Below are 576,716 nucleotides of genomic sequence, written 5' to 3' on the forward strand. Positions count from 1 at the left end.
ACCAAAACACACAGGCTCACTTACGTTTTCTGCATTGAGCAGCTGGGCTGGAGAAACACCACAGACTCCCTGGTCTGCTCAGACCAATCCCCACACTGCTCTGCAGCACGGGAATTGGATAGGAGTCTGTCCCAGGGTCTGCTGGGACCTCACCCAGGAAGAGGAGGAGAAGCCGCAAGACGCTGGAGGCGGCTGCTGGCTTAAGGTAAGGTAAATTTTATTTCCATTTTATACTGTAAATTGTACCTCCCACATGTGGTACCTCCCACATGTGATACCTCCCGCGTGAGCCTACCCATCTCACCACCCTGTGCTTATGGCGGCTGCCGCTGTACAGTAACAAGGATTGGGTTAGAAGATTCTAGAGACTAACACATAAGGAAGCAGGGCATATGAGAGTGAGAGCAATCAGTAGACACAGGGTTTAGAGGGATTGGTGCCAATAGGTAACAGACAGATAAAAGGGCACTAGATGCAAATGAGCAGATAGTTGGAATGGGACTAGCTGCATGTAAAACATGAGGCTAGGTACAAATGGGCCGCAAGTAATTGATGTTTAGAGAGTAGCAGGTGTTAGTTTCAGGTAAGAATGGGTTGAGTGCACACAAGTTAGACGGGGCTAGGTGACACAGGCTAGATAACTGCAAAAAATGAACTATGTCCAATTCATGGCTGATTTGGATGAGGGATGGCTCATTGCAAACAAGTAAAAAAGGCTACGTGCACACAAATCAGAGAAAGCAGTATACACATGTAGGGGCTAAACATGATTAGGTGTGGGTATTGTATGCGCAGATGTCAGAGTGGTGGATGCTGATAGAACGAGTAGCTACTCACAAGTGAGAGAAAGCTAGACACATACAAATGAAATGAATCTAGGTTCACAGAGGTGAGAGGAAGCAGGATACAGTGGTAAATGCTAGGCATGCATTTGAGAGGTAATTCTAAGTGAAGACAAGAGAGTAGTGTTAGATGCATGTGACACAAATAGATCCACATAAGTGAGAGAGAGTTAGGCACACTCATGTGAGATGAGGCTAGGTGCACTCAGGTGTGAGAATGACATACAGATACAGGCACTGTCAGGAGCTACAGACAAGGGTGAAAATGGAAGACCTACCGGAGCTCCCATGCTGGTCCGCTTCCCAATTGGACCCTGTTAAACAAACAAAAGGGTAAAAATTCAAACAGAAGAAGGACTAAAAACAACAGAAACACACAAGACACAAAAAGGTATGTTACTCTTACAGGAGGAAAGAGTGGCAGGAACATAATGTGGAGAGAATGTAACCTAACGGCTAGGACGGTTGACCTCAGAGCCGGGGAACCTGGTACAAGTCTCGGCAGGGACGCTCAACATTCTGGGATTCTGGGCAAATCACTTATTCTCCCCATGCCTAACAAAAATTAATGTGTCTATCTGTAACGTAACTGGTGCTCATGTAAAGTGCTCTGATACCTTCGGGTCTAGTTAACACTATATAAAACTCCACAAAAGAAAAGGAAGAGAAGACACAAGAACAGGAGGAGGAAGAGCTGGAGGCAGCCATGGAAACGACATGAACCTCAAAAGGAGAATGCGAATGAGGAGGCAGACACCGAACTACTTGCTATGAGGGGGGAGATGGGCCAACCTAGATGAGCGCAGCATACCAGGAGACGGTATCAGAGGTAGAGAACGAAGAAGCTTATCATGCAGAACACCCCCGGAGCAGCGGCTCGACGTCTCCCATGTTCCAAGAGGAGCATGGATAACTCAGGTGTCCTAAAAAGTATTGGGTTGGGAGGGGAGAAGGGAATAACCCACAAGTCCAAGTAAGGGACCATGGTTAAGTATCCCCTACATCAGTTAGACGGAATACATTTAATTAAGGAGGGAGGTTACTCCTGAACGGATTTCTTATCTTTCTTGTTATTTATTTTTTCCTTGTTTAAAAGAGGAGTTTTAATGTCTTTCAAAAACAATCAGCCACACATACTTAGTAATAAGGGCATTATCCTGTCAGGTGGAAGTGATAAGGCTCAAAAGCTCAGCCCTATGAGGTATAAGCTTTGAGACTTGGTGTTTCATTGCTGGGACCTTGTATTCAACAGTGGATAAATGGGATTCAACCTCCGAGATCCTAGCTGTAGCATTACGGAGGTCTTGCCTAATAAGTGCCATATCCACACGTACCTCCCCAATTTTGGTTTCTACTGAGTCTTGTGAAGCATGGATCACCTGGGGAATCATGGCCAGGTCACCCTCGGGTACTGGAGGCCTGGATGTGGCAGCATTGCTAATGCCTACGTTACTCATGGTGTATTGTTCTCTTCAAGTCTGGGAGGGAGGTGACTTCACTTGTCTGTCTTTGCCCATGTTTGGCCCTCTACCGGTCTCTCCAGTCCCTCTGTAGAGAAAAGCTAAGTTTGGTCAGTGAGGGGTCGGACTCACCCAAGATGGCTCTCTCTGCCTTCTGCCCGCTGCATCTCGGGCTCTCACCTGTGCAGCTTCCTTAATGAGCAATAATTCTCTCTGCGGGTCTAGATTGTACCGAACTCCTGCGGTCTTCTGGCTGTTTGTCACAGTCCCTTCTTCTCCTCTGCTGCCATTTTCAGTGGTTATGAGTACGCTCTGCACAGAATTAGAGAGTACATGTCAGTCTGGAGAAAAGTATTATCTGCTTTTATGGTTACCCCCACTTTTTGCCTGATGCTAAGCTGTTTTAACAAGTCTGACTAGGATCCTACTAATCAGGGCACCAGTCTTTCTGATTTCTCCCTTAATTTGTGATGTACAATACTTAGGTACAGCCCAGATTGGATACGGAGGTACCCTTATCAGTCCCTTGTACCGTAGAGGTCCCCCATGGGCTAAAGCATGCATATGCCAACCGTGGCAGACCATTCAAACTGTAACTACAACCTGCCTTTATAGCGTGTGTAAGCTGGTACTTGCAACACTTACAAAAGTTATAGGTTTCCTATAACTAGGGTCACTGCACTTAAAAACTATAAGTCACCCCTATAGCAGGCCCTTACGATCCTAAGGGCAGGGTGCTTGGTTCTAAGTGTGAGGGTGCCCCTCCATGAGCAGGACACCCCTACAGCCTATGGAGTGCATTCTCCCGGGCTGTAAGTGAAGCAGCCATATTCCATGTAGAGGGGCACCATGTAATTACGCGATGACCATGTCAAAATTGGCTGCACCGAATCCTATCATGTTTGGTATCAAACATGTTGGAATCATATCCCCACACCGTAAATGGTTTGAGAGGTATGATTCCAAGCACTGGAAGATCCCTCCATTAGGCTCTCAGTTCACCCGGTACCAGTCTTCTAGACCAGGACAGCACAACATGGCTGCTGTAGACTAAATACATGATTCTGCCCTCCTGTTGCTGAGCCAAGCTCGAGCAGGGGAAGGCAGAAGAATAGGTAGCCTGTCACAGGGAGGTGTGACCACCTTCCAGACAGGATTTAGTGTATAGGGGCTTGGTGGGTGCACTGCCATTGCCACTCAGTCTGCAGGAGGGGCACATTTGGTGCCTCCTTGCATAGTCCAGTTCAAGCTCCCAAAGGTTCAACAACACAGGTGGTGGTTCTCCACAGCTTTGGAGGCTCTCTCACTAAGTCTGAGGCCAGTATCCCTTGTGGGAGCTGCAGGAACCGAACCCCTGTGCCCCGCGATGGCTTACTATTGTAAAGGTTTTTTGGCTTCCTTCCACCGAGATTTTCTGGCTCCAAGTAGCCCCAACCTCAAGCATCTCCAGTGACCAGAATCTTTGTCCATACCTCATTACTTGCACCATGGTCTGCATCTTTTGGTGAGCTCCTCTTGCGACTCCAGTGCCTTCAGCTTGTGGGTCTTGTTGAGGGTCAACTTTGTTTCTTTTGCACACCCCTGATTGCTCAGGACCTGTCCTGACTCCCCTGCTTGTGGTGAGTACCCTGGACATTGCTGGTCCAGACATTGCACCTTCTTCGAATTCCACGTTGCTTGCAGTGACAAGGCTTGTTTGTGCTTCCAATGGACACCGACCCCTCAGCACTCGACATTCGATGTGGGACAGCTCGTGCATGGCTCTTGGTCTTCCTCAGCATCGCCTGGTCCTCACAGCTGGAGAGTCAAGGTCACCATTGACTCCTGTAACACCCGACATCAGTGGGCATTCGTCTTCCAGGTCGCTGGGTCACTCCTGAGTGACATAGACTCTATCCCCTCTGCTTGCAGGTAACTCTGAACTAGAATCCACCTTCAGATTCCACCGGACACATTCTCCTCCTCCAGCAGCGGCACTTTCCTAAAGTACTCCATTGGGTTCAAAGGCGGTTTTCGACACATCTTCAAACCTATGCACCAATCTTCCCTGGTGTAGGTAACATGGGTACTAGGGTATCCACCGGTGGGATGGCTCTCCAACCCTCTGTCTTCCACAGGGTTTATCTAGGGTCCACTGGGAAGGTCCTTAATCTTTAAAATTGCAACCCTGATTTACACATTGATTTGTACAGAAAACACAGTCTTCTTTCCACACTGCAAACATAAGGAGATGATTGACAGAGTGCTGAAACTTTTCAGACATTCACCTTCAGTCACAGATCAGGGTTGAATCCGTAATCGTTCTTTAGCTCACTTCGCCACCTCAGTTCAGACCCAGCTATATGCAAATCGGTCTTGACACTGTGCCTCATTGGAACAGTCCAGCCCGAACTGCCAAGCCAGGTCTTCCCTGAACCTGAAACAAGCATCCTGGGACCGGTTTTGGAGTAATACCCCTCATCAGCCAGGCTTAAATCCAGTGGCAAAGTGAGCAAGGGACCCACGTCTGGGCATACCCTGCCAAATTAGGAAAAACAAAGCAAACACAAGGAGGTGATGGTTAGGACGCTGAAACTTTTCAGACACTCACCACCCTGTTCCTACACTGCACACAATCACGTTGGGGCTCCTAGACTCTTACCTTGGGTGGCTCCTTGGCTTCCCAGCACTACTACGTCCTCTGTACATTGTCTTGATACGAGTTGTGATTCTTATATCACTTTCTTAGTACATGGTCCGGTCCCCGGGGTTCCACTATGTATTCTGTGCTATTTCCTGGATTTCTATGCAAAGTATTGTGTGCATCTCCAGGTAGGAAATATCTAAGCATGTTAGAGGGTATTATATAATAAATGCTTTTTTATAAGTACCTTGTGCGGTTCTTTTTCATTTAATCTACACATATAAAATTGCATTCTGGTCAAACAAGCTGCTTTACACTCCCTCTGGACTAAGCTTGAAGGCAGCTCTTCACAGCTACCACTTAGAGAGCTTTTTGTCTAAGACCTCTTAAATCACCATAAGGGTTGTCTGCACTGGTGCAGGGTGCCCACTTACATTAGTGGGCATTATTTACCAGGCCAGCCTCTCACATAGCCTGTATGGCTCCTGTGGGGTTCTGGTGGAGGTCACTCAAATGTCCTTTTCCCTCTCTGAGACATTATGGTTCCCTGGATTCATTCCACCCCAGTGCAGGATTTGGGGCTCGCTCCCTGCAGGTGTATTGGCTGGGGGCCCACTCTTAAGTGTTTCCAAGTTGGTTGGGTGACAGAGAAGAGGTCCCAGGTGGGGAGCTGTGGATGGCAAGAGTGCTGCCCCTATGGATTCCTTTCAGTGTGCGACAAGGTCCTGTGTTTTCTTTGTTATGATGTCCCTCCCAGGAGTGGGGGACCCATCTTGTGTGCGACCCGGCCTTCCCTCTCGGTGGTCAGTGGGGTGAAATGGGGCCTTATGTTGTCCTAGAAGCATCAGGTGCAGTCTTCGCCCCCCAGGCTGCCTCGTGCTCACTCTGGGGATGACTTGTCTCGTGGGCCAGGCCCGCAGTTCCAGGTTTTCACCAGGACAATAAGCAAGGGGTGTGCCTTTCTTCAATTGGGCTGGAGCTTGGGTCGGCTCTCTAGAACAAGGTGGTTCCACTGCCCCAAGTTTGGCCTAGGACGATGTTAACTTCCAACCGCCCGCTTGTCCTCATCTGCCGGGGCGGTGTTACCAGAGTGGCCAGTCTCCCGGTGTCAGACAGCAACCTCTCCGATCTCTTTGCTTCGGGCCCTTCTGTGGTGGGCCTACCACATCGGGTTGGCCTTTGTCTCGAGTGGCAGATGCTACACCCCGTGGCTCAGCCTCAGTTAGGGCCCATTGCTTGCTCAACTCTTGCCTGGGCCGTGCTGATCTGTTGCACTGTGGGACCTCTCAGTGTCATCAAGGTAGGGCATGACTCGCCTGCTACGCCTTTCTTTGGTGGTGGCAGCCGCCCAATCCCCCATCTCGCCCTTGCCTTCTGGTCATCTGTTGGCGGACCGTTGTATTCCGCTCTCCGGTGGCACAGGGGTCAGGGCTGTGACGAACTTCATCCCCGATACACAAGACGTACAGAGGGGGACCAATCAGATGGCGACACCCATCTCTTGATCGGTCGGCTGCACTTGCACCACCCCGATCCAGAGATCACCACATCCCGGGCGCTGCTATCTTTTGCCTGTGTCTCATTACTCCTCCGATGTGACCGCCTGGGTCTTACAGTGACTGTGTGGTTTGGGACGTCTCCGTGTTCTGTTGAGGCACACCGAATGTCTTGTTGATTGGCTTGATTCGATGACGGAGGGGTCCAGAGCACTCTCAGAGTGTGACCGCAATCTTGACGCTCCTGGCCACGCCCCCAATTATATCTTTTTATAAAGCATTATGTTGCAATTCAGTCTGTGACTTGCTAGCCATACATGGCTCACAAGATCAGTGTATAACAAGCTTGTCCAACACAGGGTCATGGAGGCAGAAACCATGCCAGATGGTTATAATAGCCACATAAAATGATTTTGCATGAGATTAATTTAAATGCGGAATATGCAAAATATTTGTAGAGTAAATGGTTATGCTGAACATTTGTTTGAGATCACACCCTGCACGACCTATGTTGGATACTCTTATTGTATACTTAAAACAAATAATTATTAGCATTCATAGGTTAGGTAGATGTCACACAAATAACATACTAAACTACACATGCTCTTAACAGAATACGCACCCACATTCCCTGTGAATGCAGGTAGTAGTGACACAGAAGGGCAAAGGATGTGAACCTAAATGTGAAATAAGTATTTGCAATTTGTGGTAGGCATAGTTGCACCCAGAGGTGGGTCTGAGTGCAGATTGGGTCTGATAAGGAAAGCCTAGACACCTGCACTACCCAAGGTCACCCTGTGTTTAATGATTACGCTCTTCAGGAACAGCACTGATCAGAAGGGGCTAGGCGCTAGGCAAGTACTGGTTTTAACTTTTCTTATGAAGATTCTCTCTGCTCTTTAGATGATGTTTATGTATGTTAAAGGCAATGTCTAAACATATTCTGCTTGGCTGAGGTGAATAATGACTATGTTCAGCAAATTATAACTCTGCTTAGGAATTTTAGGCTGTGACTGTTCATTTGAAGCAATATTTATGAATATGATGACTTTAGCTGGCACATAAATGATTTCCCTCGACAGTGATAATCTTGGCTTTTCATTGGTGCACACTTGTAGTATCATTATTGCAACCTACTCTGTACATGGTCAAAAACCAACATGCTCTTTTACCTACTTTAGTGTGTTTTTTTTATTAACATTTATTATATGTTTTGTAATTTTAGCAAAGTTATTTTCAGTAATTCCAAAATGATCAAAGGTCAAGTGACATAATTTCTGGTGATGTCACGGGTCAACGGCCAGTGGATGTCACTTCATGTGATGTTATCTGAGGGTTCAGGGGCATATTATGTCACTTCTGCTACCCCGAGCATTTTGGTGAATCGACATTCATGGGTATATTGTCCTTTTCATAAAATAACTGACTCTTCTAGCAGGGAGGGTGAACTATTGTTGTTGGTTCATTAAGGACTTTGCAAACATCTGCAAAAGAGTACAGTATAGAAATTGGGTGAACCAAAACAAGCATTCCAAGTCATCAAAAGCACACTCTCAATATCAACCACTGTGAGATTTTTTCACTAGACTACACAATCAGAACTGGCTTTAGGCGCAGGATGAAACTCCAAGATCATGGTGGCAGCAACAGAGAAGCAGAGGTAATCACAGGTGGTGCCTATGATCCCAGGTTGCCCAAGGGTATTGTTCCAAAATACACAGAGGAGCATGATATAGACAAGTGGCTAGTATAATATGAAAGAACTCTCAGTATAAGGAGGGTGAGTGCACGGCATTGAGGGTCCTTACTTTGGGAACTGATACCAACAGTAGGGAGGGATAAACAACTTACACTTGAGGATGAGGTGGAACTGTCTTACAACCACATGGGAGAGGCATTCATTGAACTATTTGGTTTTACCCCAGAGGAGTATAGACAAACGTTCATGGGCAACACAAGCATGGGTAGATTTTGTAGATGCCTCTGCGAAGTCACTGGATGGCTGGATTAAGAGCAACAAAGGTTGATACCAATGAGTTGCAAGTTAGTGGTAAGTTACCAGCATCTGGTAGACTCAAAGTTATCTAGCCCTATTGAGCTGGGGAAGATATCTGATTAGTGTGCAGGCACTAGAGTGCCCAAAAAGTCTAAAGGTACTGGGCTCAACATCCTAATTTAAGGGGAGGTGGCATCGGGGAAAGAAATGTGACACAACAAAGGCTGGGGTGTGCTATGACTGTAAACAGCCAGGGCACAAGAAGGGGGATCCTGCATGCACAAAGAAATCACCCACCGGTGATACTTCCAAGAGAATTCCCAGTGTAGGGAATGGGGTGGAAGTTGTCCCTGGGGATTGCAGAGGTTACACTGAAGCCACATTAGTTTCCCTGGGGGTGAAGAAATTGATACTTGGACCACTGACCTGCAAGGATGGAAAAATAAAGACAGTGGCCAAGAATCAATGGTGTGGAGGTCCAGGCCTTGAGGGATACAGGTGCCGGCATAACCATGGTTATGGCCAAGCTGGTTTCCCCAAGCCAGAACCTACCTGATGAGGTATATTAAATGATTACCTCTACAATGTCACAAAGGCACATCCCATAGCTGTGGTAGACTTTGAGTGGGTAGGGGTTACCGGCCCTAAGAAAATAGCAGTGTCCCCTGCCATCCCAGTAGAGTGTATTTTGGGCAAGGACATTGAAACTTCTGCCTGTACAGAGGTGGAGAAAAGGACTCATGCAGCAATGTTGGGCCTCCTTGAGTGGGTTGTGTCTCCACCAGAGCACAGAAGATTTTGAGGGAAAGTCAAAGGATTATGGATCCTGAAAGTGTGAACCAATCTCTAGTACCAAGAGGAGAGAGAGTAAGCCTGGGAAGTCCTCTTCCAACGGTCCTCAGAGCCAGAACCTTCAGGGGGAAGGTCTGGTCTCTGAAGAGGAGGTTGCTGTCCTGAAGAACTGGCCTGACCTGGCAGAACTTCAAGGAGCAGGTGCCCCCGAGTGAATTTGTGTCAGGGATAAAAGACGTATCCCACTCTTGAAGGCCTGAGTCAGTTGGCAGTAGGAAGATGTCGGTGGTACCCATAAGATTTACTGGAAGAAGGGAATCATGTCCTATGAGACAAGGGACCCCAAAGTAGGGTCAACCAGGTAGCAAGCCAAATATACCCCGTGTACCACTTTCTCATGTGGGGACTCCCTTTGTGAGCATGGGGTTTAATATAATTGGTCCTTCAGATAGGGAAGCCTAACCACCACAAAAGGGCAAAGCCATTGCTATTCACAAACTGCACTGCTAAAGTCACAACTGCCAAAAAGGGACCCAATCTGCAGTTAATTACTCCAGCTAAGAGAATGTTCCACACATGGCCAGCTACAGGTACTGCAATACCTTCCCATGGAAAGCAACAGCGTTAGGGACTTAAAATAAAGACCCATAGAAAATATTGGTAAATTAAATATCCAGAGCTTGGATCATGTTTTGTTCGGTTTTTTACTGGCACTGGCCTTTCATCGCCGACGCTGGCTTAGGCAAATGTTTTTACAAAATGGTGTTAAGGATGTAGTTTCTGCGCGCGACTTTCTTTTTAATCCTAAAAATAACGCAGCATGCGTAAAATTGTTTAACTTGTTTAAGGAATTTATGTATATATTAGAATTTCTGAATTGTTGATCTTCTTTGTAGTCGTTTTATCCTCTCCTAATTTCGAATGTATTTCACATTGTTCTGGCTTCAACTCCAAAGGCTTTTTGTTTATCTAATTTTTAACCTTCTAGTTGTAATTCTGCACATGATCTGGTTGCTTGCTGCTTGCTATTTGCACATCTCAGGATATGCCCTGTTCTCTTACTTTTGGCTGCTATTTTCAAACTTTGATCCATGAAGGTGTTCTACAGTAGGGCTGCTCCCTAATTGTTACTTCCACAATCCAAGATATGCTCTGCTTCTACATTGTTGGTTGCTAAGTTTAAAATGTTATCCTCTGATGCTGCTGTTTCCTCATTGTTGGTTGCTAAATTCTATATTTTATCCTTTGATACTGCTATATGTTGAAAAATGTTGTATTCGGACCGCCTTGTCATTCTGTATTTTTACATGGTTCTATTGTATTTTATGTATTAATTAGCTTACCTGTCGCGCGTTGCTGCAATCTCGGAAGAAAGGAAATTTAAGGAAACTTGTTATGATAACATTCAATTTACATTGTGTCATTTTTATTGAAACGTATTCATTTTAATATGGAAAACATTTTAAAGTGTTGTTTTAATTCTGTTTATTTATTCGAGTGCTTGTGGATACACAGTATTTTTTGTTTTTCCGACTGATGCGTACACAATTAAATCAATAGGTTTTCCGACGCGTGAGCTGGCCACATACAGTTGTACATGTGAGAAGCACGGATTCTCCAAATCTAGTCCACACACTTGCAGTGATTGTCCTTGTGCTTTGTTGATGGTCATTGCAAAAGCGAGTCGCACCGTAAACTGTAAACGTTCAGTATTGGAAAGATTATGATGGCCCTGGGGGGCCGATATTTAACAAAGATGGCGTCTGAGTGAGAGGTCGACTGCTCACCAGCTCCGAGGCTCTAGCTCTGAGAGAAGTCTGCTAAAGCTAAGGCCTGCTCACCTACTACACGAATGCCTGCCTGCCTGTCTACACATAGACGAGGCCTTGAGGAATGAAAACAATGAGGAAACCGACTATGGTAGTGTAGTCACTCGGCTACTTGGATAGTCACCTGGATTGGATTGGATTCAGAGTGAGTGAGGGAGCGACGAGGGATCTGGATGGTTGAGGACTGTAGCGGAAAATAAAGCGGACTATAATCTTGTGCATTATAGAGGGGGAAAAACAGACAAACAACCGTGAGTTAAAACTAACACCCAGTGAAAAACGTTGTGCCGGTTTCTCTACACCCTTTCAGCCTTTCAGCCTTTGTGTCTGCTTGCTGCTGCGTACTCATACTGTTTCTCAAATTGTTGCTTCTCTCCACTGCCTGCTGCCTTCTGCTCTGCTCTCTATCTCCGACTGTCATAGCCTTCTTATCGCCTTGTTTTGCTGCCTTTGTCTTCACCATCGTTCGGTGTGCCGTGCAGGACTCGGATTGATAAACGTCATCTGCGCACTGGTGTTGCGCGGAGTTAAGGCCTCACGTTCTCTGTTGCCAGGCAACACTCATCCACGCCTGCGCCTAAGAAAGAAAAACGAAAGCCATACCGGACACATACCTGCCTTAACTCCTGCAGGCCCGTGAAATAGGAAATATCTGGGGAAAACAAAATCTCAAACAGCAGACCACTGCTGCAGCGATAGACGGCTTGTGCTTGTGCTTGTGCTGGGAAGAATCATTAAAAAAAAAAAACAATTGTTGGAGCAGTGCAATAATTACTGAAGGAAACGCAAAATAATAAATAAAATACAGTAAATAACAGCAAGGCAAAACAGCAAAGCAAACAATAGGACACCAAGGCAAGAAGGCACCTAAGGGGGCTTATCGAATAAAGCAACAAGGACAAGCAAGGACAGCAAAATAGAAAAACAAAATAACAACAAATAAATAAATAAATAGACAACAAATAGACAACAAATAACAAATAACAAACAACAAGGCAACAAGGCAACAGGACAAACGAGGTCGCAAGGCACCTAAGGATCCTAAGGGGCATCGCCAAAAAACATAGAAATTGCGACGGAAAACTTGAGAGGTGGTCAATAGTTTTCAGAGACCCCCCCCATGACAAACCTGACAAAAAATGTAATACAGATACGATTAGAAACATTTTTTCTCACATCTGCCAAGACACATACAGCGCGTGCAGCGCTATGGTCGAAAACTACAACCTCTATGAGCCCTACAACTATTGCAATATCTAATATAATAGCTAGTAGGACTGGAATAGCACCCGGTTTGAATCGACCTGAAGTAGCCATAGAAATAGCAATTGCAAGCAATAACAGACAATCAAGGATAAGAAAGAAAACGACAAGAGAGACAAGAGAGATAACAACTGCAACTCTTGCCAACAAACCAACTGAGGTTATTGTAGAACTTGTCAAAAAAAAGAAGAAGAACGCTAGATGCTCGTTTAGACCAAGGAAAGTCTTTAACGCAACAACTACAACTGTGTCTACAACAAGGGACATAACACAGAGAAGGGGTAAAGGCGAGAGGACCAAGAGGTGCAGAACTACAGATCAAATGATGGATCAAACCAGCTCTGAGAAGGAGATAACCAAAATCCAGAAAGCGTCAGAAATGACAAAGGCACATACAAATCAATGTGAAGTAACACTAAAAAACACAGGTATAGAGGACAGAGAAGACATCCCAAAGCAAGAAACAGGGATGGGCTCACAGAAACTAATCTATAACAATATTACACATAGAAGAATTGAGACAAGAGGATCCAAAGCGCAAGAAGATAAAACAGACAAGATAGATAAAATCAGGAAAGAAAGTCACGCAAAACAAAAAAGTAAAGAAAGCAAGGAAAAAAATAAGACTAAATGCACAAGTCAAAACGAAAATGAGAAAGAAAAAGGAAAAAAAAAGGAAGCGATAAGCGAAATAAAGAAACATAAAAAATTAAATAACTGCGAGTACAGTGATACTAAGGAAGACAATGAAGATAATAATGACACTAACACTGACGAGCTAAAAAAGCAAAACGCCTACAAACCATCAAAGATCTAAAAGCAGCAGCTAAAATTACTGGACAACCAGGGGAGAATCAACCTAGGATCTCTACTATATTCAGCCTACTTCCTCGGGAAAATCGGGAAAATTCAAACGTAGGAGGGAAAAATGGAAAACCCCAATGTACTTTGTCAGATACCCAAAGTTTTGAATTAGATCTAAACCGTGAAGAGCCAGCAAACGACCTCCCTCCTGGAAAAGGAATCAAAGCAAAACATGCCAGCAATGATATCGACACAGTGGAAGCATTAGAAGATGTGATCTTACAACATCAGTCTCATGATAACGAATCTATTAAGGCAACATCTATGAGCAAAGATAATTTGGAACCAGAACAGTCTTGCACGATAATACAACCCTGCCGCTCAGGGACGTCAAACGAAGAATCTGCTGATGAGGGGGATTCTGATATATATGAAACCGGACTCTCAATTTCCGGTGATACAACAGAGAGCAATGGAACGAGCGATGATCAAGAACCGGATGCTACCACCATAGTGGCCCCAGACCACCCCGATGAGAAGGAAACAAATGAGTCAAGGCAAGACAACGCTCCCGAAAAAAGAGGTGATAAAAGGAAGATAAAATATAGGAGAGCGCAACGACCAATCTATGATGAAACCACTGATCAGGGTAGCAATCCTGAGCAAATCAAGGCTAAGAAAAGACATACAAAGAAAAACTCAACTCCTAAATCTGATGGGAGACCCCATCATAAACAATTGACCAACGAAGAAGGAGGAACCGAAAGCATGGATAAAGATAGTATGAGATCAGAAAACCATTCAGAAACATCCTTGAGAGATGTTCTCAAGTCTATAAAGCACTTTCATGTGGATTTGAAAACAGATAATCAACGCAATCATGCTGCAATTCAAAAACTACAGGGCTCAATCCAAAAAATCGACAATACTTGTTCAGAAATAGTGGACAGAATGAAATCAATTGAAACTCGTACAGAGAATCTCGAGTCAGATGTACTCAATCTACAAACCAAGGAAAAGCAACAGTCAGGCATAATCGACGATCTTATGACCAAAGTGGAAGATTTGGAAAATAGAGGAAGGAGAAACAACCTACGAATTCTGGGAATACCAGAAGGAGCAGAAGGAAACGATCCAAAGGGGTTCATATCGGAACTCTTAAAGACAGCCCTCCCAGAAATACAATCGTGGGATCTAGAGCGAGATTCAACGGGCTCATTGCTTTCCCCTGACAGCCCTGAAATATTCACATAAGGCAAACAAATACCCAAGAGCTATGCTGGTCCACTTTGGGAACTTTCTTTTGAGAGAAATTATTTACGATATTGCCAGACCAACTAGTAAAAGAGAATTTAAAGGAATCAGCTTTTTCGCACGCCCCGACTTTGCTCATGCGACAGTAGAACGCCGGTGGAGGCTGCGACAACTTTTTGCCCCTTTTGAAAAAATAGGTGCCACCGTATATCTACAAAACCCTGCACGTCTGAAAATCATTTATAAGGGATCTACTAAAAGCTTTACAAGTAAAAATCTTGGCAGAGGCATATTTGAAAGAACTTACCGAGACTGGCTCTCATTGCTCCCCGAAAATCACAACTAATCCTAAAGCGCAATTAAAAACAGAGACTATAAATCTCCGATATGATGTTAAACCTAAAGGACTTAATGATTCCTCAAGTATAATTGGGCGGGAGGTGGATGTAAACCGAACAATGTAATTCTCTACCCTTTGCTTTCCCATCTCTTTTTCATACTTTTGAACTGAATCCAAATAGAGTAGGAATAAATAGTCGTATATTTGTAAGAGCACTTACCTACTAGTATATTGGGCCATCTAAGGTATAGATGCTGGGCCTCGGAGAGGGTAGGGAAGACTAGACCGCCCAGACACGCACACTTGGGGGAACCGTGACCCAAGATGCCTCAAGTAAGGGGGGGAGGGCTTGCTCACCTTGAGCGGGAGGGATAGAAAGGGAGAGGGGGGAGGCGGGGAGGGGGGGAGAGGGGAAGGGGAGGGGCTCACCCAGCTTACATTATTAACTACTAATAAAATTACACATACTAGTAACTTTTCGTCAAAGCCACAAATACAACTTAGACAGCCAGAATACTCGGAAAAAAATCCCAAATTTCGATGGCGACACTAAAAATTGTTTCCACTAATATCTGTGGATTAAATGATATACGTAAAAGACAAAATGTAGCTATAGCTCTTCGATCAATCGGAGCCAATATCATTTGCCTCCAAGAGACGCATATAGAAGGACGGGAAAAAAAACTATTACAAACTTTGGGGTACACATTGATCACAGCCACAACACAAGCTACTAAAACCCGCTGTGTTGCTATCCTGGCATCAGATAAAGAAATTAAATTTCCCCGCACTGCAGCAGATAAATTCGGGAGATGGGTGATCGCCGAATGCATCTATGGGTCTGGGAAGCGTATAACTATCTGCTCCATTTATGGATATGTTACTGACGATCCAGATCTCCTGGAATTTATCACCAGCAAATTATCCGACTGGCCACTACCGATTGTTATGTGCGGGGACTTTAATCTAAACCTACCGTCAGATTGGACCTATGATCAAAATTTCAAATATAATGGTAGGAAACCTAGGGTGTTCGGGGAATTTTTAAAACTATGTAAAACACAGGGATTAATAGATTTATGGCAATATAAGTTCCCCCAAAATACAGGATACACCTATTTTTCACATCCCTATCAAACATTCTCAAGATTGGATTATATGCTAGTTTCAAATACTATTATAACAAAGTGCCACTTGGAAAAACTCCCTATGGTGTTTTCGGATCATAACCCCTTACTTTTAACAATAGTTATTGATAGAATACAGCAAGATCAGGTTAATTGGACATTTGAAAGGACACTATTAACCCCTTCCAGGCTCATGACGAGCTGGGCTCGTCATGGTGTAGCCTCCTCGTACACGGATGACGAGCCCAGCTCGTCATATATGATGGACTTTTGAAAAATCCAGCACAGGAGGAAAATATCGCTAGCAGCGATGGAGTTAATGAACGAAAAATACTGCCAAATGATGGAAAAATGGATACCAGAATTCCTGGAAGATAATATAGGCAGTACATCATTAGATGTGGTCTGGGACACACTCAAATCTACAATCAGGGGTGAAACAATCCGATTCTCCATAAGATATAACAAGGAAAAAAAAAAAAACAATAACTGAATTAAATAAGAAACTAGCCGAAGCGGAGGAGGAACTTGAAAAACTGTTGTAGCGGGTCAAAACACTGACAGTGTATTACAAAAGGTGTCAATAGCCAAAAACAGAATAATTGAAATCTTTGCTACAAGAGCTATTGATAAAGCTACCTCAAATAAAGAAAAGGCATACGAACTAAATGAACAAGTAGGGTACCATTTAGCTATCCGAACAAGAAACCAAAATATCATCAATACTATAAAAGAAATCAAAGATAAAAATAATCTATTAACGCAAGACCCAGAAGCAATTAAAACAGAATTTCAGGCATACTATCATAATCTATATACAGAGACTGATAAAAATCAACATCTAATTAACACATACTTAGACCAAGAACCGAGACCTAAACTCTTGCAAAATGATTATGATAGCCTTGAAGCTATACTTCAATGGATCGAGATTCTACTCTCTATCAACAGCTTGCCTTCGGGGAAAGCCGCTGGACTGGACGGTATACCAGTCGAATTTTATGTAAAATTTTATAAACCACTTAAAGCAATACTCACGGCCCTTATGATTCAAGTATTTATAACGGGAAAACCACCAAAATCCTGGTCAATGGCAAAAATAGTAATCTTCCCCCAAAAAAACAAGGATCCAACTGAACTCGGATCATACCGCCCCATAACTTTGATTAATTGTGATTCAAAAATCTATTCTAAGATGTTACCCACCCGATTAGCCCCGATCATCCATAAAATCGTATCGGTACGACAACATGGATTTGTCCCCGGTCGCTCAACTACAGATCATGTACAAAGGGTGATTACACTATTCGATATAACAGAGGTTACGGGAGACCCTATGGCACTTATATTATTGGATGCAGAAAAAGCATTCGATAGGGTCTCCTGGCAATATCTTTGGACAGCCATGATAAAAAGTGGAATCGGAGAGCAATTCATCAATGCTATTCAGAGTTTATATTATAAACCAGAAGCCGTTGTGATGATAAATGGCAGAATGACGGGCAAGATTAAAATAACTAGGGGAACCAGACAAGGATGTCCATGCTCACCCCTATTATTTGCAATATTCATCGATCCCTTTATCAGTAAACTAGAATGTAATCAAAATATTTTACCAATAAAAACACCGAACGGAAATACTAAAATATTAGCCTACGCCGATGACATCGCGATCACCACAAGTAATCCATATGTTACAATAAAGCTGTTAGAAGAAGAGGCCTTATGTTTTGGAGAAATCTCTGGATATAAATTAAACGAAAACAAAACCCAGATAATAATCAACAAGAATATAAATTTAAGCGATGAAAGAATAGTCAGAAATGCTACATATCTCGGCGTTAATATCACATCTAACATGGACGAACTTGTCAAAATGAATATAGATCGTCTCTTAAAACAATCATCGGACAGCTTGAGCAGACTAAACAATTTACATCTAACTCTTATAGGAAGATGCAATGTAATTAAAATGATTTATTTACCAAAGTTTTTATATTTTTTTCGTACTATATGTTTAAATTTCAATATACTAATATTCAAACAAATCGAAACGCTTTTTTCTCGATTCATATGGGGATATCAAAAGACACGTCGAGCATATAAGAACATCTCACTTCCGAGAATGAGAGGGGGTCTTGCAGCCCCAAATCTTAAAATATATTGGTGGGCTTCATTGCTGAGCTACAGCAAAGGTTCACTTATGTCGGATGATTCTACGATTATTGAAGGTGAAGTCCCTTCTCCGTGCAGACTTATTCTGGGAGCAGAAACAAGTGACCATTTATGGCGACTAACATATGACAATCACTTCAAAAAAGTCTGATTTAAAACACTGTTAGGTATCTACAGCGCTTGGTCTAACACCCGTAAATTACTAGGAATTGGCAGATACTCGTTTTACACTAGTCTCATCCGGAATCATAACCTCCCAGGAATATTTCATGATACATGCACGATCAGATGGATCAATACTGGAATTAAACATTTGGGGGTATTTTTTCACCATTGGCCATTAAATCTTTTGAGGAACTAAAGATGGAATTTGGGCTTGAACATAGGGATTTTTTTAAATACCTCCAAATTAGAGATTTCATAATTAAAAAAGGGGGCGGTAGGGCCGAGTTTCATAAAGTCTCGATTATAGAAGATATTATAGGCAAGACCCCTATTAAAATAGGGGATATTTATAATACTTTAATCTCACTGCTACCAGATGATCTGGATAGACATAGTCTCAAATGGCAAAATAAACTAAATATCACTATAGACGGCGTACAATCAGCATTTCAACTCTCTCAGACATCACTAATATCCACGAAATTACAGGCTCAATATTATAAGACTTTCTTTCAACTATATTACACACCGTCTCAGATTGCCAAATGGAGTATGGGGAAAGGTACGAATTGTCCAAAATGTGCTAAACATGCCGCCGATATAGTACACATATTTGCCACATGCCATTCACTAACTATTATCAGGTCAGAAATTTCTAAATTTCTTCTGAAATTTTTCAAAGTCCAATCGTTATCACAACAACAGAAATAATGTTGGGATTAGAACAAGGTCTAAGATCTAGGGAAACACAGGGCTTGATATCCATATCTATGGCCATCTTTAGGATCTGTCTGGCAACTGGATGGCTGGATCCAACGCCTCCGCTATTCCAACAGTGGCGATCAAGTTTCCTAGCTAGCTATAGCCTAGAAATAGCTATATACAGGAGGAAGGGGTTACATAGGAAAAAAAGGGGTCTCGAGATTTGGGGCCCCCTAATTAATTGGTTGCAAAATAACGAATAATGATAGGCAGCAAGTAACTTATAAGTCGTGTGAAAATAACATGACTTAATAAACATGCTAACGAATGGACGAATGAGTATGGAAATAGAAAATAAATATCCCTAACTTATATAATTTATTGATCTAATAATCTAGCTACTTTTATTTTCTTCTCCTCTTCCTTTTTATATAACAATGTGCTAGTATGTTATTCATCATATGTTATTATATTTAGCAAGAACTAGTGAAATAAGTGTATAAATTTATGTTTTCGTAATGAAATTTTTTACCAAAAAAAATGTACAAGCTGGCTGGGCATGGGTGGGGAGGGACTAAAATTGGGAAGGGACTAATGCAAAAATTTACTGAATAAAGAATTGTTAAAAAAAAAAGGAAAGATTATGATGGCACTGGGGGGCCGATATTTAACAAAGTTTTCTTTTTTTTTTTTTGCCAGAAACCTTCGCGGGAGTGTACTCAACAACTTTTAACAATTTATTTTTGCCAGAAACTTTCCCGGGAGTGTACTCAACAACTCCCCAAAGTTTCATGGCGATCGGATGAATGGTGTAGTAATGTATAAAGGACAAACAGACATACTTTTGTTTTAATATATATAGTTGATATGTTTCCTTTTAAGTGGACCTCATTGGAGTTCCAAAGCTTTAATAAACTGAATTGAATTGAATTCAATTAGTTAGAATAGTTAAAAACATAAATAATTAAAATGTAATTAAAAAATATTTAAAAGTAGTACATATTTCTTCCTTAATTATAAAACATTTTAATAACCCTTTTTGCAATTTAAAATTAATGTATAATATATTTTATTACATATAACTAATTTGCTTTAAATTCATTCTTGATCATCAGTTTAAATAATTACGAATGCCTAATAAAACAAATTATTTATTTTAATTTAGTTGGGAATGCATATTCTTAAATGTAACTTGAGAAAAATAATGTTAATGTAATTTAATATATTTGGATTAGTTAAAGATTTAGTTCAAAATGTACTTTTTGTAAATAAATGAATATATATGAAGAAATTAATTACAAGATAAATTTCACGGAAATATTTTTACAAACTTTTTTCCAAGTTTTATGAACATTTTTACTTTTCCCTATTCTGTAACGTAGGTAGATTTGCTTACTATATTATTGAATAAAAAATATGAACTAATTATATATTTGTTTAACATTAATTTGTAATTAGTTTTAGTTTTAAATATTTTAAATAATGGTATTTTAAATTGGCCATGTGCTTGGCTAAACTTGCTGCTTTTTATTTGTGTAGTAACTTACACTCGTAAGTTAGGCTCCACCCCCGTTTTCATGGGGTGGAGACGTGTAAGTTCACACTTTTGATTAACTTTACACTTTGATGCCCAGAAACCGGTCCCAACATGCTTGTTTCCTGTCCAGGAAGGACCTGGCTTGGCAGTTTGTGCTGAACTATTCCCATGAGGAACAGACTGGTTTGCATATGGCTGGGTCCAAAATGGGTTGGCGTGGGGGGCAAAAGAATAATGGATTAAACCCAGAATCTTGTAACTGTGGGTGAATGTTTGCATTCTTTAGCACTCAGTCCATCATTTGTTTCATTTACTTTATAAAGATAGACACAGTTTTTGCATAGTTTTGGTGCCCTGAAAAATAGCTTAGCTTCCCATCGTGTTCACCCTATCTTAGGTAATTCTAACTAAAGAATGTTCTTTGGACTTACAGTATATAGGTAGGTGTATGCGTGGAACTTTGCTATACAACTCCCCACATACTAGCGAAGGGCCTCGAAAATAAGTGGAGGATTTGGTATTCAATGGTCAGAAGCACAACAGCATTGTGTACTTGATTCAGGCAGACCATTTGACGCACGAGTCCGGAGTGTACGTTAGTGCACAGACCAACTTTCTGTTAATCAGGCTACAAACTATAAATGTGCACCTTTTCTACATTGCTAAAGTCCTTATCTTCACTCCTGTACCATGTTCAGAGACCTTAACAGCAAATCAAAGTTCTGTGCCTTGTATCATCCTTAAACCTGAAGTGCAGGCCATATCCCATTCTGTCCAGGCCAGGTAAACTTTCCAAAGAAAAGTGCTGGCAAATTGAAACCTTGATCCAATGCGAATGGAGTAATTATTCAAATTTTAAGGAAGTATCTTAGCAACTTTCCTGACAAGGATACTGTGCTGAGGTATTCGCAGATATGAGGATCTATTCTGTTAGCTCAAATATTAGCATTAGATTTTCCTTGAGTTGGTTTCCGTAGGTTCAGAAAGGCATACATAGATATCTGCCCCCAGCCTCCACGTCATAAAGTTATTTATGGGAAAGGCCAACTTACAAGTGAAATCACTGGATTCACAAAGGTGAATTAACACTCATAAATTGATTTAGCCAGATGTAGTAATACCACATTTGGAAATATTTCTGCTGTCTTTTGCAAGATGAGGACATTGCAGGGTGTAGATGCCCCAGAAAGTTAGAACACATCTCAAAACGTGTGTTTGCAAGTATTCACATACTGCATACTTTACTCTACCAATCCCTACACTGGAAACAGTTGAGATTTCCTCCTGTTAAGGGCTGAAATATAAACAATAATAGGCAGGAAATATGCCCCAAGTTGGTGTTGCACAAATGGAGGTTCTTTTCTTGGGAAAGAGTAATTTCCCAAATGAGAAAGATGAGAAAAATGCACCAATGTACAGTCATTTGTCAATATTAATTTGTACACTATGTCCAATTGGGAATCAAGGAACAGCTTTATGTGAATGTAAACAGGGATTTTCAAAAATATTTTCAGGGTATTACTCAGTCTTTAGCTGTTACAGCTTGTCAGCAGCTGATTGGAAACCTCTGTAAATACCAGATAATTCGAAATATACACTAAAACGAGGTTGGAAACCCATTGGCCATAGATTTTTGAATTTCTAGTGAGAAATGGACAACTGTGTCTAGCTATATCTTACTGAGAAAACCAAACAAGGCTGAATTGCACATTGAGATACTTGTAATTTTCTACAATTGACAACTTTGTTTTGTGTCATTATGCAACTAATAAATAATTTTATAGAGCAAATACGGCCAAAAGGCAGCAAATTGCTGTACATAGTCAAAGACAAAGGTTCGGTCAGTGGTTGAATCTAAGCGGGGAGGAGGGCATGGTTCTTCGAGGATAGGTGGGCTCTTCAATGTGCTGTGATGTTGTGTTATTTAAAGAGCTGTGCCTTCCCCTCTTTCCTAAATTGAAGAAGGTTAATGGCAGTCCTGATGGATACAGATATGCTGTTTATATCCTGAGTGGGTAGAAGAGAAGGCCGGTTTCCTTATGTTTTCTTTCTTCATCTTCAGTCTGATGGTCTCATGGTCGGCATTAATCGCGGGTGAGGGAGCAGTGGGTAGCGCTGAGAGAGGGGGGAAAATGATATAATACATTTAAAAAATGTACCTGTCAGCCAGCTGGCCAGTTCCTGCGTTTTCTCGGCTCCTGCTCTTCTGCCGGGAACAGGAAGCAGGCAGCCTCCCTCTGCTCCCCTAAGCCGATCACAATGCTGCAATGGAAGCGTTTTGATTGGTCGGGTCAGCGCCCAGCCAGGCGCCTATGGGGAGACCATTTTCTCCATGTAGGCTGCATAAATGAATAGCATCGTTATTCACAAAGCCAATAGCTTACACTTTCCTAATGCGAGTCCTATGGTGGTGTCCCAGAGTGATGTGGTGGTGTCCCAGAGTGATGTAGTGGTGTCCCCGAGTGGCGTGGTGTTGGTGTCGCCGAGTGATGTGGTGGTGTTCCTGAGTGATGTGGTGGTGTTCCTGAGTGATGTTGTGGTGTCACTGAGTCATGTGGTGGTGTCCCCGAGTAATGTGGCAGTGTCCCCGAGTGATGTGGTGGGGTTCCTGAGTGATGTGGTGCTGTCCCTGAGTGATGTGATGGCGTCCCTGAGTGATGTGGTGCTGTCGCTGAGTGATGTGGTGGCGTCCCTGAGTGATGTGGTGGTGCCCCTGAGTGATGTGGTGGTGCCCCTGAGTGATGTGGTGGTACCCCTTAGCGATGGAGTGGTGTCCCTGAGTGATGTGGTGGTGTTCCCGAGGGATGTGGTGGTGTCCCGGAGTGATGTGGTGGTGGCCCTGAGTGATGTGGTGGTGTCCCTGAGTGATGTGGTGGTGTCCTAAAGTGACGTGGTGGTGTCCCCGAGTGATGTGGTAGTGTCCCCGAGTGATGTGGTGGTATCCCTGAGTGATGTGGTGGTGCCCCTGAGTGGAGTTGGAGGGTGGAGTTGGAGGGTGTAGTTGGAGGGTGTAGTTGGAGTGTGGAGTTGGAGTTGAAGGGTGAGGGTGGAGTTGGGGGGTGGAGTTGGAGGGTGAAGTTGGAGGGTGGAGTTGGAGGGTGGAGTTGGAGGGTGGTTGGAGGGTGGAGCTGGAGGGTGGAGTTGGAGGGTGGAGTTGGAGTTGGAGTTGGAGGTTGGAGTTGGAGGTTGGAGTTGGAGGGTGGAGTTGGAGGGTGGAGTTGGAGGGTGGAATTGGAGTTGGAGGGTGGAATTGGAGTTGGAGGGTGGAGTTGGAGGTAGGAGTTGGAGGTTGGAGTTTGAATTTGGAGTTGGAGGGCGGAGTTGGAGTTGGAGGGTGGAGTTGGAGGGTGGAGTTGGAGTTGGAGGGTGGAGTTGGAGGGTGGAGTTGGAGAGTTGAGTTGGAGTTGGAGGGTGGAATTGAGGGTGGAGCTGGAGGGTGGAGTTGGAGGGTGGAGTTGGAGTTGGAGGGTGGAGTTGGAGGTTCGAGTTGGAGGGTGGAGTTGGAGGTTCGAGTTGGAGGGTGGAATTGAGGGTGGAGTTGGAGGGTGGAGTTGGAGTTGGAGGGTGGAGTTGGAGTTGGAGGATGGAGTTGAAGGGTGGAGTTGGAGGGTGGAGTTGGAGGGTGGAGTTGGAGGGTGGAGTTGGATGGTTGAGTTGGAGGGTGGAGTTGGAGGGTAGAGTTTGAGGGTGGAGTTGGAGGGAGAGCAAGGAGTAACAGAAAGAGCATGGGTGCAAGAGCGAGAAAGAGACGTAGAGAGAGGGGTAGGAGGAGAAAGAAAATAACATACGAGTGGTACGCACGGAGAAAGTGAAAACAATTGAGTTAAAAACACCTGTCGACTGCTTATATTTTTCAATATTCAGCATTGAAAGGGAAAGTAGGTTAGCGAGAGGGATGTTACGGGGTGAGTGAGGGAGAGCGCGAGAATGAGAGAGAACTACAGGGGAGGAATGGAGATAAAGAGAGCAAGGAGAAACAGAAAGATCGTGGGTGCAAGAGCGAGAAAGAGACGTGAGGAGAGGAGCTTTAAGTGAGGGCCAAAAGGCTCACTGGTGAGCTTTAGCTAATGCATGGCGAGTGTAGGGCTAAAAGAACAAGATACCAGGTAGTGCATTCTTTTCAAGTCTGATGCAGGGGGCGGGGGAGCGACAGCCTTGGAAGTCTGATGGGAGGGGGCAGGGGAGCAAATGGTGAGGCGCATGGACTGGCCATATTCCGCATTCCAAAGCCCTCTGGCATCAAAAGAAGGGTGGGAGGAAACGAGCATATGGGGTGTGAGCGATAACAAAAGTAAGAGAGGGAGCAGGAAGTGAGGCAGAGCGCGTGCTGGTGAAAGCAGTCCAGATGCCAGCTTTGTGCTTGAATGCCTCACATGCACTGGCCATAAACTGCATTTTTAAAGCTCTTTGGTAGACTTTTCATTTCCCCTTACTATAATTGAGTGATGTGGTGTTGCCCCTGAGTGATGTGGTGGTGTCCCTGAGTGATGTGGTGGTGTCCCCAAGTGACATGGTGGTGTCCCCGAGTGACGTGGTGGTGTCCCCAAATGATGTGGTGGTGTCCCCGAGTAATGTGGTGGTGCCCCCGAGGGATGTGGTGGTGCCCCTGAGTGATGTGGTGGTGTTCCTGAGTGATGTGGTGGTGTCCCTGAGAGATGTGGTGGTGCCCCTAAGTGATGTGGTGGTGTCCCTGAGTGATGTGGTGGTGTCCTTGAGTGATGTGGTGGTGTCCCTGAGTGATGTGGTGGTGTCCCTGAGTGATGTGGTGGTGTCCCTGAGTGATGTGGTGGTGCCCCTGAGTGGAGTTGGAGGGTGTAGTTTCAGGGTGTAGTTGGAGTTGGAGTGTAGAGTTGGAGTTGGAGGGTGAGGGTGGAGTTGGAGGGTGGTTGGAGGGTGGAGTTGGAGGGTAGAGTTGGAGGGTAGAGTTGGAGGGTGGAGTTGGAGGGTGGAGTTGGAGTTGGAGGTTGGAGTTGGAGGTTGGAGTTGGATGGTGGAGTTGGAGGGTGGAGTTGGAGGGTGGAGTTGTAGTTGGAGGTTGGAGTTGGAGGTTGGAGTTGTAGGGTGGAGTTGAAGGGTGGAGTTGGAGGGTGGAGTTGGAATTGGAGGTTGGAGGGTGAAATTGAATGTGGAGTTGGAGTTTGGAGTTGGAGGGTGGTGTTGGAGTTGTAGGGTGGAGTTGTAGGGTGGAGTTGTAGTTGGAGGTTGGAATTGGAGGGTGGAGTTGGAGGGTGGAGTTGGAGTTGGAGGTTGGAGGTGGAGGGTGGAATTGAGGGTGGAGTTGGAGGGTGGAGTAGGAGTTGGAGGGTAGAGTTGGAGGGTGGAGTTGGAAGGTGGAGTTGGAGTTGGAGGTTGGAGTTGGAGGGTGGAGTTGGAGGGTGGAGTTGGAGTTTGAAGTTGGAGGGTGAAGTTCAAGGGTGGAGTTGGAGGGTGGAGTTGGAGGGTGGAGTTGGAGGGTGGAGTTGGAGTTTGGAGTTGGAGGGTGGAGTTGGAGTTGGAGGGTGGAGTTGAAGTTGGAGGGTAGAGTCGGAGGGTGGAGTTGGAGGGTGGAGTTGGAGGGTGGAGTTGGAGGGCAGAGTTGGATGGTGGAGTTGAAGGGTGGAGTTGGAGTTGGAGGGTGGAGTTGGAGGGTAGAGGTGGAGGGTGGAGTTGGAGGGTAGAGTTGGAGGGTGGAGTTGGAGGGTGGAGTTGGAGTTGGAGGGTGGAGTTGGAGTTGAAGGTTGGAGTTGGAGGGTGGAGTTGGAGTTTGGAGTAGGAGGGTGGAGTTGGAGTTGGAGGGTGGAGTTGGAGGGCAGAGTTGGATAGTGGAGTTGGAGGGTGGAGTTGGAGTTGGAGGGTAGATGTGGAGGGTGGAGTTGGAGGGTAGAGTTGGAGGGTGGAGTTGAAGTTGGAGGGTAGAGTTGGAGGGTGGAGTTGGAGGGTGGAGTTGGAGGGCGGAGTTGGAGGGCAGAGTTGGATAGTGGAGTTGGAGGGTGGAGTTGGAGTTGGAGGGTGGAGTTGGAGGGTAGAGGTGGAGGGTGGAGTTGGAGGGTAGAGTTGGAGGGTGGAGTTGGAGCTGGAGGGTGGAGTTTGAGGGTGGAGTTGAAGGGTGGAGTTGGAGATGGAGGGTGGAGTTGGAGGGTGGAGTTGGAGTTGGAGGTTGGAGTTGGAGGGTGGAGTTGGAGTGTGGAGTTGGAGGGTGGAGTTGGAGTTTGGAGTTGGAGGGTGGAGTTGGAGTTGGAGGGTGGAGTTGGAGGGTGGAGTTTGAGGGTGGAGTTGAAGTTGGAGGGTAGAGTTGGAGGGTGGAGTTGGAGGGCAGAGTTGGACAGTGGAGTTGGAGCGTGGAGTTGGAGGGTGGAGTTGGAGGGTAGAGGTGGAGGGTGGAGTTGGAGGGTAGAGTTGGAGGGTGGAGTTGGAGGGTGGAGTTGGGGGGTGGAGTTGGAGGAGGGAGTTGGAGTTAGGGGGTGGAGTTGGAGTTGGATTTGGAGGGTGGAGTTAGAGGGTGGAGTTGGCGTTGGAGGGTGGAGTTGGAGTTGGAGGGTGGAGTTTGAGGGAGAGCGGAGTAACAGAAACAGCGTGGGTGCGAGAGTGAGAAAGAGACGTAAAGAGAGGGGTAGGACGAGAAAAAAAAATAACACACAAGTGGTGCACACGGAGAAGGTGAAAAAAATTGAGTTAAAAACACCCAGCAACTGCTTATATTTTTCAATATTCAGCATTGAAAGAGAAAGTAGGTTAGCGAGAGGGATGTTACGGGGAGAGTGAGGGAGAGCGCGAGAATGAGAGAGAACTACATGAGAGGAATAGAGATAAAGAGAGCAAGGAGTAACAAAAAGAGCGTGGGTGCGAGAGCGAGAAAGAGACATGAGGAGAGGAGCTTTTAGTGAGGGGCAAAAGGGTCACTGGTGAGCTTTAGCTAATGCATGGCGAGTGTAGGGCTAAAAGAACAAGATACTGGGGAGTGCATTTCTTTGAAATCTGATGCGGGGGAGTGGCAGCCTTTGAAGTCTGATGCGGGGACGAGGGAGCAAATGGTGAGGCACATGGATTGGCCATAATCCGCATTCCAAAGCCCTCTGGCATCAAAGGAAGGGTGGGAGAGAACAAGCATATGGGGTGTGAGCGATAACGAAAGTAATAGGGGGAGCAGGAAGTGAGGCAGAGCGTACGCTGGCAAAAGCAGTCGAGATGCCAGCTTCGCGCTTGAATGCCTCACATGCACTGGCCATAAACAGCATTTTTAAAGCTCTTTGGTAGACTTTTCTTTTCTTTTGGGTGCAACCTTATATATTAAACACAGTTTCTGACCATAAAACTCATTCATACAGGAGCATAAAGGAAAAATTGATTAAAAAAGAGTTTATTTGATCACAAATTTGTTAAAAGGTGCTTATCTTATCTTGTCATCAGATACAATTAAATATTAAAAAGAAATTCTTCATTTACAAAATGTATACACAATAAAAAACTTTAATCGATTAAATACAGGGAACGTGTGCCTTATCGAGCAGCCCGTATTGAGACTAGCAGACCGTTGACGGCTGTGACGGGGGGACTACTAAGTAGCCCGAATATCACGTGAAGCAGGCATTACACGGTCTTCACAATTTAAACAAGTTTGACTAAGCATCTGAACATCTGTGCGCTATATAAAAGAACGTATGAAGACATCTGTGACCGATGCTAGAGTGGCCCTTAAAGAAACGTTGAGTCAGGACCACGCTTGATAGAAAGTAAGATAGCCACCTTAGTGGCACCAACACGTATATTTGGAATTATAGAAAGTGAACGTTGTCCCCGTATGAGATATTTTAAGTGTTATGTGGGATTCAATCATTGTATCCTGAAGAAGTTGTTGGCTTCTAAACATTGTGCCCACTGAAACGCGTCAATGCCCCTTTTGTCTTTGAGTTAAAGTACTCTAAGTTCTTGTGATAACTACCCTGGTTGAACACATTAAATTGAATATCAGAGTAGGATTATATGTGTTACTAATGTACTTACTCAATGCTAATTGGATTTATCAACTCCTTTGGCTTCTGTTTTCCAATTGTGTACTGTAATGAGTTTTTTATTGTGTATAAATTTTGTAAATGAAGAATTTCTTTTTAATATTTAATTGTATCTGATGACAAGATAAGATAAGCATATTTTAACAAATGTGTGATCGAATAAACTCTTTTTTAATCAATTTTTCCTTTATGCTCCTGTATGAATAAGTTATATGGTCAGAAGCTGTGTTTAATATATAAGGTTGCACCCAAAACGGAATCTTTATTTGACATTTTGTCACTTGGCACCCTACCCTTTTGGGTGTTGGGGTCCCTCTCTTTTGTTAGAGAGACTTTTCTTTTGCCCTTACTATAATCTCGTCTCAGTCTCATTGTCTCAGGTGAGACCTAAAAATGGTAGTTTTACCATTTTATATTTCTGCTTCTTGCACTGTGAGAAAGCAGTGGGACGGTGCTCTTCCACCTTAGTGGAGGAGCCACCCCTGCTTGAAGGTGGTGTATGCTCATATGGGAACTAGTGGAGGTGTATTATGGTGGAGGTGATATGCCCATATTTCTTTAGGCCTTTCCTGTGGCCTGCAGGATGCCCATGAGGGTTCGGGTATGAAGCTCAGGAAGCAGCAGAGAAGGACATATCCACCATCAAGATGCAACAGCAGATGCAAGAGCATGAATGTTTCAAAGGCCTTTGTGAAATTGCTTTCCGTAAAGAATGGATTCACTATTCCCATTTTGTTCACATAGAGATGAGCTATAAAATAATGTAAACGAATGAGCTGAAGCATTTTCATTGATGTGCGTTTTTTTGTTCTCAGTCTTTTTTACAGTGAGGTCGTAGAGTTATATAATCTGGGTCCCGGAACTAAGAAGTGTAATTCGGCACCTCATCGCAGCGGAGACACTTTTCGCTATGCGACCGCAGATTGTCGCATCAAAGGGATGCAGTGAGAGGTGGCACCAGGCATTCCTGATTTTTGCCCTTTTTTCCTGGACTGCTTTCATTGTTTTTCCCTGCTTTGCTCTCCTCACGCTCAGCGGTCGTGGCCACCATTTTGTAAATTAATGCTTCGGCAGCGCTATGTCAATTTCCGTGCTACCTCACCATGCCCATAACTTTGATTTTCAAATGACAACACTGCTGTTCCTGTCGGAGGCTTGCTACAGCTGCCCATTTTCAGTCCATTTTTTGATTTCTGCCTCCTTACTTGTTTCATGGGTGATTTTTTATACCGGCTCACAATATATAAGGCTTATGGACAAGCCTTTTTTTTAATTAACTCTTCTTATACACTAATTCTTGTTCCTTCAACTAACATAGGAGTATTAATGTTAATGGGCCCTTTTGTGACATTTCTTATTATCATGTGCTGCTTATAAGTGAATTTCCCCTTCTGTTGAAAATTGTACACCCTCCTGTACTTTCTTTAAATATGGAGTCTACCCCTTCAACCAGCCAAAATGTAGTGACCTCATCTATATCAATGCCATCTACTCTCAAAGACCACAACACTGCCACTAATTGACAGAAGAAATACCCTGGCTCACCAACTAAGTCTCCACCACCTCTCACGCTTGAAGACCTCATGGCAGAAATAAAACTCTTGAAACTCTTTGTTAGGGGGACCAATGCTACACTTCAGCAAATAAAGGAGAAATGGCCAAATCTCGAATCCAGGGTGACCAACGCGGAACAACTGCTAAGCAGCATACAGGTTACAGCAACTAAGATTGAAGATATGTCTATGAAAATCTCGCTTTGAAAACAAAAACCAAAGTATTTGGAAAATCCCAACAGTAATAATCTCAGAAGAAGCAGATTGCTCAGACATGCTAGCCTTTCTTAAAATACACATTCCAAAAATCGTTAGGCTCAAGGAGGGAACTAATCTCAATATACAACGTGCCCATTGAGTAGACCCTAACTCTTCAAGAGCTTCATCACCAGGTCGTCCAAGAGGAATAATAGCTCAATTTTTAAAATATACTGAATTACTCTCCAGAATATTTAAGAAAATATATCTTTCAGTATAAGGGAGAAGAAATGGAACTTGGGAAAACTTTAAATGTTTCGCCTCTCTCGTGGTTATCAATTTGTCACATTTTATTTATACTATGTTCTCAGTTCTTAATGACGTTATTGCTTTTGTAAATGTTTTTATTCTATGACATATTTTTCCCATTTAATAATATCCTCTATTCCTTTCACAGACGTCTCATGTCTAGCCCGGGTCCCCTCCACAGATGTTTTATTCATACATGTCTTCTACCCCAGACCGAGTGTGTATACTGTGTTTCCATTTGTCGGCAAGTGCTCCCAATCTGTCTATTTTGTAATTTCTTCATTATGTAATTCCCTTATTTTATAATACATTTATAATCCCATACTATGTGTTTAACTAGGGTTTTATTAATAAATGTTATTAGTTAATTGTCTCTGTGGGTTTCCTCACTGACCTCTGGCAGACTCTAGTCAGTTTTTATCTTTTTCTTTGCACTTCACTACCTCACCTTCATATTACTGTTGTACTTGATGTATCTATGTTTAACCATGGTTGAAGCCTTTTGGCTTTTTGCCATCTTCTCTTTTTCTATGAGATTCTATATCCTTCTCTCCTACTTCTTCTTCTTTCTTTTCTTTTTCTTTTCTACCATCTGAATATTACCTTACAAACATATGCCACATTCACATGTTGATGGATTGGTTGTCTCTCATATTTCAATTATTTTATTCAGTTGAAGATGTATATACATTTCAACACCTAATCAGGGTAGCAAGCGCTATGTAAATGCAAACCTTTTCCCTCTTCTAGCTCTCCACTATCCTTCTCAATCCAAATGACTGACTAATATATCCACCACTCAAATTACTTTCATATTTTAGTATACTATTTCACCACTAATACCTTATGGGTTCCGGAGTAGCACACTACTCACCGAAAAAGTGCTTAGACGCTTCTTTAGGGGTAAATGCAGTTACAATGGAATACAAATATTTACAGGATGTGTCCTGGAACGGTAAAGGTCTATGTGATCCTATTAAGCAGCAGAGAGTGTTTACACTTTTATCTAGATTACAATACAAGATTACAATGCTAGTTAGTTAGTTAGTTAGTTAAAAGCATTTGTTGAGCGCGCTAACACCAAGCGGTTTCATGGCGCGATGACTTTATTTAGGGAGGGAAAGAGGTGAGAGAAAGGGGAAGAGGCACAGAACAGTTATTGTAAGGGAAAAGCTAAAGAAAAAAGATGAGTTTTAAGGGCTTTACGAAAATCCATGTAACTAGGCAAGGACCGGATGGAAAAAGGAAGGGCGTTCCAGAGGTAGGGGCAAGAATGGAGAAGCGTAGGCCACCCTGTTTTTTCCTCTTAAAGCGATGGACCACCAGGAGAGCTTGGGTGGAGGAGCTGAGGCTCCTGTTGGGAAGGTAGGCCCGGATTATTAAACCCGGGGGCAGGGCCTGCAAGGGCCATGAAGGTGAGGCAACCCAGCTTGAAAAGGGAGCGCTGGGAGATGGGGAGCCAATGAAGGGATTTAAGCAGAGGGGTTACGCGATGGTACTTAGGGAGTTTATAGATAAGGCGTGCCGCCTGGTTCTGAATGAGTTGGAGGCGCCAGAGCTCATACGCCGAATCCCTACATAGAGGCTATTGCCATAGTCCAGGCGGGAGACGATCATGGCCATGATGATGAGCTTGAGGGCATCTGCAGAAAAAAAGCGGGTAATTTTCGGATGATGCGGAGGGACAAGAAACAGGACGAGACAACAGCGCTAATCTGAGGGCGCATTGTTAGGTCTTGGCTGACTAAGATACCCAGGGTTTTTGCTTTAATGGAAGGAAAGGGAGGGGGACCAAGGGCAGGGGGCCAAAAAGCAGGAGAGCATGGGCTGGGGAGGCTGCCAGTGAGTATCAGTGCTGTTTTGTCCAGGTTTAATTTTAACTGGTTAAGATTCATCCAGTCAAAGATGAAAGTGAGGACAGAGCAGAGTTTAGACCTAGAGTTGTGAGAAGGGGAGAGATTAAACATGATCTGGAGGTCGTCAGCATAATTGTAGACTGACACCTCCATGTTTTGTAGAGCAGAAATGAGAGGGTGATTATAGAGGTTAAAAAAGAAGATGGGAGAGAGAAGAACCCTGGGGGACCCCATAAGTGACCGGACAGGGAGGGGCAGAAAAGCCATACAGGTGGACGGCTTGTGTCCGCTCTCCTAAAAAAGAGGTAAGCCAGGCCAGGGCAGTCCCCCGGATGCCGGCGCCTCCGACACGGTCAAGAAGAATGGAAACTCACCTTACATATAAAGCTTTTACTTCACTAAGGATGCTTTGGGAGGGCCACGTAGTCTGCTCCCCCGCAAAACAGAAATGGGGGTTTTATATTATTCCATCTCATTCTTCTTGAGGATTGAGATGGAGGAGAAAGATGAGGATGGTAGATGGCTTCTCCTCCATCTTATTATAGACAGTGCTCCAATTTCCTTCCTCAACATTTCCCGCCTTACCGGCTTGGGTGTAAAGGTTTGGTAACAAATATCGAGCTTCTATGATCCTGTTTACATATAAATGTTCTCTTGCGAGGGAAATGTAACCAAATCATGGACGCCTTTATTGATAGAAAATCTCTTGCCAGGTACATCTGCAATAAAATGCATAAAATGCTTAAAAACACAATTTAATCCAGGGGTCTGATCGACATCTGGAGGATTTATAACCCAGATAATATAGATTTTACTTTTTACTCACCTGAACGTCAATCTAAATCTAGAATTGATTCCATCTTTCTTACACCTCACTTACTTTCAACTTTAGTTCAAGTTGAACTTGGATCTACACTAATATCAGTTCACGTACCTGTTCTTATTGATATTTAAATAATACCTGTAACTTCTAGATCAGTTAGATGGCGCTTTAATAACTGCCTTTTGAAAGACCAAACTGTTGTAGAAAAATTTGAAATAGTTTCAAAGGAATATTTTGATTTGAATATTACTCCCGACCTTCCGTTCATGATATTTCGGACTCTTTCAAGGCAACCGCTAGAGGCCATATTATTGACTATGTTGTCACTAAAAAGAAAGAATCTCTTTTAAGGAGTCCTCATTCTTACTCTCATCTTCCAAATAACTTAAAGCATGAATACTATACTTCTAATAATAATGCCACCTTAAAACATCTTGTTCAAGCTAAGCTGGCTTTCAAAAAGAATTCAACAGAAGGTATCCTCTTAAAGATTACTTCTAAGTTCTGTGGTGGGGTAGTATAGCAGGAAAGTTGCTCACAAACTATCTTGAAGTCAAATCTCAAAAGTCCTAAATAGTGATCATTACAGATGACAAAGGTATTAAATATTTTAGGGATGCTGACATTTTGCAATGCTTTACAGACTTTTATCAACATGTGTACACACCAGAACACTCTCAATCAGATGTCACCTTAGATTCTTTCTTTGATTCTCTGCCACCTCGTCCTCATCAGTCTCAGGACTTTTCCCTACTTGACAAAGACATATTGTTTTTGGACCTAAAAACAGCACTCACTAAATTTCCTACAGGTAAAGCCCCTGGACCGGACAGCTTTACCTATGCTTTTCACACATTCTACTTCCCCATTTGCTATCCTTGTGTCAACATTTTCTCTTTAACAATGAGGCATGTAGTCCGTTTTTTGAAGCAATGCTATATTTGATCCCAAAAAAGACAACGATCTCTCCTCATGTGCTAACTACAGAACTATTTCTCTCACAAATCTGGATTGCAAGATTTTTACGAAAATATTAGCCCTTAGGCTCAATAAGTTTATTCCAGATCAGGTTTGTAAAATGGAGATATATGACTGATAATTCTAGAGCTTTCTTGAATATTCTTGCTTCAAAAAGCTCTACTCCCATGGCTGCTATCACTCTAGATGAAGAAAAGGTAGTTGACCAGGTACACTGGCACTACATGATAGGTGCACTCAAATGGTATGGCTTTGGATCTGGAATTTTAAAATACATTAGCCTGCTTTACTCTTCCTCCACCACCTGTTTATTTGTCAACAGCATCCAATCCTCCTACTTTCCTCTTCAATGTGGTAACTGACAAGGTTGCTCATTATCCCCATTACATTTTATACTGCATTTGGAACTTTTTCTTCACACTTTGCATCACTCACCTTCTTTTTGTGGCTTCACTTATAAAAATACTCAAATTTCATTCACAGCTTTTGTGGATGACATTGTCCTATATATCTCAGACTCAAAGGCATCCTTTCCTACCTTTACTGATCTCTTAACTACTTATACCAATGTATCTCGATATAAACAAAACTTTACAAAATCTGAAGTCCTACTATTAAATAAATGTTGTTTAATAGAAATGTTTGTGGATTATGGTTTTAAATGGGACTTCAAGTATAATAAATGTTTAGGGATCAAATATTCCTCTTCAATAACAAAAACCATCCAGATTAACTTGGACAACTCCCTTTAAATAATTCTTCAAATGTCAGTGAAATGGTCCCCTCTGTCTTTTTATTTAGGTGGGGCAGGTTAAATAAAATCAAAATGATGATTCTACCTGTAATTAATTTTTGTTTATCCATGCTGCCAGTAAAAATTCATTTGAAGTTTTTCAAATCTCCTGATAGTTCTTTGGGGACATGTGTATGGAATGGATGGAAAGCACGTACACCATACGCTTCACTATGTAAACCCAAAGATCTGGGAGAAGTCAATCTCCTTAATTTTTGACAATATCATTCCCCATTTATAATAAAATAATTGTACCTCATTTGCTTCCCATCACTGAGACACCCTCAACTATCTGGCGAAAGCTGGAAGATTCTCTGTTTTCACCTTTCTGTTTTCAATGTCTGGCCTATTTTCCACATCTTTTATGGCCCTTTGTATCTCCTACTATTAAACATTCTATTTTAACAATATTTCCGGTCCTTACTAGACGTATGTTGTCATTGCATGAATTCCTGGATTCCTCAATATGGCACAATAAACGTATTAAAATATATAATCGTACAATATTCTGGAAAATCTGGGTTGCCAGGGGAATAATTCAGGTTAAACAGTTATTGTGAGTTATGCATTTCCTTTCTTCATTCGAAGTTCAACCCAAATTTGACCTCTCCGCTGCCTCTACTCTTAAATGTGAATCTTTAAAAATATTTTCTTATACAACACTTATCCACCCTTTCACATTTGCCTTCTCTTACCACCACTTCACTTTCAACACCACTAAACCTTTCCTCGCCTACCAGAGCCTCCTACATATATAAATATACCCACTATTCATCTGAATATAAAATAGAAATGTTATGAAAATCGTAATTACAACATTCTTTTTCCTTACAAACAGGGAATTCGATTTGGCTAAAAATTCACCACACTTCTGGTAATGCTAGTACTACACAAACTTTATAATATTTTTATTATTTGTTTTAACTCCATCTTCTCTCTTCAAATACAATCCAAGCTTAAAGAACTAAGCTGGGCCTGTACAAACACACTGGGCACATACTTGCATTTGTTTTTTCATTGTCCAAGTATTAAATCTTTCTGGAAGAAGATCTGTAAAAAAAATCCATCAATATGTCCTATTAACTTTCCCTTCGAGATCAAATCTATTTTTGGGGAAAATTCTTCAATTATTTTGATTGTTGCAAGTAAATTGGGCACGTTTTTTACTTTCTTATTGCTATTGTTTTTCAAATAATCACAACTCACTGCCAAGATACTACCAAAGTCACCTTTACTGGATCATGGAACTTACTCTGTCATCATTATAGACTTGGCAGAGCATACGCCACTTCCACACAACAACTCCTTCAAAAGGATCATTTTTGATCACCTCTTACCACATGCCTAGGTAATCACTTCACTCATATCCAGGACAAAAATGCTGTTTTTCAGTCACCATGAACTTTTCATTTAATAATTACAACATTAAAATACATATTACCTGTACTATTCATTTGACAATCATAATAATAACAGACGCTTGTAAGATTGTATAACTGTAATATTCCTTTTATTGTCTTTTTCTCTATCTTCCTTTCTTTTTCTCTTCTTCCTTTTCCTTTACTCCGTCCCATAAAACACGAAATGCAAATTGTGTTATTATTAAGGTACTTTCTTATATAGTTTTTCTTTCTTGGTCTAGATCGCCATAATGCAATATTTTACTGTTTAATAATGCTTCAACTGTATTTCAGAATATTGCACCAATTTTGTATAACACTCTTTCCTTTAATTACTAGACATGTTTAATTAAGATGTACCTTTTGCTGAAATCATTTCAATAAAGTTTCTTTAAACTAAAAAAAGAAAACCTCCCGGGCCAGATGTAGGTAGCCAAATATAGGTCGGTAACTGCTGAAATTCGGTAATTTCGGCCATTACCGACCGGTATATAGAAAATGAGATGTAGGAGTCAAAATATTACCGAATCGGTAAATACGGGTCGGTAATTACCGAATCCGATTTTACTGAATCCTTATTTACAGAATTCTTAATTTCCGAATCGGTAAATAAGAAATGGTAAAAAATTACTATTGAGATGTAGGAATCTCAAAAAATACTGAATTTCATGAAATTCGGTATTTAAGAGTCGGTAAATACCATGGATTGAAAGCAGGTGGTAACCAGGTGCAGGCTATAAAAAAGGTCCCAGAATGCAACTGTGCTATCAGAATGGCGGCATTCCACGTCATAGCAAGGTGCCTACGGCTACAGGCAGCAGGAGAGAGGGTATGGAGAAGGGAGGAGCAAGTGTAAAGGCAGAGGATAACGCTCTTCCAACTTACTGAGCCAGAGATACTGCAAAGGTACAGGCTACACCCCCAAACCATCCTGGACTTGATTAGGGACCTTCACCCACTCCTGGATCACCCAACACCAAGGGCGTACGCCATCCCAGCCCATGTGTAGGTGCTGTGTAGCCTACACCTGCTTGCCTCTGGGAGTTACCAGAGTGTGATTGCTGCAGCAGGTGGTGTGTCCCAGAGCTGCCTGTCCCGTTTCTTTAGGAAGTTCCTTGAGGCCATGATGCAGAGAATGTATCATTATATTACTTTCCCTGACACACCTGCGGAACTTGTGAAGACAGAAACAGACTTCTATCAACTGGTACACTTCTCTCACGTCATAGGCTGTATAGATGGCTCCCACATCCCACTCTGCCCACCTGCAGCCACAGAACACATTTACAGGAACCGGACGTCAACGCACTCAATCAATGTGCAGGTGATATGCAACGCTGGCAACCTCATTACAGACATTGTGGCCAAATTTCCAGGGAGTACCCATGACTCGTACTTCTTCCAGAACAGTGGGATATACACACGCCTTGTTACTGCCGATTTTGGTGATGGATACCTGCTAGGTAAATAACTGTGACACACCCTGATAGTGAATGCAGGTGAATCAATCATGAGTATGTAACTAATGGTACTCTCTTTCCCACCTAGGTGATAGTGCTTATGCTCTGCGGTCCTTTGTCCTCACCCCCTACATGAATCCATCTACCAGGAGTGAGAGGCATTACAATGTGGCACACAGAGCAACACGCAGCATTGTCGAATGCACTTTTGGACTACTAAAAAGCAGGTTCCGCTGCCTCCATAAGAGTGGAGGTGCACGGCAGTACACTCCAATCATCTGCTGCAAAATAATAGCGGCCTACGCCATGCTGAACAATCTTGCCACCAAGGAAGGCACAGAGGTGGAGATCACACATCATGAGGACATTGATGATGAAACAGAACAGGCTGAGCCCCATGCAGCAGGAGCAGCACCTGCAACAGATAGGAGACTGAGACGGGCAGAGATCACACACAGCTATTTCTGAGTAAGTACGGAGACACACACAGGCTTAGTATTTTAAGTACGTAGTGTAATTGTCACTACGACATTTAACAGATACCACACCATGGTACTACAATGTCTATTTTTCAGACTGGGTGGTCACAGTTAACCTCACCATGACCTGTCCTGTGGGTTGAGGGCATCTTCAATGTTTCCGCCCACGCACTACAGTATGGGATGCACGAGGTTGGGTCTCAACGCTTTCAGTGGTGCCTGGGACAGCAGATTGGCGCCTGCTGCTCCTACGAATGTCAGGGACAGGAGTGCTAGAGCCACTCCTGCTGGTGGAGTCTTCTGTTTCTCCGACACCTGTGTCTCCAGCAGTGGCTGCCTGGTGTGTGAGCATAAGCTCTATGACAGAGATGACTCTCCCCATCCCCCTCGACAAATCTGTGCAGCAGTGCACAATTTCATCCTGCATGGCGACAGAGCGCCGGCATACTAGGGAGGTTGCTGTAGTAAACCGGTTCATGGCTTTTGTCTGTTGCCACATACACTGACGATCCCTGCGCCTCTCGGAATGGTCTCTATCTAATTTGTTGCAGAGAGCACTCATGCACTGTGCCATGTCCGTCATCCCCTTTGCCATGGACTGCATGCTCTCTATCATGGTGCTAACACCCTGGTCTATGTTTGACATCTTGCAATTTAAACTGCGCACTTGTCTGTGAACCGCTAAAATTGCCTTTGCCTGCAGGTGCTGGACTTTTACCATGGTGGCCTCAAGACCACAGAAGACCCCCTCTCCATCCTGGCCTTCGCCTCTCTCCCATACCCTTCGGCCTCGGACACCAACCCGCACAGCTCCAGATGAAGACTGCTGCCCATCGTTGTCAGTCAGAGGTGGTTTAGTTGGTGTGACACCCTCCTCATCTTCCTCATCTGACATCTGCAGAATCCGGAGAGGGGGCACATCAAGCCTCCTTGCCCTTCCCTGCACAGATGACTGTGATGTTGGTGTGGGGGAAAGTGCTGGTGGTTCCAACTCTTGTGACCCAAACAGCAGAGGTGACGGAGGCTGTGGTGTGGAGGGTCACTCAGGTGTAGTGGCTGCCTTTTGCTGAACAGCGCTTTGACCTGCTCTTTCTTTTGTCTTCTCCCTTCTCTCAGTTGTCGGTGTCCTCTCCTCCCTTTCCTGCGCTTTACTGTGCGATGACTCTCCTGTGGATAGATATGGACATTGGGTCAGTGGTGTTGTTCACCTGTGTGTCATAATTAAATCACATTCCTATCACACAATTGCCTAGTCCTCATCAGCTTCCGGATGTAGTGTGTGGCATGCGTTGCTGATTTCTATTTTGACTGCATTGATGTATGTACCTATAACTACGTCTCCCATGATGCATTGCTGGTAAAAAGTAAACCCTGTTCTGGAGTGTGATGCAGACACCCACGTTGGGGAAGGGCGTCAGGGAAAAGGGTGGGGATTCATGTCCATGCATCTTACCTTGTTTCTTTGCAGCTCTGGCTGAGCTGTCAGCATCCCCGATCCCATGGATACTTTCTGGCTCCAGGGTGAATTCAACCAGCTCCTCCAGGTCTTTCAGTCTTGGTCCTCCACCTGTGGCTCCGGGTTCTTTTCTCTGTGCTGCAAGTTTTTTTTTTTTGGTGATGATACGCAGATCATACCATCTTTTTTTCAGGTTATCTATGTCCCTGTGTATGACCCCAATGGCATTGACCTTGGACTGGATGTCCAGCCAGGTGTTACTGTTGCAAAGTCATCCTGTGCCCTGGGCACCCCCAACTTTTTGCTGACTGGAACTGGTGGTAACGGACTCTGACTGACCCTAGGCTCTGTTTAACCAGGCCCAGGGCCAAGCTAAAAGGAACACATTTGAATACAGTTAAAACACCCAACATACACTCGGGTACACAATAGTATGGTGGGGTACCCCTGTAGTTGGCATGACCTACCACCTCAGCCCCTAGTATGTAATAGGGCAGGGGATTGAAACTACCTAGAAGTCTCCAGTATCCTGGGGCATAGCAGTTTAGAGGCCAGCAGATTCTCTGCACCAACATGTTTGCAGTGCTGAAGCCTGAGGTCAGTTTAAAAGCTGCACTGGTGGCCAGGACAGCTTTTAAACCTTAAATTGTGCCCAAACTCGACTTTGGGGGTAGAGGCCCTTAAAGATTAAAAACCTACCATGCTTTTGCATATTAGGTTCCCCCAGGGTCACCCCTAGGTATCCTAGGGGTGGGGGGTCAGTTATCTATAAGGAGCGCCCTTATAAAATGAATTTTTAGAAGCCTGGGTAAAGTGAAATTTTACATTTCACTCCCCACATTGTCTTAAAGAGGTGCTCAAATTCGACTTTGATGCTGGAAGAATTGGGTAAGGGTGATCTACAATATTTCTGCAGATTCAGAACCCCTGAAGTCTCCCCTAGTTGCACAGGGGGTGGGGGTAAGCATGGGCGAATTTTGCGAATCTCGCGTTCGTGAATTTTGCGGATTTGCGAATTCGCAATCCGCAAAATCCGCGAATTCCCGGATTTTTTTTTTTTGTGTTCGCAAGCGTTTCTGCCAGTTCGCAAGGATTTGGTACTAGTTCGCAATTGCGAACATACTTGTTGGCTCGCAACGGTCGCGACTATGTTGTTTCTACGTCTGGTTCATCATCACAGCCTCCCAGCACCCTCTGTTTCACCACTGCCACCCTCTCTTTGACCCATGCCACCCTCTGTTACATCAATGCCACCCTCTGGTTCATCCTCACTGTAGAAGATGGGGGGGAAAAGCAAGCCCACCTGCCCTGCTTGAACTGACATGAATTAATTTGGGGTTAGTTTATTAACAACACCTGCCCTGCCCCAACTGACAATAATGAATTAGGGGCTAATTAATGTGTCACTGAATTTGAAGTTCCAGCCTGGCACCTGCTTGTCTGCTCCCTTAGCACCTTTGTGGCATACAGTTAAGGTCAGAGCAGGGTCACACAATAGTTGCAAGCAGGCAACCGAATTCTGGAGGGCCCCCTCAGGAAGCAGTACAGGGAATCGTTACAAATCATGAGGTTGACCTTTTGCACCTGCTCATTGCTTTTGCTTTTGCAAAAATCGTTTTTCGGTTTTTTCGCGCTATTCGCGGGGCGCGGCGTTGTGCGAAACCGACCGCGGAAGCCGCCAATTCGTGCGAATGAGCTTTATATTTTTTTGCGGCTTGTTGTTTCGCGAGTTTTTTAGCAGTATTCGCGAGCCGCTTGCAGCGCAACACGCGAATTTACCCCAAGGTCGAGTACGGGCGCGGCCATTTTGTTTGCGTGACGTATTTCCGTTTCCGCCCGCTATGTATAATCTCGCGCAGTAAGCGCATTGCGAGTACAAGTTCGCACGAGATCGCGATGAAAATCTCGTGCGAACTTACTTTCGCGCTCGTGAACGGGCGCCGGCCATCTTCTTTTTCATTCATTTCCTGTGTCTGGGCATGGTGTTTAATCCTCTTGCTATCTTTGCCATCCTTTGCTTGTTTTCAGTTTGTTTTGAACGATTTTGCTTCTTATCTATCCCTCTCTTTTCCTAGCTGTATATTTTTGTCTTTTCTGCTATTTTTCTTTACTTTTAAACTACTTTTTTTAACTCTTTTCTTTTCTTCTTCCCTATCCTATTCCTTCTTAATTTTCTACTCTCTACCTCCCTACCATGGTGAAGCCAGGTGCCGTGAAGCTGCCCAGGCACTTGAGGGCGGCAGCGGCGGCGGGGAGGAGGAGGCCTGGATCCAGTGCCAGGACACCATGCGGTCGATTGAGGGGGGAGCAGGTGATGCGACGGGAGATCTTCAGCCCGGAGGAAGTGGGCGCGCTGGTCTACTTTGTCCAGCGCCGCCTGCCCAGGACCATCGCGGGAGGCGGCAGGATCGCGGCCGGCGGCTACAACATCCGGGAGCGCCGGAAGCAGTGGGAGAAGGTGTGCTGGGCCATATCCCACCTCTACGGGGTCCAGCGCACCTACAGCCAGGTCACCCATCGCTGGACGGACCTCCTGGACCGGGAGCGCGACCTGCTGGACCAGCTCGGCTTGGAGATCCCTGGGCTTGGTGAGTAGTAGTAGCTATTTCATCACTCACTACTATGATATTTTCTCCTGCTCTGTGTTGTTGTATTGCAAATATTTGTTTTTTACATGGAGCAAGCCAATAATGCCGCTGATGACGATTACATTGTAGTTAAATTATATTTCAAAATCTTCTGTGCATTTCAGGTGCACTGCTCTCCTTCTCAGTGGCGTTGCTACTATGCTTATTTGTTTTCTATTTTGTGGTCTCATTGGCCTGAGTAACTATTATGTATGAGTCTACTTTACAGAACTGCGTAATGCTAGACACTAGCGGGCAGATTACATTTACAAGCCCCTTGCGCCACGTTTACGTTGCCTTGTGTGACGCAACAGCGGCGTAAACGTGGCGCATCCCTGCGAGTCATTTACAGCATGACGCATCTAGGGAGATGCGTCACGTTAGAAAGCCATGGGCCTGCACCACAATGGGTGCGTTCCTAGTACGCAGGGTGGGCGGTCCGGCGGCTGTGCGCCTCGCAAAATTGCCTGCGTGAAATCTACAAGATTTAACGCAGGCACTTCTGCGACGCTGCTACGTCAATTCAATTCCTTATGCCTGCTTGAAGCAGGCGTAAGGACTGACACAGCATGTTAAGTATTGGGTGGCCCTGAGCATTACTGGAGTTGCATTGCGTTGGCGACTTGACTCCAGCGATGCGCCGCTCTTACGTGACGAGATGCATCATGCAAGTGCCTACCCTTGCGCCAGGGCGCGCCGCATTGTAAATGAGGCGCATCTGCCGTGTCGCAAGGGTAGTTTTGCATGACGCATTTGATCTGGCGCATCTCTGGAGATTCGCCAGAACGCGTAAGTAAGTATGCCCCTAAGGGGCAGAATTGCAATTACCGTTGCATCCCTGCAAAGTAGCAGGGATGCGCCATTAATTGTGCGGCCCGCTACCACCACCAAACATGGTGCGCCGTATTTGCAATGCGGCGCACCATGGGCCCAAAACGTCACCGAAGCTTTACTGCTGGAGTTGCGTCGCAACGATGGCGCAGCTCCAGCAATGCTCTGGGGTACCCTATCTCCCCAATGCTGGGTCAAGCTGTACATCTGCTTCAAGCAGGTGCAGGGTTTGTGTGACGCATCATTGTCCTAAAGGTGACTGATTGAAATTTTGTAGATTTCCCTCAGCCACTTTTAGGATGTGTTCCAGCGCAGGAATGCCCTCCCTTGCGCCGGAACGCCCCCTGATGGCGCAGGGCTTTATAACGGGATGCATCTCCCAAATGCGTCACATTGTTATAATATTATACGCCGCACCATGGCGCCCTTTTTTGTTTAGCTGGTGTGTCACAAAAGTCACGCAAGAACGGAGCCAAAGAGCCGCAAGGGGCTTAAATCTGCCCCTTCCTTTGTATCCCTGACAATAAGAAAAATAGTGGCGGTGGATTGATAGTTTGACTATATAAATGACTGGTAATGTAGCAGGCAACTGTTAGTGTTGTCACTGATCTGACTGAAATCACAATGGAGTTTTCTGTCACTTTGCGTCTTGCCTGCGGACTGCTGCCTTCCAGTCCTAGGTGAACCTTTCAGTACTTTGTTTAGTGAGTTACGTGACTTTCGAAGTCACAGGTCCGCAAATAAATGAAAACTAACCCTAATCAATATAATTCCGCGGAAATATTTTGTTATTGTTCTTTTGAAATGTTTGATTTGGTTGACATTGACAAGCAACAATCATCCATGTTTTCTGTTCTTTCTTTCATGTTGTACGTCAGCTCCCCCCAGGGGCGAGGGGAGGACACAGGAGCAGCAGGCGGCGGATGCTGTTGAACAGGGCCAGGATCGGGCAGGCGAGGGCTCCTTTGCTGGCCCCAGTAAGTTTTCATTTTAGACTAGTACCTATTTTTCCTAGCGTTCCTCATTTGATTTTTTCAAAATCGTCTTTGATCTTCTTGTAGACTGTATCTAAATTCTTATCCTGCCTCTACTATGACTCCCTGTGGTATTATTAGATTATTCTTATTAGTCTGTCTGTGTAGCTAACTAAGATTGCACGGTTGGCGAAACTCCCATTCTAGTCAGCAATAGCTCTATCAACTTAGTGCAGTCCTCTGGGATTGTCCATAATGTCTTTTGAAGTGTTCTATCTGCTTTGAAAATTCCCAACTATAAAATGTTAATGACCACCAAGAAAGAATAAGATACTACCTTTTGGTTTGGATAGGAGGACAATCCATACCACTACAGTGGTGCGGACAATTCTTCTGCAGAAACAGAACTATGGACAATAAATAGTGCATTGCTTATCAATTATAATAGGCGCAGTTAGAGTTTCCACATACCTCTGTGATAACAGACTTTGAACCCCCAATGTCGTTACTGACTGACTACATAGTGTGGCACAGTCATTTACCTCCCGAATTCATCGATCATTGATCCCCAATGATGATTATTATCCAACGTAGCTGAAGAGTACGGAGTCAGAGTCAAGAAGTGTCAGAGGCATGGACTCATGCTTGCAAAAATTGCAAAACCTTTTGCTCAGTCACTCTAGTCACTCTGGACCAAAAAACACAGAGTCTCTCTAAGTTTAAAAGCTTTATTAAAAGTAAACACATTCATTAAAATGAAGTCATAATAAAAAAATGAAATGTTTAACTGAGAATGTAAAAGTGGTTAGTGCTGACGATTAATTGAAGACATTTCTTGTGGTCGAGCCGAGCTCTCACCTTGTTTCAACTTGATCTTGTTGTTAGAAGTCCATCTTCTGTCTGTGTGGAAAAAAATGGTGCGTGTTAAAAAGCCAGCCTTCATCAGTTGTGCCAAAAAGTGCTGCATTACATTGTTTTCACATGTCTTCATTCCTAGACCAAATACTAGTGAGTGGTTTATTCTAACATTCTTAAATGTACTTTGTAGGTGGAACATCTGGTGGCGGGGCCAACGCGGAGGTGGTGGTGCTCGACACGGAGGCGGAGGGCAATTCCTCAGGGGAGGATGCGGCGGTTCCAGTGCCGGCTGTGAGAGTTCAGACGGTGGTGGTGGCGGGCAGAGGTAAGCTCTTATATATTCCTTACTTATTGAGATTGAAGACGTGGCTGGGAAGGAAAGAATATGAGATGCATGGCTGGGTGAATGATGAAGCAATGATTGGTGGAAGGACAACAGCCTGGGTGGGTGACACAGAAACTGTATGTGTCCATATACCTGGATCATGCTACTATCTGACTCTTAGATAGCGTATGTGTATCTAGAGCAGGGGTACTCATAGTACGGCCCGCGGGCCGGTGGCGGCCCGGCAAGCCTTCCTTGGCGGTGTGCAGACCTTGCAGACAATCACTGCTCCCCCGGCCCCCACAGAGCAGAGTGGAGATGCAGGGCCACAAAGAGGTGAAATAGAACAAAGCCTCTGCTCTGTGGGGCCGGGCAAGCAGTGATTGTCAGGGTGGAGATGCAGGGGCGCTACAACAAACAAAGCCTCAATAATATGTTAATGGTCTTTTAAAGACCTGTTAAGTACTTTGGTGTGGCTGTCTGTGTGTGCGCGTTGAGGAAGCTGTCTCAGCCCGGGCTGAAGGCTGACACAGACAGACACACACACAGTGAGATGACAGAGGGGGAGGGAGAGAGAGATGAGAGGGAGGGCAGGAGGGAGAGCATGAGTGAGAGAGATGTATGTAAATGCTGGGTCTGGTGGCTCAGTGGATGAAGGCATCTGCTGCAGGGACCTGTGTGCAACCTCATGGTCACAAGTTTTTGTTTTGCTTTAGCCCCGCCCCCTCTGACTCCGCCCCCACCAGTGCGGCCCTCGGCCACAAACTACACTGTAAATTTAGCCCCTGAGAGAAAGTTTGTGAGTACCCATGATCTAGAGAGAGTAGACGGTCAGTGGATGAACTAAGTGTAACTTTGAAGAGCATGTAACACTGCACCCGCACGTCCGTTCCAGTGTAGGAAAGGCAAGGAAAAGAAGTTTTAATTTTGTCCAAATACTACCATCAATAGTAGCAGTAGTTTGTATTGCAAGCACAGCATAGATCCGGTTATTACGGTGGCCACTCCCTACCTCTCTTAATAAGTTTAGTAGTACTCAGTCATTCATGTGTGGATGTATCACTGGTCACTCAATAAAAAGCAAAGCACCTAAAGTCATCCCATATATAAGCAAAAACATCCCATGTGAAGTGATAGATAATCAGATTATTTATCTTCTTCAATTTTCCATTTCTAGTACTCATTTGCACTGTAGGGTGAAAGTTAAATTAATTAAGCAGTAGCCCTTGTAACAGAGTATTCTCAGTGCCACCCGTAATAGAAAAGTAAGAGCTTCACCACCTGCATGTACTAGACGGGTACAGTAACGCAACGCAAGTCTAGGTCACTCATCATGGTGTGCGTCTCTTTTTCTCGGGTGCAAGTTTACTGCGCTGGCATTATGCCGGCTTGCAGAAGGTAACGTACCAATTTTCCTAAACAAGAGACAAGAAGAAGAATAAGACTGGTGTACTTTCATAGTCGACTCCAATGGAAGTCCATAGTGCTCGTAGAATTTGTTCCTTAAACTCCCACTAATGTTAGAGCAAGGATGAAGAAGTGTGAGGTTAGATAGATACTGGCCTCAATAGTTATGTAATGCGCTTGCAAGTTGCTAGTTGTACTGCAACACAAATTTCTGCTGAATGATTGAGTTAATCTTAAAGAGCATTGGTTACAGACTATGTCTTTCTTTCTTCATATAGATGCTCCTTCCAAACGAACAAGGAGGAAGGAGCTGGCTAGAGCGGCCCGGCAACGGAGGATCGATGCCACTGTGGCCGAATATCGGCGGCTGGTGGCCCTGGAGGACGAAGAAAGTGTGCAGTTGACCACAACAACATCGTCTGCATCGGCCTCCGTGCCCCCACGGGCTGCCACCCAGCACAGTGGTCCACCCAGACTACGCCGGGCTGCCAAAGCCAAACGCCACCGCCGAGCAGCAAGGACAACAGCTTCCTCTCACAGCCGTTGCACCTGCAAGGCAGTGAAGGCACGCCTGCGCCGCAGTACCCTGATGGTGTCCCGCCTTCAGCAGGAGCTCCACCACTTTTCAAACGTGTTGGAGGGGCTCCGCGTAGAGCACGCCTTGATCCGCCAGGAGCATGATGCCCTGGCCCACAAAGTAGACAGCATCCACCCATAGTGTCCTTTGCCCCTTTTTTAGAGACTTTTGGGGGGTGGGAATTGGGAGTTGGGTTTTTGGGGACTCTTGAAGGACAATCGTTGGGGTTAGGGAGGGTCTTGCGGGAGATTATTTTGTTAGGGATATAAATATACTTTTTCAAACTTTATCTGAGCATACCTGTTTTTTACTGCTTGCCTGGTGGGTGGGGGTTTAACAGTGACTTTGTTTTCCTGAAAGTTTAGTTCCATTTTCTTCCTTTAAGTGTAAATGCCCAAATGTTTTCAACACTAAGTGCCTCTCACCGAGTAAGTGAAGTGAATTCAAGAGTCCTAGGACTTTAGTAGTACTACCGTCAGTCTCTCGTCTCTCCTCCTAATACTCCATTATACCCCCAAACCACCAAACGCTTATCTTACCTGTAATTTGTTGTGTTTGAAAGTAGGGCTAGACCCAGGGCTGGCTCCACGGGAAACAGCGAATAAGGTTGGCAATCTTGGTCGGATAAAATTTCCTCATAGCGGTGGTACTAGTGGTGTGACACAGTGGCAGTTGCATGCCTATGAAAAAAAAGAAAATTAAATCTGGTTTGTCCTCCTGAGCAATTCAACGGTACAATAGAGAATGTAGCAGGTGACAGAAGTACACTAGAACAGTGCCACATTGTAGCCTAACAAATGGTAAAGTATAAGTACTAATTTGGTTGAAGTTCTTTGACATTAGCCATGGGTCTTTGTCAAGCAGAGTAAGAATATATCCTCGGATTTCTTCACCAGCCTGTTGCTATCACCTTATCCTCCCCAGCAAGTGTGTGGATTTATTGCTGTAATTTAGTCACGCATCAATCAAAACCACACCGCCCGGGGGAAGAGGGTTAGGGTTTGAAAAATGGATGGGTATGGGGGTTTTTGGGAAAGGTTTTGGGAGACAAGAAAAAATAGCACAGCATGGACAAACAATTGTGAACATAAACAAATCTTTGGGTACAAACCTATCCATCAATCTTTGAAAGTGCATGCACTACTGCATGCATGTCAGTGAAAAGTAAGTAGTACTTTCGACAACTGTGGAAGAAAGAATGCGACAGTACAGGGCGTGTGTGGAATTATTGATAACTATATTCAACATAAGGTGTCTGTAGCCAGATACCTGAGAGCCTTGCTGGTCACTATAAATCCATTCATAACAACACTCAATGGGGTTGGTCTGGAAGGTATAGTAGATAGAAAAGGAGAAATTGCTCTTTTTCTAGGTGTCCCCTCACTCACCAGGGTTGCCCCTTGGTGACATGCTTCATCATTGGGGCCATCCCTGTCCTCTACGGGCTGGGGCGTGCTGCGACTTGTGAATTACGTAGGAGCACTTACAAATGACTATGTGTGGTGCAGATGTGATAGTGGAGTGGACTAAGTGATGTGTTAAGGAATCAATTTAGAAGCAGAGAGAGATCCAAGAAATGCAGTCACAGTCAGAGAAAAAGGCAAGGGATACTGTATCTATGTTGTTGTAGTTGTCCTGTTGAAAGTGGTAAGTAAGTTGCCTGCAGAAAAAAAATCCTCTTATTAGCGGCACTCCTCCATTGCAGCCGACGCTTCGTCCATCGATGTTGGTCACCAGAAGACACCCTGTCCACTGCCTGCCTGATGCTGAATTGTGGCTGGCTAATGTGAAGCCTGACTCCATCCTTTTTTCCCAATTGCAGAGACTGAAACCCGGCCTGTAATTATTCAACGAAAAACAGGAAGTGATATAATATTACAACACCACTGATAAATAAATATAAGGTATGTAGGCTGTGGAGTGCAAAAAGTCACACTTTGATTTTCCTAGTAGACAGTACAATATTTTTGAAAGTGCGTACTCTGTCTGAGTCACCTTTTGAAGGATAAATAAGTAGGGGCAAATTAATGTAGCGGATCTTTCCCCTCAAGCTAGGTGTACTGTAAACTGTGTTTTAGAACAAAATTAGATCTTCCCAGCAGTGCTCCCACCCAGACCCTTACTAAAGCCAGTCGCAAAAATGTAGAAGACCCCCAATCAAATCTCAAAAAACGAGGCCTAGCAGAAAACTGGTGACAAAACTTACTTTGAAAGTAAAAGTAGGCCGAAGTACCCCCTTACTAATTACCCCTTACCCACCGTGGATTGCATTCAAACCACTTGCAAGCAACCAAGCAAAAGTATCCATAGCCAGCATCGCTCCAAGACTCGAAAACCCCCCCACCCAAACACATGCAATAGAAATACTGCTAACCCTAACGAACCCTAAGTTAAGAATAGTGGCAAAGGCTTTCTTTAACTATGCCAAATCCCCCCTTTCCCACCATGGATTTTCTTCAAATGACTTGCAACCAAAAATACACATTCTCACGAGTGCTCTAAGACCCCAGAACTCAGTTGCAAAAATCTAGAACACCCCGAAACACATGCAATCCTACTGCTAGGGCTAACCCTAACAAACCCTAAGTTACAAAAAGTGCCAAAAGGCTTTTCCGCGAGGATTTTGTCCCAACCACTTCTACCCGGTATTAGACCTTCCCATGAATGCCCCAAGACCCGCCAACCCACCCGCCAAGAAGCATAACACCCCCAAACAGGCCAAAAGCAAAATCTCATACTTGCAATATTTCTCGGCCTTCGGTCCAAACGCGCTGCGTAGCTAGGCCATAAGTCGGGGTTGCCACCACGGATTTCCTGAAAAGCAAATGCAATCAAGATTAGAGTGTCCCAGCAGTGCTCCCAGACCCCGAAACTCACCCACAAACACCAGGAAGCCCCCCAAACAGGCCCCCGAAAACGCTACATTGAGCAAAATGTCAGAAATAGCCAAAAAAAATCGGCCTGGATTTTGTCCCAACCACTTCTACCCGGTATTAGACCTTCCCATGAATGCCCCAAGACCCGCCAACCCACCCGCCAAGAAGCATGACACCCCCAAACAGGCCAAAAGCAAAATCTCATACTTGCAATATTTCTCGGCCTTTGGTCCAAACGCGCTGCGTAGCTAGGCCATAAGTCGGGGTTGCCACCACGGATTTCCTGAAAAGCAAATGCAATCAAGAAGATTAGAGTGTCCCAGCAGTGCTCCCAGACCCCGAAACTCACCCACAAACAGACGGATCCCCCCCTAAGAGCACCTCAAAGGCAAGCAAGTCAGCAAAAACACTAAAAAATTTGCGCCTCGGATTTGGTCCAAACCACTTTTATCCGGTATTAGAGCTTCCCAACAATGGTCCCAGAGCCGTCAACTCACCTGCAAAGAGGTAGAACAACACCCCCACAAGTGCTGAGTCTTTCTTCATTGGGCGTAAACCAGCCCTCTGGTTTGATGGAAATAGGAGTCTGAAGGAGGAGGATAGAGGAGCATGTTCTTCTGAACTTGTGAACCTGAGGAATGCAGACTGCGGCAACTTCAAATCAATTAGCAAACCAGTGAAGACAGTTCTGCTGATGGGCTTGTTTTTGTGATTATCTGATTAAAGTTTGAAATATATTAACTGTGCACAACAAAGAAAGACAGACACACAGGAATAAAAGTGAATAAGGACGAAAAAGAAAGTTATTGATTCGTTGTCTCATTTTCAGGGCTCAGTATCACGGTCCAGGAATGAGAATAAGGCTTCGTCATCATACTCTGCGAATTCAGGCAGGGTGAGCTCAGTGTCACCTGACAGAGTAGAAATTCCCTCATCTATGTTGCTGGCCACCTCGTCTTCATCCGGCGCGCTTTCTCGTACTCTGAAATCTGGTGGTATGAGGTGCTGATTCATCTTGATCATTGTTAACCTCTCCACATTTTTGGGCGAGAGGCGGCTCCGTTTGGGAGTTACAATGCCACCAGCAGCACTGAAAACCCATTCAGAAGACACGCTTGCGAGTGGGCAAGACAAGTAGTTTAAAGCCAGGTTGGTGAGCTGTGGCCACAATTCTTTTTTCCCATGCCAATACGCCAATGGGTCAGAATTAACATAGACCTCTGTTGAGTCATTCAGATAGTCCTTCACCATCGACTCAAGGTCCTCATCCAAGGTTCCTCCACTTTGCTTAGCTCTTGCTGTGCCTCTGACCTTTTGAGAACCAAACCCACGCAGAGCTAGCCAATCCTCTTCAGCCTCCAATGTTTCTGTTGTGTCTGGTGCAGATGATCCGGTTGCCGGTGTCTTTAACGGCTGAGAGATCACTTGTGCCACAGCCACAGGTGAAGAAGTGGATTGTTTTGACTGGGGATGGCCTGCTGATGTACTGCCATTTCCTTCAATTTTCAGCCGTTCTCTTTCAAACCTCTTGGCTGACAAGGCTAGCCAATGTTTGTACTTTGGAACATGTTCATCATCAAAAGGAAAGAATGCTTGGCCTGCCAGCGCCTTTTTGTAGCGTGGATCCAGAATAGTAGCACAAATATAATGCTCTTCTGAGTGGATCTTTTTAAGACGTTCATCACCTTGTAGGAGCTCTAATAATTTCTCAGCCAGAAGAAAAGAGTCTTGGTTTTTTACATCTTTTTCAAACACAGAACACACCTCCTTCAGTTGGTCCTCCAGCATGTACAACAATGGGATAGCTTTTCCCAAATTACAGTCCTCCTTGCTGACTGCACGCGTGAAGAACTCAAAAGGACAAAGCATGCGTGTCAAGCTTTGAACTATGTTCCATTGCGCCGCACCAATCCTCAGGTCCTCTGTACCCTCTGTAAGGAAATATTGATCGAGTACCGTATACTGCTCATACAGACGCTCAAGCATGTAGAAGGTTGAGTTCCAACGTGTTACCACCTCCTGGATGAGTGCTTTCACTGGCATTTTACGTTGATATAGCAGGCTCCTCAGCTGCTTCCGGGCCTTAAAAAAATGGCTGAAATGGTTGCACATTTTTCGGCAGGTGTCCAATACTCTGTACACTGCACTGCCTTTATTACCCAAGAATTTTGGACTACCAGGTTTATACAGTGCGCCAAACACGGCACTCTGAAATAGTTACCCTCCCTCATGGCCTTAACTATATTGGTGCCATTGTCCGTGGAAACATAACCAACCTGGCGTTTTAGTGGGGACAGCCAGTTAAGGACCTTTGTGTTAAAGACATCCAAAATGTTTTCTGCTGTGTGACGTTTCTCCAAACCAAACATGGCTAGTGTTGCATGTTTCCGAGCAGCTTTAAAAACAATGTCCGTGTCAACACCTGTGTTTAGCTTTGCTTTAGCCCCTGAAAAAGAGACCCAGTGTGCAGTGATGCACATTTAATCAGCGCCTGCGCCACTGGTCCACATGTCTGTTGTCATATGTATAGTGTGAACAGCACTCTTCTGCAAAGCTGCCCCAATCACCTTCAGAACATCTTCATGTAGTGCTGGAACCGCAACTCGGGCAAAATAGAACCGGCTAGGAACCTTCCATTTAGGGCAGAGCGCTGCCACTAATTCTAGAAAACCAACTCCTTCTACAAAAGAAAAAGGGAGAAGGTCCAGAGCTAGCATTTTAGCCAGCTTAGTGTTATACAGACGCGTCAGTGGGTGGTTGCGTTCATATTCCGCTTCTGTAAACAACATCTTTTTAATGTTGCCCTGGACCAAAGATTTACGGGATGATGATGATATCTTCGACCCAGTTACGCTCGCTGATGAACTTTTTCGCAATGGTGTATCACTCTCTCCCACACTCTTAGTGTGGCTCACATGGGGTGTGCTGCTGACAGGGGTACTGGGTGTAAGTGAAGGGTTTGACACGTCTTCTTCCTCCTCGTCATCATCAGATGAAACAGCATTACGTGCAATTCGGGCTTCCTTCATCGCCTGTAGATGCGCAAACCATTTGACAGCGTGCTTTCTTTCAAGATGACCTCTCTGGCCTCCGGTACCATAGTTGGAACCCAACTTACCACGACTAACTCGAAGCTTACACATGCTACAAATGGCTACAGTTTCATTTTTTGGGCAAACACTAAAGAAGTCCTAAACTGCAGACTTGAAATGTCTTTGGGGGCCGGAGGAGGCGGCGATACTGGTGGTGGTGGTCCTGCTGCTAATGCCAGATGAAGTGGAGGATGTGGATTGCCAAACTTCAGTACGTTTTGCACTTTCACCACCACGAATTGAGGTCGAGGTGGATGTAGGTCCCTTCTTGCGAGGAAGAAATATGGAAGCGGTAGGTGTTGGTGTACTAGTTAACTCCAAATCTAATGATTGTTGTGTTTCCATTTCCATTGCCTCCTCGTCGACATCATCATCACGCTCAACAGCTTCTGGGGATAGGGTCAAAATGTCTCTTTGCTGCATGCCCGCTGGGGCTGCAGTGACCTTTGTGATGACTGGCTCGTCGTCATCGTGAGAGGCTTCATCACCAGCAGTATCTGCCACTTCTTGTTGAGCCTCATCACACTCCATAGCTATGAGTTTTTCGACGACCTTCCTTTTACGCTTAGGTACCTTTGTCAGATCATGGTGTGCCTCACTCTCAGACCGCAGTGGTGGTTCCCAAGCTTGATCCGTATCATCAGAAGGAGGTGGGCTTGAAGAAGATGTAGACACCCCCCTTGATCTTTTCCTTGCTAGGGATGTGGAAGACAATGAATGATCATCAGGAGGAGTGGCTTCCAATGATACCTCGGCTTCATTGTCGATTTCCTGATGTGCCCCAACTTCGGGAGGAACAACTATTGTGGGCACTTGTGACCCTCCATGCACCTCTGCTTGCGCATCTCCTTTTGCTGCCTCTCCTTCCACATGTACTTGGGCTTGTACTTGCACATGGTGTTGTTGTTGCGGCTGTGGTTGTTCAACACTTGTCAGATGAGTTACAACAACCTGTGTTGATTATGGGACATTGCTGCTACTTTCTTGCGATGAGCCAACATCACTGGTCGATGGTGATTGGAGAAGTACACTGACTGCCTCTGAAGCACTCAAGGGCTTTGACTTAAGTTGGCGTGGTGGTGGAGGCACTGAACCCAATGGAGCAGGGGTGCTGCTCCCCGCTTGGTCCCCAGCAGATCCTGCTGCTGCTGCAGGCGTACTTTTTTTTTTTGCTCCCAAAAAACGTGGCGGTTGGCACACCAGCCTCCTTGGTAACTTGCTTCTTCTGCTCCTTACTAGCAACTTTCTTGCTAGAGGAGCTACGGAGAACTTTTTTTGGGGCCATCTTCTTCAGAGCAGGTCAGACAGCAGACCGCAGTTGCACGAATTGTAGAGTTGTCTGAGGCCAGACGTGACGTCGCGTGACGTTATGCTGCACACACACACCGCTGCAGGACTTCTTCCTGGCACTGGTGGTTCTCTTGAGTCTTGTGCACCTAAAAACAATGGAAGACAGAGGAACATCAGTTCAGTTATACACCACAAAAAAATAAAAAAAAACCAGAAAAATCAGCACAATCCCATTCCATCCATGCCCTCCATGATGTTTAAGTTCAAGACAGCCCACAGAAAGACTAGGCCCATGCTAGACTCAAATACCCCTGGTGAAAAGGCCACAAGTACAGCCCCAAAAAACGAAAATCACTGAAAAATCAGCACAATCCCATTCCATCCATGCCCTCCATGATGTTTAAGTTCAAGACACCCCACAGAAAGACTAGGCCCATGCTAGACTCAAATACCCCTGGTGAAAAGGCCACAAGTACAGCCCCAAAAAACGAAAATCACTGAAAAATCAGCGCAATCCCAATCCATCCATGCCTTCCATGATGTTTAAATTCAAGACAACCCACAGAAAGACTAGGCCCATGCTAGACTCAAATACCCCTGGTGAAAAGGCCACAAGTACAGCCCCAAAAAACGAAAATCACTGAAAAATCAGCACAATCCCAATCCATCCATGCCCTCCATGAAGTTTAACTTCAAGACAGCCCACAGAAAGACTAGGCCCATGCTAGACTCAAATACCCCTGGTGAGAAGGCCACAAGTACAGCCCCAAAAAACGAAAATCACTGAAAAAGCAGCACAATCCCAATCCATCCATGCCCTCCATGATGTTTAAATTCAAGACAACCCACAGAAAGACTAGGCCCATGCTAGACTCACTACCCCTGGGCATAAAGGTTGAAAAGTAGGCAAAATGGTTGCAGGCCTAACAACAATGCCTGCATTCAAAATGGCCACTTGCCTCCCAGCACATGGCCAGGGCCTGTAGCAGCACTCAAAATGGCCCCCAGCCACATGGCCTGTCTCTCCCCATGAACACCCCCAAAAATCGAAAAACACTGCAAAATCAGCACAATCCCATTCCATCCATGCCCTCCATGATGTTTAAGTTCAAGACACCCCACAGAAAGACTAGGCCCATGCTAGACTCAAATACCCCTGGTGAAAAGGCCACAAGTACAGCCCCAAAAAACGAAAATCACTGAAAAATCAGCACAATCCCAATCTATCCATGCCCTCCATGATGTTTAAATTCAAGACAACCCACAGAAAGACTAGGCCCATGCTAGACTCAAATACCCCTGGTGAAAAGGCCACAAGTACAGCCCCAAAAAACGAAAATCACTGAAAAATCAGCACAATCCCAATCCATCCATGCCCTCCATGATGTTTAAATTCAAGACAACCCACAGAAAGACTAGGCCCATGCAAGACTCACTACACCTGGGCATAAAGGTTGAAAAGTAGGCAAAATGGTTGCAGGCCTAACAACAAAGCCTGCATTCAAAATGGCCACTTGCCTCCCAGCACATGGCCAGGGCCTGTAGCAGCACTCAAAATGGCCCCCAGCCACATGGCCTGTCCCTCCCCATGAACACCCCCAAAAATCGAAAAACACTGCAAAATCAGCACAATCCCATTCCATCCATGCCCTCCATGATGTTTAAGTTCAAGACACCCCACAGAAAGACTAGGCCCATGCTAGACTCAAATACCCCTGGTGAAAAGGCCACAAGTACAGCCCCAAAAAACGAAAATCACTGAAAAATCATCACAATCCCAATCCATCCATGCCCTCCATGATGTTTAAGTTCAAGACAACCCACAGAAAGACTCAGTCCCCCCACCACTGAATACCCCTGGGCAAAAGGCCCCAAAACAGCCCAAAAATCGAAAATTCCAAAATTTTAGTTGCAGCAACTGTAATGCCCCAAACAAACTTACTTGTAAAATTTCTAATCCAACAGTGATCCAAAAAAAGTCAAAAAGGCCTCAAATCCAAATATCCAGCAGCATCCACAAAAAGTAATCCTTCCAGCTCCAGATCCAAATGAAAAGTGACCAGGAGATGGACAAAGCACTGGGAGGAGCCTGCTGGACAGGAACAGGAAGTTGAAGACTGTGGGGCACTTCCTTCCTCCCATCCCCGTCCCCCCCTCCCCAAAATGGACTCCTCGCTAAAAAAGTGCAGGCAAATGTCAACCTAAGGAGTTATTAAGATAAAAATCATTTCAAGAAGGTTTATGCTGCTTGCTGGTGGATTTCTTGTGCAGAATTGCAAATTTTATATTTTAGCTTGTGCTAGATTGTTGCTGCTCGCCGCATCTCAAATCTCGCAATTGCCGCGCGCCGCAAAAAAAATCCGCTGCGTGCGAATTTGCGGATTTTGCGGGAAATTCGCAAATCTCGCGGATTGAGAACTTCTCGAAAATCCGCAAAATCCGCGAGCGGAACGGATTTTCCGCCCATGTCCGGTAGAAATTAGGGAAATACTTATAAAATATGGTTTTATAAGCCATGGTGCTACAAAAGTGATGCAAGTCATTTTCCCCATTGCAAACCCCATGGCCCATAGGTTAACATGGTAGGTAGTGATTGATTAATAAATATTGATAGGAGAGGACTAGCCGGACCATTCAAAGACTTCCCAGAATGGTCGTAGTAAATCCAACGATATTATATTGTTGAATTTCTCCTAAAGTGTACATACAATAAGTTATGAGACTTTCTTGTTTGTAAGTCCAAATTCAGCCTTTCAGTGGTCTGCCCTGATTTGTCAGAGTTAAGTGGATTAGCCAGGCTGCTGGGAGGGCAGTGATCTGTTCTATAGGAATGCCAGGCCAGGAGGTGGCATCGTAAACTACGCTCTTCAAAGGCAAGAGGGGAGGCCTGGGTTTTAGTCCACTATGATAGTCGTGACCCAGAGTCAGTACTAGGCTTAAGAATGGTATTTGCAGATGGTACGGGGATGGTCCATTGATTCTCGGTTTAGCTGGAACATGCTTCGGCCTTCTGAGGATGCTCCGGAAGTTCCTTCCTTTGCTTCCATTGGCACATAGAAAAATCACGGTGCAGGCCCTCATCGGGTCGCGGCTAGACTATGCCAACGTTCTATACTTGGGCCTGCCGGAGTACCTTCTGCAACGGTTGCAAGTGGTCCAAAACTCGGCTGCACGCGCCATTTTTGGTTTACATAGCCGAACAAAAGCATATGACCTCTTGCAGTCTTTACAGTGGTTGCCTATCTGCAAACGGATAGTTTTTAAGGCACTTAATCTGGCCCACAAGGCTTTTCATGCCTCTGGGGCCAAATATATTCAAAAACGGCTGGCCTTCTATCTTCCAGCTAGATCTCTGAGGTCAGTGTCGCAGTCTCTTGCGGTGGTCCCAGTTATAAGAAGAGCTCGGACTGGGTGCCGGTCTTTTAAGCGCCTGGCGCCTCAGCTTTGGAATACCCTGCCAATCGCTCTGCGCCGGAATTACAATCTGCTGGCTTTTAGAAAGGACTTGAAATCCTGGCTATTTATTCAGTAGGCCCTTTCTCCCTTGTGTCTGCCCCCTCTGCTTCTGTTGTAGGTCATAAAGCGCCAGGACACTCCCCGGAGTATGACAACCCCAAATTCTAAACGGGGTTGTCATACTCCGGGGTAGCCGAGCGCTATATAAAACACCACCTAACATTAACATTAACATTAACAAATGAGATATCCCAGGAGGTGTGTTTAGCCAGCTCTTACCTCCTTGCTGGAAAATTTAGATTTTTCACAGCCTGCTGGGCAAAAAATCTGGATTTTATTAAGGACACGGAGGCTAATATTATGCAACTCTCCTTTATTACTACAGCTCAGTAGCAACAATTGAAGAACATGGAACTTCAATGAACATTCTAAAGAGGTATAAAGTTCCTTGTAGACTATCTCTCATCCTTCTTTGTCCAAAAACTGCGAAGAAAGATCATCATGAAGAACATAAACGTAGGATTCAAAATAACTGGAGAACCAAGAATTTACAAATAGCAACTTCCAGAAGAGAAGAATCATTTTTATTCTGAAAGAAAATAAAGATATTATAAAATCGTACAAAGAATAGGGTGGGATACAATGCAAGAGGAGGGATAATATTAGCCTCCGTGTCCTTAATAAAATTCAGATTTTCTGCCCAGCAGGCTGTGAAAAATCTAAATTTTATGGCACGACACGGAGGCCATATTATGCAAGTTTAAAGTGCATTAAGAACATTATCAATCACATTCTTGATTGGTCTGAAGTAACAAGCTTTAAACATGGTATCATTTGACCAATCTGCAGTTCTAAGGATATCTTGTAATCCTCCACCAAGACAGTAAGCTTTAGATGCAGAAGCACCTCTAATAGAATGAGCACCAAAAATTGAGACATCCACACCGCTTTCATACATAACATTTTTAACCCATCTGGCTAAAGTTGGAGCAGAGACTCCTTTATGAGGAGATCTATAAGAGATTAGTAATTGAGATTCGTTTAATCTTAAAACTTTGGTTCTTTTTTCATATTCTTTTAAACACTTGACCACGCAAAGTCTATTATTACCATTAAAATAGGGGTGGAAAATTGAAGAAGAAGGTGCTTTAGTTCTCTTTTTCAAGAAAAAGCAAACTCCTTCAGGTTGAAAGGCTCTGCTTGAGATATCTAAAGCTTTAACGTCTGAGGTTCTTCTAAAAGAAACTAAGCATAGTAGAACGTGAAGTTTAAAAGAAATTTGTTTAAGGGAAAGAGAAGAATTATCTCCCCAGGAAGATAAGGTTCGAAGAACAAGGGTAACGTCCCACAGAGTAGAATACCTTGGACCAGGTGGGTTTATAACCCTCATACTTCTCATTATTTTCTTAGTTAAAAGGTTTTGTCCTACCGAAATTCCATTAATTAAAGAATGACCAGCTGAAATTGCAGATCTGTAAACGTTCACGGTTCTATAAGAAAGACCGGAAGTAAAAAGGTCTGAAAGGTAATTAATAACATTAACTAAATCAGTTGAAATGGGATCGTAATATCGTTGAACGCACCAATGAACCCATTTATTCCATGCCAATCTATATGCTTTCCTTGTTCCTGATGCCCAGGATTCAGAAATGAGTCTGAAAGCATTAGACGAAAGGCCAGGGATTCGCCATTGTCGCCGGAAATCTTCCATGCCGTCAGAGGAAAGAGTCCCTGTTCTACTAGTGGATGGATATGACCCTCTGGATCCAGTAGGATTTCTTTGAAAGAGGGAATCAGGATTGGAAAATCTATGCTCATTTCCAGGATAATGGGAAACCAAGCTTGCGATCTCCAAAGAGGGGATATTACTACCAAAGCATAAGGGGCTAGTCCTCTCCAATCTTGAAGGAAGGCATCTACACTGAGAGCTTGAGGATCCGGCCTCCAACTGAAGAAGTTTTTCAGATGGGTATTCATACGATCTGCAAACAGGTCTGTTTTGAAGGGACCCCAGATGGATTGAATTGTTAGGAATATTTGTCTGTTCAGTCTCCAATTGCTGGAGTCTCGGAAATTTCTCGAGTACCAGTCCGCTACTTCGTTGTTCAAGCCGGGAATGTGTTTTGCTATAACAGAAATACCTTTGTTCAAGCAAAAGTTCCACAGGCTCTTCGCTAGGTCTGTTAAGTCTTTCGAGTGAGGACCCCCCAACTTTGAGACGTATCGAACTGCTGACACATTGTCCATGCGAAGGGTTACACAACATTTCATTGAGTTCTGAGTAAAAGAACGAATTGCAAAGGCACCTGCTAGTAGTTCCAAGCAATTGATGTGTAACAACTTCTCTTGAGGAGTCCAAAGACCCCCGGTAGTCATGTTTCCACATCTGGCTCCCCATCCTTCCAAACTCGCATCTGACTCTATTATAAGATCTGGTTCTTCCCCAAAAAATGGCTTTGCCATTCCATGCCTCCAGATTCTTTAGCCACCAGATGAGTTCTGTTTTTGATTCCTGATCTAGGAAGATTAGTTGAGAATATGATTGGTTCAATCTCAAGTAATGTGTCTTGAGTCTTTGCAGTGCTCGGTAATGAAGCGGGCCTGGGAAGATGGCTTGAATTGTTGAAGAAAGAAGGCCTAATAATTTGGCTAGAAATCTCAGGGGGAATTCTTTTAGTTTTAATACTTTCCTGATTTCCTTCCTTACTTTTCTCACTTTGTCGCTCGGTAGGCGAAGTTCTGCTTTCACAGTATCTACTAGGAAACCCAAGAATTGAGTTTGTTGAGACGGAATTGTGCAAGACTTTTTCAAGTTTATCACAAAGCCTAAGTGTTGTAGAAGGTTGATTGTAAGGTTCGTATGAAGAACAACAGTGTTCTTCGACTGAGCCATTATGAGTATGTTGTCGAGATATATTATTAGTCTCACTCCTATTTCTCTGAGCCAGGAGGCAACGGGACGAAGGACCTTGGTGAAACACCATGGGGAGGAAGACAGACCGAAGGGAAGGCTGCAAAATTGATATAGATGGCCTTGCCACGTGAATTGGAGAAACTTTTGGTGGTGAATCCAAATCGGTATAGTCAGATAAGCGTCTTTCAGGTCTAATCTTGTCAACCAGTCTCCTTTCCTTAAGATGTCTCGTAGGAGGTGAATTCCCTCCATTTTGAAATGTTGATAAACTACCCATTGATTTAATTCTTTTAGATTTATGACTGGTCTTTGTTCCTTGTTTTTCTTTTCCACTAGGAATATATTGCTCAGGAAACCCATCTGAGTAGTCGCTATAATTGCACCTTTTTTTAGAAGTTCCTGAACCTCTTGAGATACCAGTGCTTTGTCTTTTCCAGAGAAAATTATTTCTCGGGGAGGTTTTGATTGATGGGGAGTAGTTATAAAGTCTATTTTGTAACCTCTGACAGTATTGAGAACCCAAGGGTCTTTTGTTATTAGATTCCAATTCCCAGCGAATTGGAGTAGTCTCCCCCCTACTTTTGGAGGGACATCTAAAGGGTCTGGTAATGGTCTTACCTGCAGAAAATGAATGTTGTCTTCGTTTTCCTCTAAAGTTGCGTCCGCGGTTTCTTTGTCTCTGCGGGAAGAACTGGTTGAAGTTCGAATTATTGTTGTTGTATCTTCCTCCTCCGCGGGAGATGAAGGGTCTTGTGTTTGAGTTTCCACGGCCGGGGAAACGACCCCGCATTCTCCCGGCCCGTGTAAAAACGCGATCTTGAAAGACTCTTTTGATATCTTTTGGGGATTTTTGAATTGAGCTGAAAGCTCCAACATATCTGGCCATGTCTTTTATGAATTCGTCTCCGAAAAGGAAGCCCTGTGTGTTTTCCCCTATGGATTTGGAAGGATGATGCACTCTGGGACAAACTAATGCCACACTCCACAGGATGTGGTCATAACTATGAGGAGTTTCCCTGCTCTCATTGGTCAGCAGTGACCTGGTACTTGACCCAGAGAATTTTGAATAAGTATCTGAGAGGGGCAGAGCCCTCCAGATCTGCTGCTTGAAACTGAATGAAGCAAGAAGTGCCCTGCTGGAAAGTTTGCTGTGCAAAGATTTCTAAGGCCTGAAGTCTGAGGACTGCATCAAGTAAAACTGCAGCCCTGTGGATTACCTTGCTGCCAAAGGACATGGGGGCACATGCATCATTGTAGGATTTTGCATTTCCTAAATAGCGAAAATTAAGGAATCGCTATTTAGGAATTGCAAAATCCTATGCATCAAGAAATCCTAACATTTTTTAGGATTTCTTAAATTTCGGAATTTGCGATTCCTTAATTGAGAATCGCAATTAAGGAATGGCATTACATTGATTCCTATGGGCCTAGAGGCTCATAGGAATCAATGCCGTTTTGCATTTCTTTTTTTAGGAAATCGCAATTTGTTGATGCATTGCAAGGGTGCAGAGGGGGGTCCAAAGGACCCCCCCTGCACCCCTGAAATGTATTTTAAAGTGCACGTTTCACACACACATGTCCTAAGGACATGTGTGTCTGTAACATGACACTTTTCAAAATGCATTTTTGTGCTTTTTGAAACAATTTTGCAAATTAACACGAGGGTCAACCTCGTGTTAATTTGCACTTCCTATTTCAAAATTCACATTTTTTTTAAAATGATGCATTGCAATTAAGGAATCGCACAAATGCGATTCCTTAAATGCATTCGCATTTTTAGGAAATGCAAAAAAAACGAATTTTGAAAAAATGTTACATGCATCCCAAAAACGTATTTAGGAAGCGCAAACGGACGAATTTACCGATTCGTACCGTTTGCACTTCCTTAATAGGTTGATGCATGTGCCCCTAAGAGTGGACTCCCTGCAAGCTACAGGTTAACAGAGCTCACCTGGACAGCCCCACAAAGAATTCCAAGCCTGGAGTACAGTGGATTTGTAAGGGTTTTGTTCAAGTGGATTGCGGCATTGAAGTTTCACACTTTCAAGGACCCTCTTGGAGATTCCAGAACCTTGGATTGTGTGTTGGACACATTGGGACTCGCAAGCAGAACGCTAGGAAGGTGTTCTAACTGGACCCCGCTTGCTGAAGAAGGCGACCCACTACAGTGGTGAGAATTCTTCAGAACAATTTATAAAGGTGTGTCCCTGACAGTGAAAAAGAAATGACCTAAGGGGCACTGTTGGTTTCTAAGCACTAGACAGTGACTAATCTTTAAAAATTCATATCTCTGGTTCCCTAGAGTGGATTATTTTCGTTTTGGTGGGATTTAAAAGATAAAAATATTACCTATTTTTATAAATTGGTGTTGGATTTTATTTTTTGTTGTGTCTTAATTATTTACTGAAATTGTGTTTTTAAATGCTTTACATACCTGTCTTTGAAGTTAAGCCTGTCTGCTCGCAGCCGCGTTACCAAAGGTTGAACAAAGGAATACTTTTCTAAGACCTATGCTGAGTCCGATCATGTGTTAGTGGCCTTATTGCCAGTGGCAGACCTACATTTGCCCCTACCAATAACCCACTTTCCAACAGTTACGTTTCACAGACTCTGCAACATGCAAAGACTGCTTGCTAAAGATCTGGGTGTGGTTTTTGACCACCTCCTCAACCAGCACCTGCAGTTCTGCTTGGCTGAATTTGATTTTCCTCCTGCGCTCAGCTGCATCCTTCTGGCCATCCTGGGACTCCATTCTGCTACTCAGGTATGCTCAGGGAAGCCTGCTCCTCTGTGTTTCCTCCTGCTCTCCAAACAGTTCAGTTGCTCTGCACCTGAATGGGTGTGGCCAATTCCAGGTACTGGGGAGGGGTGGTTGCATCTGATTGGTGGGTTCCTCTGTAGCTTTGTTGTGGGGTGTGGTGGGTGTTCCTGATTGGTTCACAGGCTCACATGGGTTATTTTTGTATTTACCGCGTCTGTATTTTCCGAATCGGTATTTACCGATTCGGAAAATACTGATTCGGTAAATACCGATTCGGTAATTCCCATTCATTCCTATGGGCCTGGAGGACCATAGGGTTGAATGGGTATTACCGATTTGGAAAATACAGATTCGGTAAATACCAATTACAATTTCCGAATGCTACCGATTCGGGTTTTTTTCCAGAATTTTTTCCTACATCCCATGTTCCGATTCTGAAATACCGATTCGGTATGGTTTGGTATTCAAGAGTCGGAACCTACATGTGGCCCCCCATATTTAGTAGACTTCCTTCAGGCTCCCTGTGTACTCCAGACTTGATAGTGAGATCTGTGAAAAACTGAACTCCTATCTCTGTTTGTTCTTGCTTCCTCTGAAGCAGAGGTTCAAGGTACAACATATATTATTTTGGGGAGAGGTTCACCCCTGCCTTATGTCTCTTTGAACTGGAATCTTGAAGGAGGTCAAACTGTTCACGCAAACCCTGGTCAATGGAGCATCAAAGATAGGATCAATCTAACCCCTAAAGCGGTTCCCAAAGCTTAAGCTGACCAGAGTTGCCTACATCATGGCCCAGTTCGCCGTGTTGAAAACTTTCTCCACATCCTTGGACAGTACAACAGCCTCTTTGTGGTGCTTCCAGGCTAGGTTGATGATATTAAGTGCTCATTTAGTGCCGTCAGTGAAAGACCTGGACAGGACAAAGTCAGTCTGATTGGTATTGATCAAGATGGGCAAGAAGGTGTCCAAGCGGTTTGCCAGAATCTTAGCCATGGTCTTGATATCTATATATAGTAAAAAGATTGGCCCATATGACTGAGTTGGCAGTATGGCAGAGTTCTGGGCCCTTATGTGTCAGTGGAATCAGGGTGATTGTTACCTCTGCAAATGTAAGGGGTAGTTGGCGTAGGTGGCCCAAGCCAACGAATACCTCCACAAGCAACGAAGCTATAAGGGGCGTGAAGTGTTTGTATAAAGTGGCTGTAAAGCTGCAAGTGTCTGGGCCCTTACCAGTTTCAGGTGCTTAATGGCGGTGAGTATTTCCACTACATTGATGAATTCTTCTAGTGCAGACTTCCCAGAGGCGGGGAGTGTAGGGAATAAGACCGATTGTAAGTAGGCTGCTGAAGCCTCTCTGTCAGCAGTCATTGCAGTATAAACTTCACTGAAGTAGTCTATCCCTCGTCAGTGGTATGGGTCAGGCCCTTCTTGACTTTAATCTCCTTGATGAAACCCCAAGCATGCTTAGCTCATACATTTTTTGCTGAAAAGAGTGCCAACCTTCTTGTCATCCCCGTATGAATCTGACCCGAATGTCAGATAGTTGTCTCTAAGTCGTTTTGGATGGCGAATGTTTATGTTTTTGTTCCAGCTGAATAATTTGTTTCCAATCAGCATGAGTATATTCTTGCACAAACAGAGGAGTTACTTAGCTTCCTTATAACTTAATAAGTAGACCCTGTATAACTGCTTTAAGGGTTTCCTAGATCACTCTTAGGTCTAGATACCCAGTATGGTTGAGTGTAAGGTAGTCCTTGATGACTTCCCTCGTTTCATGAAGGACTATGGGATCCCTCAACAAAGAAATGTAAAGTCTCCATGTACCTTGCATTTTGGGGCCATGCTGTGTCTACCATCCAAGGGTAAGTTGTACTGGTCCATGGTCTGAGGTAGTCATTGGGCGTTGTGTGGCCACCTAAAGTCATGGGCCAAGCCTCTGGTCAAGTAGTATGTAATCAATTCTGGCATAGGTTTGGTGGGTTGTGGTGAAGTAAGAGAAGTCCATCATCAACAGGTCTCAATACTGCCAGCTATCCACCAGGTCATCCAACATCTTTCCACTAGCAGGAGAAAGAGCCCTGATTTCACCCCACCATAATTCTAATTATATCACATATGACTTATATGAAGAATTCAGACATGCTCGTAGATTGTCCAATATGCCTACATTCCAGTTCTACAAACCATTGACCAATTGAGCATCTCTAGTCCAAGAACGTCTCTAGCACTCATTATGACTTCTGCGTGAATCCTGTAACCGGCATACATGGGTGTTTATACCTGAATTTGAGCAGAGAAATACCTCACCAGTCTCAGTTTGCAAACTTTTAAATGGGAAAACATGGAATTACAGCCTTATCCCCAGTCGTGAGACAAAACTCTGATAATGCTGCACCAAGAAAATACCACACCCGACATAGGGGCAGATTCCGATGTCGGACGGACTGGAGTCCGTCTGACATCGGTCAGGAACCGGAAACAAACAAGCTCTTGTCGTTGGTTCCAGAACTGCAAGTAGGAAGCGACCAAACCCTGTTTGTCGTAATCCTATATTTAACAATGGGAGCATTCATTCCAAACTGAATGCATGCTCGCTTCCGTGCAGAGGTGCAGATCATCCCTGCTTCCCAGGGCCGGCACCCCAAGGTGCCTGCCGCCGGTTGCAGAGATCAACAGGGGGGCACCATCAGTGGCCCCATGGCCGCGATTCAGCGACCTCACACCCATGGGGGCCGTGCAGGGGGTCACCAAAGACAGTTTCCCAATGCCTTTCTGTGTCTGAAAGGCAGGCACAGAAAGGCAATAGGAAACTTCCATTGTACTCCCTCGAACGGAAAAAGATGGTCAAGGGAGTACTGAAGGGTTTCCGGATGGCGGACGGGCTCTCCGTAAAAACCAAGCCGGTTACCTTTCCGACCGAGCCCATCAAATGGCTCAGTGGGAAAGGAATCCCATTGGGCAAGTCCGATGCGGTTAGGGGCTAACCGCATCGGAACCGGTCCCACAATTGGTATTCACCAAATGGAGTATTTCTGCTGGATTTGTGATGAGCCTGTATGTTTCTGATAAGTCCTTTCCGGACTAGGTATATAATGGATCTGTTCATTACTTCCCGGTGTCCCTTACTCTGCCGAATTTTCTTTAATTGCTTACTGTTTGCTAGTTGTTTGATACCCGCCAAAATGATTGAGGATGAGTTCTACAGACTTAGATTTGGACCCATGATGCTTACTGTAAATTATGCCACTAAACTTAAAGATATGCACCTGTGCAGCAGACTGTTTAATAAGGGGTTGTTCAGACCGATGAAGACTGACATCTGCCAATCTGCATGTAACAAAGTCATTCTTTAGCATGAGTCAAAATCTGTAGTCCAAGCGTTGAATCTTTCCATTCTGGATTATGGAAACTCCCTACTCTCTGGTCTCCATTAAGAGCATCATAACACTCTAAAGACAATACTCCATGTAGTTGCCCACGTTATGATTGGTAACGAGAAATCGGACCACATCACTTCTATTCTTCCTACCCTGCAATGGCTCTAGTCTGCATCGAAGTTAGATCCAAATTTAAGACGGAATACCCTGCCCACAAGGTCCTCCACAACCCACTCCCATGTACCTGGTTGGAAAACTGAAAATCTATGAAGCTCAACTGGAGTCAAGAAACACTGAATCCCTGCTGCTCGAACCTCTGACATCTGGTAAGAATGCCGAAGAAGCAGGGCGGGCCTTGGACGTGGGAGAGCCAGTATTCTGAGGGGGGCAGTAGGGACCGACTTGACTTATTGTCATGCAAACAGCAGCTCGTCCATCCCGCTTGGCCTCAATCGGGTCCGTTAAAGACTTTGTAATCAGACCCTAATATACCTCAGCGTAATTGTTGGCCCCCCATCAAACCCCTGCCCCTCCTTTCTTCCTCACACGTCCTGTCATCACACACTACGATACTCCCTACCCCTACAAGAAACACCACATTTTCTTTCCACCCAAGGCCGGGGCGCTGTCCGGTCAACCCGATTGAGGGCCGGCCCAGCGCACGAGACAAGCATTCTCTGGTAGAGCAACAGGGCTCGGAAATTAACGGATATGCGTGCGTGCATGGCTCTCTAAGCAGTTCACAGGTGTGTTAGCTGTAAACTGCTTTGGAGGTTTGCCTGTATGTCTGGGATCCACAAACAAACACGCGGCTGCCGTTAACTTCAGTGCCTACAGCCGGTATCTTCAGTACCAGTACTACTACATCTTACTTCCGCACTCTCGGTGGTGCAGAAGAGGGGGAGAACAATGTCGCGAACTGAAGCAGCCCTGACCAGCACCCGAGGCTTTAATGTGCCCATCCGCGAATTTCGTGGACCCCCTTCCTGTGCCTCAGAAAGATGCTCGCCGTGGCTTCCTTTTCCGTCCTCTGCACAGCTGTCACTCAGTCATTGTATTTGCTTGTTCGGTATGATGTTACTTCCCCCTAGCTGCGTGATTAGTGAGCAGGAACCGTAGGTGTGCAGTCAGAGAAGCCTCGCTCGGCTCACACTCGGTGTGAGGGCGGCACGCGCGCAGGGCCTCGCTCTGACGCACGGCCTCGCGCTCACCATGCCACGCATCCCTGCCCTCTCCTTGCTGCTGCTCCTGGTCCACCGTGCCTGCTGCGAGAGCGGACTCACGCCGGACGACGGTAAATGCTTTCGCCGGATTACCCTTTATGGAGATTGGCATTTTAGGGACTAGAAAGCGCTGCGAAGCACCTCAGATTGTATTTGATGTGTCTATGCTGCGTACTGTGCGGTTTATCTGGCAAGGATTGTTTTCAAATGGGGTGTCCATAAAGGTGAGAAAAGCCTCGCAACCCATTATGCCATCTTTAGCGCGCCTTTCTTCCAGAGAACAAGGTGGTTAGTCCATAATTCTTACTTTGGTGACTATTTTTTATTTTTTTTATTTTTGGTATTTATACACATACATGACATACAGTGCACCGGGGTATCATTGTGAGGGTGGCCTTCCTATGCGGTGCAATGTAAGCGTTACATATTGGGTACGTTGGATGTCTCCCTTTAGCTGGTTATACAGTAGTGGTAGGTTGGGAGTAAAGTCGGAGGAGATGAAAGTGTGAATAAGTAAAGAGAGAGAGAGGGATTAGACGACAGCTCCAAACAGGTTAAGTGAGCACATATTCAGAGTCAGACTTTTTCCCTGTTGGAAAAATCATTCGAAATTCAGAGATTTTACGGTGGGTCAAAAGTGTCCAAACACCTGTCCAGTGGTTCCCATAAGTTCCTGGAGGTAGTTTTCCAGGGTGAGTATCTTATCGCTAGGGAGTCGGCTCCTCTTAGGTAGGTGATCCAGTTGAGCCAGCCGCTGTAAGAGGTTTAGGAGGTGTCTTTCCAGTTCGTTATTTGAGCACCTTCTCTATAAAGTCGAAAACCCTCCCCCAGAACCCATTGAGAGTCAGGCACAGAAAGAGCAGGCGTTCGAGGTCCCCTTTGGCAGTGTTACAATTCCAGCAGGTGGGTTGTCTCTAAGCCCTAGTGTGTGTAGGCGGTCTGGGGTCCAGAATGTTTTATGCAGAAGCCATAGTTTGGACTGCGCGAGGTCTGGGGTAATCTTAGTCCGTGTGGCAGATGACCATAGAGTGTTCCACTCCTGGTCGTCCAGCGGTGGTTGTATGCGGTCCTTACAGTATTTTTCAGTTTTGTCGTTGGAAGCGTAATTATCTGATCTGCACCATGGCTTCATTAGTAAGCATGAAATGACATTAATTGGATGTACTTAATTTCTGGCGCATAGAAACCAATGGTCCTGAATGTTTTATAAAGCTGTTTCTTATTTTGTGGAAAAAACATGTTCACTTTGGACTTAAATTCAAGTGCATTATTGAGGTTCACTATAAAGGTGTCATTATGCAAATTATTTCGAAAACAGCAATACCTGTGTTTATCTGTTTTTTTTTATTATTACATAGCCTCATTATGTATTAAAAAAAGCAGGCACATAATTGTACAGCGTGGTACTAAATTGTACCTTTCAGACAAAATTCAGAACCCTCTCAGTGGACTACGGCGGAGATGAAAGTTTACTTCGTCCTGGCCGGTCCTGGGCCTCTGTCCAGCCCGGTTCTGTTCATTGGTGAAGTTTAGTCATGGGTCTTGAGAGATAAACGCAAGGTCATCTCGCAGTCTCTTTAACTCACAGCTACAGTGAGGCACTTCCAGTCCCCACGTCACTACCTACGCCAGTACAGTGAGCCATGAGCCAATCTTACCTCCTGAGTTGCAGTTCCAATTCCTGAGGCCTGAACCTGCCACGCACCTGGACCTGGGACCCGCAGGGGCGAGATTAAAGGGCGGCTACATTTAAAATCTTTGCTGATTTTAGTTAAAATATCTTCATACACCCCACAATGTCTCCGGTATTACAGCCCACAAGCACGGACCTCGAAAATCCTCAGCAGGGCGCGTATTCAGGGCATCCGTGCCCTGTAAAGCAGAACTTCATCAGCAGGAACCTCTCGGCCATATAGAAATAGTTCCTTTTATTCACGGCAGGTAACAACATAAGTGCATGAACATTCTATATAAATATACTTTTACATTATAATATAATTAGGACTATCATTTGCAGAAGTAGTAGCCATACTAGTGGTGTAGAATTTGCTGTAGTAACACTATTAGTGGCAATAGTAACAACAGTAGAGGATATACTAAAAATAATAGTAATAGCACTCGAAGAAGTGATAGTAGGAGTAATAGCAGTGGCAGTTATATCCGCGGTAGTAGAAGTCATCCTAGTCAGAAAAGTAGGTATAGTAGCACTGATAGTAGTAGTAATACTTGCTAAAGTTGTAGTAACAGAAGTACTAGATTCAGTAGTATTTATACTAGTAGAAGCTGTACTAGTAGTAGCAGTGGCACTTCTGGTAGTGGCAGTAGTAGTAATAATGGTACTAGGATTAGTAGGAGCAATAGTATTTGTATTAGTGATAGCAAACGTAAAATAATTAGTAGCCAGTTATTACGAGGACACAAATGATTGTATCTGTCCAGGTGGCACGAAGTGACACTTCTGCAGGTGGATCTCTTCTTACATTTTGGGTATTTTGCTTCACATGGGTAACAGCAGTTGATGTCCCAATAAAAACACCGGCGAAGAAAGAGCCCGAATTCATAGGCGGCCTCAGTATGTTGCCGCATAAGGGGCTTCCACATTTCCAGGATTTTACCAGACCACGTGGCCCTGTGAGTGGTCTTACCCCCTCCCCTCTCCCCCACCGTGTGCTTGTCGAAAAAAGATTATTTTCTCCAAACGTGGGCCAAGGTGGCAGGACTGCTTTTGGGGAAGGGAAAGAGTCCCTTTTGTGAAGTGTAACCTCTGCCTTGAGTCAGACATTTATTTCCTTTAGGGACCATCCCTTACCCTGGAGTCTCTCGTTTGGTCCATTACATGTCAGCCGTCACTGCGCCATGTGTCAGGATGCTCTGCCGGTGGCGGATCAGAGAGCCCTAACAGCTCTATTGAGCAACAGCTCAAATAAACCCTTCTATCGAATCGAACCACCTCAGGGGGTCCATCTTTTTTTTAAAGTTCAGATATGGTATTTTGTCCCCAAACCATCTGAGAAGCAGGTGATGAGAGTGCTCTGTCTCTCCCACCCGTCCTGTCTGCAGGGTAAATACCGAGTCGGAGGTGCACTTTCTGTTTTTTATTCTTGCCATAAACCGAGGAAGTCTTGGACGACGCCATGAGGCCGTATTTTGTCTACAGGTCATTCAATGTATGCGACTCGGATACCAAGATAGTCAGGAAACTACAGAGTGGGCTACATGTTCAGTGTCCAGGTACTAATTGTTGCATGACGTGAAAGAAGTAACATTTTACAAACATGATTTCACAGCAGTTGTAACGAGTATATGTTTTTATCACAATGTTATTGTGATTTAAGATAAGGGGGAGTGATGTATTTTATCTTTTTATCTTTCATTCTTATCCATGATGTGTATGTTCGGTTTGTGCAGCTTGGCAGGTTTATGAGGCAAGAAACGCAGTGTACATCATTGTTACACTGTTAAAGTTACTGGGTGTGAAACCGTAGCTTGAAGAACTGCCTTTTGGCTGGGATGCTGACACTCTCCCTCCAGCACACACCACACTGCAGGCCTCGTGCTAACACACCATGTCCAATGGGAATCAGGATACCTAATGAACAGTGGCAAAGGCGCCTTGGGATTCATTTAAACATAGGTGTACAAAATATATATAGCTTCGGTCAAACATATCATGGAATCTAAGGTTATCACAGCAACACAAATCAATCAGTTGCCTATGTGCAATGAAGTACTGAAAGCAAGGAATCAAATGGCTAGTCAATAGGTTAGAGAAAATAAATCTCTATCTCTCTCTCTATACACATATCTGTAAATATATATACAACTTGAGGTATATAAATATATACATATATATATTACCTACTGGCGGTCGCCAGTAGGTATATATAGTTAGGACCTAGTTACCATAGGAAATCCCCAATATTCTATTGGGAATAACTATTGGCGCCGATTGAGGAATCTGCGTGTAATTTTCCTTACATTTGCTCATCTACGCTCCGCTACTTCCTTGAAAGTTTCGAGGGGATTCGTCAAGCAAGGGCCGAGAAAAAAGGGGGGTCCGAAAACGTGTTTTCCCCATGTTAATTTCCATAGGGACATTTAGACACGGCTACAGCCCGAACGGCTGAATGGAATTACACCAAACTTGGCAAAATGGTAGGGCCTGGTATGCAGATGTGCCTTTGCTATGTTTGGTGAAAATCCCTCCAGTAGTTCTTGAGAAAATTGAATTTGAAATTTTACAAATGGCATTTTCTCTGGGGCCTTTAGACACGGCTACAGCCCGAACGGCTGAACAGAATTACACCAAACTTGGCAAAATGGTAGGGACAGGTATGCAGTAGTGCCTTTTCTTTATTTGGTGAAAATCCCTCTAGTAGTTGTTGAGAAAATTGAATTTGAGCAAATTATATATCTATATGCGCTCAACATTCTATTGGGAATAACTTTGGCGCCGATTGAGGAATCTGCTTGTAATTTTCCAGAATTTTATCCAGCACCACCCCACTCCTTCCCTGAAAGTTTCAGGGGGATTCGTCAAGCGGGGGCCGAACGGAGGGTCCCAAAACGTGTTTTCCCCATGTTAATTTCCATAGGGACCTTTAGACACGGCTACAGCCCGATTGGCTGAATGGAATTACACCAAACTTGGCAAAATGGTAGGGCCTGGTATACACATGTGCATTTGCTATGTTTGGCGAAAATCCCTCCAGTAGTTCTTGAGAAAATTGAATTTGAAATATTTCAAATGGCATTTTCTATGGGTCCTTTAGACACGGCTACAGCCCGAATGGCTGAATGGAATTACACCAAACTTGGCAAAATGGTAGGAACAGGTATGCAGTAGTGCCTTTTCTATATTTGGTGAAAATCCCTCCAGTAGTTGTTGAGAAAATTGAATCTGAGCAAATTATATATCTACATGCGCTCACCGTACGCGCACAGTACGTGTACGGTACGCGTACCGTACGTGCGCGTGCCCTTACGTGCGCGAGCGAGTTTCTGATTGGCTGGCAGTCGACTGTCAACATTCCAAACTGTCCAAACCAGGAAGTGTTGGCCACCATCTTGTTTTTCAGGAGAACTGAGGCACAAGAGAGCCCAAAACAAGAGTGGAAAACACGAAAAGGGGGCAGGGTAGAGACCCCCCAACCCTCTAGCCCTTCTCAGGGGGTCCCAGAAGGACCCCCAAGGGCAAAAAAAAAAAAATCGAGGGGTATGCACACCGTGCGCGTGCCCCCGCGATTTAAAAATCGTGATGTGATCAGTGATGTCAAATGAGATGTCATCAGTGATGTCATTAGTGATGTCATTTGAGATGTCATCAGTGGTGTCATCAGTGATGTCACTGACCATGTCATGAATGATGTAATATGTGACATCATCAGCAGTAGATTGCGGGTGCGCGAAATATAGTTAGTACAACTAACTATATAGGAGCAATTTCAATGGTTTTTTAAATGCTAATTCCTAACTATATAAGGCCTGAAACCTATGGTTTTTAAAGTGAATTTGCAAGGTTTTTAAAATGCTTATTCCTAACTATATAAGGCCTAAAACCTATGGTTTTTTAAGTGAATATATATATATATATATATACACACATACATGTATGTATATATATATATATATATACACACACACATATAATGATATATATATATATATATATATATATATATATATATATATATATATATATATAGCATTATTTACGTGTTTCAGTGCTGACAGCACAGTGGATAGTGGGAAGTGAGTGACACAGTATAAACAGTGCAAGCAAAGAGAGAAGGGAGGGGTCAGTAAATGTTCGAGGTTAACACAGAAATCAGTTTTTGTTGCTTACCTGGTCTTTAAATGCAAATCATCATCCAATCCGAATATGAACAACCTTGTAAATACATGTCCTACAATAATATAGCCTTATAGCCCGCCGTAGCGGGCTATACCGGCTATTAAAGGCCCGCTGAATCGTTAAAGGCCCGAGCCGAAGGCGAGGGACTTTAACGAGACAGCGGGACTTTAATAGCCGGTATAGCCCTGCTACGAAGGGCTATAAGGCTATTAGAACATTCTGCCACTAGAGGGCAGAATGTTCTAACAAAATAAACAAAGGGTTCTTGAAGCTCGAGGGGATATAAATCCTTTGTAGAACATTGGAATGTTGCTCTGCGGGCTTTTACCGGCCCGTAGAAGCAGGGAGCACTCCATTGTCTGCAATGGAGCTCCCAACATTCCAATGTTCTAATACACAATAAAGAAGCCTAATAGTCCTACTGGGGTACAAAAACGGTCCAGCAATTGATGAAAGAAAAAGGCCGAACTGACATCAGTAGGTTATGATGTTTGCAAAGTAATCTCAGTGAAAACAAACAAAAACAAATAGGAGGAATTTGTTAAACAGTGTTTGTGACTAATGAATGTACAGAATATCACCAAACGTGCCCGAGGATAGTTTGTTAGGATACCAACCAGTCACATCGGTGTCACTAAGTCACAGACTGAAGTGCTCCAGGTAACTCAGTCATGTAGATCAGAAGCACTGCTGAGGAAATTAATCAGGCCAGTGCATAGGAAAAGGATCGTCTTAAAACCGAAGCATAAAACTGAATCATTACGATAGAAGGTAAGGCAAAGAGCCCACCCTTGTCTTTAAAAGTGACCTAACACATTATGGACATACTGGAAACACACATTACCGCCACTGTCATCATTATTTCCAGCATTCCCAAATTACATCATCATTTGTGCATGTCACTCTTTGCTTGTTATAGGATACAAAAGCAAGACCTATTGCTTACCAATGCTTGTTAAATTCTGCTGTCTAGTGTTTGGGCTACGTTGTTGAGTGCCCGAACAACGTAGCCAGGCTTATCTAACATATGCTGCAGAGATAACACTAGCTGGGAAAGAGCACCTCAGTTGGCACAATCATGCACTAATAGGTACTTACAACATCTTTCAATTTGCTACAGATGCAGGTAGGCCAATAAAAATATAAATAGAAAAAAAAATCAGATGTGTTCCAATATATTTTAGAATATGGTATGGCTGCCATTATTTTATGGAAATAGGCCAAATAAATACAGCTACACAACACATTTAGTGGCGTATATAAATTGTTAAGATGTAAATGGACTATTTTTATGTACCAATTAGATATTACAGGTATGCTCAAAGTATGACGCTCACTTAGTATCTTTATAGGTTTTATCTAACTTTTAAGTTTTTATATTTAGGAAATATTATTTTCAGTTCTTTTGGTGATATAATAAATATATATCACAATGAAAATGTACTATAAATATCCCTTTGTATGATTAATCATATTTCATTGAGATAGCTCATTGTTTAATGCGTACTAAAGTACCAATCAATTAAATTATTATATTTATGATGGGATTTGTGAAAATAATAATAACAATATTATTAATTTTACCTGTACACCAAGAGTCCAAATCACATAAGAACTGATTCATAATTAATGCATGGGAGCTTATCCAAAACTCCTCGTTGTAATGAGGTGGTTGCCAGATGATTGGGGGAAGATCACAAAATATATTAATACAACCAGGGATACCAACATGGCACATTTACCAGATGTACACTTACTGGGGCTTTTCCCACACCTTAAGTGTAAAAAATTGGAGTATTAATGAGGGGGACGATACCCTACCTCAAATAATAATCATAATCCTTGTTAGGGTGACCAACAAAAGTCACTAAATAAACGTGTAGTTTGGCACAAAGCAGTCAGGCTTAACTTAGAAGCAATGTGTAAAGTATTTCTGCAGTATTTGAAAAGTAATAAAGTGAAAAGACAACAGAAGAAAAATCCTAAACAAATTTAGAAAAGTAGGGCACATTATAATAAATGAAAGAACACCAAAACAACAAAAATCTAATAAGTATAACCAGAAATATGAATTTTTAAATTTTGAATTAAAATTAGCACCATAAAGCTTCAACAATGATTATCTTGTGCGATAGACCATGTCAAAGTCAAAAGTTAAGGGCCACCACGATCAATGTCGGATTGGATACAGGGACCAGGTTTGTCTCAGTAGGAAGTTTACCCTCAGACTTAAAACGTTAATGGAGAAAAGCGATTATTAATGAGCCATCGGTGGAGCAAGCTGCAGACTTGATCCGGAGTGGGGCTCAACCACTGTGGGTTGCTGTAGAGCAGGTCCAGATGCGGTCATTGACAAAGGGTGATGCTCCAGTCAGGGAAAGTCTTTGTCTGAAAGGCCTTGACATTCAGTCCTGATGACGCCTTCTACATTTAAGAATGATTAGCTTTTCTGAAAGTTAGGAATCCTCAGTAAGGCAAAACATTTGACAGCTGTGGCTTCCATGGCAAGCCCATTATCCATTGGTTCTTCAGGCAGAAAGGTGGTAAAGCATTTCTAAGTCCCATTTCTTGCACTGTGAACAGGATAACTACATTCTACCCTCAGCAAAGGGCCCAGGATCTCTGCGGACACTACCATGGAGCTAAGATTCCCTCCAACAGAGGCCAGCAGGGGGTCCAGGGCAGTGGCTTAACGAAAGTTGAGGGGGCCTCCCTGCAAAGTTCATGGAGGGGACAGAATACAGAACTCTCAGGCCAGATTACTGTGCTGAGGGGGCCCCCCGCAACTCGGGGGCCCCAATGCCCCGCCGGGGCTGTGGGGGACTGTGTCACACCACTGGTACTCCAGGGCAAGTCCGGTTAGAACTGGTCTGCTGAGCAGTTGCAGTGAAAGAGGCCTCTGGAAGCTTGTTGTCTTCCTGTAGCTAAAACAAGAAGTCAGCCAACTGACACTTGGCATCACTACTGGGATCCTGGGTTTAAGACAAGCAGGTCCAGTCCTGCTTCAGGTTCTTCTCACAGCGGGGTAGTCCTTTCCTCATAACTACAGAGGAGAAGTGTGAGGGCCACTTTTATGCCCAGTGCCAGACTGTGAGTGGAGTGCAAACCTTTATTCAGCCCTTGAACAGTTCTGATCAGTTTCTTCCCTTTCACTGGGTTTGGGCCAGGGCTGTAAAGTGAAAAAAAGGGAAGCAGGCCTAGGTATGAGCTTCATTTGCCAGTGACAAGGTAGTCATCCTTAGAAGCTCACAAAAGGACTGGGTCCAGCCCCCAAGTCATCGTGTCAGGGGAGTAGTACCCTTACCACACCTAGAGACCTTTGTTCAATGTCTGAGAGCAATACACATTTCATCACAGGGCAGCAATTAGGGGTCAGGTGACAGCTGGACACAGGCAGGAAAGCCAGTTGGTTTTAGTTAGGAAATTGACAACTTCCTAAAAGTGTAATTCCCAAAATAGGAATTAAAAAAACGGACTGACTGGATTTTAAATTACTATTAAAATATGCAATTGAACATTTCCCTGGCTATTCCCAAACTGCAATTAGCACTTACTAGATGTAATGGTGTAAAACACTGTTGCCTTATGGGAGAGCCAGCCTTGCCACAGTGCAAAACAACCTTGGAAGTTTTTCTTTGTCAGGAAATACAAAAATGTAAATGTACCCGCCCTATGTTTTAAATTCCATGCACCCAGTACTAAGGACATTCAGGCATATCTTCTGGGTGACTTATAGGCATTAAAAAGGAAAGGCTAGGCCTGACAAAAGGTTTAATTTGCCAGGTCAAAATGGCTTAAAATTGCAGACTGCATTTTCAAGTCTGAAGACATGTTTTACAGTGTTAGTTTAGAGGGTGGCACAATGAGTGCTGCAGCCCACTAGTAACATTTAATTTGCAGGCCCTGGGGAAATGTAATACCATTTACTAGGGACATGTAAGTAAATTGATTGTGCCAAATAGATACATGCCAATTTTAAGATGTTTGGAAGGTAGGGCACAATCACTAAACCACTGGTTGGCAGGAGTAAAGTGCACAGAGTTCTATGAACAACAAAAAAACATTTTCAGCAACAGAAGTTGATAAATCCAGGGTGACCCAGCTGTAAGGGAACAATTCCAATATTAAGAATTATCTTTACAACCAATTTACTGGTAAATTGGCATGTTTGGGGCACTAATCTCAAACACATTTTGGGGAAACGTGTTCAAAACATTTTGACTTAATGAGTGTTATGAAGACAAAGAAGAGAGACTAGAATAACAGCCCACATTAATAGAAGAAAGACTAGAATGGATTGTTTCTTGTTTGACCATGGTTTCTGTGTAGAACAATTTTTAAATTCTGAGATTTTAAGCAGTAAGTCCCAAACTACCACAAGACTAATGGATCATAACATCTGACTTCACTCAGCACTTGTTGGATACAGTCTACTGGACTTCTCCACAGACGTTTTTTCCTGAAAGATTTCTTAGAGTGAAGATAAATATTTCAATCAGAATCAGACACCAACTTCTGTCCAACAACAATCACTCACTGGAGAGTCACTGAAGGTGCCCAGGTAATTTCCAACTCCAGGCATGGCACTTTGCTTTTTATTTTATATTTCATTTCCCACGGGGTAGCAACTCATTCCTTTTTCCAGTGCTTTTGTTTGAAGCCTTCTTTGCGTTTTATAACATTTGAACACTTCATTTAATTTTATCCATTAGTATGACTTCTTTGTTGTTAAACATATGCCTTTTTAAAGGATCTACCTTGGGCCTTTTTTAATATTGGTTGATAGTAATACTACTTCACCAGTTTTTGCACACATCACATACATTTGCTTAAGGATGGACTTGTTGTTTAAGCCTAGATACCAAAGGAGTGGCTGGATTCTGCACAAAAATCAATTACATTTTATGGGTCAGCAAGTCTGCATATGGATGCGGTTATTATTATTATTATTAATAATAATAATCATAATAACACTTATATTATTATCTTTTATTTGGTCAACAATTACAAACCATAAAAATCTAGATACTGTTACCTACGTCCAGTGCATTGGTAATACATACTATTAGTGAATGCAACAATATCCTATTTAAACAATGATAAAAAACTCTTAAAGACTTCAATCTCATTAATGTTGATGATCGGTTACTACTTACATCAAGGTTATTGCCTCTCTTTCTGCTAGCTTAACAATGTCTTTAGTCAAATAGACTTTAATGCAGGACCAGCCTTTACAAAGGAAAGTTATTCTTTGAATAAAACATATTTTACAGACTCTGACAGTAAGCTCTCAATTTACAGAGAGTTGATAAGGTCGGGCTTCAGAGCAGTGCACTGAGTTATAAATATTGATCTCCTAAATGAAGACATGGGAGCAGCTAAGCTTTCCCTTAGGCTATGTGTTAGAAATGCGGGTCTCTAGTTGGCAATGGTTTGCATCTTTGTCCAAGTAGGAACCCTTCTTCCTAGTTAGGGTAAGAGGGGTACACTTCTAAAATAATCCCTGCTCACCCCTTTTGTAGCTTGGCACGAGCAGACAGGCTTATCTCAGAGGGAGTGTGTAAAGCATTTGTGCACACATACAGTAACACAGTGAAAACACTACAAATGGCCACCACACCAGTTTAGAAAAATAAGTATTCTTTATCTTAACCAAACAAGACCAAAATTACAAAAAACACAATTCAGTAAACAAAATAGGACTTTTAAAAGGTAGAAACAGTTCTTAACATAGCAAGCTATAGATGTAACACTTTCAACACAAACTACATTGACTCCATCAAGTCACCCACAAAAACACCACAGGGAAGGTGATACGTTGGTTCCTTATGCCCAGAGAAGGTGGTGCGTTGGTTCCTTACTCCAGGGGAGGTGAGGCATCGGTTTCTTACTGCAGCCCCGGAATTCTTGTAGACTAGGAGCCCGGTGCAATGTGTGGCGATCAGGATGTTTCATTCACGATGTGATGGCGGCAAGGGCACTGCGTAGGTCTCTCCAGCTGTGGTTCCACGATGCGTTGGTTCTTGCAGCCACACAGCAGGGCCTACGTTGGAATTGGCGCAGTGATCTCAGACTTTTAAAATCGATGCACGGGATTCGGAGTACGGCGATTTCTCCAGCAGTAGGCAGGCGCTGCGTCGGATTCTTCGGGAATGCATCGGAAACAGTTGCAGATGTGTTTTGCTTCTCGAAGTTGTGTTTCTTTTCTATTTACCAACAGCAGGAACAACCTCTAGAGGCTCAACTCAGCAATAGGCACCTCTTGGCAGGTCAGAACTCCCAACAAGGAAGTTCAGGGGGAGCTGGTGGTGAAGTCTTTGTGTCACTGAGAGTCTTTATCCTCTCCTTTGTAGAAACAGCCACTGCAGCCCAACCCAAACAGCATACAGAAAAGGGGCAGTTTCTACAGCTCTTCTCCCTGGCCAAGGTTCCTCTTTAATTCCAGTAGTAATCTAAAGTTTTGGGGTCTGGGCCCCAATATTTATACAGCATTTCTCTTTTTTTATCTGATGTCAGAGTGGCTCTGTGCTCAGTAAAAACCAGTTGTGTCCTCTCTGGTCAGGCTTCCAGTCAGGAGTTGCAGACAGCATTGTGTAAGGCAGACCAGGCCCAGTCAGGTAAAAGGACATCTCCTCCCCCTACTCTAAATGCAGCCCAGGTCTATTCAGCCCAGCCCTGACTCATTCAGGAGAGGCAGGACACACCTACCCTACCCCAGTGGCTGTCCACAGTTAACACACATCTCCAGCCCCTGGCACTCCAAAGCCAGACCGCTAAACAACAAACCAGCAGAGGCACACAGAATGGCTAAGCAAGAAAATACCCACTTTCTAAAAGTGGTATTTTCAAACACACATTATAAGAATCATCTTTAATAAAAGATGCCTGTTTATATTCTAAGTTCAGGCATACTAAACTCCAACTTTCTATCTTATCCCAATGGGAAGTTATACTTATGAGATGTTATAAATAGACTCCCATTCTATCCTATGGGACAAATATCCTTTCAATAGTGAAAAACGAAATACACTGTATTTCACCATCAGTACATGTCACACACATCATTAAATGTCCTACCTTTCACATGCACTGCACCCTGTCCACAGTGTTGCCTTGGACCTACTTTAGGGGAGACTTACATGTAATAAAAGGGAAGGTCAGGGCCTGTAAAGTGGGTGCACTTACCAGGTCTACATGGCAGTACCAGACTGAACACATACACTGCAGTGGCAGGTCTGAGACCCCTTTTGAAAGGCTGCTTGCTTTGGTGGCACAATCAGTGCTGCAGGCCCACTAGTAGCATTTGACTAACAGGCCCTGGGCACACACTGCACTGTAATAGGGACTTAATAGTAAGTGAACAAGCCAATTGTGGAAACACCAATCCAAATTAACAATTTACACAGAGTTCATAGATTTGATTTGATTTGAATAAAATGTATAACGCACAAACAATAACCCGAAGGCATCAAGGCGCCTAACAAAGCATATCATTAACATAGGCATGACACCATTACAGATAAGCCTGCACAAAGAGATGCGTCTTCAGAGCACTTCTGAATGCCTGAAGAGTGGGTAGGGATCTTAGTTCCAGTGGAAGGGCATTCCACCACTTGGGCGCCAAGGTGGAAAAAGCCCTGCTGCCCCATTTAGCTCTTCTGACGCGAGGGACTGACAGGAGAAGTCTACTAGAGGAGCGCAGGTCCCTAGAGGGAATATAGCGGGACAAGATAGATCCTACACCAGTAGAACTGTTTTTGGCAAGAGCCCTATAGGTCATGCATAGGGTCTTGAAATGGATGTGGTCCTTAACAGGGAGCCAGTGTAACAGCTTTCTGGCCGCTGTGGCCGAGGCACGCTTGGGGAGATCCAGCACAAACCTGGCAGCAGCGTTCTGGACTACCTGCAAGCGCTGTAGTAGACTTTTATTCAGTCCCGTATACAGCGCATTGCAGAAGTCCAGCCGGGAACCAATGAGGGCAACTGCAAGCTGTTTTCTTGCCTGCAGAGATAGATAATGCCTGATTCTCCTCAGAATGTGGATGATGCCCCAACAAGTAGAGATGGTTCTACTAACCTGTTTATCTAAATTGAGGGCAGGATCAATCATGACCCCCAGATTTTTTGCAGAGGAGGTAGGGGAGGGGGCAAACTCCTAATGAGTCTGGCCACCAGCAAGATGACCATACGTCATCTTTCCCTCCAAACACCATCACCTCCGTCTTCTCCCCATTTAGTTTCAATGAATTGTGAATCATCCATTGTCCGACTGCCTCCATGCAAGATCTAAAATTGGAGGCAGTCGGGGCACCTGACTGGGAGAGAGAGACAAGGATCTGGGTGTCATCCGCATAGTATACTATCTCCATCCCATATGATCTAATAAGCCTGGCAAGTGTGGTCACATAGATGTTGAATAGGGTCGGACTAAGAGCCGACCCCTGGGGGACCCCACATTGCACAGGCAGGGACGGAGATAGATACTCCCCCAACTTCACTCTTTGCACTCGATGACTGAGGAAAGAGGTGAGTAGATCTAAGGCTAAGCCCTGAACCCCAACCTCCCTCAGCCGAGCTGTTAACACTGAGGGAGAGAGGGTATCGAAGGCCGCCGTGAGATCCAAAAGGATCAGGAGGGTAGTCTGGCCCCCATCAACAAGCGTGCGGATGTCATCCAATAATATGGTGAGGGCCGACTCGGTGCTGTGTTCCCTCCTGAAGCCATGTTGGGAAGAGTCAAGACAGCCCGAACTCTCTACAAATGCGGCAAGATGTTTCTGCACCTTAGCACTGATCTGCACTAAGTCCCCAGAGTCATAAAACCAACCAAAACAGGATACAAACATGAGGCCAAAAATCAATAACCCTGGGGGTAAACCCTGGGGGTAAACCTGCTGTAAAAGCCAGGTGTAACACGATGCTTATGTTTAACCGGCTCAGGCTGGTCCCTTAAGTAACAGCCATATTGACTATGGAACTACATTTGCCCTTAAAGTTGCACAACATGCACAGGCATCAACCGCAGATCTAGCCTACATCCCTCAAGTTTGCACAGCAAACCTATCCTTCAGATCATGGAAAAACTACAGTGTAAAGCTGCATAGAAAAGAACTATCTATCATGCTTCACAGATCTAAGTGGCTCAGCTGTTGCTCAGTCTATACCTACTTAAAGACTTTGGCAGAAATCTTACAGATAAGAGATCTCATCATCTTGGAGCCATGTCTTGAGGCTGCAGCGATAGTACAGATTTAGACTTAAGACAGTAAATCTATCCTCCCAAGCTTTGTACAACAAGCCTATTCCTGGAGTTATAGAGATCATACAGGATGAGGTATTGTACACACAACAATCCACAAAGTTACACAACTTTCACAGGCTATGGCTTCGGACAACTAAGCTGCCCCCTAGTTGCCAGCTACCTCACATGCTCAAACCTAAGAGAATGAAAACAACTTTCAGGTTACATCAGTCTTACAAGCTCAGGCCCCTGATGACAGAGCTATCACTGAAGTAACAGAGAAATTATCGGCTCAGGCATATGACAGCAAAGTTTGCCCTCCAGCTACTGAGATATTGAATGTTCATGCCTTTGACAGCAGAACCATTAATCGGGTGACAGAGCTCTGATATTTTTGTTTATCACACAACTCCCCAGCGCAGCAGTAAGGAACCAACGCAACCACACCCCTGTGTGTAAGAACCAACACATCACCTTCCCTGCGACCCCCTTTTGTTTGCTTTGCGTTACGCATTCCATGTACTTTGAAAGTAAAGTATTGCATTTACAACTTGAGAGAACTTGTTATTTTCTACTATTTTAAAGTCTATTTTTGAGTACAGTTTTGTGGATTTTTGTTATTTGCTCATTTGTTACTGTATGTGTTCACAAATGCTTTACACACTGCCTCTGAGATAAGTCTGCCTGTTTCTGCCAAGCTACCAACGGGATGAGTAGGGGTTATTTCAGGAGTGTAGCCCCTTACCCTGACTAGATGCAAGGGTTCGTATTTGGTCAAAGGTACCTACCTCTGCCAACTAGAGACCCCCAAATCTAACACGCACGTATATGACAGCATATCTATTTGGGGATTAAATATTAGAAGCTCACAAGTATGAATGCAAAGCTACCATGTGGGTTATACATATCTGAAATGCTCAGGTATTTCAAGGCTGCCATGCTATCCCATGACAGCATTGATATCAGGCATGTCAGAGAGAGCATTCGGGTACAGACAACTTACATCAAATCTCTCAGGTTATACTGATCCTACAGGCTTGAAATTTTGACAACAAACCTATCCTCAAAACCACAAAGAAAACGGTCTTCCCAGACAGAATAAACACCAATGCACATAGCAGCAAAACACTCTGCACCATTGTCAAGGAGTTCTCCAGGCCCAACAGTGACACCAGAGACGTCCCACCCTCCCAAGACCTCTGCAACAAACTCAGCATCTTCTTCTACCACAAGATCAGGCACATCTATGACAGCTTTGACACCCAAGACCCCCAACTACGCCAACCACCACTGCACGTAACCACGCCACACCCCAACAGATCATGCTTAGCTGGACTCCGCTCACCACAAGCTACATGCACAAGACCATGAAGATAATCCACTCAGGAGCCCCATCGTATCCTTGCCCATATCACATCTGCCATAGAGCAGCTGCCTCCATTGCCCCTCAGCTTTGCTGCACCATCAACTGCTCTATCGAAACCGCCACCTTCCCCAACGACTGGAAACACTCCAAAGGCAACCCCCTGCTGAAGAAACCGTCCACCACCCCGACAGACCTCAAGAACTTCAGACCCATCTCCCTCCTCCCCTTCCCAGCCAATGTCATCAAAAAGGCCATCAACTCCCAACTCTCAGAGTTCATCAAAGAGAACCACATCCTGGACACCTCCAAATATGGTTTCCGAAGCACCCATAGCACAGAGACTGCACTCTTTGCCGCCATCGACGACATCCGCTTCCTCCTAAACTGGGTAAAAACCACAGTCCTCATCCTACTGTATCTCTCGGCTGCCTTCAACACCATCTCCTACCACACTCTAATCATGAGACTCCACGATGCCAGCATGCGCGACAAGGCACTGGACTGGATTCACTCCTATCTGACTGGCTGAACACAGCGAGTCAGACTATTCCAGTTCCTCTCAGAACCAAGAGAGATCAGCTGTAGAGTGCCAAAGGGCTCCTTTGTGAGCCCCATGCTCTTCAACATGTATATGATTCCCCTTGCAGCCACTGTCAGAAGCCACAGATTCAACATCGTCTCCTATGCCGACGACACCCAGCTGATCACCTCCCTCACCAACTAACCCACAGCCACCAGAATCAACTTTCACAGCGGAATGAAGGTAGTTGCTACTGGGCTGCAAGACAGCTGCTTCAAGCTCAACTAGGACAAAACTGAAGTACTCATCCTGGGACCCACCCTACAGCCTGGGATGACTCCTGGTGGCCCACTGCACTAGGAGCCCCTTCCACCTCTTCGTCCCAAGCACTCAACCTTGGCATCATACTGGACTTCTCTGTCAATGAACCGCCAAATCAAAGAAGTTTCCTCATCCTGTCTTCACACGCTCCGCCTGCTTTGAAATACATTCAGATGGCTCCCCACAAAATCCAGAAATATAGTCACCCACGCACTCATCACCAGTAGTCTTGACTACAGCAACTCACTCTAGGCCGGTGTTTCCCAGAAACAGCTTAGGAAACTACAGAACGTCTAAAATGTCGAAGCCAGACTGGTTCTTGACATTTCCTGCCATAGCCACATGACACAACATCTCCAACAACTCCACTGGCTCCCTTTCAACAGGAGAATCACATTCAAGCTCCTCACAAATACCTACAAGGCTCTCCACGACACAGGACCAGAATATCTGAACCACTGCCTCGCTTTCCACACAACCGCCAGACATCTCCTCCCTGCCCAACTCGCCCTCGCCTCCGTCCCACAAATCCACAAGACCAGAAAAAGGAAGATCCTTCTCTTACCTCACTGGCAAGACCTAGAACAATCTTTCCTCCACCTAAGGGAATATGCGTCGTTGACCCAGTTCAGAAAGGACCTCAAGACTTAGCTCTTCGACTGAACCTCCACACTCAGATGGATCAGCAGCCCCCACCCACCCCTTAGCGCTTTAGACCCTCACAGGTGAGTAGCCCTGCTTTACAAACCCCTGATTGATTGATTGATTGATTGATTGCTTGATCTTTTAGTGTAGAGAGATCCTACAGGCCAAAGATTCCAACAAAACACCTTGATCAGGTGAGAAATATTTCATAGGTTTCAGTTCAACAAAGCATCTACAAATCCAGTAGTTACCAAGGACACTGTTCTCAGGGTTCAGAAATTGTGCACACTCAGGTCTCAGACAGTGGGTTACAGTAATCTCACACACTCAAGCTGTAATCTCACAAACTCAAGCTTCTTCAGTCACAGTACAGGCAGCAGCAGCTATATGACCCCATATATCTATTGCAGTAGATAGATTCCTCACTGCTGCACTCGAGTCCCAGCGATTCAGTCACAGTGAGTTCTTTGACAAAAGCTCACAAAAGTTTGAATTTTCTAAACAATGCGTCTCTACTTTGGACCAATACATTACAAAGAAATTCAAAACGTTCCTCTGAATTTAGTGTATATTCTGTGTTCTATAATAAGGGTCCTATTTCCAATAACTGTCCTCAGGGTGGTCTCATGGATTGTCTCCACTAAGAGATCGACCGTTGACTTTTCACCCACATCAGTCTCTAGAATTCATGTATACATTTATATACTCTTAATCTAGAGTTCATGTAATCAGGGCAAGTGGTGTTTATATTGTAGGAGAGTAGGATCTGCTTCTTATAGTTACCCCCTCTTTTTGTTGATGTTTCACTGTTTTCGACTTAGACTGAGTAGGATCCTGCTATCCAGGACCCCAGTGAAGCTGCTTCTTTCTCTAAATTGATTGCATGTACATTAGGTACACTCCAGAAAGGATACTTGGGTACCCTTATCAGTCCCTAGTATATGGTACACTATGTATCCAGTGCATAGGTACCCTAGAGGCCTCCCAGGGGCTGCAGCATGTATTATGCCACCCCTGAGAGACCATTCAGAAAGAACACCACAGATCTGCTACTTCAACCTGTGTAAGGTGGTGCATGCACCCCTTACTTAGATATTGGTTCTCTATATCTATTCTAAATCACTGCACATATAGACCTATCAGTCACCAATATGTCATGTCAGGGTGCTGGGTTTTATGTGAGAGGGTGCTCATGCATGAGCAGAGCCCCTCTGCAGCCTTTGAAACGTATTTTCCGGGGTTGTTTGTGAGGCAGCCAACCCTATATATTTAAGTGCATTATAACTTCACAGTAAATGCTAACTTTAAAACGGCTGCTTGGAAACATGTTGTGTTTGGTGTCAAACACCTTGGAATCATACCTCACCACCAGTAACTGGCGGTGAAAGTATGATTCCACCGTCCCAAAGGGACATATGCGATACACCAGTACACCCAGCACCAGCTTTCTCGACCTGGGCATCACAAAATCGATGCTTCCAGCCACAGACATGAGTCTGCCCTCCTGCTGCTGAGCCAAGCTCAGGCAGGGGAGGCTTGACAATAGGTTTCCTGTCACAGGGAGATGTGACCACCTCCCAGACAGGATTTATTGTAGTGGGGTTGGATGGGTGCACTCTGAGAGTGCCTGACAGTTTGCACTGGGGTCACATTTGGTATCCCTGTGCATAGTCCAGTTCAAACCAGTTACAGGAGCCATTTGCTCCTGCTCTGGTGTGAAACTGGACAAAGGACATGGGTGTAACCACCCCTCTGCCCTGACCCTCCCATAGGTGGGTCCCTAGAGTTTGTCCTACCCCTTCCTTTGGTATAAAGTAGAAACCCTGACTACAGGACTTTCGATTTTACCTGGATTAAACTCTGCAAGCAGAAACCATATACTTCGATGATCTACACTACGCTGGATGACTAAAGAATCTCCCTTGGAGTAAAGGAGTTACTCCCCTGCGAAGCAAGCACCTTTAATGCATCTGACCAGTTTGCATCTCCCGAGCTCCTGAGGACTCTGCAACACAGTAGGTGAGTTCCTGAGATTCACTGAGGTCGATCTGCCTTCTCAGCAATTCTGAGACCAGTTTCCCTTGTGGGGTCAGTGTAACCCGAACCCCTGTGCATTGTGTACTTTTGCAGCAGCATATGCTTTTTGGCAAACTGAGGCTGTGCTTTGGGCTATGTGTAGTCCTGATCCTCAGCAGTAATTGCACTGAAGATTTCCGGCCAACACTCCACGAGTGTTCAGTGGGCTGGAGTTTTGTGATTCTGCTTGAGGTCCCTTTGCGATCCCCGGTCTGTTGGCCTGTGGGTCCCTGTGAAGGTAACTTTGATTTTTTTGGGAGGATTTCCTGGTTGCTCCAGACGTACCCTGATTACCAATAGCTTGAGAGTCTCCTGGACCTTGCTGGTTCACATCGGGACCAGTTTCCCCTGCCTACATGGGTTGCATTTGCCAAGGCTTGTTGGTGTTCCAACCGGACACTAACTCCTCAGCACTTGACATCTTTCATGAAACACCTCCACTTCCAAACTTTGGTCATCGTTGACATCTCCTGGTCCCCGTGGCTGCAGAGTCAAGCAGCCTGTCATCTCACCTGAAGCACCCGACATTCGTGGGCATTCGTCTACCGAGCCCCTGGTCACCCTGAAGTGACCAAGGCTCTGTCCCCTCTGCTTTCAGGTTCTTCTCACCTCAGATCCAGGCTTGGATTCCACCGGACACTTTTCATCTTCCTGGCAGCAGCACTTCTTTGAGTCACACCATTGAAAACGACTAAGGTTTCAGACATCCCTTGACACCTATGCATCCGTCTCTCCTGGGATAGGTAACACGGGTACTCTGATACTCACAAGGGTGATGGCCTTAGAAACTTCTATGTTCCAAAGGGTTTGCTTGAAGTCCTCTCTGAAGTGTCCTTAATCTTTCATTTTCAAACCGCAACTTTCCCATAGAGTTGTACGGAGTTGGCGTCTATGTTCTCACACTGCACCCATCCTCCGTGGGTCCCCTTGTGTCACTACTTTGGATGGTTCCTTGGGGTCCTAGTGATTCTACATGCTCTAGGTACTGTGTCTAGTTAAGTTGTGGTTGTTATACCACTTTCTTAGTATATGGTTTGGTCTCCCCAGGAGCCCACTGTGTATTGTGCTATTTACTGTTGTTCTAGTGATTTAATATTGTGTGCTTTGTGCTCTAATCTCATAAAGAGGTTAGTAGAGAGTGTTTAGTAATAAATACATATATTTTATATATCTCTTGTTTGGTTCTCCTTTCATTTGGTTATTCAGGAGGTTCTAATCTGGTAAAACAAGCTGCTTACATTCCTTTCGAGACTTAGCCTAAAGTCTGCTCTCCACAGCTACCACTAGGATAGCTTTCTTTAAAGGTTGTCTTTGACCTACTCATCAATAAGGGTTGTTTGGACTTGTGCAAGGTGCCGACTTTAATTAGTGGACATCATATACCAGGCCAACTTCTCACAAATACCAAAAAATTCTACTTGTTTACATTATATCAGCCGCTCTTGGTGTCCTTATAGGTGTATTTGTATACGACCCTCTGAAAAAACGTTATCAAATTGCAATTGCATTATTCACTTTTTACATTGTATTGCAGTTGTAAAGATTTGTAGACTTGGAAATATATCTCTATTTGTATATTAATCGAAGTACACAGTACACTTATTTATTAATTTCTGTCAAGTTGAACTTTTCTCTCACTGACATTCCAGTGGGTTAACTCTTTATTGACCAACCTCAGTTAATTTGAATTAGAATTAAACAATTTCTTCTGGAGTCCTGTGTTATGTGCTAGAAATAAAATAAAAAGTAGCATATAAAGTGTTCAAATGAAAGCAATGCAAACAGACATAACTGGTTAATTGTTTCTTAGACATTCTTACACATTAATGCAAGCAAAATTATAGTGTCTTTTACTATATTGGCATTTGTATAGCGTTTGCTTACCCCTGCGAGAACAAAAGCACTTTCTGGTGGTTGAGTAAGCAGCAATTACTGTGGAGATTCTTCCATTCTACCACTAGATGTCACTCACAAGGGCCCTTTGAGAATCAAGCTTTACATCCTTATAGGACAACATGCACATCAACACTCATCACACTTTTTTTGCTTCATCTTTTAGTCCAGGTTTTATTCCACGTCCCTGATGCATTATGGTCCTTGTAATTCCCTCTGTCTTTAAACCCTTCCTAGATCATGTCCTAGTGGCGGTTTCCTGTTCACTAGATTTGTTCCTGGATCCTGTGGTTATTTTGATCCCTTTATATTTGCATTCTGGACCCTTCTCTACATTTGCTCCGATCCATACCCCGTTTGAGGTTTTCCTATTCCCGGCCTTGTGCTTCCTGGTTCCCCTGGTCTTTTCTGCTCCAGGTCCCAGTTCAGCCTTTCCATCATTGGTGATTTCCTGGTTTCCTCCACCTGGTTAAGTTCTTGCACCTGACTTTCTCCCTGCACTTGTGTTCTTCCCCTGAGTCCCAAGCTATTTCATCCCTGTGAGCGCAGAGTGTAGTTGCTTGCAACTGGCTTCTGTTGAGTTTGCTTGTGCTCTGTTGTGTTCCTGATGCTGTAATTACAAGCTTGGTCTTTGATTCTGTTCACTTATTCACTGTACCCGTTTTCTTGCTTCTGGCTATTTCTACTATTTGTTTCTGTCCCTTGTTTTCATGCATCTCTGTTCCTGTGTTGGTCATTGACCATAGTCTCCTGTCTGCACTTGTAGAAACACTTCAGCCAGGGGATTGTGAGCAGTTATGGTGCTCTGCATAGATAAGTGCTAAGGACAACATGTACATTATAGTTTCATTGGTGCTTGAGACATTTGGATGGGATATTGCCTCCTACAGTAGATGTAGGAATTGTTCAGTCTTGTGTAGTTAAAAACACCCTGTCTTATCAAATAATAAACAAGTAACCTCTAACACTCGCCCATAAGTTAATAATAATTATTCCAAATTTGTAAAGTGCTAACCATCACCCGGTAGGGTCTCTAGGCCCTGGGGGCCGTCAGGAAGATTAAGCAAGCTATTGCCCAGAGTTACATGGTGCTGGGCTAATCTGCTGCAGGTGCCGGGGATCGAACCATGATCCCCAGATTACGGAGTCAGTCACCCTGGCCGCCGCGGCGCCACACCTCTCCCTATAAAGGGTACCTCTCCTGTAAAAGTGCCTTTCGTCTGCCCTCTCATATGAAGCGTGAAATCCAAATCTCTTTTGAATCCCGAGTAGTCCAGACTGTGAGATGTTCATTTTATCCGAATGGTCGAACATTGGAGACTTCTAGCTTAAACACCCATAGAGGGGTGAACTTTTATCTAATTCTGCGCCCTTCCCAATCCCATGGTGTGCATGCGTGAAATAGCGAGAAAGCCTAATTGCAGAGGCCATCAGCGCAAAGTGAACATGTGGTTTAATTCAAGAAGACTTCTCTTCAACTATATCTAGAGTGGGCTTTGGGTACATGAGGTAAGTGTGGACGCACCAAGTTTTGGTGTTGTGCTTGCTCAAGGCATCTACCAGGTTGACGGGCATCCGTAAGCAGAGGGCACAGGTCAACGCGATGGGATGGTGCGGAGGGGCGGTACCAGGCGGAGGGGCCGGGCCGGGCGGAGGGGCGGACTGGGGGAATTCGACACTTGATGGAATAGGCATGGGCGTAGGAACTGTGGGGGACACGGGGGACATATACCCCCCAGATTTTGGAGTGGGGGGACACAGGGGACAAGGGTGGGGGGTCCGAAGGGTCAAACAAATTTCCCCTCTACCTCCTGAGAGGGAGATTGGCAGGCCATCAGCGCTGAGCCACACAAAGAGTTTAAAAGGGCAGTGGCAGGGGGGCGAGTGGCCTCTGACGTCACCTTATGCTGTGACTATCGCATCAATGGCCCTGCACTTGATCTGGCGCCTCTCCAGTTACCGGTCTGTGAGCCGCCAATGATCCGATAGTCACAGCATAAGGTGATGTCAGAGGCCACTCGCCCCCCTGCCTCTGCCCTTTTGAAGTCTATGTGTGGCGCAGCACCCCTGAGGCTCCAGGAATGATTTAATTCTCACCTCAGCTGCCTGTAGCCAGTGCTCTGGTTGATTTGCTGGCTGACCTGACCTCGTCATCGGACTCCTCGCCCTGTGTCTGTTGCTGGCTTGAAGGAAGGGCTGCAGGCAGCAGCACGCTCTGACGCTTGGTAACTTGTAAGTAGGGGCAAGGGCTGTTACACTGCATTGCCAGGGGCGCCTGGTGACATTTGAAAGTGGTGGGGGTGTGGGGTTTACAAGTTGTGACTGAGTGGAGTCTGGAGTGCAGCCTGAGCCTCTGCTCAGCAGCCTCGCCCTCACCTCTGCTGCCAGTGCTGCTTTTTTATTTTTTTGTATTTATAGTGCGTGAAAGCCCTCTCCTCGTCGCTTTTTTGTTTAAATTGTGCCCAGTATGTTCTGTCTTAATTCCGCACTTTGAATAACTCCCGATAACAAAGGGCCCTTTCACGGCGTGTTTCTGTAATTATTAGATTGGAATTGTGTAAATGTCACCGTGGACTAGTGTTTGCAGGCCTGTCTCTAAATTAGGCTATTCACGGGCATTGTGGCTCAATATTCTTGCTTAAATGTGATACTTTTCTAATTATCTGAATGAGGCTTACAAAGTAGATTTAGTTTTATGAGCGGGGACGTGAGAAATCTAACCTCATAAGGACTGGGAATTAATCAGAGGGCCGCTTACAAGGCTTTCAAGGGGTGAATGAAGTATCTGCGAGGTAGGAAGATGGGAAAAGATTTTGGAGATTGTTGTGCGAAAATGGACATTTGTGTGTTTTTAACGCATAGGCTGGGGTTGCTAGCGCTATCTTCTGTTCTATCATTCTTGGCACTGTCCATTTGTGAGCAGCGTCCCGCACCATTGTTCTTGGCATGCAGTCAGTGCAGTGAGTGTATACATCACGGCCCCAGGTCACCTCATACAGCCGCAGCTCAGCACACACCTTTGGTTCTCTGGGCACACCAGGTGCAGGTCTCTTCTCGGGCCCGGCACGGCGCAGCCCAGCCGCAGATTGGACACTTATATAATGCTCTGTGTTGACGTGCTGTAGTGTTCTTTAAGAACTCTGAGGAAGCCTTTTGGAAATTTTCAAGACTTTCTTCCTTAAACTACTGTGATAGTTAAGACTGTCAATGTTTTCAGTATAACTAGATTCGTACTGACACATCTGACATTAGGTCAAAAGGTTTTTTTTTATATTCATTTAGGGGATGGTGCTAGACATTTCTGTATTACATTGTGTATTCAGATTTGTCAGTGTGTGAAATCATATGTGATCACCTTATGCCTACACTGTAATTTTCATAGTGTATTTTCATTTAAAAGGCAGGGGCGGCTGGTGACATTTGAAAGTGGTGGGGGCGTAAATACTGCACTGTGACGAGCGCGCGCAGCGAGCAAGGCCCAACCACCTATGGGGGATTCGGGGGTTCTCCCACGAGAACATTTTGAAAAAAGAGTGGGCAAATGGTGCATTCTTAAGCACATTTGAGAAAGAGGTATCTTGGCCAATACATCTCTGGGAGTAGCCAGACATGTCTCTTTGCACTTGCACTGATGCATCTCTCTCCCTGCATTCGCATAGGCACAGTCACCCTGCACTCATAGACCCATTACTCACCCTTCCCTGACACATCACTAAGCCAGCATTCACCCATCCACATCACTCACTCTGGACTCACACAGTCACACTGCTCAACCTGCACTCACACATACATCACTCACCCTGGACCCTAGAACAGGCAAACTGCTCAACCTGCGCTCACACAGACATCACCGACCCTGCACTGTCACAGACATCACTCACACAGGCACACTGCTGACCCTGCGCTCACACAGACATCACTCACCCACGAATCACACAGGCACACTGCTCACCCTATACTCACACAGACATCACTCACTTTAGTTATACCAGTATCATCTTGTGAGGCTGAGAGAAGTTTCAGTGGTCTCCGCCGATTGAAAAATTGGTTAAGATCAACTATGTCTCAAAAAAGACTGAATCATATTGCCATATGCAACATACATAAAGAGATGATGGACTCAGTTGACCTGCATAGAATCGCGAAATAATTTGTCCTCTGCAATGAACGGCGCAAGAAATTATTTGGCTTTTCAAAATAAAGTTCATAATTTTAAAACAGATTCCTGCAGCAAGAAAAACAATTTCTAATTTGTCATATTGCATTTTGAGATGTAGGAATGTCGCTAAGAGCTTTTAGTTTATTATTCCTTTTTTTGTCCCGCCTTTGCTTTCTTGGTGCATGAAGATGCAAGATTCATATACATATTTTTTTCCCATTTGGTCTTTATTGGGAATCTAAATAAAAATAAAGCATACTTGCAGACTGACTACATGCCCGCCTTTCTCAATATTTCTCTTCATAACTATGCGATTGTATACGTTTAACACGCGTACGGTCTCGCACAATGGGCGATATGTATAGGGTCACTGGAAAGTCCCCCAGGTTGACCCTGTCCCCCCCAGAAATTTAGTGTCTCCTACGCCCATGATAATAGGTATAATTAAATAAATATTTACCTATTCCGTCGTCTGTCGACTTCCCCCCTGCAACGCCCGGCCCCGCCCAACCACGCTTACCTGGGCGGGCAGAATGGATGGATGGGAAGAGAGAGAGCGTGAGAAGATGAAGGAAGCAGGGCTGGGTTGAACATTTCTGCCAGAGCTGCTTTTGGTTCCCCAGTCTGGCCCTGCGCCGGGAACCAGAATATTGAGACCTAAATATTGTCTGACAAAAAACACTGTCCTAAACATCGTTTACAAAAATATCACCCGACTGACATTAGTAAATATCAATAGTAAGTTCATGGAAGTCCTGTTTTTCTGGAATGTTTGTTACCTTCTTGTTGCTTGCCTTGCTTCACAGTCAGCAAGAAAAAAACAGCATTGAGGATTATACATTTTTGGGCAGTTTCACAAAAGGTCTGTCGTAGAATGTGATATCAGACTGGGTATTTTCAGTGTGGGCGGGGAGCTGCCACAGCTATGTTTCAGATTTGGAATTACTGCTAATCAACTTAAATAGTTTTGGAGTAAACTGGTTAGCTTTCTTTTTTCAAGAGGATAAAGTTGTAGCCTGCTATAGAAAAACCTTACTGAGAATCTGGGAAATGCAGTTCTTTAACTTCTGTAATGAAATTGTGGGTTCAGTGACGAGTATCCAGTGTGAAGCAGATGTTGCTGTGAGTAGCCGATGTTGGTTTCTGCAAAAACCCTTGTTCTAAACACAAATGCACTACTTTCTGGAAAGATGTTCGTGTAGCTTTGTGGTCGGAAAATACCTTTGCTGCTGTGACTCAGTGTGGAAAGTCCACTTGTGGTCCGGCGTCCGATCTGTCGACTTATGCTTAAAGTGACATTATTTTCAGAAAGAGTGCTCAATAGAAGAAAGAAATATGTAGTGCAGAAAGACATAATAAAGTAAAAGTTACTAAATGTCTCAAAACAGTAACAGAATTAAAAAACGCACCACAAAATGTTGTGCATTATCACAATATATATATATATAGATATATGTCAGAAAGGGCTCCCAGCCAACGTCCTAGCAGGAACCACACAAAGAGACTCGCACTCCAGGGTCTGTGTTTTCAGATGTTTTTAATGGCGACGCGTTTCGACCAAACGGTCTTCTTCCAAAGCCCTATATAGATATATATATATATAGATATATAGATATGTATATATATATATATATATATATATATATATATATATATATATATATATATATATATATGAAAAAGCAATCCCAACCCGTCAATGGATGACAGGCAACTTCAGGGTGCAGACCTCAATACGCCTCAGCAAACAGTCGTAACGGAGCTCACAAAAGATCCAACTCGAGTGAGTAGCAGGAATAAACGTTTATTAAATAAATTACGCGTTTCGCTCCACAAGGGAGCTTTTTCACATATAGGCACTCAAAAAAAATTTGGCAATATATATACAGAACACTGGGAGGGGCTTGATTGGGGGAACACGCCCAAAAGAAGGAAAGATAAAGAGACAGTGCAAAATAAAATTGGTTTTCGTCATATGCAGAAACAAGAACATTATAATATGGTTGTAAACTTATCATGGCAAATTTGAACAAATATATACTGTGTGTTGGGAAAAGATACAACAAGGCTGACACAAAAAGGGCTGCTAAAATATAAGCAATGGCCATAGGCAAATAACTTGCAGACAGCTGGTTAGAAAATAGTCAAATGCTATAAAGGAAGCACAATAACAAGCAAAATTGCAGGTATAATGACATAGTGCCAGAATCTGTATGATGTGCTGAAATATAACATCAAGGAACAAAAAATGCAAACCAGCAGCGTAATGCAAAACCCAAAGTGCCAGCAACTCAAGACATAGTGCCTGAATACCGTGGCCAAAACACTGTTACTAAACAAAAGACTGCCATGTCAACAAAAAGAACCAGCAATAGTACAAGTCATGTACTGCAAAAGAAGTGCAAAGCATAAAATATCTGTGTATAAAGAAAAGAAAAGTAGTATTAGAGGTGAAAAAATGGTGAAAGAAACAGAAGCCCAACCGAAAATGTGTAAAAGTAGAAAAAATTCAGGGAGAAGCAAAAAGAAAAGTAATAGCAAGTGAGGCGAAATAAAGAATTATGTAAGTAGAGTAAAAGGTTAAATAACAATGATGTTTAGTCAGAACATTTGCATAAAGTAATTATGAAAAGGCATCTGGACAGATAAATAGCAGTAGGCCAGGACCAATAAGTGACGCAATGACCGAACAAGAAAAAGTAGAAGAAACAAAGTAGTTACAATTTAAGAAAGAGATCGACAGAGACCAAGAGCAAATTTATCTACAGTACAAATATTTAAAGAAAGCTTTTCAAATCTTCAGTCAGATTTAGCCCATTTGGGGCCTTGGTGTCGAGGGACATAATAAGCTGAGATTCACACTGTCTTAATAGTTTCTCGCGGTCCCCACCGCGACTTGGTTGAGGTACTGAGCAAAGGACCGTATATTGCAAGTCCTTCAGCTTTTTATCATGGACTGCTTCAAAGTGCCTTGCCACGGGGTAATTACTATCACTGTTTACGATGGCTCTGATATGCTGGAGTATTCTTTGATGAACAGGCAGCTTGGTGCTGCCTATGTACTCCAGATCACATGTACATTTGAGCTTGTAAACAACAAACTCTGATCTGCATGTCAGATATTCTTTGATTGGAATGGGAGTATCGCTAAATGCAGTGACATATTCAGTAGTGTTAGTGGCGAAATTACAGGCACGACAGGATGTGCATTTGAAAAAACCCATTTTGTTGATCTTAGTGAGTTTAGGTGGATTTTCAGGTGCTGCTCTATCAAGAGCATCGCGCATGGATGGCGCATGTCTAAATGTAATTGTAGGTGATTCAGGTAACATGGGGCCAAGAATAGGGTCCGTCAAAATGATAGGCCATTCGGTGCCAATGATGCGCCTAATCTTTCGCTCCTGTGAGCTGAAAGTGGTTATTAATCTGACTGTGCACTGGGTGTCATCCTGAGTGTTTTTACTATCTCTAGTGGTAGATTCCCTGGGTGTAAGAAGTGAAACACTATCCACTGATGAGGCTTTGGCTAAGGCTTGGTCAAGAGTTGTTCTAGAGTACCCTCTTCTAAGGAAGCGCTGTTTGGATTCCTCAAGGCATGTAGCCAAAGAGACATGGTCACTGCAGATTCTGTGGATTCTAATGAATTCACCATAGGGAATACTGCGGATGGTGTGTGCTGGATGGGAGCTGCGTGCATGTAAAATTGCATTACCCGCGGGGCTCTTGCGATGCAATTTAGTCTCGAGTTTGTTATCTTTGACAAACAGGTGCACATCAAGGAATTCGGCTTCAGTTGTACTTACATTGACAGTGAATTTAAGGTTCAGAGAGTTGGCATTGCAATCAGATACGAATGAAAGGGCCTGTTCTTGTGGGCCTTTTCAAATGATGCAGATATCGTCAATGTAGCGCCAGTAATGCGCAATGCACGACGACCAATGTGCGTGTGTGGTTCTGAGCTCGTGTTCCTCCCACCAACCCACATGAAGACATGAGTAGCTGGGGGAAAAACACGAGCCCATCGCCACACCTCGCAATTGCTGGTAAGTATTATTTTTGAACCGGAAAAAATTGGAAGTTAAGCACAACTTAATCATAGAAATCAACATGGAATTGTGTTCCCTGAAACAGATGGCACGTGTATTCAAATAGTACTGACATGCATTTATACCATGGTGGTGATTGATAGAAGTATAAAGTGATTCAATGTCTAATATCAGAAACAAATAATCACTGCACCAGTTAACAGTTCCAATCTTGGTCAAAAATTCTGTTGTATCTTTCAAAAAAGAAGGGAGACTTGCAACATGGGGCTGGAGAAAGAAGTCCACATATTTAGAAATGTTCTCTGTTATACTCCCAATTCTCCCAATACTCCTGATTTCGCCTCCAGTACACAGGATTCCGAATCCAAAGAGACGATGCAGACCCAGATTTCGTGCAAGTATTCCTTTATTTCATAAATCGCCCAAACACCGCCGCCATATATATAAATATGTGGATGCTTATTCAAAATCACTGAGCCAGGATAATGCCACTGGAAATGAGTAAACTTACATCTCTCTTGCACAAGGCATAACATTCTACAATGCATTATGAAAAACGGCATTCGGAGCAAAGGTCATGCCCTGCCTGCACTGATGACTACCAATGATGTCATCAGTGATATTATGTGGTGTCATGCTTGAAGCCCTAAGCAGTGCTTTGGGTGGACTGAATGATGCAAAGCTGACAATAATGGGTCAATTTAGGATATTTTAGATTTTGCTACAAGCTTCTTAAAAAGTCTGGATAGACTTCCTAGCACAACATAACACACAGACCACACAGAAGAGGCTTTGGGTTACCTCTCTTTAGCCATCGGTTTGAAACTCCAATCAATTCTGCCCATTAGGCGGTAATGCCCCTAGTAGAAAGGTCAAATACATTATCTGGATAATCTTTTCCATCATTCATATAGGCCACTGAAATTACACTTTTGATCCTTCTTGCCAAAGATGCTTTAGAGGATTTTCAACCCCTCCTTACTGCAAGACAACTGACAAACAAGCTGCCTGACAAAGTTCAAGGGCTCTCACAACATCCAAGAGGAAACATAGGTGTCTGAAGGAGGAATTTCTGTCATGGAAGGGGGTATGATTAACTGTGAGAGAAAAAGTTCACCTTAGGGTGGAAACTAGGACCCATAGATAAGGAAACTCTTTCTTCAAAAATCTTCAAATATGGTTGGAAGTTAATTCACCTAAACCTCTAGCAAAGTTTAGGCTATCAAGAAAAAATCTTGAAAGTCAAGTATTTGTCTGAATCTTCCTCTCAAGGTTTAAAAGGGAGATCCTACAACAACGATTAGACTTACGGAAGGTCTCAAGGTGGAAACAAACTTCTTGCCTTTGGTCTGAGTAACTTAAATACTCTAAAAAGTTTTAAAAGTCTGGAAACCAAGCCTTCGATTCAAGAGTCTTCATCTCAACAGATCAGAACACTTTTAACAGATGACCACTGGAGTCTCAGGGTAGAAATTGATAAATTATTTTCAAAACCATCCATATTAAACAGAAAGATATCTTCCCTCCTGATACACACCACCTATCAAAGGATGCCCAGTGATGATTATACAATCTTTTAGTGACGTCCCTCCTAGAAGCATGTATGGAAAGAGAGACTACCAAGAATAGAACCCTCTTCAAGAGTCTGTCCATCACAATCTCCGAGGCAACAACTGAAGATGACAAAGAGATAGAAGAAGCAGAAATGGATATGCAAAGGGGAAGAGATAATGGCAGAATCCATTTCTTTTTTATTGACTGCGACAGAAGAAGACTGAACCATGTCCCTCTTGGCCAAAAAGGAATCATCAGAATTACATTTTTTTCTTCGCTCTGAACCCTGACCAAAACCTTTGAAATCAATGGAAATTGTAGAAAGGCATACAAGGGTGACTTCAATCAAGGTCGTAGAAAAATGTCCTACCCCGCACCCTCAGAGCTTGTTGGTCTGAGGATCGAGAAAAGAAATAGCTGAACATGAGTGTTTGACGGATCCACAAATAGGTCTATCACAGGAGTTCCCCAAAAGAGATGACTGGGATAAAATTCCTGCATACTGGGAAAAACCCAGCTCAATCTGTTTATATGGACTTTGAGACAACCCTCAATGTGGACTTCCCTCAGTGAAAGGAGATTCCTCTCTGCCAATGATATTATCTTTAGAGAAAACTGATTTAGAGATTGAGACTTCCTTCTAAACTTAACTGGACTTTGTAATCATGTTGCTGTATGGACGATTAAGGCGGACCCTTTGATCTGGATCTGGAGAGAAAGCACACTCAAGTCCCTCAAAACTGCTATCAACTCTCTCCAGATTGATTCCTGTGCTGACCAAAGCTCTAGACCAGTGGCGTAATGAAACATGAGAAAGCCGCCCTGCAAAAATCATGGAGGGGGCACCCGGTGCTCCGAGCAAGACATGAGCTCTAGGGCAAGACTCCCATTAAGAGTGCCAGAGGGGTCCCCTGCAGCTCGGGGGCCCACCCGAACAGCAGGGGCTGCGGGGGCTATTGTTACACCACTGGGCTTAATTTAGCGGCAATGTGTTAAGTATTTATGCAGCACTTTAATCAGTAATAGAGTGAAAACACAACACAAGCAAAATCCCGCACCAATTTAGAAAAATAGTGTAAAATGTATTAAACCAAAATAACACTAAACTGCAAAAATCCAAATAGTTGATAGAAGATTTAAGTGAAAAGAGTGCCAAAAAGCATAAAGCACTACTCGCAGTTATATGGTCGTGTGAGACTGGGTGAAAGCTACAACTTCAGACCAAAATCCATGGAGAGTGAAGTGCAGATCTTGCTCTGCAGGGCATTGTTGGCGATGGCTGTAACGTGATGAGTCAGATTTGCCAAAACTTCCCTTTGGCAGCAGTGTGAATGGCATGATCTTGGGCAAACAGGCCCATTTGCACAGAACCTACAAACTTCAGAGTAGCTCTACTGAGGCCACACCAAGGGTCCACAACCCAAGGGACACCACTTGATGGTCAGGATATAATTCCATCAGAGATCAGCAGCGCTCAGGAAAGTCTAATTGTAGGTCCAGGCAGCAGGTTAGCTGGACAGTTGCAGGAAGCATCTGGAACTTATATCTCTGTAGCTCAGAGCAGGAGGTCAGCTGGCTGGATCTAGGAGTTACCTCAGCCTGGAATATAGGGTGCAGGTCCAATCTTCCTTTCAGCAAGCAGAGAAGCAGGCAGCAGAGAAACGGAATGGCTGACCTTCTGATAGCAAGGCAACATGCCAGTCCTACTACTGTAGTATACACTGTTCCTAATATGTACTTAAGAGGTTGGATCTGAGATACAATATTTATACCTGGTGCTCACTTTGAAGTAGGAGAATCTTCTAGAGGCACTTTGAACATTCTTCCTCCCTACCCTGTCCCCAGATTGTCTGGGGTCACTATAGACTATTGTCTAACCGTTTTAGAGAGTGTCCAGACAGAGCCTTTGTGATGTGCAAGTGTGGTAGGTAACAACTCCCCCCCCCCTCATTAACTCAGAGTGGCCCATCCTGAAAACACCTAGCTTCCCTATTCGTGTGACCCAGGATACAGGCAGCAGACACCAAATGGTTGGGACAAGAAAATGGCAACTTTCTAAAAGTGGTATTTTCAGAATTTTGATACAAAAGGTGACATTACCAATAAAGAGGGCTTTTAATTACATTTCCATAGACATTGCTACTTGATCCCTATTGAAAGCTATGACCTCCTTGCACTTAACGACGCCGGAAGGAACAACAACTGCCAGCAGTCCACGGCGAGCACCACACACGGCCAGTTCTCCTGCCACCACTTCCGCAGCACCTTCACCACCCTCTGCACCACCACGGCTGCCACCCCCTGCCCCACCACGGCTGCCACCCCCTGCACCACCACGGCTGCCACCCCCTGCACCACCACGGCTGCCACTCCACACGCCCGACTTCAACAGCACCAAAGCCCTGAAGAGCATCCTCCTCAACATGCACTCCCTGCACAGACATGCCGTGGAGATCTGGGACCACCTCCACACCCTCTCACCAGACATCGCCTTCTTCAAAGAAATCTGGACCAACCCCTCCTCCGCTCCCGACATCGCCACCGCCATTCCCGCCGGCTACAAGATCCAGAGGAAGGACCGTCCCAACCGCCCAGGAGGAGGACTCTCAATTACACACAAGAGCTCCCTCCAACTGTCCACGATGAGCGACTCCTCTGCAACCACTGAACACCCTCACTTCTAGATCAAGACCAGCCCTACAACCACTCTTCGCGGCACCCTCGTCTACAGACCCCAAGACCTCGCACCTCATTAGCCACTACCATTGCTGACCTCATCACACTCCATGTAATCACCTCCTTGGACTACATACTCATCAGAGACCTGAACTTCCACCTCAACAACCTCAGCGACCCCAACTCCACTGCCCTACTTGACAACCTTACCAACATCGAACTGAAACAGTTCATCACCACCACCACCCACAAGGCAGGACACACCCTCGGCCTCATCTTCGCAGGTGGAAACAACATCTGCTTCAGCCACATCTTGCAGCCCCTCTGGATGGACCACCATTGTGTATACTTCTCTTTCAACGCCACCACCGGTCTCAAACCCACTCCTCGCCCTCCGTGAAGGAACTGGAGTAAGGTCACAGAGGAGCACCTTAACTCCACCCTCATCCATGACCCCCCAACCTCGATTGACACCATCTCTGCCACCAAGGAACTACATAGCTGGATCACCAACTGCACAGACAAGTTTCCACCCCTCCGCACCACTGACAAACAAAGCCCCCTGAGGGTCACCTGGTTCACCACCGACCTCCAAGAAGCCAGACACTCCCGCAAACGTCTCGAAAAACGATGGAGAAACAGCAAAACCATGGAAGACCTGACCACCTACAAGAACGCCATGACAGAATACCACCAACGCATAAGATCCACCAAGAAGACCTTCATCTGGAGCAAACTCCTCACCAATTCTAGCAACTCAAAGGAACTCTTCAACATAATCCAGCAATTCACCAAACCCACCGGCGAACCCATGCACATCACTCCCTCCCAGGACCTCTTGAACAAGCTCGGCTCCTTCTTCCACCTGAAAATCAAGGCCCTCTACGACAACTTCAGTGAGCAGACTCCAGAAACCACCTTTCCCTCCAGCGACAAAAACTGACCCACAATCACGGCCTGGACCCCAATCACTACTGAAGATAACATCACGACCATGAAGAGCACTCACTCAGGAGCACCCAGGGACACCTGCACGCCGCAAATGCTCCACTGAGCCACCATAGCACTCCAGCTACGATGCATCATCAACGCCACCTTCCCTGATGACTGGAAACACGCAGAAGTCAAGCCCCTCCTCAAGAAACCTGCTGCAGACCCGACGGACCTAAAGAACTACCAACCCATCTCTCTCCTTCCCTTCACAGCCAAAGTCACAGAGAAGATTGTCAATGCCCAGCTGACAAACTTCATCGAAGTGAAGGCCATCCTCGACTCATCCCAATCCAGATTCCGCAGTACCCACAGCACCAAGACCGCTCTCCTCACCACCACAGATGACATTCGCATGCTCCTCAACCAAGGCCACACCACAGCCCTCATCCTACTTGACCTCTCCACCGCCTTCAACACCATCTCCCTCCACATTCTCACAGCCTGACTCCACGACGCCGGAATACAGGGAACCGCTCTCGACTGCTTCCACTCCTTCCTCACCGGAAGAACCCAAAGAATCAGACTCCTGCCTTTCCTCTCCGAACCCACAGATCAACTGCGGAGTACCCCAATGCTCATTACTTGGATGGGCAGCAGCTGTCTGAAACCCAACTCATAGAAAACAGAAGTCATCATCCTTGGACTCACCCCCTCAGTGAAGGACAACTCCTGGTGGCCATCTGCCCTTGGTATCCCCCACCCCCACGGAACATGCCCAGAACCTTGGCATCATACTGGACTCCTCCCTCATAATGACCCGACAGATCAACGCCGCCGCCTCCACCTGCTTCAACACCCTCTGAATCCTCCGCAAGACCTTCAAGTGGATCGGCCTAAGCCAGAAAGACTGCCACCTACGGACTCATAACAAGCAGACTGCACTACGGAATTGCCCTATATTCCAGAATGAACAAATCCCTGCTATGCAAGCTCCAGACCATACAGAACACCACGGCCAGACTTGTCCTCATCATCCCATGACATGAGCACATCACCTGCGAGACCAACACCAGACCTAAATACCTTAACAAAAGAGTCTCCTTTCTCGTACCCAAAAGTAACCTCTGCTCAGCTGACCTCGCCTTAGCCTCGCCTACTCACCCACACCTACTAATCCCTTCACAACACCAGACCCAAATACCTTAACAAAAGAGTCTTCTTCCACGTACCCAAAAGGAACCTCTGCTCAGCTGACCTCGCCTTAGCAGAAACCACGCATCCGCAGAACCAGAGCCTTCCCCTACATTGTGGCCAAAGCCCGGAACGAGCTCCCAGTCATCATCAGATGCTCCCCAACTCTGGACACTTTCAGGAAGATCCTCAAGACCTTTCACTTTGACGAACCAGAGCTGCACCCCCCTCACCCACCAAGCGCCTTGAGACCCTCACGGGTGAGTAGCATGCTTTAAACCCCCTGATTGATAGATTCCTTGATTGATTGATTGACTGAAAGCTATCACTTATTAAATTTAATAAGCAAACCCAAAGTTATCCTATTGGAGAGGTAAGCCTTGGTGTAGTGAAAAACAAATTTAGAGGTTTTTCACTACCAAGACATGCAAAACTTAAAACTACATGGCCAATCTTTTAAATACACTGCATCCTACACTCTGGGCTGTGTAGGGGCTACCTTAGAGGTGACTTGTTTGCATTAAAAAAGGAAGATTTGGGACTAGCAAAAGGTTTATTTTGCCAGGTCGTAATGGCAGTTTAAAACTGGACCCAGAGGCTACACTGGTAGGCCTGAGACATGTTTAAAGGGCTACTTAAGTGGGTGGCACAATCAATGCTGCAGGCCCACCAGGAGCATTTAATTTACAGGTCCTGGGTCCAGGTAGTACCACCTTGTAGGAAAGTGGCTCTGTATATACTGTTCTCAAATAGGTACAGTGTGCACAGAGTCCACGACCCCAGAGGTTTGGCAGAGGCTAAAGTTAGATAATCCCTTACTCTCTAAAGTGGTTGCTTGATCGAGCAGTAAGGCAGTATCAGAAGACTGTGTAAAGCATTTGTTGTACACCCTCAGTCAGCAAATGGTCTCACACACTCAAGAGCTGAACTCTAGGCCAATTGTTTTGTATCAAAAGATATAGTCGTTTTATTTTAGTACCAACAAAGTATCAAAATACACTTTCTCTGAATTAGTTACTTTAGTTGAATATTTTGCAAATAGGCAGTAGACTTTTGGAATGCAATAGTTACAGTTTGTTGCAATAGGCAACACAATTTTTAACCCAATATTACACGGGTACTCATAGTACGGCCCGCGGGCCGTCAGCGGCCCGGCAAGCCTTCCCTGGCGGCCCGCGGACCTTGCAGACATGTAGCCGTGTTTAAAATTTTTTTTTTTTACAGTGTCAGCAAACACCCCTTTGGCAGCGCGACTCAGACTGCTGCTCTGTGGGGTCCGGGCGATTCCCTTCGTAGTCAGAGTGGGGCTGCAGGGGGGCTAAGAGATGACAAAGCCTCATTAACATATGAAGTGTCTTTTGAAGACGTGTGAAGTGCTCCGGTGAGGCAGTATTTGCGTGTGTGCCTGCCCAGAAGCTGTCTCAGCCCGGGCCCACACGGGCAAGGTGGAGGGAGGGAGACAGGGAGGGAAAGGGAGGGCGAGAGACAAGGAGGGAGAGGGAGGGAAGGCGAGTGAGGGAGAGTGATGGCAGGAGAGTGATGTGCAGGAGAGTGATGTAGGAGAGTGATGGCAGGAGAGTGAGGGAGAGTGAGAGCGAGGTAGGGCGAGGGAGAGTGAGGGAGGGAGGGAAAGTGAGGGAGGGAGGGAGAGTGAGTGAAGGAAGGAGAGAGTTAGGGAAGGAGAGAGTGGAGGTGAGGAGAGAGTGAGGGTGAGAAGAGAGTGAGGGTGAGAAGAGAGTGAGGGAGAGGGAGGGCGAGGGCGAGGGAAGGAGAGAGAGAGAGGGAGAGAGAGTGAGGGAAGGAGAGAGTGAGAGGGAGAGAGAGTGAGGGAAGGAGAGAGTGAGGGAAGGAGAGAGTGAGGGAAGGAGAGAGTGAGGGAGGGAGACAGATTGAGGGAAGGAGACAGAGAGAGGGAGGGAGACAGAGAGAGGGAGACCGAGGGAAAGAGGGAAAGGGAAGGAGAGAGGGAGACAGAGGGAAGGAAGGAGAGAGGGAGACAGAGGGAAGGAAGGAGAGAGGGAGACAGAGGGAAGGAGGGAGAGGGAAACAGAGTGAGGGAGAGGGAAACTGAGGGAGAGGGAAACAGAGTGAGAGAGGGAAACTTAGGGAGAGGGAAATAGAGTGAGAGAGAGAGGGAAACTGAGGGAGAGGGAAAATAAGGGAGAGGGAAACAGAGTGAGGGAGAGGAAAACTGAGGGAGAGGGAAACAGAGTGAGGGAGAGGGAGACAGAGATGGAGAGGGAGACATAGAGAGTGAGACATTCAGAGTGAGTGAGACAGAGGGAGGGAGGGAGGGAGGGAGGCAGTGAGATAGAGGGAGAGAGGGAGTGAGACAGAGGGAGAGAGGGAGTGATACAGTCAGGAGTGAGGGAGACAGATGGAGACAGAGAGACAGAGGGAGAGTGAGGGAGGGAGAGCGAGTGAGGGAGGGAGAGAAAGAACTAGAGAGAGTGAGAGAGAGTGAGAGAGAGAGAGAGAGAGAGAGAGAGAGAGAGAGTGAGAGAGAGATGTGTGTATGTCGGGTCTGGTGGCTCAGTGGACGAAGGCATCCGCTGCAGGGACCTGTGATCAACCTCATGGTCACAGTTTTTTGTTGTTGCTCTAGCCCCGCTCCTTCCCCCACTGACCCCGCCCCCACCAGTGCGGCCCTCGGACATAAGCCACACTGTAAATTTGGCCCCCGAGAGAAAGTTTGTGAGTACCCATGCAATAACACATTGAGCTTAATGGGAATTTCTAAAAGAAGGTAATAGATTACTTCCAGGATAACTTTAACTGCAGGGCTGGATCCTAGATTCAGTCCTGAGACAGGTACTCTAAACAGTTGAGCAGAATCGATTAAGTCACAGTAGTGATTTTTAAGTAATATTTTGGTATTTTAAAAGTTGACAGAAGAAATTTCACAGAAAAACCATCAATGATTTCCTATGGAAGACATTCACTTAGCAGGTAAGTGGGGTTATGATTACTTTTTCTAACTCAGGGATGGATCCTAGATCCAGTTCTGGTACACCACCTGTAAACAGTTGAAGTATTGTGTTTTTGTTATACAGGCGATTTTTAACGAATATTTGTAAGTTTGCAAAATCGACACTTAGAAACTTTTTCAGCAACAAAGAGGCAATGTTATCCTATGGAAAGAAAATCAGATTGCAGGTAAAGTATGTTTGTGTTACTTTTGTAATCCAGTGCTGGGCTCCTAGGTTCAGCACTGGGACATCTATCTTAAACAGGTAAGTAATTACGTTTTCGTAGTTTGTACGATTTTTTTTTTTTTTTAATTTTTGAAAACCTTTATTCGAGAAAATGGATGCATACAAATACGGGCCTACAACCCGGGGGCCGGCCACGGAGCAAAACTGGAAAGCACCATCACCAATTAAAGGAGTGGTTAGACAATATCATCAAGCGCATCAAGTCAATATTATCGGCCAACTAGAACCACTCGACACAGGATTAGAGGAGGTTAATTTTATATATTTAATGAATAAAGGATCGGACGTATAGATAGCAACCTAGAGTACATGGCGGGGAATAGTCCAACTGTGTCGTTGCAGTACAACAGAAAAGCAGTAATCAGACAGGTCAGTAGCATGCAAAACATAGGTCCGCTTATAATTCCACAATGGTAGTGTCCACGCCCAGCCACATGTACCCAGAGACTAACTGAACAGCAATTCCGCAGTAATAAAAACCTTCGGGGAAACAGATAGGTTGCAGTCACTATACATCCCAACCCCAGAAATAAGAAAACGAGAAAACCAAAGTAGAGAAGAAGTAGGGGGACTCCACGTTATTGTACCCGCCCCTCAAAGATAATGGCGAGCAATAATACAATAGCGAACGTGCTTGGGGGCGGAGCAATAAATCAGGGGGAAACAGTGCCATGAGTATCATGTGTCGTAAAATACCTATTCCTCCTCTCACAGTAACTCACCCCTAGGGGTTTACAACCAGTTGTGGAGACCCAAGGAAAGGATACAAAAGAGCCATAGAAACAAAGAGCTACCTAATAGACCCTACACCACCCATCCCACCCTGCACCCCTGCAGAAGGCTACGGCCTACCCCCCCCAGCAGCGTGCCTGTCGCCCTAATAATGAACCCAAAATATAGAAAAAGAGAATATAGGGAAACGGAGAAGGAAAGGGAGAAAGAAAGGGCCTGGGGAGAGGAACCATTAGCATATGGTACGGCCCCCGCCCCCCACCCACTTACGCCATGAGTAATGCCCAAAACGAAACTAGCAAGTATTCAGCCATACGCCAGTACGAAGGAGTAAACAAAGTATCACAATGTAAGGCAGTCCATAACTCCAAATACCAATCAGTAGTCCTCCGAAAAGAACCGGGTTCATCCTAGTCCCTTCTTGGCCATCGTCGCTATGCACGTAGATCCAGTGGGCATAGGACATGGCGATGAAGAGGAGCCATGGAAAAGTTGCTGGAGTATAAACGGAAGCAGCCAATAGGATCCCCTCTCGCGTGGGCAATGCAGATACTGTTCACAGCAGCCATATATACCAATGTCAATGAACTCCAGCGGTTCCAACCGTTCATAAGTAAGACCATCGCCTCCCCGGCCAGGAAGCGGGGAACAACCAACAACAGCACCGGACCCATCCGCATCCTCAAAAGCTGGCCCGGGAGGAATGGAGGCCATTACTTCCCTCGGCAGGCAGGAATCCCGGATCAAGGTCGACCTCCAGGACCTCAGAGCTTGCAGGACGTCGCTCACCGTGGGTTCGAGGTCACCAGTACAGGCCCAAGAGGAATGTAAGGGCAAGAAATCGGCATCCCGGGAGCCTGCACAAAACATGGCAGCAGCCGCCATTTTGCGACGATTACGCCTCTCTCCGGACTCGTCTCCAAGGGTGAGCCCAGCAGCAGAACCCCGGCGGGACCCCCTCAAGCGCACAAGCAGCACCCACAGCGCTGAAATAGTGGTCACAAGGGAGGGGGACCCGCCGGTGACATCGCTCCACCAAAGTCCTTCTTCGCCACCAAGTGAAGGAGCCCGGTGCGGCCAGACGGCAACAAGGGGGGAGCCACCAACCAAGGCGCCCCCAATCCACAACTTGCCGCACACCACCTCTGGAGCGCCGGACGAGTGTCCCAGGCACGCTCATTTGCCTCCGGGCTCTTCGCACATCGGCATCTTCCGGCTGGCCCCAGACCTCCACCCGAGGCCGCCGCCGACACCGTCTCGCCGGCAACTCGCTAAGGGCGAGGCCCCAGTCTCAGCCCCGGGAAGGCCGCACTTTCCGGGAGGGCACCGCTGTGGATCCACCGAACACCGGACCCAACGGGATGGATGGTAAGTTGCTGCAAAGCTCTGCATATAAGTTGTTGTCCGTTTTGGGCAGGATATTCGACAGGATATTAGGTTTCAGGCAGGTAGGGCGGCAGAGCCGAGCTAACGTGCAGCCATCTCGTTGTCGAGCTTGGCTCCTCCCCACCAGTTTGTACGATTTTTAAGGAATATTTGTAATTTGCACAGAAGAAATTTCCCAGAAAATCAGTCAATGATTTCCTATGGAAGAAAATTGAGTTCGCGGTAAGTACGGTTGTAATTACTTTTCAGGGTCAGTGCTGGGCACCAAGATCCAGCACTGGGATCTCTCCTGATAGCAGGTGAGTAAATTGGAATTCATGGCTCGGCTGATTTTAGACAAATATTTTAAAGTTTCAAAACTCCACACTTGGAAGAATTTTCAAGTGAAACCAGTCCATGTTACTTTATTGAAGAAAAGTGAGTTATCAGCTTTTGGGTAAGTACTCGACTGGCAGAGTTAAGGTTCTGGGCATAGACTCAGGGGTCTCCCAGGGTCAGGTAAGTACAGTTGTTACACCCTCAGCAGCCATGGGGCAGCCGGGTGCAGAGTGAGTTAGGCCCAATGTTATCCTATGGAAGGCAGGGGGCCCTTGGTTGGTGACTGCTGGCTAGCAGGCCACGAGGCTCTGGAAGCTGGGCTCCTGGTCACTTACTCGGGGCAAGTCGGGAAGTGAGATAGGATAGAGGTTGCACTCCCAGGGGCTCTCAGGCGTCTGGGTGCAGGGTGCTTTTGAGCCGTCGGCCTCTCAATGTTATTCAACGGAGATCTTGGAAAGTGAATAAAGGCTGCAGGCTAGGGGACGGAGATTCTTCAGGTGCAACCACCACATTGAAAGGTAAGTTGGGAAGCTGGAGGAGGGGTGGACACCCAGGACTTGGGCACAGGAGGTTGTGGGGAGCCGGGTGCAGGGGTGTCTTTTGGCATATCTTACCACCAGCTGGTCGCAGTAGGGGGGTCCCTGGTTCTGAGGCTGCAGGCATCGTCTGGTTTATCGAGGGGGGTCTGTGGGCACTGGTCTTTGGATCCCAGTCGCTGGGGGGACGTCCTTGTGGTCTCGATTCACTCCAGCACAGGCCAGGCTTGGCGGGTGCAGAGTGTGCAGGGTTTGCGGTTCCGGGCTGATGCCAGGGCTTGTTACTTGCTTTGAGCAGTACCTCTGGTTGGGTGAGACCCAGGTAGTCAGAGTCACAAGGCAGTCAGGTCCTCCCGGGTTTTTGAGGTTGCTGACCATTGGAGATGCCAGGGTTTGGCAGGAGCAGGTTCGAGGGTCGACAGGCCGGAAGGGCTGGGGCCAAATCAGTTGGTGTCTTCCTCTTTTTAAAAGCTGCACAGCAGGTCTGCTTGTTCCTTGTTCTTTCTTGTTTTGGAATCTGGATCTCAGAAAGGAAGGTTCAGGGTGCCCCTAAATGCTAAATTTAAGGGTGTTTCAGGTAGGGTGAGGGCAGGGACCAATAGGTCCCTGTCCTGGGGTGGGTACACCCTCCAACCTGCTCCTCTCTGGTGGGAGGGGGGCGGGAGCCTAGCATGAGTGGGTAGGGCTGCCCATCCTCAAGATGGTAGTAGCCCGGAGTTGTGCTTCACCTTGCCTCTCAGACCTGAGGGGGGGAGTTGCCACAGGCTGGCACACCCCTTTCCTGGCGTAGGGTTTCCTGCCAGTCTTTGCGCCAGAGTGGGGGTCAAAACTGGTGGGGGCCAGTTGCTGAGTACAGCAAGTGGCCTGGAGAAGCTCACAAAGGCGGCATGCCGTTGAAGCTTCCCCCTGCCCATCCTGGGGAAGGAGACCTTTCACCTCGCCCAGGATGTGCATTGTTGCAGGCCCAGGATAGCGGGGGCTCTCCACCCAGGGGTTCAGCAACATGTCTGCTATGTGGCAGCCTAGGCAGCCTCTCAGACAAGACGTGGATTGTAGGTTAAGTTTCAGGTGGCATCTCTAAGATGCCCTCTGTAGTGCATTTTACTTTAAATCCCACACTGGCATCAGAGTGGGTTTAATGTGCTGAGAAGTTTGATACCAAACTTCTCAGTCTTCAGTGTAGCCATTACGGTGCTGTGGAGTTCGTAATGACAACCTCCCAGCACCATATACTCTTAATGGCATCACTGCACTTACAGTGCCCACAAATGGCCCTGGGTACTGTAGGGGCACAAGGCTCATGCCCCTGTGCCCACACCACTGGCATAGGGCACCCATCTAGAGGGGTAACTGATACATGCCAGGGCAGTGTATTTGTGGGCATGGCACACTCTCTGTTTAGTTCTGTGCCAAGACACTCAGCCTGCCAAGGCAGTGTATGGGTGTCAGGGTACAGAGCCACTAAGGGTGGCACAATAAGTGCTGCTGCCCTTAGGGGTCTTCCCTGGTCACAGTGCCCTTGGTACCTAGGGTACCATTTACCAAGGGCTGACCTGTGGCCAGAGATGCCAATTGGGTTTAGGCTTTAGGGTAGATTTTAGGGAAGTAAAACAGGCCTTGGGTACCAGATTGACAGGGACCCAGGGCACACAAAGAAAAAGTGCATCAGGTATCATGCAAAAAGTGTGGGGGGTGGGGGAGGTTGAGGGGGGGTTACTGCAACAGAAAGTAAATTAAATGTTGGAATTCGGTATAAGCTAATTTTGTCATGTTTAGAGGTGAAATCGCAAGCACTGGTTAGCAGTGATAAAGTGCACAGAGTCCTAAGGCCAGCAAAAACAAGATCAGCAAAAATGGAGGAGGAAGGCAAAATCTTTGGGGAAAGACCACCCTAATGCTGACAGGTCTAACAGGCTGATATATATTCTGGATACTGTATAGGAACAAGTTGGGATTTTCTCTGGTTTATCACCACCCCAAACGCCTTTAAAGCCTGGGAATGATTCAATGCTTGAGAATAAGATTGTGCTCAAGTCTCTGTAATACCTATTGAAGACGTCCCTTCAGTAAAGGATACTTTTAAGAACACCATAGCATTGCAAAAGCCTGCAACATACAATCACTTGGCTAATATTTCGAAAGCTTCAGAGGCCCCAGAAAATGCTTCATTCAGATGGAACCATCAACCAAGAAATTTCCCCCTAATAGTCCAACGGTGTTGGAGGACATTGAAGATATCACTTCTTCTGCCAGTACAAGCCCGCTAACTTTACCAGAAGGAGCGGACAATACTAGCATCAGTAGAACTTTGGAGGAAGAGATGGGAAACATGAACTCACCATTTGATACCATCTTACAGACTTTGGATAGCAATAGGAAGGAAGTACAGGGGAAATGGTCCGAGTTTGCGCAATTATTTATAGATATTCTGTCTTATTCCATAAAGACGTTCACCACATACATGTATCATTATTCATTGATAAACAAAGTGAACAATAAAGCTTGAAATATTCAAAGTCTGATTGCATTCATGCTAACAATCATATAAGTTATGAATTACTACATCACAGAAGTAACTTTTTATCTTCAAAGTTTATAAGCGTAATTTTCAAATCATTACAGCGATGGTGCTCTCAGTGAAGGAAGGATGGGATGTGATTGGGTTTGTGAGGGACTGGGTAAAGGTGGTGTGACATTGATAACATCACATTAAAATCAGTAGTCCTTTACACTAAAGCTAGTACACATGTTCCCTAGTCACATCACACATAGGCTAGACAAATCCATTGCGTTGAGTCCTATGGTGTGCTGGGTTGGTGTAGTCTACGTTTCGACCCCTGTATGTGTGTAAGGGTTATTCTTGCCTCATGTCGGGGTCTTCGTCAGGATTGATATGAAAAGTGAGCACCTAAAACATAAAGTCTAGCATTAGATGCTTGTGGTGACTGTATTCATAGTATGGACTATGAGTAGTGAAATACCTACATTAATGCAACGGTCGGCGTCTGAACCGTCACTGCGTGGGCCAACACGGGCTCCTAATATTTCAAAAAAAAAATGAGGGACAAATCTCAATGAAATTCACTGGCACATGTGCCGTGTACCCGTAAAGGTGGGTAAAAGCGGGAGACTTACTTGGGCAATGCTCCTGTGGTCGAGCATACAATTTCACTCATGTCACGAATTATGGACCAGTGGAAGACGATTTCTTTATTCAGTGCGTGCCTGGCATCATTCTAAAGAGTCAAAAATAAGCAGAATGAGGGCTGCCCTAGTCAAAAAGGAAGATCATCCTGGAGTGATTCTGCTGTCATCCGATGACTTCAGCCAGCCATTCCTGGGGACGTCATCCCAGGCCATCCTGAAATCTGCCCACAGGGCTGATTATTTATATGGGATGACTCTTACTGTAATCACAAAAACTACGCTAGGATGGTGTTCTGATGACTATTACTGTAATCACAAAAACTACGCTAGGATGGTGTTCTGATGACTCTTACTGTAATCACAAAAACTACGCTAGGATGGTGTTCTGATGACTTCCACTGGCAGGGAGTGATTACCTTTTACAACTCCACGAACACTAATTGACAGCATCAGGATAAGTGATAATGACTCCAGGATGGGCTCTAGACAATTTAAGGATGACTGTCAATTATTCCAGGATGATCCTATAACCGCTCCAGGGTGGAAGTGGATTACTCTGGAATGATCCCATGACAATTTCTGGATGAGTGTGGATTATTCCTGGATGATCCTATGACAGCTTCAGGATGGATATTGATTACATCAGACTGGCCCCATTATATTTTCAGTGTTGATTACGCTAGGATGATTTAATGCCAACGCAAAAATGAGCATGGATTACTTTAAATACTCTTGGATTATTTTAAACCAACTGAAGGCTAAGAGTGGATTACTCCCAGATCTAATTAATAATTTAGAATCATTAATAAATTATTACAGTTGAATTACACCTTGACAATTCCATGTTAGCAGCTTTTTACCCCTACTGCCAGTATTCCCTACTAGTTTAGGACTATGGATTTGCTGGTAAGAAAAACATTTGGCAGACCACCTGTTAGATGTACTTTCCTGTCAAAAACAGGCCACTTTGATGTAATATGCCTTTTTTACACAATACCAAGAATAGTTTGAAATGCCACAAGTTATAAAGTAAGGCACAGATTTATAAAACTGTCACTGAACGCAGTGCAGCACCCTAATTGGCTGTGTTGCATAACAGGGAGAGAGCAGGGAAGTGGCATGTCTATCCCTCTCTTTAACACCACTACACTAGAATGCAATGTTGTCTGAGAGTCTAGTCTGGGTTTTGTACTGAAGGGTACTGTTTGTGGAAACTTTCCCATTTTTGATGAGTGTTGTACCAAATACCTGTTTGCTTCGATTTGTAAATCCTGAAAAGGATTTTGATTCAGGTCTGCATTATAAAACAAGCAAACCAAACACAAAAGTTCTCTAAACCTGGTCCTAATTCACAGATTAATTTTCTCCTGCTTTGGAAAGATTACTTTTTAATTCTACAGTGAGAGGTAGATACCGGTTTAAAATAAATCTGAAAAATGCAATTTTAGCTAGGTTTCTGCTGCAGAAATACCACAAGCACCTTCATACAAAAGTAGTGGTCTGCAAGAATGTTATACTTTGCATTCAGATAAGCGTAGCAACCAGTAGCGGCTTGCATAGGGCGTGCAACAGGGAGGTGGCACGGGCGGAGAGGGGCAGGGTAGCAAACACGGACATACAACAGAACGAAGGAAAGTAATTACATTCCTCCGTTCCGCGTATGTCCATGTTTGCTACACTTCCCCTCCCCACAGCACGCCCTATACGAGCCGCTACTGTTTATGCATGCTGCTACTCCCATACTCATGACTCACTGGGACTTGCCTTATTTTGAGGTACAGAGCATTATTTGAAGCTGTTTGACATGGTGACCAGTGGCAAAAGACTAAACCAAACAGTGGTGAAACGAAAAATGTTCAAAAGGTATGTGTCAACATGTAATTTTATTTATCGCAAGCACATATTTAGCCCCATGGGGGCCAGGATACCGAACAAGAGGAAAAATCCAGAAAAAAGTCCAGGAAAAAGGGAGGGAAAAAAGGCCAGGCTACTGCAACCAGAACAAATTGCTTAACGGAAACCAGCAACTTAGTCGTTTGATTCTAGATTCGGAGTTTTCTTTAATCCTCTCCTAGCATTGCAAATCTTTATCGCCAGCTTCCTTCTCATACTTCTGTAGTCCAGTGATGGCCAGCCGTTGGTACTGCAGACAGACTTCATGAACTCTGGAAAAATAAAATAACATACATCAGTATCATGTTACCACAACTATTTTTAGATTTTAATAGGGCTGAGCTTCCTTTAAAAAGTTTGTTCCATTATTTCATATAGAGTGCCAGATGAGATATTGTTAGGGTTACAAGGGTTCATAAGTGTAACATTAAGGGCACTTGGTCAAAGAGGCACATGTGGCTAAATAAAAGCTGCAAGCACAGTATTTTATAAGTTCAGTTTGCCATCACCCATTCATCCAGTTTGAGCCCCTCACCTGGACCACAGATTTAGAAATAAAATCACAACTCACAGCTTTGTGCCAGATTTGAAACACAAACTCAGCACAAATTGTTAATAAATTACAAGACCCCCATTGCTCTTCTTGCTCTTTTGCAGACATCTGTTGAGTAATGATTGAGTCATCTTACCATTATATGATACCAGACCACACATGCAAACCTTTAACACCAGGTACCATGTATAATAATGAATTTTCGCAATCCAAGATTGAATGAATGTTACTTTGAACATTTGTAATATCTTACCAAATAATGCATCAACCTTCTCCTCATCAAGGACAGCTGTTCCAGCACGAGCCTTCGTTACACCTTTTGCAGATGCAAGTTCTTTTGGAGAAAAAAGTATTTCGCTGATACCATTGAGAAGAAAACCTGCACTGTCCTGAGCTGCCTTGGCTTCCTCCAAGAGCTTGTGCAATTTCCGCTTTGGAACGAGAACATCTTTGAACCGTGAAGGATCATTTGAGTCCTTCACCAACGGCTGCGTATCAGTCTGCAAAATAACACAACTATTAACTATTTGCAATCATGTTAGGTTACATATTAAAAAATATATATAGGAAGAGTGGTTTTTTGAGTTGGCATCTATACATGGCTAACAATGTAATATTTGCTAGGTTCCCTCCAACAGTATAAAGCAGCCATATTTAAAAACATTGCATGCAGAAAGATTTTAAAGTGCCAGAATAGCTTGCAATTATCTCTTGAAAAATATCCTGAATCATTAGACACTGTTTCTTCACTAAAAAAACTTAAGAGAAAAAATATATATTAACATATAAACTTCAAAACAGATTGACCACTTGCAATATATCTTCACACACTAGCCATAATATATAAATAAAGAGGTATTGATAATAAAGGACAAATGTACAATCTATCCATAACCAAGTAAGTAGGTTGTCCTTAATAGACAGTACACATTGTAAGCCTGAACTTGAACCTCCTGAAAAAAGTTGCCTAAATAAAATAGTTCATCCAAAAATGGCTGCCTTATAGTAGTGCCACAAGCTAAACGTTTCAGCCCTTTTCATAAGTGTTACATTTGTCTCTGGAGAGCAATCCAAGGCATATGTGAGGACATGCATGTTCATTTTTACTGTCCATTATTGGATTAATTGATCACAAATCTAGGTTTTTACTGAAACAGGTTGGTAATTTGTACCATTATCCTGCAGTTGCAAACTTATTATAAAGGTTTACTTATTGTGCTTACCAGATGATTGGAACAGAATCGTAGCTTTAAAATCTCTCTCTTCGGTGATTGTCCGACCAGCTTCACCTATATTTTCGACCAGCCATTTACAAAGAACTTCCCCGGGATTGTCCAAAAGCAGGACGTCACCAGTCTGCAATATAAGACAACTATTACCTATTTGGCATTATGTTAGGTTACATACTAAAAATATATATATATCACAAGTCATGGTTTTTGGATGTTAATTTGGCATTTGTACATGGCTAACAATCTAAGATTTGCTCGGTTGTCGGATGACAGGCCAAATCTTAAAAAGACGGTCACAATCAGGGTGATGGGGAATCAGTCTCTGATACATGGTCAGAGGAAGACCCACAAAGTTACCAACAACCTGCTGAGCAGTAATCCTGTGGCTAGCCATAATCCAGATTAAGGGGCTTATTAGGATGGAGGATTTTCCGCATCCGCAGGGCCAGCGGAAGCCACCGCCGGCCTGGAGGATGCGGAAAATCCTCTGCGGACCCACCAAAGACCCACCGCCACATTACGGTGGCTGGTGGGTCCTGGTTTCCGCCCGCAGCTTTTCCGGCGCGGTTGGCTTACAACCGCGGCGGAAAAGCACTAATATGGTGACGGTGTCTCTCAGACACCGTCAGCCACATTAGAATGTGCACAGAAACATGCTTTTCCGCAGCGGCTTTTCCGCCGTGGAAAAGCATGTGTAACTTCACTGCGGGGGCCCGTTGCGGGCCCCTTAGGTGAAGGGGGGGTGGGGGTGCACATGGGGGGTACCACTGTATTTGTATGCAGAAAGCGGCAGGCACCGCGTGGTGCCTGCCACTTTCTACATTCAAATGCAATGCGTGCATTTTTAACATTGCTGCGGGTGCAGCTTGAAGCCGCACCCGCCGCAATGTTAAAAATAGAGGATGTGACCGCCACCCTGGCGGTCACATCCTAATCTGCACAGAGGGAACGCCGCAGCCCATGCGGACGTTCCCTCCTACTCAGGGGTCGTGGACGGACTCAAGTCCATCCACGATCCTAATGACCCCCTAAGAAAGGAGACAACCAACAATGTGCAAAACAAGTAACAAAGTGTGGCTTTATCACAAAGATCTATATACTCCTAAACCATACGACTCACTTACCAGAGATAGATAGACTCACCAGCACCTAATCTGCAGAGACACAGCAAAAATCAACAATAACCGACTAGAAAGAAAAAACAACACCAATTACTCACAAGACAACAAAATACACATTGAGCACAAATGCAAAAAAAGGTTTTCACACTCAAACAAACAGAAGCTACACATACTGCTATTAATGCACCATTAAAAAAACAAATTCATGCAGGGAAATGAAACTCATTTAGAGTAAATACACTATAAAAACGAATTCCTGGCTCTAGTGAAGCCCCCCCCCCCCCCCCCCCCCCCTCCCTCCCCCCAGGACAGAAGGCCACAAAAACGGGCTGATCTGTCCCCGGGAGGAGGAGGAGAAAGCAGCCACTAGTACCAAGAAAAAGTAGGAGGCAATCCTTGCCTAAGGGATTGCCCCCATGCCCAATAAAAACAATCCCCTGGCTCTAGGGGAGGGGGAAGAAGATAGGTACAAATAAACTCCCACCATTGAAAGCGACCCTTGCCCAAGGAGTCACTTCCATTTCAACATAAAAATAATCCCTGGTGCCTAGTGGGGTCATTCCTGCTGCACGATTGCGATGCCATTCACAATTGTACAGCAGGAATGCCCTGCAAAGAGACATCATTGGAGAGGAGAGGAAAAACTATTTCCTCTATCCAGAGGGTGGTTGGAGGGAAAGTGAACTTGCAAAACTAAGATTTTCGCATGAACAAATCTACACATGCATGTTTATGCTAAAATGCAGTTTACAGATATTTTCTAGGAGTACTATTTTTCTTGGGCTACTTCTGTAAATGTTTGTGAATTCACGAAAGCTGTATATCTGTACTGCATATATCATGGGTGCCCTTTTGACACTTTCTTTATTAATTGGGCTGCTAATTAGGCCTGGTGTTAACCATGACCTTTTGTATTTATTACATTTCTGTCTCTCTCTGTCAATCAACTGGCTTCCTTGTAACAGCATTCTGCAATTTCACAAGAAGCATATCAGACTGTAGACAGTATGGCAAATGCCATAGTAATGCATGGATATGTTGAGCCTAGTGGTACCACACACAAACCACTATATGCCGACCACATGTTAACATCAACATAACATGTATTTGAGAAGTGCACGTTGACCCAAGGGTATCTTAGTGCTGAATAACAGATGTTTATTGTTACCCAATTCAATGGTACTCATTTTAAATACCTCCGTAGGGTGAATGGTAGAGTGGACCTACACTCCTATGTATTGCCTTAGCTACACAACAGCCTACTGCAGTAGCAGCTCCTCAGTAGCAGCTGGCGAATATGGAAATTGCTGGAATGTACACATCCGCTGGGAACCTGGCCATACGAAGTGAATATCCCCTTCAATTGAAGTAAAACCAGTACAAACCAACGTTCATGCAACATTGATGGAGGCACCCTGACTCGCTGTCAACTCTAGCTACCCTCTCCCACATATGCCTTCTCTATGCTCTTGTGGCTACTTTGCTCTCTTACTGTCTTGCAATACAGTGTCACCTCAGTCTTACTCTCCCTATGTTTCTGTTAGTCTCCTTTAGTCTCTCCTAGGCTCCCCTGCTATCTCTGCGTCTACTCCTATCTCCATCTGCCTCTCCCTGGGGGGCCCACCTTCCTTTGTGTCCTCACCCCACTATCAGCATTCGCCTAGCCCCTCTCATGCCTTTGTAAGTGGCTGGTCATTTACTTTCTCCATCACTAGCCTCTCCTTTCATCCTGAGGTATGACGTAGAGAGGTCTGTGTTACTTACTTTCATCAATCGCCTTTTTATTTAAGAGCCAGAGCTAAGGAAACTCCCGAAAGGCGACTACAGACTTCATTACACTGTAGGGGTATTTGGGTGTAAATAAAGCAGTGTCTAAGCATGGCTTAAAAACCTCCATAATTCAGTGTACAAAATCGAAAACCTATATTGTATTCCCTCAGCAAACACAGGAATTAAAATAAACAAGCATTTGCAATGCAATAGGTCTCACAAGTAGAGCCCTATTGTTAGTAATGGTTTCAAAATTTAGTCAGACACTGATTTTTTGGCTCCTAATCCATGTCCTAATTTTCTGGGTACATACCAGTGTTGAGGCCACCATTTATCGGCACTAAATTATGTTTGCTCCAATGCAAAACTCTGACAAATTAAGCTCAGCATATCAACTTAATTTTTAGCCTCGAACTACTCTTGTACAGTGTTTACCTTTAAAAAAAGGTTTTTAATTTTCAGTTCTACTAGCGTTTATCTTGTTTTATTATTAAAAGCCATTAGCATGAGAGGTGCTGCGCTCTTTCCTCGACCTGCGCTCTGTCTCTGTGCAGCCTGAAACTTAGGGGGTGGAGGCGGGGGGCTGGGCGGGGGTATGAGTCCCTCTCCAACACGTATTTATAGCTAGTGAATCTACAATGCCATACAAAATTATGTTACAGAGACTGACGCCCTTTATCTAACTTGCCTTTCTTGTTTGAAAGTACTGGGAAACCATCTTTAAAAGTTTCGCGAAAAATTAGGATGCTGGCCAAGATGTGCATTGTGTATCACAATGAAGACAGGATTAAATTGCCCTGAAGCTGGGAACCACCGAACAGAACAAGTGAAAAGGAAACCGCTAAATACAGAGATAGACATCTATCCTTCCTGTTGGCATGCATTCATTCATCCATACATACATACATCCACCCAATCATCCGTTCATCGGTCCGCCCATACATTTGCCTGTTTATCCATACGACAAACATGAATTCATCCACCCAGGCATCCATTCTGTCTCCCATCAATTTCAATATACTTAATCATACATCCACGCGTTCAATCAGTCACCAACCTACGCACCCACCCATCCTTCCATACCATCAAGTTCCTCCAGCCAAACATACATTCATTCACCCATCCATTCCCCTTCTTTTGTGTGTACTAATGTATACCGTGTATTTTGACCCTACCATACCTCCCACAGGCAGTTTACACCACAAAGTAGCAGACAGCTGGCCCACGTGGGTACATTTCCAATTCAAAAGATTCGCTCACCTTTCCTTGTGTATTTTATACTGAATGTAACATCTTAAGCGTCCCTTTTTTTTAAATATGCAAGTCAATGAATTGATAACATTATTGTGCAATATGGAAAATAACTGCCTGGTGTAATATTGTTCCTGTGAATTTTAGGTACTGGGTACGGTGCTGTGGGCGTGCAATGATAACTGTTAGGAGAAATTACGTAATGATCGGCCGTCTTTCACAGACAGTGTCCATCTGGTGCAGTCGGGGAGGCCATCACTAGAAAATGAAAACATTCTGAAACCAGAGACAATACAGGGGAGTATACACTTGTATAATCTACTGATACAACATTACCACGTTGAACCCTAAATAGCCAGAAAAGAGATCATGGAGAACCTGAAAGGGGGGGGGGAGGTGGGGGGATCCCAGATGATTTTCAGTCTCTTTAAATAAATCTATGATTTGTCGATTCTTGAGCACCTTTGAGCGCTGCGGCGCTCCAGCAGTGGGTCGTCAGGTGTGCTGCAGCAGCAATACCCCCTTCCAGGCGCTAGCTAGCATCTGCAGGGTCACTAATGTCGGTGGGCCCGTCGGAGCAGAGACCTGTTCAAAAGAACGTTTTGAATCCTTCCCACACTTTTCAACATTTGTTAACATGATTTTTTTAGTCACTAAACCTTGATTGTTTAGGCTACTTGTGAGCACACATATGAGGAAAAAATACGGGCGAGTAACCATATAAATAATCCAGGTTCCAATTCGCTCTAAACCGGTCCTGCGGTTTCCTTACCTGATATATCACAATCAGTCATTTCCCTGCTTCCAGTTGTATGCGCGCAAAGTCGGGTAAATTAAAGAGCCAAGCCGCACCACATTACCCCTTAAAAACGCCATTGCTCCCTCACGGTTTTCCTTGGTGCTTCCAATGACGTCACTTCCGGCGCTACCGGATGTGCGTAGGCTTGTGCAAGGTCCACCTGTGAGTTAGGTTCCTGCATCAAGGTGAGTGGGAAGCAGAGAGTGAACATTTGGAAAATTAAACAATTAAGCCATTTCTAATTGTGTAAAAACTGAATGCAAGGTATACAGAGGTTATGCCAAAGATGGGCACACTCCACCAACTAAGGTTTCCCCGAAACACCACCGCACACGGACATCTTCGGTTCTCCTCCGTATCTTGCTGTACGCTCCTTCTGATCTGGGGGCCAGCGTCGGTAACAGGCGTTACTGGCATGGAGTTCTAGTTCTTAAAACTCGTGACGTCACTATTTGGAGGGATGGGATCATTGTCATACTGAGGCGGTGGGGGACAGGCAGAATATTACATATGGAGGAGGGGGAGATGAATGGGACGTCACCTCGCTGCACACATTTTATAACCTCCACGAAGAGGAAGTAGCACGGACAGGCATGATATCGGTAAGCTAGCTCAGAGGGCTTAGCTTTAGCTGTGGAGATCCCAACAAAGTAAACTCAGACTTTTTATTCTGCCGAAGATTATAAAAACCACTTACGTACCTGCAATTTACATTTTTGACCATTACTTTCGTTGGCAGTCACAGTTTAGATGACAACATAAAGCCAATATAAAGAATACATGAAAACACATTACTACTAAGTGTTGGGCTTGTGGACTGTGCACACCTCTTCTCATATCACCAGCAGTGAAAGCGACCAGCTGAGCACCGCTCGAGCAAAGCATCATGAAACCGGGTTACTGCGAAGTGGGCCATTAAAGACTTCTGGGCACTAATGAATACGTGCACATTTCTGCACACTTCTTAATGAGGATTGGAGGCAGGGTGGAATGTGCACAGATTTCACACTTTCTATCAATACTGCTCAGCTGGGCTCTCTGAGAACTCTTCTTTAGCATCACTGAAAAAGTGAACATCAACAGCGGTTCTTCTCTTACTGCCACCAGACAAGACACACTGAGGAAAGCTTCGTACACCAACTCGTTATAGGAAACAATAATGCAGAGAGGCCCCAGGAGCCGTGAGTTAAAAAAAAATATTTTGCAGACAGGAAATAAAACAGATTTAACTCAGTGCTGCAAAATTCTCACAAGACATTTTTGGTGGTAGCGTGCTTTATAAAGCTCCATTAACATAACATGGATCTTTATGTATCGTGTTGAAGCTTTTAAGAAGCACTTCCTTATCCCAGGTGGAGTTTCAAAATGCTCCAATTTGCATTGGGTTTACTTCTCGCGTGGGTGATTCACATGAGTGTTAGCTGCATTTTGGCCTATGTAGGGGGTGTTGTCGAGGGGTGCAGGGCTTCATTTGTACGGGTTATTGCAGTTGGTGGGTACTGCCACTTAATTTTGGGGACTGAAACCAAGACATATTTTATCATTAGACTCTGAGCAAGAGAGAGAACACCAGAAAGTGTGAAAAATGAGAGAGTAAGATAGGAGCATTGTGACACAGGGAGCAAGCAGAAACGATAAAGCGTCTGCAAGAGGGAGCTAAAGAGGCAGGAAATGTAGGGTGGGGGAAGAGGCAGAAGATAAAATCAAGACTAGACAGCCTCTGTGTTCGGCTGATCCGGCAGCAGGGTCTAAAGAAAAGCTTTCTCCTGTGTGCGCATGGTTTGTGAGTGTGGTGTGTTTCTGTGCATCTTTATCGGTTGCTGTACATTGAGCAGTCTGTGCCTGGCTGGGCATGCGCATTTGGAAAACTATGTGCTGAGCTTTTGTGTGCACCGCTGTATGTCTGTTTGCCTGCCTGTACTTCAGTCTGTGTCTGTATGCGAGCTAGTTAGTGTTTGTCAGTGTGTATTAATGAAAGCATGATGTATTCGTGGTGGTACATATGTGCATCACTGTGCATTGTGAAAAACAAGCACAAATGGGCGTTACTACAGCACTGCATAAGTAGGACACATAAGTTCGCTACTGTATAATTGTGTTGATCAAGAAACTTACGGTGGCATTGACGCAAAGGGACACATATTTCAGTTAGTCCAGCACTGGCGTTGTCATAATTGGATAATATAAATTGCCGAAATATTGTGAAAAAGGTCCTAATGTGAGCTTTATTGCATTTTTATGCAGTTGCAAAGCATCTGAAGCATTACAGAACTTGGACACATGTGCATTAATGTGCGGCTAGGGTGACTAATCACACATGAGCAAACTGCAGCACTGTGGAGATTAGGCAAACGCGCATTACTGCAGTTGTTATGAAAATGTGAAATGCGCCTTACTTCAGGAGCCTAAAAACTAGGCGCATTCTTGTTTCACTATCAAACTGGGTAAAACGTGCAAAAGTGCAGCACTGGAGACTGCGTGAATATGTGCATTATTCTAGGATTTTGAAAACGGGCTAACTGCATTGCTGCATCTCTGTGTGCAGACTGTACAAAATATGCTTCAGTGCAGCTCATTTTTGAAAACTGACATTTGTGCTCAACTATACAGTGTGAAAAATAATGTGTAGTTTTGTAGCGCGGCCACTAAAGTGAAAGCGGCCCACGCTGGTAATTAAGCGTGGCAGCTAAAGTGAAAGCGGGCCGAACTGTAAATTAATTAATTAAATAAGTGCAGCTGCTATAGTTAAAGTGGACCGCACTGTAATTTAAATAAATACATTATGAATGCGAGCGGCGTGCTGCGATGGAGTGGGTGAAAGAGGAGAAAATCATTAAAGAAAATAGTGCTTACCGACTTATCAAACAGACTGTGTAACAACTCAGGTAAAAACTCCAGTCATTATGGGAGGTTACACATGCAGACAAGGCTGTACCAAGGAGGGACTAGTAAGCCTATTTACAAATTAAAAGCAACAATGTAGCAAAGATAGTAACAGGAGCCAATTGAAGAGATGGGCGTGAAATGGGCGGAGCTTCTATGCCTAACCTTAATACAGCATGCCTCGCAGAGCAGCACATGCGCTGCCCAGGCTCAACCTGAAAGGCACTTCTGCAAAAATGTATGTAAATACGTCATAGTTGACAAGTTTGCCATGTCGATGCATGACTGGTTAGGACAGTCCCTTTTTTTCATATAAATCTGGAATTTGTAGTCTTATTTAACCCAGTATAAAACCAGGACTCAAGTCCCAGAATTCTAAGAATAACATGAGACTGGAGTAACTAGTGTAGCAGGGACCTTGGAAACAGGCAGCTATGATGCTTGCTACAAAGATTACATGGACATGCTGAGACCCAAACCTGGTACGTTGTTGCCATCCTGACTTATTACATAAGATCCACCTTTAAGTACCACTAGGCATTCTGGAACTTGTAGTTGCAATTTTATAATTTTCCTGCTCAATGTTTTGGGTGATAAATCAAAGACTGGCTGAAATTTAACCTCGTGGGATAGGGTCAGTTGAGAACTTTGCTTGTGCAGCTGCATATTTCCTCGCAGTGGCCCATCTTATTTTTGATCACTGTAGTCACTTTTGGCGTTTGTGTGTTACATTTTTCTCCAATTACCCATCTACACTTGAAGTATAATAATTCTCAAAACATCAGGAGCAATTTCATAATGTTAAAAAGAAATGATGCTGGTGGAGATTTGGATGTTTATTTTCAAATCATCAAGCACAATTGGATCTTATGAAGTAATCACTTACTTATTCTTAAATCCTCCTGAAGTCATCAGGAATAGTCACACCTTGTGAAGTCATCAAATACACATTCTTAAATCTTCTGAAGGCATCAAGAATAGTCACACCTTGTGAAGTCATCACATTATCATTCGTAAATCCTCCTCTAGTCATCAGGAATAGTCACACCTTGTTAAGTCATCAGATGCCCATTTTCAAGTCATTCGCAAGTCATCAAGCTCAAGTTTCTTAAGTCTGCTGATGACTTCAAGTGCTTGATGATGTCCGATGCTGTGAAAATGACTTCTACAGTAGTTGGATGATCATCTAATAACTCTGGGATGGCTTCTAAAGTAATCTTGTTTGACCTGGGTGGAGAGTGGACTGTTTTAGTCGTTCAGGTTCATAACACTATGGGGGACTGGAATGAGAGCTAATTGTAACCGGTGAAAAACGGTTTCTATTCTAGTATAGGTGGGGGTCCGCTATGTTAAAGCGGGCTGTTACGGTCTTGTGACATTCTAGATCGGCTCAATGTGAGTGTGGCCGTGATTATCACAGTTCAAATCAGCCGTTGGTAATCGGGTGATCTGTTGGACAAAATCGGAAGAGGCACCATTACAGCCTTGTATTCTAAATGTAAAAGGTTGCCCCGTCACTATTGAAGGTTCGCTAGGCTAAAGCGAAAATACCATTACAGCGGTGTTACTTATTTAGTATTTTAAAAAGCGCAAGTATCACCGTTCCAAGTGGGGGCCCGCTAAATTAGGCAGAATAATACAATTTCGTAGCATTGCAAAACGCTAAGGTCCGCATGTATACATGAAAGGCAATCTCTCGTGATATTTTAAAAAATGGGACTCTGTATGGCAGTGCGGTTCCTAAGCAATTGTGCCGGTTAAACGGGTGGAAAAGCTCCCGCACACTCTCCTACCTGATCATTGTCGGCGTTTACTCTGCCATCAGGGCGAGGCACTGCCCGGATGAGTCATTAGTAACTCGTGGTGCCGCCGCTGAATGCTAGTTTGGGAGGCTCGGCCGGTAGGGGCCAATCACCTGCATGTCTCACATGGGGCCGTGTCAAGGGCTGCAACACGGTCCAGGGGGCGTCTGAAAAGAGGCCTATTATGAATGTCGACCTATTTGGGTATTGTGTAGGAGTCTTCCATCCATGTGCTCCATCATTATTAATGCAAGGTCTTCCATCAATATTACTACGCGGTTGTTATATATAATATAATACATAAAACAAATACATTCTATTGATGTTTACATATCACAATCATAGGCCAATGAGTGACTTAATATGGGCAGAAAGTTCTTCACAGTACACACTCAAAGGATTACCACAATACAATCACATGTTATGAGTATCCGGTCTAAGAGTAGGCAGCTAATCCTTGCAGAGTCTAGGTAATACCGTGTTTTCGGTAATACAATATGGGCAGAAAGTTCTTCACAGTACACACTCAAAGGATTACCACAATACAATCACATGTTATGAGTATCCGGTCTAAGAGTAGGCAGCTAATCCTTGCAGAGTCTAGGTAATACCGTGTTTTTGGTAATACAATATGGGCAGAAAGTTCTTCACAGTACACACTCAAAGGATTACAACAATACAATCACATGTTATGAGTATCCGGCCTAAGAGTAGGCAGCTAATCTTTGCATAGTCTAGGCAATACCGTGTTTTAGCTTGTACATATGTACTTTCACAATGAGACTACGTTTAGGTAAATGTTACATTAACGGTTACTTTCACTGAAGTGTATTCAAGTCAAGTCAAGTCAGAGAATTTATATAGCGCACTACATACCCGGAGGGTCTCAAGGCGCTTAGAAAGGGGAGGAGGATTACTTGTCAAATATCCACGTTTTAAGTTGCTTTCTGAATGCTAGGTGGTTCTGGGTAAGGCGAAGGTAAGCGGGGAGTGAGTTCCATGTTTTAGCAGCCAGGTATGAGAAGGATCTGCCTCCCATGGTGGTCTTATTGATGCGAGGTACAGTGGCGAGGGCATGGCTGGAGGAACGTAGTTGGCGGGAGGGGGTGTAGAAGGACAGTCGTGAGTTGAGGCATTCGGGTCCGATGTCGTAGAGTGATTTGTGTGCGTGGGTTAGCAGTCGGAAAGTGATTCTCTTATTGACGGGTAGCCAGTGGAGGTCTTTCAGGTGACCAGAGATGTGTTCGTTGCGCGGGATGTCTAATATGATCCTGGCTGAGGCGTTTTGGATTCGTTGGAGTTTCTTCTGGAGTTTAGCGGTAGTACCTGCGTAGAGGGTGTTTCCGTAGTCCAGTCGGCTCGTGACCAGAGCATGGGTGACTGTTTTCCTTGTTTCGGTGGGGATCCAGCGGAATGTTTTCTTGAGCATGCGAAGAATGTTGAAGCAGGATGAGGATACGGCGCTGACTTGTCTGTTCATTGAGAGTGAAGAATCCAGGATGACGCCTAGGTTCCGTGCGTGGTCTGTCGGGATGGGTGCTTTTCCAAGGGCTTCCGGCCACCAAGAGTCGTCCCATGCAGAGGGGGATGTACCTAAGATGAGGACTTCTGTTTTGTCTGAGTTCAGTTTCAGACCGCTTTGTTTCATCCATTCGGCAACTTCTTTCATTCCTTCGTGTAGGTTGGTTTTGGCGGTGCTGGGGTCATTGGTGAGAGAAAGGATTAGTTGAGTGTCATCCGCGTAAGAGATGATGTTGAGGTTGTGTTGGCGGGCTATGGCCGCGAGGGGGCTCATGTATACGTTGAAGAGGGTGGGGCTGAGTGAGGATCCTTGTGGTACGCCACAGATGACTTCAGTGGCCTCGGACTTGAATGGTGGGAGGCGGACTCTCTGGGTTCTTCCGGTGAGGAACGAGGTGATCCATTCAAGTGCTTTTCCTTGTATTCCGATGTTATTGAGGCGTTGTAAAAGGGTGTTGTGGCAGACTGTGTCGAATGCTGCAGAGAGGTCGAGGAGGATGCGGGCGACTGTGTCTCCATTGTCCAGTAGAGTTCGAATGTCGTCTGTTGCTGCGATGAGGGCGGTCTCAGTGCTGTGTTTTGCTCGGAAGCCAGATTGTGAGGAGTCGAGGGATTTGTTGGCTTCGAGGAAAGCGGCGAGCTGGTTGTTGACAGCTTTCTCGATGACTTTGGCCGGGAATGGAAGGAGCGAAATGGGGCGGTAATTTTTGAGTTCGGTGGGGTCCGCTGTGGGTTTTTTCAGAAGGGCGGTGAGTTCAGCGTGTTTCCAGTCTTCCGGGAAGGTGGCGGAGTTGAAGGAGCAGTTGATGACGTCTCGGAGGTGCGGTGCTATGACGGAGTCTGCTTTGTTGAAGATGTGATGAGGACATGGGTCTGTGGGGGATCTTGAGTGGATGGAGTTCATCAGGCGGATGGTGTCCTCAGTGGAGATTGGGTTCCATTCGTTAAGGGTGTTCACGGGGGAAGAATGTTCAGCAAATGGTTGGGTGGGTTGGTCTCCGGGATGGTTGTCGAAGCTTTTGTGGATGTCTGCAATCTTGTTGTGGAAGAATGAGGCTAGGGAGTCGCAGAGGGCTTGAGAGGGGGTGATGTCGTTGGAGTTGGCCGAGGGATTGGAAAATTCCTTGACGATGTTGAAGAGTTCCTTGCTGTTGTGGGCGTTGTTGTCTAGTCGATCCTTGAATGCTGTTTTCTTGGCCTTTCGGATTAGTTGGTGGTGAGTGCGGGTGGCGTTTTTGAAGGCGTCCTTGGTGCTAGTGGTTGGGTCTTTTTTCCAGGCCTTTTCAAGGCAGAGTTTCTTGGACTTCTTAAGATCATCGTTGAACCATGAGGCATTCTTGCTGCCAGGTTTGCTTTGACGTTTTTTCAGTGGTGCTAAGGTGTCGGCGGTGTTGGATAACCATAGGGTGAGGTTGGCGGCGGCTTGGTTTGGGTTAGAAGAGTGGGCTGGGGTGTTTAGAAGGAGCGATGCGGAGATCTGGTCGGTGGTGATTTTGTTCCAGTTTCTTTGCAGAGTTGGTTGGAGGTGGTTGGTGGGTTTTGGCTTGTTGTAGGTGAAGTGAACGCAGCTGTGGTCAGTCCAGAGGAGCTCCGTAGTGTGGCTGAAGGAGACATGATTGCTGGAGGTGAAGATGGGGTTGAGTGTGTGACCTGCGATGTGGGTGGGGGAAGTGACTAGTTGTTTAAGTCCGAGGTTGGCGAGGTTGTCCAAGAGGGTGGTGGTGTTGCGGTCGTTGATCTTTTCAAGGTGAAAGTTGAGGTCTCCCAGAAGGATGTAGTCTTTGGAGGGGAGCGCGTGTGGAGTGATGAAGTCCGTGATGTCTTCACTGAATTTTGCGCGGGGCCTGGTGGTCTGTAGAGGAGGGTGCCTCTGAGTGTGGTTTTGGGGTCGATGTGGATCTGGAAGTGGAGGTGTTCGGAGTTGGCGAGATTGACGTCTGAGCTGGTTGAGATGCGGATTGATTTCTTATGGACGATAGCGATTCCTCCTCCTGTGTGGCTGGTACGGTCTTTGCGAGTGATCTTATAGTCTTCAGGGATGGCAATGGTGATGTCTGGTGCGGAGGAAGCGTTCATCCATGTTTCCGTTAGGAAGGCGATGTCTGGAGAGATGGTGTCTAGTAGATTCCATAGGTCGATGGCGTGTCTGTGGACCGAGCGGGTGTTGAGAAGGATGCATTGTAGGTGATTGGGGTCGGGAATCTGTGGTGTGGTCTTAGCGGAGATGTTGTCGGTGCCGCTGAATTTGCAGGAGTAGCAGGAGAAAGGTCCATGGGTGTGTCCAGGAGCGGCTTGGACGCAGTTGGGGGCGCGACCGGGGTTAAGGGCTAGGAGGGTGGAGGCATCGTAGGTAATGCGGGAGGGCTGGGCAGCACGGGGGGCAGGGGGTCTGGCGCTGGGCGCGGTCCAGGCGCGGACGGGCGTAGACGGGCTTACCTTTGGCGCACCTTCGGCGTGGCCGTAGCGCGTGGACGCTGCGCGTTGGGACATTGGACATAAATGGAGAGTGGAGGGGGCAGAGCGTGGGCGGGGCAGCTGGGAGGAAACACGGGCAGATACAATGTCAACAAACACTCCACCAAATGGCCGCCCGGCAGCAGAAACGAAACTGGGGCAAAGCCGGAATGCGAGACAAGGTACACCAAATGCTGTACAATTAAATCTCAAACACAGTGCAGGCGCTTTAAACCTTCCCGCAATGCAGGCCAATGAGCACAAATTACGTGTGCAAAATAACGATGTTAGGCGCGATACAAACGCTGCAGTAAGTCAAGCAGGCACCAAATCACATTAACGATACCAAGCGCTGCGCGCACCACGAGGCGCTCAATCTGGACAGTCAGGCAGCAATCAGGGCAATCAGGTGACTTCAAGCGAAGCGTCTGAAGGAAGCAAGGCGTGAGTGGAGCAACCGCTCAACTGAAGGACTGGGTTATTTAAGACCCAGCGGTGCCAGGGAACAACACCTGAAACCTTCGTGGGTAACCTGCTCCGACGTACAAGTGACAGAGACACGGGACACTTCCTTCGGCGTCAAAGATTCGAGCTTTATTTACTGCAGGGAAGCAGTCTACACAAGTAGCATGGGCCAATATGGTATCATACTTTGGATAAATCCTTTCAGAATGCTAATATGATTACTGTGCATGTAATAAACAACCAGTTGGTTTGATTCTTTACGCACTGTGAGTACATAGGTTGATATTAACAGGGTTTAGCTGGTTTCTATATGTCCCTATAGTGCTACCGCACCTATGAGGTGCGTCAAGTATGGTTTTGCTGCGGTATGTTTATTCAGGATCTAGTCCTGCCATTTGTGCAAAGTTGGCATCAAGTTCATTCAGTCCTTTTGTTATGGTATTGAATGTATGCATCCATTTGCACTCCCTAGTGTTTAGAATAGAGTTCAGGTTGCCTCCTCTGGGACCCTATGTAATCTTTTCAAGTATCACCCATCTCATCAATTCTGGGGTGTGTTTCTTATCCATATAGTGTTCTACTAGTGGTGCCCCTGTCGTTTGACATCGGATCCTGCTGCAGTGTTGGAAGATCCAGTTCTTTATTTTGTGTCTGGTTTGTCCAATATACATGAGCTCACATAGACAGAGAATAGCGTAAATAACTCCACTGGTGTTACAGTTTGTGAGGGACCTGAGGTCTATGGTGAGATTATTATGAGCCACTTTCTTTGTTTCCCAACATGTGGGGCATGCTCGGCAAGTGGTGCATCTGAAGTGTCCTACCACTTCCGGTAGGTTCCAGAGTCCTTGGATGGTTGGTGCCTGTGGCGTGTCCAACAGGGAACGAACCACATGATCCCTTATGTTTTTCGCCTTTTTGAAGGCATGCATCGGTGGTTCAGGGGTGTCAATAACATCAGCAATCAAGCCCCAATGTTTGTAAACTATTTTTTTGATTTCATTGCTTTTGGTGCAGTGTGTCGTAACCCATATCACCCGTTCCTGTGACTTTTGGCATCAGTAGGATCGATCTGTCCTGGTACCAAGCTCTTTTTTTAGATATTGTCACAAGTCTCTTGGGATAACCCCTATCCATCAAGCGAGAAATTAGATCATCAGATTCTTTGAAAAAGTCCTCCTTTAAGGAGCAATTTCTCCGAATGCGGAGAAATTGTCCAAAGGGCAGGTTGTCCCAGAGTCCTCTGGTGTGATGGCTCGTGCATCTCAAGAGGGTATTCCTTTCGGCTGGTTTCCTGTATAGTGTAGTGTATAGTTTTCCATCCTTTTCCCTCATGCTAATATCCAAGAAGTCAATAGATTCCTTGTCCATATGCATGGTAAATTTAATATCTTCAGACTGTGTGTTCAGCCATTCTGTGAAGGCATTCAGGTCAAGCTCGTCACCAGTCCATATCGTGAAGACGTCATCTATGTACCTATGCCATCTAGAGATCTGGTTATGGTATGGGTTGTGTCTTGATAAGATGCATTGCTGTTCATATTCAGACATGTATAAAATCGCCAGAAGGCATCACCCATTGCCACTCCTTTACTTTAGATGTAGAACTTGTTTTAAAACACAAAGAAATTCTTTGTCATGGCAATTTCCAAAAGATCAATGATGAATTCTGTGGGGACCCCTGCCGGTTGTTCCCTCCTTTGAAATGCTCTTCTCATACATTCCAGAGCCAGTCTCTGCGGAATACTGGTGTATAGAGAGACGATGTCCATCGTCACCAGGAGTTGGCTGTTTTTGTTAAAGGGCATCTGGTCCACCAGGTTGATCACTTGCATCGTGTCCCTGAGGTATGTGGGTGTTTCTTCAGCGAGTGGGTTTAGAAATACATCCACATATATGCATAGTGGCTCTAGAAGAGATCTGCATCCTGATATAATTGGACGTCCAGGTGGTTTCAATGGGTTTTTGTGAACTTTGGGTAGTACATAAATCGTTGGTTCCCTGGGTTGGTCTACGTTGAGATAATCGAATTCCTTCTTTGTGAGGAAGCCCATTTCACTTGCGTTCTTGGTAATAGCCAAGATCTCCAATCTGATCTCCTTAGTGGGGTCCATTGCTACGGGTCTGTAGCTAACACCATCCCTCAGTTGGGAATAGATTTCGGCCTTGTAGTCTTCGACATTCAACATCACTATGGCTCCGCCCTTGTCGGCTGGTTTGATCACCACTGATTTATTGTTCTTAAGTAGGTTCAGTGCTGTACACTCTCCTACAGTGATGTTGTGTTTCACATAGGGTCTGGCTTCACAAGTTATTAAAACGTCCCTGTGTACCACGCTCTCATATGTCAAAATTCTATGAGAGACTGATGCCATAGTAGGCATAAACGTTGATGGAGGTCGTAGGTTCGTGAAAGCCGCCATAGCTGTCGAGGGTCGGTTTTGAAAGAAGCTCTTCAGTCGTATCTTTCTGAAGAATCTGGTGAGTTCAGCTTTGATATTAAATCTGTTGGCATGGGATGTGAGTACACTTGTTTCTTCAGCAGTTAGCGTGTTACTTGACAGATTAATTATTGGGCTGGCTCTGGTTGTTGTCCTGGGGATAACACCGGTTACCATCTGTAGGTTTTCCTCCTGGTGCTCCTCTCCCCGTGGTCTTCTTGCTGGAATCTCACCAGTTTTGTGTTCTGGCCCTGTTGTCTCCCTCCGTCCCAGTTCTGTTGGTTCTGTCCCCGGGTGGGGCGGTTGTTCCAGGATCCACCTCTGCCTCTGCTTCTCGGTGGTCTCCATTGGATGTCCCCTAAAAAGGCGGCTGTTGACCGCTCATGCGCTGTTGGGGTGACTGATACCATTGGTCTTGGTGTTGGTAGTTTCCACTTGGTCCGTCCTGTTCGTTTTCACTGTCGCCGCTGTATGAAGAATCTGAAAAATTGGTAAATCTCTGTGTTCCTCTGTAACTGCCTCTTCCTCTGTAGAAGAAACGTCCCTGGGTATCCTGCCTGTAATAGTCTGCTTGTAGGTAGGGATATGTCTTCTTCTTGTCGTAGTACTGGATGTCTTTCGCTAACTTATCCAGTTTTTTTGCTTGTGTCTCCACATCAAAGTCCTTCAGGGTTTTCTTCAGTCTATCCAGTGTCTCTCTGGCACTCGCAAAGGCAGAATGGCTGGCTATTTCCTCTTTGAGCTAGTCGATCTCTTTGGTTAGCTTCTCTACTTGTTCCTTAGCCATCTCAACCCCCAACACCAACCAGTGGCGCGAGCAATTGTTTGCCACGAAACTGAAACCTTCTTTGAACTTGGGGTTGTCGAAGAATATGGCAGGTTCATTACGAACTTGTAGTCCTGTTGGTATAATATTGGATCTTAGGTATCCAGTGAGGAGGTGTCCATGTAGCTTTGTTCTTACCAGCTTCTTTTCCAAACGTTGTAGTTTGTTTATTTTTTCATTCAAAGAGTAGTCTACACTAGTGCTGTTGGGTGTGAGAAAAGCTGTCCCTATGTCTCCCTCAATTCGATTCTTTATATGATCCTCCGTATAAGAGAGGGTCTCAAGTTCCATTGTGATGTATCCCTCAATTCGGTCAGCAACAAATTATACTAATAAATAGTGACAAATTATAATGAAAGAGAACCCTCGCAAGAAGCCTCTTGCTCTGAGAGTATTGAGTTTTAACGGGATGCACCCTAAAAACTCATGGACCTGGGTGAGTGAGTAAGTACAGGGGAAATGGTCCGAGTTTGCGCAATTATTTATAGATATTCTGTCTTATTCCATAAAGACGTTCCCCACATACATGTATCATTATTCATTGATAAACAAAGTGAACAATAAAGCTTGCAATATTCAAAGTCTGCATTTATTCTTACAATCGTGTAAGTTATGAATTACTACATCACAGAAGTAACTTTTTATCTTCAAAGTTTATAAGCGTAATTTTCAAATCATTACAGCGATGGTGCTCTCAGTGAAGGAAGGATGGGATGTGATTGGGTTTGTGAGGGACTGGGTAAAGGTGGTGTGACATTGATAGCATCACATTAAAATCAGTAGGCCTTTAAACTAAAGCTAGTACACATGTTCCCTAGTCACATCACACATAGGCTAGACAAATCCATTGCGTTGAGTCCTATGGCGTGTTGGGTTGGTATAGTCTACGTTTCGACCCCTGTATGTATGTAAGGGTTATTCTTGCCTCATGTTGGGGTCTTCGTCAGGATAGATACGAAATGTGAGTACCTAAAACATAAAGTCGAGCATTAGATGCTTGTGGTGGACTGTATTCATAGTATGGACTAGGAGTAGGGAAATACCTACATTAATGCAACGGTCGGCGTCTGAACCGTCACTGACTGGGCCAACATGGGCTCCTAATAGTTCTAAAGAAAAAATGAGGGACAAATCTCAATTAAATTCACTAGCACATGTGCAAGGTGAGTAAAAGGCGGGAGACTTACTTGGGCAATGCTCCTGTGGTCGAGCATACAATTTCACTCATGTCACGAATTATGGACCAGTGGAAGACGATTTCCTTATTTAGTGTGTGCCTGGCATCATTCTAAAGAGTCAAAAATAAGCAGAATGAGGGCTGGAGAGTGGACTGTTTTAGTCGTTCTGGTTCATAACACTATGGGGGACTGGAATAAGAGCTAATTGTAACCGGTGAAAAACGGTTTCTATTCTAGTATAGGTGGGGGTCCGCTATGTTAAAGCGGGCTGTTGTGACGTTCTAGAAAGGCTCAATGTGAGTGTGGCCGTGATTATCACAGTTCAAATCAGCCGTTGGTAATCGGGTGATCTGTTGGACAAAAGTGTAACAAGCATTGGCATAGCCAATAGGTCTCTGCCTTTGAGACCTTATAAGTGCTTAGCCATGCAGCAGTTGATGTTGTTGCACCAAGGATATTGTGCTGCATAACTAAACACTTATAAGGTCCCAAAGGCGAGAACTATTGGCTAGGCCAATGCTTGTAACAACTGTGTGCCACTTTTTCAACAATCAGGAATCCCTAAAGGGGGAGCACTTTTGTTTTGGTGCCAGGGCCTATTTCCTGTCCCAGTACGACCCTGCTTGCTCTTCATGCTTCTTTAATCCACCACTTTACACTCTCTTCCCCTTTATTTCATTCTTCCATGGTTCTGATTTATCCTTTTGACACATTATTTCCATGTTTCTCTTACCCCTTCTTTCTGTTGTGTGTGCTTTTCTCCATTGTGCTATTAGCCAAAGACTGATGAGAACAATAATGGCCAATCCCTAGAAATGACTGCCGGTGGGCCCAACCTGCACCCACCTGGCTCAAATCAGCACCTGCCCATGCCGCACCTCACCTAGCCCACATGGGCGTAGCTTCAGGGGGTGTTGGGGTGTTACGGTCCCCTAATAATATATTTTCTGATAAATAGTTGGGTACAGGTGCTTTCAGTAGGGTATGGAGAGATGTTTGCCGTTTTCATTAGGAATTTTTACACAAATACAAACAAAAAAACAAACACACTCTCTCCCTCTCTATTTTGAAAGTGCTCTAAAATGTTGGTTGTTTTACAGAATATTGTGTTTTCTCTCTCTCTCTTAGTACTCATACCAATCCACCTTCCTCCCCCTTTCCACTACCCCTTAGGCCCCTCTAATGCACCCTGCTTGTCTTTTAATGTATTTTCATGTTATATGCCAGCCGATTGCTGGAAAATCTGAAGCTCTCGATATCCCCTCTCCCCCCCAAGCCCCCCCCCCCCCGCCCCCACCGTATCGCCCCAACAATCTTACTGACCAAGCTACGCCCCTGCTCGCCCAATCCCCCACCCGACAAAGTCTGCAGCTCAAATTGTTTGTAGGAAACTGTCATCCTTTTTCTTTATTGTTATTTGTTAATTTGTATCATGGTCTGTTTCACTTTTCTTTCTGAAAGAGGTATTTTGTATTAGTTATTTTTACTTTCGTTGGAAAACAATATTCCTAAAATGTACAGCTGTGCTGCAAGATGAAGAAACAATGGAATCAATGCAGGCAAGCGAGCAAGATAACTTTTTCCTGGTGGCTTTCATTTCACTGCCTGGGGTAGAAGGTACGGCTTTGCTGCCGCCATGTGGTTATTTGGTAATATAGATTTGCAACAGCATTAGCAACTTTTTCTTCTAATACATGTTATTATTAAAGACCCCTCCTCCCACTTTACTTTCATATAGTGCTAATCATGCCCCTTGCGAAGCATAAGGCGCTTACTACAGATGCTCAGAAAGGGCCTCTATTTTATACAGGAATAGTAGTACTGCTAAAAAAATGTAAAGTATAACATTTACAAATGCGCCGCAAATATGTTGATATACAACTCGACCAGGTTGGAATATGCTCTACAATAGTTTATGGAGTGGAGGGGTGTGGATGTTAGTAGTTTCGTTGAAGGTGTTTTCTGTCATGACAAACCATCCAACCTTCCGGTGCCTTAGTTTACCAAAGTGCCCATTAACGAATGTATGCGAGCTCCATTCTAATCGCTTATATTGTGCACTATTGAATCAATGTAACCTTACGATGGAAAGAAAGAGGGCAAGAACGAAGAAAGGACAGAAGGAAGGCAAAAAAGAATTAAAGTAGGAAGAAGGACAAAAATGAAGGAAAGAAATAATTCAAGAAATAAACAACATGCATAGAAAGACTGACAACAGAAAAGAAGCAATTAAAGCAGAAAGAAGGAATGAAAGCAAAACAGCAAGAATGAATAAAATAAGGAAAGAGAAAGGAAGAATGAAAAAGAGGGGGAAAAGGCAAAGAAAAAATAGAAACAAAATGAAAACTACAGAAAGAAATACAGAGAAAAAGAAAGTAATAATGTTACTTGAGTTCGAAATACATTGAAAACAGAAGATAAGAAGCATTTGGCAAAACATGAACGGTATGTTTAATTAAACTTTATGATTGGGAGAACAGTTAGAGGCACAATGTCTGATGACTGTCTCAATTTAGTAACAATAAATGTCCTTCTTTTAGAGAAAACATGATGGGTTATAAAAGTTTCTGGCATAATATATATGGTGAGGAATGTTGGTTGCTGCCTATTGAGGAGTAAATTAATTGTCTAATGGTTACCACAGGTGGAACTCGACCTTGTTTGGACAAAATGTGGCCAATGGATAAGGTGTCCAGATGTCTGGCATGGAGAGCGCGTGATCACTGCGTGAGCTAGGTCCCGATTAGCTATGTGTTCCTAACTCATATGGCATCTCACTTTTTATGGTGTTTTAGAAGCGCACATAACCCCTCCAGCCATGTGTGCTTTAATGGGGCAATATCCCTTGACCATTGTAATGTGGCTGCGCCTATCCCTGAGATTGAGCAGGAGTTTCCTATCTGAACATTTGCCTTCCAGCTACGCACCCTCCCATCGGTGACCTATCTTTTTTTTTTTTTTTTTTTTTTTTTCACAATGGGCGATTCTGTTAATTAGGATGCAATTTCATTTTCATCGATGAATGCTCGCCCTCTAGTTGATTCTTTAACTACACTACCCAACTCATGCATTTTGACAGTTACTTTATTTGGGGCCTATGGTTCCTTATGATCGCTTAAGACAACTTCCTTCCTATTTACCTGCATTCTTCCCAGTATGAGGACTGTGTTTTTACAGCAGATGATCCCCAATTGCATAACCCCACATACCAATAGCAACATAATGATAAATGGCAACAGTGATTTACATAAACCAGATATCCATCGTGGGAGCCAGGAGAACCACTTAAAAAAACACTCCTGCTCAGGGGCACCTCCAGCATCACGTATGCATCTTCCTAGATTGTGTAGTGCTTGAATGCCAATCGTCAGTGTTCCATTGTCCATGTCATTCCCTGGGATGAACTACAGTGGCGGCTGGTACATAGGGGCGCCGGGGCAGCGCCCCCAAAGAAACTGCTCACTGCAGTTCCGGACGGAAACAGGAATGTAAGAAGACGAATTGACAGCTTTCACAATTCGTCTGTATACATTTCCAGGCCGGCCTGTGCTTCACTGGTGAAAGTGTGCATGTCAACGCACAGCACATGCAGGCAAGCTGCTAGAGCAGGAGTCCAGAAAATGGTTCATCTGACTGCGCGTGTGAGTGAGGAGCGTTGCCCCTCACTCACATTCACGAACCATTAGGTATGCTGCACATGCCTAGTTTAGTGCAAGCATCTAAATATAGGCTCATGTTGGGGCGGTGACGTGTTTTTCGTAAAATCGCCCCATTCCCTATCAAATGCCAGTGCCCGGCCCCCAGTCGCATCCAATCTCCTGATTTGGCACTGCAGTTAGTTTCCTGTTGAGCGGCAAAAGAAAAGATCCGGGAGAAGTTAGTTCCAGTCCACCACGTTGCAGAGGAGACCTGATGCGACGCAGGACCGGAGGAGATGCCTGGTAAGTTCTATTCAGTAAATTAACTCTCCACCCCCCCCTTCATGCCAGGGATGACAGGTTAGGGGGCAGGATCGGATTGGTATTGAAAATCGGCCCGGGCACGCAAGAAAAATCGGCCCCCATTTGCATAATGCCTTTCCTCATATCACTGATTCAGCGTAATTGCATTAAAAAGAAGGGGGGGGCTTAAAAAAATGCATGCATCAGTTTACAATAGTGAAACACACCTGGAAACAAGTGAGGCCACTTCTACTGAGGCCCCCTGCCTCGCTCAGTATGTGCACAAATTAATGGGCCGGCCAGAGAGACAAAGGGAGTGATACTTCTGCCTGTTGCTAAACCGGGGGTGGGGGACCGGCGGTGTTGGTGGAGGGGGGGTATGGGTATTAATGAGCGCCCATCTGCCTGCAGAAAGACCACTCAACCACCCACGGGGCTGCTGGCTGTATTCCGAAAATAGAGACACCGCCCAAAATCTGCCACAGACTGCTCAAAAAAGCAGCCCACAGCAGAACTCGTACACCGACCCCTCGGGCATTGCCCGAATGCCCGCGTTACCAATCCGAGGCTGTTAGGGGGTCCTTTGCATATGCTTAGGGTGCGAAACGCGTGTGGGTGCACACTAGGTACGATATGTGGCGAGTTGACATACAGTAATACTCCAAGAGTAAATGTAAGTGCTGCCACCTTTTCCCGACTGCTGTGAATTAATAAACGCTACATCCTAGACGCCACATTTTCACTGCAACAGTGATGAGGTTTTATGGGTGACCACTGACCAGAGAGGTTTCAGAGGATCAATTTCACATTGGTTTCCGGGTTATTTAACACCGTTAATATTTCTTGTAATGGAAAAAGTCGGCGCAGCGGCACCCATTCACTTTGTTTTCTTACAATAACCTTCACAGCAAAAACGGTTTATGCACTTACACTGGGGCTCTGCAAAAAACCGGTGACCTTACATTTTAAGAGCCTGTCTGTTTTTCATGTGTGTATCAGAGTGGCTCGATAAATATGAAATATAATCTTCAGCTTGTATTATTACTATGCTACTTTAGGGGTATAAAAGAACGATGTTGTGAGGCCCACTGAGTTATCACCAACGTAGACAGAGAGACACAGACGGGGCACCAGACAGATACTCAGAAAGACAGTGAAATCGACAGAATGACATAAAGTGACAGAGTAAGACATGAACAGGTTTACAGTGAAAGACACAGACAAAGAGATAGAAAAGCAGGCACACGTAGAGTAAAAATAAAATACAAGCAATCAGTAAGATATAGGCAGGCATACGGAGCGGCATGGAAAAAGACAAACCAAGACACAAACGTAACATTGGCAGAATGACTATTCGAGAAAGAAAAATGGAAACAGTGACAGGCAGGACAGGCAGTACAGATAGAACAGTTAAGCAGAATTACAGAAATGAAGCACATTAGAGAGAAAGAAGGGCTGACAGACACACGCACAGAGGAACAAACAGATAAATAGAACCTGAGACATATTATTATGAGAAGAACAGCCTAGAAATAAAATAACAGAACGACAAAAGTTGACAAACAAAGACATAGAAACCAACAGACATATCGGCCGAGAAATAGTCCGGGAGACTGTGTGACAGACCCACTGACAGGGGAAACAGAGTCAGGTGGAATGGGTCAGGCAGGGAGAGGGACGCATAACACAACGTGTTCGAAAAGAGCCATATTTCTCTGCAGAGGGTGTCACTCCCTTCGAAGTGCTGCGGCTGAACTATTGACAGGCATTACCACCAGTCTGGCCTGTTTGTGACTGCCAAAGGCCTCGACCTGAACATACAGCAAACTGCTCCAATCTTGCCACAGAACCCTCCCTCCATCGCGATCATCAAGTCCAGTACATATCAGTGCCACATTAGCATGAGATGGATTCCTCACATTTTTTCTTTGATAGAATTGAGACCGAGCTCAGTGCTGTTCATCATTTGGTGAATCCCCCACTGAGTTATTTGTAACCACCAGGCAATAGCTTTTGTTTTCAGGGTTAAGAAGGGTATCAACCCCCTGCCCCCAGCGGTGCTTCTGTGAACAGTCTAAATTATTCGGGAATTCCTTTGAATTGTGCCAAGCCAAAATCGTCCATAGCTCTTCTTTCATGACCTTGGTGCAGCAAGGTTGTATTTAACCTTAACAGGTGCTGGTACAAGTCTGTTACCTTATCTCACGAATGACCACGGTCGGGGTGTGTACGGTGACCAGGGAACACAGTCCCCTCCAGCTGGGGACAAGCTAAATGTAGGCATGATCACCACACTACCATCATCATGGAGGTGCCCCAATGCATATCGGAATATATAATAACACTCGCAGTTAGCATTCATGCCCATCTGAAGTGTTCCTTTTCCTCTGAAACATATGGAACACTGTATTAGCTTCCGTACAATCAGGGGTTTTCCTTTTCCTTCTAACCAAGTGTATCCACCCACCTCCATGTCCCAAGTTTCCTGACATGGGGAGGTCATACTTTCATTCAGCCCTTCCCCGTGAGAACCATTCCCCTTTGTATTCCCAAGCAGGTTGGCCTTACATAAGAATTTCATGTTGGGAGACCATTTGCTTTTTAAAAAGACCGCCTGGTTATACTAAGAGCCACTCTTGGTCCATAGATGGAGCCGACGCGTTTGTGGACGGAGCTGGAGGGTGTTGCCACCTCCCAAAATATTTTCTCTGGAAAATCTTGGGCCATGTGATATCTTCCCCTATGTAGCGCTTCCTACGTATCCAGTCCAGGTAGGTTTGGATATCAGTTGGTTCAGTTAGGCTGTTAGGAGCTGGTGGGCTGGTGTCATATTGGTTTATGTTTACAACTATTATGTGTGGTTCTATCTTGTTCGGTTGGATCTTGGCCCTTATTCTACATTGGTATGGGTGTATAAGGCATTTTGGTTTCTCAGGGGCTACTTATATGGACAAGAAAAGCCTGTCTGCACCTACCACATGTAGGATTAATGGACAGACATACCATGACCTGGCTGATGCTTGGGAGCTGGCTGTGGTCATGTGCTGGTACCATATGTTATGCAAAAGGGCACTGTGGAGTGTGTGGAATGTTGGTGTTCTATTTGGTGTAATTGTAGGCAATGTATGAGAGATCCCTAAGCAGGTACTGTAGTTCCCTTTTAGTGAACTTCTTTTGACTCAGCAGTTCCTCTGTAGTACTCAAGTGTGGGACTATCCATAGTAGGCAGATCATACATAACCCTGTAAATATACATAACTTTTGTTGCAAAACTGAAGTTCTAGGTATGGGTCGCCTGGGAGTCGTCTGCTATCCTCCAGGGGCTGTGTTCCTTCTGACCAGTTTCTGAAAGTTTGCAGTTTTTAGTTCTAGTGTGATATCGCCATAGAAGGTCTCAACCACACATTGGAAAGGTGCACTCATGCACTTTCCCCTCCTCTTTGAGGGCCATGGGTGTTAAGCAGACCCCTCGCTGAGGGCCCGTGTTTTTGTCCTCCTTCCATTTGCACAAGTTCAGTAATGTCCTTTTTCCTTGAGCCATGGGGTTGAAGACAAGTCGGCGTTGGTGCACTTAGTTGTCCTTGTGGCTACCTGTTTTTGAATAAGAACTTTGTTGTCTGTTAATTCGGCTTAGTTACGTGTGCTCTGTTCTCAATGGTTTTGGAGCACTTGTATGTTAATACAGTGGAGTGATCCCATCAAACTACCAGTATAAATCTGGTGAGGTATCGAAACGTGTCCTCTGTTGGATACATCTTTCACCTTTTAGGGGAGTAAGGGTGATTACTGTAAACATTTTTAACTAGACAGATCTCGTTTCATAAGCCATTGAGCCCCCACTTATCCTACTAGGGTGTTTACTGACCTTTACCAACATTTTGGCCCTGAGTGGTCAGATCAGTTTTAGGTGTGTTGCGGAGTGGTCCCATCAGCTCAGGGAGGGATTGGATTTTGGCCTTAGCAGAGGTTTTATGTGCTTCACTAGTTTTTCCAAAAAAAGGCCTCACTCAGTGTGTGCATAAGAGCACGGTTGATGTACGGCCCCTTCCCGAGACTATTTTCATGGTGGGGGCTACCTGTTTTGATATAACACCCAATTTTGCTAACTATGTGTTCTTTTCAGTCCATGTATGTTTGCTACATGTGTGCGGAAATGTGGGAAGAGGGAGCGTGTTGCCGTTTGGTGTTGCTGGGGTGTGCAACATGCTCTGGGAGCACGTTTTTATGTTTGTACATCTCCCTGTTCCCAGCACGTTGTGTTCTATGTGGCCCTCCCTTGTGGCATCAGAAATGTGCCTTTGGCTGATTTTGACCCCACCTTTTCGGGAATCTTCTTTCTGGGCAGTTATCTTGTAGTTTGGTTGTTTCCTTGAGTTGTATAATTAATTGTTTACCTTGCCTTGGAGGGAGAGGGTCAGAGGCTGCTTTGTGGCCCACTCCTATACCGTGCCCATTTGGTTCGAAGTCAGGTCCAACTGTTGTACTAGATTGTGTCTGCAAGGTTGGGGCAACATGAGTGAACTAAGCTTGGAATGGAGGTGAGCCTGGAAGGGGTGCACCCGGTGCCCTGCGTTCCATCTAGACCAGGGATAGAGATTTCGAAGCGTCCATCCCTGGCACCCCCAACTTTTGGCTGGGGTCTCTTGAGCTCCTCAAATTAGATACAGTGGTTGGCTGCCTAATGACATTTTTGTTCATCTTTTCAATCTCTGGAAGGGTGAAAGGTTGAGTGATTCCCCAACTGGAGTTTCAAACTCGTCATGACCCTGAGGCCTCTTAGCTTATTGACTCTCACTTGTGGGGGCTGTGGAGTTTTAGGGTCTTGTTAACCCAAGCACAAGAAGAACATTGTTCCTGACAATGAGCATGGCATCATTTACCTCTGAATGGGAGGACTCTATTGATTTAGATGCTTCCGTAGCATTTGGGGGTTCTATAAAGACTACCCGCCATGAACAAAACGTTAAGCGTAGACATGATGCAGGAAAATTAAATCCTTCTGGCTTGGTAATCGGAAGGCCTCCCATTTGACTTTGGCTGTGGGACCTGGGTATAGCTTTTTAAACAGTTTTCTAGATGTTGTCCCACCTTCTCATCAGACTGCCCTGCCCCTGGAGTGTGGCCAGTTAACCCCACCCATGAAGATCAGCAGCAGAGTGGGGACTAGTTTCTGTAATTGCCTTAGGCAGCCAGATTATTCGGTGCGCCTGTAGGATGACAATGTCGTTAGTGTGGCTGCCTTATTAACACAGCCTGTAGCAGCCCTGAATTCCTAGATGCAAGTAAAAAATTTGGACACCCAATGCTGCCTATTAGTCCATTTTGATCTTATACAATATTTAGGGGTAGGGGTAGGGGAGGCTGGTTGTCTTTATCATTGGAGCTGAAGGTGGAGGTTAAATTGCTGGGATTATAATTACCTGTCTTCATTTACTGGGGTGTTTATTTTACTGTGAATAGTGGCACTACCTTCCCACACTGTCACCCCTCCTCGCTGGGTTCGTTGCCCAATTGTAATTGTAATTGTAATTGTAATTGCATTTATATAGCGCTTACTACCCCTGACGAGGCGTCGAAGCGCTTTTTCGGCGAGTAGCACACTACTCCGGGACCCATAGAGGATTAGTATTGAATTAGTATAGTGAAACATGCAAGTACATTTTAAGTGGTCCCTGTTGTGCTGGGTTCCCTACATGTGGTTGCTGCTGCCACTACTGCCATGTCCTCTGGCTCAAGCGATCCTTCCCTCGGCCAAGACCTGTCACACTGGTCCCGCTCCTAAGTCCAACCTGCTAATAGGTCTGAAACATGTACGCAAAAGTCTTGCCTTCCTTTTTGGCTATTATCTCCCTTGGGGTTGGTTTATTTTTGCTGTGCACCCATAAAGAGCAGTGCATATCTTCGTCACTGCTTCCCTTGTGTGTATGCGCATGTGCCATTTTGTTTTTCCTGCGTAGCGAGTGGATAAGCACCAGGTTGTCTTGTCCTTTATTTCTTGTTCAGCCTGTCAACTGGATGGTGTGACTCTGAGCCCTGCTATTTCTTGTTCAGCCTGTCAACTGGATGGTGTGACTCTGAGCCCTGCTAGTAGCCTTTCATCTAACTCCAATTCTTCCAAGCGCTGTGCCCTGTACCTGGTCGCGCCTTAAACTTGCAGCAAGCTGGGGAGGCAAAGCTGCAGGAGAAAAGGGTGGAACCTGCAAAACAGGAATCACTGATAGAAAATAATAAAAAGATTATTAGATAGCAGAGGGAATAAAATTACTATTCCAACTCCAAACAGTCTGTCAGTAAGGAAAATGTTGACTAGCATAGGGTTAAAAATTACTATGCCCACTCCAGTGAGTCCAACAATAGGGAAAGTGTTTGATAGCGTAGGGGTAAAAATTATTATTCCCACTTCAGTAAGTGCAACAGTAGGGAAAATGTTGGACAGCGTAGGTGTAAAAAACTACTATTCCCACTCTAGTGAGTGCAACATTAGGGAAAGTATTCGATAACGTAGGGTTAAAAATTACTATTCTCACTCCATTGAGTGCAACAGTATGTAAAGTGTTGGATAGCATAGGGGTAAAAATTACTATTTCCACTCCAGTGAGTGCAACAGTAGAGAAAGTGTTAGATAGCATAGCGGTTAAATGTACTATTCCCACTCCAGTGAGTGCAACAGTCGGGAAAGTGTTGGATAGTGTAGGGGTAACAAGTACGAGTCCCATTCCAGTGAGTGCAACAGTAGAGAAAGTGTTGGATAGTGTAGGGGTTAAAATTACTATTCCCACTCCAGTGAGTCCAACAGTAGGGATAGTGTTGGATAGCGTAGGGGTTAAAATTACGATTCCAACTCCAGTGAGTGTAACAGTGTGAAAAATGTAGGATTGCATAGGGGTTAAATTAACATACGTATTAATAATTTTTTGTTTAAAATAACATATGAATAATTATTTAACAAAAATATTAATATAAACACCAATAAAATTAAATAAATAATTACTTAACTTACATTAAATTACTTCCTACCCTATTCCCCTATAAACGCACAACCCACTGCACAGGAAAGATAACACAATTAATTAAATTATGAATTAATCAATTAATCAAAATGAATAAATAATTAAATACCAACACATTAAGAATTAATACCAATTAATAAAAATAAATATTTACTTAATCATAATACATGACTTCCCAACCTATTCCCCTATAAAACCACAACCCACTACACATAAAAAAGAACACAATTATTTAATTATCAATTAACCAATTATTGAATATGTGTAACAAATTAATAATCACTTATCAATAAATGAATTAACAATAAATTAATTATCAATACCAAGTAATACAAAATCAAATGTACGTAATTATAATTACTTCCCACCCTATTCACCTATTCACCTACAAACCCACAACCCGCTACACATGAAAAATAATACATTTAATTTAATTATCAATTAATGAAAGTTAATTACCAATTAATATTTAAATAACGATAAATTAATTAACGATAACAAAAATAAAAAATATTAATCCATTAATTGTAATTAATATAATGATAAATTAATCAATTCATAACAAAAATTACCAATTAATAATTAATTAACAATAAATCAATAATCATTAAAAGTCAAATAAAAACATTATTTAATTAAGTATAATTAAATTACTTCCCACCCTATTCCCCTATAAACCCACAACCCGCTACACATAAAAAATAACACATTTAATGTAATTACATAATAATCAATTAATCGAAATTAATTACCAATTGATATTTAATTAACAATAAATGATATAACAATAATACATAAAAATAATACATTAATTATAATTAATATAATGATAAATTAATCAATTAATTAAAATTACATACCATTTAATAATTAATTACAATACATTAATAATCAATAAAAATAAATACAAAATATTAGCTATTTAATTATAACTAAATTACATCCCACCCTACTCCCCTATAAACCCACAGCCTGCTCTGATACTAAAACGCAAAATTGAGTTTAAAAAAATGACTAATTTCCAAACATTTAATACATATATTTAAAAATAATTAAAAAACATTACAAAAAATGTTAAAAAAATATATATAAAATACATACTAAAATACATCAATATTATTAACAGCTATATTTTTGCTAACGATATTACTTACTTCGATATTATTTCGATATAAAAAAAACAATATTACTTACCTTAAGGTCGATATTCTGCTCACCGATATTCTTGACTTCGATATTCTGTCCCTACGATATTTAAAACTCGATATTACTGTAGGTAAATAATAAAAATTTGATATTATGACTACATACCCAAATCAAAAAGGAGCAAAACATGTAACAGAGTATGGTATTCCTTTTTCCCCTTTTTCTTTTGTTTCTTTGTTTTCCCTTCCTCTTCTCGGTGTACCTCTATTCCTATCCACCCCAAACAACCACCGTTTGAACTTCGAACCCAGGTGGTAGTCTTATCTGTCCTGAACTGACCTTGTTGAACCCCTGCTGCTCTAACTGGATAAATAGATGCTTGATTAATGTATCCCTGCTACTGCTGGGAGCTGGTACCCATCCTTGATGAAAGATCAAGGATGGGTACCAAGCTGAGAATATGCCTTGTGGAGTGGTGAAGGCTCTTAACATATGTGAGAGGCCAAGCATTTGTGAGGCCAATAATTTTTGTCTACAGCATAATCTTCATCCAAGGGAATTTTAAAATTTCAGAGCTCTGGGATCTCGATAAGGAATCTGTCATAGTAAGGTGGCCGGTATATGAATGAGATGATGCAGTATGAATTGTTGCTCAGCTTAAATTTGGTTCAGGGGTGCTTGAAGGATGAGTGGGTACTGTGTGTTAAGGGGGGCTGTTTAAGTCTGCTGAGGTGCAAGACAGCCACTTCATCTCTTATTTGACTAAACCAACTGTCATATTGCATTTTGAAGGTCTGAGGAGAATGTGATTTAGAAGGAAATCAGAGCAGTCTTTGAAATACTGTTCTGTGGCAGGAAAGAGATGTATGTTGTGGTAAATAAGCAGGTGGTATACATGTTGTTCAGATTTTACTGTTAAGCATATATTGAAGAGTACAAAATGTGAAGTTTTTGCTTTTTCTATGTATGATTCTACAGATATTGTAGTGGGAGTTTGAATATTGTTGTTTGCATTAAGTGAATGGAAGTACAGATGCTTTTATAAGGACCACAAAGCAGACATGGAGGTTAGACTCCTGAATCCACCTTGGACGGTATTACAAAAAGGAATCTCTGTCCTTGTTTGCAAATTGGTGCATCGGGCGCAAACAGGGAGAGTCTACCCTATTGGTTATAATGCACTGACCTCAGGGCAGATGCATATTCGTGGCTGCTCTGGAGGCAGCTTATTAGTGAAATACAGAGAGGCTGCTTAAAATAGTCAGTCCGGGGCGTGGTCTCGCTACGCATGGAGTGAGACGCACACCAAAGGAGCTCTGGCCAGCCATTGCCTTCGTAGGCTTTTACTGCGGCATCAGTGTTTTGCTGGCAATGCTGCTTGGAGCGCCTGGGCACCGGAGGTGACCTGGAATCCTCCGCCTGCTCGGCACGCCCCTTTGACTATTAGTGTCAATGTTATGGGCGGCCTTGTTGTCAGGGCCCAGTCCGGGTATGCGCGGCCGCCATCTTGCAATTCTCTGCCCCCGGAGAGTTCCCGGAGAAGGTGAGCCTTCGGGTGCACAGCGGCACCCCAGAGTGACCCACCTGCCTACCTGGTGTCCGGAGCAGAGGTGTGGTGGTCTGTGCCCATCACCTTTGCGTGTTGAGGGTACATCGCACTGCGGCCGCTGCGACTGCTGCCATCTTGTGCCTCCCGGCGTGGAGCGGGAGAACGGGCCGCGGAGCCCCTGGCTGCCTCCTCTTCACATCATCAGCACTCTGGAGGTCCTGTGTGGTGGTGTCACCTGCTGTGAAGTGGGGCCTGTCGAGGTGAGTGGTGACTCCCACCGGACTCCTTCCCTGAACTCATTGCCTACTTCTGCTGAAAGGTTCACATGGGGCTTGAGCCCTGGATTGGATCTCCTACCCTACTGGTCTCTTCCCCCGAGGACTCCATGGAGGAGTATCACCTGTTGGCCATAAGCACCCTAGGTCCTGGAAATGTATTGGGCCCTCACCTTCTTCCCTCCTGAGGCACAGCCGGGAGAGGAAAACGCTGCTAAACTTGCTGATTTGCATATATTGAAAACTGCTTTTAAATTGTTTTAACTTGAACTCACCTGCTTTCCTCAGAGCGAAGCTAGCGCTCACAGGGAGTGCCTGAGAGAGCTTCCTCAGCCGCTATCAGCCACGAGGAAGCGAGGGACACGCCCCCTAACCCTCCCAATAAATATGTGCATGCACAGGAAGCGCAGCGGACGAGCGCAGCGGGCGCGACGAATGCGCGCCAAAGGCGCGCATAAGGCAAGCTCGTCTGCGCTCGTCCGCGCCGAGTCCGGGCCAAGGGCCAGATCCCCTGTCCCCCGATCAACCGATCGCATATTCTACAGCGCGAACTACCTTCATAGTCTGAGGGCCTCCACGGTCAATCACAGTTGTCACAGACACCCTGCCGACAACCTACCCCAACTCTGCCCAGAGTGCCACAAACTCCTTAAACCCACTACTACCCCCAAACCGCTCCACAATTTTCGGATGTACTTACTGAACTGCCGCTCCCTTCCTAAACATACAGCCGAAATAATGCTGTTAATAGAAGAACACTCACCTGACATTCTGTTCTTAACAGAAACCTGGCTCCCCCCGGAAGCCGATCCAGCTACAATAGCTGCGCTTCCTGCAGGTTTTCAAATCCTGTGCCAGGACCGGCCAAAAGGGAGGGGAGGAGGTCTAGCCATAATACATAAAGAGCAGTTCAACTGCAGAGTGGTCGCCGAAACCATTCTAGACTGTGAAAGCCTCACCTTCAATATTGAACTGTCCCCCAATTAGTGCCTTTCAGGCACCCTGATCTACTGACCTCCAGGCCCCCCAGGCAGTTCCACGTCAGCCTACCCACAAATGTATCCGAACGTATTAACTCCTCACCCAACTTCATCCTGCTAGGTGATTTTAACTTTCACTTTGACTCGCCCTCTGACCTCACCGCTTCGACTTTAACAGGCGACCTAGCAGCCCTGCTGCTCTCACAACGGGTTACCCTGCCCACACACGTAAAAGGCCATTTGCTTGATCCAGTTTTTAGCAACTGCACTGACCTCCTAATCAGTCCTCCCATACCCCTTCCCTGGACGGATCATTTCCTGATCCCCATCAACTGGACTATCACTAAACCCCCTGAACCTACCCCCACCACAAGACTCAAGAGAGCCTGGCCCCATCTAATGATTGATAACTGGACCAATGCACTTATAGAGACCCGACCCCTGATCAAGGATAACCCCGATTCAGCCAACCAGGCCTACGTCAATTGGATTTCCCAATCTCTCGACATTGTCCTCCCGAAAAAGGAAATCACGCTTAAACGCCTCCATAAATCTGCCCCGTGGTACACGGAGAATCTGAGAGACAAAAAACGGTGCTGTAGGAAATTCGAAAGACGTTGGCGTACCGATTACTCTTCGGTACATAAAACTCTCTACCGAGAAGCTATCAGCAACTACAAAAGTCTGATAAAGGAAGCCCAGGCCGCCTACTTCTCGGAGAAAATTGTCCTTGCAAAATCCAAACCGAAGGAAATTTTCAAAATCATAAAACAACTAACCAAACCCCCCCCCCCCCAGCCTACCAGTGGACAAACCCACCTCCCACTGCAACTAAGTTGCCGAATTTTTCCATCATAAAATCAGTTCCATCTACTCGGCCTTCCCCCTGATCAACCCCCCTCCGCCCATTACATCTCCACACCCCGTTGAACCAGTTCATAATCCTCAATCACCCACGCTGTCCCATTTTCCTCCACTAGAACTTGTCTTGTTGGAGTCTCTGGCACGCAAAGTCAAATCTGGTTCTCCCAATGACTCTGCCCCCCCAGAGATAATAATGGCGGCCGCACAAACCACCCTACCCATACTAAGGGATGTCCTAAACACCTCCATCTCCACGGGCACAGTTCCTACAGTTTGGAAGCAGGCCATGGTGAAGGCCCTGCTGAAGAAGCCCAGCCTAGACCCCACGGATATGAGCAACTACCGCCCAATATTCCTGCTCCCCTGGGCGAGCAAGGTCCTGGAGAAATACATAAATCTCCAACTTACCAACTTTTTAGAAACCCACCTTCTTCTGGACCCCACCCAAACCGGCTTTAGACCCAAACATGGGACCGAGACCACCCTCCTCATGGTCACCGAGGAGGCCAGGAAAATCTTAGATCAGGGAGGATCAGTGGCAGTGATCCTCCTTGATCTCAGCGCGGCCTTCGATACGGTCAGCCATGTCACCCTGCTGGACCGCATGGCCCAGGTTGGGATCAAGGGTAAAGCATGGACCTGGTTCCGGTCTTTCCTGGAAGATAGATCTTTCCAAGTGTTTGATGGTGATTCAGTCTCCACCAGCATTGCTCTGAACTGCGGCGTCCCCCAAGGATCCTCTCTGAGCCCGGCACTCTTTAACCTGTACATGAGACCACTAGCTGATGTCGTCCGTCCGTTTGGGATCAAGATAATTTCCTACGCGGACGACACGCAGCTGGTGGTCTCCCTGACACAGGAGACCAATCTACCTGTACAGAGCGGACTCAGAGAGTGTCTAGAGGAGGTAAAATCCTGGATGTCCCAATCATCCTTAAAATTAAATGGAGACAAAACCGAGCTTATGGTCCTCGGCAACTCGGTCCCCAGCCTCCCGCCCACCATTTGGCCACCCATCATGGGCCCTCCACCTACCCCCAAAAACAGTATTAAAAGCCTGGGAATATGGATGGATAGATCTCTCTCCTTCGACGTACAATCTACCAAACTCTCGGCCACCTGCTTCGGCATCATGAAGATGCTTAGGAAAATTCTCCCCCTCCTTCCTATGGAAGCCAAGCAAGCAGCGGTACAAGGCCTGATCCAATCTCGTCTCGACTTTAATAATGTCCTCTACCTTGGAGCCCCAGAATCCACCTTGAGGAGGCTGCAGACAGTGCAGAACTGCGCCGCACGTCTGTTACTTGACATCCCTCGCAGACAGTCAGTTAGGTCCGGGCTAGTCACTCTCCACTGGCTACCGGTGCGCCAAAGGGTTTTGTTTAAAGCCATGTGCATAGCCCACCAGTCCTTCTGGAACTCTGGCCCCAGGATTACACAGGACCTAATCCATCATTACAGGCCCAACAGGAACCTAAGATCTAACCAGTCCTTCCTAGCAGTCACTCCGAGAGTAAGGAGATCCAGATCTGGAGGCAGGTCTTTCTCCTACAATGCGGCGAGGGCTTGGAACGCCCTCCCATTGCACCTAAGATCCAACTCTAATCTCACGACCTTCCGCAAACAATTAAAAACCTTCCTATTTCATCCAGTTTAAACTTCCCACCCTCCCTCTGTGTTTTTTCCCCTGGTTGGACCTGGTATTCTCAGCACTTGGACGCCTCCGGGCAACAATTCGCGCTATATAAATCCACATCCTATCCTATCCTATCCTATCCTATCCTATCCTATCCTTCTGCCTGGGGTACGACCACTGTTGACCTCCCTGATCATACCTTCCTGATCCCTGCTGCTGAGACTCATCAGACCCCCTGGAGACTTGCAGTGTGGGCCTGGTGCAGCACGGGCTCCCTGCGTGGGATTTTCTGTAGCGCCCATCCTTGCGCATTTCCGAGGGGGCTCTCTTCTCCTTGCTCCATAGCTGGCTCCAGTTTCTGCGCTGGGGGAGTCATTACTTTGGCTGGGGCTCTATGAGGCTCCTTCTCTCACCTTGCTTGGGACCTCTGGCCTCTTGCGCAGCTCAAAATGGGGGAGCCAGGAAGGGCTTTGGGCTCTTAGAGGGTGGCTATCGCTACTCTCCCCCTTGCTGCGGACCGCCCCATCCCTCCACACTGAGTTGGTCTTTACCTTTACACATGGGGAGGCGTCGGGCCTCCGGTTACATCCTCCTGCCCTGGCTCTTCATTCAGTGCGTGGGTGCTTGAGGGGTCATGCCACGCTCTAAGGCTGCACTCCCAAAAGACAATCCTGTGACGGCTTTGTGGAACAAACCTGGTTCTACGCCTGCTGTGGCTATGGCGTCTTTGACAGGAGGCCCCTCTGACCCTATCACTCAATTCTTTATGGCCAACTTCCTGCAAGAGCTCAAGTCCGAAATTGGATCACTCAGAACCGAGGTTCAAATCTGCATTAAGGAACTCAGGAGAGATGTCACGGAAATCAGAGGGAAAGTGGACGATCTTGGGAAGACGATCAATGCTCGCATGGAAGATCAGAAGCAACTTTGGCAACGATTGGCCCTCTAGAGGAGCAAAATATTGAACTTCAAATTAGCAGGAGGACTTAAAAAATTGGAGCCTCCGTAACAATTTGTGCCTGAAGGGTATCCTGGTGGGGGCAGAGGGCTCTGACATCATGACTTTTGTCGTGGAACTGGTCTACGAAATCAGAGGGGATGAAAATGCCTCTCTGCCTGCGCTTGATCATGCTCACCGCATGAGTGGGCCTCCTGGTCGCTCCGGCCAGGTCCCCAACATATTGGCCAGGGTCCACTTTTTAACGAAGAAGGAGGCCATCTTAAAGGCAGCACTCTCCAAGTCAGAGTTAACCTACGAGGGCTACCCCATACAGCTCTTCAAGGACCTTGCTCCTACCACGCTCCATCACCGCTGGGCCTTTAAACCCGTCACCGACAAACTTCGAGAGTTGGGCATTTAGTACCAGTGGGGCCATCCCTTTGCGCTCATCTTTCAATGGGAATCCAAATGATGGCCACTCAACAACCTCGCCTTCCAGCCCTTCACGACTGCCTCCTTCGGGCTGTGAGCCTGCGAAACTGCAATGGACTAGAGTGCTTAGAACGCGTTGGCTGTCTAAACTAGGGGACCACTCCTCTTCTCAAGCCAAACAAGACATTGTTTTCCGCATCTACACATTACGCAGCTTCTTCCTCCTGTTGGTGCCTACCATCACATAGCCCCTCCTCATAAGCTGGATACCCTTTTCCCCTCCCAGAGTAATGCCCTTTATCAATGATAGCTTCATGACGCACCATTGCTTTGCTTTTTGCATTCTCAATTGTTGATCTTTTGGATTGGTTAATGCTGTGCTCCTCCCCTCCCTCTTCTTTCCCTCTGGTCCTCTCTCTCTCTCTTCTTTTGCCTTTTCCTCCTTTCTCTTTCCTCTGGTTTTCCTGAATGTTGTATTGTTTTTGATTTGTATTCTCAATAAACAGATTTGAAACAAAATAGTCAGTCCATCTTTTACTGTGTGGACGACATCGGCTGCACTTCAAGAGGAGGGTCATAGATTCCCCTGCAGGTGAATATAGTGAGTGACTGCACCCACCAGCACAGGGTGCCTAGGGAGTCCAAGGGGCTCCCTTCACCCTCTCAACAGGACTGCACTCAGGGATTGCACTTACTATGTGCCTCCTCTTTGTGATGCACAGTTGGTGCGCCTCCTGAAGTCCTATTTGCCTCCGCGCCCATAACACAGCATCGTGCAGAGAGAAAGTGATTCCCTCATCAGGTAGGGGCCATTGCCCCATGCAACTGAAGAAATGTCCTCTTAATAAAGCTCCAACATTTTAAATGTGCATTGCTATGTGTTACCAAAGCATCCTGAGCCCCTTCTGTAATACCACAGTACCCCATGGGCACAACAAAGGATGCCCTTGCCTGTGCGCTACCATGTCACTGCACATGATATGACCCTATACGGGCTAAATCTTCTCTACAAAGATACACTCATGCTGGCATGCCTAGATTGATCATAAAAGATCTTGACCAATCTCTCTTTAATTCTACACTCAATATTAGCTTTCGACTACTGATGACCCTCAGCCCATGTTCTTCTTAGAGAGGAATTGCAAAACCGGACGTCTACCTTTTGCTTGCTAGGTTTTTACATCTAGTTACCCATGTCATAAGTCACATACTGGATGCTTTGCTCAACAGGGAAATCCTACATACACCAACTCATATTTAGCAGTTGCTTGGTCAAGCCATAGTACTATCTCTGCTCTTCTTTTGACTTTGGAGTAACTTCTCGTGGATGTTAATGTTAATGTTAATGTTAATATAACTTATTAAGCACAACGAATACCCGGAGGTGTCTTGGCGCTAATGGTGGAGCCACGCATGACCAAATATTTCAACAGAAACCAGCAAAAGCTGTTTTAGATGAGTCTCCCATTCCCATTCTAACTCATAAAGCCATGGTCTTTAAGGTTTCTAAAACATTTTTTGCCAATGCTGTTGACATCCTTGCACCCTAAAGAAAATAATCATGCCCCTTACAATAGTCAATCAGCCAAATGGTTTGTGATCGAACTGTGCCTAAGGAAAGCATGCAATACAGATTTATAAAGAGTAGGGCTGAAATACATTTGTGGCAAGGCCAAAATCCACTGAAGGCCAGCAGCACTTACATCACATCCTATGTACGATATAGCATTCATATGCAAAGTGTAGCCATATATGCTAAATACTAAAGTACATCCACAAATGCCTGCCTTGAAACAGCCTCATCTCATATGCCTCCTGGGTAGCTTCGGATTCAGATATAGCATGCGAAAGCACAGCTTAAGATCTGTAAACAAAACAGAGTCTAAGATACCCATGAGGAGCCGTAAATGCTCAATGCCACCTTTATATGCTCAGACATAACCATCATATGCCCAGGTTTAGCCTCAAATGTCCAGACAGAGTCTCATATGCCCAGACAGCTGTTGGCTCATATACCAAGCTACAGTCTGAACCTCCCAGGTAGAGCCTCAAATAACAAACCACAAGCTCAAAAACACATTACAACCTCCAATGCCCAAGCATTGCCTACAAAGCACAAGCAGTCAAGTACTGACTCCTATTCTTAGTATAACTTTGTATGTGCAAGTGCAGTATCATATTTCTAAAGACACCTCCTATGACCAAGTTAAGTAAAGCGCATGGTTCGCAGGTATAGCCATTGACTACCCATAATTAATGCAAAATAGCAGGGAGGAGCTTGTAGGCAGGTATACCCTGATAGGAATACCCTGATGTCTGTTTATAGTCTTCCATGTGCAGTTATCTCCTCAGATACCCACTGCACTAGCAGCCCCCGTTCCAGGTCCCCATGAATAGATCGGGAGCAGTAGCGTGTAGGGAGGCAGTCAGGAAGCTTGTAGGAGAAGGCAGTGAGAGAGGGCAACAGTTTGGTGCCAGCCAGAGGAGAGAGCAGTGAAGTTTCTCAACTCAGCATCACACTACCCTCCTCCCCTGGTGCAAAGGCATGTGAGGCCCACTTTGTAGGGTAGGCCCTGTCTGCTTATAGCCTGCATTGAAACCGCAGTGACCTGATGAAATACAAGAAGGATTTCAAATACACCTAAAGAGACATTCCAGGGAACTTGCTGAACTGTGTTGCATGAAAGGAAGAGAGCAGAAATGTGCCATATTTACTAAGATATGAGGCACGTCCTCTCTCTCCTTGCGCAGGTGCACTGGTGTCAGCCTTGCATCAATGAAAGCACCCTTGTTGTGGTCAGGATTGTTTTTGGGCAGGAAACCCCGGTTTACTGACCTCAATAAATCTGGGCTTACGTCAAAACACACAGGTAGATGCACAGGTACGCCCATGCTCCACCAGTGTAAAGTCTCCCCAGCACAAGTTAAAGCAATACAGTGTGATGTGCTGCCTTATGTTGCTTTTGGGGGGAAATGTGATGCAAAGCCACCGAAAACAAGATTTCTATGGCTTTGTAAATCTCAACTAACATTTTGCATCATGGCTGCACCAAAACAGTGGTGCAACCCAGGCGTGGACTGTTTCGGTAGGAGCGGTGGGTCAGGGGAGGGGAGTCAACAGACGACAACGAAGTACACTTAAATGTAATAAAATTAGAAACACTTACTTTGCACTTGCCTTATCGCCGAGCACAAAGTAAGTGGTTTTAATTTTTCTCTGTTTTTTATTTAAGTTTACCTCTTTGTTGTCTTTCGACTCCGTCCCACTCTGTCCGCCCGCTCACTGCTCTTACCTGCAAGGGCCGCACCTGGTGCAGCTGCAATACAAAATGTTAGTAAATATGGGGCCAGGTGTGGGCAGATCTATGATGTCAGTGCTTAACCACATCGCTGCGGCGGCCTTTCCGCCGCAGCGCTAAAAGGACGGGGCGGCCGCATGCTGGTGACAGAACCGCTCCGTCACCAGCCGCAGTTGGGCTGTGCTCATGACGGAGCTGTTCCGTCATGGCCCCGCACGCCTAATAGAATGCGCCGCGCAGGCGCGGCGGCCGGGCCATGACGGAACCGCTCCGTCATCAGCACAGCCCAACCGCAGCTGATGACGGAGCGGTTCCGTCATCAGCATCAAAGTAGTTAACAGGTGCCTAGGGAGAGAACGCATCACTCACCTAAACAAATCAGATCATTTACAGTGTTTTGCTCCATGACTTATTTAACTCTCCTGTCTACCATGAGCACATTTATGCACATCAGCATTATCCCTAGTTTGTATAGCTTTCTTAATAGGCCTTCACTACTACAAAACATGGCAATAGTATCACCATTTCACTTTACACAAGAAAATAATGGCCTAATGTGTCAAAGGGTTTTACCTATTCTGTGTCTATGGACAAAAGTGTTGACACGCAAGAGCCTACAATCCATAATTTTTAGACAAAACTTGATGAGTATCTGTTGCCACATTAATATGTTGTCCACATACATCTATTTCAAACATAGGTATTTGCTTGTGCCAACTTGGGGGTTATATTCATTAAATACAATTACCGTTCATTATATTATAGCACTAACATATACATGATTTGAGACACCGTGGTGTTAAATGCGTCTGTCCGGCATATTATTATATATATGTTTTATGTATTGCTCCCTAGGACAACTTGAAGACATTGAACCAGAACCCCCTGAGTATGAATGTTTTTTGGCCGTGTCATCACCAGGAGACATTAGTCACAAGTTAACTTGTTTCTTGAAGGAATCAATTCATAAATATTCCAACATAACTTTCAAAGTATGGTAAGAATTCAAAACTTTTACTGACTTGATATTTTACAAAATATATGCCAATAAAACACATTAGTGTACATGTTATATGATATATATGCCCTTTGACAGTCTCTGACCTTGATTTATACAGTCATGTTATCATCTCAAGGTCGAGGCATTTTGACAGTCAGGCGTGTTAAGCTATGATGCTCTGTTTGGTGATGAATTAGAATGTATTGGTGTGCTGCAGTAATAGAAGCTAAGATGTGTTTTAGACCAGTGGAAAAAAAACTGCCTTAATGGAAGAGGTGATAATGTCAAGTCGCCCTTTATCTCTACTGTCACTGCTACTGAACAAGTATTGATGGAGGGGTGGTGTGGATCAGGAGTCCCCCTCCATATAACCACCACTAGGTAGGTTTCTCTCATCTTGAGGAGTCAGTGCGCTGATGCAGCATGCCCCTAGCCACCCTCCTGCTATACACCTCTCCCCATGTTGGTGCAGCTTGCATCTGCCTGCACTTGGCCTTTTCATTTCCAGGCTGGGGGTCTGGTGGGCATCCATCTAGTTTCTCCTTCCTGAAAACAAGGTAGAGGAAGTATTCTGTGATGGAGCAGGAAGAATTAACATATTTGAGCATATTTTAACTTAGAGCAGATCTCTCCTCTTTGGTGTATGTTTTATCTAGAAAATGTCCTGTTTCAGCTTCAAGTGCCTTTGAGCTAAGTTGCAGGAGTATAAAGTCCACAGCTGAAGACTAGCACACTTTGTGTTGCCACTCCCTGCATATCTGACCTGGTGTCTGGAATGCAGAGAGTGAATGATGTTGGAGTGTGGTGTGGAGTGGACTCTAGGTGATAGGGACTGTTAGAGGGAGGAAGGAGCCTTGATAGGACCTACCTATTATTGTTGCAGCCTAAGGGCCTGACATGTAATAAAGAACTTACCTGCTATCTTAATCACTCCAGACTCTTGTGTGAAGCACCTGCCCGCCAACCACTACAAGCACATTCCAGGGTCACAAAGTTCACTGTTGAGGTTGCTTTTCATGAAAATGGGAAAGGGATTGAGGAATGTGTTGTGTGGTGTGGTGCATGTAATATATTGATCCAGGTATGTTCGATGGAGCTGTGACAGGCTTCACCTAAAAGAAAGGTTCGATTTTGAGTCAAAACTTTAAATGGCAGAAATGTCTTAGACCAACCCCCTGCCTGCATGTATATCATACAAACAAGTTTGTCAATACTTGATTATATTTGAGTTTCTAATCAATACTACAACCATGTGAGCAAGTTTCGAGTGCACGATAGTCTGATTAGAGACCATGCTATGTTGATTTGCACCCTCTCCATGATCATGCCCAGGTAAACACAAATAAAAACAATTGACAAACAGGAGGTAGTAAGTGGTTTGCGTAGAATAAAATGGTCTACTGAAATGTCTGCACAAAAGATAATGGAACTCAAGAAAATCCTTCAAGTATGGACAAATAACTGGGCAGCAACGCCCGCAGAAATGGTCAAACCGTATTACACAGTTATTAAACCAACTTTCGAAGAAATTGTGTTCCAGTAACCTCAACAGGGGGCACATTTTTAAATCTTCATCCAAACGTAGAACTCTCAAGCAAAATTTGAAAGGCCTTCTGAGAAGGGGCACAATAATAGAAACTATTGCTCACTAATCTATGGCATCCAGAATGCGCGAAGGGCTTATAGACCCAAGATCTGGGATATTCGCAGGCAAATAGATGGAAAACAGTGGACAGAACTTTATGAAGACACGAAATTTAAGAATTCCAATATTTTTTGAAGGCTGGTGCAGAAGCAATCAAAAGGAAATGCATAGGTCTTGAAATCTAGCATCTCTATAGCAAAACTGCCGACTATATAGCAAACCTGCATGTCATAAAGGATGAAGGAAAACTTGAGGAGCCCTCTGGTGCTATAGGTGCTGAGCAATGTAAGGACATTTTATACAAATGGGATGAGTACATCTAACAATGTAAACAGAATACGTTTACTAATTGGTTCATTTCGTTTGGCTGGTACCCCCAGACCAAAGGGCCTGCCAGGCAACATATTCAAAACAGCAAAGAAGAACGGGCAACTCTATCAAGTCAGTGGTTTAAGCATTGCATGTTGACCAATGATGTCCCAGATAGCTGGAGAGGTTCAATATTAACCCCCATATATAAACAAGCATTTACAATGCAAAAGTTCTCGCATTTTGTGAGAGTTTAACCTACTGACGTTGTAAATGACAACGCCTTTTATTTATCTGTTTTGAAAAACAACACATAAATAAAAGGATTTGTCATTTACGATGCCAATAGCTCAAACTCTCGCAAATGTGAGACCTATTGTATTCCAAATGCTTGTTATTTCTTCTTAAACTTTTGGTTTGAGGGGAGAAGACCAATGACATACGCCGCAGAAGCTGTGGCCATGGGTAAAGGTGCGTAATGAGCACCAAGCCGTTGTGAAATGTGAGTCTACTGGCATGGCCTTTTTGACATTGCTGTTATTGGGCGGTAACTCGATGGAAGCAAAACATTGAGCCTCTGTTTTTGCTTGCTCTCTACTTGGGATCCGAAAGGTGAAAAAGCGCAGCTATAAGGTCCAGTACTTTCAGGCAACTTCGTTTCTTTAACCGTTAAAGTGAAAGCTTGCTATGTGCCGCTTTTACAAAAAAAGCATTTGTTTGTCAAGTTTTCCCTCCAGGTAGTGTGCTCCAGGTCGTTGCCTGGCAAACAATAAACAGGCATGTCCGGGCTCACAGCAACTTTCAGAGAACCTGAGACGCCCCCCACTCAAAGGGAACCAGAGCCACTGGTAGATGGCTATTGTGATTGTCGGCGACTACGACCTGGTGAAATGTGTTCGGTAAGACCTGCTCTTCAGACACCAGCTGACATTTGACAGTTGCCATGCTGGCTCCTGTGTCTCACAGAGCCTCTACCCATTGCCCATTACTGGTGGCCCACTGAATATACTTTGAAGCATATGAAGGCCCGTGGGATTTTGGTACAATTTCTTTGTCCCACAGGGAAACTAGGATCACCTCTGTCTGTCTTCTAAAACTAAGTGGGACCACCTCCTCCTTGACTGCTACACTTGCCAATGTTGTTGTCTGCAAACTGGTGAGGGGGCTGCGCCCTTTTGGGACATTTGGAGTCGCTTTGTTACGCCCAAATTTGTAGCACTCTGTACATTGGGGTGCAAACCTCCCTGTCTTATGGTCATAGAACCCCTTCTTTTTTAGGATCAGACTGGGACTGGGACTCGTTACCACTCGTACTGTGGGAATTATTTTGGGGGCCTTTTGAGAACTCTTTGTTTTTAAGCGTTTCTCTCCCCTTTCTTCTGTTGGGAACCCTGACAACCTTTGTGGGTGTCCCCTAAGATACCTTTCTGTTTATTTTGGTGCTAGCCCAGCGGTTCGCCTCCTCAGCATGCTTCCTGTGCTCAGTCAGCTTACTGTTAACTACTGTTAACTAGGTGCTGGCACAATTGAGGAAAATAGATATGCATGAGTTATCTCATGATCAAATGGTACCACCCACTAACATCACTAACCTTGCTTCCCCTCACCCAACCATTCAGCGCCTTACTGGATTAATCAACACAATCTACCCAGGTTTCATTGGGGAGCTTCTGGCTGTCCTTAAATCTTTGGCAATACTTCTGGAGAGTCAGCCCAAATATGGCAATCAAAATGGTCTTCATGGTGGTATACTTTGTTTGGTCCTCAACCTCCAATGTTAGAAGTGTTGGCATGTGTTCCCACAGACCCTGCCCTCACCCCGTGCTCCTCAGGAACCCTGTGAACCTGCAGTACAGCTTCGTAAGAAGAGAACCACTTATCAATGTCATTTCTCACCATAAAACTTGGCACCAAATCCTTGGGTATACAAACCCTCTTGTCTCCATCAGGTTCTGTGTGTATGCTGCCACCATCACTGCTGGATTCCGACTGCCTGGCCTTGATGACCAGTTCTTTTAGACACATTACAGGAGCCAGAGGTTTCTTCTCTGCTAAAGCTCAATCACCCTCAGCTCTTTTGGCCTCCCTTTCAGCCTTTTTCTATTCAGCCTCCATCTTTAATTTGGCCATCTGTAGCTTGAAGTCTTTCTCCTCCCTCTCTCTCAGCTGCTCTGGGGAGAGGCGACGGGAGGAGACACTGCTTCCTGCTCTCACATGGAGCTCAAATTCAGAGGTGCCCCCCTCAGCTGTTCCAGGTAGTTCCTAAGAAGGACCATTCTCAGGCTTCCCCATTCCAACACTCTCCTCTGACTGTGCTTCTGCACACTCCGAGGCCCTCAGCACCTTTTGAAATCCCACCTTTTTGGTGGAGCTCTCGGCAGGAACTTTCATCTCCATACAAAAGTCTATAAACTGTGCCACTGTGTATGTTTCCAGATTGGCCAACTCAAATTCTATGGCTCCAGTTATGGAATCTGCTGCCAGAGACATGATGTGGATTTAAAATTAAAAATACAAAAAATCAGGGAGAAACTGGGAAATTGGCTTGTTGCTTGGCAGAGGTATGCACCCTGTCCATAGCAAGAACCACAATCCTAGTCAGTGTAAGTCACAACACACCCTAAATTATCCTGGCAGAGAGCTGTCAGGATTACCTTAAGAGGCAATGTGTAAAATATTTGTGCCACACTTCAAACAGCAACAAAGTCAAAACACTACAAAAAGACTCCACACCAGGTTAGAAAAAATAGATTATGAATTTATAAACAAAACAAACCTTTAACGACAAAAATCCAACAACTAGAAGTCACAATAGGATTTTTTAAAGAATAAATGTAAAATAGCTTTTAGAAGCAGGATATATGGTCGCGCCAGATTGGGCAAAGTCACAAGTTCATGGAGCGTGGGCCAGATTCAGGGAACCACTTAGGCCTGCCGAAAAAAAGTACCTCGATCCAGGCTTACGTTGATGTTGAAGAAGATGCCGGGTACAGCCGAAGTGAAAAAATTGTCCTGGAAGTTTATATCCACATGTCCAAGTAAACGTTGTGTACTCATTCTTTACTTAGCCATAATACATGAGGGAAAGTCAAATTCAATTGGTTACTGCTAATTCAACAACCCTGCAGGCCTTGGGAAATCATATTCTTTTAGCACATGTTACTCTTTCTGTACTTTTAAACATGGGCGGCCCGTCCATTTGAGCTTTGCCCCACCTGAAAAAGCACCAGGACAGAGCTGAAAAGAAAATGGTAATAACGTTTATTATCATTTTAGTTTTCAGCAACCGACCAATCCTGAACTGATGACATGATGGGGCGGGGCCAGTGCTGCCGAGTGGCTGCAGGGAACTGTGCGATTTAAAATGCACATGTCTATTTGGTCGGCCGCCTTGCGACAGCCAGCCAGACATGTACATTTTATATTTCTCTAACCCAGCACTCTTAGACAGCTGCGGTAAAGAAAGTACAGGCCTACAGTACTCTTGAGAGCACTTAGTGAGGCCTCTCCAACCAATCCTGGCATTGCTCTCATGCTGGTGAGAACTGCGACCAGGTTTGGTTAGAGGCGTTGACTGGGTCCCGTCAAAGAGAGAAGACCGGTAGAGGAGGACATTGCGTCGCTTCTCAAGGTAAGTGTGTTTTATTTTTTTTATTTGTTTGCATCCCCTCCGGCCCCAACACCCTTAGTACATGGTAGCTGTCACTTGCTTTAAAGTTCTTTCCTATGTTTCACTGCTCACTGGTGTGTCCTTAGCCAGTACATGACACACCATAGGATCCTCAAACTGTAGGAAATGTAACAATGCTGGCCTACATGGTGTGAAATAGCACTACGCAAAAAATGTACTATTGTTCTTTTTCTTTGTTGGGAATAAAATAAGCAAAAGAATAGTATAAGCCATGCAGACTTGGCAGATATACTGTCGCAAGGGCATAGGGGCAGGTTATTTTTTGCAAAAAACTTTTTTGGGGGAAATTCAGCATTAGAGGAATGACATTTAAACAATGTCTATGCTTGAAATTATGTATCAAAGTCAGGTGAATCATACAGGGCCTACATTAGGGCTGACATAAATGTATAAAAATGGAAGGCTTAGGCCTGGCATAAGGTTTATCCTGCCAGGTTGAAGTGGCAGTGTGAAACTGCACATACAGGCTCTGCAATGGCAGAAGGCTGCTTAAGTGGATGGCACAATGAGTGCTCCAGGAGCACTACTTGCATTTAGTTTACAGGCCCTGATCACATGTAGCGCACTTTACTAGGGACGTATACGTAAATTAAATATGCCATTTGAAGTTAATCCAATATTACCATGTTTAAGGGAGAGAGCACAAGCACTTCAGCAGTAGTCAGCCCTGGTAAAGTGCACAGAGTCCTAAAGCCAGAAAAACAAGGTCAGAAATGAAGGGGGTCAGGATAAACGTTTGGGGAAGACCACCCTAAGGCTGTCAGGTCTGAGGTCTAACTGTGTATAGCTTTTACCTAAGTGACAGATGCAGGATGCCAACGGTGGACTCTAGATGCTGCACCAGCCCCTAAATATTTCCGTAGGTATGAAAGAAGTACTTGTAAACTGTTAGTGTGCAGACTTAACTCCTGCACTCACCGTTGCGGGGTGCAACCCAAGAGAATGGGAAGAAAATCACTGGCGATAATGGAGTTGTGCACTACTAGGATGTCCAAGCGGTAATAATGAAGCTCAATCAGTTTCTTCGTTGTAAAAGTCTTTATTGATATGATTCCAAAATGTAAAAACAACAGACAATGCGTTTCGTTCTTAGAACTTCGTCAGGGCAGTCAGTAAAATTGAGCAGTAATCGTCTTGATCTATCATGTCTTAAGCATCATGAAGTGAAATAGTCTTTCAAGAACATGCGGCACCTTGATAAGGGCCACAGTATGGAGCTGTTAGTTTGTCCTCTCGACACGGTGCCGGGTATTTCCTGGAAATACCTAAGTGACCTCCACTTCCGCTTAGTTCCGAAGAACTTGTCAATGTAAGAAAAATCCTCATATGAACACTGACATATCTAGTCAAAGACAGTTATTCCATACCTGTAAAAACAATGAGGAAGCTCTCCCACCACAGTTGTTCAAAAATGTACTCTAGAGCTTTTTAAAGCATCAAAACCCCAAGTAGTAATTCAATGTCTATTTGTTTTGCAGCTGCTATAACGAGGATAAATGCCCCGTACTGGAGAAGGAGCAAGGAAAATATGAATTGGAATCTTCCTACTTCAGCTTATTAAGGTCTTGCAAAATATGCATTTTACCCATGAGAAAGGAACCGCTGTGTAACACGTATGCACTAAAAGAGATTGGTAAGATTGATACATAATTTTGTTTTAACAACTCTCTCTTTAGGCCCAATGCCACTCAAATGTCAGTAACACTATTGATAAAGCTTTGCTAGAGAGGAATAATTGTGTCTAAAATAGCAGAGCTTACCTTTCTCCTGGATAACCTCTCAGGGAAAGCATGTTTGTTATGTCTGTTCTCGGATGCCACTACATCACAGCAGTGGGAAATAGAAGCCGCTTGACACTGTTGTGATGTCAAAGACAATTCCACGCTGTGCTGGCAGTGTTCTCCGAGAGCCTTAATCAGAGGCTGGTTAGTTGTCATGTGTACTTTATATGTGGCCTAGATTCTCATTACAGATGCAGCAACATTATACTCTGTTAAATCAAAGAGAAGAGGTTTTTAAATAGTGCAACTCTTGAACTCACTCATTTGAAAGTAGTGTTATTTGTGATATTAAAGAAAAAAGAAGCTTGATGAATATAGAAATATTTGCCTAGAATCACACAATTTGTTCAAGCAGGGAAGCCAGGACTGATCCCAGTGTTTCTGGTTTCATAAGGTGCCATTCAGCCTGTAGATGGGGACCTCACGCTCTCACTCACTTTACATAAAAGTTCAGTGATTTGTTGTTAATTCTTGGTGCATAGCATTAGATGTGGTGGCAGGCTGATTCCAAATGCATGTTCAGCTCGTTTTAGGCTTGAGTGTCAAAGAGGACCTTGAGCTTTCACTGGCTTGCCCACCTTTAAGATGCACAGGCAGAACCGAGGGCACGGATCTAGTTGGGGACATGCCTGTCACTCTCTCCACATCAGTGTGGGCCTACAGGAATTTAGGTGGGTTAGGTCCTGCCAGGTCTTATATGTGGCACTAATTAAACACTTTACAGTTTTTCCTGTCCTTTACAGGCAAATTTCCAAATGACTTACCACTACTTTTCAGTAGTTGGTTAATCATTTGGGATTGAATTTTGATCACAGAACATTGGTACAACCCACTGCGAACTGGTATTTTGGAAGGGACACCCTAACTCACCCCTTCCACATACCGATTGCATATGTGATCGCAAACCCAAATTGTGATTCAGTGATGTCGCAATTTGGGAATCAAACATACCAAAATACCTTTTTGTGATCGCTATTGGACACATTCTGCAAATAGGACCTTTTGCAAATGGAAAAAGGCTTCAAACATCTGGCCCTAAGTGTCTAACAGAATGAGTAGAAAGTGGTGTGATGGGAACAGTAGTGATTGAGACATTCAGAAGACCACCGTCCCTTACACAGATCTCTGCAATGTTTCAATCAGCCTTAAATTTCAGAATTGAAAAATTTTCCATGGTAATTATTCACAACAAAATTATTGTTGCTCATTTATTTCATGCTGCTAATAAGCATTGGCAAAGCCAACAGGTCTGATTAGTTTTTTAGGCGTATGTCTGCTGCTGGGTTATATGTCTGCATGCAGAAACGTACAACTCACAAAGAGACATTCAAATACCGGCCAGGTGGCATGCTTTGTAAAGCACATCATTTTAATTTTCATGTATGAAGCCAGACTCGTAAATAGCAAAGACCAACGGCCTGATTACGATCTTGGCGGATGGGCTAATACGTCACAAAGGTGACGAAAATCCTGTCCGCAGTATTGCAAGTTCCATAGGATATCATTGAAATTGTAATATGGCAGATGGGATATCCGTAACATTTGTGACGGAGTATCCCATCTGCCAAGATATTAATCAGGCCCCAAGTCTTTTGAAAAGGAATCCTATTTACACCTCTTTGCCGATACCTCTTTTAGAGACTCCCCACCTTTTTCATCCCAATTGAAAAAGTAGCTGCCTCGGATGATGACCGTAGTGATACAATCAATGCACAGCACTGGAGCTTCAAGCATCTCTAGGACCTGCCTTGTGTGTTGCTTGGATTATTGGGTCACAATGCTACAGCATTTAAAGTTGACTCTTAAATGAGGTGTTGGCTGTTGCAGCATCAGGTTTACTCTATCAGAATGTCCTTGTGCATATGAGAAATATCAGATTTCATGCCAGTGATTTCATTGTTCGCTGTCTGGTCCTAACAAATTGAAGCTTTGTTCACTTTCACCAGGTTCAGGTCAAGCCTTCAAATCCCCTAGCACTGTACCACCCGCTTCCCTTAGGCTCTGTCTGGACTGTCACCTGCCTGTCTCCGAAGTGTGACAGTGGGCCACAGGCCAGTGTTTTTGATGGCTTCATATCTAGTCTGAGAAGGGCAGCGCAAACATTTACATTTTATTGACCATTCATTAGGATCCCAACGATGACCTCTTATTGTGCTTTATGTTCTGCCATTTTGAAATGCTGTAAATAATAATGTTCTGAGAGATCGGAATAATAGTTAACACAATTACTATATTCGCAGTTGCATGTGTGCCCTTTGAAGTGGAATGTTCTTGTTAACAGCATCTTATAAATCATTCTGAGATTGCTCACTGTTATTCTTTCTATTATGAGCTGCTGTTAGGGCAAGCAGGGGTATATTAAAGAAATCATGATTGTCGGTATAGAAAGTTTTTTTTAAACTAAGGAATAAAATCTAAGTGCACATAAGACAACCCTCTGTCACTCAGCATGATCAAGATTCTTCATGGGATTCGATAACAGTGCTTACCCATCACAGAGATTTATCTAGATGTGCATGTCCTTCAATGATTGGCTGTAGTGAATCTCTGGCACTCATAATGTGATGCAGCTCTGTTGCCATTCTCCATCAGGCTACCAGGTGACACTCATGTGGGCCCTCTATGGTCCTCCTTCTATACCTCAGTATAAGCCCCACATCACCCTCCATTCCAGTGTCCGAAACTACTATCCATTTGCATTGTGCTCTGTTGCAAAACCCTGCCTAGATCATGTCCTAGTGCTGGAGTTTTGTCCTATATCTTGGTTCCTGGGGCCGACCAAACCAGTCATGCGCACTCTGCATTTTCTCTATGTAGGCTGCATGCAGCCTACATTTAGAAAATGGCCTCCATACAGGTGCCTGGCTAGGCACCGTCCGCACCAATCACAACGCTACAATGGCAGCATTGTGATTGGCTACGGGGAGGGGAGGGAGGCTGCCTGTGGCTGCTTCCTGTTTTTCCAGTAAGGTAAGTTTTTTTTTTTTACTTAAACACTCCCGCTCCCTCCCCCCAGTGCAAACCCGTGCGAACCCTCCCCCTCCCCCTAGTCATGCCAGCTGCCACAGAAGCCAAGTCTCTTCTCCACCCTGTGTGTGAATATGGACGACTCTCCTTCTGGGCATTGATAGTGTAGACGACTTTGTTGTGGCCTCCGTCATGCATGTTTATAGCATCCAAATCAAATCTATCCACCTCCACGGCTCTCGCTATTGGCTTTGCTGTTGAGTTTTTCGCTGGGCGAGTCGATCAGCACACATTGGCATTGCAAAATGGTTGTCTTTTTCTAAAGACAGAGTCTTTTTTGCTAATCGCTGGACAGTGCCTAGTGGGTGTCCTGTTTCTCTGCATTTGCCACAGTTCTTAGTGGCTTCTACATTTCTCTTTCTGGGGGTTGTACATTTTGCGTGCTGATTTACAAGGTTCACACTTGAATAATTACATAGGCCTCATCCCTTTTAGAGACCCTCCATTTTCTGCACCCTACTTAAAGCCATGAATAAAATCATGAGCCTTCCAAGCAGTGAAACTGATGATTTAAAATGCATGAGACAGAAGAATGTGACTCACAACCCCCACATACAGCACTTAGCATACCCTTTAAGGATACTGAAGTGCTTTTCAACAACATAGATTTGGTCAGGAGAGGAGTGTGATCAGCCTAGAGGGTTGCAGAGACGTTTCAGTACCTCTCTCACCTTCGAGCATTCAGCAGAATTCAGAAAGACTTCTTATGATACATAACATCGCAAAGACGAGTAGAGCTTTTAATTCTTTTATCATGTGCTCCACATATTTTAGTCCTTACACTAGACATTCTCTGCTCAGCTGCCTTGGCGACAGCAGTAAGCATGTGGGGTGATGTGCTCACATTTCTTATTCCCTGAATGAGACGTACTGTGCCTTGTAAGGTGCCTTACTGCCTTTTATTGTTTATTCCTTGCTGTCTCCCTGTGTCAAGTCTGAAACTTGTATCTCCTCAGTAGATTTTATTTGTAAAGGTATATCAATAAATAAGGAAACCTGGGTGGTACTCAGCATTGTTATTTCAAAGTCTTTTATGAAGTTCTGTGGGTATACTGAATAAACAGCTACCTACGTCTTTATCATATAAAATCTTGTTATTGATGTTATAACTAAAATTTCAAAACTGTCTTATTAACTTTCTTGCTTTGTCAAATTTGCTTGAAAATTCACCATTTGCTCACATTTTATTAAAAATGTTCTCCGGGGGAGAACCCCCACAAGCTTCCTTTATGACGGTCTGGCTCGCACACCACAGGTCACGTATCCCAATTTTACACCTACGACTTTCAAATGTGATCAGCCGCCGCTGCAATATTCTGCTTACTATATTATAGTTGATGTTCAGCATCGACAGCGGAAGGTAGGCCCATTTATTGGTAGCCGATTCGGCAGACTCAGGAGGGGCACAATCAGGGCCTGTTGACTGGACGCGGGCAGCAGTTCTATGTCCTTTGCCATCTTATACAGCTTCTCTAGCTGGGGGCTTACGTTTTCTACATAGACAGAGTAAAACTCCACCGGCAGTCCATCCGTGCCAGGAGTTTTGTTCCAGGCCAATCAATTGTATGGGTGTTTTGATCTCTTGGAGCATAATGTCTCCCCCCAGTTCATCTGAATCTGCTGGTGTAACAGTCGGCAGGTGAACTGGCGCTGAAGAGGTCTTGATATCATCAATTGAGCGATCAGTTGTATTACTATAAAGGCTAGCGTAATAGTCATGAAACTCACGGTTAATGTCTGCCTGGTGATGTAATGTGCCGGGCTCCATCCTAACGGAGCCCTGTTTGAATGGATTTGCAAGCCATGCTAACAGCGAGCCAGTCAGGTCTCTTTCCACAGAAGCCCAGATCATGTAGTTACTCTAGTCAAAACAATGCATCCGCTCTACCTGTTCCGCTACCTTTTATGTAGCTTCTAAAAGGTTGGCCTGCACTTCAGGGTGTCCAGGCCTGCGCCTCCCAGTGTCCCGCAATACTTCTTCAGCTCTGGTCACCTCTGCCAGTAAGGTCCTCCAGACTCCCACTTACCCTGAGATGTATCTTCCCCTAATCACTGTCTTAAACGCATCCCATTCCACCTGGGGGTCAGGGCGGAGCCAATATTTTCAGCTAAATATCACCTGACAGCCTCTCCGATTGTATTCCGGAAGACCGGGTCTTCCAGTTCCTCTGTCTTGAGTCTCCACATCGGTATGCAGGGCCTCTCTCTCTACTAACCTAGGTGAAGCAGTAGTGGTTATTATCAGAGAGTGTTCTGGAAAGGTACTCTGCGGTTCTAACCCTCTCATGAGTGGCAGGTGTGCACAATTTGGCATCCAGCTTCACATGAAGATCATCCAAATAGGAAAAAAAAATAGTCACGTTTCCCCCGATGGTGGGACCTCCAGGAATCCACCAGGCCCCATTAGGATTGTCAGTGCGTGAATGCTCTGTCCACTCTGTGTATTAAGGAGTCCCGCAATGGGAGATGGGAACGGTCTATGGTTGGGTCAGGTACACAATTATATTCTTCTCCCAAGAGGACCTCTCCCACCAAATGAGGGGCTAATACTATTGAAAGCTAATCTAAAAAAGGACACTTGATCCAAATTTGGGATATAAATGCTACCTATAGTAATAATCTGGCCATGTAACTGTCCAGTGATCACTACATATCAGCCCGCGGATCTATCAGGTGCCCAGTATGCTGGAAGGGGACCCCAGGTATCACCCACACCAGGACTTCCCTCGCAAAATCAGAGTAATCTGTGAAGTAGGCCTGACCTCTCCATCAATGCTGTAGCACTGCCCCTTTGTTAGCCAGGAGGTGTGTTTCTTGAAACAGTGCTATATGCACCCCATGCCTATTGAGACGATCTTGAGAAGTTTAGCTATAGTGTGCATCCCCCTGATATTCCATGATAACACTTTATATGTCACAGAGGTTGCCATTGAGCATAGGAAGGATACATCTAAGACCCTCATTGGTCAATCGTGCCCCAACTGTGTGGGCACCGCTCACATGCACACAGAAAAAAGTTGTCAACCAAGGCACTCACCAACTGCTCACCAACAAACAAACAGAAAACATCCCAACTCTCACAGCACAGGACAAGCAGGGCAATCCCCCATCATCCAAACATTCAGTCAACAGGCATGCGTATGTGGTTGTACCCACAGAAACTTCAACAGATAGAACAGCAGTGGCCCTTACGTCATCTCCCCCGATCCAACCAGTTGTAGTAACAGAATGTGATTCCCAGGAGCAGAATCAAAAAACGTTCAACCCTCCCCTTTCCATACCTAATCGCAAGTCCACTCATCTCCCCAATAGCGTCAAATAAGTTCATCTTCTGTGCCAGGTGTAACTTGGGGTAGCTCATCCTCTGGGTTCTCCGCCAAGCTGTTGTCTCTTTTGTAATCAGAGTCCTGGGTTCCTTCATTGTTCAGTGGTGGTGGCAGGCTCAATCCACTCCTGATCATCACAGCTACCACCTTGACTGCTCTCTGTTGCTTTCATTGAACTTCAGCTCCTGAGGGAGCTTTTGCACTGCTCTTCCACATTGTCTTTCACCTAGGTGTGAGCCCAGGTGACCTCAGGCTGGGGACAACTTGCTGCTAAAAACCTCGACCCAAAACCACACCTCTTGCTCGGTTCAAAAGAATTGCACCCCCTCCGGCGTCACCATTCTTAGACAGGCCGGAAACATCATAGCATAGGGCAGGCCCAACTACCTTAACCACCCCTTGGCTTCCATAAACATAGAATGTTGCTTTTGGACCTCCTTAGTAAAGTATGTGAAGATCATAACCTTGTTGTGAGCAACTTGAAGGTCTCCGCAAAGCTTGGCCTGCGCAAGGATATGATCACGGTCTCTGTAATATAGTAGCCTAGCCACTATTGTTCACGGTAGCAATCTGGGCAGGGGCGGCCAAGCTGGAACCCTGTGCGCCATCTCTAGTGCCCAGAAAGAAGAGAGTCTCTCTGGTACTACCTCCTCTCGTAGCCATTGTTCTAGGTAGGTCACCATGTTTTTTCCCTAAGTCCGCTCCAGAAGGCCTATGATCCGGATGTTGCTACTCCTCGATCTGTTTTTACTGTCTTCAGCTCTGGTCTCCAGAATGCAGACCTTATCTTCGATGACAGCGAGTCTGTCCTTCAGGGTTGAGATGTCCGAAGGTACATCTGCTAGTGTGCACTCTGAAGGGTATACACCTGTTACAACGCATTTGTTACAACGCACTACCGTTACAACGCGACTTTTACAACGCATACCATTACAACGCATTGCGCTGGGGGTCGCTCTAGGATAGGGAATAAGTATAATTTACTATCCAACACCTTCCCTAGGGTCCACGGGGACTGGAGTTAGAATAGTAAATTATACTTACCACTATCCAGCACCTCAAAGCGCTATGCGTTGTAATGGTATGCGTTGTAATGGTCGCCTTGTAACGGTAGGTAGTTGTAATAGTATGCGGAGTAACATGGTACATCCACTCTGAAGTGGTGTCTTGTTCCATGAGGCGCTTATGGTCATCTTTCAGGAGAATCAGGTCTACTCCCAGAGTGTCAAACTTTGTCTCCAGTGCCTTCCTGGAGGCAGTGATGGCATGCATAATGTCTCAGAGTGTAAACCCCTCTTCCTGGGTCCCTTCCTGTGACAATAGGGGTGCTCCTAACCCCCCGCCGGGTGGTGCTTTCCATGGCTGTTGAGCCCTTCAGCTCCTGATCTCACCTCCTGGTCCATGGTGGCCCAACAGCATGCAGGATCCCCAGGTACCCCGAGGTGGGGCATGTGTGCACCCACACCACATGCAGGGCAGCGATATGAGGAACACCTCCTGCACGTGTCACAACAGGGCTCAATGGCCGGCAGGGCAGGCCAGTGCATTGCAGGATAATGCTTGTTCTACAGGCCCAGGTAATCTCTTTGCAAGATATCATGCTTGCACTCAGGGATACCTGTCAGGAGGGGGTCGCACTGTTAGGGTTGCAACCGTCTTCACGAGCAGCACCTTCCCCCGTCTAGCCACGAACCACAGTGCCAAGTTCTGCCAGCTTCACACTCCAGCCACTGCCTGATGGGCACTTTTCCTCTGGTACACTCCAAGGTGTTGTATGACCAGTACAGTTCTGAGGGTGCCCTAGTAAATGAAGGTCCCACTTCCAGTACACCAGGAGGCTACAATCTCTGGGCAGACAAGTGCTGGCACTGCTCTAAGCCCGCTGCGGAGGTACTGCCTCGATGCGCACTGGCCCCTTCTGTGTCCAGGTTTAAGCTTGACTCCTCCACCAGCAAGTACCCCCGACCCAATGCAGGACCTCTACCAGGCTGGACTCAGCTACCTGTGGCAGTTCAATATAGGTCGGGCCCCCTAGTAAAAAAGAACCCCTTCTGGTCTGCCCTAGGGGCCCTCCAGGCACCATCTGTGCATGTGGAGGAGCTTGGTAGGGATGTCCCATGCCGCCAGGTCTGATGGTGCAAGGCGGGGATCACACAGGGACAGCAGCATGTAGGTTGCTCACACCTCCTCATGTGCACCACCGCGCTGGTCCATCATGTGCAGCAAGGCCCTGCCTGGGCAGGTTTGGGATCACAGAGGCCATCTCCAAGGAGTTCCAGGCAATCAACACTCAACCAGGCAGCCCCAGCACAGCGCTCTGTTCCGTGGTCACGTTCCCCTCATCACCGCTCACCAGGACCTTGCAGCCACCATTTTGGAAATGTACTACGCAGTCCATGCAATTCATCTTCAAAGGCCCAACCCATAGCAGGGCAGTATGGTGTGCAGGGAGGGAGATTGGGGTAGGCAGGTGTTAGTAGAGCCCCCCGGGCTCACAGGATTACCAGGTTGACATCTGATGGGGTCTTCCAGCGGGAGCACTGAAGGAGTGCGACTCCCTGGCCATGCCTCCGCTCAGTCTGCACCATTCATGGCCTGTTCTTCTGGCATGCAGATTTCTCACCTTATATTCCAGTGCTCCCGCCTGTGCCTGCATATTTCTGTTCTGTCCTTGCTAGTGTGCACTTTCCTTGTCTTGATTTCAGCGTTCATATTCCTGTGTGCCTAATATTAGGCCAGTTCTGTTCCTGTTCTTTAATTCTGGCCCTGCTTTTACCTGAGTTCTGAATTCAATGTTTATTGTTCTGTTCTCTTTACTCTACTTTAGTGTCATTGTTGAAACCTTGAACATTGCTACCAAGAGTGCCAGTGAGACTCTGAAGCTTATTTCTTCTGGCTCAGAAACGTATCCAGTGCTCTTCATCCATCAGAGCAGCTGGGTGTCTACAAGACTTTGTGAGATTGATTGTTCCTTGCCTTATTTTAAGATATTTTTACTCAAAGAGAGATCACTTTCCACGGGGTGTACAATCCATAATTTATTGTAGTTGGTCTTTCAATTTCCTGGTTATACATTCTTGTTGTTTGAATTTGCATTGTATTCCCAGTTTCTCTTTTGCAAGCTTTCCAGTTCTTGTCTAGTTTCCTAAAAGAGTCCATTCCAACCTACCTCCACTTCTATTCTGGTCTCCTCTCTGCTTTCAAGTACTCTTTTGTGTATACTAAGCCCCTCCTCCTGAACCACCTTGTCCTTGTTCAGACAAAAACTCTCACAAGGGTCCCTGAGATGTCCAAGGGGAAGAGCGCAGAGCCAAGGATGTGGGCTATATTTGGTTGCAGGGGTAATCTTTGTCTGTTTTTTTGTTTTTTAGGTCAGGTGAATGCCATTTGCCTATTCTTTTGTATTCGTAATTGTCCACAGTGGAGGCGAACATCTCGGCCTACATGCACACACCTGTAATCCAGTCATTAGGTTACACATGGCAACTTTACAGTTTCAATTACAGTCATTACAGTTCCACCCCTTGGTGCAATGGGGTGGAGACTCTTAATCTTATTACTGGGCAGATACTTCCACCTGAAAATGGTGATTACATCCAAATGGAGATTTCTGCCATGGGACAGGTGGAAAATCGACATACGAGGAGATCTCTGTACATAGATTTCCTTAAGTGAATAAGGTCCATTCACATCTCTTGGTGACATTAACATGTGTTAGTGACATTGACCTCTACAAGTGACATTGATCTCTATTCGAAACATGGACATCTATTACAGGCACCTGTTAGTCATTGCCTCTGCATGCAGCTGGCTGCATTGCTAATGCTGGGTGCAGTTTCAGTGTTGTTATAGTATAGTGCAGTGCACCAGGCTCCCAGTTTACTCAGAAAAATGATTACACAGACGTAACTTTGAACTCGCCAGCACCATATAACCTCAAGAATGCTGTGTGAATCTGTGCATGTGTGTCTCTAACACTCTCTCGAAGAAAATGTTGCAACCAGAACACTCCATGTTTGTTATACATGATGCTCAATCATCATAAACCCCTCCCGAATCAATGTTAAACTGTGCTGAACTAAGCTGTTTTGTCAGTAGGAGAGTACTCTGTGTGCCTTTTCCGCACACATTACCTCTACGTCCCTCGTCCTCGACCCAGTCATCACACATGAGGTATTGCACACGACAGGAAACAAAACAGGAAACGCTTTTAGACTCCACCCACCCTCCTGTCAGGTGCTATAACACACCTCACCACCAGAAGCATATCCTGTTTTGTTTCCTGTCGGATGGAATTCTGATGGGTGACGCTTGGGTGAGTGCCGGGCACTTACCTGCTACGCCTGTCCTCTGGTTTCCTCCTTTGCTGGGCATTGGGGGTGCTCGTGGACCTCTGTGGGATTTTGGAAGCCGGGCTGCTGGGCTTCCTGTGCTTTCCTGGATTGCAGGGGACCTGGGTTGCGGGGCTTCTCGGGTCCCCGGGGATTTCTTCTTGTCTTTGGACTCCCTGGCTTCCTGTGCTGGTCGGGCGCGTGTGTGCGTCCTGGGGCCGTCTCTGCTTTCTACCTGATGCCTGAGGGTTCCGGTTCCTTCTTCTGCCCTGTGCTTTTAAGATTTGTTTCGCTGCCTGGCACGCCGCGGCTCCTCGCGCCCGGCCGTTCCTGCATCCGGCTGGTCTGCCTATGCTGGGCGCGCTCGCCTCCTGGGACTCGGAGCTCGTCTTTGTGGATGTCCGGTTTTGCCTCTGTTGTGCGGCGGCCATTTCTCCTTGACTGCGGGGGCTGGAGGCTCTGGGATGTGTCGGACTATGGCTGGGAGGCCGGTTCCGGCTTCTGCTCCTCATTTGCCTGTGCAAGCACCTGGGTGGGCTCCGGGATGCTTGTCTTCCGTCTTGGTTGCAGGGAGGGGGTGACGTCATCGTTTCCTTTGGAGTCGGTGCCTTCTGGAGGTTTTCATTCGACGGCCGCTGCTTCGGCCCCTCCTTCCCCCTCCTTCTTCCTCGTCAGTTCTTCGCTGTGGCTCAGCTGATGGGTGAGTGATTCTTCATTTATTTGGCGGGAATCTGATGTTCTTTGATTCCTTTGTGCTACTTGTGGTGCAGCTGTGTGTCCCAAGTCGGCTCTGTTTGCTGGTTTGCTCTGGCTCGTGGTTGCTGCTTTGCTATGGGGAAACACCACAGGAAGAGAAAGCATGTCTCTCCTGTTCGGTCTTCCTCTTCCTCCACGGATAGTGGGGATTCTGCTCCTGCTGCTAGGAGTGCCAGTTTGGATGACACTAAGCGTCTGAAGCGCCTGATTTTGGAGATGCTGTCTGATCTCGAGGCTTCCAGGAAAGGTACTGGGAGTCGCTCTGAGGCTGCTGCTGCCCTGTATTCGGATTTTCTTCCTCTGTTTCTCGGATGAGTCTACATTGGGTGCAGTGGATCTTAAGGGACAGTACATTTCCAAGGACCTGATGCCTGATCTTCTTTGTCATGTTCGGGAGAATATGGTCTTCCCTGAGGACTCTGTGCCCTGCACCTCCCAGGATGCTGTTCTGCCGCAGTTTCGGAAGCCTGTGGCTACTTCCATGCCCATCCACCCCTTTGTCATGGATGTCCTCCTTAAGGAATGGAAGGACCCGGACCATATTTCTATGCCCAGATTTATGTCGAAGCTCTATCCTTTGCAGGATATGGAGGTTGCCCTTCCTGATTCGGTGTAGGTGGACTCTATTGTTGCTTCTCTGGTGGGTCGGTCTTCCATGGCGGATGATAATATTCTGAAGGATGGCGTAAATAAAAAGATGGACTCTGCTCTGAAGAAGTCCTATGCTGGCTCTCACCTGGCCCTTCGGTCGGGAGTGTATGGTGCATATGTTGCGCAGTCTTTGCTGGCTGACTTCAAGACTTTGTTTTCTGCAATGCAGGATGGGGGCAGTTGTCCATAGTTGCTGGAGTCTATGGAACGTCAAACGGAGTTCCTTTCGGACATAGCCTTTGACTCGGTCAGGGCTTCGGCTATGTCTTGTGGTTCCTCTGTTGCTGCCCGTCGGAACTTGCTGCTCTGGGGTTGGAAGATGGATGCTGCTCAACAATCTATGGCCTTAATATTGCCGTTTTCTGGTACTCATCTTTTTGGGGACGCCCTGGAGGACAAGCTCCATAAGGTCTTCAAGGAGAGGAAGCATTCGTTATCATTCTGTCATACTCCTTCTCATAAGGGGTCCTCCTTCTCGAATGCCAGGTCCTTTCGCCAGCCTTCCAGATTTCAGCAGTCCTCGTTTAAAGGCCAGCGTGGTGCTCCTAGATCCTTTCCTAGGAGATTCCAGAAGAAGCCTCCGCCGGATGGTGGGTCTGGCGCTCCTCATTCCTGACTACGCCGTTCCGGTGCCCGGTGTCGTTGGTGGTCAGCCCACGGTTGGTGGGAGACTGCGGCTGTTCCTCCATGCTTGGCTGCTGACGACCTCCGACCAGTGGGTGCTGGATGTTCTTTCCAGGAGTTACCGGATAGAGTTCCTGTCTCCTCCGCCTCCCTTGGGTGTTGTGGTGACCACTTTGCCTTCGGACCCGTCTCGCCATCTAGCGTTGCTGGAGGGTGTTCAGGTGCTGTTCAACAAGCGGGCGATTGTCCCGGTCCCCCCCCGGAACGTGGGCTGGGGACTTATTCCATTGTCTTTGTGGCTCCAAAGATCACGGGGGGTTTCCGTGTTGTCATCAATCTTCGGACCCTGAACTTATTTGTGCAGAAGATCCCATTCAAGATGGACACTTTGCAGAAGGTGATTCCCCTGATCCAGGAGGGTTGGATGTTCACCTCGCTCGATCTCCAGGATGCCTACCTACATGTTCCGATGGCGTTGGTGGATCAGCAGTTCCTGCGCTTCTGCCTGGAGGGTCATCACTGGCAGTTCTGCGTCCTTCCCTTTGGTCTCCAGTCCGCCTCCAGGGTGTTCACCAAGGTGGCTTCTCCCTTGGTGGCTCGTCTCCATCTCCTGGGGTTGTCCGTGTTTCCATACCTGGACGATTGGCTGCTGCAGGCCCCGTCTCCGGAGGTCATGTCTCGCCACCTTTCCTTGTCCATGCGTACGCTCGAAGATCATGGTTTCCTTATCAATCTGCCGAAGAGTCACCTGGACCCTGCAACTCGGAGGACCTTCATTGGGGCGGTGTTTGACTCTGTTCAAGGCAAGGTCTTTCTCCCGGAATCCCGGATTCTGCGTCTTCAGTCTTTGCTGAGAAAGTTGCTTTCCTGGGTTTCGGCTCCTCTCCTGCAGTGGCTGGTGGTTCAGGGTCACATGTCTGCCACTGTGTTCACGGTGCCCTGGGCCAGGGTTCATCTTCGGCCTCTGTTGTGGCATGTTCAGAGTTGGGTGCCATTTCGTGTCCAGGACTTCTTGATTCCTGTGCCTGTGACTCCAGAGTTGGTGTCTGCTCTCCAGTGGTGGCTGGATTCTTCGAGTCTGTCGAAGGGCATGTGGTTCCATCCTCCTTCCTCCTTGGTGTTGACAACGGATGCCAGCGCTTCCGGATGGGGTGTGACTCTGGGCCCTTGGGTGGTGCAGGCATGTTGGCTTCCTTCGGAGTCGCGCCGTTCTTCGAATTGGAGGGAGCTGTCTGCAGTGGAGAGGGCTCTTCATCTTTTAATGGATCGTCTTCTGGGGTGCAATGTATTGGTGAGGTCGGACAACACTGTGACCGTGGCCTACATCAACCACCAGGGCAGTACCCGCTGCCTTTCCCTGAACTTGGTGGTGTGTGCAATTGCGAGTTGGACCGTGTGTCATCAGGTGGCCCTCTCTGCTCTACACATTCTGGGTGTGGACAACGTGGTTGCAGATTCCTTAAGTCGGAGGTTCCCGTCCTCTCTCTACCTGTGTCTGGCCCCTCGGATTTTCCGGTTGCTCTGCCGAAGGTTCGGGACTCCGGTGCTGACCTGTTTGCCTCCCGGACCGATGCCCTGCTTCCCCTGTTCTGCTCCAAGACTCCGGAGTCGGGGTCTTGGGGAGTGGATGCCTTGTCTGTCCTTTGGCCTCCTTGGTTCCTCTATGCGTTTCCCCCCTTTCCTCTGATCCCTGCTTTCTTGCTGAAGGTTCAGTGGGTGGGGGCCCCGGTGGTGGCTGTTCTCCCTTATTGGCTTCGCCGCTCCTGGTTTCCTCTGCTGCTGAGTCTGGCGGTGGGCCCTCCGTGGATTCTGCCCCGCTACCCGTCTCCTCTGGGTTCCCCGTCTTCCTCCCTGTTGGTTCCTCTCACCTTGGCAGTCTAGAGGTTGAACGCCTGTCTCTTGGAGTCCGGGGTTTGCCCGACCACCTCATCACTGTGATGCAGGCTTCTCGTCGGAAGTCCACTCTTTCCTCCTATTCCAAGCACTGGGTTTCCTTTTCTTCTTGGTGTGCTGCCCTGGGCCTGTCCCCTGCCTCCTGTGATGTTTCTTCTGTTCTTCAGTTTTTTTTGGATGGCTTTCAAAAACACTATGCTTTGTCCACTTTGAAGGGTCAGTGGGCTGCTATCCGGGCATTCGGGATCCGGCTTCTCTTCTGCCTTCGGACGGGTTGTTGGTTTCCCGTCTGTTTCGGAGTTTCTCACTTTCTGCTCCTTCTGTCCGCTCCCCGGTTCCTCCTTGGGATCTTTCTATGGTTTTGGGTGCCTTGCAGTCCCCTCCTTTTGAAATTTTGGAGTCTGTGGACTTGAAATCCCTGTCTTTGAAGGTGGCCTTTTTGGTGGCTGTTACATCTGCTCGGAGGTTGGGCGAGCTGACGGCGTTGCGTTGCTCTCCCCCCTTTTTGAGGTTTCTGGACGACGTGGTGGTCCTTTCTTTGGACCCAGGACTTTTGCCAAAAATTCGTTCTCGTTTCCATTCCTCCCAAGACTTGATTCTTCCTTCTCTCTGTCCTTCTCCTTCCTCGCCTTCTGACGTCTTGCTCCATTCTTTGGATGTGCGGCGTGCCTTGTCTGTCTATGTGGCACGTTCTGTTGGGTTTCGGTCTTCTGACTCCCTCTTTGTGACCTTTGGTTTGGCTGGTAGAGGTAAGGCTGCCTCCCGTCTTACTTTGGGTCGCTGGATCAAGGCTGTGATCTCTTTGGCTTACCAGGGCTCTGGTTTGCCTTGTCCATCTGGGGTTCAGGTGAGATCTACTAGGGGTGTGTCTGGTTCTTGGGCCGCTTTCCATGGAGTTCCCCTTGAGGAGATTTGTAGGGCGGGGACCTGATCGTCCGAGTCCACTTTTGTGGGACATTATCACTTGAATTGTGCTCTGTCTGGCCGCCCTAGTTTTGGTTCTGGAGTGTTGCTAGCTGTGGGGGTCCCTCCCATGTCTGATTTGTTTGTTTCTGTTTATTATTAAACTCTGTTTAATAATAACTCTGATTGAGGAAGACAGCATAAGATTGCTTTGCCGAATTTTAGGCGTTTTTAAACTACCCGATTTGTATATTTCATTTTGTATGATTTTGCATTTCCCCTGTTTTTAAAATTCTTGACCACATACCTGCACGATACTATAGCTGCTCTGAAGCTAAAACGCACCGCTATTTTGTGGGTTACACTTTACTCCAGTTACACTCTGAAGCCAGGCGGCGGCCATCTGACTACAGGCGAGGCACGCCGGAAGGCGATCCGGACGCTCTAGGCGTCACAAGGGCTCCGCCCGCGCATTTAAAAGAGGCCATGGCGACGCGCAGCGGTCACGCGCAGCGGGATCGCCGGGTCAACGCCGGAGTTACGCCAGAGTTCAGCCCGTCTGCGCCCGTCCGCGCTGGGGACGGGCTGCAGGGCGGGCTGAGTAAGGGGAATCTAGAGCTTTCCTCCAAGGTAACTCACTCATATACCATCCAAGATTTGCTTGCTATGAAACCTAGCTCGCTTTCCTGCCATCATAGACATACCCCGGAAGCTCTTCGGGAAGGATATTAATGTGGTACATGCAGGTTTAACTTATCCACTATCCCCGAATTTATTAACAATGTTCTGTCTCTTCGCCAACTGCTTAATGAGGCCACTGCTGAGAAAGGCTATTTGATCAACGCCCGTTCCATCATCAAAAATAACATCTGCTTTCACAAATTCGTGACAGCTAGGAATCCAGCATGGGTTTTTATTACGGAGACTTGGGCCACAGACACATCGGGACATGACCTCCTCCTAGCCATCCCAGAGAACTATGCCCTACAGCGATTAGACAGAGTTAAGCGTAGAGGTGGCGGCCTAGCTATCCTTCACCGGTCTCATCTCACTTGTAGAACTAATGCTTTGTCAAAACTATCAGACCCCTTTGAGGCCCTTCATTTCTGTATTTCATCATCACCATCCTCGTCATTCTCAGGGATTCTGATGTATAGGCCCCCTGGGCTGAGATCACAGTTCAGCAGTGACCTGTTTAGATTATTAGAACCTTATGCAGGCAAACCGCATTTCACCATACTAGGGGACCTTAACTTTCATCTAGAGGACATCACATCTAAAGATACTATATCCTTGATTGATCCTCTAGATGCTTGCGGTTTCACACAGCTGGTCAGGGAACCCACACATAGAGCAGGCCATACGCTGGACGCAATTTTTTCTAATGACTCCCGGATCATGACAGGCCCACCGGAACAGCTAGTTTGGACTGACCACTTAGCAGTACCTATCATACTTACCACCTCTAGTATAGAGTTTCCCATGAAGGAGTATTCTTCAAGAGAATGTAAGCGAAATTACAAAAATATCTCTAATGACTCCCTGGCCCCGTTTTTCGGAACCCTTTCCCTGACTTCAGACCCAGAGAAGGCAGCCTCGGAACTAGCCAACTGCATTTCTGGGGCTGTGGATATTTTAGCTCCTGCCACCCCTAGGTATGCTGCGAGGCGTAAACCCTCTGCCCTGTGGTTTGGGGAGCAACTTAGGCTGATGAGACAAGGATGTAGAAGACAGGAAAGACAGTGGAGGAGGACATGGGACACTAAGGATAGAGAGCTGTACAAAAGTTCCCTAAAGATATATAAGGCCTCAGTTATCAAAACCAAACAAGACCACTTCTCCAACATTACTACATCCTTGACATCATCTAGGGAACTTTTCAAAATCGTAGATTCCCTCTGCTCATTACAGACACCTGATCCTATAATAGGCTCTCAGGAGCTCTGTGACAACATCTCAAGCTTCTTTCACACGAAAATTGTAGACATTTCCATGCAATTGGAAATACAGAGGAAGCGTCTGGGAACACATATAGCCACGGATTTGTCAATTTTAGAAACATGATCAAAGGATCCTGACAAGACCCTTACCAAATTCCCTCCTGTCACTCTGGAAAATCTTAACCTCCTGCTGAATAGGACGAAGTCCTCCTCTCCCTTGGATCCATGTCCTCTTAAAACTCTGAAGGAATGCAGGGACACTTTCCTTCCCTACATCTTGGAGGTTATGAATAGTGCTTTAGAGCACGGTGTATTTCCCTCGGCTTGGAAGAGGGCCATCGTCAGGCCGTTACTGAAGAAACCCTCTTTGGATCCTGCAGTGCTAAAAAACTTTAGACCTATTTCTCTACTACCTGCCCCAGCCAAAATGCTTGAGATGCACCTGAACCATCATCTGTCTGCCTTCCTGGACTCCTCTGGATTCCTTGATCAGACTCAACATGGTTTCAGAAAACTACACAGCACAGAGTCTGCACTCACTGTTGTGACCAACAACATCAGGAAGAATGTAGACAAAGGACAGACCACGATGTTGGTCTTATTGGATCAGACTGCTGCATTCGACACCCTTTCTACCTCAGTCTTAACATCTCGACTGAGGGAGTTGGGGGTGGAGGGGCCCGCCCTTAACCTTCTATCCTCCTTTCTAGAGCTTAGGGAGCAGAGGGTCCAAATGGGCAAATACCTCTCCCCTGTAAAGTCCTTGCAATGTGGGGTGCCACAAGGGTCGGCTCTAAGTCTGACCCTATTCAACATCTATGTGGCCCCACTTGCTAGACTAGTAAGATCTCAGGGGATGGAGGTAGTGTCGTATGCAGATGACACTCAGATCATGGTGTCCCTGTCACGGTCTGTCAGCACCACAGCGTTCAGCTTCAGGAGTTGCATGCAATCGGTTGCCGATTGGATGATGCTCAATTCCTTGAAGCTGAATGGCGACAAGACCGAGGTGCTGATATTCGGAAAGGACAGGGAAGCCTGGTCGAGTGAATGGTGGCCGACATCACTGGGAACCTGTCCGACCCCTTCACAGTCGGCAAGAAACCTGGGGGTCATCTTTGACATTGAGCTGGCCATGAACCTACAGATCAATAGAACTGTAGCTACCTGCTGGGGAGTTCTAAAAATCCTTCACAAAATAGCTCACTACTTATCCCCGCAGGCAAGAAAACAAACAGTGGTAGCATTGGTTGGATCTCGCTTAGATTATTGTAATGCGCTATACACTGAGATTAACAAGGGATTGGTACATCGCCTGCAAGTAACACAGAATGCAGCAGCGAGATTTGTTCTGGACCTTCCTTGCTCCGCCTCCGCCACATTAGCCAGGAAGAATCTTCATTAGCTACCCATTGACCATCGCATCTCTTTTAAAATTACTTGCCTAGTCCATAAGGCAGTTACAGCAGGACCGGCCGACGGACTGGGATCTCTGCTTTCTAACTATGTACCCAGCAGATGTCTCAGATCTTCTCAACAGAACCTCCTTGTTATCCCCCGCACTAAAAAGACAAGATGGGGAGGTAGAGCCTTTGCATCAGTGGCCCCTCAACTATGGAATGCTCTCCCCTGCGAGCTCAAGGCCCTTTCATCCTTGCCCCTGTTTAAGAGAGCTCTCAAGACCTGGTATTTTGGGAAAGCCTATTATTAAGCATTGCATGGTTATTCAATATATTATGTTAGGCGCCTTGATGCCCATTGGGCTGAGTTTTGCGCGTTATAAATGTATTTTCATTTCATTTTCATTCATTTCATTTCATTTCATTCATTTCACTCCTTGGTGTCTGGTCTGTTTTTGTTTGTGGTGTGCCAAAGGCCTTTGTGGGGTTGCTTTGGTAAGCCTCATGTGTGATGACTGGGTCGAGGACGAGGGACGTAGAGGTAATGCTTTGATTACTGGGGGTAATCCCCTTTACTCTTAGTCCTACTCGCCCTCGACCCAGTCATACATCCCGCCCGCCCTCCCTTTCCAGGCCTTTGGTGCTTGGTACATCAGGTTATGCTTCTGGTGGTGAGGTGTGTTATAGTACCTGACAGGAGGGTGGGTGGAGTCTAAAAGTGTTTCCTGTTTTGTTTCCTGTCGTGTGGAATACCTCATGTGTGATGACTGGGTCGAGGACGAGTAGGACTAAGAGTAATGGGGATTACCCCCAGTAATCAAAGCATCATTGGGTGATGATACAATAGTTCCACTCCTCAAAACAATGCATCTATTGGTAGTGAGTTATAAGTATCATGAAGTAGCAAATTTTGTTGCAATTGGGAAGCATTTAAAACAGACACAGAAGCAAAGGAAGGATAGATAGTCCTGCGGATGCATAGCAGTTTTGGCCCATTCCCAAGCCTACCACTTATGGTAAAACTAAGAAGGCATCGAAATCCATAGGTTTTGCGTGGGAACGCCCATGCACCACCCATGGAACACCTCCCTGGGGCAGAGTAATGCAACGTAAAGCATCAATTTACTCTGCGTTGCATTACTATGGATTTATCAAACCACTCAGGGCCATGCAAGGGGGCCTTGAGTGGCTTGATAAATTGCATAATAGGGGTTGCACTGCTTTGCACTTTGTATGGTGCAAAAACTACAGAACGCTTTGATAAATGTGGCCTTGAGTGTTCAATTATGGTCAGTATGAAAGAACTGAATCTAGATTTTAAATTGCTGATGTTAAAGTCTCACTGTAATCAGGGTAGGCCCGGGCAGCCAAAAGAAATTGACCACAATCGCAGAATGTTACATTTCGCAATACACTGCTTGGTTAGAATCATGGAGCTAAATGATGCCTAACATTTGCGGTAATAAAAGTAGTACATTAACATTTCAATGGAAATAGTATACTCTGGAAGCACAGAATAATAAAAAAAAACTAGGAATTCATTTTTGATTGGTTTTTTTATCCATGCGTTGGCTGTGGATGTTTTTATTAATGTTCGCTGAGAAACATGACATGGCACAGACCTAGACTGCCTTTTACAGTCACCCTGGGCTTCTTTTATATTCATTTTATTTTTTGCAGTACTTGAGAAGCACTCCAATGCTCAGAGACTGGTGAAAGGTGCATCTGTTTTTTTTTGTTTTACTTGCTTCTAGCATCACGTGCTGAGAAAGGGAATAATGCTAGTGTGTAAATGTAAAAATTAAAATTGTGCCAATGAAAATCCCCCATTCCCTCTGGACTAACTTGCTCCCCAAGCCCGCAACGTTGCAGGGAATCAAGGTGATGGGATTTAACAAACTGGAAGTAAGTGAAATTTGGGCATCTTGGTGGCTTCAGGGGATGCCATAGGATTGCGCCATGGTTGATGCACTGCTAGGGGATATGAGAACTTGTTCAGTGTCAAGATGACAAGTGTTACAAGAATCCACCAGTGGTGAATCCAAGGTGGGTAAAGGTTGGGAGGGGGAGGACAGCATGAGTGGGGCTTACTACCGGTACTCATGGACATCATGGAGGTCACTGAGATATCCAGTCAGTCTACACAAGGAAGACGTGAAGGAGATTGGGGATGTGTAGCTCCCTGAAGAGAAAAAAAAACACTTTTAAATTGAATATGAGAGGTTGTGGGGTGACTGGTTCGAATTTTCATGGAGAAAAGCCCATTAACAATGGAATGATGAGTAAGTTGTAACTTGATGCAGTCCAGATTTTCAGAAGAAGGAATATGAGACGAGATATATTGTTATAGCTGCACGAAAGACACTTGGGCACTTGCTAACGCTGTGGATCCAATGGATCGCTTTATTAATCAGAGAAGCCTCGACTTCTCTTACTTTTGGAGAAAGTTTTGGGACCCCAGTCATGAATATCGTTCTGGTGGAAGAATGGAAATTTGGATTCAGGTACGACAGGGGGTGCATAGGAATAAGTGGCTCAAATGTGGGGTCAAGTATTGGAGAAACAAAGAGGGATTCTGAGGTAGGAAACACGAGTATACTGATTTGGATACAAACCTCCTTGACCCTCTTGATCCCCTCCCATTGAAGCACTTCTGATGGTAAAAACATTGAGTGGAATCATGATTCGGGTCTGGCTTGCAGCGCGGGATGTGAGAGGTTTATTAATTTGTGCCACAGAATTATTCAGATTACCCAAGGGTGTAAAAGTAGAAGTAGCTAGGTCACATGGCCTAGTCACTGACACTTTAGACTGTGATTCAAGGTGAGGGTCAGGCGCCTGTTTGCAACTGACCTTGAGGACCCAAGTCCCACTCCATTGGAAGTGGTCATATGATTTAACATTTGACAGAGTGTGGAGCTCTTCTATGTGGGACTTGACCTCTACCCTCAGTGATTTGAGAACAGCCCAGAGATCCGTGATCTGGGCACCATAGTTCTCTACCTATGATGCCCAGATGAAGGATCTGCTGGGTTGAGGTAGCAAGTATTTCAATATTTTGTGGGGGCACTTCATTGGCTGCAAGTACGGAGACTCGATCAGCAAATATAACCACAGGTTCTAAGGGAACTAGAATAGATTCAGGTGTAGGAGAGCTGCACAGGGGAGTACTATCTTCAACGTTCTTCCTCAGTTGATTCTCAAGATTTTCATTTGAAATCAGTGCTGTAGGTACCAAAGTTGTAAGTCTGGTGATTTTTTTCTTATACATAGGGACAACTTGATTCTTTTCTGGACTGCCCCATTGGAGCAAGAATTCTCCGGCTGTAAGAGTTGTTCCACCTCCTCGATGAGATTGTCTAGATCATGTAGTGTGGCAATGTGACAACAGTCAATGGATTGTTTGGCTCCCCGGGGAGTTTGCTAGTTCTCTTTCTTTTCCGCATAGTTAAAAAAAAAACATTAGCCTGTCAAGCACATGTAAATTAAAACAATAACCCTTTAACAAGCTTTTAGCAAAAATGAAATCTGAAATATAAATGGCTAGGATCCCGAGGAGGGGCACAGTTGCCACAGGCAGGGTGTTACCAATGAGGACCGCCGAACAGTGAAGCAGGGTTTTTCCAAAGGTGTTAGAGACTGGCTTGCATTATCGATTGCTAGATTTGTTCCTGGAGTTGAAGGTCTGCATAACTCTTAAGGAGAGTCAATGGCATGCGAGTGGTGTACTCATACATGGGTATGGGCACTAGTCCCCAGCGGCTGGTCTTCGCAGCAGCTTAACCCCCAAAGTCTTGCACTCAAAATCCTGGATAAATGCAGTAGTAGCCCTCCTTTGGCACCAATCAGAGGCTAATGGCGCACTCTCCACAAAAAGTCAGTGCTGCCAGAGTTATTTACCCCATGCGGACGATGCTGAAGCCTAAGTGTGATATGGAACACCATAAAGCTTTAACAAAGCCACTCAAGCCACCCAACCCTGGATAGTGCACCAACGGAACAACAGCACTGGTTGCACTCACCTCTTCTCCTGGTCATGGACCAGCCACCTCCACCTGCATTGAGATGCAATGGACGATTGACAATACTTGTGATCAGAACTATGTGGCACTACACTCACAGCCGACGACTACCCTACCGCCCTAGCGTACACCTGTGACCACAATCGGACCACGCACGGTGGCTGCAGACAGCCCAGCAGCAACGAAACTGGCTGCACCAGTACACATCCAAAACATCAACCTCAAGCAGGGCAGACCAAATCGGCCACAAGCTAGTGGTGCAAGGCAAGTTGAGGACAGGTGATGTCAAGGGGCATTTAACAAATTTAAAACAGCCTTGTGGGGTTAGGAAGACAAGCTTTCTCTAGCAATATCCTGGACTGCAGCTTCCCAGCCTTTTCACACAACTTTCCCCCCAGCACTTTTCATGTCTCTTCCAGTGTCCAACGCATGGGGTCGGCACGGGTACAGCATCGATGGGGGGTCAATCTCAATTGCAAACATGGTGTCACTTTCCTTAAGTCCAGATTTAAATAGCACTTACCTGGCCGAGAGGCATTGGGGCACTTTACTTGAGCTTCTGATAATATTACAGAGTCATATTATTTTTGTTTAGGTTCATGTAGATTAAGTGATTTGCTAGAATCACAGGATTTTGCAGCCCATTGTCATTCTACCTCTGACATTAATCTGCTGGCCTGACTTCATGTGTGTGGGGTCAGGGTCAGTATATGGTTAGTAAGGCTGTAACAACAGAATTTCACGTTGTGCACTAGGGGTGGAGTCCGAAGTAGACCAAACAAGCATTTACAATGCAATAGGTCACACATTTGCGAGAGTTAGAGCTATTAGTGTTGTAAATTACAATGTTTTTCATCTAGGTGTTTTTCTTTGTAGTGTAGTGGATATATGTGGTTTGAAGTTGAAATATGTAGGTTGAATTGAATTGTTATTATAAATATGTTTGAGACGTAACTGGGGCACCCAAATACGACACCATCACCCTATGCAAGGAAGTGACAAAACGGTTACTGTTAGAATGATCTACACCCAATTTTGAGGGTACTATGGCACCTTGGAGAGAAAAGGCAAGGACACCATATTATAAAGACAATCAGGCTGCCTTCAATATTAATTATGTGTAATAAATATTCAATTATTTATTTTATTCATATGAAAAATTTTCGGAATTACTAATGTATGAAACAATACACATATCTCTTACTTATAACCATCTTACCTTGATTTTATTATGCTTTATGTTCTACAAGTCATGCTGTGTGCACAGGAAAATATTCTGCCTCCATTGAACCACTCAAATGCATTATGATTTTAGGCAACTGTGTGCAACCATAGAAGACTTGCATGCATGACAAATCAACTGATTTATTACCCACTAGTGCATTTTTTAAACTCACAACTCTTGCCTGAACATAGCACCATCCCAGATACAGGGAAGAACCCTGCAGTGCAAGTTCAATTTTGTCACGGACAGCGACAGGTGCGAGCATACATCTAATAGAAGAACAAATTCAACATACACTCTCTCTAGTACTGTCCCCAAATCCTGCACTTGTCCTGATGCACTGACTTGTACTGCTCACTACACACACTACTCTGCTGGTTTATCAAACTCACATGTTACAAGCAAAGGACGATCATAGAGAAAGCAAGTGACCCAAAATACCACATCATGACTCAACACAAACTGCTCGTGAACAGCTCCTTCTACAAAGAGTACCAGCATGTCTGCTATAGCATAGTCAGGGTGGCCTGCATTTCATCCTATGAACATTCGATTTGCGAGTCAAACTTTATCCATGTGATTTCAGGGCACAGACTATCTGCTATTTGTCGTCTGGTAAAACTCAGAGACACAATTACATTTTACATTATTACAGCACAGCAGTTTATTTAGCGCCAATACTGCACATGCCTTACCTTGTTATACTAGATGTTCGGCTCCGGGTTTGGCACTGGGATAGCAGCTGCAGTGGACATGCTGTAGACCGGATGAGGAGATGGGAGTGCTTTAATGTTGTTATTCGACTCCCCACAGAGGACATACAGCTGATGTAGATTTAACAATGCCTTTATATGTTTCACAGAATCGCTATATCAAGAGAGCGCCGAGCGTCTAACAATGACCTGCTCCGGTCGCTTCTGCCCGCTCTTCTCGTTCGCGCGCTTTCCCTCAGGTCGCTCACGCATGCGCCAGTGTTCCGCTCTTGCTCCGGCGCACCACGTCATCACGCTGGCGTGTCGGAGACTAGAGCGCGACACTACATATCTCCTCCTTTTCCAACAATATAAACAATAACTTTAGACCCACTTTCAACAGTCATTCATTTCATAGTCTTTGAATCGAGAGGGCCGGTTAACTGCCCTCCCAGCACGGTTGCGTCTTACCGGGATGAACTCTTCTCTGGTACCTTCACGTGCAGGACTCCTCGTTCTCCTCAGTGTTCCAGCTTCCTTCTCGGCAGCTGGGGTTATGTTTTCTGCTGCTCCTTTTTCCGCACGTACTTCCTCGTTCTCCTCATTATCTACATGAACTGGCCCTTCATTCTGACTCTCACTTCTCACAGTCATCTCTTCTGCTCTGCTGGCTTGCCTCTGATCCTCTGTCTCATCCTCCTTGCTGGCAGGCCACAGCATGATCCGGTTGACTTTCGCCATGCGGTCTTGGGACCACACTCTACCATCACTGAGTGAAGCCGCTCTTCCATACACTTCTTTAACCTGCAGGGGTTTGCTGTACTTGCTTTCACCTTTCCTTTGGAGTGTAGCAAGTTTAACTCTAACCCATTCCCCTCTTTCCAGATCAGTGTCTTTAGTATTGTGCCTCCTGTTGTAATGTTCGGTGTACACCTTTTGGTCCCTTTCCAGGTTGTGCTGTACCACCGCACATGACCACTTGCTCGTCACTGCCTTCTCTCTCCAGACAACATTGTCTCTTGTAAAGGGGAGTCTGCCTCTCAGAATTTGGAAGGGGCTGTAGCCTAGCGCTGTTGGGGTGATTCTGTAGGCCCATAGCATGCTCTGAACTTCTGTTTCCCAATCTTTTCCTTGCATTATTGCGGCCTGTATGGACCCCATCAGCACACGGTTGAAGCGTTCCACTTGTCCGTTGCATGCAGGATGGTACACTGCTGTGTGTTTGGACTTTATCCCGTTTCTCTCCATGTACTTGGTCCTTTTCTCCGAGGTAAATTGAGGCCCATTGTCACTTAAAATCGTCCTCGGTATTCCTTCACGTAAAAACACTGAGGTGAGAAATCTCAACACCGTGTCCGGGTCCATGACTTCTTGCACGTCTACTTCCGGCCATTTGGAGTATTTGTCTACGACCAGGCACAGGTATTTGGCTGTTCCTCTGTAGTCGAGCACGGGACCTAATATGTCCACAGCTATGTCTTCCCATGGATTGTGGGGTTGCTCAAATGCACCTAACGCAGGCCTCAACGGTCTCAGGATTTTATCCGCTCCCTGGCACTGGACACATTCTCTCACTTGTCTTTCTATCTGATTGTCCATTCCCGGCCACCAGTACGTTTGTTTTACCTGTATCTTCGTTTTTAAAATGCCGAGGTGCCCTTCATGAAGTTGTTTCAACAGCAGAGGGATTAATGTCGCTGGAGGGACTACCTTATCTCCCCGGTACATGAAGATACCTGAATCACTCATCGATAGCTCCTCCCGCACTTCGTAGAATTTCCTCAAGCCTTCTTTAAGATGTCTTTTTTCTGGCCACCCAGAGATCAGGTATTGTTTGACTTCTTTCGTGTCACAGTCTCTTTCATAGGCCTGGGCCCAATCTTGTCCGCTGATTGTCCTCTCCGAGTCAGCCATTTCAGCCACCATTTCATTTATGCCAGGTGGGACGCTGGCGCCTCTTCCATGGCTGAGGCCCTGCTCAAATAGTCTGCAACTTTATTCTGTGTCCCTGGCAAGTACTCCACATCGTAGGTGTAGTCTAGCAACTTGAGTGTCATTTTTGCAATGCGCGGCGTTGCTGTATTGTGTCCGCTGGAAGTTAGCACCTTGACCAGTGGTTTATGGTCCGTCTGCAGTTTGAAACGGGTGCCCCATAGGAACTGTCTGAATTTACCCATGGCCCATGTGACTGCCAGCATCTCCTTTTCAATGACACTAAATTTCTGTTCAGTGGGAGACAATACCCCGGATGCGAAACTGAGTGTTTCCACTGTGCCTTCTTTTCTTTCCTGTGCCAGCACTGCTCCCAGGCCCTTTTCACTGGCGTCAGTAGTTAAGATGGTGCGACCCGCCGGATCATATCCATGCAGGGGTATTTTCAGATCCTCGAATTCACTCTGTGCTTCCTTGTCCCACTGAAATGTTGACTTATCTCTGATCAGTTGTCTGAGTCTATGAGTCTTGGTGGCGAAATGTCTTACAAATTTGCTATAATACTCCGCCATTCCCAGGAATGACCTCACTTCTTCCTTGTTGACTGGGGCTCTGGCATCACAAATGGCTTTTACGTTTTGTCTTTTGGGAGTGATTCCTTGACTCCTTATCTCATGTCCAAGATAGGTGACAGCCGACATGCCCAGCTTACACTTACTCCACTCGGCGGTGTGGCCCTTCTCCTGTAGCACTGTCAATACCTTGGTCAGTTTCTTATCATGGTCTTCTTGGTTTGTTCCCATTATCAGGATGTCGTCCTTAAAGTACTGAACGCCTTATAGGTCCTTGAACAGGCGGTGCATTAGCTTCTGGAACACTGCGGCTGCGGATGCCAACCCAAACGGCATACGGCGGAACTGATAACACCCAAAGGGTGTGATGAAAGAGGTTAGCTTTCTGCTCGCTGGGTGCAAGTCAATTTGATGGTACGCAGAGGTGAGGTAAATGGTGGAAAACCAGGTCACCCCCCTCGTTTTTGCCAACGTTTCCTCAATCCTTGGTAAGGGAAACTTTTCCACTATCAGGCATTTATTGAGTTCGCGCAGGTCCACACATAAGCGCACCTTGCCATTGGGTTTCCTGGCCACGACTAAGGGGGCCAGCCATTCCGAACTGTCAATTGGTTTTATTATACCCTGCTCCTCCAATCTTTGGAGTTCTTGCTGGACCGCATCCTTAATGGCAATGGGAATGTTCCTGACCTTGTGGGACACCGGGCGAGCATCCTCTCTGAGAAGTATTTTGTGCACAAATTTGTCCGATTTTCCCACTGTGCCTCCGAACACCTTGGGGAAGGCTTGCTTCAGCTTCTCTAGCTCTGGCCAATGGCTATCTTCCGTCAGAAGAATTTGTTCCTTGCCTTCTGGGTCTAATTTTATCCCTAGGTCACCCTGGTCTCCCCAGCCTAGCACTGAGGGCCCTCGCTCCGCCACATATAGCTTGCATATCGCTGATCTTTCTCTGAATTCGAATTTCAGGGCGCGGAACCCTACCATAGGGATTGCGTTGCTGGTGTACGAAATCGGTCGTATGTCTGGTGGGTTTAACTGCGGACCCAGGGTGGGCACAAAGTCTTCCTCCCATACAGATCTTTGTACAATGGAGTATGGTGACCCAGAGTCAATTGCTATGTGAATTTTCACTCCTCCTATCAGCATGTCTGTTCGCGGTTTGTCCGAGCGTTTGCCCGTTACCTCCAGCACCTGTTCCTCGACACATAAGACCATGTTGTCTTCTTCCTGGTCATCCTCGGTCTGGTCCTCTGACTGGGGCTGCTCAATGCATTTCACCATGGACTTCTTCCCTTTCTTGCGGCACACTTTCTCATAATGGCCAACCAGGCCACAGAACGAGCATCTGGCGCGAAATGCTGGGCACCGTTTGTCCTGTGCTGAGTGTGCTGTACTCCCGCACCTGTAGCACGAGAACCTGCTGTCCGCGGACTGCTTCCCTGGTGTAGCCTGTTTCCTTGTCCACCTGGGCTCGTGTCTCCCTTCTCCAGTGGTTCTCCTTTGCCTGTTGGAAGATTGGGCCTTGTCTATTTTGTTGACCATTTGTCTTTGAGGATTCTCCTTTTTGGCTGCTTCTGCGCAGCGTTGTGAAAGTTCAGCTTTCTTTACCATTGCGATCACGTCTTTTAGCGGTGCTTCGCCCTGCGCCCACAACTTGTCCTGGACTGACTTGTTTGTGGTGTGCATGACTATTTGGTCCTTGATGTACTCGTCCTGCAGTTGCCCGTATTTACATGTGATGGCTAGTCGTCTCAATGCTGCCACATAATCGTCTATGGATTCTCCTTCTTCTTGCTTCCTTTGTTGGAAGTTGTACCGGTCAATAGATACACATACCGCTGGGAGATAGTGATTATCTTGATCTTCTAGGGCGTGTTTCAAGACGTCGTCGTCTGCAGATTGTCTCGCTGCTGGCACGATGTTTGCAAATACTTGTACTCCTTCCGGGCCCAGGTTATGCAGTAATAACCGTTTCGTCCTAGCACTGGGAAATGGTTCACCATTTTCATCCTTCAAGGCCTCCACATAGTTCTTGAAATATTCCCTCCAGTCCTCCCACTTCATCAGGGGCTCTCCTGGTCTGGGTAGGAAGGGGATGGGTGCTGTGAGAGATGTCATTTGGTTGCTCATTCTGGGCACTGTTCCAGGTTCTCCGTCTCGGTTCCCTGGGCTGCCTGGTGTGCTGAGGTTCCCTTCTCGGTCTGTGTCGCCTCCCTGACTTTTGGGGCTGCCGGGTGCACCGGTGTTTCCACCTCGTGATTTGCTGGGGAGGCGTTCTTTTCCGTCCCCCGTATCACTATCCCTTTTCTCTGCCAGGGTCTCAGCTGCATGCTCCCCTTCGCGTTTATGCTAGCCTTGAGCTGTGCTAATTAGGCTTGGGGCCACGTGTCTGTAGGTTACTGAGGTCATGCGCTGCTACTACGCTCTGTCGTGAATAGCGCCGTTGCACTAGGCGTGCTCACTGTGTAGTGCCCCCTTTTTCGATTTCGGACCTGCTTGACTCCTGGTGTCGCTTTGCTGCAGGTCCGATCTCTGTGTTGCTGTGGTGGAGTTGGTGGGGTGATCCCAGTCCTTGTCGCCACTGTAATGTTGTTATTCGACTCCCCCACAGAGGACATACAGCTGATGTAGATTTAACAATGCCTTTATTCGTTCCACAGAATCGCTATATCAAGAGAGCGCCGAGCGTCTAACAATGACCTGCTTCGGTCGCTTCTGCCCGCTCTTCTTGTTCGCGCGCTTTCCCTCAGGTCGCTCACGCATGCGCCAGTGTTCTGCTCTTGCTCCGGCGCACCACGTCATCACGCTGGCGCGTCGGAGACTAGAGCGCGACACTACAAGTGCCTGGTGGAAAGACCCACGTGGCCTGCATGGAGCATGGTCGGACCACCGGAGAAAGATTTTATGCTTTGTGCGATAGGCTGCACTCTGTTCGGAGAAGGGGGAGGGTGGGGCCGTGAGCACATAGTCAACACAGGGAAGTATGGGGGTTGAATATGAAAGCAACATGAGGTTGGGTGGGGGATGCTTATGAAAGCAACACGGAGAGGGTCGGAGGGACATTAAAGGAACATGAAGAATGTGGGAGGAGGGGAGGCAATAGGGGCAAGCCAACATGGTACTGGCAGAGGCATTGCTCAGTCAACAGCCGGGAGGAAGCATTGGCGATGAAGGGAAAGCCTGTGTTGGTGCTCGGAGGTTGGAGTGAGGGCTCATAACGCAAAGTGGAAGGGGGAGCAAAAACAAGGGCAGTGTCCAGCAAGTGCTGTGTGCGGCGCCGGCATTGTGAAACTAAAAGCACGCATGGCGCACAGAATAAACAAAAGGCAACTGTAAATTTCACACAAAAACACACAGTGGTGCCAAGATGAGAACACATACGGGTCCCCTGAGTGCCATAAATCCATTCAAATTTGTAGTTCGCTTTCTAAAGAGCAGGAGGCGACGCCAGCACATTCAGGGCAGCCTCTAATGCCCACAGGACACTCATTTGCTGCTGCGGGGCATGCCAACAGCAGCAGCATCCCAAGCCGCTTGGTGCTTCCTCTCTCCTGAAGGGCGTCTGAAAAGTGGCAGTGTCCATGCAGATGGGCACGGGCAATCAAGAAGGCGGGGGTAAGAGAGTGATTCTAGGGGAGAGATGATCCCATTCACAAGCCAAACAGCAGGCGGCACACGAGGCGAGAGGCCGTTTCTCACGCCATGACAGTAGCACAGATATTGCAGGAATATTCCTGCAAGGATGTATGACGTTACATCGCAAATTTTTTCAACGCACACCATTACAACGCAATTTTTACAATGCAGGATCCTTTACAACGGAAGCCTTTACAACGCATGACATTACATAGCAGATGCTATTACAACGCATGCCATTACAACGTAAGTCTAGGTAAGTATATTATTTTTTTAGCAAATGTAATTAATAAATATTGACTTAATTTTATTTATTAAATACATTTTTATTAATATATTTAAATATTTTTTTAAAATAGTGTAGGTGTATAAAAATAATATTTAAAATCCAGTTAATGTAAAACCCAAACCCAGCCCTGAACCCTAAAAATACCCCTGTACCCCATAACCCAAACCCAGCCCTGAACCCTATAAATACCCCTGTACCCCCTGAACCCTAAAAATACCCCTGTACCCCATAAACCAAACCCAGCCCTGAACCCTAAAAATACCCCTGTACCTCATAACCCAAACCCAGCCCTTAACCCTAAAAATACCCCTGTACCCCATAACCCCAACCTAGCCCTGAACCCTAAAAATACCCCTGTACCCCATAACCCAAACCCAGCCCTGAACCCTAAAAATACCCCTGTACCCCATAACCCAAACCTACCCCTGAACCCTAAAAATACCCCTGTACCCCATAACCCAAACCCAGCCCTGATCCCTAAAAATACCCCTGTACCCCATCACCCAAACCTAGCCCGGAACCCTAAAAATACCGCTGTACCCCATAACCCAAACCTAGCCCTGAACCCTAAAAATACCCCTGTACCCCATAACCCAAACCCAGCCCTGAACCCTAAAAATACCCCTGTGCCCCATAACCCAAACCTAGCCCTGAACCCTAAAAATACCCCTGTACCCCATAACCCAAACCCAGCCCTGAACCTTAAAAATACCCCTGTACCCCATAACCCAAACCCAGCCCTGAACCCTAAAAATGCCCCTGTACCCCATAACCCAAACCTAGACCTGAACCCTAAAAATACCCCTGTACCCCATAACCCAAAACTAAATATATACAATTACTTAAATTTATTTATTTAATTTATTTTTAATATTAAGGGCTAGATGTTGGTAAATAGGTTTTACCGATTCTTAAATACCGAATTTTACCGATTCGGTATTTAAGAATCGGTAAAACCTATGTAGGTAAAAAATGCCGATTCGGTAAGATTCGGTATTTACCGATTCGGTAAATACCGAATCGGTATTTGCTATTGAATCCTATGGGCCTTGAAGCCCATAGGATTCAATAGCAAATACCGATTCGGTAATTTTAACGATTCGGTAATATTACCGAATCGGTAAAATTACCGATTCTGTATGTTTTCAAGGGCCCTACATCTCCATAGCCCAATACTGGTCGGAAACGGCCGAAAATCGGTATTTTCGGCCGTTTCCGAACGGTATTGGGCTACCTACATCTGGCCCTGAATGTTTAAATAAAATGACATACTTACCAATACTTACGTTGTAATGGCATGCGTTGTAATAGCATCTGCTATGTAATGTCATGCGTTGTAAAGGATCCTGCGTTGTAATGGTGTGCGTTGAAAAAAAATGCGTTGTAAAAGTTGCGTTGAAATAGTTGCATACCTTTCTGCAAGATTCATGATAATGTCAAGACTAGGTCCACGTTAGACCCGCTTACCCACCCTTGCAAGCAGACCGCAAACATCTGGATTCAGAGGGCTCTGCGAGAACGTCAAGAGAGGATCCGGAGACAGAGATGGCAACAAAAAAAACAAGGAAGTAGTCCCTACACGAATAGATAAGGCCAAGCAGCGGAACCTAACTGTATTTGGTCGGCAGGGGCGGCTCCAGGCTCATGGCGGCCCTGGGCAGGGAGCGTAGGTAGGGGGCCCTGGAAGAGGGGTTTGGGCAGGGCAGAGGCCCCCGGAGCTCAGGAAGGTGGTTAGGGAAAAAAAGAAGCCAATCAGGAACCAGGAGGAATGAAGGTGCGGAGGTCAGTAAAGAGGGGGGGGGTCAGGTTGTTTGGAAGTGGAACAGAGCCGGAGGCCACCAAATCCCTGCCAGGGGCCGCCACGCAAATATGTATCCATCCTCAGTGGATTATTATAGTAAGGATATATATTGGCGTGGTGGACCCTGGGGTTTGGTGGCCCTGTGCAGGTGCACAGCTTGCACATGCCTAAGGCCGCCTCTGTGGTCGTTGCTGCTTCCGGCCAAAGGGAATCAAAACGGAAGTGCAGTATTTGACCGCAAGTCAACCATAAGCCCCCTAACAATTTAAAAGCCGCAGTTCACAAATGGCAAACGGCGGGAGAAACTACCAGCAAGAGGTGGACTTTCACCCAAGTATACAGATTACGTAATGTCTCGTAGAGGCAGCGCATACGCGCTACCTATGCGAGACCTAAAAACGAGCCTACCACCTGGCCTCAGCCAGATGCCCATCTGCCAATGTCCGATTGCACACCATGCCAATCCGAGACAGACTGTAATGCAGAATTTGATGACAAATTGGGACCACTTGGCTTACCCGGTCTCGCCACTAACCAGCCTGCTATCTACTATACAGATTCTAGAAAATCTTCAGCTCTGCATTTGCTCCAGTATCAATATTGCTATGAATTGATATTATTTCTGGAATGCTTATGTGGTTGTACGTAAAAATACCCAGCACAAAATTATTGTTCTTCAGAAATATGTCCTCTCCCAAAATATTGTAATAGCAATATACCTAGATAAGTAAAATCTACTGTTCTTAAATCCACATCTACATACCTTTAAGGTATGTAGTCAAAGTGCATGTATTGGAGTTAAGTATACTAAATCAGTACTTACATTTATATGTAACTTCACAATGTTTTTGTAGTCGATATTCTGTTTACAATATTTCTGTAGCACAGCATTTATAGCTCAATATTCTAGTACTATACAGATACACATATATTCACTGTTAACCTACTAAATGTTTTTTTCTGTTTTGCAGTAAAACCTGACACGCCTCATAATTTAACAATAACATACCACAAAGATGCAAAGGAGTACAATATCAGCTATGTGGCACAATCTGGATACCTAAAAGACAAGTTAATCCATCAAATTACAATACGCAAAAATAATGGAACATGGGAAGAAGTAAGTGGGGATTTTTTGTGATTCCTTTATGTCAACTTTTTACAAAGCATTTCTTCTGCCATTGGAAATTGGTGTCTGGGCAGTTAGCAACTAATATTCAGCTGCTTTATAAAGTTTTAATCTCATGCTAAATTGCAGATATTCTTCTAAAATGTTAATGTTAAATTAATAATACAGTAACTGGAAGAATCACTATGTCCACATACCCACACTGACTAGGAAATGCTCCTTCTAGATAAAAGTATACATAGATGGTAGTGCTTCTCGTACACCAGAGTAGTTTAACAGATACTCCTACAAAAGTCTTCCTCCATGCCATGTTCACTAACGTGATGACTGGCTTCCTTTTCTGAAACATGGTAAGATCAGCCTGAGGCACGACCAAGCCACATGTCTAACTACTGATCTTGCCCAAAATAATTATCTTCACTTAAAGACATCAATGGAGAAAATCTGAGAGTGAAAACAATGTTTCCTTTAAGAATAGTAATTGTTAGACCTGGCTTATCTTGGCGTGATTACCCCTGACTTTTTGCCTATATCTCCTTTGCTTTCAGTTGCTTTGGGTAATTTGCCACTGCTGATCAGTGTCAAAGTACAAGAGTTCCCTGTGTAAAGTGTAATGACAATTGGTTGGCCATCATTTGGTATGTTTTCCTTACTAGTAAAGTCCCTAGTGATGTGCACTGTGTGTGCCACGGCTAGTAATGCAAAGGTGCACAGAGAAGGGAACTCAGGCCTGCAGTGTAGGGCCTTCGGGCAGTTTGCTATGTTAGCATGTTGTCCTGACAAGTGCAACCACTTATCAGGCCTTACTTTCCCTTTTGCGTACACAGTGGGCACCCCTGTGGTAGGTCCCGGGTAACCCCTGGGCAGGATGCAATGTTAGTAAAAGGCAGGACATATACTGAAGTGTGTGCTATGTCCTGACAGTGAAAAACACTCCATTTGGTTTTTTACTGGTGAAAGGCCATTCTGCACATAGGACAGAATATGGAGGCTGGGTATTGTGTTAGTAAGCCTAGTTTCCCATAGATTTAAAATGGAGATGTGAAGTTTAGTATGTATGAACTCACAGTGGCATGACACATCTTTCTATGCAAGTGGTTATGTCACTGTGTGCTCAGAAACCACTCTTTTGGAAAGTGTCTGACTTTTGTGGTTTAAGCATTTCTGTGTGTCTCTGCTGAATGTGGATATAGTGTCTGGATCTGTGAGGTGAGAGGAGCTGGAAGAGGTCTTGAACCAGGGAGGGGTTGAGATGACACCAGGCTGCCCTGCACCTGGAGAGTAGGGGGTGTAGTGTAGTTCCTATATTCCCAATAGACTCTGCGCATTGGAAAAATATATCCTATAGATTTGACGTAGGACTTATGTCTACTAGGTCTCTATCGAATATACTAGACTTAATTGTGAGTGCCAGCTAGCTCAGAGGTCACTAGAAACTTTCTCGAATGAACAAGAAGGGATTAGTTTCTGACAACTGCATAAACATGACAACTTTGTTTTCCCAAGATAAAACGTATCTTCAGAGTCGTGGAAACAATAGATAGATATTTCACTCAGTCAATCCTGCATGCTTCGTTTCACCAGAGGTGCAGAGAAATAGAGAGACAGGCGTTTTCAATAAAAAGTATTTATTGATCTGTCTTCTTTCTCATGCAGAAGAAATGAACTGCTACAATCGTAATACTGGCTGTAAAGTATAATGCATACAGCAAGAAGAATATTATAAAATAATACTGTAAAAGCATGGCATGGTTTCTAAGCCATAAAAATACATACATAAATAACAAAAGGTTCAAAAGTACTCAATTGGTGCTTCTAAAATACGCCTACCCCGATGTACCTAACCTAAGTCTAGTACGAGGGAAGGAGTAAGTGAGGTGTAGCCTAAATCTAGTATTTTTTTGGCCAAGAATCTATCCAAGATTTCTCTTAGGGTCTAATCAGCTCCGTACCTTGGTTTAGAATGAAGGAGGTCTGGTATCTCTCTTTCTCAGGACTCGATTTCCCAACACCCCGCAAGGAGAGCCTGGAAACACTGGAGCTGGATTTCTCGGCAAGAGAAAAGACAGCGTCTCTCTCAGTGCGTCTGCTGGAGGGTCGGCTTCCTTCGGCACTTGCTGTAGCGAGCTGCGTCGGGCAAGTAGATTGTCGAACTACTCCAAACCACTGTGTGTTTGCTATGGCAAGTGTGAGCATATTTATACCTTGAAGGTGCCGAGTTTGATGTAAAGGTGGACATATTAACGTCATCAAAGAGTCTCAGTTCTTTGAAAACTCCATGAGTTCTTGGACAAATCAATATTCAAGCAAGGGGAAGTCCCTAACTGCTGAAGCCAAGTTTTTCCAAGAGATCGTTGTGCCTTTTCGGAACTACTGGAAGTAGCCATGCCGTATTTGGACTGCATGGGCTATGCCTAAATATGGTTATGATTTCTATGCCTATATAAGGACAAGGTGATTTATACCTATATAAGGGCATGAATCGGGAAAACTACACTAGGGTCCTAAAAAGCTATACAACAGGGGGAGAAGTAGCACTGGAGGTGAAAAGGCCTGGAATGCTGCTATAAACCAACTGTCCCATTACGGATCCAGACCCCAGTATCAAAGGGAGATAGGTGACACTGGGAGGAAGACACCCAGAACTGATTTAGGCAGGTGTCAGGAAACCCTGAGCACAACGAACTTCAAAGACATTTAGAGGTATAACTGTGAGAGCTGAGGCCCCTAAATGTTGGAATAGAAATGGATTGAGACTGAAAAGGCTTGGACCCATTTTGTGGTCAAGAGGAACTTCTGCTAAAGAAGAAAGAACTGAAGAGACTGCTGGGAAGGACCAATCTTTGCTTCTTGATCTGGGGCTGGTCTGCAGTTTGCTGTTTTAACCAAGGAAGAGGCTGTTGGGACTGTTATGTGTGGGCTGGGTCCCCCTGCTTGACGAAGACTGTGCTTTGTGCTGTGTCTTGTTACCCCAAGGGCCCGAGGTGAGCTGGCTACTTGTTCGGAAACACAGAAACATAAAAGTTTCCGGAGAAGTTTCAAGCGACTCAGTGAGCGCGTGTGTAGGTAGCTTGAGACCCTCGGAAGTTATGCCCTGTGATCTTGGACACACAGAGGAGAAGTAACACTCGGACGCGCTGGGTGGTTGTCGTGGTGCACAGGAGGCATTGGTGAAGACCGGCTGGTCAACATGTGCACGGAAGGTGAAGTGAGTCTCGGACGCGCTGGGTGTGTGTCGTGGTGCACCGTAAGCGTTGGTGAAGAGCGCCTGGTTAGCGTGTGCATCAAAGGTGGAGTGAGACACGGACGTGCAGGGTGCGTGATCTTGGTGCACTGCAGGTGTTGGTGAGGAGCGCCTGGTCAGAGTGTGCACCGCAGGTGAATTGAGTCTCGGACGCGCAGTGTGCTTGTCGTAGTGCACAGGAGGCATTAGTGAGGAGCGCCTGGCTAACGTGTGCATCAGATGTGGAGTGAGTCTCAGATGCGCAGGGTGCGTGTTGGGGTGCACCGGAGGTGCTGGTGAAGAGCGCCTGATCATCGAGTCCACCGGAGGGGAAGTGAGGCTCAGACACGGTGGTGCGGCTGAAGGCGTTGGTGAAGAGCGCCTGGATATCGGGGCACCGGAGTTGGAGTAAGCCTCAGTCAAGCAGTGTGCGTGCTTTGGTGAAAACTGAGACTGTGGAGGTGATCGGCTGATCATCATGTGCACCGGAAGAAAGTGAGCCTCTGCAGCATGGTGTGCGGGTCTTGGTGCCAACTGAGACCGCAGGGAGGAGTGCCTGGTAAACGTGCACTCGGAGTCAAAGTGAAGTCTCATCAGCGTTGTGTGTTTGTGGCTTCGTGCCAGAGGAGACCCGGAGGTTGCTGTGGTGAACGTGCATCCAGGGTAGCGTAATCTCAGCGGCGTGGTGTGCATGTGCCCTGCAGCCGCCTGAGACCTTCCTAACAGTCGCTGCCCAGCCGAGCCGCTAAGGCCCATTGAGAAAGTTCTGCACGGAAGGCCTTGTTCGCTGAAAGAAGAGAGGAGAGTGGGGTCGCACCCCTAGGTAACGTGGATCACTACCTGGGTGGGGTGCGGGCTTGGAGGGACACTCTCTCGGCCTCTCTTGGCCTCTCAGTCCTGCTGGTGACAGGATTGGGGTACGACTGACCCAAGTTGTGGCAACACTGGGGTTCGAGTGAGAAGCTGTACTTTATGATCGTTGATACGTGTGAGGGCAACTGTTATCGAAGAGGCTGACTGTCATGATACACATTGCCAAAATTGTTGCTAACGAACTGCTGGACTGTCTTATGATGCCTGACATTATTCCTGCATAATGAAGTACAAGATTGTAGCTCTACACATTGCATTATTTCTCCATTGCAAAGTACAGGATTGTAGCGGCCCGCATTGCATTATTTCTCATTTGCAGATTACATGATTGTAGTGGTGAGCAGTGCATTATTTCTTCATTGCAAAGTACGTGATTGGGGTGTGATGCATTGCATTATTCCTTCACTGCGCAGTACATTATTGTAGCGGTACGCATTGCATTATTTCTCCCATTGCAAGGTACCGGGGTGTATCATTATGCATTGTATTATTTCTCCTTTGCCAAGCACTGGATGGTATCGTTACGCAGTGCACTATTGTTTGTTCATTGCGACATGTGTGATTCTAGCATTACAATTAGCATAGCATGTGGAAAGCGGTGGTTGGGATTTGAACCTACCAGCCAGCCGGAAAGAATATTACCCTTTATCATATGTTGGCTTTTGTAGCATGTGGTCTGATCATATATCTTTCTATAGAAAGTTTATACTTGTTTTATCAAACTTGTGTGGAGTCCATTTGTGGTGTCACCAGTGGGTTGCTGTGAGCGTGGTTGCACATACTGAACACTTGTGCTTTGGAGATAGGCCTGGCTGCTCGTGCCAAGCCACTAAGGGGGTGAGCAGGACTATCTCAAACAGTGTCCTTACTTGGCCTAACGTTGAATGGGGAGTCCTGGGTCTCGCGTTTGGTGACAGTGATGCGGGACGGGGACTCCGGCTTCCAACAGTAATCTAAATTATGATTCCCACCTTGTTGATTATTTCCATAAGACCTTTAATGATCAAAGGGTTCCTGAGGGCCAAAACTCAAAGGGAATTGTCCAAAGTGAATCAGCCACCTCTCAAGGAGTTTGTGGGTCTCATGAAATATTTTCAATGTAAGGATAAACACTCTTGTAACATCCAAAGAAACACTGATGGGTGCTTTTTTTGGTTTACCAGTGAGGTCAATGAAGCTCAAAGTATTCCTGAGGACCCAGACATGCAATACGAGTTTTGCTTCAAGTGATACATAAACTCATTAACCTAATAGCTACCACAGACATGATCACACCGTCTCAATGAGTTTTTAGTTCTTTTGCTAGGTTTTCAAGTATTGCACTATATGCTTTAACATGAAGCAAATTAATTCTGCCTCTTCATTTGCTCGGACTACAGCCCACCTATGGTGAGAGAAAGACACTGTGAAAAATCTTGCTAGCTACAAATATTATCATACATGGATGATGTTCATGTATCTATCACCAACCAGACTTGAAAACAAAAAGGGGAAAATGGAAAGTCCTTCCCTTCAGAGAGAATAGAAGTCATTCATCAATAAGAATCATTCCCTTTTAATTTGCTATTGTGAAATAACTTTGGATGATCAAAATAATCATGGATATGAGGCACACATCTTAACGTTCTAGTTACCGTCTGCACCAACTTTATACATAAAGTCCAATGGCGTGGCAAATTTCACATTTAAATGTGGGTGTACTTGTAAAGTGCACTGCGACTCCATGGAGTATCCTGGTGCTGAAGACCGCTGGGGAACCTGTCCTAGATTTCCCTGTGAGATGGTCTCTTTCTGGGTATCTCCAAGGTGAAACCAGGCATCCCCGGCATCTGTGGGGGCCGTTGTAGAGATGAGGCAAACTTAATGCCCAGAGTTGCAGAATGTGTTCCCTGGTTAGAGTAGGCACCAAGGCGAGAATTATTGAGTCCGTTTTGACCCTGGTCCACAACCCTGCCGCGTCGGGAATTGAACCCTGGTCCCGGGCCGTTCTCTGCTTCGGGTCTGCCGCATGTAACCAGTGAGCCACACCACTCCATTTCTATACTAGGTAGAGCATATCTTTAGCAGATCAGAGCAAAGATACTATTCCCACCACAGGAACTTTTTCCTACCCCTCCTAAAGTTTGATCCAGTAGGTCAGTGGGAAGAACCACCTTTGATATCATAGAGGATGGACCCACCCTGCCAGTCGGCAATCATTCGACTTTGTCTGAACAAAATTATTTCAGTGGTAGCACTTTGAAAGGAAACGTTGAAACCTTGAGTCCTCAATTCTTATCCATTCTTTTGTAGGGACCTCAAACTGCCAGAGGAAGTGAGCATGAATATGTTTCAGTCTAACAATACAGGCTGAAAAATAATTTGGAAAATAGTGTCTATCGGTTGAGGATTTAAAATTTGTGTGAATGCATTTTGAGGTTTACAGTTTGACAATTTGTGGTTGGAACGCAGCTCAGCAGAACTGAGCTTGTAAATGTATGTATACTTGTAAAGCGCACTATCACCTGACAGGCATCTTGGCGCTGTATACCACTGTGGAACCCGTCTTGGCTTTCCCTGTGAGATGCTCCCTACTGGGCACCCCCAAGGTGAAACCAGGCATCCCAGCACTTTAGGGCAGTTGTGGAGATTAAGCAAGCTATTGCCCAGAGTTGCAGAGTATGGACCCATGATTAGAGTGGGCACTGAGACGAGAAATATCGAGTCCGTGGACATTGAGCCCAAGACCCTGCCGCGTCAGGAATTGAACTCTGGTCCCGGCCAGACCTCTGTATCAGGGTCTGCCGCTCTAACCATTGAGCCACACTTCTCCACCGCTTGAGCACTCTAGTCAGTAGTGTTGGTTTCAGCTAGGTCCGATTACAAACAGAAATTAGAGTGTGTTACCTCTAGGAGTGTATTTCACCTTGATTGTATTAAGCCTTTTGTGTTAGAATCTGTGGAGAGTGTGTCATCTATTAAGCACAGAGAGTTTGTGATGTCACCATAGACTGATGGGGCTGGTGGTGGTGCTGATATGAAAGGAGTGTGTGTGAGACAGTTTAGTGTGAGACTGTGGAGTTGGCAGTTAATTGGTGAGAAGTGCAATTTTAACCCAGAAGAATTGTTTGATGCTTGAGGTTCATTCATTTGATAACTTTCAGTCAAAAGACCATAAAAGTGCAGATAAAATACATACAAAGCACGAGACATTAAAACAATAAATAGCGAACAAGTCAATATTAGAGATAAAAATGGATTAAACTCGAGAGTTATCAAAATAGCAGCAGTATAAAATTCATAATTGATCACATATATTATACAAAACTTTTCCTTCTACGCCACATACCAAATAGGAAGCGGGATACAGCGAAAACAATAAGGGGGTGGGTATCATAAATTAAGACCCGACAAGCCTGGATAAAGTGTCGAAATCCAAGGTTCCTGCATAACGGGATCAGCCAACATTTCCTTATTGTTACATACGCAGGACAAAAGAACATGACATGAGAGACATTTTCACGTTTATAATTACATGCCGGACAGGCTTCCTTATCCGATTTCGTCCATTTACAGGTGAATGCCCTGAGTGGTAGACTGCCTTGCCTTAGCTGAAGGTACATCTTCCTTTTAAGAGGTGGTTGTATTACATCTAAGAATTCCTCAAATCGAGATTCCATTTTTACTAGGAGGAACTCTGCAGACAGCCTACCTAGTGTTGCTGATCTCTGTAGGGCTAGTAAATTCTGTTGCTTCATCAGATTTTGTAGTTCCGATTTAGATATCCCCGGGCAAAACAGCTCAGGAGTCTCCGAAAGCTGTGGCAGACCTATCCGTGTACTAAGAGCCCTAATATGGAGCAACCATGGGAAAGTTTTACTTTTTAGGAAAGTCCAAACCTCCAGGAATTCCGCTCTATAGGAAGCCAGTTCTGGAACTGACCACAACCTCTTCCAATAGAGCATAGGCCATGCCGCTACGAGGTCCTCTATTGACTCCAGCCCCAGATCAAATCGCAGAGGAATAAGTGGTGTGCTTGGTGGTAAACCTACCAAATTCCTCACGAAGTTTTGCTCCACCCTCAAGAGGTTAGATGTATTTTTATGGCCCCAAAGTTCAGCACCATATATTGTGGCCAATCTGGCTTGAAGTCGATATATTTCAAGAGCCGGAGCTGCCGGTTTGAGGTCTGATATTCTATGGACTTTACTGATACCCCCCGTTACTTGGGATTAAGCATGGGCGGAAAACCCGTTTCGCTCGCGGATTTTGCGGATTTTCTGTAAATTCGCAATCCGCGAGATTCGCGAATCTCCCGCAAAATCTGCAAATCCGCGAGCAGCGGATTTTATGGCTTGCTCGCACTGTTCGCGTGAGTTCGCGGCTTCCCAGTACAACTTCGCGCCCCGCGAATAAGCGCAAAATTGCAGAAATACGATCTTAGCAAAACTGATACTACTTACCAGGTTCAAAAGTTCAGGCTCATCATTAGTAGCCATTTCCTGTAGTGCTTCCTGAGGGGCCCCTCCAGAGTTCAGTTGCCAGTTGCAACTATTATGTGACCCTGCTCTGAACCTCAGAATAGTTACACATATGCCACAAAGGTCCTGAATTACAGCTAAGGGAGACAAGCAGGAGCCAGGCTGGAAGTTCAAATCCATTAATCAGCCCCTAATTCATTATTGTCAGTTGGGGCAGGGCAGGTGTTGTAACTAATTTTGCAACAATGAAAGCACTTAGCAAGTGCAAAAGATCATTAATCAGGAAGCACTAAGGAAGCAGGTGCCAGCTAAAAAAATATTCTGTGACACATTAATCAGCCCCAAATTAATTCAGGTCACTTGAGGCAGGGAAGGTGTGCTTGCTTTGCCACAATAATGTACACTGACTGGACAACCAGAGGGTGCTGTGATGAAAGAGAGAGTGGCATGGGTGGGCCAGAGGGTGGCATGAGTAGTCAGAGAGTGGCAGTGGTGACAGAGAGTGGCAGTGATGAAGAAGAGTGTCCCAAACAGGCTTGACACGTAGAAACAACAAGTTCGCGAAACTTGCGACCCGACAGGTAAGTTCGCGTTTGCGAAATTGTACAAAACCCTCGCGAACTGGCAGAAACCCGCGCGAACACACAAAAAAAATCCGCAAATTCGCGAGAATTCGCGGATTTTGCGAATTGCGAGTTCGCAAATCCGCAAAATTCGTGAACGCGAGATTCGCAAAATTCGCCCATGCTTACTTGGGATAGCTTGAGAGCTGATTTAGACATTTGGAAGCCCCAGTCAAAATTCTCCGTCAGGGTGGTACCAAGATAGACAAAGGTCTTGACCCTTTCCAGGGGAATACCATTGAGAATAGGGTTTGGGCGTGTCTGCTTCGGGGGATTAAAAATCATAAACTAGGTCTTATCCAAGTTTAATTCCAATCCCCGCCAAGCACAAAACGCTGCAAAGCAATCCACAATGCGCTGAATGCCCAATGATGTTTGGATAACAACAGAGTGTCATCCGTAAACATCAGAGCGGGCACTCTCCCAGTCGCTAACCTAGGAGCGTCATTGTCTGTTACACCAATTAAATGGTCTACAAGACCATTGATGTAAAGACAAAATAACGTTGGGGCCAGGACGCACCCCTGACGAACTCCCTTCAGAACAGGAAAACGTTTTGAGAGATCTCCATGCTTCCCGAACCTAACTTGGGCATAATTGCCAGTGTGTAGTCTAATTAGTATAGTCAATAGGTAGGGCGGGAGACCCAAGTCTGCCAAAACTTTCCACAGCTTTTCCCTGGGAACAAGATCAAAAGTGGCTCGCAGGTCAACAAAGACAAGGTAGAGGCTGCCACCCTCCACACTTGCCGTTTTCCAAAATAAAACCTGCAGACGGAATATTTGATCCAGAGTAGAAATGCCTGACCTAAATCCAGCCTGGAGTGTGGTCAATACTTCATTTTCCTCCATCCACCCCAGGATCCTGTCCAAAATGATCCTGCCCATTAGTTTTTGTGTTATATCTATAAGACTAATGGGCCTGTAGATGGATGGGGCTAGCGGGCAACCTTTCTTGTAAATGGGGACGATCTCAGCTCCAAGCCAAGTCCCTGGCAGATCAATCCCCATTAGGATCTCATTAAATAGGACAACCAAATATGGTGCCCATATTTTAGGTTGGGAGCGAAATAGATCCCCAGGCAATTTGTCTAGGCCAGGGGCCTTATTGGGAAGTAGCCTTGCTATTGCTGACTCAACATCCTTCAATGTGATAACCTCATGCCATTCAAGATGGCACACATGCCCAACATCCAGGGACTCCCGCCGCCGCTGGTCGCCGCCGCTGGTCGCCCAAAGTCCCCACCAATCGATACTCATGGTGGGAGCCCAGGGCGGCCAACAGAGGAGGCGCCACATCTTCCCCCAGAGCCAAGTCTGCCAACCCCAACAAGCCTTGCTCCTGGAAAAGTTCGCGACTTGAACGGGTTATGGTCTCTGACTCTACATTAGCGTATAGTGCTCCAAAGTATGCTTCTCACACTGAGAATGCTATATTCGGGGCAAGTGCCGGGCCATCCCTGCTCATACCCATGCCAACAATAGCCCAAAATGACTTAGAATCCTTACATCCTTCTTTCCCCTAATGATTGCCTTTTTATAGAGCAGTCGGAATACCTGCTCTATCTTTGATTTTAATTACAGATAGCAGGTCTTTTTTTGCCTTCCTGCAGGAGGCGTCGTACCAGGGATGTGTCCTAGCCCGCAGTGGGGTTTTCCCACACACAGGGCAAAACACATCCACTAGCTCGGCAACCAGCTGCTTGCAGATTTTCACAGCTCTACCCTGGGAGCCAGCGTCCCCCATATCAGAAACCAGCGGTATAGCTATCTTATATATTTCGGCAAGTTTAGTGGGGGAATCCAGACGATGTGACCATTTTACCCTTTGCCTATTATTAGCTGTTATGAGAGGCAGGATTGCACTGGTTAATTCAGGCGCCGGATTTGTCAGCCCAAAACTCCCAGGTTTCAGTGTTAAAACAAGAGCATTATGATCACTATCTTGTCTCGGGTGAACCCTGAATTCCAGCAGCCTGTCCCAATGTCTAACTTCTATCATTATATAATCAATGATGGAAGTTTGCTCTAGTCTGTTAAACGTAGCTGACCCCGGTCTGTCAGGCTCCAACCTCCCATTACACGCCCGCAAAGACGTTGTAAGGGAGAGTGAGTTTATTTGCAGAACCAATGGAGTCCATGCCCTGACAGAAGGGATCTGTGGGTCAGGAACGTGCCAGAACTGATCTTCATCATCCTGTTTACCCAGTTGTGGACTCACAAGGGGCTCAAACTGGCAATTAAAATCTCCTCCAAGCACTAAGACGATTGGAGGGTCAAGTGGCTGCATGAAGTTCTTTAATGCATCAATTGCGTCAGATTCCCGCCCACTCTTAACTGGCCTTGAGTAAATATTTATTATGGCCACCTGCGGCGTGTTTTGAGGAGTTAGGAGTACACACTGAACGTCTGGGGAATTAGTAGGTATTTGGGCAGCCTGGGCACCCAGATGCGTGCCCACCCATATTGTGAGCCCCCCGATGGTCTCCTCCTACCCCCAGTTGTTGCCAGGATGTCAAAGGTAACAAAACCAGGCATTAAACTCTCCTCCAATGCCCATGTTTCCTGCATCAGGCAAATATCGTGCATTGCCATAAAAGAACACCACTCAGGAAATGGCAATTTAGTTTTTTAACCCGGCCATATTCCAGGACAGAATTTTTATACATCCATCAGCTATCCCAGGGCTAGGTAATGATTTGTCCATGCCTATATTAGAGCCAGTATCAGGAATTAAAATTCTAGGCTCAGATGTCCTTTCCCTTGTCTCACTACTAAGCAGTGCCTCATTAGGGGCACAAAGGCCCACATGTTATGAATTATCCACCAATTCCGTCCTATGCTCAGTAATCAAGTGTTGATCTACTATTGGATTTTCTGGGCCAATGCTGACGTCATTACCCTCTAATTTATTTACTAACTTACCTATACTACTATCCGTTGATGCTATAGAGTTATGCCCCACAAGGCGTCAATCCACCTGCTCCAAGGAACTAAACCTATTTCTTTGGGGAAATAGTGAGAGTAGGGTAATATGCTGATGGGAGCCCTCCCAAGTCGTTATCCCCTGTTGAGTTCTATATGAGGGTTTATTTTGGGCCCCTTGATACTGGGGGCTTCTGCTCTGGCCGGTTCTCATCTGAGGAGTATGATAGAAATATGATAAATGGAGGGGAAGAATTTGGGTATTCGACCAGATTGGCAACCCATTACAAATGTGTTCTACAGCACATGTATGCCTAAAATTAATAACCACACAGTTTCCTGCAATAGTTTTACGTCCAGACCCAATCCAATCTAATCTTCTAACACACAATATTTCACCTGAGGAATTAGGGGGAGGAGGCCTGTTGGTGTTAAGCCATTGTATGCATTTATTTTTAAGATCACTGTGATCCTCACTTTTACCTGTGCTATGGGAGGAACCCCAGCAAGCACCACTACATATGGCAAGGACTCAGGAGGGAGATCAATGGAGGTCATCTCTATTGAAGAACCCCTTGCTAAGATGTTTCTACTAGCTAGGGATTGTTGGTCCGAATTGCTTTACCCCACTTTAGACCCCCCCTTCGGCGCTATGTTGGTTCCGCCAGCTACTTTTCCATCCCTAAGCAGAGGCAAAGCCATACCGGGAATTGGGTTACCAATTACCTGAGGGGTTACAGCTGGGATATTATTACTGTCAGGCGGGCGTCTCGCATCCGCAATTAAATTTGTGGTGTCAGGAGTCGGCCCAATGCCAGGATTCCCAGCAACACCATTATCAACTCGGGTGGTTTCAGAGCAGGGGGTAGGCTTGGCAGTAATAGAATTCACTCTATTGGCATGATTTCCCAATGGGCTCGCAGGCTGAACTTTCCCTAAACCTATGTTATTAATTGTGGAAACTAATCTATCCAACCTAGATGCCAGTGGTTTGATATGTGAGCCAATGATCTGTTCAATATGAACCTGGAAGTCAACGAGTAGATGAGTAACCCAGACAGGTGTTCCTACAGGGGTTAAAGAAGGACCAGCAACAACCGGTATAGAATCATGAATGGGCATGGTTCTTTTAGTTGTTTTTTTTTAAGTTTACATTTCTTACTTCTAGGGCAGGATTTAAGTACTTTTTTCCTACAGCTTGTGGGGGGGGGGGATTTAGCAACAGGCGGACTATCAATGACACCAATAGCAACATGTGCACAGGGTAACTCAGCAAAAGAAGACGTGAGGTAGAAACTACAGTCAGGAGGATTAACTGTATCTGCAGAGAAATCCCCTGCTTGCTGTAACGGAGGGCCAGCAGGGGTGATTGATAATCACCTCTCCGTATTTTCTATTGCTGTTGCCACCACCCCGATCGTTTTCTGAAGCATCTTATCGATGGCTGTTAGACTCGGGAGGGGTTGAATCGTGGCAGCCTGGTGCCTAGTCATCGGACGAGAAGCTCAAGACTTATTATTTGTACCCGTATCAGTCATTATTGAGAATTTAGAGGGGCAAATCTCACTATACACGATAATCCCTACCCACACTAGAAGATTTTTGTAAAAAAAACAGCCCTGTGGTCAATTACGTATACTTCAACACTAACTTGTCCAAATAAAATTTGTATGCTTTTTTAAAAGTACCTTATAAAATACTTCAACTTCCAGGCAAAGGGTGCAGGTGTTAGGGGGGGGGTAGCCCAGCCCAGCCTCTTCTGCCCTCTGATGGCCGCAGACGGTCCCGCCCTTGTCGAGGGCTTCTCCCGGCGCACCCCCGCGCCTTTCCCGCGGGACGATGGACCAAGCGCTGCTTTAAGCACCTCCTGGCGCGTGGGTCTAGCGTCGGCGGCGTCCTCGCCACAGCAGGAATCCTGGGAGCTGTAGTCCCTTGCTCCCCCCCCCGGAAAATCAACGTTGACTCCTGTGTTGCGGAGCATTTGGGCAAGACCGGCAGGGCAGCAGCATAGCAGCGTAGCGGGACCAGGTAAAGAGAAAGAACACAGGGGGCCTCAGCACCAAGCGTTTCCTCCTGGCCCGTGGATCTAGCGTCAGCGGCGCCCTTGCTGCAGCAGGAATCCTGGGAGCTGTAGTCCCTAGCTCCCCCCCGGGAACATCAACGTTGGCACCTGTGGTGCGGAGCGTTTGGGCAAGACCGGCAGGGCAGCAGTGTAGCAGCGTAGCAGAACCAGGTAAGGAGAAAGGACACAGGGGGCCTCAGCACCAAGTGCTGCTTTAAACGCCTACTGGCGCGTGGGTCTAACGTCGGCGGCGTCATCGCCGCAGCAGGAATCCTGGGAGCTGAAGTCCCTTGCTCCCCTCGGGAAAATCAACGTTGGCTCCTGTGGTGCGGAGCGTTTGGGCAAGACCGGCAAGGCAGCAGCGTAGCAGCGTAGGTGGACCAGGTAAGGAGAAAGAACACAGGGGGCCTCAGCACCAAGCGCTGCTTTAAGCGCCTCCTGGCGCGTGGGTCTAGCGACGACGGCGTCCTGGCCACAGCAGGAATCTTGGGAGCTGTAGTCCCTTACTTCCCGCCGGGAAAATCAACGTTGGCTCCTGTGGTGCGGAGCGTTTGGGCAAGACCGGCAGGGCAGCAGCGTAGCAGCGTAGCAGCGTAGCAGCGTAGCGGGACCAGGTAAGGAGAAAGAACACAGGGGGCCTCAGCACCAAGCTCTGCTTTAAGCGCATCCTGGCGCGTGGGTCTAGCGTCGGCGGCGTCCTCGCCGCAGCAGGAATCCTGGGAGCTATAGTCCCTTGCTCCCCCCGGGAAAATCAACGTTGGCTCCTGTGGTGCGGAGCGTTTGGGCAAGACCGGCAGGGCAGAAGCGTAGCAGCGTAGCAGGACCAGGTAAGGAGAAAGAACACTGCTTGATGTACCAAGGTGGTTCACTCCACCCTTTTATGATTTTATAGAAATCAAATAAAAGTATTTTTGCATTTTGTTATAGGTGAGAAGTGTTTGAATCACAAGGAGGCATGAGCAGGATCCGCTTAACCCTTAAACATGTCTTTAAACAGCCAACCACTAGGGTAGCTCTTAGATTGAGACCACAGCCAGTGGCATCACTACTGTCTAACCATGAAAGAGGCTATTTGCTCCTGAAATCATAACCAGTTTCAGTGACTTCCAACCCATACAATAGTGTGGGGCTCAGTGTAAGAAGTAGACCGATGCTCACAGAAGTAAAGGTTTACCAAGAGGATACTATTTGTATGACACTGTAGGAAGGTTCTACCTGACACTGACCAGGTAAGAGAGGTTGAATGAAGGGATGACTGCAAGAAGCTGTTTAGTAAATGTATACAAGGGAAACCCAAAAGATCGTAAGGGGCCCAGGGTACTTGAGTAATTCTAGAGACAACAGCCCCTTAACTCAAGAGACTGTTTGGCATTTGCAGATATCAGATTCACTCAATATTGAGAAAAGTTTTAGACCAATCCCTGTGTTAAAGGTAACGTCCATGTATACTGGGAAAACCATGAAGAATGTTAAGGAAGGCAGAAGTATTCATAGAAATAGTCAAAATCAGAAAGCAACAATTCACAATTAGCCTTATAGTTTCTGGATAAATGTACAAAATGGATTCCTGACTGCGGCTACCAAGGATTCTGTAACGCTGGCTTCAGTAGCTCTTTTGAGTACTGTTTTGGGTTATTCCCTGTCATGATGGCATAGTCCATTCGTACACAGGTTTGGTCAAAGCAGTGGTGGATCTGAAAAAGATTGCAGAGATACATGAAGAATACTGTGAGCCTCACCATCAGTACTGAACAAAATAGAACACTGCAAAAAGAGTAATAAACACTGATGAGAGAAGGGTGCTTAAAAATGCCATTGAAGGAGCAAAATAATGTTCTGTCAGTAGTGACCTGTGAAATGGTTAACAATTTAGGGTTTAATTATGTGTAAAAAAGTAACCACAATACCAGCCTGTCTGATCATGGTACCTAAATACTGAAGAGCAAGATTTGGAGGAAGGGCTTTCTCTGTGGTTACAACCTAAGCATGGAATAGATTGCTACGCGAGTTGCACTTAGGAGCCGAACCATTTAAAATTTCGCAGGTCTCTGAAAACATATTTAGGTCCGATCTTGAACAATTGAGTATGCAAGCTAGTGTAAAGAGTGTATCAGATTGTTAGCGCTAGGACACCCATGGGTAAACACGCGCTCATTAAAACAAATAAATAAATAATGTAATGCAGACCTATGTATGTCCAAATGTTAGTAACAGTAATAATGAACTTGACTGACCCAGTTTAGTGTACAGCTCAGATGTGTCGATGTTATGCTGTCAAATTTGGACTAATTAGATTAATTTGCAACTAGGGTGATTGTACTTCGTAGTTTTTTTTTAATTTTGTTTGAATTCTTCAATCTCCATGCGTTTGTGAATAATTCAGGGCCGGAATTAAGCTGCAGACATCAATGCATTTCAGTTAATGTAATGCTCTTAATGTGAAGAAAATTCTTCAACATGCAGAGTGAATGAGGGCCTTATTACGAATATGGCGGACCTGATGGTGGTGGTGGGATGGCCACAAGACCGCCGCCTCCACCAGGATCCAGGATCGCGCTGCTGCCGTCGTCTGAAAAGGGGCTGAATATGCTGGTTGGGCCAATGCTGGCACCGCTGAGCATATTACGACCTGCATTTCCACTGCCCATTTCATGGCTGTGACCCCGCTCTGAAAAGGGTGGCAGAAATGCGGGGAGCAAATCCGGCCATGGGGGTGCGTGCGGGGGCACACGTTGTGCCCCTTACAATTGCACTTTCGTGCGTACACTGTGTGGGCTCCATGGCACAGTGCATACCACACTGTGCACACACGTGCTGTAGGCTCTCTCACTGTGGCAGTTTTTAATACATTTTTATTATTGCAAGAAAGACAACTTAGTACATTTCACGTAACATAAAATAGACAGATAAAAAGAAAAAGTTTTCAATTAAACCAATAAGTTACATCAAAGACAGAGGATCCGCAATTACATATTAGAAGAGAAAGGATTAATTTACAAGAGAAGTAAACACAAATTTTACTGGCCTCAATAAGTAAGAGATTTTACAGGTCAAAAAAGTTTCGCCAAATTTTTTCCTTCTTTTTCAAAGCCTTGGGTCCTCTGAGTTTAGCTAACGAGAGTTCCATTACATTTATTTTGTTTATCACAGTCCACCATTCGATAACATTCGGAGGTTCTTTTGATATCCATGATCTTGCAATAACTAACCCAGCACATGCAAATATTATAGTTATCAAATCTTTGTATTGACAGTTGACATCCTGGCTATCAAGTAAGACCAAATGTGCTGTAAGAGTTGGAGTAATAATTTGTTTACTAGCTAGAACATCCATTATCCGTTTCCAATATGAAGATAACACCGGGCACAAAAAAAGCTTATGTTCTATACCTGCTGCATCCATATCACATTTCGGGCATTTTGTTCTGTCGTTAGGTCGGGCCCCCAATGCCCAGCTAGAAATTCTTTGAGGAGTATAATATAGCTGCGTTATAGTTCTATATAGCTGTAGCTTCAGGTTAGAGGACTGGACTATTGAATTTATAGGGCATAACGAAAGAGATATCTGTGTGGGGTTAATATTAATTTCAGCCTTGATGACCGTTTAGCTGCTATTTTCACAGTATCATTAATTTTGCCTAATATTAAATATCCGTAGCCCAAGCTGATAAGTGATTTTGTTTTATCTGAGTATAAGCATCCTAATGTATCCGACTGGGCCACTTCGGCTATTTTCATTTTACAGTGCAAGTAATCTCGTCTTTGAATGTATTTAAAATACATATCATTGTTTAGTTCATAAGTAAGTTTTAATGTATCAAAATCCATAAGCCCATGCGGTCCATATAAGTCACCCAAAGTATTAATACCGTATCTGGCCCAAAGATTTCCTACCCTATCCGAGAAAATATCAGGTAAGCCTGGATTGCTCCATAATCGAAGCTCAGCATTAAAGAAAGAAATGTTATCAATAATCATAATTTCATCCCCAATTTTTTTAATTTGTCCAGCTGTCTTAAATTTTACTCTTTTTTAGTAATTAGGATCGTTTACACGAAATAAAAATTGGTTACAGTCAGGTCCCAACATATATTGATGATAGAAAAGCAAACTTTTGTTTTTCATCAGGCTTCGTAAGCGGAGAAAGAAGGTAGCAAAAAAGTATAGCCTAAAATCTGGAAATGCTAATCCCCACTTTTCTATTGGTAACTCCAAAAGTTTTATTTACCTACGTGCTTTTTTATAACCCCACAAGAAGCTACTACAAATACCTTCAAATTTTTTAAAGAAAAGTTTGCTAGGTTGTAAGGGGATGGATCTGAATAAGTATAGTACTTTGGGCAAAATCTTCAGTTTCACTAGGTTTATGCGCCCCACTAAGCTGATCGGTATCTTGTGCCATTTTTTCAAAGTTAAGGCGATTTCCTTTAACAAAGAATCATAGTTCATATTTAGTACCTTATCTGTACTTGCAGCTAACTTAATACCTAAATACGTCGCACTTTGGCATATACCAGGAATCGTGTCCGACTGTTTATAATTAGTAATGACCTGTGTCTTACTTACATTTAGTTTGTTTCCTGATACATTACAGTATGCCCTTTAGGCTCTCCTATGAGCCTAACATACCGACTGCCATGGCACTGCCGCAGCAGAGCTCACCCCCCCCTGGATTTAACTCAGAATCCGGTGGGCGGGTTCACCACGGGCTTGGCTGTCTTCCTAGGACCACGGTGTTTACAGTCCCAAACTCGTCATAAAGCCCTGAGGCCTACCTTACATGGGCTTCATTGTGAGATGTAAAATATTTGCACTAGATTCAATCAAATCTCAAACTGCAGTGTTCGGAAGCGTGATAAATAGCTATTTAATGTAGGGGCCTTGGGCCAGATATAGGTGTCAAAATACTGGTCGGAAACGGCCGAAAATACCGATTTTCGGCCGTTTCCGACCGGTATTTTGACATTGGTATGTAGGGCATTGAAAATCCTACAGATTCGGTAATTTTACCGAATCGGTAATTTTACCGAATCAGTAAAATTACTGATTCTGTAAAATTACAGAATCGGTAAATTTTACCGATTCTGTAAATTTACCGATTGGTAAAATTACCGAAACTGTATTTTCCTATGTAGGTAGCACTTCTAACAGTGCTACAGGGCCTTTAGAATTCGTTATTTACCATGTAATACAATTGCATGGTAAATAACGAATTCTTGTGTACATGCACATCTGTGCATGTATGTGTGCCACATGGCACACAAGCCAGAAACAGGGGTGTAACAGGGTGTCAAAGTGACACCCTGTCCCCCTTGGCAATTCGTTATTTTTACCGATTCGGTAAATACCGAATCGGTATTTGCTATTGAATCCTATGGGCTTCATAGCCCATAGGATTCAATAGCAAATACCGATTCGGTATTTACCGAATCGGTAAATACTGAATCTTAACGATTCAGTAAAAAATACCAAATTATTACCTACATCAGATTTACCGATTCTAAAATACAGAATCGGTAAAATTCGGTATTTTAGAATCGGTAAATCTAATTTACCTACATCTAGCCCATAATATGTAGATTTATATGTGTCCCACACGAAAATCTGCATGCCCAATTATTTACTGGGCTTTTTCGGGTGTTAAATTTCAGCAGGTTTGACTTTCCGAAATCTATGGAACAGACTTTATTGCACCCGATAATTACTGGCTGCCTTAAACTTTCAAACAACGTATAATTGGGCTCCCTGTGCAAACAGGTGTTTGTATAGGAATTGTAAACAACTGGAGCACTTGTAATAGAGGCCTAAATAGGGGAAAAACAAACAGAGAAAAATGTAAGTCACTCGTTCAATATTGCAAAAGTTCGAATTTTCACATGTCTATTCATTCTGTTTCTATAAAACCTTCAAGCATACCTCATTAATTTTTCATTGACTGTTCAAGTCATCCTTTAGGTTTGGCATTGTTGTAATCTTAGCAGTTGGACAGCATCCAGCAGCCATGCAGTTTGAAAGTGAGTCTGTGTGTTGTTTCTTTATCCCAGAATAGTTAGTGCGGTTGCTGAAATCACTTCTTATTTTTTATATCTATTTCTCTTCTGTTGCTGTTTGTAGTCTCTTATTGTGTAGTTCAGAGTGTGTGCGTCTTATATGAAACAGAGCATCACTAATGTGTCATTAGGTAGTCTTATTAAACGTGTCTTGTATTTTGGCCAGTACATATCGTGTTGCCGAAGGTTTCTCATGATGCCTTGTTCGTTGTTTATGTTGATTATCTCTAACATTTGATACTGCATCTGACTTATGCTTTGTCAAACTCCTTTAAAATGTGTAGTAACAATTTAAAATTCTTTATACTGCCGTTGTTTTTTTTATCTTGATAAGATCTTAGTTTGACCTTTCTTTCAGTTATTCCATTATACAGCAGTTCTCCTGAACACTCGCGTCTACACCATTACTGTAAACACGTTACATATGTTGGAACTTGATTTGTTTACCAGTGTGTGGATGTGTTGCGTTTGTTCTTTACAAAAACAACAATTGAGGGACGGAATGTTGCGCAATGGCAAAACATTCACTCCCAGTCACAGATCTGGGTTTAATCCATCGTTGGCAGGGTATGCTCAGACGTGAGTACCTTGCTCACTGTGCCACTGGATTCAAGCAAACCTGGCTGAAGACGGCTGTAATGCCAGAGCTGGTACTAGGTAGCTTAAATCCGGTCCAGGGAAGGCATGGCTTGGCAGTTCGGGCTGGACTGTTCCCATGAGGCACAGGGTCAGACTGATTTGCATATGGCCATGTCTGAACTGGGGTGGCAGAGTGGGCTAAAGAACGGTGATGGATTAAACCCAGATCTGTTGACTGGGTGTGAGTGTTTGATTGGTTCAGATGCTCCGTCCACCTGCACCCCATTTTGTACGTCTTTGTTCGCCATAATTTGCAGGGTATGCTCAGACGTGAGTCCCTTGCTCACTTTGCCACTGGATTCAAGCAAGGTTGGCTGAAGACGGCTGTAATGCCTGAAACCGGTCCAAGGAAGCTTGAATCCGGTCCAGGGAAGGCATGGCTTGGCAGTTCGGGCTGGACTGTTCCCATGAGCCAAAGGGTCAGACTGATTTGCATATGGCCATGTCTGAACTGGGGTGGCAGAGTGGGCTAAAGAACGGTGATGGATTAAACCCAGATCTGTTGACTGGGTGTGAGTGTTTGATTGGTTCAGATGCTCCGTCCACCACCACCCCCTTTTGTACGTCTTTGTTCGCCATAATTTGCAGGGTATGCTCAGACGTGAGTCCCTTGCTCACTTTGCCACTGGATTCAAGCAAGGCTGGCTGAAGACGGCTGTAATGCCTGAAACCGGTCCAAGGAAGCTTGAATCCGGTCCAGGGAAGGCATGGCTTGGCAGTTCGGGCTGGACTGTTCCCATGAGCCAAAGGGTCAGACTGATTTGCATATGGCCATGTCTGAACTGGGGTGGCAGAGTGGGCTAAAGAACGGTGATGGATTAAACCCAGATCTGTTGACTGGGTGTGAGTGTTTGATTGGTTAAGATGCTCCGTCCATCACCACCCCTTTTTGTACCGCTTTGTTCTCCATAAGTTGGCAGGGTATGCTCAGACGTGAGTCTTTTGCTCACTTTGCCACTGGATTCAAGCAAGCCTGGCTGAAGACGGCTGTAATGCCAGAAACAGGTCCTAGGAAGCTTGAATCTGGTCCAGGAAAGGCATGGCTTGGCAGTTTGGGCTGGACTTTTCCCATGAGGCACAGGGTCAGACTGATTTGCATATGGCCATGTCTGAACTGGGGTGGCAGAGTAAGCTAAAGAACGGTGATGGGTTAAACTCAGATCTGTTGACTGGGTGTGAGTGTTTGATTGGTTCAGATGCTCCGTCCATCACCACCCCTTTTTGTACTGAGTTTGTCCTTTACAACACCTTTACATTGTTCACAGTTAAGACGCAGGAATGTGGTTCATTCCATAGGGAACATTGTGCTTTTTCAACTGTTTTTTTCTGTTTACATTGTTAACCCTTCTTTGATAAGTTCATAAATATATTGATATTGATATATTGATTAATAAATTCTCTGTCAATATCCCAATAGGTCTGCTTTTGTTGGGTAATATTCCCCAGTGTTTCAGTATTTGTTTTTAAATACTACTGATTTGTATGAAATATTTTGAGACAAAGGGGCTCATGATTCAAAGGTTTTTGTGAGCGCAAAACAGTGCGATTCCTAAAAATCGGCCGTTTGCGAAAATGGTGAGAGAAAGTGCTGGGGACGCCAATTTAGGTAATCACAATTTTTGGTGATTTCCTAAATTGCAATTGCATTTAAGGAATTGCAATTTACGATTCCTTAAATGCAATGCAAGAAGCACTTTGAAATAGCGATTTCGCTATTTGGGGAATGTTAGACCTGTCAGCCCTAGGGTGGTCTTACCCCTCATTTTTTTCCTTTGCGCCTCATTTTTGCCACCATCTTTTTGTTAGGACTAGGCCTCTGGGCACCTTACTACTGCCACACAGTGCTGAGGTGCAGGTGCTCTCTCCTATGAACATGGCTGCCACATGCCCCTGCTACTGCGGAGTGGCCATTGAACATACATGCACTAGTAGTTAGGAGCAGGCTGGGACATACTGCAATTGTATCCTTGCCGTCCCACCTTTTTGTCCCATAGACAGACATGTAGAAGCTTCTGGAACCTTCCAGCCCAGGGAGGAGTTATGCATTGCCGCCTTTTCAGGAGGGTCACCTGACTAGTCAGTTGGGGCACCACTGGACCTGAGGGAACCTCTGAAGGAGTACAGACGGTTTGGCCTCAGGGGGAACCTACACCACTGAGACTGACTGAGCTTAGGCCCTGCTGTACCTAAGATAGCTGAGGGACTCTATCTGCCTGCTGACCTTGCCCAGTGAGGGGAAAACCCAGGAGGCCAACTCCAGTGTGCTGCAGGGAACCAGCCTGCCTTTTATGCCTACCAACTCAACCCCTACCTCTCCCCCAAGATACTGCAACCCAAGAACCTGTAACTAAGACCTGCCATAACTAGCGCTGGGACTGAAGCGCTGGGGACTCTGTGAGAGCTGCTGCTGCTGGAGGATCAACAGGTAAAGCGCTGTGCCCACCTAGCGCCATATTGACAGAACTGTGCCCTTTGAGCGTTATTTGCCCCCCTAATCACCACCGCAGCCCAGGACTTGGCTGCACTGTTGCTGTGCCCCTGCATGCTGTGACTCTCAAGCGCTGTAATTTCCAAGAGTTATGCCACCAGAATCCTGCTAATGCCCCTGAGCGCGGTGCAGGCCCAGAACTCCCACCTACTGCTGGGTGCCATGATCATGAAGCGCTAGACCACCGAAGGCCTGCCGGTGTTGTTGGTAATGCCCAGGTATCTGTTATCCCGCACTGTGTTAGAGGAAGCGCGCCTTGGGCCCCGAAATAACCGCCGCTGCCCAGGCGCCACGTGAGAGGAATCCGCTCTGTGGCCATGGACACCGCCGCCGCCCAGGCCGCCAGACAAGGAGAGCGTGCAGTCTTTGACATCACTGCAGCCACCGGAGTGAAGGGAGGGCCGCAGCGGTGGTGGAGGAGGCCGTGCTGGGCAGGAGAAGGCAGAGAGGGCGTCATCATGTGACTGGGGCGCCAGGCGCGTCATCAGCGGCGCCCCCCTACGAGACGCTCACCCATTGGCAGGTGTCGCCGCGCCCCCGGAAGCCGCAAACGAACTGGTTCAAGGACAGAGGAAGGAGCTGAAAAGCCCGGAGCCCGACCAGGCCTCAGCGCGGGGGCCCCGAGGAGCGAGGGAGCCTCCGGTGCCCTGAACACTCACAGACACAAGGTAACCCCCTGGGGGAGGGCAGAAACACCGGTGGGGATAGCGGAGCTGCCGAGGAGCTTCACCAGATCGGAGTGGCAGCCCCGTGACCTCCCCTCCTCTCAGGAGACTGCAACCCTCCCCTCAGGAGACTGCAAAGGCAACATTTAACCCCCTTTGTGGAACCTCTAGGGGCTGGGCCATTAATGAACACCGAACTGCCTTAGTCAACCTGAGACCTGGAGTGCATTCCATGCTGCCGGGGTGTATCTGTATTGAGGGTGGTATCCTGGTGCCTGAGAGGTATTGCCTACATCACCCACCTGTCTAGCAAATGTCCCTCAGGTTAAATACCTGCAGCCAAGGTGTTGCCCTATTGAATGTGTGCACAAGAAATATTACGGAAGCTGTATTAATGTTACTGAGGTTTTATTCACGTTACTGATGCCGTATACATGTTGCTGATGCTGTATTCATCCCCCCAAAGTGTTGCCTCATTGCGGAAGTACAGTGGGAATGATACCTTTATTAATGTTGCATAAGAGCTGTTGCCTATGAAGTCCCTGCACAACAGCAGTGTTATTCTTATTGAATTGATGTCCACTGCTTTACACATTGCCTTTGGGTGCCTTTCTGCCTCGTGCCAAGCTACCGTGTCAGAATTGGTGACCCCAGTTCTAACATTGGTGTTCAGCGGTGGGATAAGGACTTGTGGTTGTGCAGCACCCTCCAGTGATTCAGTGTGCGCCGCAATTGGACACCTATTGTAACGCAAGACTAACAAGTTGCCCTTCACTGCCTGATTGATTGCACAGGCTCAAGTGTTAAACCTGTTGCCTACGTCCTAGTGTTTTCCCTTAAGGTGTCTGGGGCCCCACCTGTCAGGATGGAGTTTGAGCTGGCCAACCTAGAAATGTATAAGGTGGCGCAGCTGAAGGAGTTCTGTCAGGGGATAGGGGTGTCCGTCAAGTGAGGCGTCAAGAGAGAGGAGCTTCAGAAGGCCTTGAGGGCATGGATAATGGCCCACCCGGAGGGAAGAGTGGATGAGGGATAGGGGGAGCTGGGCGCTTCAGGAGAGCTAGATCTACTGCAAGTAGACCTCAGTGAGAATGTGTTGCCAGGAAGACGTTCCAGGGCTGGCAGTACTTTGTCAGGAAGGAGTGCATCAGCAGAAGAGTACGAGGACAGGAGGGAGGAGAGGCAATTGAGGCTAGAGCTTACTAGAATGGAGAAGGAGCGAGAAGAGAAGAGGTTAACTATGGAGGAGAGGAAACTTGCGCACGAGCTTAGCCTGAAGGAATTGGAGCTACGAGCATTGCAGATAGGTGCTTAAAGCAACATGAATGGTGGCAGCGAACCCACTGAGGCTCCACGAGAGCCTAAGTTTTACCTACCTAAGGAGGCTGTGGCCAGTTTTAGTGTAGGGGATGACATAGATAAGTGGTTGGCGTCGTATGAGGTGTCCCTGGTAGCCCATGGTGTTGTGTGGCATTTTAGGCTCCGAGCGAATTTTCCCGGTTCATGCCCTTATATAGGTACAATTCACATTGCCCTAATATAGGCATAGAACTCATTCCCTTATTTAGACATAGCCCATGCAAACCAAATACAGCATGGCTACTTCCACCCGCACCAAACGTCACAACGATTTCTTGGAAAATCGGCTTAAGCAGTCAGGGACCTTCCCTTCATTGAATATTGATTTGTCCAAGATCTCATGTACTTTGCAAAGAAATACTATTCCCTATGGGTTCTTTCCTGACGTTATTATGCCTGACTTTATGTCAAACTAGACACCTTCAAGGTATAAATATGCCTTCACTTGCTCTAGCAAAACACGGTGGTTCGGAGCAGTTCGACTATCTACTTGCCCGACGCAGCACGCTAGAGCAAGTGCCGAAGGAAGCTGACCCTCCAGCTGACGCACTGATTGAGAGGCTGCATTTCTCCCGGCGTGAAACCAGCTCCAGTGTTTCCAACCTCCCCTTGCAGGATGTTGGGAAATCGAGTCCCGAGAATTTGATACCAGACCTCCTTCATTCTAATCAAAGGTATGGACCTGATTAGAACCTAGAGAAATCTTGGATGGATTCTTGGCAAAGAAAAACTAAACCTATGCTACACCACACTCAGTGAAGCATGGCGCAATGATTAGAGCGGCAGACCCTGATGCAGAGTTCTAACCTGGGACCAGGGTTCAATTTCCCGCCTCGGTGGGTCTTGGGCTCAAAAATTCCACGGACCTGATAATTCTCGCCTCGGTGCCTATTCCAATCATGGAGTCCCACTCTGCAACTCTGGGCAATAGCTTGCTTATTCTCCACAACGGCCCCCACAATGCTAAGGATGCCTGGCCTCCACCTTGGGGGTGCCCAGGAGTAGGCGCCTCACAGGGAGAGCCAGGATGGGTTCCACAGCAGTATTCGTACAAGCGCCTTGAGACCCTTGCGGGTGAGTAGTGCGCTATACAAGTATCAATTTTACACACTTGGGGCTAGATGTAGGTAAATCTTTTTTACTGATTCTAAAATACCGAATTTTACTGATTCGGTATTTTAGAATCGGTAAATTAGATGTAGGTAATAATTCGGTATTTTTTACCGAATCGATAAGATTCAGTAATTACCTAATCGATATTTACCAATTTGGTATTTGCTATTGATTCCTAAGGGCCTGGAGGCCCATAGGATTGAATGTCAATTACCGAATCAGAAATTACCGATTCGGTAAATACTGAAAAATTCAAGGGTGTCACGGTGTCACTTTGACACCCTGTTGCACCCCTGATTAGTGCTTGTGTGCCATGTGGCACACATACATCCCCTTAGGGCATGTATGTGTGCCACATGGCACAGGTGTAAATGCACATATTTGCATTTACATAGGAATTTGTTCTAACAGTTGGTGGTAAATAACGAATTCTTAAAGCATTGTAGCACTGTTTACAGTGCTACCTACATCTCAAAACACAGATTCGGTAAATTTACCGAATCAGTAATTTTACTGAATCTGTAAATTTACTGATTCGGTAAATTTACCGATTCGGTAAACTTCCTGAATCTGTGTTTTGAGATGCCCTACATTTCAGTATCCAAATACCGGTCAGTAACGGTCAAAAATCGGTATTTTCGGTAGTTTACCGACCGGTATTTGGATACCTACATCTGGCCCTTCCTTCTTCCAGTGTACTAGACTTAGGTTAGGTACATTGGGGTAGGCATATTTTAGAAGCACCAGTGGAGTTTTTTTTAGCCATTGTTATTTATGTATGTATTTATATATGGTTTAGAAACCATACAATGCTCTTACAGTATTATTTTATAATATTGTTCTCGCTGTACGCATTATACATTTCTGTCGGCATTACGATTGTAGCCGTTCACTTTACTTGCATGAGAAAGAAGACTGTTCAATAAAACCTTTTATTGAAAACACCCGTCTCTCCATTTCTCTGCACCTCTGTAGAAACGAAGCATGCACGAGTGACTGAGTGAAATACTTATCTATTGTTTCCGCGACTCTAGAGATACATTTCTTATTCTTTGGAAACAAAGTTGTCATGTTTATGCGGTTGTCAGAAACTAATCCCTTCTTGTGAATTCGAGAAAGTTTCTAGTGACCTCTGAGCTAGCTGGCACTCACTATTAAGTTTAATATATACGATAGAGACCTAGTCGACCTCAGTCCTACGTCTAATCTATAGGATGTATATTCCAATGCACAGAGCCTATTGGGAATATAGGAACTAGACTACATGGCACCCAACGTTTGGTAAGGCACTAATTTCATGCTAGATACTAAAGTAACTCAGTAATGCTTTTCTCAGAGACCCCTTTTTCCCCGTAAAATACTCTGATAGACGTTTGGAGTGGGTAAAAGGATAAAATATCTACCATAACTGCGTAGGACGAAAATCCTATGTATTCGTTTTTTTTTTTCAACGTTGAAGGATACAGTGTTCCAAAATATTGTGCACCTTATATTTGTTTCCTTCAAATTTGCTCTGCAAACTTTCATTAAACAATGCCGGACGGCGACAACAACGCAACCGGTGGAGCTGCAGCAGCTGCAGCCCTAGCAGGCTTAGATGTTACAGGCTTTAATGAAGATGAACCGGATGCAATAATCATCCCAGAAAATTTAAGGAAAGCCATCACTATAAAACTTATAACAAATGGCCTATCATCAAGAGGTGGTAGGGTCATTTTTGTGATTGAGATACACGAATATCAGCAGACAGAGGTATTCTATTCATGGATTATCTTCCCTGAAGAAAATCCAGTAACACATGAGTTTCACTTCTACAAAGTAGAGGAACATCCAACGGAATACATTCCTTTTGAGGATATTGAAATTTCACTAACTTACCAAGAGCATGCGCTCTGGTTTAAAGGCGCCCTACAACATCAAAATCACATTACCAAGCTCGGTCCACTAGGTAGACCAGGAGCAACATGGCCGGTATTAGCCAGCTATACAACACATCCTGACATTGAAGACATGACAGGTGCGGAACTATTCGTTCAACTGAAAAAACTAGTAAAAATACACAGACAGTTAGTACAATATGTCATGCAAACTATAACCGTCCAACCTCCTATAAGGATTCCACAACACACCCCCTACCAGGGGAACACAAATAAAGTGACACCACAGACTATACAATAAGTCATTGGTAAATTACCCACAAAACGGGGACAAATTCCATTCTGGATAGCTCAAAAAATTACTCAAATAGAGGCAGTATTTCCCGATACTCCCCTCATGAGAAACACAGGATTTTAACAATATCTTTACCAATGGGGATTGTGACACACCTGGAGAACTGTGATACTTAGGGTACAGTCTTTGCTGCAATCTACACAAAAACACATGGAGTTCCATCTATGGCGGTAATACCAGACGTCCTGAAACAGATTCAAAATGAATACGGGGAAGTGCCTGCTTTAAATCTAGGTATGAAACTACTGAAAGATTTCAAACAGGTCTCAACAATAATATTAGCTAATATTAAAGGTAAAGCAGCATCCGTGGTGATCCGCCAAAAGCTAAGAGAATTTGATGTAACTGAACAACCATATGAACTGGCCAGATTAATTGAAAAATCCTGTGAAGAACTAGGTAGAGACAGTTTGGGTGGTAAACCAGTAAAACCCCAGCTGACTAAAAGTCCTGAAAAAGTCTTTATTAAAAACACTCTCACTGTTCCTAAAAAGAAGTGGGAGACCAACACTAAACTAACTTCTAAAGAGAAGCGTTCTCAATCCCGAGGTAGGTCTCCTCAAAAGGAACCCTCTGAAAAGAGGTATAACCTCAGGAATAGGGATAATTTGAGAAAACCTGACAAATATCAAGAGACTGATACTCGTTCCTCTCGTACCTTTCAGACTTCATCACAGAAATCCGAAAGAAGAGGACAAGCAGAACAAAAGGAAGAACGTGTGAAGTCCAAAGATGATCAACACATTCCCAAAAATAGGAAAACCCAATTCACCAAAAAAAGGTAACAGGTCTAAAAATCAGACATGCCGAGGATCTTGAGGACACAACTCAAGAACAGGGAGTGGGCTCAGACAATGTTGCACAGATCAGCAGAAGTAACCGTAGCTCGCAAGATCTTGAAGGATCATCTGGAGACAGAGGACTTGAATGAGTACATCCAAGTTGAAACTGCTGATACCAGGGTTAGTGTCCCACATAAGTTATATGAAGTAACACCCCGGATGGAGGGTGATATACCTAGAAAAATAAGAGCACTCTTTTGGGAGAAGCTCTCTAAGGGTTATGACATTCTTCTAGCTAAACGAGACTGGCCACTTGAATTTGTCAGGGAGTGCCCACATGGCGAAGAAATCATTATGCCAGCTTTCTCCAACCATATTCCAATTTATAAAAAATACACCTATGCCAGAAAATGAGCAGTAGCCCAGGCACCTGCATTATATAAAAATCAGGTAGGATGGGGTGAGGATTCTCCTCAACATAAAAAATAGTTAAAAACTCAACCAACTGCACAAAGGCAGTATCCAGTTAAGCATGAAGCTAAAACACAAGTCAGGGAGATCCTACATCAACTTGAATACCAAGGGGTGGGTGAAGCATGCTCCTCGTCCATGAACAATCGTGTTTCCTGTCTCCAAACCAGACAATACATATCGTCTAGTTTTGGATTACAGACAGTTAAACTCTTGTTGCTAAATTTTTGCAAAACAAAATGCACACAGTGCAGCAATAATGGCTAACATTGTGCGTAAAAAATATAAAACTACATTAGATATTTCAAACAGTTTCTTCTGTCAAAACATTGCACCAGAAAGCAGGTATTTTACCGCTTTCTCAATTATGGGGACACAGCGTCACTTCTGTCGTCTCTCCCAGGAATTCAAGAATAGTCCAGGGTTATTTTCAGCCAGAGTAACAGAGTTACTACCAACCTATGATGATGAGGCATTATCATATGTCGATGATATCTATCTAACGGATGATGACTTGGATAGGCACTTGAACAGGGTGAACACCATAATACTTGGCTACGCCTCTGAAGGGTATAAATTCAATTATAAAAAATCAAGAATTGCCCACCTCAATGTCCTGTTGCTAGGATATGAATTATCAGGTGAAAGCAAAAGCCTGGCAGCAAACTTTCAAGAAACCTCCAAAACCTCCAAAAACGCTGAAAAACTTCAAGTCAATTCTAGGTTTCCTAAATTTTAGAAGAACTTACATTCTAAATTATGCAGAAAGGGTTAAACCTCTCTACAAATTAATCAAACCAGATTTTAAAACAGTTAATTTGACTCAAAAGCACACAGAAATTTTACGTTCAGTACAAATAGACATGTTAGCAACAACACATTTATAAACACGCGTAAACGTACGCAACCTAGTAATCCGAATCATTCCAGGAAGATGCGGATTCACATACTTCAGCGTTAATGTAGGGGAAAAAAGTACCAATAGCTTACAAATCACACTTATGCACACAAGCTGAAATGAAATTCACTTCTACAGAAAAAATTCTGACAGCGGTTCAAACTGCAGTAGCAAAAGAGAGTGCCTTCACACAGGGAAAACGCATAATGGTTGTTACTCCTGTACCTGCCTTAGAGGCAGTGACAAAAGCGAGCATTCCTAATGCAATATCCAAGATGGATACAATGGGTTCATTCTCTTCCTGCAACAGACTTTGAATACGTTTTTGACCCCTATTTGAAAACACAAGAATTTCTTCAATACAAACAAGAATGTCCTCTGCCTACTGAAATTCTGCCTCTAGAGCAGTATGAATGTATCATTTATACAGACGGATCAGCAAAACCCACTATTGGGGGTAAACAAACTTATAGTGCTCCATGCGCGATTGTTAAAGGTCGCTGTCGCGATTGTAAATTCCGCCCTATGGTCACAAAAACGCAATCTCTCGGAGATTGTACAGCTCAGCGAGCTGAACTACAAGCATTTAGGATGGCGCTCGAAAATACTGATCGGGAATTCCCCACACATAGTGTGCAATTCCTATTATTGCATTCAATCTTACAACGAATACTTGCAGAACTGGATTTAAAATGGTTTCAAAGATGCTAAGGGTGGCACAATCAAGCATAAATTGCTTTGGGAACAAGTAGTTCAGTTACAAAAAGAACTACAAAAAACTCATGTGATCCATACACTGAGTCATCAACGTGATGGCGTTCACGTTGCAGGGAATTCATTGGCTGATGAAGCCGCGAAGGCAGCTGTGCAAACGGCTTCCGTAGCTGCAATCACTCATTCAAAAACTAAAATAGACAGCGAAATAATGCAAGCTGCCAATGCATCAAGCAAAGACAGTGGTAACACATTACCAAAAGACTTTCAACTCAAATACACGTATATAACGGATACTAATAATGTTCTGTTTGCTCGAATCCCTGGAGTGGTGGATAGAGTAATTCCAAACATGGAACATAGATTAGGACTAATCTTAGCAGCACATGAAGGGCTCGCCTCTGCACATGCAGATCTTCCCGCTACAGTTACATTATTAAAACAAAGATACTGGTGGCCGCGCATGAGGAAACAGACCAGAAACTATGTTTTGGAATGTGAAATCTGCCAAAAGATTAAAGTCTCTACTGTGAAACGTCCTGTGCAGACGCCCCTATTGATTTCAGACAAACCGTTAGCTTGCATTTACCTGGACCACTGCGGTCCCTTACAGAGGGATGGTAACTAGAAATATATCATAGTTGCATTGGATTTGTGCACAAGATTCACAAGATGTGGCCCCAGCGCTCGGCTGACGCCCGAACTGTTATAAAATATTTTGGAGTCTTTATCGGCACATACGCAGTCGGCACACTATATTCGTACCACGGTCCAGCGTTTAGCTCAAAGGCTCACAAGGAGGCCATGGCCAATCTGGGCGTTGCATTGCGGTATTCTAGTCTATTCCATCCTGAGGGAAATTCGGTTGTGGAGAGAAAAAACCGGGACATAAAGCAAGCTATAACAGCTAGGGTACTAGGCTTGGGTGACGGGTGGGTAAAACATCTCATAAGTGTCCATTATAGTCTTAACAATCTGCCAAGATGTTCTCTAGGGGGAATCACTCCATATAAAATCCTTTTTGGAACTAGAATGATTGTCCCGGACCTTGATCGTCACACTTCAGTGGTAGAACAAAAACCTTTTGATATCAAGACCGTTTGGCTGTTTTGCAGGACTGAAATGAAACAAGAAAAAGTCAAAGCAACACACTGCAGAAGCCAACAACCACTGAAGAAAAATCACCCGTCCCAGCAAGGCCTACATGAATTCCAAAGATTGGGGATCTAGTCAGAGAAAAGATCACGGACAAGAAGGAATTTGGGCCTTCATACAGACAACCAGTACCTGTTTTGGCAATCCATGGATCAAGAATAGTGCTACTGCCGCCCCTTGCTAGAAGAAAGGAGAACAGGTTCGTATCCATCGACCTGGTAAAACCACATCATGTGGCCAATGATAAGTAGTAGGCCGAGTGGACTCCAAAGATGTAGCAGACTCCCGAATCTGGCTACAATCCAAGAGGTTCAAACTGAGAAACTCATCACCTTTGAAGAATCTGCAGAGTGAAATGAAGGACTATGCAACAAAGCCATGGAACTTGTGCCTCTTGAGACCCAAATAACAGTTCATCAAGAAACATCTGTCTACAATGATGTAGCATCCGAGTATACTAATAAGACAAGTGATCGAATGGTTCCAGCGATTTCATTGAATCCTGAAGCAATCCCTACAATTGACAGAACTGCCTCTGCCTATTTCATTAACGTTGATACGTTTTCTGAGGATCCAAGTGAACATGAAACGCCCCCAGCTAAAATAACTTTCAAAGAACAAATAACAGATTTCTTTCAACAACTGGAAAAATCATATCTGATGTCACCATGGGTTGAAGTTGTAGTATGGTAAGTTGTCTTAGGTGTACTTTTTATTCTACTTTGGTTGACTATGATATTTACCTTGGGAATGCAGATAAGTGGGAAGTGGGAAGTATAGTACAAAGGACACAGTAAGAAAGAACATCAACTTACTCCTCAAGCCTCATAAATCATCCCATCGTGAACAAAGAGATTTGTCAGCAGTGAAAATCACAGCCATTCCTATACCAGGTGGTATAGCTTGGGACAGAACTGAATATGACATACTTCACCCGGTGGAGCTGTTGAAGATTCCATACCAATTCAAGATTTCCTTGAGTGACTTTGTTTTACCTAGCACATTTTCTGATGATTGGGACATTGAGACTGTTAATATTATGATGTCAGACTTAGAAATCATCAGATTATGAACAAATGTACTGTTATAATCACTATGGTCATCATTTCTTGCATAGATCTGCAAACCCTAGAAATGTTTTTACTTATAACCAATAGGAACATTGTCCGACACCACCAAAGGATAGCTCAAAAACATTTAATGACAAATTTACATACTTTTCAGGTTTTAATACTTCCAATCCAGAATCATTTTACTTCAAAAATGCTAATAGGACAGGAATGAAAAGTATGTTGCCAAATACAAAGCAAATTTATTTTGCGGCCTTTTACGCTCAGCTGTCTACTTTAGGATTTGACTTCTGGAAAGACAGCATTGAGACAAAAACTGTCTGGGGCACAAAAGACTGGCAGGTGCAGGGCTAAGAAGCTTTATTTAGAGCCTGCATTATCCCAGAACAATTGTTTTGAATAACACTGTTCAACAGACATCTTGTCTTGGATGATCTAAGATAAAAGATTTAAACAAACTGTCAATACCTACACATACACCTGAAAGCAGTAACACTTCAGAAGGGGTGGTCGAAAACTATTTTACTTAACAACAGAACAGATCCTGCTTGAAAAAAATGGTTAATCTGGCCCACAGACACAAACAACTGTCAAGATAGATTCCTGAATAAGACACAAGAGTTCACATTCACTAGGCCAGATCCAAAATATGTCAAGAGACATCATCCAGGGATAGTAACATCATACAGTGTGGGAAAACTGTGCCTTGAGTGGATACAAAAATCTACACTAAAGGAAGTAAAACAACACTTATCTTTACTCAAAGATGGAGTTGATTTAAGGGACTTCTTACAAGGACCTGTAAAACCGCGTCATAAAGTTTTATATACACCGGTATCTATGCCATGTATAATGAAGCATGGAAAACAACGCAAGCAGAGACTACAGAATGGATACGAGAAATTGATAGTATTATTTTAGAGAAATTTCTCTCTGTAGTTGACAATGGGTTAACGACTCTGTCATCCAGAATATATTCTTTGGACAGCATAGTATCCTCTGCCATTGACATAATGGAACAGGACTTGGTCATGTTACTACATGGTCAGTCACAATTGCGTTCTATAATGCTTTTAGGCTGAACAATGCAAAACCTTCATTCTGGCTTTGTGCCATGGCGTCTAATCAATACCACGTCATTGTTTTCTGAATTTAACCTTACAGATAAACAAATCACTTTGGCACAAAGAGGAGCAGATTTTACCGTGCTGAGCATTGAAAAACTGGAAAGATTACCATTAACTGTTTCTGAGAAGCCAGCAACAGAATGGATAATACATGGTACAATCACTCTGCCTGTGACAATTTTCAATTTTCAGTATTGTTTAAAACATATACCAGCAGGCGTATATGAAAGGTTGGGTAAAGAATACATCAAGACATCCAGGGATTTACCTTATACACACAAATGTTGGTGTAGGGGAAAAGAAGTGTTTCTTAGTGGTATGAATTGCAAAAATACACTAAGCGGTTCACTCTTATGTCAGGGTATTAACTTACGATGGTTCTTTGAACAACTTATCCTGCCACCTGCAAGGTACTGCAGCTGCAGTGATAGATCCAATTTTTAGGCAGCTTTCTAATGGAAGTTACATTATGTTGAATGATCACAGCTGTTGTGGCATGTTGCCAGGAACCCCCTATCTCGTAACTGTGTCAGCCAGGGTCACATGCTGTATGCAAGTATTGTGTCCTAAGACTAAGACAGACGGGGAGCCACCATTATGGCCTTCACTAAACTTCTCTTCTATACAAATTGATACTTTAAGCAGATTAAAAGCCATTCTTTTACAAAAAACTGTGCCACTGACCTCGGCCAAAGAGACATATGATCTGCAAGTTGCAAGGACTTCTGCAGAGATACATGCGCTTTTAACTACAAATTACCCTGTACATTTCTAAAAAATGTTAGGTCATATCTTAAACATGTCTGATACAAGTGGTATTGTACATGTATTTAAGACAGTTTTTTCGAGACTGTTAGCACCCCTTGAAGCAGTCCTAGGCTTATTTCCAAATTCCGTGCACTCTGTGTTTGGCGGCCTGCCTCTCGTTTTAGGACTCATAGCAGGGATACTATTTTTGCTCCTTCTGCTCCGATATGGCAAGCCAACTCTCCATCGACACCCAGATCACCTTGGAGAACACACTCCTGGAAATGAGGTGTCATGAGCGCATGATACAAATACTGGGATTGACTCGTATAAGAGAACTGAATACCACATGGTTTCTATCAATCCGACCAATCTGGCAAGATTGCATCTTACCTGTTCTACTATGCCTGCTATGTGGAGAAGAATGCATGCTAGACATCTGTCTGACACTCCCATCAGTCCTGCCAATGGAAGTTGATACTTTGCTTGAACCAGTAACAGCTCATGCACTGTGTTGTCCCCAGCGGCTACCAATCCTGATGATGGCATTCATTGAGATCTCACAGATGCAGGTTGTAGTGGAAGTGTAGAGGATGAAATCTGCGTGCTTTTCTTTTGACCCGCATATAGCAGATCTAGGAGGTATTGGTTGGTAGCACTATGCAAAAACCTAGGCTTCAAAAAATGTTTACAGTCCTTTAGAATCCTAAAAACTAGCACTTCAACTCTATTGTTTTTGCAGTCTCCAAGTACCTGCTAGCTATGTGGACGTTAAGACAAAAATTCTTGCCTAGCTAGGGTGAAACTGGAGGAGGTATTTTTATTATCTAGTATTTTATAAATGTGGATTTTAACTATATAATGTAAATCGCTGTGTTTTATGGGCTGTGTATATTTCCTTGTAAAAATCTCTTTGTAACTGTGAAATGATGGAATGATTTTTAAATGTCTTTGTATCTTTTATGGCCTTGACGGCCGAAAAAAAGAACTTTGGATTGGATTGGATTGGATTTAATACCAAGTGGTTTCTATAATTCCGACCAATCTGGCAAGATTGCATCTTACCTGTTCTACGATGCCTGCTATGTGGAGAAGAATGCATGCAAGACATCTGTCTGACACTCCCATCAGTCCTGCCAATGGAAGTTGATACTTTGCTTGAACCAGTAACGGCTCATGCACTGTGTTGTCCCCAGCGGCTACCAATCCTGATGATGGCATTCATTGAGATCTCACAGATGCAAACTGCAGACGGTGAGATACGTGGAGCAACAGGCACACAGGTACCATCTACTTCGAACATTGCTAATGCGGCTAATGCTGACGGCGATGCTTCTCATCTATGTGCGATTGATCTACTTAGTGAGGCAGTCAAAGTTTCACCTACAGTAATAGACACATTTTTTACCAGCTTAGAAGATTTGATGTTTTCTCTAAAAAATGACACTGACTTTTGGCAAAGTGTTCTGTGAGACTGTGAATTCGGCCTTCACTTTCCAAAACAAACTTCTAACTTTGGAACTCTATTTTTCTATGATTTGACTCTTTTCCAAAATTGTTTTTTTTTTGGCACAAAGTAATCTGCTTCAAATAGAACTATTCCTAGAGAACAAGAATTCTTTGAATATTTTCAAGAGACAATATTTGACCTTGTCCACAACCAAACAATTTATATATTCTGTCATGGAATGGTCTCGACTTTTTCTTCTGTATTTAAGAGCCATTACATAAATGTATTTTCATGATTCATTTGGATAGCGTTTTTTAATGTCATCTATATGCTTTGAATGAAACATTTTAACACATCATGTTTTATGTGGTTAGAACTTAGTAATGTCAGTTTGGTTCGGTCTGGACTGTTCCCACGAGGCACAGGGTCAGGACTGATTTGCATATGGCCATGTCAGAGCTGTGGTGGTGTGGTGAACAAAATAACGATGGATTAAACCCAGATCTTTGACTGGGGGTGAATGTTCTGCCATTGTGCAACATACCGTCCATCAATTGTTGTTTTTGCATTTGTCACCCCGAGTGGGACGGGTATGCTCAGACGCGAGTCCCGTGCTCTCCATGCCACTGGAATCAAGCTATCCTGGCTGATGATGGCTGATAGCCAGAAGCCGGTCCTAGAATGCTTGATTCCGGTCCAGGGAAGACAAGGCTTGGCAGTTCGGTCTGGACTGTTCCCATGAGGCACAGGGTCAGGACTGATTTGCATATGGCCATTTCTGAACTGGGGTGGTGTGGTGAGCAAAATAATGATGGATTAAACCCAGATCTGTGACTGGGGGTGGATGTTTTGCCATTGTGCAACAATCCATCCATCAATTGTTGTTTTTGCATTTGTCACCCCGAGTGGGACGGGTATGCTCAGACGTGAGTCCCGTGCTCTCCATGCCACTGGAATCAAGCTATCCTGACTGATGACGGCTGATAGCCAGAAACCGGTCCTAGGTGCTTGATTCCGGTCCAGGGAAGACATGGCTTGGCAGTTCATGCTGGACTGTTCCCATGAGGCATAGGGTCAGGACTGATTTGCAAAAGGCCATGTCTGAACTGGGGTGGTGTGGTGAGCAAAATAACGATGGATTAAACCCAGATCTGTGACTGGGGGTGAATATTTTGCCAATGTGCAAAATTCCGTCCATCAATTGTTGTTTTTACGTTAGAACTTAGTAATGTCGTATATAATAAAGTGGAGTGGGTGTTGTGTGGCATTTTAGGCTTAGAGTGAATTTTCCTAATTCATGCCCTTATATAGGTACAATTCACATTGCCCTAATATAGGCATAAAACTCATTCCCTTATTTAGACATAGCCCATGCAAACCAAATACAGGCATGGCTACTTCCACGCGTACCAAACGTCACAACGATTTCTTGAAAAATTGGCTCAAGCAGTCAGGTACCTTCCCTTGCTTGAATATTGATTTGTCCAAGAAGTCATATACTTTGCAAAGAACTACTATTCCCTAGGGGTTCTTTCCTGACATTATTATGCCTGACTTTACGTCAAACTAGACACCTTCAAGGTATAAATATGCCTTCACTTGCTCTAGCAAGACACAGTGGTTCGGAGCAGTTCGACTATCTACTTGCCCGACGTAGCTCGCTACAGCAAGTACTGAAGGAAGCCGACCCGCCAGCTGACGTATTGATAGAGAGGCTGCATATCTCCCGGCGAGAATCCAGCTCCAGTGTTTCCAAGCTCCCCTTGTGGGGTGCTGGGAAATCGAGTCCTGAGAATGAGATACCAGACCTCCTTCATTCTAAACTAAGGTATGGAGCTGATTAGAACCTAGAGAAATCTTGGATAGATTCTTGGCAAAGAAAAACTAAACCTATGCTACACCAAACTTACTTCTTCCCGCGTACTAGACTTAGGTTAGGTACATTGGGATAGGGATATTTTAGAAGCACCAGTTGAGTTTTTTTAGCCATTGATATTTATGTATGTATATATATAGGGTTTAGAAACCACACAATGCTCTTACAGTATTATTTTATAAGATTGTTCTCGCTGTACGCATTATACTTTGCAGTCTGCATTACGATTGTAGCAGTTCACTTTATACTTGCATGAGAAAGAAGACTGTTAAAACCTTTTATTGAAAAACGCCCGTCTCTCCATTTCTCTGCACCTCTGTAGATACGAAGCATGCACAAGTGACTAAGTGAAATACTTATCTATTGTTTCCGCGACTCTAGAAATACATTTCTTATTCTTGGGAAACAAAGTTGTCATGTTTATGTGGTTGTCAGAAACTAATCCCTTCTTGTGAATTCGAGAAAGTTTCTAGTGACCTCTGAGCTAGCTGGCACTCACTATTAAGTTTAATATATTCGATAGAGACCTAGTCGACCTCAGTCCTACGTCTAATCTGTAGGATGTATTATTCCAATGCGCAGAGCCTATTAGGAATATAGGAACTACACTACAATGGGGTGCCCGAGAGTTACAGGGGGGTGGCCTGTATCGGTACATACCTCCGGTGGTACGGGACACACTCTTGACTTTAGACAAAGTGGATCAGACAAATTAGTTACCCTGTCATGAAGGAGGCGCTCCTTAAAAAGTTTGACCTCACTCCAGAGAAGTATTGCCAGAGATTCCGCAACAGCCATAAGCTCCCCACACCGAACTGGGTCGAATTGCTTGATTATGTTTGCAAGGCATTAGAGAGTTGGGTGGGTGGCAGCGAAGTGAGTGACTATGAAGGGATGTACAATCTGTTTTTAAGGGAGCACCTTCTTGATAAGTGTTTTCCAGAGCTGCGCCAACACCTGTCCGACCGCAAGCTGACCGACCCTCGGGAGCTTGCAGAGTAGGTGGACACCTGGGTTAGCACTCGGGTGTCCCACAAGGGACCCGGGGGAGACACCCTGAAAGGTGGACAGGGTTTTCCCCAGATGAGAGAGGGGGGGATAAAAAGAAGTTCCTTAAAAGCCCCCAAAATAGACCTCCTGGTTCACCACCCCAATCTGGATTCCGGAAACCCACTTACCCTGACAAGAGTCAGCAGCCCAGAAATGTCCGGTACTACGAGTGCGGGGAGGTTGGACACTACAAGGGGGATCCCAAGTGTCGCAAAAGGACCCCAGCCCCCACAGGAGGTAAGAGCCCCGAGGTGGCTAGTGTAGCACTGTGGAAGGATTTGTCCCTAGATGATGGGGGTGAGTGGACAGGCTTGACCCCGGAGTCCGCAGAGGTGGATGTTGTTCCCGTGTGGGACTTGCCGACCCCTGCAGAGTGGCAGGTGGAAGGAGGGCCTACCCTTGAGGAATATTGTCTGACACAGAGAGAGTGCCCCACGCTTGAAGGCATGCAGCGGCAGGCCAAAGCCCAATTGACTGGCCGGGAAAACCGGCAATTACCATATTTACTGGGAGGATGGCCTCCTCTACAGTGAGCCTAAGGCTCCAGTGCATGGGGCATCAAGGGCCTTAGTGGTCCCCCAATGCTACCGAACCTTCCTACTGGAATTGGCACATGAGATCCCACTGGCAGGACGCCTTTTGTAAGACCTGTAAGACTTGTCAGGCGAGTGGCAAGACGGGGACTAAGTTGAAGGTCCCTCTGGAACCGCTCCCGGTTGTCAGCACCCCTTTTGACCGGGTAGGCATTGATATCGTCAGGCCAATGGACCCACTGACTTCTTCAGGACACTGGTTCATCTTGGTGTTGGTGAACCACGCCACCCGGTACCCGGAGGCAATCCCTGTGGACCATTACTGCACCTGCGGTGGCACGAGCCTTGATGGGGATTTTTACCCGAGTGGGATTCCCCTAGGTCGTGGTGTCAGATAGGGGCACAAATTTCATGTTGGCCTACATGCAGGCCATGTGGAAGTAGTGTGGAGTGACCTACAGGTTCTACACTTCTTACCACCCCCAGACTAACGGGTTCGTAGAGCACTTCAACAAGACCCTGAAGGGGATGATCCGGAGGCTGCCAGTGAACTTGAGACCGAAGTGGGACGTCCTCTTACCCTGTCTGCTGTTCTCCTACCGGGAGGTGCAGCAGAAGGGGGTCAGTTTCAGCCCCTTTCAGGTGCTCTATGGACACCCCATTAGGGGGCCCCTCAGTCTTGTGAAGGAGGGGTGGGAGAAGTCTTCCTAGAGGCTTCCCGTGATGTGGTCAGCAACATGCTGGCATTCCGCAGCCAGATGGCCAATCTGTGGAAGGAAGCCTCTGACAACCTGGGGGCCAGTCAAGCCATCATGAAGGAGGGGTACGACCGGAATGCTCGGACGGTGGAGTTGGATGCTGGACAGAAGGTGTGGGTCATGGAGCCCAGAGAGCTTAGCACCCTCCAGGACCGGTGGACTGGACCATATGAAATCTTGGTGAAATGAGGCCAGACCACTTACGTAGTTGACCTCAAGACCCCCCGACAACCCATAGGGTGTTCCACATCAACCGCCTAAAGCCGCACCATGAACAATCAGAGCTTGCTCTCCTTATGGTGAAGGATGGGAGCAAAGAGGAAGAGAGCAAGCCTCTTCAGGACCTTCTGGCAGCCCACGAGAAGGACGTATCGGTGGAGGGAGAGGTCCTCTCCCCATCCTTGGCCCCTGAGCAGTAGAGGGACTGCCGACAGGTATTGGAGCAGTAAGCCTCGCTGTACTCCCTCACTCCGGGGATCACGCACCTGTGTACCCATGATGTGGACACAGGGGACAACTCACCCATAAAAACCAAGTCTTACCGGCTGTCGGACAAGGTCAAAACCAGTATCCAGAGTGAGGTTGCCAAGATGTTGGAGCTGGGTGTTATTGATTCTTCCAGCAGCCCTTGGGCTAGTCCGGTGGTGTTGTTGCCGAAAGCGGCCCCACCGGGCACCACACCAGAACTTCGGTTCTGTGTGGACTTTTGTGGTTTGAACTCCATGACCAAGACAGATGCTCACCCGATCCCTCCGGCGGATGAGCTTATCGACCGACTGGGAGCAGGTCGGTACTTGAGTACAATCGACCTGACATCAAGATATTGGCAGATTGCCATGGTGGATGGAGCGAAGGAGAAGACTGCTTTCTCCACCCCGAGGGCCACTTTGAACTCTGAGTGATGCCCTTCGGGCTGGACTTTCCGGCGGTTGGTCAACCAGGTGCTTTCTGGTCTAGAGACCTTCTCGACTGCCTACCTGGAGGTCATAGCTGTCTTCAGCAGCAGCTGGGATGACCATCTGGAGCATCTCCAGGAGGTGCTGCAGGCTCTACAGTGGGCTGGCTTATCCATCAAGGGCAGCAAGTGCCAGATTGGACAGTGATCTGTGGTCTACCTGGACACCTGGTGGGCGGGGGTAAGGTGCAACCCCTCCAGGCCAAAATCGAGACCATCTTTGCCTGGGAGCCCCCAAAACCCAAACGGAGGTCCGGGCTTTCCTCAGCCTCACGGATTACTACCGTCGGTTTGTCAAGGGCTATGGAACCATCGTGGCCCCCCCTGACTGAATGACATCCAAGAAGCAACCACGCAAGGTCATTTGGACAGCTGCCTGTCAAGAAGCTTTTGACACCCTTAAGCATGCGATGTGCACCGCTCCTTTGCTTAAGACTCCAGACTTCGACCAGGAATTCATCGTGCAGACAGACGCCTCTGAGCATGGCATTGGAGCTGTGCTCTCCCAACTGAACGAGGAAGGCCATAACCAGCCAGTGGCCTTTATCTCTCGAAGGCTACTCCCTAGGGAACAGCGGTGGAGTACTATAGAACGTGAAGCCTTCGCCGTGGTTTAGGCTCTGAAGAAGCTGAGGCCATACCTTTGTGACTCTCACTTCCTCATTCAGACCGACCACAGACCATTTTGCTGGCTCATGCTGATGAGAGGCGAAAACCCCAAATTGTTGAGGTGGAGCTAGAAGGGCCTGAGCCCAACCAGGCCTCAGCGCGGGGGCCCGAGGAGTGAGGGAGCCCCCGGTGCCCTGAACACTCTAAACCACAAGGTAACCCCCTGGGGGAGAGCAGAAACACCGGTGGGGGTAGCGGAGCTGCCGAGGAGCCTCATCAGATCGGAGTGGCAGCCCCGGGACCGCCCCTCAGGAGACTTCAACTGGGCCGCGAAAGCCCCATTTAACCCCCTTTGTGGAACTGCTAGGGGCTGGGCCATTATTGAACACCGAACTGCCTTAGTCGACCTGAGACCTGGGTGAAATCCTTGCTGCCAGGGGTGTATCCGTATTGAGGGTGGTATCCTGGTGCCTGAGAGGTATTGCCTACATCACCCACCTGTCTTCTAAATGTCCCTCAGGTTAAATACCTGCGGCCAAGGTGTTGCCCTATTGAATGTGTGCACAAGAAATATTACGGAAGCTGTATTATTGTTACTGATGCAATCACGTTACTGATGCCATATACATGTTGCTGATGCTGTATTAATCCCCCCAAAGTGTTGCCTCATTGCAGAAGTCCAGTGGGGATGCTATCTGTATTAATGTTGCATAAGAGATTTTGCCTATGAAGTCCCTGCACAACAGAAGTGTTATTCTTATTGAATTGATGCCCGAGAGATGTTGACTCCATTAGCCTAGTATCCAAGGAGTGTTACCTGCCTGAACTAAAAATTAGATAAAGAGACTTGGTTTATAAAACAACCTGGTGTGGTGTAATTCTATTGCGTGTGAGTTACTGTCTCAGTGTGAGTGTGTGCTGCACTACTGCTTTACACATTGCCTTTGTTTGCCTTCCTGCCTCGCGCCAAGCTACTGTGTCGGAATTGGTGACCCCAGTTCTAACAGGGCCCAAATTACTGAGCAATTAATCTGGTCAGTAATTTGCTAAAACTTTGAAAAATGTACTAAAGTGTATTTTCCAAAGTTTCATGTTGCACACACACATGCCCTTGGGGCATGTGTATGCACAATATGGGTGCACATCACAATTTCAGGAATGCAACAGGGTGTCCTTTTGACACCCTTGCACCCTTGAAATTGCATGGGCAATTTGCGAGTACCTACTGGTACTCGCAAATTACACAAGCAATTTTCCATTCTTGGGAAGCCATTCATTAATTGCGACTCGCAATTTGCGAGTCGCAATTAAGGAATGTTTAGGAATCGCTATTTTTATAGAGATTCCTACATGCATAGGCTTTTGCGAGTCCTTAATTGCGATTCCATAATAATCTCAATTAAGGGCTTGCAAAATCCTACCTTGATGCATGTGCCCCTGCCGTAAGAAGAGGGAATTGCTAGTGAAAAAAAAGTCTTAAAGCGGCATAAATGCGGAGCTTCTATCATCCAAGACTCTTGTAGACTTACAATATTGTAGTCTTTAATCGCATTCAACCATGTGGGATTTGACTGCCCTTCTTTGCTTTAACAGTTAGCAAATCGCCCTAGAAACAAATGCTGGGCAGGATTTGCTTGGTTTATGATTATCCTATTGTTACCCTTTGTCCATACACTTATTGCACATTCTTTCTTCCTGTTTTTAATATTCATCAGCCTCGGACACAATCCTCTTGTTTCAAATAAATTGAGAGCACTGAAGTTGCATCTTTAGTGATGGGAAACAGAAAATGCTACAATGGAGTTCATTGTTGTGGTTTGTAGACTTGATTGCAATTCTTTTTATTTTATTATCAGATGGAAACCCAATAAAGCAATCCCTTCTTTTTCTCTTCGTATGTTAAGTGTAAATCTAATTCTGTTGTGCCATGTATTAAATTCTTCTATATTCTCTTCGAATTTGCTTTCATTGTCTTGCCATGAAAGGAAAATATAATTGATAAATATAACATACAGAAGTAATTTTCCTTTTCAATTCGAGTCTCCTCAAATCTTGCCTTGAACATGCTTGCATGCTCCCATCCATGTCTTATGATCGATATCCTATGTCAAGTCAAGTTTAACTTTATTCGGTTATCAGCTAAAAACAACCCTAAAAGTACATAAAATTCATCATAAAACAGACATCCATACATAGATCATGACAAAAATATAAAATAACCCATCTTATTTAATTCATTTAAATAATTGTCTTCGGAAATCTAAAAACAGATTAAAAAAATGCAGACAGGTGTGCAATAGTTAAAATAGTATCCAATTTTTGCAATTCTAAAAATGCAGGGCGACACTGAGTACATTCCATGATTTTCAACAGGGGCACAATACATTTTTTCCTCAGGATAATATAAAATCTACAGAAAAAAAGGATATGAATGTCTGACTGCTCTGAAGAATCGACACAAGGGCATTTGATCAGTTGCTTAATCCAGATATTCACAACAGGGAAGCTAAGAGAACAGTGTAACAGATTTAGTCTTAAACGAGTCGGTAAAAACCTTTCAAAATCGCTCATTTTCAACCTAATGTATGGTTGCATGTGTTCAGAAGTCATAATCAATTGATGTGCGACCACTGTTTTCTTTTCCATTTCCGAGTTAATTCTAAGGTCGCACAGATGACTCATGCATACATCTTTGAGAAATTTCCTAGATATGTCACACACAGTTGAGGGATCGTCATAGTATTCCCTATGGCCTATTTTAATAAGGAACGTTCTTATATAAGTTAACCATGCTATCCTCCCAGCATTTTCTAGGCCCATAACATCCTCTAAAATGGAGCGATTGAACACACATTCCTCAGTTGACCAAATCCTGTGCCACAAGAGTACCGGGGCAACCTTAATAATATCTTCTATGTATGATACACCTAACTCAGCGTGACTGACATAGGTTGATACACTATAGGGTACTGCTAATAGGGATTTTAAGAAGTTATTCTCTACTACTTGTAGTGTATTTGTATTTACATAACCCCATACCCCTGCACCATATGTAGCAACTGCCATGCAGGTAGCTCTGTACACAGTTAAAAGCTCCCTGATAGGTTTTTTGCCCATCATTTTACTGAATGTTTTCCAAGCTGTAATAGATTTAATGAACAGTAATCTCCTGGATTGTATTTTGTCATTCCAATGGCCTGTTTCATCAAACAATACTCCAAGATATGGAAACGTGGGGGTCTGTTCAAGTCGTTTGGAGCCGACAAATATTGTTTTATCCTTTTTGTGCTTCCCAGGGCCGTATGTCATACTAAAGGTCTTAGTGCAGTTAATTTTTAAATCTAAATTTGTCATAAAAACTGTAAAAGAGTTAACCACCGTTTGCATGGCCAATGGTGTCCTGGCCATTAAAACTGCATCATCAGCGTATACGAGCGCAGGGACAGACCTTCTCCCAACAAGTGGCATGTCCCTGCATTCCTCCAACAAAATGTTTTCAAGACCATTAATATAAATTGTAAACAAAAACGGAGTGAGGATGCAGCCTTGCCGCACTCCTCTTGATACGGTGAATCGATAAGTACATTCTCCGCTCATTCCATACCTAACCCACGCTGTAGCCCCCATGTAATGTTCCCTGAGAAAATTAATTATGCCTACCTCCACTCCTAGGTTCCGAAGGACCAACCATAGCTTAGAATTGGTGACACAGTCAAAAGCTGACGTTAAGTCAACGAATGTTAAAAACATTCGACCACCCTTTGCTATAGTATATTTTTCTAATAATAGATGCAAATTAAGACATTGGTCAATGGTACCTAGTCCCTTCCTAAAACCATATTGAAGGTCGCTTATAACCGACCGTTCATCAGCCCATAATTGCAGTCTATTTAAAATTACCCTGTCCAGGATTTTAATGGTAGAGTCCAAAAGCGAAATGGGGCGATAGCAGTGGCAGCTCGATCTATCGCCCATTTTAAACATAGGAACTAATATTGCTTCACACGATGAGGATAAAAGCCCATAAGAACAGGATGCATTAAAAAGTTGTGTAAGCAATGTGCCCCAAAGATCCATGTTGCTTTTATAAAAGTCAACTGGGATGCCATCGGGGCCTGGAGCTTTACCTCCAGCACTGTCTTTTATACTCATGTTTACTTCGCTCAGTGTGATTCCCAGTTCCAGCTTAACCCTACTCTGTACTAACTCAGACCTCTCTGTGTCATCGTTAAGGGCTGGATCATGGTTGATTTTAACACTATAAAGTTCTTCGTAGTGTTTGACCCATTCAGTTTCGGAAATAGCTATCTCGACCCTAGCCTTTGCATTATCAACAAAAAGGGGAGCGTTTACCACTTTCCAAAAGGCAGCCGAATCCTTATTCTGTGATGCCTCACACAGTGCATCCCATGCTTTCTTTTTTATGGTGTCTTTCCTTAATTTAAGATTTTTCTTGTACTCCTTTCTTAGCTTTTTTACAAGATTTGTGTCACGAATCGGAGCATTTAAAGCGAGCTTTAGCTTGGAACAAGCCTTAGTACAGACTGTATCAAACCAGCTCGATTGCTTAACCTTGGGATTTTTTGTCTCTACCCATAGGGCATTTTTAATATTCTCAGCTATAATTTTAAAATTGGACACGATAACGGAATCATCCTCAAGACATGCTATAATGTTAAAATTACATTTTTTAGTCACCTTATTCAAAAGGTCTTCAGGTACCATTCTATTCCATTTAAGGGTATAAACGTTCTGTAGATTTTAAGGGTATAAACGTTCTGCCGATTTAGAACTATGTCCCAAACTTCTTTATTTGGGGCACTTATTTTAGGGAGGTCTTTACCTAGTTGTGCATTCTCCAGGCTTAGAGGGAAATGATCGCTCAAGGGATTATCAAGAGTTTTAAATTCTAGCACCTCCCCATCATGTCGCGTGGATATCAATACAAAATCTATGGTGGAATTTGCACCTCTACCGTTAAACGTCGGATGGAACGGGACCTCGCTCTTACCAATTCTATTTGCGAAGTCCCATTCACAGGAAAAAATGATCTCATTTAAATGATTCCCGCAGTAAGTGTGCTCAAAATGGCTTAAGCTAGTTGCCTTATCTAGCATTAAGCCACAAGTGCCCTTTTCCCCATATTTACATAGGGAGCAATTGAAATCCCCTCCCCAGATTACGCAAACTGATTTTACCCTCCCTTCCATCTGGCTTTTAATATCTTTACCCAAACTTATGAACATTTGTTCAGTGGCGGCCACCAGCACGTTTTTATAAAAATTTACAACGACCAAGTGTAGATCTTTTTCAATCACAATCCCAATTATATGGTAGAACCGATTGTTAACAACCATCTCAATCTTGCAGCACTGTAGCAAATTAGACACATAGGTACACTGACCTCCTTTTGCCCTGCCGTAAGAAGAGGGAATTGCTAGTGAAAAAAAAGTCTTAAAGCCGCATAAATGCGGAGCTTCTATCATCCAAGACTCTTGTAGACTTACAATATTGTAGTCTTTAATCGCATTCAACCATGTGGGATTTGAAAGTTTAGTTTTGAGACCCGCGATATTCCAAAACATAATTGACCAAGATCTCTCTATAGTTATAAATTCCTCCATGACAGTGGGTTTGGGGGTACCTGGATTGTCTACTGTTAACCGCATCGCTGCGGCGGCTTTTCCCGCTGTGCGCTGCAGATTTGAAATTACCGCGTTACATGACGAGCTGGCCTTGTCATCCGCGCACGACAGGTAAGCGCCATGACGAGCCCAGCTCGTCATTAGCCTCGAAGGGGTTAAGAAGGTCAAATTATTGTGATTGTATACCATAATTCCAGGACAGTCTTTATCGGAGACCTCTGTGCCTATTCCTGGATCCACCCAACTGTTACCATCTCTGTTAATTGCCTTATCCTGTTTTAAGCTATCATTGACCATGGGTAAATCTAAGATCTCGCCCATGTCGCTACATCCCAGTCAATCGACTCCCTCCAATCCATGGAGTCTCTCGAATCGATTAAACAATGGAAGACAAAACTCTGGCCTATCTGCGATATTTGGTCATCTATGTGGCATATCTATCCTATCTCGGGAGAAGAGTGGAGTACCAAACGTTGAGCGAGGATAAAAATAGATCAAATCAAGAGTTTGGATCCCACCCTCCCCGCTATATTCTTTCCCATCGCTTATGAACCTTACCACCCTGGGATCCCTGAAGTTCACAATTATACAGTTCCCCTCCTGTTCCTTACGTCTGCGTCCCAACCAGCTCACCCTTCTAACATGCAAAAATTCTGCGTTTGTATAGCCCTGAAGTGATCTATTGCTATTAAGCCAGAAGATAACTTTATTTTTCAGTTCCCTGTGGTTTCTAATTTATCCTGTTGGATCTCTGGTACCCCTGTCAATATCACAGTATATGGGGCATAGTCTGGGGGTAGATCAAAACATGGATGCTTATTTTTTCCACCCTCTGGGCCTAATGCCTCTTTCCCTTTGTTAGTTACCTCTCCAACTAGTTTTGAGGTTGCCAACTCCTTTCTAAACATCCTCCCAGATACTTCTACTCCCTCACCACTAAATAGTTTTATCTTTTTTACCTCTGTGATACCCCCATTATCAGTATGTTTTAGTTGCCCATTCAGTCTAGATTGTTTTTCTTGTGGAGTACCTGTTCGAGTACCATTGAGTTCTGGGGCTATTCTTTCTTGTACTGTGCGATCAGAGTCAATTATGGTACCCATAGCTTTTTCCAATGTGTTTAAGTTAGCCATTACAGTTCTTTCTAGTTTCCCCACATTTTCATTAATTAATTTTATCCTTTCAAACAGGGGTAACATCAGTGACTTCATTAGATGTTCTATGTGTCCCAGAAGACCATCAGGAATTTGAGTTACCGTTGGGGGGCACTGTGGCAGCTCAAATATTCGTTTGCCTTGATTATTTATTAGGCAGCCGAGGGGGCACATTGTTAACTGACAATTGGGTAGGCTTAGTCATATTCCCCCCTGAATTAATAGTTTTAGTAGTTTTAATAACTTTTGGGCATCTACCCTTTTGTACGCCTTCCCCACGCTTTCTTTTCCCAGACTTCCTGAGTACATCTGTATCCTTTTTAGATCTTTGATCAATCAGAGTACTAGGTGTGGTAGGAGTACTCATCTCACCCTGCCTGTTTCCTGAAGTTGCTATGCTATCCCTAGTAGAATTTACTGAAGTGCAAACAACGGACCCATCAGATCCAGCATAAACTCCGCTGCAAACAGGCGGAGCGCACTTGGAGGAGAGGGTACAAGGAACTGGACAGGGCAGCATATAAAACGGCCCTGCAGGTATATAAGACCCAGCTAAGAAGTGCCAAAGACAAATTTTTAGAAGACACCTTGGCGAAGGCCACTAATAAATCGCAGACCTTATTTAAGATGATTAACAACCTATCTAACCCATCCTGCACAGTGTCAGCCATCCCGGCCTCACTGGAACTCTGTGATTCCTTGGCCACAGCGTTTGAGGAAAAAATCAGGACCATCCTGAATGGACTTTTAGTGCCCGGACAGTCTGCGCCATCTCCTTTCCCCCCCTTGGAACCTCCCTGTCATTTGGTACCTGTATGGGAAAAAAACGAGGCAGGCCCCTCCCGGTTATCTTCTTTTCCTATTCCCTCGCTAGAGGAATTCTGTGTCCTGGCCAACGGCGTATCTTCAGGCTCACCACTTGATCCAATGCCTCATAAGATCTGGAAGGCTTTTCAAGATGAGTTGTTTCCTCCACTCCATTCCATCTGCTGCCAGTCACTGACTACAGCGTTAGTTCCAGACAGTTGGAAGCTGGCAATAGTGACCCCATTGCTAAAGAAGGCTTCTCTTGACCCACTCTGCCCGACCAACTACAGGCCTATATCGCTTTTACCATTTGCAATAAAAATTCTTGAGAAATGGGTAACGAGAGCCTTGTCCAACTTTCTGGAAACAAACTTCTGTCTGGATGCAGCCCAATTTTGCTTCAGACCGGCCCATGGCACCGAGACCGCATTGGTTACCGTGTTGGACGATCTGCGAACGCGTGTCGACAGGGGCAAGTCAGCATTTTTAGTGCTGCTTGACATGTCGGCCGCGTTCGACACGGTGAGCCATGAGGTCCTCTTGGCGCGTCTTCAAAACGTGGGAGTAAACGGTCTGGCCCTAAGTTGGATAACATCGTATCTTAGCAACAGACAGCAAGCAGTGGCGTTACCACCATTTAGATCAGCCACACACCAGGTGAATCAAGGCGTCCCCCAAGGGTCGGCGATTAGCCCGATTCTTTTTAATCTATATCTCCGACCCCTGGTAGATCTAATCAAGTCATTCGGCATATCAGTCATCAATTATGCCGATGACACCCAACTCACTTGAGGGCACTGAGACAGTTTAGAGGGACACCTTTCACCGCTGCATGTCGGCGACAGCGGATTGGTTACGAGCTAACTCACTCCAATTTAATGGATCAAAAACGGAAGTACTCCACTGCTCCCTAGACCGCCTCCCCCGCGGGCTACCGGACAATTTTTGGCCTACTTCCATCCCGGGTTCGGTGGAAGCTGCAAAATCGGCTCGTAATTTAGGATTCAGTTTGAACCCAACTTACAGCTCGAGGCCTCTGTGAACAGGACCGCAGCAACTTGCATGGGCTTGTTGCATGCCCTACGGAAGATCCTACCAATACTTCCCCGGGATGCCAGAGCAGAGGTAGTGCGGAGTTCCATTCTCAGTAGGTTAGACTACTGCAACGCACTACTTCTGGGAGCCCCTAAGACCCTGATCTTCAAGTTGCAGAGGATCCAAAATATGGCTGCTAAACTGACTCTGTCTTTGCCACGATCGGCCTCATCGTCTGCAGCACTAGCTGATCTGCATTGGTTGCCGGTCCAGCAGAGGATTGCCTTCAAGGCTTTATGCCTTGTATTTAGGGCCCTGCATGGACTAGGACCAATACCAATTCAAAACCTCTTCTCATGGTACCAAGCTGCCAGACCTTTGAGATCTTCTTCGGTGTTCCTGGTGAGAACTCCCAGGATTAATAGAGTGAGGATGGGCGGCCGTGCCTTTAGTTTCACGGCCGCCACATTATGGAATACCTTACCTTTGGCATTGAGGAGCAGACAAGATCTGCCCTCTTTTAAGAGGGACCTTAAGACCTACCTGTTCCCAAGAGCAATGTAAAATACACCTCGCCTGACGGTTAGACATGGCCTCAGCGCCAGGATACCCTTTCGGGTGACAGCTGCGCTTAACAAGCATCAAATAATAAATAAATAACTCTGTGCTGGAGTCCGACCAATGATCACCTTTAGGTTGATGCACTGATAGCTGCTCAGGTGTTACGGCTTCTCTAATCGTGCCCAATGATGATCTTTTAGAAAAAATGGGCTCTAATGATAATCTTTTTTCCGTTATTGCTGTTTCGCGTTCTAAAACGACTGCAGCTCTCGTAATAAACTGGTCCAAAGTTCCTGTAACTGTTCCTCCAATGCTACCTGGCACAGCTTTCCTCCCCTTTCCTGCATTAAGCACCATTATTGTTCACCACGGGGATTATTAATTATTTAATGTGCCAATAGAATACAACAGTACAGTATTTCAACCGGACCAGATACGTGTAATTTATGGTTGCCGAGATAGGATGTTACTCCCACACTAAAACATACAAAGGGGCAATAATGTATTAATAAATTTCCAGATCACTTAGCTAAGTTTGAGTCCCAGTCCACGATGATAAAATTTAGGGGGTGGCCCAGCCCGGCCTCCTCTGGTCCCGGATGGCCACAGATGGCCCGCCCTTTGCCCGGGCTTAGACCTGCGTCGCTCGTGCGTGTCCCGCGACGCGAAGCTCCCCTCGGATTTTAAGCGCCTCCGGGCACGGCCTAGGCTTCGGCATTTTCCTGCCGCTTGGACTGCTGGGACCTGTAGTCCCCCCTCTCTGCGACCGCGCCAAATGTCAGGAGGCTTGCGGCGACGGAGGGGGACCGGCCACGGGAGCAGGAAGCAAGAGGGAGCTGTGGTGGTTCAGGCAAGTGCAGGCAAATTCTCCACGAAGGTATTAGGCAAATGGCAGCAGCGGTACACCACCCGCTCTGTCAAAGCTCCCCTCGGATTTTAAGTGCCTCCAGGCGCGGACTAGGCATCGGTGGCTACCTGCCGCTTGGACTGCTGGGACCTGTAGTCCCCCCCTCTCTGCAACCCCGCCAAATGTCAGGAGGCTTGCGGCGGTGGAGGGGGACCGGCCACGGGAGCGGGAAGCAAGCAAGGAGCTGTGGTGGTTCAGGCAAGTTCAGGCAAATTCTCCACGAAGGTATTAGGAAAATAGCAGCAGCGGTACACCACCCTATCCTATGTCCATGTTGTATGAGGTATCTGCTTTGCCATGTGAAATAGTTGTACTATGAAATGAAAGGGAACAGGTGTATTAAAAATGTTGCATTTTTACCTGAAAGCTCGTGATTGAGTAAAAACCATTCAATTGCTTCCAAACCATCACCACAGTGGATGGCTATTCCAGAATCTAAAAATGGGAGACAATAGCTGGTATTTTTCTCAGGCAATGGTGGCTGCAGTACTTGCTAAGTGATTGTGTCTGCCAGCCTGCCTCTTTTTCAGTCAAGCCTCTTTCTCAGTCCAGACAAGGCTGCAAAGTGCTTTGCATCTACATAGACCTTGTGAGTTAACTTGGTACCCCTTATTCTCATTGATGATAGAATGAAAGATAGTGGCCCATAATTTATTTTACTCAGAAAATCTTTATTTTTATGCTTTTTATTCTATCCAATATATTATTGCAGCAGCACAAGATATTTTATTGTGTATTACACATTAGATGTGAAGGAGTGTCAAATGTTTGTTTGTAAATTCCTGAGAAGACCCTGGACAGAATTAGAGTATAGTTTATGGGTCTACACAGCCAGTAAACAAAGTTAAAGAGATGGTATCTTATTGTTTTATGTAACTTGTGATGCATTAATGCAGACCCTGAATGCAAGAGTCAACAAGATCCCTTTGAGAACACAGTTGATGGGAGTGTAGCAGAGTATCTCAGTTGTGGCTGACTAGTAGAAAGGTACTAATGAAGTGAAGTCTAACCATGATGCATCAATGACCTTAAGAATAACATGTAAAATGCAAGAACGAAACTTGAATAGTAATTTTATTGGCATTTGAGTAGACATAATATATTGAACAAACCCCACTGACATGGACTAACAGTGAACAGTGTAGTAGTAGTAATAAACTTTATTCGGTTATGAATAAACATCAAAGTTTACAAAACCGGTATAATAACAGAAACACTAACACTAATACATAGAAAAATAATACATCTCGGATACATTGGTTAAAAGATCTGTATACGCAAGAAAACAATATCAGCACAACTTCCTATGTAAAATTACAATTCATCAACACCTCTTGAAAAGACTATCTTGATCACCTTATGTAATTAAACAACATTTCCAGGCAGTACAAATATATTATAAATTCATAAAGTGGCTGTGAAAAGTACAACAAATGCTAATGTACATAATAGTATGAAATATACATTTAATTAAAACACCATAAATAAAAACAATTAACTATGGGCTTATGCATCTCTTTACCTGCGCTACGTTAGAAACTTGTCAACTACAGGCTGGCTATACAATTTTACAGGATAATATCCTCTTAAAGACATTAAAGACAATAGAATCATAAAGTGACCGTTCATAGTGTTTATGGACAAATGAAGCAAACAGCATTTCGATTGGGGGGGCATATTTTGTTAGCAATATCATCAGTCAATAGCGTTTAAAATGTTTGTTCTCTTAAACCATACTGCTTGTAAAAATTTGCTCACAGCAAATACTATATTTAATGTGTCAAAGTGTCACTTTTTAAAATCATAAAAGACTATGAGTACCCATTTTGCGGCAAATTGGAGCTAACCATTTACGACGTAAAATACAATATTCTGTACAAAACAAATAATATGTTTCTTATCTTCATTGCTTAAGCCACATGATTGTAACATCTTGATTTGTACACCATTTACATGTAAAAGACCTTAAAGGAAGAACTCTATAACAAAATCATGTACAAATGTACAAATTCCTAGTAGGTGGCGGGAATATTAAATCTAAGAACTCTTCAATATTGGAAAGTGCTTAAAATTTAAAAACATAGTAAGTGTAGTCCCACTTGGTCTATTCATTACGTATCGGTTATTTATGTAGGCCCAATATCGATCTACAATCAATTTGTAGTAATTTTTACTAATTGTAGTAGGGTCATCCCAACAATTATGCATTCCAAGTTTATAAAACCAACTTGAAACAGATCTAACCCAAGGGATATTCCTGGCTCCTGAGAGTTTCAATAACTCTATAGGTAAGTTTTCTCAAACTCCAAGTTCAGGTATAGTCCAGAGTTGGATCCAATATGCTAAGGTTTTTAAAACAGCAAGGTCAATGACTCTTTTCACCCCGACATCAAAATACATAGGGGTAAGAGGTGAGCTGGATGATAAACCAAGTAGTTTCTTAATGAAATTATTTTCAGCAATTGTCAACGAGTGTGAGTTGGCACAACCCCAAATCTCTACCCCATAGAGAGCCCCTACCTGTGCAATTGCACAATAAGTTTCCAGTGCAGGGGAAGTTATATGCGACGTGGTTTGGTTGTAAAACCTTAAAATGGTATTAGATCTGTGATCAATTACTAGTGTACATTTATTCAATTGTCAATTGGTCTAACACCTAAGTAGACAAAATTATGTACTCTATCAAGATCCTCGCTTCCTACATAGATAATACAAATCTTCTTTTTAGTCTTCTCAAACACCATATACTGGGTTTTACTCATATTTAATTCTAGGCCTCTAGATTTACAAAAGCTTAAAAATGTATCAATTAAAATTTGGAGACCAATAGGTGTTTGAGATATAAGAACAGAGCCCTACATAAACCGGACTTCATGGCGCGCAGCGTGTGCGCGCTGCGTGTGCGCCGCAGTGACGCCGGAGTCACGACAGAGTCCAGCCCGTCTGCGCCCGTCCGCGCCGAGCACGGACGGGACGGCCGGACGGCTGGTCAGGATGAGGCTGGCCTTCCGCTCTTTAAGTATTCGTTACAGGAGGTGTTGAGGCTTAAACCTCAGGGACTTTCACGTTTTCACAAAAGTTCCCCGGACGATCTCCTACTATCTCCACGGTGCGGCTGTTTTCCGGCAGGCCCTGGGGCTCTAGCCTACCTTCTTCTACTTATCTATTAGAACCCCATGTTGACTTAGGAGCCAGCGTGTTGATAGAAGATTGCATTCTTATCAACGCTCGCTCGCTTATTAAAAACAACATTGCTTTCAAGGAGCTGGTACTCGACAGGAAACCTTTGTGGGTCTTTGTCACAGAAACGTGGGCAAAGGACTCCTCAGGTCCTGACCTTGTTGAAGCAGTCCCTGAAGGGTACTGCCTGGCACGGCAGGACAGAATGGGCCGCGTAGGAGGCGGGTTAGCGATTCTTTATAAAGACAGCTTCCACTGCCACACTATACCAGTCTCTGACCCCAAGGATGCTTTTCAAGTCTTATATTTTTCTCTGACAGGCTTCCATAATTTCGCATTCAATGGGATTTTGGTCTACCGTCCCCCAGGCCCCAGAGCAGACTTCAGACAGCAGCTGCTCCATGTCCTGGAACCCTATTTTGGTCGTGAAAATCTAACTGTTTTGGGAGATTTTAATTTTCATCTGGAGTTGCTGGAGACCCATGATACTCTCTCCCTGCTGGAAGTTATGTCAGCCTGTGGACTCACTCAACTGGTGAAAGGGGCCACCCATGGAGCGGGTCATACGCTCAACGGGATTTTTCTAATGATCGGAGGCTGACGGTAAAAGACCCCTTTTTCCTCTCATGGTCAGACCATCTGGCCGTTCCATTCAATGTGTCCTGTCCGATCTCGGATAGAACTAGAAAAATTCCGAGCAAAATGGAATTACGCAGGAATTTTAGGAACATCACGGAAAGTTCCTTCGCTCTCTGGACATCTAGCCTGTCTACATCCCAGGAGGACAATGTCCAGTCGGCGGTCTTACAATATGAAAAGACCGTTACCGAGGCTCTGGAAGAACTGGCTCCCATCCGGTTGTGTTACTCAGCCAGGAAAAGACCATCAGCCCCATGGTTCTCGAAGCACTTAAGACTCCTTAGACAGGAAGCTAGGAGACGGGAGCGTCTATGGCACACTAGCTGGGATCTAAGGGACAAGGAAGCCCACAAGATCTTGATAAAGAAATATAAGTTGGAAGTAATTAGGACTAAACAAGAATACTTTACGAACCCTCACCACCTCACTCTCTTCTCCAAAAGAGCTTTTTAGGATATTGGATTCCCTCACAACCCTCCAGACCCCGGACCCGGTCATTGTATCACGGGAGCTTTGTGAGAGTATAGCCTCCTTCTTCCAGACTAAAATCTCAAACATTTATACCGCCTTGGAGTTGCAGAGATCGCTTACCACTGAGCCCCCAGCCCCCGTTGACTTGGACCCTGTTCTCTCGGAGAAACTCTCGCCGGGAGGTTAAGCAGTGTAGAGAATCCCTCCTGCCCCCCCTTGTTGACATCATGAACAGGGTTATGAGGAATGGTATTTTTCCCCAGCAGTGGAAAAATGCAGTAGTAAAACCTTTACTCAAGAAACCTTCTCTTGATCCTGGGGTATTAAAGAACTTCCGCCCCATCTCACTGCTTCCGGCTCCTGCGAAGATGTTAGAAACACATCTAAATAAACATCTCGCTACCTTCGTGGAAAGCTCGGGCTGTCTGGATCTTTCCCAGCATGGTTTCAGGAGGGAACATAGCACCGAGTCTGCCCTCACCATAGTGCTGGATAATATCCGCACGCTTGTGGATGGGGGACAGACCTCCCTCCTGATCCTTTTAGACCTTACGGCTGCCTTCGGCACCCTTTCTCCCTCAGTCTTAACATCTCGCCTGAGGGAGATCGGGGTTCAGGGGGCGGCCCTGGGGTTACTCACCTCTTTCCTCGATCAAAGAGAGCAAATAGTGATGCTGGGTAAATTTCTATCTCCATCCCTGTCTGTGCAATGTGGGGTCCCTCAGGGGTCGGCGTTAAGTCCGACCCTTTTTAACATTTATGTGACCCCTCTTGCCAGACTAATTGGATCTTTTGGGATGGAGGTAGTTTCCTTTGCGGATGACACGCAGATCCTAGTCTCTCTCTCCCAGTCAGTTACTTCGACTGCCTCCAACTTTAGATCTTGTATGGAGGCAGTCGGTCAATGGATGATCTACAATTCGTTGAAACTGAATGGGGAGAAGACTGAGGTGATGGTGTTCGGAGGAAAGGAGGAGGTATGGTCAGCCGATTGGTGGCCAGACTCATTGGGAGCTTGTCCTGTTCCTACTTCTTCTGCCAAAAACCTTGGGGTCGTGATCAATCCCACCCTCAGTATGTGTCAACAGGTTAATAGAACTGTATCAACCTGTTGGGGTATTATTCGCATACTGAGGAAGATTAGGCACTGCCTTTCACAGCAGGCAAGGAAACAACTCGCTGTTGCCCTTCTTGGTTCTCAGCTGGACTACTGCAATGCGCTGTATGCGGGACTGAATAAAAGTCTGCTGCAGCGCTTGCAGGTGGTCCAGAACGCAGCGGCTAGGTTTGTCTTGGATTTACCCCGGCGCACTTCGGCTACCTCTGCCAGAAAAATGCTTCACTGGCTTCCTATAGAGGACCATATACTCTTTAAGACCATGTGCATGATCTACAGGGCCTTAGCAAAAAGCAGCCCTACTGGAATTGGATCCATTCTGTCTCGTTACAGCCCTGGTAGGAACCTACGTTCCTCTAACAGACTCCTTCTTTCAGTCCCTCGTATTCGGAGAACCAGATGGGGTGGTAAAGCCTTTTCCAATCTGGCACATAAGTGGTGGAACGCCCTCCCATTGGATCTAAGGTCCCTTCCCACCCTTCAGTTATTTAGAACTGCTCTGAAAACCCGTCTCTTTGTGCGGACATACCTGTAGTTGTGCTTTGCCTTTTTTTGATCTGTTTTTGGTAGGCGCCTTGATACCTTCGGGTTTTAGTCGCGCAATACAAATTGCTTTTCAATTCAATTCAATCTGGAAAAAGCAGAATTGGTATCTTACTATTGTTCAGAGCTGGGGAATCATTTCTATAGTGCTCTAAAGCTTCCACAACATCGTTAATGTACAGGGAGAATAAAGTAGGTGTGGCAAACTCCTCTCTCAATAGGGATACGATATGTTAGTTCGCCGTTGGGACCCCAGCAAACTTGAGAAAAATTGTTTACATGCAATTTATTAATTAAATATACTAATTTGCGTGAGACCCCCATATTTGTCAGGGTTTGCCATAGGGTAGAACATGATATAAGATCAAACACTGCTCTAAGGTCAATAAAAGCCACATGAAGTTTTTGATTCTCTAATAAAACATATTTCCAGTATAAAACAACAAATCTAAAAATCTGATCTATTGTGCTAATCTTGGCTCTAAAGCCAGCCTGGGGAGGAGCCGAAATGTAATTGGTTTTTGCCCAATCAATAGGACTTTCTAAAATGTGCTTGGAAAATTTCTTTTGGGCGTTAGCAATGAGGCTAATTGGCCTATAATTTGCTGATTTACATGTGTCGCCTTTTTAATATATTGCTATAATTTGGGCCCCAAGTCAGGAGTCTGGTACCATACCACCAGCTGCTATGGCATTTGAAAATACATTTAAATATATGGACCAGATCAAGGGTTCAGTTTTATACAGGTCTCCTGGAATTTTGTCCAGACCGGGTGCTTTGGCAGATTTCAGCGAATCAATTGCTCTAGTTGTTTCAACCAAACTAATAACAACAGGAGTAGCAAGATCCAAAGCTATTGGCACATTAAAAGTATCACTACATTTAAAATGCGGTGAGCCACTAGATCGCCCGGCTACCTGGATCCATCTCAATTGGGCTTCCGGACAAAACATAGCACGGAAACTGCCCTGATGGCCGTTACTGTTAACATCAGGTTTGCATTAGATAATAGCCAACCTACCCTCTTGGTGATGTTAGATCTCTCCGCTGCATTGGATACGGTCGACCACCAGGTTTTGATCAGGAGATTGAAGGAAGCCGAAATTGGGGGAGTGGCACTGCAGTGGATGACTAGTTTCCTCTCTAATCGCACCCAAAGTATTAATCTGGGACCATACAGTTCCAACACTTAACAACTGACCAAGGGAGTGCCTCAAGGCTCATGTTTAAGCCCAACCATGTTTAACATCTACAATGCCCCATTGGTCTAACTACTGAGGTACTATGGGTTCCGCCCAATAGCCTATGCATATGACACCCAACTTACCTTCTCCTTCAACAAGACCTCTCAAAAAGCCGAAGCTTCCTTCTCTTCCGGCATGCTGGCCATCTCACAGTGGATGAGAAACAACTACTTACAGCTGAATGCCGGAAAGACTGAAATCATGCTCTTTGGAAAGGCTTCACTATTGTGGACACCATACTTTAGAGCTAGGAAGAGCTCCAGTGCCAAAAACAATGGCAAAGAACCTAGGGGTGCATCTTGAACAGACTCTAACCATGAAAGAGCATGTAACACACACTGTTGGCTCATGCCTTCATGTGCTGGGCCTGCTGAGAAGAGTTTTTCCTTATCTCCCCAACTCCTTGCGAAAGACCCTCATCCAAACCTTGGTGTTGAGTATATTAGATTACTTTAACGCCTTATTGATTGTGGTTAACAAGTCCTCTCTGAACCACCTTCAGGTGGTAGAAAACACTGCAGCACGTCTAGTCTTAAATGCCCCCCACAGATCAGCTTCACTCTCCATTCTATAACAATTCCACTGGTTACCCGTGCCTAAACAAGTGAACTTTAAGATCTTCTGTCTGACACACAAGACAATATGGTGAAATGGACCTACCTATTTGGCGGAGAGGCTCCAGCATTATATCCCCCAAAGGGACCTTCGATCTGGCTCGAAATCTTTACTCAAGATTCCCATGGTCAAGAAAGCACGGACAGGAGGAAAGGCCTTCTCATATCAGGCACCCTCCTTATGGAACGAACTTCCCATAGCTTTAAGGCAATGCCCAGACCACTTGAAATTTAGGAAGGCATTGAAAACTACCCTCTTCTAGACCTGCCTACCGTGACAACTTTCTTTTGCAAGTCCACGAGCGCTGAGATACCCCTTAGGGGGTGATTCAAGCGTCATATAAGCACATAAACTAAACTAAGCTAGAGCATAAGGAGCAGAAAAGTGTGCCACCCATTGGTCATGGGGAATATTGTAATGATGTGATTTGGAATTATCCGGCTTTGTTTGAGCCACAAGATGCCAAAACAATCTAGTATCATTAATTTTACTGGCGTCCAAGATGTCTTGCCATAAATTGTTATCCCAATTCTTTTTTGCCTTGGTCAAAGTTGTCTTGTATGTAAGCACTATCACCCTCCATTATAGCCTTCCTCAGAGCAAATTTTGCTGCTTTAAATGCTTGATCAAACGATTTTTCAACCTTAGCAGGACCAGAAATCTCATTAGAAATATCTTCATAAAAAACTTTTCGTAACTCTTCAAATAAGCCAAAATTTATTTTCTAAAATAGGAATTTTGTCCTCACGAAACCCTACATATGTCTCCAGATACATTACAAAAAGTTTGGAGATCTGCAAATATAGTTTTTGATTGGACATTGCATTCAGCCAAGAAACATAACGGCAATTAGTTGTTACAAGAGGGGCTAGCACAATAGTTACACGTAGATTTTTACCCTGTCTCAGGGAACGGCCAATCAGAATTTCTTCCAATGAATTATGGTCACTATCCAGTCGCATTACCACTCTCATGTCTTCCAAAATAGCCATAGTCTCACATCAAAAAGGGCCTAATCAATAACACTAGTACAAATGCCTCTTTTGAATGTTACTGCTCTATTAGGATCAGAAGAGGTAAGCCTGTTGCATACTCTAAGACCCCTACTAATTGTTAAAGATGCAAATTTTTTTTTTTTTTTAGAGTTTTTAATATTGAACTAGCCCCGAGACATCGGGTATCAGAGCGCCTTACATTAGCACCAGTTTCGTTACAGATGGACACATTCATTTTTGTTAGGCTAGGGGAGATTAAGTGATTTGCTCAGAATCACAGGATGTTGAGCATCATTGCAGAGGCTTGAACCCAGTTCCCCCAGCTACAAGGTTGAATGCTCTGGCCGTAAGGCTACATCCTAATAATAGAGGAATATCCCTTATTTCATCCCCCTCTCCTATTATCTCATTTAAATAGATAGAGGGTTCAAAAGAGGTATTAAAATGGCCTCCTACTAAAACCTTTGTGTTTGGTCGCAAGGTATCCATAGCTTCTTCTAAAAAGGATAAAATAAGTGATTTGTCAGATCCCTTTATACTCCTGACATAAATATAACAAATGGATAAACAGAATCCAGGTGTGAAAGTCACAGTAATCACAATTAGATCCAAACTATCAATGGCCATCAATGTGGAACTACAACCACATTCATTCTTAATTAGGATCATAAGACCACCTACTCCTCTCCCGAAGTGTTCTGCCGGTTTTGCATCCAAACTATAGGAAGTAAACCCATCTATGAATACTTTCTCTGTCGCCCAAGTCTCTTGTAGCAGACAGATATCATGTTTTGCTATATGTGTCAACTAATTTAGACCCCAACCCTGCTATATTCCATGATAGTGATCTAATAGTGGGGAGGGGTCACTCTGCCCACTTAGCTCATTTTCTGATTGGACATCTAGTGTCTCGTCTTGATCTACATTCAGAAGAGAATTTATTCCATGGGGGCAACATACTCAAATCTGTTGACTATCTGTTTATTATCTAGTTTAGGCAAAGGTAATAGTACCAGCACTGTTTCAGTGTGCTCACAGGTCCCTGTCAGGATAGGTGTGTCTTCTAATCCCGTCCTGTCCCTGTCCCGAGGCTCTGTAACTTCATCCCAACACAATGGACAAAGGAATTACTTAAGTAAACAACTGACAGAGCAGAATCATCAATGCACCCTAATACATGAGTGGCTACCTACACTTTAGAAGTTATAGATATTTTCCTGTCTATGCATTTTGTTAGCATATTATAATTTATTTTGTGAATGCATTTCAGTTAGTCAATTTCTTCCAGATTCTTGAGCCAGCAACAATATCGCTTGGGGTCTTGATGGATGGTGGAGATGCCTTCCTTCTTATTCCCAGCGATTTGATCCCATTTAAATGACAAGTGTTCAATTCGAAATTAACAAGATTTTCAACTAAGTAATGTGACTTAAAGATGACTTGTTTGTAATCATGAGTCATTATACTGGATGAATACGTTTTAGCATGCACAATGTCAGATCTAACCACAGTGAACAAAGTGAAAAAACAGACATTCAGCAAAGCTCATGGAAGTCTAACAAATTTATTGCAAAAAATTTGAGTCATCAAATAAACTATTCTAAGTGTAAATTTGCAGTGTGAACGGACTAGTGCTTTGCCTCATGAACCATTGGAGCACATGTATGTTTGTATATAGTATTTCTCTAGCGTGTGTTAGAAATGGGGGTCTCTAGTTGGCAATGGTTTGCACCATTGTCCAAGTAGTGACCCTTCTTCCTAGTCAGGGTAAAGGGGATACACTTCTAAAATAACCCTTGCTCACCCCCTTGGCAACTTGGCACGAGGAGACAGGCTTATCTCAGAGGCCGTATGTAAAGCATTGGTACAGGCATACAGTAATGCAGTGAAAACACTACAAATGGATGCCACACCAGTTTAGAAAAATAAGTAATCTTTATCTAAACCTAACAAGACCAAAATGACAAAAATCCAAAATACAGTACTAAAAATATGACTTTCAAAACGTGGAAACAGTTCTGTTCAAAGCAAATTGCAGATGCAACATTTTCAACACAAAGTTAAGTACCTTGAATGCGTCAAAATCAAAAGCAAGGGCAGCTGCAGGGGAGATGATGTGTCAGTTCCTTACTGCCATGCAGGGGAGGCGATGCGTCAATTCCTTACTGAAGGGGAGGTGATGCTACGGTTTCTTACTGTGTGGGGAGGTGATGCATCGGGTTCTTACTGTGGCCGCAGCATCCTTGTAGACTTGGCACCCCAGTGCGATGCGTGAGGACGGGGATGCTTCGGTTGAATTCTTCCGCTGCAGTCCCACAATGTGTTGGTCCTTGCAGGGTCTGCATCGGAAGTGGTGCGGTGATCTCGGCTTTCATAGATCAGTGCACTCGATGCGCCGTGCAACTATTTCTTGAGCCGCTGGCAGGCACTGCATCAGTTTCTTTGGCAATGCATCAGAAACAGGTATGGATGTGCAGTGCTTCTCCTTGTTGCGTTACTTTCCCAGCTCCCAACAGCAGGAACAGCCTCCAGAGGCCCAGAACAACAGCAGGCACCACTTGGCAGGTCAGTACTCTCAGCAAGGGAGTTCAGGGGAGCTGGGGGTGAAGTATTTGTGTCCCTGAGACTACAGAACAGGAGGCAAGCTCTACTTCAAGCCCTTGGAGATTTTCCTCAAGCAGGGGACACAGCACACAGCAAAGTCATTGTCCTTTCCTTGGCATAAACAGCCACTGCATGCCATCCCCAGGCAGCACACAGTAAAGGGGCAGTACTTTTCCTCAGTTTCTCCAGCTTTTCTCCTTGGCAAAGGTCCTTCTTGAATTCCAGAAATGATCTAAAAGTCTGGGGTCTGGGTCCATTTTTCTATAATACAAAATCCTTTGTTCTCTTTTGCAGAGAAGCTCTTTGCCCAGCCAAAACCAGTACTGCCCTCTCTGGTGCAGTTTCCTGGCAGGACATGGAGACAGCATTGTCCTTGGCAGACCAGGCCCATTCAGGTGTGAAAGAAATCTCATTCCCCTACTGTGAATGCTGCCCAGGTCTATTCAGCCCAGCGTGACTCACCCTGGGAAGGCAAGACAGACCTCAAACCCCCCCCCCCCCCCCCAGTGGCTGTCTGAACAGAATGCACATCCCCAGCCCCTGTCACTCCAAAGCAAGACAGTCAATACACAACCTGGCAGAGGCACACTAGATGGTCAGGCAAGAATATACCTACTTTCTAAAAGTGGTATTTTCAAACTCAGAATGTAAAAGTCACCCTCACTAAAAGATGCATTTTAACATGCTGAGTTCAGGCATATCAAACTTTATTTTCCCATCTTGTTCCCATGGGCAGTAATGCTCATAAAATGTGATGAGCAAACTCCCCTTTCTATTCCATAGGACAGATAGCCTTGCAATAGTGAAAAACGAAATTGGCAGTCTTTCACTATCAGGACATGGCACACACATCAGGGCATGTGCTACCTTCCACATACTCTGCACCCTGCCCATAGGGGTACCCAGGGCCTACCTTAGGGGTGACTCACATGTAAGAAAAGGGAAGGTTAGGGCCTGGCATGTGGGTGCACTTGCCAGGTCGACATGGCAGTATCAAGCTGCGCACCGACACTGCAGTGGCAGGTCTGAGTTACATTACAGGCTGCTTATGTGGGTCCACAATCAGTGCTGCAGGCCCACTAGCAGCATTTTATTTACAGGCCCTAGGCACACACAGTGGACTGTACTAGGGACTGGCTAGCAAACCAAATATGCCAATCATGGAATCATCAATAGCAACAAATTTACAGGGAGCACTTGCACTTTGGTACTGAACAGCAGTGAAAAAGTGCCCAAAGCATCAAGAGCAGCAAAATGAAGTCCAGCACTCAGCAAAAACACAGGTGCAAAGGCAAAAATACAGAGGAAACCCACCGCCAATGATGCGAGGTCTAACAGTGTGAACCTAGCCAAAAGTCAGTGGAGTGCTTTATTTGGTCAAAGGCAACCATAAAGTCAAAGAGCAAGGAGGGAGGAAGCTGTAGACTGTTCATGAATTGTGAAGTAATGCTCTTTCAAGATGTGACTCTTCAATTATTTCCTAAACTGGAACCGTGTTTGGTGCTATTGGTGGATACAGGGATGTTGTTCCTGATCCTCAGTGCCGAGATGGAAAAAGCCTGCAGTCTTGTTTTTTCTTCTTTAGATTTTTTAGTCTGCAATCTGATGGTATCCTGGCTGCGGGTGTGCCAGGATGCTCCAGAGGTGGTGAACTTGTCTGCAAGATAAGTGGTGGTGCTGGTTGTGATTGCTGGAAACAGCTGGTTTCTAAGCTGTTGCAGGTCGGTGAGGGGAGCCAATAGTGTTTCATCAGGATGGGGGTGATGTGATCATAATTTTTCAGACCCTGGATGAGACGTGCTGCTGCATCCAGTATGGAGTCTAGAAGGCGATCGGGTAGGAAATGACAACCATCTAAATGCAAGTTAACTAGGGCTTCGAACAGCAGTTCTGAAGTTGCTTTCTGGAAAAATGGTTTGGCTTTCTTGAGAAAAGAGTGAGGTTGAGGGTGAGGTTGATGTCCAAGTCGAATCCAAGTGGCTTGGCCTTTGATGAAAGTCTGGATTCAAAGCGATCAAGGTTTATGTCATTGAGCCAAGTTTGTACTGTATCTTTTTTATTGTTCTTGGCAAATTACAGTAATTCTGTCTTTGCTGGGTTGAAATTCAGTTAGGTGCTCAGCATCCAGATCTGGAGAATGTAAAAGCAGTGTTTGAGGCTTTGGATGTCTGAAGTAGATGAAACATAGCACATCATGCTACATTCAGTACATTTTGACTCTGCTTTTATAGATTTTCTACAATGCAGTAAGGGAAGAAAAAAAAGATTTTAACTAGTGTGCACCCTGAGTATCTAATCCAGAATATTGGGGGGATGCAACATTGATAAAAATATCAACAGGTAAATAAGTCTACATTGTCTGTACTTTACTCTACATATGTACCAATGCCATATTTTATCTTCAAGGTATATAGATGTGGAGAGGAATAGTAAATCTGTACTTCGCTATATGCACTTATCTTTCAAAAATTAGTCCCTCGATATTCTGTCCTTGATATTCTTGATATTCTTCTTTCACGATATTCTGGGGATTGTTATTTAGAGGTACAATCAATTAAATAGAAACTCAAGACAGTCACAAATGAGCACGTGCCTGGCTCTCCTTGTGGAAAGAATGCAAGAAGACCTTGAGAAGAAGATACAGTGGAATACATTAAAAAGGATGACTTCACTTAGGCCTAGATGTATCAAGATTCCATTTTGCGAATCTTAAATAGCGATTTTTTGCGAATCGCTATTTAGAATTCGCAAAATGGAATGTATGTAAAAAATTGCATTTTTTTTGCGATTCTTTATTTATCTTTATTTGCGAATTCGCATTTTGCGAATTCGCAAATAAGGAATAATTCCCCATGCATTCCTATGGGCCACGAGGCCCATAGGAATGATTGTGCAGTAATTCTCAAATTGCGAATTCGCAGTTTGCTAATCGCAATTTGAGAATTATTTCAAGGGTGCAGGGGTGTCTCATGGACACCCTGCTGCACCCCTGAAACTTACATGTGTGTGCATATGGCACACATACATGCCCTATGGGCATGTATGTGTGTCACATGCCACCTTCAAAATAGTCATATTTTGTTTTTTAAAAGGATTTTGCAAATTAACACGAACCTCAAATTGGTGTTAATTTGCGATTCCTTAACCCAAATTCGCAATTTAAAAAAGTTTCATACATGCCATTTAAGGAATCGCAAAATTGTGATTCCTTAAATGCATAAGCAAAATAAGGAATCGCAATTTTTTGCGATTCCTTATTTTGCTAATGTGTGATACATCCCAAAAGATGCTAAATGTCCGTTTGCGATTCCTTAAGGCCGAAATTCGCAGAATTTCGGCCTTAAGGAATCGCAAAAGGCTTGATACATCTAGGCCTTAATCTGCAATTTTTGTTTGGCTATGCCTACCTCAAAATGCTTACTTGAATAGTCAGGCGGCTAAAAGTGCAATATTGAACACTAAAATGCAAAACAGGTGTACTTATAAAATACATGTTGATGTACAATAAAGAGAAGGCTTTGGTAGTACTTTAAGTAGGTATAAAAATGTGTTAATACAAATAGACATAATACACATCCTCACCAATTAGCAAATAGGGATGGAAAAGTATTCAGTTCAGTGGTCTCAATTCCCCCTACCCTCGATTCCCATTCCCTTCAACTTATTGTTATCATACCCTCAGGATGAGAGTCAGACAGACCGGTACCCATCTCGAAGCAAATATTCTGCCTGCCAAGGACCTTAAAGATTTCTGTGCTTAAGCGGGCATCTGGTCAATCCACCATTGGTGCCTATTTGCAAAATACCTGCCTAGATGAAGAGATTTGGCATATCTTTTGCGGTATAAAGCTCCATTTAGGGTTTCACAGTTGCTTGCCATCTGCCACAAAGTGGCAGATGTCCCACCCACCAAACTCTGCAAGGAAAAACCTTTGACCAGTAGCCTGTTCACCATAGATCTGTCAATCATTGTATGTTAGTAGGCCTTCCCTACTTAGGGCTGTCCTTTTCACATACATATTTCCTGTCAGGAGTGCCCGGGAAACCTTGGCAGTCTTGATGAGGAAATAGCAGGAATGAATAACTCTCTCATGCTGGAAGAAAGCAGCCACCATGTAAGGGCCATTTATTTTTTCTTTTACTGGAATAAACCTCAACTTGGTGGATTTGTTTATGTAGAAAACAAAAATAAAATGGCAGCTGTTTGTCATACAAGAGCCAGGCCAACATTTCATTTTAGCCGAAAGTGCTGAAGCTGCACCATGGCCAGCCTTGATATTAGCTTTGTTATCAATACCTTAAGGACTTTAAATCCCAGAGGATCCTCTTTCAATTCAGATGCTCACCCATCAGTTCCAGTCTCAGCTAAACTTGAAAAATGTTGTATTTGAACCAGTTCACCTGGAGATTGGCATAATCCTTGATTTGATCCAATAGGTACATTGCTTGCAGGCTAGAGATCTGTGTGCCACAGTAATAGAAGAGGAGGTTAGCTCCATGAAATCAGACTCTATCTTCCAAGCATAATAGCCAGTCAAAACCACAGATGAGAGCATCAGTCCTTAGAGGGCCAATAGCCAACGCATGTAGCTGGGATGATACGTGAACCCTTGTCTAGTAGTCTGTTAAATGGGGATTAGGTCAGAAAGTATACCATTGACCCAGAATCCGGCCACAGGCCTCACTTAGAAAGCCAGATATACTCCAGAAATGAAAGACCAAAGCATATCTTGGATAGGAGGGCAATTAATCTGTTTACCGCGGTGGAATGCGGGAGTTCCACGGAGTGGGCGGCGTTGCGTCGGCGCACGCAACGGGTTAAAAGTCCCATGAGATTGTTTTAAAGGCTCTTTCAAAATCAAAATAAATTAATAAAAGTGCCAGGGATCTCATACCGCAATGGGCTGACACAAAGGCTTTGTGTAAACCCCTAATGTTGTGACATCTAGAGCACCCTGGCATGAAGTAACTGATCAGCATGGACCAGGGTTCCTGTGAAATAGGTAGCACAGTTTCCCAGGACTTAGGCAAACTCCTTAACCGTAACAAATATGAGGGAGATTAGCTTATAGCATAAACAACACAGTGAGCCATCTACCAGAAGCATTTTAATCATTGTATGAATTTGTGGTGCAATTATAGGCGACTGCTGTTTAAAGACTTCTACCGTGAAATAGCTGAGCCCGAAGATTTTTCCAAACTGAAACTTGCCAAGGACCGGCCCACCCTCTAAGTCCTTCACTGTAAATTTTCCCTTGAACAAGGTGCAACCTTACGGTGTAAGTCTATTGCAGTGAAGGTTGGAACTAAATTCCCTCTCCTTTCTCGCAGAGGGAGGTGGACCTGATGTTGTGTTGTTCCTATAAACCTATATAGGATCTGCGTGTTTAGACAACATACACTGTAGGATTGGTGTCCGGACTGATTCTAGACACCCCTACTGGGTATGCTAGCCTGTATACCTGCTAGCTCACAGTGTCACTAGAAACCTCTCATACCAAGGAGAGAATAGTTATTGGCAACTATCGAACATGACAACCCTGATCACTCAGAATCGTGGAAACAGTGCGATACTTTTCGCTCAATCACTCGTGCTCACTTTGTCTCAGAGATATACACAGAGTAAAATGTGGGGACGTTTTTCAAAAAAGCATTTATTGAACCAGCGTTATTCTAATGTAAAATAGGTGTGCTGAAACAACCATAAGACAGAAACATATATAAATGATTATAAGCAGTAACGAAGTAAAAGGATGGTAGGAATTCTACCATCGTGCTAAAACAATGAATACAGGCAACTATGTAAAATACATGACAATAAGATGAGTACTCCTACGATGCAACCCTAACTACATGTACCTAATTGTACCTAGCATGTATGTAGGTGTAAAAGCCAAGAATCCCTCTACAATAAAGTCAACCCCATTACCTGTAGTGAAAGACTGTGGGACCCCGTCTTGGTCTGGAGATGGACACCCCGCAAGGGATGTCAGACAACTGCGAGCTGGAGTGTCAGCTTGCAGGGGCCTCAGCGTCTCACGTCAGTGTGTCGGCATGGAAGTCCTTTTCTCTTCTGACTACCTCAGCAAGATATGGTGTTTAAATACCCAAAGCAGTACCCACAGGAAATATACCTTGCTGTGTCATGTCGGACTAGGATGACAGAAGGAATGACCCTTATACATAGTTATTATGCAGGATATAGTGTCCAGCAGTATCCTGCTGTGATTCAAGAACTGTTATGTAGTGTAATGGCAGGGGAAATATAGGTGAAAGGTCGGGTTGCAACCTGAGCCTATGTTAGGCACCGGTATGAAACATAACACCCACTCCTCATCCGACTGGACGACATATGAAAAATACTACGTGTACTACTAAAAATATTCAGATAATCTAAGGAGTAAAAATGCATAAAAATTGCTTCCAATTATAGTATAAGCTGTAAAAGTCTCTTAAATAAGTCACTTAAATGTTCGTATATATGGTGTGAACAACTATGAGCGCCTGAAAGCCATGCAGTACTAAAAAAGAGTCTATTGTTTAAGATTTCCAAATTTAGATTGTTTTGAAAAAGGGCAAATTATTCCCAGCACACGATGAGCCAAATGTTTATGTGTCCTGACTGGGAGACACAACATCACTGTTGCTTGCCAACGCAGATGACGATACCTGCAATACCTCACAGATCAGTCCAATCGACCACTGATGATCTTCTGCAGTGCTCACAGTCGATGCTGGGAAATCCTATTTAGTCTCCAAATGGGTGTGCCTGTAGAGGAGCTGGTCTCTGTTCCAACAGGGGCTGAAGCGTCCCTTGGTGGCTCTAAGAATGCTGACATCAACATGGGAATACGCTGACGACACAGCAATACATGGGCCTTTAATGGATCCAGTAAAGTATCCACGTCCGATGGCACAATCAATAGAAGTGTTAGACAGAGATCCAAAATGCATTCTTGCCTGCAGAATAGGCAATGTAGGACAGGCAGAACGCTGTTAATCCAGACTGGTTGAAATGATAGGAAACAAGATTTGCTTAGTTCCCAAAGGAGAGGTGTGCCTAGATGAAGTACTCTCTCTCTACTGTTGCGCCGACTGGAGTGGGAATAGTACATTTTACCCCTCCAGAGTCCAACGCTTTCCCTACGTTTACACATACTGGAGTGGGAATAGAAAACTTTACCAGCCCCTCCAACCCAGTCAAACTGTTTCCCTACTGTTGCACTGACTGGAGTAGGAATAGTAATTTTTACCTCTTCTGAGTCCAATATCTTCCCTTCTGTACTCTTCCAGCTGTACGTCAGCGGGACTTGTGGGCTATCCACCCCGCCTACTACTCTTGTAGCCCTCATCTCAATTCAGTATTAGCAGAAACTGAACTCCTGTGAACACACCCTTCTTCCGAGCCTCTCGTACAGAAGGGAGTTTTGGGGGGCAGCCGAGCACTGCAGATTGGGAGGGGGTAGGGGCTAGACGGGAGCGGCCATTTTTGGCTGCTTTGGGAATAGCCCAAAAGCAGCATAATTTCAAAAGATAGCCCAAAGCTATTTAGAGGAGTTTGACGCCTGCCCAGCCACCATTTTAGGTTCTGGTGACCTGGTGGCTTGGAGCGCTCTAGGTCAGGTTTTTTTTTTTCCGAGGCCTGGGCGAGGTTTTGTGGCATTTTACCTGTTGCAGGTTATAGCGTCGTTGGTGTATTTGTGTCATGCTGGGGAGGATTTCTGCGTTTTGGAGGCCATCTGCCTGCTCAGTGAGGCAGGGCGGATGAACTTATTGGTGGGCCCCCAAGGGTGGTGCACCCCATGAGGCGTATGTCGGTGGACGTGGCATCGGCTGTTTTCACCTGCTCGCCACCTTGCAAGAATGCCTGCATGCAGGTGAGGTGGCAGGGGTGTGGCCCTGGACATGGGGTTGGGAGGCATGGGGGCTCGCGGGAGAAAGTCTTGGCAGGGGAGCGCTGTGTGCATCTCCCAGCTGCCCTTGCTTTGTGTGGCTGACCTACCGCTGCATCGGGGGCTGTCACAGTGGAGCCGGAGGTGGGGCCTGGGGCCCGTAGCGGGGAGGCACGGGAGGGCCTGGGGAGCATTGGCAGCCCGGGGACTGCGGTGCAGAGCAAGCGCGGGGAAGATGTGGGGAGCGTCTCCCCTCCCTGCCTGCCTGTGTCTTATGGAGTGCGCAAGAGCGATGGATCGGTGTCATGCCGGAGGGGGCAAAGAGGCATTGTATGGTTGTGGGGGGGGGAGTGGTAGGGAAAAGTATGCGCAAGGGGTGGGAAAGGAGCCCCTCCCTGGCCTGTCCATCTTCGGCCAGGGGACGCGCGACAGGCATGGGGGATCAGGTTATGCAGGCAGTGGGGGGGTCAAGGGAAGTCACCCAAGGGCATCGATGGATGGGAGGGTCTTTGGAGGGGGTTACACTATGGAAGGCTGGGGGAACGCAGGGTGTTGGGAGGGGAAGCGAAGTGGCAGTGGGGTTGGGAGAGAGGGGGGGCAGGAGGACTCGGGGATTGGTCCCTGCTGCTCTTGTCAGAAGGCAGCGACAGGGACTGGGAAGGGCTGGACGTTTTTGACTCCTGGGCGGAAAGGGTCAGGGAGGCCCAGGGGATGGGCGAGGGCAGGGTGCAGTGGGGGTACAGGGATTTGGGGTCCCTGTAGTGGGGAGTGATGGTGGGATTGGGGGGATGTGAGGGGGAGGTTCTGGGTACGGAGGGCTGGGGTGATGGGGAACACCTAGGATGAGGGGGGCGGGTGGGGTTGGCGTGGAGTGAGAACGAGGAGGAGAGGAGGGGTGTGGATCTCGGTGCGGTCGGGAGGGCTTGGGTGGCCAGCACACATGGGGTAGTGGGGTGTCTGGAGGAGGCAGGCGGGGTACAGAGAGAGGGACCCAGCACACCAGCCTGCCATTTCTTTTCCAGGAGGAGACGCGTCACAGGGCTCCAGACTTGGCAGGCCTAGGGACGGCCCATCGGCGCCAAGGAGAAGGGAGGGTTGAGCCTCCCGCGGTGTGCCTGGTACCGGCGGGGATCCCGTCACGGCCAGCAGAAAAAGGCCCGTGGCAGGCTCGCCGACCCCTACACCCACAGGGCCATTACAGCTTGGGGAGCAACACCAGCGGAGGAGAGACGCACATGTTGTTTTTGATGTTTCTAGAAGAGTGCAGTCGGCGCCGCCGGCCGGCAGGACTTGTGTTGCTAGAGATGTGCAGTTAATTGAAGATGATGATAGTATGGAGGAAGGGGAGCTGCGAGATGGTGAGGGTGGAGGGGAGCTGAGTAATCGTGTTGATAGTGTGTTGCAGGTGCCACAGCACCAGATGGAGAGTACGGCCCGGGCATCGCGCTAGGAGGCGAGAGCAGCTTCCCTGGATCGGAGGAGTGGAGAGCGGCGTGCGGCCTCCTTGACTCCAGGTAGTGATGGCAGCAGCGCGCATGGTCTCAGTGGGGGTTGGGGGGAAGGAGTAGGGGGGACAGGCTACGGAAGGGGAAGTATGTGTCTGACAAAGGGGTGGGCCAGGACGAGGAGATGGTGAGGTCAGTGGGTAAGGCGCCGGGGAACAACATAGACTCAGGTGCGGGGCCCTCGTGGTCGGGGGCTGACGGGACTAAGGAAAGCGGGGCAGCCAGGGCAGCGGGCAGGGCTGGCGCGGCAGGTGCTGGCATGACCAGGGATTACATGGCAAAACCGGAGAGTACGGAGTTGAAGGTCAAGCGGCTGCCCTATATGGGGGTCACAAAGCTGTTAGGGCCTCATTTGATGTTGTCTACTAAGGAGCGCATATGGAAGGGGAAGTATGTGGAGATATTAAAACTCCTGCACCGGGAAGTGAGGGCGAAGGAAGGTTCTAAGGTGGTGTATGAAGTGAGGCCGAAGGTGACCCTTACGATCAAAAACTGGACGGCGGCCTTCTTAATTTTCACCAGCGTGTATTGTGAGAAGCTTCCCGAGCGGTCGGTGTCCATGTTTAAATATATGGACGTCATTAGGAAGGCCCAGATTAGGGGGGGAGGTTACGCGTGGGCCCAGTACGACGAGGAGTTTCGGGCCCGCATGGCATGGGACCCCGAAGCAAAATGGGGCGAGCTGGACCCTGATCTGTGGCAGCACACGATGGGTCTGGCTGGGTCGGGTAAGACCATAATTACTGCGAGCGGGCTGCCTATTATCTACCAGCCCTTTCGGGGCTGTCCCACCCGAGGAGGGGTGGGGGCAGGGGCCAAGGGCCAGTCGGGTTCACATGGAACAAATTGGTACTACAATAAAGGGGCATGTGCTAGGGAGTATTGCTGGTTCCGTCATGAATGTTCGGGCTGTGGGAAGACTGAACATGCCTTGGTCAAATGCTGAGGAGCTAAGGGAGAGCAGCAGGGGGGACAACAGGGGCAGTCTGGGGGTTTTTGGTCAGGGACACAGCAGCAACCTGGGGGTGGTCGAGGGGCCTGGGCCAAAGGGCTCATACTCCAGTTAGAGTCGACCGTTTGGTGGCAGCTCTACAGGACTATCCGGACAAAAGGGGTTGCAGATCATTTGCGGATGGGGTTTCTGGAAGGGTTTCGGTTGGGCTACGAGGGGCCACTGGTTCGGAAGTGGGCCAACAATTTGAAGTCCGCCAAGGAGCACCCTGAGGTGATGCAAGACAAGATGGATAAGGAAGTGGGAGAGGGCCTCATGGTCAGACCCTTTGAGGTCTGGCCATTGGCGGACTTGATTGTGTACCCCATTGGGGTAGTGCCAAAGAAGGAAAAGGGGCAATTTCGCCTCATTCATCATTTGTCGTGGCCCGAAGGTGGCTCTGTAAATGATTTTATTGATGAGCGGGAGACCACGGTGTCTTATTCCTCTGTTGATGCAGCCATGTCCTGGGTGGTGACCACGGGCGCAACAGCAAGGATAGCAAAGTGTGAAATCAAGTCAGCTTTCCGGCTGCTTCCAGTCTACCCAGCCGATTGGGGCGTACTGGGGATCCAGTTTAATGACCGCTGGTACGTGGACAAAGCGTTGCCGATGGGCTGCTTGATGTCTTGCGCACTCTTTGAATGCTTCAGTACGTTCCTGCAATGATTGTTCACGGAAAGGACGGGTCACCAAGGAGTAACGCACTACCTGGATTACTTTTTCTTGGTTGGCACCACAGGCTCCGCGGAATGCCAGGCTACGCTGGACAGGTTTCAGGAGATCATGGGGGAGTTGAGCGTGCCATTGGCACCAGAGAAGACAGTGGGGCCATGCACGGCGCTGTCATTTTTGGGAATTGAGCTGGACTCGGGGGCAAGGGAGGCCCGTTTACCAGCGGAAAAGAAGCAGCAAATTTTGGAGCTGCTGGAAATTCTGTTGGCAAGCCATAAAGTCACAGTCTTGAATATACAGGTACTGTTGGGTCACCTCAATTTCACTTGCAGGGTGGTGCGAGTGGGGTGGACTTTCTGTAGGAGATTGGGCAGGGCTTTGGCTGGGCGGAGGCCACCGCATCATCACGTGCGGCTGTCTGCGGGTATTCGGGAGGGCCTAAAGATGTGGCAGTTCTTTTTGCAGAACTTTAACAGGGTCCCCATGCAGAGGGGTGAGGACCTTGTCTGGGATGTCCAAATTTTTTCTGGCGTGGCACGGAGCGACGGCTTCGGGCTGTACTGGCAGGGGAGATGGTGTGCAGAGAAGTGGCCCCCGGAGTGGGCGGGGGGTGGTAGGAGCATTGCCTTCCTTGAGCTCTACCCTTTGTTGGTGGTGATCTCACTTTGGGGGGGGGTGTTGGCAAACAGAAGAGTGATGTTTCATGTTGATAACATGGCTTTGGTGGAGGTGGTCAATAGGCAGTCGGCTAGAGATGCGCAGGTGCTGAAGTTGCTGCGAGTGTTTGTGCTGGGCTGCTTGCGGCATGATATTGATTTTCACGTGGTGCATGGCCCCGGGGTTGACAATAACATAGCCAATGCTTTGTCTCGTTCGCAGTGGGGGAAATTTTGTGGGTTAGCCAAGGACGCGTATCGGGAGCCGACTAGCATGCCGCTGCAACTGTGGTACGTAGGCAACACAGGATGCTGCAGCTGGTTTTAGGGTCCTTGGCGTACTCGACTAGGGTGACTTACAAGACAGCATGGGAGGAGTTTGTGGCATCTGGGGCAAGACGGCGGCTTTTGGAGAGGGGGCGGCAGGAGGATGTTATACAGTTTATCCTTGTCCCTAATTGAGAAGGGGCTCAAGCGGGTCACAATAGTGGGGAAGCTGGCGGGGATCGCTTTTATGAGTAAACTCCTGTGGGGTTACTTGCTGTCGGCGGGGAGCTTGGCTCTCGGATGCTGGAGGGTTGGGCCCGGGAGTGTGGGAGGGTGTGCCGGGTCCGGCAACCCTTGTCTTGGGACCTGCTTAAACGAGTGTTGGGAGCCTTGCAGCGGATTTGCAAGGACACTGGGGAAAGCTGCCTGTTTTCCACAATGATGTGGATGGTTTTCGGGGCTTTTTGGGTGTCTGAGTTGTTGGGAGCCAGAGGAGGCGCTGGGATTTTGTGGTCTGAGGTTTCTTTTAGAGGGACGGAGGCATGTCTATGGCTACGGAAGTCTAAGATGGACCAGCGGGGCGTGGGTCAGTGGGTGTCCTTGCAGGCGGGGTATTCTGATTGGATATGCCCGGTGCAGTGGGGGTTGAGACTGAGGGCTGGGGTGCCAGCGGAATGTGCGGATTTTAAGCACGCGAATGTGCGGGCGGCAACAGGCTCGCAGTGGCTGGCTATGTTGCGGGAGGCTCTAGCCCTTCTGGGTTTGAGATGGGAGAAGTTATGGCACGTATTCCTTTCGGATCCGCGTGGCATCGGGGGCGCACAAACAAGGGTGGGGGCGAGGGGACATCATGCACTTGGGAAGGTGGTCGTCCGACTGCTACAGGCGTTATGTGCGCTGCGATTCTAGCCAATTATATCGCCGTTGTGTATGTTTCTCTGGTACTCACTCATGTTTTTTGTGTCAGGTTCGGTGGCGGGTCCCCTCATCAAGGATATGTCATTGTGGATCGTGGGCCATTCGTTTGTTAAATGGGCACAAGTACAGGCCTGTGCCAGTTATTTTGGAGACAACCTGGGATTTAACCCACATGTGTTTAATGTGTGTTGGAAAGGAAGGGAACTGTTGGCGACGCTTAACAAGATGTTGGTGGCGGGTAGGTGTCGGGATGTCCTGGTCCCTCATTTGGGTGAGAACAACGTGGTCGGGGAGACAGGACTGGTGTTGATGAGGGCCATGAGGAAGGATTTGGAGGAGATTAAGAGGCAGTGGTCAGGGTGCACTGTAGTCTGTACGGAGTTTGTTCCACGTCAGGTGTGGATGGGTGCAGTGAACCCTAAAGCAGTGGATAAGGCCCGGAGGAAGGTGAATGTGGAAATGGTGCGGTTCTATCCACATTCGGGTTTTTCTAGAATTTGGCACAAGGACATTCGTTATGGTGTGCCGGAGTTGTTCAGGGGCGACGGGGTCCACCTTTCACGCCTTGGTATGGATCTTTATTTGTTAGAGTTGTGAGAAGTGCTGGCCAGGCTGCTGGGTGTGCGCAGACAGTGAGCAGGTAGTTAGCTAGGGTCGGCAAGGCAGTGAGTTAGGGCTGGGGGGTGAGGGGCAGATAAATGGGGAGGCGCATATTTTGCCTACCCTCCCGCCTTTTCCTGGGTGGCGGAGTTGTTTTTGAAGTTGGCCAAGTTTGGCTGGAGTTTGGTAGTTTATCGTTTGGGAAGCTTTGGGAATAGCCCAAAAGCAGCCCAATTTAAAAAGATAGCCCAAGACTATTTAGGGGAGATTGGCGCCTGCCCAGCCACCATTTTAGGTTCTGGTGACCTGGTGGCTGGGAGCGCTGTAAGTCCGGTTTTTGTCCCCTCCCTCCCTTCCTGGGCTTTGGCTTTTTTGTGGGAGGATGTTTGGGTAGGTTTTTTCGGCAGGGGCTTTGTTTGGAACAGGTGCATTTGGCTGTATATTATTGTAGTGCTGTCACTTGGAACAGGTACTGGCAGAGTTGTTTTTGAAGTTGGCCAAGTTTGGCTGAAGATTGATAGTTTATCGTTAAGTGCCGACCACCGATTTCCGAAGATTGCACCAAACCCCACGCTGTTCGCCGAGTCGGTCCATAAGCCGAGTTCCACCGACGAGCCTGGGGGTTTGCTCCATACCACTCGGCCATTGAAGTCCGCCAGGAATGCCAGCCAAATGAGCATGTCCTGGCGAACCTCTGCCGACAGTCTTGTGCTATGGTGCCTTTCCCTAAGGCCCACCATGGATTGGGCAATGGATCGAGAGAAAGGGCGAGCCATCGGTATCGCTCTCAATGCAAAGTTAAGCTGACCCACTGTCTGTTGCAACTGGTGCAGGGTCACCTTCTCCATCCGGAGACACTGTACCAGGGATGCCCTAAACTTGGCAACCTTCTCCGTCGGCAAACGGAAACACCCCTCCTCCGAGTCTAGTTCTATACCCAGAAACTCGAGGGAGGTAGTCGGCCCAACCGTCTTACCTGGCGCCAATGGAACCCCAAAACCCCGCATGAGCACGCAGAAGTCCTGCAATGCCCGCGCGCAGTCCCGAGTGCCCGCTGGGCCAAGAAAGAGGAAATCATCCAGATAGTGCATCACATGTTTGTGCCCTGTGGCCTTTGTGAACACCCATTCTAAAAACGAGCGGAACATTTCAAAATAGGCACACGAAATTGAACAACCCATTGGCATGCACATATCCATGTAGTATTTCCCCTGAAACGTGAATCCCAGCAGGCGCTGGTCTTGTGGGTGTACTGGGAGCAACCTGAATGCAGATTCAATGTCTGATTTAGCTAACAATGCACCGGGGACCAGGCGAATCAACAGTACTACTGCGTCATCGAACGATGCATACTTCACCGAACATACCTCGGGGTCAATCGCTTCATTTACTGAGGCCCCCCTCGTTGCCGATAGATTGTGAATGAGTCTATACTCCCCTGGGTCTTTCTTCTGAACCACTCCTAACGGGGAACACACAAAATCCACTACTGGTGGGTCGCCAAATTGTCCTGCCACTCGCCCCAAGCTAACCTCTTTTGCTATCTTTTTGGCGGCAACTGTTGGGTTGTGTTGAATAGACAACTGATTTTTACAGGAAGAGTTCCCACGAAAATTGCCCGCCGGGACCCTGAAGCCATATTAGAAGCCATCCCTCAGAGACCCGGCGGACGCATGATGAGGGTATTCGTTTAGCCAAGAGGTCAAAGCCAAGATATCTACGGGCGAAGATATTTGCTTCAGAGGCACCGCATCAATCCTGCTTGGGACCTCCTTTTCCTCCTGCGCCATTGGCCTTCGATCGGCAACTGGTTTCCGGGTGTGAGGAATTTCCACAGCCCGATCACGCGTGCCGGAACCTATACGTTCCTTGGGGCCTGTTACAAGTTCCTTTGTTAAAGCCCCAACACACCCCTCGCTTGCTTCCATTCCCGCCCGACCTAGGTTGGGACTCCCCCCCAGAGCTCGCCCGAAAGGGCTGTGACTGCCTCTGAGGGAATACCCCGGAGCCTTTCGCGCTCGACCCTGAAGCCCTCGCTGGTCCTGGCAAGAGCTGCGCATGCCAGGACACTGTATCCAAACAATCCCATGTCAAGGCCGCATTAAATTCCATATCATAGCCTTTCCATTCATCACCCCCATACTTCGCATGGAAATACGTGATTTTACTCTGATAACATGCCAAGTCACTCAACACCTCTGGTGTACGTTCCCCGATAATCGCCACAAAAGATAGAAAAGGCCCTGATCCAGTTCATCATCGTCTCATCGATCCCGAATTCTGCCATCTTGGCTCGCCATACACTGGGGTGCCACAAATTTTTCTGGGACTTTGCATACTCTAACTCACGATGATCAGTCAACAGTGAAAACATGTTAATGTACTTGTTTGCCCACACCATTTCTTTCGTAACCATGAGAACAAGTTGAGCTAAACTTTCCCGCCTTGAGGGTACCGCGTCCTCCCCCACCATCGGTAACGATCTTTTACCGGCTTCTGCCGCGCTTCCAGCCGCGACCGTTGATTTCTCCAGGTTGTCAGCCGTGACCACCTTCGCCACCTGTGGGGAAATAGAAGGCACATTCGCTGTCCCGGCATCCCTTGCCTGCCGTAACTGCTCAATAATTTTTCTGGCCTCTTCAGCCGGGTCTCCCGCAGCCGCAGATCCCCCCCGCTCTCTTCTTTAGCCATGGTAACACTGCTGCTAACTGAAGCGCTAATTCCGGGGGCATCTGGTCATCCACCAGCGGCGTGATAACCACGGGGATAGGCAACTCCCCATCCGGTCCCGGTACCGGGCTGGTCGCTGGCGCTACTGGAATTGGTGGAGTTTCTACCGGAAATGGGGCCTCGCTGGGACCCGCCTTCCCCTTTTTACCCTTATCCCCTGGGGTGACGTTTGGCAAGGCCTGTCCTATGACCCTCTTAGGTCGCTCCGAGGGGGCATTCTGGGCCTCCACCTGTTTCCTGAGTGCCGCCAAGCCGCGATCTAGCGGTCAACTTTACCGAATTTTCGGTCCATCACCGCCACTTGGTTCACCAACGTGCGCAGCATCCTTTCCATCTCGGAGCTCTTTCCGGGCTTCTTGCCAGGCATGTCTGTGATCGATCCGCACGACCTGTCCTACGGAAGCGACTCGATCTCCAACTACGCCTTGGTAACTGAAAGAGAAAGACAAATATTAAAAGTTCTCAAAAAGTGCAGCTTGTTCCCTTGAGGGCTCACAAGCGACGAGTGGTGCAGCATTCAGAGCACAGGAACAAGAGGAAGCTTTGTTGGATTCCCGCACTATTTATCCAGCTGCGGGAGGGCGGGGCCCCGCCTCAAGCACGCCCATCAGTGCACGGACTTCCGGGCGGGTGTTTAGGACAACCTCTTTTGGGCGGGAGGAGCGCGTTCCAACCACGCCGCTTCGGGCATACCAGCCGGGACACGCCCCCCGCCCACAATGGTTTCCCGGGGGATCGGGGCACCCATCCATACGTTCGGGTGTACCGAGTGGTCTCCCCTTTCCATTCATACACCATAGTGGCTTGTGGTTGTTATATGTGATTTCTCCTGTTTCCATGTAATGTTGAGGGCTCTGAGGGCGAGTGGGTATCAGGAATTCTATTCTGTCTGATGACTAGCATGTATTCCCCTAGGTCTTTGAATAGATTTGAATATATATTGTTTTTGAAAATACATTTCAGGATCTGTGGGTCTCTCAGTCTCTTTTCTACTCCCAGTGAGAAAGTAGGTCGTCTCCTTCAATAAAAAGCTGTCAAAGGTAGTTGGGTATCAACCTTGGGGGAGTGTAGTGATGAAAGTGGGACTTTGTCTCATTAGATCAAGACCCCATTGTGAAAAATTCCTCAGCACACAGATCAATGCTAGGCATGGGCGGATTTTGCGGATTGGCAATCCGCGAATTTGCGGATTTGGGAATTTGCGGATTGCGAAAATCTGCAAAATCCGCGAATTCTCGCGGATTTAGCGGATTTTTTTGGGTGTGTTTGCACGGGTTTCTGCAAGTTCGCGAGGGTTTTGTACAATTTCGCAAATTGCGAAATTGTACAAAACCCTCGCGAACTTGCAGAAACCCGGGCGAACACAATGTGCCCAGCCTACTCATGTAACAGACATGCCGGCTGTGTGTGCGCCCTGGAAAGCCCACGGGTAGGGGGTGCACAGCACTTGCATCACCCTCTCTCTGCCTGCCATTGCGCGCATTGAAGCCCGTACATGCCAGTAACCCGATTCAAGGCCCCATTCTCCCGATTTTTTTTTTTAAATCTCCCACTTTGCTCTTCTGAAATGTTGGCATGTATGATGTAACTATTTTACAATGGCGCCAGCAAGCTGCCAGCGTCGTTGTAAAATAGTTACAAAGTTAGCTTGCACAGGAAGCACTTAGATAAAATAAAGCAGCACCTGCTTCGTTTTATCTAGTGGTTCCTGTGCAAGCTAACTTTGTAACTATTTTACAACGGTGCTGGCAGCTTGCTGGCGCCATTGTAAAATAGTTACATGAGTGGGGGTTCAACTATTGAACCCGTTACGTCCGCGGATTTTTTTTTGCGGATTTTGCGGGAAATCCGCAAAATTCGCGGATTGCGGATTTCCCAAAAATCTGCAAAATCCGCGGGCGTAACGGATTTTCCGCTCATGCCTAATCAATGCCCAGCTGTCTCCAATAGTTCTCCATCAGGAGATGTGATTCACAGTTGGGAGGAAAGATCTTTCTTCTTGTAATCAATGCTTGCTGAAATTCAGATCGGGTATTACATCTGGCTTCAGGTAGTGCTAGTTGGGGATGTGGGTAGAGACAATAGAGGAAGTCGGTGGGGCCAGTAGATGAAGTGGGTGCGGCCAGGGAAGTGGGTGTGGCCTCACCCCCCCAAAAATTGAGCACCTGCATTTAATATTTAACAAATTAAGCACTGAGTAAAGCATGTGTTTTCGAGTCTGTATTTGCTGCACGCACCAAGCAAAAGGCGGACTACATGAGGCAATAGTCAATGTTGAAAGCATAGTGCTTCCCACAAGTCTGGCTGCCTGCTTGCATTTCTTAAGTTAAAACCCTCGACTCATTTCAAACTCATCCGTTTCATTTTAGCTTACAGAGATCACGTTTCTTCATTTTCGTTTACTTGAACAAAAGTTGGCACGAGGTGCAAAGTATGAGGTGAAAGTTCGCTCCAAGCCATATGGGGAGTATTTTAAGGGCAGCTGGAGTGAATGGAGTACATCTGAGCACTTCGAAACCAGTGACGAGGTCCCCGCAAAGCAAGGTACAGTACATGTTGTTTATCCGTGTATTTATGCTATTCTGTGTTTTTCAGTATGTTATTGCAACAGGTCCCACAACAAAACCACAAATGTCTGGGCCGACAAAATGGATAGCATATCTGAAAAGGTAAAAAAAAACGGCAATATTCATCCTGACAAGTCGGTGATAAATAATGGCTTTGCAGTTATGGTGAGGAAGCACTGTTCGTGGAAAAAAAGTGTGTAGTGTTCTTATTACTACTTAGTCTTTCTTCCCTGTTCCTGGCACATGCACCTACATTATGTTCTTAAATAGAATATTGCTAGTTTAGAATGTTTAGTCTTGAACTTAATGTCAGTTGAATATGCTTACTGAAGGATAAGGTCTCTTGTGAAGAAGATGCAACGAAGACCTACAATCAAACTTACAGCCTGCTGTTCTTTCTAACTATTTTGACATTACTTCAAAGTGTTATTATCATTGATATAGCACTGGTAATGCTCAACAAAGCTGCACCATATTTTCCAATGAAATAGCATAGGTGACTACGTTTAGGCATGTTAAGCTTTGTGCACATCTATGCGAGGGGAGTCACAGGGGTGGTCCAAAAAGGTATATTTTCAACTCAAGCAGAAAAAATTGTTGTTTCTTACACAAATACCACAAAAAGGATTTGCCCCAAACTTAACATGAAACTAGAGCTTTACCTAGAAGAGTGCCTTAGCTTGCTGTGGTTAAATAGGTTCAGCAGCTTTTAGAAATGTGCGTTACAAATAGGCGTCAAGCAGGCTGGTCTTCTTTATATCTTTACCATTAACTGATTGGTCCTCTGAGAAACCAATACTTCGAATCCTCAAAGGAAAGTGAATTTCAAAAATGGCAAGGATTTGAGCATTCGAGTAATCTGATTGGCTGGTAGCAAATGAAGATTTTGTGTTGACAACTTTGAGTTTGCCATCCTACAGCAGCTCCAGGAGAGCGATGGCCATCTTCTTCCCTTCCCTCCCACTCGATTCTGTTGGTGAGCCCTCAGATGGTCCATGCTCCCAACACTAAAGCCATTTACACCTAACGTTTCACAAACGTTTTCTTACATATATTTCTTTACCCTTTTGGGACCCTCTCATGTTGCTCCTTCTCAGATACTCTTAAAAATTACTACCAGTCCTCGTAATGACCATAAGGCCGTGGTTCCCAAACTTTTTTGACCTGTGGCTCCCCTGACCTAATCGGCAGTTGGCCGTGGCTCCCCACCATTTTTTTACCGGTGGGTGGGTGGGTGGTGTGTACCTCCTGTTATCTTCCTTAAAGTATTTGGGACGCAATGAAGGTATTATATTGGTTGGAATGCTTGAATTATTAATCTCATTCACTGGCAATCACTGTGGCTGCATCCCAATCCATGGTTTTTTTCCCCAACAGAGTACCTGGTCCCAAACCCTTATTTTTTGCCAGCTGCTGCTTTCAGTACCTTTTGGTACTGAGACCAGCTCTGAGAAAATGGAACATTGAGTTTGGTCTGTCGTAATCAGTATCCCCAGCCTTATTTTTACACTAAAAAGGTCTGTCCTTCCATCTGTGTGCCCATCTATATCCAAACATATTCAACCATTTGCTCACCTATCCACCATATATCCTTCCGTCCATCATTTCACTCATCCATCCCTCCATCCACCCTTTCACTCATCCATCCATTATTCATCTACCCACCCTTTCACCCCACCCATCTGTACAATCATCCATGCATCCACTCTTCCACTCAGCCATCCATTCACTTACTCATCCATCCACCCATTCACTTACTCATCCATTCACCTAGTCATTTATCCTTCCACCCATTCACCCTTTCAGTCATTCATCCTCCCTTTCTCTCTCCATCCCCCTTTCACTTATCCATCCATCTACCCACCCATTTACTCATCCATTTATGAATCCAACCATTGATCCTATTACTCATCCATTCTTTCACTCATCCAACCATCCATTCACTCATCCAGCCATCCGTTCTCTCATCCATCCACCCTTTCACTTCACTCATCTATCCATCCTTTTGTCCATCTACCCCCTTTCACTAACTCATCAATCCTTACATCCACCCTTTCACTCATCCATCCATTCACCATTTCACTTATCAATTCATCCATCCACCCATTCACTTGCCCATCATCTACCCTTTCATTCATCCACCCATCCATCCTTTGACACACCTATCCACCAATTCACTCGCCCATCAGCTGCCCTTTCACTCATCCATCCATCCTTTCACACACCCATCCACACTTTTACCCATCCATCTACCCTTCCACCCATACATCCATCTATTTACCTTTTCTCTCATCCATACTTCCATTCATTCACTCATCCATCCATCCTTTCTTTCATTATCTATCCATTCCCCCTTTCATTCATGCATTCATCCTTTCAGTAATCCATCGCCGTAGAAACCTATTCTCTGCTATTGACAGATTTTTTAGATTTGAGAATCCCCATAATTCTGCACCATAGAGGGATGCGCTAATTACCTTCATGTTGTAAATCTCAAGGGCACAATTCACTGGTTTAGTCAGCGAGGCTCGATGTTTGAGTGCTACTACACCTGCTAGCTGATTAAACTTTAGAACTGCCGTATCAATATGAGTATCCCATCTCATGTTGCCCTGGAGTGTTATACCTAAATAGGTAAAAGCCTCTACCTGTTCTAAAGGGATGCCATTGTAAGTAATTACACCTTTGTATGTCGACCTTTGGTTCATGCACATGAACTTTGTCTTGGAAGCGTTCAGTTCTAGTCCACGAATCTCACAGAACTCACCAAAAGCATTGACTGCCTTTTGCAAACCGCTTGGGGTGCGGGAGAGTATTAACGTGTCGTCCGCATACATGAGGACTGGCACGTGGGCACCAGCCAATGTTGGGGCGTCTGTCGGAGTTCTTTTTAAATAATCCACTATGCCGTTAATATATATTGAAACACTTTTATCTTGATTTGGGTTTGATTCTAATTTTATATCATGCTTGAATGCCCATAGGAGTCTTGGCGTTGCTGCACACATTGATAAAGACCATTGACTGGATCTACTCTCAAGTCTTTAGAGATTTTCTAAACAATAGCAGATCTGAACAATTCTTTAGAGCAATAGGGAGAGAGTGTAGGGATGGATAATGAATGAAGTATTCAGTCAGAGTGATAGGTAATCAGGTTTATTCCAGGTATGTACAGCAGAAAAATTCCAACATTGTATGATACAGGTCAGCCAATGTATCGAAGGAAATTGTCTAAAACTTAATGGAGACAAGAGTGAAGTGATGATAATGGGAGGTGACATTAACATCTGGTCCCCTGCCTGGTGGCCCACGGACATGGGCAGATGCCCTGGATCATCAGAGAAAGTGAAGAATTTGGGCTTCACTCTTGATGTGAATCTATCATTCGAAGCTCAAGCCAACAAGCTGTCATCATCACTCTGGTACATCTTAAAAATGATAAAAAAACTATTTCCATATCTACCACAAGAGTCTCGAAAAACAGTAGTCACAGCACTTGCTCTAGCAAGACTGGATTATGGAAATGGTTTATACGCCGGAGCCAGGAAAAAGATCACAGATAAACTACAGCGTCTACAGAATACAGCAGCAAGACTGGTACTGGACATACCCAGGTTTGAGCCGATCAGACACAGACTGAAAAGTCTACACTGGCTACCAATTGAAAAAAGGGTGAAATTCAAATCACTCTGTATAACATACAAGGCACTTCAGGGAAAGGGTGCAAAGTTTCTAAGGGATCATTTGAAACAGTATGAACCCATGAGACCTCTAAGATCGGGCCAAATGAAATTAATTACTGTTCCTAGATTTAAAAGAGCGAACTGGGGAGGAAGAAGCTTCCTGCTGCATGCAGCACGCACATGGAATCAACTGCCTCTGTATATAAAAACCTGTCCATCCTTAGAAACTTTCAGGAAGGAAATAAAAACATGGCTGTTCTCCGAATAAACATCAGACTTTGCCATCTAGCTGGAAAGGATTTATCTTAGCGCCAAGACGCCCATGGGCAATCGCTGCGCTGTATAAATTGACAAATCAAATCAAAATCAAATCATAGAAGAACATGAAAGTAATGAACTCAATGAACCCCACCAGGAGCAGGTTCATACCTGCTCAGCCTCAGGTCTCAACTGACATCAGGGAGTGAGGGAACATTCGAATGCAACATGGCAATATAAACATTCTACAGGAACAAGTCAGAGGCTGTGAAAGATGCAGTGAAGACACTACACATCTCCCTTTTTTACAACAGTATTAAAAAGAAGTATCAGGTGGAAACATATCAATAACAATGAATAATTAAGGAAGAGTAGCAACTAGGTAAGTAAGAAAAAGAAAATAAAAGAAAGGAACCATTATGTGAAAGGAGAAACATCACAATTAAATACAAGAGGTGATAAAAGAAGTGAGAAATTAGTAATAGTGAAAAAAAAGAAAAGGAGGTAAATTGTGGAAGTAGTAAAACAAGTGAGAAAAGAGTAATAGTGAAAAAACGCTAATGTGGTAAATATGAAGCACTGTTTTAAATACATAAAGGATAAGAGAAGGAATAGAAGAAATGCAAACAAAAAGGAAGGACAATGAGAAAGACAGCAGAATTATTTCTTTCAATGACAAGAGAGAAAACATCTTCTCCTTAAAAGACAAAAGAGAAGGAGATGGTAAGAATGTAGACACCGAACATCACGTGGAAAGTAAAGCAAAATACACCAATTGGGCAGACTGGTGAAATTGTGAACCAACAAACGAAGAAGTGAAAGGTATAACTACGCAAAGAAATATACATGAAGAAAGGCAGTGCTCCACAGGAGAAAACATGTAGAATCTCCAATAAATTAAGAAGAAAGGTGAAAATTAACACCTAACAGGAGCACGAACAGAGGAAAACGTCAGTTGCCAGTAGGAACAGTTAATTCTGAATGAAACCTATAAAAAGGTCGGTGAGAATCTGGCAAAATAATCACCTAAAAGCATTAAGTGTTCAAAACATTTAAAACTCATGAGTAATAACTATAATAATAATATAATTTCATGAAATGTATGTCTTCGTACAAGACATTGTTAGAATCAATTAACATATGAACATATGAAAACATGAAGCATCATGAAAATTGAAAGTAGCATAACTGAATTCAGAAAATAATACAATGCGCAACGTAAGGAAAATAAGGAAAATAATAGGTACCTTGTAAACTGACGTCAGCAAATGAAATATGAAACCAATAATTGTAGAGAATATAAATCTACTTACACCTAGTACATGTAAATATTTAGCCTTATGAAACTAAATTACGTAGTATGAAACCGGTAAATGTACATAATGTTAATCTATTCACATCTAATACATGTAAATAAATTACATAGAAATTGCACATTAATTAAGAGTTGAAGAACTAAAATGTAGAATCAATAGAATGCGCAAAATTATTAAATAAGATCGAATGACGAAAAACGTATTAAAATTAAGTTCGTAATATAATAATAATTTCAATTGGTAACAATATGAGAAATTTTCCTACCGTAAATACAATAATAAAATAAAAATAACTCACAAACAATAATACATGAATGTAAAATTCAACATGCAAATATTAAAATAAGTATTAACAAAACAATAACATAAAATAATTAATGTAGTCACTGTTGTCCGGAATGGAGCAGGAAAATTGAAGAGGACCTAACAACGGAAACATTAATAGCAAATCTCGTCATGACGTTGAAATCAGGGGGATTGAAACATTAACACTATTTGATAAGTTACGGTGCTCTCTTGTATTTTAAGCACTGCTGAATGTTCAGGTATATTAGCTCAAAACCACTAGATAGCACTGTTGAATTAATTATGCCCTCAAAGTAAGTCTATGCGAAAGAAGAAAACACTGAGTAAAACACGGAAGAAATCATCTATGAAAAGCTCACCTTGAAGTTTAGTTCGTTGCTGTTGAAGAAGGTTGACGGTGTGCCTCATGAACTTAAAAAAAGCTTGTGCGAATCGAAGGAGAAGACATGGTAAACCAAAATATACAATGCTGCATGCTGCAGTGGCGCGACAAAACTTGAGGGCCTACCTTGCAATGCACAATGAGGTCCAGCGGCCCGGTCCACCACCTACCCCTTTGCCCCACCGGCAAAAATAAGCAGTCACCTAAAGTCGTATTTTCAATACTTATCTGTGCATACTTCGAACAGCAAATAGAAATAGGATGCGCTTTAATTATGTTCTAGGGCTGCCTGAATGATCCATGACTGATAAATAAAGGGAACAAAGACAGAAAAGTCACATTACAAATTAATACATACATTTTTATTTATAACCCTATTTAGTGTCAAGACGAGGTCTTTCAGGGTCTTTAAACAACACATGGGTGGCATTTTTCTTTTGGCAACCCTACTTTATATTCCTTATTATGAAATGCATTCTCACACTACAGCAGTAAATGTAAATTTCAACTGTAAGGAATAGGCAGAGTGGGGGCCCTCCTTTTTTGGTTACTGCCTGCCTAGGCTTTCGGTGTCCACCTGCCTCAGGCCCATGGTTTGTGCTGCTTGTATTCTCTAGTTAAGCCTTACTGGCCTACGTTCTCCTATTCCCACCTACCTGCACTCGTTGGGGCTACCCTGGGTGTACAGATACTGTATCTTCTATGTTCGTCCACGGCATTACCCTGCATATGTCTCAGAAATCAACATTTCTACCTCTCTTTATATTTCTCCCCCCTTTCTCTCTCTCCCCTCTCTCTCTCTCTCAGTCTCTACCCCCCTCTCTCGCCCTCTCTCTCTCTCTGCTCCTGCTATCATGGTATCACCTTCCCTGTGTTACCCCATCTTACTCTGCATTGATCCCTGGCCTGAATGTCTGCATGTAGAGGCCCCCTGTTCTCACCACATTAAATGCCGTCCTTACCAATGGATTGTGGAGTCTTACAGTCTCCCAAAGTGACTTCCTGTAATTTACTGCCTCCGGTTATAAAGGTACATATTGTCTCAGCGACTCATATTGTCATCCAGTGTGCATTTAAGTGTTTATACATTGGCGACTCACTGGGACAGAAAGTAAGTCTGGCACCAAAATAAAAGTGGCCCTCATTAGCAACTCCAATAGCTAAAAGAGCGGCCCATTTGCAAATAGGGGTAATTTTTATCTTATCAAGACATGCTATATATGTGATTTCAAGGTATGGTAGACTGCATGAATTTATGCTTGCTACAGAGCAAAGTTTGTGGTAATATAATGGATATCAACAGTAAAACCCATCATACCGGATTCAACAGGCCAACAAACAGCCTACAAATCAGCCCACTCTCTGAGGTGTCACATCTACTCTTTTGGGGACAGTACTAGCAGTGGGAGAGGCAAGGAAAATGATAGCTCTTAGCTGAAGGCTGCCACTTCACATGCTGTAGGTGTTTAGCAAGGAATGTGCGACTGTGTTTATTTAAGGATACTTCAGGCAAGGTTTGTGGTATTTTCCGAAAATCACTAGTAAAACCCAGAGCACCAGACCATACAGGCTGAAATGTCACTTTACACACTGACCTGAAAAGCTACCCCTCAGGACTGTATGCACAGGTGGCAGGCCGGCAATGAAAAAGGAAGCTGCCACCCATAAACTCTACATATGTTTTATAACTTAGGTATGAGAGATGTTGACTCTGCATTTAGGCTTGCTTCGGCAAGGTTTTTATATAGCAGAAAAATAAGCAAGAAAACAGTGCACAAGACCCTACATGCCCACAAACAGCCAAAACAAATCATCCCACACTGGGACCTGTCACACATAGCCTTTGGGGATGGACATTATCTGCAGTGGGCGAGGCAAGAAAATAAGATAGCTGCCTTCTATCACTTCATTCACGTTATAGGTGTTATCACTTTTTAGTAATCATGCCATACATGTGAGCTTGCTTCAGGCCTTGCTGTAAGATCGGGGAAATCATCATTAAAACTCAGAACAAAAGACTCATTGGGCCTACATACTGCCAAAATGAACCAGCCCCATACTGACCTCCACTGCTACCCTTCAGGATTATAAAGCACGGGCGGTGAGTGCAGCAATGAAAAGGGAAGCTGCTGTCCACTGGGACGATTTAAGGGGCCAATCAACACACTGCATAGATGCAGCTATGTTTTTCACCACACAAGGCGCGGATAGGCCAGGTGGTATGCTTGAGGGAGAAGCCGGATACGGCTTGTTTAAATCCGAGGGTATAAAGTCAGTGCATTGGCCGGTCAGATGAAAGTAAAGGCCTTAGTATCTTTGAGACAGCAGTCAGGCAGACCGCACAGAGTGAACTCAGCACCATCACGTCCCTGCCGCCTCGGAAGCAGAGAGCTATTAGTCATCAAGAGAAGATGGGAAAGGAGAAGGAATAATGAAAACAATTGTCTGTTCAAGTCTGGGCATCTTTTTAAATTATGTGGTGTTGTCTGGTGAAGAGCTGCACAATTTTAAATCCTGTTTAATCTGTTTCTCTAAAGAAAATGTATTGTTTTTACTTTTGCGCACGTGTTGGGTAGTTAGTGTTTGTGAATCATTCAGGCTCATAATTTATAAGGAATAACATAAGATCATAGTAAATCCGGAAGGCAGCAATCAATGAGTGTTGTTGGGGCTTTTTTCACAGACAAAAAAATGTTGTATACGTGTGAGCAATGATTGCACAAGACACAGCTATTATGAAAGTGGATTTATGGTAATGTCATGTGACCTTTGGTAAAGGCTCCTATTCCTCCTGTGGAGTTCCCCACAGTGGAGAAGTATGCATGGCTGAAATGGAGCCTCCTTGAAAATGTACACGTTTCTTTTTTGGGCTGTGGAGGAAAACGTTGTCATGTGGAGAAGCCTCTAATCCTGCACCCCCACGAACTTTGGTGCTCATCACTTCCTCCTCCAATATTTGATGGAGAGATACAGCAGCACTTGGCTGGGGTAAATCTGTGATGGTTTCTAGTATAGAAAAAGATCTGCGAAGAGTTTAGAAATGCTACAAGCATAGATGTTGATGGGTGGTCCCAGGAAATCTGTAGTACTAAATATATTGACACCCTCCAGGAATCGCTTCCAGGATATCTGGCAATAGTAGTAAAATGACATGTTGTATAACGCAGCACAGCACTGCCAGAGTCAGGGATCACCCTTTAATGCCTAATGCATCTTCAGACTTCATGCCACAGAGGAAGTCTGATTTAGTTCATATCTGCACTGTCAACATGCGCACTTCTGCCTCAGCAGGAGGCGTGTGAGGAGGAATATAATGCATGCTTCATTTCAGAGTTCTATCTCATACATATATTGTGAACTGCATGTAACGAATGGAGCTCTGTGACAAAATGCAGCAACTCACTGAGATAGCCTCATAAAATGCAGTTTAGTGAACTGCATGGTACACGTTCTTTGCAGCAGGGACATTAACCCTCTGCACTACTTCATGATCAGTGAGACCTGCCACTAGACAAAACGCTGATCTCCCTCTAGAAGGAACATTATTTACTTGTGTTATATTGACATTTTAACTGTTTCCTGAAAACATCTGGGCACACAAGGAAAAATTAACATCAGCGCTGCTTGTCATGCTGGTGATTCAAAACTGCCAGTAGAGAGAAGAAAACTAGGCCCTCTCAGCAGGAACATTATCAGAGGCACGTTATTTAGCTTACAAGTGTGCCTCAGAATCTTAAAATCTGTGCTGCTGCAGCCTGCTGCCTTAAGTGTCTATGAGCCACATGGACTGCAGAGAGTTATCACTGTCTCCCGGGGCTGTGTTGAATTCAACGGGGCATACTTACTGAAGGTACTGTGTTCTCGTGCATGTGTATTCAGAGATGTAGAAGAAACCAGGTTCCTGTGCTGATTTTGGGGATGAATGTACTGTGAACCCCCTTGTTTGAAAGGACCGTACAAGAACCACTGCTTCAACCTCTTTGGTGAGGAAGTAATCTGTGCCTCTGGAGGGAATCTCGCAGGTGTGACTGATGCAGCGCCACTCCGGAAATAATTTCTAATAACATGTCACCTTTTCCTGAGGTACAAGATCACACATCTACTCGTCAGTGGGGCCCATAACACTGCGAGTCATTCACTAAACACTTTATACTACTTCATGGATCGGTGAAATTCAAAGGAGAGCTGCTGTATCATAGTGAAGTGTCTAGGCTAAAACTGGATATGTATACTATTTACACCTGCAGTTTAAATGAGTTTACCATGGTTTCCATTTAACAAACATTTATTTAGACACACCACCACTGAGATCAATGGATCTGCTAGTAAAAAATTAGGCGTAGGAAAACTCAAGACCAGCTTAATTCTCCATTCATCTAAATTTTATTAGGAGCAAGTTCTGCATGTCTAAAGGTTTATGCACTTTATTTATTTTTCTTTATTTCAAAAACGACATTTTAAAGTATAATAATTTAATTGAAAACAGTTAGTTTCATTTATTTTTTGGGGAAAATTCAGAAATAGACATTTTCATTTAATTTAGAAATGCAAGTATTAGCAAAAGACAGATCGTTCCCAAATTCATTTATTCTCCTAATTTCCCTAAGTAACCCCTCAACTAAAGTGCATCTCCATGTCAAAGAAAATAGAAAAATTATTCAGAGTCGTACATCTCAGGAAAATCAGCATTCCGACAGCATCTCTCGAGGAAATCGAAAAGAAGTTTTTTCTTCAATAAAATCAGCACTTTTTTATACCTTTTTTGCTAGCTCTATCTATCTAAAAGAGTAACTTTCAGCCTAAATTCAAGTTCTGATTGGACAATTTTGGGGTGGATAAGCATCATTTCGTCTTTATAATATTATTTTTCCTTCCGTCAGCAAGTTTCTAATGGGTTCATTGTTTTGGGCAAAGTCCGGCCTAGTCCTGTTCTTCATTTGCAACTTTGTAGGATTCTCTCACGTTCTGAACCATTGTGCTCATCATTTTGGCAGCCATCTATACTTCCAGGCCACACCGTCCTTGAACCGCAGTCACTCCAAGCACAAGCAGCTCGCATTCGGACTTGGATTTTATTTGCGCATGCGTATTTCTTTTATGGCCACAGTAATCAAGTGGCTCCTTTTTCTCTTAGGCCTCACGAGTAAAAAATGAGAACTATCATAGAAACAAACACAAATAACCGTTTTTTAAGAAATGTAATTCTCCTGTTTACCTTCCCCCTTTCTAAGGTTTTTCCTTATTAGTAGTTACCTAGCAAAATAAGCAACGTATAAATATAATAATCTCACTTATCCTCCTGTTTGCTACAAAAATACGTAAACAAAAGCACAGTTATGCCGCATTCCATTATCTTAAAGCTGCTTATTAGTTTAGGACATGACAGAATCACAAAATTAGTTAATTATGATTACTATAAAAGCATAATTAGTTCCCACGTATGTCTGTGTAGGTGCAACCTTTTATTCCAAGTTGGTTTAATTCACACGTCATTCAATTAGTTCAAGTTATGATTATGGAAGTGTGACTTTACAAGGGGTACACAAAATGTTGTTTCTCCACCTTGCTTCATCATGACCAGCCTCATCCCTGAAGGAAAGGACTTTAAAAGAAAAAAGCTGGGGAAGGACTTTACCTCAAGCGGTGACTGCTTTGGTTTTGTGGAGTGAGGTGTACACAATTACGCTGGTACTGTTCTGTGTGTGAAGAGAGGAGGGTGCAAGAAGGACTACTCCTCTTTACTTTCTAGAGTCAAAGAGGGTTCCAGTGCCCTGGTATTGGTCTGCCTGAAGAGGAAAGGTGCGCCGGCAGATTACTGTTGGAAGACCGCCTTGTACAAGACTCCAATAATGGGGTGACCCTGTGTCCCTCAGAACCTGGGTAAGTGTACACTATAAACAAAAGTGGTTCTGTCTGGTCTGACAAATGTTTTGTGTATAGTATTCACTACATAATGGGTATTTTTTAGGAATAAACGAATTTCCATGAAGATAAAAGATATTTAGAAACACACCACCACAAATTTTTGATAACACAGTAAATTGAATTCTTACTGTTCAATGTAAATTAGATTTGGCTGTCATGTGACAAAATACACAAACTACAATAACTACATACATTTCAAGTGTACAGTAAGTGACTAATTGTGGCAAGTGACAATGGTGCTGTACAAGGGTGACATAGATGACATATGAATACACAAGGGAGAAAAACATGTATTCATAGTCAAGTCCCAGTTCTTCAGGACATAGGTGGGGAGGACAGCCGCCACCAGTGAATCCTACAGAGTCAGAATCCAACTCAGGGCTTTCCCTTTATTCCTCTTGCCATGGAGTACGTAGGGACCCGGCAGTGGAGAGTGACAAAGGTCACCCCACCTAGTGGTTTTCTCACCACAGTGTTGGTAATAACGGAGTGCTACTCACCTGTGAGGGTCTCAAGGTGCTGGGGGGGGAGGGGGCGCAGCTCCGGTTCAATCGAAGAGCCAGGTCTAGAGGTTCTTCCTTGTTGGAAATGAACCTTTTTTCAGGGTTAGCCCCAAATGCTTTGCTTCTTCCTCCTAGTTTTTCCTGACCTGTGGTTGTTGGCTTTAGGACTCTGGGCACTTTACCACTGCTGATCAGTGCTAACGTGCATATGCTCTCTGTGTAAATTGTTATGTGGTTGGTTATCCAAGATTGGCATATTTGTTTTACCAGTAGGTCCCTAGTAAAGTGCACTGAGTGTGCCAGGGCTGGTAAATCAAATGCTACCAGTGGGCTTGCAGCACTGATTGTCCCACCCACATATGTATCCAGGAAAAGATGTCTCAAGCCTGCCACCACAGGGCCTGTGTGCAATTTGTTAACTGCCATTTAGACTTGGCAAGTGCACCCACTTGCCAGGCCCTACCCATCCCATTCCTTGCACATAGGACATCCCTATAGTAGGCCCAAGGTACCCCCCTGGTCAGGGTGCAGTGTATGTGAATGGTAGGACATGCACTGGTCTATGTACCATGTCCTGATAGTGAAATACTGCCAATTTCTTTTTTCACTATTACAAGGCTATCTTGGCCATAGGAAAGAATGGGGGATTCTCTGTAACATATTTACAAACATTTCTTCCCATAGAAGTAAGATAGAAAATTGGAGTCTGGTATCCCTGAACTAGGAATGTACTAACACATCTTTTAGCAGGGAGGGTTTTTAAATTCTATGTTTGAAAATAGCACTTTTAGAAAGTGGCTGTTTTCTTGTCCAACCCTCCTGTGTGCCTCTGCCTAATCATGGATTGACTGTCTGGCTTTGGAGTGACAGGGGCTAGGGTGGCTCCAGGAGTCTTGGTGAGTCAGCCCTGGGCTGAAAAGGCCGATCTGCATTTGGAGTGAAAGAAACTGAGAAGAAGGACTGTCCTTGCTGTGTGTTCTAGGACTGCCCTGCAGTTGCTATTATTCCAAAGGAAGGAAGAGGACTTTGATGTGTGCTGTGTCCTCTGCTTGAAAGGACAGCTCCAAGGGCCTGAGGAGAGCTTGACTCCTATTGTGGAAACTCAGGGACACCAAAGTTTCCAAGATCTATGTAATGCTTTGTGTGTGAGTCTGGGCACAGCGTGTAACCCTCGTGAACTCTGCATTGCCTGAAAAGTGCTTCTTTCCTAGATCTCTGCAACACTGTGTGTGTGTGTCTGGGCACAGCGTGCAACCTTCGTAAAGCCTGCCTCTCCCGAGATTGCTCTGTCCCCCATGATCGTCTCTGCGATGATGTGGTGTGTCGGTGCACAGGTGGGAGAAGCGGGGAAGTGGACAGAAGCCACGATCAATCGAGAGGCCATCACCACCGCTGGCCCGAGTCATCAGTGAGATCGTAATCGTCCGGGTGGGAGCAAGATCAGCTGCAAGGTTTCTCCTAGCAACTGGGACACCTCCGACTCTCACCTGCCCAGCTGGACATCAACTTCACTGCCGGGTGAGAGGGGCGGTGCTCCCACCAGGAAGAAGCTACCCCTGTGCAACGTAGAGAGGATCGGCGAGTTCAGGAGTCCTGAGGAGCCTCGAGCCTGTGTTCATCTCATCTCCCAGGTAACGCTCAGAGCTGCGCGCTCGAGCTGCCACCCGAGGTGCTGCCATGGACTGTTTTTGAGCTCATTCTTGATTACGGCACGTACCGGCACAACGGAGAGGTGCGGTACTGTGCCCCTTTTTTCTGACAGTGTCATTTGAGCATGTGGGGGTATACTTTCCTAGCGGCCGGCCCCAGAGTCAACCCTGTTCTTGGTAAAGCGGATCTGAGAGCAGGAGAGGCACCGCACAACTTGGCCAAGAGACGTGTGCTAATAACAATACTTTTACGGTGGTCAACACAGTTGATTTTTGTTGTTTTGGTCTTGTCAAATTAGATAAAGAGACCTTTATTTTTCTAAACCTGTGTGATGTCCATTTGTGGTGTTATCACTGTGTTACCAAGGGGGTAAGCAGGGGTTATGTGGAGTGTGTTCCCCCTTACCCTGACTAGAAGCAAGGGTCCCTATTTGGTCAAAGGTACCTACTCTGCCAACTAGAGACCCCCATTTCTAACATTCCTGAAGATGTGCAAGGTAGTGGAGAATCTGGTGTTGACTGGGAGCTCATTCCAGGTGTTAGCTGTGACATAGGAGAAATCTCTTCCTGCTGCTCTGTTTTTGCGGATGTGTGGGGTTTCTGCCAGGGCGAGGTCGGCGGAGCAAAGGTTCCTTTTAGGTACGTGGAAGGAGACTCTCTTGTTGAGGTATTTGGGTCCGATGTTGTGGAGGGATTTGTAAGCGTGAGTGAGTAGCATGAAGGTTACTCTCTTCTCAATGTGGAGCCAATGGAGGTCTCGTAGGTGTTGGGTCACGTGTTTGTGCTGTGGGGTTCTGAGGACTAGTCTGGCTGCGGTGTTCTGGGTGGTTTGGAGCTTGTGTAGGAGAGTTCTGTTGATTCTGGTGTAGAGGACGTAGCCATAGTCCAGTCTGCTTGTTATGAGAGCGTGGGTGACGGTCTTTCTGAATTTGAAAGTCCTGCGGAGGATGCAGAGGCAGTTGAAGCTGGTGGAGGCAACAGAGTTGATCTGGCGGGTCATGGTGAGGGAGGAGTCCAGGATGGTCTTCAACCAAACATTTTGTTTTATTCCAGTTTTTTTGCAGAATGTGTTTTTGACCTTAGGACAGTGCACTTTACCACTGCTAACCAGTGCTAAAGTGGCTGGGCTCCATCCTTAAACATGGTAACATTGGCTTACACCCAAATGGCACATTCAATTTACTTGTAAGTCCCTAGCAGAGTGGTATACTGTATACCCAGGCCATGTAAATTAAATGCTAATGGTGGGCCCGCATTATTTATTGTGCCACTCCCTTAAGTGGCTACCTTAAACATGTCTCAGGCCTGCCATTGCAACCTGCATGTCCAATGTTAAACTTCTATCTCAACCTGGCAAAATAACTCTTTTGCTAGGCCTAAACCTTTCTTCTTAATACATATAAGGCCCCCCTAAGGCAGACTTTAGGCAGCCTATAGGACAGGGTGCAGTATATTTAAAAGTAGGACATGTACTTTTAACCTTTACATATATAGGTAGTTTAAAACTCGTACATTCATTTTCCCCTGCACCAAGGCCTGCCCCCTCCCTTAGGATCGCATTGGGCTACCATATTACATTTAATAAGTGATCATTTTCATTTGGGAACAGGTAGAAATGTCGAATTTGGTCTCTAAAGAATTGTAATTTAAAACCCTCTTTAATGGTAATGTTGGATTTGCATTAACATTTCCGAAAATTACATTTTTAGAAAGTTGGCATTTTTCTGTCCCAACCATTTAGTGCCTGCAGCCTCTATCCAGGGTCACATGGCTAGGTGTAGTTGGAAGTTGGTCTTTGTGTATTACTCCAAGAAAGTGAGACAAAAAGGGGTTTGATGTTGGCAGGGTGGCTCATTTCTGACTTGATGGGGAGACGGACCTATCACCACACTTGCACATCGCAAAGTCTCTCCCTCAGTACACCCACAAAGGGTTTCTGTTGGAAAATGGGCCTCTCTCAAGGGTCATCCTAAACGTTTTGTCTTCCTCCTCTTTTTTTTCTGACCTCATTTAAAGTTGGCTATAAGACTCTGAGAACTTTAAAGTGCATGTGCTCTCTCCTTTAAACATGGTTTAATTGACTTATTCACAATTAGTATATTTAATTTATCTGTAAGTACCTAGTAGAGTGTACTACCTGTGCTCAGGGCCAGTAAATTAAAAGCTACCAGTTGGTCTGCAGCACTGACTGTGCCACCCACTAAAGTTGCCCTTTAGACATGTCTGAGGCCTTACACTGCAGAGCCGGTATGTGCAGTTTTACTGCCATGTCGACTTGGCAATTAAAACTTCTTGCCAAGTCTTATATTACTGTGTAAGTAAAATGTAGGATATGTACTTTTAAGTTCTTCATGTCCTGGTAGTGAAAAACACCTAAATTCATGTTCAACTACTGTGAGGCTCACTCCTCTCATAAGTTAACATTGGGAATTTCGTATTACACTTTTAAGCTGTAATTTCTGATTGTGAAGGAGTAGTTCTGCCATGTTTCATATTATTAGATTTGGAATGTTAAATCCTCATTACTAGTAAAGTTAGATTTAACATTACTAGTTGAGCAATGCCACTTTTAGAAAGTTGGCATTTCTGTGCTCCTAAAGCTCTATGTGCCTGCAGCTTATCTCTAACTCAAGTCTGTGGTGGATGACAGCTTGACTTTGTGCAGTACCTCTAGACAGACACACAAAGGAAGGTTAGGTGTGTTTGAATGACCATTTGCATCCTAATGGCTCATCCTGGGCAGGATGGGAGGGAGGAGCAGACACACCTGAATAGACAGTGTCCCCACACAAAGGATTAATTACCCTCCTGTAGTAAGTCTGAAGCCAGGGCTAGAAAGAAAGTACTGGGTCTCTGACCCCACCAAATCAGACACTTCTGAACCTGTAAAGAAATTCTGCCAGGAAGAAGGACTATTGTGTGCTTCTACAAGGACTGGCACTCTGCTGGACTGCTGCTCTGGGAGAACTGCTTTTCTGCTGTGCTACCCTGCTACCCGCTACCGTCTGCCCTTGCTGCAGAGGAACCGGACTATTTTGAACCCAAAGTGATCTCCAAGGGCTTGTTGGCTTGGCTCCTGTTTTTGGGAATCAGGGATATCAAAGTCTCACCACCTGCTTCTGTGTCTGGTCCATTTGAAGTGGACCCAGGTGCTTGCTCCAGTCAAACCACTGCATCTCCTGTCTGCGAAAGGCAGAACCAAAGCATTGTCTCTGTTGCTGGAGCAGAATTGGCTCATCGCACTCTAAACCACCCGCACTCTGAAGGAGATCCGTTTTCCAGAACTGATGCATTGGAACCTCCACATCGTCACTGTGGCTGCAGTGTGGGGAGACTAGCATGACCAGATAACCCATGTAGGCGCTTATTGCTTCTAAGCTCTATTTTTTAATATTTAATCTTTAAAAATTCATATCCTGACTTGTACTTATTGATAAAGTGATAATCTATGTTGGTGTGGAGTCATTTTGTGCTGTTTTCAGTGTGCTACTGTTTGAAGTGTTGCACAAATACTTTACACATTGGGGTATATTCTCAAGAACGTGAGATATTCATAGACAAAATAGGTTAATTCAATTTCACATATCGCCATCTATCGTGGGAAAATAACTCTGTGTCAACGTCACATTCTCAACACGGCAGTAACATGAGATAGTGTCCCGTAATGCGTCAAATGTCCGCAATAATATTGCCCGAACGGCGATACAAATCCAAACCTGAATGCAAAAAAAGTTGCGTTGGGCCCAACTGCGATAAAAAAGTCAGAGATAGAAGCGCCAGGCCTGCAAGTTCCACAAGTCAGGCTGCAAAAATCAGTATGAAAGCGGCAACAAAAGACACAAACAGAACACAAATAACTGCGAAGCACCATGGAGGTAGCAGGAGCAAGTACAGAGAACAACCAAAACCCCACAAGCCCCACAGAGGACCAGCCTGGGACCCTGGGGTCAGGGAAGGGCGAGGAGAAGAAGAGGAAGACGTAGTTCAATCCTCTTCGGAGGTAACACTGCCACCATCTAATTGCCATTGGTGAAATTGTCAGCACTAAATGTTGCACTAACACTTGTCAGAGTGATGTGCTAATGCAGAGGAGTGACATTCACATAGGGAATGTGTCTTGGAATGAATTTATTTGCACATGCTGTGCCTGTGGTCATTTTGTCTTGTCCCATGATTACTAAGGACAGTCCCAATGTGATGTGCTCATGTGAAGAAATTGTTAATGATAGTGTCCCTTCGGGCTATTCCTGCTGCTGCTCCAATGGGGTGTGGTCCACCTGCCTCATCCTCATCCTCATTGTCTGGTGCACCTGGCACATGGATCCATGGGACCTTGGTGCGTACACATATGTTGTGCAACACACAACATGCAATGATCATCTTGCACACTATTTGTGGGCAGTACAGGAGTCTTCCACCTGTGATTTCCAGGCACCTGAAACGTGACTTCAACATACCAAATGAGCGCTCCACAATGATCCTGGTGTGTTTGTGGGCCGTATTGTACTGCCACTGGGCCTGGGTGGTCGGGCTCGGAGGGGTGTCATCATCCATGGGCAGAGTGCATATCATTGTGACAGGGGAGAGAGCTGTGTCAATTGGTGGTTCTGCATTCTTTGTTGGCAGGCGGCTTATTAGTATAATCGTGTGTGATATGTGGGATTTTGGGATTCATGTTTGACATGTCTTGCATGTGGCAAATGAGCGACAACCATGTGTATTACATTGCCTCACAGCTGCTCCTCGCTCCGCCGGGCCTATTTACTTGTGTGCACTGCGCGGGTGCATCACTTGCACTCCTAAGACACATCATTGTCATGACTGTCTGCGCATGTCCACAAGTCTGACAACGACACTGTGATATTGGCCGTTGAAGGTGGTCGGCCACGTGTGTGTAGGCCTATGGTGAGGATATGGCAGACACAGAGACACACGCAGTAGTTGCTTTGGTGGCCATCCCAGAAGTGAACCACGCCCTGAGCCCCGGGCTATTAATTTCCACTCGCCCAGCTCACTCTGCTTACGCTTACAGGGGGGGACGACATAGCTACATGTTCAAGGTCTACCCCACTGCCTGAGGTCACATGGTTGCATCCACTGTCTACAACACTACATACACCAGCGGTATATGTCCATATGGACATGTCTGTGCTCTGCATACTTGAGTCTGTCCAGCACATCAGTGTCACCGCCTCACCTGGCATTGTGTTCATTCTGTTTCATGGGTCACTTGCCTCCTTCGCACATACTTGATTCCCAACTCTCACCACATACTGCTATTGTGTGGCAGAGGTGTCATGATGTGGATGGTTTGTCTACATGGCTGGCCCCTGTTACCACAGTTCCACGTGTTGTCATGTCTGGTAGGTGGGCATGTTGTTTAGCATTTTGTATGTGATGTTGTAACATGTGCATTCCCACAGTTGTGAGTTGAATGATTGTGGAGTTGAGGTGTGTGGTGTGTTCATTTTGTGCTTACCACTGAGCAGCGCATTTCTGTAGGTGCCATCCTCGAAGAGCTGGTTGAGATGGACTGTCGGAAGATGTAGGAATCATGCACACTGCCTGGGTAGTTGGCGACGACGTTGGTGAAGACTCTCCGATGGCCCACTATGCCTGCATATTGATGGAATTTGTGTGCTTTCTGTTACGGTAATTGTGTGCAGTGTCGGCAGGGGGCACAAGTAGGACATGAGTGCAGTCAATTGCCCCCAGCACATGCGGGAAGCCAGCTATGGTGCAGAAGCCTTGCTTGGTCTCCAGCTGTTCCTGCGCAGTGTGGGGGAAGGGTAGGTACTGGGGTACCAGACTGATGATGGCATCCAAGACAATTGTGATGAACTTTGATAGGGCTGGCTGTGAGACTCCTCCGACTCTGGCGGTTGTTGGTTGGAAGGTACCAGAGGCCAACAGGTGCAGAACAGCTAGCAGCTGTGTCTGTGGAGTGATGTTGGTTGTACGCTATATTGGTACCATCAGTGAACAGGTTTTTCAGTGTTCAGAAATGTGGCGCTCAGCTTATCACGGTAAGTAGTAAGATGTCGTGGTATGGAATTAGGTGCTTCTTGGCAGAGGAAAACCTTAACCTCTGTAAGAAAAAGGATCAGGGACCTCTCTCTAATGTAATTGGACAAAAATCCAGAGCACACTTAGTGTATCAAATCAAATTTCAATCTTCAAATGGTCAAATGGCCAAACCAATGGGATAGATCAAACAGACATAAGTTTTCAAAAAGGTTTTATTGTTCAACAGTGTTCTTTTCTCAGAATCACTGTGCTTATCACTCTAGCCTACACGTGTTTCATCACAGCATGTGGCTGTGAATCTTCAGGGCTAAAAGGGATGTATAAAAAACAAAAGAAAATAAAAAGAAAAGTGTAAAAACATACATGTCTTATGTGTGGAGGGTAGGGGCACCAGTGAAGTGGATACCAAAGAAAGAGGGAAGGGAAAAGACAAAAGGTGACTTTGGTTATGTTCGCTCACAAAAGATTTCTAACATCAGTTCTTAGCTTTATGGCGCGTGCAATAGGTTTGTGTGTAGTGACATACGGCCTGAAAAACGGTTGGTTTATCCTATATTTAGTGAAACGGTCACACGTTTACAATAAGCATACAATTTGTGTAGTGAGGTGACTTATCATGGTTAAGTATTATCCTTTATGCGGTCTACACATTATTATTTCATTAGTGAAAAGGTTTCAAGTTTAAAATAAGCATACAGTTGTGTAGCGCGGTGATTAAGTGTTTCACTTAGGGGGTCTACACATTATTTCATTAATAAAGAGAATTCAAGCTTTAAACTACGTATACAAATGTGTAACGCGGTGACTAAACAAAATTGAGTATATCACTTCACGAGGTCTAAGAATCATTCCATCATGCCGTCAAAATAACCACTTATTGCCGTACTTAGGACAGGTGTTATTAGGTGAATTAAAGTACATAAAGTAGAAAACATCTTCCATTACTTAAATTCTACATAGTAATTTTTCCCAACATGCCATATCTAAAAGTCTTCTCTGCCTAGAATGGGTACATGACATGTTAACATCCACCTCGTATCCAGTACACATATTTATGCTAATTCTCATCACGTATATGCTGACCTGCCCGGTTCATGAAACTGGAATTATGTTATCATATTCTTTATATTTAATTTTGTGATCAATCGCTACGATAAACTTTAAAACATTCAAAGCATATGCTAAAGTCCCAACCGTGTTAAAATATCTATGTCAATATCAACGGCTATAATTCCAGACCTGTTAATAAACACTCTATGCACTGAGAAACATGGACTTATACATGCTTGGCTGCAAGGGAAAATCGAGAATAAGGGAGAAAATGTGAAAAAAGGGGGGGGTTTGTTGATTACCTGATCTAAATGATCGAGGCGCGTTATCTGTAGAATGAGGATAAATTATAATCAGAAAGAAATAATGATAGCCGGTATAATACGAACGTTTCAAAAAGGACATGAGGGAATAATCAGCGGTAGTGAAGGAAAGACTCACCGGGAGACCGGTGATAATTCCGTCCCGGTCCTGATCGGGATGTTTCTGTATAAGGAGAACGTTACCGAAAAATATTCGGTTTCCGTTCCGTCACAATGGGGGTAGTGTGTAAAATACACAGCGTCGGTATTTTCGGGCTAAAATTCAAAGAAGGGATAATATCAATTTGGTAAAGTAGTTTGCTGACACATATAGCGAGAGGCAAGGGTCTCCAAAGAGATCGCTTCTACGGCTTACCTGTTCGTTGCCCGTGGGTTGAGCTGAGTGCAGCTCCTGTTTCCGTGTGCGGGAACAAACACCACGCGGTTCACGCCCATTAACATAGGGCAGTTTCAAGAACGACTAGAACGCTCATGTGGACAAATTTTTGAGTCCACTAGTGAGAAATTTGCCATCCTATATTCAGGATTCCAAACATATCTTGAGTATCTTAACGGACATCACATGGCAACCGGGATTGATAATGGCGACCCTTGATGTGGTTTCGCTTTATACTTCCATTGAACCAGAACTTGGATTACAGGCTGTTACAAAAGCATTAAACACCAGACCAATCACTCTGCTCGAACACACCAAGATGCTGATAACGATGATGGATATCATTTTAAATCAGAATTTCTTTGTATTTGACAAAAAATGGTATAGACAAACTAGAGGAGTAGCCATGGGCTCAAGGTTTTCTCCTTCTTTTGCCAACATATACATGGGAGCTCTGGAGGCTAACATGATCTGGAGCATTAAGGGCAGCAAATGGATCGATAATATTGTGTATTGGGGTCGCTACATAGACGATTGCCTTCTAATATGGTCAGGATCAGAAACCACACTTGAGGAATTCTGTATATATTTAAATGACAATGAGATGAACATGCGCTTCACTACACATATCAGCACTACAAATGTTTCCTTTTTGGATTTAGAACTATACATTAAGGATGGTATCCTACAGAGTAGATTATTCCGCAAAGAAACAGCATGTAACTCAATACTTCACAACAACAGTTGTCATCCTGATCATCAAAAAAACGGAATCCCGTATGGAGAATTCATACGAGCAAGACGGAACTGTAGTGAAGAACAGGAATTTGAAACTTGCTTACAGGACATGCAGTCCAGGTTCTCGAATAGAGGTTATAATCCTCAAATTATTTCCAAAGCTGGCCAAAAGATCATAAAAACTAGCAGGGAATCAACTTTGGCAGCCAGACGCCCAAGAACTGATAGTAGACAACAACCGGTAAGACTTGTGACAGACTTCAATGAATTGAGTCCTGTAATACGAAAAAGTTTCCAAAAGCATTGGGGTATCCTTAGTGCTGACAGAACATTAACTGAGGCTATAGGTAATCATCCTCAAATTAACTTTCGTAAAGGGAGAAATCTTAAGAATAGACTAAGTCCAACTGTGCCCAAAGCTACAAGAACTTGTGACTGGCTGACTCAAAAGTCCAAAGGCTTTTTCAAATGCGGCATGTGCCCAATGTGCAGGTGGGCTAACCATGGAACTAAGACATTTCAGGATCACAGATCGAAACAGTATACAATCAACACAAACATTAACTGTAACACAAAGTTTACTGTATACATCATTGAATGTGCTTGTAAAAGTAGATATGTGGGAAGTACGATCAGGGCACTTAAAGAACGCATCAGAGAACATGCTAGAGCTTATGCCACTAAGGACCCAAGATATCCCATGGCCATACATATGGCCTCTTGTCCGTCGCAAGGAGAGATCAAATCATTTACCTTCTATGGCATTGATGTGATACAACCCTCAGTAAGAGGTGGAAACAGGGAACTCCGCCTTAGAAGGCAAGAAGCACTATGGATTATGCGTCTGGACTCTACCAACAGAGGCCAAAACACAGATGATGAACTACATTTCTTCTTAGGTTCGGACCATTAGGATGCTCTCATAAACAAACATTAATTATTACTACTGTATATGAAGTTAATGTGCAGTGGTAAATGTAATGAGTAATACTATATAATTATTTTGTAGATTCAAATGCACCTAAAAATTTCCAGTTTATGTGGACATGTATAACTGAGATATATGAATAACTATGTTGAAAATGTGGAATGAATTACCATGCAAATGATGGCATCCAATATCCCCATTAGGGATTTCTATCGCTAGTATTTTCCCAAGATTTTGAGGGTATTGTTTTCTTTTCCTCCCTAGTGGGAGTTGCTCTTCAATTTTTCTGCCGACTGTAATAATAATAAAAAAATGGATTATTTTCCATTTTTACTGTTTAGGACTTTATAGATACTCCAACCCCCCTTTATGGGTTAATCTTTGCATGGAGCTTGTTCCATGCCGGCTGCAAAGGAGATCTTAATTATCTCCGTAGGACCTTTTAGTTGGAGTAACCCTTAAATGCTTCTGGGGTCTCCGCTACTCTCCACACCAAATATTTTAGAGACTACTAATACTTTGGTGATTCCACATCTCTACAGGCGCAGAAACGCAATAATAATACACTGTATTAGTCTCTGATATATCGGACACATTTGGGTCCATACAGAACCCTAAACCATGCGGGGAATAATTCTTCTTCCATTTTCCTTAATGTGAATTCTCATCCCCTTCTTATTTTTGTGTTTTTCTATTTTTCAGCATTTCATTTTTTGACCCGGTCTTTTTGACGTAAAATTTGCGTCCCCTACTTGTGCATATTTACCTCGCTCAATGAGGGGAATTTTATCATTAATGTATGTAACTCTTCTAAATTTTGCCTACTATCATTTGAACTGAGCGTTCTAGTCGTTCTTGAAACTGCCCTATGTTAATGGGCGTGAACCGCGTGGTGTTTGTTCCCGCACACGGAAACAGGAGCTGCACTCAGCTCAACCCACGGGCAACGAACAGGTAAGCCGTAGAAGCGATCTCTTTGGAGACCCTTGCCTCTCGCTATATGTGTCAGCAAACTACTTTACCAAATTGATATTATCCCTTCTTTGAATTTTAGCCCGAAAATACCGACGCTGTGTATTTTACACACTACCCCCATTGTGACGGAACGGAAACCGATTATTTTTCGGTAACGTTCTCCTTATACAGAAACATCCCGATCAGGACCGGGACGGAATTATCACCGGTCTCCCGGTGAGTCTTTCCTTCACTACCGCTGATTATTCCCTCATGTCCTTTTTGAAACGTTCGTATTATACCGGCTATCATTATTTCTTTCTGTTTATAATTTATCCTCATTCTACAGATAACGCGCCTCGATCATTTAGATCAGGTAATCAACAAACCCCCCCCCTTTTTTTACATTTTCTCCCTTTTCTCGATTTTCCCTTGCAGCCAAGCATGTATAAGTCCATGTTTCTCAGTGCATAGAGTGTTTATTAACATGTCTGGAATTATAGCCATTGATATTGACATAGATATTTTAACACGGTTGGGACTTTAGCATATGCTTTGAATGTTTTAAAGTTTATCGTAGCGATTGATCACAAAATTAAATATAAAGAATATGATAACATAATTCCAGTTTCATGAACCGGGCAGGTCAGCATATACGTGATGAGAATTAGCATAAATATGTGTACTGGATACGAGGTGGATGTTAACATGTCATGTACCCATTCTAGGCAGAGAAGACTTTTAGATATGGCATGTTGGGAAAAATTACTATGTAGAATTTAAGTAATGGAAGATGTTTTCTACTTTATGTACTTTAATTCACCTAATAACACCTGTCCTAAGTACGGCAATAAGTGGTTATTTTGACGGCATGATGGAATGATTCTTAGACCTCGTGAAGTGATATACTCAATTTTGTTTAGTCACCGCGTTACACATTTGTATACGTAGTTTAAAGCTTGAATTCTCTTTATTAATGAAATAATGTGTAGACCCCCTAAGTGAAACACTTAATCACCGCGCTACACAACTGTATGCTTATTTTAAACTTGAAACCTTTTCACTAATGAAATAATAATGTGTAGACCGCATAAAGGATAATACTTAACCATGATAAGTCACCTCACTACACATATTGTATGCTTATTGTAAACGTGTGACCGTTTCACTAAATATAGGATAAACCAACCGTTTTTCAGGCCGTATGTCACTACACACAAACCTATTGCACGCGCCATAAAGCTAAGAACTGATGTTAGAAATCTTTTGTGAGCGAACATAACCAAAGTCACCTTTTGTCTTTTTCCTTCCCTCTTTCTTTGGTATCCACTTCACTGGTGCCCCTACCCTCCACACATAAGACATGTATGTTTTTACACTTTTCTTTTTATTTTATTTTGTTTTTTATACATCCCTTTTAGCCCTGAAGATTCACAGCCACATGCTGTGATGAAACACGTGTAGGCTAGAGTGATAAGCACAGTGATTCTGAGAAAAGAACACTGTTGAACAATAAAACCTTTTTGAAAACTTATGTCTGTTTGATCTATCCCATTGGTTTGGCCATTTGACCATTTGAAGATTGAAATTTGATTTGATACACTAAGTGTGCTCTGGATTTTTGTCCAGCTATATTGGTACCGTCAACCTGTGGGCAATGTGGGTCAGGATGCAGAGGATGGATGTCCATTTGAGCCTGTAGTGGGCAAGGCCTCCTCTGGCGTTAAGTCTGTGAGGCTGGAGCGTTTTCGGAAGGACCACTGTCTTATTCTGCGCTGCCTCTGTGTTAGTCCGGGGGGGATAAGGGGGGTCCGAGTGGGGCTCTGGGGGGAGAGGGGACCTGGGGGTGGTGGCGGTGGGTGTTGTGGGCCTCTTGGGTTTCCGAGCTGCATGATCAGTAGCTCCATGACATGTGTTGGTCTGCCGATGTGTCTCTGGGATGGGCTTCCTTTTATACAGCAGGTTGTCATTCTCCTTAACACCAGTAAAAGGCAGGTGTTTATTCCCTACTGCTAACGTGCCTTATCGCCTATTTTTGGATTGCTTCGCTGATCATTGAGAATATCGCGAAGTGGTATTTTCGTGTGTTTTTGCGCAGGAACTCCTACTCTGCATATCATTAGAGTTAGTTATCGCTCTCATGGGTGGCAATGTTTTTTGCAGTAGCTATCGCTGGAAAACTAGCGATTTCAGCAGTTTGCACCAGCCTGAGAATGGGACAATGAATATTTCGACGCTTTTGCAGCACTAAAGTGCTGATAACTCTGTGATAAGTCCTTGACAATATGCCCCATTGTGTCTTAGTTAAACCTGCCTACTCTGTGACAAGCTACAAGAAGGTGAGCACAGATTCATTTAGTATGTCTATCTGACTTACCCTGACTAGGATTGCGGTTCCTGCTTGGACGAGGGGCATACCTGAGTCAGTAGGACTAGCCCTGCATCTTACTCCCTGGACCATCAGAATGACAACATGGGCTAGTTGGTTGACCTCCTGATCAAAGCCTCAATGACAGAAAAGGCTCTGACCACCCTGAGCCCTGCATCGATACTTTGACTGCTGTAAGTCCTGCCCCCCAAGTGGTGCCACCCCTTTATAAATAAATAAATCCTATGTCCTTTGAAGTGGGCTTGAAGATGCTCTGCCAATCCAGTGGTGGTCTTTTGGGCAGAACCAGCGCAGTGCACCTCACCTTTGCAACTCCCGATCAGAACTGTCACTGCAGCGTGATGCACCTTCAATTGAGGACCCCAGAGCTCTTATGAACCGCTACTGTGCAACACTTTCTTAACATGTGATCTCCCATCTCCACCCCGCAACACCTTGAAACCACCACTGCATGACTCATCCTCAGTGCAGGAACTCAAGTCACAGCCACGTAGCTCCTCAGAACCTCCGTTGTGTGATGCATCCACAACACGGAACCTCATATTGCAGCCTGCAGATTTGTCATGGCCCGGCAGGACCAGATAACCTCAAATGGCACTTTGTAATTGTAAGCACTATTGCTACTCAAATCTTTGAAAATCGCATATGTCTGGTTCCACTAATTAGATTATTTGTTGCTTTGGTGTCAAATAATGTTAAATACTATTCTATCTTTCTTAGCCGGTGTGGAATGTTTCCTTTAAACTGTTTGAGGTGCTGCTAAAATACTTAACACCTTGCCTCTAAGTTAAGCATGACTGATTTTGTGCCAAGCTGCCAGAGCACAGGTTAATTTGGGATTTGCTTACGTTTCACCCTGACAAGTAATGTGGATGCTGCCTGAATAGGGTTTCACCCCCAACTTCCAGTAACCCGATTTCTAACATTGGTGTTCAGTTGTGGGAAACATACATGTTTGTGCAGTGCCATACAGTACTTTTGCACAGCACTAAAATCCCAGCCAAATATTTTGATACCAATTTGAGTTTTTCAAATTGTCCTTGATTGTCTGTTTTTTATTTTTCCAAATTGACTCTCATCCTGCCTGCTGACTGTACCTGTGACTAAACCTGCAATAATGGAATTTGAGCTCATCAACTTAGATAGCTTTACTGTGGCTGAGCTCCAGGAGTTCTGTAAGGAAAGTGGACTTCCAACCACGAAATGCACCAAGAGCCTGCAGCTTCAAAAATCTCTGATGGCCTGAATGAAGGTGTGCAATTAGCTGACAACAGCCGAGGACCAGGATATAAAGGAAGGTATGGTAGACCATGAGGAGGGCTTGGGCACAGGTCCTGAGCTGTAAACCCCAGAGGGGGAGGACAACTTGTCCCCAGGAATGGAGCTCCCTGCCAGGGTAGCACGTCTTGTCTCTTCCCAAGGCCTGTCCCCAGAGGAGCTGGAGGACAGGAAAGTACTGTGTCCAATGGAGACAAAAAAGTCTGCATCCCTACAGACCTGATGCCTAGCTAAGTGGTGGGCGACATTGATGAGTGGTTCTCAGCATTTGTGATAGCCTTAAGTTAAGGATGCATAGGGTCTCAGAGGAGCTTTGGGGGACAAGTCTCTGGAAGCATATGCTTACAGTAGAGAGGGACACCCTGCTTATATTAGAGATAGAAGACCTGATGAAGTATGCTACATTAAAAGTCATCCTTGATGCCAAATTTGGACTCACTCCAGAGAAATAACACATGAGATTTAGGAATAGTCAGAAATTGCCAAACCAGTCTTGTGTGGATTTCCATGTTTTTTTCAGTAAGGCCCTGAGGGGTTGGGTGTAGGGCAGCATCCTAGAGCACACTGTTTGGAAGGAATTGGAAATCAGTTCACCTCTTGAGATGTTAGGCTTGTCTGAATGGGTCTATATGACCAAAAGGTCTATGACTGCTCAAGAGGGGAGTCAAGGAAGCATGAAGCCTCGAAGAATGGGCCCGGAATCTGTTGCAGTGCAACCCATCGCCTTGAAGCTCCGCATCGGAACAGCTGCTGCATGGCACATCCCTGATGAAGACCATACAGCTGTTTGGAACTGCTGCTATGCATCGTCTCCTCGATGCAAGACCTCGGATCGCAGGCCCACAGCTCTTCGGAATGGCTGGTGAATGACACATCTTCGAAGCTGGATCTCGCATGGATCTCGCATCGCAGCCAGCAGCTCCTCAGGGTTGCCACTGCAAGATGCATCATTGACGCAGGATCCCGCATCACAGTCTCCAGCTCATTTGTACCGCCGCTACATGTCAAATCTTCAATGCGAGATCTTGCAATGCTCCGCAACTAGAATTTAAGGTAATTTGTTCAGCAGACCTAACTTGACCCCTGTATCTGGCCTGCGCTCCCTTGCGGAAGTACTGACTTTTTTCCTAGTTCGGCATGACCAGATAACCACAATTGGCGCTTTCTTCTTGTAAGCACTACTTCTACTCAAATCTTTAAAATTGCATATATCCAGTTTTACTAATTGGGTTTTTGTTGTTTTGGTGTTCAGTACTTTTAAAAATTCTAGTCTATTTTTCTAAGTTGATCTGGGATTTTGTATTGTGTTGTGTTTTCACTTTATTTACTGTTTGGAGTGCTACATAAATGCTTTACACATTGCCTCTGAGTTACCCCTGCCTGTTTTTGTGTCAAGCTACAAGAAGGTTAAGCACAGGTTAATTTGGGGTTTGCTTGTATTTCATTCTGATGAGAATTGTGGTTGCTACTTGTGTAGGGTTTGAAACCCCTCAACCAGTAACCCAGTTTCTCACATTCATCAGTACATAATTAGATTGAGAAACAATTACCATGAATGATTATTTGAAATACTTTGCCCAATGATGAAGAAGCATAAATGTCTTTAATCAAATGCATATACTTTTTTCTATCTTATGAAAGTGATGCAATTTCCAAAGACTACTAACAATGATGAAGGCACATCAAGTTCGGAAGAAACATCAATATCAGAAAACATTACAAGATAACTATATGTATATGTAATTTTTGTATCAAATTGTATGAAAGTGATGTAAAATCTAATAGCTACAAACAGAGGATAGGACCACAATGAGGTCCTGATTACGAGTCTGACGTTCCATGAACGGCCAGACTCACAAGGGCACGGAGATGGTGGTCACCCGACTGCCTGATTGCTATTCAGGCAGTCGGACCTCTACAGCCCGCCGCAGCTGCCAGGGAACCATCATTCCCTGGTGGTGTTGCCGTGGTCAGGAGGCTGTAATATGCTTTGCTGGACCGCGGCGGACCTGAATAAAATATTGCAAGTTTCATCTCCGCCGACCCTATCATGGAGGTTCCTCCTCCATGAACACCATGCAGAGGGAGCCAACGGAGGCCCTGCACAGCTCCCTGTGCCTCTTCCACATGGGGATGCACACAGGGGGGCACAACATGTGCCTCCCTGTGTGCATATACCCCACTATGTGAACAGCATGGACTTTTCTGTCCATGCCGTACAGAAACGGTTTTTTTGCTTTCCCATCGGGGTGCCCATTTTTAGAGACACAGCCTTTGGAAAGTCAAAAGCCAGCCCGCCATACAAGTGAAACTCCTAATCCGGGAGGTGGTCTGACCACAGTTTTGGTGGTGCGGACTAAGGGGCAGATTTATGAGGCCCTTGCGCCACGTTTACGCCGCTGTTGCGTCACGCAAGGCGGCGTAAACGTGTCGCATCCCTACGAACGATTTACAACGTGACGCATCTAGGCAGATGCGTCACGTTGTAAAGCCCTGCGCCGCTTGTGGGCGTTCCGGCGCAGGGTGGGCGTTCCGGGGCAGGTGCGCCTCGCAAAAGTGGCTGAGTGAAATCTATGAGATTTCACTCAGTTACTTTTAAGCCAATGCTGCGTGAAAAGCCTGCGCCTGCTTGAAGCAGGCGTAGGTCTTGACGCAGCATTGTTAAAATGGGGCACCCCCGAGCCTTGCTGGAGCAATGCGCCACATTTCCGGAACAGATGCGTCACCCATCTGTGCCGTTTTTGCACCATGGCTGGCGGAGCTGTGGCGCACTGTGGCGCATGTTAACTGGCGCATCCCTGGGGATGCGCCAGTTAACATAAATCTGCCCCTAAGTGTCTTCCTATTTGTCATAATAAATATTCACTGTGATCATCAGATGATGACCGATAACTTTATCAATATGTTGAATTCTAACTAGCACTTCATAATAACTGTACAATTCCCTGATGTAGCGCACTTACAGTTTCCCGGTAGCGCGCTTACAATTCCATGACTGATTGATTCTTTGGCTAAACAGATCTGCAGACCCCCCTAAGTGCCTTGAGACCCTCACGGGTAAGTAGCGTGCTTACAATTCCCTGATTGATAACCATAAAGTTAGGTTTTGTTACATCCAATCATTCAAAGTTTATGCAATCTCTGATAACATTAACTAGGGCAAAAAATGGGTAGTGACTCGATAAAATAAAATAATGTTAACCATCAGTACATAGGAATCCTAGCCCTCTCCTGGCCCCCCATTTCGGTCAACAAAATTACCAATGCACCCATATGTCCTTGCCACACACTTTAGATATAAACTGGTCGGATCGCACCCTTAACCACTCCAACATGGCCGCTGTATCCTCTACATACATTTCCGGACCCCTCAATATGGCCATCTCCATAGAACAGCAAACTATTCCTGGCGTCTTACGAATTTGACCATGCTTTTTTACCAGTGCTTAAACACAGAGACACAAGAACTCCTCAGCAACACCATACTGTAATCACAAAACCTCACCTTGGCATGTATACATAAAAGATTGTCAATAATTTGTGTTATACAATGTCTTAGGGCCACCTTAAAAAAAGCTCAGACCTGCCAACAAGAAGAAGCAAAACATGTGTTGGCTGACCGGAATTTTAAAGATTCTGCATCAATTGAAATAAATAAGTGATCTTCATAAGATACAAATTATGGGGCAGATTTACTTAGCATTCAAGCAAAGCACCGCAGCAAGGAAGGTTGCAAATCTGCTTTGCATGAATGGGAGAGAGCGAAAGTGTGCTCTTCCGCTCTCTCCCGGTGTTGGCTCACTTGAGGCTGCCTAGAGCCAATGCAGGCAACCTTGCTTTAAAGACAGGATTGTTTTTGTGCAGGAAGCGATGCCTTTCTGCACAAAAGCAATCCTTAGAGGCATATTCCTCTTTCTGTGTGTGCTGCAGAATGCAACATACAAAAGAAAGTAACATGGAGGAATAAACATATTTCTCTTCATTACCCATGAATGGGGAAGGCGTAGCATTTTGATGCACTACCAGATCTGCTAGTTTTAAGAAATCTGGAAATGCGGAAAAAATCCATGGTTGGATGCATGGATCATGCTAAATCTGCCCCTATATGTTTTTCTTGCATCCATGTGATTGTTATTTGACACACATAAGAGCACTATGGTTTTTAAGGACGGGTGCTGAGTACTCATGTATCAAACATTTGTCTAACTGTGGAGCTGTAGGCCCAAACTCCTCTCAAAGGCATCCCTTTCACCAAAATACAGTTAACTGGCAAGAACAATTAGGCAGGGCCTAGGGCTCTTTAGCTGCAGGGCCGTACTAATCAGGATGATGATTGTAAAGTGGACAGCCAACTGCTGCAAATGTACACGGTTTGTTAATAAAGAAAATGTATTTGGTTCCCCAAATGTGTTTCTGTGAAATCATTTGCAGTGTGTAGAACTGTACATTACTTTAAAAGAGCTGATGGTGGCCTTCTGGTTCCCTGCAGCACTTTTAAAGTAATTTATTTCCACCGTTGTATTTGTTTATACATATTAGCTACTATAGCACTGATCAAATTAGCCCTGAACATATGCACAATGCTGTATATTTCAATCAAATTTGCAAAAATGGAGCGTAACATTGTAACTGGGCTAAAGAGAAAAAATGTTGACTCTGGTTACCAATCACAGAGAGGCTGACAGTCCTTAATAAATTAAGTGCATTCACAACCTGGAGACGGGCACTAGCTTGTAATACCATACTCCAGCAAATCATTTTTCTATAGGGTGTCATACCTAAATGACGACTCTTAGTGCCTGTTACTCTGTCTGCTGGAAATATGTTGAAGCTATAATTGAGGGTGGTTGTATGTCAGAAAATCGACCACAAAACATTGTGAGACAAATTATTTTTTTGTCAAAATATAGTGTACCAAAAGATCAGCAATTGTAATATTAAATTGTAATATTAAGACATATATATGTTAATGTAAATAAAATAATTTAAATTTCAAGTAAAACTATAACTATTTTTGGGAAAATCCATCATAATATTAGTTTTCACCAGTAACTTAAATTACTTTTCTATGTAATGATTTAATAGATACGTTTTGAAAAATTAAATAATAATTTGGAAAATATGTTTAATGTTGATAAAAGTATTTTTATTTTCACACAAGATTCGGAGTTATCATATAAAGTAAATAAACTACTTGTCAGAAAAATGCATTATTAAAGATATTTATAACAAAAACTGCTTTTAAATTAATTGATTCATTTTGAAGGAAATTACCCACACTATTGATATATGTAATTGATAATCAATATCACAATATAAATGTATGTATGTAATCATATTTTATCATTACAAATATGTAAAATAATGGTTTATTGAATATTCTTTTTAAAATTAATTCATACAATATATAGCCATACAACTATTTAAGAATAATCAAAATATGGCATTAAATTAGCAATAAATGAAGAAAGTAAAATATATATTAAAGATTCAAACCTCTTAACAATTAAAAGAAAAAACAGGAGGGAGAATGGTAAAAATGACAGCCCAACACTAATATGGGAAAGTGCATAAATGAAAGTGAATTCAAATATAATATTCCAACTTCAATCCAACTTACATTTTGAAAAGTGCCTACATTGAGCAGGTCTTATTTACTATTCGACCTCCAGTGAAACAAACATTGAGGAAAGGGCATTTATTTGGCTGTGGGGGGCATGTTTACTATTCTAACTCTAGGCCCACAATTATTAGGGCAGTTCATATACTTGGGTGGGGGGGGCTTCTGATTTATTATTCGTACTTTACATTGGGGAAAGCACATATTTTTGTGGGCTCCCTATTTATTGTTCTAATTTCAGTCCAAATTACGTCAGGTAACATGCATATTTTTTGGGGCCAGATTTACTATTCTACCTCCAGTACCACTTCCATTTGGGACACTGCATCTATTTAGGGTAGGAGGAGGTAGTCAGTTTTATTAAGCTAACTCAACTCCAACAAACATTGTAGAAAGTACATCTATTTTTTGAGGAAGGACACATTTTGTATTCTAACTGCAGTCCCACAAACATTATTGAAAGTGCATACATTGTGTGGGAAGCAGATTTACTAGTCAAATCCAAGGCAACCCCATCTGTGCCTGTCTCCACTTGGTCTACACCCAGTACCATGACCCTTGGCCCTCCCGCCCCTTAAAGGTAACACCATTGCTGAGCTCTGCACACTTGATCATGTTTACAACAACAAACATGCCACCGTGACTAACCCACGCTCCATGGTCACTTCCCCTGCCACTGCACACATACACCAGCCGGCCGACCAGCCCCACCCCAAACACACCACAGACACCACCTGAACAAAAACACCAACTTGCATGCCTTCTTCTCAACACACCCTCACTATGCAAGCATTCCACTGAATTATGGGACTTCTTTGTCACCCTAGTGCCCAACATTGTATTCCTCACTGAGACCTGGCTCAACCCCACATCCACCCCAGACATTGCCACAGTGTTCACAACAGTTTAAAATCACTCGCCAACTCTGCACCAATAAGCCAGGAGGAGGAACAGTCATCGTCCATGAAGAGACCATACAGTGTACCACCACCACCGACAACATCACCACTCCCATGGAACATCTCAGCTTCAAGTTCCATACGGACAACAAGACAACCTTCAGAGGCACCCTCGCATACGGACCCCCAGGTACACACACCAGCTTCTGCAACACCTTCTCAGACTTCATTGTGCCCCTAGCCTTAGACTCCAAGGATCCTCCTCCCATCTATCAGCTCTGAACCCAAGGAGATTGCCTGTTGTGTCCCCCAGCCCTAAGCTCTTCAACTCATATATGACCCCACTAGCCAACATCATCAGATACCCCAGCCTCAACATAATTTCCTACACCGATGACACCCAACTCATCCTTTCACTGACCGACAACCCCACCACCACCAGCGCCAACTTCCACAGATGCATGACAAAACAACTGCCTGTAGCTGAACACAGACAAGATGGAAGTACTGTTCTTTGGCAACAGCAGCAACTCATGGATTTATTCCTGGTGGTTATCAGACCTAGGACCCGCACCCACTCCCTCCGACCACACCAGAAATCTTCAAATCATCATTGACAACAAGCTCACAATGAAATCACAGATCAACAAGATCTCTCTGCACATGCTACGTAAGATATTCAAGTGACTACTGCAACACACAAGATGCACCATGACACAGGCCCTCATCACTAGCCTGACTGGACTATGGCAACGACCTCTACATAGGAATCACTGCACACCTCCTACAGAGACTTCAGACCATACAGAACGTCACCGCCTGACTTATTCTCGGCCTACTCCGACAAACCCACATCACACCCCACCCCAGACTCCTCAACTGGCTTCGCGAACAGAAGAGATTCCAGTTTAAGCTGCTGACCCAAGGCACTCAAGGCTCTACACAACCAAGGACCCACATACAATAACAACCACCTGAACTTCCACCAACCATCAAGTAGACTACACTCTTCCTCATTCTCACTTGCCTATACTCCCCACATCTACCAAACTATGCTCCTTCTCCAACATCGCAGCCTGGAACAGCCTCCCCAGGCACCTCCAGACCTTCACCCCATTACTGGAATTCCGAATGGCCCTCAAGGCCTGGCTGTTCGAATAAGCCTCCGGGACCTGCATGAGCCAGGATACCCCATCAAGTGATTTACCACGCTTTATAAATCCTGATTGATTGATTGATTTACAATTCTAAATTCAGTCCCACTGACTTTGGGCAAAGTGTTTATATTGGGGATGTCGGATTTACTAAACAAATTTCACGCCCACAGACATTGGGGAAAGCATCAATACTGGTCGATAGTCAGATTTACTCTTTTTATACTGGGGTGGGGGCCGTTCTGATTTACCATTGTAACTCCAGTCCGCATTGTGAAAAGTGCCTATATTTGCGGAGAGGTGCAGATTTACTATTCTGACACCAGGCCACAAACACTAAAATGAGTGCAGGGGGCAGATTTACATCTCAAGACCAATTCCACTTAAATTCACTGGGAAAAGTACATATATTGGGCAAAGGAGAAAATAGTATTCTAATTCCATGCTTACAAACATTGAGGAAAGAACAGTGTAATAATGGGTTTAGGCTTACATTAATACATTCTATCTGTAAATAAGAATAATTAAAAAAAATGAAACATATATTTGATACATAACCATGAAATCATATTATAAAGCATACATTTTATTAAAATGTTATATATTTAATTGCTTTTAGTACATTGGAATTACTTTACATTTATTTCTAGGAACAAGTAAATAATATAAATAAGCCAATTTCAATACACAAACAATATTAAAATAAATACAATTAATGTAAAGGCCGAAAACATTTCTAGAAACTAAGAGGCTTATTCACAACAAAATGACGCTGCGCGGCGCTGGAAGCCATTTTGCTGCTCCGGGATTGTTTTTGTGCAGGAAGCGATGCCTTTCTGCACAAAAGCAATCCTTAGAGGCATATTCCTCTTTCTGTGTGTGCTGCAGAATGCAACATACAAAAGAAAGTAACATGGAGGAATAAACATATTTCTCTTCATTACCCATGAATGGGGAAGGCGTAGCATTTTGATGCACTACCAGATCTGCTAGTTTTAGGAAATCTGGAAATGCGGAAAAAATCCATGGTTGGATGCATGGATCATGCTAAATCTGCCCCTATATGTTTTTCTTGCATCCATGTGATTGTTATTTGACACACATAAGAGCAGTATGGTTTTTAAGTACGGGTGCTGAGTACTCATGTATCAAACATTTGTCTAACTGTGGAGCTGTAGGCCCAAACTCCTCTCAAAGGCATCCCTTTCACCAAAATACAGTTAACTGGCAAGAACAATTAGGCAGGGCCTAGGGCTCTTTAGCTGCAGGGCCGTACTAATCAGGATGATGATTGTAAAGTGGACAGCCAACTGCTGCAAATGTACACGGTTTGTTAATAAAGAAAATGTATTTGGTTCCCCAAATGTGTTTCTGTGAAATCATTTGCAGTGTGTAGAACTGTACATTACTTTAAAAGAGCTGATGGTGGCCTTCTGGTTTCCTGCAGCACTTTTAAAGTAATTTATTTCCACCGTTGTATTTGTTTATACATATTAGCTACTATAGCACTGATCAAATTAGCCCTGAACATATGCACAATGCTGTATATTTCAATCAATTTTGCAAAAATGGAGCGTAACATTGTAACTGGGCTAAAGAGAAAAAATGTTGACTCTGGTTACCAATCACAGAGAGGCTGACAGTCCTTAATAAATTAAGTGCATTCACAACCTGGAGACGGGCACTAGCTTGTAATACCATACTCCAGCAAATCATTTTTCTATAGGGTGTCATACCTAAATGACGACTCTTAGTGCCTGTTACTCTGTCTGCTGGAAATATGTTGAAGCTATAATTGAGGGTGGTTGTATGTCAGAAAATCGACCACAAAACATTGTGAGACAAATTATTTTTTTGTCAAAATATAGTGTACCAAAAGATCAGCAATTGTAATATTAAATTGTAATATTAAGACATATATATGTTAATGTAAATAAAATAATTTAAATTTCAAGTAAAACTATAACTATTTTTGGGAAAATCCATCATAATATTAGTTTTCACCAGTAACTTAAATTACTTTTCTATGTAATGATTTAATAGATACGTTTTGAAAAATTAAATAATAATTTGGAAAATATGTTTAATGTTGATAAAAGTATTTTTATTTTCACACAAGATTCGGAGTTATCATATAAAGTAAATAAACTACTTGTCAGAAAAATGCATTATTAAAGATATTTATAACAAAAACTGCTTTTAAATTAATTGATTCATTTTGAAGGAAATTACCCACACTATTGATATATGTAATTGATAATCAATATCACAATATAAATGTATGTATGTAATCATATTTTATCATTACAAATATGTAAAATAATGGTTTATTGAATATTCTTTTTAAAATTAATTCATACAATATATAGCCATACAACTATTTAAGAATAATCAAAATATGGCATTAAATTAGCAATAAATGAAGAAAGTAAAATATATATTAAAGATTCAAACCTCTTAACAATTAAAAGAAAAAACAGGCGGGAGAATGGTAAAAATGACAGCCCAACACTAATATGGGAAAGTGCATAAATGAAAGTGAATTCAAATATAATATTCCAACTTCAATCCAACTTACATTTTGAAAAGTGCCTACATTGAGCAGGTCTTATTTACTATTCGACCTCCAGTGAAAAAAACATTGAGGAAAGGGCATTTATTTGGCTGTGGGGGGCATGTTTACTATTCTAACTCTAGGCCCACAATTATTAGGGCAGTTCATATACTTGGGTGGGGGGGGCTTCTGATTTATTATTCGTACTTTACATTGGGGAAAGCACATATTTTTGTGGGCTCCCTATTTATTGTTCTAATTTCAGTCCAAATTACGTCAGGTAACATGCATATTTTTTGGGGCCAGATTTACTATTCTACCTCCAGTACCACTTCCATTTGGGACACTGCATCTATTTAGGGTAGGAGGAGGTAGTCAGTTTTATTAAGCTAACTCAACTCCAACAAACATTGTAGAAAGTACATCTATTTTTTGAGGAAGGACACATTTTGTATTCTAACTGCAGTCCCACAAACATTATTGAAAGTGCATACATTGTGTGGGAAGCAGATTTACTAGTCAAATCCAAGGCAACCCCATCTGTGCCTGTCTCCACTTGGTCTACGCCCAGTACCATGACCCTTGGCCCTCCCGCCCCTTAAAGGTAACACCATTGCTGAGCTCTGCACACTTGATCATGTTTACAACAACAAACACTGCCACCGTGACTAACCCACGCTCCATGGTCACTTCCCCTGCCACTGCACACATACACCAGCCGGCCGACCAGCCCCACCCCAAACACACCACAGACACCACCTGAACAAAAACACCAACTTGCATGCCTTCTTCTCAACACACGCTCACTATGCAAGCATTCCACTGAATTATGGGACTTCTTTGTCACCCTAGTGCCCAACATTGTATTCCTCACTGAGACCTGGCTCAACCCCACATCCACCCCAGACATTGCCACAGTGTTCACAACAGTTTAAAATCACTCGCCAACTCTGCACCAATAAGCCAGGAGGAGGAACAGTCATCGTCCATGAAGAGACCATACAGTGTACCACCACCACCGACAACATCACCACTCCCATGGAACATCTCAGCTTCAAGTTCCACACGGACAACAAGACAACCATCAGAGGCACCCTCGCATACGGACCCCCAGGTACACACACCAGCTTCTGCAACACCTTCTCAGACTTCATTGTGCCCCTAGCCTTAGACTCCAAGGATCCTCCTCTCATCTATCAGCTCTGAACCCAAGGAGATTGCCTGTTGTGTCCCCCAGCCCTAAGCTCTTCAACTCATATATGACCCCACTAGCCAACATCATCAGATACCCCAGCCTCAACATAATTTCCTACACCGATGACACCCAACTCATCCTTTCACTGACCAACAACCCCACCACCACCAGCGCCAACTTCCACAGATGCATGACAAAACAACTGCCTGTAGCTGAACACAGACAAGATGGAAGTACTGTTCTTTGGCAACAGCAGCAACTCATGGATTTATTCCTGGTGGTTATCAGACCTAGGACCCGCACCCACTCCCTCCGACCACACCAGAAATCTTCAAATCATCATTGACAACAAACTCACAATGAAATCACAGATCAACAAGATCTCTCTGCACATGCTACGTAAGATATTCAAGTGACTACTGCAACACACAAGATGCACCATGACACAGGCCCTCATCACTAGCCTGACTGGACTATGGCAACGACCTCTACATAGGAATCACTGCACACCTCCTAGAGAGACTTCAGACCATACAGAACGTCACCGCCTGACTTATCCTCGGCCTACTCCGACAAACCCACATCACACCCCACCCCAGACTCCTCAACTGGCTTCGCGAACAGAAGAGATTCCAGTTTAAGCTGCTGACCCAAGGCACTCAAGGCTCTACACAACCAAGGACCCACATACAATAACAACCACCTGAACTTCCACCAACCATCAAGTAGACTACACTCTTCCTCATTCTCACTTGCCTATACTCCCCACATCTACCAAACTATGCTCCTTCTCCAACATCGCAGCCTGGAACAGCCTCCCCAGGCACCTCCAGACCTTCACCCCATTACTGGAATTCCGAATGGCCCTCAAGGCCTGGCTGTTCGAATAAGCCTCCGGGACCTGCATGAGCCAGGATACCCCATCAAGTGATTTACCACGCTTTATAAATCCTGATTGATTGATTGATTTACAATTCTAAATTCAGTCCCACTGACTTTGGGCAAAGTGTTTATATTGGGGATGTCGGATTTACTAAACAAATTTCACGCCCACAGACATTGGGGAAAGCATAAATACTGGTCGATAGTCAGATTTACTCTTTTTATACTGGGGTGGGGGCCGTTCTGATTTACCATTGTAACTCCAGTCCACATTGTGGAAAGTGCCTATATTTGCGGAGAGGTGCAGATTTACTATTCTGACACCAGGCCACAAACACTAAAATGAGTGCAGGGGGCAGATTTACATCTCAAGACCAATTCCACTTAAATTCACTGGGAAAAGTACATATATTGGGCAAAGGAGAAAATAGTATTCTAACTCCATGCTTACAAACATTGAGGAAAGAACAGTGTAATAATGGGTTTAGGCTTACATTAATACATTCTATCTGTAAATAAGAATAATTAAAAAAAATGAAACATATATTTGATACATAACCATGAAATCATATTATAAAGCATACATTTTATTAAAATGTTATATATTTAATTGCTTTTAGTACATTGGAATTATTTTACATTTATTTCTATGAACAAGTAAATAATGTAAATAAGCCAATTTCAATACACAAACAATATTAAAATAAATACAATTAATGTAAAGGCCGAAAACATTTCTAGAGACTAAGGGGCTTATTCACAACAAAATGACGCTGCGCGGCGCTGGAAGCCATTTTGCTGCTCCGGGATTGTTTTTGTGCAGGAAGCGATGCCTTTCTGCACAAAAGCAATCCTTAGAGGCATATTCCTCTTTCTGTGTGTGCTGCAGAATGCAACATACAAAAGAAAGTAACATGGAGGAATAAACATATTTCTCTTCATTACCCATGAATGGGGAAGGCGTAGCATTTTGATGCACTATCAGATCTGCTAGTTTTAGGAAATCTGGAAATGCGGAAAAAATCCATGGTTGGATGCATGGATCATGCTAAATCTGCCCCTATATTTTTTTCTTGCATCCATGTGATTGTTATTTGACACACATAAGAGCACTATGGTTTTTAAGGACGGGTGCTGAGTACTCATGTATCAAACATTTGTCTAACTGTGGAGCTGTAGGCCCAAACTCCTCTCAAAGGCATCCCTTTCACCAAAATACAGTTAACTGGCAAGAACAATTAGGCAGGGCCTAGGGCTCTTTAGCTGCAGGGCCGTACTAATCAGGATGATGATTGTAAAGTGGACAGCCAACTGCTGCAAATGTACACGGTTTGTTAATAAAGAAAATGTATTTGGTTCCCCAAATGTGTTTCTGTGAAATCATTTGCAGTGTGTAGAACTGTACATTACTTTAAAAGAGCTGATGGTGGCCTTCTGGTTCCCTGCAGCACTTTTAAAGTAATTTATTTCCACCGTTGTATTTGTTTATACATATTAGCTACTATAGCACTGATCAAATTAGCCCTGAACATATGCACAATGCTGTATATTTCAATCAATTTTGCAAAAATGGAGCGTAACATTGTAACTGGGCTAAAGAGAAAAAATGTTGACTCTGGTTACCAATCACAGAGAGGCTGACAGTCCTTAATAAATTAAGTGCATTCACAACCTGGAGACGGGCACTAGCTTGTAATACATTTTTCTATAGGGTGTCATACCTAAATGACGACTCTTAGTGCCTGTTACTCTGTCTGCTGAAAATATGTTGAAGCTATAATTGAGGGTGGTTGTATGTCAGAAAATCGACCACAAAACATTGTGAGACAAATTATTTTTTTGTCAAAATATAGTGTACCAAAAGATCAGCAATTGTAATATTAAATTGTAATATTAAGACATATATATGTTAATGTAAATAAAATAATTTAAATTTTAAGTAAAACTATAACTATTTTTGGGAAAATCCATCATAATATTAGTTTTCACCAGTAACTTAAATTACTTTTCTATGTAATGATTTAATAGATACGTTTTGAAAAATTAAATAATAATTTGGAAAATATGTTTAATGTTAATAAAAGTATTTTTATTTTCACACAAGATTCGGAGTTATCATATAAAGTAAATAAACTACTTGTCAGAAAAATGCATTATTAAAGATATTTATAACAAAAACTGCTTTTAAATTAATTGATTCATTTTGAAGGAAATTACCCACACTATTGATATATGTAATTGATAATCAATATCACAATATAAATGTATGTATGTAATCATATTTTATCATTACAAATATGTAAAATAATGGTTTATTGAATATTCTTTTTAAAATTAATTCATACAATATATAGCCATACAACTATTTAAGAATAATCAAAATATGGCATTAAATTAGCAATAAATGAAGAAAGTAAAATATATATTAAAGATTCAAACCTCTTAACAATTAAAAGAAAAAACAGGAGGGAGAATGGTAAAAATGACAGCCCAACACTAATATGGGAAAGTGCATAAATGAAAGTGAATTCAAATATAATATTCCAACTTCAATCCAACTTACATTTTGAAAAGTGCCTACATTGAGCAGGTCTTATTTACTATTCGACCTCCAGTGAAACAAACATTGAGGAAAGGGCATTCATTTGGCTGTGGGGGGCATGTTTACTATTCTAACTCTAGGCCCACAATAATTAGGGCAGTTCATATACTTGGGTGGGGGGGGGGGCTTCTGATTTATTATTCGTACTTTACATTGGGGAAAGCACATATTTTTGTGGGCTCCCTATTTATTGTTCTAATTTCAGTCCAAATTACGTCAGGTAACATGCATATTTTTGGGGGCCAGTTTTACTATTCTACCTCCAGTACCACTTCCATTTGGGACACTGCATCTATTTAGGGTAGGAGGAGGTAGTCAGTTTTATTAAGCTAACTCAACTCCAACAAACATTGTAGAAAGTACATCTATTTTTTGAGGAAGGACACATTTTGTATTCTAACTGCAGTCCCACAAACATTATTGAAAGTGCATACATTGTGTGGGAAGCAGATTTACTAGTCAAATCCAAGGCAACCCCATCTGTGCCTGTCTCCACTTGGTCTACGCCCAGTACCATGACCCTTGGCCCTCCCGCCCCTTAAAGGTAACACCATTGCTGAGCTCTGCACACTTGATCATGTTTACAACAACAAACACTGCCACCGTGACTAACCCACGCTCCATGGTCACTTCCCCTGCCACTGCACACATACACCAGCCGGCCGACCAGCCCCACCCCAAACACACCACAGACACCACCTGAACAAAAACACCAACTTGCATGCCTTCTTCTCAACACACGCTCACTATGCAAGCATTCCACTGAATTATGGGACTTCTTTGTCACCCTAGTGCCCAACATTGTATTCCTCACTGAGACCTGGCTCAACCCCACATCCACCCCAGACATTGCCACAGTGTTCACAACAGTTTAAAATCACTCGCCAACTCTGCACCAATAAGCCAGGAGGAGGAACAGTCATCGTCCATGAAGAGACCATACAGTGTACCACCACCACCGACAACATCACCACTCCCATGGAACATCTCAGCTTCAAGTTCCACACGGACAACAAGACAACCATCAGAGGCACCCTCGCATACGGACCCCCAGGTACACACACCAGCTTCTGCAACACCTTCTCAGACTTCATTGTGCCCCTAGCCTTAGACTCCAAGGATCCTCCTCTCATCTATCAGCTCTGAACCCAAGGAGATTGCCTGTTGTGTCCCCCAGCCCTAAGCTCTTCAACTCATATATGACCCCACTAGCCAACATCATCAGATACCCCAGCCTCAACATAATTTCCTACACCGATGACACCCAACTCATCCTTTCACTGACCAACAACCCCACCACCACCAGCGCCAACTTCCACAGATGCATGACAAAACAACTGCCTGTAGCTGAACACAGACAAGATGGAAGTACTGTTCTTTGGCAACAGCAGCAACTCATGGATTTATTCCTGGTGGTTATCAGACCTAGGACCCGCACCCACTCCCTCCGACCACACCAGAAATCTTCAAATCATCATTGACAACAAACTCACAATGAAATCACAGATCAACAAGATCTCTCTGCACATGCTACGTAAGATATTCAAGTGACTACTGCAACACACAAGATGCACCATGACACAGGCCCTCATCACTAGCCTGACTGGACTATGGCAACGACCTCTACATAGGAATCACTGCACACCTCCTAGAGAGACTTCAGACCATACAGAACGTCACCGCCTGACTTATCCTCGGCCTACTCCGACAAACCCACATCACACCCCACCCCAGACTCCTCAACTGGCTTCGCGAACAGAAGAGATTCCAGTTTAAGCTGCTGACCCAAGGCACTCAAGGCTCTACACAACCAAGGACCCACATACAATAACAACCACCTGAACTTCCACCAACCATCAAGTAGACTACACTCTTCCTCATTCTCACTTGCCTATACTCCCCACATCTACCAAACTATGCTCCTTCTCCAACATCGCAGCCTGGAACAGCCTCCCCAGGCACCTCCAGACCTTCACCCCATTACTGGAATTCCGAATGGCCCTCAAGGCCTGGCTGTTCGAATAAGCCTCCGGGACCTGCATGAGCCAGGATACCCCATCAAGTGATTTACCACGCTTTATAAATCCTGATTGATTGATTGATTTACAATTCTAAATTCAGTCCCACTGACTTTGGGCAAAGTGTTTATATTGGGGATGTCGGATTTACTAAACAAATTTCACGCCCACAGACATTGGGGAAAGCATAAATACTGGTCGATAGTCAGATTTACTCTTTTTATACTGGGGTGGGGGCCGTTCTGATTTACCATTGTAACTCCAGTCCACATTGTGGAAAGTGCCTATATTTGCGGAGAGGTGCAGATTTACTATTCTGACACCAGGCCACAAACACTAAAATGAGTGCAGGGGGCAGATTTACATCTCAAGACCAATTCCACTTAAATTCACTGGGAAAAGTACATATATTGGGCAAAGGAGAAAATAGTATTCTAACTCCATGCTTACAAACATTGAGGAAAGAACAGTGTAATAATGGGTTTAGGCTTACATTAATACATTCTATCTGTAAATAAGAATAATTAAAAAAAATGAAACATATATTTGATACATAACCATGAAATCATATTATAAAGCATACATTTTATTAAAATGTTATATATTTAATTGCTTTTAGTACATTGGAATTATTTTACATTTATTTCTATGAACAAGTAAATAATGTAAATAAGCCAATTTCAATACACAAACAATATTAAAATAAATACAATTAATGTAAAGGCCGAAAACATTTCTAGAGACTAAGGGGCTTATTCACAACAAAATGACGCTGCGCGGCGCTGGAAGCCATTTTGCTGCTCCGGGATTGTTTTTGTGCAGGAAGCGATGCCTTTCTGCACAAAAGCAATCCTTAGAGGCATATTCCTCTTTCTGTGTGTGCTGCAGAATGCAACATACAAAAGAAAGTAACATGGAGGAATAAACATATTTCTCTTCATTACCCATGAATGGGGAAGGCGTAGCATTTTGATGCACTATCAGATCTGCTAGTTTTAGGAAATCTGGAAATGCGGAAAAAATCCATGGTTGGATGCATGGATCATGCTAAATCTGCCCCTATATTTTTTTCTTGCATCCATGTGATTGTTATTTGACACACATAAGAGCACTATGGTTTTTAAGGACGGGTGCTGAGTACTCATGTATCAAACATTTGTCTAACTGTGGAGCTGTAGGCCCAAACTCCTCTCAAAGGCATCCCTTTCACCAAAATACAGTTAACTGGCAAGAACAATTAGGCAGGGCCTAGGGCTCTTTAGCTGCAGGGCCGTACTAATCAGGATGATGATTGTAAAGTGGACAGCCAACTGCTGCAAATGTACACGGTTTGTTAATAAAGAAAATGTATTTGGTTCCCCAAATGTGTTTCTGTGAAATCATTTGCAGTGTGTAGAACTGTACATTACTTTAAAAGAGCTGATGGTGGCCTTCTGGTTCCCTGCAGCACTTTTAAAGTAATTTATTTCCACCGTTGTATTTGTTTATACATATTAGCTACTATAGCACTGATCAAATTAGCCCTGAACATATGCACAATGCTGTATATTTCAATCAATTTTGCAAAAATGGAGCGTAACATTGTAACTGGGCTAAAGAGAAAAAATGTTGACTCTGGTTACCAATCACAGAGAGGCTGACAGTCCTTAATAAATTAAGTGCATTCACAACCTGGAGACGGGCACTAGCTTGTAATACATTTTTCTATAGGGTGTCATACCTAAATGACGACTCTTAGTGCCTGTTACTCTGTCTGCTGAAAATATGTTGAAGCTATAATTGAGGGTGGTTGTATGTCAGAAAATCGACCACAAAACATTGTGAGACAAATTATTTTTTTGTCAAAATATAGTGTACCAAAAGATCAGCAATTGTAATATTAAATTGTAATATTAAGACATATATATGTTAATGTAAATAAAATAATTTAAATTTTAAGTAAAACTATAACTATTTTTGGGAAAATCCATCATAATATTAGTTTTCACCAGTAACTTAAATTACTTTTCTATGTAATGATTTAATAGATACGTTTTGAAAAATTAAATAATAATTTGGAAAATATGTTTAATGTTAATAAAAGTATTTTTATTTTCACACAAGATTCGGAGTTATCATATAAAGTAAATAAACTACTTGTCAGAAAAATGCATTATTAAAGATATTTATAACAAAAACTGCTTTTAAATTAATTGATTCATTTTGAAGGAAATTACCCACACTATTGATATATGTAATTGATAATCAATATCACAATATAAATGTATGTATGTAATCATATTTTATCATTACAAATATGTAAAATAATGGTTTATTGAATATTCTTTTTAAAATTAATTCATACAATATATAGCCATACAACTATTTAAGAATAATCAAAATATGGCATTAAATTAGCAATAAATGAAGAAAGTAAAATATATATTAAAGATTCAAACCTCTTAACAATTAAAAGAAAAAACAGGAGGGAGAATGGTAAAAATGACAGCCCAACACTAATATGGGAAAGTGCATAAATGAAAGTGAATTCAAATATAATATTCCAACTTCAATCCAACTTACATTTTGAAAAGTGCCTACATTGAGCAGGTCTTATTTACTATTCGACCTCCAGTGAAACAAACATTGAGGAAAGGGCATTCATTTGGCTGTGGGGGGCATGTTTACTATTCTAACTCTAGGCCCACAATTATTAGGGCAGTTCATATACTTGGGTGGGGGGGGGGGGGGCTTCTGATTTATTATTCGTACTTTACATTGGGGAAAGCACATATTTTTGTGGGCTCCCTATTTATTGTTCTAATTTCAGTCCAAATTACGTCAGGTAACATGCATATTTTTTGGGGCCAGATTTACTATTCTACCTCCAGTACCACTTCCATTTGGGACACTGCATCTATTTAGGGTAGGAGGAGGTAGTCAGTTTTATTAAGCTAACTCAACTCCAACAAACATTGTAGAAAGTACATCTATTTTTTGAGGAAGGACACATTTTGTATTCTAACTGCAGTCCCACAAACATTATTGAAAGTGCATACATTGTGTGGGAAGCAGATTTACTAGTCAAATCCAAGGCAACACCATCTGTGCCTGTCTCCACTTGGTCTACGCCCAGTACCATGACCCTTGGCCCTCCCGCCCCTTAAAGGTAACACCATTGCTGAGCTCTGCACACTTGATCATGTTTACAACAACAAACACTGCCACCGTGACTAACCCACGCTCCATGGTCACTTCCCCTGCCACTGCCCACATACACCAGCCGGCCGACCAGCCCCACCCCAAACACACCACAGACACCACCTGAACAAAAACACCAACTTGCATGCCTTCTTCTCAACACACGCTCACTATGCAAGCATTCCACTGAATTATGGGACTTCTTTGTCACTCTAGTGCCCAACATTGTATTCCTCACTGAGACCTGGCTCAACCCCACATCCACCCCAGACATTGCCACAGTGTTCACAACAGTTTAAAATCACTCGCCAACTCTGCACCAATAAGCCAGGAGGAGGAACAGTCATCGTCCATGAAGAGACCATACAGTGTACCACCACCACCGACAACATCACCACTCCCATGGAACATCTCAGCTTCAAGTTCCACACCGACAACAAGACAACCATCAGAGGCACCCTCGCATACGGACCCCCAGGTACACACACCAGCTTCTGCAACACCTTCTCAGACTTCATTGTGCCCCTAGCCTTAGACTCCAAGGATCCTCCTCCCATCTATCAGCTCTGAACCCAAGGAGATTGCCTGTTGTGTCCGACAGCCCTAAGCTCTTCAACTCATATATGACCCCACTAGCCAACATCATCAGATACCCCAGCCTCAACATAATTTCCTACACCGATGACACCCAACTCATCCTTTCACTGACCGACAACCCCACCACCACCAGCGCCAACTTCCACAGATGCATGACAAAACAACTGCCTGTAGCTGAACACAGACAAGATGGAAGTACTGTTCTTTGGCAACAGCAGCAACTCATGGATTTATTCCTGGTGGTTATCAGACCTAGGACCCGCACCCACTCCCTCCGACCACACCAGAAATCTTCAAATCATCATTGACAACAAGCTCACAATGAAATCACATATCAACAAGATCTCTCTGCACATGCTACGTAAGATATTCAAGTGACTACTGCAACACACAAGATGCACCATGACACAGGCCCTCATCACTAGCCTGACTGGACTATGGCAACGACCTCTACATAGGAATCACTGCACACCTCCTACAGAGACTTCAGACCATACAGAACGTCACCGCCTGACTTATCCTCGGCCTACTCCGACAAACCCACATCACACCCCACCCCAGACTCCTCAACTGGCTTCGCGAACAGAAGAGATTCCAGTTTAAGCTGCTGACCCAAGGCACTCAAGGCTCTACACAACCAAGGACCCACATACAATAACAACCACCTGAACTTCCACCAACCATCAAGTAGACTACACTCTTCCTCATTCTCACTTGCCTATACTCCCCACATCTACCAAACTATGCTCCTTCTCCAACATCGCAGCCTGGAACAGCCTCCCCAGACACCTCCAGACCTTCACCCCATTACTGGAATTCCGAATGGCCCTCAAGGCCTGGCTGTTCGATTAAGCCTCCGGGACCTGCATGAGCCAGGATACCCCATCAAGTGATTTACCACGCTTTATAAATCCTGATTGATTGATTGATTTACAATTCTAAATTCAGTCCCACTGACTTTGGGCAAAGTGTTTATATTGGGGATGTCGGATTTACTAAACAAATTTCACGCCCACAGACATTGGGGAAAGCATAAATACTGGTCGATAGTCAGATTTACTCTTTTTATACTGGGGTGGGGGCCGTTCTGATTTACCATTGTAACTCCAGTCCGCATTGTGAAAAGTGCCTATATTTGCGGAGAGGTGCAGATTTACTATTCTGACACCAGGCCACAAACACTAAAATGAGTGCAGGGGGCAGATTTACATCTCAAGACCAATTCCACTTAAATTCACTGGGAAAAGTACATATATTGGGCAAAGGAGAAAATAGTATTCTAATTCCATGCTTACAAACATTGAGGAAAGAACAGTGTAATAATGGGTTTAGGCTTACATTAATACATTCTATCTGTAAATAAGAATAATTAAAAAAAATGAAACATATATTTGATACATAACCATGAAATCATATTATAAAGCATACATTTTATTAAAATGTTATATATTTAATTGCTTTTAGTACATTGGAATTATTTTACATTTATTTCTATGAACAAGTAAATAATGTAAATAAGCCAATTTCAATACACAAACAATATTAAAATAAATACAATTAATGTAAAGGCCGAAAACATTTCTAGAAACTAAGGGGCTTATTCACAACAAAATGACGCTGCGCGGCGCTGGAAGCCATTTTGCTGCTCCGGGATTGTTTTTGTGCAGGAAGCGATGCCTTTCTGCACAAAAGCAATCCTTAGAGGCATATTCCTCTTTCTGTGTGTGCTGCAGAATGCAACATACAAAAGAAAGTAACATGGAGGAATAAACATATTTCTCTTCATTACCCATGAATGGGGAAGGCGTAGCATTTTGATGCACTATCAGATCTGCTAGTTTTAGGAAATCTGGAAATGCGGAAAAAATCCATGGTTGGATGCATGGATCATGCTAAATCTGCCCCTATATTTTTTTCTTGCATCCATGTGATTGTTATTTGACACACATAAGAGCACTATGGTTTTTAAGGACGGGTGCTGAGTACTCATGTATCAAACATTTGTCTAACTGTGGAGCTGTAGGCCCAAACTCCTCTCAAAGGCATCCCTTTCACCAAAATACAGTTAACTGGCAAGAACAATTAGGCAGGGCCTAGGGCTCTTTAGCTGCAGGGCCGTACTAATCAGGATGATGATTGTAAAGTGGACAGCCAACTGCTGCAAATGTACACGGTTTGTTAATAAAGAAAATGTATTTGGTTCCCCAAATGTGTTTCTGTGAAATCATTTGCAGTGTGTAGAACTGTACATTACTTTAAAAGAGCTGATGGTGGCCTTCTGGTTCCCTGCAGCACTTTTAAAGTAATTTATTTCCACCGTTGTATTTGTTTATACATATTAGCTACTATAGCACTGATCAAATTAGCCCTGAACATATGCACAATGCTGTATATTTCAATCAATTTTGCAAAAATGGAGCGTAACATTGTAACTGGGCTAAAGAGAAAAAATGTTGACTCTGGTTACCAATCACAGAGAGGCTGACAGTCCTTAATAAATTAAGTGCATTCACAACCTGGAGACGGGCACTAGCTTGTAATACCATACTCCAGCAAATCATTTTTCTATAGGGTGTCATACCTAAATGACGACTCTTAGTGCCTGTTACTCTGTCTGCTGGAAATATGTTGAAGCTATAATTGAGGGTGGTTGTATGTCAGAAAATCGACCACAAAACATTGTGAGACAAATTATTTTTTTGTCAAAATATAGTGTACCAAAAGATCAGCAATTGTAATATTAAATTGTAATATTAAGACATATATATGTTAATGTAAATAAAATAATTTAAATTTCAAGTAAAACTATAACTATTTTTGGGAAAATCCATCATAATATTAGTTTTCACCAGTAACTTAAATTACTTTTCTATGTAATGATTTAATAGATACGTTTTGAAAAATTAAATAATAATTTGGAAAATATGTTTAATGTTAATAAAAGTATTTTTATTTTCACACAAGATTCGGAGTTATCATATAAAGTAAATAAACTACTTGTCAGAAAAATGCATTATTAAAGATATTTATAACAAAAACTGCTTTTAAATTAATTGATTCATTTTGAAGGAAATTACCCACACTATTGATATATGTAATTGATAATCAATATCACAATATAAATGTATGTATGTAATCATATTTTATCATTACAAATATGTAAAATAATGGTTTATTGAATATTCTTTTTAAAATTAATTCATACAATATATAGCCATACAACTATTTAAGAATAATCAAAATATGGCATTAAATTAGCAATAAATGAAGAAAGTAAAATATATATTAAAGATTCAAACCTCTTAACAATTAAAAGAAAAAACAGGAGGGAGAATGGTAAAAATGACAGCCCAACACTAATATGGGAAAGTGCATAAATGAAAGTGAATTCAAATATAATATTCCAACTTCAATCCAACTTACATTTTGAAAAGTGCCTACATTGAGCAGGTCTTATTTACTATTCGACCTCCAGTGAAACAAACATTGAGGAAAGGGCATTCATTTGGCTGTGGGGGGCATGTTTACTATTCTAACTCTAGGCCCACAATAATTAGGGCAGTTCATATACTTGGGTGGGGGGGGGGGCTTCTGATTTATTATTCGTACTTTACATTGGGGAAAGCACATATTTTTGTGGGCTCCCTATTTATTGTTCTAATTTCAGTCCAAATTACGTCAGGTAACATGCATATTTTTGGGGGCCAGTTTTACTATTCTACCTCCAGTACCACTTCCATTTGGGACACTGCATCTATTTAGGGTAGGAGGAGGTAGTCAGTTTTATTAAGCTAACTCAACTCCAACAAACATTGTAGAAAGTACATCTATTTTTTGAGGAAGGACACATTTTGTATTCTAACTGCAGTCCCACAAACATTATTGAAAGTGCATACATTGTGTGGGAAGCAGATTTACTAGTCAAATCCAAGGCAACCCCATCTGTGCCTGTCTCCACTTGGTCTACGCCCCGTACCATGACCCTTGGCCCTCCCGCCCCTTAAAGGTAACACCATTGCTGAGCTCTGCACACTTGATCATGTTTACAACAACAAACACTGCCACCGTGACTAACCCACGCTCCATGGTCACTTCCCCTGCCACTGCCCACATACACCAGCCGGCCGACCAGCCCCACCCCAAACACACCACAGACACCACCTGAACAAAAACACCAACTTGCATGCCTTCTTCTCAACACACGCTCACTATGCAAGCATTCCACTGAATTATGGGACTTCTTTGTCACCCTAGTGCCCAACATTGTATTCCTCACTGAGACCTGGCTCAACCCCACATCCACCCCAGACATTGCCACAGTGTTCACAACAGTTTAAAATCACTCGCCAACTATGCACCAATAAGCCAGGAGGAGGAACAGTCATCGTCCATGAAGAGACCATACAGTGTACCACCACCACCGACAACACCACTCCCATGGAACATCTCAGCTTCAAGTTCCACACGGACAACAAGACAACCATCAGAGGCACCCTCGCATACGGACCCCCAGGTACACACACCAGCTTCTGCAACACCTTCTCAGACTTCATTGTGCCCCTAGCCTTAGACTCCAAGGATCCTCCTCCCATCTATCAGCTCTGAACCCAAGGAGATTGCCTGTTGTGTCCCCCAGCCCTAAGCTCTTCAACTCATATATGACCCCACTAGCCAACATCATCAGATACCCCAGCCTCAACATAATTTCCTACACCGATGACACCCAACTCATCCTTTCACTGACCGACAACCCCACCACCACCAGCGCCAACTTCCACAGATGCATGACAAAACAACTGCCTGTAGCTGAACACAGACAAGATGGAAGTACTGTTCTTTGGCAACAGCAGCAACTCATGGATTTATTCCTGGTGGTTATCAGACCTAGGACCCGCACCCACTCCCTCCGTCCACACCAGAAATCTTCAAATCATCATTGACAACAAGCTCACAATGAAATCACAGATCAACAAGATCTCTCTGCACATGCTACGTAAGATATTCAAGTGACTACTGCAACACACAAGATGCACCATGACACAGGCCCTCATCACTAGCCTGACTGGACTATGGCAACGACCTCTACATAGGAATCACTGCACACCTCCTACAGAGACTTCAGACCATACAGAACGTCACCGCCTGACTTATCCTCGGCCTACTCCGACAAACCCACATCACACCCCACCCCAGACTCCTCAACTGGCTTCGCGAACAGAAGAGATTCCAGTTTAAGCTGCTGACCCAAGGCACTCAAGGCTCTACACAACCAAGGACCCACATACAATAACAACCACCTGAACTTCCACCAACCATCAAGTAGACTACACTCTTCCTCATTCTCACTTGCCTATACTCCCCACATCTACCAAACTATGCTCCTTCTCCAACATCGCAGCCTGGAACAGCCTCCCCAGGCACCTCCAGACCTTCACCCCATTACTGGAATTCCGAATGGCCCTCAAGGCCTGGCTGTTCGAATAAGCCTCCGGGACCTGCATGAGCCAGGATACCCCATCAAGTGATTTACCACGCTTTATAAATCCTGATTGATTGATTGATTTACAATTCTAAATTCAGTCCCACTGACTTTGGGCAAAGTGTTTATATTGGGGATGTCGGATTTACTAAACAAATTTCACGCCCACAGACATTGGGGAAAGCATAAATACTGGTCGATAGTCAGATTTACTCTTTTTATACTGGGGTGGGGGCCGTTCTGATTTACCATTGTAACTCCAGTCCACATTGTGGAAAGTGCCTATATTTGCGGAGAGGTGCAGATTTACTATTCTGACACCAGGCCACAAACACTAAAATGAGTGCAGGGGGCAGATTTACATCTCAAGACCAATTCCACTTAAATTCACTGGGAAAAGTACATATATTGGGCAAAGGAGAAAATAGTATTCTAACTCCATGCTTACAAACATTGAGGAAAGAACAGTGTAATAATGGGTTTAGGCTTACATTAATACATTCTATCTGTAAATAAGAATAATTAAAAAAAATGAAACATATATTTGATACATAACCATGAAATCATATTATAAAGCATACATTTTATTAAAATGTTATATATTTAATTGCTTTTAGTACATTGGAATTATTTTACATTTATTTCTATGAACAAGTAAATAATGTAAATAAGCCAATTTCAATACACAAACAATATTAAAATAAATACAATTAATGTAAAGGCCGAAAACATTTCTAGAAACTAAGGGGCTTATTCACAACAAAATGACGCTGCGCGGCGCTGGAAGCCATTTTGCTGCTCCGGGATTGTTTTTGTGCAGGAAGCGATGCCTTTCTGCACAAAAGCAATCCTTAGAGGCATATTCCTCTTTCTGTGTGTGCTGCAGAATGCAACATACAAAAGAAAGTAACATGGAGGAATAAACATATTTCTCTTCATTACCCATGAATGGGGAAGGCGTAGCATTTTGATGCACTACCAGATCTGCTAGTTTTAAGAAATCTGGAAATGCGGAAAAAATCCATGGTTGGATGCATGGATCATGCTAAATCTGCCCCTATATTTTTTTCTTGCATCCATGTGATTGTTATTTGACACACATAAGAGCACTATGGTTTTTAAGTACGGGTGCTGAGTACTCATGTATCAAACATTTGTCTAACTGTGGAGCTCTAGGCCCAAACTCCTCTCAAAGGCATCCCTTTCACCAAAATACAGTTAACTGGCAAGAACAATTAGGCAGGGCCTAGGGCTCTTTAGCTGCAGGGCCGTACTAATCAGGATGATGATTGTAAAGTGGACAGCCAACTGCTGCAAATGTACACGGTTTGTTAATAAAGAAAATGTATTTGGTTCCCCAAATGTGTTTCTGTGAAATCATTTGCAGTGTGTAGAACTGTACATTACTTTAAAAGAGCTGATGGTGGCCTTCTGGTTCCCTGCAGCACTTTTAAAGTAATTTATTTCCACCGTTGTATTTGTTTATACATATTAGCTACTATAGCACTGATCAAATTAGCCCTGAACATATGCACAATGCTGTATATTTCAATCAATTTTGCAAAAATGGAGCGTAACATTGTAACTGGGCTAAAGAGAAAAAATGTTGACTCTGGTTACCAATCACAGAGAGGCTGACAGTCCTTAATAAATTAAGTGCATTCACAACCTGGAGACGGTCACTAGCTTGTAATACCATACTCCAGCAAATCATTTTTCTATAGGGTGTCATACCTAAATGACGACTCTTAGTGCCTGTTACTCTGTCTGCTGGAAATATGTTGAAGCTATAATTGAGGGTGGTTGTATGTCAGAAAATCGACCACAAAACATTGTGAGACAAATTATTTTTTTGTCAAAATATAGTGTACCAAAAGATCAGCAATTGTAATATTAAATTGTAATATTAAGACATATATATGTTAATGTAAATAAAATAATTTAAATTTCAAGTAAAACTATAACTATTTTTGGGAAAATCCATCATAATATTAGTTTTCACCAGTAACTTAAATTACTTTTCTATGTAATGATTTAATAGATACGTTTTGAAAAATTAAATAATAATTTGGAAAATATGTTTAATGTTAATAAAAGTATTTTTATTTTCACACAAGATTCGGAGTTATCATATAAAGTAAATAAACTACTTGTCAGAAAAATGCATTATTAAAGATATTTATAACAAAAACTGCTTTTAAATTAATTGATTCATTTTGAAGGAAATTACCCACACTATTGATATATGTAATTGATAATCAATATCACAATATAAATGTATGTATGTAATCATATTTTATCATTACAAATATGTAAAATAATGGTTTATTGAATATTCTTTTTAAAATTAATTCATACAATATATAGCCATACAACTATTTAAGAATAATCAAAATATGGCATTAAATTAGCAATAAATGAAGAAAGTAAAATATATATTAAAGATTCAAACCTCTTAACAATTAAAAGAAAAAACAGGAGGGAGAATGGTAAAAATGACAGCCCAACACTAATATGGGAAAGTGCATAAATGAAAGTGAATTCAAATATAATATTCCAACTTCAATCCAACTTACATTTTGAAAAGTGCCTACATTGAGCAGGTCTTATTTACTATTCGACCTCCAGTGAAACAAACATTGAGGAAAGGGCATTCATTTGGCTGTGGGGGGCATGTTTACTATTCTAACTCTAGGCCCACAATAATTAGGGCAGTTCATATACTTGGGTGGGGGGGGGGCTTCTGATTTATTATTCGTACTTTACATTGGGGAAAGCACATATTTTTGTGGGCTCCCTATTTATTGTTCTAATTTCAGTCCAAATTACGTCAGGTAACATGCATATTTTTGGGGGCCAGTTTTACTATTCTACCTCCAGTACCACTTCCATTTGGGACACTGCATCTATTTAGGGTAGGAGGAGGTAGTCAGTTTTATTAAGCTAACTCAACTCCAACAAACATTGTAGAAAGTACATCTATTTTTTGAGGAAGGACACATTTTGTATTCTAACTGCAGTCCCACAAACATTATTGAAAGTGCATACATTGTGTGGGAAGCAGATTTACTAGTCAAATCCAAGGCAACCCCATCTGTGCCTGTCTCCACTTGGTCTACGCCCCGTACCATGACCCTTGGCCCTCCCGCCCCTTAAAGGTAACACCATTGCTGAGCTCTGCACACTTGATCATGTTTACAACAACAAACACTGCCACCGTGACTAACCCACGCTCCATGGTCACTTCCCCTGCCACTGCCCACATACACCAGCCGGCCGACCAGCCCCACCCCAAACACACCACAGACACCACCTGAACAAAAACACCAACTTGCATGCCTTCTTCTCAACACACGCTCACTATGCAAGCATTCCACTGAATTATGGGACTTCTTTGTCACCCTAGTGCCCAACATTGTATTCCTCACTGAGACCTGGCTCAACCCCACATCCACCCCAGACATTGCCACAGTGTTCACAACAGTTTAAAATCACTCGCCAACTCTGCACCAATAAGCCAGGAGGAGGAACAGTCATCGTCCATGAAGAGACCATACAGTGTACCACCACCACCGACAACATCACCACTCCCATGGAACATCTCAGCTTCAAGTTCCACACGGACAACAAGACAACCATCAGAGGCACCCTCGCATACGGACCCCCAGGTACACACACCAGCTTCTGCAACACCTTCTCAGACTTCATTGTGCCCCTAGCCTTAGACTCCAAGGATCCTCCTCCCATCTATCAGCTCTGAACCCAAGGAGATTGCCTGTTGTGTCCCCCAGCCCTAAGCTCTTCAACTCATATATGACCCCACTAGCCAACATCATCAGATACCCCAGCCTCAACATAATTTCCTACACCGATGACACCCAACTCATCCTTTCACTGACCGACAACCCCACCACCACCAGCGCCAACTTCCACAGATGCATGACAAAACAACTGCCTGTAGCTGAACACAGACAAGATGGAAGTACTGTTCTTTGGCAACAGCAGCAACTCATGGATTTATTCCTGGTGGTTATCAGACCTAGGACCCGCACCCACTCCCTCCGTCCACACCAGAAATCTTCAAATCATCATTGACAACAAGCTCACAATGAAATCACAGATCAACAAGATCTCTCTGCACATGCTACGTAAGATATTCAAGTGACTACTGCAACACACAAGATGCACCATGACACAGGCCCTCATCACTAGCCTGACTGGACTATGGCAACGACCTCTACATAGGAATCACTGCACACCTCCTACAGAGACTTCAGACCATACAGAACGTCACCGCCTGACTTATCCTCGGCCTACTCCGACAAACCCACATCACACCCCACCCCAGACTCCTCAACTGGCTTCGCGAACAGAAGAGATTCCAGTTTAAGCTGCTGACCCAAGGCACTCAAGGCTCTACACAACCAAGGACCCACATACAATAACAACCACCTGAACTTCCACCAACCATCAAGTAGACTACACTCTTCCTCATTCTCACTTGCCTATACTCCCCACATCTACCAAACTATGCTCCTTCTCCAACATCGCAGCCTGGAACAGCCTCCCCAGGCACCTCCAGACCTTCACCCCATTACTGGAATTCCGAATGGCCCTCAAGGCCTGGCTGTTCGAATAAGCCTCCGGGACCTGCATGAGCCAGGATACCCCATCAAGTGATTTACCACGCTTTATAAATCCTGATTGATTGATTGATTTACAATTCTAAATTCAGTCCCACTGACTTTGGGCAAAGTGTTTATATTGGGGATGTCGGATTTACTAAACAAATTTCACGCCCACAGACATTGGGGAAAGCATAAATACTGGTCGATAGTCAGATTTACTCTTTTTATACTGGGGTGGGGGCCGTTCTGATTTACCATTGTAACTCCAGTCCACATTGTGGAAAGTGCCTATATTTGCGGAGAGGTGCAGATTTACTATTCTGACACCAGGCCACAAACACTAAAATGAGTGCAGGGGGCAGATTTACATCTCAAGACCAATTCCACTTAAATTCACTGGGAAAAGTACATATATTGGGCAAAGGAGAAAATAGTATTCTAACTCCATGCTTACAAACATTGAGGAAAGAACAGTGTAATAATGGGTTTAGGCTTACATTAATACATTCTATCTGTAAATAAGAATAATTAAAAAAAATGAAACATATATTTGATACATAACCATGAAATCATATTATAAAGCATACATTTTATTAAAATGTTATATATTTAATTGCTTTTAGTACATTGGAATTATTTTACATTTATTTCTATGAACAAGTAAATAATGTAAATAAGCCAATTTCAATACACAAACAATATTAAAATAAATACAATTAATGTAAAGGCCGAAAACATTTCTAGAAACTAAGGGGCTTATTCACAACAAAATGACGCTGCGCGGCGCTGGAAGCCATTTTGCTGCTCCGGGATTGTTTTTGTGCAGGAAGCGATGCCTTTCTGCACAAAAGCAATCCTTAGAGGCATATTCCTCTTTCTGTGTGTGCTGCAGAATGCAACATACAAAAGAAAGTAACATGGAGGAATAAACATATTTCTCTTCATTACCCATGAATGGGGAAGGCGTAGCATTTTGATGCACTACCAGATCTGCTAGTTTTAAGAAATCTGGAAATGCGGAAAAAATCCATGGTTGGATGCATGGATCATGCTAAATCTGCCCCTATATTTTTTTCTTGCATCCATGTGATTGTTATTTGACACACATAAGAGCACTATGGTTTTTAAGTACGGGTGCTGAGTACTCATGTATCAAACATTTGTCTAACTGTGGAGCTGTAGGCCCAAACTCCTCTCAAAGGCATCCCTTTCACCAAAATACAGTTAACTGGCAAGAACAATTAGGCAGGGCCTAGGGCTCTTTAGCTGCAGGGCCGTACTAATCAGGATGATGATTGTAAAGTGGACAGCCAACTGCTGCAAATGTACACGGTTTGTTAATAAAGAAAATGTATTTGGTTCCCCAAATGTGTTTCTGTGAAATCATTTGCAGTGTGTAGAACTGTACATTACTTTAAAAGAGCTGATGGTGGCCTTCTGGTTCCCTGCAGCACTTTTAAAGTAATTTATTTCCACCGTTGTATTTGTTTATACATATTAGCTACTATAGCACTGATCAAATTAGCCCTGAACATATGCACAATGCTGTATATTTCAATCAATTTTGCAAAAATGGAGCGTAACATTGTAACTGGGCTAAAGAGAAAAAATGTTGACTCTGGTTACCAATCACAGAGAGGCTGACAGTCCTTAATAAATTAAGTGCATTCACAACCTGGAGACGGGCACTAGCTTGTAATACCATACTCCAGCAAATCATTTTTCTATAGGGTGTCATACCTAAATGACGACTCTTAGTGCCTGTTACTCTGTCTGCTGGAAATATGTTGAAGCTATAATTGAGGGTGGTTGTATGTCAGAAAATCGACCACAAAACATTGTGAGACAAATTATTTTTTTGTCAAAATATAGTGTACCAAAAAATCAGCAATTGTAATATTAAATTGTAATATTAAGACATATATATGTTAATGTAAATAAAATAATTTAAATTTCAAGTAAAACTATAACTATTTTTGGGAAAATCCATCATAATATTAGTTTTCACCAGTAACTTAAATTACTTTTCTATGTAATGATTTAATAGATACGTTTTGAAAAATTAAATAATAATTTGGAAAATATATTTAATGTTAATAAAAGTATTTTTATTTTCACACAAGATTCGGAGTTATCATATAAAGTAAATAAACTACTTGTCAGAAAAATGCATTATTAAAGATATTTATAACAAAAACTGCTTTTAAATTAATTGATTCATTTTGAAGGAAATTACCCACACTATTGATATATGTAATTGATAATCAATATCACAATATAAATGTATGTATGTAATCATATTTTATCATTACAAATATGTAAAATAATGGTTTATTGAATATTCTTTTTAAAATTAATTCATACAATATATAGCCATACAACTATTTAAGAATAATCAAAATATGGCATTAAATTAGCAATAAATGAAGAAAGTAAAATATATATTAAAGATTCAAACCTCTTAACAATTAAAAGAAAAAACAGGAGGGAGAATGGTAAAAATGACAGCCCAACACTAATATGGGAAAGTGCATAAATGAAAGTGAATTCAAATATAATATTCCAACTTCAATCCAACTTACATTTTGAAAAGTGCCTACATTGAGCAGGTCTTATTTACTATTCGACCTCCAGTGAAACAAACATTGAGGAAAGGGCATTTATTTGGCTGTGGGGGGCATGTTTACTATTCTAACTCTAGGCCCACAATTATTAGGGCAGTTCATATACTTGGGTGGGGGGGGGCTTCTGATTTATTATTCGTACTTTACATTGGGGAAAGCACATATTTTTGTGGGCTCCCTATTTATTGTTCTAATTTCAGTCCAAATTACGTCAGGTAACATGCATATTTTTGGGGGCCAGTTTTACTATTCTACCTCCAGTACCACTTCCATTTGGGACACTGCATCTATTTAGGGTAGGAGGAGGTAGTCAGTTTTATTAAGCTAACTCAACTCCAACAAACATTGTAGAAAGTACATCTATTTTTTGAGGAAGGACACATTTTGTATTCTAACTGCAGTCCCACAAACATTATTGAAAGTGCATACATTGTGTGGGAAGCAGATTTACTAGTCAAATCCAAGGCAACCCCATCTGTGCCTGTCTCCACTTGGTCTACGCCCCGTACCATGACCCTTGGCCCTCCCGCCCCTTAAAGGTAACACCATTGCTGAGCTCTGCACACTTGATCATGTTTACAACAACAAACACTGCCACCGTGACTAACCCACGCTCCATGGTCACTTCCCCTGCCACTGCCCACATACACCAGCCGGCCGACCAGCCCCACCCCAAACACACCACAGACACCACCTGAACAAAAACACCAACTTGCATGCCTTCTTCTCAACACACGCTCACTATGCAAGCATTCCACTGAATTATGGGACTTCTTTGTCACCCTAGTGCCCAACATTGTATTCCTCACTGAGACCTGGCTCAACCCCACATCCACCCCAGACATTGCCACAGTGTTCACAACAGTTTAAAATCACTCGCCAACTCTGCACCAATAAGCCAGGAGGAGGAACAGTCATCGTCCATGAAGAGACCATACAGTGTACCACCACCACCGACAACATCACCACTCCCATGGAACATCTCAGCTTCAAGTTCCACACGGACAACAAGACAACCATCAGAGGCACCCTCGCATACGGACCCCCAGGTACACACACCAGCTTCTGCAACACCTTCTCAGACTTCATTGTGCCCCTAGCCTTAGACTCCAAGGATCCTCCTCCCATCTATCAGCTCTGAACCCAAGGAGATTGCCTGTTGTGTCCCCCAGCCCTAAGCTCTTCAACTCATATATGACCCCACTAGCCAACATCATCAGATACCCCAGCCTCAACATAATTTCCTACACCGATGACACCCAACTCATCCTTTCACTGACCGACAACCCCACCACCACCAGCGCCAACTTCCACAGATGCATGACAAAACAACTGCCTGTAGCTGAACACAGACAAGATGGAAGTACTGTTCTTTGGCAACAGCAGCAACTCATGGATTTATTCCTGGTGGTTATCAGACCTAGGACCCGCACCCACTCCCTCCGTCCACACCAGAAATCTTCAAATCATCATTGACAACAAGCTCACAATGAAATCACAGATCAACAAGATCTCTCTGCACATGCTACGTAAGATATTCAAGTGACTACTGCAACACACAAGATGCACCATGACACAGGCCCTCATCACTAGCCTGACTGGACTATGGCAACGACCTCTACATAGGAATCACTGCACACCTCCTACAGAGACTTCAGACCATACAGAACGTCACCGCCTGACTTATCCTCGGCCTACTCCGACAAACCCACATCACACCCCACCCCAGACTCCTCAACTGGCTTCGCGAACAGAAGAGATTCCAGTTTAAGCTGCTGACCCAAGGCACTCAAGGCTCTACACAACCAAGGACCCACATACAATAACAACCACCTGAACTTCCACCAACCATCAAGTAGACTACACTCTTCCTCATTCTCACTTGCCTATACTCCCCACATCTACCAAACTATGCTCCTTCTCCAACATCGCAGCCTGGAACAGCCTCCCCAGGCACCTCCAGACCTTCACCCCATTACTGGAATTCCGAATGGCCCTCAAGGGCTGGCTGTTCGAATAAGCCTCCGGGACCTGCATGAGCCAGGATACCCCATCAAGTGATTTACCACGCTTTATAAATCCTGATTGATTGATTGATTTACAATTCTAAATTCAGTCCCACTGACTTTGGGCAAAGTGTTTATATTGGGGATGTCGGATTTACTAAACAAATTTCACGCCCACAGACATTGGGGAAAGCATAAATACTGGTCGATAGTCAGATTTACTCTTTTTATACTGGGGTGGGGGCCGTTCTGATTTACCATTGTAACTCCAGTCCACATTGTGGAAAGTGCCTATATTTGCGGAGAGGTGCAGATTTACTATTCTGACACCAGGCCACAAACACTAAAATGAGTGCAGGGGGCAGATTTACATCTCAAGACCAATTCCACTTAAATTCACTGGGAAAAGTACATATATTGGGCAAAGGAGAAAATAGTATTCTAACTCCATGCTTACAAACATTGAGGAAAGAACAGTGTAATAATGGGTTTAGGCTTACATTAATACATTCTATCTGTAAATAAGAATAATTAAAAAAAATGAAACATATATTTGATACATAACCATGAAATCATATTATAAAGCATACATTTTATTAAAATGTTATATATTTAATTGCTTTTAGTACATTGGAATTATTTTACATTTATTTCTATGAACAAGTAAATAATGTAAATAAGCCAATTTCAATACACAAACAATATTAAAATAAATACAATTAATGTAAAGGCCGAAAACATTTCTAGAAACTAAGGGGCTTATTCACAACAAAATGACGCTGCGCGGCGCTGGAAGCCATTTTGCTGCTCCGGGATTGTTTTTGTGCAGGAAGCGATGCCTTTCTGCACAAAAGCAATCCTTAGAGGCATATTCCTCTTTCTGTGTGTGCTGCAGAATGCAACATACAAAAGAAAGTAACATGGAGGAATAAACATATTTCTCTTCATTACCCATGAATGGGGAAGGCGTAGCATTTTGATGCACTACCAGATCTGCTAGTTTTAAGAAATCTGGAAATGCGGAAAAAATCCATGGTTGGATGCATGGATCATGCTAAATCTGCCCCTATATTTTTTTCTTGCATCCATGTGATTGTTATTTGACACACATAAGAGCACTATGGTTTTTAAGTACGGGTGCTGAGTACTCATGTATCAAACATTTGTCTAACTGTGGAGCTCTAGGCCCAAACTCCTCTCAAAGGCATCCCTTTCACCAAAATACAGTTAACTGGCAAGAACAATTAGGCAGGGCCTAGGGCTCTTTAGCTGCAGGGCCGTACTAATCAGGATGATGATTGTAAAGTGGACAGCCAACTGCTGCAAATGTACACGGTTTGTTAATAAAGAAAATGTATTTGGTTCCCCAAATGTGTTTCTGTGAAATCATTTGCAGTGTGTAGAACTGTACATTACTTTAAAAGAGCTGATGGTGGCCTTCTGGTTCCCTGCAGCACTTTTAAAGTAATTTATTTCCACCGTTGTATTTGTTTATACATATTAGCTACTATAGCACTGATCAAATTAGCCCTGAACATATGCACAATGCTGTATATTTCAATCAATTTTGCAAAAATGGAGCGTAACATTGTAACTGGGCTAAAGAGAAAAAATGTTGACTCTGGTTACCAATCACAGAGAGGCTGACAGTCCTTAATAAATTAAGTGCATTCACAACCTGGAGACGGGCACTAGCTTGTAATACCATACTCCAGCAAATCATTTTTCTATAGGGTGTCATACCTAAATGACGACTCTTAGTGCCTGTTACTCTGTCTGCTGGAAATATGTTGAAGCTATAATTGAGGGTGGTTGTATGTCAGAAAATCGACCACAAAACATTGTGAGACAAATTATTTTTTTGTCAAAATATAGTGTACCAAAAGATCAGCAATTGTAATATTAAATTGTAATATTAAGACATATATATGTTAATGTAAATAAAATAATTTAAATTTCAAGTAAAACTATAACTATTTTTGGGAAAATCCATCATAATATTAGTTTTCACCAGTAACTTAAATTACTTTTCTATGTAATGATTTAATAGATACGTTTTGAAAAATTAAATAATAATTTGGAAAATATGTTTAATGTTAATAAAAGTATTTTTATTTTCACACAAGATTCGGAGTTATCATATAAAGTAAATAAACTACTTGTCAGAAAAATGCATTATTAAAGATATTTATAACAAAAACTGCTTTTAAATTAATTGATTCATTTTGAAGGAAATTACCCACACTATTGATATATGTAATTGATAATCAATATCACAATATAAATGTATGTATGTAATCATATTTTATCATTACAAATATGTAAAATAATGGTTTATTGAATATTCTTTTTAAAATTAATTCATACAATATATAGCCATACAACTATTTAAGAATAATCAAAATATGGCATTAAATTAGCAATAAATGAAGAAAGTAAAATATATATTAAAGATTCAAACCTCTTAACAATTAAAAGAAAAAACAGGAGGGAGAATGGTAAAAATGACAGCCCAACACTAATATGGGAAAGTGCATAAATGAAAGTGAATTCAAATATAATATTCCAACTTCAATCCAACTTACATTTTGAAAAGTGCCTACATTGAGCAGGTCTTATTTACTATTCGACCTCCAGTGAAACAAACATTGAGGAAAGGGCATTCATTTGGCTGTGGGGGGCATGTTTACTATTCTAACTCTAGGCCCACAATAATTAGGGCAGTTCATATACTTGGGTGGGGGGGGGGCTTCTGATTTATTATTCGTACTTTACATTGGGGAAAGCACATATTTTTGTGGGCTCCCTATTTATTGTTCTAATTTCAGTCCAAATTACGTCAGGTAACATGCATATTTTTGGGGGCCAGTTTTACTATTCTACCTCCAGTACCACTTCCATTTGGGACACTGCATCTATTTAGGGTAGGAGGAGGTAGTCAGTTTTATTAAGCTAACTCAACTCCAACAAACATTGTAGAAAGTACATCTATTTTTTGAGGAAGGACACATTTTGTATTCTAACTGCAGTCCCACAAACATTATTGAAAGTGCATACATTGTGTGGGAAGCAGATTTACTAGTCAAATCCAAGGCAACCCCATCTGTGCCTGTCTCCACTTGGTCTACGCCCCGTACCATGACCCTTGGCCCTCCCGCCCCTTAAAGGTAACACCATTGCTGAGCTCTGCACACTTGATCATGTTTACAACAACAAACACTGCCACCGTGACTAACCCACGCTCCATGGTCACTTCCCCTGCCACTGCCCACATACACCAGCCGGCCGACCAGCCCCACCCCAAACACACCACAGACACCACCTGAACAAAAACACCAACTTGCATGCCTTCTTCTCAACACACGCTCACTATGCAAGCATTCCACTGAATTATGGGACTTCTTTGTCACCCTAGTGCCCAACATTGTATTCCTCACTGAGACCTGGCTCAACCCCACATCCACCCCAGACATTGCCACAGTGTTCACAACAGTTTAAAATCACTCGCCAACTCTGCACCAATAAGCCAGGAGGAGGAACAGTCATCGTCCATGAAGAGACCATACAGTGTACCACCACCACCGACAACATCACCACTCCCATGGAACATCTCAGCTTCAAGTTCCACACGGACAACAAGACAACCATCAGAGGCACCCTCGCATACGGACCCCCAGGTACACACACCAGCTTCTGCAACACCTTCTCAGACTTCATTGTGCCCCTAGCCTTAGACTCCAAGGATCCTCCTCCCATCTATCAGCTCTGAACCCAAGGAGATTGCCTGTTGTGTCCCCCAGCCCTAAGCTCTTCAACTCATATATGACCCCACTAGCCAACATCATCAGATACCCCAGCCTCAACATAATTTCCTACACCGATGACACCCAACTCATCCTTTCACTGACCGACAACCCCACCACCACCAGCGCCAACTTCCACAGATGCATGACAAAACAACTGCCTGTAGCTGAACACAGACAAGATGGAAGTACTGTTCTTTGGCAACAGCAGCAACTCATGGATTTATTCCTGGTGGTTATCAGACCTAGGACCCGCACCCACTCCCTCCGTCCACACCAGAAATCTTCAAATCATCATTGACAACAAGCTCACAATGAAATCACAGATCAACAAGATCTCTCTGCACATGCTACGTAAGATATTCAAGTGACTACTGCAACACACAAGATGCACCATGACACAGGCCCTCATCACTAGCCTGACTGGACTATGGCAACGACCTCTACATAGGAATCACTGCACACCTCCTACAGAGACTTCAGACCATACAGAACGTCACCGCCTGACTTATCCTCGGCCTACTCCGACAAACCCACATCACACCCCACCCCAGACTCCTCAACTGGCTTCGCGAACAGAAGAGATTCCAGTTTAAGCTGCTGACCCAAGGCACTCAAGGCTCTACACAACCAAGGACCCACATACAATAACAACCACCTGAACTTCCACCAACCATCAAGTAGACTACACTCTTCCTCATTCTCACTTGCCTATACTCCCCACATCTACCAAACTATGCTCCTTCTCCAACATCGCAGCCTGGAACAGCCTCCCCAGGCACCTCCAGACCTTCACCCCATTACTGGAATTCCGAATGGCCCTCAAGGCCTGGCTGTTCGAATAAGCCTCCGGGACCTGCATGAGCCAGGATACCCCATCAAGTGATTTACCACGCTTTATAAATCCTGATTGATTGATTGATTTACAATTCTAAATTCAGTCCCACTGACTTTGGGCAAAGTGTTTATATTGGGGATGTCGGATTTACTAAACAAATTTCACGCCCACAGACATTGGGGAAAGCATAAATACTGGTCGATAGTCAGATTTACTCTTTTTATACTGGGGTGGGGGCCGTTCTGATTTACCATTGTAACTCCAGTCCACATTGTGGAAAGTGCCTATATTTGCGGAGAGGTGCAGATTTACTATTCTGACACCAGGCCACAAACACTAAAATGAGTGCAGGGGGCAGATTTACATCTCAAGACCAATTCCACTTAAATTCACTGGGAAAAGTACATATATTGGGCAAAGGAGAAAATAGTATTCTAACTCCATGCTTACAAACATTGAGGAAAGAACAGTGTAATAATGGGTTTAGGCTTACATTAATACATTCTATCTGTAAATAAGAATAATTAAAAAAAATGAAACATATATTTGATACATAACCATGAAATCATATTATAAAGCATACATTTTATTAAAATGTTATATATTTAATTGCTTTTAGTACATTGGAATTATTTTACATTTATTTCTATGAACAAGTAAATAATGTAAATAAGCCAATTTCAATACACAAACAATATTAAAATAAATACAATTAATGTAAAGGCCGAAAACATTTCTAGAAACTAAGGGGCTTATTCACAACAAAATGACGCTGCGCGGCGCTGGAAGCCATTTTGCTGCTCCGGGATTGTTTTTGTGCAGGAAGCGATGCCTTTCTGCACAAAAGCAATCCTTAGAGGCATATTCCTCTTTCTGTGTGTGCTGCAGAATGCAACATACAAAAGAAAGTAACATGGAGGAATAAACATATTTCTCTTCATTACCCATGAATGGGGAAGGCGTAGCATTTTGATGCACTACCAGATCTGCTAGTTTTAAGAAATCTGGAAATGCGGAAAAAATCCATGGTTGGATGCATGGATCATGCTAAATCTGCCCCTATATTTTTTTCTTGCATCCATGTGATTGTTATTTGACACACATAAGAGCACTATGGTTTTTAAGTACGGGTGCTGAGTACTCATGTATCAAACATTTGTCTAACTGTGGAGCTGTAGGCCCAAACTCCTCTCAAAGGCATCCCTTTCACCAAAATACAGTTAACTGGCAAGAACAATTAGGCAGGGCCTAGGGCTCTTTAGCTGCAGGGCCGTACTAATCAGGATGATGATTGTAAAGTGGACAGCCAACTGCTGCAAATGTACACGGTTTGTTAATAAAGAAAATGTATTTGGTTCCCCAAATGTGTTTCTGTGAAATCATTTGCAGTGTGTAGAACTGTACATTACTTTAAAAGAGCTGATGGTGGCCTTCTGGTTCCCTGCAGCACTTTTAAAGTAATTTATTTCCACCGTTGTATTTGTTTATACATATTAGCTACTATAGCACTGATCAAATTAGCCCTGAACATATGCACAATGCTGTATATTTCAATCAATTTTGCAAAAATGGAGCGTAACATTGTAACTGGGCTAAAGAGAAAAAATGTTGACTCTGGTTACCAATCACAGAGAGGCTGACAGTCCTTAATAAATTAAGTGCATTCACAACCTGGAGACGGGCACTAGCTTGTAATACCATACTCCAGCAAATCATTTTTCTATAGGGTGTCATACCTAAATGACGACTCTTAGTGCCTGTTACTCTGTCTGCTGGAAATATGTTGAAGCTATAATTGAGGGTGGTTGTATGTCAGAAAATCGACCACAAAACATTGTGAGACAAATTATTTTTTTGTCAAAATATAGTGTACCAAAAAATCAGCAATTGTAATATTAAATTGTAATATTAAGACATATATATGTTAATGTAAATAAAATAATTTAAATTTCAAGTAAAACTATAACTATTTTTGGGAAAATCCATCATAATATTAGTTTTCACCAGTAACTTAAATTACTTTTCTATGTAATGATTTAATAGATACGTTTTGAAAAATTAAATAATAATTTGGAAAATATATTTAATGTTAATAAAAGTATTTTTATTTTCACACAAGATTCGGAGTTATCATATAAAGTAAATAAACTACTTGTCAGAAAAATGCATTATTAAAGATATTTATAACAAAAACTGCTTTTAAATTAATTGATTCATTTTGAAGGAAATTACCCACACTATTGATATATGTAATTGATAATCAATATCACAATATAAATGTATGTATGTAATCATATTTTATCATTACAAATATGTAAAATAATGGTTTATTGAATATTCTTTTTAAAATTAATTCATACAATATATAGCCATACAACTATTTAAGAATAATCAAAATATGGCATTAAATTAGCAATAAATGAAGAAAGTAAAATATATATTAAAGATTCAAACCTCTTAACAATTAAAAGAAAAAACAGGAGGGAGAATGGTAAAAATGACAGCCCAACACTAATATGGGAAAGTGCATAAATGAAAGTGAATTCAAATATAATATTCCAACTTCAATCCAACTTACATTTTGAAAAGTGCCTACATTGAGCAGGTCTTATTTACTATTCGACCTCCAGTGAAACAAACATTGAGGAAAGGGCATTTATTTGGCTGTGGGGGGCATGTTTACTATTCTAACTCTAGGCCCACAATTATTAGGGCAGTTCATATACTTGGGTGGGGGGGGGCTTCTGATTTATTATTCGTACTTTACATTGGGGAAAGCACATATTTTTGTGGGCTCCCTATTTATTGTTCTAATTTCAGTCCAAATTACGTCAGGTAACATGCATATTTTTTGGGGCCAGATTTACTATTCTACCTCCAGTACCACTTCCATTTGGGACACTGCATCTATTTAGGGTAGGAGGAGGTAGTCAGTTTTATTAAGCTAACTCAACTCCAACAAACATTGTAGAAAGTACATCTATTTTTTGAGGAAGGACACATTTTGTATTCTAACTGCAGTCCCACAAACATTATTGAAAGTGCATACATTGTGTGGGAAGCAGATTTACTAGTCAAATCCAAGGCAACCCCATCTGTGCCTGTCTCCACTTGGTCTACGCCCAGTACCATGACCCTTGGCCCTCCCGCCCCTTAAAGGTAACACCATTGCTGAGCTCTGCACACTTGATCATGTTTACAACAACAAACACTGCCACCGTGACTAACCCACGCTCCATGGTCACTTCCCCTGCCACTGCACACATACACCAGCCGGCCGACCAGCCCCACCCCAAACACACCACAGACACCACCTGAACAAAAACACCAACTTGCATGCCTTCTTCTCAACACACGCTCACTATGCAAGCATTCCACTGAATTATGGGACTTCTTTGTCACCCTAGTGCCCAACATTGTATTCCTCACTGAGACCTGGCTCAACCCCACATCCACCCCAGACATTGCCACAGTGTTCACAACAGTTTAAAATCACTCGCCAACTCTGCACCAATAAGCCAGGAGGAGGAACAGTCATCGTCCATGAAGAGACCATACAGTGTACCACCACCACCGACAACATCACCACTCCCATGGAACATCTCAGCTTCAAGTTCCACACGGACAACAAGACAACCATCAGAGGCACCCTCGCATACGGACCCCCAGGTACACACACCAGCTTCTGCAACACCTTCTCAGACTTCATTGTGCCCCTAGCCTTAGACTCCAAGGACTACATCTCCCTCTGTGACCTTAATTTCTACATTGACAAGCCCAATGCCAAAAACACGACAGACCTCCTTGACAGTATGAGCAGCCTTGGATTAACCCAGATCTTCCATGACCCTACACACATCGCAGGACACACGCTGAACCCAATTTTCACCTTCAACAACCGCAAAAAATATAGCCATGACACAGAGCTCCCAAAATTTCAGAGACAAGCTGAGCGAATGACCTCAACACCTCCAACCCTGCTACCGCCATCAACCTCGAACAGGGAGTGAAAAACTTCAGTGCCAGGATCCCTACTTGTGCAGACAGCATTGTCCCCATCAAGAGCAACATTCAGAGAAAATCCTTCAAAAATGCCAGCTGGTACACCCAAGAACTTGGAACAGCGAAACAGGACAGCAAACAGCTGGAGAGGAGATGGCACCAGCAAGAACACCTCTGACATGGCAGCCTTCAAGACCTCCCTCAACCTCTACAACTGCCTGCTGAGGGCAAAAAAGAAGACAGCCCATGCTGCATGCATTGAAACTAGCACCAACAACACCAAGAAACTTTTCAAAATCGTTAAGGAATTCTCCAACCCGGCTTCCAGCGAAAACAACATCATACCCTCCCAGGAGCTGTGCAATAACCTCACTCACTTTTCCACAAAAAGATTTCAACCATATACAGAAACTTCAAACCCCAACCCTCACCTATGGACTTCCTAGATGGGATTGCCCCCACCGTAACTGACACGAACCACACACTGACCACCTGAAACATCCTCTCTACAAAGGACGCTACCTCCATTATGAAATCCATCCACTCTGGAGCTCCCAAAGACCCATGCCCACACCATATCTTCAACCTTGGAAACCAAAAGATCAGCCAGGAACTCACCATCCTACTCAGCACCTCTATTACCACCACAAAATTTTCGGCTGCCTGGTAACATGTCAAAGTCAGACCACTACTCAAAAAACCCTCTGCCAACCCAAGCAAACTCAAAAACTACTGGCCAATCTCCCAGCTCCCAATCCCAGCAAAGGTACTGGAAAAGATCATCAACAATCAACTCTTGACGCACCTACAGCAGAACCACTTACTACGCGCCTCCCAATATGGCTCCACAGCAATCACAGCACTGAAACTTCCCTGATCACAGCCACTGACGCCATCCGAACTCTCCTCAACCAAATTGAAACAGCAGCTTTGTTCCTCCTTGACCTCTTGCTAGCCTTGAACACTGTATTGCACCACATGTTGATCGAAAGACTCCACCACATCTGCATCCAAGAGGATGCGCTCAGATAGATCACCTCCTTCCTCACCGGGGGAACCTACAGGATCCTCCTCCCATCTATCAGCTCTGAACCCAAGGAGATTGCCTGTTGTGTCCCCCAGCCCTAAGCTCTTCAACTCATATATGACCCCACTAGCCAACATCGTCAGATACCCCAGCCTCAACATAATTTCCTACGCCGATGACACCCAACTCATCCTTTCACTGACCGACAACCCCACCACCACCAGCGCCAACTTCCACAGATGCATGACAAAACAACTGCCTGTAGCTGAACACAGACAAGATGGAAGTACTGTTCTTTGGCAACAGCAGCAACTCATGGATTTATTCCTGGTGGTTATCAGACCTAGGACCCGCACCCACTCCCTCCGACCACACCAGAAATCTTCAAATCATCATTGACAACAAGCTCACAATGAAATCACAGATCAACAAGATCTCTCTGCACATGCTACGTAAGATATTCAAGTGACTACTGCAACACACAAGATGCACCATGACACAGGGCCTCATCACTAGCCTGACTGGACTATAGCAACGACCTCTACATAGGAATCACTGCACACCTCCTACAGAGACTTCAGACCATACAGAACGTCACCGCCTGACTTATCCTCGGCCTACTCCGACAAACCCACATCACACCCCACCCCAGACTCCTCAACTGGCTTCGCGAACAGAAGAGATTCCAGTTTAAGCTGCTGACCCAAGGCACTCAAGGCTCTACACAACCAAGGACCCACATACAATAACAACCACCTGAACTTCCACCAACCATCAAGTAGACTACACTCTTCCTCATTCTCACTTGCCTATACTCCCCACATCTACCAAACTATGCTCCTTCTCCAACATCGCAGCCTGGAACAGCCTCCCCAGGCACCTCCAGACCTTCACCCCATTACTGGAATTCCGAATGGCCCTCAAGGCCTGGCTGTTCGAATAAGCCTCCGGGACCTGCATGAGCCAGGATACCCCATCAAGTGATTTACCACGCTTTATAAATCCTGATTGATTGATTGATTTACAATTCTAAATTCAGTCCCACTGACTTTGGGCAAAGTGTTTATATTGGGGATGTCGGATTTACTAAACAAATTTCACGCCCACAGACATTGGGGAAAGCATAAATACTGGTCGATAGTCAGATTTACTCTTTTTATACTGGGGTGGGGGCCGTTCTGATTTACCATTGTAACTCCAGTCCGCATTGTGAAAAGTGCCTATATTTGCGGAGAGGTGCAGATTTACTATTCTGACACCAGGCCACAAACACTAAAATGAGTGCAGGGGGCAGATTTACATCTCAAGACCAATTCCACTTAAATTCACTGGGAAAAGTACATATATTGGGCAAAGGAGAAAATAGTATTCTAACTCCATGCTTACAAACATTGAGGAAAGAACAGTGTAATAATGGGTTTAGGCTTACATTAATACATTCTATCTGTAAATAAGAATAATTAAAAAAAATGAAACATATATTTGATACATAACCATGAAATCATATTATAAAGCATACATTTTATTAAAATGTTATATATTTAATTGCTTTTAGTACATTGGAATTATTTTACATTTATTTCTATGATAAACAATAAGTGGTGTACAGAGTTCCCCCAGGAGAGCTCAAGAAATTTAGCTCAACCAGTAATTCTCTCTCACTCAATCTAGACAAAGGGTGAAGTGAGGGTCTCAAGTGTGCGGTGTAGACCCATATTCCAGAATGTAAGGATACCTCACACAGGCTACCGACAGGACTACAGCTGTAGCCCCAGCCGATAGTCGTCCAGCCTCATCATCGGTACCCTGCTCCTTCGGCAGGCTGGCGGTGCAATGCCCGTCGGGCAGCGATGGAAGCTGCACTTTTGATGGAGATCTTTTATTCTGGGCCAGCGGGTGTGTGTGTGTGAGGGGCCTAAGGGAGTGTAATCGTGAGCGTGGTAGTGAAGTTAAAAGAAGTCAGGGAAGTCCTGTTGGTGAATGTTTTAATAGTCAGGCTTCCTGCTTCAATAAAAAGGTACAGGGGTACTAAGGGGTGGTAAGTAATGGAACCAACCCTTACTCGACCCTTAAAGTGCAAGAAATGGTCAACATGTTTCACGCCCTAAGGGCGATTCATCAGGACCTGGGTGCTCATAAATTACTCGGGTCCTCTAAGTTTTGCAGGACACCAGTATACGACCTGAGGCAGTGTCGTATCGTAATGGTTCCACAGAGGGGACCTCCTGGGAACCCTAATGTTTCCTCCTGGAAACCTCACGCGCCGTCCAAGTGGGGCCGGCAGCGAATGAGGAAGTCCTCTTACGTCGCTGCAGGCAAGCTGCTCTGCACCTACCCCTCCCACTGGAAACGAACGGTCTGGACAGCCTGTGGAACCATTACGATACGACACTGCCTCAGGTCGTATACTGGTGTCCTGCAAAACTTAGAGGACCCGAGTAATTTATGAGCACCCAGGTCCTGATGAATCGCCCTTAGGGCGTGAAACATGTTGACCATTTCTTGCACTTTAAGGGTCGAGTAAGGGTTGGTTCCATTACTTACCACCCCTTAGTACCCCTGTACCTTTTTATTGAAGCAGGAAGCCTGACTATTAAAACATTCACCAACAGGACTTCCCTGACTTCTTTTAACTTCACTACCACGCTCACGATTACACTCCCTTAGGCCCCTCACACACACACACCCGCTGGCCCAGAATAAAAGATCTCCATCAAAAGTGCAGCTTCCATCGCTGCCCGACGGGCATTGCACCGCCAGCCTGCCGAAGGAGCAGGGTACCGATGATGAGGCTGGACGACTATCGGCTGGGGCTACAGCTGTAGTCCTGTCGGTAGCCTGTGTGAGGTATCCTTACATTCTGGAATATGGGTCTACACCGCACACTTGAGACCCTCACTTCACCCTTTGTCTAGATTGAGTGAGAGAGAATTACTGGTTGAGCTAAATTTCTTGAGCTCTCCTGGGGGAACTCTGTACACCACTTATTGTTTATTGTTGTCAGGACAAGTACATTGGACCCCCTTAAAAATTGTCCAACTTTCTTTCCCCTTGTTTGATATCACATTTATTTCTATGAACAAGTAAATAATATAAATAAGCCAATTTCAATACACAAACAATATTAAAATAAATACAATTAATGTAAAGGCCGAAAACATTTCTAGAAACTAAGGGGCTTATTAACAACAAAATGACGCTGCGCGGCGCTGGAAGCCATTTTGCTGCTCCGGGCTGCCTCATTTTAAAAGCACAGGGATGTGTCATATTTCCAACAATATAGCGCATCCCTGTGCTGGTGCACAATTGGCAGCCATTCGCCAATGCAGGCACCCTTGCACCATGGTGGCAAGGTTGCCAGCGTAGTGGCTTTTTCCTCCTGCAGAATACAGCACACATACAAAGAGGAAAAAAAGAGGAGGATAAAAGTATTTCTCCTCGTTGCGCCTCCTTGGGAGCCGTAGGATTCTGACGCATTGCCAGGTTTACAAAATGTTGTAAATCTGGGAATGCGTCAGAATCCATGGGTGTTGCGTGGGAACACCCAGAACAACACCCATCGAACGCCCCTTTCAATCAAAGTGATGCATGAAAAGGGGCCATATTTACAAGGCCATGAAAATCCATGTAGGGTGGCTTTGCAAGGCCTTGTAAATATGGAGCAGCATATTGCGCCGCCGGTGCGTCACAAAAAGTGACACATCGGCGGTGCAAAGAGCTTGTAAATAAGCCCCTGATTTTTTTACCTTTAGGTTTAATATCCATTTAAACACTGCACCCCAACATTTGTTTGATAAAATTCCAAAATCTCGAAAATGAATATCACTAATATTCCCCATATGTAATCTAGTATATTTTTTGAACATTCGCAATCAATAGATAAAATGATAAATATGTAACCTAAAGAACATTTCTTTAAAGTAACTGTAAAATTTACATATAACTATAAACGGTTCCCCAAGAAACCCAACAAACTGAAAAAATCATATTATAATAATCATTATATTTAAAATAAATTAGTAACAGAAATAAAAAAGTAATAATGAATACATTAAAAATATAATGAAATGTAACTGGGAAATTTCAAGAGGGCAGTATTCAGAATTCACATTTCTGGGCACTTAAGTATTTGCACATAAATCAGAAGTTACTATCCCACATGTAATAAGGTCTTATACATTCTGTGATAAAGTGAAAATAAAGAAGTTCGCCCACCAGAAAGATAGAACAAATGTACCAGCAGGGTGGTGGACTTACTTTTTAATTTATTTGGTTAAGCCTTCTAGTGCCTGCTCTTAGTTCACCAAAGATTAGGGAGACTTGGAATTGGTATTTAGGTGCATCAGAAATCCATCATTCTATTGCCTGTGTTTCTTATGCCAGCTGTTGGGTTCCCCATCTTAAGGATTTCTAGTGTACAATGCTGACTGTGGGCCAACAACAGACTATGGATTGCCAAAGAGTCATTTTCAGCATCAAGAGGAAGCAGAGCCTAGAACAGCCTACATTAATACAGAGTGCTTGTGGTTTTGATCTAGAGCTCTGTGCCTAGAAGCCCTGAGAGACAACAGTTAATATTTGGCATCCTAAGAAAAGTCTTCAATTAAGTTCTACTCAAACCTTGTAGGGTCTAATTGCGATCTTGGGGATGGATTACTTCATCACAAACATGATCGATATCTCATCCGTCAAATTACAATTCAATTATATCCTATGGAACTTGCAATTTGGCGGATAGGATATCCGTAACGTTTGTGGTAAAGTAACCCATCGACCAAGATTGTCATCAGGCCCTGAGAGACATATTTTGTGAAGGCTTCACTTTAAAAGATTCAAGTATCACAATTATAAATAAAAACAAAGATGAGACTTGAATTAATATATTAGTAAGCTGCTCTAAATTTAAATTGTACCAGATATCCAGTAGTTTATTTCCATGAGTGTCACTTAACACTCACCAAAGTTACTCCATTAAAAAACATTCCCACAAAGAGGATCTAGACATTTCCAATCTCCAACTCCTTCTCAAATGAAGGTATTCTGAGAGCTATTTACAAATGAAACATGCACGGACAGTGGACCCTGCAGACTAGCACATGAGCAGATATTCCTAGTTATTTATACATGTAGTGATACTACCCCACTAATTTGAGTGTGCACACTGTTGAAGCACCCACCACCACAATCCAAAACAGGATTTTAACAGTTTTATAAGAACGCAAAGGTACACCACTTATTAAAACAGGACAGATACATTATAAATTATCAGGCCCGTATCCATGGTGTTCTTCAAATAATCTTCATTTATTCAAAATGTATTAAAAAAAATTCTTAATTGGAAAGCACAGCCGACGCGTTTCATCCAGACAGATGGACTTCTTCAGGGCTGTAGCAAATGTATATATACATACATTCATAAATATACAACACTAAGTATATAAAACAAACATAAACCTCACATAATTATTAATGAAAACACATATATATATTAAAGACAGTACATAGATCATGTAACATACAAAAAAGAACAAACCCACTAGAATCTCAAGACATTGACTTAATCAAGACTAGACCAAATTGTTAGACAAATTGAACCAACAATACTGATATGTACGGTTCCAAGATATATACATATAAATGTGAAGATATTAGTGGAAAGAAAGAAGCATATGTGAGCAGAGAACCTGTAATCAAAGAGGAGAAAAACATAACGTGACAAGCATACAATTGTCCACAAGTCCACCATCGAGGTCACCACCCACGCAGACGACACCCTCCACACCGCCGAACACATGCACTTCCAGATCCACACCAACCCCAACACCACCCTCAGAGGAATGCTCGTATAGAGACCCCCCGGACCCCGAGCCCAGTTCAGCGACTCCATCGCCGACCTCCCCAGCACCCATGCCCTCGCCTCCACAGACTACATCCTCTTTGGGGATCTGAATTTCCACCTCGAGAACAACAACGAAGTCAACTCCGCCACGCTGATCGACAACCTCGCCAACCTCGGCCTCAGACAACTCGTGACCACACCCACCCACGCCGCCGGCCACACACTGGACGCCGTCTTCTCGACTAGCACCCACGTCGCCTCCAACTACACGACTGAACCCCACTGGACAAACCCACCACGCACCCAACAGCCTCCTCGCCGATACTGGAGCAAAATAACCGAAGACCAGCTGACCTCCACCCTCGCCATGAACCCTCACACCGAGCTCAACAACCCTGACATCGCAGCCCGCAACCTCAGACAGTGGATCGACGACTGTGCCAACACCCTCGCCCCTCTGAAGAAACCCCCCAACAACAACACCAGAAAGAGAGCCTCCTGGTTCACCAACGAGCTTCTGACCTCCAAGCACACATGCCGGAAACTGGAGAAGATCTGGCTCCACGCCCGCACACCGGACACCCAGGCAGCCTTCAAGGACGCCACCCACAGACACCACCACCTCATCAGACAAGCCAACAGATCCTCCTTCACAGACCGCCTAGACAACATCGCACACAACAGCAAAGAGCTCTTCCACATCGTGAAAGAACTCTCCAACCCCAGCGCCAATGCCAACGACATCCCTCCCTCACAGGAACTGTGCGATTTCCTCGCCAACTTCTTCCATTGCAAGATCGCTGACATCTATGACAGCTTCAACACCACGACCGACCCGACCGCACCAGACCCCACCCCTCCCTCTTGCACCATCAGCACCAACCATCTGATTTCCTGGTCCAACGTCTCTGACGACGAGACACACAAGTCATGAACTCCATCCACTCAGGATCACCGACAGACCCGTGCCCACATCACATATTCAACAAGGCAGGCGCAACCATCGCACCCCAACTACGGAGGGTCATCAAGTCTCCTTGGAAAATGCGACATTCCTGGAAAGCTGGAAGCATACCAAAATCAACGCCCTCCTCAAGAAACCCAAGGCGGACCCCAAGGACCTCAAGAACTTCCGGCCCATCTCCTTGCTCCCGTTCCCGGCGAAGGTCATCGAGAAAATCGTCAACCTGCAGCTGACCCGTCACCTGTAAGAAAGCAACATCCTGGACCCATCCCAATCCGGATTAAGACGAAACCACAACACCGAGACAGCCCTCATCGAGGCCACAGACGACATCAGGCGCCGACTAGACAACGGGGAAACATCTGCCCTCATCCTCCTGGACCTATCAGCCACCTTCGACATGGTCTGCCATCGCACACAAAAGACCCGACCTCAGGAAACCAGAATCCAAGAGAAGGCCCTCGACTGGACCATATCCTTCCTCTCCGGCAGATCCCAGAGCGTCTTCCTCCCGCCCTTCCGATCCGAAGCCACCGACATCATCTGCGGCGTCCCCCAGGACTCCTCCCTCAGCCCGACGCTGTTCAACATCTACATGGCCCCCCTCGCTCAAGTGGCCCGACACCACAACCTCACTATCATCTCCTATGCAGACGACACTCAGCTCATCCTCTCCCTCACAAAGGACCCGCACTACGCCAAATCCAACATCCACGACGGGATGAAGGCCATCGCCGACTTGATGAGGAGCAGCCATCTGAAACTGAACTCGGACAAGACGGAGGTCCTCATCCTCGGACCCACCCCTCAGCCTGGGATGCCTCCTGGTGGCCGACCACCTTGGGAACAGCATCAACGCCAACCGACCACACACGCAACCTAGGATTCATCCTCGACTCCACCCTGTCCATGTCCTAACAGGTCAATGCTGTATCCTCCTCCTGCTACAACACCCTCCGCAGAATCTACAAATGGATCCCTACCGAGACAAGAAGAACGGTAACGCAGGCCCTCGTAAGCAGCAGGCTGGACTACGGCAACGCACTCTATGCCGGAATCCCAGCCAGACACCTGACACCTGCGCGTCTCCAGCGCATCCAAAACGCCTCCGCCCGACTGATCGTCAACCTACCCCGCCGCTGCCACATCACCCCCACCTGCGAGACCTCCACTGGCTCCCCGTCGAAAAGAGGATCACCTTCAAACTCCTCACCCACGCACACAAAGCACTCCACAATTCCAGACCAGCCTTCCTGAACAGCAGACTCAGCTTCCACACACCCTCCCACCAGCTCCGCTCCACCAGGCTCGCCCTCGCCACCGTCCCCCGCATCCAGCGTACTACCTCCGGCGGGAGATCCTTCACCCACCTCGCCGCCAAAACCTGGAACACCCTACCTACCAACCTACGTCGGACTGAAGACCTACTCGCCTTCAGAAAACGCCTCAAGACCTGGCATTTCGAGCAGTAACGCCCCCCCCCCCCCCCCCACCCCCCCCCCAGCGCTTTGAGACTCAGGCAAGTAGCACGCTATACAAGTCCTCGGCAGTAGTAGAGATTGCTCACTGCTAGGATGGAGTATTAGCCCAGAAAGACTTTCCAGTCATGTGCAGCTGTGCAGCTGTTTTTGAATCACTCCCACTGCAATGAGTAGCCTCTGGATCTTGTCTTTCAATCCCTTACCATCAATCCTCCTCATCTTCTCTTGGTGTTTGCTTGGACAGGGACATCAGTAGAGACTGCAGCCTGATGCTGCAGACCTCCAATAGCTCTCACCCCAAATTCCAGTTAAGACTGGGCTCTTAGCCTTATAAGACGTGTGGGACACACACAGCTGGAGACTACGGGCCTTTCCTCTTACTGTTTACCTACCCATCCCTCCAACTAACTGGGGCTGTTCTTAGGGATATGGCTCGAGACAGTTACCCGCATCACAGAGATTTAAGAAGTGAGGATCTCTTTCTCTGGCTAGCTAACATCTTAAGGGGTTCCTACATGAGTTAAACAAATTCACAAAGCGATCTCACGACAAAGGCTATGTTGTCCCTCTTGAGTCTGTCTACCACTGATGTTGAGACAGGAATGTCCCACTGACTCACTTGTGGACATTTCGGCTTGTATGAGTAGTCCCAGACCCTAGTTGTGGCATCACATGGGTGATCTAGGTTGAAGATAGCCCCAGAGTTCCTTGCTGTGGTAAGCATTGCTCCATACACATATTGTGTCTGGAGAGAAGCCTGAGGAGGACACTTGAAAAGAAGAACCACCCCAAACGAATTCTACAATGTGTGACAGTGGATCCACATCCCCTTTCGAGACGTTGTGTATGAATATGGAAACAGAGCTGGTGTCTCCCTGACAGCCAGTCTCCTAAAGCTGAGGGGACATCAATTGAAGTCTTTCACTTTATGTTGGAGGAGTTGTAGATCTACCAGGAAATTAGGATTATCGCCTTTACCGGAGAAAAATGTTAGTCATTTGTTCACATTTCAAGGGTCTGAAAAGGGAAGGACATGACACTTGAATAGAACTTTAAATAAAAGTGTTTGTTTTCATTTGTATCACAGCCCTTCTTTCTTTGTGTACTTACATTTTCAGTCAGTGCCAATAACGCAGCTCTGGAACACATTTAAAGTGCTCTCTTCTTATAATTACTGTTTTATGAATGTAAAGATAAGGGATAAAAATACATGCCTTAGGTAATTTATTAATTTTCATTTATCATATGGGACTAAAATACTGATCATGATTGTACAAAAACAAGCCAGATGGAAACCCTTTCTGAAGTACCTAGATGCCTGCCTGGTTCCTGAGGAATGGAAAAAGCCTGCCTGGCCCTGCAGGAGTAGAGATTGTCAAGGAGGAGAGAGAGACTCAGTGTGTCCCCCGAGGCTGTGGGACATCCAAAGGGAGATGACGGCACAAGAGCCCCACTATTCCCTCATCCAGGTTCCTGGCAGGAACCACACCTTCCGTAATCAACGCAGCCTAGTCTGGGTTGCAACTGCGTGTTCATCATAGACCCAATCAGGGCTTCAACTGCCATGACAGCCATAGGCTGAAAAATGGGCTTCAACCTTGTGATCATTGTCGGCCCAGTCAGAGCTGTAACTGTGTGACTGTCATAGGCTGCATCTGCCATGGGCGTCGTAGGCCGAGACAGGGGCAGCAACTGCCGTGACTGTTGGCCCAATCCAGGCTGGGACTGTCCCAGGTGGGGCAGTATTACCACCTTCATCATAGAGCACGGCTCCAGGGCTGCATCTGTGCAGTACCACAGCTTCAAAGGACGGAGGCTGGGAGGCCATGCAGATGGACACAGAATGCACCTGGCTTCCCTGCGCAGCCCAGAGAACATGTTGCTCATTGTCGCCTCTACAGTTGAAATTTAAGAGGACTGCGAGAATTGACTGAGGACTTCCCTCGCAAGCAAGTAACATTAAACAGTGTGTGCCTTTGATTTTGAGCAAGGAAGTGCACCTGGGCTTGATTGTTGGCATAAATTGATTTTCAAGAGAGGAATGCACCCAGCGGAGAGGGGTCCGATCAGTAAAGCATTGATAGGGATCAGGGAGAACGCAGCACCATGAAGGCAAATCACACTAAGGTACACTTATATGTATAACACAATGCATTGCGTAGTATTTAGCTATGCTTAGTGCAATTGTATGATTAAAAAGTACTTTCTTTGAAAAACTAAGCTTTGGCTGAGTATTGTAGCCATTGTGTCTCTTTGATTATTGCTGAGCTTGTGTCCCCCACGACACCTCCCCGAGAAGCCTGTGACTGCTCGCCCTCCTATGTGTGAAGTACGTTGTACTTGGCTCAATTTACAGAACCATAGACGGGCAGGCTCCAGGACACCAGTTGTAACCAACCCCAGGCCCTACAGTTGGAGCCCAGTAGCCCCTGTTGGGCCCGTGGGCCCCCGAACGAGATCCGGCAACTGTATTGTATTTTGTGAACGGGTTCCTGCCTTATGTGCATGTTCTCTGTTTTCTTGGAAGAGGTTTTGTGGATTGGCTGCGTTCACACTGCTTTCACTGTCTGTCTGCAACAAGTTTACATGTGGTCATGTGGTCATGTGTCACGTGTTGTTTCACCATAATGTGTGGGGCATGTTTTCCTTACATATGGAGCCCAGATGGCAGGATTGTGTAACGATGTCCAGATATGATTATGACTATCGTGTGTCCACCTCTTGGGTTAATTAATTGGAATGCTGAGAAAACAACCTGCACACACTCTACATCTAGTGTGGACCTATCACAGTGGACACTGCCAGTGCCACACATAGCACCCTTCATTCGCACGGATGCTGTCATCCCCATTTCTTGCTCTTTTGACAATGTATATGCATGGTCAGTCAGGCCCAAATTCTTGAGGGTGGAGCATGTTCCTTCTAGGTGTTCTGAAATGAGTATGTCAAGTCAGGAGAATACGTCTGTTGAGTGTCTATATTTAATACTGATGTCTCTTGTCCTTTCTAGGGTTACCGATGATGACCATCACATTATCCACGTTGGGCGCCCTGCTGCTGGTCATCATGATTGTCATCGTTTTTCTGTGGGAAAAAAGGTACAGTGTTCCACTTGACTTGGGTACCATGTCGCCTTGTACGAGTGACAACCCTGTGATGTTCATGGAGGACATGAGGATACAGGGTAGAGATCCCCAGGACTCACTGTATGCCTGCTGTTTTTGTATTTACATAATGAATAATGTTATTACTTACTTTCATGGAGAGGCTTTGGCTCTTGATTGCCACTTTGGGTCCATAACTTCAAAAAGACATGGGCGCCTCAAGTATTCTTTAAGGAAAAGGTGCTTTAAATTATATTCAATCCAATAGTACTGAAAATATAGATTTGAATGACTTTTTATATTGTCAAAAGTAATGAGTAATGACTTGTAATCCATAACAAGGAGAAATATGTTTCTAAGCTATGAAATAGCAATCTTTGCTTTTTCTTAGCCTTTCAAGAAAAAGAAACAATGTATGACTCAACCTGATCCTAAAGAGGCTGGGAAGGAATCACCTCTCTTTCGTTTACAAGGGTTATACAGTGAGTTGGTCCCTGAAGGGAAGAAACGCTTTAGTGCGCTCACAACGTGCAACTCGCTGTCCCACACTGAAACAACTCCCAAGCAGAAAAGACAACTGCAATTACTGTGGGTTGACCGAGGGTGGAGCCTTTTATTCAAACAGACGCATTGACTCATTGAGAAATCAAAAATGATGAGCAGAGTTAAGGAGATATTGTTATGAGAACACAGGATGCAAGATTAGCCAAATCATACATAATTGTTATGAGTAGGTAGGACATAAGGCTGAAAAACAGCTCGGAGATTGTGCAAGCAATACAACAGTTATGTCCACCTTCCCTTACAACGGAAAATTTCAGAATGCAAAGTGCCAGCCGGCCCCTTTTACCTTATCCATTGCCCATGCCCTCAGCCAAGGCTGTACCTATTAGGATCTTCTCCCCATCACTCTGAGGGATGGGCAATTCCCGCAGTTCCTTTTACCAACCCATACACCAGAGCACCGCCAAGCGCTTCATCCCTCCGGGGTACCTGACACCAGGCAAATCCCCCCAAATGTTAAAATCCAGGCATTCCGGGGTGGGGCAGAAAGGTCCAGGACCACCAGCAGGTCAGCGCCCCCCCCCTCCTGCCTGCCCAGTGCCCACACAAATCAACACCCCTCCAAGGGGAAAGTTCAGTAAATAGGTCCACATTTGGGGTAGCCCCTATTTCTGCTGCAAGAAATTCTGCCAAATTCCGCCTTCCCTGAGGGGTGGGTGGTTGTGTGAATGCTGTATGATGGATCTTGGTGCACAGAGAAGGAAAAAGAGGCTGCTCGTTCACATTGCGAGAGCTTATATGCTGCAAACCCCGGACAGGCACAACTCAATGACGTGAGAGGCAACCCTCTTTTGTGGTAACATTGATGAAGGACACTCCACCTTGGCTCCTGCCCGTGGAGGGAATAAAGGTGCGCCTCGGCGGGGGGGGGGCGCGTTCCATAGTGCGCTCACAAAGTGCAACTCGCTGTCCCCCACTGAAACAACTCCCAAGAAGAAAAGACAACTGCAATTAGTGTGGTTTGACCAAGGGCATAGCCTTTTATTCACACAGACACATAGACTCATTGGGAAATCATAAATGATAAGCATAGTTAAACAGATATTGTTATGAGAATACAGGACGTAATATCAGCCAAATCATACATAATTGTTATGAGAATGTAGGACATAAAGCAGAAAAACAGCTCGGAGATTGTGCAAGCAATACAACAGTTATGTCCACCTTCTCTTACAGCAGAACATTTCAGAATGCAAAGTGCCAGCAGGCCCCTTTTACCTTCGCCATTGCCCATGCCCTCAGCCAAGAGCATACCTTATTGGGAGCTTCTCCCCATCACTCTGAGGGATGGGCAATGCCCGCAGTTCCTTTTACCAATACATCCACCAGGGCAACGCATAGCACTACGTCCCTCCGGGGTACCAAACACCAGGCAAATCCCCCCAAAATGTTCAAATCCAGGCATTTCGGGGTAGTGCAGAAAGGTCCAGGATCACCAGCAGGTCAGCCCCCCACCCTGTCTGCCTACTGCCCACACAAATCAACACCCCTCCAAGGGGAAAGTTCAGTAAATCAGTCCACATTTGAGGTAGCCCCCATTCATGCTACAAGAAATTCCGCCACAGGGTGAAGAGGTCACTGGCGAACTCGCCCTCCCCCTCAGCTACCACTGAAGGGCCTCCTTAACACCGCTTATAATAATACAGCTGCCCAAAGCAGAGCTTCTGGTCCCTATATGTTAAAATGGACGCTTCCAATTATGCCTCCGATGCAGATTCCCCAAAGGGTACCTATTCGCTACCTGGTTACAACATCACCTTATAAACTGAAGGCCATACTGCCCATACTTACTGGCAGGCTGGAGACGAACCCCCCCTAAAAGCCATACTGACCTTACTTATTTATCTATACTACTATTATAAAGAGAGAACTGTGGGGCATATTACCAACAACTAGCGATAATTTTTGTCTCTAACTTGTTTAGAGACAAAAATTATCGCCGCACATCGGCGATTTTTATCGCAGATAAACCTTGCTATTAACAAGGTTTATCGCAAATGCGATAAAAAACGGCCGAAATGCATGAATATCGCTGAAAAGTCAGCGATATTCATGCATTATCGAGCAAATGCTCTTAGCCATGTTATCCACCTCCCATTGGATAACATGGCTAAGAACTGCTCAGGGCAGGTGTTAGCTTTTGGAGATATTCCCGCTTAGTGCGAATATCTCCAAAAGTTGGTAATAGGAGATAGCGATGTTAGCGACTGTTTTCAGTCTCTAACATCTTGGCACGCCCACTTTGCATCTCATTAGTGATAAATATCACTGACATGCAAAGTGGGGCCCAAGATGGTCGCTATCTCCTACTAGCTGTCGCTAACTGGTGTTAGCGACAGCTTGGTAATAGGGAGATAATTTTATCTCCGCTTTCTTGGCTTTTAAAGCCAAAAAAGCGGAGATAAACCCCCTTGTGTGTCCTTTGAGCCAGGTAAACTCGAAAAGTACACCACCAATCCAAACACCCAAGACATCTTTGAAAACCTCAGGGCAAGCAGAAGGACATAGGCTATATAAAAATAAAAAATATACGTTCTTTAAAAAATGTAGGAATAAAAAAAAAGTAGTCCCTTGCAAGTAGCGCCGGCCGCGACCTGCGTGATGACATCAGGAGCGCGGGGAGGAGCGGCGTTCAGGAGCAAGAGGAAGAGCAGCGGACATGAGCGCGGGGAGGAGCTGCGGACAGGTGGGGAGGAGCGGCGAGCGGCGGACAAGCGGTGAGGAGCGGCGAGAAGCGGAGGAGCAGTGGAGCAGTAAACTCAGCAGCACGGGGAGGATCGGCGGCTGAGGTAAGTGAAGCAGCTGCAGGTGCGCACCGAGGGACGGGCGGAGGGATGGGCGGGGGCCATGAGTGCTCGCAAGCCTTTTACTCAAAGTCGGGACGTCGGGGGAAACAGCGGACAAGAGCCGCAGGTGCGCACCAAGGGACGGGCGGTGGCCATGAGTGCTCGGAATCCTTTTCCTCAAAGTCGGGCCGTCAGGGGAAACAGTGGACACGAGCGTGGGCAGAAGCGGCCAGGACCAACAAAACCGGAGCAAGGAAACACTGTAAGTACACTGACACTCTGCTGCTCCCGGCCGCTCTGCTGCGCATCTCCTGCTGCGATGCCCCCCCAGCCCCCTTCTGCCCCGGGCAACGCCAGGGCGGGCTGCTAGTTTATTTATAAAGTTGTATATAGCGCTACTAGCTGGATGGCGACGGACCACCCTAGAAGCGTGGTTCGCTCCATTGCGGTATTGTAAGTATTCCACCCAAGCTCAGCCTCCTCCCACGTAGGAGGCTAATGTAAATATACCCTTGTTGGGCCACTGATGTCTGGGGTTGGATGACTCTTCCATGTCCTCATGCCATCCTCATAGCTTACCTAGGATTCTGTATCCCATGTGCGGTCCATACCTTTCCTGAAGGTAACCCTAGCAGTGCCCATGGGTGTGCCAGTGGGTTGTGAAAAGGCTGCTGAATACAGAAGGTTTTACTGAGTGACACCGCACTTGCGGCATGAAACCCATAGGAAAGACTGATTCAGGTGATAACACTTACTGACCCGAGTGTAACTCCCAGGGGTTGGTTCACCACATTCCTTTATTGCCTCAGCAGGCACAAAAGTCAATTGCTTCGCCCCTTGACCGCTAGTGATTCACCCTCGGGCATAACAAGGACCTTGAACCCCATTGGAGCGCTGCAGGATAGACACTGGATTCTACTGCCACCCTAGCATCACTATGTTAGTTCCGCCTTCCTTTTAGAGGACGATTGTGGGCTTGCATGTTTGATGCTCACAAGGAGGTCAAGAACACTTGTCCTCTCAATTCCTCTGGCTTAATACATGAATGTCAGTGAGATGTAGTCAATACAACCAGTGTGGGGGCCTTATGATGAGTTATGCAAACCCCTTCGTATAACCGGGCTCCCACACTGCCTAATAAGAATTGCACACCTGTACCAGTTGAGTAATACCCGAGCCTGGACAACCCTTGCTGCACTCTGGATTGTCTTAAACACCCCTGTTCCAACCTTTCTGACCAGTGAGTGAAGAGCGTAATTAGAACAAGACCTCACCTAACTATACCCAGCATTGCTACTGAGTGACCAGTGTCCTCCCCATGCAAAGAAATGGGATGCATTAGACACCTGTATGATTAAAGGTCAAAAGGACTCTCGTCCAAATAAAATACTGTAACCAGCACGAATTGGTGACCTCTGGTCAAGACGTCAGCCATAAGGTGAACCAATAACCCCGCCTGGGGACGACAGACTGCCTGGGAGTACTCAGTCCTGGGGCCATTGGAAATGAACTCCCTTGGCCTTCGAATGTTTCTACCTTCTGTGTCGAAAACCATTGCCCTCCAATTTTGTCACCTCCCTGCTCAGAAGCAGGTTTTAGTTATGAAGAAGAATACGTCTTGAGCCTCTGTTTACGCAGAAGCAAAAGCTAATATTATAAATATGAAGTATGCTAAGATCAGAGATGCATAACCCTGCCTCCTGGTAAAAACCTTTTCATACCCATCAGACCCTCCTTCCCCACCTATTTACCTCACACTGGCCCCAAGAAACGATGTGCTGGTAAACTCCACTAGCAACCCCTGGCACCAATTAAACACTAAACAACTTTCTTTTTCTTCAATAGGGGTTCAATGTTGACCGTATCACTGCGATCCTGGGAGGTGGAATCACACAATGACATTTTCCTGTATCTCTAATTACAGAGAGAGTGGAATTTCCTGCTCTGCAGGGAAGCAGATCAGAGGACAGTGTCTTATCCCTTACCCTGCTCTGCTGCTAAGAAAGTGAGACCCATAACTCTCCCTGCATATTCCCTTAGGGGAGGTGACCAACACGCGTAAAATACCTATCACTAGTCCTACTGGTTTAAAAAGAAATACTGCCATTTCTGGAGAGCCATCGTAGATGGATTTACTATCTTTCATCCGTGTTCGTAGATTTGTGGTTGAGCTCCCACTTAATCGTGATGTACCCCACCTGGCTGTTCTTGTGGCAAATTACCCAACCTCTTTAGATGGCAAGTGTAACTGAGAGCCAATTATACCAACCCCCTTAATGTTGCATTCCCAAAACATCATGGATCCGACATGTGCCACCATCCTAAGCCTAAATCTGTGCCTTAAATAACTGTAATTGCATTTACATAGCGCGTACTACCCCAGCCGAGGCGTCAATGCTGCGCCTCTTCTTTGTGACGCATCCTGTGCCCACGAAGCAGCTGGGGATGAATGCTATCTCAGGATTAGGGCAGAATGATGCATCAACGCTGAATTGAGCTGGCCAAAGCGAGCTGCACCCCCTAGCCGATGCGCTAATGGGTAGGAATAATCAATTAATCACTGCCCCGGATAGCCGATGAGGCAGCATGACGTCCATTTCCAGTGAATCGTTCAAGAAATACAATGCTCCCCATAAGCATGCGGGTGAGGTATCACCCGCCCGAGAATGAGAGTTCAGTGGTTGCCTACAGATGCCTTAAAAAACAGAGTGTCCTACCGAGCGGTGTGCATGCTTAAAGGATTCTTATCCGGCTGGTCCCTCACTGGAAAGCAGAGGAAACCACAAGCCGTCTCAGGTACTTCGCCTGAAAGTGATCGTGTGGTGGAGCCCGCTAGTTCTTGGCACCATGATGCAGAAGGATCTTAGACAAAGCAATAAGTTCTGAAGCTGGGATATTAACTTGGTTGACTATCCGAGATGCTATCTATTACTACTCAAATTTGTCAAGCGGAAAGTCTGCATAACTGTTCCCCGTTTGAGCTTCTGCCTGCCTTAGAGCGTCGGCACTAAGAAATTGAATCCCTGTTTACCCAAATGTGCACCAAAACCCATGCCACAAGTCCATCTTGGTGCTGGCAATAATTTAGAAGTATGGGGTGCAGAATAATCGCCATGTTTCCCACTCATACTCCTATAGGTCGAATTCCCATTTTTAATATGGCCCGAGGCTAGTATTGGCGTGGAACAGAAGACAGGCAGCACCATTAGATAGACTAAAACCTCCTTCCAGTCTGGAAAGAACAGCAGCTGAAGGCGTGAAAATGTGCGAGGTTCCTCAAGAGCATGTGGTCTTGAAACTTTAGCCGAATCTTGAAAATGTCCACGAATGGACTCATTGGGTTTCCATCTAGGGAAGTACTGTATTACTCATACGGTATTGCTGGCTCATGCATGCTGTAATCTGACGCTACAGTGTTTCTTTATGTTCCAGGAGTACCCTTGGCAAAGTTTTATTTACTGCCTCATTTTTATCTGATGCCTGTTGCTTGCCCTACATGACAAAAATTCACTCTGCTCATGCTTGGTCTCCTGTAGCCGGGTCACATCCCTTTATGTGCTCCAGACCAGATCTTCCTTATAAATCGTTACCTCTGCAGCCCAAGATTCGGCTTCATTTTTTTTAAATCTACACTAAGAGGAGGAGCCTCTCATTACCCCAGAAACAGAATAATGCCCATTGTTTTTGGTCTCGCCTGCGTTGCAGCCCATGCGCTGCTCGCTGGCGAGACATTTTGTGAGAGAGGGATTTCAAAAAAGGGCTTTAAGCCCCGACCCTCATTTCTATTAGCTGGCGTCACCGTTTATGTACAAGTAAGTAATTCTTTATTTAGATATAAAAACATATCTTTAAAGATTGCACAAATTACATTATGTACAGTTTTATAAATAAAAAATGATAAAAGAATAAAATGTAACCGTAAGCATGCTAGTTAAAACATTTCAATTCATAGATTGGCCCACCCGGGCATTGCAAGTTCTGTTAAAGTGCATATTCGATCTTGTCAATCGGCAGTACAGTCTCCGCAATGTCCATTTTATCTAGGGTGCGGTAAGCGTGCTGAATGAATTTGGACAAGTTTATGTTTAAGACAGTATTATCTGGAGACTAAGCAGCGATAATGGCATGCCTACAGGTCCGAATTCCCAGCCTGTTCCATTCTGGCTTGAGCAGACACCTGCATTGGAAATTAAATAAGGGACAGATGCAGAGCACATGCAGGATTGTTTCTGTTGCTAACCCGCATCCTCTGCATGTTGTGTCTTCCTTCTTACGGCGCCAGGTGGGTAGGTTTTGGAGAAAGCGCCAATCTCCCATTCTTAGGGCTATCAAGCAGCGCTTTAGATAAAGTGAAAATGTCATGGAGAGGTAGGCTGCAGGGGTCAGTCGATTGTAGGAGTTAACTACCGCCCAGGAGTGACTACGTTTCGTGACAAGAGCTTTGTCTAACACCAGAGATTTCAGTCTTACACATTTTTTGATTACATTTTTAAAAACAGTCTGACTTGGGTTAAGAGCCCAGAGATCAGCAACTGACATTTGATGGATGTAATCATTCAGAAGGCACCCGAATGATCCCCCTGGATTAGTCTCGTTGATTTCTTTCCAGATTAGGGACTCTAGTGTACCTGCTTCGGCCTGTCTTAATTTATGACACAGCTTGAGGTAAGTACCCACGTTAGAAGCTTCATAGTTGGTTAATCCCAGCTCTAACCTAATCTGGGCCGGGGAAGCAGTGCTCGGTAAATGAAGTACCTTTCTGTAGATTTTGGTTGTGTGTTTGTTTAGGGCAGTATTCATTTTACCTTTAAAGGTCTCTATACCATAAGAAAGTGTTGGTCCAATTTTTGCTCTAAGGACTTCTAGTAGAGGGGCAAGGGTTGGACCTGAGAGTTTCTTCGATAGCTTGGCCAAGGATACCACTAGGGCCGTAGTTTTAGCTATGATCACACTACTTTGCTTTGAAAAGCTGCCCCTTGCATCCAAGTGGACCCCTAAGTATTTGTATGATTGGCCAATCGAAAGATTTATTTTGTTAATTGACCAACCACCGCCGCTGTAGTGTTTCTTACCAAAAGGGACTATCAGAGTTTTCTCCATGTTAATTTCTAATTGATTGCCAGTCGTATATTGCGATAATGCAACAAGGAGCCTTTGTAACCCTACTCTAGTAAGACTAAACAGGGCCAGGTCGTCGGCATATAAAAGATTACATATTGCCGCTCCTCCTATTTTGGGTGGATGACTATTTACCTTGTCTAGACTACTTGACAGGTCAGATATGAATAGGTTAAAGAGAAGAGGGGCCAGCACGCATCCCTGCTTTACACCGCGTGAGGTCATAATTTTTCGCGAGAGGTGCGAGCCGGACCCTAACTTCACTCGAACCCATGTGTCAGAGTAAAGCTGAATAATTGGGTTCAGTATGTTGTTTGGAATACCCCACTGTGTCAGTTTTTTCCAGAGAGCCGCCCTAGGCACTCTATCAAACGCTGCTTTAAAATCAACAAAGCAGCAGAAGACCATCCTGTTTGTTGATAACGCTTTATCGATTATAGTGGAAATTGCCAGCAAATTTGTCGTAGTTCCTGAATTGGCAACAAACCCTGTTTGGTTCAGGGGGATCAGATCGTGGTCCTTTGCCCATTGCCTTAAATCCTCCAGAATGAGTCCTGCAAAATGTTTTGCCTCTATGTCCAGTAGGGTGATTAATCTATAATTGTTAGGCATAGCACGTGATCCAGATTTATGAATGGGATGAATTATTGCGCCCCGCCATGAGTCCGGGATTGTCCGTGTTCTCAGGGTGTAGTTAAAGAGATTTAGTAACACCATGGACCAGAAGGGAATGTCCGATTTGAATAGCCTTTGTGGTAGGCCATTCGGGCCTGGTGCTCCATCTTGCCTCCCTTTTGTCACAGCTTTGGCAACTCGATCCTCAGTTAGTGCATATGCAGGGGTGGGTCCTCGGATTGTATCCAGGGAGATATTTTGTGCTGCATCTTCCGCTATCCCGCAGCCCCTGGGGGATCTGATGCAGTCCTGGTCGTCTTGTGCCTGAAAGTGATCTGTTAGAAATGTTGCCCATTCCGCTTCCTGTATATTTGCAGAGCCAGAATTTGTTAGGGGCAGGTTGGTGCGGTTAACAAGGGACCAGAATTTCCTTGAGTTTTTTTGCTTGCTTTCCCACACCAATTTTACCCAGTATTGATTTTCCTGAGCCCGTTTCTCTTGGGAGACAGCCCTCCTGAATGCTTTTTGGGCGTGGTGATATGTGACGAGGAAGGCACTATTCCCCGGGAATTTTAACGCCAACCTCAAAGCGGTGTTCCTTGCTCTCTTTAGTGGTTTTAAGACAGCGGAGGATGAGGCCCCTACTGAAGGTGGGCTGTTTAATCTCCGCGCAGTCGCAGGATATGAATTGATCAGATGAAGGCACAGCTGCGACCATTTCCATATCGGGTTGACATCTTTATCAGAACTACCTGTTATGAAGTCCTTGCTTGCTTTTAAAACACTCAGACTGTTGGATTCATTCCATTTGAGGCGCTTGAGGTTTTCGGTGTGAATTCCCTCGTAGGTTATGGGAGCCACTTTATGGAGTTCAGGGTTTGTGGTGAAGGTGATGACCTGGGGCCTGTGGTCGCTTTCAGACCGTGGGTGGATGCAAAAACAGTTCAACTTAAACAGTAGTTCTGAGTTGCAGATAGTAAAGTCTAAGTAAGACTCTTTTTTTCCATTCGACCAGGTCCAGTTTGGGGGTGAGTCACTTGCTGTCCTTCCATTCACTACCAGGTATCCTGCGTTATAGAATCTCGTCACAGAGAGTTCACCTAGTATGTTTGGGGCTTGCTTTGAAGGTTTGGATTGAGTCAACACCTCCAAGATGTTAGTCAGGTCCGGCCCTTCCATGTCTGCTACGTTCCCCTGAAATAGATTTGTATTGAAATCTCCCGTGATAATGCGGTCTGAGTTGGGATATTCAGTAGCTATATCATTCATGATTTCGCACAGTCGGACCAGATGGTCTTTTTTTGTACGGGTGCTGGGATTAATGTACACGTTGACGAGGAGAATTGGACGCTGCATCCCCCAGGGGTTAAATTTGACCCCAAGTAACCAGTCTTCTTTGAGGTGAAATTGATTGAGAGCGCCTTTTAGGTTATTTGAGATGTATATGGACAAACCGCCTTTGGGATGGCCAAATCGGTTCGCCCTGAGAGCTGGTTTCCAAAACTCGATATATCCTTCTATGGGACGGCCCTCTGTCGCCCAAGTTTCCTGTAGGGCGATTGCAGTGTGTTTGCACAAGAAAGCCATAGTGTCTTCGTTTGAAGTTTTTTGATGAAGTCCACTGATATTCCATGAGCACAGTGAGAATGGAGGCCGTCCCTGCTTGGTGTCTCTTTTGTGCCATATGTCCGCCGCTGAGATGGATTTTCTAGAGGGGATGTATGTTTCTACGGGTGGTTCCCCCGCTGGCGGTTAATTTGAATGTTTTGATGACAGAATTGCCGGCAGCCAGCCCCAGCTGTAGTTGCATTCTTCATTGGCCCCGGCTTTTTCCGGCCCTTTTGGTTTGATGTCGGCCCCTATAGCATTTTTTAGGACCGAGTAGGGTCTCACGCATCCTGTTTTTTTGGATGTTAACAGGTGGCTGGGTGAAGTCGGCCTGGTTAACAGGGAGGTGGGGTACCCGGGGGTGGAGTAAGGGTACACTCTGATTCCCCAGTTCCGCAACGTCGACTTCTGTTCAAGAAAAGCTCCTACCCAGCTAGTCGATGAAAAAGTCACCACAGTGACCTCAGATGGTTGATTACCTCGAGGGGAGAGGAATTCGATGGATTCAATATTGTTCGAGGCCAGTCCAGCTAGACCTGGAATTCCTTCTGCTAGTTTTAACAGGTTGGATCTATTAAGAATGTCGTGCCGCCCTTTAGATTTATATTCGGGGGCCAATAGAATCTGATGGCACGGTGGATCGTTGTTGATTGACTCCGGAACACTTGTGGGTTTGGTGTTAGAGTTTTCGGGTGTCCTGTCTGGTTTGATTTCATATAGCTGTGGTGACAGTCGTTGCGGGGCCCTCGTCGAGTGTAAACTATGGCTGGTCGCAACTTTGGAGTCATTGCAGATGGTTTTAGAGTAATTGATTCTTGACATTGCGTTTTCTTTTCCCGGGGAAATGAGAGTCGTCGGTGGTCTGGAAGTTTCTGATGTCATCTTGGGCCCAGTTGCACTTGTCGTGTCTGTGCTCGCCTTGATGGTATCTGTGTGAGCCCTGCCCTCGGTTGTTTCTGGGGCCATTGCTTGAATGCTTCGGACCTTTCGACTACTCGCAGATTCTTGGGTAAGTTTTTCTGGGGAGACTCCCTCGACGCTAATTCTCTGCTCTGCGGCACTGTTTTTGACCGGGGGGTTTTTGTATTCGACTTTTTTGAAGATAGGGAAGAGTTCCTGGTGGGCCATGTTGGAGTTAGCCTTAAGTTTATTTCTGGCTTTGCGCTGGCGTTTACGCTCTCTTTTACTACGTGGTAGAACTGGCCCCGAGAAGGCCACCGTTGTTGAGTCACTTTGAGAAATGGGGCTGTTTATTTGCACAGGCTCAGGATGATCATGCCTGGTAGTGGGTCCGATTGATGGCAAGGGGGGGCTGTTTTCTGCCGTCTGGTTTGATTTTGATTGGGCGCTCTGAGTGTGACCGTTCAGCTTCGTTTGCCCAGTGGTTGTTCCTATATTTGGAGCCTCTCCTTCTTTTGAGTTTGTGTTCTGCTTGGCAGGAAACTCAGTGGGTTTTATATATTCTTGCTGTGCGGGGGGTGGCAATTTGGTAGACACGTTTCCTACTCTCAACAGCTTTACTTCCCTTATGACTGTGGTTAGGCATTCTGGGAGCAGAGAGAGAGAATCTATGATTGGGGAGCAACAGCAGGTGGATTCGGCAAGCTTCGTGGAGGCTTGCGCTCGTAAAATTAACGAATTGAGTTTATCTAATTTGCTATCAATCCCAGAGGTGAATAGTGCTAGAGTGTTTTGGAGGTCGACCTGTACGTCCAGTTTTATAGAATGGTAATTGAGTGCGTTAACTGTTTGCTGCAGGGTTTGTAAAAGTTGTGGCCAAGCGCCGGTCCCGGTGTTTTCTTCAATATTTTGTTTTTCTTTTTGGATCGGGCTGGACCTGGGTGAACTTTCAGACGTCTTGAAGAAAAGAGACAGGTCCGTTATAAACTGATCGTTCTGGGCAGGCAGTGCTGGCTGGCTTTGCGATGTATCCTTTGTTTGTCCAGATGGTGAAAATATCATGTACGGGGGGCTCAAAACTGGTGGTAATGTTGTGGAAATTATTGTTTGGCGTCACTATTTATGCTAAGCGGTGGCCTGCCATTGGAAATGAGGGTTTTTGGTGGACGTCCTTTCGCCTCATATCCGGCTGGGTTGCCTGCTTTGCTGCTGTCGCAAAGCACTTTCTTATCTTTATGGGGCCATGTGTTTCTAATTAGCCATTGCAGCCTAGAGCTTATTCATTTATGCAGTGTGCGCTATAAAATGCACTGATAAATGTGATTGTATAATGTGCAATAAAATAATAAAATTTACCTGTGTTACCTGTAGAAAAGAGGAACGACTAACTCTAGGAAACGTTCTTTCTGGGCATTAGCAAAGGAATATTGACCTTTCAACAGGTTGATCTCAGAACCAACAAGCATTTACAATGCAATAGGGCTTGCATTTACTCGAGTTTGAGCTATTGACATTGCAAATAACAGTGCCTTATATTTTTGTTTTTGAAAAATAAATAAAAGGCATTGTCCTTTACAATGCCAATAGCTTAAACTTGCATAAATGCAAACCTAGGGGGCGTGGCTTAAGAGCCGATGGGGAAGGCTGCGTGAGCACTGAGGTCCGCGCCAAATCCCCCGTAATTCTCCTGCAATGGATGCCTCCCGGGTCCCCCAGATTGACCTGATGCAGCGGGAAGCGACCTAGAGTGGAGCAGCGCCGAGTTTTGCCCATCGAGGAGTGGAAGCGGGTCGTACTCCCCACGGTACTGAGCGAAGGTGCCGATCGCCGACGAGGCCTTGCTGTGAGTGGGCACGGTTGGCGGCGGAGCGCTGACCCCTTGGCAACCGGGATGGTGGCAACAGCGGTGCTATCGGGAGGATGGGAGCCCCGACCGGAGGAACGGGAGCGACCCAACCCGAGGAGCGTGGGACGGTAACTCTGCCAGGCAATAGAGGCGGGCCCTGAGGCGGGCCGTGGATCGACCGCCGAGCACCCGGCTGCACTGCTTGGGAGCCTAGCAGGGTGTGCGCCAAGAGCGGATGGGGACACTGCATGAGGCAACGGGACTGGGTTTGTTGCGAGCAGACCACTCGAACCTTGTGGACCGAGTGAAGCAACCCTAAACTACACTTCAAGAGTTGGGCCCTGCACAGACCGCACTGTCAGCATCAATGGTGGGTGTCCTGGATCGGCTCACGGTGCTTGAGCGGAGGGCTGAGGACGCGGAAGGCAGGAACAGACGCAACAACATCCGCGTGGTGGACCTGCCGGAGAAAATTGAGAGGTCGGACATCGTGAGCTACTTAGAAAATTGGCTGCAAACTGTTGTGGCCCCTGAGGGGCTATCGACTTTCTACACTCTGGAACGGGCACACCGGGTGCCAGCAAAACCACAGTTGCAGGGTCGCCCTCCGCGGCCGGTGGTGGTGCGCTTACTGCACTTTCGTGATCGCGACCTGCTTCTCCGGAGGGCCCGTAGTGACGGCCCGTACCAGGTGGACAACAGCAGTGTTATTATATTTCCGGACTATTCGTTCGACACGCAACAACGTTGCATGTCCTTTCAAGCTGTGAAGAAGGAATTACGGGTGGAAGGGATTCAATACTCTCTGTTCTTCCCAGCCAGGTTGCGCATTGCACTAGACGGAAAAGCCCACTTTCATGACACGCCGGAGGATGCGTGGGATTGGTTGGAATTGTACAGAGCGGGGAAGGATGGACGAGTACCGGGGATGCAGGAACTGGCTGCTGACTCTCAACCTCGTAGGTCGCAGAGATTGAGGCGTCGCAAGCGGGGCCTACGGAAACCATCGCTCTTGCAGACGGCTATAGAGCACAAAGGAGCCCTGGAAGCGATGTCGGCGATCTCCGTTGAACTACGGCGGACCATGCCGGAGGCGTCAGATCTTGGCAGGGATAAGGGTCAATCAGAGGCTGAGACTTATGTGTCGGATGATCAGCGGCTACCAACGGTCACTCCTGGGACGGCGGATGGACTGCTGGATTAGTAGACTTTGTTCTGTCTGTGGGACTGAGAACTTTGCCCTGTGCTGGGGGACTGCGATGTTTGTTCCTTAGAGGGGGGATGTAGGGATGTGGTGAGAATGATGGGGGCCTGAAGTGGGATGTTGCTCTACATTGTGATCTCTAGCTTTGAGTGTGGTTGACACTGGAATAATGGTGGGGCGGGGTGTCGGGAGTGCAAAGCAGAATGCCTAGGACCGGGGTGAGGATGATAGATATGGGAATTCTGGGGGGACCCGGGAGGTATCAGAGGGGATTTGGAGGCGAGCACTGATCATGTTAAAGACTTTCCAGCAAGTCGCCCATTAGGCTCTATCCAACCCCCACCGGATGGTAACAGTTACTGTGCCTTAAATTTGCATGGGGCATGTCATTGGGGTAGTTTGGATGGGATTCACTATGTTAGTGCCTGTTCTTGGGGGGGTGGGTGATGTGTTGGGCGGGAAGAGGGAGTTGAGGTTTGGATTTGGTTTATTTAAGGGGACTTGCCTGCCATTGAGAGTATTTGATGGAATATTGCAATTGAGTGTTGGGTATACATATGAGGATGTTCTCGCCCAGCGGCCAGGGAGGAAGGGCTGCCGTGGATGGCTACTTTGTCATTGTTACTGGTCCATCACCTGATGTCAATTGTATAACCTGGAATGTTCGGGGTTTGCACTCCATGCAGTGTAGATATAGGATACACTCTTATTTGGTACGAAGAGGCGCGCAGATAGCTCTCTTGCAAGAGACACACCTCTTGCAAGAGACACGTACTCAGCATTTGCGCAAGGGGTCCTGATTTGGATTAGAGCTGGGGTTCCTTTCCAGATGCTGGACCAACTGGTGGATCCTGAGGGTCGTTATGTTGTGGTTCGTGGCTGCGTTTATGGGCGTGAGGTGACCCTTTGCAGTATTTATGCTCCCAATATAGACGAGGCGTCCTTCTTGGGGACTCAATGCTCTGTGCTTGCTGATTACTTCACGACTCCGGTATTGCTGGGGGGAGACTTTAACTCAGTAGTTGACATATCCATGGATAGGTCCCACCCACCACTACCCACAGCCCCGATCAATAAACTGGCTGGGGCGCGAGCAGGCTGGCAGGAGACAATTGGGGACTCCTTGATGTTTGGCGAGCGCAGCACCCAGGCGATAGTGATTACTCCTATTATTCGTCGTTGCATGACCTACACGTCCGACTGGACGCCATCTTATGTAGTTCCATCCTGGCACCGCTGGTGGCTAGCAGCGAATATTTAACACGAACCATATTGGATCACAATCCGTTACTGGTGAACTTCTGTTGGATGGCTGAGCGCCCTAAGATCCCTTACTGGAGGTTGCGACCCGAGATGATGGAGGATCAGGTCTTTAGAACAGAGTAGAGGGATGGGGTGAAACACTACTTTGAGGAGAACGCAGGCACTGCCGCGACGACGGCCCTTGAATGGGACACTTTCAAGGTGCTGGTCCGTAGGATATGTATCGCCAAATGGGTGAGAGTTAGGAAGCTGCTGCTGCAAGAGGTAGACGCGAGTGAACGAGCTTTACGGGATGCTGAGAGATCTCACTCGGAGGGCTTGGGGTCAAGTCAAGTCAAGTCAAGTCAGAGAATTTATATAGCGCACTACATACCCAGAGGGTCTCAAGGCGCTTAGAAAGGGGAGGAGGATTACTTGTCAAATATCCACGTTTTAAGTTGCTTTCTGAATGCTAGGTGGTTCTGGGTAAGGCGAAGGTAAGCGGGGAGTGAGTTCCATGTTTTAGCAGCCAGGTATGAGAAGGATCTGCCTCCCATGGTGGTCTTGTTGATGCGAGGTACCGTGGCGAGGGCTTGGCTGGAAGAACGTAGTTGGCGGGATGGGGTGTAGAAGGACAGTCGTGAGTTGAGGCATTCTGGTCCGATGTCGTAGAGTGATTTGTGTGCGTGGGTTAGCAGTCGGAAAGTGATCCTCTTATTGACGGGTAGCCAATGGAGGTCTTTAAGGTGACCAGAGATGTGTTCGTTGCGTGGGATGTCTAATATGATCCTGGCTGAGGCGTTTTGGATTCGTTGGAGTTTCTTCTGGAGTATAGCGGTAGTGCCTGCGTAGAGGGTGTTTCCGTAGTCCAGTCGGCTCGTGACCAGAGCATGGGTGACTGTTTTCCTTGTTTCGGTGGGGATCCAGCGAAATGTTTTTCTGAGCATGCGAAGAATGTTGAAGCAGGAAGAGGATACGGCGCTGACTTGTCTGTTCATTGATAGTGAAGAATCCAGGATGACGCCTAGGTGTCCGTGCGTGGTCTGTCGGGATGGGTGCTTTTCCGAGGGCTTCCGGCCACCAGGAGTCGTCCCATGCAGAGGGGGATGTACCTAAGATGAGGACTTCTGTTTTATCTGAGTTCAGTTTCAGACGGCTTTGTTTCATCCATTCGGCAACTTCTTTCATTCCTTCGTGTAGGTTAGTTTTGGCGGTGCTGGGGTCATTGGTGAGAGAAAGGATTAGTTGAGTGTCATCCGCGTAAGAGATGATGTTGAGGTTGTGTTGGCGGGCAATGGCCGCGAGGGGGCTCATGTATACGTTGAAGAGGGTGGGGCTGAGTGAGGATCCTTGTGGTACGCCACAGATGACTTCAGTGGCCTCGGACTTGAATGGTGGGAGGCGGACTCTCTGGGTTCTTCCGGACAGGAACGAGGTGATCCATTCAAGTGCTTTTCCTTGGATTCCGATGTTATTGAGGCGTTGTAAAAGGGTGCTGTGGCAGACTGTATCGAATGCTGCAGAGAGGTCGAGGAGGATGAGGGCGACTGTGTCTCCATTGTCCAGTAGAGTTCGAATGTCGTCTGTTGCTGCGATGAGGGCGGTCTCAGTGCTGTGTTTTGCTCGGAAGCCGGATTGTGAGGAGTCGAGGGATTTGTTGGCTTCGAGGAAGGCGGCGAGCTGGTTGTTGACAGCTTTCTCGATGACTTTGGCCGGGAATGGAAGGAGCGAGATGGGGCGGTAATTTTTGAGTTCGGTGGGGTCCGCTGTGGGTTTTTTCAGAAGGGCGGTGAGTTCAGCGTGTTTCCAGTCTTCTGGGAAGGTGGCGGAGTTGAAGGAGCAGTTGATGACGTCTCGGAGGTGCGGTGCTATGAAGGAGTCTGCTTTGTTGAAAATGTGGTGAGGACATGGGTCTGTGGGGGATCCTGAGTGGATGGAATTCATCAGGCGGATTGTGTCCTTAGTGGAGATTGGGTTCCAGTCATTAAGGGTGTTCACGGGGGGAGAATGTTCAGCAAATGGTAGGGTGGGTTGGTTTCCGGGTTGGTTGTCGAAGCTGTTGTGGATGTCTGCAATCTTGTTGTGGAAGAATGAGGCTAGGGAGTCGCAGAGGGCTTGAAAGGGGGTGATGTCATTGGAGTTGGCCGAGGGATTGGAAAATTCCTTGACGATGTTGAAAAGTTCCTTGCTGTTATGGGCGTTGTTGTCAAGTCGATCCTTGAATGCTGTTTTCTTGGCCTTTCGGATTAGTTGGTGGTGAGTGCGGGTGGCGTTTTTGAAGGCGTCCTTGGTGCTAGTGGTTGGGTCTTTTTTCCAGGCCTTTTCGAGGGAGCGGCAGAGTTTCTTGGACTTCTTAAGATCATCGTTGAACCATGAGGCCTTTTTGCTGCCAGGTTTGCTTTGACGTTTTTTCAGTGGTGCTAAGGTGTCGGCGGTGTTGGATAACCATAGGGTGAGGTTGGCGGCGGCTTCGTTTGCTTTAGAAGAGTGGGCTGGGGCGTTTAGAAGGAGCGAGGCGGAAATCTGGTCCGTGGTGATTTTGTTCCAGTTTCTTTGCAGAGTTGGTTGGAGGTGGTTGGTAGGTTTCGGCTTGTTGTAGGTGAAGTGAACGCAGCTGTGGTCAGTCCAGAGGAGATCCGTAGTGTGGCTGAAGGAGACATGATTGCTGGAGGTGAAGATGGGGTCGAGTGTGTGACCTGCGATGTGGGTGGGGGAATTGACGAGTTGTTTAAGTCCGAGGTTGGCGAGGTTGTCTAAGAGGGTGGCGGTGTTGCGGTCGTTGATCTTTTCGAGGTGAAAGTTGAGGTCTCCCAGAAGGATGTAGTCTTTAGAGGGGAGCGCGTGTGGAGTGATGAAGTCCGTGATGTCTTCACTGAATTTTGCGCGGGGTCCTGGTGGTCTGTAGAGGAGGGTGCCTCTGAGTGTGGTCTTGGGGTCGATGTGGATCTGGAAGTGAAGGTGTTCGGAGTTAGCGTGGTTGGCGTCAGAGCTGGTTGAGATGATGGCAAGAGAGATGGTCCTAACTCGGAAAGAGACGGTGGCTGCGGGGGTGGAGAGCCTACGGTGCTTCGATCACAAAGCTTACTTGGCTCATGCCCATGCAGAGCGGGACAAGGTGGGTACATTGCTGGCCTGGCTGGTGGACCCCATCCGAGATGTATGCCCATTTTGGCGCTAGCTTCCGCAACTGGACAATTGGAATATGAGCAACATCGTATCAATGACAGATTTCGGTCCTTCTATGCAGAGCTATACACAAGCCAATTGCAGACTGGTGAGGGGGATTGGAACTACCCGTTCTTGAGGAGGATGAGGCAGAGGCCATCAGTCAGAATATCACACTGGCTGAGATTCGCTGTGCTATCAAACAGTTGGCGCGCAAAAAAACGCCGGGTAGCGACGGCTGCCTATCGAGTTCTACTTGACATATATTGACCTCTTGGCTCCCAGATTGTTGGTGATGTACCGAGAAGCTGGGAAAACAGGGATCCTGCCGGCTTCTACTAGGGAGGCCATCATAGTTCCACTCCTTAAACCAGGTAAGCTACTAACTGATTCGGCTGCTTATAGGCCTCTGTCCCCTGTCCCCGCTACTATTTGCCCTAACGATTGAACCACTAGCGGCGTGCGCTCGGAGGGGGGGGGCGTACAGGGGATTGCAGCTCGGAGGTCAGGTACATTTCATCTTGCTCTACGCCGACGATCTCCTCATGTTCTTGGCAGACGTGGGGGGCGCACTGGATGGGGCGCGCGACCTACTAAACCGCTTTGGAGACATCTCAGGTCTGCGGGGACACTGCCACTGTCGGTGGCGGGCCGCGTTGCGCTATTACAGATGGTGGCGCTTCCTCGTCTGTTGTACCTCTTCTGGACCCTGACCCCAAGGATACCAGCTGCATTTTTCCGGCAACTGCTATCTGCAGTGGGTAGCTTCATTTGGGGTGCGGGTCAACGTAGAGTAGCACTAGATACACTAATGAGGCCGAGAATTGAGGGGGGCCGCAGATTTCGATTTATACTATCTAGCTGCAAAACTCCCGGTTTTCACAGAGGCGGTGGCACTGGAGTTCCGAGGACCGGAGAGGGGAACGGTTCCGGGTGTGCAAAGACACGTTCTATCCTTTATAATTCTGCAACAAAGACTGAGGACTGCAGACTTATCGATAACCGAGAGCACCCTGAGGTATTGTTGGAAACGTTTTCATTCTAGAATTGGGGAGCAACGCCCCTACGCACCCGAAATACCACTGGGCATGTGCACGGCACTGCCACATGGTGGTGATTGGTCTGGACCGGCAGAATGGGAGGAGCTGGGGCTGCAGATGGTGGGCGACTTGTATGCGGATGGTGCTCTTCTTCCCTACGGCACGTTGCAGGAGACCTTTGGTCTTCCATGTGGCCATTTCCTGCTGCATGCAGCATTGATAACGCCCATACAAAAGCATTGGGGCGCATGTCAGTACATCGTGATGACAGCGGGTACGTATAAGGCAGTCAAATGCCTATACAAACACATGCTAGGGGAAGAATCTAACCCATTACAAAAACTGCGGGAGCGCTGGGCGGCGGACTTGGGCAGAGATATCCCAGATGCGACCTGGTCACATATACTTAAGAGAGCATGGAAGGGCACCAGGAATGCTAGGTTCCAACTTATCCAATTCTTTGTACTGCATAGGGCATACCTCACGCCAGCTACAATAAATCAGTACTTAAGAGAGCATGGAAGGGCACCAGGAATGCTAGGTTCCAACTTATCCAATTCTTTGTACTGCATAGGGCATACCTCACGCCAGCTACAATAAATCAGTATTTTCAGGTGGATACAGCGGTCTGCCCACGATGCCGATTGCTGGGAGTGGATCTGTGCCATATGCTGTGGGACTGCCCTCAATTGGGAACGTATTGGGAGGAGATAACTTCGTCCCTTTGCAGAGTAACTGGGCAGCAGGTTGATATGGATAAGGGAGCATGTCTGCTTCACTGGTTCCCGCACACTAATAAGAATAAAATAACTAGCAAATTTATGGACTTGGGTATCATCCTGGCTAAAAGGGAAATTACATCACACTGGAAGGCAGCGAATGGCCCTAGCTATGTTAGATGGAAAGCAGCGTTCCTTGTGTGGGCGGGCAGCGAGAGCTCTATTCGAATGCAGCAAGCCCATATGTCCCATTACGATAGGGCGCTGGAGGCGGCACAGGCATGGGAGGCACTGGTGATGGGACTTAAGCTGCTTGATGCAGATATGGATTTGGAATCAGATTCATCGTTGGAGGGGGAACAGGCGCAGGTGCAGGCGCAGGCGGCTTCCTTTGACCTTGGGCATTCAAGCGGGAGGGTGGGTCCTCGACTTCAGAGTGAACACAGTGATTCGTAATGTGATAGATGAGATGGCTAGTACACAGATCATACATTAGGGTAGTACATTGCTCACACTCTTTAGCTAGATTATGTCTTCGGCGGCAGGGGTGGGGGGCTTAGGAGTTTATAGACTTTAAGGAGGGCCATGCATAGAGCACTGATTAAGGGCCTGGAGCTATGGGCTCGTGCATGGAGCGACATTGATTGAGGGAACTGGACATGGTGGAGAAGGAGTGTTGTTACTTTTTTTTATCGAAATACTGTTGTGGTCTCTCTCAGGATGTACTGCCGGACGTTGTATATTTGTGATGGTCCTCCTTGAAGTTTTTTTTTTTTAATTACAAAAAAATAAATGCGAGACCTATTGACATTGCAAATGCTTGTTTAACACTCGCCTACCAGCCTCTCAACCAACATCCTTAAACTGAAAGTTCGCTACTACCATCGAGAATGTTAGTTGTGATGGTCCCTATATGAATGTTTCGGTATGGAGGTCTGACAGCTCTTGAAACCTGGTAGCCCTGAATTAACCGTTCCTGGTGTTGCCCTTAGATGGCAGTGTGCACAAACAGTTGGTAACTGCAAATCTTAGACCCTCATAACCATGAAGGAAATTTGATTATTCAAGTGAAATTTGGTAGTAACGAGTTTCCTCCTCAGAATACTGCACCGGTAGCAACAAGCATGTCATAGGGTGCCATTACTACAATTGTACAATCCAACAGTCTCTCCCTGGAACTCTAGATATTTGCTGTTCAAGCACCCTCCTTCATGTCACGTAATATCTGAAACCCATGTAGGCATGCCTCAAGGCCAGCACACTAGCTAGTCTGGATCCCCCTGGAAAGTCATAATACTCACGCGACTGTTGACTGCTCACCTAGCGTGAACCAAACCTGGCCCTTGCACAAGAATCCTACCAAGAATGGGCTATAAACATTTATGATTATCAGCTGGGGTCAACAGAGACGTTTTAAGGCATGGGCAAAGGGGGCTCTGGCCCAAGGAGACAGTTCTGTCTGTAGAGAGTCTTGCAGAGTTGCAGTGAGTGCCTTTAATAAGTCTTAAATAGATTGTTTTAAGTCCCGCGCCTTTCATTTATTGTTAATGTCGGGTGACATGTGGGAGGCTATTGCAGACATTTTGCAGAGAAATGTGTGTTTATGTTTCATAAAAAAGGGCACTTACACATGAGAATTTGGAGGCTTTCACAGAGATCGTGTGCAGTATTATTACTGAGCTACTGCTATGATACAAATACAATATGGAAAACACACATCCCTGAATATTAGGTGCAAACACCGTTAGAATTTGAAGGGGTGTGCCTGCTCACTGTCACTGGCCTGCCACAGAAAGCATGAAAGAGCTGAAAATGGATTGTAAATTCAACCCGGTCCGAACAGGGGCTCCATAATATGTTTGGTTGGCCCCAGTGTCCCCAAAGTCCTTAAGATGTCCCTGGGGGTCAAAACACCCATCCTTTACCGGGGTCGAACTCCTGCTTCACTAAATAGGAAACCCAGGACACATGCTTCCTGCTATCTGAACCGTTCTAAGCCCTACAACAATCTACAACATTAGAAAGCCCTATTATCTCCCCACTGCAGTTAAATGAAGAATGTATGACTGGGCCACTGAGGGTCTCACACCCTAAGCTCCTGCACTGATTGCCACTTAGGATTTATTTAATTCCTAGGGATGTTAAGCAGGGAGCGCGAGAGTTTACAATAAACCAATGCGTACGTGCCAAATTTTGGAACTCTGAAAGACTGCATGTACCCACTAGGTAACGAACCGGTGAAACCAATCTTACGTATGGGTCCCTACCAAGGATGATTAGTGCCCTGTGCTATCCCCCGATTCTTGTTAAAGGCAATATAAACAAGCATTTGCAATGCAATAGGTCTCGTTAACCAATCCTGGCGCAGTGGCGATGTTATGCTGCACCAGGATTGGCTGAGTTACTGCCGCGCGTGCCGTAGAATTTAAACTAGGCCCACCACAGGCACGTTCCAACTTCCAGCGCTGTGTGTGAGAGACCCTTCTCCCAAGGGTGGATTATTTATAACCCCCCTTCCGCATCGGAGGAACCTCTGCTGAGAGTAACCATCTGTGGTGTCTGCAGATACCAGTGTCATAATGCCTGCCTCGCACCGCCCGGTGTTTAATCTGCGATGCGATCTTGGATTATGTGCAGCAGCCGTTTCCAGGTATTAAAAGTCTGCTCTGTGTTCGCTTTAATGTCCTGCAGTGCAGTGCAGATATTAGTGATCCTTCTTATGGCTGCACGCTGTGTGCGTTATTACAAGGGCATACAGCACTGCGAAGCCCTGTGACGTGGCGAGGAGGCGGCAGGCACACAGGTCCCGGGCCGCGCATGAACTGTTCGCAATTGGGCCTCGTGTGGTGGGTCACAGCACTGACTATCACTCCGGGCATAATGTATATTAACTTTATTAAAGATCTCCGTATCTGGCGTGGCGGCTCATGCGCTTCTCGGACTCAGAGTGAGAGCAGACAGAGGTTGAAAGGAGTACCAAGGCCTCGTGCTCCGGTGTTTATTCCCAGGGTCTTTGAAAGTTTACATTAACTTGTGGCAAGATTTGTCTCGTCTTTTTAATCCGTGCCACATGCAGGGAGATGGCTGGGCGCTACTCTGAGGACAGATGCCGCCAGTCGCTCGCAGTACTGAGCATATAGAGTGACCACAGAAAAAAAAACTCAGGCAAAGGAGAACTATGACAGGCTGTGCACATCGCACCTGCAGGCTCATACCGGAGGCTGGCTGCCGACAGTGAGCGAAAGTGCCAACCCGTGAAGCCTCTGTCTGCCGTATGCGGCACAGTTCGGCATCTACAGCTGCAGCCGTTCGAGATAGCCTGGGCCGCGCTCTTCAGTGCTGACCAGACTGTCTTGCCGCCGTAGAAATCCTTTCAAGCACGAAATTGTGAGTAGTATTATGTTATTGTGCATGTGCAATTATTTTAACTCAAGTTAAACACACTATCTAAAACAGATCTCACACACACGTCACATCATGCTGAGGATGTGAAGTTTGCACCGCACCGACTGCACATGATGTGCGTCACATGTTGTATGTAAAATCTTTCTTTGCAATCCTCAACTGTCCGTAGCTGGGTGGAGACCTCATTTACCCTATTTGTAATGGCTTTCCTCCCCAGTCTAGTTTTGACCTTTGTTGGGATTTCGACAATGAGGCTTCCCAGGGCCCCTCTTTCATAACCTCTTCTGACAACACCAATTGTTCTTTTTTTTAAATGGTATGCTTCCCCTGGTGCTCTGAATCCATGGTGTTAGCCTCTGTCTAGGGGAAAGCATCGCAATGTACTGACAGTGTGTAATCACACTTTCCCTTCCACAAGCAATAACAAAATGGCTCCCATATATGTGTCGGTATTCCAAAAATCTAATTGATGATGTTTTATTAATCAGCGTCTTGTTTGTGCACACGATAACGATGCAGGAAGTGTGCATCTTGTAGTTCCCATTCCCTTACATAAGCATGACTCGGCCACGAAGGCATCTGCTCTAACCAGGTCAGGTTCACTTTCTGTGTATAACAATGGAGAGAGTCAGGGAAATTGCACAGGTTATGTGTGGTGGGAACTCCTGGTCCCCGCTTTTAAAGGATATAACAACAATGGAGGAGTGCTCCCTGGAAAGAAAAATACAAAGAAGGATTTCTTCTGTATCTAGAGCTTAAGGCTCGGGTTTGCACTAAGTGCCCCAACCCTATACCGGACAGTGTTTGTCCTTGTAGAAGACCCCTCACTCACCAACCTGGTTGGTGACATGCTTCATCATTGGGGTCCCACCCCATAGGCCGAAAAGGACTCCACGGGGCATTCGTGAGTAGCAACCAAGTAGGTTTGTACTCAAGACGAGCAGAAGCCGCAAGTGACGGATACTTGCCGTCTTGGATTACCGGATGCCCATGAAGCGATAGTTACCGCTTCTAGTGTTTTTTCCTGAATCGGGATCAAACACCCTTTTACACAAGAACACAACTTGTGGTCTTTATATTAAACGAGGGCTGGATGCGCCTTAGCGTGTGCGGACCACCCCGCTCAAAAAACAAGGTCCTGACGAAAACCTAACAATTTTTAAAATGGTTGAAACATGTAGACCTATTTTTAATTAACTCACATAGCACACTTCGCTATTTTTAATTCTCTCACACTTCTCGAGACACCGAAGCCTTCCTAAATAGGCACAGGTGCCACATTGTTTTGAAGAGGGTCCAAGCACTCAAGAATAAAGTCTTGGAGTGAGTAGTCTTGGCCCTTTTTAATACACATATCACAGTATTTTTTCTGCACATATAATAAAACCCGCTCCACTGTAACCAGGTGTCGTAGCACACCCTATGGGCATTCGGCCTATGGGGTGGGACCCCAATGATGAAGCATGTCACCAACCAGGTTGGTGAGTGAGGGGTCTTCTACAAGGACAAACACTGTCCAGTATAGGGTTGGGGCACTTAGTGCAAACCCGAGCCTTAAGCTCTAGATACAGAAGAAATCCTTCTTTGTATTTTTCTTTCCAGGGGGCACTCCTCCATTGTTGTTATATCCAGGTTCACTTTCTGTCTGGGAGGAACATTGTGTGAGGGGAGAAGTGTGATTTCCGAATGATTGTTACTTCATAAATAGAAAGTAAACCTCCCGACTGCCACGTAGAATGTTATTGTTTTAAGAGTACAGTTTCATAGGCGAGAGTAATCGGGTCAGCTTCAAGTGAAGTGTCCTGCAATACAGACAGTCTGAGCTCAGAAGGCACTCAGAGCAGTAAAGGGCACAGGGCAGAGGCCTCATTCATCCTAACGTGTTCGTGTTGTGATTTCACTTCTTAATTATGTATTTTTGTATGTGTCATGCTTTATTACAAAATGCACATGGAAACGGAAGGGACCTTTTTTAAAGCCTAAAGTGATTTGTTTCCTGTTGGTTTATGTGACGAATCACAGTTTACAGGTGTAATTTTTTCAATCCACAAATAAGAACAGATTAGAGAAATAACCCTCAGATGTTTGCTGTGCTTTTGGAACTGATAGCGGTGTTTGGGGGCACAAAAGCTGAACATCAAAGCCAAAATAGATCTACGTGAATAAACAAACACTTAAACCAGGTTCCTAAATTTCTCCTTTGCATTCTTTCTAAGCCTTACATTTTGACCAGGATTATTAATTACCATTGGGTCACCTGTATCGTTACGAATTAAGCAACTCTTGGCTCAATTGAAGCGAAAATCACAAATGGCCCCTGGGCGTACAACACAGAGCAGAGTCACAGACCTCCCCTGCTTGCCAACCGGTCCCTTAACAAGCCAACCTCTGTCAATCATTGACCCTGTGGGAGGCTGCCCAAGGGGCTAGTTTACTGCTCACTGTGGTAGTGATGGAGTCTGGAAAAGTAACGGCCAAGCGACTCACAGACACTGGTGAAGTATGTATGATAGAACTAGCTAAAAAGAGTCTAAATAAGAACCGGCTAATCGTGTGTTACATATTTGATTAATAGGACCTCTGGACATGGGTTAATAGTGACTCAGGGAAATGGTTAATAGAAACTGCTGCTTAGTGATTCTGAAGGAACTGTTTAATAGGATGCTAGGGAACTAGCTAATAGCGCTCCATGTAGTTGGTAAATAGTGCCTCAAGAAATTGGTTAATAGGGCCTCAAGGAGTTGGTTAATAGATACTAATCGATCTGGTGGTTAAAAGTATCTAAAAAAAACTGGGTGATAGTGTGTGAGAAAACTTGCTAATAGTGTCTCGTGGAATATGCAAAACATTTCCTGCAGAACTGGGTATCCGAGTATCATGCAATTAGTTAATAGTGTCCCAGGGAATAATGTAGTAGTGTGTCATGGTGACATTACACTTATACCCAACTTTTACGCCCCACTACTTTCAAATGTCACCAGCCGCCACTGCCCGGAGTGGGTGCAATTCAATGACATCAGAGGCAACCCTCCTTTGTGGCAGCACCAATGAAGGACACGCCACCTTGGCTCCTGCCCGTGGATCAACTAAAGGCACCCCTCTGCTATAGGCCGGGGGCGCATTCCAATCTTGGAATGGAAAAGGCTCTCCATTAAGGGGTGTTCCTCTCGGAACTGCCTTGTAATGTTGTGATTTATTTTAAAATGTCAGTAAGTTTAAAAGGGTAGACTATAAACGAATCAACACAGATCTTAAAATAGTATTGCAGTCATAAAGTAGCAGTTCATATGTCATGTACAGCACAAACTCCTAAGTCAGTTAAACCTTTGCATCTGCTCTTAGAATCATCTCAGATGTTCTCGCTCTCTTCAAAACAGCCTCTATTTCGATATGAAGCTACTTCTTAGCCCTGCTTCCATATTTAGATCGGATTTACTCTTCAGTGTCTTACAACGAGTCTCTTCAGCGCTGCCAAGCGGTCATGAGTTCTGCCTGGTCTGCTTGGTCAGAGGTGAGGTGCGGCCAGAGGGCCTCAGGCCGTCCACTCTGGAGCTGGCGCTGGCTCAGCACCCTGTGATTCTGGGCGAAGCACTTAATCTCCCCGAGCCTTAAAAAAAAACAATCTGACCTCGTGTACTGTCACTGGTGCTGGTGTAAAGCGCTCAATGCCCTGGGGCCGAGATTGCGCTGAATAAAACTGCAAATAGTAGAATAAACAAACGAATCACTTTGTTTATGTAACTACGTCCGTATTCAAAACCATATTCATTCTAAAGAAATAATCCACATCCCCCGAACGATGGGAAGGAAGTTGGTATCATGACCACGTTAAATAGTCTCAATTTGTGGTAATGGGCTACTTCTCACGATCAAAAATGCAATTTACAATGTGTCATGTACAGTTTTGTATAGTCCGTTTCTGTAGCCAAGACAAATGCATCAGCTCCCTAAAATAAATCACATTTGCACACCGGCAAAGTTGGACAATAATATGAACGCTGCTGTGCCAGGAGGATCCCGAGGACAGAGGATGTCCCTGAACCAAGAGTGTGAGTACAGGCATTGGCGTCAATTCACCAAAATGCCAGGGATATTGAAAGTGACATCACATGTCCTTCTCCACCAATGACATTACAGCAAGTGACTTCATATGGTCTTTGACCCACTGTCACTCTCCATTCCCTTTCTGTTAACTGTCAGACTTTTTTTTATTCTCTCTATTTCTTTCTCCCTCACCTGTCGTACTCAACTTTTGCTGTCTCTTTCGCACACCTGCTGTCTATCGGAACTGCGTTTATCTCACTGATCTCCTTATAATCTAGTCTTCCTTTCAATCACCTGACTTTCTCTTCTATTATGTCTCTATCTCACCTTTATTTCACCCGTTTCCACCCTCTCTTACACTCTTGTCAGTCTCTTTTTCACCTGTCTATGTCCCAATATGATCAGCATATCTCTCACCGTTCCTCCTTCCTGCCTCTCCCTCATCTGTTTTCCAACATGCTTGTGTCTCTCTCTAAACTGTTTAATCACTCTGTAACCTACTCCTATTTCTCTATAGCAACACTCCCACCTATCTCCTGTCTTTCATCTATCACTTTGTCACATGTCCACCTCCCCACCTCTCAAATGTCTTTCTGTCTCTTTATTGTACCTCTCACACATGTCTTCCCTTCTTTCTAAGCTTTCTCATATCATTGTCTATATCACCTCTCTTAACTATTTCCCCTGCCTTTTGCCTCCCCTTCTTTCTGAAAAAACTCTTTCTCAATGTTATCACCTCTTCCACCTGCCTGTCTACTCTTTCTTAGCTGCATCTTTATTAATTGTCTTACCTGTCCATCTGTGAGCGGTTTCTTTCCAGAAAATCTCACCAACTCCTTATGCCTCTCAGTTGTCTATCACCAGCTCTCTCTCTCTCTCTCTCTCTCTCTCTCTCTCTCTCTCTCTCTCTCTCTCTCTCTCTCTCTCTTTCTCTCTCTCTCTCTCTCTTTCCTTGCTCCCTCCACAGGCTCAGAGCCAACAGCAGAATACTCTGAGATGTCTTCGTACTGAGGTACGCTCCACTTGCAACAATAAATTATTGCTTTGCAAGTTTGTTACTTTTATCTAACCAGGGGTTGCAATCATAGTGCTAGGGGTGGCAGGAGCAAGTCAGGGGTCGCAGCACCGACCCTTGACCAGCCATAAATGACGTCTGCAATTGTGCATCTGCAAGTTTGTTTCCTTTAGTCCAATCCACGTGGCTGTTTAACAAAATCTGCTGGTAGATCAGAGATTTGTAGCAATGATCTATCATCTTTTATCCATTTTTGGAGATTCAAGTGATTTCTGTGGAAACAGCTCTCTCATTTGATGCAAGCTAAATATCGTTTGCCACCACCTGGAAAATCGCAGTCCTCCACCAAGCTCGGTGTCTAGCTAGTAACGATGAAAGCTTTAGCTTTGCACTAAAACCCCATGACAAGGACTTCCCATATTACTACTGGGATGCGTGAACATCTCCTTTACCAGGGCATCACCAAAAATAACCTCTCCTCATATTTAGTAGCTCGGTAACAAAGGCGACCACTTCATTTCGGGATATAAATACAATCATGACACAGTGACAGGGTTAAAAAGACGCTTGTGTCAGCATGGAGTCTGAAGTTGTTTTTACTATTAAAATTACTCAAATGTAGGTGTTTATATGAAGGACAAATCTTAAGACCACTTTCATTTTTGCCTAAAGACCTATATGTAACTATTTAGATCTTTCCAGGTCCAAGTTTGTTCTGGCGAGCTATGGATCAAACATTACATTTAATTCCTTACAGACGTATCAAATCATGAAGTATTTAATTTGTAAAAAACAAACAAACTAAATTAGGAGACCAAAGTTTTTCCTAGGGATCTGCTGCAGTGCTGCTGAATGCCGGTGGGTGTTAAATTCGTAGCCTGCGCCCTCAGTTGAGTTCCGCTTTTTTCTTCCTCGCTCTACAGTTGTCTCTTAATCCCATTCCTCCAGGTTCTTTATCTGCGCGGCTTTTTCACTTTGGGAAAAAGGGAAAAAGCCGCAGAGTCTTTCTCTCCCTTCTTTGTTCATTTTCTGCCCTTCTCTCTCTTGCTCTGGGCCAATGCCTGATGGTGAAAAAAAAGTTGTGATCCCAATAAATGGGTGCTGATGCCCACTGCTTTTAACCACATGCACATATTAGGCACTACAAATAAGCAAACTGCTGTATCAACTTTGCACCGCTTTTATGTTCATTGCGTTCACAATATTAACATTTATAATTTTTACCAATTTTCTATTTAATAATGATTGTTGAATGTGGATATTTGCTTCTGTTACACATACTATGTCCTACACTTGCCCTCTTTTGTCACTTGTCCTGCCTCCCATAGTCTAGGATTATTTTCCTATTTGCTACTCTCTTCTTGTTATTTGATCGGCCCAATAGGACGTTTATCATTTCCTGTCACTAGTGTGACAGCTTGCCTTTTGACAATCATGGTGATGATAGTGCCTGGAATAAACTGACCTGAGAAGTGTATTGTGGTCTTGAGAGTCATCACTTCAAAAATATTTGCCACATCTCCTTTTTTGTTTTAACATTGTGCCCGACGATGCAAAATCTGGTTTCCAAAAGCTCACATTTTTGTGGTCAAGAAACAGAGCCAAAGCTAGATAAAGTGAACTTCTCAGGACCCTTTCGCTCATCTAGATTTCCTTCTATCAAGTGAGTTAGGACCTTATTTAGAGTTTGACAGACAGCTTACTCTGTCACAAACATGATGGACATTCTGTCCTCCTTATTACCTGTGCATTATATCCAAACAACTGGAGCACAAATAAAGAATGAGCCAGAACCATACTGTCAGGAGCATCTTAATATCTTTCCTTAGCTGCTAGTACCAAACAGTCCAGACCACCAAACGCAGTACCCTGCCAGACCACATCGATATCAGCACCAACAGAAGAATCTCTATTGTTATGGATTTCACCTAACCAGCAGCCGCCTCAAACTCAATAACCACCTAGTCGGACCTCTGAAACAATCTCTCTCAATTCTACAACAACAAAATCACCACCATTTACAGCAATCTCAACCCTTAACTGTACCTGACAGACCTCCTACTCTTATTCAAAGAACTAATGCTCATTTGCGGAAGCCACGGAGGAATCTTCTCTTGGTTCTATTTCCAAAAAGGCCATCATAGCTGTTTTACCAAAACCTGGTAAAGATCCTCTGCTGTGTGGTAGTTACAGCCCCATATCTCTATTAAACTCTGATGTTAAGATTCTTGCAAGTATCCTCGCATCACGTCTTCGTAAGGTTTTACCTTCTTTAATCCACAATTCACAAGTAGGCTTTGTTCCTGGTCGTTCATCTCGAAATCATTTACGTAATCTCTCTCATGCTTTATGGTCAGCTAAAAATCTCGCTAACGATGCCCTACTCCTTTCTTTGGATGCCGAAAAAGCATTCGACCGTATTGAGTGGGAGTATCTTTTTACCATAATGCAACAATTTGGTTTAGGCGACCAATTTATAGCTAAAGTGCGTCTGTTATATGATAGTCCTTCAGCTCATGTTAACTGCGGCGGTTTCCTTTCTACTCCATTTCCAATCAAACGGGGTACTCGTCAAGGTTGTCCTCTTTCCCCTCTTCTTTTTCTTCTGGCAATGGAACCTTTGGCTGCTGCAATACGTCAATCACCCGCAGTGGTTGGAGTTCCTCTTCCAATTGGTCATTAAAAAATGTATTTATACGCGGATGATATTCTTCTCACACTTACTGATTTTCCCCGCTCTCTCCCTGCTCTCCTTCGCATCATAAATAATTTCTCTTCTTTTTCCGGTTATAAGATTAACTGGGATAAGAGTGAAGCATTGCCCATGTCCATTGGTACTACAAAAGCTGCAATTTCTGGTTTTCCATTTCCCTGGCAATCTTCATACCTTAAATATTTAGGAGTATTGATTAACAGAGGATTGGATAACATAGTTATGGACAATTTAACACCGTTGATTGCACAAATGCAAAGAGATTTCGATAAATGGAAAGTCCTTGGCTTATCTCTTTGGGGGCGGGTTCAGGCGGTTAAGATGGTCACCCTACCACGATTTGTTTATGTTCTAGGTATGCTCCTCTAAACATTCCCCTGACTATTCTTCAGTCCATTGACTCCAAAATTAAACTTTTTATCTGGGGTACGGCTAAAACGCGTCTTACCTTGGCCAAGTTAAAATCCCACCAATTACACGGCGGCATGGGTCTCTATTGAGCATTACTCACTCGCCCTCCATCTTTCACAACTTTCCTTCTTTTTGCCCAAATCTAAAGACATACCTCAATGGGTCCCACTTGAATGTCACTTATTATCTTCTGGTCTTGGCTTGTCCCTTTTATATGGCAAGGGTTCCAGTTCTTCCGACCCTAGAAATCCTATCTTATCTGCTATGTATAAATCTTGGCAAAAAAGTCATTGTTTACTTAAATCTAATCCGCGGCTTCATGTCAAAGCTCCTTTATGGTCCAACTCGGCTATTCGTGTTCATGGTCGCATATTATCATGGCCTCTGTGGCAGGAGGCAGGTGTCCACTCTTTGGAACAACTGTTCCATGCCCAAAACTTTAAATCTTTCTCTCAAATCAGTGACGAATTCCATTTACCATTCACACAATCCCGTCAATATACTCAACTTCAACAAGCCATCACCAAACATTTAGGTTCTCCACCTGAATTGTTCGCCGCGTCTCCTATTTTGTCTTATTTACATTTGTGGGGAAATTTTAAAGGTGTGACTTCTGGTCTTTATAAAACTTTTCTGTATCCTCTTTTTTCGCAACCCCTCTCGAAAGCTCTTCAATTAAAATGGCAATCTCGCTTATCAGTTACATATTCCATTACTCAATGGGATCAAATTCTGGAAGGTTTACATAAAGGTGTCCGAGAGGCTCATCTCAAATTTTGCATTTTCAAAATCATCCATGAATGGCACTGGTCTTCATCTAAACTACATCATGCTAAATTGATAACACACTCTTTGTGCTGGAGATGTTATGCTTCTGGCTGTGATATTACACACATTATTTGTGAATGCCCCTGTACTAGATCATTTTGGCTTTTTATAAGAAAGACTTTGGCATCTACTATGTCATTACCATTACCCTTTACTTCTGCAAATATTATTTTACATGATTTTCGAGGTCTTCCGACATTGTCTAAACCACAGACTCGTCTTCTTCATAGTGCTTTGGCTACGGCCAAAATCTGTATATTATGTCATTGGAAGTCCTCCTTATCGCCTTCTCAGGACGAGCGGCTAGTGGCTATGGTACAAACAGCCTCTTATGAACGTGTAATTTATAACTTGCAAGATCAGGCTTCTGTTTTTCTTCAAACATGGTCCCCATTCCTAGAAGCCACGGTGGATAGTGACTCTGTCTCCATTCCTTCCTCTCCAACGTCTGTTATCTCTCCTTAATTATTTTTATTTTGCGTTTGTGTACTCTTCCTTGTTTTTTCTGCTCCTTAATCCTTTCCATATGTCTCGGTCTCATCTCCTTTTCTCCTTCCCCTTGTAACTCTGGGATTCTTGATTCTTTGTTCTTTTTCCTTTCCTTTTCTTTTCTTTTCTCTTTTCCTTTCATTCTTTCGCTTTCTTCTATTCTGCTATTTTTTGCTTTATAACTTATAGAATATTTGCTATTTTTGCTTCTCCACATCCATGATATCCTATGTATAATTATATCATTTTCATACCTGTATTATGATTCATTTATCAATATTTTATTTTATTATCTATTTACATATGTACGTATTTCTGTATTTTCATCTAAAAACTTTTAATAAAAAATGTCAACACAAAGAACTAATGCTAACCAAATGACCCATCATTACCCCAGAAGAAACCAGTGCTACCATGAAGTCCATCCATTCAGGGGCCCCATAGGACCCCTGACACATCATGCCTACTCTAAAGGACTGCAACCCATTAGCTCCATGCTCATACCCACTCTGAAAGCTTCACCTCTTCCGTGACTTTTCCAGACACTTGAAAAGATGCAACTGTCCTCCCATTGTTGAAGAAACCCACTGTGGACCCTTCAGCACTCGCTAACAACAGAACGATCTCCCTGCTACCATTCATGGTGAAGGTATTTGAGAAAATCAGCAACAGATGCTCAGTGAATACCTCAATGACCACCAACTCTTTGACACTATTCAGTGTAGTTTCAGACCCAACCATAGCATGGACACTTCCCTCATCACTGCCACTAGTGATATCTATATGACTCTGGACGGAGGAGACACGGCAGCCCTCATCCTCCTGGACCTCCCAGCAGTGTTTGATACTGTCTCCCACCCAATGCTCATTCAACCCCTACATGAAATCAGAATCCAAGAACACACACTCCGATACTGCTGCTTCTTCCTGACTGGAATGACCCAGTTAGTCACCCTGGCAACATACACCTCGGATGCCCACAACCTCATCTGCTGAGTTTCTAAGGGATCCTCTTTAATGCCCACATGACTCCTTTAGCCAGCATCATCCGCTTTCATGACCTCAACATCCTCTCCTACACCAACAACACACAACTCATTCTCTCCCTCACGAATAAGACCCCCAGTACCCAGGTCAAGTTCAATGTTTGCATGACTGAAATCGCCACCTCAATGAAGACCAATTGTCTGAATCTTCAGGAAGAGCTCTTCATTATGGGATTCCACCTGGAGGCCAACATAACTAAGACTTTCTCCCACCACTCATGCCAAGAGCCTTGGGCTCGTCATCGACTGAAAACCCGGCATGACTGACAAAGTCAACACTGTCACAGCCTCATGCTGAAGATGCTGAGGACAATTTTCAAATGGCTCCTAATCAGTACAGGAAAACTATCATGCACACTTTTATTACAAGTAAGTTGGGCTACAGGAACACCCGCAATGCCTGGATCAACAAAAAAACTGCCTAGAAAGCTGCAGACCATTTAAACTCAGTGGCTAGAATCACTCTCAACCCCCACATTGCACTCACATTTCACCACACGTGAAGGAGCTCCACTGGCTCCCCATACACAAATGAGCACAATTCAAACTCCTCACCCACCCTTTCAAGGCACTGCATAACACTGACCAGCCTACTTTAACAATTGCATTTGGTTTCACAAGCCTTCCAGACACCTCCTCTTGTCGAGACTCCTCCTTGCATAATCCCAAGCATACAGTTAACCAAATCCGACAGTCGAGCATTCCCCTACATCAGTCCTAAAACATGGAATGATCTGATGCTACAAATAGAAGCGTCCTCACTCACAGGAACCTGTTTTTTCTTTTATCCCACTATGCCCTTGGTTCAACTAGACTCACACCTGCTCAGCACCGGGATACCTGTTGGACTTGGCCTTGTTGGCTAAAATTCACTTAAACATTTTGCTTTTCCCTTAGACCGTTTTCCTGAAAGAGAACTGTGAAGATTGATTAGCAGTGGCAAGTACCTACAGCATCTGTGTGCAAGTACAGATGTTCCCTGTAATTGTAGTGGTGTTTGGTTGTCTCTCATTAGTATGTTTGCCTTACTAGCAAGATCCCTAAGTGATGTACACTGTGTGTGCCAGAGCTATTACTGAAGAAATGCGCAGAGAGGGAACACTGGTCTTCAATGTAGGGCCTGCGCCCATTATGCTAAATTAGCATGTTGTCCTGACAAATGCTACCACTTGTCAGGCCTTAATTTCCCTTTAACATACACATGGGCCACCCCTGTAGGAGGTCCTGGGTAACCCCTAGGTAGGGTGCAGTGTAGGTAAAAGGCAGGACCTGTGCCAGTGTGGGTTCTAGGTCCTGACAGTGGAAAATACTCCATTTAATTTTCCCTGGTGAAAGGCCATCCTGCCCATAGGACAGAATGGGGGAGGCTGGGTTAGTATTGTTAGCCTAGTTTCCCAAGAATTGGAAATGGAACAGTGAAGTTTGGTATGTTTGAACTCACAGCGTCATAACGCATCTTTTTGGGTAGATGGTGTTGTCGCTGTGTGCCCAGAAACTGCTGTTTGAGAAAATGGCGAGTTTGTGCTTTAGACCTTTTTGTGTGTCTCAGCAAAATGTGAATTGCTTGCCTGGATCTGGGAGAGGTGAGAAAGGCTGAGGGAGGTCATGCTCCAGGGGAGGGATGGAGATGGCGCCAGGCTGCCCTGCACCTGGAGCGGGAAGAAGGAGAGGCTTTTGGTTATGTTGATGATGCCATCGAGAAGGGTCTCTGTATTATTCAGAGAAGTGCTAGGAGGGCTTTGAAGACGCTGCGGACTGGTCGAGTCTCTGGTGGCTTTGGCATGTCCGCGATCGGGAAGAAAACCTCTGATGCAGGAAGAGTTGCTGGATAGGCTGCGGGAGACACTTGACCCTTGTTTCGTGATCTGGAGCTTGTGGGAAGTTTGTAGCTCTTGACCGAGGAGCGACTGAAGGGGCGCTGCAGTGGTTTGTGTCCCCCCTTCTTCCTGAGCAGGACTTTGCTGGGTGCTGCATCCTGTACCCCAAGGGCCCGAGGTGAGCTGGTTTCATGTTCGGAAACACATAAACATAAAAGTTTCCTGGAAGTCTCAAGTGGCGCGGTGGTGGGACCATGTCGTGGCAACCTGAGACCTCCGAAGGGGTGCCTAATGTAATCGTGGGCACAGGGAGCGAATCAAGACTCAAAGGCGCAGGGTGCATGTCTTGGTGTGGCTACAAGTGTTGGAGCGCCTGTGGATTGTGGGCATCGTGGAAGAGAGCCGAGATTTAGGACATGCAGGGGTTACGTGTCAATGTTCAGTCCAGGCACTAGTGAAGAGTGCTGGGACATCGTGGGCACTAAGAAGGAACAAATTTCCGACATGCGGGCCGGCGTGTGGTGGTGCAGCCAGGGTGTTAGTGGACGGTGCATGGTGCCTCGTGTGCACCAGGAGGAGAGGTGAGACTCAGACGCGCAGTGTGTGCGTCGTGGTGCGACCCGTGCATTAGTGGAGAGCGTCTGAAGACTGTGTGCTTTAGGGGACGGACTGAGTCTCGGACGCGCTGGGGGTGCGTGTCGGAGGTGCCATCTGAGGTGCTGGTGAGGAGTACCAGGGAGCATTGAGCACCAGGGAGCGAAGAAGTCCTAACAGCGCTGGAGAGGAGTGCCAAGTGATCGGGCCCTCGAAAGCAACATGAGGTAGCACCAGCGTCGTGTGGAAGGTTTTGTGAAAGGAGTTTGTGCTGAACATTGCCGGCCCGGACCAGCAGCCCCGCATGAGCTGAACTACCGGCCCGAGAGCGCCTTGCCCATGGTGACAAGGTTCTGGAGTGAGGCCAAGCCATTGCGGCAGGAGAGGAGAGTGGGGTCGCCACCCCCCAGGTAAAGTGGGGTGGGGTGTGGACCTGGAGGGACACTCTCTCAGGCTCTAGCTCCTGGGAGCTGTGTGTGCCTGTTGCGTCGGCGCAGATCTCGGTCTGTGCTGTTCCTGGATGGGGCAGTACAGGGGCCAAGGCCCGGAGTGGAACTTGGGTGTCATTGTTGATCCCTGTTGGGGACAACCAGTCACACAACTTCTAAAAACAATTGTATAGAACTTAGTATATTTGCTGCTAATGAACTATCGAACTATTGGACAACGTGTGACACTAGAGGTGCTTAACAAACCCAGGGGTTAGTATGCTGCGCACTACGTTATGTTTCTCTTACAGGATACAGGATCATAGCGTAGCGCACTGCATTGGTTGTTTACTGCACTGTACTTTATTGCACTGTGACGCATTACCTTATTCCTTCCTTGTACAGGGCATGCTGGTGGTGATACGCATTGCATTGTCTTCCTATCGCACTGTATGTAATTGTGGCGTGATGCATTACTGTATTTTTTCCTTGAACAGGGCATGCTGGCAGCGAACCGCGTTGCGTTATCTTGTGTTGACTCAGTAGATGATCTTGAGGCTTGGTATTGCATTGCTTCACTGTGGCACTGTACAGGAACCCATCGTTAAGTAGTGAAGTATTCTTTGTATTTTGCAACGTGTGTGAATCTAGTGATGCGAAGTGCCTAACCTGTTGAGAATGGTTAAAAGTCAGAGTAACTGTTGGTTAGAAGCAGTGGTTGGGAATTAGAACTACCCAACCCACGGGCAACAATATTATCCAGGGTATATATGTGGGAGTTGTATTGTGTGGTTATTTTGTACATCTTTGTATAAAACGAGTATACTTTACATAAAAACTTGTGTGGAGTCCATTTGTGGTGACATCATTGGGATTGCTGTGGGTGTGGTTGCACATACTGAACACTTGTGCCTTGGATATAAGCCTGGCTGCTCGTGTCAAGCTACTAAGGGGGTGAGCAGGGCTGTCTCGAACGGTGTCCTTTCTTGGCCTAACGTGGTAGCGGGGGTGGGTCCGGGTTGTGCACTTGACGACAAAGGTGCGCGAGGGAATGCCGGCTTCTAACAATACCCACCCAGGTGAAAGTGCACTCTGCAAATCTGCAAAACATAACATAAAACTTGTAATAGATTGGACATGATATCTGTCACTTTGTGATGGAGTAACTTATATGCCAAACTCTATATCATAACCCTAGATGACAGCAATATCAGACTTGCTCAATGAAAGACATGTCTATTTACAAGGGATGTTGCATAGTTTATTATGCAGAACACTAAGATTGAATGAGACTTCTGACCAAAGCTCCAAAGAGTAAATTACTACTTAGTAGCAGTAAGAGCAATATATGTCAAAGGTTTTTCTTAACAATGCCTTAAAACTTCCTCTCAGAACAAGGAAAATAAAACAGGCGATGGAGTGGCATGCATCTTTAGGACCTGATGTAGAGTTTGGCAGATAGAATAGTGTCCTTCAGGGTAGCAGAGGACATTACCTTCACCGTTCTGATGGACCTCCACCCACCCAATTTAGAGCGGTTCGCCAGCCTAGCAGACAACTTTGTACATTGAAAGGAACTCCTATAGTTGTGGTTCCTTTCAATGTGCTGAAAGTTTGGTGCATGTCTTCCATCACTTTTGACGGGCATACGCCAAACTTTCAACACGTTTTTCCTTTTTTTTTCTCAAAACAAACTCCCTCAGGAAGAGGACAGAAAAGAAAATACATTGCACCACCCAACTTAACTATAGTGGACAGCGTTATGACCTTCCTCCGATGGCCCCTATCCCATCAAGCCTTTGAAGCAAGATATCTATTGGTTGTGCCAGTGGGGGTACGTTCACAGAAATCTGACAGTCCTTAAATCAGGTGAGTGGACCAATGCTTTGGAGGACAAGGTACTCCACCGCATTTGCTCTAAATCAGGCGCTCATTCTTCAAATAACACCTGAAATGCAAAATAAAACTCACCTCATCTTTTCCTTTTTTAATTTTTTGTCACCTCTCGAAATTTTCAGTTGGCATACATGAATAAACACCTCTCATCTCTCAGGGAGCAACATACCTGCGCCTTTTTATTTTTAATAAATGTTTGGCACCTAAATTCAAAGCATACAGAGTAATCAATAAACTGCTGGCTACCCTTCAGCCAGGTTTCAGATCTGACCATTGAAACTGTCCCATGAAGTATCCGGGCCCAAATTTACAATACCATTGTACCAGCGCTCGCACATGGCTAAACTATTGCCATGACCCAAAGCAACACAGATGCCAGAAGCAATCAACTTTCTTACACAAAAATCTAAAACGATTTGTTTTGTACCCAGTCCCTTGATAATGCATGCAAAGGGAGTATAACAGTGCAAGTATTTGGCACTTAGCCAATAGACTAAAATAGAGTGGCCCAGTTTTGGATGTCACTTTCAAACAGCACTTTTTGGGTGACCCTGCTCAGGACATCATCAGATATCACACAACTCATTGTAGATTTTGCGTTGCACAGTTTATCCTTGTTCACACAACACGGAGCTCCAGTTTTCAGGACTCACCTATCAGTCCCCAAAAGCTGTCTGGTTGCGAAATACCTATTGTTGGCTTACCAAGAACCTACAATGGACTTACAGCACCCCTCATTGCTTACCAGTGATTGGTTTTATTTTCATTCTTCTTTGCTTTCTTCTTATTCAGTGGCTTACCTTGTCCCATCTTGTCCACCTCGTGTTTGTCCTAGTCATGGAACACAGACTATGCACCATCCTTTTGTATGATGTACCCTTCCCATGTTCAGATTTAGACAAATATTTTTTACTTTTGCACTAAGGCCTCCATGAAAGGGCATATGTTTCCTCTCTCTCTCCCCTTTCTCTCTCTGTGCTGCTTCTCCCTTCAGAAACCTCTACCTCAGGTCATCTGTTGCCTCTTTTGATAAAAAAAAATGGCTATATTTGTTCTGTATTGCAAGGCATCATAATATGCAGCATCCGGTCACGCCTTTCTCTTGTTTGCATTAATCGGCGAAGAGACACACAGCCACAAGAAATAGATAAACATTTGAGACACAGCTATAACGAAAGGATACTTTTCTGTTTACTCAACATGCTTGACCTCATGTAATGTGCAATGTTATTAATAAAATATTTGTCCATCTGCATACTGCTGGTTTAAAATTGAGAGGCCTCGCGGAAGCTACGTAAAAAGTAAAAAAGTTGTATAACACGTTGGCCTACTTAGAGATTCCCATTGAATACAAAGAACAAGATATTGGATCTTCAACTTTAAATAAAGTATTGAGGGCCATATTATCAAGAACGGCGTTAAAATTATCGGCGCTGTAGCGGCAGGAAACTGCTGCTAAAGCGGCGATAAGGGGCTTGATAATATGCCATTGTGAATTCTCATAAAAGCCCAGGTTCTGGCGTGAACCTGGGCTTCTATAGAAATTCACAAGGGCATATTATCAAGCCCCGTTTCCTGCCGCCAAAGCGGCGATAATGTTATCGCCGTTCCTTTATAATATGGCCCTGAGAACTCTATGGAACAAACCTGATGCACTGGCATTAATAATATTTAAAAAACTTAAATCTTCTCATTGTTGAATCATGTCAATAAGATTCATATGACATCAAACGCCTTTAATCTTTTCATTTAATTCTATGTGGTGTCAGGGGATATGATAGCACATTCAGGTCTACTCTTAGTCTAAAAAGAACCCTATATTTTTCCCCTAAACCTTTAGTTTATAAAGGACTTCATGACTAATCTCGGTTGTTTTTTTTTGCTTTGTAGCTACCACTGCTTAGGATAGTAATGAAGTCATCCCATGATGTTGAACTGAAATGTGGGGTAGTTACACAGCCTTTAGCAGTTCAGTTCAAAGACAAAGTTTATTTAGACTATACAGTCCTTAAACATGTAAAAATCATCATAAAAACACAGAGCTTAAAAATCACAAATTACACAATAAACAGTAAAACAACATCATAATTAATGAGTTAAAATTGTTAATTCCTTATCTTCCAGCCATAAAATATATCCTAATACGTTTCATAGGTTAAAACAAGACTCATTATTGGGCGTATTTCGAATGACTTTAGCTTGTTGCATGCTCTCCCTGAGGCACAACTTTAAACGCAACACCATACGAATCCACGGTAAGATCATTTATCCTATTTTCAGCTGTGCTTCCTACGCATATCCTACAACCAGGCGCCCTCTGGGACACTATTAGCATTAAAAAAATTATTTTACTTTTATTCATAAACCTTCCCATAGCACAGGCTATATCCGCCTTTAGCACATGCAAAATTATATACACAAATATGCAATTCATCTTCAAATATCTATTTCCAATCATGGTATATACTGGATTTTTATTATTAATTGTTCTCTGCCAAGATGTGTTTTGTTGTATTTGGGCGTCTTGCCCCACGACTTCGTCAGGGCTAGAAATCAAACAAAAAAGTCACAGGGTGAAAACTGTCACGTTGTAGGAGCAATATTTTGCCTCTATAAAACAGAAACTTTTTTGGGGGGAGTTTTTTTTAGGGGTGGGGACAGTTTAGGGCTCAGGGAGGGGGGGGGGGTTGACGGAGTTTTTGGAAGGGGCAGCGTTTTAGGGCTCAGGGCAGGGGGGAGGGTCTCTGCAATTTGTAAGGGCTGGGGCTGGGTTTGGGGGTCGTTTTTAGCGTGGGGTAAGTTTTAGGGCTCAGAGCATGGAACTGACTTTGGTTTTGGTAGAGGGCAGGGTTTTAGGCCTCAGGGCAGGGGAAGTGGTAGTTTAAGGACATGGCAGGGTGGGTTTTAGGCCTCGGGTGAGGTAGGGGGATACGATTTTAGGGCTTAGGGTGGCGGTGATCTTTACCATGCATATCCCTTTACCAATCATGCCTTTAAAACTAAATTGCGTGTTGAAGGCATGCATGGTAAAGAATGCATTCATGGTTGGGACCTCGTTGTAGAGGCACACATGCTTCATTCCAAATGATGAATAGTGCCATTTTGGCGGGGAAACTTCTGCCTTCTTGGCAGATGCATCTTGATATGAGAGACTGAGTTTAGCCTCCCAAGATTTGGAGGAACATCTGCCAATGCTATTGTTTTTATGTTTATTTCACACTACATTCATGACACTAATGTTTCTTTGGAGCTCTTATAAATTTAAATTACCAATGAAAATGTGCATATAACTGTATATTTCTACACTGCGTTGTACTGTTTGGCGTGTTTAGTGCTTGCTGCCTTTTTGCTGCACTTTTTAATGTTTGTTTTTCATATTTCTCTAATTTCAGAATCAAACCCTATGTATGGCCCCATATTCCAGATCATAAAAGTACTTTGGAACAGCTGTGTAAGAAGCAAAGAAAGGTTAGCAACTTTCAGTGTGCTACTCACTGTAATCTCCACTCTGTTACTCTGGTCCCTAATACAATAATCCAAAATAATAGTCAGGAGCAAATGACAAATTTAACAACAATGTTGATTAAAAAATGATAACAATGCAGTGGGTGCTAGTGAACAATGTGCTCGGTGCTCTCATATGTGTGAGACATTTTCCAAAAAAGAGCTACTTTAAGCCTAGTTTGTGCATCAAAGGTTTGGGGTGATCTGGCAAGAGGGTGGGGGCTGGGAAACAAGAGGTCCCAAACTCAAAATCCCCATCTATTTTCCATACACTTTTTTGAACAGCACTAGTTTCTATGTGTGCTGAAGAATGCAGCATGCATAGAAAGAGGAACAAACAAAGGGAGTAAAAGTATTTCTCCTCATTGCACCTCCTTAAGCCTTCCCTTGGGAGGCCTAGGATTCTGACGTATTCCCAGGTTTACAAAATGTTGTAAAAATGGGAATACGTCAAATTCCATGGATGTTGCTTGGGAACACCACCACAGCAACTCCCATGGAACCACCCTTTTACGCAGAGTTATGTGTGAAAGGGAAATATATTTACAAGAACATCAAAAGTCATGCAGGGTGACTTTACATGGCCTTGTAAATATGGGGAAGCTGATTGCGCTGCTGGTGCATCAATAAAAGTGATGCCCTGACGGTGGAATTGGGCTTGTAAATAAGCCCTGTTGTGTTTAATTTGTGGGCTCCAGCCCACCCACAGACTTCCCATTTGCTTGTTCGATCGTCTGTCTCATTTTGTTTGTCACCATTTGTCCCTGGCATGCATGGCCATGTCTCTTCTTGTGTTTAGCCCTCCCCCCCAGAGCATGTACCAAGTACTTCTAAACATCCACAGCTTCCATTTTTAGGACCATTTTAGACCCTACTTTTTTCCTTCTTTTTCAGCACTCTCCCAAGTGCCACAGTACACCAGCTCTGTCTACTCCTCCCGCCCTCATTCTCCATCTACAGATCACCCCGTCACTGCTATTCCCATTCTTGCTGCTTTCCGTTTCCCCACCTCCTCTGTCCCATCTCTTCTTCCTCCCACGCACCTCCCAGTGCTTGCCCTGCCCACAATCACCCCCTTCCCAAGACCCCTTCCCTGATTTTAACCCCCATTGTAGTCTGTTTCATTCTAGTGAGATGTGATGTTATGCCTTTTAATCTCCCTTTTGCTGATGTGTTGATTGGAGCATGTGTGCACAGCTACTATCACTTGGCAAATGTGTAGTTTCTGTTTATTTTACACACCTGTGGGTACAAAGTCTGTGTGTGTATTTACACCATATGTGGCCGTTGGCACTGGTCTTTATATCTGGAAAATCAGACCTCAAGTGAATCAGGTATGTGTTATCACAGGGCATGTCAGAGTTTCTAAAGTATCAGTGTCTTCTGCTGTAATTGCATAGTCACGTATCTCCTGTACAAATTGATTGAACTATTCATGGCTCATCTTGTTCCTTCTCATTTCCTGCGGTGGTACTCCTTTTCTTCAAATTTCTCCCGTCAGGACACTTTCTTTTTTTCCCCACATTCACCAGTGAAGTGTTTTCTTGCGCCATTGTTGCATAACTTGAATTCTCTTCAAAGGCGCCACTCTGAGTCCGGATGTCATCAAGGTCTGCCTGCCCCTCAGTGTTGATGACAAAAGTAGTACTTTTTTGTGTGGTTGCCGATGCATAGTATTTATTCATGTTCCTTACTGTAAACCAGCCTAACACTGTGATTTTTTCAGTTTTGTTTTTATAGCAATTTTGTATATTGCCAACATCACCCATAGGTAGTGGAGTGCCTTACATTAGCACCAGTTACCTTTTTGTGCAATATTACATAGCACCAACGCTACCGAATGTATTGGAGCGCTTTACATTTGCACCAGTTTCTTTATTCAAGGACACATTCATTTTTGTCGGTATGGGGAGATTAAGGGATTTTCCCAGAATCAAGGATGTTAAGCCAACCCAAACCTCAAACCCAGTTTCCCAGCTCCATAGTTAGCAGCTGTCGCCCTTATGCCACATCCTCTCCTAAGAGGATGCCACATTGTCTTCCTAGCCTAGGACTCAGGTCCCTATTTTGTGATTATCATCAAATCACTTAGGGCCAAATGTACAACCCGTTTTTGGATGCACCAACGGGTTTGCAATTTGTTTGCGCATGCCAAAAGTAAAAGGGTCATGTACAAACCCCATTTAACGAGTCACAATTTATTGGAGACTCGCTAAATAGGATCTGAGGCGTTCCAAAGGCGTCCCATCCTAATTGTAACTCGCTTCCCAATGTATGAATGTTTCACAACCCCAGTTGCGGTCGGAAAACACTCGCAAATTACCACCCTCTTTAAGAGGGTGGTAATGCACTTGCAAATAGGAGGGGGTCCCCAGGGGACCCCTTCCCCTTTTCAAATGTAGGGGAAAATATTTTTTAGGTTCAGGCAGTGGTTCCAGGGACCACTGCCTGCCCTTAAAAAAATGAAACAAAAACGTTTCATTTTTATTTTTTTAAATGCATCCCATTTTCCTTTAAGGAAAACAGGCTGCATTTTTTAAAAAACTGCAGTATTGAGGAGCAGTCCCAGACATGGAGGTCTGCTGAGCCCAGCAGGCCACCATACCTGGGAGGGCCAGCCATTCTCAATGGGGTCTCAAATTGTGAGTGCCTCATGAATATTGATGAGGCATGATTTTTGCGACCCCATTGAGAATCGCCAACAGTGACACTATTGTACATTGTTATTTGTGACTTCCAATTTGCGACTCGCAATTAGTTGCAATTTGCGACTTGCAAATCACAATGGTCGTACATCTGGCACTTAATATCCCTGTGACAGCCCACATATGCTGTTGGTTGCCCTCCACCTCCCACCTGTCACTGCTTGCCCTGTTGCACAGATCCCCTCCTCCCCCGACTCTGCTATTCACATTTTTTTATTGCCGTTTTATATAGCACCAACACCACCCGAAGATATTGTAGCGCTTTAAATTAACAACAGTTACTTTTCACGAGGACACCGTAAACTTAGGCAAATCATTTCATCACCCGGTGACAGCCCTCATTTGCTGTTGGTTTGCCATCAACCTCCTGCCCGTCACTGCTTGCCCGAGCTGAACTCCCGTTGCACAGATCCCCTCTTCCTCCCAGATTACCATCCTCCCCGACTCTGGTATTCACATTTGAAGGTATTGTAATGATTTACATAAGCTCCAATGGCTTTTTTATGCAGTTTTATATAGCGCCAAACAACTCCCGCCCATCACTATTTGCCCCCACTGAACTATGTTGCACAAATCCCCTCCTCCACCATTTTTTTGTGCAGTTTTATGTAGCAGCAACACCACCCAAAAGGTATTGGAGTGCTTTACATTTGCTCCAGTTATTTTTTTGTGTGGCGTTTTATATAGTGCCCACACCACCCAAAGGTATTGCAGCACTTTACATTAGCACCAGCTACTGTTTTGTGCAGTGTTATATAACGCTATCACCACTTGAAGTTATTGGAGCGCTTTACATACAACCAGTTACTTTACACAAGGACACATTCATTTTTGTAGGTACAGTAAGTAGAAGCGATTTGCCTAAATACAAGGATGATAAGCCAATGTCGAAACCCAAATCCGTAAGACCAGCTCCATAGTTGGCATCTCTGATCCTTACGCCACATCATCTCTCAAACGGCGGCATATCATCTCATTAGCCTTATCCTCAGTTCTACATTTTGTGATTACAAATAAATCACTTAATCTCCCTGTTTCTAAACACAACAAGCATTGGAAGACCAGTAGGTTTCGCTTGCATGAAATCTATTGTTTTTAGGTCTCTGCTAGGCTAGACAGCGCATGTACAATCTTTACAATCTTTAAGAGACATGTTGTGTTCTATCTGTGGGCTTTAAGGCCGCCCATCTCCTACCATTGATAAACTTCAGCGTCGCTCTCATTTTCTTTGATGCCATTCATCACGGTATGCGGGCATCATGCTCTCTTCTTGTGCTTGTCCTTTTCTTTGCGCATGGACCAAGTACATATCTCCTTACACTGCTCTAAGTTTTTGGAGCTATTTCTTTCTTTGTTTTCAAGCATTCCCCTCCCCATTATGCCACATCCTTGCTTCACTTCAAAGCTTCTTAACTGTTTCTCACTATCACTTCCCCATCTGTTCAGCAAGACTCCGTCAACTCTAAACAAGCTTTGACAAAGCCAATAGATCTCGGCTATGCCCGAGCTATTGGCCTTATCAATGTGAATGTCTTTTGGCCACGTTATCTAGCAGCACATCTCCTGCTAAGCATGGGTGACAGTCAATGAAGAAAGTACCATGATGCGTGTTAGGAGTCGCAGGACAATAAACTCAACATTGGGAGCGAAGATACTTGGCATCGATTTAACATCCTGTCAATCTAGGCTTTCAGTAACTTTGAGTGACGATAAACAGCAGATATGCTGCTAAACAACATGACTAAAAGACATTCACATTCAAAAGGCAAATAGCTGGAGCATTGACAAGACATATTGGCTTTGCCATTGCTTGTTTTGAATATTTGGGGGGAGGGAGCATGAGTGGAGGCCCTCTCCCGAACCGATTTAACCCAGAGGATCCCATGCTCCGGTGCCAACTCCTATGAAAAGGGCAGGAGGAGCATATGGCCCCCTTTCTGAGCCTTTAAAGGCCTGGGGACCCCACCCCTTTGTCCAATTTGCATATTAGAGGAAAGGGGGCCACACTGCACCCCTCTTGAGTCTTAAAAGTCCCCTGCCCAGGGAGCCCATCCCATTGGGTTAAGTGGTACGAAAATGGGCAGGGGGCACACAGCCCCCTCACAGAGCCTTAGAAGGCCCTAGGGACCCCATACCCTGGGTCAGAATGAAGTTTAAAGGGAGGGGTCCAAGCGGATCCCTTAAAAGGCCCTGGGAATCTCATCCTCTAAGATCAGCTCAATTACTTTGTCCCAGGGATCCCACCCTGGGACAGAATAGTTTCACTGGCAGGCCAACATAAATTTGCTCTGCCTGGCAGATGCATTTTAAATTTCCCGCCACACAGTAGCAATCATACCTTCACCTGCCTGCAGCAGTGCGGGCGGGGGGGCAGGTCTGTTCCCAGTCGGCAGGAGATTGAAACATGCTCCTGCCGGGTGGGAACAGACTGCGGGCAGTGAAACAGATATTGCTCCTGCCTGGAGGGATCAAGCAAAGACCCTCCGGATGGGAGCAATTCCAGCTCCTCTCCATGCAGGGAGCCGGCTGGGACTGCAGCGTCCCTGGTGTTCCCCCCTATGGCCCATAACTTGCTGACTGTTGGGTGCCCTGGGTGGGCACCGAGGCACTCACCAATAACTAGCACAGGAGGATGAGGTCCCAAGGGCCATATTAGGCTCAGGGAGGTTGGCCCTCTCCACTTGATTATGGTAATAGGCCAAGCAGGTTGGGGCCCCCAGGCATTTTATGGCACATGGACGAGGGCCGGGTGTCACCCTCCCCTTCAATTAAAATATGGCCCCAGGTGATGGGGGTCCCTGGGCCCCAATTGGGCTTGGGGAGGGTCTGCTTGCCCCCTCCCCAAATAGTAAGGTATTTGACACCAGAGGGCGGGATCCCCAGGGCCACTTAAGGCTCACGGAAGGGGCCACGCCCTCTCCTCCCCTATATTTAAAATATGGTCCCATGGGATGGGTTTCTCAGGCCCATATGCCAGGGGAGGGGGCCACATGCCTCCTACCCTAGTGTAAAAGTATTTGGACTCGGGATGATTTCTCAAGGGCCTCTCCTAAGGCACAGGGATAGTGGATCACATGTCCCCCTCCCCATATAATATATTTTTTTGACCTAGGGGATGGGCTCCCGGTGGCCAATAGTGGCTTGGGGAAGGGGCTATGCGCATTTCCTCTGGTCTGTAAAAACAAAGTGTCCAAGGCCAATAGCTGCTTGGCAAGTGTGTGCCCGACCACTTCTCCTGGCAGGGTTGGCTGCTGGCAGGGATGTGCGACAGTCCCTGCAGACAACCCCCTGCTGCACATGCTCAAAGGCCATGTGCAGTGAGAGTTGGCTTTACATATGTTAATAAAATATTACTTTAACTTAAAAAAAAACTAGAAATTCACTGAAAAAAAAACTAAGGTTAATGTGACATTATAGTTAGGTGTGATAAAAAAATTGGATTTTTTGTTTTTACACCTTTACTGAAAAAATAAAGGTTAAAGTGACATTAGGTGAATATCTCAGTGACAATGTAACGTTTGAACACAAAAAAACACAGAAATTAATCAGTAATAGTTAGCAGTTAGTTAATGCACTGCTTATGACCTCACATATTACATCCCTCATGACATGTTCTATTTAATAATTTATGGCATCACTGATGACATCTCAAATGGCATCATTGATGACATAACTGATGACATCATCCAAGCTACTTTACTATACATTATGCTATAAACGAGTATTGCATTAGAGATATGAAAGTAAGTGCAAAATAGCGCAAAATAATATGAAGCATCTTTAAGGCCATCACAAATACAGCCCCCATAGGTAAAGCAAGCTTCTGTTACATGCAGCAGTGAGCCTATTCCACAAACTTCATGTGTAGCTAAGTTCATGTTGACAATCAACCACACATAGATGGGTAACCCCTACAGAATACAGTGTTCAATCTGTATACTAATGTTTAGAGAAAACCAACTTCCTCCAGAGACTTAAGCCCTGTTATATACATAAGGCCCTACTATGGATCAAACTCTTTACTCTTAGAAACATCTTGTGAGATATGAAACTGACATGAGTAGAAAAGCGGGTACTGAAAATAGCGTTTACACTATGCACAGACCTTACCCTGTACCACACTAAACCAAGCCAAACTTGCGCTTTCTCCTTACACTGCTTATGCCCTTTTATACTGGGACGGAGCAGGTCAATGGATCTAGCACTGCCTGTAAGCTCTTTTTAAACCACTTTGTCCTCACGCTGCTCATTTTAAAAAACCTACCTCTTATTCAGGAACCTTTACCGCCGCACTTTCTCCTGAAGGAGCGCCCGCACCTCGTTCCACCGCAGGGCCCCTACCCTGATTGTTGTGGAGGGTGACGCGTGCTGCACTTCAGTAGGAGATTGATTGCAGCTGGCGGGGCTCGGTGGAGGTGTGCTCTGATGGTCACATGACCTAGAGCCTACCCCTACATAACACCCATGCCATTCCTCACGTGCAGAGGACGCGTGCAGCGGGCGCGCCAAAGGCAAGCCCGTCTGCGCCCGTCCGTGGCTGACCGTGGCCAGGGGCATGGAACCCTGCCCATTTCATTTCCCATTCCGCCAAAACACTTATTAACCTTCATGGCAATTGGCCCCTTAGCCCTAGCACTCAAGCCCTTCTTGTCTCACTAGGGGTGTTCAAACCTAGGTCAGCATTTCCTGAACTTATAGCCCATTCTACGGCATCCCCCTTCCCTCCCAATCCTTCTGACTCACCGGATCCCTCACCCCCTCTGCCCAGGGAAAAAACTAACACCTCCCTGAAACTCAGCTACTTAAACACCCGCTCCCTGGTTAAACACCAGTTAGAAATTTTCCAGCTACTAGACTCAGAGAAACCGAATATACTCTTTGTCATGGAAACGTGGCTCACGGCAGAGTCTACTCCAGATATCCTTGTGGCAGTGCCCCCAGGTTACTACATCCTCCAAGCCAATAGACCCCCCGGGAAGCCGGGCGGCGGGGTCGCGGCCATTATCCATTACTCACCCAGGTTCACTGCCCTAAATATCGCTGGCATACCCTCAGTCGACAGTCTCAACATAAAACTTGAATCTTCCCTTTCCCCTCTCATCTGTGTCCTTGTTTAGCGCCCCCCTCAACACATGCCTGATTTTCCCTCTCTGTTCGGTGATGTGCTATCTCAATTAATAATCAACAACTCTAGAACGCTGATCATGGGCGACTTTAATCATTGGCCCGCAGACCTAAAAGAAATCTTCAATTCCGCTGATTTTACTGACCTCCTATCTGGTATGAACTGCATTCAACACATACAATCCGCTACGCATGTCAAGGGACACATCTTGGACCAGGTCTGGACATCAAATCTGGAAATCACCCAACCCTCAATCTGCCCATGTTCAGGTCCGACCACTGTATCATCTCGTTCTCCCTGACCTGTGCCCCCCAGCCTAAACAGGTTCTCTTAGGGAATATCTCGGCTAGAAACTGGAACAGAGCTGATCTCTGTGAGTTTCGCACCTTACTTAGCGCCTCGCCCCCTACTGAACAGGACTCCTTAGACAGCCAGGCTGCCAGCATCAAGCACTGGCTTGAATCAGCCAACAACATTGTCGCACCCTTTAGGCGAATTAAACTAAAACGCCCCCATGATGCCCAGAGGTGGTTCTTGGAAGAACTAAAAAATAAGAAACTTTCACTCAGGCAGGCTGAATGCGGCTGGAGACGAAACTACGCCCCGGGGAAGAAAGCTCTATTCGTAGCGCTGCTGAAAGATTACAAACAATCTATCCTCCAGGCCAAAATCACATACTTCTCTCAGAAAATCACCGACTCTGCCAACAAGACCAAAGATATCTTCTCCATAGTTAATGAGCTCTCAACCCCAGACAGAGTGACAATTAAGCCCCTTCCCTCCCAAACTCTCCGTGATTCCCTCAACTTTTATTTTATGGACAAGATCGCAAAAATTAAAAGCAGTATCCCTCCCCGCATTCCACCCACCTCCTCTGTGCCCACTATAAAAAACCTCCAAATAGTTGACCAAATACCCCTGATATCCAAGGGCGAGTTCTTGGTGCTACTAAAAAAGGTTGCCTCTGGCTCCCCACCGATTGATGTCCACCAAGGGTCCTACAGGAAGCCTTCGCCTCCTGCCCCAAACCCCCCTTGTCACTTCTCAATAACTCCCTTAGTTTAGGCTCAGTTCCTGAGTCTTTTAAGATAGCTGAAGTTGTCCCCATTCTTAAGAAACCCAACGCTGACCCCTCCCTTATGAGCAACTTTTGCCCTATCTCGCTGCTCCCTTATCTTAGTAAGGTACTTGAGTCCCATGTCACTAACTTCCTTAGCTCTTTCATCGAATACTCTCAGTTCCTTGACCCCCAACAGGCAGGATTTAGACCAACTCACGCTACTGAGTTAGTTATCCTCTCAGTTATGGATGTACTCAGAAGGGGAGGGGACTACAACATCAACCAGTGCTAGTGCTCCTGGATCTATCAGCTGCCTTCGACACGGTCGACCACAACATCCTGCAACCGCCATCAGGCCGTCCGCCTCTCCAACTTCTCTGCAGAGAAAGTGAAGCTGACATGTGGCGTCCTCTAGGGATCCTCCCTCTCCCCTCTTCTTTTTAATCTGTACCTGACCCCCCTTATTCGGTCCCTGCGTGGTAACAAGGCCACCGCTTTCAACTACGCAGACAACATCCAGCTAGTGTTCGACATCGACCCATCCGATCACTCAATCAACAACTTTCAATCCACCATGTGCCTCATCAGTGACTGGATGGCGACCAATCACTTAAAACTTAACCCCGACAAGACCGAGCTGGTCTTGATCGGAGGTGCCTCCAACCCATGGAACTCCAATTTCTGCCCCCCCCGGCTAGGTACTCCTCCCTGCCCCACCGATTTGGCAAAGAGCTTAGGGGTCATAATCTGCAAAGATCTATCCATGAAGCCCCAGATTAGTGCAGTGGTATCATCCTGTTTCTTCCACCTACGCAGAATCTGAAAGATCTCCAGGTTTTTAACCACGGAAGCCTTAAACCTGGCTCTCCTGGCCCTAGTCATCTCGCGCATCGACTATGCCAACTCACTATACGTTGACATCCCCTCCTATCAGCTCCATCGTCTGCAGCTAGTACAGAACTAGGCTGCCAGACTCATCTCTCACCAACCCAGACAACACCACGTCCGCCCACTGCTTAAAAGCCTCCATTGGCTCCCGGTTGCCAAACGCTGCAATTTCAAACTAGGCTGCATCATTTTCAAAGCACTGGCCGGCCTTGTCCCAGCCTTTACTTCCTCCTTGCTCCACCGCTATCTTCCCTCTCATAACCTTTGCTCCTACCACCTGGCTCTTCTCACCACTCCCACCTTCACCCGCAAGAAGCACAGTGGTCTCAGACTCTCTTTCCTTGCCCCCTCTTGTTGAATCTCCCTTCCCTTGGAACTAAGACTAACCACGTCCTACCCCCATTTCAGATCCCGCCTGAAAACTCTCTTGTTCCGTCAGGCCTTTGAGTAACTCCTCGCCTTCCTATCACTTGTCACTGCTGGTTCCGCTACCTCCCGTTCACAGCGCCATGAAACCGCCTGGTGTAAGTGCGCTCTAAAAGTAATTTAACATAGGACATACTGTATCACTTATACCATCCCAAATTTACAACAGCACTTATTACATCTCAAATCACGTAATTTGTGAGTACACAGTGCATGGTAGATTGGTGAGTTAAAGTCAATGTATTGTGGCTATTGAGTTCAATGCACTGTATGGAGGTGTGAGAGTGATATTAATTTGAAGGTGTTGTGTAAATTATAAATTAAAGGTATAAGTATAACTTTAGAATTAATAATTTTTGTGTAGTTTAAGTTTGGTTTGTATATAAAGAATAAATACATTCATGTTATTTTAAAGGTGATGCGTACATTATACATTTATGGTATAGCTCTAAGTTTACAATTCTTAATGTTTATGTAGATTAAATTTAGTTTATATAGAAAGAAAAAAGAAAGTTTTCCTAACTATAAAAAAAGTTTAACCTTTGGGTTTGTCAGTGAAATCTTAATATTTTTTAATAAATATGTGTTTCAAATTGTAGAGTGGAGTTAAGTACACTGGAATAGCATAGAGTAGAGAGTGTGGAGGAACGTGGTGTATACTGGAGTTATGTAGAAAGGTGTGGGGCAGGATGGAGTGGCGTACAGTGGAACCTCATACACTGTAGCAACGTAGAGTAGAGGTGGGTGGTAAACTCCACTCTTCCAGTGGAATCCGTGGAGTTTTTCCACTACGCCCTTTGCTTGGAGCGCAGAGTTTAGCAAAAACTTTGCCAAGCACTGCGGGTAGAGTTTGCCAGTAATGACCCCTACTAAAAGCCGATTTGCGGGTCGCAGAAAAGCTTAACCCTCTTCCACTGCTCTATCCCACCTTCTGTGGTGTTTTATCCTTGTTCTCCCTGTGAAAGGGGTTGTGGGTGTCATAGTTACAACGCATGAATGCTGTGTTTGGGCACAGTAGCGGCTCAGGTGGCAGTCCATGGCTGGTAGTATTGCGATTAGGTCACCTCCCCTTTTCTGAAACCTCAGCAGGATGGGAAGTGAAACTGTCGGGCACACGCTGGTCTGGATCCTTGTAGCCACTGTAGAGGCCTAAGATAGTCAGCGGGGTCAGTGCGTGCAGCACTGGTTCACAGAACAAAGAGTCAACTGCAATCAGAGTCTTACCCAACACTAATCTGTCAATCTTGTAGCGCTCCACTAGTTGCTCCTTCTTGTTCCATCCTGCTCAGTGGTTCTCTCCATAACAGGTTATGCTGTCTTTAGTGTTCTCTAGTTGTCGTATGGTGAGTAGGGCTAGTTTTAGATTCTTCCAACATCTCGTAGACCTTGCTGAGTCCCAGTTGTAATAGTGGAGCTCTGTAGGTTGTGGCGGCAGAGCTCACAGGCCCAGTGGTGCTGCTGCTCTTGCTTAGTTTGTTTTACCTGAGAATTTAGGGGATCACCTGCCGGATCCTTAGGGTTAGTGACTTTTAATATCTGCTTGTAAGCATTGGCTGGAGCTTTAAGAAATGCAAAACAAAACTGTAAATCTGCAGCCAGCAGTTTTGATGAATCAGAGATTTGGGCTTTGGTAATTGCTGCATTCTGTACCCAGAGCTATACGAAACATATGGTTTCATGCCACAGGGGATGAAAGCAGCCTGGCACTACTCCACCTGCCAGGATCTGAACTACATTTCGCCTCCCCACTTCCTACACTGAGCAACAGAAGCCAAAAGGATAAAGCTTAATTTATTGCCAAGTGGCACTCGTTTTCAAGCATGATACTTTAACATGCTCAATTAAGAGGTACAACTATTTCTGCTTTTCAGCATATAAACCTCAGTGTGCAAGCATGTTACTTTAGAGCAGCTTTTTTTTTTTAATGTAGAATTGTTTGTCGGTGATTGGCATTTAGTCCGCACATGATGTCCAATGGACTATGGCTTTAACGAGGCCCGAGGGGTGGGTGGAACTCCGTGTAATCTTGTGGAGCTCTTCTGTAACTCCACAGAATTCCACAATGTAAAACTCCACGAGTTCCACCCATCCCTAGCGTAGAGTGGAGTGGCGTACTGTGGAAAACTGAAATACTGAAATAGCATAGAGTGGAGTGGCATAGGCTGGAATAGCATGGAGTGGAGTGGTATACTGTGAAGTGGCGTACAATGGAGTGGTGTTGAGTGGAGTAGCATACAGTGGAATAGTATACAGTGGAGTGGCGTATACTGGATTGGGTTACAGTGAAGTGGCACAGAGTCGAATGGTGTATAGTTCAGTGGCATTTAGTGTACTTGTGTATATAGTGGAGTGGCGTAGAGTAGAGTGGGGTACAGTGAAGTGGCATACAGTGGAGTAGCATAGAGTGGAATAGCATACTGTAGAGTAGCGCAGAGTGGAGTGGTGTAGAGTGGAGTGGCGTAGACTGGAATAGCTTAGAGTGGAGTGGTGTACAATGAAGTGGTATACAGTGGAGAGATGTGCACTGGAGTTGTGTGCACTGGAATAATGTACAGTGGAGTGTCATGGAGTGTATTTGGGTACAGTGGAGTGGCATATAGTTGAATAGTGTAGAGTTGAATGGTATACAGTGTAGTTGTGTATAGAGTTGTGGCGTAGAGTATGGAGGGGTACAGTGGAGTGGCGCTGACTGGAATAGCGTCCACTACAGTGTTGTAGAGTGGAATGGCATACAATAGAGTAGCATACAGTTGAGTGGTGTGGGGTAGAGTGTAACAGTATGCAGTGGAGGAGCGTAGAGTGGAGTGGCGTATATTAGGGTGAGGTAGAATGTAGTGGCATACAGTGGAATAACATGGAGTGGAATAGTATATAGTGTGTTGGTGTACAGTGGAATATAATAGAGTGGAGTGCCATAGATTGGAGTGGCATAGAGTGGGATTGAATAGTTTGGAGGGGTGTAAAGTGTAATGAGTTTAGTGACGTGACAGACTCGAGTAGAGTACAGTGAAATAGCACACAGTGGTGTGGTGTAGAGTGCAGTGCCGTAGATGAGAGTGTGGTAGAGTGGAGCCACTCACAGTGAAGAAGAGTAGAGTGGAGTGACGTTAAGTGGAATAGCATTCAGTAGAGTGGCATAGAGTGTTTTGGTTTAGAATGGAGTGGCATATAGTGGAGTGAGGTAAAATTTTCGTGGCATATAGTGGTATAGCACAAAGTAGAGTGGCATACAATTGAATAGAACACACTGGACTGGGGTTGAGTTGAGTAACATAGAGTGGAGTGGAGTGGAGTGGCGTAAAGTGGAGTGGCGAACAGTGGCATGGCATAGAGTGGGGTGAGGTACTGTGTAGTGATCAGGGCACGAGTCGGGGGTACACGCGGGTGGACAGCGTCCCCCCACTATTATCACAGGGTGAACCCCGTCCACCCTGCCAAGAAGTTGGGCCCCACTGAAAAATATGCTTAATTTGTCCCAGTGTAATTTGCAAACACCGGTACACATTCAGCATCGCATGTACGTTGTCTGCTTTCAATCCGCAACAATGTGCAGGCTGGGATGAAGCTTTCTTAGTTAAGACTCCTGCTGGGTCCATAACAACAATTGAACAACAAGAATGCCAATACTGTCTATCTATTTCACTTGATCACCAAAAACCATACGATTTGTACACTATGGTTCGTTGACAAGGTTTTGTCTGAATAAATCTTTTGTTTTATTTTTGAATCATATTTCTCAAATGGTCATTTGGTTAATATTTCACCAATTTAGTATAACATACAGAACCTCCTATACAAATAACCGTAAATACAAAAAACACTTTTACACAAAATCAAAATTACAAGTTTTCATACATTCAAATACAATCATACCCTCTCATGCATACGCAGCCATTCACATATTTATATATATACACACTGGAATTACAATATTTACAGTAAGCCATAAAAAAATCACTTTTCATCAATAAAGTTTTGTTGAAAAAAAGTTTAAAGTCACTCCTTTTGTTTAGATGGCACTAATTGTCTACGCATTTCGAACTCTCACTGGCTGGGAGTTCTCATCAGGACATCAAGCTCAAAAATGTTCAAGCTGGTTTGTGAGTTCACCCGACGAAATTATCAAAGAATTCAAGGACACATTGATTTTTTAGATTGATCAAGCGTTTGCTTCCGGGAACCGCATAGGATCCTGGAACTTCCAGGATCCTTTGCGGTACCGGAAGCAAACGCTGGGAGAGGAGACGCTGGAACTGAGCCGGGAGAAGAGACGCTGGAACTGAGCTCAGCGCTGTAAAAGACAATTCCCGAGGTGTTGGCAGGAAGAACAGACTGCTTTCGAAATAGAGTATCCCCGCCCACCGTGACCTCCGCATTAAGGACAGCAGCCTACAAGTAACAAGCCAGGCCGCCCCCCCCTCCCAGTAAAAACCTCCGAGATTCGGTCAATCTAAAAAATCAATGTGTCCTTGAATTCTTTGATCATTTCGTCGGGTGAACTCACAAACCCCTTTTTCAGCTTAAACATTTTTGAGATTGATGTCCTGATGAGAACTCCCAAGCCAGCGAGAGTTCGAAACGTGGAGACAATTAGTACCATCTAATCAAAAGGATGACTTTAAACTTTATTGATGAAAAGTGATTTTTTATGGCTTACTGTGAATATTGTAATTCCAGTGTGTATATATATGAATATGTGCGTGTGAACAAGAGTACATGGTACTCGAAACGCGTCATCTGAAAGGTCTTAAATAAAATCCAACATCTTGCCTGAAATCGTGGGGTCTGTTTTCTTCTTTCGCTACGCTGTCGACGTGGAGGTCTGAGGATTTGCTCTGCATATATAAATATGTGAATGGCTGTGTATGCATGAGAGGATATGATTATATTTGAATGTATGAAAACATGTAATTTTGATTTTGTCTAAAAGTGTTTTTTGTATTTACGGTTATTTGTATAGGAGGTTCTGTATTTTATACATACTAAATTGGTGAAATAATAACCAAATTACCTTTTGAGGAATATGATTCAAAAATAAAACAAAAGATTTATTCAGACAAAACCTTGTCAACGAACCATAGTGTACAAATCGTATGGTTTTTGGTGATCAAGTGAAATAGAGAGACAGTATTGGCATTCTTGTTGTTCAATTGTAGCTAGTGGCTCAGCCTTGCTGTTGGGGGCCCAGACCCAGTGGTGTTTTTTTTGTTGGGTCCATAACAACGGCCGAATGTGAGGGCTCATTAGGACTCCTTTTGTGAGTCTCCTGACTGAAAGCAGTCAGGAGACTCACACCTAGAAGCAAATGCAGCAGAGGGGAAACAAAGGCTCACACATACTTAAGAGGCAACTTTTCACTTTGTTCAGGTTCTGTTTAGGAGATATGCATGCACTGTAAGAATGTCAGATGTGTTGGTCTTTCCCAGTATTTACACAAAATAAATAGAATTTATATAGTGCTTACTACCCTTGAGGAGGAGTTGTAATAATTTAAATATCACAATTTCTTCTTGTAAAATACTATGGGTAGAGTAAGTTTACGCTGACAAAAGGCAACATTGTCTTATGTGTAGGTTACAAAAGTGTGAATCTTCTGCCTAAATCAGGCGGGTTTCCCTGTATACTCGAAATGTGCTCCAGTGTACTCATGTTAGACATGTTAAATATATATGTAAGGGCTTAAGATCTGATGTCACATTTTATGATGCCACTTCCTGTGCTGTCACACATCATGATATCACTTGCACACTGATTAACTAGGTTAGTCCCCCCACTACTCTTTTTAGGACTTGTGCCCTGGTAGTGATGTACAATAGAACAGCATAGACTGTAGTTGTGTAGAGGGTAGTGGCATACAGTGGAGTGTCGAAGAATGAAATAGCATACAGTGGAGTGGTGTACAGTGGAGTGGCGTAAAGTTGAGTGGAGTGATGTAGAGTGGAGTGTTGTAGCGTAGAGCGGGGTAGAGTGTAGTGGGGTAGATTAGTGGCATATAGTGTAACAGCATGAATTGAAGTGGCGTGAAATGGAATTACGTATAGTGGAGAGGTGTGGAGTGGTGTGTCATAGAGTGGAGTGGAATGCTGTGGAGTAGTGTACAATGGAGTGGTGTAGAGTGGAATAACATTGAGTGTAGTGGTGTACAGTGGAGGGACGTAGGGTGGAGTGTCATATAGTGGAACAGCGTAGAGTGAAGTGGTGTAGAGTGGAGTAATGTACAGAGAAAAAGGGTACAGTGAACAGTGGAGTGGCATAGAGTGGAGTGGCATAGAGTGGAGTGGAGTGGTGTACGGTGTAATAGCATATAGTGGATTGTTGTAGAGTGAAGTGGTGTAGAGTTGATTGGTGTACAGTGGAAAAGCATACAGTGGAGTGGCCTAAACTGGAGTGGCAAAGAGTGGAATAGGGTAGAAAGTAGTGTCGTAGAGGGGAGTTGCGTACAGTGGAATAGTGAGGGGTGTACAGTAGAGTGGCTTAGACTGGAGTGCAATGGAATAGAGTTTATTAGCGTACAGTGGTGGGGTGTGGAGTAGAGTGGGGGGAGTGGAGAGGCATGAAGTGGATAGTGGAGTGGTGCTTCATCTACGGGACGCTTTGGGCGCTGAGGAAGGCAGTAAAGCTGCCGAAATGCATTCGCAAAGTTAAAAATAAAGAGCCGTCTCCTACCTGGTCCTCCTGGGAATCTGTTTCTTCTTTTCTTGGGAAGGAGGTCGTTGTGCATCAATTCAGCGCCACCCAGGGGCGCTTTACAGAGACCCCCATCACGCGAAAGGGAAACCAGCCTCACTGGGACTTTGGACTCTTGCAGTTCGTGTATTTTGCCAGCGTTTGCTGGACAGGCTGGGAACCCGCCATTGAAGCCAAGGAGGAGTGTGAGCAGTTTTGGGATTATTAATCCCACGCTGGGTAGGGCTCACTGTGGCTCGTCCCCTGCTTTACGGACTCTCAGGTCGATGTGGTTGCGGTGGTCAAGGGGGACCGGAGGAGGCACCTACAAGTTGGAAACTCCAAAGCAAGACGAACTTTCAGTTTCCTAAAGACATCACGCTCCTCTCCTGCCAGCCCGCAATGACTTTGTATATTCTAGTCATTCCCCTGCACAGTGGTTCCAAACATCTATCCTACTGCCTTCTGGGACCTGCAGTTCCGCGCCACACTTGGAACTGCTCACAGGTGCGGGGACTTCAGCAGAAGGGCGGAGCTGACATGCACCAAGCATATTTGAGAGGAACTCACACACAGCGTGGTGCTTCATCTACGGGACGCTTTGGGTGCTGAGGAAGGCAGTAAAGCTGCCGAAATGCATTTGCAAAGTTAACAATAAAGAGGCGTCTCCTACCTGGTCCTCCTGGGAATCTGTTTTTTATTTTCTTGGGAAGGAGGTCATTGTGCATCAATTCAGCGCCACCCAGGGGCGCTTTACAGAGACCCCCATCGCGCAAAAGGGAAACCAGCCTCACTGGGACTTTGGACTCTTGCAGTTCGTGTATTTTGCCAGCGTTTGCTGGACAGGCTGGGAACCCGCCATTGAAGCCAAGGAGGAGTGTGAGCAGTTTTGGGATTATTAATCCCACGCTGGGTAGGGCTCTCTGTGGCTCGTCCCCTGCTTTACGGACTCTCAGGTCGATGTGGTTGCGGTGGTCAAGGGGGACCGGAGGAGGCACCTACAAGTTGGAAACTCCAAAGCAAGACGAACTTTCAGTTTCCTAAAGACATCACGCTCCTCTCCTGCCAGCCCGCAATAACTTTGTATATTCTAGTCATTTCCCTGCACAGTGGTTCCAAACATCTATCCTACTGCATTCTGGGACCTGCAGTTCCGCGCCACACTTGGAACTGCTCACAGGTGCGGGGACTTCAGCAGAAGGGCGGAGCTGACATGCACCAAGCATATTTGAGAGGAACTCACACACAGCGTGGTGCTTCATCTACGGGACGCTTTGGGCGCTGAGGAAGGCAGTAAAGCTGCCGAAATGCATTCGCAAAGTTAACAATAAAGAGGCGTCTCCTACCTGGTCCTCCTGGGAATCTGTTTCTTCTTTTCTTGGGAAGGAGGTCGTTGTGCATCAATTCAGCACCACCCAGGGGCGCTTTACAGAGACCCCCATCGCGCAAAAGGGAAACCAGCCTCACTGGGACTTTGGACTCTTGCAGTTCGTGTATTTTGCCAGCGTTTGCTGGACAGGCTGGGAACCCGCCATTGAAGCCAAGGAGGAGTGTGAGCAGTTGTGGGATTATTAATCCCACGCTGGGTAGGGCTCACTGTGGCTCGTCCCCTGCTTTACGGACTCTCAGGTCGATGTGGTTGCGGTGGTCAAGGGGGACCGGAGGAGGCACCTACAAGTTGGAAACTCCAAAGCAAGACGAACTTTCAGTTTCCTAAAGACATCACGCTCCTCTCCTGCCAGCCCGCAATGACTTTGTATATTCTAGTCATTCCCCTGCACAGTGGTTCCAAACATCTATCCTACTGCATTCTGGGACCTGCAGTTCCGCGCCACACTTGGAACTGCTCACAGGTGCGGGGACTTCAGCAGAAGGGCGGAGGTGACATGCACCAAGCATATTTGAGAGGAACTCACACACAGCGTGGTTCTTCATCTACGGGACGCTTTTGGCGCTGAGGAAGGCAGTAAAGCTGCTGAAATGCATTCACAAAGTTAATAATAAAGAGGCGTCTCCTACCTGGTCCTCCTGGGAATCTGTTTCTTCTTTTCTTGGGAAGGAGGTCGTTGTGCATCAATTCAGCGCCACCCAGGGGCGCTTTACAGAGACCCCCATCGCGCAAAAGGGAAACCAGCCTCACTGGGACTTTGGACTCTTGCAGTTCGTGTATTTTGCCAGCGTTTGCTGGACAGGCTGGGAACCCGCCATTGAAGCCAAGGAGGAGTGTGAGCAGTTTTGGGATTATTAATCCCACGCTGGGTAGGGCTCACTGTGGCTCGTCCCCTGCTTTACGGACTCTCAGGTCGATGTGGTTGCGGTGGTCAAGGGGGACCGGAGGAGGCACCTACAAGTTGGAAACTCCAAAGCAAGACGAACTTTCAGTTTCCTAAAGACATCACGCTCCTCTCCTGCCAGCCCGCAATGACCTTGTATATTCTAGTCATTCCCCTGCACAGTGGTTCCAAACATCTATCCTACTGCCTTCTGGGACCTGCAGTTCCGCGCCACACTTGGAACTGCTCACAGGTGCGGGGACTTCAGCAGAAGGGCGGAGCTGACATGCACCAAGCATATTTGAGAGGAACTCACACACAGCGTGGTGCTTCATCTACGGGACGCTTTGGGCGCTGAGGAAGGCAGTAAAGCTGCCGAAATGCATTCGCAAAATTAACAATAAAGAGGCGTCTCCTACCTGGTCCTCCTGGGAATCTGTTTCTTCTTTTCTTGGGAAGGAGGTCGTTGTGCATCAATTCAGGGCCACCCAGGGGCGCTTTACAGAGACCCCCATCGTGCAAAAGGGAAACCAGCCTCACTGGGACTTTGGACTCTTGCAGTTCGTGTATTTTGCCAGCGTTTGCTGGACAGGCTGGGAACCCGCCATTGAAGCCAAGGAGGAGTGTGAGCAGTTTTGGGATTATTAATCCCACGCTGGGTAGGGCTCACTGTGGCTCGTCCCCTGCTTTACGAACTCTCAGGTCGATGTGGTTGCGGTGGTCAAGGGGGACCGGAGGAGGCACCTACAAGTTGGAAACTCCAAAGCAAGACGAACTTTCAGTTTCCTAAAGACATCACGCTCCTCTCCTGCCAGCCCGCAATGACTTTGTATATTCTAGTCATTCCCCTGCACAGTGGTTCCAAACATTTATCCTACTGCATTCTGGGACCTGCAGTTCCGCGCCACACTTGGAACTGCTCACAGGTGCGGGGACTTCAGCAGAAGGGCGGAGCTGACATGCACCAAGCATATTTGAGAGGAACTCACACACAGCGTGGTGCTTCATCTACGGGACGCTTTGGGCACTGAGGAAGGCAGTAAAGCTGCCGAAATGCATTCGCAAAGTTAACAATAAAGAGGCGTCTCCTACCTGGTCCTCCTGGGAATCTGTTTCTTCTTTTCTTGGGAAGGAGGTCGTTGTGTATATAATATATATATATATATATATATATATATATATATATATATATATATATATATATATATATATATATACACACACACATATATATATATGTGTATGTGTATATATATATATATACATATATATATATATACATATATATATATATATATATATATATATATACATATATATATATATATATATATATCCTCCTGTCGGGTTCTACTAGATTTGGAGTTGACGGTGAACTTTTCAGGAATTTACTAACAATTAATTATTGGGTGTCTGCTGATTATCTGCGATAATTGAAGATTCCTACGATTAATTATATGTGTAAATATTTCGGCATAAAGCAAAGTAACAGGTAACATTGTTGAATGCAAACACTAAAGTTCAATTGCAATAGAACCCTTTGTGTTATTATTTTTCCACGGGGAGAAAGTTTTCCCTGTGTTAAAATAACTTCCCTGATATCACCAGTGGGGATGTTCATCTCGTTTCAGCATTTATGTGCATAAGTTTGGTAGCTTGCTTTAGATCTGCAACTTTCTGCAAATGTTTGTTTAATGCACACATAAATTCTTCCAGCATGGTGGAATTCCCGTGTGAGCAGTTAGTTCCCATTTGTGTAGGTAACATTTGGCTCTCTTGAGCGCGCTTTTTAAAATAAGATTTTGACCTCACAGATGTAATGATGTATATACCATTAGCTTAGTTCTAGATGGCAATGGAATCGGGTAAATCTCCGGAGCATCTCTTTGCCTCTTTTTAAATCTCTCTATATATGGAAAGTAATCTATCAGATCTATTTATTTACATGTATTGTATGTGCCATCTTTCTATCCACAATGTCTCGGTGCATTCTTTTGTGAGAAAGCTGCGATTGCAAAATAAAGACAATTATGGAGGTGTTCTCCTGCAGCTAAATATTGCAATGTCTTGATAATGAATATTGAAGTCTGTCTTTATTTTGTCTACAGAGCCATAATCTAATCTTCAATCCTGATTACTTTATGGATCTTCACATACATAAAGTGGATGGAATTCAGGCGAAGACAGAGGAAGAATGTTTCCTGGAACTCTCTGATATTCCAGGTCTGGGCGCGCCTGGGGAAAGCACAGTGGGATCTTCCCCGGTACCAGACAGCATGCTTGAGGAATGCCCAATGATGCCAGGGGTCCAACTTGAGGGCCCGCAGGATGGAAGCCTCTGTGAGAGTGGTGGTACCAGGGTGGCTACAATGGAAGGTTCTACTGCACATGAACTTGAAGGACGCAACTCTGGTGTTATGCAGTTGTACGCCCTTCCCAACATGCACAACCGTACCTTGAAAGACACTGGTGCAATATCTGGTCAGGTTATATGCGGAAAGAAAAACAGTGAATTTCCTGGGCCGCTAACCAATGCAATTAGGGGTTTGCGCCAAGAAGAAGCCTATGTGACGATGTCAGCATTTCCGCCCACTGGCATAACCCAAAGAAGGCAGTAGGTTGATTTACGCTCTCCCACTGATGGGAATTAGTAAATGAAATTATGCACCCAATCCATGACTACAGCTGCACCTGTGCATCTAAAGTACACCTGCAGTTGTGGGAGTTCCTTAAAGGTGGAACCAGCACTCATTATGCCAAATCTTGTGTGCGTTGCTGACTATGTAAGCCCAGTTTATAGCTATATCACACAGCATTCCATAAACTAAGAGGGTAAGCAGCCTTAGCTCAACCCTGTTCATCACCTGCAGCCCATTAAACTCACAATCATTCCTAGACTCAAATTCCATTATGTATTCAAATCTGACCATGTATGCAACGGGGTAAAACATCCCCGTGAGTTTATAATGTACTTCAATGCAACTACCTTACAGTATAAACTCCTCCTCCTAAAGGGTTCTGCTTTTACTCCAGCTGCACTTCCTATTGGCATTACTGTCACACTGCTAATGGCCATCCCTACTGCAAACTGAATTGCATTTTGGCCCAGTTGTAAGGTGTTGCTATTACCAAACTCCTTGGCTTGGTAATAAAAAGTTGAGCCAAGGGTCTGTTCATGAAACGAAATCAATACTAGGGATGTGCAGAGTTTGTTTTATTGCAACCTTCGTATGAGTCTTTTGGAGTGTTTGCATCTTTGCAGTTCGTTTACCACACCTGAATAAATGAGGACACTTTGGCAATGTATGTTGCCTCTATCCCAGTAGCAAAATAGCTTTGCTTAAGATAAGATATACTTATCAGACAGAGTGTAGTGTCCTGCTCCCGATTACTGCCATTATGCAATGGAAAGCTCAAAAATTATAATATTTTACAGAATATTAATTTCCAGCTTGACATGTCTCTCTAACAGGGAAAATGTGATAATTGGTAATTCTGCAAAACTTGATCAACAAACAAAACTTTGCATCTCTGTAATCAATTCACGCCAGATGGATTCCACCCCACCCTCGCTCTACCATGATACTATAAGAATAGTTTCAATTCACACCTGATGGATTCCACACAGCACTTGCTCTACGATGATTAGAATAGTATCAATTCACACCAAATGGATTCCACACAGCCCTCGCTCTACCACGATTAGAATAGTATCAATTCACACCGGATGGATTCCACACAGCCCTCGCTCTACCACGATTAGAATAGTAACAATTCACACCCGATGGATTCCACACAGCCCTCGCTCTACTACGATTAGAATAGTATCAGTTCACACCGGATCGATTCCACACAGCCCTTGCTCTACTACGATTAGAATAGTATCAATTCACACCGGATGGATTCCACACAGCCCTTGCTCTACTATGATTAGAATAGTATCAATTCACACCGGATAGATTCCACACAGCCCTCGCTCTACCATGATTAGAATAGTATCAATTCACACCAAATGGATTCCACACAGCCCTCGCTCTATTATGATTAGAATAGTATCAATTCACACCGGATGGATTCCACACAACCCTCCCTCTACCACCATTAGAATAGCATCAATTCACACCAGATGGATTCCACACAGCCCTCGCTCTACCACGATTAGAATAGTATCAATTCACACCGGATGGATTCCACACAGCCCTCGCTCTACCAGGATTAGAATAGTATCAATTCACACCGGATGGATTCCACACAGCCCTCGCTCTATTATGATTAGAATAGTATCAATTCACACCGGATGGATTCCACACAACCCTCCCTCTACCACGATTAGAATAGTATCAATTCACACCAGATGGATTCCACACAGCCCTAGCTCTACCACGATTAGAATAGTATCAATTCACACCGGATGGATTCCACACAGCCCCGCTCTACTATGATTAGAATAGTATCAATTCACACCGGATAGATTCCACACAGCCCTCGCTCTACCATGATTAGAATAGTATCAATTCACACCAAATGGATTCCACACAGCCCTCGCTCTATTATGATTAGAATAGTATCAATTCACACCGGATGGATTCCACACAACCCTCCCTCTACCACCATTAGAATAGCATCAATTCACACCAGATGGATTCCACACAGCCCTCGCTCTACCACGATTAGAATAGTATCAATTCACACCGGATGGATTCCACACAGCCCTCGCTCTACCAGGATTAGAATAGTATCAATTCACACCGGATGGATTCCACACAGCCCTCGCTCTATTATGATTAGAATAGTATCAATTCACACCGGATGGATTCCACACAACCCTCCCTCTACCACGATTAGAATAGTATCAATTCACACCAGATGGATTCCACACAGCCCTAGCTCTACCACGATTAGAATAGTATCAATTCACACCGGATGGATTCCACACAGCCCCCGCTCTACTATGATTTAATGGTATCAACTCGCACCAGATGGATTCCACGCACCCCTTGCTCTACCAGGTTACTATTAGTATAGCATCAGCTCTTACCAGATGGATTTCACACAGCCCTTGCTCTGACCATGGTACTATTAGTATAGTATCAATTCACACAAGGTGGACGCCTCAAAGCCTCCACTGTACCATGATACTTTTAGAATAGTATCAGTCCTTTGAATGTACAAATCAATGGAAATATTGTATTCATAAACAGGCTTCACCAGGGGCCTTTTCCTCTCAACAGATTTCATTATTTTCATTCCTGGGAGAAGTGGTCTTTCCATGAAAGAAGCATCCCTCTTGGGGAGGTTCCGACTTTTACACTCAAGAATTAGCCTCTTAACTACACAGAAGCATGTGAGTGTGGCAAAAAAAGTTGCGGTTCTTAATCCACATTTTTCTTTTTCTCTGTAACTGTAAGGCAGAAAATGTAATAAGGAACAATTCTATGTTCAACTGACAAAAATTCAATGTTGGCTAAGTTATTAGACTTTTATGTGGTACATTTACTAAGACCCAAAATGCTATCCCAGCCTAGATCCTACATACTCCATCCCTTTTCCGATTCCTAGGGACCTGAACATCATCTCTTCAAGTAAGACCTTCTCATGGGGTAACCACCGTGATCAGAGACTACCCCTGAAGAGTTCTGACCCTGATCTTATCCCAGCTCGCTTCCTCTCCCAGCGGGAGGGCTGCTGCACCCCCCCCCCCATAAAACTCACCGTCCCCCGCCCCAATACTGTGAACCTCGCCCTTGCAGCTGCATCCTTGCTCCAATATACCCCTTCTTCTGCACTCCTCACAGCAAAGACCCCCTGGTGTAAAATGCTTCATGGCTTTGCAGTTACGTTTGTGCTACACGCGTAGTATACAGGCATACATAAGTACAGTTTGATTGTTTCTCTGATTTAATTACCTCATTTTGCACCAACTTACTCTCTAGGTAGGTTTGCGCTCTACAAATACCTATTCATTCATACATAGATACATACCATATCAGCCGGCAGTACTTGAAGTCCATTCTTTGCTTCGGAACACGACTGCTGCTGCTCCTTGCTGCTAGTGCTGTCTGCACACCAGAGACATCAGTGCACGGGCTTTCATGCACACATACAAAGCTCTCTGCTGCAAAATATTTAAACCTCCAGTTGTGCCCATTTTTCAACTTAACGTGTAAATAATGAGCGCACCAAGCAACATCAACTTTACAATGCAACAAAACACAGGCTGCCTCTTGTTCACTCGGCAACAATAAAACGGGTAAAACGACAATACCACGGAACATTTTCTTGGTCCTCCAAGGCATGACAGAAGAATGTCAACCACTACTACAGCTCACACTGACAGCAACTTGCAAACATTGATTTTCCAGGTTACAGAGTGTTTGCATGGCTGCTAAAGTCCCTTAATTCAGTTAACAGTATCTCATCAAGCTTTGATAGTGTCGTTAGTGGTAACTACATCGGATAGGCTTTCAATTTCATTATACTTGGGGTCGTCTGAATTAACTCTGTCGCATATTAAACATTTGGGTCGCAGTTACCTTAGATATGTTTTAGATCGCGCGAATGGTTGTTTGTTTGGCTGTGGCACATTTTGTGTCATTATCCTATTTTGCTTGCATTAAAATGGCTCGTCGTGTTTTACTATGCTTGTGGTTGCCCGAGTTGTTTAATCATAATAGAAATATTACAAGCAATATTTAGCACCGCTTATGTTACATGTATCGCATGGAATTTAATTACACAATAAACTTATGTTCGCTTGAATTAACTGCCTTTTAATTTGTTTGCAATGGTGTCTTCAGAGTGGGCACTCACAGGTACAGTAGTTTGGTGGGACAAGCCTTCATAGAGAACCATGAGTAGAAATATACCTCTATTTTTTTTTTTTTTAAAGATACAGATGGATACCCCAGGCACTGATCCGAGTAAACAGCTTTTGGTTATACTGGATGGCACAGGGCAGATATTCAGAGGGAATGTATATGGTAACTACGCATTGCGTTGAAACGCATGCCATTACAATGCAGCCGTTACAACTCGAATGCCATTACCACGGATAACATTTAAGGTGCATGTTTTTACAACGATTATGCCATTACGACGCATGCCTTGCCAACTCATTTTGTTGTAAAAGCATGAATGATAAAGACATATGCGTCTTAAAGGTTTGACCACTAAATATAAGTATTTTACTGGTAAGTATAAACACTTTCTATATATACCAATGGTTTATATTTTCCTGTAAAATACTTACATTTTCGTGGTAAAGATATGCATGGTAGTGGCATATGTTTGGTAAAAAATGTACAGGTAGGTACAAACACTTTTTTGTATACATATGTATATATGTAAATATATATACATTTACACACACACACATATATATATATATATATATATATATATATATATATATACACACACACATAGTAATTGTTGGAAGGTGGATTATTGGTAGGGGTAAATGTGCACTTACCACTGGCAATAAGGCCACCAATGCAATATAAGGTCCAGTCAAGGTCTCAATACAGTAGGCCCAGGCCGGCTTAACCTAAGAGACAGGCGTGTGAAGTATTTAAGAACACCAATACATTAAATAAATAAGATAATAAAAATGCCCTGAAACTATATATACATATATATATATATACATATATAACTACGGAGGCATCTGATGAGGCTACCGCCGAAATGCGTCATGCCGTACACCATAGAAGAATCCTGTGAAGCCCTGCTGCGTCCCCTCATCTTTTTCTAACTGGGAAAGGAAGCTTTGGACATAATAGCGTGAGACCAATGACACGCAGAGGGGAGCCTTCCTTAAGTGGTCTTCCAGTAGTGTTCAGGGTTCATTGGCATAACCCAGACCACCCCGCACCCGACGGAAGCGAAGGCGTTGCTGCCAGTTGACAGTCCGTGACACACACGGAGAGAACACGTTACTTTAACGATGTCTCCAAGCCGAGCCAACGGAGGAACTGTGAGGCTGGAAGCGCAGGGGCAGGAATCTACAATCACTCGATACAGTTCTACTATTCCAAGCCGACCGCCCTCTAAAACTCAGGCTCTCACCTTGAGGATAGAAAACACTCCGGCTGTGTAGAGAGCACTCCTCCATGCTGAGAACCAATTGCATGCTGGAGCATGCAGTCCTTAACCATGAACTGGGAGGAGTGCTCCGGTACGAGATGTGGTGCTGGTGAGCCCCTCACTACTTCAGAGGAGGGGCATAACGAATAAAACAAGAAAAGACAACCTTGGGAGTACAACAACGGAGGCATCTGATGAGGCTACCGCCGAAACGCGTCATGCCGTACACCATAGAAGAATCCTGTGAAGCCCTGCCGTGTCCCCTCCTCTTTTTCTAACTGGGAAAGGAAGCTTTGGACATAATAGCGTGAGACCAATGACACACAGAGGGGAGCCTTCCTTAAGTGGTCTTCCAGTAGTGTTCAGGGTTCATTGGCGTAACCCAGACCACCCCGCACCCGACGGAAGCGAAGGCGTTGCTGCCAGTTGACAGTCCGTGACACACACGGAGAGAACACGTTACTTTAACAATGTCTCCAAGCCGAGCCAACGGAGGAACTGTGAGGCTGGAAGCGCATGGCCAGGAATCTACAATCACTCGATACAGTTCTACTATCCCAAGCCGACTGCCCTCTAAAACTCAGCCTCTCACCTTGAGAATAGAAAACACTCCGGCTGTGTAGTGAGCACTCCTCCATGCTGAGAGCCAATTGCATGCTGGAGCATGCAGTCCTTAACCATGAACTGGGAGGAGCGCTCCGGTACGAGATGCGGTGCAGGTGAGCCCCTCACTACTTCAGAGGAGGGGCATAACGAATAAAACAAGAAAAGACAACCTTGGGAGTACAACAACGGAGGCATCTGATGAGGCTACCACCGAAACGTGGCATGCCGTACACCATAGAAGAATCCCGTGAAGCCCTGCCGCGTCCCCTCATCTTTTTCTAACTGGGAAAGGAAGCTTTGGACATATATATATATATATATATATATATATATATATATATATATATATATTCACTGAAAAAAACACAGGTTTCAGGGACGTTATAGTTAGTTGGACATTTCACTCATACAAAAAGTTAGTTGAACTACCTATAACTTGCGCCCCCGCAATGCACTGCTGATGATGTCCCATATTACATCATTCATGACATGGTCAGTGACATCACTGATGATATCACTGATGACATCTCAAATTACATCACTGATGACATCATCAAGTGAATGTGTTCAGTGAATTTCTAAGGTTTTTTAAATGCTAATTTCTAACTATAACGTCCCTGAAACATATGGGTTTTTTTAAGTGAATTTCAAAGGTTTTTTACATGCTAATTTCTAACTATAACGTCCCTGAAACCTATGGTTTTTTCAGTGAATTTCTAAGGTTTTTTAAATGATAATTTCTAACTATGCATGCAGAGGTAGAACATGTGAAGAAAGAGAAAGAAAGGCACAGAAGGAAGCAAGAAAAATGCAGAAAGAGGCAAAAATGTCCAGAAAGACAAAGAAAAGTGCAGGAAGAAGCAAGAGATATGCAGAAACAACCATCATCCATGACATGGTCAGTGACATCACTGATGACATATGAAATGACATCACTGATGACACTATCCAGTGACTGTGTTTTCAGTGAATTTCTAAGGTTTTTTTTAAATGCTAATTTCTAACTATTACGTCCCTGAAACCTATGGGGTTTTTTTCAGTGAATTTTAAAGGTTTTTTAAATGCTAATTTCTAACTATAATGTCCCTGAAACCTATGGATTTTTCAGTGAATTTTTAAGGTTTTTTTTAAATGATAATTTCTAACTATGCCTACAGAGGTAGGACATCTAAAGAAAGAAAAAGAAAGGCACAGAAAGAAGCAAGAGAAATGCAGAAAGAGACAACAGAAGTCCAGAAAGATGAAGAACAGTGCAGGAAGAAGCAAGAGCTACGCAGAAAGAACCAACAGAGGTGCAGAAAAAGGCCTTGTTGCAAAGTAATACTGTGCCCCCAACTTTTTACTGACTGCTACTGGTGGTCACTGACTGACTAACCAGGCCCAGAGCCAGTGCTATGCTGAAAAACATGTAGAATACAGTGAAACCACCTTCTTAAACTACGGTACACTATGGGTTGGGGTACCCCTGTGATTGGCATGACCCCCCGTTACGGCCCTAGTACAGAATAAGGCAGGGGGATTAAAACTACCTCTAATTCAGAGGTACAGAAAGAGGCAAGAGACATGCATAAACAGGCAGGAAAGGTACAGAAACAGGGGTGCAGAAAGAGGCAAGAGAGGTGCAGAAAGAACGAAGAGAAGTGCAGAAAGAGGCAAGAGAAATGCTGAAAGAAGCAACAGAGGTTAAAAAGAAGCAAGATAAGTGCAGAGAGGCAAGTGAGGTGCAGAAAGAAGAAAGAGCAGTGCAGAAAGAACCAACAGAGTTGCAAAAAAGAGGCAAGAGGGGTAAAGAAAGAGGTAGGAGAGATGTGCAAAGAGGCAAGAGAGGTACAGAGAGAGGCAGGAGGGGTGAAAAACGGAAGAGAAGTGCAGAAAGAGGCAAGGGAATTGTTGAATGAAGCAACAGATGTTTAGAAAGAAGCAAGAGAAGAGCAGACAGAGGCAAGTGAGGTACAGAAAGAAGCAATAGCAGTGCAGAAAGAACCCAGAGAGGTGCTAAAAGAGGCAACAGAGGTGCAGAAGAAGGCAATAGTGGTGCAGAAAGAAGAAAGAGGAGTGCAGAAAGAAGCAACAGATTTGCTGAAAGAGACATGAATGGTGCAGAAAGCGGCACGGGAAGTGCAGGAAGAAGCAACACAGGTTTAGAAAGAAGCAGGAGAAGTGCAGAAAGAAACAACAGAGGTGCTGAAAGAGGTAACAGAGGTGCAGAAGGAGTCACGAGAGGTGCAGAAAGAAGGAAGAGTAGTGCAGAAAAAGCAAGAGAGGGGCTGAAAGAGGCACGAAAGGTACAGAATTTAAGGAGAAATAAACGGAGCAGGAGGGAACCTAACTAACTAAGAGCCCCCAGTGTGCCCAGCCGGACGGTGGAGACCAAGCCCGGCCGCCGGGCGAAGCAATTCAGGTAAGGGGGGAAGAATGAGTAAGGAGCCCAGCCGGGCGCCGGAGACCAAGCCTGGCCGCCGGCGAAGCAACGCAGGTGAAGGAAGAGGACTGATTAGGAGCCCAGCCGGACGGTGGAGACCAAGCCCGGCCGCCGGGCGGGGCAACACAAATGAAAAGGGACAGGCTGAGCCCAGCCGGATGGCGGGGAAGAACCCGGCCGCCGGGCGAGACTCCAGGAAATGGGTAGCGTACACGTTACCGGGCGACAGTAACAAGACCCCAGCGGACGTCAGGGACAGAGACATCCGCTAACCTCGGAGACTCTGTGGGGAGAAGGAAAACCGGAGCCCGCACACGAGCGCGAGGGCCGGAAACACTCCCACAGAGGTAAAGAGGGCAGAATAGCAAAACAGGAAGTCAGGCAAACAGGAACAGGACAGAACACCAGAACCATCGGAGCTAGACGCAAGAATGTAAAGTGTTGCTTCAAGAGTCTTGGTGACTTAAATAGCGGTCTCAATTAAAGGGGCAGTGTGTAGGGAAATTCGGGGCATGACACACAACAGATCTCTGTCCAATTTGGCACTTGCTAGCCTTGATGGTGAGGACAGCACGCTGCAAAGCCTGCAGCACCTCCTGGAGATGCTACAGATGGTCCTCCCAGGTGCTACCGAAGACAGCTATGTCATCCAGGTACGCCGCTGAGAAGGACTCCAGGCCAGATAGCACCTGGTTCACCTACTGCTGGAAAGTGGCCGGAGCATTTTTGAGCCCGAAGGGCATCACTCGGAATTGGAAGTGGCCCTCTGGGGTGGAGGGTGCTGTCTTCTCCTTCGCTCCATCGGCCATGCACTGCTGATGATGTCCCATATTACATCATTCATGACATGGTCAGTGACATCACTGATGATATCACTGATGACATCTCAAATTACATCACTGATGACATCATCAAGTGAATGTGTTCAGTGAATTTCTAAGGTTTTTTAAATGCTAATTTCTAACTATAACGTCCCTGAAACATATGGGTTTTTTTAAGTAAATTTCAAAGGTTTTTTACATGCTAATTTCTAACTATAACGTCCCTGAAACCTATGGTTTTTTCAGTGAATTTCTAAGGTTTTTTAAATGATAATTTCTAACTATGCATGCAGAGGTAGAACATGTGAAGAAAGAGAAAGAAAGGCACAGAAGGAAGCAAGGAAAATGCAGAAAGAGGCAAAAATGTCCAGAAAGACAAAGAAAAGTGCAGGAAGAAGCAAGAGATATGCAGAAACAACCATCATCCATGACATGGTCAGTGACATCACTGATGACATATGAAATGACATCACTGATGACACTATCCAGTGACTGTGTTTTCAGTGAATTTCTAAGGTTTTTTTTAAATGCTGATTTCTAACTATTACGTCCCTGAAACCTATGGGTTTTTTTCAGTGAATTTTAAAGGTTTTTTAAATGCTAATTTCTAACTATAATGTCCCTGAAACCTATGGATTTTTCAGTGAATTTTTAAGGTTTTTTTTAAATGATAATTTCTAACTATGCCTACAGAGGTAGGACATCTAAAGAAAGAAAAAGAAAGGCACAGAAAGAAGCAAGAGAAATGCAGAAAGAGACAACAGAAGTCCAGAAAGATGAAGAACAGTGCAGGAAGAAGCAAGAGCTACGCAGAACGAACCAACAGAGGTGCAGAAAAAGGCCTTGTTGCAAAGTAATACTGTGCCCCCAACTTTTTACTGACTGCAACAGAAAGAGCAACAGAAGCAACAAAAAGAGCAACAGAAGTACAAAAAGAGGCAAGAGTGATGCAGAAAGAGGGAAGAGAGGCGTAGAAATAAGCTAGAGAGTTGTACAAAGATGGAACAGGTCAAAAAAGAAGCAAGATAAGTGCAGAAAGAGGCATGTGAGGTGCAGAAATAAGCAAGAGCAGTGAAGAAAGAACCAACAAAGGTGCAAAAAGAGGCAAGAGGGGTAAAGAAAGAGGTATGAGAGATGCCCAATGAGGCAAGAGAGGTACAGAAAGAGGCAGGAGGGGTGCAAAAAGAAGGAAGAAAAGTGCAGAAAGAGGCAAGGGAATTGTTGAATGAAGCAACAGATGTTTAGAAAGAAGCAAAAGAAGAGCAGACATAGGCAAGTAAGGTACAGAAAGAAGCAAGAGCAGTGCAGAAACAACCCAGAGAGGTGCTAAAAGAGGCAACAGAGGTGCAGAGGAAGGCAATAGTGGTGCAGAAAGAAGGAAGAGGAGTGCAGAAAGAAGCAACAGATGTTCTGAAAGAGACATGAATGGTGCAGAAAGAGGCACGAGAAGTGCAGGAAGAAGCAACACAGGTTTAGAAAGAAGCAGGAGAAGTGCAGAAAGAAACAACAGAGGTGCTGAAAGAGGTAACAGAGGTGCAGAAGGAGTCACGAGAGGTGCAGTGTAGGAACTGGCATCACCAGTTCCCTGGGGGTAGCTTGGCTCGATCAGGTAGATAACAAGGGGCTTACGTGTAAAGTAGCTACATAACACACTCATCCACTGAGACAATAAGTGGGCGCAATAATGGAGACCACACCAGTACTTTTGCTGAAAAATCAATAGCTTTTATATAGGATTAGCATCAAGGCAATCAATGCAAAAGCATTTCATTAAAGCATTTCATTATAGGAGCAAAGGTAGCAATTCAGAAGATACCATAGCCTGTTGCAATAACCTTCTCATCAAATGAAGTGAAATGTTTGCGTAATCATGAACTAACATGACAGGAAGTAAGAATGAGCATCACTTCCCTTAATCCATTGAATCTTAAAAGAAGAAACAGTTCATTCAGGCCCTTCTTTACATTAAGGCAATTCTTCTCATTAAGGCAGATAACTCCCTTGGGCAGGGCTAAACCACTTCAGGATCATTCAACGTGTATTCAGGCATAACCAGTAACCAGGCACGGTTCCACCTACTGGACCATCCGGGCCTAAACAGTTAATCCAGGGCAAGCCTATCTCCAGGCAAAAGCAGTTAATTAGGGGCCTCGCAGTCACTTGAGGCACATTGGGGGCCAACAGGTCCCAGTCTCCCTTTCCCATGGGGGAGGGCGAACTCAGGGCCTTCTCCGGCCTTCTGCCCACCTACCCTGGGGGTTACCTGGTGTCTTCGGCCCTCCGGGGCCCTTGTGAAGGCTCTAGGAAGGCGGGAGGGGCTTCCGCCCAACCGGGGGCCTAATTCGGCCCGGCGCGGTGCAGGGAGCTGATGCGGAGCACCAACGCCGGGGGCGAGGCAGTGCAAGGTGGGGGCAACTCGGAGGGGGCTCTTCTGCTCCACGGCCCCCCTGCGCAACGAGTCACTGCTTTCTCCGGGCGCCGGGCCTTGTTTGATGGGCTCAGCGGTGGCAGCCAATGGCTGCGCAGCTTGGGTGGGGGCGCGGCCGATGACGCGTCGGCGCTCCCCCCCAATGTGATGGGGGAGAGCCCAGCTTCAGGCCTAGTGCGCTGTGAGCGGCGGCCCTCTCCTGGCATCCGGGGGTCGCCGAGGGGGCACAATGCTGGCGCGGGCCACAATAGAGCGCCGGCGCCGGAAGGCAGGTCACTTGAGGCCTAGTGAAGCCGGTGGAGAATTCCGGCGGCCCTCTCCTGGCATCTGGGGGCCGCCGAGGGGCAATCTTGGCGCTTCACGGGGCGCGGCAGGTAAGCGCTGGAAGGGCACACAGCGCTTGATGAGGATCGTGCCTGGGGGGGGTTTTCAGCGCTCCTGACAGGGCACAGCAGGGAAGCGCTTGAGGCAGTTTTCGGGCGTCAGATCAGTCAGCTGAGGCAAGCGCTATCTACACGAAGTGGGGCACTCCCAGCAGCTCGGCAGGGCCCAGGGTAGGAGCACTTACTAATTCAGGCAGTATTTGACCCAGTGCTTGACATGGGGGGGTCAGGTTACAGCGCTTTTATGGCATTTCAGTCAGGAATACAGGCAGTTCAGTCAGGACAGCGCTGGGGGCACAGAGGGGAGACAGCACCAATACCTGGTTGATCCCCCAGCAGTCTCTGGTTGTAGGGCAAGTAGTCTTCCCGGCGCTTGGATGGTTCCACGCACTTGTGAGGTGATTACTGGAAGTGGGGGGGGGGGGTTTGAGTTGAAGGCTTGTCAAGTTCTCTCAGGTCACTGAAGAGGGTCCCTGGGGTCCTCTCCCGCTAGGCCTGATCTGGGGGCTAGTCTAGAGTACCTCACTCAGCTTAAGAGGCAGCACCTAAATCCTGTCACTCCCAGTGGCATAAGTCCCTGACTAGGCCCTCCCACCTAAATCTCCTGCGGGGGTCCCCCAGGTCACTGATGCTAAAAACTGACTAGAAAAAGTTCCCTCCCTTGCTTATATATGCCCAGGTCAGGTGACCACTCTCAAGGGCGGCAAAAATAGGCTCCCCCTTTCTTCTGGAAGGTTCCAGGAGCTTTCCCACTCTACCTATGTGCAGGCGATGACAGGCTGGCATTTCAACAAAGTATGGGGTCCCAGCCAGCTCCTGGCAACTATGGTGCTACACTAAAAGACCACGCTGCAGTAGCAGGGGCCAGTGGCAGCCATGTTTGGAGTAGAGAGCACCTGCACCCTAACATGGATTAGCCATGAAAAGGTGCCCGAAGACCTAAGGGCCAACAAAAAGAAGGTGGGAAAAAATGAGGCAAGGGCGAAAAAAGTAGGGAAAGACCACCCTAGGGCTGACAGGTCTAACATGTGTCCCCCCCAGCCGAAAGAGGGGAGAGCTACCCAACCTCTAGGGAGTTCTCGTCACTAAGGCGGAAAAACCGGGAGAGACCGTCAGCATTGGCGTGGTCAACTCCGGGCCGATGTTGCACCCTAAAGTCCATCCCCTGTAGGGAAATGGACCACCTTAGCAACTTGGGATTTTCGCCTCTCATCTGCATGAGCCAGTGAAGGGGATGGTGGTCAGTTTGAATTAGGAACTGAGAGCCAAAAAGGTATGGCCTCAGCTTCTTCAAGGCCCAGACCACAGAGAAAGCTTCTCGCTGGATGGTACTCCATCACCGTTCCCGAGGGAGGAGTCTTCTGGAGATGAAGGCCACAGGTTCGTCTTGGCTGTCCTCGTTGAGTTGCGATAGCACGGCACCTACGCCATGCTCTGAGGCATCTGTCTGCAAAATGAATTCTTTTTGGAAGTCCGGAGTGGCCAGCACCGGGGCGGCTCACATCGTGCGCTTCAGTGTTTCAAATGCCTCTTGGCAAGGAGCCGTCCTGATCACCTTGCGTGGCTGCTTTTTGGACGTCAACTCGGTCAAGGGGGGCGATGATGGTGCCATACCCCTTGACGAACCTGCGGTAGTAGCCAGTGAGGCCGAGGAAAGTTCGGACCTCAGTCTGCGTTTTGGGAGGCACCCAGGTCACGATGGTCTCAATTTTGGCCTGGAGGGGTTGCACCTTACCCCCGCCCACCAGGTGTCCCAGGTACACAATGTAATGACTTCCAAGCAGGTTCTGCAGGAGCGTCAGGAATCCGAAGAATATTCCACAGCCTTCCCCTATGGCCTTCCGACTCTATCAAACACTAGAGTAACGAAAGGCTCGCCAGGGGAAAACAGGGAGACAAAACAAGGAAAGGTTGGGGGAAAAAATAAGAGCTTAATGGAGGTCTTCACAGTGGATGCGTGGCAACTCAGGATGGACACTTGGCAACAAGTGGGCTGTAAAGAAAGGTAAATATAAAATCTCTCTAGGTTAAACACAAAACACAAATACCCCCTGGCTATATTATGCATATGACTACTACATACCACATTTGTTTTGTCTATGTCACAGAACTGATATGAGGGATAATGGTAGGAATTCGTCTTAAGCTGTTACAAAGAAAATAACAGTAAGCACTGTCTTCTGACCTTGTACACACAAGTGTTAAATATCTGACTTGTTCAACTCTCACTCTGTATGTGGACAACATCCACTATTCTGATGACATTGAGCTGATGCAAACACCAAATGATCGTTGCATGGAAATCTATGAAACAAAACACACACTCAGGTTTCTATTAGGATCATAACATTAGCCAACATATATGTAGGCAGCGCAAAGCGCTGTTACCGTGATTCTAAGTCGTGAAGGTTGAATTCTGCACCCCACTCTGGTCCACGCAAGAATCCCAGAACACACGTGAGGCTTGCCAAGGAATAAGTAAAAACGACGATATGCTCAATAAGAAATTCAGCATGAGTGGAGGATGGATATGGAGGGAAATAGATGCCCAGCCGGATGATGGAAAACAAGCCCGGTCGCCGGGCGGAGCACCAGATTTAAGGAGAAATAAACGGAGCAGGAGGGAACCTAACTAACTAAGAGGCCCCAGTGTGCCCAGCCGGACGGTGGAGACCAAGCCCGGCCGCCGGGCGAAGCAATTCAGGTAAGGGGGGAAGAATGAGTAAGGAGCCCAGCCGGGCGCCGGAGACCAAGCCTGGCCGCCGGCGAAGCAACGCAGGTGAAGGAAGAGGACTGATTAGGAGCCCAGCCGGACGGTGGAGACCAAGCCCGGCCGCCGGGCGGGGCAACACAAATGAAAAGGGACAGGCTGAGCCCAGCCGGATGGCGGGGAAGAACCCGGCCGCCGGGCGAGACTCCAGGAAATGGGTAGCGTACACGTTACCGGGCAACAGTAACAAGACCCCAGTGGACGTCAGGGACAGAGACATCCGCTAACCTCTGAGACTCTGTGGGGAGAAGGAAAACCGGAGCCCGCACACGAGCGCGAGGGCCGGAAACACTCCCACAGAGGTAACGAGGGCAGAATAGCAAAACAGGAAGTCAGGCAAACAGGAACAGGACGGAACACCAGAACCATCGGAGCTAGAGGCAAGAATGTAAAGTGTCGCTTCAAGAGTCTTGGTGACTTAAATAGCGGTCTCAATTAAAGGGGCAGTGTGTAGGGAAATTCGGGGCATGACACACAACAGATCTCTGTCCAATTTGGCACTTGCTAGCCTTGATGGTGAGGACAGCACGCTGCAAAGCCTGCAGCACCTCCTGGAGATGCTACAGATGGTCCTCCCAGGTACTACCGAAGACAGCTATGTCATCCAGGTACGCCACTGAGAAGGACTCCAGGCCAGATAGCACCTGGTTCACCTACTGCTGGAAAGTGGCCGGAGCATTTTTGAGCCCGAAGGGCATCACTCGGAATTGGAAGTGGCCCTCTGGGGTGGAGGGTGCTGTCTTCTCCTTCGCTCCATCGGCCATCAGTCGATGGTGCTGAGTTACTTGGCTGCTGAGGTACTTGGCTGCACCCAGCCGGTCAATCAGCTCGTCTGCCCGTGGGATCGGGTGAGCATCTGTCTTGGTGACAGAGTTCAATCCCCGATAGTCCACACAGAACTGAAGTTCTGGGGTGGTGCCCGGTGGGGCCGCTTTTGGTACCAACACAACCAGACTAACCCACGGGCTGCTGGAAGGTTCGATCACCCCCAGCTCCAGCATTTTGGTCACCTCACCGTGGATGCTGTTCTTCACCTTATCGGACAGCTGGTAAGACTTGGTTTTTACTGGCGGACTGTGCCCTGTGTCCACATCATGGGTACACAGATGTGTAATTCCAGGCGTGAAGGAAAACAACGAGGCTTGCTGCGCCAATACCTGGCGGCAGTCCCTCTGTTGCTCTGGGGTCAAGGATGGGGAGAGGACAACTCCCTCCACTGAACCATCCTTTTCCCGAGCCGCTTGAAGGTCAGGAAGAGGCTCACTCTCCTCCTTCTTGCTCCCATCCGTCACCACGAGGAGAGCAAGCTACGATCGCTCATGGTGAGGCTTCAGGCGGTTGATGTGGAGCACCCGATGGGGCTGACGGGGGGTCTTCAAGTCAACAACGTAGGTGGTCTGGCCTCGACGCTCCACAATCTCGTACGGACCAGTCCACCGGTCCGGGAGGGCACTAAGCTCCCCAGGCTCCATGACGCACACCTTCTGTCCAGCGTCCAACTCCACCGTCCGAGCGTTGCGGTCATACGACTCCTTTATGATGGCTTGGCTAGCCTCTAAGTTGTCTGAGGCTTCTTTCCACAGCTTGGCCATCTGGCTGCGGAACGCCAGCCATCAAATTGTTTTTTGTAATTTTCTCCCTGAGTGTACTGGGGTAGCTCAGACGTGGGTCCCAGTGCCTCCACACCACTGGAGTCAAGCTAGCCGGGCTGATGAGAGGTGTTACCTCGAAACCGGTCCGGTCCTCGGATGCTTGATTCCGGACTGGGAAAGATATGGCTGTTGTAGTTCGGACTGGACTGTTCCCATGGGGCACAGGGTCAGAGCTGATTTGCATAAAGCCATTATCTGACCCAGGGTGGAGTGGAGTGCAAAAAACGATGGATTTAGGCCCAGATCCTTGTACTGGGGTGAATGTAAGACATTGATCTACATTCTGTCCATCAAATTGTTTTTTGTAATTTTCTCCCTGAGTGTACTGGGGTAGCTCAGACGTGGGTCCCAGAGCCTCCACACCACTGGAGTCAAGCTAGCCGGGCTGATGAGAGGTGTTACCTCGAAACCGGTCCGGTCCTCGGATGCTTGATTCCGGTCTGGGAAAGATATGGCTGTTGTAGTTCGGACTGGACTGTTCCCATGGGGCACAGGGTCAGAGCTGATTTGCATAAAGCCATTATCTGACCCAGGGTGGTGTGGAGTGCAAAAAACGATGGATTTAGGCCCAGATTCTTGTACTGGGGTGAATGTAAGACATTGATCTACATTCTGTCCATCAAATTGTTTTTTGTAATTTTCTCCCTGAGTGTACTGGGGTAGCTCAGACGTGGGTCCCAGAGCCTCCACACCACTGGAGTCAAGCTAGCCGGGCTGATGAGAGGTGTTACCTCGAAACCGGTCCGGTCCTCGGATGCTTGATTCCGGTCTGGGAAAGATATGGCTGTTGTAGTTCGGACTGGACTGTTCCCATGGGGCACAGGGTCAGAGCTGATTTGCATAAAGCCATTATCTGACCCAGGGTGGTGTGGAGTGCAAAAAACGATGGATTTAGGCCCAGATCCTTGTACTGGGGTGAATGTAAGACATTGATCTACATTCTGTCCATCAAATTGTTTTTTGTAGCATATAGCTGACAACATCACGGGAAAGCTTCTTCGAAGTCTTCTCCCATCCCTCTTTGACAAGGCTGAGGGGGTCCCCTAACAGGATGGCCATATAGCAATTCAAAGGGGCTGAACCAGACTCCCTTCTGTGGTACCTCGCAGTATGAAAACAGCAGGCAAGGGAGGAGGATCTGCCATTTCCGCCTCAAGTCCTCGGGCAGGCTCCGGATCATCCCCTTCAAGGTCTTATTGAAGCGCTCTACGACCCCGTTAGTCTGGGGGTGGTAAGGAGTGGAGAACCGATAGGTCACTCCGCACTCCTTCCACATGGCCTGCATGTAGGCCGACATGAAATTTGTGCCCCTGTCTGACACCACGACCTTGGGGAATCCCACTCTGGTAAATATCCCCATCAGGGCCTGCGCCACCACAGGTGCAGTAACGGTCCTCAGAAGAATAGCCTCCGGGTACCGAGTGGCATGGTCCACTAACACCAAGATGAACCGGTGTCCCGCAGAGGTCGGAGGGTCCAACGGCCCAACGATGTCGATACAGACCCGCTCAAAAGGGGTCCCGACCACCGGGAGCAGTTCCAAGGGGGCCTTCACTTTGGTCCCCATCTTGCCACTGGCCTGGCAAGTCTTGCAGGTCTTGCAGTAGGTGTCAGAGGCAACCCTCATCCTGGGCCAATAAAAATGTGGGACCAGCCTCGCAAAGGTCTTGTCCTGGCCCAGGTGTCCAGCCAAGGGTATCTCATGCGCCAGTTCCAACAAAAAGGCCCGGTAGCATTGGGGGACGACTAAGGCCCTCGAGGATCCATGCATCGGAACCTTAGGCTCACTCTACAGGAGGCCATCCTCCCAATACACGTGAAAACTGCCGGCCTCCTGATCAGCCGCTTGGGCTTCGGCCTGTTGCCGCATGCCTTCAAGCGTTGGGCACTCCTTCTGCGCCGGACAGAATTCCTCCCGGGTAGGCCCTCCTTCCACATGCCACTCGGCAAGGGTCGGCAAGTCCCCCACTGGAACGACATCCACCTCCACGGACTCCGGGGGTACCTCCGTGGGCTCCCCATCCATCACACGGGGCGTGTCCTCCACTCCATTCTCCTCTGGACCGGCATTGGGATGGGCCGTTGTCTCAGGCTCCAACCCGGGTTGAGCTTCCTGCCGGGCAGCCATGGACCGCGTGACCACGCGTGTCCACCCTGGTAACCCCAGCATCTCAGTGTGGGCCTTAAACTCCAATTCCTTCCAGGTGGTATGTTCCAGGTCATTAGCAAGCAGACAGTCCACAGACAAGGCAGGGCTGATCGCAACTCTCAACAGGCCTCGAACTCCTCCCCACTCAAGGGGAACTTGAGCCACGGGATAGTAGCTCATGCTGCCGTCAGCCAACACGGCTGGATGGAACACGTCAGGTACTACCTGCTCAGGGGACACCAGCCACCAGCCGCCTCACTACGGTGGTCATGCTGGCACCTGTGTCCCTCAGAGCGTCCACCTCCTCCCCATTGACCTTCACCCTCTGCTGGTACTTAGCAGTATTCGATGGTAAGGGTGTCACTGGGACCATCTCTCTATCCCCAAGTGAAACCGGGGTCAGGCCTGTCCACTTCCCTTCCTATCTAGGGCCAGCTCCATCCCCAGCGCTACACTAGCCACCCCGGGACTCTTGCCACCAGTGGGGGCTGGGGGTCGTTGGCGATACTGGGCATCTCCCTTGTAGTGTCCGACCTCTCCTCACTCATAGCACCGGACCACTTTTGGCTGCTGACTCTTGTCAGGGTAAGTGGGTTTTGGGGAACAGGACTGAGGTGGGGTACCTACTCCTCTCCCAAACTGTCTAGTTTGTGGGCCTCGTGAGAACTCCGTCTTTTTATCCCCACCCTCTTTCTTCTGCGGGCGCCCTGTCCGCCTTTTGGGCCATCTCCCCCGGGGCCCTTGTGTGACACCCGGGTGCTGACCCAGATATCCGCCTCCTCCGCAAGCTCACGGGGATCAGTAAGCTTGCGGTCCACCAGATGTTGGCGCAGCTCAGGAAAACACTTATCCAAGAGGTGCTCTCTCAAAAAAAGATTTTACAGGCCCTCATAATCATGCACCTCGCTGCCACGCACCCAACCATCCAGAGCCTTACGGGCATAGTCAAAAAAATCTACCCAATTCTGCGTGGACAGCTTATGGCTGTGACAAAACTTCTGGCGATACCTTTCGGGGTTGAGGCGAAACTTTTTAATAAGCGCCTCCTTCATGGGGGAATACCTGAACTGGTTTGCCCTGTCCAAATACAGGAGGGTGTCCCTGACGTCGGGAGGTATATAACGGTACAGGCCACCTCCCCAATGTTTCTCGGGCACCCCATGGGCAGTCAAGGCCACTTCATACGCCTCCAACCACCTCGCAATGTCATCCCCCTTGGTGTAACTTGTAATCACCTCCTTAGGTAACCATAATCTGGGCTCCTGCTGAGCCCCTGGTACGCTGCCACCATTAGGACTTCCTGGCGCACCCAACTGTAATGCTCTCAGCTCCATTTCCTTGAGCTGAAGCTTGTGCGCCAACTTCCTTTCCTCCATAGCTAATCTTTCTCGCTCCAAAGCCAACTTCTTATCTTCCCTTTCTCTCTCCCTCTCGTGCTCTAGCTTGGCAAGCTCCCACTTCAATCGCCTCTCCTCCCTCCTGTCCTCGTAGTCCTGCGATGACGCACTCCGCCTGGATACACTGCTCCCTGCCCCGGAACGTCTCCCTGGCAACACATTGTCAGTCATATCAATGTTGAGTAGGCCTGGGTCTTCTGGAGTGCCCGCCTCCCTTTGTGTGACCCATACCTCTTGCTCCTCAACCTCTCTCTCCCCTGGGTGGGCCCTTACCCATGCCCTCAAGGCGGTGCGGAGTTCTTCCTTTACAGCTCTCCGCCCATCCGGCACCCCCATCCCCTGATAAAACTCCTTTAACTGTGCTACCGTATACTCATCAAGGTCAGCCAGCTGGAACTCCATTTTGTCAGGTGGGGACCCAGATAACCTGGAAGAAAGATACTAGGACGTAGGCAACAATGCTGGGTCAACACAGGTCCCTACACACTCTGCAGGCTAGACAGTGGGGGGTCAATTGGGTAAGCTTGTAGGCACAATAGGTGTCCAATTGATTGCAGTGCACTCTGTCCCACTGGAGGATGCTAGGTAGCTACAGGTCCCGAATCCCACCGCTCGCCACCAATGTAGGAACTGGGGTCACCAGTTCCCCGGGGGTAGCTTGGCTCGAGCAGGTAGGCAACCAGGGGCTTACATGTAAAGTAGCTACATAACACACTCATCCACTGAGACAATAAGTGGGCGCAATAATGGAGACCACACCAGTACTTTTGATTAAAAATCAATAGCTTTTATATAGGATTAGGATCAAGGTAATCAATGCAAAAGCATTTCATTAAAGCATTTCATTAAAGCATTTCATTATAGGAGCAAAGGTAGCAATTCAGAAAATACCATAGCCTGTTGCAATAACCTTCTCATCAAATGAAGTGGAATGTTTGCGTAATCATGAACTAACATGACAGGAAGTAAGAATGAGCATCACTTCCCTTAATCCATTGCATCTTAAAAGAAGAAACAGTTCATTCAGGCCCTTCTTTACATTAAGGCAATTCTTCTCATTAAGGCAGATAACTCCCTTGGGCAGGGCTAAACCACTTCAGGATCATTCAAAGTGTTTTTAGGCATAACCAGTAACCAGGCCGGTTCCACCTACTGGACCATCCAGGCCTAAACAGTTAATCCAGGGCAAGCCTATCTCCAGGCAAAAGCAGTTAATTAGGGACCTCGCAGTCACTAGAGGCACATTGGGGGCCAACAGGGCCCAGTCTCACTTTCCCCGGAGGAGGGCGAGCTCGGTGCCTTCTCCCGCCTTCTGCCCTCCTCCCCTGGGGGTTACCTGGTGTCTTCGGCCCTCCAGGGCCCTTGCGAAGGCTCTAGGCAGGCGGAATGGGCTTCCGCCCGACCGGGGGCCTCACTTGGCCTGGCGCGGTGCAGGGAGCCGATGCGGAGCACCGACGCGGGGGGCGAGGCAGTAAAAGGTGGGGGCAACTTGGAAGGGGGCTCTTCTGCTCCACTGCCCCCCTCCGCAACGAGTCACGGTTTCTCCGGGCGCCGGGCCTTGTTAGAAAAGCTCAGCGGTGGCAGCCAATGGCTGCGCAGCTTGGGTGGGGGCGCAGCCGATGACGCGGCGGTGCTCCCTCTCACGTGATGGGGAAGAGCCCGGCTTCAGGCCTAGTGCGCTGTGAGCGGTGGCCCTCTCCTGGCGTCCGGGGGCCGCTGAGGGGGCACAATGCTGGCACGGGCCACAATAGAGCGCCGGCGCCGGAAGGCGGGTCACTTGAGGCCTAGCGAAGCCTGTGGAGAATTCCGGCGGCCCTCTCCTGGCATCCGGGGGCCGCCGAGGGGCAATCTTGGCGCTTCACTGGGCGCGGCAGGTAAGCGCTGGAAGGGCACACAGCGCTTGATGAGGATCGCTCCTGAGGGGGGCTTTCAGCTCTCCTGACGGGGCACAGCAGGGAAGCGCTTGAGGCAGTTTTCGGGCGTCAGCTCAGTCAGCTGAGGCAAGCGCTATTTACACGAAGTGGGGCACTCCCAGCAGCTCAGCAGGGCCCAGGGTAGGAGCACTTACTAATTCAGGCAGTCTTTGACCCAGCGCTTGACAGGGGGGGTCAGGTTACAGCGCTTTTATGGCATTTCAGTCTGGAATACAGGCAGTTCAGTCAGGACAGCACTGGGGGCACAGAGGGGAGACAGCACCAGTACCTGGTTAATCCCCAAGCAGTCGCTGGTTGTAGGGCAAGTAGTCTTCTCAGTGCTTGGATGGTTCCGCGCCCTTGTGAGGTGATTACTGGAAGGGGGGGGGGTTGAGTTGAAGGCTTGTCAAGTTCTCTCAGGCCACTGAAGAGGGTCACTGGGTTCCCCTACCGCTGGACCAGATCAGGGGGCTAGTCTAGTGTACCTCACTCAGCTTAAGAGGCAGCACCTAAATCCTGTCACTCCCAGTGGCATAAGTCCCTGACTAGGCCCTCCCGTCTAAATCTCCTGCGGGGGTCCCCCAGGTCAGTGATGCCCCAACTGACTAGAAAAAGTTCTGTCCCTTGCTTATATATGCCCAGGTCAGGTGACCACTCTCTACGGCGGCAAAAATAAGCTCTGCCTTTCTTCTGGAAGGTTCCAGGAGCTTCCCCACTCTACCTATGGGCAGGCGATGGCAGGCTGGCATTGCAACAATGTATGGGGTCCCAGCCAGCTCCTGGCATTTAGGGTGCTACACTAAAAGACCACGCTGCAGTAGCAGGGGCCAGTGGCAGCAATGTTTGGAGTAGAGAGCACCTGCACCCTAACATGGATTAGCCATGAAAAGGTGCCCGAAGACCTAAGGGCCAACAAAAAGGAGGTGGGAAAAAATGAGGCAAGGGCGAAAAAAGTAGGGAAAGACCACCCTAGGGCTGACAGGTCTAACATGCAGAAAGAAGGAAGAGTAGTGCAGCAAAAGCAAGAGAGGTGCTGAAAGAGGCACGAAAGGTGCAGAAAGAAGCAAGAGAAGTGCAGAAAGAGCAACAGAAGTACAAAAAGAGGCAAGAGCGATGCAGACAGAGGTAAGAGAGGCGTAGAAATAGGCTAAAGGGTTGTACAAAGAGGGAACAGGTAAAAAAAGAAGCAAGATAAGCGCAGAAAGAGGCATGTGAGGTGCAGAAAGAAGCAAGAGCAATGAAGAAAGAACCAACAGAGGTTCAAAAAGAGGCAAGAGGTGTAAAGAAAGAGGTAGGAGAGATGCCCAAAGAGTCAAGAGAGGTACAGAAAGAGGCAGGAGGGGTGCAAAAATAAGGAAGAGAAGTGCAGAAAGAGGCAAGAGAATTGCTGAATGAAGCAACAGATAATTAGAAAGAAGCAAGAGAAGTGCATAAGGATGCAAGTGAGGTGCAGAAAGAAGCAAGAGCAGTGCAGAAAGAAGCAACAGAGGTACAGAAAGAGGCAACAGTGGTGCAGAAGAAAGCAAGAAGGGTGTGAAAAGAAGGAAGAGGAGTGCAGAAAGACGCAACAGTGGTGCTGAAAGAGGCACAAAAGGTGCAGAAAGAGGCAAGAGAAGTGTAAAAAGAAGCAACAGAGATACAGAAAGAGGCAAGAGTGGTGCAGAAAGAAGGAAGAGAGCTATTGAAAGAGGCATGATAGTTGCACACATAGGAAAGAGAGGTGCAGAAAGAGGCAGGAGCAGTGCAGAAAGAAGCAACAGAGGTGCAGAAACAAGCAAGAGAAGTGCAGAAAGAGGCAAGAGAATTGCAGAAAGAAGCAACCAAGGTTTTGAAAGAAGCAGGAGAAATGCAGAAAGAAGCAAGCAAGGTGCAGAAAGAAGCTAGAGAAGTGCAGAAAGAAACAACAGAGGTGCTGAAAGAGGTATCAAAGGTGCAGACGGAGTCACAAGAGGTGAAGAAAGAAGGAAGAGGAGTGCAGAAAGAAGCAACAGAGGTGCTGAAAGAGGCACGAAGTATGCAGAAAGAGGCAAGAGAAGTGCAGAAAGAAGCAACAGAGGTACAAAAAGAGGCAAGAGTGGTGCAGAAAGAAGGAAGAGAGGTGTAGAAAGAGGCTAGAGAATTGTACAAAGAGGGAAGACGGGTGCAACAAGAGGGGTGCAGAAACAGGTAAGAGAATTGCTGAAAGAAGCAACGAAGGTGTAGAAAGAAGCAAGAAAAGTGCAGAAATAGGCAACTGAGATGCAGAAACAGGCAAGAAAGGTACATAAAGAGTGAAGACAAGTGCAGAAAGAGACAACAGGGTTTCAGAAAGAAGCAAGACGGGTGCAGAAAGAAGCATTGGAAATGCAGAATAAAGCAACAGGAGTGCAGAAAGAGGCAAGAGAACTGCAGAAAGAAGCAACAGAGGTGCAGAAAGAGGCACAAAGGGTGAAGAAAGAGACAAGACAGGGAAAAAAAGAAGGAACAGAGGATCAGAAAGAGGCAAGAGTGTTGCAGAAAGAGGGATGATAGGTGTAGAAAGACGCAAGAGAGTTGCACAAAGAGGGATGAGGGGTTCAGAAATAGGCAAAAGTGATGCAGAAAAAAGCAAGTGAGGTGCAGAAGGAGGCAAGAGAGTTACAGAAAGTGGCAAGTTCAGTGCAGAAGGAGGCAAGAAAACTGCAGAAAGAGGCAATAGAGGTGCAGAAAGAAGTAGCCAGATAAGTGCAGAAAGAAGCAACAGAAGTGCAGAAAGATGGAAGAGGGGTGGAGGGAGAGGCAAGAGGGCTGCAGAAAGAAGAAAGATAGGTGCAGAAAGAAACATGAACCCAGGGATATACGATGGGTAGTACTTGAAAGGTTCTAGGTGACCAGTTCAATATGGAAAACAGATTAATTATGAAGGCAGCCCGCTGGATATATCAAGAGGGGGCGGATCAAAATGGATTGAACAACCTTATAGATTGGAACAAAGTGAAACCATTCTAGGCCGACTGTAGCATATAACACAGTTTTTATTGTGCCTCTGACTTCGTAATCCTACATGGACAGGGGGTGGAGGCCCTTTTTGGCAAACCTTCTCCCCATATCTCACGAGTTGAGCGGATGTAAATTTAAGGCAGGCTCCAGAAGCAGGACATATAGTACTTTACAAGGTGGGTAAGACCCCCTTTGAAAATAAAATGCACATGAGATAATTACACTTACACTGGGTGTGGGCGGTGAAGTTTACCCCCCAGGGACAGGTAGTAAAGAGGTCCTACTTAGGTTATTAAATATCTTTACAAACTTCAGCAAGTACTCTGGTTATGCCATTAATTAGGCAAAGTCAGTGCTTTTCGTTCTCCATGGCTCTACACCTAGGCTACCCAGTGGATGTAATGTTGAAGTGACCGGCGAAGGTTTCTGATACCTGGGGATATTTATTACTCCAGACTCAAAAACCTTTTATGACAAGAATCTCATAGTCCCCCTACACAGACAAAGGAATGATGTCAAACAATGGAGGTCACTGCCATTACCATTTCTAGGGGCCCTGTTTAAAATGCTAGCACTGCCACGGTTCCTCTACCTACTCCAAAACTGCCCATGTTATGTTCCTGGCTCATATTTTAACAGTGTTGAGGTGGAGGTCTGGATATTATTATGGAACGGAAGGGCGCCACAGATTGCCTTACAGAAACTGACGAAGGGGTGGTATGACGGAGGCATCGCACTCCCAGACCTACGGCTTTACTATTGGGCATCACAATTGGTAGTGGCTAATCACTGGCTGTCCAGTCTTCCGACAAACCCGGCATACAGGTTAGAGCAGTACCAGACTGGTCGAGAGGGGTACCTTGGAGCCCTATATACCAGACCCCACAAAAGGGAGATATCTGGGACCGATGGCTCACACAACCTCTATTTGGCATAAAGCTACTAAACACCTGGGTTGGACAGGAAAATTGACAAAGGTGACACCTCTATGGTCCTCTCAACAACTGGGGCTGCTCTGCTATCACGCGGGGTTTGATAGATGGGACACCATAGGCATCTCTACTATAGGCGATTTGCTACAGGACTGTAAAATACTTACCTTAAGGACTTACAAGTTAAGTATGAATTGACGCCAGGGGAGATGTTCTGGTACCTACAAATTTGCCATGCGCTTAATACAGCTCTCACAGATCTGACAACTATACCTGATGTGTCCCCCTTGGAGGATCGACTCTTATCAGAACCTATCCTGACCAAGGCCATTTCCCTTACATACCGTAAGTCATGTAATAACACACCAGACCCCTTTCACACTCTCAGGGACAAATAGCACACAGACTTGGGACAGATCGAGCATGTGGACTGGCAAACCGCCCTGATGTCCCCAAGAGAGGCGGCCATAAACCACCATTTTCGGTTGATCCAAGTTAAAGTCTTACATAGGACATACCTCACTGATGTAACCTTAGCTAAGATAGGGACCAGGCAAGACGTATTTTGCTTGCGTGGGTGTAATCAAATAGTCACATTTTATCATACTCTATGTGATTGCCACCTGATTGGACACTTATGGGAAAGGGCCACAGAAAATATGCAGGATGCACTAGGGAAACAACTCGGTTTAACACCACCACTGGGGATTCTGAATGTATGGGACGCAACTGATCTCACGGACACAGAGCAACAATTCTACACCTTGGGATACACATTAGTGAAAAGAGCCATTGCTATGAAATGGGGGGCAGTATATCGCCCACTGATAATAAGGGTGGGTGGCAGAAATGGACAGATGCATGGGAGCCGAAAAGGAGGATTACAAACCTAGAGGCTGTCCTACAAATGGGGCACCTGGGGTGCATATAGGGGAGAACTGTGCATCTCACCAACAGTAGAAATGGAAATGTCAAAAAGGGGAACTACGGAACCTTAATGTTTGATTGCAATATTCTGCATGGCATTGTTTCTTTTCAATTCTGTAAAGAAATGTGTATCGCTGTGACTATGCAAGTGACGAACAGGAACAGGAAAGACCCTTGCAGGGGCAGCAACAGGTCAAAGTGAGTCATTGCCTCCCGAAATTCTGAAGAATTCAACCCCAGTAATAGCAACTATAGAAAGCGACTGTCTGGGACAAAAGACCCTTTTACCTATTGTTTGGACTGATGGGGGCACAGTCAACAGCACTGGTAGTACTGAGCTCTCCGGAAATGATCCAAGATTGGCAACAGATGGTAAATGTGCCATTAGTAAGTCCATTATTCGTAGAAAGAAATGTCCTCAGTACAGAAACAGCACTCTAGGATATTCCAAAAGGGTTTCCAGCATTGCAAAAAGCTAGCTGCAATACGATCTTGCAACATGAAGTAGCATTGCAATCGGAGCCAAGAACGGATACAGCATCTGCTACGGAGGGAGCTGCTGCGTATACATTCCAGTCACAAAACATGTTGAGAGAAATCTTGGTAAAAATAAGGCAACAAAAAAGTGCTCAAGAAAAAGCACACACAGAAGTGAAGAGCCAGTTGGAGATTATCAATGATAATATCCTGCACGTAGGGTATATATTTTATCGCCTACAGATTGATTTGTGTAGCTTTGTAAGAAAAGTCATTCAACACAGCACACTGATCTTCCTTAAGTTACTGTGCATCAGGTAGGCATTCAATGGGTGGTGCATAAGTGTTCCCATGTATTCAACCATGTATTTTGATGAAAAGCCATACTTATAAAGAGATGTACACAAATGCACCAAAATGGAACTTCTGCCTGAGACTGGCATAACATGGAGAATATTTGTATTTCACCTAGTTATTTCCTCTTTGCATGTGTGCTTCAATCAGCAGCACACATACAAAGAGGAAATAGCCTTAAAGAATAGCTTTTGCCCAGGAAGGTATCCCTTCTGGTGCAAAAACTATCCTGACCACGACACAGGTACCCTTGCACTTTGGCGCAATAGTGCCTGCATTGGATCTAATCTGCCCAAATTATGGCAGAGCATATCTGTGACATTTCATTATAGACATGGGGCAGTTCTGCTCTTTTAAGACGATGCAACACAGAGCATCAACTCTACTTGCTGCGCTGCTTTGCAGCACATCTTTGTAAATATACCCTCCAGGGTGCATTGAGAGGGTATTGGACTCAAAGAGAGGATAGGGTTACTCTAGTTATTTTGTTGTGCCAAAACGCCACAACCTCTCGCCTATTTTACACACTTGACCTCTGAATGCCTTCATATGACCCAGATCCTCTCTGTGTTGGGCCATAATGACTGGATGGTGCCCTTGGACCATTTTCATATTTTCGTAATTATATATACCCATCCTACAGTCCCACAGGGGCAATTTCAGTTTGCTGCGTTCCATTTCTGCCTCACGAGCCCCCTCTGGTGGTCACAAAAGTGATGGCAGGGGTCACAAAGCATCTGCAGAGGTGAGGGATATCAGTCTTTCTCTATCTTGATGACTGGCTGTTGAAAGGGCCACAGTCAGTCATAGACCACCTCCAGATTACTGCAAACCTCCTATTAGGGATCACTATCCATGAGCCGAACAGTCAGCCAACTCCTTCGCAAAGACTTCAATACATTGGAGCTGTATTAGACACAGTGCAGTTCTGGGCCTTCGTCCGCTGCAAATAGTCCAAGACATTAAGCTACGACCCCAAAATTTCAACCTTAGTCCTGGATCATGGTGAGAGCAGTTCTGATTCTCCTTGGCCTCTTACCCTTCTGTACCACCTTTTTTAGCTATGCAAGGTGGCACATGCAGGTTTTAAAATGGAAACTGAAGTTCCAGTGGCACAAGCGTCAAGGAAATCAGATGGATGTCATCCTGATTTGAGAGGAGATGGCTCTTGATCCGCAGTGATGGCTGCTCGAACTGAACTGGTCACGTAGGAGTCACATCTCCCTTCCCCATCCAGAGCTGAAGTTGACGATGGATGCATCACTGTTGGGCTGCAGAGGCTATCTCGGGAAGGTGGAGATCAGTGGCGTAACACAGGCCCCAGCAGCCCCCGCAGTGTAGTGGGCCCCAAGCTCCAGGGGGCACCCTCAGCACAGAGCTCTGGCCAGAGAGCTCCCGATTTAGTTCAGAGGGGGCCCCTCACCGCACATAGCATGGGGACCCCCTCAAGTTTTGTTATGCCAGTGGTGGAGATCAAAAGACTTTGGTTTGCACATAACTGTGTAGGAGTTGGGAGTAATTTGTCTAGCTCTTAAAGTCATCTTGCTGTCAATCAAGTGGAGGCTGGTGCAGGCTTTCATGCACAACACCACCACCATTTGGTATTGCAACAAACAGGATGAAGTGTGGTCCTGGGTCCTGTGCCAGGAGGCTCTGCACTTCAGGAGTTGGACGGTGCAACAGGGAATTTCCCGGATCATGAACCACCTGGCTGGGTGTCTGAATGCCAAAGCGGAGGAGTTAAGCAGGTGATATATGACAGATCATGAGTGGTGTCTACATCCTAAGGCAGCGCAGGGCATCTTCCAACAGTGGGAAGAACTCTGTCTTGATCAAGAAGGAACAGCCCCACTTCACCATAGTGGCTCTGAATTGGGCTAGGAAAGTGAGGTACTCAGAACATGTGGGCAAAAGCATGTTCTGCTCCCCTCGCTGCCCCGTGTCTCTCTGCCCAGTTTTTCCTTCTGTTCCCCTCGTGGCCCCCGTGTCTCTCTGCCCGTTTTTGCCTTCTGTTGCTTAGCTGCCTCTGCATTTCAGTGACCTTTCTGCCTTCTGTGCCACTCGTTTTCCCCGTTTTTTGTGACCTTTCTGCCCTTTCTTGTGACCTTTTGCCCTCTGTGTCACTCGTTTCTCCCTGTATTCTTGTGATCTTTTTGTCCTTTTTGTGACCTTTCTGCCCTCTGTGCCACTCGTTTCCCCCTCAATTGTTGTGCCCTTTTGCCTTCTGTTTCCTTCGTCGCACCTCACCGCCCCCGCAACTGCGTCCCCTGTGGCTCCGCCCCCCTGACTTCCCCTTCGCTGCCCCCTCCTCCCAGCTGCTCCTCACTCCCACCTCCCCACACACACCACACGCGCACCAGTGGCGCGGTCGCGCCACTGGTGTGCGGCAAGCCCTTCTGCGCCTGCCCATGCAAGGACCGCGCCCAGCACCAGAACCCCTGGCCCCCGCACCCGCCACCACTACGATGCCAGGACTCTGCACGCTCTCAACCCCGGACGGACCCACAACTGCTTCAAGGCTGCCCGGAAACATAGACACGGTCCCTTCACCTGCCGGAACTGCAGCTACACCAGCCACAGAGCTGACAAACCACCTGCCAAGAAAGAGCTCAACCACCTCCGATGCATACTACTGAACACCCGCTCCGCACGCAAACACGCCGTCGAGCTCTGGGACCTGCTCAACACAACCTCCCCAGACGTCGCCTTCCTGACAGAGACCTGGTTGAACAACTCCTCCGCACCCGACATCGCCATAGCCATCCCAGACGGCTACAAGATCACCTGCAGAGACCGCACCAACGGAGTGGGAGGAGGAATCGCCATCGTCCACAAGAACAGCCTCAGGGTCTCGACTAGCACCGACAGCGCACTTAGCATCGCCGAGCACATGCATTTCCAGATCTACACAAACCCCAACTCCACCCTCAGAGGCACCCTCGTCTACCGACCCCCCGGACCCTGCCCCCAGTTCAGCGACTCCATCACCGACTTCATCAGCACGCACGCCCTGACCTCCACCGACTACATCCTCCTCGGAGACCTGAACTTTCACCTTGAGAACAACAACGACAACTACTCCACAACCCTGATCGATAACCTCGCCAACCTCGGACTGAGACAACTCATCACAACGCCCACCCACTCCGCCGGCCACACGCTCGGCCCCGTCTTCTCCTTAAGCCCCCAAGTCTCCGTCAATCACACCACTGAAATTCTCTGGACCGACCACCGCTGCATCCACTTCACCTTCCAGAAACCCGCCACACACCACCACACCCAACAGATCCCCTGCCGCTGCTGAAGCAAAATCACCGAAGACCAACTACATGCAAACCCTGCTCTCAGCCCACCCGCCGAACCCTCCAACACCGACGTCGCTGCCCACAACCTCAGACGCTAGATCGAGGACTGCGCCAACACCCTCGCCCCACTGAAGAAACTCCCCCACAGAGACACCAGCAAGAGGGCCATCTGGTTCACCCCAGACCTCCTAGATTCAAAGCAAGCCTGCCGGAAACTAGAGAAGAAATGGCACAGTGAACAAACCCTGGACAGCCACGCAGCACACAAGGACGCCGTCCGCAACCGCCACCACCTCATCAGGGCTGCCAAGAAGACCTCCTTCAAAGACCGCCTCAACAACAACACACACGACAACAAGGAGCTCTTCAAAATCGTGAAGGAACTCTCCAACCCCAGCTCCAACACCAAGGACATCCCGCCGTCGCAAGCCCTGTGCCACTCCCTCGCCACCTTCTTTCACAGCAAGATAGCAGACATCCACAACAGCTTCAACACCCAGACAGCCCCAACAGACAGCAACACAACGGACCACATCCCCTTGCTAGCCTGGACCAGCGTGAGCGTCAATGACACCATCAAGACCATGAGCACAATCCACTCCGGCTCACCGTCAGACCCCTTCCTGCACCACGACTTCAACAAAGCAAGCAGCTCCATCGCACCCCACCTATGCAACGTCATCAATCTCTCTCTTGAGACCGCAACCTTCCCAGAGAGCTGGAACCACGTAGAGATCAACAGCCTACTCAAAAAACCCAAGAGACCTCAAGAACTTCCGACCCATCTCTCTGCTCCCCTTCCCGGTCAAGGTCATCGAGAAAGTTGTTATCAGACAACTAACCCAATACCTTGAAGAGAACAGAATCCTGGACCCTTCCAAGTCAGGGTTCCGCAGCAACCACAGCACCGAGACCGCCCTCATTGATGCCACTGACGACATCAGGACCCTGCTTGACAATGGGGAGACTGCAGCACTCATCCTCCTAGACCTCTCCGCCACCTTCGACACCATCTGCCAGCGCACACTACGCACACGCCTCCAAGCCGCAGGGATCCGATACAAGGCTCTGGAATGGACCACCTCCTTCCTCACCGGCAGAACCCGGAGCGTCCGCCTCCCCAGTTCAGTTCCAAAGCCTCCGAGATCATCTGCGGCGTACCTCAAGGATCCTCCCTCAGCCGACACTGTTCAACAATTACATGGCCCCGCTCGCACACGTCGCCCGACAGCACAACCTCAACATAATCTCCTAAGCCGACGACACTCAACTGATCCTCTCCCTCACTAAGGACCCCATCACCGCCAAAGCCAACCTCCATGAAGGAATGAAGGCCTTGCCGACTGGATGAAGATCAGCCGTCTGAAGCTGAACTCGAGCAAGACCAGCCCATCAGCCTGGGACCACTCCTGGTGGCCAACGGCACTGGGGGCAGCCCCGACCCCCACCGACCATGCACGCAACCTGGGAATCATCCTCAACTCAACGCTCTCAAGGACCAAGCAAGTCAACGCCATCTCCTCCTCCTGCTTCAACACCCTCCGCATGCTCCGCAAGATCTACAGATGGATCCCAACAGATAGAAGTAAGACAGTCACCCAGGCCCTCGTCAGCAGCAGACTAGACTACGGAAACACCCTCTACGCGGGACCCCCGACCAAGCTCATCAATCGACTACAACGCATCCAAAACGCCTCGGCACGACTGATCCTCGATGTACCACGACAGGGCCACATCACCCCCCACCTGAGAAACCTACACTGGCTCCCCGTCAACAAGAGGATATCCTTCAAGCTCCTCGTCCACGCACACAAGGCACTCCACAAGACCGGCCCAGCCTACCTCAACAGACGGCTCTCCTTCTACACCCCCAACCGCCAGCTACGCTCCTCTTACTCACCACCGTCCCGCGCATCCGAAGAACAACCACCGGCAGGAGATCCTTCTCCCACCTCGTCGCCAAGACATGGAACACCCTCCCACTGAGCCTACGACAGACCCAAAACCTGCTGACCTTCAGGAGGATACTAAAGACCTGGCTGTTCAATCAGTAGCGGCCCCCACCTCCCCCCCAGCGCCTTGAGACCCTTGCGGGTATGTAGTGTGCTTAACAAATGACTGATTGATTTATTGATTGATTGTCCTATGATCAGGTTACCATTTCGTGAGGCTCTTCTGTCAGAGCAAGAAGGCAGGGTTCTCCATCCGGACCTGCACAATCTGTACCCCCATGTGTGGAGATTGCGCGTCAGTAACTGACTGCATTTGATCTGTCCGCTGATGTGGTGGATATTCTTCCCAAGAGGCACCCTTCTGCAAAATCTATTTAAGCTGGCCACTGGGACAATATTGTGGCGGAGTGTGGTGCTCATATTATTGATCCTTTACAAGCAAAGCATGTTGGGCATCAGATTCCTCACTATCCACTTCAATTATACTCAGTGGCCTCTTTTTAACATCTAAAGAGGTCCTAAGTTAGAGAACAGCATACTTGTACAACAATTGTTCATACTACACATCAGAAAGGGAAATAGGAAATTGACATAAGTGCTAATGAGAGATGCTTATATGTCGCTGTGCGCCCATCACTTTGGGGTGGTACAGCACCAACACAGGGCCACTTCGAGCCACCTGGTGGCTCGTGGGAGCGCTGCTAAAGGAAAATTTCCAGATCCAGTTTGGCACCTGGGAAGTATTCTAAGATGAGGAATCTGTGGTTAGTATCCACCAGAGAAGCAGTATTGAAGGTAAGTAACTTCTACAGCACTGTTGACACCGAAGCATTTCGTTATAGCACTTTTAGAGATAGCAATACCTAGGATGTGGTCTTACTTGCCTTATGACGTGAATATTTAAGTATTTCCTCAATTGTAACTTCAACGTTCAAGCCTAAATGGTATTCCATTTTTCCTTCTTATGTTTGTAACTAGGGTCAAAGAAGGGTATTAGTGAGAGGAGACATTCATGGTGAATTGCTCTGCCAAGCTCAAAATAGTGTGATATGAGTCTGTTTGCAAACGTTTTGTAACATGATAATTAGTTTGGAAGGAAGAACATGCCAAAATATTGCTTGAAATAGAAAGAGCATTCATAGTTTAAAAAAAGACATTCTCTCCATCTAAAGCGACTGTGTAACAATCTTCATGTGACTTTTTGGCGAGGGCAGTGACATTGCTGAACAATTTGGCCTTCAATAAAGCCAGTGTGCTCTGCTTTTGTGGATAGGGGCATGTTTTCTATTGTACATACGCTCCATTAGCCAAGATTTTCCTTTCGACATTAATCACTGAATGTGGTCTACAGTTTATGGTGTGGAAGAGTGTTTGTCTTCTTTGGGCATTAGGGCAATAATGTATTCTGACAATGTTCCGTGTGCTTGACCTGATTTTGTGAATATAGTGATTTAGTGAGTTAAATTTCCTGAATTCTCTTTTCATGTTGCTTACAGGGGCCTTGGTTCCATGTTTAAATATCGATGTTAAAAATATTGATGCACAAAATATCGATGCAAAAATATCGATTACAAAAATATCGACTCCCTGTACTTAAACAGGTAAGTACAATAATATTGACTCAAAAATATCGATGTAAAAAATATAGATGTAAAAAATATCGACTTTAAAACATAACATAACTTAAATTAAATTAATTAAATAATATTACTATTATTAACAAAATTAATTAAATGGAATATATATTTTAACTAATTATAACAAATAAATTTAATTTTATAAATATAAACACAAACAAATGTGTACATATACAAATATTTACTTAAATACATTTTATTAACTATTATCTTTATTTCATTTATGAACGTTTTTGATTATATATTAAAATTAAATAAACACATATATAAATAAGTTAAAATAAAATAAAATATTCTATATTTAATTAACACATTAAACTATTAAAAAAATTAATACATACATTTAATAACAAAATAAAAACATTAGTAGTTAAAACATTGGATAGCGAGGGGGTAAAAAGTACTATTCCCACTCCAGTGAGTGCAACAGTAGGGGAAGCACTGGATAGCGTAGGGGTACAAATTACTATTCCCACTCCAATGAGTACAACTGTAGGGAAAGCGCTGGATAGCAGGGGGGTAAAATGTACTATTCCCACTCCAGTGAGTGCAACAGTAGGGAAAGCGCTGGATAGCAAGGGGGTAAAAATTACCATTCCCACTCGAGTGAGTGCAACAGTAGGGAAAGCGCTGGATAGCGTACGGGTAAAAATGACTATCCCACTCCAATGAGAGCAACAGTAGGGAAAGCGCTGGATAGCGTGGGGGTAAGATTTACTATTCCCACTTCAGTGAGTGCAACAGTAGGGAAAGCGCTGGATAGCGTAGGGGTAAAGATTACTATTCCCACTCCAGTGAGTGCAACAGTAAGGAAAGCACTGGATGGCGTAGGGGTAAAAATTACTATTCCCACTCCAGTGAGCGCAACAGTAGGGAAAACGCTGGATAGCAGAGGGTAAGCGTTAGATTAAGCAGAGGGGTAAAAATTACTATTCCCACTCCAGGGAGTGTAACAGTAGGGAAAGCGCTGGATCCCAAAACTATAAAAAACAAAACCATCAACATTTTTGTTAAATAACATCTCCAATATTAACATAATTAATATATAAATTTAAATATATTATTATTAACACATAAAACAAATAGTAATAAATTACACATTATTTAACACTATTATATCCACAACACACACCTACAATTAATTACACAATGACATTTAATAGTTACTAATTAATTAATGGTAATCAGTTAAAAAATATTTAATAATTAATCAATAATAAATTAATTACTTACCACCCTTCACACATTTACACATATAAACACCCCAACACACACCTAAAAGTAATTTAACAATTAACATAACTAATTGAAATGAATAACAACTAATTATTAAACTATTATTAATTAATCAATTAACACATTAATTATTCAATACATTTTATATAATCAATTACTTCCCACCCTATTCCCCTATAAACCCACAACCCGCTACGGAATTGAAAACGCAGAATTACACTTAAAAAAAATTAATAACCAGTAAAATACTAAAACATATAATAAAATGACGATCAATTCTCACTAAAAACACTAAAATACATAACATTATTAATAAATCGATATTTTTGTCAACTATATTTTTGTAAATGATATTTATTACAACAATAGTTTTGTAATCAATATTACTTACCTGTCAGTAAATATTCTTGTCAACTAGATTTTTGTTGTCGATATTTCTTCCCCACGATATTTTTGCGCCGATATTTATGTCCTACCATATTTCTCTGTCGATATTACTGCTCTGCACCACTATTAATAGTTCATGCAAATTCGAAATCTACTTTTTAATTATGGCATTAGTTAAGACCCATAGATGTTACTAGAATTCTATTCAACAAGCTCTCTTCATCCACTGATCTGTTATTGAGTCATTCACATTTTAATTTTGCCAACTACAGTATGGGGTAGAGGATCAGTCCGCTTCAACCACTGGCTAACTTCACTATGATTGGCAGCATGGTGTCCTTTCATAAGGGACGCATCCATGCACAAAGTAGTTCCATTAAGTGCCAGATAATATTTTGCCAATTTGTGACTTTTGAGACCGAAAAAGTATGCTTTTAACCAATGTTTTTTTAGATTAAGGAGAGCCCAAAAGCTTCCCCAACAAGAACATTTTTAAAAAACAAGGACAAATAAAACAAGCATTGTCAAAGCAATAAGGCTGACAGTCAACGCCAGAACTATTGTATTTGCCAATGCTTCATTAAAATGTGATTCCAAGTATGTGTTTTATTGATGTATCACAAATAATAATAATAATGAGAGCATTCCCAACCTAATTCCAAAACCAATTTCCCACATCTGTTCCTTCAAATTTTCCATCTTCACTGTCATAATATTTGAGTTTATAGTCTGAAACTAGGGCAATTGTAGAAAACAATATAGGGATTTCTTTGTCATCTATTGTTAAGGCAATTGAAAAGATTTAAATAGAGGCAGGAAGCCTGCTGCCAAAAGATCTTGTGTTAATAAGCAGTGTTGTGCCAAAATGTGTGATCAGACATCCAAATGAGATTGAGGAGAAACGGCTGCTCTGATCCTTCTCGACCTCTTGGCTCCATCACATTGGCATCCAAGGGGACGCACTTAGGTGGATCACTTCCTTCCTCACCTCACAGAGGGAGCACCTACCACCTTTTACCCTACGCTCTTTAACGCATATGTGTCCCCACTGGTCAACATCAACAGATTTCATGGTCTCAACATAATATCCTACGCAGGCTACACCCATCTCCTCCTCTCCCTCACCAATGACCCTATCACCACCAGGACCAACTTCAACAGGTGCATGACAAGTGTTGCCGAAAGTATGAAGTATAACCTCCTGAAGTAAACATAGACAAGATGGAAGTACTGATCTTTGGCAACAACAGCAACCCCTTGTCAACAGCAACAGCTTCCTCACTCCCCGTATGCTGGGAAAGATCTTTAAGTGGGTACCGCTGTGAACGAGACTCACTGTGACACAGGCCTTCATCACCAACTGACTGGACTATGGCAACGCTCTCTACGTAGGAATCACTGCACACCTCCCACAGAGACTTCAAACCATACAGTACACCACAGTCAGGTTCGTCCTTGACCTCCCCCAATGAATCCACATCACATTACACCTAAGTCAACTCCACTGGCTACCCATACAAAAGAGATGCCAATTTAAGCTGCTGAACCACGCACACAAGAGTCTACACAATCAAGGACCTGCCTAGATTAACCACTGCCTAAACCTCCATCAACCACTGAGAACACTAAGCTCTGCCTCCCTTTCACTTGCCCACACTCCTCGCATCCACTGAAGCAGAAGTGGAGGACACTCCTTCTACTACATCGCTGCCTCCCCATGCAGCTCCCGGACTGCACTACCGGAATTCCGGGCCCTCAGGACCTGGCTGTCCGAATGAGCCTTCCAGGACCTGCAAGTACCTGTTACCCTATCGGGTAATTAGTAGTGCTATACAACTCCTGATTGAAATCCTGATTGATTGAATCTTGAGATTTAACATCACTCTATATATCTCCAGGTACCTTACTTCATCGCTTAACTTTACACCTAATTTTAGATACAATGTAAAATGCAAAGATATTTACATCAACACATATAAAATATATTTTTATAAAGAAATGTATCTGCATAATGAGGATGTACACTTTTATATACAGGGGAATAAATGGTGGAGCAGGATGGAGGCAGAGAAAGGAAAGGAAAACAGGAGAGGTAGAGGAGAGACAAAAGCACAGCATAGTAATATTTTGGCTGCAGTTGGGGCATTGAAAAAGCGATTGTCCTAATGTTGCTTCTAATATGCGTTGTCTCACCAACAAACCCAAATTTAACCAGGTCACACAGAACCCTTTTCCTGAATACTTGGAAAGCCTCAGAGGTGCAGACTGTGTTCTAAATACCCTGATTCCCGTAGACCAGCAGGTTCCCTATGTTCATTGTATGAAAATCGTAAAGTCACCACTTGTATTATTTATGGCATCGCAAGTTTCCAAATTCCTTTCATTACCTCTATAGGCCTTATCCATCCACGCCACATTTCTGACCCTTAACTCCATCACCATTGACTCCATCACCGATTAGCATGCTTCCCCACTATGTCCTATCCCACCAGCCAGTCTATTTTGTTGGGCCATCCTATGCAAACATAATTGCACTGTATTTTGTAAGCCTGGGCAGAGTTTTGCTACGCAGAACTACGTAAAATGCAAAAAAAACTCTGCCGCGCTACACAGAGCTGCGCAAGCAGCAGAGTGCGTTGGATAAGTGCTGCTTGCGGTGATTTTCAGTGCCAGGTGCTTGTCTGCACTGTGCAATCACGTGAACTGCACCATGCAGAGCGCAAGTGGGTGCTGCTTCCTTTCTGCCGCTCGATAGATTTATACTCGAGCGGCAGCTTTCTCAACGCGAACGGACAGTTTCTCAACGCGAGTGGTCGCGGGCATACTCGACCACTCGTGTTGAGAAATCTGACCGTGTGCATTTAGAAATCGCGCTGGGAGATTGATTTTCCATACACGCGCTCACCAACTTGACGTTGAAAAACGCAAGCGAGGAAAAAAACTTCGCTCCTTGAGTTTTTGGGAACTCCGCGAGCTTCACGTAACATGGATTGCGGAAATCTCTGCAAACTCTGCAAGCTGAGCGGAGTTCACTGGCCAGACTTAGCATTTTGTTCACCCAATGGAGACTAACTCAATATACCTCAGAAGAAGGAGAATGAGGTCCGCGTCTTGCTATGTTAAACAAATTGTCAGCCTGTTACCAGTAACCTTGAAATGTCTTAAGAACTAGCCTAATTGCTTTCTCAAGTACTGGCCTCTGTTACCCTAGATCATGGCTAAGCTGCCTTTGTGTACCTTCTAGCTAAATTGTCTCAGAATGGGCATTAGGGTTCAGAGATGAAACTGGAATTTTGCCTTCTGTGTGAAGGAGCAAGATGGAGACCAAGTGAGAACTCACGCTTCTCGGCTGCTCACGCCAGCCACACCGCTGATCGGCTAGGTGCCCTGCGATGCGGAGACGGACAGCGAGGAGACCGCAGACAACCGGTGCGCATACTCAGCAGGTTGTGCTCAGTCAGTCAGTAGTAACTTTATTTGATTCAGGAAAGAAGAATCATAAAAGTATAGAGTTTTGAACTTACAAATTCACAAATGGTATTTCATTTCCCAGAGTTAAAACACAAAACTCCATCAGAATATATCAAGAACAGAATACATATAGATATATTCCTATATTTGTTCATAAAAAATGTACATTAAAAATCAATATAAAATCACGGTTATAGCAGATTTCATTCTATAATCTCAGTCACATCCCTCACAAGCTAATATGGAAATATAAAGTGAACTGTGCATTATCAAAAGCGTCATTCTCACAAGTTAATAAGCAAATATAAAGTGCAATGTGCATGATCAGAAAACGGCATCCTTACATTGTATAAAAGCTGATTAGCCTCTCACGCTAACCAGCTTAAATTTAGCAAACCACTAGGAGAATTTGGTGCATTATAGCTAAAAGCGTTCAAAAACCGAAGTTCCTATAAAATCAAGGTCAGTTATCCCTTACGAGGCTCATAAATAAGTGTAAAGTACACTATATGTTTTCAAAAATTGATCATAACATTACTTAAATGGGTTGGCCTCTCACGCCTTCCCACTCAAGTATGTAAGACCACTGACGTGACTTTAATACATTTTAGCTAAAAGCGTTAGTCATCATCAACATTTCTAACAATTTCAGTAATTTTCAGAAATAAGATCAAAATCAAAAATATCAGAAGACACAATATCTGTAATAATTCCTTTTTAAAAAAAAAATTTTATTGAAGATTTTTTTCCCATTTATGAGTACAAGGCACAGCACGCCAAAATTCAACATAGAAAGTAAATAAAACAATATATGATACATTTCATTGCGCATTCATGTTTACACGACTGTGGTTCTAATACATATTATCTCATCTTAAATCTGACATTAAAGTCTAAACATTATTATTCTCATCCTTCCATCTACTTATCGGTTCCCAAATTTTCAATCCGAGTTTCCTCCCATTCTTTCCTTTTCTTGCATATATTGCCTTTTCCAAATTGTATATCCTGAGTGTCCTAGCTAACCATTGTTGATATGTTGGTGGTAATGGGTCAAGCCATGCTGTAGCAATACATAATCTTAAACTGCCATAGCCACGAAGGTAAAATACCCGCCTTCCCTCTGAATGCCATCCGCGTTCACTCCCAGCATTATTATTGAAGGCGTTAGAGTAATCTGTATTGCTAGTGACCTTTGTATAAATATCTCAATCTCCTTCAATATCATGCACAGGTGGGGGCATGTTGCGAATACGTGCACAATGTCTGCCTGCAAGCTTCCACATCTTGGGCAATTAATACCCGTTAAACCCCCCATTGTGCAATTCTTGCCGGCATATAATACAGCCGATACAACATTTTATAGTGTTGCGCCTGGAGGGCTGCAGAGCACAGAACATTCTGGCCCATCTCCAATGACATTTTAAAGCAGTCTTTTTCTACCTCTAACTTATACGCCCACATGTCCCCCCATTTCTCCAAATCATCCTGCTTAATTTCTATTAATTCGAAATAAAATCTCCTAATTGTGCAATCTACCCCTCCCTGTGCGACCTCCATTATTGGGTTTTTACCGAAGCCCGCTGGGCCACCTGTTTTGTTTGCTAAGAAACTTTTTCCTTGCAAGTATTTAAAGAACTGTCTTGGATCTACTCCATATTTTAACTGAATCTCTGAGAATTGCATCAATACCTGTGTACCCAGAACGTCACTGATCTTCGTAATTCCCTTTCTACTCCACTCTTTAAAGACTGCATCCAAAAAAATATCTTGAGGGAATGCCGGGGTGTTGATCATTCTCGTATATCTATTATATTTCCCTAGGCCATGTCTCTTGCTGACAGCCTTCCAAATGTTATGTGCTGCCACAATCGTCTTAAAGCGAGTTCTCTTACAGTAACTTGAATCAAATTGTTTAAGCAACACATTTTCCGCCTCATCCCCCAGCAGCAAAGCGTATATTGCTATAGTTCCCTAGTCATTCTCCCCTTCTGCCTCCGCGCCACCTAACAACCCCACCATATACTGAAGGGCTGCTGCCCAATAGTATAGTTTTAATTCTGGTAGTGCCCAGCCTCCCCTATCCCTTGGGAGTGCCATAAATCGTAATGCCCTTCTAGTTTTTCCCTTGGACCAAATGAACCTATTAATCATGGATTCTAGAGTCTTAAACCAACTATTTTCAAAAAACAACAGGACTGCCCTAAATGTATACAAAAATTTCGGCAATATCAGCATCTTTATAACATTAGTACGACCTACTATAGATAAATGCAGGTTATGGAGCCTGTCTAAGTCCTTTCTCACTTTGCAAATTATAGGGGTTATATTTAATTCAACCAAATTATCTAAATCTGAGGTAATTGTAATCCCTAAATATGTACCTGACTGCACAACCCGATGATCATGACACACCACATTTTTATTCTTAATTATTTGTGTCTTGGAAGTGTTTAACGAGTAGCCTGACACTTTGCCAAAGTTCTGTGCCTCCAATTCCACATAGGCTATAGCCTCCGTGGGGTTTGGTGTAAGAACTGCCACATCATCGGCAAATGCTAGTATCTTACACTCCCCCCTGTGTGTAATTAATGGAGCAATGTTCTCGTTCGTTCCCATTCTGCGGATCAGCGGGTCCAAATACATAGCAAACAACAAGGGGGAGCACGGCACAGCTGCCTTGTTCCCCTCTTAATTTGTAATGGCAAAGTTGCTCCTGCGTTTACCCTAATACAGGCTACCGGGGCTCTGTACAGTGTTCTTATTGCCGTGACAAAACCCTCCCCAAACCCTGCCCTAATTAAAATACACCATAGATAGTCCCAGGAGACCCGATCAAACGCTTTCTCAGCATCTAACAGCATTACTGCCATTGGGCCCCCTGTGACTTCCATGGTGTAAAATAAAGTAATCAATTTCCGATTGTGATGGGTAGTGCCCCTCTCTGGAATAAAGCTGTGCTGGTTGCTGCTAACTAGTGTATCTATGATACTTGCGAACCTTATTGCAAATGCCTTGGAGTAAACCTTTGTATCGGCATTCATTAAAGTTATTGGTCTGTATGAACCGGGTTCATTAGGTGGCTTCCCCTTCTTTCAAATAATAACAATGTCTGCCCCAGCCCATGAACCTGATATAGATGCCCCTATCTGCGCTTGCTGTATCTTGTCTATCATATCCTTGCCCAGTGTGTTCCAAAATACCTTAAAGAATTCTAGTGGTATTTGATCCGGTCCCGCTGCCTTTCCAGATGGGAGGCTCATCATAGCCGCTTTTATCTCCTCTAGTTCTAAAGGGGTGTCCAATCTCTGTCATTCGTGCTCTCCTAAAGTCACCAATGGAATATCTTGTAGGTATGCTGCTATTTCCTCAAGATCCTTTACTTGTTGGTCGTCGTATAGAGCTGCGTAAAATTGCCTGAATACTTCCCTGACCCCTTGGGAATCTGTAATTAACTTCCCTGAGTTATCCTTAATTTCCCTTACCTCTCCTATCGCCGCCATTTGCCTTGCCCGTACCGCTAATGTGTGCCCCACCGTTTTACTAGCCTCGTGGCATTTTTCCCTGTTTGCCATGTTTATCTTAGCAGCTTTGTTTGCTATGTCCTCTTCCGCGTCCATTTTTGCCTTTGCTACTTTAGTAAGAGCATGCTCCAGTGGTCTACCTGCTAATGCACCTTCACTCAACTCTTCCTCAGCTTCCAATATTGCCCTATTTAATACCAGGTTTCTCAGCTGTTCTTGCTTCCGTTTGTTAACATTGTAACTTAGGGTTTCTCCCCGCACTCCCGCCTTAAAACTGTCCCAGACCATGCCCACTGCTGCACTGCCCCTATTTATCTCCAGAAATACTTCAATCCACTGCGTCTGTTGCGTGTTAATCTAGGTTCCTGATCGATACTGTGACCTTATGCCCCTATTCGGCTATAAATCACTTTATTCCCTATATTGGCATAACCGTTCAAGTGCGATTTTCTGTAAAGTCATCTCTGGCCTCACACGAACAGAGCCACATTCCAGCATGACTCTCTGCTACTTCCTTTGCAACCAATTAGTGCAATGACAGAGCAGCAGTCACTATCTGATATTCCTAGATAACACTCCGAGTTCTTCAACAAGATAAAAACTTAGCAAACCTGGAAATCCCCGCTTGCTATGTTTTGATTAGTAATGGAACTCTAATGAGCAACTGATAACTGTCACTTCCTAGTGACATCTTTAATTGACGTCTTATGTCCAGCAAACTTGCGTCAAACCCGGCACCTGTCAGGTATAAATATTACCAACGTTGCCTTAAGCAATGAGAGAGATACGAGCTGTGAGTTCGTTGCCTGTTGCTGATGCTGGCTGCCTGCATGACCCTGTGTTGGTAAAAACTAGCACTCTGTCGCTGCAGCCTGCTATCCTGTGGTGGTGAAGCTACTGATTACCATTATCGCCGCTACAGCGCGAACTATGGTGCAGTACGCTTGAGGAGCCGTGCAGCCGTCCTCTGCGAAGACATCCAGCCCAGCTGCCCGCGGACGCTGTCACCCCTCCTTCCTCGACGCGCTGAGAGAAGCCGCTGCCTTTCTCGTGCAGAGAAATCCAGTCCCGGCGCTTCCGGTTTACCCTCGCGGGTGACTGGGATATCGAGAGAGACCCCTGAAGGAGATACCAATCCTCCATCATTCTATTCAGAGGTATGGTGTTGACTAAACCCTTAGACGAGAATTCTTGAAACAAACCTTGGCAAAACCAACTTAACTTAAGCTACTTACTTACTCCCCTTCTCACGTGTTAGGCTTAGGTCAGGCACACTGGGGTAGGCTTAGTTAGAAGCACCAGTTGAGTATGTTAGCCTAATGTATATATGACTGTATATATGTTTTATTACTTTTAAACCATTGTATGGCTAAGAAACCATATCAATGCTTTTACAGTTCTATTTCGCAATTCTTATCTTACTGTACGTACTTTTTATAATAACAGTTATTGCAATTGTGGCAATACATTTCTCTTGTACGAGAAGAAAGACTGTTCAATAAATGTTAACCTTGATTGATACACGCCTGTCTCTCTATTCTCTACATCTCGTGAAAGTAAACTGCACTAGACTGACTGAGTGAAATACATGTCTATTGTTTCACACGACCCTAGAGATCGACTCTTGATCTGAGGAGCAAAGTTGTCATGTTGCACGGTTGTTGGAAAACTGAATCCCTTCTTGTCTGTGCCAAGGAAGCTGATCACTTCCTATGCAGAGAAGAAAGTTTCCAGTGACCTCTGAGCTAGTTGGTAACACAACCCAATTAAGTTTAGCATAGTCAGTGGAGGCCTGGAATATAGCCAGTTCCACGTCGATACTACTGTTTATGTTATTCCAATGCGCAGGGCCTAGTGGGAAACTAGGAACTACACTACATGGCGCCCAACGTTTGGTAAGGCGATAAACTAACGCAAGACTTATAGAGTAACTCAGTCGTGCATATTTCACAGACCCCTCTCTCCCGTAAAAACTCCAATAGACGTCTGGAGTGGGTGAAAGGTTAAAATCCGCCCGACCTTAGTAGGAAGAGATTCCTATGTAAAGCTCTGGTTTATTCAACGTTGAAGGATACAGTGTTCCAAAATATTGTGCACCTAATCTTTGTCTCCTTGGAGACCTACTCTGCAAACCTGCATTTTTTGAAATGTCAGTAGAAAACGGAACCTCTGGGGCCGCAGTAGATGCGACTCAGCAAGGTCCCGAACAAGCTGACCCGGATGCTATTATCATCCCGGTCCAGTTAAGAAGATCTATAACTTTAAAACTTATAGAAAACGGACTGACACCTCAAGGTGGTACAGTAATTTTCGTGATAGAGGCTCACGAGTATCGGCAGACAGAGGTATTCTATTCATGGATAAACTTTCCAGCGGTAAACGCTATAACACAAGAGTTTCACTATTACAAAATAGAGGAACCTCCGGATGAGTACGCCCCTTTCGAGGAGGTTGAAATTCCACTTAAATTTCAAGAGCACCTGCTCTGGTTTAATGGCGCCCTAAAACACAATGATCACATTACCAGGCTCGGTCCACTAGGTAGACCAGGAGCCACGTGGCCGGTTCTAGCCAGCTACACACCACATCCTGACATTGCAAGAATGTCCAAGGAAGAGCTGTTAGCACAGCTAAACACATTAATAAAAATACATAGGCAATTAGTCCAATATGTAATGCGGACTGCAACAGTCCAGCCAGCTGTTAATTCACACCAGCTGACCCCTCATCAGGGGAACACAAATAAAATTACACCACAGAACATACAGTCATGTCTTGGTAAAACACCCGTAAAACGGGAACAAATTCCTTTCTGGTTAGCCCAGAAAATCACTCAAATAGAGGCAGTATTTCCTGATACTACCCCTATTGAGAAACACAGAATCTTGACCATCTGCCTTCCTATGGGAATCGCACCACACGTGGAGGACTGCGACACTTGGGGTACAGTCTTTGCTTCCATTTACACAAAAACACACGGTGTTCCGTCTATGGCAGTAATACCAGAAGTGCTAAAACAGATTCAAAATGAATTCGGTCCAGAACCCGCTTTAAATCTAGGTATGAAATTACTGAAAGATTTCAAGCAGGTCACGGCTATATTATTAGCCAACGTAAAGGGAGAAGCAGCATCTGTGGCGATTCGCCAGAAGTTGAGGGAAACAGATATAAAAGATCCTGTTGAGCTAGCAAAAATCATAGAAAAGTGCTATGAAGAATTAGGTAGAGACAGCTTGGGTGGAAAACCAGTTAAGCCCCAACTGCTCGAAAATCCTGAAAAATTATTTATTAAAAATAATTTAAACACTCCTAAAAAGAGCTGGGATGGAAATAAACAATCCACTCCCAAGGAAAAAGTTTTCCAGACCAGAGGAAGGTCTCCTCGACGGAGGGAAAGAACTCCGACTCGAGAACGCCAGTCTCCCCAGAGGGAGTCTTCTGAGAAAAGATATAACCTTAGAAATAGGGATAATATAAAAAAACCTGATAGATATCAAAGTATTGATACACGTCCCTCTCGATCTCTTCCACAGAATTCGGAAAGAAGAGGACGGTCAGACCCAGGAGAGCACACCAAGTCCAAAGACAAGGAACCTGCTCAAAATAAGAAATCTCAATTTCCTAAAAAGAAGGTAGCCAGTATTAGAGTAATCAACCATGCCGAGAATACTGAGGACACAGTTGAAGAACGGGGAGTGGGCATTGACAATGTTGGACAGTGCAGCAGAAATCAGTATAGCGCGCAAGATCTTGATGAGTCATCTGGAGACAGTGGACACGAATGAATACATTCAGGTTGAAACTGCCGACGCCAGACTTAGCGAGCCCCATAAAAAATACGAAATAACATTGCGTATGGAGGGTGATAAGACTAGGAAAATTAAGGGTCTATTTTGGGATAAGCTCTCAAAAGGCTATGATATTCTGTTAGCTGAAAAAGATTGGCCCCCGGAGTTTGTCAGGGAGTGCCCTCGTGGCGAAGAAGTGATTATGCCTGCCTTCTCGAATCACATACCGATTCATAAAAAATATACATATGCACGGAAATGGGCAGTAGCCCAGGCACCTGCATTATATAAAAATCATGTAGGATGGGATGAGGACTCTCCGCCTCACAAAATCCAGCTAAAAAGTGAACCAACTGCCCAACGGCAGTATCCCATAAAGCAAGAAGCTAAAAAACAGGTCAGGGAGATCTTAGATCAACTTGAATACCAGGGGGTGATTGAAACATGCACCTCTCAAATGAACAATCCTTTGTTTCCTGTCTCCAAGCCAGACAATTCATATCGTCTAGTTTTGGACTACAGACATCTTAATACATGTTGCAAAACTTTTGCAGTACAAAACTCGCATAGTGCAGCCCTAATGAATAACATAGTTAGGAAAAAATACAAAACGACATTAGACATTTCTAATGGTTTCTTTTGTCAAAACATTGCACCAGAAAGCAGATACTTGACCGCTTTCTCCGCATTTGGGTCGCAGAAAAAATTCTGTCGACTCCCACAGGGGTTCAAGAACAGCCCAGGACTATTCTCAGCTAGAGTAACAGAGTTACTACAAATCTATGATGATGAAGCATTATCTTACGTAGATGATATTTATCTCACAGACGACGACTTGGATACTCACTTGAAAAGAGTGAACACCATTATACTTGGGTTCGCAGCAGAGGGTTACAAATTCAACTTTAAAAAGTCCCGAATTGCCCATCTGACAGTACTGTTTTTAGGGTACGAATTATCAAGTGAAGGGAAAAGCCTAGCGGACAACTTCTTAGAGAAGTGCGCTGTACTCCAAACTCCAAAAACGCTGAAGAATTTACAATCCATTCTAGGTTTTCTGAATTTCGGAAGAACTTACATTCTAAATTACGCAGAGAGGGTTAAACCTCTCTACGAACTAATTAAAACTGATTTTAAACAAATCAATTGGACTCAAAAACACACAGAAATTTTGAGATCACTGCAAACAGACATGTTAGCAAAAACAAAATTAGATACACGTGACAACACGATCGATCTTGTAATCCGAGTCATCCCAGGAAGATGCGGATTCACATACCTAACCTCTAATGAGGGAGAAAAGGTACAAATTTCAATTAAATCTCACTTGTACACACAAGCAGAAAAAGCATTCAGTCACACAGTCATGTGCTGTACATAATTATCATCTTCCATGAGCCCTCTCTCAAAAGTCCATACTCTCACCCCACTGTTGGTTGCTGCCAAAGATAATCTTAAAATTAGGGGGTTGTGATCAGAGAGTATGCAAGGTAACCTCTCAATTTCAGATATAGAAAGAAAAGCACTGGAAATCAAAAAATAATCTAATCGTACACACACCCTATGTGGTGGTGAATAGTATGTAAACCCCTTCTCTCCCGGCTTCAGACTGTCCCAAACATCTATTAACGCATTGTTTCTTGCAAGGGTACGGACTGCTTGACAGACCCTCCTTTTCCTTCCTTGATAACTAGAATGAGATCCTGACCCTAACACTAACCCATCTACCCCATTAATATTAAAATCCCTTGCGAGGACAATACGAGGGGCCCAGGTAGCAAACTCAACATCTATGAATTCAAAAATTTCCGGGTCATCCCCCGTTGAACCGTAGACTGAGCCAATAGTAATCCATGCCCCATTAATTAGGCACTCTACTAGGGCCCACCTACCCCATTTGTCTTCCAATTTTTTCCTAGTGACAGTATCCCTACGTCTAGATAATATAGCCACTCCCCTATTTCTAGAGCCCTGTTTTGAAAAAGCTAATACTGAAAACCCTAACTGATCCAGAAGGTACATTTCCGTTGCCATAATATGTGTCTCCTGGAGAAGCAGGAAATCCACCCTCATATTTTTTTAAAGAATGGAGACCTTTTGTCTCTTCTGTCTCTCATTTAAGCCACAAACATTCCAAGTCAGAATTCGGGTACCCATTAAAATACATCCGGTGATTGACCTAACCACCTCAACCTACAATTTACAATCAAATAATTTGCACTCTGAAATTGCTTACTACATTCACCTCTTTGTTCTTTCTTGTGTTTTATGTGTTGTGCCCGTATGCTGTGCCCTGTACCCTCCCCCTTTCCCCTCCCCCTCCCCTGGGAGCCCACCCTGTCATGCCCCCCCCTACTGGCAAATTGGTCCATCCTGACCTATATGCGACAGCTGTGACCCTGGATTTGTCGCTCCCCCTTCCTCTCCCTTATCCTTTTTTCCTCCCTCATTATAATGCTGCCACTCCTTATTTCTTGTTATCTTGTTAGCAGTATCTTGAAGCTTAAGTCTGACCCCTTATTAAGAGTACAATCTCCTTCTATTGTTGTGACTTTCGATTCACTTGCGTTGCCAGAGCCACCATACCAGACTGACCTCTATTCTCTTTTAACCATGCCAAATACTCTTGAGCCTTAATCTCTGAGTAAAAATCTTAAACTGTCCATTTCTGACCACTTTAAGGCGACTGGGAAACATTAAGTAAGCCTCACACCCTAAGTTGTGAAATGGTGTTATTAATTCTCTCATCTGCCATCTTCTTTCCACTGTGGTGTGGCAGAAGTCAGGCCTCGCAGAAAACTCTACATCTTTATAATGACATTTAGCCTGAGGTTTGGCCTTAGCCATGATTTCTTCTCTCAGCAGATAGTTCCCTACATAAATCAATATTGCTCTTGGTTTATCTGTAGTGTTGTCCTGTCTTTGAGGCAAAGGGAATCTATGAGCACGCTGGACTTCAGTTTCCCAGTCCCACCCAGTTATCTCTGGCAGTGCTCCTCTGAGTAGCTCAATAACATAGGCCCGCACATCCTGCCCTTCCTTCCCCTCTGCCACACCCAAGAGTCTTATGTTGTTCCTCCTTTGGCGATTCTTGAAATCTTCGAGCTTCCATAGAACATCTGACGTTGTCCTCTCTTGATCCTGCTTAAACTCCTGCCATTTCACGACTTCGTCCTCCAACTTCCCAGTTCTTTCCTCTACTTCTGAGACCCTGCCCACTAGATCTGCATACAGCTTATTCATTTTCCGCAGGGACCCCTGTATCTTTTTGTTTGCCTGCCTAGCTCTGCGGCTCTCTGACCTGGCTTTCCCCTGCATCTGTTTCAAAGTTGAGAACATTAGATCAAAGCCCGAGGCCTGCCCTTGACTCTGTAATTGTACTTGTGGAAGATTATTCCCTGCACCCTCCTGATATAACTGTGAAGTAGCCGAATAGTCCCAGTCTAATCTCTTTACCACCTCTGGTTGTGAAGGGCTTGCAGAGACTTTTAATCTATTTCGCAGCCTTTTCATAGTATATCTCGACTTTCGGCGAGGGGAGGGCTTGTGCACTTTAGCCCCTTCTACCTCTGAAGTGTCTGAGTCTAATCCAGAGGACGCCATATCGCTCTCTGCATCTGATGAGGGTGAGCCTGTTTCAGAGCCTTCCTCCTCCTCTTCCTCACCCTCTCCATCATTGAGGGAAAAAAAAACAATCATCACTGGGTGAGCCCGGGATTAAGGAGGCAGTATCAAAAACTTCAAGTGCAGTTTCAAGTATGTCCCCAGTGTTGCGAGGCACCTTCCAAGGATCCAATATATCCCCCTGCACCCCGCTCATTTGTATTCAAGGCATTAATAAGGGATATAGTCAAGTTCTGTGTCGCTGGATCAATCCCAGTTGCCCCCTCAGACCTATTCTCAGTACCTTCTTTAGCGATTGATGGAGAGGAGGTCACTGAAAGTTCCACACCCCCCCCCCCTGGCTGTTGATTCACAATAAGATTAGCTAATTGTAATGTTTGTAATGATTGTAATGGTTGTGCCGGCTGAGGCAGTACGTACGTTAATGCAGGCTCCTGACATTTCCCTGCTGTCGTAGGCTCTTGCGCCGCCTGGGAGTGTATGCTGCTTGCCTCTGTATCCGGCAGCGGAGTCTCTGCAATCCGTTGCTTGGTGTCTTCTCGGCTACCTGCGCTCCCGCAGCTGGACCGGCAGCGCCTCAGAGATCCATGCCGTCACCACTTCCCTCTCGCTGTACGCACACATCAGCAGCTGATCCCACAGCAGGGCAAGGGACGGGAAACCGTACATTTGGCGAAATCAGAGCAGCCGCAGGGGAAAAAGTCTCCAACAAGGTAGGCTGTCTTAATTGTATTGTATTGTATTGTATTTTAAATTTGTAATGCGCGCAGCTACCCGCATGGGGTCTCCCGGCGCAGGACTGAAGGCAGTGGTCATGAGGTGAGAGGGTTATCACTGAGGGAAGAGCAGGGTTTTGAGCTTTTTTCGGAATTTAGTCAGGGAAGGCTCAAGTTTTAGTGGAGCTGGGAGAGCATTCCATAGCTTAGGGGCAAGGCAGGCGAAAGATCGTCCGCCAATTCTTGCCAGTTTGAAGCGGGGGTTTGGAAATTTCCTTGAGAAGAGGATCTTAGAGGGCGGGAAGGAGTGTAAGGTTGGGCAATGGACTGGAGATAGGCAGGGGCAAGCCCCTGCTTGATCTTATGCATAAAGCAGAGGGCTTTGAATTTGATTCTGCTTTCAATGCGGAGCCAATGTAGGTCTTTGAGGTAAGGGGAGATGGAAGATCTCCAGGGAACTTTGAAGAGTAGGCGGGCAGCAGAGTTTTGAACTAGTTGGAGTTTCCTCTGTGTCCCCGCAGTGACTCTGAGATAAAGTACGTTACCGTAGTCCAGGCGCACGATGACTAAAGCCTGGACTACCGTACGCCTTGTTGAGTCCGGGAGCATCCAAAGGATTTTGCGGAGCCACCCAAGAATGGAGAAAAAGGTGGCTGCCACCTTGACAACCTGGTGTCGCATGGTAAGTGAGTCATCTAGGACAAAGCCAAGGTTACGAACCTGTGTAACCGGCAGGGGTAGAGGTCCCATTTCTGGAGGCCAATGTTGGGGGCCCCAGAGATGTTTCTGTTTGCCTAGGATGACTACCTCCGTCCTGTCCCCGTTTAATTTCAGTAGATTGGCTCTCATCCATTCAGCAACTCTGCTGAGCCCTAGTTTAAGAGCAGATGGGACGGAAGTTTTGGCAGAGGAAAGAGAAAAAATGATTTGGGTATCGTCTGCGTATGAGTAAAGAGAAAGGCCAGAGTCTTCCACGATGGTGGCCAGGGGTCTCACGTAGATGTTAAATAGCATTGGGCTAAGTGAAGACCCCTGGGGCACCCCATGCGCAGACGAACGCACAGAAGAAGCAGAGTTAGAAGAAAAAACTTGGAAAAAGCGATCACTGAGGTAGGAGGAGAACCAGGCCAATGCTGGTCCGGTGACTCCGGCCGCCTCCAATGCCTTCAGAAGGACGGGGTGCGAAACCGTATCGAATGCGGCGCTTAAGTCTAAAAGAATAAGCGCCGAGGTTTCTCCCTGATCGAGGGGGAGACGTAAGTTCTCTGTGACTCCTAGAAGAGTGGTTTCTGTAGAGAAATGGGTCCGGAATCCAGATTGGGATGGGTGTAGAAAGCCTATTGCCTCAATATGGGAGGTAAGATGGGTGTTGACATGTCTTTCCAAAATCTTTGAAAATATAGGCAGCAGGGAAATGGGACGGTAGTTAGAATAAGTTTCAGGGTCGGTGCCAGGTTTTTTAAAAAGAGGAATAGCTCGTTTCCATTCCTCCGGGAGTATGGATTCTCGTAAAGAAGAATTAAGGAGGTCTTGAATGACTGGAAGTAAGTCAGGGGAGAGCTGACGGAGAATGTGGATAGGAATTGGGTCGAGGGGAGAGCCTGAGTTGACCTTGGCCATACAATCACGGAGCGAGTTTTGCTGAAGCTGGGGCCATTCTGAAATTTGTGGCGTTAGAGGAGGGAAATCAGGTGTGTCCAGAATGGACAGGTCAGGGGATAAGTTGCAAAGGGCTGTAGAGAGTGAATTGTAGATCTTGTCTACTTTGGAAATGAAGAAATCTGCGATGTCATTGCATTTGGTCTCTCCCAGTACCGGAGGAGTAGGGGAAGTATTTGAGCCTGCTAGCTTTTTCACCGTGGAGAATAGAACTTTCGGCCGATTGGAGGCATTGTTTATAGACTCCAGAACATAGGAGGCTTTCGTCTTTCTGCAGGCTAGATGGTATTGCCTAAGAGCAGAAGGATAGGTTTGTTTATCGTTTAGGGAATATGTCTTTCTCCAAGATCTTTCAAGTTGTTTGCATTTCGATTTCATGGTTTTCAGGTCATTTGTGAACCAGGGCGCTGGGGGAAGATGAGCAATGGGACGTTTGGAGCTTAGCAGCAAGTGCCGGTTGATGTTGGAGGTCAGCCAGAGGTGGACTTCCTGATTAAGTGACGTGCAGGTTTGTTTGGAAGAGGGGTGGCTAGCTAGAAGCGTGTCATTAAGTGCATGAATATTTAATTTAGACCAGGCTCTATATCTGCTTGTGGTGGCAGGGAGGTGCATATTGTAAGTGCTCTCTGCAGTCAAGCTAAAAAAGATGGCAAAATGGTCTGACCAGTCAAGGGGGAGGGCAGGGGTACTGCAGTCAAGCGGTAAGTTGGAAATAATTGGGTCAAGTAAATGGCCAGCTTGATGAGTTGGGCCCTGATTCCTAAGTATCAAGTTAATGGCCGCGCAGTCCGATAAAAAAGTGCTGCTGAGGCTGTTGTCAGTATCTTCTAGATGGAGATTTAAGTCCCCCAGAATTGAGAAATTTGCTGATTTTAATACAAGCAGGGCTATTAGTTCAGCGAAAGATGTGAGCCACCGGGTGGATTTATCATGGGGTTGGTAGATAAGTATTCCCGATATTGTAAGTTGAGGGGAAACTGAGAGTTTGAATGAAGCAGCTTCGCAATCAGGGAAAGGAAGAGTTTCTAATTGGCAGGCGTGGGTGGACTTAAAGATAATCGCTATCCCTCCGCCTTTCCCAGTAACTCTGTCCTGTCTGACTATGATGTAGCCTGGAGGAAGAGCACTGGCCACATCTGGGCCAGAGCTGGCATGAAGCCAGGTTTCAGTCAGAAACAGTGCATCTGGTTGGGACGAAGCGAGGAGGTCTAAGATGTGATCTTTGTTTTTTGGAAGGGATCGACAGTTTATACTCCAAAACTTGTAGGAAGAGATTGAAGAGGTTGCAGGCAGAGTGTCCTGGTTAAAGGAGAAATTGCATTGAGGGCAATTGAATAAGTTTTTGGCTGACTACCTGTTCGCCATTCCGTGAGGCCACATTTGTCTTTTTACCTCCAAGTCCTTTTTCCTTTTGTTTTTCCATCCTCTCCTTCGCCTTTCCATTACTGCCCGGCTGTTTTTGGTGATCGACGTCCTTTAAAGCGTTTTTCTCCTCCAATCTTCGGGATTGTATTTTCGACCTTAGGTTAGCTGCTGGGGCACCTGGGTCACTAGACACTGCTTTCTCTTTTTCCTTCTCTCTTTGCTCTCTTTGCTCCTTTGCATCCTTTTGCTCCTTCGCTGTTTTCTGAGTTTTCGGTGCCATGGCTCGCCTCAATTTCAGCCAGCACTGCCTACTACCTCCGCTGATCACCTCCAAAAGCCGTAGAACATGAGACTGCCTCCCTTGAGTCGGGGCAGTCAGGACAGTCGGGGCAGGGGGATAGTTGAAGCAACGAGCCGCGGTAACTGCAATGTCTAATCCAGCATCCAAAGCATCCGGAGCATATTTCACTGCCTGCCTCTTATAGAAAGCATTTCTCACATTTGGTTCTCCAAGTCGCAGTCCACTCGTAACCCAGTCGGGAAAAACTCTCTGTATCAGCTCACCCAGGGCCAGGAATCAGCGAGGTGGCAGCTACAAACATAATTTTTTGGGGAGAGACGGGAGTGCGACTACTCCTTACGGCCTGTCAGCGGCCATCTTGCCCGACCCATCAGTAACGATTCCTGATTAAAATTGCTGATCTAATGAAACTGAGGATAGAACTACATATAACAACAGTTGACAATGATCTTAAATGCTCAAAACCTTCCCTAAAATTACAGGGTCTAATGTACCTTAGGAGGGGTTTAATAAAGCGATCACGCAGAGCTTTATAAAGTGTACAAAAAAGCACAAAGTGCAATGTGCATTGTTTAGCTTCATTATCCCATGGGCAAGGGGGTAGCCTCTCACACCAACCTCCTTGCTTTGGAAAAGCCACTAAAAAGTGCAGTACATTTAACCGAAATCTAGTTAAGTAAAAACGCCATTGCGTGTGTAGAGTAAAAGATAAATAAAATTGTTGCTGGAGTATAACTGTTTGGTATGGAAGCTGATTTTCATGTATAGACAAGCCTAATATAGTACGATATGCATTCTTAATCACCATTTTTGTATCTGATTTAATCAGATGTGGGTTATTGTAAAAATCACCAAGACCAATTTTTTCAAAGGTTTCCTTTACGTAAAATAGCCAGGGAATTTTCAAGGCATTTTCCAAATTTATGCAATCTTTCAGAATTTCTTTTGAAAACAACAGGTCTTCCGAGGACCATATTTTCCCCCATAACAGAAGTGGGGAAACGTGGATATTGTCACTCACGAGATCTAGGCCTACCTCGGAATGACAGAATATATTTGGAGAACTACTTGGCACTGACTGATAACAGGCGTTTTAAAAACTTGTTCTCCATAATTTGTAACTGTGCACATTTATGGTATCCCCATACCCCTGCACCGTAAATTACCACAGGCAAACATTTTGATTTATACAGGGTCTTTAACTCAGCAATTGGTTTTTGACCTAGTTTGCTAGCGAAGCGAAAGAGAGCCTCTATCGATCTGGTGGTTTTTTGTACCCGTGATATTATAAGAGGGTCCCAATTTAGAGATTTGTTAAAAACATTTCCCAAATAACTAAAATTTGGAACTTTTTCGATAACCTTGTTATCTACAACAAATTTACGTGTTTTGGTCTTATTTGGGCCAGAGACCATTGTAAAGAATTTTGTGAAGTTTACCTTTAGGTCTAAACCCAACATAAATTCATTAAAAGCGTCCAAGCATTTTTGCATACTATTTGCAGTCAAAGTCATTAACACAGTGTCGTCTGCATAAGACAATAAGGGTAAGTATTTGCCATTAATTTTAGAAAAGTCCAAACCTTTTTCAATCAAGAATTTTTCTAAACCATTTGTGTAAACTAAAAATAAAAAGGGGAAAAGAATACAGCACTGGCGGACACCTTCCGTTGATGGGAAAGGCCCTGTCTTTTCGCCTCCAGGCCCATATCGAATGACACGGAGGTGGCGGCGCGTAATCTACGTAGCAAAGTTATCAACGGTTCCTCAAAACCCATAGTCTCCATCAGTAGCCATAATTTCTCCCTGCACACAGTATCAAAGTCCATAAAGGCCTGGTGCATAGAAACACCCCTGGCCTTTATGTACTTACCCATAATCAGGGCCAAATTGAGACACTGCTCCGTTGTACCTCTGCCATTTCTGAAGCCATACTGGGATTCCACAATGACGCCTGATGAGTTTGACCATGTCTCTAGTCGAGACAATATTACTCTCCCGAATAGCTTACAAGATGCGTCTATTAGGGAGATTGGCCGGTAGCAACAGGGGTCGCTTTTATTGCCCTTTTTAAAAATTGGGACCACTACTGCCTCTTTTCATGTCGATGGAATACGCCCCACAATAATCACCTTAAAAACATTTAGCAGCAGAGGTACCCACACTACAGGATTATTTTTTAACAAATCCATGGGTACTGAGTCAGGACCTGGTGCCTTAAGTGGCATGCCTCTTATCAGGGCCTCCTCCACTTCCCCCAAAGTGAGCGAGAGACTAAGCTGGTGCGCACTCTCAATATTAAAATGAGTTTCATCCTCGCTTTCATTTTTCAGGATAGTGCCCTTTGGGTTAAAGATCCTGGAGTAATGGGACTCCCAAACCTGCCCAGTTATCTGCATAATCATGGTCCTATTTTCACTGCTAAGGAAGGGTCGATTTATCACCTCCCAAAATAACCTGCTATCCTTGAGTTCAGAGGCTTTCTCTAGGCCATCCCAGGCTAGTTTTTTTAATTCTAATTTCCTTTTTTTGATGGTCTCTTTATAATTTATTCTTGCTCTCTTGACCATCTCCTTATTCTGCGGGATTCTCTGTAAGGCCTTCTTCAATAAAGTATGTGCGGCAGAACATTCAGCAGCAAACCATTTATTTTCTCAGGTACCACCCTTCCCTATAGGTTTAAGCAAAGTCCTAGCCACGCTCTCGCATAGGGCTTCAAAATTCTGGAGAATTATTTCCGGCTCACAAGTATTCGTTAGACAGGTGGCTACTTGTAGACTGTTGGCCTTAAAAATAGTTTCCTCCAATTTTTTGGGATTAACCTTATCCCATTTTAGCCTAAAACCCTGATTCTGGGTATATTTTATGGGTTGTTCAGGTAATTGTTCCTTACCAGCCACAGTACTCAGCAAAAGGACAAGCAGATTATGATCACTAGCAGGGTTTGCTTCTACTTTAAAATCTTCAATAAGGTGAGCATACCTACTAGAGACCAGAACGAAATCAATTGTACTCATTTGACCCCCATTCCCTTGAAACGTTGGGATTGGCGCTGATTTAGTACCGGCAGCAAACCATTTATTTTCTCAGGTACCACCCTTCCCTATAGGTTTAAGCAAAGTCCTAGCCACGCTCTCGCATAGGGCTTCAAAATTCTGGAGAATTATTTCCGGCTCACAAGTATTCGTTAGACAGGTGGCTACTTGTAGACTGTTGGCCTTAAAAATAGTTTCCTCCAATTTTTTGGGATTAACCTTATCCCATTTTAGCCTAAAACCCTGATTCTGGGTATATTTTATGGGTTGTTCAGGTAATTGTTCCTTACCAGCCACAGTACTCAGCAAAAGGACAAGCAGATTATGATCACTAGCAGGGTTTGCTTCTACTTTAAAATCTTCAATAAGGTGAGCATACCTACTAGAGACCAGAACGAAATCAATTGTACTCATTTGACCCCCATTCCCTTGAAACGTTGGGATTGGCGCTGATTTAGTACCGGTCGCCATATCTAACATACACAGATCATTTATTACAATAATATTATTCAAAGCGTCACCCTGTATAGTGTGCTTAAAATGTGCAATTGGTTGATCATTGGTTTCAAGTAGGCCACAGGCCTTGGTCCCACTTTGATGGCATGAGGTACAAATAAAATCCCCCAACCACATAATACACAGTGGAAAGTTTTTTCAGTCACCTTTGCTACTTCAGCCTGTAAGCCATCCATAACAAATGCAGTCTGTGTATAAAATTTTTTATAGTACCAGTTAATCAAGAGAAGAGGGACGGTGAGTAAATTAGTAATCAGGATTAGTTGATACCATGGGGAGACCATTAGTTTATCAATTTTCAGAGACTTATGTTTAACCGAAATTGAAGTCATTAGACCACCTTTTGCCCTTCCTGCCAACGAAGGTACAGCATGAACAGTAGATGAGAAATATCCACCCAGACATGGGTCAGTTTTACTCCAAGTCTCCTGAAGACAAATAATGTCAAAGGAATTGATATAACCCATCCACACCTCATCCCGTAGTCTTCGTGCAATGCCTGCCACATTCCATGATATTAAACGAAGGGTACATCTATTCAGTTGGTTTTTTCCTCCATCTAGATATTTACTTGAATCTGACCCCTCAACCAGTTGATCAACTTGTATAGATTCCTGATTCTCTTCGCTCTCCGTAACCAGAACCTGCGCTAAGTTTTTATTACTGGACGGCTGAAGATCATCACATTCATGGTCAACAATGAATGTGTCCGCACTAAAGTTCCCAATGCCTAAGGGAGAAGTGATCTTATCCTTAACGGCACTTTCCATAAAATTCCTTGTTTGTAGTCAATTGACCTCTGCTAGGGTACTCAGAGGATCAAAGCGATTTACATGAAACCAGGGTGGACATTGTGATTACTGGTTTGTTTTATTATAACACTCTATTCCTGCTAGTTTCGGTTGCCATGAAAGTGGACGGTAAAAGAACCCCAACGGTAGGATCATAACTTTTGATTTATCCATAATTTGGTCGGAAACCCTATCATTTATAGCTCTCACCAGTCCTGGGGACCTAAACGTTAGAACTATACAGTCCCCCTCAAGGGTTTTCTCAGTTGGCCCAACCCATCTAACTCTTCGTGCCATCTTCGATTCAGAAAACAGGATACTACTATTAATTCCCGTTTTGGCATTAACAAGATGCAATGATTTATTTCTCAGGGCTGTCAAATCTTCCCCTTGCCCTGGGTTCAATGGTCGAACATTTACCAAAACAGCAATATAGGGTGTAGTTTGGGGTGGCAGATTTAAAATTGAGTCTGGGCTACTAACAGGTAAATGTTGTGGTGGGCAATCCACTACACTTATCTTATGTCGGCCACCTTTATTATTAGGGATACCCGCCCCTGCTGATTTGTTCACAATTGTCAAATTTGACGCCTGGTTACCGGCCTGGGCCGAGGTGTCTACATCCAAGGTGGAACTAATAGGGCCATTGGAAATTCCATGCCCCGGGCGGTCTGATGTAACTACTTCCCCACTTCTATTTTTACCCGTTTGAAGGGATAAGCCGGATCTAACTCCAGCTTGTGATGTGCAGGTATTTAAATATTGATTTTCAAAACTCGACAGACGTTTTTTGATATCCGCCAGTTTACTTAAAATGGGTTGTACATGTGCATTCATCACTACTTCAAGCTTACTCCAGAAGTTTTCCCCCATACCTTGGTGCAAAAATGATGCTGTTTGTAGTGGTATTGTATCTAGTAGTACTGGGTCATGACTAGACTCAATTACAAATTCAGGGGTTATCTTAACGGTCTCTTGTGCACCTTTCTTTCCCTGGAATTTAGTTATATACTGTTTGCGTGATTTTTTAGTTATCTGTGCCCTTCGTTTTTTACTTAATGGGGGAGAACTACCTCCACCTATCTGTTTAGATCTTTGTGCCCTTGTTAATACAGAGGGGTTTTCTCCTGGAGTGGGTGAATCCGAAATCTCTTCAATACTGGGAGAATCTTGCGGGAACAAGGGGCCCCCATAAGAATCTGGTCCCCCCTCCGCCTGGCCCTCAACTCGGTTTGTACCAGTAGTATCATAGCGACTCTGAAGCAGTTGTGAATCAAGCGAAAGCCTGCGTTACGTTACTTGATTTCATTAATAATTGCAGATTTTACTAGGAACGCGACCAGAGTGCCCACCACACTTTTACTTTTACCTTCCTTTGGTTTTATCATGGCTAACTTTACTTCGTAGGAGACACTACCCTTTCAGGAAACCAAAAGTTACAAAGACAATTAAGGCACCAGGCACAAAAGTCACTTCAGTGGCAAAAGGCACTATTTGATACCAGAGTCTTACTTCCTTCGTCCAGTTAGTCAAGGGTTATGGCCGTGGCCCAGCCCGGCCCCTTTTGGCCCCAGATGGCCACAGACGGCCCTCCCTTTGCCCGGCACCAGCCGCGCGCGTCCCGCACTGCGGGGCACCGGCAGATGTTAAATACAGCCCTGGCGCTGCCTGATGATGCTGTTGTCAGTCGCCTGGAGCTGGGGCTGCTGGGAATTGTGGTCTGGTCCCCGCCTTATGAGCTCCGATGGCCGTTCCCCTCACAGCGTTTGCAAGGTGCCCAATGCTGTTTCCCTCACGGCGCGTGCAATGCCAGAAGGTTTGCCCCCTCGTGTCAGACTGTATGTTGGGCAAAAGACAACGTTTTCACATTCTCGTTCTTCTAATAAAGTGTTTGGGCATTCTAGACCCCCATTCTCAGCATGTTCAATAATGATCCTGTATCATGACTGTTTCACTGATGTGACATTGTCGGCAGCTTTATTCTCCCAAAGCCTCCTCAAGCCTCCCTTCAGGTACGGGGTCAGCTCAACTTCCCGCGGCACTCCTAAGCCTCGCCGCGTCCCTTCACTGGAAAAAGGCCGGTACCGTATCAGTGCCGCATGCTAAAGTCTTCCGCACCAGTTACATGTTTTGGGCCCCCGCCTCTCCTCCAAAAATCGCAGTTGAGAGATGCCGATGCCAGAACCTCCAGTCACCTCCAGTCACTGGCTCAGCAGAGGTCCGGACTACAGATCCCAGAATGATCTATGTCAAAAACAAAAAAAAAAAAGCAGGGACCAAATCACTTTTTTTCTCCTGTGATTATTTCTTTTTTTTTTACATGTGAGGACCGGATCTATCAAACTTATCGCCTCTTTTGACAGTAGATAAAACGGGCTGTATTACTTCACACATTGCTTCAGCATGGTTCTGGTGGTTCTGTGCAGCAAAATGCTGAATCCACAGGACTTTAAATTTCCCACTTTAAGCCACTAGCCACACAACAGATGCAAGTTGTGCATAAGCAGAAATGTCTGGTCTTTCAAACAGCAAGGTCTTTCAAACAGCAAGATTGTGGGCTTTCTTAGAGCATGGTTCAGCAGCCAATCGAAACCTTCTGGAGAAAGCCGCACTCCTCTCTAGGACCACACACCTCGAATGGAGTCGCGCAGAACCAGCGTGATCAATTCGCAAGAAGCACTCTGAAACAGCGTCAGAGTCAGAGCGGAATCAAAACAGAGACTTCACTGCGCGTTTGTAAAGTACCCTGGGTGCAGCATAGCGGAGACAGAGACACTCCTTGGGATGCAGAAACACCATCAGGAACCCGCCACCATTGCTCAGGGGCGGAGTTTAGCACTCACTCCCTAGTGTAAGCGTACGGATTTGAGGTTGTGCTCAAAACAGTTGTTACCGACATGGTTGCGGCCAATTACAAAACTCTTCAAGATCCCCGGGTGCCGTCCGCACAGAGGTTGCGATCACTGCTATTTCTTTGGGCTGTCTGGTGTGCAGCATTTTTGATACTCGCTTCAGCCGCTCCAGTCCTCCTGAAACTTTGAACAACGAATACAGGGGAGAGGCCAGCGACAGGGGCACCAGAGCTGCTCCACAACCATGAACACCAGGGGTGCCAAGACGGGGAAGAATAGCAAGGCAAAAACAGCCACTGCCATAGCCGACACCGGAGACGCCGGTCCAGGAGAAAGTGTGAGCAAATCCAAACGCGAGGTCAGTGCCAATAAAAAGCTGGTGGGGAGGCTCGGGGGAGGCAGTGTACACAAAGGCATAGTGGGCGCCCAGCCTCTAATTTCGAAAAGGTTTCTTGAGACTAAGGGGCCGCTTCCTGCTAAAGACCCTAAGACTAACTCTGCTCCACACACACTCCCCCCACCGAGAGTGCCCCCTTGGACTTGCCAATGTCTCAACCAGCTACGCTAATCAATCAGCAAAAAACAACCCCTGTTAAGGCGAACCATGTGGAGGCACAACAAGTTGACACAGTAACTATTAGTGATTTGCAAAACTTGGCTGACAACTTGATCGCTTCTCTCTGTCCTCAGGTAGAAAGTGACGCTGGGGGGCCAACTGCGCCAGCTGCCCTTAGCCCCCGTAACCCAAGAAATAGGAGGGTGTTCCATCACAAGCAACCTGGAGAGTACCTTTAAAACCCCTGAGGCCTAGAAGCTGCCACAGACCCGCAAGTTCCATGGATACCGGAAATGGGGGGCAAAAACTTCTACTCAGTATCGGATGGCACTGGGACTCCTCCGATGAGGGTGGGTTTAACACCAGCGAATAGTCGACTAAGGCCCCAGAACAGTACAGCTTCCCAGGAAGATAAGAAGTACGGCCAAAAGACGTAGCCAGCTTAAATGGGACTACTCTGACTCACAGATGTCCTACCCTCTGGAAGAAGATGACTCTCACACTATGATGAGGGAAAACACAAAGTGCACACTAGAAGATACTGTCGCACCATCACTAGCCTCGATCCTAGCATCTATCAAAAAAATTCCAAGAAGAGGCCTGGGCAGATAATCGCGCAGCTAAGGGGGCTGCTAAAAAACTGCAAGGAGGCATGAGAAGATTGAACAAAATCTGTACTGACACCGTGTCACCATGGTTGAATGTCTGGAAACAGAGGTCACTGCCGTTAAAAAGCAAAGCGAATCCAATACTGCTTGTCTAATGGACATAATGACCAAAATGGAGGAACAGGAAAATCGACAACGCAGAAACAACCCTCGATTGCTTGGAATTCCGGAAGGAAAAGAAGGAGAAGACCCTAGGCGCTATATAGTGAAACTCTTACAAGAATCCTTCTCTGATCATCCAGGCTGGGACTGGGATCATGAGGTGCAGAGGGCACATCACTTCTCTTTTAACTTGAGATGACAACGTGACAACAGCAGACTAACTGGTGGACAACCAAGGGCATTCCTGGTGTATTTTGGAAACTTTCTTCTTAGGCAACTTGTATACGATCAGGCCCGCCCAAAATTCCAGAAGGGGTCTAATGGAGTAACTATTTTTGCAAAACCCGACTTTTGCCACCAGACAGTAGAACAAAGATGGCGTCTGCGTCAGTTAATCTCCCTGTCCTTGCAGATGGGAGCACAGGTGTACTTAATGAACCCTGTCAGACTGAAAGTAATCCATAAAGGGGGTTTGTAAAATCTTTTTGTCCGAAATTAAGGCTGGCGAATACCTGGGAGAGATCAAGTCTAAGAAAGGCTCAAGCTAAGGAATCTTTCTCACTGCTCTTGGGAAGGGGAGAGTTCCAGTTCAGGAGATTATCTCACTGCTTTAGGATAGGGGAGGGCAAAGAAAAGATTTCTTCATTTTCACTCTTTATCTCAACGGTTTCCCTTACCACCGAATAGCTACAGTGAGAACCCAGTGCATGCCTATTTAGAAGTTCACCATACTAAGTTTGACGGGGAATAGCCGAATGTTTACTTAAACCTTCTAAGGCGTGGTTTAGCGGCGGAGGCTCACTCCTGACTACCATCATTCAGGTTATTACTGATTGCTCACTGAGAGGGGGGGGAGGGATGGGGGGGGGTATACCAGTACGAATCAGAGCGATCAAGGGCACGTTTTTTTCTTCTTTCTTTTTTATAAGCATCTATTTACTAAAACACTGGGCAAAGTCAATAAAATTACTAAGTCAAGCGCTCTCAAGGGGTCAAGAACGTTTTGGCTTAATTGTCTTTAAAATAATCAAAGGACTAAGACAAACACCCTTAGATTTGTTTCAGCAAACATATGTGGGCTGAATGATGCTACAAAGAGACTTAAAGTAGCGCAAGGTTTACGTTCACTGGGGGCTGATATCATCAGCCTTCAGCATACTCACATAGAGGGTTCACAAAAGTATTTATTGAATTCACTAGGGTTTGAAGTTATAGGGGCTACCACACAGGGTGCGAGAATATAAGGAGTAGGAATTAGAGCTGAAAGTAGATTACCCATAAAATGTCCCTGCATCAAATTTGACTCACTGGGCTGATGGGTAATTGCAGAGTGCCACCTTCCCTCTAATCCTTCTTTTACCTAATGCTAAATTTATGGAAGCAATGCAGATGATCCAGGGATCATTAAATGGATTACGGGGGAGCTAGCCCACTGGCCTACTCCAATAATTGTCTGTGGTGACCTTAATATCAATCTGCCCTGTAATTGAAAAATGGATGTACACAGGCAGGAAGCCCTGTGTCTATCAAGCTATAATTAACTTAGCTCAAACCCATGGGCTCAGTGATGCCTGGGCCAACCTAAACTCTACGCGACCAGGCTACACTTACTTTTCTGCCCCACACCGGTCATTTGCTAGATTAGACTACTTTTTGCTTTCTTCTTCTTTACTATGCAAATGCTCCATAGATGCTACTCCACGTTTTATGTTGGACCATAATCCACTTATTTTAAATGTTGGGGGACTGGGGAACTGGAGGGATACTCCAAAATGGAGCTTCGAGAAAGCACTACTACAAGATGTGGGATATCAGTCACACATGCAAACATGGGTCCTAGAGTTTCTTGAGATAAACATGGGAACGGCCCCAACTATGACAGTGTGGGACACATTAAAGGCTGGCATTCGGGGGGAGACTCTTGGGTTCTCAATCAGGAAAAACAAGAAAGAAAAACTGTTGATCTGTGAACTCCAGGAAAAGCTAAAAAGGGCAGAGGTGAAACTAGTCCAAATTGTTCAAGTAGGGTGGGATAACGAGGCTATGCAAAATGAAGTAACTCCTATAAAAGCTGAAATAGGGTCAGAATTTGCAGAAAAGGCGGCAGCTAAGTGGGCTACAATGAGGGGAAAAAATTACGAATGCAGCGACCTTATCGGTCACCATCTAGCCATGAAAACCAGGCAGCAGGCTACAGGCAGCGAAATACTATCAATTCAACTTTCCACGGGAGAAGAAACTAGCGATCCCAGTAAAATACAAGAAGGCTTCCGAGAATTTTACTCTGATCTATATGCAGAAAAGAATAGCAGGCCAGCCAACTCAAGAGAAGACGAGATTGTCAAATACATAGAAGAGGTGAATCTAATGCAGCTTAGCCAGGAAAGCTGTGATCAGCTTGATGTTACCCCGACCTAGGAAGACATTGCCGAAGCTCCAGCCAGCTTGCCAGATGGGAAAGCCGCAGGAATGGACGGTATCTCTGTGGAGTTTTACAAAATTTTGCTCCCCAAATAAAACCCATCTTTTCTATTGTAGTAACTTCAATCTTTAATGGGCCCCTCCCCCGGCCTCTTGGTCCAGTGCTAAAATTTCAATATTCCCTAAAAAAGATAAGTCACCTTTAGAGATGGGGTCATACAGGCCAATTACACTTATAAACTGCAATTCAAAAGTCTTTTCTAAAATCCTTGTGATGAGAATATCCTCAGTTGTTCAGTCCCTCATCTCAGAATGGCAATATGGATTAATTCCCAAGAAAAGCACCACCGAACATATTAGGCGGGCCATTACTTTGTTTGACACGGCACAGGTAACCGGAGACCCGTTGTCACTAATTTTATTAGAGGGTGAAAAGCATTCGATCGGGTCTCCTGCCAGTTTCTCTGGGGCGTCATGAGAAGGATGGGCTTAGGGCCAAAACTAACACAAGCTGTACAAGCCTTATATCAGAACCCAACAGCCTGCGTATCAATAATTGGGAGGCTAACTGAGCAATAAAACATCTCTTGGGACACCAGGCAAGGGTGTCCGTGCTCCCCCTTGCTCTTTGCCCTATACATAGACCCCCTAATCAAGAAAATAAAAAATAACCAAGCAATTCAGGCAGTACACAGATTTGGATGGGACACTAAAATTATGGCTTACGCCAACAATCTTGACATAACCACTCCAGAGCCCGAAAGTGCCATTTTGGCACTGGAAGAGGAGGCACAAAAATTCAGGAAAATGTTGGGGTATGCACTGAATTAAAAAAAAAAGTATTAAACAAAGAAATCAACTGGATAGATAGCTGGGTTATCACAAAGGCCAAATAGTTGGGGGTGACTGTAACGGCAAACGTGGATGAAATTGTGGCAGAAAACCTAATCCCTTTGGCAACTGAAACAAAGAGAGCTCTGACCCGAATTAATAAACTACACTTGACCCTGGTGGGTAGATGCAATGTAATTAAAATGACCTACTTCCCAAAGCTACTCTACTTTTTCCGATCCATCCCACTGGAATTTATTAAAACTATGTTGCAAAAATTCCTGCAACTTTTTACACAATTCATTTGGGCTTATTCACAACCCCGACAGGCGTTAAAGCAACTGTCTCTTCCCAGGGAGAGGGGTGGCTGGGCGTTTCCTAACATAGTGCTCTTTTACTGGGCTTCAGTTTTGCAATATAGTGCGGAACTAGTGAAGGAACACTCCTTCTCTCCATCTATTGGGCTTTCTTTTCCATTTCAGCTACTGTTAGGAGAAGAGGCCCGTGGTTTTCTCCTCAGACAAATGTCCTTTGGATATTACAAGCGAGTCAGATTCAAGACATTGATGAATCCCTTCAAGGTCTTTCGCAATGTCCGTAGACTCTATGGCTTGGGAAGACTAAACTACTTCTCCCCTATCAGCACTAACTGTAATTTGCCTGCTATTTTTGGTAGGTTCTACCTACAAGACTGGCATAGAGCTGGTATCTTAAAACTGGGAGACTTAATCTCTAGTGAAGGAGTTAAATCTAAGCATGGGCTGAAAATTCGTTCCGCTCGCGGAATTTGCGGATTTTCCGCAATTTCGCGATCCGCGAATCTCGCGAAATCGCGGTAAAATCCGCGAATCAGCGGGGACGAATTTTCAGCCAAGCACTTACAGGGTTACAGCAGTAGGTGCAAAAGTTGAAGCTAATTTTTTGTAACCTTTTACAAAAGGGTTACAAAGAAATTAAGTTCAACTTGGGCACCTGCTGCTGTAAGCCTGTAAGTGCTTCCTGGCGCCTCGTTGCCTACTTGCAACTATTCTCTGACCCTGCTCTGACCCTTGAAGCAGGGTCAGAGAATAGTTACAAGTAGGCAATGAGGCTCCTGTCACGAAAATTAAACCTCAACAGGAAGCACTGACAGATATAAAAACAAGCATTTGCAATGCAATAGGTCTCGCATTAGGAAAGTTTGAGCTATTGGTCTTGTAAATGACAATTTTTTTTATTTATGTGTTGGTTTTGAAAATAGCTAAATTAATAGCTTTGTCATTTACAATGCCAATAGTTATAACTTTCGCAAATGTGACACCTATAGCTTTTGTAATGCAACATGTTTTGTATTTACGTGACTTAGATGTATTGATATTACAAATTACAATGGCTTTTAATTTTTTTAAATAATTAATACTTAAATAAAAGTGATTTTAATTTATAATGGCAATAGCTTAAACTTTTGTAAATAACTTTTGTGAAGATTATGTTCAGTGTATTTTATTGTGACGAAAATCCAAGAACAGAAGTGAAATATTAACATCTTTTTGTGACATTTGTATTAAAGCTTGAAACATTGAGAGAACATATTTGAACCAGTTGTTGTTGAATGGTTGCGCAGATTGATGCTGGGGTGGCGCTGAGTGGTGCTGTGGTGGTGCTGAGTGGTGCTGTGGTGGTGCTGAGTGGTGCTGTGGTGATGCTGAGTGGTGCTGTGGTGGTGCTGAGTGATACTGGGATGGTGCTGAGTGATGCTGGGATGGTGCTGAGTGATGCTGGGGTGGTGCTGAGTGGTGCTGTAGTGGTGCTGAGTGATGCTGTGGTGGTGCTGAGTGGTGCTGTGGTGGTGCTGAGTGATAATGTGGTGGTGCTGAGTGATGCTGTGGTGGTGCTGAGTGATGCTGTGGTGGCGCTGAGTGGTGCTGTGGTGGTGCTGAGTGATGCTGTGGTGACGCTGAGTGGTGCTGTGGTGGTGCTGATTGGTGCTGAGTGATGCTGTGATGGTGCTGAGTGGTGCGATGGTGGTGCTGAGTGATAATGTGGTGGCGCTGAGTGATGCTGTGGTGGCGCTGAGTGATGCTGTGGTGGTGCTGAGTGATGCTGTGGTGGCACTGAGTGGTGCTGTGGTGGTGCTGAGTGGTGCTGTGGTGGTGCTGAGTGATGCTGTGGTTGTGCTGAGTGGTGCTGTGGTGGTACTGAGTGATGCTGTGGTGGTGCTGAGTGATGCTGTGGTGGTGCTGAGTGATGCTGTGGTGGTGCTGAGTGGTGCTGTGGTGGTGCTGAGTGATAATGTGGTGGTGCTGAGTGATGCTGTGGTGGTGCTGAGTGGTGCTGTGGTGGTGCTGAGTGGTGCTGTGGTGGTGCTGGGTGATGCTGTGGTGGTGCTGAGTGATGCTATGGTGGTGCTGAGTGGTGCTGTGATGGTGCTGAGTGATAATGTGGTGGTGCTGAGTGATAATGTGGTGGTGCTGAGTGATGCTGGGGTAGGGCTGAGTGATGATGTGGTGATGCAGAGGGCAGAAAGGCACAAAAAGCAGCCTAACAAAGGGCAGAAGGGCAGAAAAACAAGGGAAAAACGAGTCTAACAGAGGGCAGAAGGGCACAAAAAAACAGTATAACAGAGGACAGAAGGGCAGAAAAACAAGGGAAAAACGAGTCTAACAGAGGGCAAAAGGGCAAAAAAAACGAGTCTAACAGGGGGCAGAAAGGCACAAAAATGAGTCTAACAGAGGGCAGAAGGGCACAAAAAACAAGTCTAACAGAGGGCAGAAGGGCACAAAACAAGGGAATAACAAAGGGCAGAAGGGCAGAAAAAACGAGTCTAACAAAGGGCAAAAGGGCAGAAAAACAAGGAAAAAATGAGTCTAAAAGAGGGCAGAAGGGCACAAAAAACAAGTCTAACCGGGGCAGAAGGGCAGAAAAACAAGGGAAAATGAGTCTTACAAGAGGGCAAAGGGCAGAAGAACAAGGGAAAAACGAGTCTAACAGAGGGCAGAAGGGCACAAAAAACGAGTCTAACAGAGGACAGAAGGGCAGAAAAACGAGTCTAACAGGGGGCAGAATGAATCCCGCCCTGCGTGTTTGTCCACGAAGATGCCACCTTTTTGTGCAATACCTCTACTCAACTGGATTACTTTCTACTGTCTAATCAGTAAGTGCTCCCTCGTTGGCTAAATGTATAGGGGCAGATTTACAATAACTGGCGCATCCCCAGGGATGCACCAGGTATTGTGCGCCGCAGCTCCGCCACCCATGGTGCGCCGCATTTACAATGCGGCGCACCATGTGGCAAAAACGGCACAGATGCGTCACACATCTGTGCTGTAAAAGCAGCGCATTGCTGGAGCTGCGTCGCAAGTGCGACGCAACTCCAGCAATGCTCTGGGGGGCCCTATCTCCCCAATGCTGCGTCAAGCCTTGCGCCTGCTTCAAGCAGGCCCAGGGTTTTGACGCAGCATTGGCCTAAAAGTGACTGAGTGAAATCTTGTAGATGCGCAGGAACGCCCTCCCATGCGTCGGAAAGCCTCCTGATGGCGCAGGGCTTTACAACGTGACGCATCTCTCAGATGCGTCACGTTGTTAATACCCAGCACCATGGCGCATCTTTTGTGCTGCCGCTGCGTCACAAAAGTGACACAACTGCAGCGCAAAAGAGGCGCAAGCGGCTTATAAATCTGCCCCATAGTGCTTTTACTACACTGTAGATGTGTAAAGGGCCAGAAGATGTGTCTCCAGTGACCATGTGTGCCTGTGCCTGTGTTACAGGCACACATTGTCACTGGAGAAACATCTTCTGGCCCTTTACGCAGCTGCAGTGTAGTCAAAGCACTATACATTTACCCAATGAGGGAGCACTTAATGGATTAGCCAGCAGAAAGTACTCCAGGGCAAATCACAAAAAAATCTGCGATTTCACGGGAAAATTTGCGAATTCGCGGAACGCGAATACGCAAATTTCACCCATGCTTAGTTAAATCCTTTACAGACCTTCAAAGCAAATATGGACTAAGAAGCCAAGGTGCTTTTAAGTATATCGTTGGGAAATAAAAGGAGGACCCCGCAACAGTTGATTGGGGACTGGGGGGAAATAGTATCTTTTGAACAGACTTGGGCGTCCCCTCAAACAAAAAACCACACAGGTTGAGTATTCTACCCAAAAACTAGCATGCCGTTATTTCGGCGGGAAAGGTAAAGTTACAAGGTTTAAGATAACAATCTCTAAAGGCAGACTTCAATTCGGGAGACAAGGTCTACGGTTCAACTGAGCTCTATTTCTGCAGTGGCCAGATTATCGGTGAATTATGTGAATAGGGGGGTATTTCTTAAACACATTTTGACCATAAACAGTTTGACTTAAAATCTAAGCATTATTTTTCACCAAAATGAATTCCATAGAAAACACAGTAAAAATTGGTTCAAAGAGATATTTAAAAGATATTTTCCACACCAAGAATTGCATTAAAACTCTGTTATACATTTATTTTATGATCACAATACAATATACAAAATTTTTTTTAAAAAACATCATTATACATTTCATAAAAAGATTTTTAAAAAAACAAGAATCACAGGTCGACGCGGCGTTTCGGTATTCTGTATTTGAACCTTCTTCAGGACTGATTCTAGACAAATTTAAAAAGATTTAAAAAAAACAGAGTTACATTTTTTACATTGGTCTTGGCATCTCTTCAACCAGTACCCTATATAATCACAATTCGTGGTCACTGTACTACGATCTTTTTCCATAAACAAATTTTTAGACAAATCATGTTCCCTTATCCTTAAAATACATCTCCCTCAGTTGATGTGCATTTCTATACTGTGACAAAACTAATAGTGTTTACCTTTCCCTTGGACCTCATGGTCCAATGCTTACTAGACCAGGACATGATATTCCAAACTATTATTTGTATAGGTTAGGCATACCTTTAAATTAGATAGGGCAGACCGCCCACTGGATACAGTTTAATTGAATTCTGCACCCTGTAGTCATCGGATTATGATACACTCAGGAAAAATCCTAAATTTTTGATTTTTGATCCCACTGGTTGAGGTAAATAAAGAAAAAGAGGATGCTATTATATTTGGAAACCCCACTTAGGTTGTGACCTTGTTTTGACATTGAAGATCAACAAAGGTTTGTTTGTTCAGTACCTTATGTTTGGGTTGAATTAGCTTTGTCTTGGACTGCCAGGGGGAGCCACCGTCTTCCTATATATGGGTTTCTTCAATTGCCCTAGTCGATTTTTTAAAACGCGCATTAGTCTCAATCTATTTCAGAAGCATTTTCTCATATGTCTTAAAGGATTTACTCAGTCACTCACCATTCAAAATTTGGATGACTGGCGCAATGTTCAGGATGAGTTGCTACCAAGTTCCTTCTTGTTCAACTCCAAATTCTTTCTATTTATTAAACAATAACAGGTATACACTATTTAGATTTATGTACGTTCTTCATTTGGTTTATTTTCATAATCTTTTACTATTGATAGCCCATATGTTATATTTATAGACCCTCTAATGTTATTTGTTACTAGTGGAAAGGAGTGGTTCTCTTGTCCCTGTCACACTATATTTATATCAATAGTTCCTTTTACAAAGACCTTTGGAGAAATTTAAAGGAGTTTTATAGTTGATTGTAAAAAGGGCTATTTAAATATTCCCCTGTGTTCCAAAGAGTCCTGGTTCTCCATTACCTTAATTATTAGATTCGGCCTCCCTGCTCCTGGTCTCTGGCAGTCTTTCACACGTCCCTCCACTGATCCGGTATGGGCCGTCTCGAATGCTGAGGATTTCCTCATTCCTCGGCATTTTTATTAGCAAGCCTCCCAATTGGCTTTCGTTTTCTGTTCTTTGATAGGTTCTCCGTCGGCAAATGGCCATGCAGTTACCAAGGGAACCGAACGCTCCCTCAGTTACCACTACGTGCGCTCTCCCATTGGCGCATGTCTACCTCTTTCCCCCAATTTGATTGGATAATAGCGTGCCAAACAGCGCGCGGTTGTCATAGCAACCGAACGCGTTTTAGGTCGTCTGCCTTATCCTGTTATTGCTTACTTTTATCGGCCACAATTTTATGGTGTATTTAGCGTCTGCTGCGCATTATTACTACAACGGAGATTCTTAAACAGAGATTATTCGGCACAACACACCGAGCGGTTGTCATAGCAACCAGGCGCGTTCTCGTGCGTCTGTTCAATTTGTACCAGACAGAAAATTGAAGTAGCGTTAATTATCCTAAGAACTGTGGTATATTCAAGCCGGCAGTAATAGAAAGGAACAAACGCCTAGAGCGAGAGCGGTTGCGATGACAACAGACGCACAAGAACGCGCCTGGTTGCTATGACAACCGCTCGGTGTGTTGTGCCGAATAATCTCTGTTTAAGAATCTCCGTTGTAGTAATAATGCGCAGCAGACGCTAAATACACCATAAAATTGTGGCCGATAAAAGTAAGCAATAACAGGATAAGGCAGACGACCTAAAACGCGTTCGGTTGCTATGACAACCGCGCGCTGTTTGGCACGCTATTATCCAATCAAATTGGGGGAAAGAGGTAGACATGCGCCAATGGGAGAGCGCACGTAGCGGTAACTGAGGGAGCGTTCGGTTCCCTTGGTAACTGCATGGCCATTTGCCGACGGAGAACCTATCAAAGAACAGAAAACGAAAGCCAATTGGGAGGCTTGCTAATAAAAATGCCGAGGAATGAGGAAATCCTCAGCATTCGAGACGGCCCATACCGGATCAGTGGAGGGACGTGTGAAAGACTGCCAGAGACCAGGAGCAGGGAGGCCGAATCTAATAATTAAGGTAATGGAGAACCAGGACTCTTTGGAACACAGGGGAATATTTAAATAGCCCTTTTTACAATCAACTATAAAACTCCTTTAAATTTCTCCAAAGGTTTTTGTAAAAGGAACTATTGATATAAATATAGTGTGACAGGGACAAGAGAACCACTCCTTTCCACTAGTAACAAATAACATTAGAGGGTCTATAAATATAACATATGGGCTATCAATAGTAAAAGATTATGAAAATAAACCAAATGAAGAACGTACATAAATCTAAATAGTGTATACCTGTTATTGTTTAATAAATAGAAAGAATTTGGAGTTGAACAAGAAGGAACTTGGTAGCAACTCATCCTGAACATTGCGCCAGTCATCCAAATTTTGAATGGTGAGTGACTGAGTAAATCCTTTAAGACATATGAGAAAATGCTTCTGAAATAGATTGAGACTAATGCGCGTTTTAAAAAATCGACTAGGGCAATTGAAGAAACCCATATATAGGAAGACGGTGGCTCCCCCTGGCAGTCCAAGACAAAGCTAATTCAACCCAAACATAAGGTACTGAACAAACAAACCTTTGTTGATCTTCAATGTCAAAACAAGGTCACAACCTAAGTGGGGTTTCCAAATATAATAGCATCCTCTTTTTCTTTATTTACCTCAACCAGTGGGATCAAAAATCAAAAATTGAGGATTTTTCCTGAGTGTATCATAATCCGATGACTACAGGGTGCAGAATTCAATTAAACTGTATCCAGTGGGCGGTCTGCCCTATCTAATTTAAAGGTATGCCTAACCTATACAAATAATAGTTTGGAATATCATGTCCTGGTCTAGTAAGCATTGGACCATGAGGTCCAAGGGAAAGGTAAACACTATTAGTTTTGTCACAGTATAGAAATGCACATCAACTGAGGGAGATGTATTTTAAGGATAAGGGAACATGATTTGTCTAAAAATTTGTTTATGGAAAAAGATCGTAGTACAGTGACCACGAATTGTGATTATATAGGGTACTGGTTGAAGAGATGCCAAGACCAATGTAAAAAATGTAACTCTGTTTTTTTTAAATCTTTTTAAATTTGTCTAGAATCAGTCCTGAAGAAGGTTCAAATACAGAATACCGAAACGCCGCGTCGACCTGTGATTCTTGTTTTTTTTTAAATCTTTTTATGAAATGTATAATGATGTTTTTTTAAAAAAAATTTGTATATTGTATTGTGATCATAAAATAAATGTATAACAGAGTTTTAATGCAATTCTTGGTGTGGAAAATATCTTTTAAATATCTCTTTGAACCAATTTTTACTGTGTTTTCTATGGAATTCATTTTGGTGAAAAATAATGCTTAGATTTTAAGTCAAACTGTTTATGGTCAAAATGTGTTTAAGAAATACCCCCCTATTCACATAATTCACCGATAATCTGGCCACTGCAGAAATAGAGCTCAGTTGAACCGTAGACCTTGTCTCCCGAATTGAAGTCTGCCTTTAGAGATTGTTATCTTAAACCTTGTAACTTTACCTTTCCCGCCGAAATAACGGCATGCTAGTTTTTGGGTAGAATACTCAACCTGTGTGGTTTTTTGTTTGAGGGGACGCCCAAGTCTGTTCAAAAGATACTTTTAAGTATATCGCCATACTCGATTTTCTATCTCGAAAGGCTGGAGGACCAGATGGGTTCGCGAAAATAGAACTTATTGAAAATGTAAGGGCTCCAGTAACCCCTCGGATTGGCTCTATCTACTCTGCATGAAACAGTTTTACTCCCGATGATCTACCTAGAATAGCAGACAAATGGCAAACAAAAATGGAAGTCCCACACAGTACATTTCATAACGCGCTGAAGCTTGCTAGGTGGAGGAAAGGGGGTCGTTAATGTCGCATCTCTGCTTTGGAAAATAAAAACATTTTTAAAAAAAAGGAATTTTGCCTTCTGCCGGTGCATTATGTGGATCTCAGATGGAAAGTGTCACTAATCTTCGGAATGGATAGAAGCTACCAGTAAGTTGCCCAGCCCAGTGATCATCTCCCAGGTACAAACGTATGCCTGGGTACTTCCGACAGTGGATCCTTGGGCAGGCTGTTATGGCAAAGCCCCTACAGAATTATGTTAAAAAGGATACCCCAAACCTTTGCAGTGGTCTGGAGATGCTAACATGCCTTTGTACAGTTAAATCAAGCTCCCTCTTCTGCATCCGCTCTCAAGCTCCCTGATTATGCAATACATTGTACTCTGTATTGTCATTGGCATGTTGGATTTGCTTTGGGGTACTGATAAAAGATCATGGGGTTTAGAAAAAGGCCATTGCATAATATTCTTCTTCTGTAGATTCCATCGCAGCAGGGCTTCCTCCATTCCTCTGCTCTGTAGCCATTGCTGTCCCAATTGTGTTTTTTATTTGTTGTTCATCAGGGAGGTATCAATCAGATATACAATTCATAAATAGGCATTGAGTAGTACATCGATATCTACAGAGGATTCTGGTACATTCATTTATCCGTAACAAAGAAAAAATATTAACATAGCTTTATAAATAAACTATATAAATATTTTCAATATTACGCATAGTACTATTTTTATCAATACTTTAAAATTAGGCTGCTACCTTGTAATGATATGTGTAGTCAAAAGAGACTTATTATTCTTTATAATACATTCCCCACATAAACTAAATTTATGAGTATTGCCAGAACGAGGCACATATAGTTGTTCACATTGTTTAACCCTTTTTAACTTATTTAATCAAACAGCAAAAAGTCTGAATTATTTTGGATGTCATTTTTGTAACAACAATGAGCAAGCAACAAGCATAGCAAGTACAATTATCTTTTAATCAATAATTGAAGCATAAACAATAGGCCCATAGTCTGATAAGATTCTTAGAGGATCTCGAGATATTTTAATCTTGAGTTTATGTTTGCAGTACTTTACCACCTAATCCCAAAAATAATTTATTCTTGGACAAAATACTACTACATGTGACCAGTTTCTGATTTCCAAAGATAAGATTCTTAGAGGATCTCAGGAAATTTTAATCTTGAGTTTATGTTTGCAGTACTTTACCACCTACTCCCAAAAATAATTTATTCTTGGACAAAATACTACTACATGTGACCAGTTTCTGATTTCCAAAGATGTGCATCTATGGAAGTGAGAGATTGATCTTGTAAAAGACGGTGGTATTCCGTCATTTACCCATTTTGTGTAGAACTGCATCTAATGGAAATTAGCACCACTAAGAAATGAAACATTTCATTCATTAATTCTGTTCCAATAATTAAAGTTAATCAATGTTTTTTCTTTTCCCTCTGCCAAACTATTGTTAGAAAACTTCCCTTTGATTAACAGATACAAGATATTTTCTCCACCTTCCTCGCGGCTGTATTTTTCATTCAATCATTTACTAAATCTATATTGGACTCCGAAAGGGCAGATCTATATGTTTCAGATAGAGAAAGGTAAAATTATAACACCACAAAAGTCAATTCTTAGTTATTTTAATACAAGGTTATATATCGAGCCAGGTCTTCCATCTGTCTATATCTGTGAAATCAGAAAGCTTGTAGAAAACAATACTTTTCACATGCATAATCTAGCTTTAACAATAAAAAGTTGACCGCTGCAATTTAAATCTTCCATAATTTATATTGGGGATTATAAGAAATGTTACAAAATTTATTTTTCTTTTAAAAAGCCATTGACATGTCTTATAGCAAACATTCCTAGAGATTTGTGAAGCATTAGATATCAGTTAGAGATCAGTCAACATTTCTGTTGAACCACAGCAGGAAAGGTAGAGAGAAATAAAAATAGCACGTCAAGATAAGAAAGATCTGCTCCGAGATCCAACTGAAGTTTCCTAAAGCCTTGCCTCTAGCACTTTGGTCCTATGATGTTACCTTCAAACACATCCATTTCAGCTACTAAATTGGACCTAAAATTAAATGAAGATGTTGTCTCTTATACTGCAGATACTCCCATGATCAAGATGTCTTAGCTGACAGTCCATCTGAAGTCTGCCACACCCTCCAGTCCAGTGACCGTGTGTTTATGGGGGTTCTTAATAGGAAGTCCGAGCTACAGCCTTGCTGGCAGGAACCATATCTAGTAATGTTCAGAACAATCACAGCTGTGAAGTGTCATTGACTGCTTATAGGGGTCACCAGTGCCCAAATCTGGAACAGCAGGAAGCCATAGGCTGGGGCCCCCTCCCAGAACTACTTCTGCTACTGGTGGCGGGGGTAGTACAACAGTAGGATCTATAAGGTTGCACTCATCTCCCCAACACCTCACTGAGTAGCCTTGAAAAAATAGACTATATTAAGAGCAGTGTAAGAATTACATGAGATTCAGGGTGACTTAGACTTATGTGGTAGTGGCATCTGATCTTGGATAATTGAAATATTTGGCAAATGGGGAATGAAGATGTTTGTAATATTTATATTTATAGCAGTGATACTTCTTTGATTAACCCTTTATGTTTTGATTAAACTAAGGTCTTGCATCTCGACAACGCTTACACGAGGTGGGCACTCACCGTTTCTGCTTTCAAAGGACCAACTCCTATTCCATAGTTCCCCAACGTCCTGTGAGGAGGAAATCACCCATCCCGCTGCTTAGTGACCCTTTCTCGAGCCTATACTGCCCCACCCTTGTCAGCATGGCAGGACCAGGCCTGACAGCTACTGTGAAAAATTATTATACTCTTGAGTATCCTCCCAACCTCTCCAAAACTGCTGCGAAATCTCTCAAGCACTCCACCCTGAAATCTCATCCTGAGACCTTGATCTCTGATCAACAATACAGGGCTGACAAGGGCACAGTCATAAATGACCTTGTTTTCTATTCCAGTAGAACATTCTCATGGAGCAAAACTACTGCGCATCTCCTCAATGTACACAGAACAAGGAACATGCAGTTCGGAACCAAGCTCACGATAGCGCCCTCCACAATCTTGTGAGCTGACCTCACCATCACCCTTTACAAAAACGGCATCGTCCTGATACAAGCTACAACCAGAAACCTCAATAATATGCCAACCTTTTTACCCTCCTCAAAAACCATGTGCCCAACACCACAAACCACCTCCCTAAGGGCCTACAACTCAGATCAACATAACACCTCTATCACCCCACCTGGGCTTACCAACAGATTCAATCCCAGACCTCCTACCAGCACCTCCCTCTGACTTTGAGTCTGAAACTCTTCCACTGGCCTACAACACAAGTGGACCTGGGCTTACCAACAGAATCATTCCCAGACCTCTGGTCTCCTCCCCGCCCACTCCTCCCTCTGAGTCTGAAACTCTTCCATTGGCCTACAGCACAAGCCGACCCAGGCCCTCTACCCTACCACCAACGCATGTCATCAAAACCGCTACCAAACCACCGTTCCCTTGCCATCAAGCGCCTCCCTCCTATGTGGATATTGAAACTCTGCATCACAGAGCTGCTAAATTAACGCAGAGCATCCATAACTCCATTCTGGATTTAAAAAAACCTCCTTCACCTCACTGAACTCACCTTCTCTAAGCTCAAGCCTCCATGAAACCTCAACCCCCTTCCTGAGCCGCCCACTCACCCACTACCGCTATCCCTGAGACACCTTCGCCCGCGCAATCAACCATGCCACGTCTTGGAGAAGGAAATTCTAGCTCTCCTCCTCTCCTACAACTCTACCCTTGCCACCCGAGTCCGCCAGACCTCACTGAAGAGGAAACGCTAGCCATCCTCCTTTCCTACAACTCTGCCCTAGCAACCCCTAGTCCACTAGACATGAATGTCGAACATGCCATTTGCATTCAACCCCAACAGATCAGTTACCCTCCGCAACAGAAGTGTGGTTTATTGCAACCTAGTGCCAGTACTCCTGTCCGCTCCATCGCACGACACACTCTCCGACCCCCTTTTGTCTGGCCTCCTAATTAACTGCCGTTCAGCAGTTAAGCATGCCGCCGATATCGCAGATCTCATACTTTGCCAAAACATTGACTTAGCAATCTTGACTAAATCGTGGCTCAACAAATACTCATCTCCTTGCCCAGACTTCCTAGTCCCTCCCAACTACAATATTGCAAGGCTGGATAGGCAATCCAGCAAAACAGGGGGAGGCATTGCCTGCATTTACCGCTCTAATCTCCTTGTCACGGAACTCCTGGTAGATACCACAGACACCTGTGAATAACTTGTAGTCTGCATATGCAGCAACACCACTCAACTGTGCAATCTGCACATCTTTTACCACCCCCCCCCCGGCACGAATGACGTCTTTACTGACCACCTCATGAAACTTATCACAGCCAAGGTTTCCTCCAACTCCAAAGACATTTTCCTTGTGATTTCAACCTTCACTGGAACAACCCCAAGGATCCTCATGTCAACCCCATCAAAGATCTCCTGGCCGACCAAGCCCTAACCCGGCAGTCAGAAAGAATCTGGAGATAGCACCCCTCATCCGCACATTTAAAACTTCTCTGTCAGGCCAGAAATGCCCACACAGGAACATCCTCAACGCAAAAAAAGAGATCTTCAGATCTGAACCGGGGAAAGCAAAAAACAGACCCCGCAAACTCTTCGAACTGGTCAAACCCCAATCAAAAAAACTGGCCAAAACATCAAAAGAAAACCTCAAGATACTAATATTATCTAAGGAATTCTCCTCCTTTTTCGCTGACAAAATCACAGCCTTAGGAAACAAACTTAGAGCACCTACTTACTCTCAACTCCTTCCAGATCTGCCTCCTCTCTCCATGCCGCCTCCTCAGGCTTCACCCAAAAACCAAGCACACTGAACTGACTTCAAAATCTACGACGAACACTCCGTCTCGAAAATCCTTTCCACCTTAAACCCGAACAACCACTTTAATGACCCACTCCCCTCTAACTGCCTAGCTGCTGCCTCCCAATCCATCATTCCTAGCTGGACTGCAATAATTAACGCCTCCCTTCTTCAGGGATCCATACCCGACTCTCTGAGAGCTGGCCAAGTCCTTCCCATTTAAAAAAAACATTGATTGATCCTGCCTCCCCTCACAACTTTAGACCTATTTCTAACATCCCACTCTTAGCTAATGTTCTGGAGAAATCTGTGCAACAGCAGCTGAGCCAACACATCACCAACTTCCACCTACTAGATGACTTCCAATCCAGTTTCAGGCCTGGGCACAGCATCAAAACCACCATTCTCCATATCGTGGATGATGCCCTCCAAGCCCTTGACAATGGCAAAACCTGTCTCCTAAACCTCCTAGATCTGTCCTTGGCCTCCGACACGGTCAGCCATGAGAAACTACTTGAACGCCTCAAACTCAGGATGGGAATGGATGGCTCTGTTCTTGAATGGTTTAGGTCCTTCCTCCACAACCGATCACTGAGATTCCAAATTAATGGTAACCTGTCTGCTCCCTCCCCAGTCACGGTTGGAGTCCCCCCAGGGACCTTGTCCCCCACCCTCTTCAACCTTTACCTAGAACTGCTTGCCGAAGTACTACACACCGCAAAGATCTCATACCAGTTGTGTGCTGGTGACGCCCAGATCTACAACAAGATCTCCTCTCTCGAGGAGATTCTTTCCCTGACTGAAGACTTGAAATTGATTGTCCAATGGCTCTCCTCCAATCAACTCTAACTCAACGCAAAGAAGATAGGATTTCTACTAATTTCCCCACCCAAAACCAACCCTAAGACTCAGATATGGATTAAGGCAATCACTGCCTTAAACTGCCCTCCGACCATTGTGGACTCGGCCAAATCCCTTGGAATAACCCTGGACTGTAACTTGAACATGGGGGACCACATCAATTCAATGGCCAAACCAGCCAGATTCCACCTGAGCTATCTAAGGAAACTGAAACCCTTCCTTGATACTCCCAACCTAAAAATGGCTGTCCAGGCACTATTCATCTCTAGACTGTAATATGGCTGCTCTAACCTCTTGGGTTTACCCAAGATCCCCCTGGTACCTTTAAGTCTGCCTCAACGCGGCTGCCAGGCTACTAACAGGCTCAAGGAAGTTTGACCACATTTCACCACATCTGAAAGCTCTGAACTGGCTTCCTCTACAGGCCAGAATCCATCTCAAAATGGCAAATATCACGCACAAGGCAATATACTCCAACTCCCCGGCATATCTTGCCCAGAAACTAGTGATATCCGGAGGATCCAGAAACTCGCGGTCCTCCAGAGACCTCTTGCTCCAACCTGCGCGTTTTCGGAAAAAGAAAACGTACAATCGGGCTTTCTCTGGGGCTGCACCAAGAATATGGAACTCACTCCCGCACTCCATCAGAAGAATCCCTTTTCTGGTTAATTTAAAAAAAGATGGCAAAACCTTCCCAATGGGCAAATTCCTCGCCTAAATTTTGCCTCTATTTCACACAGAGACCTTGCTCTATTTCCTTTCTAATGCATCCCCTGGAGTACACAAACACTATTATCCCGGCACCTCCGGGCATCCCTACATGGACCTGGGGACCTTCGTTTCTCATTAAATGAAAATTTAAATAGTATTTTGTCCCTTTTATCCCTTTGTATCCAGCATTGCCCTTGTTATGTTATGTTTTGTTAGGAGGTTTTTGTAAAGCGCACTATCACCGTAGGTTTCCTGGCGCTGATTGGGATACTGAAAAAGGCAGATTTAGAGTTTATCCAGATTGGGGGAAAAGCCAGGTTTTAAGGGACTTACGGAAAAGGATGAGTGATGTGACAGATTTGAGAGAAAAGGGAAGAGAATTCCAGAATGTAGGGGCAAGATATGAGAAGCTTCGGCCTCCAATCCTTGTAAGCTTAAAAGGTGGGATGACCAGGAGGTAAAGATGAGAAGATCTGAGAGTGCGGGGGGGCAGTAGGGGGTGGTAAGAGATTTCAGAAAACTGGGTGAAGGGCCAGTGAGGGACTTGAATACTAGGCAGCCGATCTTGAAGGCTGCCCTGAGATGGATAGGGAGCCAGTGCAGTTTAGCAAGGAGGGGCTTGGCCGACTGCCATTTAGGGGTCCTAAATACAAGACGCGCCGCTTGGTTCTGCACGACCTGTAGCCTGTAAAGCAGGGTTTTTGGCAGGCCATGATAAAGAGAGTTGGAAAAGTCCAAACGGGAAACGACTAAGGCCAGAGTGACTTGAAGTAGGACTGCGGGGGACAGGAGGTAAGCAACCTTCCTGATCCTGCGGATCTGATACATGCAGGAAGAGACCACTGCCCCCACCTGGGCCTTGAGGGAGAGCTCGAAGTCAATAATGACACCCAAGCTCTTCACGGATGTCACAGGGACAGGGGGAGGGCCGAGTCCAGAAGGCCAGAAGTGTGGGCCCCAATAGACGGAGCTCCTACCAGGAAGAAGGAGCTCTGTCTTTCCGGGATTCAGCTTAAGCTGATTTTGGCTCATCCAGAGAAGAATATGAGACATAACAGAATGGAAATTAGAGACAGCAGAAGGAGTGGAGAGAGGAAAGATGAGTTGTAGGTCGTCAGCGTAGTTAAAGACGGTGACGTCCCACTGCCTCAGAGAAAGAAGAAGGGGGCGAAGATAGAGATTGAAAAGGAGGGGGGATAGAGAAGAACCCTGGGGGACACCGCAAGTGGAGGAGACTTTGGGTCCACGAAAGGTCCCCAGACTGACCGTCTGAGACCTACCAGATAGAAATGAGTGAATCCAGGCCAACGCCGGGCCCTGGAGGCCGGCCTGCTCGACACGGCGGATAAGAATGTTATGATCCACCGTGTCGAACGCGGCCGACAGATCTAACAAGACCAGGGCCTGGGGAATGCCCTTGTCAGCATTGCCTCTCAGAGTGTCGAGCACGGCTAAGATGACTGCCTCCGTGGAGTGGCCGGGTCGGAAACCGGCTTGGTTAGACTCCAGGAAGTTCGAGTTTTCGACAAACTGTGAGAGGCTAGCCATAACATGGGCTTCCAGGATTTTAGAGAGATAGGGAATAAGGGAAATAGGTCGATAATTGGCTGGGACCAATGGGTCGGACCCCGGCTTCTTCAGGAGAGGAACTAGAACGGCCTCCTTAAAGGAGCCAGGCACCGTGCCCGAGGAGAGAGACGAGTTCAGCAATGGAAGGATGCTTTCGGGAAGAGAGAGGCAGATGTCTCGCAATATAGACGGAGGGCAACAATCGTCCGGGGAACCAGACTTGACCCGGGTAGCTAGTTTTGCTAGGGTGGTCGAGTCAAGAATAGGGAAGTGCAAAAGAGAGGAAGAGTTATGAGGGACAGAAATAGTAACAGCGTCAGGAGAGGGGGTGGTGATAGAGTCCTTAATCATAACAATTTTTTCAACAAAAAAGGAGCTAAGGGCATTGCAAGATTCCTGGGTAGGGGCCTGGGTAGGGAGAGTCCTGGTGTCAGTGGTGAGTTCCCCAATCACTTTGAAGATTTCTTTGGATTGAATGGGTGCAGAGAGAATTCTTTCCTCAATATATGCGGATTTGGCCGCAATGATGGCTTTCTTATACTTGTTGCGCGCGACCAAGTAAGACTCCCTGCTTGAGGTGTGATAGTCCCTTCTCCACCTACGCTCCAGTTGGCGAAGTTCAAGATGTTGCTTTTTAAGATCGGGGTTATACCACTTATGGGAGTGATTGTGTCGTGACCGAGGGAATTTAGTGAGGGGGGCTAAGATGTCACTAGCCGAGACAAGCCAGTGAGAGATGTCATGAGCTAGCTTGTCAGTGCTGAGGTCAGACGTGAGGGAAGGGCGGGATTTCGAGAGGAGGTCAAGAAGGACCTGAGTGTCTACAGCCCTCTATTTTCGTGCCATGCCGCCCTCTGAGGGAGGGGCTCTGATATGGCCAGTAATGGTGAGGGTGGCGTCGACCAGAAAATGGTCGCACCAGATACAGGGAGTGATCACCGGATGGGAGAGCTTGACCCCATAGGTCCAGATGTGGACGAGAATGTGACCTCCAGTATGTGTGGGGACGTCAATGTGTTGTTTTAGGGTAAGGGACGAAAGGGCCTCGAAGAGCTCAGTGGCCTGAGGGCCAGCGTCCTGATGTAAGTACCAGTAGTTGAAGTCCCCAAAGATAGCTACACGAGGGGAGGAGGTGGTGAGATTGGCTATTTGTTCAACAAAAGAAGGGGGAAAAAGGGGCATAGGATACGGGGGGCGGTATAGCACCACGAGCGTGACAGCGCCTTCTTTCGTGCCCAGGTTGATCACAAGGTTATCAACTGCTGGGAGAATGAGCGAGGAGGTAGAGATGATTTGCAGGTTTTTCCGGATTACTGCTGCAACACCCCCTCCCTGACGGCCACCTGATCGATTGGCATTCAGCATGTAGTAGTCGGGAGGTAACGCTGCCAGAATGTCTGGGAGCGAGTCTTCCGAAAGCCATGTCTCCGAGAGTAGGAGTATATCCGGACTCTCGGTAGTCAGTAAAAGGAAGATGTCGATCTGGTGCCTAATGAAGGAGCGAGTGTTGAGGTACAGAACGCGGAGGCTTGACTCGTGGGTAGCAGGTGTGACAGCCCCTAATAGAGGGGGGGAGCTTCCCATGATTTCCAACGAGGTAATACGAGCCCAAGTGATGGGGTGGAGGGGGCAGGAGGGGAACTGAAAGGCTTTAAGTGCCTCGGCGCTGTAAGTTATGGGAGCAGCAGCATCTCTGGCCCCTGCGCCCGTCTGGGCACGGACGGGCACAGACGGGCGGGACTTAGGCGCGACTTCGGCGTGATGACGGCGCGCCCGCTGCGCCCGTCCGCTGCGCTCCCTGTGAAGAGGGACCATTTTATGAGGCCGAGGGCGGGAGGGGCCGAGCGCTGCACCGCTCGCCTACTCCCTCACCCAAGATGGCGGCTCACCAGGTCACGACCCAGGCAGCACCTTGCTCGGCTGCAGTGGGCGGGCCGGGAGGCGGAATCAGCTGGTGGAAGTGCAGCGCGACCGGACGGGTCCCAGCGCGCACTCCAAAGACAAAGGTAAATTAAAAACAGGCGGCGCAGATAAAAATAGGACAGCTCCAGGGGACCTGCATAACGAAAGAGGGGTTAGTTGCACAGCATGGAAGCAGTTTTAAAATGCAAGCGCATAGGTCCAGCGCGAGTAAACGCGCAATGAGGCGGCAGGGCTGTGTAATCTCAGCCTGATTACAACATGCGGCACTCCCAGACTCCAGAGGATGTCTGAATCGCCCACAGACTCCCAATCAATGGGACAATTGCCAGGCCAGGATATTTATGAGGCCGAGGGCGGGAGGGGCCGAGCGCTGCACCGCTCGCCTACTCCCTCACCCAAGATGGCGGCTCACCAGGTCACGACCCAGGCAGCACCTTGCTCGGCTGCAGTGGGCGGGCCGGGAGGCGGAATCAGCTGGTGGAAGTGCAGCGCGACCGGACGGGTCCCAGCGCGCACTCCAAAGACAAAGGTAAATTAAAAACAGGCGGCACAGATAAAAATAGGACAGCTCCAGGGGACCTGCACAACGAAAGAGGGGTTAGTTGCACAGCATGGAAGCAGTTTTAAAATGCAAGCGCATAGGTCCAGCGCGAGTAAACGCGCAATGAGGCGGCAGGGCTGTGTAATCTCAGCCTGATTACAACATGCCGCACTCCCAGACTCCAGAGGACGTCTGAATCGCCCACAGACTCCCAATCAATGGGACAATTGCCAGGCCAGGATATTTATGAGGCCGAGGGCGGGAGGGGCCGAGCGCTGCACCGCTCGCCTACTCCCTCACCCAAGATGGCGGCTCACCAGGTCACGACCCAGGCAGCACCTTGCTCGGCTGCAGTGGGCGGGCCGGGAGGCGGAATCAGCTGGTGGAAGTGCAGCGCGACCGGACGGGTCCCAGCGCGCACTCCAAAGACAAAGGTAAATTAAAAACAGGCGGCGCAGATAAAAATAGGACAGCTCCAGGGGACCTGCACAACGAAAGAGGGGTTAGTTGCACAGCATGGAAGCAGTTTTAAAATGCAAGCGCATAGGTCCAGCGCGAGTAAACGCGCAATGAGGCGGTAGGGCTGTGTAATCTCAGCCTGATTACAACATGCGGCACTCCCAGACTCGAGAGGACGTCTGAATCGCCCACAGACTCCCAATCAATGGGACAATTGCCAGGCCAGGATATTTATGAGGCCGAGGGCGGGAGGGGCCGAGCGCTGCACCGCTCGCCTACTCCCTCACCCAAGATGGCGGCTCACCAGGTCACGACCCAGGCAGCACCTTGCTCGGCTGCAGTGGGCGGGCCGGGAGGCGGAATCAGCTGGTGGAAGTGCAGCGCGACCGGACGGGTCCCAGCGCGCACTCCAAAGACAAAGGTAAATTAAAAACTGGCGGCGCAGATAAAAATAGGACAGCTCCAGGGGACCTGCACAACGAAAGAGGGGTTAGTTGCACAGCATGGAAGCAGTTTTAAAATGCAAGCGCATAGGTCCAGCGCGAGTAAACGCGCAATGAGGCGGTAGGGCTGTGTAATCTCAGCCTGATTACAACATGCGGCACTCCCAGACTCCAGAGGACGTCTGAATCGCCCACAGACTCCCAATCAATGGGACAATTGCCAGGCCAGGATATTTATGAGGCCGAGGGCGGGAGGGGCCGAGCGCTGCACCGCTCGCCTACTCCCTCACCCAAGATGGCGGCTCACCAGGTCACGACCCAGGCAGCACCTTGCTCGGCTGCAGTGGGCGGGCCGGGAGGCGGAATCAGCTGGTGGAAGTGCAGCGCGACCGGACGGGTCCCAGCACGCACTCCAAAGACAAAGGTGAATTAAAAACAGGCGGCGCAGATAAAAATAGGACAGCTCCAGGGGACCTGCACAACGAAAGAGGGGTTAGTTGCACAGCATGGAAGCAGTTTTAAAATGCAAGCGCATAGGTCCAGCGTGAGTAAACGCGCAATGAGGCGGCAGGGCTGTGTAATCTCAGCCTGATTACAACATGCGGCACTCCCAGACTCCAGAGGACGTCTGAATCGCCCACAGACGCCCTTGCTTATCCACTTGGTGCTGTTGAGGATGATGAAATAGTTAACAGTAAAGATTTTAAAACCGAAGTGATCAGGCTATTTGCAACTGAATTGTTATAACTTTTCACCTCAAAATGAGAAAGCGTGGACGGGGGGAGGATGTAAAATTTCATATACATTTCCATTTGTATTAAAAAAAAATCAAACTTGTTTTTGTACCTGCAAAAAAGCACACTAAAGTATTAGCATTATTGCACATTTAAACATATTTAATTACACTGCCATTTTGCTTTCCAGGGTTTTATAAAGTGCATTTAGCTCAGCTGCACTAAAAAGTGTAGCTTAGTTTGAAAGTTGGCACAACGAAGCCAAAACAGTAGATACGGACAAATCCGCCATTTAACCCTAGTTTACTGAATCGCTTTCAAGGTCTTCTCACATTCTTATCACAACAAGATTTCATTAGTGTTGTTTCAATTGTAACATATGTTCTTTCTTCCATGCCACTGCATTGAGAAAAAGAGTATACCTGTTGCCCCAAAATGTATGGAATCTAGCATCACTGGTACAAACTGACCAGGGGCAAAGCTCTGGTCTATGGAAATGGCAATCTGCACTTAAAGTATTTTTATGCTTGCTGGCTTTTTCCCCATTAAACATGTGTGGGACTGTTATGGGCTCTGCCAAATGCCTGCTTTCTCCTATAAAATACAGCATAGTTTGAAAATATGTAAAATGATTGGTCACACTGGGGTATTGGGGGGCATGCCTTACAAAATAGTAGAGCATATTTTAATTCTAGTGAGGCTCTCCCAGACCCTTTCAAAGTTTTGCATCTTCCTGCATATGTATCTGAAAACTCTTGCTTGTCTGTCTGACCTATGCTACTCGAATGCTGGCACAGTGAATCCTGTGCAAATTAGTAGTGGAGGACCTGGAGAGAGCAATACAGAGACGTGTTAAGTAGGACAAACACTGTGTAGATTTGCAGATAAGTTTATTCCATATAGCGCCACCAACAGATGCTGCCATCTCTCTAGTCCACAGTCTCTAACTGCCTGAGCACAGGCATCCCCAATGGAGACTGGAATACTGGAGTGAGCAGAACATTAGCATGAGACAGTTCTAAACACAGGCAATAAATATAACAAGAGGCTTTTCCCCTCACCCCAAACTCCGAGGAAAACTAGCAGTGCGGGCGCTTGGGTCTGAGACCCCTAGGGGAGCAATACTGAGGAGACATGCACATGGGGTGTGTGGTCTGGAGTGCAGAATTCTGAGAAGATGGAGGTGCTACTCTTCGAACAAGATACCTCCTTTTGGAATGATGCTTGGGGGCTCCGGTCCCTTGGTTCTCAACCTGTCCCAGTACCAAAAACTAGGAACCTGGGAATCATTATTGACTCCTTTCTCTCTTTTAGGGATCAGACCAATCAACTCACTTCCTTGTTTTAAAAAATTTGAGGAAAATTCTTCACTTTTTAACTTTTGATCTACAGAAAACAGTGCTCACCTCTCTTGCAATATCAAAGTTGGACTCCTGTAATGCCCTTTATGCTGGTGCTCAGTAGGGCATTTTTAAAAAACCTCCAAAGACTGCAAAATGCTGCAGTCAGACTTCTTAAAAATATCAAGGAATTTGGACCAGTCTCTAAGGTCATGGAAGAACTACACTTGCTCCCAATATAACAAGAGGAGCTTTTAAAGCACTCGGCATAGCACACAAAACGCTCAATCACTCACGACCTGCCTTTCTTTCAAACAAAATCTCCTGGTACACCCTTAACAAATTGCTTCGCTCAACCACAGCTAGGAAAGTGTCCATGTTGTTAATTCACAGAGCCTCTTGGGGTGGCAGAAGCTTCCCTCATGTCACTTTTCATCTTTGGAATCAGATGGCATGGCATCTAAGAAATCAGTGGGAGGATCGCTATTGCAGGAGGGAGTGTGACAAGAAAATAATTTTAAAAATCAACTTCCCTTTCTGCGGGGTCCTGAGTCTCTGCTCTCCTGCCTCCGACAGGAACAGGAAGCAGGCAGCCAGGCTCCCTCCCCTAAGCCAAAGGGTTGTGATTGGTCTGAGTGCTGTGACACGGCCTCAGCTAGGGGCTGGAGGGGTAGGCACGTTCTCCATGCAGGCTGTAATGCAGCCTGTGTGGAGAACCGGGAAAGTGTGCAAAACTGGTTTGGGCGGCCGACTAAACAGTCATTGCACACTTAGGAGTGGGCAAACCGCTCTTTCCCTGCCCTGCTCTGAGAGCAGAGCAGCCCCGCGCACCCGCCCGCCTGTATAGCAGCACAAACATAAAATGATAATAACTGAAAGTTGTTATCATTTTATGCTTTTGTTTCTCACCCTGCTTGAAAGAAGTGGGGTGACGCTCCTCCGCCATAGCAGAGGAGCCACCACTGCTCTTTCCTTCAAGCAAACGGCAGCGCCAAGATGCCCACATCTGCCTGAAGCTCAGAAAGTTAAGTCCTGCCGGGCTTCGCTTTCGGGGCTGGCTGAAAGTAGGCCGGCAATTATAGCGACATTGGATATTCGCTGTGCTCTTATTAACGTCCTGTCTCTGGCCAAAGATAAATATGAAGTGGCAGATTTTATCATGAATCATCAATTGGACTCATTGTTTCTTACCGAAACCTGGGCAGACGCAGCCTCTGACCCCGACTTTGTGAACGTGGACTCAGCAGGCTTTTTGACATTTGGGCTAGACAGACCCCTCAAACAAGGAGGAGGGCTGGTCATAAAATCATCAAGAAAAATATGCAGCCAAATTTTCGCCGGTTTCTAACGTGCATTGTTAAGCACTTCACTTTTTATTAGTAACATTAGAAATGAACCCGAAAAGTACTTTTAAGGGCATTCTATAATATCGCCCTCCAGGGCCCAGGAGTACTTGTAATAGTAATATTCACTCACTCTCAGAATCCGAAGTTTTCTCAAACAATTCCACTATCTTGGGTGATTTTAATTTTATCTGAAAAATAATATGGATAAAGAGACAGTAGCCCTACTAGATATAGTGGGGTCTGTAGGTCTCACACAATCTGTAAATAATGTCACTCATAGCGCAGGTCATACATTAGATGGACTATTTACATCTGAGTCGGCTATCACAGTGAAAGAGGTATATTACCATTACTTTGGACATATCATTCAGCTACCTTGTTCGAATTGAGATCTCCAGAGCGCTCATCGGTTAAATATACTAGTATGTGTCCAATGGCATATAGAGCATGGAACAAAATTGACCCCAACCGATTACTGAACAATTCCCATCCAATTCTAATTTCTAATCCTGAGATAGCTGTTAAAGAATACACAGATTGACTGAATTCAACCTTTATTGACGCAGCAACAACTAGAAGGGGATCAGGAAACAGGAAGAATCCCTCGGCTCCCTGGTTCTCCGAGGTACTGGGATTCGAAATACAAAACTGTAGGAAATTAGTAAGACGATGGAGGTCGCAGTATGATGACCGTGAAAAAGAAAATGACAAATTAGCGCTGTCCAAATACAAAACCCTCTTATTAAACGGAAAAGGGGCTTTCTATACAAAACAAATTGAAAAGGCAAAATTTTTTCAAAATAATTATTTCAGGTGGTAAACAAATTAACCACTCTACCCAGTAAAAATATGAAAATGAGAAGTCAATCTTTTTACGATAGTATTGCAAGCACATTCTGGGACAAAGTCAATAACATTTATGCACAATTTGCAGTTGCAAAGTCTAATAATTCTAATTAGGGCAGTCCTGGTATCAATTTAGCCTGGTATCATTTTAGCACACAATGTCTTCTCCAGTTTCTCTTTGGTCACCAGCGAACAGGTAGAAAAGTTGATTCTAGCGGCAAAATCGGGATTTCCACTGGACCTGTTTACGTCCTCCATTCTTAAAACCATTGCCAGTAAAATAAGCAAAATCCTTGCGTACATCTTTAATGCCATGTTCAAAGTTGGAATTTTCCCTACACTTTGAAAAGATGCCTCCATTCTTCCACTTAAAAAAAATCTAGATGCCACCAATAACAATAATTACTGCCTGATTTCCGTATTGCCTCTGCCTGCAAAATTAGTGGAGAAATTGATGAACCAACAGCTGGCCCAATTTATTCATGACAACTCTCTACTTGATCCCATGCAGTTTGGTGTCCGCTCAGAACACAGTACTGAGACTGCATTAATTAAAGCTACCGAAGAGATTAGGGCAGTGATGGATAAGGACGGGGCAGCTGCCCTGATACGCCTCGATTTATGGGCAGCATTTGTCACGGTAGATCATAGATTGTTGAAACTGTATCTAAAAACACTGGGCATTAATGACTCTGCACATTCACTGCTTGCCTCTTTTCTGGTGGATAGAACACAGTCATTAGCTTTGGACCATTTTGAATCAGCTCCTTATGTGCTACCCTGCGTGATCCCACAGGAAACTTCCCTAAGCCCGACATTATTTAACATATAAGTGTTGGAACTGGCATCTAGATCCAAAAATTTGATTTTAATTTGACATCTTATGCAAACGACACACAAATAGTGGTCGCGGCGTCCAAAAATGAATCTTCCACTTCACTACACTTTCAGCATTGTATGCGGGAAATAAGTACCTGGATGAGTAATCACTGCCTAAAACATGCGCTGTGTCTGCTAAAAAAACAAGCATTGGCATAGCCAATAGGTCTCACTTTTGGGCCCTTATAAGTAATTAGTTTTGCAGCATAATATCCTTGGTGCAACAACATCAGCTGGTGCATGGCTAAACCTTGTACCTTATGAGTGTTTAGCCATGCAACAGTTGATGTTGTTGCACCAAGGATATTGTGTTGCATAACTAAATATTTATAAGGTCCCAAAAGCGAGACCTATTGGCAATGCCAATGATTGTTTCAGGGGGTTTTCAGAAACACCCTACAATCTGAGAAGCCTTTAGAATGTTGCAAAACGTTTCACAACGTCCAATACCCAGTAAGCATTAGCAAGAACACGACATGCAGGCATGCCAGTTCGAAGAGTATCCCAGCCTGCCTAGGCATTTCTTCACCTGCCTCAGACAGCTGAGACAGGACTGCCTTAATAATATCTGTGGCATGCTTAGACCTTTCTCATGAAAGCTGCCCTGCTGTTACAATAACAAGCAGAGGCATGGGTGGCGCAGAAGGTTTCCCGCAGGGCAAGAGGGGAGACAGCCTAAATAAAAATAGTAATGTGCATAGAATGTTTAGAGCTTTCCCCGGTGAGCGGGTGGAAGCAACGGCATAGAGGGGAGTCCACAGGGCAGAAGCGGAGACGGCATGCACTCTTAAAGAGTGCCTGAATATAAATGAAGAAAAAAAAAGTCCAGCCAGAAGGGCGATCAGTGGAAGGGTACCGGTTGCCCACAGGAAGTTGTACTTGGTCTATGCATCACCAAAGAAGAAACACAGCAAGCCATAGGAACCCAAAGAGAAACTGGGATGCCCTAACCAATCTAGAAGCAATGAAATAAGAGTGACGCCAGAGCCAACCAATGGTAAATTACTGTAAGTATTAGGCGAGCTTGAAACCCGTTTTAAGCTTATTTTTTTCATTTACAAGAGATTTTAAAAGGACAGCGCAGTATTGCTCAGTTACCATTTTAAGACCTTTTACAATGGGTTTAGACTTCCTGGCATGGTGACCTGAAACACTAAAAAAAGGCCCAACAACAAAAAGTAAATAAGAAAAAAGAACATCTCTCACGTCACAATACCCAACACTAAAGAGATTATGATACCGTAATAAAAACCCTTCTAATATCCTTGCAAATCAAAATAGCTGCCACTGAATTTATCCTCAAAGCCCTTTGGGACCTGAACTTGAAGAAGAAAAGAGCTATAGAAAAGAAGAGACAGTGACACGTATTGCCCTGCAAGGTGTAAAGTACTGTGGGGTTGCACTATATAAATGATTCACCGGGCCCTTGCCCCCAAATCCCTCCCAACCACCTCTTTCCCCCCAAAAAAACACATTGGATGGTCTGATATCCTGTTATAATCTATATTCATACATATGTGACAAATGGACAATGTAAAACATTTGTGATCTCAACTGTAATTCCCACTAGGGTTATCACGTATTTTATATTGAAAACTATGCTTTTGGCACCTTTTCCTTCGCTGGGCCCACTAGAAAGTGTATCAAATGTAATTACACACTAATAGTATTTCCTAATGTACTCTTTCCTCTTCTCTGTCCGCAATTGCATTGCTGTACAGAGTAAGAAAATAACTTTAAAGTGGCATTAACAAAACAGAATGGTAGCAACTGACACAAAAGATCGTCTTTTCTACCAAGTGTGCAGAAAGAAAACAATTATCTTGATTATCTTTAGACTGTGAGGCTTGAGCAGAGAGGCTGCGTGACTAGTTAAGGAAGAGGAAGCAAAGAAATAGGACAGTCTTTAAGACGTATGCCTGGACTAATTTATGTGTCGCCATAAAAAAAGATAGGTCTCTGGTCAAACCAAGCCATGGCCACCATATTTTTCAGAAGGCCGAGGTCAGAAGATTTTGTGTAATTGTGCAGCAGAAAGCTAGAGGTGCCCAGAGCGCTGTAAGCTGCATCGTGATTAACTGCTGACAGTTTTCATTTTCAGTATTTCAATAACAGGAAAAGCCTTTCTGTGAGGAACTCTCCAGCCAATATGATATGCAAAACTTTTAGGCCGGCATGCACTTCCTGGATTTCCTGTCTCACAAACTGCGTTTGTCACCTTCCGCTCTGTCAAAGAGTAACAGGCGAGGTAAGGCAGGAATTCTCGCTTAATTTTAGCAACGGTTTGCAGTGTTTTTCTGAGAAATCAGATTGTGTGCTTGAGCTCAATCCTTTGCTTTATTTTTTATAAGCTGCTGAATGGCGTGAGGTCGGGAAGGACCTTAGCGTTTTGCTACTCTAGACCAAAACAGGCATTGGCCGCGCAGCCGTAAAAATAACGCCGTGCTGCAATAAAAAAAAAAACGCGGGTAGTGCGCACGCGCAACGGGGAAAAGTGCTGTGCCCGTTGCGTGCACTTCTGTGCGTTCTAACAAGCTGGTGGCCGCAAGGTAGCGCTTTTTGAAGCAGCTACTAAATGTCTTGCAAGAGCAGCTCATGCGCTGACTCTAGCGAGACCTAACAATGGAATGTACTTGTGCGAGTGCATTGTAGTTGAACGACGCTCCTCAGCCATGCACAATCTAGGCATCCATTTACCAAATGCTGTGTTTTTAAATAGTACTAAGTAGCTGGATAGTATCTCATCCTCCTCAGTCCCTTCCTCATCCTGCCATCAGGAACCTGGAGACGAGATCGAGAGGGCTGATCTGCGCATAGGCAGTGTTCATGAAAATAGGAAAGTCTTGTTTTCAAGAACACTGAACAGTTAGGTAATAAGAGGCTGTGTTAGCTAATTAGAGTGGTGGCTCAAATGAGGCAGGTCTGTGCCCTCAGGCCCCTTAATAAGGAGCCGCTGCTTACTTTAGCTCATGCAGTGGTTCTGATGTGTACTTTGCCGCACAGAAGCGAGTGCTTGAAGGCACATCTATAAATTATAAATAATGCAATATGTGCTTTCATTGCCTACACATACTATGAGGGTTTCTGTTTTGAAAACATTACAAGTATCTGAGTTTCATTCTATCTATTGCAACTTATGCAAACTGTGAAATGTTCAAACCAGGAATGGGACATATTGTTAATAAAACAATAAAGCAATTAGACAATGCTTCAAACCACAACCCATTCCTGGGAGAAAAGCAGAGAAGCCCGAGGCTTGCCATCAAGCTCAGGGAAGCACAACAGCGAGAAAATCAGGCCCAATCATTTTGGGAACAGGAACACTGAACAATGCGAGTCACACATTTCCCACCACCTGGTGGCCCCATTAATATCCTCTTAAAAACCCAGCAGGACCAAACTAGACAAAAAAGCCAAGACCTGTCTGAGGCGTGGCATGAAGCTTTGTAAAGTAGAAGAATGAGAAGGTCTATCTTTGCCAATTTGAAACCAAGTCCCCTAAAAACATTGAGTCACCCATTTCCCACTCTCTGATTGCCTAATTCAGCTTCTTTAGCCTACAAGTGTGTACAGAACATAAAACCATTGAAATTCCCACGTTATAGTTAGTTGGACTCACTATAACTTGTGCGCCTGCAATGCACTGCTGATGACGTCACATATTACATCACTCATGACATGGTCAGTGACATCACTCATGACATCACTGATGACACCATCCTTGTGACAGAGTGACAGACCTCCTTTCAGTGTAATGTAATCCTTGAAACACATATTCAAAAATAGAAACAAAAATTTTCTGAAAAATGGAGATACCCATACCAGTTACAACAACCAATTCAGTAATTCAACCAACTATATACACATCCACTCATTCACCAACAGTTCTATATAGTCACTCATACATATACTCACTCATCCTATGTAGTGATACACCTATACATCCTGTTACACACCGACAGTCATCCAAAGGTTACTCACACACATACTCACACATGCAAATAAACTATTGAACATCCATTTATTTGCATATACAGCTATACACCCACTACCACCTTACTTCTAAGGAAACTTACACATACTTACTCTCTAAAACAATCACTTATAGAAAGACATACTTATTTAAACAGGAACTCTTACAATCTGTCACTCTCACATATACTCACTTATATACATCAATACTCACATATACTAGATTAAAACATATGTCGTTACTGATAAAGACACTAGTGAGACAGTCATTCACTCACTAACACACACATATACACACTAATCCACCCATACAGTCCTGCACATATGCTGTCTTCAAAACCAGTAAGCTCCCGGGAAAGCGCACCCAGAGCGCTACTTGCGTTTGTGTAAAAAAATATGAATGAAAAGTAAATAATAACGCAAGACATCTAGTACCATACATATAAAAGCAGTATATTTGAATAAGGAAATGAAAATGATTTTGCATTTCCGTGAAACTATCAAAACGTCACTTAGGCGCGCCGCGTAAGCGCCCCCGGAAGCGCCTTCGTTTGTGCCCCGTATGCGCCCCCGGAAGCGCCTACGTTCGCGCCGCGTAAGCACCCCCGGAAGCGCTTCGGTGCGCGCTGCGTAAGCGCGTCAAGTCATGTGACCTTAAATTAACACTTTTCATTGGTTGCTAACAGTTTTTTTTACAAAGAATGAAAGCCCCACCCATTTCCTTCACTTCTTCTTTCACTTTTGTGACTGAAAGACCTGCCTTTTTGCTCTCGGTTCTTTGTTGGATATCTTGGATTATCATGGCTGCCAGACCATCCAGCAGTGAAGATGACTCCAATGAATTCATCGATGAAGAGCCTCCGCAGCCAAAAGTCAAAGAACATTTCATCTGGAATTTTTTTTCCATACCGGATGACCAGAAGAAGGTAAATGCTCCAAAAGTGGAGTGCTGGATCTGTCACACAGTCCTGCCACGGGGTGACCCCACTAAAAAATATTCTTTTGGGAACTCCACAATGATTCGCCATGTGGAGAGGAGGCACCCCCAGAATTTTGCCCGGGAAAGTGTCAGGGCTCTGGCACAAGAGGTTCCCAGTGATGGGGCCTCTACATCAACCGGAGGACCAACAACATCGGTCAGGGGGAGAACACAAGAGCTGGTTCCGAACATTCAGCCTGCATTTAACAAAGGCGTCCTTAAATGCAGAGACTGTGATCAGCTACTTTGCTATGGGGAGCAAAGTGCTCTGCTCATGGTTCGAGCATTGGAGAACCATCGCTGCCGTTCCCAGCCCTAATTTATTTTTTTTTGCTCCTGTTGAGCAGTTTCCATTCCCTGTTTTTGTTTTTGTTCTAAAAAAGAAAAAGGAAGAAAAAAAAAGTTCTTTTCAGAACTACCTCCAATTCTCATCAAAGAGCTATATTCTTAAAAAAATGAAAAAGAGTAAGTGAAGTGGAGTGCATTGATAAAGGAAAGGAAAATGAGTAAGAAAGAACAGAAAGGTATGAGAGGAGAAAGGAAGTGAAGTAGGGGGACTGAAAGAAGGTGAGTGTTGGGAAGGAAAGTAAGGAGAAGGAGAGTGAACATGGGGAATGTGGATATTCAAAGAAAATGTAGAAAAGGAACGGGGGTGTGGAAGGGTAAAAAAAGATGCATTGCTGGAGTTGCATAATTTTTGTGACACACTCCAGCAATGCATCACTTTTGCGCTTACAGATACGTCTGAAATACTGACGTATCTGTAAGTACTTGCGACATAATACGTCATATATTTAATATGACGCATGACTAGAAGACTGAAGGCCTCATTTATGAGGCCATGCGTCACTTTTACGCCACCGGTGCGTCACTTTTTGTGACGCACCAGTGCTGTAAAAAATGCACCTTATTCAGTCATATTTACAAAGTGACGCATCTAGGTAGATGCGTCACTTTGTAAACACCTGCGCCACATTATACCTATGTCAGGTGTAATGTATGCAAAAGGGACGTATTGACGCAAGAAAGGGTCGTAGAGGTGACGCAGTGAAATCTATGAGATATCACTGCGTCACTTTTATGACGCTGTTGCATCCAAATCTTGCACCTGTTTCACAGCAGGCGTAAGACTGATGCAGGCCCTTTCACATGGGCCTGGCCCCACGTGAAAAGATGCATTGCTGGAGTTGCATCATTTTTGTGACACACTCCAGCAATGCATCACTTTTGCGCTTACAGATACATCTGAAATACTGACGTATCTGTAAGTACTTGCAACATAATACGTCATATATTTAATATGACGCATGAGTAGAAGACTGAAGGCCTCATTTATGAGGCAATGCGTCACTTTTACGCCACCTGTACGCCACTTTTTGTGACGCACCAGCGCTGTTAAAAATGCACCTTATTGAGTCATATTTACAAAGTGACGCATCTAGGTAAATGCGTCACTTTGTAAACCCCTGCACCACATTATACCTACTTCAGGTGTAATGTATGCAAAAGGGACGTATTGACGCAAGAAAGGGTCGTAGAGGTGACACAGTGAAATCTATGAGATATCACTGCGTCACTTTTATGACGCTGTTGCGTCCAAATCTTGCGCCTGTTTCACAGCAGGCGTAAGACTGATGCAGGCCTTTTCACATGGGCCTGGCCCCATGTGAAAGGATGCATTGCTGGAGTTGCATCATTTCTGTGACACACTCCAGCAATGCATCACTTTTGCGCTTACAGATACGTCTGAAATACTGACGCATCTGTAAGTACTTGCGACATAATGCGTCATATATTAAATATGACGCATGAGTAGAAGACTGAAGGCCTCATTTATGAGGCCATACGTCACTTTTACGCCACCGGTACGTCACTTTTTGTGACGCATCAGCAGCGTAAAACATGAACCTTATTGAGTCATATTTACAAAGTGACGCATCTAGGTAGATGCGTCACTTTGTAAACCCCTGCGCCACATTATACCTACATCAGGTGTAATGTATGCAAAAGGGGGGTATTGACGCAAGAAAGGGTCGTAGAAGTGATGCAGTGAATGAACTGGGTTTTCCCCATGGTACGCTCCCTGGTGCGCTCCCCGGTGCGCTCCCCGGTGTGCGTACTGGGCGCTCCCCCGCGAAAATCGAAAAAAAACCAAAACATTTTTTGCCCCGCGGGGCCCTTTTATGGCACCCACATCAAACCTAGGGGGTCAGGGGGGTCTACCCTGCCCCCTTTTGCTCTTTTCCCCCTTTGTTTTTTCCACCTCTTGTGTCTCGATCCTACCGAGACACAAGATGGCGGCCGCTCCGGACTGTTTGGAATGTTTAGAGACACCCGAGAGCCAATCAGCTCTCCGCTCGCAAACTTGCATAGCGAGCCCGGTGCGCGTACCGGGGCGCGCATATAGATATATATATTTTTTTGAACCTAAATACTCAAAATACACTGGAGCACATATCTTGAGACATAGCAAAGGCACATCGGGCTACCAGTCCCTACAATTTTGCCAAGTTTGGTGGAAATGTATTCAGCCGTTCGGGCTAAAAGTGAGGTCGAACGCCCTATGGAAATTAACATGGGGAAAACACGTTTTGGGACCCTCTTTTATCTCGGCCCCCGCTTGACGAATCCCCCCCAAACTTTCAGGGAAGGACCGGAGCGCCGCGAGGCAAATTCGAGGAGATTTTCAGGCAGATTCCTCAACCGGCACCAAAGTTATTCCCAATAGAATGTTGCGATTTCCCTATTGAAAGTAATCCTAACTATAACTACCTACTGGCGACCGCCAGTAGGTTATATATATATATATATATATATATATATATATATATATATATATATATATATAACCTACTGACCTACTGGCGGTCGCCAGTAGGTAGTTTTAGTTAGGACCTAGTTTCCATAGGAAATCCGCAACTTTCTATTGGGAATAACTTTGGCGTCGGTGGATGAATCTTTGTGAATTTCTCAAAGAAGATGGCTCGTTACGCTCCGCTCCTTCCCTGAAAGTGTCGGGGGGGATTCGTGAAGCGGGGCCAAGAAAAAAAGGGGGGTCCCAAAATGTGTTTTCCCCATGTTAATTTCCATACGACGATTAGACACGGCTACAGCCCGAACCGCTGAACGGAATTACACCAAACTTGGCAAAATGGTAGGGACTGGTATGCAGTAGGGCCTTTTCCATATTTGGTTACAATCGCTCCAGAGGTTTTTATGAAAAGTAACTTAAAAAAATATATATATCTATATGCACGCTTCGAGCGCTTTGGGTACGCGTACCGGTAAGCGCACCCGGCGCACCACGGAAGTGCGCGAGCGGAAAGCTGATTGGCTCTCGGGTATCTGTCAACATTCAAAACAGTCCGGAGAGTCCACCATTTTGTGTCTCGGTAGAACCGAGACACAAGAGGTGAAAAATAAAAGGGGAAAACGTTGAAAGGGGGCAGGGTAGAGACCCCCTGATCCCCTAGGTTTTCTCAGGGGGGCCTAGAAGGACCACGAAGGGCAAAAAAACAATTATTATTATTTTTTTAATTTCGTGGAGTAAGCTCAGGGTGCGCGTACATGGGCGTTTACAGGTACGCGTACCCTGAGCGCATCACGGGGAAAAACAGTGAACAAAATTAGAGTAAAATAAGAATTTAGAGTGCTTAGAGGTAGGGTAGCTCTGAAAAGAGCTGTTCTGTTAGGTGGGTGAATAAAGTACCTGCTTTCACTCCCCTTCCCCTCACTCCCCTCCCACACTCACCTTCTTTCAGTCCCCCTACTTCACTTTCCTTCCCCTCTCTTCCCTTCCTTCGCTCTCTCACTCATTTTCCTTTCTTCTCTCACCATACTCCACTTCACTCACTCCTTCTCTCACTCCCTCTTTCCTCTCATTTCCTCACTCCTCTTCCTTCACTCCCTCTGTCTTACCCTCACTCCCTCCATCCCCTCACTCTGTGACTCCCCCTTCACTCACCCTCACTCACCTTCCATCCCTCACTGTCATCAACTCACCCTCACTCACTCCCCTTCTGTCATTTGTTCCCTCAGTCACTTTCTCCCCTTCATTGAGTCACTTTATCCATTCATTTATGCAATACACATTCATTGAAAAAAAGAATGACACAATATATAAGGAATATAGCTCTTTCTGGAGCATTGGAGGTAGTTCTGATAAGAACTTTTTTTTTTCTTCTTTTTTAGTTTTTAAATTTTTTTATACTTTTTTAGAACGATTTAATTTTTTTTTTATTTTTTTCAGGACAAAAACAAAACCAGGGAATGCAAAACTGCTCAACAGAGGCAAAAAAAGGAGAAAAATTAAGGCTGGGTAGAGCAGCGGTTGTCCTCCTTTTTGCGAGCAATAAGTTCAATGCTCTGCTCCCCGTGTTTGCCGATGATTTTCAAATCTCTGAAGACCGGCAGTATATTGGGAATAAAATGTGCTGCTGCTCTTCCAGAAGGTGTTGCTGCTCCGGTGGAGGTGCTGCCGCCATTTTTGGGGGATTGTGTGCCAGGCCCCTGGTGCTCTCCCTTGCGAAGTTATTAGGGTGCCTCCTCTCCACATGCCGGATCAAGGTGGCATTCCCGAAGCTGTATTTGCAGGTGGGATCCCCACGTGACAGAGTTGTGTCACATATCCGGCAGGTCACTTTAGCTGCATTACATTTTTTTTCCCCCTCTGGGAAAGTGAAGAACTTCCAGATGAAATGCTCTTTTACTTTTCTCCGCGGGGGGTCTTCAGGCAGGAATTCAAGATCAGAGTCTGAGGAGGGGTCCCTGGAAGCAGACATCTTTAAAAAAAAAGAGGTATTATTAAGAGCAATGGACAAGAGATGTTCTCTCAGCAATTGCAAAGAGGTAGTGAGGGAAATGGGTGGGGACTTTCCATAGTTGGGAAAAAAACTGTTATTAACCAATCAAAAGTGTTGTTTTAAGGTCACGTGGCTTGACGCGCACTTACGCTGCGCACTCCGGGGCGCTTACGGGGGCACTTACGCAGCACGTACGTAGGCGCTTACGGAGGCGCTTCCGGGTGCGCTTACACGGCGCGAATGAATGTAATGTAATGTAATGTAAAATTTTATTTATATCGCGCAGCAATCGCTCCAATGGAGCATCTAGGCGCTGAGGCGCTGAATGAGGTTTTGCTCGATTTTACGAAATGTGTTTAAAAGTTAAAATACGGTTATTAAAAATCAAAAATACTACTTTTATGAGTATGCCACTGAATGTCTTGCATTATTATTTACTTTAAATAAATAAATATTTTTTTTTTCGCTCGCGGAAAATGCGCTCACGCTACGTGTACGGCTGCGTTTACTGGTGCGTGCACCCTGAGAGCTCCAGGGTTTAAATATAAAAAAAACCTGGAAAACATTAATATTACAAAAATAAAGAATATTGTAATATAATAATTCATAGCTATAAAAATTAGCTATTAAAAAAACTTTATAATTCACTTAAAAAAACGTAGGTTTCAAACTCGTTATAGTTAGGAATTAGCATTTAAAAAACCTTTGAGATTCACTGAAAAAACCATAGGTTTGACACTCGTTATAGTTAGGAATTAGCATTTAAAAAACCTTTGAAATTCACTGAAAAAACCATAGGTTTCACACCAGTTATAGTTAGCTGGAAATTTTACTGACATAAAACCATTGAAATTCCCACGTTATAGTTAGTTGGACTCACTATAACTCGTGCGCCCGCAATCCACTACTGATGATGTCACATATTACATCATTCATGACATGGTCAGTGACATCACTGATGACATCACTGATGACATCTCAATTGACATCACTGATCACATCACTGATGACATCATTCATGTGATAATACGATGCACCTCTTCACACTCTAATCTAACCTTTGATACACCCTGTGTTAAATACAGACTACCATTCTTGAGACCATTGACACACCAATACCAGTTACTACATACGCACTCACTGATTCCTAGGTCTACACACACATTCCCTTATTCACCCATACAATCACTCATACATACAGTCACTCATCAATACAACACTATCATATGCACTCATACACCTATACAGACACTCACACACTGCCACTCATCCATGGAGTTACTCACACACCTAGTCAGTCATGCAAAGAATCAATTACACTCCTATTTAATCATCTATACAGTTATACACACAACACCTTACTTATTCAAACATATATTAACACATACTTATTCTCTTACACAATCACTGATACAAGTACACATTGATCCATACAGCCACTTGCACAATCACTGGCTCTCATGTATAGTCATTTATATATGCCAACTCTCACATGCACTGTGTTTTACATATGTACTTACTTGGACATGTAGCACTGAGATATCCATTCACTCACCAACACACCCATAGACACAGTCAACCACCCATACAGCTGTTTCCACATGCACTCTTGAACCCATACACCTAGTGAATTGTTATGTGTTTATCTAGGTTCCTGATCGATACTGCGACCTTATGCCCCTATTCGGCTATAAATCCATTTATTCCCTATATTGGCATAACCGTTCAAGTGCGATTTTCTGAAAAGTCATCTCTGGCCTCACACGAGCAGAGCCACATTCCAGCATAGCTCTCTGCCACTTCCTTTGCGACCAATTAGTGCAATGACAGAGCAGAAGTCACTATCTGATATTCCTAGATAACACTCCGAGTTCTTCAACAAGATAAAAACTTAGCAAACCTGGAAATCCCCGCTTGCTATGTTTTGATTAGTAATGGAACTCTAATGAGCAACTGATAACTATCACTTCCTAGTGACATCTTTAATTGACGTCTTATGTCCAACAAACTTGCGTCAAACCCGGCACCTGTCAGGTATAAATATTACCAAAGTTGCCTTAAGCAATGAGCTACTGTTGCTGATGCAAGCTGCCTGCAAGACCCCGTGTTGGTGAAGCTAGCACTCTGTCGCTGCAGCCTGCTGTCCCCTTGGTGGTGAAGCTGCTGATACCATTATCGCTGCTAAAGCGCGAACGATGGTGCAGTACGCTTAGGAGCTGAACAGCCGTCCCTCTGCGAAGACATCCAGCAGATTCCAACTGCCCGCGGACGCTGTCCCCCCCTCCTTCCTCGACGCGCTGAAGAAGAGCCGCTGCCTTTCTCGTGCAGAGAAATCCAGCTCCGGCGTTTCCGGTCTACCCTTGCGGGTGACTGGGATATCGAGAGTGACCCCTGAAGGAGATACCAATCCTCCATCATTCTATTCAGAGGTATGGTGTTGACTAAACCCTTAGACGAGAATTCTTGAAACAAACCTTGGCAAAACCAACTTAACTTGAAGCTACTTACTTACTCCCCTTCCACGTGTTAGGCTTAGGTCAGGCACACTGGGGTAGGCTTAGTTAGAAGCACCAGTTGAGTATGTTAGCCTAATGTATATATGACTGTATATATGTTTTATTACTTTTAAACCATTGTATGGCTAAGAAACCATATCAATGCTTTTACAGTTCTATTTCGCAATACTTATCTTACTGTACGTACTTTTTATAGTAACAATTCTTGTAATTGTGGCAATACATTTCTCTTGTACGAGAAGAAAGACTGTTCAATAAATGTTAACCCTTTATTGACAAACGCCCGTCTCTCTATTCTCTACATCTCGTGAAAGTAAACTGCACCAGACTGACTGAATGAAATACCTGTCTATTGTTTCACACGACCCTAGAGATTGACTCTTGATCTGAGGAGCTAAAGTTGTCATGTTGCACGGTTGTTGGAAAACTGAATCCCTTCTTGTCTGTGCCAAGGAAGCTGATCACTTCCTATGCAGAGAAGAAAGTTTCCAGTGACCTCTGAGCTAGGTGGTAACACAACCCAATTAAGTTTAGCATAGTCAGTGGAGGCCTGGAATATCTGCAGTTCCACGTCGATACTACTGTTTATGTTATTCCAATGCGCAGGGCCTAGTGGGAAACTAGGAACTACACTACATGGCGCCCAAACGTTTGGTATGGCGATAAACTAACGCAAGACTTTTAGAGTAACTCAGTTGTGCATATTTCACACCCCTTTCTCCCGTAAATACTCCAATAGACGTCTGGAGTGGGTGAAAGGTTAAAATCCGCCCGACCTTAGTAGGAAGAGATTCCTATGTAAAGCTCTGGTTTATTCAACGTTGAAGGATACAGTGTTCCAAAATATTGTGCACCTAATCTTTGTCTCCTTGGAGACCTACTCTGCAAACCTTGCATTTTTACAATGCCAGAAAATAACGGAACCACTGGGGCCGCAGTAAATGCAACTCAGCAGGATTCCGATGATATGGTACCGGGTGCAATAATCATCCGGGCACATTTAAGAAGATCTATAACTTTAAAACTTATAGAGAACGGACTGACACCTCAAGGTGGTACTGTAATTTTCGTGATAGAGGCTCACGAGTATCGGCAGACAGAGGTATTCTATTCATGGATAAACTTTCCAGCGGTAAACGCTATAACAAAAGAGTTTCACTATTACAAAATAGAGAAACCTCCGGAAGAGTACGCTCCTTTCGAGGAGATTGAAATTCCACTTAAATTTCAAGAGCACCTGCTCTGGTTTAATGGCGCCCTAAAACATAATGATCACATAACTAGGCTCGGTCCACTAGGTAGACCAGGAGCCACGTGGCCGGTTCTAGCCAGCTACACACCACATCCTGACATTGTAAAAATGTCTAAGGAAGAGCTGTTAGTACAGCTCAAAACACTAATTAAAATACATAGGCAATTAGTCCAATATGTAATGCGGACTGCAAAAGTCCAACCAGCTGTTAATACACCACAGCTGACCCCTCATCAGGGGAATACAAATAAAATTACACCACAGAACATACAGTCATGTCTTGGTAAAACACCCGTAAAACGGGAACAAATTCCTTTCTGGTTAGCACAGAAAATCACTCAAATAGAGGCAGTATTTCCTGATACTACCCCTATTGAGAAACACAGAATCTTGACCATCTGCCTTCCTATGGGAATCGCACCACACGTGGAGGACTGCGACACTTGGGGTACAGTCTTTGCTTCCATTTACACAAAAACACACGGTGTTCCGTCTATGGCGGTAGTACCAGAAGTGCTAAAACAGATTCAAAATGAATTCGGTCCAGAGCCCGCTTTAAATCTAGGTATGAAATTACTGAAAGACTTCAAGCAGGTCTCGGCTATATTATTAGCCAACATTAAAGGAGAAGCAGCATCTGTGGCGATCTGCCAGAAGTTGAAGGAAACAGATATAACAGATCCTGTTGAGCTTGCAAAAATCATAGAAAAATGCTATGAAGAATTAGGTAGAGACAGCTTGGGTGGGAAACCGGTAAAGCCCCAACTGCTCGAAAATCCAGAAAAATTATTTATTAAAAATAATTTAAACACTCCTAAAAAGAGCTGGGATGGAAATAAACAATCCACTCCCAAGGAAAAAGTTTTCCAGTCCAGAGGAAGGTCTCCTCGACGGAGGGAAAGAACTCCGACTCGAGAACGCCAGTCTCCCCAGAGGGAGCCCTCTGAGAAAAGATATAACCTTAGAAATAGGGATAATCTGAAAAAACCTGATAGATATCAAAGTATTGATACACGTCCCTCTCGATCTTTTCCACAGAATTCGGAAAGAAGAGGACGGTCAGACCCAGGAGAGCACACCAAGTCCAAAGACAAGGAACCTGCTCAGAGTAAAAAATCTCAATTTCCTAAAAAGAAGGTAGCCAGTATTAGAGTAATCAACCATGCCGAGAATACTGAGGACACAGTTGAAAAACGGGGAGTGGGCATTGACAATGTTGGACAGTGCAGCAGAAATCAGTATAGCGCGCAAGATCTTGATGAGTCATCTGGAGACAGTGGACACGAATGAATACATTCAGGTTGAAACTGCCGACGCCAGACTTAGCGAGCCCCATAAAAAATACGAAATAACATTGCGTATAGAGGGTGATAAGACTAGGAAAATTAAGAGTCTATTTTGGGATAAGCTCTCAAAAGGCTATGATATTCTGTTAGCTGAAAAAGATTGGCCCCCAGAGTTTGTCAGGGAGTGCCCTCGTGGCGAAGAAGTGATTATGCCTGCCTTCTCGAATCACATTCCGATTCACAAAAAATATACATATGCAAGGAAATGGGCAGTAGCCCAGGCACCTGCATTGTATAAAAATCATGTAGGATGGGATGAGGATTCACCTCCTCACAAAATCCAGCTAAAAAATGAACCAACTGCCCAACGGCAGTATCCCATAAAGCAAGAAGCTAAAAAGCGAGTCAGGGAGATCTTAGATCAACTTGAATACCAGGGGGTGATTGAAACATGCACCTCTCAAATGAATAATCCTTTGTTTCTTGTCTCCAAGCCAGACAATTCATATCGTCTAGTTTTGGACTACAGACATCTTAATACATGTTGTAAAACTTTTGCAGTACAAAACTCGCATAGTGCGGCCCTAATGAATAATATAGTTAGGAAAAAATATAAAACGACATTAGACGTATCTAATGGCTTCTTTTGTCAAAACATTGCACCGGAAAGCAGATATTTGACCGCTTTCTCTGCATTTGGGTCGCAGAAAAAATTCTGTCGACTCCCACAGGGGTTCAAGAACAGCCCAGGACTATTCTCAGCTAGGGTAACAGAGTTACTACAAATATATGATGATGAGGCATTATCTTACGTAGATGATATCTATCTCACAGACGACGACTTGGATACTCACTTGAAAAGAGTGAACACCATTATACTTGGGTTCGCAGCAGAGGGTTACAAATTCAACTTTAAAAAGTACCGAATTGCCCATCTGATAGTACTATTTTTAGGGTACGAATTATCAAGTGAAGGGAAAAGCCTAGCGGACAACTTCTTAGAGAAGTGCGCTGTACTCCAAGCTCCAAAAACGCTGAAGAATTTGCAATCCATACTAGGATTTTTGAATTTCGGAAGAACTTACATCCTAAATTACGCAGAGAGGGTTAAACCTCTCTACGAACTAATAAAACCTGATTTTAAACAAATCAATTGGACTCAAAAACACACAGAAATTTTGAGATCACTGCAAACAGACATGTTAGCAAAAACAAAATTAGATACACGTGACAACACACGTGATCTTGTAATCCGAGTCATCCCAGGACGATGCGGATTCACGTACCTAACCTCTAATGAGGGAGAAAAGGTACCTATTTCAATTAAATCTCACTTGTACACACAAGCAGAAAAAACATTCAGTCACACAGAAAGAACTGTGAAAGCAGTGCAAATCGCATTAGCAAATGAACGAGAAGTAGCACACGGCAAACGGATTAATATCCTTACAGCGGAATCCGCCTTCGAAGCGCTATTCAGCCCAGTAAACCTGCCTACAGTGTCACTGGATCCGAAATGGATACAGCGTATAGATTCTCTAGGAGCGGAAGATGTGAAATACTATTTCGCCCCGCAATACGAAGAACTGAATGATTTATAATATGAAGAAGAATATCCTCTGCCAATCGAAATTCTGCCTCTCCCACAATACGCATGTATAATCTATACAGATAGCTTTGTACAGCATTTCAACGTAGAGAGAAAATCCTACGATGCAGCATGTGCGATCATTAAAGGTTGTTGGCTGTGCGGTAAATTCAGACCGAAAGTAACAAAAACTGAATCTGTAAGAAACTGTTCGGTTCAGAGAACTGAAATCAGATCTTTAAAGATGGCGCTCGAAAATGCAGAACGTGAATTCCCGACACTTATCGTGTGCGATTCTCATTTTTGCGTCAACTCTTACAATAATAAACTACAGAGTTGGATCGAAAACGACTACAAAGATGACACAGGTGCCACAATAAAGCATAAATTGCTCTGGAACCAGGTAGCTCTTTTACAAAAAGAACTACAAAAGACTCACGTGATTCACGCACAGAGTCTTCGACGTGATGGCGTTCACGTTGCAGGGAATTCATTGGCTAATACAGCCACCGCGGAAGCAACTAAACCGGCTTCCGTAGCCACAAAAAAGCGTACAGATAAATACATAGACGGGGAAACCATGCTGGCAGTAAAAACGACCGTAAAAGGCGACTGTGCAGCACTACCCGTAAACTATCCACTCAATTATGCATACATAATCGATGCAAACTCCGTTCCTTTTGCTCGAATCCCTGGAGTGGGGGACAGAGTAATTCCAAACAGGAACAGGAGGGGCTTCCTCTTGCTGGAAGCACACATGGGGTTGGGTCTGAGACACCAATGAATCAAAGCCTCTCTGAAAGAATTACAATCAGAGTACTGGTGGCCAGGAATGAGTATAGATATTCAATGTTTTGCTCAAAATTGTGAAGGCTGCAACAGAGATCGCAGTAATGAACAGGCCAGTGTAGTTTCAGGATCCGTTTCTAGACAGCATAAGGCGGTCTATCTGCGCAATCAAAGAAGAGAAGCGCGTCCCATTGTACACAGTTAAGGCTAAACACACTTAAAGAATGAGGCCTCCAGCGCTCGGCTGACGCTAGAACGGTTATAAAAGATTTACGAGTCTTTATCGGCACATACGCAATTACCACGTTCCATTCTGACCAGGGTCCTGCTTTTAGCTCTCGAGCATATAAGGAGGCCATGGCTAGTATGGGAATTGGGTTGCGGTATTCTTGTCCGTCGCACCCCGAAGGGAACAGTGTGGTAGAAAGAAAAAACCGTGACATAAAGCAATCTATAACAGCGAAGGTATTAGGTTCAGGCGCTGGGTGGGTCAAACATTTAATAAGTGTCCAAACTAGTCTTAACAACATGCCAAGAAATTCTCTAAAAGGTTTCAGCCCATACGAACTATTGTTTGGAATTAGAATGCGTATTCAGGACCTCGATAGTCAGATGTCAGTGGTACAAGAAGAAACAACGCACTTTGATGTAAAGGATCGTTTGGCTGTTTTACAGGAACTGAATGAAACAAGAAAATCCTTAAGCAACATAAAGTTAAAGCAACAGCCAAGTACCACTGACGAGGCACCACCAGCAACAGCCCCAGCAAGGCCTGTCTGGATTCCAAAGATTGGGGATCTAGTCAGAGAAAAGATTGCGGTTAAGAAGGAATTTGGCCCTTCTTACAGAAAAGCAGTACCTGTCTTGGCAGTCACCGGAACAAGATCAGTTGTGCTACCGCCCCTTGCTGGTAAAAAGGAGAACAGAGTCGTGTCCATCGACCTGGTAAAACCACAAGCATGTGGCCTATAATCAACAGGAGGCCCAGTGGACTCCCAAGAAACAACAGAATACCCAAACTTGCAACAATCCAAGAGGTTCAAACTGAAAGACTAATCACATTCGATCAGCCTGCAGTGCACAGAGAAGGACTATGCAATAATGCCATGGAACTCGTGCCTCTTGAAACACAGATTGAAACAGTTCATCATGAAACAACACCAGTCTACACTAATGTGGCATCAGAAAATGCTACCGAAAGACAGATTGAAAGAACAATCCCATCAATTGACAGAACTGCCTCTGGTTATTTCATCAACTTCGACAACTTCTCTGAAGATCAAAACGACCCCGAAGTGATGCCAGAAACAAAAAAGACTTTTAAAGAAAAAGCAACGGAACTCTTTCATCAACTGAAGGAAATCTACCTTATTTCCCCTTGGCTAGAGTTCTGGTTCGGTCTAGGTGTATTTTTCCTCCTGCTTTGGCTCATCATGGTACTGTGTTTGGGAAAATTCATTGAGGGAAAATATATTACAATGGACACAGCAAGTCAGAACATCAACCTAGTCCTGAAACCACACAGATCATCCCACGTGAAGAAAAGAGAACTGTCAACAGTAAATGTCACAGCAATTCAAAATACCTGGTGGGGTAGTATGGGAGAAAACAGACTATGAGATCTATGGTCCGGTCGAAATCCTGAAGTATCCTCATCAACTGAAGGTTTCCTTAAGTGACTTTGTAATGCCTAGTACATTCTCTGATGATTGGGACTTTAACAGTATTAATGACATGATGTCTGATTTAGTAATGTCAGCTAGATTCACAGATCATGATTATTTACAAGGTTCATCTAGTTATGAGCAGTTATTCTGTTACACACACTATGGTGATCACTACTTGCATAAATCTGCACAGCCTAGAAATGTTTTTATGTATAATCAATGGGAACATTGTGCTACACCACCTAAAAGCAGTTCTAAAGCATTTTTTGAGAAATTCAAACACTTTTCAGGGTTTAACACCAGTGATGCAGAAACGTTTTATTACAAACTGTTAGATAAAACAGGAATGAAAACAATGCTGACAAATTCTAAATTGATATATTCAGAAGCATTTTATGACAAAATGATGACATTTGGTTTTGATTATTGGAAAAATAATATTGAAACGAAAACAATTTGGGGTACAAAAGAATGGCAGGTGCAAGGCATTGAAGCACTATTTAGAACCTGCATGATACCAGAACAAATGTTGTTTTTAAATGACACAATACACCAAACATCCTGTCTTGGCCTAGCTAAGATCAAAGACCTTAAAACACCGTCTATTCCAAAGCCAATACCTGAAAATGCAACAGCAGATATTGAGTTAGACGTGTCACAAATTTTACATTTCAACAGAACACATCCTGATTGGAAAAAGTGGTTAATCTGGCCTACAGACACAAATAGCTGTCAAGATAGATTCCTGAACAAAAAACAGGGTTTAAAAATGACCAGATAATAGCAACATACAGTGTAGGGAAACTCTGCCTTGAATGGCTAACTTCATCCACACTGGCTGAAATTAAGCAACACTTGTCTTTACTAAAAGATGGTGCTGATTTGCGCGATTTCATTCTTGGACCACGCAAACAGCGTCAAAAGCGTTTCATAGCGACCAGTATCTATGCTGCTTACAACGAGGCTTGGAAAGTCAAACAAATTGAAACTGCTGAAAAAATACGAGAAATTGATCGTATTAATTTGGAGAAATCACTTTCTGTAGTAGACAATGGGTTAATGACTCTGTCTTCCAGAAAATATTCGTTGGACAATATTGTATCCTCTGCCTTTGATGTGATAGACAGAGACTTGCTAATGTTACAACATGGCCAGTCTCAATTACGCTCTATTATAGAATTAGGCTGGACGCTGCAAAATCTTCGTTCAGGCTATGTGCCTTGGCGTTTAATCAACACAACGTCATTATTTTCCATTTTTAACCTTACTGATAAACAGATCAGTTTGGCACAGAAAGGAGCAGACTATACAATCCTGAGCATCGAAAAACTTGAGAGATTACCATTGACAATGTCAGAGAGTCCTGTCATTGAATGGATAATACACGGAATTATCACTATTCCGATAACAACTTTCCGATTTAAAAAGTGCCTTGAGTACATACCTGCTGGCCAGTATGAACAATTGGGTAAAGGATATGTAAAATCTATATGGAAATTACCATACACTCATTCTTGCTATAGTGACAGCGACAAAACTGTATTTCTTAGTGGTGACAACTGTAAACATTCACTAAGTGGTATACTTTTGTGTCAGGGTATTAATTTACACGGAGCATGTGATGGAAATTCAAAAAACCTTTCATGCCACCAGCTAGTCACACCTGCAACTCAGATAGAGCCCTTCTTTATGAAACTTTCGGACGGGAGTTACATTCTTAGAACGGATCACAGATGTTGTGGCCTCGTGCCAGGGAAAAGTTATCTAGTAGAAGTAACATCCATGGTCAAATGCTGTATGCAAGCATTGTTTCCGAGTGGGCCTGCAGACACAGTGACTCCCATCTGGCCTCGTCTGAATCTCTATTCTATACGAATTGATACATTAAGCAAAATGAAATCTGTACTTTTACAGACAACAGTGCCTATAACGTCATCAAAAGAGACGTATGATCTTCTAGTTGCAAGGACAGCTACTGAAGTTCATGACCTTTTATCAACAAATTGCCCCGTGCATTTCGTAGAAATGTTGAGCCAACTCCTTAACATGTCTAGTGCCACAAGCATCCCAGGCATATTTAAGACAGTCTTTTCAGGACTGCTAACACCCTTCCAGGCAATTTTGGGAATCGTTCCTAATTTTGTACACTCTGTTTTTGGCGGCATACCATTATTTTTGGGACTTGTAGCAGGGATTTTATTTTTGACCCTCCTGCTTCGTTATGGCAAGCTGAAACTCAGACATAGCTCCCATGGGAATGGAAGAAACAATCCTAGCAATGCGCTTTCGGGACAGGATAACTAACGTCCTTGGATTGGCCAGGCTGAGAGATCTAAACATGACCTGGTTCCTTTCATTCAGACCTATATGGCAGAACTGTATCTTACCGGTACTAAGATGTATGCTTTGCGGAGATGAATGCGTGTTGGACATCTGTCTTTCACTTCCATCAGCAGTACCAATGGACGTCGATACTTTGCTCAGTCCAATAACGGCTCACGCATTGTGTTGTCCCCAGAGGCTACCAATCCTGATGACGGCATTTTTGGAGACTCCTGTACTACGACTAGGTGGTAAAGTGTAGCAAGCGACAAAAGCAGCATCACCCAGGTACGGCCATCTGTGAGCATTGCTGCTCCTGACTACGATGACAGCAATCATTCTCACACCTGCCAAGTTACAGCCCTATCTAATTTGGTTGAACTGTCACCTGATTTTGTAGACCAATTTTTTGAGAGCGTGTCTGATACGATGTTCTCACCCGTACAGAAACAATAACTTTGAGAAGCTTTCCGACTCACACCGTTCCCATGAACTCTGTATTCGGCCTTCAGTTTTGATCAACAGAAACTGTTACAAGCGTTGGAACTCTATTTTCCCGTTCAAGCCATAATTCTTTTGAATTGGACATTTTTTTTTAATATTGACCCCTTTTGGCACGAACAATTCTTTGCTTAACGTAAAAACTATTCTTAGAGAACAGAAGCTTCACACTTCTATTTCTAATCACATCTAGAGACATAACAACATTACACCAGCCTCTAGCACGTGTTATTACAATGCATTTTTATGTGATGATTTATCTCGCCCTTCTTCTGTCAGAGATACTTCATGTGTAATTCTTTTTGCATAATCGTTCAATGATTTCATATGCAATAATTTTTGAATGATTTCTATGCTTCAAAAACGTACAGTACCTAAATTTCGTGTATTACGAGTACGCCTATTTCGAATGCATTTATGTATTTTGGGGTGGGCAATGTTACACATGCATCTAATTGCTTTAGTTTTAGTAATTTTGATGGACATGAATACGTGGAGTGGGTGTTATGTGTTTATCTAGGTTCCTGATCGATACTGCGACCTTATGCCCCTATTCGGCTATAAATCCATTTATTCCCTATATTGGCATAACCGTTCAAGTGCGATTTTCTGAAAAGTCATCTCTGGCCTCACACGAACAGAGCCACATTCCAGCATAGCTCTCTGCCACTTCCTTTGCGACCAATTAGTGCAATGACAGAGCAGAAGTCACTATCTGATATTCCTAGATAACACTCCGAGTTCTTCAACAAGATAAAAACTCAGCAAACCTGGAAATCCCCACTTGCTATGTTTTGATTAGTAATGGAACTCTAATGAGCAACTGATAACTATCACTTCCTAGTGACATCTTTAATTGACGTCATATATCCAACAAACTTGCGTCAAACCCGGCACCTGTCAGGTATAAATATTACCAACGTTGCCTTAAGCAATGAGCTACTGTTGCTGATGCAAGCTGCCTGCAAGACCCCGTGTTGGTGAAGCTAGCACTCTGTCGCTGCAGCCTGCTGTCCCCTTGGTGGTGAAGCTGCTGATACCATTATCGCTGCTAAAGCGCGAACGATGGTGCAGTACGCTTAGGAGCTGAACAGCCGTCCCTCTGCGAAGACATCCAGCAGATTCCAACTGCCCGCGGACGCTGTCCCCCCCTCCTTCCTCGACGCGCTGAAGAAGAGCCGCTGCCTTTCTCGTGCAGAGAAATCCAGCTCCGGCGTTTCCGGTCTACCCTTGCGGGTGACTGGGATATCGAGAGTGACCCCTGAAGGAGATACCAATCCTCCATCATTCTATTCAGAGGTATGGTGTTGACTAAACCCTTAGACGAGAATTCTTGAAACAAACTTTGGCAAAACCAACTTAACTTGAAGCTACTTACTTACTCCCCTTCCACGTGTTAGGCTTAGGTCAGGCACACTGGGGTAGGCTTAGTTAGAAGCACCAGTTGAGTATGTTAGCCTAATGTATATATGACTGTATATATGTTTTATTACTTTTAAACCATTGTATGGCTAAGAAACCATATCAATGCTTTTACAGTTCTATTTCGCAATACTTATCTTACTGTACGTACTTTTTATAGTAACAATTCTTGTAATTGTGGCAATACATTTCTCTTGTACGAGAAGAAAGACTGTTCAATAAATGTTAACCTTTTATTGACAAACGCCCGTCTCTCTATTCTCTACATCTCGTGAAAGTAAACTGCACCAGACTGACTGAGTGAAATACCTGTCTATTGTTTCACACGACCCTAGAGATTGACTCTTGATCTGAGGAGCTAAAGTTGTCATGTTGCACGGTTGTTGGAAAACTGAATCCCTTCTTGTCTGTGCCAAGGAAGCTGATCACTTCCTATGCAGAGAAGAAAGTTTCCAGTGACCTCTGAGCTAGGTGGTAACACAACCCAATTAAGTTTAGCATAGTCAGTGGAGGCCTGGAATATCTGCAGTTCCACGTCGATACTACTGTTTATGTTATTCCAATGCGCAGGGCCTAGTGGGAAACTAGGAACTACACTACAGAATCAACTGCTCACACATCTATGCACAGAGTCACACACCTCCCAGCCACCCACACACACACTCAGCCTCACATACAAATACTTGGGCAACCAATCAATAACCCATATAGCCACTCATATAGCTACTGATCAACACATGCAGCAGCTTACACAACAACAGACATACTGATGCATACATTCAGACAGTTTAGTCACTAACCCATGCATTCAGTAAGAAACATTTAATCACTCACTCATACAGTCAGTCACGCACCTACTAAATCCTTCATCCAGACACTTATACATCCACTCATTCTTCAATATGTAAAACATATTTAAACTTTACAGAAACACACAGTCACTGGATGATGTCATCAGTGATGTCATCAGTGATGTCATTTGAGATGTCATCAGTGATGTCATCAGTGATGTCACTGACCATGTCATGAATGCTGTAATATGTGACATCATCAGCAGTGGATTGCGGGCGCGCGAGCTATAGTGAGTCCAACTAACTATAACGTGGGAATTTCAATGGTTTTGTATGAGTAAAATGTTCAGCTAACTATAACTGGTGTGAAACCTATGGTTTTTTCAGTGAATTTCAAAGGTTTTTTAAATGCTAATTCCCAACTATAATGAGTGTGAAACCTATGGTTTTTTCAGTGAATATATATATATATATATATATATATATATATATATATATATATATATATATATATATATATATATATATATATATATATGTATATATATATATTACCTACTGGCGGACGCCAGTAGGTAGTTATAGTTAGGATCTACTTTCCATAGGAAAACCGCAACATTCTATTGGGAATAACTTTGGCGCCGGTGGACGAATCTTCGCGAATTTCTCCAAGAAAATGGCCCGCTCCGCTCCTTCCCTGAAAGTTTGGGGGGGATTCGTCAAGCAGGGGCCGAAATAAAAGGGGGGTCCCAAAACGTGTTTTCCCCATGTTAATTTCCATAGGGCGGTCGACTTCACTTTTAGCCCGAACGGCTGAATGGATTTCCACCAAACTTGGCAAAATTGTAGGGACTGGTAGCCCGATGTGCCTTTGCTATGTCTCAAGATATGTGCTCCAGTGGATTTTGAGTAATTTAGGTTAAAAAAATATATATATCTATGGCAGCGCCCCGGTACGCGCACCGGGGAACGCTCCGGGCGTGCCACGCGACTTGCGCACAGAAAGCTGATTGGCTCTCGGGTGTCTGTAAACATTCGAAACAGTCCGGAGCGGCCGCCATCTTGTGTCTCGGTAAAATCGAGACATAAGAGGTGGAAAAATCAAAGGGGGAAATGACCATAAGGGGGCAGGGATAGACCCCCCTGACCCCCTAGGTTTGATGTGGGGGCCATAAAAGGGCCCAGCGGGGCAAAAAAATAAATTTATTTTGGGATTTGCGTGGGTGGAGCGCCCGGTACGCGCACCGGGGAGCGTACCATGGGGAAAAAAGAATGACAGACTTTTCTAAATATGAAGCCTTTTTTTTATAAATTGGAGGTAGTTCTAAAAAGAACTGTTTTTTTCTTCTTTTTGTTGTTTTATATTTTTTTATTGTTTTTTTGAACATTTTGTACTTTTTTGGGGTTTTATGAACAGTTTTATATTTTTATTGTATTTTTCATGGGGAGAAACGAAAAAACAGGGAATTGAAAATGGCTCAACTGGAGCAAAAAAAAAAGAAAAGAAATAATTAGGGTTTATTGGGGCATTTGTGGTTGTCCCCAGCAAGGACGATGAGCTTTACGCTCTGTTCTCCGTAGGAGATGGTCTTCCCACAATATTTACAGATAATTCGGAAATCTGAAAATCGTGGCTGAATACAAGGCATCGTCCCACTTTCCTCTGGTGCCGACGGAGTGGGTTGCTTCCTTTTTGAGGTGGTGCTTGTGGATTGGGGAGGGTTACTGGCCAGTTCCCTCATCTCTGCAGCAGAATAATTTATTGGATGCTTGTGCTGCATGTGGCGTATCATCCTGTTGTTCCCAAATGAATATTTCTTATTCGGGTTTCCCCTGGAAAGTTCCACGCCACAGATTCGGCAAGTTACCTTGGCTGCATTTACTTTTTTCTTCCCCTCTGGGATAGAAAAAAACTCCCAAATAATGTGTGGTCTTGGCTGGTATGGGGTATTTTGTTCTTCAAGCCATCTTGTACTCCCCTCCTCCTCCTCCTCCTCCTCCTCCTCCTCCTCCTCCTCTTCCTCCTCTTGTTGACCACCAATGATATCTTGAGGTGGTCCTCTTGGTGGTTGTGGTGGTGGTGGTGGTGCACCAGCTGCTGCTGCTACTGAAGCCATTATATAGATCAAAAAGGTACAGAGAGGTACAAACAGGTCTTCCTAAGTCAAAGGACAAAGTCAGAATAAGGAAAAAAGGTGGGGTCTTTCATCCTTTTGAAAAAAAAAATGTATTGAACCAATGAAAAGTGTTATTTTTAGGTCACATGACCAGGGGCTTCATCATTATGAAACCAAAACTGTTATGAACCAATGAAAAGTGTTATTTTCAGGTCACATGACCCGACGCGCTTACGCTACGCGCCCCGGGGCGCGCCCAGGGGCACGTCGCGTAAGCACGTCGGATGCCTACGTTGCGCGATCATATTCGCTCGAGTGCTTCCAGGTGCGCTTACGCCGTGCGTATCACGCCGACGCGGCTACGCAATACGTCACGATCATGTTTTCGTTCGCGATATTGGCGCTTACGGGACGCTCCCCGGGAGCGCTCCAAGCCCCAAATTTTTTTTTTTTTAAAAACAATATACAAAAAAAAATTGGGCAAAATTGTAGGGACTGGTAGCCCGATGTGCCTTTGCTATGTCTCAAGATATATTCTCAAGTGGTTTTTATGAAAATTAACTTTGAAAACATATATATTGGGCTACATTGGGCTATATATATGTTAGGGCCCAAATGTAGCCCAATGTAGCCCAAAGATGGCCATCAGAGTAAAAAAAAACAAATGTAGCCCAAATATCAGCCAGATGTAGCCCAATGACAGAATGTACCAGAGTGTTCTAAAGAACAACTAGAGCGCTAACAGTCTTACTTATAAAGTGAGACTTATAGTTAGGAATTAGCATTTAAAAAACCTTTGAAATTCGCTGAAAAAACCATAGGTTTCACACCAGTTATAGTTAGGAATTAGCATTTGAAAAACCTAATAAATTCAGTGAAAAAACCATAGGTTTCACACCAGTTATAGTTAGCTGGAAATTTTACTGACATAAAACCAATGAAATTCCACGTTATAGTTAGTTGGACTCACTATAACTTGCGCGCCTGCAATGCACTGCTGATGACGTCACATATTACATCACTCATGACATGGTCAGTGACATCACTCATGACATCACTGATGACACCATCCAGTGAATGTGTGTCTTTTTGAAAAATAAATATGTTTTATATATGTATATGTAAAGGTCAATGGAAAAAGAAATGTTTAAATAAGTGTCTTATGGTATGTTTTTTAAAAAAAAAAGTTGATTGATAAACTGGCTTATTAAGTGTATCTTAGTGAATACATATATTGGCGACTAATTTTTAAATATTTAAATATATGTATCAGTGTTTCACTTTGTGTATTAGTGGCTGCATGGGTTGGGGACTGACTCACTGTTTGTATGTGTTTTGAAGACAGCATATGTGCAGGACTGTATGGGTGGATGAGTGTGTATATGTGTGTGTTAGTGAGTGAATGCCTGCCTCACTAGTGTCTTTATCAGTAACGACATATGTTTAATCTAGTATATGTGAGTATTTATGTATATAAGTGAGTATATGTGAGAGTGAGAGATTGTAAGAGTTCCTGTTTAAATAAGTATGTGTTTCTATAAGTGTTTGTTTAAGAAAGTAAGTATGTGTAAGTTTCCTTAGAAGTAAGGTGGTTGTGTGTGTATAGCTCTATATGCAAATAAATGGATGTTCAATAGTTTATTTGCAAGTGTGAGTATGTGTGTGAGTAACTTTTGGATGACTGTCGGTGTGTAACAGGATGTATGGGTGTATCACTACATATGATGAGTGAGTATATGTATGCGTGACTATATAGAACTGTTGGTGAATGAGTGGATGTGTATATAGATGGTGGAATTACTGAATTGGTTGTTGTAACTGGTATGGGTATCTCCATTTTTTTGAAAATGTTAGTTTCGATTTTTAAACATGTGTTTCAAGGGTTACATTACACTGAAAGGAGGTCTCTCACTCTGTCACAAGGATGGTGTCATCAGTGATGTCATGAGTGATGTCACTGACCATGTCATGAGTGATGTAATATGTGACGTCATCAGCAGTGCATTGCAGGCGCGCAAGTTATAGTGAGTCCAACTAACTATAACGTGGAATTTCATTGGTTTTATGTCAGTAAAATTTCCAGCTAACTATAACTGGTGTGAAACCTATGGTTTTTTCAGTGAATATATATATATATATATATATATATATATATATATATATATATATATATATATGGGAGACAAATGGTTGGATATATATATATATATATATATATATATATATATATATATATATATATATATATATATATATATATATATATATATATATCCAACCATTTGTCTCCCAGGCGGCGGTGAGGCCATGCCCAACCGGGCGGGGAGGTGTTTAAGAACAGGAGGTGCCCGTAAATCGTTTTCTCCTTGCCTTCCAAACAAGCCACTGACTGGCTTTTAATTATTTATTGGATGCCTATTTTGCCTGTCTGAATTTCCCTTGCTGGTACGCTGTCACTGATGATTAAAATTGCTGCAAATGATGTTGTCTCCGGAAGGCTCTTTCCAAATTTGGTTCTGCAAATGGTTGGATTTGTAACGGCCTGCCAAGGTCGTGAAAAGAGCCTACTACTGGTGAGGCGGGTCCGTGGCGGCACCACGAAGCTGCTATCTAAGCGGAACAGGATGAGCATGCACCGAAGCAGGAAGGTGTGCGCTCACACTACAGTGACGGCAATTATACAAGGCAAGGAATTTGAGAAAGCTCACCATTTATTCAAGGATACTTTGACTGGGAGAATCCGAACCCACTGGGGTTATACTTTGGCACAGACTACGTCTCCCAGGAGGCCGTGAGGCCACGCCCAACCGGGCGGGGAGGTGTTTAAGAACAGGAGTTGCCCGTAAATCGTTTTCTCCTTGCCTTCCAAACAAGCTACTGATGAAAGGACTTATTACCTGAAGCGCGTCTGGCTTTTAATTATTTATTGGATGCCTATTTTGCCTGTCTGAATTTCCCTTGCTGGTACGCTGTCATTGATGATTAAAATTGCTGCAAATGATGTTGTCTCCGGAAGGCTCTTTCCAAATTTGGTTCTGCAAATGGTTGGAGATATATATATATATTACCTACTGGCGGTCGCCAGTAGGTAGTTATAGTTAGGATTTTTTTCAATGCAAAATCTCAAAATTCTATTGTGAATAACTTTGGCGCCGGTTGACGAATCTGCCTGAAAATTTCCTCAAATTTGCCTCGCGGAGCTCCGGTCCTTCCTTGAAAGTTTGGGGGGATTCGTCAAGCGGGGGCCGAGATAAAAGGGGGGTCCAAGAACGTGTTTTCCCCATGTTAATTTCCATAGGGCGGTCGACCTCACTTTTAGCCCGAATGGCTGAATGGATTTCCACCAAACTTGGCAAAATTGTAGGGACTGGTAGCCCGATGTGCTTTTGCTATGTCTCAAGATATGTGCTCCAGTGGTTTTTGAGTAATTTAGGTTCAAAAAAATATATATATCTATGGCAGCGCCCCGGTACGCACACCGGGGAGCGCACCGGGCGCGCCACGCGACTTGCGCACGGAAAGCTGATTGGCTCTCGGGTGTCTGTAAACATTCGAAACAGTCCGGATCGGCCGCCATCTTGTGTCTCGGTAAAATCGAGACACAAGAGGTGGCAAAAACAAAGGGGGAAATGACCATAAGGGGGCAGAGTAGACCCCCCCTGACCCCCTAGGTTTGATGTGGGGGCCATAAAAGGGCCCCGTGGGGCAAAAAAAGTAAAAAAAAATTTTATTTGCGCGGGGGGAACGCCCGGTACGCGCACCGGGGAGCGCACCTTGGGGAAAAAAGAATGACAGACTTTTCAAAAAATTAAGCCTTTTTTTTATAAATTGGAGGTCGTTCTAAAAAGAACTGTTTTTTTTAATTCTTTTTGTTGTTTTATAATTTTTTATTGTTTTTTTGAACATTTTTTACTTTTTTTGGCTTTTATGAACAGTTTTATATATTTTTTGTATTTTTTATAGGGAAAAACAAAAAACAGGGATTTGGAAACGGCTCAACTGGAGCAAAAAAAAAACTGGAAAAAATTAAGGCTTCTTTGTGCATTTGTGGTTATCACCAGCACGCATGATGAGTGTAATGCTCTGCTCACCATAAGTGATTAATTTCCCACAATGTACACAAACAATTTTGTATCCCCCAAACTTTGGTTGGATACTTGAAATCAACTGACTTTCTTCTGGACCCGATGGAGTGGGTTCTTTCGTTGTTGAGGTTGTGCCAGATGATTGGGGTAGGTTTTTGCAGAGTTCTCTCACCTCTGCTGCTGAAAAGTTAGTAGGGTGCAAACGCTGCATATGCCGAATCATTGTATGATTCCCAAAGGAATATTTTTTATAGGGTTCCCCCTGGATAGCACAGCACCACAGATGAGACAGGTCACCTTTGCAGCGTTTACTTTTTTTAAACCAGTTGGGATTTTCAAAAACTCCCATATGAAGTGCTCCTTAGGTTTGTATGGTGGAGTGTTTTCTTGCAGGAACTGCCTTGTCCCTTCCTCCTCTTCCTCCTCCTCCTCCTCTTCTTCTTGACCACCAATGAGATGTTCTGGTGGTCCTTGTGGTGGTGGTGGTGGTGGTGGTGGTGGTGGTGGGGCAGATGATCCAGCTGCTGCTGCTACTGTAGCCATTTCTGAGTAGAAATAGGCAGTAATAGCTCTGGAAACAGGTCTTCCTCACTCAAAGTACAAAGTGAGAATGAGGAAAAAAGGTGGGGGCTTTCATCATTTGGAAAAAAAAACTGTTCTGAACCAATGAAAAGTGTTATTTTTAGGTCACAAGACCAGGGGTTTCATCATTATGAAACCAAAACTGTTATGAACCAATGAAAAGTGTTATTTTCAGGTCACATGACCCGACGCGCTTACGCTACGCGCCCGGGGCCTGCCCCGGAGCGCGCCCCGGGGCGCTTACGTAGTGCGTTCGTATGCGCGTGGGTGCTTCCGGGCGCACTTACGGCGTGCATATCACGCGGACGCGGCTACGCGATACGTCATGATGATGTTTTCGTTCGCGCTAATAGCGCTAACGGGACGCTCCCCGGTACGCCGACCGGGGCGCGCGGCAAAATTGCGCTGACCGGGGCGCTCCCCAGTACGCGCCCCGGGAGCGCACCAGGGCAAAAAAAAATAAAAAAAATAAACAAAAATAATAAAATAGTATTATATAAATATACAATATAGGATTCATTATAAAACATATTACATTTCATAGGTTTGAGGTCCTATATATAGTTAGGAATTAGCATTTAAAAAACCTATGAAATTCACTGAAAAAACCATGGGTTTCACACCAGTTATAGTTAGGAATTTGCATTCAAAAAACCTATTAAATTCACTGAAAAAACCATAGGTTTCACACCAGTTATAGTTAGCTGGAAAGTTTACTGACATAAAACCATTGAAATTCCCACGTTATAGTTAGTTGGACTCACTATAACTTGCGCGCCTGCAATGCACTGCTGATGACGTCACATATTACATCACTCATGACATGGTCAGTGACATCACTCATGACATCACTGATGACACCATCCTTGTGACAGACCTCCTTTCAGTGTAATGTAACCCTTGAAACACATATTAAAAAATAGAAACTAACATTTTCAAAAAAATAGAGATACCCATACCAGTTACAACAACCAATTCAGTAATACGACCATCTATATACACATCCACTCATTCACCAACAGTTCTATATAGTCACTCATACATATACTCATTCATCATATGTAGTGAAACACCTATACATCCTTTTACACACCGACAGTCATCCAAAAGTTACTCACACACATACTCACACATGCAAATAAACTATTGAACATCCATTTATTTGCATATACAACTATATACACACTACCACCCTACTTCTAAAGAAACTTACACATACTTACTCTCTTAAACAATCACTGATAGAAACACATATTTAAACAGGAACTCTTTCAATCTCTCACTCTCACAAATACTCACTTATATACATCAATACTCACATATACTAGATTAAAACATATGTAGTTACTGATAAAGACACTAGTGAGACAGTCATTCACTCACTAACACACACATATAAAAAAACATACATTAAGACACTTATTTCAATATTTATTTTTCCATCGACCTTTACATATACATATATAAAACATATTTATTTTTCAGAAAGAAACACATTCACTGGATGGTGTCATGAGTGATGTCACTGACCATGTCATGAGTGATGTAATATGTGACGTCATCAGCAGTGCATTGCAGGCGCGCAAGTTATAGTGAGTCCAACTAACTATAACGTGGGAATTTCAATGGTTTTATGTCAGTAAAATTTCCAGCTAACTATAACTGGTGTGAAACCTTTTTCAGCGAATATATATATATATATATATTTATGTATATATATATATTACCTACTGGCGGTCGCCAGTAGGTATATATAGTTAGGATTTTTTCCCTATGGGATTTCTGAAAATTCTATGTCTAATAACTTTGGCGTTTGTGGACGGAATCGGCTGACATTTTCAGGAAAATGGCACATTTTGTTTCTGAGCAGCTCGTGGCAATTTGGGGGGGGTTCGGCAAGGGGGGGCTGAGATAAAAGGGGGGTCCCAAAACGCGTTTTTCCCATGTTAATTTCCATAGGGCGGTTTTAGCTCGAACGGCTGAATGGATTTGCACGAAACTTGGCAAAATTGTAGGGACTGTTAGCCCGATGTGCCTTTGCTAGTTCTCAATATATGTGCTTCAGTGGATTTTGAGAAATTAACGTTCAAAGTAAGATATATATCTGTAACAGCGCTCCGGGCAGCGATCCGGTTCGCGTACTTTTCGCGTAACGGAACTTTGCACGCAGAAAGCTGATTGGCTCTTCGGTGTCTGTCAACATTCTAAACAGTCCGGAGCGGCCGCCATCTTGTCTCTCGGTAGGATCGAGAGACAAGAGGAGGCCAAAACAAAGGGGGAAATTACCATAAGGGGGCATAGTAGATCCTCGTTGACCCCCTAGGTTTTATGTGGAGGTTTTAAAAGGGCCCAGCAGGGTCAAAAAAAAAATAATATTTTTTTTTGCGTGGTGAGCGCCTAGTACGCGAACCGGAAAGCGTTCTGGGCAGCGTACTATAAGGATAATAGAATGATAGACTTTTCAAATACTGTATGTTAATTGTTTTTTTTTTTTTTTTCTTTCTTTATTTTTAAAGTTTTTTTTTTATTTTGATTGTGTTTCATAATCCATTAAACTTTCTAACATTTCAGTGTCAGAAATTTCAAAATTTAATATAGGGTGTAACATGTTCTCATTTTGAAGCAGGTTATCCACTGCTTCAACACATTGCAGTAGTTCCTGGTCTCTACTTTGATCCATGAAATCATCAATTTTTTCTTGGCTGCTCTCCTCCAGTACAAATGAAAATTTAACTTGTTGCTCGCCTTCCATTTTGCCTGAAATTATGATTAAAAAAATATATATTAGTAGAGATAGGGCACTGTTGGGATTAATTTTAGATAGGCAGTTTTTATCAGTGAATTTTTCTTTTGGCAGTGTATAGTATCAGAATGGAAATAGGAGTATAAAAAAGTGTATGTGATTTAACCAAGACAAGCCTAACTCCATTCATAACTATAACAGAGAAGTCTTTCTAAATACATAACTACTACAGAGGGATAGTATATATCTATCAGAAAAAGTCTACCATATTAAGTTATAGTGCACAATATACTTCAGTTTTAAAAATAACAACTTACCTTTAGAAACAAGTTGAAGTGTTTGGTAGCTATTCAAATGTGATGTACAACAAGAAGTAGCAGTCAAAATGGCTGTGTTTTCTTCTCTTCCTTTATATATATTTAGGTATATAACCAATCAAATGTCAGGTAATAAAAGTAGAAAATGAAAGTAACATTTTCATTGGTTGTCAATTCCAACACTTCAGATGTGTTTTGTGAAGTAATTTACCTCACGGTACTTAGAGAGGTCTACAGGCTAAATGGCTAAATGAAATTTCAATCAAATTTGTGAGAATGAAAGGGATTGTTATGTAGTATGAGCTAATCTATATTTGGTGAGAGTGTCTCTAGTCGTTTTTCTGTAAATTACTTTCCCACCTTTTTTTTGGACCGCTTCCCGGAAAGCGGTCCGGTCCGCGAACTAGGAGCGTAACGGGAGTCCACCATTTTGTGTTTCGGTCGAATTAAGGTATAAAATGGAGGGTAAATAATGTTCTGAATGGGTAGAAGGGGGCACGGTACAAGTATTTTGACCCCCTAGGTTTTCTGAGGGTGGCGGAGGAGGACTATATGTGCGAAGAAAAAACTTTTTTTTTTTAATTTTGCGCGGTTAGCTTCCAGTTCGCGTACCGGATAGCGCTCTTTGAGCGTACTTTGTTGAAAATTACAGAAAAAAGTTAGAAAAAAATAATAATTGTGAGTGATCAGATGTAGGGTAGCTCTGAGAAGAGCTTTTGGGTTTATGGTACATTTTGGTACTTATAAGTAGGTACCAATGCACAGTCTTAAATTCAGAATGAAAATTCTGTTGCCCTCATCTGAGAAGTGAACTCCATCTCCTCTGTAGATATCTTGCATGTAGTAACGCAAGTTATTGTTGTACAGGGAACCCATTCTATGGTCTCTCATGAAAGCTGAAACAGATTTGTTTACATGCTTCCTCGCTTTCTCAATTTGTGGACAAAATTGGTTGGACCACCTCCATTTCTGTCTTTGGCATATATTGGAATATACCAAAGCAGTTTGAGGAAAAAGTGCCATTAATTGCTCAAAGGTGTCCTTTAAAAGCATTTCCAGACCTACCCCAGTCAAAGTGCCCAAATCATTACCTCCACAGTGCACTATTAACAGGTCAGGTTTTGGCAAATGCATAAAGGTTTTCACCAATGGTATCAATTGGTGACATTTTAATCCTCTTTGGCCCAACCACTTAATTTCCACATCTTGTAAATTGAGGTTAGGTAAATTTCTGTTCTCAGCATACCTTTGAGCCCAGTGGATGTAACTATGTCCAACAATCCAGACCTTAAACATGGTGGGAGAAGGTTGTTCTGCAGTCAGATGAAGTGTGGTAATGAAAGGGCAGTTGAAACAGTAGGAGTTTGTAAAGAAAAAAAACTGTGGATTTCCAATGCTAATGATTCATTAGCAGTGATTGGTGCATTTCCATTTCTGAAAACAGAAAGTTAGGGTGCATGGATGTGTTCTTTGAAAGATGTAATTTGAATGGTCAAGGAAGAAACATTTAATGAAAGATTGCACTGGATACGCAGGTGCACTGAGAGTTCAGAGTTCAATTGAAACATTGTTGTGTGAATTTGCAAACATGAGAGGTCTTCCAGGAGGTGGTTGCTATAGAAAAAAGGCAGAGAGGGCAGAGGGGGGAAGGGGTTTGATTTGAAAAAATTGAGGGAAGAGTTATGATTGGCTAATATGAGAGATATGTGAAATGAATATCTGTATTTCTGTGCTTTCAATAGCTGCAGCCTCTGGAGTGCATCCTTTTTCTTCTGCTGAAGACAATTTGGTGTATTTCTGAGACTGTTTTCAAAACTCAAAAAGTATTTGCTAAGGTGAGAAAAGATTTATTTAATTTAGATAGAGAATAGTATGATTTAAGGAGAAAATGATGAAGAAAGCTGTGTTTTTAAAATGTGGTTTTGTCTCTAGTGATATACAAATAGATTTTGTTTCTTTGAGAAATTGTAATTGCATATTCGGTGTAGCATTCTGGCATGCAGTAACACAAGTTATTGTTGTACATGGACCTCATTCCATGGTCTCTTATGTAAGCTGAAACAGATATGTTGTTTTTAAAAACGATTTTTGAAATCAATTACATTTCTAGATATGTACTGCTAGAGCTTCATGGGTTGTTTGGGGTCATATTTATAAGGCATTTGAGTGTCTTTGATGTTATGTTTTCCTTTTTAAATGGAAAGCGCTCCTCATGGGGCAAGTGTCTTGTAAATACGCTCCTACTTGCGCTTGGCAAATTTAGATTTTGATTATGGGAGTTACATAGCCATGTTAATAATGTCCAAACAATGGTGCTAGGGCATTCAAGAAAACGCTTTCATGTGTCACAAGGACATTTTCAGTCATTTCCTCTTGAATACAGGTATACAATTGATTTATATGCTGTGTTTAAAAACGATTTTTGAAATGAATTACATTTCTGGATATGTACTGCTAGAGCTTCATAGGTTGTTTTGGGTCATATTTATAAGGCATTTGAGTGTCTTTGATGTTATGTTTTCCTTTTTAAATGGAAAGCGTTCCTCATGGGGCAAGTGTCTTGTAAATACGCTCCCACTTGCGCTTGGCAAATTTAGATTTTGATTATGGGAGTTACATAGTCATGTTAATAATGTCCCAAAAATGGTGCTTGGGCATTCCAGAAAACGCTTTCATGTGTCTCAAGGACATTTTCAGTCATTTCCTCTTGAATACAGGTATACAATTGATTTATATGCTGTGTTTAAAAACGATTTTTGAAATGAATTACATTTCTGGATATGTACTGCTAGAGCTTCATAGGTTGTTTTGGGTCATATTTATAAGGCATTTGAGTGTCTTTGATGTTATGTTTTCCTTTTTAAATGGAAAGCGTTCCTCATGGGGCAAGTGTCTTGTAAATACGCTCCCACTTGCGCTTGGCAAATTTAGATTTTGATTATGGGAGTTACATAGTCATGTTAATAATGTCCCAAAAATGGTGCTTGGGCATTCCAGAAAACGCTTTCATGTGTCTCAAGGACATTTTCAGTCATTTCTTCTTGAATGCAGGTATACAATTGATTTATATGCTGTGTTTAAAAACGATAATTTGAAAACAATTACATTTCTGGATATGTACTGCTAGTGCTTCATAGGTTGTTTTGGGTCATATTTATAAGGCATTTGAGTGTCTATTATGTTATTTTACCCTTTTTAAATGGAAAGCGTACCTCATGGGGCAAGTTTCTTGTAAATACGCTCCCACCTGCGGTTGGCAAATTTAGATTTTGATCATGGGAGTTACATAGGCATGTTAATAATGGCCCAAAAATGGTGTAAGGGCATAATCAAAATCTAAATTTGCCAACCGCAGGTGGGAGAGTATTTACAAGAAATTTGCACCATGAAGAACGCTTTCCATTTAAAAAGGGTAAAATAACATAATAGACACTCAAATGCCTTATAAATATGACCCAAAACAACCTATGAAGCTCTAGCAGTACATATCCAGAAATGTAATTGATTTCAAATAATGACTTACTTCATTGGTAGGCCTTCACATGTATTTTCTCCTTTGTTTTCTTCAGTGAAAATCTTATCTGTAACCATGTGTTGGCCTCACCTCAAATAAACAAAACAGGTGATGGATCGAATGTGGATCAATGACACACATTCACCCCAGTCCAAAGATCTGGGCCTAAACAAACCTTTAGATAGGCCACACCTTATCGTCATCCTGAATTAATCATTTAAAATATTAGGGAGTGATTTATGATTGTTGTATGCCTGTTTTGTACCATTGTGTGTCATTTTTGTGATGCAGTGCTGGTGCAAAAGATTTGCTATGTTAAATAATAAGTAGGGCATTAAGTTTTAGATGACTGTTATTCATTTACTGTTTGGTAATAGTGGTTAATAACATTTTTTATTATATTTTTCCACAGATTCAACTGCAGATCTTTTTTTAATTTGAAAAATGCCAACGAAAAATCGTATTAGAAAGGCTAGAAAACGTCAAAGACAGCAGGATGATGTTTTATTGCAGCAGTCCTCTTCCCCAAATACTTTTCAAAACACCAAGAAAGCTCCGGGTAAGAGCACAAAATCATTCTTAAGAAATATTTTTAGAAAAAAAAGTAATTATCCTAAAAATGTTTCAGTTCAGAAAAAGAAAAGCAATTTAAATGGAAAGGAAAGACCCATCAAAAATGTTACTGGTAGAGGAAGAGATAACTCTGTGCATGATAGTAGAAGGAAACAACAGTTTAAAGACATTCGAAATCGAATGTTCCGTAACAGGATAATAGTTAATTTATTAAAAAATATTAAGAAAGGCCAACAGAAAGCGGCATTTTATAAGAAGAAGAAAAATGTAGAGAAAATTATTGATCATGCTTTTGAAATTAAGCGAAAGTTGTTTATTTTGGTAATCAATAGAATTAGGAAACTAAGCAAGGTAATTTCTGATTTCAAAACAAAAAGTAGATGGAAGAGAGTAGTAAATCGTACTAACTTTTGTGAAGTTTTTTCCGGAGAATGGATGCATAGTTCAAGTTGTGAGGCATTTTTTAATGAGGAGAGTTATTTTCAGGATAATGATTTGGTGTTTGCAGTTGACACCAGTGGTCGTGCTTATGAAGTGAAGGATGGTTGTCCAGTTGAAAAAGAACAACTTGTGACAACAGAGACAGAAGAGGCGCTAAGTGATGAGGTTTTAGGAAGACGTCCTAAGGGTCCTGTGTACATTTGGAAGTGTAGTTCTATTTGCAGTGTGAGACAGGTTTCCATCAATTTGCTTTGTGATTTTATACGGACATTTAATAAGAAAAGTTTGAAGCAGAAAATGAAGTTGTTGCAAGATTTAGATCCTTGCAGAGTGAGACAAATGACAGGTTTGCGTGGTCATTCACTGGCTTGTCTTTCCAGGAGAGTATGCCAGAGTGTTTTTCATCATTTCAGGATGCTAGCAGTGCATCATAATAAAGTGAGAAAATTAGTGAGAATGTTGTATTATGCTAAGAGTCCAGCAATTATGCTTAAACAATTATGTGCTGCTCTTTTGCATGGTTCTGAAATAGATGTGAAGAATATTTGTGAAGAAATTGAGTTTTGTTACTTTGGTAGTAGAGATGAGAATGTTCAAATTGACCCAGAAGTAGAGGGTTATGTTGAAGATAATATACAGGTTTCTAGTACAGATAATTTTCAGAAGGAAATTGCCACGTTTCAGATGAAATCAAGTGAGAGGCCTAATTTCACTTGTGTATGTTGTCGACGCACTTATTATAAGAATCAGACTAAGTTAGTGGATTTATATGCAAAAACTGAAAGGGAAAATAATAGTGAATGGAAGGATTTTGCCACATACTTGATGGTAGAAAATTGTTTTGATTTGGGAGTGGACCAACGTGTGTGTACTTATTGTTGTAATAAATTAAACCAAAACCAGATGCCTGCTAGGGCAGTTCATAATAATCTGGAATTGGTTGAGATTCCTTCAGAATTGAAGGATTTAAATACTTATGAATCTATTTTGATTCAAAGTATCCATCCCTTTCAGGCTATTGTAAGAATGGAGCCAAAGACAGGGAAGTTGCCTCCAACAGATTTACAGAGAGGATTAAAGGGAAGAGTTGTTTATTTGCCTCTAGATTTGAGCAAAAACATTAACACAATTGGAGTAGAAAAAGTGGAAGAGGAACCTCTGGTTATCTTGGTTAATGGGGTTCCGACAAAGAATAAGAAAATATGGCAAGATTTAGTGGATGTTAGGAAAGTCAAAAATGCAACTTTGTATTTGAAGAAAAATAATAAGTACTATAAGAATGTATATGTTGCAGAAGAGGAAGTAAGTGATGAAGAGGATAGCGTTTTGTGTGCTGGCCAAATTGAGAAAGTAGAGGCGTCTAATAGTGAAGATATATATGAACATTATAGTGTTCATCCTTTGCATTCCAAGGAAGTCATGGGGAATGCTATTGAGTTGTTTCAAATGAAACAAGCCAAAGGGAGTCCCATTAGTGTTTGGGAGGAAAGTTTGGAAGCTCGGTGTTTCCCACAGCTATTTCCCACAGGTCAAGGAGGAAGATATGATGAGCGACCTCATCAAATTCCTGCGTCTGAATACCGGACTTTACGATTGTATGCAGAAGATCCTAGGTTTCGTCAATGCATTCCCTATTTGTTTCATCTCCTGTTTGAAAGCGATCTGTCTGGACTGTCATATGCAGTGAACCACATCTTAAAAAGTGGTATACAGATGCGAAACATCTCGGCAAGTGATTTTATGCATAAAGTCAATGTCCAAGACAGTATTTTGGATTCTCACTTAATTAATCTCATGGCGTGTCAGCGTGGTACTAATGAGTACTGGTACCGTCGTCATGGTGATTTAAAATGTATGCTGAGGAACTTAGGAACTCCGACATGGTTCCTCACTCTGAGCTGTGCCGAGTATGGCTGGGAAGACTTACTTGAATTTCTACGAGAGGCAAATGGAAATATTGAAAACATTGAATTCAAGACACCTGGAGAACTGTGTTCTTTGGATCCAGTGAATGTATGCAGGTACTTCAATCATAGATTTGAAGCAATGATGTCTTTCATCACAAATAAGAAGAATCCACCTCTTGGAGAGGTGTTGGATTTCTTCTGGAGAAAGGAGTACCAAGCAAGAGGTGCTCCTCATATACATATGTTGTTGTGGATCAAGGATGCACCTAAATTTGGAACAGATCCGGATGACTTAGTGATGAATTTCATAGAACAGTATTCTACGTGTGCTGTTCCAAACGCAACGGAGAAGAAAAGCCTAAGAGAACAAGTTCTACGTTTCCAAAGCCATCGTTGTGGAAAGTACTGTCGTCGTAAATTCAGAAACAAGGACAAGTTCTACACCAAATGCCGTTTCAACTTTCCACGACCGGTGATTTCTAAAGGAAGAGTGAACAGTTTGATGTCTTCGCTGCGACATAATGTGACGAGGAAATCACCCAAAAATACATACAATTTGAAAAGGAACGAAGAGTCCAAGTACATCAATGACTACAACCCAGTGATTTTGTCCATGTGGAATGCTAACATGGCTATACAGTTTGTGGCTGACAACTGTATGGCTGTGGCTCGGTATGTGACATCTTACATCACCAAAAAAGAAAAGACAGAACTGAAGGATATGTGGGAGGACATTTCCCATGAAAAGAGCCTCAGCAAGAAGTTGTACAGTTTCAGTCTGAAGATGTTGTCGCATCGAGAAATCGGAGCTTACGAATGTTCTGATCGATTGTCTTCAGCAAGTCTCTATGCCAAATCCAGGAGTATCGTTTGGGCGAGTCTTGGTCTTGCTGCAACGCGAAATCGAGTTCTAAAACCTGTCCGGGAAATTGAGTATTTGGCAGAAAAGGAACCAAACAGTACCGACATTTTGAAGACCAACATGTTGGATACATATTATCCAAATCGAAGCAGTCACCTTGAGAATGTTTGTCTATATGAGGTTCTACAAAATTATATATTCAAGAGGAACATCAAAGAAGATATTGAGAAAGGAGTGTATGCTGTAATTGGAAGTGAGGGATGCCTGGTCAAGCAAAGAAAATGCCAATTAGTAAACCATCGAAAATTGAGTGGCGAATCTCCAGAAAAAAAGGAGTTTTTCTATTTAGCACTTTTGCAACTTTTCAAGCCTTGGCGTGCAGAAGAGGAACTGCTTGGAGATTTCCTCTGTTACGAAGACTCTTTCACTGCTGCTAAGGAGACCATAGAATGTCCTGCTTTTCCCAAATATCAAGAAATGCTAACTTTGGAAATTGAGCAGGAAGCAACGATTGCAGCCGAGATTGCCAGAGACAGTTCTCAGGACAGTCAGAGTTCTGTTTCATTGAGTCAAGATCCACTTGGAGGACCTATTATCGAAAATGAAGCTGCCACTGCTATGAATGAAGTGGAAAGAGCCATGGCACATGCTCAGGAGGATTCAGTTAACTTAGAAGACTTGGAAAAACAACTCAACGTTGAGCAGAGGAAAATATATGATGAAGTTACCAAGCAAATTGAGCACGGATTAAGTCATGAGAAGAAAGAGTGCTCATGTACATCGTTGAAGCCTGTCCGACTGTACGTGAGTGGAGAAGCGGGAACTGGAAAAAGTTTCCTCATTAAAGCAATTTCTTGTTATTTGCAGGAAAGGACTGAGTCATCGCTGTCTTGTGTTGTCACCGCTCCTACTGGACTGGCAGCACATAACATTAAAGGTATTACTTTGCATCGTCTACTGATGCTGCCAGTGGAGCATGACAACAAATTACAATACCACAAGTTATCTGGGGATGCTTGCTGTGAAGTTTCAAGAGTCTTGAGGAAAATGAAACTACTTATCATTGACGAAGTAAGCATGGTTTCCAATGTCATGCTTGCTTTTGTGCATTTGAGAATGCAAGAAGTACTTAAAACTGAATATGATGTGTTATTTGGTGGCAAACACATCATTGTTTTCGGAGATCTTCTGCAGCTGACACCAGTAAAAGGTCAACCTGTGTTCAAAATACTCACGCATGAAGATACCAGGAAGTGCCTAGGGAGCATTGGCAACGTCAATATATGGTTAAACTTCAATTATGCTGAACTGCATGAAAATATGCGTCAGGCGAAGGATGAAGATTACAAGAATATTCTACAAGATATTAGAATTGGAAAAGTGACCGAGCATGGGAAAGAAGCTTTAAATGCACGATTACTGTCAAATTTATATCCCGAACAAGAGATTGTGCCTGAGAATATTTTTCAGAAAATTACTGAGAAGAAATCCGGAATATGTTTGATGCCAACTCTTGCAGAATGTGCCATCTTCAACAACAAAATGTTGAATTTAGAAAAGCAAGAGATTGTGAAACTTGAAGCTATTGACAAAATAGAGCATATGGGATCAACAATTATTTTGTCTGAGAATTTGAAATCAAAATTGGATTCATTAGAGAAGACTATATCTAAAACAGCGGGTTTTGAAAAGACTTTGAATGTGTGTTTAAATTGCCGAATCATTTTGAGAAGGAATTTGCATGTTGAAAGAGGTCTGGTAAATGGATCAATGGGTAATGTTGTTGATTTTGAGAAATACAGAAATAGAGATGGAATAGAATTTTTAAAAATTAAATTTGATGGCATTGAGGAAGTACAGCTAATTGGTCGTTGTTCTGCTAGGTTTTTGCTTGTTAAAGACTTATATGTTCGCCGTAAACAGTTTCCTGTTTGCTTGGCATATGCGGTGACAATCCATAAATCGCAAGGTTTAAGTGTAGACAGTGCATTGGTGAATATTGGCAGTTCTGTGTTCAAGGAGGGTATGGCATATGTGGCATTGTAACGAGTTAGAACTTTATCGGGATTGTACTTGATTGACTGTGATGTCACAAACATTTGTGCGGATCTAGATTGTGTTAAGGAATACAATAGGTTAAGAAGAGAGTATGCGCCACATTTGCCTCAATATCCTTTGTTTGAGAAACGTGTGGTAGGCCGTAAACGTAGAAATATCAGTAATAGTAGGGAGGTTGTAGCAAAAAGACCAAAAGTCGATGAACCGAAAATTGTTAGCAGAAAGAAAGTGGATTGTGTTGAAGATGTTGTTGGTTTTCAATTTGAAAACAGTTCTGGTGTCAACTGCAATGCAAATGTAGTGGTTAATGTTCTCTTTTCACTAGAGAGTTTAAAAGAACAGATTCTCTTGAATTCAGAACAAATTTTATGCTGTTTGTTGAATTCTGTTTTCGAGAAATGTAGCACTGATCGAACAAAAGTAGAAAGTGTGTCTGAAGTTCGTTATCTGTTAGATGAATGTTCAGGTCAAACAGACTTCTCTGAAAATAATCAGCAAGATTGTCAGGAGTTTTTAATGTATATGCTTGATGTATTGCAGGATGAGGGTGTAGATGTAGATCACCTGTTTGGGCTTTCTTATCAATGGCAGCATGACTGCGACAACTGTATGGTATCAAGTACTACTAGTGTAGACTCAGAAAGATTTATATATTTAACTTTGCCAGACAGTAAATCAGTCTCCTTTAATAAGCTAGTAAATGCAGCGGATCACAACATGGAGTGTAGCCAATGTAAATCTGAAATTATGTCAACATTATTTATACGTAGATATGGCCAGTATGTCATTTTAATGATCCAACTATGTAGGCCTGATGGATCAAAATTGTCAACTTTAATAAAAAAAATTGTGGCTTCTCAGCTGTCAATATCAGGAAGGACTTTTGTAACTGTAGCAATTATCTATCACGATGGTCCTTCAACAACATCAGGACATTATACAGCTTATTTAAAGTCTCGAAACGGCTGGTCATTCTGCAATGATTCCGTTGTAACTTTCAAAAAAAAATTGCCGTTTGACCTTAAAAATTCTTACCTGGTGTTTTTAAAACCAAAATTTTAAAGAAAGAATCTTGGGATTTCCTATCAGGAATTGCAAAAGGTTCATCAAGTAGAGGGAATGTAAGTCTGCAATGCTGTCTAGATTATTGGTCCAAAACCTTTAATTATAATGTCAATTTAAAAATCCAACTATATAAACCTGATGCAAGTAAGTCTGCTTCATAGTAAGCAGTATCAGTGTCATAGGAAAAGGAGAACATGAGTGACAAAGAAGGGTAAGATATTAGTAGTCCAGGATTGTGAAAATAATCTCAAATGTTTTCTTTTTGAAAGTTGCGAAAATAGAAAATGACGGGATTTGATTGGAAGAATTACAAGACTTGTGAATCGCTGCAACATGATTTGGCCAAGTGGAAACATGTGGTAGAATGTGAAGTCTTTTCTTGTATGTAACATATTTTTCAAAACGATAGAGGTTTTCTTTCAGAAAGTGGCGGGCTGAAAATATTTATAGCACAACAGAGTGGACGCTGTTCATAGGACATCCTTCGACGTCATTGAAAGTAAGTTAATTTTAAGGAGTTTTGAATTCAGATTTCTTAGGTTGTATGGGTTTTTTAAACACAATCATTTTGATTGTGTTTTTTTTTCCCCGCTGTTACATGATGAATATCTTCAAGTCACTGATTTAAGTGAAATTTGATACATTCTGAGAACAGCAAAAATAAACCATTTAACATGTATTATTAATGTTCTCCTTTTTGTACTTATGATATACATTTAGAAATGTGATGTAGATATGGAGAAACTGAGTCTTCTGTAAGTGTCAATTTTAATGCTTACAGTGCAGTACTTCTGGGTACTGTTTTTTTTTTGAAAACTGAATAGACCTCACATTAAAGAAACCTCTTCAAAGGACACATCTTATTTGCATCCTGAAACAATCATTTACAATGTTACACACAATTTTATGATGGCTTTACATCTCTTTTGCGCTGCTATTGCATCACTATTGTGAGACATCAGCAATGCAAAAGAAGCACTATGTTCCAAAATAGGCCTCACTTCATCAGCATGAAGATACTGTTTGTTTAAAATAAATATCTTTAGGATTGTGTAGGGGTCGTACAGAAGCAGAGGCTTCTGTAAGTGTCAAAGTTGTTTAAAAACTGTTTCTTCTTGAACCTTTTCCCTTCTTTTTTCTAATTTTTAAATACATGTTTTAATATTTTTGGAAATGTTTGTTCTCTCTTTTACAGATGGAAAGTATGAAAAATTTTCTTTAAAAGTTAACAAGAATTATAAGGTAAATGTTTTCTACTTTTTTAACCCGCATTCCACTGCTGATGATGTCACTGACTATGTCATGAATGATGTAATAAGTGGGCATGTTTTACTACAATGGTAGGTCTTTACATGTATTATCTCTTCTGTATTCTTCAACAAGCATAAATTTGATATGCAACCCTGAGTACGCCTCACCTTAAACAAACTTTTAGAGAGGACACACCTTATCGTCACCCTCAATCAATCATTTACTCTATCACATTTAACATCTATTAGTTCTACTGCTTCATTTCCTTAATCCTTACTTTCCTGTGTTTGCTACTTCTCTCATTCCTTTCTCTATTACTTAATTATTCTACTCCTTCCAGTATTTTTCTCAGTCCCTCTCTTCTCATACTTCTTCATTCTTATTCACTCATTCTGTCTCTATTAATGTTACTGTTTCTGAATGATCTTAAAATTTTTTTAAAACAAGAACAGTAAGTATAAGGATAGGAAACAGACATTTATATTTCAAGAAAGACAGCTATAGGAAGTCAACAAAAGATACTGTTACTCACAATCCACTGCTGATGATGTCACTGACCATGTCAAAAATGATGTAATATATGACATGATCAGAAATGAATTGCGGCTAACAGTATCTTTTCTTTACTCCCTATAGCTGTCTTTCTTGAAACATAACTGTCTGTTTACTTTCCTTATACTTACTGTTTTTTGTTTTTTTTTAAATTTTTGGGTTCGCTCCTGGTTCGCGTACCGGAGTGCGAACTGGGAGCGAACTAAAAAAAATAGAGCTTGGCAGAGTTTCAAAAATTCTACCAATTTTTTTTATAATGGGGAGGTAGTTCTGAAAAGAACTTTTTTTTGGTTTTTGTTGTTTTAAATTTTTTTAATTATTTTTCTGAACATTTTTTATATTTTTTTGTTTTTTTCGGAACATTTTGTAATTTTTTTATTTTTTGGGGGGAAGGGGGGAAACAAAAATGATTCATTGAAGAGGGCTCAACAGGAGCAACAAAAAAAAGAAGAATTTATTTTGTGGGGCGTTTTGGACATACATGATTTTTGATTGCTCTTATTATGAGAGTAATGCTACTTTCTCGGTAGCATAATATTTGATTGCACCTCACGCACACTTGTTTCACTTCCCCCATGTCCATTTGAATATTCGGGATCAACTCCCTTGCTTCTGGTCCCGAAACTTCTGGCACGACTGATCTTCTGGCTATTGCTGGGGGATTTTGTTGTAAGTCCCGAAGCTGAGCAGCACTATAATTATTTGGGTGCCACCTACTCATGTGCCTGTGCATTGTAAAATTTCCCAAACTATATTTTTTGTCCGTCCCCCTTGAAAGGCGTTCATCGCAAATACGACAAAAGACATATCTTGCATTGACTTTCTTTTGCTGTGCTGGAAATTTAAAAAATTGCCAGATGAAGTTTTCCTTTCTGTTGTACCTCCTGGGCTCCTCAGGCAAATACTCAGGCACTTCCTCCTCTTCTTGATCTTCCTCTTCTTCAAAGATTGGTTGAGCAGGAGGTCCTTTCTTTCCATGAGGAGGTGGAGGTGGTGGTGGGGGAACACTACCAGAAGCAACAACTGAAGCCATTTCTCTGGAATGTAAAAGGGTCTTTCTCTCACCAAGATGAAAGTCAGAGTGAGGAAAGAAGGAGGGGTTTTCATCATTTGGGAAAAGCCAAAATTCTACACCAATGAAAAGTGTTAATTTTAGATCACATGACCTAGTATTACATCATTAGGAAACCAAAAGTGAAATGAACCAATGAAAAGTGTTATTACCAAGTCACATGACCTGCTGTGTTTACGTTTCGCGCTTTGCTCCGCTTTCCGGTCCGCTTCCGGGTCCGCTAACTTGGTGCGTCCAGTGACGTATTACGCGACAACGCAAAACGTCATGCTAACGTAACAGTTACGCTAAAGGAACGTTTACCGGTTCGCGGACCGAGCCTCGGCTTTAAATTGAGCTAACGGGAAGCTGACCGGTTCGCGGACTGGGAGCGAAACAAAAAAATATTTTTTTAAAAAATGTATAAAAAACATGTAAAATATATTTTAAGATTTAAAGAAGAATATATTTTACAGCTACAGATATTAGCTTTCAAAAAACCATTGAAATTCAATGAAAAAACCATAGGTTATAGAGAATATATAGTTAGGAATTAGCATTTACAAAACCTTAAAAATTCACTGAAAAAACCATAGGTTATAAACCATATATAGTTAGGGATTAGCATTTACAAAACCTTATTTTACTCGCATAAAACCATTGAAATTCCATATATAGTTAGTTGCACTAACTATATATCGCGCACCCGCAATCCACTGCCGATGATGTCACACATTACATCATTCATGACATGGTCAGTGACATCACTGATGACATCACTGATGACATCTCAAATGACATCACTGATGACATCACTGATGACATCACTGATGACAACATCCAGTGACTGTATGTTTCTGTAAAGTTAAAATATGTCTTACATATTGAAGAACGATTGGATGTATAAGTGTCCGGATGAAGGATTTAGTAGGTGCATGACTGACTGTATGAGTGAGTGATTAAATGTGTCTCACTGAGTGCATGGGTTAGTGACTAAACTGTCTTAATTTGTGCATCAATATGTCTGTTGTTCTGTAAACTGTTGCATGTGTAGAAAATTAGCTATATGAGTAACTATATGGGTTATTGATTGGTTGCCCAAGTATTTGTATGGGAGACTGAGTGTGTGTGTGGGTGGCTGGGAGGTGTATGACTCTGTGCATAGATGTGTGAGCAGTTGATTCACTAGATGTATGGTTTCAAAAGTGCATGTGGAAACAGCTGTATGGGCGGTTGACTGTGTGCATGAGTGTATTGGTGAGTGAATGGATATCTCAGTGCTACATGTCAAAGTAAGTACATATGTAAAACACAGTACATGTGAGAGTTGACATATATAAATAACTGTGCATTAGAGCCAGTGAATGTGTGAGTGGCTGTATGGATCATTGTGAACTTGTATCAGGGATTGTATAAGAGAGTAAATATGAGTTAGTATATGTTTGAATAAGTAAAGTTTGTATAACTGTATAGTTGAGGAAATGGAGGTGTGAATGATTCTTTGCATGACTGACTAGGTGTGTGAGTAACTCCACGGATGAGTGACAGTCTATGACTGTCTATTTACACTGATTGTATCTAAGGTTATATTAGAGTCTGAAGAGGTTCATCAAATTATCATATGAATAATGTCATCAGTGATGTGATCAGTAATATCAAATGAGATGTCATCAGTGATGTCATCAGTGATGTCATCAGTGATGTCATCAGTGATGTCATTTGAGATGTCATCAGTGATGTCATCAGTGATGTCACTGACCATGTCATGAATGATGTAATGTGTGACATCATCGGCAGTGGATTGCGGGTGCGCGATATATAGTTAGTGCAACTAACTATATATGGAATTTCAATGGTTTTATGCGAGTAAAATAAGGTTTTGTAAATGCTAATCCCTAACTATATATGGTTTATAACCTATGGTTTTTTCAGTGAATTTTTAAGGTTTTGTAAATGCTAATTCCTAACTATATATTCTCTATAACCTATGGTTTTTTCATTGAATATATATATATATATATATATATATCCAAGCTCCTGATACACCAATAACCTGAGTCACTCAAAAGCGGGTGCTGTTTGCGCGGTGGTGCCCCGCGTACAAATGATTGCTCCAATTCCTCTAGAATACCCAGCTGGGTCAGGAGAAAATACAGCACTCGCAGGGTTTTTTAGCAATCAGCAAAGGATTTATTCACAGAACAAACGCGTTTCGGGAATGAATCCCTTCGTCAGTGTTCACATCTGAACGCGCTGCGCGGCATCGTTATCTCTGTTCGCTGGGATCATTGAAACAAAAAACGAACATCAACAAACATTTGCGTTTGCGCACCATCTTTGAATATGCATTTTATGTCGCTTTTACAGTGATTGTTTCAGTGAAAAGTTCCAGCGTTTAATCACGCCGTGTATCGGCTAACACAGTGAGTATAATTAAGTGTTATAACACGCATGAGGACTTATAGGTTTTATTTACCTGGACATCGATTTGAGGAGTTAGAAGAACAACTCTCCACTAACCCTGATAAAGAAGAACAAGAACAACTCAGGGCAACCATGAAGAAAAGATTACAGAAATACGAGATGAAGATCAAATTGAGAAAGCAAGAAAAACCCTGCGAGTGCTGTATTTTCTCCTGACCCGGCTGGGTATTCTAGAGGAATTGGAGGATTCATATATATGTGTATCTATATAAGACGGCGCATGCATGACGCAGGATTTTTTGAAAATAATCGAGTGCTCCGACATTAACAGGCTACAGTACATACATTTATGTACATCACAGAACACTTCTAATTTGAGGAATGATTCAGTATGGTGGACACTGAATAGTGGTGAATATTCTGAACTCAGCAAGCACAGATTTGCCACTTTACATAGATTTTTGCGGCAACAGGAACCTCCAACTGTGTGGAGGGGAAGGGGACCATGCCATCAGTGAGGGGAAGGGCCTACCTCCTTTTCGCGTACTACGCAGGTGCACCTCTTTGAAAGTGCACTGTGATTCCCAGAACGTTCATCTGCCAGCATGAACACAGAAACAGAGCGCCGTGCAGCAGCAGTGACGCTGCTGGCACGTGCACCTGGAAAGGGAACTAATGGTAAAACTACCTATCAAGCTGATACATCATTAAACTCGAAACTACGATGCCTGGAGAAACTAAAAAAGTCAGAAACGGCCAAATGGTGGGAAGCCATCTCAAGACTATCGGCCAGATTCATAAACCGAAAATCGGCTCACAAAGGGCCAGATTCTTAGAATCTGGCCCTTTGCGAGCGCAATTTTTGCATTTGGGATTCATCATCCCAAATGCAAAAATCGCTATCATAGAATTCGCAAATTTGCGAGGAAGTGCATTTAAGTAATCTCTATTTGAGATTCCTTAAATGCAATTCATGGAACATTTAAAAATTGCGAATTCGCAATTTCGTCCCGCTATTTACCGCGAAGTCAAACCTCGTGGTAAATAGCGGAAACTTAGAAAAATGCACTTAAGTGCATTTTTTTAAGTTGTATGTTACACACACACATGTCCTTGGGACATGTGTGTGCGTAACACCAGCGTCTAATATCATTTCAGGGGTGCAACAGGGTGTCCTTTGGACACCCCTGCACCCTTGAAATCGCAAACTCTGAATGCGAATCGCTAATAGCGATTCGCACATGGATATGTCTTCCCATTCATTCCTATGGGCCTTTAGACCCATAGGAATGAATGGGGAGTTATTCCTTATTTGCGATTAGCAATTAGCTAATCGCAAATAAGGAAGCTGTAGGAATCGCAAACAAAATTGCGATTTGTACATGATTCCCGTTTTGCGAGTCTGTAATAGCGATTCCTTAATAATCGCTATTAGAGACTCGCAAAACGGACCGATGATGAATCTACCTGTAAGTTGATAAACAAACGATACCCAAAGGCCTGCGCATCTATATTATGCATTCATATGAATCACAAAATCCGTGTATGCTGCTAAGCATGGGCAAATTTTGGGAATTTGCGGATTTGCGAATTCGCAATCTGCAAAATTCGCGAATTCGTGCGAATTTTTTTTTTTTGCGTGTTCGCGGGTGTTCGCGGGGAACTTTGCGTATTCGCAGGGCGCTTTGCGTGTTCGCGTTTTTTTTTGCCTGGTTCATCTCTGCCACCCTCTCATTTTTTATGCCTTTCTGCCCTCTGTACCACTTGTTTTTGTGCCTTTCTGCCCTCTGCCCCACTCTTGTTTGTGGCCTTTTGCCCTCTGCCCCACTGGTGTCTGTGCCCTTCTGCCCTCTGCCTAACTCATGTACTCTGTCCCACTTTGTGCCCTTCTGCCCTCAGCCATAAGTCAGCTTCAACAGGAAGCACTAATAGATAAAGTAAAGCAGGTGCTTGAGTTGAAGGTCAAATTAAGTTACACAGTCATTAATCACCCCAAATTTGGGGTGATTAATGATTGTGTAACTGAATTTGAGATTCAACTCTAGCACCTGCTTTACTTTATCTATTAGTGCTTCCTGTTGCAGCTGACTTTTGTAACTATTTTAGAGGCTCTGGCAGCTTGCCGGCGCCATTCTAAAATAGTTACAAAAAGTCAGCTTGAACTTTTGACCCAATCGGTACCGCTCGCGGATT

At 44.6% G+C, this 576,716-nt stretch overlaps 2 protein-coding genes across 2 annotated transcripts; one reads left to right on the forward strand and one right to left on the reverse strand.

The window, feature by feature from the left end:
* Positions 1–68,158: 68,158 nt before the first annotated feature.
* IL7R (interleukin 7 receptor) lies at positions 68,159–437,633 on the forward strand. Its single transcript, XM_086960526.1, has 8 exons — positions 68,159–68,357; positions 159,212–159,353; positions 166,480–166,634; positions 200,774–200,922; positions 283,956–284,130; positions 368,641–368,728; positions 411,620–411,695; positions 432,983–437,633. The coding sequence occupies exons 1-8, from the start codon at positions 68,276–68,278 to the stop codon at positions 433,490–433,492; spliced, it is 1,377 nt and encodes a 458-aa protein (XP_086816652.1). The 5' UTR covers positions 68,159–68,275; the 3' UTR covers positions 433,493–437,633.
* On the reverse strand, positions 115,831–132,771 carry LOC147726405 (uncharacterized). Its single transcript, XM_086962728.1, has 4 exons — positions 132,664–132,771; positions 117,765–117,830; positions 116,795–117,041; positions 115,831–116,260 (listed from the first exon to the last, which is right to left on the reverse strand). Exons 1-4 carry the CDS (start codon positions 132,769–132,771, stop codon positions 116,124–116,126), a joined length of 558 nt encoding a protein of 185 aa, XP_086818854.1. The 3' UTR covers positions 115,831–116,123.
* Positions 437,634–576,716: the final 139,083 nt, after the last annotated feature.

This window comes from Lissotriton vulgaris, chromosome 3_1 (assembly GCF_964263255.1).
Source record: "Lissotriton vulgaris chromosome 3_1, aLisVul1.2, whole genome shotgun sequence".
NCBI lineage: Eukaryota > Metazoa > Chordata > Amphibia > Caudata > Salamandridae > Lissotriton > Lissotriton vulgaris.

Excerpts from the sequence above, each read along its gene's own strand:
- IL7R (XM_086960526.1), top strand. The coding sequence starts at position 68,276 with ATGCCACGCATCCCTGCCCTCTCCTTGCTGCTGCTCCTGGTCCACCGT. Across the intron at positions 200,923-283,955 it reads ATAATGGAACATGGGAAGAA|CTTACAGAGATCACGTTTCT; the intron begins GTAAGTGGGGAT and ends GTTTCATTTTAG. Across the intron at positions 368,729-411,619 it reads GTTTTTCTGTGGGAAAAAAG|AATCAAACCCTATGTATGGC; the intron begins GTACAGTGTTCC and ends CTCTAATTTCAG.
- LOC147726405 (XM_086962728.1), bottom strand. The coding sequence starts at position 132,771 with ATGCATGCCTTCAAAAAGGCGAAAAACATAAGGGATCATGTGGTTCGT. Across the intron at positions 117,831-132,663 it reads TCTGGAACCTACCGGAAGTG|GTGAAGCTGGTCGGACAATC; the intron begins GTAGGACACTTC and ends TCGAAAATATAG. Across the intron at positions 116,261-116,794 it reads GAAGGTTGATGCATTATTTG|AGTTCATGAAGTCTGTCTGC; the intron begins GTAAGATATTAC and ends TTATTTTTCCAG.